Raw genomic sequence first — 576,716 nt, 5'->3', positions numbered from 1 at the left:
TGTTTCAGTAAGTAGAAAAATTTACTGCAATTTAGGCAAATTTATGGCAATGCAATCCTTTGTTCTCGGGGGTATCAGCCTCCCCTGAGAAGTGGGGGGTCCTGTAGGGAATGGGGGTGCAGGAGAACAGCTGGAACTCACTGCCCTGCTGCCAGCTCTCCCTGTGGCCCCCAGAAGGGGATCAGGTCACCTTCTGCTTTCACACTGAACAAGGCACAGCAGTGCCCAGTGTGCTGGAGCTTGTTCCACACCTGAGGGCAGCCAGCAGAGCTGGAGCCTGTCCTTTGTGCACACCAAGGGTGTTTGTGCTGTGGCACCCCCACACCCCCACTCTGCTGTCACTGGCACACCCTGTTCTCTCTGCCTGAAGCTGCTCAGCAGGGCTGGAAGGGGCTCACAGGGGGCTGAGCTGAGGCTCTGTGCAGGTGCTGTGGCTGGAGCTCTGGCACTGCTGGCAGCCCCAGGAGTGCTGCACACAGAGCCTCATTCCCTCTCGTGGCTCATCTGTGCTACACAACTGCAGTGAGGATTGCCAGGTTTGGGTGCCACCTGCCTGGCCAGTGTAAGTACTGGAGAGGAGGGTGAGGATTGGGATTCCCCATGTAAAAGCCCTGTGGATTTATGGTTGTGTGATGTGTTCTAGTGGAGGAAAGGGGATGTTTGGCTGTGCCTCACGGTGAAGCCATACAAGTCCCAAAGTGGTTCCACACACAAACAGGTAGCAGAAGCAGAAATAAATGAAATATCCCTTATTTTGGTAAATATCTGACCCCTCAGAGCTTTCTGGACCAGCTGCTAATCTCTTCAGTTTGGCTACTTGCCTGGCATTGTTTAACAAAGAGTATTGCTAGAAACAGCCAAGAAAAACACATCCACAGTGCCTCCCTGATGCTTGTTAGGGGCATGGTAACATAAGGATGCTCTTTCTTGGTTAACATTCACCTCTGCCTTTGTGATGGTTAAATTGAAGAGCTGTAAGGGCAGCTCCTCTTTTCTGCTGTGTTTTATTGTGACTGGACCTACCAGCTGAGGTTCCCATAGAGCCCTTGGCAGCAGAGCAGCCCATGCTGAGGTAGCAGAGGTGCCTGAGCCCTGCCTGCCATGGCAGAGCCATGTGGGGATGCACCTTCACTGCAGACCTGGCTGCCTTTATGGACAGACCTGTGGTTACAGGGCTCAGAGAGACCCTGCTGGTGTGTCTGACCTCTTCACCAGCCTGTGTGGGTGCAGGGAGGGGATGCCCAAACCCCTGCTGCTCTGTCTCTAGGAGAAGAAGGAATAGCCCTCAGGGAGGTGGACAGAGAGAGTTTCTGCAGCTTCAGCCAGTGCAGATGGGCAGGCTGGCAGAGCACAGCCCTGCAGCCACATCCTGTTGGGTTGGAGTGTTGCATCTTGGAACAGCAGCTCTGAAACCTCCCAGCCAGTGCAGGGCTGGTTGTTGGTCTGTCCCTGCTGCCTCACGTGGGGACATCAGCCAGAGCAAGCCCCAAGCTCGGCCTCATGGCCAGAGCACCCAATTAGTTTTGAAATGTTGTGATGGGAAAGAATCCAAGGGATTGACAGAAGCTGGAAGTTAAGCAAAGGCCTCACAAATAATATTAAAACATGACATACTGTCCTGTGTTTCCAAGATTTAGAGCATTACTTGTTCCTCTTTATTTTTGCTGTCTTTTCATTTGACCCTTTTAAAATTCTACACACAATTAGAATATTTTTCATTTGCTGTGGAATGGTTCACTTCAGTAGATAGGTCCAGCTGGAATGGTCAACTCCTCTAAAGCTGAATTAAGTATGTACTTTCCAATCAGTTAGCTTACATCCAACTAATGTAATAACCATGATGTGAGACAATTAGGCATTTGCTAACATGACTAACAGTGAAAGCTAGGTAATGTTCCAGATTGCTTTTTCTTTCCTCTGAATCAAAGTTTCACAATCCAGTAAATGCTACTTTTGAATCAATGAGTTTAAAAATATCTTTTGCAGCCCCAGAGCTGTTGGAACCCTTTGGCTGGGATTTTCAAAACTGAATGCACCCTGCCTTACCACAGAAGAACTTTCATATGTGTGGGGTTTTGGGAAAAAAAAAACAACTCTGAGCTGAGCATATGGCATTTGTACTTTTGGGGGAAGTCCCTGTGGTGGTTCTAATTTGGTGAATGGCCTGGCAGAGGTAATGGTGTCAGGACAAGGCTGTCATAGCAGCCCCAGTGCACATGCAGCCTGCACCACAGTCAGTGTGTCTGTCACAGTGTCTGTCACTTCCCTGCTGCCCTGTCCAGGCTCCTCAGCAGCAGTGATGCCTTATCCTGGTGGCAGCCTCTGCTTTGATCACAGAATCTGCCTGAATCTGTGTGAGGTGCAGGGCACAGGTTAAGTAAAGCAAGGGGATGAAGTACTGAGCTGGCTTTCTCTTGGCAGTCAGTGAAGCCTCTGAGGAGCTGTGTTCAGGATCTGAGGAGCTGTGTTCAGGATCTGAGGAGCTGTGTTCAGGATCTGCTTCCCCAAGCAGCAGCCTGGAGCCCCAGCCTGGCTCCCTGGCCATGCAGCTGCCCAGCTGTGCTGACTGGGGTGCAGACTGGTCCCTTGGCACCGTGCCCTCACTGGCATCTCACATCCCAGCAGCACTGCATGCCATTGCTCTGCTCTCTGACCTTGAGAGAAGGAGCACAGATTGCTGGAGGATGTGGGGTGAGCTGCAGAGCAGCACTGCTAGGGCTGGGTGCCAGGTGAACCCATTTGCACTGCCCATTGCCACCCTCACAGCTGCTTGGTGAGGTTGGTATCCCTGCTGCCTGGGTGCTTGGGGATTCACAGGACAGCCCCCAGTCAGGAGCAGAGCATCCCCAGGCAGTAAATTGTGCTGCCTTTCCCCATTTCAGCCATCTCTGACTTACAAATTACTTGTGGAGAGAGAAGCTTTGCAGAGCATCACATTACAGAAATCCTTCCTTGAGGTGCTGCTGAAACAGTGAGGGCTGAAATTAATGAACAGCCTGAACTGGAAGGCACAGAGGTCTTTGATATGACTTAGTTCACTGCTGGAGAACTCTGTATGGTCAGTTCAGCTTTATTCAGAGATCGGTGCACTGTAGGAGAGTGGTGAACACTGTTAGAGGACTCTGTGGCTTACATGACTGTTATGTCTTGCTCTGAACAGACTCTTGGAACATTTCCCTTAACCATTGCCTTGTTGTTTCTTTCAGATACAAATCTTGAGTACAGTTTAACTGATGAGTATTGCAGGCATCACTTCCTCGTGGGGATGCTTCTTAGAGAAGCCTCTGTTGCCTTGCAGGACAATTATGATATCAGATACACGGCCATCTCAGTCTTAAAAAACCTCCTGATCAAGCATGCCTTTGACAACAGATACCAGCACAAGGTCAGGCCTGTTTTGTTGGCTTTTTAACTTATTGTTGTTGGATTTTATGAAAAAATCACATACCAGAGTTTTAGATATTGCAGGGTGCACCAAAGGTATTATAATTGTTTTTTAGGGAACCATTGTAAATAAGTGACAGTTATGGAACAACAGTAATAGCTCAGAAACCATCTAGGAAATAAAACTGCAGCCCTCTTACTCATGCTGAGTATTTAGGTTATTATCCCTTAACCATTAAGGAACTTGAAAGAGTCATTAGCCAAGAGTTGTTTAACAAAATTAGGACATTAGTGATGTTCTGGTCTTGGGCCTAAATTCATGTCCTGTATTAATATGCTATAATCAGGAAACAGAGTTGATCTCTGTTACAAGTCAGCTGCATGTTTTACTGATTAGTGACTCAGAGGAGAGGTTCTTGATTCTCATGAGGTGCTGGATTTCCTCTGGGTGGGTCTCAGTTTTCTTTGGTCAGAGGCTCAGCACGTGATGATGCTGAAAGAGGCTGGAAATGGGTTTGTTTTACCTTGGTGCTGCTCCCTGCTGACCCTTATGCCCTCCAAGTGCCCATCTATCTGTGCAGACACTGCCTGCCCTTGCTCTAGCCTGAAAACATCTCTCTGTTTGGAGTGTTGGTCCTCACATTGCTCCTAGTGTGCTGCATTCTTGGTGTTATCCAGGAACATGGATGGCTTCCTCTCATCAAGGGTGGGAGAGTGTCCCAGATGTGCCAGGGGCTCTCATGGGCCCAGAGCCAGCTCCTCTTTCCCCTCTTCTCTGCCCCTTTAAGGCCTGAGCTGGAGCTGGGCTTGCTTTGCTCTGCAGTGAGGATCCATGACTAGCTCAGGAGCTGTTTGCTCCCTCAGTGTGCAGCACTGCCCTGACTGCTCAGAAACTCCCCTGTCTTGCTGCTGTCCCATGGGATATTGGTGTATGTGTTGTATATGTGAATTTCTTTATTATTTAAAAGGTTCTACTCAATTTGCAAGCCTTAAATTTATTTTTTTAACCTTTCAGCCAAATCCAGGATAATGTATGTTTAACAAAAAGAATTGAATGTAAAAGAATCCTCCATTTAGAAAATGTCAACCCAATCATTTTGATCTGTACCACTTAATCCAAATTAATCTGTTCCTACAAACTGTTTTTAGTAGAAGCATTTGCTATGGAGAATTTCTGACTGGAGGCAGTAGCCAGCACCAGGCATGGAGCAAATATTCCTGTTACATTACTCCTGGGTGTTGCATTTAAAAATCAAACTATGCAAGTCAAGTGCCAGTTAAAGAGTTAGGAAATCCAGGACTTAGTTTTTCACACATCCTGTGTGACTGGGAATGTTATCTAGCCTCCAAAACCCCCGAGTGCCCCAAGCTTGTTGCTAGAAGGGTGATACCTCTCTGGCAGCTCCAGAAGTGGAGGTGAGAAGCCAAACCAGCTCACATTCTTGAACACCACATACAGTGTGTAAATACAGATATATATATATATATATATATATATATATGTATGTATGTGTTTTGGCTCAAGAGTGTCACATTCACATTCTCTGAAAAAATCCCTTCGCCCAGGATTTTTCTCCTGGGAAGCTGAGAAGCCTCAGAGAAAAAGGGAAACAATTCTTATCTCATTTGCTTCTCCTCTGTTGTGCTCATGTGGAATGTGTTTGGAGATTGTTTACCCACAGGTGATTGTTTCATTGGATTCTGCTGTGAATTGTTTTGACTCTTTGGCCAATGAGGGCCAAGCTGTGTCAGGACTCTGGAGAGTCATTATTTTCATTATTATCTTTTTAGCCTTCTGTAAGTATCCTTTCTGTATTCTTTAGTATAGTATAGTTTAGTATCCTTTAATATAAAATCTTCAAATAATAAATTAGCCTTCTGAGAACATGGAGGCAGATTCATCATTCCTTCCTGCCACGGGAGCTCCAGCAAACACAACACAAGAGTTCCTCTTTTTTCACTCCATTGGGAACCTGGACTCTTACTGAGATTTTTCTCTGTGCCTGCTTTCAGAACCAGCAGGCAAAAATTGCCCAGCTGTACCTGCCGCTGTTCGGGGTGCTCCTGGAGAACCTGCAGCGCGTGGCCGGCCCCGAGGCCCTGACCTCCTGCCCTGCCTCCAGCCCTGTGAGTAAAGCTGGGGTGCCTCCACATCTGACATGTCTTTGGACAGGTTGTGCAGTGCTGGAGGGGAGCTGAGTCCCTCCGAGAGCAACGAGCTTGAGCAGGACTTGGCCTGGGACTCCAGCAGCTGTTCTGGGGAGTTGCCTGTCTTCCCAGGGAGTTGTGTTTGTGGCTCCCAAGTGGCCTTGGCCTTGCAGACTAGGCTTTCTTCCTTGCTGGGCCAAAAGAGTAACAAATAGGGCATCTGAGAAAAACTCAAATTATGAAAAACAACTGAGAAAAACTCAAATTATGAAAAACTCAATTATGAAAAACAAAAAGGAAAACACTTCCATGACTTATTTAATATGTTCTGCTATTCTTTGTACTCCTCCCCAAACCCTTTGTTTCCTTGTTATACAAGTAAGGAAATTTTTGTTTTCATCTGTGTTGTTTTTAAAACCTACTCTAATCTGCCATTTTGTATTGCCCTGTTCCCTTCTGTAAGAGAATAGGTGTTATCTTTGGTTGGTCACAAAACCTTATATTGCTTTACAGGCATCCAGGGATGAATTCATATGCAGTTTTCCATCCCCCTCAAGCAGATCCAGCCTGATTGCAGACAAAGATACAGGTAAATTAATTTTTCTAAATTCTTAATTTCCCATTTATTTTAACACAGCTGTTACCAGCCTGAAGCACCCAAAACCCATTACCCAGAACCTGAAACAGTCATCTTCTAAAAGACCTCACAGACTCTGCATAGTTTTCCCCAGATGTGGTGTCACCCTAACTGTCCTTTCCAGATTTTTCCTTTATCAGCTTTTGACACAGGGTTTTGGCAAGCCCCATCTATGCTGTGCTGACAAGTGCAAAGGGTTTAACTGTGGGGTCTGGGTTTTTTTTCAGCCTGTGGAGCAGCCCTTCCAAATGGCCATTCAATAAAGAGAGAGGACTCAAAAGGATCCCTGAACTCAGAGGGAGCAACCAGTTCCCCGGATCAGAGTGAAAATGTAATGTACCAGGGGCTGGGCAGAGCAGCAGAGCCTGCAGGCTGTGTGAGATAAGGGGGAGGGAAAAGGAGTTCCCGTGGTAACACTCTCCAAAGCCAGCTTCTAGATATCTCTGGAAACAAACAGATTGATGTTTAACAAAGGTCAGAGTCACAAGTCTGGTATGCTTTCCTTCTTCAAACATCGCTGAGCCAAAAATAGAATGGCTGACAAATTGCTTGTTGAAGATGAAAGGCAAAATCTGTGTGGAAAATCTCTGCTCCTGTGGTGCATCTGTCCATACTCAGATGTGCTCCCTGTGTGTGGGTGGCTCTGAGCCTGGCTGCACCCCGGTACCTGGTGCTGGGAATTGGTTTCCAGATATCTGAGAAGCAAAGCACCATGGTGTGAGATTGCCAGTGACCACTGATTAAAGATAAAGTGTTTGCAGGAAAACCAGCCCAGGTGAGTAACCACAGGCCCAAACTTGTAGAAAGTGACTGTGGTCATGCCACAAAGACCTCTGACCCCACTGTTCAGAGAGGGGGGTATTCTGTACTCTTTTTGTTGGCAGATTGCACAAATGAAAATCAGGTATTTGTGCAAACCAACCTCTGGTTTTCCTCAAGGCACTTTCCTCAACCCCAGATATCTTGGGTTGGTGTGAGTCATTGATACATCTTCAAAAACTTTGGCCCTTGTAACAAGCAAGGCAAAGATTATCTGGGCTCATGGCTGTGTCCTGACGTGCTTAGAAGAGGTGAGGCCTTGCCAGCTCTCCTCCATAAATCACAGAGCTCCAGGACTCAGTACCACGAGCACTTGACTGTCCAGCAAAGCCCTGAGCTCCAGGCCTGCTGATGGGGTTTGCAGGAGGTGCTGTGGCTTCCAGCTCAGCTCTTCCCCCATGGCCAGACATCCTCCTCTTGAATGTGCTTGAACGTTTTTCAGAGTTGTTGAAAGCAAATCTTTCTGTTGGGGAATGCAATATGCACAGAACCATGTGAAAGCAATGCCCATGGAGGAGCACAGCTTCAGCAGTGCAGGGGCTGACTCTGCTCATTGCCCCCTCCCCTGGAGTGAATTCTGTGCTGACTCGATAGTTTGGCATGGTCAATAGCAAATCTCTGGCCATAGCACCATGTTTCCAACTCTAACATGATTGTTTATTTCTGCTTTATTATGACTTACATCCACAGCTTATCCCAGAATAAACAGCACATAAGATCTGTGGATCCCTCTCCAAACATGAGAGGCAAAGCTTTAGGAGAAGCCTAGGGCTTCATTGTATCCATTTATCAAAGGATACAGCTCAGGCAAGCTCAGAGAATGCAAAATAAAATTGCTGTAACTTTAGAAGTCATGCTTCCCATCACACAATGCCCAAGCCTTCCCCATGTAATTGACTCATCAGCAGGATTTCACGTATTTTGCCTGAGTCACTTAGTAGGAGGAAAATTGAAACACTTCCAAAAATCAAGAGGAGGAGAAACTTCTTAAGATGAAACGTCCTCCTTTTTTAATAACTGATATTTTGTTTTGAAGTGTATGTCTTTAACACAAAGTCAGACTTTTGCTTTAAATGGTGGCAGCCAGTGAATTTTTGTTTACGGGAACCGGCTTTAAAAATGTCCAGGAGCTTAGCGGCTGCAGAGAGCAGGAAAATGAAAGCAGGCTGCTAGATAACTGTCATTCACTGCCCAGACATTTTTTCTCTGAGCAGAGAAGTGTTTGGGTGTTTGGTGATGTGCCCAGGATTCCCTGGCTGCTCATCACTGGATGAGCTGTTTCCAAGGCACGGTGCTGTGGGGTGCCCATGTGGGGGCAGGGGGGATGCCAGCACAGCTGGTGTGTGCCAGGTTTGCTGTGCCCACGCTGCACAGTCCTGCGCAGAGCCAGGAGCCCTCTGTGTCACAGCTGTGTCCCAGCAGATCCGCAGGAGCTCCATGAGGAGCAGCGTGTCCCACTGCGGCCGGCTGGACCAGTTCGAGATCCGGACACTTCTCATGTGTTACCTGTACATTGTGAAGATGATCTCTGAAGGTTGGTGCCTCCTGCTCACTAGGGGCAGCTAGAAAGACAAAGGACCGTCGGTTTTGGTCTGTAAGGTCCCCCCTTTGAGATTTTTAAAATCTCAGTGCACTGTTCTTCATTTTCTTTCAGATACTCTTTTAGCTTACTGGAACAAATTCTCCCCCCAGGAGCTGATCAATGTCCTCATGCTTCTGGAGTGAGTATCACGAGGCTGCTGTTCAAACCCTGCACCTTGGTGTGGTCAGAATGGCTGAGGAGGAGAGCACAGTGCCCATGCTGTCCTGTGCAGCACTGGGGGTGTCTGGCCAGGTTGGAATGACATGCTCCTCCTCCCTCTGAGGAGAAGAAAGTGTAAATTGAGGAAGCATGGTTTAGTGGCAGTGCCCTGTGCTCTGTTTGGGGTGTGTCCCACCACCTGTGGGCTCAGCTTCCCCTTCACTGTCACAGCCTCCACTTTGCAGCAAATTTGGGAGAACAGATGGGTGAGAAGACAAGAATGTACCATAGAATTTTGAAACTAAGAGTGTGAGGTCAAGTGACTTGTAAATACAGATGCAAGCCCTTGTGCAGAGAGAAGTGTGGCTGCAGGCAAAAATAGGGTGGGTTTTAAATGTTCTGGATTGTTCCTGATCTGCAAGATCTGTAACAGATACATATTTCATTTTCTTCCTAGGGTGTGTTTATTTCACTTCAGATACGTGGGGAAGAGAAATATTGCCAGGTACTGCATCCTTCCATCTGGTGCTGGGCTGTGGGGATCATGCCCGTGCTCCCTGCCCCAGCAGAGGTGGGAAGGGCTGGTGCACACCCACTCTGGGCAAACCCCAGTGGATCTGGGGCTCTGCTCAGCACTGTGCCCTGAGCAGGGGCCCCTCATCTCAGCTCCCTGCCCCTTCCCTCCCCTCCAGCTCCTGCATGAGACCCCCAGGCTCAGGCGAGCACAGGTTGGCAGTGTCCCCCCCAGCCAGCTGCAGGTGAGACAAGAGCCCCAGCTGCATCCCTGCTTCCTGAGCAGCATCCCTGCTTCCTGGGCAGCATCCCTGCTTCCTGGGCAGCATCCCTGCTCTCCTGTTAGCCCTAGGGCCTCCTGCAGCAGCAAGACTGGCACAGCGTGGGCAGGCCCGCTGGGACTGCCCCAGGCTGGTGCGTTGCAGGACGAGGTCTCCATCCTGGTGCCTTGTGTGATCTGCAGTGGTGTGGCTGCTGCAGGTGCCCAAGGGCTGTCTCTGCTCCCCTTGCAGGGTGCAGGATGCCTGGCTGGCCAAGCACACGGCGGCCGAGAGGAAGTCCCAGACGATGCCGGCGCTGCGCAGCCGGGCCGGGACACGGCTGCAGCACCTGGGCAGCCTGGAGAGCTCCTTCACCCTCAACCACAGTACGTGTGCCAGCAGGGCAGGCACCTCCAGCCTGGGGGAAACTGCATGGGGCCATTTTACACTTGCTTTCCACAGATTACCCAGATTGTACAGAATTGCAGTGGTCACCAGGCCTCCCTGCAGCATTCCTGGGTGGGTGAGGGTGGCATCCAAGCCAGCCCCTTAAAAATCACCCCTGGGATTTAGGACTTGTGAGGCTTTCTGCTCTTGCCTGTCTTGGCTCAGCTCCTTGGCTGAGTGTGTGGGCAGGTGGATAGAGAACAGGACAAGCAGGAGAACTGCACTGCCCAGAGACCTGCACCCTCTCCATGTGGGTGCACTTTGTCCCATTGAAGCACTTTACCATCTCCCCTCCCTGGAGACAGCTGGGACACCTCATGCTCTGTCTGGCTTTAAAGACAGAGATATTAAGGGGCAATACAGGTACTGTTTTCCTGGTGTGGCATCAGGCTGAGGCAGCTTCTCTAAATGGAGTTGGCAAATTCAGCATCTTGCTATTCTTGCATCATCTCCCAAACACAGTGAAAGTGCAAGGAGAGAACCTCATCTATATCAGCACTTAGATTTTTTGGGAGCTGGAGTGTTGAACACTATTTCCTCCTAATTTTCTCTCTGTCTACAGATGCAGGCACCTCAGAAGCAGATATTGTGCACCAGGCATTACTGGAGGGCAATATTGCCACCGAAGTGTGCCTGACAGTCCTGGACACCATCTCTTTTTTCACTCAGAGTTTCAAGGTCAGCACTGAAATCAAAAATGTTGTAGAAAAGTTTGCTGTGTTTTTATATATGTGTGGATTTTGGTGATCTGTTCTCCTAGAGAGGAAGAATATGGAAGGTTTTACAAAAGCAAATCATTTGCAGTTTGTTTATTTTCCAAAACAGTGTTTCACAGAGTAATTATACCACTACACAATCTTTCCATTTCTTTAAAGCTGCGAGGCCAGAGCAAATCCCATGTATACATGTTATACATGACTGCAGGTTTTTTTACAAAAATAGAATAAGAGGAAATGTATATCGTGTAGAAAGGAAGGACTAGAGAAAAGGGAAATGAATGTCCAACATTTTTAGAACAGTCACTCTTTTTTACCCTAAATTACCTAGAAGCAAGGCCCAGACTTCTTTGAATCACTGTACATTAATATCTCTGGGGCTGAGGCTCTCCAGCTGTGGTTACCAGTGCAGACAGGACCAGAACCATGAGTTCTTCTCTTCCATACTGGGATTCATGCTTTTGGCAGCCATTGCCATCTACAAAAACCAAGGCCTTTGTGGTGAAAAGAACCCCAGGATGGCAGCAAGATACTGTCCCAGAAATTCCCTTCCCTTCCTGAAGTGTAGTCAGAGGAATCCTGCATGTAGCAACGTGTCTGGTGTGGTGTCACAAGAGCAGCTCTGGATTTCAGAGCAAGCACGATGAACTTTTCCTTTTTACATGGAGATGAAGAGAAAGGTATTCAAAGCCTCTGCTTCCATTGCAGAGCCAAAAAGCCATCCTGGTGCAGATGTTAAATTACTCCTTAGAAGTTTGGTAACAGCAAAAGCATTTAGATGCAACATTTAAAACTTGCTTGACTTTCTTAGCTGCCTCTTTTGGAATATTGCTGAACCACAAAACAGTATGATTTTCAAACCACAGGACAGACTGGATTCCCTTCCCCTTTAGTGGGCTTTGTCTTCACTTTTATGGCCACACCAGGTACAAGTGGGTCCTGTGCTGCAGCAGCTGGGCTGGTGCTGTTCCACTGCCACAGGAAAGGAGCTCAGTGTAAAACTCTGGATCCTGAACTTACCACAAGGTCTGTGCAAGGTGTCAAAATCTGAGCCAGCCCAAGGACTGTGAGGACTGGCAGTGGGATGGGGGCTGTTGATTTCCTGTCAATACAGGAGATCCACATCCTTGTGTCATGTCCTGCACAGCCCGCCTGGTCTGGCACCAAACTGTATCAATAACCCCCAAGTAATTCCATTTTGCTATGTCTCCACAAGGTGCAAACTGGAAAAATTCTGCAGGAAACAAAGGAAGTGAAATTACTAACTACAGCTACTAATCTATCCAGTCAGAAAATGGGTCTTATTTTTTTTTTCTTCCCTCTCTCTCTTTTGGGCTGCAAACAAAACAATTTTCAAGAAAAATAAAAAGAAATGGAAAAAAACTCCCAGGGTGATAGTTACATTGATAACAGCAGGTTTTATTTAAAATAACTAGGCAACCAGTCACAGTTGTAGAGAATATTGACTTAGGTTTTGGAATTAGTGATTCAAAAGAGATAAAATATTTTCATTTTTTTTTCTCTGCTGCAAAAATAGCCTCTGCTAACTACTGTAAGTTTTTGTTGATTGTCACATTTTATTGGTTATATTTTTACTGAAGGCCCTGTTGCTTATCTGGCTTAAGAATGAATGTGATAAATTATGCAAAATTATCTCTGTCATTTCCAGCTTCAGACACAACATTTCTGCTAAGTAAATTCTCCTGTTGCTTTCCAGACCCAGCTTTTAAGCAACGATGGCCACAATCCACTTATGAAGAAGGTTTTTGATATTCATCTGGCTTTTCTCAAAAATGGGCAGTCAGAAGCAGCCCTTAAGCATGTGTTTGCCTCTCTGAGAGCTTTCATTAGCAAGGTAGGTACAATGACAAGGGTGTGGGAGAACTTCTGAGTATGGCAGAGAGGCCATTATGGTTAAACTCCTGTTAAACTGACATTTTGGAGATGTGTTTTAGAAAACAGCTTCACTGATTTAAAAACAGCCCAGGTTAAATTCTCTAGTTATTTATTATTTGTTGAATATCAGTAAGCAAAGGAGAAATCATGAGGAATTCCCACACTTGCCTTGGTCACAAGGATAAATGTCTGTTTGACCAAGAGCTGGTGCTTGAATCTTTGCCCCAAACTGCCAGTGCTGCTGACAGTGCTGTTGCTTGAATAATGCATGCACTGACAGGCAGCTCCTCAGCCACTGCTGGGAGAGATGATAGTTTGTGCTGAACCTTGTTCTGTGCTCTCTGAGCCCTGACAGGTAGTGAGGCTGTTTTATACCCTGAGCTCAGGCAGAGACAAAGCCACAGCTGACCACAGAGGAGCAGTGACTGATGCTGACTTTCCCCTCTGTTCTTGTCAAAACCTGCCACTGCTCAAAAGGACATCTTTCCAGATCTGATGCACATGATAACACCATTCCTCCCAAGCTGTGCAGTTATCATAAATCGAAAATTAATTAAAACACCTTAAATCCCTTGAGCACAACACTTCATTAACGAGGAAAATGCACGTGGCAGATTGCAGCCAGGCAGGGATGGTGTCTGAGTGTCTGAGTGGTAAGCAGCAAAGAGTAACTTCCAAAGGAGCTTGTGCACTAGCTGCTGAGCAAAATCTGATTAAAATGAGACTGCTAAACTGCTTTTCAATGGTGGAAAAAGTCTGTGCTTTGTACATTTTGCTGTAACCCCACAGCAAAGCTGAGAGTTAGTGTAAGAATAGGGCTGGATTTTGGCTTGTGCTAAACAGAAATGCAGAGGTCTTGCTGACTCCCTGTCTGCTCCAGGCAGTGTGGTCTCCTACAAGGTGTTTTTCCATGGGGCTTCTTAGAGCCTGCTAGATTGGTAACTGGCAGGGGCAGGAATCACTCAGTTTTTCTGCAGGGCTCAGTGCATGTTTATTGCTCTGCCTTTCTTTTGACTTTTCTGCTTGCCTGTGACCTGCTCAGCCTTGAGATCCATCCTGCTGCAGATCTGCACACACCCTGCTCTCCCCCTTGCTAGCCAAAAGTTTGTTTAGCCAGAAATATTTGTTTTGTGCCTATAGCAAATAATAGGCATTCCTTGCCTTCCTGACATATTTTTTGTGGGTTTTTTTTTGAATGTGAAGCCAGACCTGCACACCTGCTCAATTTGATCTCACTGTCAGCCTTCAAAGCCTGGAGCCCTTCAGGGCTTCCACACTTGCTTTCCAAAATATCAGTGGCAGCAAGGAGGCTGCATGTTTGGCTGCTGCAAGGATGGGGCACTGGGATTGTTTTCTTGGATTTGTGCCAGTCTAAATCCACGCTGAATTTCACATCATGGGTCTTTAAAGACACAAATTATTGATTTCAGCTTTCTCACATTTCCCCTATGGCAGGACATATATGGCTTCTGTAAAAGCAAGATATGAGCCCAGCAGATGGTATCTAGAAGGAGGAAGTGTTTTCTTTGCCAACTCCATAACCACATGAGTCCCAAACTTCCTTTTAAGTCCTTTCAAGTGTTCTTCTGAGGCCTGAAGTGGCTATGGTGGCCAAGGCAGGTGGTCACTGCATTGCATGACAAGTCAAGGATGAAATGTTTTCCTGCAAGTTTGTTTTCAAATACTAGCTCTGCTCTACTTTGTAACTTCCAGAAAAGCAAAAGGGAGTTACACCTTTGTAACAGCTAGAATGGAAAATTTTTCATTTTTAGGATCTTCCGTAGCTATAATTACAATGAAAAGAATCCCCCTCTTATTTGTGGTCACAGGAAATGGTTTCTGGAGGGGAAAAACTCCTGAGATGTATTCTATATCCCATAATTTCTCTTCTACATTAAACCCAGTTATTTGATAGGCAAAAGACATTAAAAAAATGTTGCAAGAGAGCAAATAACAAAAATCTTCTGTAATTATTTGCATCTTTGGTTTTGGTTGCACGTGAGTGTTCTGGGAATTGGGCAAGAAAGCTTTCTCTGTTTTACTGGCTGGTAAGAACCAACAAAAGCTAGATTGTTCTTGTTTCACACTCTAGGTTTTCTTAAGAATTGAATCTGTCTTTTCAGGGCATCACTTATGGATAAATACATATATAAATACATATGCATACTTAGGAACGGTCTTTAAATTAAAGGTTATAAAGGAAAACATGCATAGAGGAGGGGTGTGCATTACAGGCAGGCTCAGACACCCTTCTGCCTGTCTCCATGTCTGTGCTGCCCTCACATCCCTTTAAGGCCTTGCTGGGAGCTGGCTGCTGGGTCGAGCCCTGCTCTGGTCCATGGTATGGGGCTGGGTCAGAAATGGGCTCCTGCAGAGTGCACAGTCAGCCCCACAGGGGCTGTTTCATGTCTCCCCAGTTCTGGCCCAGCTGGGGAGACACAGGCAGCACCTGACCTGGCTGGACCTCCAGCAGCCATTCACCCCTGGATCTGCTTCCCTGGACCTGGCACCAGGAGCCATTGCCTCTGCTTGGCTCCAGAAAGGGACACAGTTCCCTGTGAAAAGGGCACAGGTTTTCCTCCAGAGCTGGTGTGGGGGGAGTGCACAGGGCAGCAGATTCCCAGGCAAGGGCTTTGTCCCTAGCAGTGCATTGGAGTGTCTGGAAAGCCTCTGCAGTCTGGCAGTGTCCCCTGGGAGAGGTGCCAGCCCTGGCTGTGCTGTGTGTGCCTGCCCTGTCCCTCAGCTCAGCCCAGGGCTGCCCATGATCCTGTCTGGCTCTGGGGAAGGGCAGCACTGCAGTGGGCAGCAGTTCCTGGAGCTCCTTTCCCAGCTGCACACATGACCTGCGTGGCCCTGTGTTATTATAATGTTTATTTGCCTCTTTCCTTCTTTCTCCTATTTTGTTTTTTGATGATAATTTTTGGCCAGAGGCAGTGAAAAAAAAAGTGTTTTGTGCCCTAATTCTGGTTTCTTGGTGCAGCTCCAGTATCTTGCTAGCCACAGGTCCCAGATCCCTGTTTTAAGACTCTGTCACCAGCATGCCATGGTGGTACCTACAAGTTTTCCTGGAACATCCATACTTAGTGCAAGGAGTGGAGGGCCACAGCTGCAGCCTCTGGCTGATTCTATTTACTGTCACCTCCCACGGGCAGAAGGTTGTGGGGCAGGTAAAAGTGGCTAATGGGGCAGATAAAAGTGGCTAATGGACCATGCCCCATGAGGACCATGGGGTCTGGAACAAACTGAACAATCTGAATAAGTAAAATCGTGGTTGCCTCTGTTGCCCCTTTTTGGCAGGAGATTCTCTGGGCCTGGTTGCCAGCTGCAGCAGCAGGAGCAGAGTGCTGCTCTGCAATCCCCTGCAGCCTCCACCCCCTCGGGAGGTGCTGGCATCTCCCCTCCTCAGCAGGTCCCTGCGTGTCAGCACAAAGCCCTTCCTTGTTCTGCTTCCCTGTGCTCAGCCTGTGTGCCGAGGTGGAAGGAAGCCAAGGGTGGTGTCACCTCCCTGCCAGCCACCTCCTGTGACCACAGCCAGAGGGACAGACACACCCTGGCATCGCCAGGAGGCTGCAGTCCATGGGGACAGGTGTCCCACCTGTCTGCTGCAGGTGTCCCTTTCCAGGCAGGGCTGAGCTTGCCCTGACAGCTGTGCTCAGGGGTTTGCTGAGAGGACAGCCAGGCCACCAGGGTATTCCCCTGGTCCCTGCTGCAGGTTCCTGAGCCCTGCTGTGACTGAGGGAGCCTGCACTGTGGCTTGGCTTGGTCCTGCGGCTCCCTGGGTGGCCCTGGCTGGGGAGGCAGGGCAGGTCACTGAATTTTATGCTCTTGTTTGCATTCCTGAGGTCATGCAGCCATGATTTTAGCTGTTTTGGGGGGATCATGTAGATGTAGATGTGTGAGCATTGCAGGTCACATTTCCCAGTGAGGTTGGATTCTTGGTTGGGCTCTGATGGATTTTCTGATCTTCCAGATAGCACCTTGTGGTGGGAATGCCTGTGGGATCTCTCCTCTCTGCCCCACTGCTTGTGATTATGGCTTCTGGAAGAATGTAACTCTATCAGTCCAGTTTGGTGAGAATTTGCTAAAAACCCAGATGTTGTCAGGGGAGGGATTAGATGGACACAAGCAATCACATCCCCAAGAAACGTGACAGGAAAGTTCCCATCAGTCTAGGAAATGTGGTTAAAAATAGACCCCAAATTCATTCCCACAAATACTTTCAGACTCAGAATTCTGGCAGAAGTTCTGCTGAGGCTGTCCAGGCTGGAGCTCAGTTTGTTGCCCTGTGCCCCTGCCCATCTGATCCCTATGCCATTTAGTGGTGTATTTTCTAATATTTGCATGTCTCTTGTGAAGTTTCCCTCAGCATTTTTCAAAGGAAGGGTGAACATGTGTGCTGCCCTCTGCTATGAGATCCTGAAGTGTTGCACTTCCAAGGTGTCCTCCACGAGGAACGAAGCCTCTGCTCTTCTGTACCTCCTGATGAGAAATAATTTTGAGTTCACCAAAAGGAGAACGTTTCTGAGAACGCATCTTCAGGTCAGTGGCTGGAGAAATCTAGAGACAGGACACCTCAGATTAAATGACCAGTTACAGCAACAGAGCTCTGTGACCTATACCTGCAGAGGATCCTGCCATTGCCATATGGACAAAAATCCTCCTGCTTTCCAGGCTTTGCCTAATTCCTAATTCCAGTGACTGGTCCAGGCACCTTTAGGTAAAATAATTGCCATCAAGTACTCCAAGCTGTTGAGTTTTAGTGTATCAGACACATCTCTGTGCCAGAGACTGGCTGGGATGGGGTGGAAAGGACAGCTGCCCTTAAGGCAGGAGAAGGGATTTCCTAGGAGCTGTTTTTTTGGCATTGGCAGTTTTTGAAGCAAATGTAGATACCTAGGGGGACAGATGAATACACTCTGGGTTGTAAGGAATCACAGAAGAAGGTAGCTTATGTCCAAACAGGGATTCATACTAGAATAGTTGGATTGTTAGTTCTGCAAAGCAGTTTGGTCCTCTGGGGGATGTGAGAGCTGAGCCACAGCTCCAAACACTGCTTACGTGGTGGAAAAGATGTGATGCTTTCCTGTCAGCATTTTATTAACTGTGACCTTAATAAAACCCTTTTATTAGGGCTTGTTTAAATAAAGCCTCTACCTTGTCCCACAGATAATAATTGCAGTGAGCCAGTTAATTGCAGATGTGGCCCTCAGTGGTGGGACCAGATTTCAGGACTCCTTGCTCATCATTAACAACTTTGCAAACAGCGACAGGCCCATGAAGGTGAGTTGGAGATGTCACATCTATCAGCCATTGATGCAAGCCTGGGGAAAGACTCCAGGAAACTGTTAAGGGTTGGAATAATGACTGGAACTGTGATTTATAGGCTTGTAGTAGGCTGCATTTGCTCAGTAAACAAGTGTTGTGCCAGCAGCAATAGAACCAGCTGCTCAGGCAGGTCATGCTCCAAACTTGAGGCCTCACACCAAGGGGAGGGAGCTCAGCAGCTCAGACTGTGCTTTGCCATGTTCTGCTTGCCAGATTGTCCAAAGAGCTTTCCAGGAACTCCCAGCTTTGAGGGAAATGACAAGGGAGGGTCTGGTATTTCTGTTGAAGGTAATAATTAGCAGGATTTTGTTTTATTCAACTAGGTGTCCGTAATGTTAAGAAAGAGCTCTTATGTGGAGATTAATGGTTGTATTTCTTTGGAAAATAATTGCCTATATTTGTGCTAGAATTAGTGGCTTGTACCCCATCCATTGAGCAATTGCAACGTGCTCCATTTCACACAGAGCAGCTGCCAAGGCAGGGTAGGGGAAATGGGAAGTGTTTCTACAGTTCCACAGTTATCCTATACCTAAAGGCTTAATGGGAATTTCCATTAGGTGTTGAATTGTGGTCTAACATATTTATAGATAGGATATACCTGGCAAAAACCTCCATTCTTTTCTGCACACAGATGTTGGTAAGGGTTTTACTGAGCCATACTTTACTTGTAATTTACATCATGAGATGATCATTATATCAAGTTTTTGTTTTTGTTTTAAGTGCAAGAGTACATGAGAGATTTCAACACTGGAGAGAATGCCATGCACAGCCACAGCAGCAGCTGGGCTACAGGAATCTGAGGAGAGGGAGCATAAACCAGGCTCATCATGGAGGAGAGAGAGCTGAGGGGGAACCTTCCTGCTTCATTCCACAGCAGACAGTTTATAGAGACATAGTTCAACTCTTTTCAGAGATGTGGAGTGCAGGACAAGAGGGAGTGTATGCAAGTTGCAGCAAGGGCAATTCCAGTTTTGCTTAAGAAAAAATTATTTCCCAAGAGCACTATGCAGCCCTGGGGCAGGGCCTAGAAAGGAGGTGGATTTTCTGTTTTAGGAGATTATAAAACTTGGCTGGACAAGCCTTGGTCTAACTCAGTGTTGGCCTAGTTCTGAGCAGGGGATCAGATCAGAACACATGCTTCTCTACTACATTCTTGTGGTGGGAAGCTTTACAAATGCCTTCAGTGCTTTGGGAATTGAAGACAGACCACATCAGAGCCTAACAGCCAGATGTTGAATGACATGAAAAAATACTGGAACTGTGGTTCGTGGTCTCATCCAGAGATATTTGCATGCATGGAGCACTTGTGTGTTGCTCTCAGAGCAGCTCCTCAGGATGCCAGAGTGGCAGCCTCACTGTAGCACAGGAACAGCCAGACTGGCACCCTGGGCAGGCCTGGAGAGATTGGCCCTGTGCATGTCATGACTGAAGTGCCTCTGAATGCAGCTGAAACACTGTACTCTGTGTGCAGTGTGAGCTCAGTAAGGAAGAGCTAATTAGCCTTATCTACTGTGTTCTCAGTGTTTTCAGGTAAGTGAAGTTGGTTGGCTGAAAGGGTTGTTCCTTGGCAAAGCCTGTATTTTCTGTATCAGCTTCTAATTCAGTTTGTTTTGTGTCAGGCAACAGCTTTTCCTTCCGAAGTCAAAGATTTGACAAAGAGAATCCGCACAGTGCTCATGGCCACTGCTCAAATGAAAGAACATGAGAAGGACCCAGAAATGTTGGTGGATCTCCAGTACAGTTTGGCCAAGTCTTACGCAAGCACCCCCGAGCTCCGGAAGACGTGGCTGGACAGCATGGCCAAGATACACGTGAAGAACGGAGACTTCTCGGAGGTAATTTGTGCAATTGGAGACTGGTGCACAGCAGGACAGATGTACAGATGGCATTTTGATAATTTCCCTTTGTACTTTGCAGGCAGCCATGTGTTATGTTCACGTAGCAGCCCTCGTTGCAGAGTTCCTGCACAGGAAGAGTAAGTGTCTGCTGCTTGGGAGACACGAGGAGGATGATGGTGGGGTTTGGGGGTGTCAGAATCTTTTTAGAGACAAGGCTCTCTCAATTTGGTAAATTGTTATTTTATAAACAAGCTGAAAAGGAAAAAGAAATTATTGCAGTGTATAAAGCTAGAAGATGATGAGTAGTTTTTAAGAAATGACAGTTGTTCATGCCTGTTCACTTAGCCATGCTAGGATGGTGCTGAGTGAAATAAGAACCAGAACATCATGTCTTGGTTTAAATGTTCACTTGTATTTTACATTGGGAAATGTGCTCACTGGGGAAGGCCATGTTAAAAACTGACTCAATATGATCATCAGAATTATTACTATAGGAAGTACACAAAACTGTAGAATAAAGCAGTCAAAATTCAGTCAAGAAATGAGACTGTAGCCTAACCATAGACATATGTAAAGAACAATCAGAAAGAAAGGAGAGTTTTGTGGCTTAGTGCAAAACAGGAAGGAAGGACAGAGCTATGTGTTCTCAAGTTACATGACATTGCAGGTTTTCTTTTAACTACCTGTTCTGCAGTTGATATATTGACCCCATTTCTCATTTCCATTTAAGGGAGTAATTGTTGAAGTGGACCCTTAACATTTCAGAAAGTTAAGGCTGCATGAAAGCTGATTACATACACTGCCTTGGCTGGAAAGTTCTTCAGTGCCCTGCTCAGGGGGATTGGAGTCCCTCCAAATTCTGTACTTTGTCTTGGCAAAGTGGGAAAAATCAGGACTTGTTCTTGTGATATATATGCACATTTCACATGGCTGCAGAGAGGGGGGTACTGAAAGTTCGCAATGTTTTATTTGTACACAAAGGCTGCTTACCACAAGTAGTGGTAAAGGAGAACTCCTAAAAGGGAAGAGGAACAAGTCCAAAAGAATATTAAATTAAGTCTGAACATTGAGTTATTTCTGTCACTGGCACTCTTTGCATATACAGAGGCTGGAATGATTCAGTAAAGGCTGAACTACCCAAGGTTTTGGGGTACCTAACTGTGCTTCCTTGCTAGGAGTGTACAGCTCTGTGTGCTTACCACCCAGCTCTCCAGCAATAGCTGGGTAGGGATAGAGTTACTTTTCTTCCTTGGTAGCTGGTGCTGTGTTTTGGGTTCAGTGTGAGAGTAATGTTGATAGCACATGGCTGCTTTGGTTGTTTCTCAGTAGTGCTTACTCCAAGCCAGGGACTTCTTCAGTGTCTCGAGCTGTGCCAGTGAGGAGCTGCACAAAAACCTGGCAAGGAGAATAGCTGGGGCAGCTGACCTGAACTGGCCAAAGGGATATTTCACATCTCAGAATGTCCTGCCTAATACATTTGCTGGGGGAGTTACCTGGAAAGGAGGCCAGTCTGGGAATGGTTTTGGCATTGGTCAGTAGGTGATGAGCAACTGTGTTGTGCATCACTTGATTTTCTCAAGGTTTATATCTCTCTGTTATTATTATTACTTCCTTAGTTTACTTTGTTTCAATGATTAAATTGTTTTTATCTCAACCCATGGGTTTTAGCTTCTTTTCCCTGATTTTCCTCCTCATCCCACCAGGGCTGAGTGAGGCAGTGAGTGTTGTTGAGTGGTATTGATTTGCCTGCTCAGGTTCAAGTACAGCAGCATGACACATTTGAGATAATTCCACTAATCCATTTGCTTTTGTCTGCTGCAGAACTGTTTCCCAGTGGATGTGCTGCCTTCAGGAAGATCACTCCCAACATTGATGAAGAAGGTGCAATGAAAGAAGATGGTGGCATGATGGATGTACATTACAGTGAGGTGAGGTCCTGTGCTGTAGATAGGAGGATGGCAGAATATTCGATATCTGGTTAGGATTTAGTTTTAGACTTGATTCCTATGAGCTCTAACAAATTGCAGTTGTGCACTGCTATCTGCAAACAAGACTGTTCCACTCCAATTTCCCAAGAGAAATCTGCTCTGGAGAATTTTCTGTGTGTGATTCAGACAGGTAAAACTGATGTAAGTTCTTGGTTCTATGAAGGGCTTTTTTAGCACTGAGGCTGAAAAAGCTGCAGCACAACCTTTGCCTGCTGTGTTACGCAAACGCTGATGTTGCCAGCACTGGGCAGCACAGCCGGGTGTGGTGTTTCCGAGAAGGGGCAATACAAAGTCAAGCTCTGCAAGGGAGAGGTCATCTTAGGGTCCCCCTGGAGTTAGGGCTGTTCTGCAGGACACCAGGATAGCAGAACAATCCAGAAACCCTCGCAAGGCCTTGGGGAAGTGGATAGATCCACACATGAGTCATGAAGCCTCACAAGAACTTCTGCACCATCCCTGTGCAGCTGCCTTGGTTTGGCCATGTGGCCCTGCAGCCCAGCTGCCCTTTCATCAAGGCTCGAGGATCCTTGGCATCACAGCCAATACTTGTTCCTTGGATGTGTTTCTGAGTCACACACCTCTGATCTCCAGTGCTGTCCTGTCTGTACTCTCCCAGAGTTTTGCATTTTCCTGGGGGAGTAACTAAATAACCAGGACGTACTTGCTGGCTGTTATGCTAATGGTTTATGAAGAATTAATGAATTTTTAAAAAATAACTTGTCCTTTTTCTTCTTCTTCCCCTTCTCCTCCCCAAAATTTAGAATGCTTTTAGAAAGGCCAGGAATACACAGTGTTTAAACTTATGTAACTGCAGTTACTTATTCTGGGATCTGATAGAAGTATCTGAAGTTAAAATGGTTTTATCTTCTAAGCTGGAGTGTTAGTAACACCACCCATTTCCTGCTGTCACAGGAGGTCCTGGTGGAGCTGCTGGAGCAGTGTATAGATGGCCTGTGGAAGGCAGAGCGTTATGAAACAATTTCTGAGGTTTCCAAACTGATCATTCCTATTTACGAAAAGCGGCGTGAATTTGAGGTGGGTATTTTCAACTCGTTTGCATAGAGCAGGTAATTTTCTAGACTGCTAAGAAATAAAAAACAGGGGACTTTTTTATTTTTGAAGTTATGAGAAGTTATGAGTTACTGAATTGGTGTCAGTAAAACACACACTGCTGGTTTTTAAAGAAATTAGTGAAAGCAATGATCTGAAAGGTATTAATCAAAGCTAATGCCATGGGTGACTCATGGCTATTTAATGAATAATTACCACCTTCCTTCCTGTTAAAAAAAACCTGTCATTCCATATGCTTATCGAAGCTGGATTCTTTTTGGGACCTGAGGTTTTTAAGGGTTAAAAACAGAATGAGAAGAGCTCAAAGAAAGGACTAGATCTGTGGGTACTTCAATGGCAAGTGGAGAGGAAGGCAGGAGGCTGTTCCCAGCCTTGCTCCTTTGCACCACGTGCTGTGACCTGTGCTTCAGCTTGTACTGGTCCTCTTTCCCTCCCTGTGCCATGACAGAACATCAACTGAACCTGGGGGCAGGGGAGGAAGCCTTACCTCAACCTATTTTTTCATTGTAAAACTGTTTTTAATCAAAAAAAGACTTCCTGGGTAAAATACTGACAGCTGCTCTGTGTGTGAAGGCTCAGTCAGGAAACACCCTGAGACACCCAGTGCACTGAGCCTTCTCTCCAGGGACAGTGCTGTTCCTGCAGTCTATGGTACCCTGCAGACCTGACACTAAGCATCTACTTAAAACCAGGTTTTTCAAACAAGACTGTATGAGTTCAACCTCTTTAGAAATTAGGGTTCAATTCTCCAGAGGATTGTGTTCAGGTATCTCTGAAGCTTCTGGTGTTAGCTAGAATGTGCTGCTTGGAAAATCCTGCTTTCCCCATAATGTTAAAATCTAATTTCCAGAAACTCACCCAGCTGTACAGAACACTCCACGGGGCATATGCTAAGATATTGGAAGTAATGCACTCAAGGAAGAGGCTCCTTGGAACCTTTTTCAGAGTGGCCTTTTATGGACAAGTGAGTATACACACTGGCTTGCCAGCTGCCCCTCACCAGGCATCCTGGCCCAAAAGCTGCTGCTCTGTCAGACCTGGAGTTGAAAAGCTCCTCTGGTGCAGCCACCAGTGTCTACATGAGTGTTCTGGTATTGCACACTGGGGATGAAGGTTTGTATCTGTTTCCAGGAGCACTTGATTTATTATAAAGTTTATGATTCTGCCTGTAGGCTTTTCTTAAAACAACTCAGCAGTTAGGAAATGCCTTAGTGGGCTCAGAAAACGCTGAGGGTTTTTTGTAATAGTTATTGTAGGTTACATAGACATAATTTAGTGTGTATAGTATATAACCAGTAACAGTATATAACTATAACCATAGCATATAAACAGTAGTAGTAACAAACTTTTTTTTTTCTACAAAAAAATGCTGCTCCCTTCTGGGTATTAGCAGAGTAAAAGGTTATGAGAGAAGCTGGAGGCAAAATATCTGTCAATGTTGATTACACACATGTAGAGATACTAGTGTTAGCTGAGGTAGCTGAAAAACTGAGTAAGATCTGGGGCTCAGAATCCCAGGAAGTGGCATGATCTTATCATATCTCATTGAAGTCTTCTGAGCTTAGAAGCAGTTGTGGTTTTATTTTTTTTCTCCACCTATAGCAGTTAATAAAGTGTGATACCCTCATGTCCTTTCTGTCTCTGAACAACCTGCTTCTGCTTGTGGACTCAACCAAGGGGAGGTGCAGGACCCCTGTTTAGAAAACACCATGTACATTATATTAGCCTTGCCTTTTTTTATTCCTTCTTTTCGAGGAGATGATGAATACTCCTGAAACCCTCATGGGTTTGTACCTTTGAATGCCACTGTCACAACATACCAGAGCAGTGACTTTTGCTGCAGCAGACATGCATTTTATAGTTACCCCCATCTTCCCTGTAACTTTGGATATGTAAAAAGTAAATTTAGCAACAAATAAAAGGAAACAACTGCTGGCTTAGTTTTCTGGAAGTTGGAAATAACTGGATCAGCCCTTAAAATTGAGCTGTGGAGCATCCCAACAACCAATACTTGATCCAGTTTTGCACTTTGAAGCTTTTCTGGCTTTATATTCCAGCTACACACAGATAGCTTAATGCTGTGTCACAAGTTCTATCTGGAACAGTTCACCAAAGCATGAAGTTCCCATGCTGTTTCCATTATGGGTAAGACTGGTGATGCAAACACAGCCTTTGATGTGTTTTGGTCTCCATTTACAGTAAACACACCAAATCCCACTTCCCTGCATGCAAGAGGAATTAAAGCACAGGAAACCCATTTCTTTTCTTATTGCTTAAAGTCTCTTGCAGCTTACACAAATTCTTGAATCTCAGACTGTTCCTGTGGCTCTGCTGTCAGGGCTTCCTCAACTCACATATCTTTCTGCTCCTTCTCTGTACCTTGTTTTTGTGGGTTTTTTTCTCCTGCCTATCTCTTTCTAACCTTCCAAAAGGTCAAATGCTGGCCAAACCATCTTCCACATAGTTTAGATTTCTCACTGGTTGTACTCAAGTAGTGATGCATTGTATTTGTGTTGGTTGAAGAATTTTATTTTTTTTAGACCTTTTTTGAAGGAAGCTATTAAACAGGCAAAGTTCAGTGAGACTTTGTGAGCCATAGCCCTCCAAAACTTTTTGGCTTTCTGAAATGTTAGTAGAAGCTTGCTTTACAAGCAGCAAATCTAACATTAAAGTTTTCTAAATGAAGAAACACAGCTATTCCTCACTGGTTTTTTTTTTTTTTTTTTTTTTTGTGGTTACTGCCAGACATTCTTTGAGGAAGAAGATGGGAAGGAATATGTCTATAAGGAGCCCAAACTGACAGGCCTCTCGGAGATCTCCTTCAGACTTCTTAAACTTTATGGAGAAAAATTTGGGTCAGAGACTGTAAAGATTATCCAGGATTCTAATAAGGTAGAGTTAAACTGCATGCTCTGTGGAGCTGCAGGAGGATGGCAGAGTATCCCTTCCTTCTGCCAGTGGGAGAGGGAGAATGAGCCCTCTCCTCCACCCTCTTACAAACACCTTGCTCACACTTGCCTCTGGCATCCTCATGCTCCTGTGTGGACATGTTGCACAGCTTGACAAGTGCTGGTGCTGCTGTGGCTCCCAGGTGTGAATTCTGACTGGAAATTGCAATCCCCATTGCACTGAGCCTTGCTGAAGGCATTAGAAACCAGCACAGAGCATCAGGTGACTGGAAGCAGAGTTACTTCTTGCTGCTTTGATGCTGCAAGTCTACAAGAAAACCTCTTGGGGCCTTGCAGCCTTAGCTCCTTTCTTTTCACATGAAATACTTATCTGTGCTCCCTGCTAGAGCTGTGCACACCCTTGGGCTGCAGTGGGATTTATCTGGGCAGTGCTGGTGATCCCAAAGCTGGTTTAGTGCAGGCCTGCAGGTTTGGCTGGCCCAGCACTGCATGAGCACTGGATCATGGTCTGGAAACTTTGTGGTCATATTAAAAGGACTGAGTGGCTCAGGCCTGTGCTGCCTTGATGTATCAGGGAACGTGGCTGCCTGCTGCAGGAACAGCTTGTTTGGCACCATGTGATGTATTTCTTGTGCCACACCTCCTTATCTGCTGGTGGATGGTCTAGACATAGCAGCTGAAGGCAAAATGAGCATTTGGCATGTCATTGGCCTTCCTGCAATGAGGCCAGATCAGTAGGCATTTATTTTAAATCAGATCCCAATGAATAGATTAGCCAATTATAACTTCTCAACCTTTGCTCCCCCTGTGAGTAACCCTCTTATTTCATAGGTCAACATTAAAGACCTTGATCCCAAGTATGCCCATATTCAAGTGACTTACGTGAAGCCCTACTTTGAAGACAAAGAAATGTCTGAAAGAAAAACTGAATTTGAAAGAAATCATAATATCAATAGGTTTGTGTTTGAAACTCCTTACACTTTATCTGGAAAAAAGCATGGCAGTGTGGAAGAGCAATGCAAAAAAAGGACCATTCTAACTAGTAAGTACTAATACCTGAACATGAAACAATATCAGTAACTATTAGGAGACTTGTTCTAGCTCATGAAAATATTCAAGAAGTCTGACAAATTCTCTGAGCTTAATCAGAATTGTGAGACAATATTCTGGTTGGGAGGGGGAATTTGCCTTGTGTTCTTATGTGCACATTTTTACAGATTAAAAAATCTTCCTGGTAAATTATAGCTTTGTTTGGGATTTCACATCCCCAGGGGCAAGAATCTGCCTGTATATGTTCCATGAAGAGTACTCCTATGTGCTGCTCATATGACTTCTCAATCTACACATTTCTTTTGCTGTTTCTGCTAGCTTTGAACTCCTTTCCATATGTTAAGAAGAGAATTCCAGTCAATTATGAACATCAAGTTAATTTAAAGCCAATTGATGTCGCTACTGATGAAATAAAGGACAAGACAGCAGAGCTGCAGCAACTCTGCAGCTCTGCTGGTGATGTTGACATGATCCAGCTGCAGCTCAAACTGCAGGGCTGTGTCTCTGTGCAGGTCAGTCTGTTTGATGTCTCTTCAGAATTGCATTTACATGCACAGCTCGAGGTGAGGCATGGTCACAGCACATTTACTTTCCAGAAATCATTAACTACCCAGGCTTCAGGGCTGCAGCCTCCCTGGCACTTTCAGTGCTACACATGCAGCTGGCTCATGGAAATAAACATTTCCTCCAGTGCTGTTTACAGTGTCAAGTCCAAGTGTAATTGCACATTAATTAGCCATAAGTAACTGCTGAAACATACTCAAGTCTTGAAGGTTGTACTGTAACAGTCAGGGCACAAAGAGCTTTTTGTGAGTCTGCCTTCTCAAGCTGGATGAGTGACCTTAGGACTCAGACCATGCTGCTCTCCACACAGAAATAAAAGGAAAATATGAGGAAACAATATCTCGTTTTATCTCAGCAGGAGTTCTAGCATAAATGATTTCTTCTTTCATTCTAGGTTAATGCTGGTCCTTTGGCCTATGCCAGAGCTTTCCTAAGTGACAGCCAGTCCAGCAAATATCCTGCTAAGAAGGTGAATGAGTTAAAAGAAATGTTCAGGTAGGATTTCTAATGTAATAAAAACCAGCAGTTGGCTGGAAGATGGTACCTGCTCTGATTATATTTTTGTCTGTCTCCAAACTCAGCAGATGCTGGATACTTAGATATGTTTTATAAAGATCCAAGTCTCATGGGATTGTGGGTGCTCACACATTTGAAAAAACCCAATGAAATTATATATATCAAGATTATATATATCAAGATATATCTTCCCAAGTCCAGGGCTGGGCTCTCCATGAGGAGATTTGCCTGAACACTTGCTTCAACAGTTTCTGTGGGTTTTTGAGATTATCACATAAAGTATGTTTGAAAACCAGAGATCTGACGATCCAGGGGCTCAAGAGTCTTTGATATTGTGCATTGTTTGCCAGTTTTTCCAAGGGGATTTTTTCCTAGCTAATGATGAACTTAAAATACTTTAAAGAAAATTCTTTCTCAGTTTATGGAAGAGCACTATTCTTGTTTCTGTTGCTAATTTTTGAAACTGTGTGACTTGCGCAGGTGTTTTTCCAATTTCTGGACCTCTCAGGTGCAACCAGCTGCCCACCAGTCCCTTCTGTGCTGGTGGCTCCCATTTCACCCATTTCTTCATTCTCATTGTATGAAGAAAGCAGCATTTGGGCCAATCCCATTCTCCTTCCATGTACCAAGTAACCTGGCAATCAGGCAGCAATCCCTGAGAACATGCCATGCATGGTTTTACTTTCCAGCCTTGCTGTGCAAACACAGTCTTCATTTCAGTTGTGAATGTATGTTTATTGAGTTTTATAAAAAAGAAAAAATATGTGTGTTAAATGGAGCAAAGAATAAATAACAGACCTCAGAAAGAGCATTACAGGTCCCCATGGTGTGAATTTCCTTCTGGAGGGTGCCTGACCTCTGACAGCCCTGCTGTGTCACACACACGCAGCTCTGGCCAGCCCTGCAGGACTGGCTGTCCCACCTCCTGAGGATCCAGGCTCACAGGAGCTCCAGCAGAAAGCCCAATGCCTGTGTTGCAGTCCCTCTTCATTCCCTGATTCACTGGGCCAGGGATACCCCTGGAATGTGTCTTGCCCCAAACACAGCAGAAGAGGGGGTGGGAAATACTGAGATTTGCCTGTCTGCTCAGTTGCTTGCTTTGATAGAAGACTGGACTGTTGCAATGCCCCAAGTTCATTCCTTTCCTCCCCAGGAAGTTTATCCAAGCCTGTGGAATTGCTCTGGAGCTCAACGAGCGTCTCATTAAGGAGGATCAAGTGGAGTACCACGAGGGGTTAAAGTCAAACTTCCAGGATATGGTGAAAGAGCTTTCTGACATCATCCATGAACAGGCACGTACTGCACACGGGGAGCCCACAGAGTCTGCTCTCTGTGCTGGAAAACTGACTAAGCTGAGAACTGGCTGGGAACTGAAAATGTGATCACTCCTCATGTTCTGCAGCTAAATATAAACGGGCGAGTAAGCAAATGTGAAAATTAAGCAGTAGAGTTGGTGGGTTCCTAAAACTGCTTTCTGTTGACTGGACATCTCAGCCTGATGTTGGTATTCAGAGTGCTGCAGGGTGGAGTCTTCAGGACACACCACTGCCTGCCATGGCCATCAGAAATCCTATGCCATGTTCTGCATCATATTTGAAAATTATAAAGAGGTCACAGGTCAAAGTTCTCTGGCAGAATTTCCATTTCCTCAGTTATAGCCAGCTTTTTGGGTTTTTTAATGCTATTTTTCCTTATATATGTTTTCTTATAATTTTTGCCTAATGCCAACATGCCATTTCTATGCACTGTTAAAATTCATGCTAGTTTATCTGATCTATGATTTTATGTTTTCTTGGATCTTTCTACAAAAATACTTTAATAGTAGCATCAGAAAGGTGAGAGATTCAAAAAGCAGTTGTACTTCTATCTAGTATCATGCTGTGAAATTAGATGAGAACTGTCTTTCTGAAGTAATTCCCATGCCTCTGCTCTTTAATGTTGCCTTCATTATGATAAAAGAAAGCTTGTAGAGTTATAGCATCAAGGATATAAAATCAACAGTACAGACTGCATTGTGGTGCATACAACTTGAAATTTAGAAGAATGCTTTCAGGATCTCCCAGTTAGCCAATATGTGGTCTATGTGTGACTATGAATTAAAGATGCAACATGTTAACTCACTGAAAATGGATAGGCAAATTCCACAGTTAGTTGAGTAGTTGTTCACACTAAGTGAAAAATCTACAAATAACAAAATAATACAACTGCACCAGGCTGCTGTTTGTAAATGAGGTTGATTTACAATAAAATAATGCTTATGGGAATCTTCTTATGGAATAGTACAATATCATTTCAGGGAAGCAGTCTCATGATGGGGATGAATTTTGTTGTAGGAATGTAAGGGTGGATCCATTTGAGAGTGACTGGTGCATTTCTGTTGCTTTTGTTACATTCCTCTTCTATTCTGCTCGTGGCCACCATTGTTTTAGTGTGCAAACTATTGATTTTGCACATTTGCCACACTTTTTTTCACTGCCACTACCTGCAGAGAGGCTTGTTCATAAGTGCTGCCACCTGCTTACTCTAAGCTGTTTGCCAATGCCAAGACTTCTAATTTGCATGCAGCTGCTGAAACTTTTGTGGCTTTTGAATTTTGCAATAGTCAAATCAAAAACAAATCACTCAGTCCTGCACTGTCAAAGTACAATAGCTAAGATTATTTTAGCACAAAGAAGCATTGTTAAAACACACTCCCTGCTACCTCAATAGATTTATCCACTGCTGTGTTGTCTTTGCTTAACGGGCAAAATATGACTGAAATGTCCAAGTGAAGGGCTCCCTAGAAGGATATACTTTCCACTTTCTTCTTGAAATAGCTCAAAAGGCAGCTTAAAATACCATGGTTTTGAACACTGTTCTTTATAGTTGCACAACATGATGTACAACAGCTGACTTGAACTTTTCATTGCCATCAAATGACCTAATATCTAACAAATTCATCCTAATGGAATAAGTTTTCTTATTTTGCAACATTACTCACTTAAATGTAAAAAGTATAGTGCATTAACTTGGGGTTCTCACTGTAAATAGCATGTGCTTTTCTAAATATTATCAGTGTCCTAAAGCAGCACAGGCATTGCCCTTTGTTTGAGATGCAAGAGCAGATGGGTAATCACTGGGTCAGCCTGTGACCTATTTACAGATCTTCTACAGCTACAATGTAAGCACAAAAAATTTATAACCTGCAGCTGAACAGGTCCAGGAAATTCCAGAGACTGGCAGAAAGCTGGATTTCCAGAGTTGTTTATGATGGCCAGTGATCTCAGCTTCACTACTGCAATTTCAAAGTAAACTAAATTGACTGGTGAACCACATGGTGAAAATAAATGCACAGTCAGCTCTGCCATTCCAGCTGGATCCTGTGCTTTCAGGGTGTCCTTCAGGCTGCAAAGTACAAAATCTGGACACAGAGGGAGTGAGTGTCTTTGGGATTTAGCTGCATGTACTCCCCATGCTCACAAAAAAACCTATTAGAATTCTGTTACTGCTGAGACATAATAAAAAATTGTTATACAGAGAACTGTTTCTTTCCCACATTGCCTAGTTGTAACTAAAAGTGATCCAGTAATACACAGAATGGTGTTTGTATTAATGCTACAGAAATCACTAAACTATTCTTCTTTCTCATTTCTTTGTTACGCTGCCTTTGTGAAACAGCTTTGAAGACAAGGTTGGATATCTCTTTCGCATACCTTTTTAAACAGCTTGATTATCACAATGAAGTGAAACCTGTACTGAATTTTTGGTTGTTTTGCTTTGTTTAGATCTATCATGAAGACACAATGCATTCACCGTGGATGCAGGACTCCCTTCATGTCTTCTGTGCGATCAGTGGAACCTCTGGTGATGGAAGTTACTGCTCACTCAGACCCACTGCTGACATATAAACATATCAGTCAGATTTTACAGAGCCTCCTCAGGAATTCTTGGAACTGTACAAAGGATGTTTAAAACCATCCATGATGAGCAAAGATTGAATTGCAGGGTGGTTTTGTTTGTTTTGCTTGGTTTTTTTTTTTTCCCCACAAAAAAGTTGCCATGCTTTCAAACAGCGTGCTTGCTTATTTTGCTGAGCAACATTGAAAGTGCCTGGACATTGCACCACTGTGCTTGTTTTCTACTATTTTTTTAAGCTCAATGAACAGCAGGATGTGGAAAGGCAATTATCTAAATACATGTTGAATTACTGAACTATGAATCAAAACAATGATGTACTATGTAAAGTTGTACAATGGAATATAATAAAATGTAAAACTACTTTGTAAATAGGACTATAGAGTATATAGAAATTAGCATTTTATCATATTTGCTGCTAAAAGCTTTGTTGGACAGGGGACATGAAGGAGAAATTGTATTTACTGGTAAGAGACCTTTCTCTTTTAAAAAATGACTTGGGATCCACATACCCCTATTGCACTCAATGAGAGTAAACTTGCCCTAGTATGGAATAATAAAACCTAAGTCAGAAATTATAATTTTCATACACCCTCAGAGCAGATATTTCTAAAGTAATCTCTGTGAAAGGTGAGCTTGCTGTAGCTGATTCCAATTTTGGGTAAATTTTCACCGCTGCAGAAGAGGATGGATTGTACTCACTGAGAGCAAACCTGAGAGATGTGTCATTTGATAAGAGTTTTCTCCTGCTTGCCACTCATGGTCTCACACAGATATGAATTCTGAGAACAGCTTAAATTGAGTTGGAACTTATAAGGTGCTTTAATAACTTGCGGAAAAAATTCTAATAATCAGAAAGATGTGGTTTAAAAACTTGCAGCACATCAAAATAACTTATACAAAATTGAGGGATTTGTTAGCACCACAAGTCATGCGTGTTCCCTCCTGTTAAGCTGATTTGTTCTCTGAAAGCTCATTGTTTTTGTCTGATAGGTGGTTGGAGAAAATGTATTTTCCAGTAATTCTTTTATTCCTTCTTCCCCTTCCCAAAGCTTTCATACATTCTCTGCCTCTTTTTTAATAACACGCTTCAGATACAGGAAGAAGAACACAGTGCAGTAATTCTTTTATCAGCGACATTTTTAACATCCGCGTTTTTCAAAATCCTATCAATTGTAAATATGGTTCCAGTAGTTCATATGGGAAGGGTGGGAGTTTTAAGGATATGTAAAAAAATGCCATAATAAAAGAACTTCAGCTGGGTATTTAGCTTGGCTGTAGTGTCTATAAAATGTTAAGCTTCTAAGTCTTTGTGACAAAACTTGTCTTCAAATAATACCTGGACCACATTTCAAAATGTTTATTATGCATGATTCTAAATACCTACAATTCTTTGTATTCTGAGAAAATAATGTTGTGATCCATAAATTCACCCATTAGCTGTTTCAAGCAAAATACAGATGTGCCTATAACAAACCAGCCACATTTCTGCTTCTATGTGCTTTTGTGCCAGACAGGCTCTAAATTTAGCAAAACTTTAAGAGGAAGAGAGATTAGTGTGTGTAAATATGGTTAGCACCTTCCTCATTGTAATCTTTCAACAAGTAATATTTAAAAGCATTTAGTGAGAGTTTTCCAATTTACTAAGAGGTGTGAAGCTCATTATTAGTTGATCCAATACAAGATACCTTTGGACCTAATTGACCTTTAAATATCAGTAGTAAAAAGTATATCTTGACTACAGTCAGCAGATGTAGGAGATGCAGGCATCCAAAAGCTCTTGCTTGCACTGTAGCTCTTTCAGATACTACAGAGAACCTTCTTTTCCTGGATTTGCAGGGAGACCCTTATGCATGTTTTTTGATGTTTTTAATGTTCTGAGATAATATCGTTGGCTGAATTTTCAATTTCTATTCCTTATATTTACTATATTTACTGGAATTCCAGTGGAATTCTTACTTGTATCTTCAGATATCTTTCAATGGTCCAAGATGAGTTTTTGTCTGAATTTCTGAAGCTGTTGATATTGGAGTTGTTCTGCCATTTTACTGTCATATACTGGAAAGCTGCCACAGTAATTGGGCCAAAAAAGAAGTGCTTAATATCAATGCAATTAGAATATATACAGTCACTGCATTTCAGAAGATACACTTATTTGCAGTTTTAATTAATTACATAAATGATATTCCCTAAGGATTAGCCTTCTGCCCTGCTAAATAATTTTTCTGGATTTTCTACAGAAAAATCTCTTTTTTAGATAGATTATAAAAAGACTGATAACAAACCAACTTGTTTTTCCTTTGTGTATTCAACCCATCTAGAAAGGATGAGGAGTGGCCATTATTTTACAGCTGTTTTTAGACAATGATGCCAAGAAGATGATCACATTTTCTCCATCTATCCTTTTCTTACTTAATTGTCCCAGTTTAGGGAAATCCTCCAGATCTTTTCTTATTTATGGCTAAAAGAGCTTAACTCACAGATATATCTGGAGATTGTACTGTATATGTGCCTGTTTTAAGTAGCTGATACTCACACTGGGTACATCATATTTGCTACCTGTTTGAGAAGAATAGAAATGTCTATTCTTTGTTAAGATTTTTTATTTTCTTATCTTGCCTAAGGAATGGCAGGATTTTTTAGTCTTGAAAAATTAGTGGAACATATTTCAAATGACATCCTGGCACACACTCTTTCTGTACCTCAGTTTGGCTACATTACATATTTTATTTGTGTGCCTCTAATTATTTTTGCTGTAAAACTGCTGTATAATACATCAAGTCTTCAGAATGGATGCCTTGGTAATTTTGCATAAAAGGAAAAGAAATGGGATTAAGTATCAGTGGGGATGAAGAGGAGTTGGCTATTCAAAGTATCAGGATTGGTTTGGATAATGGGATGTGTCAGAGCCAGATGGTTTACAAATAGGACATAGAAAGCAACAAAGGGTCTGCCAGAATTTTATGTACAAGAACTTGCTTTCAGAGATTTACCAAGTAAGCAAAGTATAAACATTTTCTCTCTTGGACCTACTGCCTTTTTCTCTGCAGAGGGAGTAGAAAGATTCAGTTTAAGAAAAATAACCTCAGAACTCCATTTCCTCTCCCCCAAAATATCCGGAATGAAGAGCTTACTGCAGAAAATGATGAATTTTTACATATTATTTGATGTTCTAATCTTCTTCTGATATCAGGACTTTTCATTACATAGGCCAGCAAATGAAAAATCATGGATGAGAGAATACCTGTAGCGTGTAATGTTTGGTTTTGTTCCAGAAGACCTTTGAACATACACAACATGGTATTTTGATACCGAATAAGACTTTATATAAACATAATACCTTTGTCTTAAAGTAGGTAAAATATGTTTGTTTTCCCTTTTTAAAGATACCAAATTTCAGGGATTCTACATTATGATTTGAGCAACTTGGCCCAAAAGAACTGGAGAAGAACGTAAGTGGAAATTACGGGCTCAAAAACTTAATAGAAATGAAATTACATCTTACCCAATTTACCCACTTGAGGAGAGTAGCACATGTTGATCTGATGTTCATAGAGATGAGTTCTCTAACTGAAAAGGGGGTTCTTACTCTGTTGAGCACTGTGTACAGCTAATTCTTATACAGCCAGACTGTAGTACTTCAAATAATAGGCTTATGCCAAGCAGTGGCAAACCAATTGTGATAGAGATATAATATTTCAGCTGGATGTAATTTACTCTCTTCTCATGTAAATCTAACACCTGCTGCTCCATAATCATAACAGGAGTGCTTTTATCCTGCATGTTTACCTTTGAGTGTTGTACTATCCCTGTTTAAACTTCTGTCTGTGAAAGAACACCTCCCATTTGCCTTGGTTCTTAAGTGCTGTACTGGACACAGAGGGTGAACAGAGCTGCTCGAGAGCTTCCTAAGACCAGCCATCCTATACTGCTCTTTTTACTTCCTTTTTCTTGAATAATGAGTAATTTTGACAAGAACCCAGGGAAAAAAAGTCACATTGCAGTCAAGTTCAGAGTTTATTCCAGGTCAAAATAAAAGACTAGAAAACCAGGAAAAATAAGTGTTTCAATAACCATGTTTTGCCTAGGGTTTTTTTTTGTTTGTTTTTTTGGTTTTTTTCCTCATTTCACAGAACAGGGTGAGTGATCGAAGCTAATACCAGTGCAAGATTCATGGGACAAAACCCTAGTGCACTGAGCTATCACATACGCACCCCCTAAAGAAGGTTACCAAAATAAATCTTCAAACACAGAAGTACACCAAATTAAATGGTGAATACTAAACTATTCAGCAATGAATAGAAGATGCTGACTGAAAAATCCTAAAGGGGCATGAGCACCACAACATCCAGCTCAGGGAAATCCCACAAACATGATTCATCGGGAAAACAGAGACAGTCATACACACAAATTTATCAATAGAAACAAGATCTGAATCACAAGTAAGGAAATGTCCCAGCAGATCACCCTACTTTCCTAAAAAAATCCGGTAAGTTTGTGGTTGCGTTTTTACTCTGTTCTGAAGTTAGAATTTTCAGACTTTTGCTCTTTGAGGATGTATTTATTATTGCTCTTCTTCAACTGGCTCAACGTACAAGGTGGTTACAATAATGTACATGCCCAGGCAGCTGAACTAGCTCTTACATTATGTAATGTAAGTCAGGTATAATTGTTATTTACCTCACCAGAGGATGAAGGAAAACCTGCTTTTTTTACTCTTGTCTTCTGGGGCTTCTGTATGGAGCTCTTGCAAGCCTTGGCCAAACAGCTGTAAAACCAGGTTTATGCCGTGCCTCCTTTAGTAAAGGCCAAATAAGGCCCTTGCCAAATAAGTAGGTAAATCAAATAGATCTTCATACTTAGGGAATAGTGAGTAGAAAAGTTGATGCATGGGCTTGTGATAGAATTTATCAGAGGGGGAGATACAACATTTGCACAAACATGCTTGGTTCCATGTCCACCCAAAAGTGCTTTTCAAAGGAGGTGGGTTTTATTCCACAAAGTTTCTCTTTTCCAGCAAGGCTTGGGCAGCAGTTCAGAGTTTGCAGGGTTACTGTCTGTTGTGAATGTGAATCACAAAGCTCTGGATGTCCCCAAAGAGCACAGAACAAAGAGCACAACAAAGGTCAAGACGTGAGGAGCCATGTGAGTCAGACTGGGTTTTTTTCAACACAGTTTTGGATTTTTGTGCCTCAGATCCAGCTGTATTCAAGTCCTTTTTTGAACTGACTCCAGCCATCTTCTGAAGAGCCTGTAATTATTTTGGCTGAGACCTAAAATACTGACAGAAGCTCCTGCAAAATCGGAAAGGAGAAATCTCAACATGGATGTGGACTAACTTCTGGTCCCAAAAGGGACAATTCCCCATGACTCTGTGCTGCTAATAATTGTTGCCTCTCGCTGGACTTGGTAATTGTGCAGGCACACCAGGCATTGGCACAATTTCTTAATTTGATTTAGGGAACATTGCATCTGCAAACTCACTGCATGTCCCCACAATCACTGGCTTTGTTTGTGTGGGTGGAAAAGGCAGGAGCACACAGCCAAGGGCAGGTCAGTAAGATGATTGTAAATCAGTTGATACCAAACCTGAAGCCATACCCCAGGTACTTGTTCAACAGATCATTTGAAAGGTTCCTCAGGTGTGTCTGTACAAGTTCCAGTCACCACAGTACAGGTGCACTGGCTCACAAGAACATAAACAACAGAGATTTGCAACAGAAAGCTGCAGGACAGGACTCAGTGAGATTGAGAAATGGGAAGTCTTTGGTAGGTGGCAGGGATCAAAGGCCCTGGCAGCAATTGTGATTGCCGGGAATCGGGACGGGAATATGACAACGAGTTGAGCTTTCAGGGAGAAGGAAGAGAGAGGGGGAAAAGTGTTTCAGCTGCCAACAACATTGATGGGCAGGCATCCAAAAGCAATGAATGACTGCATGTGTGCTTGGCATTGGCTCTCTGGAGGGAAGGAGTGGATAAAACAGAAAGAAGGAAGGAAAGAAAACAGCAAGGAAACTGAAAGCAAGAGAGGATCAGCTTGGATCAGCTCTACTCTACAAATGTCCTCACTAGCAGGCATAGCCCATGCTTGCTCTAATTGCACAATCCAGTCTCCATCACACAGTTTAAATGTTCCACATCCTGGAACTTTAGACGACATGTTTATTTGATTATAATTGCAAGGTCCTTGGGCACTTTTTAAGAGCAACTAGAAGTCCTCTTATTCCACAGGGAAACAAAAAGGCAGAAAAGCAAAAAAAAGCCCAGCATTAACACAGGATATTCCCCACCCTGTCATAAAAAGCTCCACTTCCCTTTTTCTAGAATGAGTGTCTAAAAAGCAGATGAACTCTTGCAAAACTCTTTGAAGAGCTGAGTAAATACTGAAACATTCTGTTGGGTTAGGAATAAGTTAGTTTTACTAACAAATTTTGCCTTGAAACTCAGTCAAGTTTCCTCCCTGCTGGATCTGTACTATTTTTAGAATACCTGTATTTGGGTGGTAACTAGGGCCATGCTTGCTAGCTACCATAAAATTCTGGTTCTGAAGGGAAATATTTTTTATCCCAAATATTTTATTCTCCTGAAATTAATCAAAATAGCACTTATGTCCTATTCCCAGTTCTGAGAAAATTTTGGAAAACTTGCTGCATCTCTCCCATAGAAAATGTGAGCGCAAAATTCCAAGTGACCATATTGTATTTGGAAAGGGCTGAAGGAGAGGGAGTTTGGGGAAGTTTGTGGAAGGCAGATCTGAAAAAAAAAGAACAATATGCATTTTTAGCACAGACGAGAACTGTAGAAATTAGCTGAATTTTCAGGAGGGATTTTGAAAAGCAGCATTCTGCCAGGGGCTGAATAACTGCTCCGACATCAAGAGAACTGCTCGGGGATGTGCGAACGTAGCTGCTTTCCTGGTAGAGGACATGAACCGTACCCGTCTGGGGCACGGTTCAATAGCTGTAGCAGACAAGTGCGAGCCCAGTTGTAAAAGGAAAACGACTTTGACTCGCAGAACGAGATGCTCGTGAGTCTGCGGCCGCGCTGCAGCGCCATGTGCGGAAGCACGGGGGGCACGGGGGGGCACGGGGGGCACGGGGCAGCGGGGCGGGCGCGATCCCCGCCCCCACAGCAGGGGCTGTGCGGGCACCGCCCGCGTCCCGCGGCGTCCCTGCGGTTCCGCGACTGCAGCGCGGCCAAGCCCGGGCTCGGGGAGGCACCGACGGCTCCAGCGGAGGGGAACTCAGTGATCTCAGAGTCTTTTCCAATCGAATTGATTCCGTGAAGTGTCTCTGTGCTGGGCATGCGGGAGGCAGCGGCGAGGAGCGGAGGGCAGTGCAGAGGCAGCACATGGGGCACGGAGGGGTGACAGCAAAGGGAGGGCAGGGCGGGCAGCGCGGGGCCGGGGGATGCCCCCGTCGCTGCACAGCCCTGCGGCCCGGGGCGGTGCTGCCCAGGTGGCGGGGCCGGGCCGCCCCTCCCGCCCGGCTCGGATTACCTGGGCGGGCCGGCCCAGCCCGTCCCGTCCCGTCCCGTCCCGTCACGCCGCCCTTCCCGGCTGGTCCGGCCCCTTGACGGGAAGTGGGAGCGAAGGGCCGCGCTGGGGCGGCCGAGCCATGGCTGTGCCCGCAGCAGCTCCGCTGCCCTGCCCGCTCCTCCTCGCCGTCTGCTGGGTGGTGGCCGCGGCGACGGCTGCAGGTAGGAGCGGGCAGGGCGGCGGGGACGGGGCCGGAGCTCGGGAGCGGCTGCGGGCTGCGCTCCGTGGCCGCGGGCGCGGTGCCGGCGCTGGAGCGGCCGCTCCGGCTCTCCTCGTGCGTGGGTCGGGCGGCTCGGCCGTGGCTCCGCGCACACGCGGGCATGGATGTAAGGGAAATGCGGGCATGGATGTAAGGGAAATCCTTTCATTTTGTGGTAGAAATAGCCCGAAGCTCGTCAGCCGTGTGCGAGGCAGCGCCGGCTGCGCGCCCTGCCCTGCCGCTTACAGGGAGCGGGGATGCTGAAAATCTGCTCTCCCCTTTCATTAAGGCAGGGTCGGTAGAAATGTTTTAAGCTCCATCTTCGTTTCCTGGGACAGTTTCTGCCTTAAAACCCCAAGCAGAATCCCCCGCCCTCGTCCCGGTGCCCGCGTCTTGCGGCCGTGCGGGAGCGGCTCCGCCGGTGCGGGCACGCAGAGCCTCCCTCGCCCTGCGCCTTCGCTCTTCCTTTACTATTCCCGATTTTGGAAGTACGAATGTTTAGTTTTAGGAAACATGCGTGCGCGTCTGTGAGGGCTTCATAAGGACGCGGGCTTGAAGGTTTATTCTCTGCTCATGTTATCTAAAAACCCAGCTATAGACATTAACGAAATGTTATTTTTCAGCTGTCTGCAATTCGGTTTATCATTATGAAATCAACTTTATCACTATGAAATCAACTTTCAGAAAATGCAGGAGGACAAAATAAAAATATGATGACTTTTATACTACTTTACAACACTCTCAGATGATACTTGAAGCAAAGGATTTGCTCATTAGGGCTTTTAGAAATAACGTGTTTTCTATGCCTCACATAATCTCTGCTGGCTATTGCTGTTCTTCTTTCCTTAGAAGCACCACTGTGGTTTTGCATTTTAAGAGTGAAATAACGGCTTGCTTACATTTGTAGTTGGTCATTGAGTTGTTCTGCAAAATTGCTACAGAAATTTTAATAACGAGAGCATGAGATGGTGAGCATGAACATATTTTACACAGACAAAAGTATGAGATTGGCTTAATCTATGAATAAAAGCTGAATTAAAAACATTAAAACATGAGCTTCAGAATTATGTAGATTATTCAAAAACCGACTAAATTTAAACTTTTTATGCTAATATGATTTACTGATTAATTTATAAGCTGTAAATATTAGCACTTCTTTGTGTGGCTAGTAATCCACAAGCTTAAGTGCAATGGCTTCTAATCAAACCTTTTAGAAGAAAACGTTTAGAACTTCAGAGTAGAAATCAGGAATGACATCTTTTCATGATTTGTGGCTATTGTAGGTGTAAGTTCAATCATGACAAGATGGAATGCTTGGAGCTGTGTACTCTTGTTGAAAATGGTTGGGTTTTTTTTAATATGATCAAAAGGACTCAGTATTTGCAAACTTAATGTCCCAGGGCTGTTCCTAAAGCCCGTCCTCTGTTTTTGTTAGTGGAAGAGGTAATAGGCAAAGATGGTCTTGCTACATTCAGTTTTCTCACTGGAGACTGTATTTTTCCAAGAATAAAAATTTCTCTTTTCTGCTCAAACAAAAATCACAAAAATTTTAAGTATTCAAACAAACCAAGCATATTCAAACTAAATCAGTGAATCTTTGTAATTATTCTCATTATCTGTGCAAGCACACGGATTATAATGGTGCCTGATCTTTATCATTGCCTGTTCATGTACTATGCAAAGGTCTGAGAGAGCTCCAGAAGTTTGATGAATTCCCTTCAAGATTTAGCTGCTCTGGCTTTAAGGAAATGTAAAATAATGGTGTCATGGATGCTTTGAGCAGAACTGTTGCTCAAGGAAGCTCTTTTGCTTCTCTATCTTCCCTCTTCCTTGTGCTAGCAGAAGGAAACGGGGCTGCACTGTGACCTGGATGGGAAAACTGATCTTGATGGAATTATTCTGCCCTTTTCCTATGAGCTCACTTGAATATTGAGATGGGTTGAGCTTGGTTCCCTGGGACAGCAGGACCTGCAGCACGAGCTGATATCTGTTAGAAGTGTTCGTGAAACTATTGAGTAACGAGGGTACACTCTGCCCACAGACTAACAAGTGGTGGTGGCTCAGTGATGATACCTGGAGATACCCTGAGAAACAGAAATTGGGCTTCTGGTTCAACATCTTCTCATAGTACATATTAGAGTAGCCCTTTAAAAAACCAAAGTTCACTTTTACTTTTTTAGGGAATTCCCAGTTGGTGATGTTTTCTAGAATTGATGTCTGACACGTACTTAACTTTTTCCTGGAAGTTTGCCATTTCTTGTCGTATTTCCCTTCTTTGTTTTCTAATATGATCTTCAAGCTTTGTGATGGGTCTTGAACAGGCATTGACTCAGTGTACACGATAAGGAAGGGTCAAAGCACAAATGGATTTATCACTGTGACTGTCTCTGAGTCATGGCCCTGCTCTGCTTCTCGTTGGCTTTTGGGGAGGTAAAAAATGGATCCCTGAAGTGTGGCAGCAGTAAATTACTACTTGTCCCACCACACTGGTTTTGCTCACTGTGCCAGAACATAGCATTATATTTTTAATAGGTAATTGAGAAAACGGTGTGGTTTCCTTGTTGTTTTTTAACATTCTTGCATTTGCAATCTTTGCTTTGCTTGCAATCTTTGCTTAAATTGTGCTTCTAACATACAGCTGTTACTTGCAAGATGTAATCTCTTGTCTTTTTAAGGATTTCTCTTTCAAACATGCTGATGGATAACCTTTGGGGAGAACACAGTATTAATTGCTCCACAAAATGTATATACTGTTTTTACTAAAGTTTCAGCATGTGATTCATCTTCCCGCAACACGCAAAAGCTCAAGTACCACAACCACTGCGTTGTTGCAGGCTGCAATTTCTTAAAAATTACTTTTCAGGTAATTTGTGCATACTTAAAATATTTATGGGTTGAGGTAACAAGAATAATAGAAACACTTTAGTGGGCAGTACCTTATCTGATAGAAAACATGAGCTGACAAAGCTGAGAAGTTTTTTGTGTTCTTTTCTGTCAGAGAGTTAAAAATCTGCCAGTATTACTAATGGCAAAGTGTGAATTGTTACACTGGTAACTCCTTTCTTCCAGGAGCAAAAGTTCTTCCATCTCCATCCAACTTGAACTATTCATTGACCCATATCTGTACTCTGACCTGGACATGGAGCCCCCCAGAGAACATCAGCAGTAGCTGCAACCTGGAGTATTCCAGTGACATCGTCATTAATGGGGTTCCTGAGGACAGAAGAGTAAGTGCATCACCTCTTTGAGCTCTGTGTTCCAGTAAATGTCCTACTGTTATAAAACTCCGTGTGGGAGAGCATATACACATATATAAATACAATTTTAATATAGCGTTTCATTCTTATCATGGGATCAAAACCTCAAAAATGAATCATACCAGCATATGGGATCTTCAGATCATAAAAATCTGTCTGTTGCTCTCTGATAACTAAGTGCTGATGGTAACACAGAAGTACTGTAATAATAATGGGAGAAGTCTCCTTTCAGTCTTTGCTTATGCAGCTTTCTAGAAAAAATAGATACAGGGCAGTCTACATACTCAAGAGTTAAATGGGAATTTGCAAAGGCTTTTCTCCTTTCATTTGGACTCAGTTTAAAGAGACATGCAGATTTAGTTGTAGTTTGACAGTATTGCATCTTTTGGAGGTAATGCCAAGAATTAACATTCCCCATTTACCTTCTCCCTGCAATTACAATTATTTATGGGAGGGTTGTGTTTTGAAGTCAATATGGAATAGAAGACATATAACTCATTTATTTCGGGCTTTCTTTTTCTGTGTTAGATGGTTTGTCCAGATGTGCTCCTTGCTGTGGATTAGCTGCTGTTTGGACAGGGCATTGCTGTGGTGTCCATTGCTATGGGCTGTAGGACAAGTATTTTTACAATTTATTGACAGTTAGAAGATAAAGCCATTATTCCATTAACTTACTAATTATTCCCATTAACTCTGGGAATTTGAAGCCTTTGGCAGATGCCAGCTGTGGGGGAGGCAGTGCTGCTATTTCAGATATGGTTACAATTGATATGGTGCCTCTTGAAGCCGTCCATTGTTGTTGAGCCCTTTTACCAGACTTACAGCCTGATGCTTACACTGGCCTTTCCATGCTAACCACTGTATTTGTTCCCACAGCCCCAGGATATCCTGGACATGAGTAGGGATGTGGTTTGGCCAGTTTGGATAGAGCATTGAGCAACCTGTTCTAGCGGAACGCAGGAGCCCACAGCGAGGGGGTTGGAACTGGATGAGCTCCCTTCCAGCCCAAAGCATTTTATAATTCTGTGACTCTGGTTTTGCAAACAGCTGATTTAATGTCACTGCTAAAAGGGTGATGTTTCATTTTGAAACTAATGATCTCTAATAATCTTCATTGGACCTTTAGGTGAGCCAGTTGAACCTGCTAACACAGCAGAAACCTATTTACCTATTTTGATTGATTCATTAACAAATCAATAAGTAGAAAGTCTCTTTGGTTAAAGAGCTGGCCAAGTTTGTGGAAGGGTCTAATAGATACTAATGTCATCAGCAATGAAAGAACTGAAAGCAGTTTCACAGGACAGGATGGATTTTTCCTTTTTCCTTTCCTTCCTTGGAAATTTTCTCCCATTTGTTGCTAGAGATGATAACGACTGGTGCTTAAGAGAGACAAAAGACGTGGCCAAGGTGGGGTGAGGGGTGCAGCTGGCTGCAGCCCCTTAGCTGGGGGGTTTTCTTTTGGGAAAGGCAGAGATACTTGGACATTTTGGCTCAGGGGTGAGTGGCTGGGTTCGGCTCTGAGCTCTCTCATTCCCAGGGTCTCAGGCTGCACTGTGGGAAGAATTCCCCACCACTGGGGAGTCCTGTGTTTTCTCCTACCACGAGTGAGGCTCTGCTTGTAAGAGTGGCCATTGAACTGGGGCCTTATTAACACCCGATCTCACTGGAAGGGACCCTCACCATCTTCTCGGGGGCCTCAGGGAACGCCTGGGACCGTGAGCCCCTTCCCCCTCGAGGAGCCTCTCCCGGCCGTGTTTGGCAGCTGGGTGCTGCTGCCCAGCCCCGCTGTTCCTGTGCCACCGCCCCGCGTGTTTCACTGCGCTGTAACCCCATACCCTGCCTGACAGGACACCCCGCGGCTCCTGCTATGGCTGAGGAGTTTCTGATTAATTTTGTTTTTTACTGTGGGATTTTGCTCGCCTCTGCCATTCCAGCTTGCTGTTTCTGAGGTTCCTGCTGCAGCTCCTTTAGCCATCCAGAGGGGCACTGACACCGGCTGCCCCTGGGGTTTGCAGGGGAAGCCGCTTTGCTCTCTCTCCCGCCGGCCTGCCCGCCTTTGGCGCGTGAGGGAGACGCGGCCGAGCTCGGCCACAGCGCCCCCTGCAGGCCCCGGGAACTCCCCCTGCCCGGCCGGGAGCCAGCAGCGCCCCTGCTGGCCGTGCCCGGAACTGCACCGAGGGGAGGCTGGGCTGGGTCTGTGCTCTGCTGTTTGCAGGGTTACGCACGGGCATTCCAGTCGAGAAATGGTGTTCCTTTCCCCGTGTCTTTGCCTGAAAGTGTTGTCATCTTGTTGCAGGGGTTCCATACTGTTGTCTCCTTATTGCAAAAGTTTCGTATCTTCTTGTTGTTTCTTGTGGGCAGCTCCTCAGAGCACTGACTCTTTCTTCACAAAGCAGCCAAGTGACTCCAGTTCCCTTCTCACCCAGCCACCCCGCTCTTCTATAGCACTCTTCTTCTCATTTGTTACAGCTGTGGCCTGTTAAAGTCAGGCCTGTTCCTAATCTTTGGTAATTAGCCCAGCTGCAACTCCTTAGGGGTGAGATTACTTTCTACACTATTTTTATTTTCTTATATTCTATCCCTCTACATGAAAGCCTTGTTATTTTGGAGTTATAATAATTTCATGGGAAGGGGGCCCATGTTTTCTATTCCAACAGAGGTTCCCACCTTCCTTGCCAGACACCTGTCTTTTAAACCAAGACAAACCTAATGTGTCCATTTGTTTCATTTCTTTACCCTCTCATTAGTGCTAATATTTATTATTTTTATATATGAGTGGTTACAGCATTCTTTGGCCATAACAAAGATATTTGTTTTTTATCCAGTTACCACTTAACTAAAAGGCATCCTCCTAAGCCAACAAAAGATGCTCAAGAAAGTGTGTGATAAAAGGATGAGCCTTCTCATGCAAACATACTCGAAATGGAAGATCGTGAGATACTTGGGCTTGATGTGGTGTCACTGCTTTTAATAGCCATTTATGGGTTTGTTTTGGTAGATTTTTCTTCTGCTCCTTGAATCATCCAAACTCATCTCACTGCTTTTTGGTCATGTCTTCAAATGTTCTTCATTCTGTTGGTCATGCCCTCATGTGCACACACACAGAAAGGTGAAGGTCAGATCTGTAAGTGCCTGTTTATACCGCTGTAGTATAAACATGCTTATTTTGTATTATCCATGAAGACTTTTCTAGGATCATTTTGCCCCTTGTTATACTTACTTCTTGATCTCTGTGTAGCCTTTGCTTATGTCTGTAGGTCACAGGGGTAGGAGTAGCTCTTCTTTGTGAGTTCTGACTGCGCCTGTGAAAGAAAAAAGCAAAGCCAAGAGATGCTGAGGCTTCCCACATAGCCGGACACTGGTTTCCTTTGGCTTTGAGCTGTAGTCTTTCTGAAGGGCTGTAATATATCCTGACACTGGCAGGAATTCCCACTGTCTGAGATGGTATGACAAATGTTTTGGTTTTCTTCCCCCCATCTAAACCCAGGAATGGAGTAAGAGCCGATTCCGTGTGACGGACGCGCACTTGAATGAGGAAATGCGCCTCAGAGTGAGAAGTGAGTGCAAGAATGACAACACCAGTGAGCCCAGCCCCTGGGTGGAGACCTCCCTCCTGCCAAAAGGTAATGGCAGCTGTAGGCAGACCCTTCTTGGCCTGAGGAGACATGGCTTTTTCTCTTCTCTTTCAACAAGAAATCATAAAATGCATCATAGAGAAATACCAGACACAAGGGGTGGTTTTATTGATAGAGCTTAAACAGAATGATTATACCACCTTTAAACATAACTAGGGTCTTCTAATGCTTAAAGTCTTCTGGGCAAGCTTGTAAAATTGAAGTGCACTTCCAAAACAGCAGTGTAGTTCCTGTTACTTGTCTTCTGCCTCCTTTGAGCCCTTCTTTCTCAAGGGTTGTAATGTATCCTTACACTGGCAGTAATTCTCTTGTGTCTGAGATGGTATGACAAATGTTTTGGTTTTCTCCCCCCATTTAAACCCAGGAATGAAGTATGAGCTGCTTTGGTTTTGGTGGTTGTGGCATAAGAGATGGCTCTGACTTCATTAAGCCTGCTGCCTTCATGACTAACATCTAAATCAGTTTATTTTGTATGATTTTTCTGTATAAACAGAAGGCCATAAAATAACTCTACAATTGTCTATGTAGGAGGGAGAAATGTAGTAAATTTAATAACTTGTAAAATAAATTACTTAAATAATTGTAATAGGGTTCTGTCTTTTTCAAGAGATGAGTGAGGTCTACAAAGCATAGCAAAATGAATAAAGAAAAACAAAAAATATTTTTTGTTTCTTGGCATGCAGAAGTATGGGGTCCACAGCAAACTGTTAGGAAGCAGACTTTGAGGAGTAAGCTATTTTGCTGAATACTTGAAGTTAGGATGTACAGCAAGAAAATGAGCCTCTTGCCTAAAAGTCTGTCTTAACCCAGGAGCTTGACTTGATGTGGATGAAAACCACGTGTGGTTGGGAGAATCAGAGACCTTATCAAGCTTGTGTGGGTGTCTGCCAAAAGAGTTCTGGAAAATCAGGGAAGGAGATCATTAGGACAGCATGTACTAAACAGGCTGGGGATTTTAAAAGTGTGTGTGCAGATGAAATATTTTTATTTATTTCTTGGAATAGGAAAACCTGTTTTATTTCCCTATACTCTTAGTTGCTGCTTCAGGGAGAATGCAAGTTCCGACTTTCAAAGTAGATCTGCATTTAATACACATTTAGTTTTTAGTTCGTGGAGATGTTGCTGCTTGTTACAAGGAAAAGGTGTCCAATACAATGTAATATGGTAATACAGTGTAAAGAACTCATACAGAAATGTAAGATTGAATATGAAAGACTTTAATCCATAATTGCTCTGCCTGGGTGATCCATTGACCTATTCACAATTGCTAAGTACTCATTTGTATTGATGTGACTTGAGTTTCCAAATGCTCGATTTTAATGTCTAAAGGTATATGGGTCTCAATTAAAAAGTCAGTTTACCTAGTGTTGCTTCTGTCAATATTTAAGACTCAGAGGTATTTCCATATTATAAATACCAAGTAACTAATACTATATCTGGAGAAGCTAAAAATAGTCAGCCTTTAATTATGGTTGACATTGATGGCTGTAAAAGCATTTAGCTTTGCTATAGTTTTCCCTGCAATTACCAGCTACTTTGACTTATTTTTAAAGTACGTGTAGATTAATAGAAATAAATATTTTCCTGACTCAATACCTTGTCCTTAGCATCTCGTAACTCTAAGTAGCAATTCAGCCATGGTGAACTCTGGGATGTGCTGTTATGATTGGCTTGCCTCTCAAAGTTACTCTGCTGAGATTTCAGGCATTGCAAGCTCTAAACAGCTGGAACTCATCATTTGTTGTGCTGAACAGGCAGTGTAGTCTGAGAGGTAACCAACCCACTTCTGCCTTCCAGTTTCAGTTATGAAATGTTTTACTTCTGGAATCAGCAGAGAAAACTTGGACAAAATAAATCTTAGAGAACATTTCCAACTTGCCTTGCAGGTATTCCAGGTACTGCTGCTGTTGACTTGGGCTGTGTTTGGCACAATCTGGAGTACATGGCCTGTACCTGGCATCGTGGGGAGAATGCAAGCAGTGACACCAACTACACTTTGTTCTACTGGTTCGTGGAGATTTGTCTTTGCAGCTCTAAAGTGCTCTAGGACTAATCTTTAGTTTTACATGACACATTCCACTTGTCTGCTTCCTGTTGCTTTTAAAGTTCCCAGGGCATTGTGTCCAAGTTACTGCTCAGTCCCATCCAACAGAAAACTTCACCAGTTAAGGGGTCAGAAGCTGCTATGGCCAAGACTTTTTGGGAAGTTGATATAAGTGTTTTGTGTCTGCTTCTGTAGCCCAGATTAACACAGCTGCTATTGCTCTCTATACTTTTGTTTGGGCACTTGATTCAAAGAGGGAATAACTAAGAACTAAGCTAGACCAATTATTAGTTGCTTTCTTTGCAGTCCAAGAAAACAGGATGTTTAAGCTAGGATCACTCACAATGTATGTGTCAGCTCATAAACCATTGGGAAATGGTATGACATTAATAACTCTTAGCAGTACTTCTGTTTGCATCTTCAATGTTGTAAATAACTGATTCACCTTTAAAGCTATGAAGAATATCTTTTTATCATCATCCTCCCCGCTGGCCAGTGGACAGCCATAAATGGTGTCTTGTTCCCAAGGAACAGACTTGTGTGAGCCAGCTCTTGGCATTGATAGCTGTACATGCTGATCTATGCATACTTCTGCACCTTGATGGGGCTTGTGAAATGCCAGATTGCATTAGCTTCTGTAGAAATAGTGGAGTTTCCTTTTCGAAAGCCCCATGTTGTAGTTTTAAATCAGCTTTCTGTCTTATTTGAGCTCACTACATAAACTTTTTGCTTTTCTTCTCCAGTGACAGTCTCGCAGGCCAGCTGTTCAGTTCAGGGCATTTGGGCAGCCAGCAGCACAAATCTTGCTGCTTTCATTAAATGTGGGGGGACTATTTGTTCCCCGTCTAGACTGCTGCTCAAACTTCTTCTTTGTTACAAGAAGAAGACCACTGCAGGGTTGATGATCTGAATTTCTGGGTAGAGAGATACTTACTGGAATAATGCTTTAGATTTGAGCTATATATTTTCAACCTGCCCTTAATTTTAATGGAAGATGTAGCTGCAGTGACTTCAAAGTGGTTTAATTCATGCTGCTTTGAAAGAATAATAATTTTTAGATTTTAAAGCCAAAAACTAAGGAAACGCTTCAGTTTTAGACTGAAAGATACATTTTCCACAATGCCAGTGAGGTGGAGTTTTTTGTTCTGTTTTTCCTGGGAGGAAAGGCTATTGGTATATTTCCATTGAGACTTGGGCCACAAAGAGAAGCAAGGAAGAAGTTTGTCTTCCTAACTTCTCTGTTATTGGAAGGGAATGCTGACATTTTGAAAATCAAATCGGGTAAATAGGTAAAACTCAACTGTCTCAAGAGCTGTGATACTTGAGGCAGAGCTAAAGATTGATCAGCTCACTCTATCACAGAGATGAAATTCTGCTGACAAGAAGTGGTCCAAATTAGTATGTTTTCTAAATATTCTTTACTCCTTGGAATTTTTCTATGTGGAAAATGTGAACCAAAGCTGACAGCAGTTGTTCTTTTTGATATAAAGCAAACCTGCCTCTCTTTCTGCTCCTTGGCGCTCTTGACAAAAACAAGACTCTTTCTCAAGCTTGAGATAAATTAGAGGCTGCTTACTTTGCTTAGCTTTACTTTTTTATATACTATAGCATAGCTTTAATGCAATATCAGTCTTTAGGATTTGTAACACACATTTATAAGCAAGCCTCCCCCTTGCTGTCCTTTTCTTCTGAATGATTTTTACAAGAATGATTTATTCCTCTAGGTTTGATGGCTTGGAAAACCCTAAGAGCTGTAGCAACTCCTCTGTAGACCGAGGAATCTTTGAATGCATTTTCAATCTTACCTTCCCAAAAGACCGGAGAACTTATCCTGATATAAGTATTTTGATTAGAGGTGATTCTGAAGAAGTTAGGCCTGTGTGTGCAAGTAAAAATCCTACCACACTTGGTAAGTTTAACATCACATCATAAAAATATAATTAAAATAAGAAATTCGGTAGTACGTTGTTGTGTTTGAGAAACTTCACCTCATAAAGTATGGATGAGACAATGAGACTAGATGCTCCCTTCTACTGACCTTTGATTTGAAATTATACAGACAAGAGTTTGTTTTCTGTGCAATGAGTATCTGGGAGGAAGAGGGAAGGGTAATTTTCTATTAACTTCTACTCTTATTCTTTAGTTGAATTTACTCTTTTTTTGACTTACTGGTGCTAACTTCTTCCTCTCTCTCTTTTTAATCTGGTGTAAGTGTAATATTCTGCAATACAGGACTGAACAATTTTTGCAAGCGGTGAAATAGACTTTTGAACTAATTAGTCCATTTTGCATTTCAGTAAAACCTGCCATACCAAGACAATTGACATTGTCAAAGACTAATGATAGAATTGATGTAAAGTGGAGTGAATCAGAAATTTTTCCAAAAAGTTGTTTACAGTATGAGGTTAAGTGTTCCAGTGGTGATTTGGACACTGGTCAGATCATTGCAGTAAGTTTTCATTGCTCTTTTTTTTTTCTGTGAATCTTTTGAAATATTTGGGGTTGATAATGAGCAGTTGCATGTGACTGGGTCAGGTGCCAGAGCTGAAAGTGCTGTGTGAATATAGGATTTTTCTCTCATGCTGTAGGTTTATGTTAGTAAAAGCTGTACATCAAAATTCATGACAGTCTTATGAATCCTTCCCATCATTTTTAGGTTAATTTGTTAGTGTGAGAACAGTCTGATAAAGGGGGATTTACTAAACTCTCAGGAAATGGTGCCTGTCTGCTTCTCAGGCATATGGGCTTTGGTGTCTTGGTGTTGGGTTTTCCTGCTGTTGGTCTCTGTGGTCATGTGGCAGCTTTGGATTTAAATGCTGTGACCTGATTGCCCTAAAGAAAAATCAGCTGCTGGTGCAGACAAGAACAGAGAATCTCTCAGAGAAAAGCAAGGGGGTAAAGACTGAGGATGGAGGGGAAGAAAGAGGGGTGCACCCTCAGATACACTGATTTTAGTGTGCACATAAAAGCATTGAGTTCAGAGTCTGGATGGACTCGTGCTGTATGTCCATAGCCAAACTGAATGTACTGTTTGATCAGAATGGTAGAAACAACATGATAAATTTCAAAGTGAGTGGGAGTCTTCTCCTGTGGAGAATGTTTAGTTGTTTATTCTACCCCAAACTCGAATGCTAGCAACATTCCCCAGGAAACTGGTATTTTGGATAAAAAATAAGTGCAGTTAGATCCTATCTAGGGTGTCCTTTTCTCTGTAGAGGCATCACAGAACACTTTGGTATGGTTGGTTATGCTGCCCTGACAAGAAGCGAAGGTAAATCACAGATATTTCTCAGAAAAAGGAAAAAAAAAGTTAAAAAGGCACTGTTCCAAATGCTAAGTCTTAGTTTAATCATTGATGCCAAATGCTGCATGATAGATGTAGTGAATGAGATTAAATCTTAGCTTTGGAATGTGCATTTAGGCCTTCTGTGCTTGTTAAATTCCACTATGTCCTATTTGTAATGAGGTTTCATAGTCATGAAAAGGTCTCCCATCAAAACATTCAGAATGCATTAGCTGCACAATGTAAATAGTCTTGGAAGTGACTGACAATACCTTGGTAATTGAACAAAGCAAATTGCCTTTTCTTTTTTGCCTTAGTCTGAAAGGAATTCTGTGTCAATTCCTGGCATTGATGCTAACAGCAAGTACAGCTTCAGAGTGAGAGCAAAGCCAAAGCGGGAGTGCTACAACAGCCATCTCCAAAGTGACTGGAGTGAGGAAAAGAGCATTGGTGAGAGACTTGTCCCTGCACCGTGCTGCACTTTACTCTTCATCTCTAAGGCATTTCATACCTTTCTGTCTGCTAAATAAATGGGAGTCAAGGATCATCTCCTTATGTACCTATTTAAGTTTGAGTGAAAAAAGGACAGAAGAGCTATTCTGCAGCACCACCTTCAGCAGCACCACCAGTCCCAGCCTGTGCTGCTGTTGATAGTGGAGCCTTTTGTGGAGCTATGCAAAGTCCAGTGTAGCCAATTTTTCAGCCCTGAGTCTTGCTCATTTGCATCTCCCTGCCAAACACATCAACATTATAATCCCATCTTTGGAAAACAAGACTGTCCTTGCCTACAAAAGTGCTAGTGAACTTGAAAAAGCACTGAGTCTATGAACAAATTGGAGAATTAACTATTTTGTTGTCATTATTCCTAAAAAGTCTCTCAAAATATCCCTAAGTTTCTACAATTTCTGTTTTCCAGGTGAGAAGAGGGACTCTACAATCTATTTTGTTCTAATAATTACCATTCCATTAATAGTAGCAGTATCTACAATAATTCTACTGGTTTATCTAAAAAGGTAAATATTGATCTCTCTACATTTGCTGCTGTCTTTGTCAAGGTGAAAGTTATTTAGAATCTGTCTGTGTCAATGTTCCCCTTCTGTTTTGGGGAGTAAAAATAAGAAATGGGTAGAGTTGCACAGAGAATGAAGGCTGGCCAGTGATGTCAGCGTTGACTCCACAAATTTTGTTGACTGTACCCAAACATGATTTTGACATTTTTAAATGATTCTGTGGTATTTAAATTATTTTTGAATTAATATATCTTTCATCTAAATATTTTCTTTTTAACTTTATGAAGGTTGAAGATATTAATTCTTCCACCAATTCCGGACCCAAGAGAAATTCTTAAGCGCATGTTTGGAGAGCAGAACGAGGATTCCCAGGTTAGTAAGAAGCTGTTGGGTCAACAAATCTATTGAACTGGGATCTCTAGGCCTGCAGTTTTGTTTTTCTTATGTCTGTCTTATAACTAACTGTGTATGAGTAAGTATATAATATGAAGATGGGGTATTTTACAATACTAGGAGTTGTTCAGAAACAATTACCCAAAACTTAGATTTCCTCCCCCACCCCCCCAGCTGTATAGTTTTCTAGTTAGATTAATAGAATTGCATTATTCTGTTACTCCAGACTACTAGTCCCTTAAATTTGTTTCAGGCTGGGGTTTTTGGGTGGCAGTTTTCTGATTGTCAGGCTTCTTTTGCTGTGTGGGTTTTGGTGAGGATTTTTGGTTTTGTTTTTGCAACTCTATTAAGTGACTTCTACTGAATGTTTATGTCTTTCTGCTACTTAATCATATTTATGATGCTGAATTAAGCTATTTGTGTTTGACTTCCAGAAACTAACATTTTTAGTACTCTCACATTTATCATAGTCTGTTAGCTAGGAAGTAAATCAGACATATATCTTCTTGTTGGCAAAAGAACAAAAGCAGCTATAGTTTCAGTCACTGGTTGATGAAAGGCTTGCAGTGGTGCCTTATTTCGGGGAAAGAAACATAATACCATTAAGGAAACTGATTTCTACATAAATCTCTCTCAGTAGCCCTTTATAAAAATCTAAAGAGAAGCACACTGACAAGCCCTAATTCAAACCTTGACATGAATGTTGTTCTCCCAAATGGGACTCTTGGCCACGAGGGCTGTTACTGTGGTAGCAGTTACACTTTGTTGTGCTTTCACAAGTGTTTTGTTACTGCCCCAAGTAATTTTCTCTGTGTGAAAACTCTACAAAGTGCGTACATGCTCAGTTCTCTATCCTCCTGCCTGAGCTTCACCCGTTGGCTGTAGTTGGAAGCACCAACCTTCAGTTCTTCATTTCCAGAGGACATCTCTTCTGTCAGCCAGGCCTAAGCCATGGCTCTAAAAAGCACATTTTGTTGCCCAGCTACCTTGGCTTTCCACCATAATACAGGGTATATGTTGTGGAACAGGGGTCTGTCTTACTGGGGTGAAAAAGCAACACTTGCTGTGAGGAAATACTGTTAAAAATGTTGTTCCTCTCTTTCAGAGCTCTGCAAAGGATGAACCCACGAATACTTTTGACAGGTTAATTATAGAAGAAGAAATTCATTCTTTAATTTTAACAGAAACTTCAGAGAGCTCTAATCCTGAAAAAGAAAGCAGGTAGACTCTGCTTTATCAATGATTCCTGCTCCTGTACCTCAGGTGACTGTAGATGTGAAGAGGCCTGTGAGGCACTGGCCAGCTCTTCCTTCCCTGAAGATGCATCACTAACAGTGGCTGTTCTTCCATCTCTGCCAGAAATACCCATCTGAGCTCAGTCAGGATGAGCATGTGTGTAATCCCATGGGACTGCATTCTGGGTTCCCTGCTCTGGCTTCAGCCAGCTCTGCCCTGCAATTGTTACTGCCACTTGCACTTGTGTTTGTGCCTCACACCACACTGTCAGGGTTGTTTGTTTTTTGTTTTTTTTTGGAGCAAGCACTGTGACTTCTCTGAAGTATTTGGCTCTGTTTGCAGTAGGTGGGATGGGTCATTCCTGCTACCACATGGGGTGGCAGAGCATGGACTGTTTGTGGATAACCCTTTGTGTGCCTGTTTGTGGATAACCCTTTGTGTGCCTGGGCTGGGCACTCTCTGGAGGGCACATATGGACTGAGCTTCTTGTGCTTCTGCCCATCAGCTGGGGCTTGGTCAAATCCCACCAAAGAGGGTATTTTTTAAAGTTGAAAATGTGTATGAAAGGCCTCTGCTTTCCAGCTGGTGTTCAGAATATTCATAAAAAAGGCTTAGTTTTATTATCCTGTCAATTGCCTGTCCTCAGATGCCTTGCCTTCACAGACTTCTTGGGTTAATTATACTTTGTGTAAAAGGAGAAATAGAATTTTTTTTACTTGTTCTGTGCAGTAGCAGATAACTGTATTGAGTCTCACCAGACTGTGATTCTACTTTGGCCATATTGGCCTGAAGACACATGATTTTTAGCAGCTAAGTTGTCCTGAGCCTGTCCAGCAAAAATATCAGGATGGATGCATGAGTCTAAGGAGCTGTGATCAAAAGGATTAGCAAATATTAAACCACTGAAACCCAACGAATTCAAAAGCTTCAAGACCCATCCTTACTGCCAAACTGATGGATCTGGGGAAGAGGGGGTGACAACCTTGACCTGTTTTCTAAGAGATAAGTTTTATTCTTTCTATAGTGATGAGACTCTGATTTGAGCTTCCCCTCTAGGACTTAGCAATGTAAAACAAGGTGCTGATTTCACTTTTTAAAAAATATTTCTTCTATATTTTACTGTAACAGTTTGACAGGTGTTTTTGTTGTTGTTTTGTTCATTCTTTGATGGTTTTGTTTTGAGGGTTCTTTACCCAGCAAAGCTCAGCAGGTGTTTTCTGGACAACTGTGACATTTTTCTGCTCTGCATTCTCAGCATTAGTTTCTGCCCTGTGCTGCAAGGGTGGTTACAGTGGTACCTTGATTGTGCTGGAGGAAGAAGATAATGGAATGGAGAGAAAAGGATCCATGGAAGCTCTTTATGATTAGTGCTCAGGGATTTCTTGCTCCTTCCAGATAAGTGCAGAAAAGTGAGTCAGGGATGTGGGCAGTCTTAGCAGACTGGGAAGAGATCTCCTGATAGGCTTTATAGGAGCAGACTTTATAGCTACTAACCTTTTAAAGTTCATCCTTGTCTTCAAACTCCATTCAGTCAAAAAAGTGAAACTAAATGCTATATATTTAGAACATATTGTTCTGCAAGAAGTAGAATGAGTACCACAGGCTTTTTAGCTACAAATGTGCATCTTTTATGCACTTATGTACTCCCTCCTTATCGATAAATCCAATTCTTTCCCATTGTTCACTGAGCCTCTCAAATACAGTTTTTCCATGTCTCTTATCCACCTTTTGTTAGTGTTAGAAAGGAGAGGAGAAATGTAGCAGAACTAGCAGACCCCCTATTAACACAAGCCTTTTACCTCCAATCAGGCTAAAAAAGCCCCAACAATACGAAAATTAGTAAATGAGACAAAATAAAAATAAAGCCTCAGGGATTTCAGTGAGAAAAAACTCAGGTTATACAAAGTCAGCTAGTAGCACTCTCTGAAATTCCAGAGATTAAGGAATAGCATGAGGAGAAGAGTAATTACATTCCTTGTTGAATTCATTCCCTCTGCAACATTGATGTCCTTCTAATGATAAATATTCCTTCAATCTACCTCATCTGGAATGTTGCTCAACATAGACCACTAGGCAGAAATGTATAGTTGCCAGATAAGTAAACATAACAGTGTAATATAAAGTTTTGTAGCTTTCAGCATAGCAATCTAGGAAAAACAGTACTTACCCCTAAATTCTTTTGACTTTTATGGTGGTGTCTATGACAAAACCAAAACTTGCTTGCTTTAAAAAAAAAAAAAAACCCAAACCAACAAAAAACCCCAAAGAAATTTGTAAAGCCATAGAATGAAAAAAAAAAGGATGGAAGGTGTTAGGCCAAAAGGAAGATTTAAATGCTAAGGATGGTTTAAGTCACTATATAGGAAGGTTTTCAATAACACTAGTTGACACTTCCTCATGGATTCATTTATTGAGCCTGTGTTTCAGCATGTAAAGCAAGTATCTGAATATACTTTCACCTTTGACATTTTTTTTTAAGGTAAGAGGTTTTTTAGCTTGAAATTATCCAGATTTTGCTATGATTTTTTTTCTTCATTGCAGTTACTTGATCTGTAAATTTGTTTAAAGAGTGAATAAATGTGATTGAATGCTTTTCAGTGTAATGGCATGGCATTTTGTTCTTGGGTTGAGGAGATTAAACTGAGGCCAAAGCGGTGAATTTTTAATGAGGAACCATGTCTGAAGCATGCAGAACCCAGAGAAGAAAAGCTGAGTTGCTTTGCCCTCTTCCCTTTTAAGAGTGAATTGTTTTAAGAGTCCATTGTGGATGGACTGCATGCCATGGTTTTGGCTGGGATAGTGGAACACAGATGGAGCTGAGCACAAGGTTTGGGCTCTCACCCTCTCTACTCAAGGCCATTCTACTTTCTGACATTGGCACATTATTTCAACATCATAGAGACTTAATAAACCATCAAACTGGAATTTGACTGAAATTGCTGCAGCTTTCCCCAATGTATCTTCAGTATTTTACATCTTTGTTAGCTGCTGAGGTTATTGAAAATGCCAGGTTGCTAAACTGCTGGAAGCCATCAACTTGTCACTTAGACCCAAATATATTCAAGTGCCAAATAAACACATGAGTAATGGCTTCTTGGAAAGACTGAGAGAGAATTCTTAGTTCCCTTTAGTGAGCTGATCATTCAAAATTAAGATATAAACCATGACATCAAAAACAAGACTTTCGTGTTTCTCTTTCACAGTTCTACAGCTTTGGTGGTAATAATGACTAACAATGATTTTAATCACTCCCCGTAAGTGACCTTTTCCTATTTTAATATATTCTGTTAAATAATCTAAGCTTTCTGTATTTGGCATCATTGAGAAATTGAACAATTAATTTCTCTTTTTTTGGTTAAGGAATGACATGACATAGTTGAAAGAAGTTCAGAGGAGCACACTGAAGTATAAGTCCCAGTGTTTCAGTGCTTACTGGGTAGAACTGTTCACAGGTTGGGTATTTCCATTCACTGGAAAGTATTCAATAAACTTATTTCTGAGCTGGGACTTCAAATACTCAGAATTTCCTTTTTATTTTTTTTTTCATTATTAAAAAAAATAACATAATGAATTTTTTGTTTTGGAGGGTTTTCCACTCACTCAAGCAAGAACAGGATGTAGGTGAGTAGGGGGTGGAAGTCCAGATATGGTCAGGATGTTGTAGAAACCTCCCTCCCTCCTCACCCAAGTGCTGTGGTCGGGCAGCAACTGAGATCTACAGGAACAGGCAAGGTGGGGCTGGGAGGAGCAGTTCTGCTGGGTTACTGAAGGTTCATCAAGATATTCCCCAAATACTTCATATATTGCAAACAAATTTGCAAAATATGTTTTAGGGGAGCATTGCCAGCTGAAGAAATGTAGCTTCTAGATAATACTGAAAATCCAAATGCAAAACCAGATTAAAATCTCTATTTGGATGAGCTTTCTGCAAGCTGTTGAATGAAGGTGATAGCAGGAGGCTCAGATCACATGATGTAACAAAATCCACACTGTTACCACAGCAAAGCAATGTGGCTTTGGGTGGGTGGCACGGGGAAGAGAAACTTTCTTTCGGGTCCGGAAACTCTGTCTCAGGTTTCTAACATGTAAGGGCCTGAGAGCTTGTTGATGACTTATAGGGGTTTTTTGGGGTTGGTTTTTTCAATCTGTTTTTCCCATATGCTGGTTAGGTAAATGAAATCCTTTCTCTTTGTTTGTAAACCTTGTGGTGTTTATCACTGAAGGACCCCTTCTATGGCCATTCTCTGGTTTTTGCTTAGTTTTCTGAAGATATTAATTCAGTGGGGAAAGACATTTGGTGCTGCCACGACAGAGCTGAAAACCAGCCAGGGTACTCTAGTAATAGTCTCTGCTTCTTGTTTGGCTTTTGCTAAAATACTGCAATTATTTTGATGACTCTTGCACAAAGCAGCTACAAAAAGATAACTTTCCAGTTAACCAGGACTTCCAGTAATCATGTTCTTAGCTTGTTATATCAGTTTTCCTCTTTCATTTGGCACAAACAGCTAAATAAAATAGCAGTTTATTTTGGCTAACTGTATGATGGGATTAAAAGCTTTAGTGAGAAAGATGTTTGGTTAAGCTCAGGCACTGTCACTTTTTGGAATCTTGGGCCAAATTTGCAAAGCTAGATTGAATATTAGGGGCAGCTTGAACCAGGAGTTAAGCTAATGCTTTAAAAATAAAGCTGCCCCTACATCGTCTGTGCTGAAAGAAAAAATAACAAACCCAACGAAATATGTGCTCCGTTGTGGGAAAAATTGTTGTGCAATGGGCATGCTGTTCTAGTGATCTATTGCAACTGATATCAGCAATTTCTGCCTAAAAGTTCTCTGTTCTGAAACACCAAAACTCAGCTGTATTTAAGACAGCCATGTCATTGCCACTTCTTTACCTGTTTAGCTGTAGCAACAGAACAGATTTTTTTTTTTTTTAAATGGCAGAGAGCACGAAAATAAGCCTGTTCTGCCTGTTGGAGCCTTTCTCCGTCCTGTACTTCAAAGCCTTTTAGCCTCTCACTAGTTTCCTTTCTTCACACAAAATGTCAGTGTGGTAACTTCTAAAATGCCATCAAGGTACTCCTAAAAGATGTGAAACTGCCTGGTCCTCCAAATGTCAAAATCAGCTACAGGGAAAGCTACTCAGGGTATGGCTATTTGTTTTAATATCACACCCTGTCATGTTGTAGAATATTCAGCTGTAGACAGATTTGCCTACGTTGGCAGGTGCTAAGGCTGAGCCATTAGTTGACATTTTCCCACAGCTGACTTTAACACACTTTTCTTGCATACAAGCCTTTGTGACTTGTTTAGCTAGGAGGTATAAAAGGTGGAAATGCTAGCAACATAGCAGAGAGAGAATGGCATTTGCCTTTCTGTATGTGGGATTTCAAGGACTGTGTTTGAGCTTGGTTTGAGTAAAAATCCTGTTTCTAAAACCTTGGGATCACTGGGCCATTTTATTAGGTGTGTAACAGTAATTTTGTTTATGGCCTATATGAAAAAATTATAATGATCATCAATTTATTAAAGCTTGGGTAAGGCTGGAAGAGTTGTCAGGGCATCCCCTGCCATGTTTTCTTCTGAGTGATGCCAAGACAGAGTGCTCTTGGTGATCTGTCAAACTTGTAAAAAACTCTACTAGAGAGTCTCCCGAATATTTTGTCTCGCTGCTGTTTTCTCCTTAATTCAAAACTCCCCCACCAACTGACCTGCTGATTTTTACTGCAAATAAAGTCGCCTTTTTCTCTGTCCTCCTCTCACCAGAATCTTGTTTGCACTCTGATCTTTTCTGCTTTGAGAAAAAAGCCAAAAAGCCTGAATCTTTAACTCCTGTTTTTTAAAATAATTTATTTTCCCATTGGTCTCTTCTAGAGTGTCTCAAAGCCTTGAAGCCAGACTGCATCATCCCCAAACCACCAGAACAATTATATTTTTTGGCTGTCAATCCTCTCTTCCCCATCTTCATCCAGAAATCATAGCTGCTACTTTCTGTGGCAACAGCTTGCTGTGGAGCTGCACCTCAGTTTGTAGTTTCCTGTGATTTCTGGTCTTTTCAGTAACATTGCTGCCCTGTCAGCCCCTCCTCACTGTAAAATCCCTTTCTCCTGTCTAAGGGGACTGCTTTTGATGATTTTATTGGACCACATTTTTGTCACTTGTTTTGCTTTGGAAAACTGCTGCAATTTTTAATCTTCATAATTGTGTCCCTAAACATCCTTCTAAGCATTTCTTCTTGGCTGTAATCCACAGAGGGTCATCTTCCAGATGGTTTTAAATGCTAAATAAAGCTGCTACCCTGACAGATTTCTGCAAAGCAGCAGCATTTGCTGTCCTGCTGGGTGGTCAAGTGCTCTTAAGGAGTTTTTTTAAATAGCTGCATATCTATCTTCGTGCTTAACTTTTATTTCCTCAAGCTGATTAAGAGGATGTTGCCTCCTATCTTAGGCCTATCAAAAAAGAAAAACTAGACTAGTTTGGCACAAGCTGTCCTTGATGGTGGTAAAAATGCAAAGAAGGGATTAAAAAATATTGTTCCACAGCCACTTTAGGGATAAAAGTTGGACAAATGGACCAGTAATTTCTTGGATGCTTCCTTTCTGAAGACAATATAATATTTGTCCTTCAGATTTTTCTGTTTTCTACAGATCTCAAAGAAAACTGCCCATATTCCAGGTCATATCAGTGTTCAGATTATTATGTACTACAGGATTAATTAAGCCCTGCCTACCTGAAGACATCCACTTCATCTGATTGTTCTCCAGTCTATTTGTCTAAATGTATTTGCTAGTTAAGTTGCTCTGGTTAGAGAAGGTCTTTTTTGAATAGACTAAAACAAAACAAAAATTGACTTCACCGAACTTCACAGCAGCACATTCTGATCTTTCCCATCTGGTCTTGAGCCTGCAGTTCATCTTTCTTTAGCCTGTAGTGCTCTCAGACCCCTTGCAGTGAGTTTTGGCCCTGGTCAATCAGGGCTTGGTTGAGCCTGTTGTTTTCTGGCCCTCAGCCCTGTCGGAAGCTGCGGTTCAGGGCCCCGCTCCCAGTGGGGTGAGGGCTGGAGGGCACAGAAAGGGCACACTCAGGGCAAATGAAAGTCATCAGTACTCACCCAGATAGTGGTCACAGATTACAGCACAGACAAAAAAGCCTTTATTGTTAACTGCCTGCTAAGCCAGGCTCTTCCTTTGGCCTCATTTCTCTACCTAGTACGGTTCAAGTGCCTGGCAGGACTGCAGGGAGGCAGAGCCCTGCTGGCTGCTCCTCGAGCCCTGTCCAACACGCTGCCCAGGCTGCTCTCAAGGTGGCTCAGTCACTCCTAAAGAGTTCACTGCCAGAGGGTTCAGGATGCTGTTGTGCTCATTCAAGTGCCAAAGCTGCAGAGCAACTCCGCTTGACGTGCCTGAGTTTTGCAGTGTTCATTTTATTCACACAACTTCCAGAGCTGGGAACAGAGCCAGCAGCTGAGCAGCCCATGAGGATTTGTGGGTGTCAGTAACACTGGCTTTAGCAGATCTCTCTCCTTGGGTGACAGAGGTGTAGTTTGCAGAGCCCAGAGCTGATTCAGCTGCTGTACAGAGTTTCTTCCTCTTGAGGAAATGTAACACCCAGCCTGAGGTGGGGAAGCAGCTGAGAGCTTTGTCCCCAGTGCAGAGCAGATCTTCTCCAAGCTCTTTCCCATCCTGCAGGTTTACAGAGACAGCCCAGGAAGGGCTGTCCTGCCAGGCTGCCCAGAGCACACACTGCTGTGGCATTCCCAGCCCATTCAGCTGACAAGCAGCCAAGGAATTGGCTCCTATCCTGCTCTGCCCAGCCTGGGGCTCATGCCCAGTCCTGGAGCACAGTGGAAGGAGAAGGGACAAAGAGACTCCCTTTCTCCTCTTTTTCTACAAGGCCATGCTGCACACCACGGTGAAAGCCAAGAGAAGCTGCAATTGGTGGCACAGCTGCTGATGGAAGCTTGGTCTATTTCTCCTTTAAAGTTTCTTGAAAAGAGTAAACACGACTGTGGAGAAGATTCTGGGAAAATCAAAACAACTTACAAGAAGTAAAAAGGAAAGAAACGGAAAGAAAAATATCCAAGATGTTTACATATATAAATTTGTTTATTTATATTCTCTTCTTTTCAATGTTGCACAACTTCTACATCACATTCATTCAAAATTAGTATTATTTTCATGATCTATGACTTAGGAACTTTTATACACTCAAAAGTACCACTACCTACATATGCTCTACCTTCCTCCCTTCTTTAAAATTAATGCTGAAACACAAGAAACATGCACATGTAAGGTTTTAGAGTAAAGTTCTTTGGTCAGGTACACCTTCCACAGTAATGAAATGTGTTCTGATATTATTTTACCCCTAGCAGTAGCAATACACAGCAGCAATAAAGGTGATCCCTTTGACATTTTGCAGGAGTAATGACTCTATATCTTAGCTTAACATGGCAAAACTATCATTTTGACAGACTCAACACCAAAAATCAATTTGTTTTACAGTTTTGTTAATAAACACTGAAAGAAGTAAAACAGCAAATGGTTTCTTTGCAGAGAACCTTTGCTCCAGTCTGACAGTGCTGGATTGGCAGGGAGGAGGGAGACAGGCAGAGCAGTAGAATCACAACAACACTCCTGCACTTCAGCCACTGAACTCCACATATTAAGTCCAGTGTTATTTAGCAGGATGGTGACTCTACAGAATGATCCAAAGTAGTAAAATTCCAGATCTACTACAGGCATTGGATATTCACCAGCTGCACACAGAAAGCCTGTGCTTTCAACACTGGCACCCCAATCTGCGAGGGCAAGTACCTCTCCTTCCCAGCTTTGCCATGAAAAATTTCAAACACTTAAGTAAAATGACATCCTTTAATGTTTTAAAACATTATCTATATCCCAAACAATTCAGATATTTCCTTTAGAGTTAGGAAGTCCTAACATATAGGATGAAATGATTAATGCTTTATGTTTAAAGTGTACTAAGCAGTGCAATGCCACAAACAGCCTTTGGCTCCATTTCTGTGGCATGTGGTGAAGGTAGGTGGCTGGACCATCTCACTAATGTGGCTCTGTGACAATTCAGCCACGTCAGTCCTTTTGTGATGACAAACAGAATTCCTCTAAAAATTGCCTTAAGAAAGAAGAGTTTCATTAAAATTAGACTTCCATCTGAAGTATATGTAAATAAAAACACTGGCTGACACAGTCAGCATGGCTCAGTTTGGAACATGAAGTGCTGTGTCACTCACTCCAGAGCAATGGCCTCTCACCTTCACATACCCATAAGCAACACAATGACACAAATAATACTGCAAGCAACACCCTGCTCTTCTTGGGTTGGTATCTTTTCATTTTGCCTTCTGTGGGTACTCTGAAAGGCATGACATTGCTCCAGAACTAATACTTCTGATTCATATTAAATAGACAGATACAATACAGTCACATTCAATTGACTTTTAGTTACAGTGCAATTTAAGTTAAACTATTCTCCTTAATATATTTTTAAACTGTAAACTACACTAGAAAGACACAATAGTTTTATTAATTTCATGATTTTTTTTTTCTGAAGTTGTCTGTGAACTTATATGTATCAAAATAAATTACATTTCTCTGTCAAATTACCATTAACTGAAGATAGGGTACAGACTTTAAGTACTTGATGACAAAGTCCACTGCCCCCAGGGCAGACAAGTGACTACTACTACTTGAAAGAGGTGATCTCCAATTACCAACAGGCTGCTAAAATGTACCTAAGAATTTATCTATTCCTATAAATTAACTCTGTGGGCTTTGGTTAATAATGGTACAATTTACCTGGCAAATCTCTGTAATTCTTTCTTCTCAAAGAAGTGAATTGAGAGCAGCATTTCAAATGGACAAGTAGTCAAATTGCAAAGAGCTCCTGCTTGAAAATAATTTTGTAAGAATCCAGTTCCTCCAGCGATTTGAGGCTGTTTAACATGGGTAAAAATGTGCTACTTGATTGTGGACCAGCAGAAGCCAGTTGCTCCTCAGCAGAGGCAAAATGTTGGCAGAATTTTCCAGTCCTTTGCTTTTGCGGAAGCAGCAGCTTCTCATATTGGCTGAACTTAATGTTCTCAGAATGCACCTAGAAATGATGTGGCAAACTGTATATCCTGCCATAATTAGCACTTCTTAAAGGCAGTTTTCTCTTGCAAAGCTCCAAGCAAGTTCCAATTAAAAATTTTTTTCAAAAAATATTTCATTACTTGTATTCATGAATAAAATATGTTAAAAATGTTTGGATGCTATGCTCACTACCTAATACTCTGTGTACAAAAGCAGACATATAAAAACAGCACCTGACCTTGCTCAGGTGAAAAGAACTGAAAGTGGTTTCCTGGATCATGGTACTAAAGGCACCATGGTATTTAATCCCTTTCACAGTAAGCTTCAAGCCTAAAGAGCAGTTAGGCTGCCTCTGGTAGCTTTCACTAAAAAAAGATCACCACAGAACATCAAAATTCTAATCCTCAAAATTATTCTAATTTTCAGCCTAAATTTTTGTCACAGCCTGTTAATTCTTTTGCAAACACTGCCTTAAATATTAGGAAAGCTTGCCTCTCTTCTCAGTTCTCACCCAGATATACACATTTCCTGTGTATGTTTGTGCACAGGCAAAGAAAGACAGCTGACAATCACTTTGAGTCCTTGGTATCCTGCCAAATGATCAGCTCACTGTACTGCCTATTCATCCTTCTTGAACATCAGCAAGCAAGACTTTGTCTAATCTGTTTCAAGACTTAAAAATAAAGGCAACAATTGTCCTTCCCAGTTACATGGATGACCATTACAACTGCCCTAAGAATCATGATTTTATGTTTGTGTCTGCTAGTTCTAGAAAAGTGCAATGTATAGAGGGTGTATTCAAGTTACAGCAATTTTATTTCCCTCCTTTTGAACAATATACATTTGAAAATTAAGTTATTAAATTACACTGGATCCAGCACACCTGGTTCCACTGTCTTGTAGATTTTGGTCAGAAAGACTTCGACTTTGTCATCCCCCAAGTGACACATGTCCAAGATGCAGATAACGTGTTTGCCATCGAGCTCCTTCGCTGCTTTTACAATTTCATCTAGAAGTTAAGAAAGGTGGTTTTAAAAGGTATTTGCTGTATACTCTGTACACAATAAAAAGGTGTACAGAATTGATAATGTTCTCCATACAATAATGTTCAACCTTCTTTCAGTGAAAAATTGTATTCATAATTCCATCACTAGAAATGACAGAATCAGAATTAGATATGAGTTTGTAGTTTGGATATTAAAATACTGTTTTCAGAGGATGAGAACAGCTCCAGCAAAAACTGCCTTGAAAGTTCAGTATTGCAGCAATTTACTAAAGGTGGTGAAATAGAATTCACATCTCTTTCACTGAAGAGGTGAACAATGTCTGATGTACACCCGAGATTTCTACAGAGGATTAACTCTTGCACCGACAGATAAACCAAGAAATGATAAATGAGTAACATCAGTGAAAGGTAGCCTCACCTGAAAGAGGAAACGTGTCACCAAGCCTCCCACTGCTGGTGGCCTTCTGATGGCATGCAGAGATACAACTCATGCAAGACAATAATGTATCATTCTGAATGTCTTCCAGTTGAAACAAGTGGGGATTGTCAGGGCAAAACAGTGGAAGAAAAGCAACATCTATTGCTATATCATGGTTTATACCTGTTGAAGAAAAATATTTTATGTTAGCAGAAAACTTCCTATTCAGCCCATCAGCAACTTTGCACACCACTTCTCTTTTTTTTCAACAAACCACTGAACTGATTTTTATTTACATCTTTTGTCCATTAGTTAATAATTAATGTCTAAAAATATGTTTCTACATAGGATTATACACAAGCACATTCAAATTGACATGATGTTATGAAATACTATGGTTTAAGGCTAACAATGCTGATAGTTCAGAAAACATTAAACCTTGGAAGCCATTTCATCCTCCTTTTAACTTTATCTGCAAATGCAGAGAAATAACTTTACAACCAGTAAAGTGTGCAATACAGTGCTACTTTCATCTTCAATATTGTATTGTCAGTCCCAGGAGTCCAATGACTTCAAATATTCTCTGCAAATGTCCCTTAGCAAGTAATGAAAACCTTTAAAACGGGAACTTAACATGAGCATTGTTAATCAAGGTAATTCAAGTCCCTTTTTAAAGGGAAAACAAAATCAAACTTAATAACCCTCAATAAAGCTAGCAAATAGATACACATCAACTTGCATATTTATATTTTAATAAATATAAATATGCATATTTATATTTTAATAAATAAAAATCAATCAACTGACACTTCAGTTAATGAGTATGGCTAAAATACAGCCTTTCATTTTCTGCCATGGAAAGAAGGCACTTTAGGAGCAACAGTATGAAAAAAATCAACTCAATGAGAATAATGCTGAAAAGAAGCATTTATAGTTGTCTTTTTAAGAACACTGACTTGTTTCTGATAAACACCTCTCCAGCAGAAAGTTAGGTGTGCAATTTATTAATTTGCCTGCTTACATCAGGACCTATTCCTAACTGAAATAATCAATAGTTTAAGGACTACACACATTCTTCAAATAACACTCGTAAGACTATGCCAAAAACTGAAATTATACAACAAGTGTTACTACAAATAAGACATTCAGGCATTTCATTGAAAGTTTTTATGAGAATAAAATTTACCCTAAATGGGGACTCTAACAAAAATCTAAAATGTCAATAATTTTTCAAACCTCAGGAAATACTCAGAATCAATTGATTCCTTTAGAGAAATCCATTCAATCTGGTGAACTTACATTGCTCTTGCTTAACCTTTTTTACAAAGCAAGCTACTTACCCAGAACTGTCACTTCATAATATCCAAGGCCAATAGCACTTTTAAATTCATTGATGTTTTTATCTGTTCTGGCTTCTATTGGCTGGTGCACTGCTGCATGAAGGTTGTACTGTCGCATAAGTAAGTCTTTGTGCACATAATCAAATTTACGTGGGATACTTTCTGGGAAAATTTTGCTGTGATGAAAATAATTCATTAAGTTGTCTTTCACTTGTGCCCACAGGTCACTCTGCCAGGAACCACAAGTTCCTCCAGGATCTTCAGTTTCAGCTATATTATTCACTCCTTCTTGATCTATTATAAGCACAGACAATATTTAGTTGCTTATATAATTGTATCACTCCTCTGTTAAACAAGAAACAATTTTCATTAGAACATTTCAATTATGAACACATGGCAGAAATTAAAAGAGCTACAAGGAAACATGAGGTCTTATGCTATAAAGTGCTTCTGAGATACTAACCTAACTTAAAACTTCTATAAAGATATACTGAGAATTTATTGCCCATAATGGGAAACAATCCAATGCTGTCCTTTCAGCCATCCCTTAGAACCCAGCAGGGAACATTGAGTAAAATGACATTCATGATACATTGCTACAGTGGTTCCCCAGAGGCTGATGCAACCAGATGTACAGAGGAACTGTCTTAACAAGGGTTATAAGGATATCTTTGTTGCCTGGTTTGGACCTGAAGAAAAGTAGTCTTAAGCCTCTAACGTTAATATAACAACTATTAGCAACATACCTGTGCAATACTGCAAACTGCCTGACACAGCCTGTCCTTTTTTATCTTGCACAGAATGTCCATGCTGATATTCATCTAAGCTATAAAAAGAAAATTATAGTGTGTATACGTGTATATATATACATATATATTTATTTATTCACCTTAAACCTAATTAACCTCAAACTCTATGCAGCAAAAGACAGACTTCTAGTGATAAATGATACGAGCTCGAGTGAATGAGCTGATTCCTTATTGTGAGAGTTGTACACAGCAGCTGGACACAACAAGTAAACACAATTTACTTGTGCTCAGGAAATCAGCTCAGCAGAGCTCAGAATAGCTCTGGCTGATTCCTGGCTTTGGGAAACAGACGGGAAGGGTTTTACACTGGCAGCGGTGTCTGCTGCCCTCTACTGGCACCGGGCGGAAATACCACGTGTGACACGGCCAAACGCACAGGTGACCAACAACAGGTGACCGACAGGTGACCGACAGGTGACTCGATGGCAAAACGCGGTGCTCAGCATGCGGCTGCACTGCCCTGCCATCCCCTTCAGCACCAGAAACACAGCATGAATGGAGCCATGCCACCACTCCGGAATCCAAAATGACAGAAATGCAAATCTCTATTTTCCTGTGGACATCCTGTCCTGTTGTAATGATCAGTTTCATGAAGCAAACTAGGTATTTGTTAGACTGTCTTTTTTTAATCATAAAGTTTTGAATTAATGATAAGAAACTATTCTTTATCAATCTAATAAATTACCTAGGATATTATGCAGGAGAAAAACATAAGAGGCACTCTGCAAGCAAACAGGGTAAAATAAGCTCTTAGGGCCATGTATTCCTTCCTTCTTTGATCCATTCCTCTTATTAGAATAAAACCCACTGTGATGTCTGAAAAAACTTAGGGAAAGGACTATCTTGATTATCTTGCATCACTAACAACTACAACAGGTAAGACTTTGTTAAGGTACCATAAAAATTCCAGACCATCAAAGTAGTTAATAATAATTACAAGATACAGACAGTAAAAAAGGAATCAAAGATGAACATGCTGTGTACTGAACAGCATATTGTATTGATATTAAATTTCATAAGGATTTGCAGGTTCTAAAAATATTTTTTTTCTATTTCATACTAGGGTGTATCTTGAAAATATAATGTCAACATTTCCTAACAAATGGAAAATATCTAAAACAGTATCTAGTGAGAAGATAAAAGGAAATGCACTATGGGTTTTGAGTATGAAAGTATATTTTAAGAAATGGATTGCCATCATGTATCACCACTGAAGTGACCTTCTTGTGATGTCCAAATCTAGGCACAAAAGAATCCACTTAAGCAGTACAACCTGGGAAATTACTGCCCACAAAATTAATTTTCACTTTTGGGATTTGGACCAGTCAAACATAAAATGAAACCCCAGCACAGTGTTAAGAAAGGCTTGCTCAGAAACCAACATGTCAAGTTAGATATATACCAACTTTTCATTAAAGCAGAGGATTAAACCAAGTCATACTGCTGACAAATAGATATTGTGCAAAGTGGATATCGTGGATTTTTTTCTTTTAAACTTGTCTAGATTTGGAAGTGAATAGGCTCTGATTTAAAGCAAGCAGAGCCTCAGGAAAATATGAAGAAAACTTGTCATGATTTTTCCCCACTTCTTTCACAGATCTATAGCTGGGATAATTTCTACCTGCCCAACACATCATTCCTCCAGGCTTGCTTTGTGCTGGATGTGTGGACAGCCTGACTTGAGCGAGGCTTGCAGGGGAAACTACTTGTCTCTAATCCAGTCCAGGTGCTTCTTTGTGACTGAACCACTATGTCTGCAATGCACCTGAGGCCACCCAAATCCTTCCACTTACTGCAATGTGCTCCTGCTGTTGTACACCAAAACATCCACAGCCTATTTTACCCATGCCAGCTTTAGGAAAACTTGTGCCCTGCCAGATTTGCTGTTTCCAGCCTGCACTCTGCAGACCCCCCTTTTCACAGATGTCCACTAGAAAAAATCCTTTCTTCACAATTTTCAGATACATTGATACTCAATTTGTCAGTCATTTTATTTTAAAGTATTGTCATCAAAAATAACATCAATCAAAATATATGGCAGATCAGTATTTTCAGAAACTACTGGGAAAGTAAGCACGTCCCATGCTTCACACCGATTTTCTAAGGACTGGGACTAAATGTGACAAATGAAATTAAGAAAAAAATACTTATGACTCACAGCTATGCCCAAACAATGCAAGGAAGTAAAGTACCTCAAAGCAATACAAGAAAACATCTCACTCACTGATAAAACTGGTAAAACTTTTTTATAGACTGGCTTGAAATGAACTGTTCTGACACCATTGTGATAAACACATCCACCACAGCAAGTAACAGAGAGACCAAAAAGCCTTCTATGAGAACTTGACAAGTCTACACAAATTGATTTTTAGTATCTACTAATTTCTCCCTGGCAAGTTCTGATTTATGTGAAAAAGGGTTGTGAAGGAAACATTACATGCTGTGAAACTTTCGGTCATGCAAACCTCAAGATGAATTTCCCTAAATTACAGAGTCCCCATTCCCTTGCTGTCACATCCACGGGAAGGAAAAAATATAAAAGGGTCTATGTGACAAAAAAATACAGAAGTGAAACTACAAGGACAGAAGCATGCAAACAAGTTCATTTCATGCAGTATGGAGTGGGAGCATGTAGTGCAGCAATTCCATGGTAACAAGCTGAATTTTCAAAGATTAAAATTCTAAGAAAACTACTGAGCTTTTTTCACTTCCACATAAAAATAATCCTGTCTCAAATTCCTGATCTTTCCCTCATTCACCATCACTTCATTCTCTATAAATTAAATTACTTTGGAGTACATTAAATGCTTAGAAGTACTATTATGTGGAAGATCTTTACTAGCAAGGATATAAATATCAACAATAATACTAAATTACCCATTTGCTTTGTTTCTGAAACCCTTAAAAATCAGGTAAGTTACCTCAGAAATGCAGGAACTGTAGCTGTCAATAAAAAACCTCAAAATAAGCTCTTACTGCTTAAAAACCCAAGAATGAAACCACATGCTGAAAATAACATACAAAAAACTTGATGCAGAATAGTTTAAGATAGAATATGTACTTTAAAACATAACTTTACTATTGGATTCAATGATCCTTGTGGGCCCCTTCCAACTCAGAATTTTCTCTGAAATATGTGAAGTTTGTTAAAACTACTATTGTTATTTCATCAATATATTAAAGTATTTCAGTGAGAGCTGACATTCTGCTACATCTAAGGAACAGAAATCAATGCAATTTTGAAGTATGTCAGCTAACTTTCTACTTTTCTTTGGCAATTTGGAGAATTCAGCACAATTCTATAGGTAGTTACAGAAATACACGAGTTACCTTTTAATTATATAGAGTGAAACAGCTTTCCATAATCCAACACAGACTTTCTCCTCCTTTAGCTGGGGTTCTAGCACTAATGGCATAGAGTGGACACACAGGTAGCAAGGAGAGTAGCAGATTGAGAAAAGCAGAGAACAAAGTAAACATGCCTTAACTTCTGGCTTCACCTACAAGAAACGGGGAGAAGACATTCTTCCCATCCACCCCCACCCTGGCAAAAGCGGAACATTTCTCAGCAAGCAAAAGAAAACAAGATTCCTTATAGTCAAGGAAAATTTCCTGATTTTCCTATGGATTTGTACCACAAGTCCCTGCAAGGTCCTGCACCACCTGCAGAACCTAAAGCCAGGTGATGTTTTTAATGAACCAGCTGCAAAGTTAGGTAATAACTTCTAGAAAATGCAGTTTCTACCAAAAGGACCAGGAAACAACACATGGGTTCAAAAGAGCCTCATTTATCCCACAGAAAAAGCTGTTGCAAATTAGCTTCCAGTAAATGTGTTTCAAGAAAATAGGCATGCTTGTAGGGGAGAAATACTGGCAGAATAATCAAAAACTTTGTTGCTCTATTCCTAGCACTGTAATTCTTGGGTTTAGGGGGGAAAAGGAAGAGATGCTACAAGTAAACCAAAAAGGCAACTGAGCCATATATGTAGTCATGACATAAATCCAGATCACTGCCAAAATACACAAACATCCTAAATTACTGACACCAAGGAGTTCAAACATTCAAGTTGCTCATGTTCTGTCTGGAACAAGTGACAAGAATTTATAGCCCTTAAAATGCTCCGAGGAAAGTAGCTTCTAGCCCCTGGTTAACAAATAAAAGCATTCACTCAGTTTTCTTAATAATTTCACTTTTGTAATTATTTCACTAGGTTCCAGACTTGACAGGGCTCTGGGTTTGAAACTCCTATGTGAACTTCAAAAAAACCCCACCTTCTCTGGATCCAAGCTGAGTTATGTAACAACTGAATGCTGGGGAGTGAAAGGAGCAGGGGGGTGGCTTCCCAGGTCAACCAGACCTACACCTCTGTAGCATCAAGAAAAATGTACAGCTCAGCCAACACCAGAAAAATCGATTAATTACCATGATGAACCTCTGTTATTATATATTCCCTTAGTAGAAGTAGTAGCAATAGAAGATGTTTAATAACATGCTCAAAATTATGTTTCAGATACATTTAGAGTAAGTGCAGATGAGTGAATAGAAAACATGAAACTCTACCCTGATCTCTTCTTTCATTTTGCTTCCTTAGAGACTCCCGATCTGTAAAACTTTTACTTGGAGTATTTTTGTTTGATTATTGCAATTATTCAACACAATTAATTTCACATGACTTACCCAAGTTTTCTTCTTACAGTCCGTGTAAAATAGGGGTGAGATGATACAGGACTAACAGATGTACCTCCCCTTAAAGTAGGAAATTCACCATTACTTTTCAGTATCTATTTAAATGGAAATTCACAAAGCAAAGAACTTTGATGTTTTTCTTTCAGGCAGAACTAAGACACTCAAATGCTGGAAGTTTTCATATGGAAAAGAATCCACTAAATTTGCCACAATTATCACTGCCAAGATAGAACTTCTATTTACCAAGGGTTTTGTAGTACTAAATCTTCATTCAATGCTAATTATATTTTATTTCATTTCCCCTCAAAATATACTAAATATCCACTCTCTTCATTCATGACTTATGAATGTGAAAAGTAAAGAAGAAAAATATACCCTTTATAGTATGAGAAATCCACTGCAAAAAAAAACCAGATGTGACTGGCCTGAATTTTGAAACTTTCCGTCTGTCAATGTGTACATCAGGCTCTCAATAGTGAGTATGGCTGTACTAGATTTTACACAAGTTGCAACAAAGAGCAGTCTTATACAAGCAGTTACTTTACTCCTGAATTTAACACGGCTGTATCAGACAAATTAAAAGTTATTTTGAGCCCTTAGGTTAGCACACGACCACGATCTACTTTCCTTTCTGACAGCAGGTTACGGCTACATGCACTACCCCATTGCCCAGAAATCAAAAAAAAGGGGTGTTTGAAATTAAGGAACAGCTATACCTGATTCTGCATTTTCAGCCAAGATGTCTGATTTCCTCACATCACTGTAACTGTTGTTTGTTCCACAGCTATGTCACTAAACTACATTTGGTTCAAGTATTAACTACTTTTATCTCAAATCTGTGAGCTTAATAAGAAAACAGTATAAATATTAATCAGAAGAGAGCACCGCAAACCTACTGTAATTAATCCTTCATTAGCATGAACAGTGTCATCACCTGAAAAGTACACAATTACATTTCAAAGATTAAACTATATATGCTTTTAAAGCTCTCTTATTATTTTCTACAGCCTGGGCTCTGGCTTAATTTCTGAAAACAGTTTTTAGAAGATCCACCACATATTAATGAAGAGAGCTTACTGTTCTGCATCTCTTCTGAATCTGCGCGTTGTCTTTCTCTTGACTGAACTCCTTTTTGACAGCGGAGCTTGGTGCTGATGCTCCCCAGGAGTGCAGGGTGGCCCCAGAAGAGACTTAACTTCTGCAGGTTTTCCCTTGTCAGCACCGTCTTCTTCGGACACAGAAGAACTTCCAAGACACTGAGAGGTATCTTTCTGCAACAACATTAATTGTTTAAGAATTTCAATGCACTTAAAGCTACTTCTTCCAACTCAAAAACTTGCAAATTTCTAACAGTCACCTTACATTTAGCAGAAATTATATTCTAATCATATTAATAAGGTAAATTCTGTCTAGAAGGTGACAAGTGAGCAATGTTGCAGCAGTTGCCTCTCCCACACTCCAATTTACACAAGGTGATCAGTCAAACTAGTAACTTTGAAACAGTTACAAGTTTTACAGAGGACTGCCAAAACACTTTCAGAGAAGCACTGAATCATCACTTTTTAAAATTTTGCTCTCAAAAATCAGATTAAGAGACAATGTAATGAGGTTCTGAACTCATATGCAAAATTCTCCATTCTACTGACAATCATAGCTGCTTTGGCATTAACTGTCACACACCATACCTGGACCAGGTCCCCTCCTGGGGCTTCTTCAGCTGCATTGCTCCAGCTGATGTATCTTATGGCACTAATTATTCCCTGAACAGCAACTCGCTTGTGTTCTCTGTAGTGCAGGTCTTCAATCTCTTTCCCTATTTCACCTATGGGTTTCAAAACTGATTCAACTGCAAAAAAGAAATTTCCAGAATCAAGTTTTAGAGTCATATAATACTCTCTAACATAAGACTAAAAAGAAGATTTACTAAATATTAAATTGATTTAAATTTATGCTTTTAAAGAATTCTAAACTTTTTTGTTATCCACATCACACAGAAAAAAATTAAAACAATAAATCTTTTTTGTGCATAAGCATCTGTTAGTATGCATTGTCAGACACCATAATATCTGTTTCAGGTGAAATTTCCAGTTCAATGTAGCCTTGAGAATAACTACTTTTAATTCTGATGTAGCAGAATATTCAGAGTAAAACTTCAGGTATATGTGTAGCTCACCTCAGCTTCTACAATTCTCCTGCAGCTAGCAGTGCAATATTTTCTGTGAGGTGAGGATTTAGCCTATGAAACATTTAGGCACAAAAGGAAGTTTTCTTGGAGTTAGACTGACTGGAAAAGGCCACAAATCTAAAGATATTTCATATGTCATACCTTCATTGTTTTTACAATATTTCAAAAAGCTATCAGGAGGTCGTGGAAAAGGGTAATAGCCACCGATGACAGTTTTCTTTATTTGATCAGCTTCACTTTGAGATTCCATCCACTGAATGAAGTTTTTCACTTTGGCATCCTTGGTGTATGGCTGGCCCTTGTGCCACCCTTTTAAGACAAAAATAATCAGGTATCAAAACCAAAGCAGGCAACTGACATTTGTTCTCATTTGGAAACTCCCCTGAACACTACCTAGAAAAAACAAATTAGGAAAATCTTGAGAGTACAAACATGTCTTTTGTCAAGAGTGTTTTACAAAATGAGTACCTTGAATTTCTTGACTACACTTGCATTTGACACTGAATGTCAGACAAACGTTAAATAACAGAAAAAAACAAAACAACTAGCAAAAAAGCTCCTAGAATAGGAAAGCTGCAAGTGTTTTTTAATATTTTACGTAAGTGGTAACCACAATTGCTACCCTATCAAAATATTAACAGCCTGAAAAAATTAGTAAACATGGGTCTTAACCTAGAAATACTTTTCACAGATAAATCCATTTTAATGCCTTACAAGAATGCCATTTGCCTTCTTGTCTTCTGCAGTGATGTTTCCTTATTACCTCATAGTCTGTATTGATTTATCGTATTGTAAAATGAAAATACCCTTTCCAAAGAAACAACATGAGAACTACATAAAACTAGAAGTAGTTTAAGTTACCTTTAATGAATATTTGACTTTCATTTGAAGTTGTAAGGTAAACTGTCCTGGAAGGATTCTCAGTCATCACTCTCATCTGTGTGCACACCAAGTATGTCACTGGAAAAAAAAACTTCATTTTTTTTCCTGACAGTTCATTGATTTTAGAATACCAAGATTGACACACACTGGATTGATTTCATTAAGTCCTCTAAACAAGGCAATTTAGTTCTTGACCCTACAAATGTTTCACACAGGTTTTGAGTCTCCATTATAAATTACCATATAGACATGCAATTAAATCTTGAATTTAATTTCAGCATAGATATTAAAACTGAAACATGAGATACTTCATAAGGTAGGCTACCGTTGAAACAAATAGTACAAATATTGGTATTAGATAGCTGTGTTTCTTAAGGATAAAAAGTATAAAATGATGAGAAATTATGGCATGCCAATGCAAAACTTCTAAACAGAGCTCAAACTTACTCTTTTGTTAGTATCTCAGTTAAACACTGGAATGTCATTCCTTCCCACTTCCCCAGAATACTCAAGATGAATGCAGCCATAATCTAAGCAGGATTGTGCAGCTGGTGCTGCATCAAATGATAAAAAAATATACATCAACACCAACCAGTGTTAAAAAAAGAATGAGTGCTTGGAGGAGAAGAGAAAGAAGGCAAGAAGAAATATTTAAAGCTCTTTTAAAATCCTTCATTAAGGATTCCCTAGTTTAAAATTTATTAGTCTTAGCTCATGTGTGATAACTAACACAGCTGGGTGATGATTGCTGTTTGGGCAAAAAACATTGTTTCAAAGAAATTAAGTTTTTCCACTTTCACCTCTCTCTTCATTCAATCCTCTTAAATTATTCCTGTCTATAAAAAAAACTAGATATTTACAGGTCAAGAGGAGCAAGAGATTTGACCAGCTGCTGCCTTTAATTGCCTCTGATGCAAGAGATATTGCCCAGGTTCTTCATCACAGAAACATCTGAAATGAAGGAGATCAGAGCAGGCCCAGGCCCAGCTGCTCATCTAATTGTTTATGCTAACTGACAGACTGCAATTTGTAAGGGTTTCAAATATTTAAGCTAATCAGTGGCAACTAATCTCAGAATTAGAAATTCACAATGAACTGGAAAAGCATTAAGAATAATTATTAGTATTATAGAGAGATGCATACTTGGATGAATATGCTCAAACACATCTGGCTGAGACGTTGCAAACAATTCCAGTATGAACGGTTGGTCTGAGGTCCCATCAATGGCATGTGCCCAACGATACAGCCAGAAGTCTTCGCTGTGTTCTAGATAAATAAATATTAAGAAAAATGTATAAGGATTTACTTAGAAATTTAGAAACTATTTGATAAATTCTGAAAGTCATATTTATAGAAAAACCTCTTTTTCTGGCTCGCTCAGCCCTTCCTACAAATGTCACAAGACCAATAACATCACAGGAATGATTGTGCGGTAAGTCATCCAGCTCTGACCTAAAAGCAAAATAGAAGAAAGCTGGGTAAACTTTCTCAGAAACTCTGCAAAAAGCATTTCCAATTAACATTCACTGTAAGGTAGTGTAATTTAAATTCCAGCTTGATAACCAATAAAATTCTATTTTACCTTGTGATAAACCTATATTTAACTTCAGGTAATCCCCACTCTGGCTTAACCATTTCTTCTGGAATAATATTTATTTCAGTAGGAGGATCCCGAACATTAAGGCAAATTTCTGACAAAGAAAAAAAAGTAACATTTATGGCATGAATACAAATTATCATCATCATCAACATTGTTATAATAGTAATATAACATTTTGATCTCTTTGTTACCATTCCTACCCCAATAATGCTTGTAAGAAATCAGGAGTGCAGAGTAAATAAGGCCATGAAAATGCAGAGATATTGGCCCATAGAGAAAGTCACCTCACATGGCATATTCTACTCTGTCCTCTTTGCATAGAAAGGTTTTGTGGCAATTATAATTGTTTTCAGGGTTGGCTTGTAGCTGTCATCACCTTCCCTCACAAACTTCCATTCCCAGCTAAACATTTCTATCTCCTGCCAAGTCATCATAAATACTTCAGACATTGAGATCTGCTTTAAATGCAAATATTTATCAGTCAGGGAAGATATTGCTTCTGGCATTGAAAACATTGCTTCTTTTTGTGCACTGTAGTTAATTTTTGTGCACTGTAGCTAATTTTTGTGCACTGTTTCCTAACTCCATTAGGAAACTGTCATTGTCAATAAGTGATACATACATCACCCTTCACCAACATGCATATTGTTCCAAGAAGTTATTTGAATTTTTTGAATGTTGTCTGTCATTTTGTTCTGAGTATAAAAGCACAAAATGGGAAAGAGCTCATATAGAGTGAAGGAAGAGAGAAAACAACCCCAAAGTTGATCAAATCCAGCTTGAAAAGGCCATTACTGTTATATTGCAGGACTTGTATTTTTGTAGTATAGCTCCTTTGAGTATCTGCCACACTAAAAAACTGGCAGAAAAGAAAAAAGAAAAGAAAATGCTTTTTATAGCCAAGGAATATTCTTCATACAAACTCCCACAGAGACACTCTTTCAGCACACAGAAGTCATCAATGCAACTTTTTATTCTGTGGAGCTGTGCAGATACTGTGGGCCTTGACAGTATAAAATCTAAAGTCAGATGAGGTGATAATGTCCTTCAATCACCTGGGAAAAGGTGTGAGCAGTGTACAAGTGATATGTGTGTTATTAAGCAGGAAGCAGAATCAGATTAAAAATCATTACTAGTGGCCTATCTTTATAATCTCTGTTCCTGATATCAGGGATTCTTTCTTTATTTTTTTATTTTTTAAATAAAGGGTTTAACTAATTGTGGCAGTAAACTTTGTAGACATGATTCAATATAAACAGGGAAGAGCAAGAACCTGGATGCTCAGACACCTTTCAGAAGTACTAATTAAGGATTTATACTTTATCAGTTAGTCTCAGCAATGGATCACTTTCTATTTTACTTCTATGGAGAACTACTTTGCACAGCTGTATTTTATAGACTCAAAATAGGTTTCTGCAATACTTAACCAATTGTAGCAAATCTCTTCATCTGTGAATCCCCTGGGGTGGGGTGTGTTTTAAATGGGTAACTGGATTTGATGGCATACTTGGCAAGGAGCAGCACTGTGCCAACCTTCATACTATGATACCATTCAGGACACAGAGAATTCCACAAAACCATTGACATCATGCCTGAGCCATCAGCAACTTCAAAGTAAGCCTGAAGAAAAAAAGAGACAATCTACAGTTATCTTATTTATTATCATTCTGCTAGGTATTTATTTTGGATAATGCACCAGTACTTGACTCATAAATGATTTCTCTGTTACAAATGGATATAGATGTTCCAGAATGTGTACTGAATACTAGAGTGGAAAAAATCCCCAATTTTTAACCTGGGCAAATGCTGAATCAGAAACTGAGCAGATCACTAAGCAGTTAAAAAAGATTTTTAAATTAACCCACCACACCTCCAGTCTCCTTTTCCAAGAAGTTTAAGACAAAAATATCACAAGTTAAATGCATTAGAAAAATCATTAAGAATTTTACAGTAAAATAATCTATCTGAAAGTCAACAGATAACAGAATCAGGGCCTAGAAATAATTTAAATATAGTGCCTTTTTTTTTTTTTGACAGGACATACTAAGTCCAATTTTCAAAGCATAGAGACCAGAAATGTTTAGGCTGTTAAACTACTAACACCTCGAAGTATCCTTTTCTTCACAAAAAGCTCAAATGAACCATAGTAACTGAAATTCATCCACTAAAGTTTGTAAATATATGATCATAAAATTCAGCATTCCTGCTCTGGAGAGCTCAACATTTTTGTAAAGGCAGCATTTTCCATATAAAATAGCTATAAAATAACTTTATCTGCTTACTATATGGGAAAAATTATTTTCAAACATTCTACAGCAATCTGAGTGTTAACCTATGCATTTATCCCTCTTTACCTGATAAGGCATATCCATTTTTTTCTCTGGTTTTCCATAGTACTTTAGTCTAGATTTGTGCAGGATTCTCACAAGAAGTGGATGGAAATGCACTCTGCTTCTCCATGTCATTTCCAGATGACCAAGATTAGTCAGTTTGGAGACTAAAGTTAAGGGGAGGGGAAAAGAAAAAACCAAAAAAGAGCATTCATGATTGAATGTCTGAGTTTCCAGGAGTAAAGTGGCAGGATGTTACATGTATTTTATTAATGTTTCTAACATTTAACAAGGCTCATCTGCTGATATCATTCACTAATAAAATTCTGTTATGAACTATCTGCACACAGCATAGTTTTGCTCTTTTTTTAAATTGAGAGTGATGACACATTTTAAATGACACAGAAGTGTTGTCAGATCAGCAGAAGGGCTATTAAAAAACCACAGGTGTCAGCCTACAAGGGCATCACACTCATGCAGAAGTCCTCTTATACCTCTCTCCTCACCAGGCCTCATGGAATGGCCTGAGCCCCCCAACACTGACCCCATTTTGGGTGGCAGCTTCTAAGTGTGAGCATCTTGCCCCAGACCAGACACAAGACTACCACTGCCCCCAGTGTTTTTGACACCTCAGGAGACCGGGCACAAGCACCACAGCTTCATACTTCCAGTCAATGTTTGTAGAGTTTAAAAAACTCTCTCAAAGCAACACAGAATCACAAAAGGGGCTGGGTTCAAAGGGGGCATTTCATTGCAATATTCTGCCATGGGAGGGACACGCTGCACCACACCAGGTTGCTCAGAGCCCCATCCAAGCTGGTCTTAAACGCTTCCAGGGGTGAAGTATCAACAAGCTGACAACTCTGGGATACCTGTGCCTCACCATCTTCCCAGGGAAGAGGTTTTTCCCACAGAAGCAGATGAACTGTGCCACAGGTGGCACATTCCTAGTGAGGCCAAACACAGCTGGAGGATATCAGGAAGCTCAGCCCAGCTGCACAAGCAATCACAGAATCAATCAGGTTGGAAAACACCCCTAAAATCATCGAGTCCAACCTATGACCAAACACCACCTTGTTCGCCAGGCCATGGCAACAAGTGCCACATCCAGCCTTGCCTTTAACACCTCTAGGGACGGTAACTCCATCACCTCTCTGGGCAGACTGTTCAAATGTTTAATCACCCTTCCTGTGAACAACTCTTGCTTATGTACAAGCTAAACTTTCGCTTAAGACTATGTGCCCTTACACTGCCGCTGGTTGCCTGGGCAAAGAGCCCGAGCCCAGCCGGCTACACCCTTCTGTCAGGTGACTGTAGAGAGCGAAAAGGCCCCCTCAGCTCCCTCATGGGACTTGTGCTCCCGACCCTTCCCCAGCTCCGCCGCCCCACAAACACGGCACCGCCCCCTCCCTCAGGGCGCCCCGCGGCGCGTCAGGGCGTCCCTGCCGCACCCCTACAGCCGCCTCCTCCGCGCTTACCGTCCACATCCACCTGCACCGGGGGCCTCTCCGGTACCCACATGTCTCCATAGGGATCCTCGTTGTTCCAGAGCGGCAGGTAGTGCCTATTGTCCCCGCGGAGGGGCTGGAGCGGGCGGTACCCGTTGGGCGGGGTGGCCGCGGCGGCGGTGTCGGTGCCCCCCTCCCGCTCCAGCCCCTCCAGGCAGAAGAAGCCGCGGTTCAGGCGCCTCTCGTCGTAGCGGTACGAGCAGCGCGTCAGGCGGAGGCGCGTGCCCGCCCGCAGGCGCGCGCGCTGCACCAGCCCGTTGAGGCGCGGCGCGAGGTGGCAGCGGTGCCAGCGCGCGCCGTCCGCCAGCGTCAGGTCGTACCAGTACTGGCGGGGCGCGGCGGGCGGCGCCTGCGCCAGGTACCGCTCCACCGCCACCACCGTCACCGCCAGCGGCTCCGCGGGCGCCGCGCTCAGCTGCGAGGAGCCCTGCACCTCATCGAACACCCTCTGCAGGCAGAAGGCCCCGCCGCCCTCCGCCGAGGCCGCTGCCCGGCTCTCCCCGGCGCGTTTCGGGGTAGGGTCCTGCATGACAGCGCCCTGGCCGCCCCTCCTGGGCGAGAGCCGCGCTCCGGGGCGCTGCCGGGGCCGGCCGCGGCTTCCCGCTGTCATGGCTGAGCGCAGGGCACCGCCCCCACGGCGCGCGCGCGCGGGGCGGGGCGGGCGGGCGCGCGCCTTTCAAACCTCCAACGGCCGGGGCCGGGGCGGGGACACGGGGACAGTGACAGGGACCCGACGGCCGGGCCGGGGATGGGGACACGGGGACAGCGACAGCGGCGCGGCGGCCGGGGAGCGGCTGCGGTCAGGAGCAGGGACGGAGCTGAGGCCCGGAGAAGCGGTGGGAGAGGCGGCCGCGGGTGTTTCTCCGCCAGGCCGGGGCCGCGGCTGTTCCCGTGCTCGCTCGCCGGTGGCTGTGGCGGTGCCCGGCAGCTCGGGGCGCAGGTGAGCCCAGCGCCCCCTCGGAGGGACAGAGGCCCTGATTGGCGAGCATCGCCCGGTCCCTGCCTCCCTGCCGCACCTGTTCCTGGTTCCACAGCACTCCTCATTCCTTCTTCCTTACCATCAGTGTGTTTCCAGCTGCGAGAGGCTTGTGCCTTGTGAGAGGGGTAAAAGAAAAGGCCAGGAAGAGTAGCAACTTCCAGTCTTTATAGTGTCACTGGTCCAGATAGTCTGGAAATCCAGAAGCGTGGCTGCAGCTTAGGCAGAGCTGGCTCAGGTGCTGGGCCAGAGCAGTTCCTCCAGCCTGAGCACAGCTGTATCCTTGGTCTACTGCCTTTGTTACTGTGGAGCATTTGCCATGGGGAAATTGGAAAACCTGTTACCTGAATCATTTTAAATAGACTGAAAAAACTAGACAAAGGGGTATAAAGCACAAGCTTTTGCTGGCCTTTAGAATTCTCTAGGAATGCTAAGACACTATGGATTTTACGATAATCACAGTGCATTCCTCAGTGAGAAAGTTTAAAACAAATCAGTAATTTGTGTTATGTTGAAGCTAAATATTGGGTAAAACTTCCACAGGGTGTCTTTCTTCCCCAGTAAACATATGACTTGTGTGAACTGATAAAATGGCATTTACAGTTTAAAAAAATGAACAAATGATCTTGCACAGGATGTGATTTCACATCACATACAATGGATATCTGTGGTGTGCACTTTTTTTTAGTTATTAAATAACCTGTGGGTATAATGAGGAAATCTGTGGACCGCCCCTAGCTTATCTCCACTTTTGTCTGTGCTCATGATGGGATTTGCAGAAGAAACTTATTCATACACAGGTTATTGTTACATGTGCATTTGTTGCCATTTTTATTGTGGGTCACTGGGGTTTCATTCATTGAAGCTGAAGCTTTTGTGGAGTGGTAATGGACTGATGGGGACTGATAGCAGAGTTAATACTTTATACTGGATAAATCTGTATGCATTGCAGGTTCAGATACAAGATTGCTCCTTCTCTTAGGAACTTGCTCCTGCTGCCTTCTTTCTCACCAGCAGAGGTCCAGCTAACACACCAATTTCAAAACTGGAACAAGGGTGTATCTTGCTGTCAGTGTGTCAACACCAAGTTTTTAAAAGGTTATGCTGTGAGTTCATCTAGATGTAATTTCCCTACCATACCTGAACAGTGGGACTGATATGACTGGATTAGAAACTGGAAGTTGAGAAACACTCAGAGAATGAATCAGTAATGACTGGAGAGGAGCCATCAGCAGATGGCTGTACCACATCACAAGAACTGAGGGCTTTGTGTTATGCTGAGCCTGCTTCGTCAGGGTGTGCAAGCAGCTCATTGAAGACAATATGATTTTTATATGCCTACAACCAAGTGTGCTAAACAATACTTGTGTTCACCCCTGGTCAATCAATCTTTGGAGAAACAATGCCAGTGGCAATAAAGACTATGTGAGCTTACCTGAGAAAAAGTGACTTGGGCTAACCTGGCACTCAGGCTGATGTGCACAAAAGCCAGTTCTTGTAGCATCACTGACTGCAAGCTGTCACTTTGCTGTAGTTCCAGTGCCCTCATGCCACGGGGTGTTTGTGTGAAGAGAAGGGCAGACACACAGAAATGCAGGGAAGCTCATTAGCAGCACACACAGCACTGCACTGGCTGTCACCCTCAGGTGCACTCTGTCCACTCTGAACTCTCACACTGTCACCTGGGCATCTTTATCCATACAAGGATATATATTTGCTTTGTTCCTACAGGCAGATGTGAATGTTTCCCTAAGAATGGTGACTGGATTTGGAAAACAATAACAAAGGTTTCTACAATTTTTACAACAGCTGATGTCAATATAACAGAATCATTACAAGTGTGATACTAGTTTTGATTTTTCAGAGTATTTTTATTACTGTTTCAATTGTACAATTTCCACATTAGAGAACAATACATAGCATACAGTACATAACTTGCATGGTTCCCAGGTTTTGAAGTCATGTGCCAAGCTTCAGGCTGCAAAAGAGAGTTCACCATGCCTAAAATGAAAGCAGGCACATACACACACAGTTCTACATTGCTGCAGCATCAGCACAATCTTGTGTGGCAAATGCAACATTATGAGCACCACCTGTCATTAGGAGACTGCATGTACCAAAGGGTTGATGACATGGATCCTTAACATTCTGCCCCTGTAGCATTTTTTCCATGTCAAAGTGACATCACTAGGAAAACACATTAAGCAGTTTACTCCTTGGTTTTAAAAGTTAGTGAAAGGGTAAAGCTAGTGAAACACCTCACAAAATGAAATTACAAATTTGATATACATTTTGCATAGTTAAAATTATGTCTGGGTAACCTTGGTTACTGGTTTTTTACATTTTTTTCTTCTGGCCTTTGTACTTTTGCTTTGAGCTGAACAGTTATTCAAAATGCTCCCTCATTCAGTGCCCCCCAGTCATTTCAGACACCTTTCCATTTCTTTGGCTACTTTCTTTTCCTTAACATCTTTTAACCTTTGTATTCCTCCTACAGCAATATGCTGTGCCAGACATACACTCCCTTACCTTTGGCTACTTGTGTTTCTTTTCTTCAGCTTTTCCCTCCTCTTCAGTCACTTCCTCTTTCTTCTGTTACTCTTCTCAACATCTCTGAGCTCTTTCTCATCTTCAGCCTTTCTGACTATCTCTTGATAGAGGGACAATGCCACAGGTTTCTCCTTGTTGCATTCAGTTGCTGTTGCTATTTCCAATACCACTTCTAAATCCTTCAAAAGCATTCACCTCTAAGTGCCTCATGCTTTCCATAATTACACATAGAAAATTTTTAATGTTTTTTTTACAGTGAATAGAAGATGAAAATCCGACTCACTGCTTTGAATTGGAGCTAGAAAGAAGAAAGCTAACAGAGGGAAACAGAATGAATTATAATCCCAATGTAATAGTGCATATTCCCTCTCTTGAACTTGTGGTTGGTTGGGTTTTTTCCCTTTTAGCATAGAGTTAAACTTTTTCACAGTGTGTCAACGTATTGTCATTGTAATTTTATGCTACAGTAAACTTAAGCTTGATCACATTTGCTTCTTAATCTGTTCATATGACTTGTTATAAATTCCAACTGTTCTTTGCTAAATTCTTTTTAACTAGTCCCTAGCATCAGGAAAATATCAGCCTGTTGACACCAGAACAGGGGAGGGACAAATCCCATGCATTCTCTGTAGTGCAGAGGCTGCTGAGATAAGCACACTTTCAAAATATTACAGGGCAGCCTGGATCACTGATTACTTGCAGCACGAGCAGCTCTGCAAGTTTTGCACACCTATTGTGTGCAAAATGAAAGCTGCTCTTCCTTCACAGTCTCTTGGACTTTTAAGTCAAAAGCAAGGAAGTTGCTTATATCAATTGATTGTCTCCAACTTACTTTTGCTAGTAATTGTAACTTTCATGTCTGATTCTGTTATAGATTTGGACTTGTTTGGTTTTGTTGGTGGCTTTTTTTTCCCCCCTGTTGTTTGTTTACTCTATAAGTCCGATGCAAGAAGCCCAAATTTTCAGCAGCACAGGGAGCCAAGCCGGGCTTTGCTCATTTGCCCCAGCCCTGGCCCTGGCAACAGGCAAGAACATTACTACAACAGAGCTCCTGTTGTCACACAGCTCTGCTCAAGCAGTTTCCATTCAGGTTTCAAGTCTGCACAAGCTAATCACTCACATACATTAAGAACCACTTTGAGTATTTAAATGTATTTGTTTAGTATGGCTTCAGGCTTATTTTTCTGTTAGTTAAACATTTAAAAGGAAAATTCTTCATTAAAAAGCACTATAGATTTTGAGATAAGCTAGTGCCTGTGAAAAGTGCTAGGTTAGTAACTTTGGAAAGTGCAGTCCTCCAGATAGCCAAAAACATAAGAGCAACAGTGCAGGCACCTCTGACCTGCCTGCAGCAGGGAGGTGCCAGCCCAGGGAACAGGGGGAAGGGTGATTAGCCCCTAATTTGATTCCCTGCTGGGACAGCACAGGGACACAGTTCTGAGCACCTGTCAGTCACAGCATCACTGCCAGCACCCAGACTGACACACTGGACAGCTGCCAGCTCCAACAGCTCTATTTCTGCCTCTTATCAACACAGAACCATCATCCTTGAGGTAGACAAACACACTTCTGAGATATTCCAACACACTTTTCCTGCACCCTTCAGTATCAAATATTTCAAGTAAAAATACCTATTTTCAAGCACTGGAACCAGTGATTTCACTTTTGCCCACAGCATTATCCCTACTGTATCATGTCTGGAATGAGCTCTTTTGTATTACATTTGATGCTCTACATTTTCAAAGCACATCCAAAAATCAGCTACATAAGGATTACATTTAACCCTAAAACTGAATCATAGTATATGATTGTATATAGTGTGTACATATATATATATGTATATATTATATCTCTATAGTTTTATGGCCAACTTATAAGCCCCTGAGAACAGAGTTTATGCAGAAACACTGGCACCAATAACACTAGAAGACGCAGCTTTATTTAGGTATAATTAGCATAGAAAGCACCTGGACTTATTTATATTTTCTATTTATAATAGATTAACTCTTTGGATATTTTCATAGCTATATTAAGAATACATTTGTTAATCTTAATATCCGTTGTGGAAAGATTATATTTACATACAAATACACAAAGACTTCATGTGAAAGAGCAAGAAGGAAGAAAAGAAAGTGCCTGCTCTTGTGCCCTTCTTTATATACATGGGTAGTGCCTTTAAATCAATTCATATAAGTGTGGGTCCCAGCTGCGAATGAAAGTTACAGGTTCTGTTTCATAATGCTTTATGTATCTACGATTTTGACTGAGTATTTAAACTGTTTTTACAAATACATCCTACAGTAACTGTGTCTATGGGCTCAGGCATCCAGCCCTGAGAGAAACACGAAGTCAGTCCCTCCCTGCATTGGTAGAAATCTCCCACATGGGGCACATGTTCAGAATTAACTATTTTTACAACTCTGTACTGAAACACACCTGTCCACCCAGCACAGGGGATGATCCCTCAAGGTCCAAGGAGGATCCCTCAAGCATTCTAGTCTGGCTGGGACCCACCACAAACCCTTTTACTCCTTCCCTGTTGTAAGGCGTGGACAAGTCATTCAAGTTAAGACAGTAACAGCTTGCTTAAACTGCAAAAGGATCCCAAACCAAAATAGATTCCAACTGTGGTTTTGTATCTGCCTACAGCTGTCACTGTCCATAAAAAGTGACGTCAGTTCAAGATACCAACATTACATCACCTGTGAAAGTGTAGTTGTCCATTTTTCAGAGTACAGGAGCTTCTTATATTGGCTACATTCTTCACTAAAGTCTCCTAATACAATCTTTGTTTGCAACAAACTTTGAAAGACAACTAAACATGTTTGCAATACTTCAACAGGAAAATGGAATTCTTTCCAGACTGAAAGAATATGAATTTTAATAAGTCAATAATGACAACATTTTTGTAGGTAAGAAGTACAAATTTGTGTATATTACCTCTGAGAATTTTACACTGCTACCTACAGGGAATTTTTCATTGTCTTCATTTTGATGTGCTTTACCAGTTGAATAGTACATTTTGACCAAGAGTCATAAAGTATATTTGACTGCTGCCTCCTGACTGTACAGATGCAAAGAACACCTTGAAAGGGAAAAAAAAAAGAAGAAGAAGAAAAAGATGCTACTGTCAGTTTATATTTATGAAAATATTTTTACTCATATAAGAAAGGTGATAGAATGCCACAGTCCCAAATACAAGGATACACATATATCACCATTGAATTTTAATCCCCTGAGAAACTTTTTAAAGTGAAACTGTATATGTGGTACAACTGCATTTTTAAAAATGTATTTCTCTCCCTATTTGAAAATACATAGGAGAACATTTAAAAATAATTATCTAAGGTTTTAGGATTTCAGTTTTCTAAATATGACAGTGGGACTAAACAGATTTCAGAGAACATTTACCAAAATTGCTATATGCAAGAAATCATTATCCAACCTCATTATCCATACTCTGGTGTCTGCAATTAGGAGTGTTGCGTTTTTTTACCCCATGATGACTGCTCTAACTCATGTAATTTCAGTAGTTCAGGAGAGGCAGTTCTGTAGCTGGGAATTTTTGGGGCTCACTCACTAACCCTCCCCACTACACCTGTGGTGCTGTGCAGTTCACAATGCCTGCATTTGTCTTCACTGATAGCAGTGAAGGCTGGGTGGAATAGAGAGCTCTAACAGCTGGGGGTGGGAATGTGTGCAGCATCCCTAATGAATATCCATAATGGGTGCTTTGTGGGACCAGTGACTACACTGGCTTTGAAGAGGGAAGTTATACCAAGGTAGGAAATAACCAGTAACAAAGTTACCAGAATTAACTGGTGTATCATAGTCAGCTGTTACTCATTTTTGCTAAGTCACCACACTGTAGTCATCTCTGTACCTTGTCATTTCTTTCACATAGAAATTTTAGCTTCTGTGCTTTCTTGTGCATAAATACTCCTTCCAGATTTCCTGTTTCCACAGAGCGTAGTTCAATTGCTTTTTCTCCCCAGCCCATGACCTGATTGGACTGAAGGAGGTAAGCTAGAAGACAAGAAAAAAAAAAAAAAAGGTACTGTTTAACAGCTGAAAGACTGATTCTTGCCTCATTTATGTTAATTATGGATCTGATTAAGTTTGCATAAAAAAGCCTTAGGAATAGTAACTAAATTTCAGTTTGTCCTCTCAGACTTATTTTGAACTCTAGACATAAATCTTAACTACTACTGTATATCTTAAACTCACAAAAGCTTGGAGGAAAACTCTGAAGGGCATCTTGCTTAACCACTGTCCCCCCCCCAAAGTGGGGCCAAAATAGACAAGGTTACTCAGGACCTTGTACAGATATGATTGGGTGGATATTTCACAACCTTTGCAAGACCCTGCTGCAATGCATCACTACTTTCAAGGCTGAACATTTCTTCCTAATATCTTGGTGCAACTTGTGCCCATCTTTGCCTCTCATCCTTTAACTGTTCATATTCAAGAAAAGTCTTGACTGTCTTCTCTGTACCCACTGCACTCTGTTCCTAGTAGGAAGCAGGGTTTGTATTTACTATGGAGTTCAGCTTAGTCTGAAACCTGAATACTTCAGAATCTGAGACCATGGCATGATTAATTTGGTGTCTTCCCATGCCTGGTTATATGCAATATTTCCAAAACCAAAAGAATATATTCTAGCACTGTGGAAGCTTAGTACAATACTCCCATTAAATCTGGCAATAAGAAACTGGAATAGTGATGAAGGAGTTAAGACCACCGATTTCAAATTAGGCACAGTTTCAGTGAAAGACCTCTGACTGGTACTTGTATGGGCTTCCAAGGTAAAATCACATTAGTTATGCTCTATTGGTAGTCAATGCTCAGAAATTGTTCTTCTTGCTCAACTATCAACTGTTACTGTATTAGTCTGAGAATTCTGTTGCTCTGAAATGATGTAGAGGGAATGTGTGCACTGGACTGGCTTTTAGCTTCCTTTGACAGTGTATATCTGCCCTACATTATTAGTGTGAGCAAGGTCTGCTTCTTAAAACCTTCCATGTTGATTTAGGTTTTTGTCTAAAAATTGAACTTTCAGTACAGACTGATACTGGAAACAACAGCCTGCAATCCTGCTTGAGAAGGACAGCAGAAAATAAAGGCAATATGCCCACATGACTTTATATACTTCTAGCAGGGTTGATTTAACATTAACTTGGAATCCTTGCTTTATAATTGTTGTTAGAACAAATGTATAAAATCATACCTCCTCGGAAACACATATGGTTTGGTTACAGTGTTGTGATTTTAGTTTCCTCAGAGTCTATAAATTTCCCCTAAATCTGTTCAGAAGACTTTCAGTTATTCTTTGTGCACACTGAAGGCTTCCCTGCCACTAGTTCTGAGAGCAAGATAATTCTTTCCCAGTATTCCAGTCATAAGTAAAGAAGAAGAAATGAACCTGTTTTAAAAGCAAAGCAGCAGTGAGTAACCAAGGGTGAGTGGCAAAAGAGGAGGAGTATTTTCTACAACTCAAAGCCATGAAATGAATATATTTTACAATCTTTTCTTTATGTTTCAGGTTGTACAACAGGGCACCATTGCTGTAGGCTGTGAAGAAAGTGTCATTAACACTTCTGAACAGTGCAGCAGCAGCAACATGAGCCCAGGGCAGCACCCATGCAGTCTACAGTGTTTGAAAAGTAAGCCCAGACCACATATAAAGTGAAAAACATCAAAATGATACAAGACTCAAACTTTTGCTATTTTTTGTACCAACTGACATCACATTAACCTTTTCAAAGTTTGCTTTTGAACACAATAGAGACAGAGGCAGCCTGTGGTTCTGGGGGTGGGAAGCAAGGCAGGTGCATTGTATAAACAGCATGAAACTGTTCTGTGGCTACTCTGTTTAGTATAGGTCATATAGGTCTAGCAACAAAGAACTAATAAGTCTCCTGATCTTTTCCACTAGATGAAATCTACACTCCAGCTGCCACTATGCTCTGTCTGTATCTGTGCCTTTGGCAGATTTTAATTTGATAGCTTCCTTGCAGCTCCCAGGAACCACTTCATTAGTGTCTGCTGCAACCTCTAGGTCATGTGCTGGGCCACTTCTGCTGTGTTCTGAAGAGATCTGACCTCCAGGCAGTATTCAAAAAGGAACTGAATAAACCAGATACACCAAGTTCAGGCCTGATGCTTTGCTGTCTGGCCAATATACCCAGAACTTGGCAACTGACAATGGCAGGTTTAAGTACAAGCAGCAAAAAATTTCAGTTTTGTAGCAGAATCAAAAAATTCTTTCCCAAATTTCTTCTGTGAAACAGCATGCAAACAAAATGGCCTCATTACACCATTTGCACAGTTGTCCAGTAATAATGACTTATCTATACACGGAGATTAATGTGAAGGATAGCAGGTTATCAATTCAGAGGTCAGTACTGAATCATGATAGTCCTCCCATGTGGGAGCTCTTAGAGGTGTTTCATTTGAGATGAACTGAGAGCAGATACTCAAAGTTGTCTTATTTTGGAACAATAGCTCCTATACCATGAGCACCTTGGGAACAGTTACTTTGAGTCCACTTTCCACTGCAGCTTTAGATAAAAATATGCTATGCTTCCAGCTGGTATGTTGTAGAGCATTGAGGCAGTAATTTAACCACCTTTTGGTTACACTGTCTGTTTCTCTACAGAAGAGGCTTCTAAAATGTACAGGGAAAAGGAAATAAAGACTTTTACTAGTTCCTCTGGGAATATCCAGATTTGTGTCAACCCTTCATGGCTACATACTATAAATAATTCATTACTCACACAAACAGGCAAGAGTGCTCCCAAATCTTATTAACCTGATGTTTCTTAATACCTTTTTGAAACCTGTTTCATAGAAAATATTACAGCTATATTTATATTTAGCCCTACATATGTGTACATTTTTCAGATTAAACATAGAATACTTCTACAGTTTTTTAATTTCCCATGGGATTTGAGCTTCCTCTCTCTGATTTCTTATTAACAGATTGGTCACAGAGGTCCCAATTTCAGACTATGAGTAAGATATATTTAGATTCTCTGCCCTAAATCCATCGATTATAATACAAACTTTTTATTTTTTTCTATCAAAATACTCTTACCAACTACAAACATTTCTTTCAAAATACTTGTTTAAAGAAATCAAGAAATGAGAAAGAGATGACTAGAGAGCACCCTGAGGGTAACACAAGACCCTTTTGTCTCTGCAGCATGGAGTGAAAATTGAGACATGCTCATACAGACTTCAGGAGGTTTGAAATGGGCATAGAAATTCCAGGAAAACAGGATTTTTTAAGAAACTGTAAAGTTGCCCCTAAGCTGGGCCATTCAAATAACAGTTATTCACACTTCTCTTATAATGTTTTTGTCTGCAGCCAAGGATATCAAAGGATTAAGAAAATTAATAGGAGTTAGGGGTAAAATTATTAAAATAACAGTTAACAGAGGCCTTATCTGAAGTTTGAGTTGTTGTTTATAGGTTAGGTTAATTTTTAGTGGAAATATAATTTCAATCAGAAGTCAGATTTGATTTGTACCACATCCCAAAGATGGGCTTTCCCTAAAACTACTCAGGTAGAAGTGAAAGGAAAAAGGTGAACATCCTTGATTTTTCACTGTGCTATCCAGTTTCCACCAAGATAATAACAGGCTTCTGTGCAGTCTAATTGTCTTGGGCTTGTTTTGTTGGAATGTTTGTTTTAAAGTAAAGAACAGGAGTGAGACAGAAATTAGCAAGTAATAAACTCAAAAATCTGCCTATGTTGTGCTTCATTTTCCCCACTGTTAGCCTGAAGCCCTATGGGAAAGGTGAAACAAACAGCTGTCCTGGCTGCAGTACAAGCAGAATCTCCTCCTACACAGCCAACTGCAAGCATGGGGAGATTAAGAATCTATCACAAATACCCTGGGCTGGCAGCCCTGTGAATTTAAAGTGCTAAAATGAAGGGGCCATTTGACAGGAGTTACAGATCTCTTCAGTAACTGACCCCTCAGTAGCTGTGAATTTCTACATAAAACGCTGTGAGCTATGAACAACCAAAACACTTCTTCCCCTCTGTAATTCACATCATTCTCCCTGTGGAAACTGGTGGTAAGCTGCATCCTCAGTGAAGTCTGTCTGTATAGTCAATGTGTGATGCAATAAACAGTGTGACAAGAATACAGACTGTGTCCAAATGCGAAGCCCCTATTGCAATCATTGGCTGTGTTAACACAAACACCCATAAATCTGTTTACTCTTTTACACATCTGCTTTGCTCAGAAGCTGCTTTATGTGCCATACAACCATTTTCACAGAGATACAAACCTCATAAAGAAGTCAGGCTTCATGCAGCAGCATCTTATATTTAATAGAGAGCTATTTTTCATACATACCTACAGATGCTGGCATTTCTCCCCACTGTAGAACAGTCTCCTTTGTGAAATGCCCATATATATCAATGTAGATGCCTTCATCTTCGTAGGTGAGCAGGAGCTCCATGCCACTGGTGTTTGGGAGGATGATAATGGCATGGGGGCGGATCGTCCCCTGGATCTGGAATCGGATTTTACTGAGATTTATATCAGAACACAGACTGCAATTTCAGTGATGACATCGATCTAACTAGCTTGGCAGAACAATAAAAAGAACTAGCTCATGGCTCATGGAAAGTGAAAGAAATGCCTGTTCTCAGAGGCTGTATAGTTTTCTAGTAAGCCTCTGAAACAGACTTTCTCTCCTTCTCCCCCCTTTGAATATGACAGCAGGTTTGCAAATAAATCAATGTTCAATAGTTCACACTAAATTTACCAGTGTTAATTGGTTTCAAGAAGCCATGGAGCCATTGAGACACAATAATATTTACTTAATCCCTCACAAAATACTTGCATTATATACATAGGAGAAAGGTGAAATAAATTTGAATTCACAACTTTTTCAGAAGATGAAGGACAGAAACTTCCACATTCCAGGAGATCAGTGCTTTCACTTTCCATGATATTTCCCTTTCCCCACTCACAAGTCAAAACCCTGCAAATTTAATTGAATTTATCTTGCTGTAAAAAGTTCCCTGGACCTTTTCACTCTGTCTTTCCTTCCCAGATCCTTCACTACAAATAGCTGCCCATTTGATGGCTGCTGGGCACACCTCTGCATGCCACAGGAACAGTGCATTTCACTCACACGAATCTCTCCCAGAAGCCAACATATCCCAAGTAAAAAAAAAACAAAACCGAAGGTGAAGTATACAACCATGAAGGTGGGGTTTTATGAAAGCATTTTGGAAAGAAAAAGAGGACAGCCTTAAAAAAACAGTAACAAAGCACTTCCTTGTTTAAAGCGCTACTCAAAACAGGATGTTACATAGTAAATCAAACCACCACAATTAATATTTTTATAGAAAGCATATGACTGGAGCTTTACATCATTCTCACAAGCCAGCCACACACAGGTCTTTTTTTTTTTTCCCCTCAAGCACAGACATTTATGCACACTGTAAGGGCACAACGAACAGTAAAAGAAGCACCGAAGCTGTACTTGCCCAGCTGAATACACTCAGGCCACCCACTTGACTCCGTGCCTCCGCAAGAACTATCCGTAACACTAGAACGGGGATCCAGAGCCGCAGAGCAATTTTAATGCGCCGCCTCGGGACCCGCATGAGCGACCGCAGCAGGTAAGAGATGCAGAAAGAGCTGGGCAACCAGGAAAAGAGGCTACCAGAAAGCAAGAGTATCTCAAGTCAGCCTGTTACAGTCTGGGCTATCGCCACCACAAAGCTCCTGGAGGTAAGTATCTGGTTCTAGCTCTTTTGAAATAATAGAGTATCAAAAAAGATAGAGCTGCTGTAGCTGCTGATTTATTTCAGGTCTAAGACTCTGAAAGGAAAATATATTTTTAGTCCGTGCTAACTTGTGGCTGAAGAGCTCACACAAATGCAGTCAGTCTCAGGTGCCCCACATATTCAGGGCAGTCACCTGGGAAATTTGTCTCATCAGGTACCTAATTGTATTTGCAGCCAGTTGAAAAAGTAAAGCCTCTAAGAAAGTTCACTTTTTTCTTTGCCTTTCTTCTCTGCCAATTATGCTAATGATCCTTTTGACAAGTCACTGCTCACCTTGCTCAGCAACCCACTTCCAGAAAGGCACGTGGGTACCACGCTTCAATTTATGAACTGATGGGAATTCATCATAGCTGACTAGTTAACAAAGGTACTGCCAGATTAAATAAATCCTCTAACAAGACAAATACTAAGTACCTTAAAAAACCAACACAGAAATAAACAGTACAAGCCTTTAGCAGGTGATTCAACAGTTAGAACAGCTAGAAGTCATTTTTCAAATAAGAGCAGACTATAAATCTAACAGCCAATGTTACACACTGTGTCCATCAGGAACACAGGTCTGACAGAACGTGCAGGCTGTGGCTTGCAGGGGCAGCAGAGTGATCAAGTGGCTTAGACAGGAGGAGTGGGGTTTTCATTTGGGTTGAAAATGAGGGGCTGAGAGTGGAGAAAAGTTAAAAATAGATGGATTCACAGCACAGGCTGCAACATGCAGATCTGGGATGAGATTTCTTCAGACCTCCCAAGCATAACTTTGGGACACATGGTCTGGGGATGCAAAGAGGCCATGGCACCCCCAGCCCCTGTGGAGCACTGTTGACTTCAGGGAGGGTTCAAGTGTGCACAGAAGTTTCTCTGCCAGGGCCTCCCATCAGATTGGAGCCAATCTGGAACCTGCCAGTTTGCTGAACCTAAGCCCCCAATTCTCTGGCTTTTGGGACTCACAGCTTTGAAAAGAATAGTTAAAAAATAGGCAAACAAACAGAAGTCCAAAAATATTAACACCATAGCATAGACTTCATATTGGACAGCCCCATGCCAGCCATTAACTTCTGCAGGGCAATTTGCTCTTATCTGAGCTGAAGCAGGAATTTAGTGCTCTCCATCACCTCAAACAGAAACACAATGCAAGATGTACACATATCCCTGAAATCAACATCTTCATGCTAACTTACTGACAATCTAATGAGAAAGTCCCAAGGAAAATGTAAAACTTCTTCTGAATTTACAGAGTGGTTTCATGGACAACTGAATGGCAAGAAGATCAGCAAATTTATTTAGTCTGAAGTTGGTTTCTGCTGTCTGCACAGTGGCAGATTGTAAAAGTCACCTAAATTCATGTAGATATTATTGTGTCTTTGACTGTTTACGTCCTAAATTTCCAGGATAAATCAATTAAAAATAGTACTGTCCATACAATAGGCTTTCTGACATTAAACCACTAAAATTGATATTCTAAATGTGATAAAAGCATTTAAACAGGACTTCAGTGTTATAAAACTATGTGAAAAGTGGTTTGCATTAGCTGCCACTAACCATTCTTTTGAAAAATAGCACAACTCTTAACCTGATCATCATCAATACACAGCCCAAAGAGCAAAGGCATTAATGGAGGTTTTTGGATTCTCTTACGTGTGTTGGAAGGTACAAGTCATACACAGATCCAGAGTCCACATCAATGGCATGAAATCCCACTACTGAGCCATATATGACCTTTAGTCGTTGCCCATTTTCAACAGTCAGGTCAACTGACAGTGGTTTGTGATGAAGTGAGGTAAAGGACTGGAAAAAAGAAAAATGCAGTATGTAGCACAATAAAACTGTTGGTTTGCAGAACTACATTTAGGATCCTAAGAATTCTCAAAACTCAGAAGTTCACTATTTTGGTATCCATCATCCACTGAGTTGCATGGACAGTTGGATAATTCATTTGTGGTTTGAAAAAGAAATCAAGATTCTAGAAATGGACTAGGCAAAAAGTAGGCTGACTAACACTGTGTTTAATTTCATTCCCTTTTGAGGGAAATCAACATCAACTTTGTCAATTCAAATGCACATTTTGGCACAGCACCTGCTGAGTTTGGCTGGGGTAGAGAGAAACAAGTTATTCACATCTAACACTCATGACTGTGACAGTTTCATGTTTGCCATCTCCAGAGTACATCAAAGGCACTACATTTTCTTTAAAAGAATACTCAGTTTATCTTTAGCTAGAATAAATGTTATACAAAACAACAAAAACAAAAGCAGAGCACAGATGAGAGACAGTGAGAGACAATAACACATCTGAACCAAAGTGATGTTTCACTTACCTTAAAAGCCATGAATTTGTGATAAGGCTTTGGAGCCCAAGCATAAACCTCCACTGAGTTTTTCAAAGCGATTACAAGGAATTTGATTCTCTCATATCTTACTGTAATACAAGAAGAACAATTCCTTAGGTACCAGACAGATGCTTAAATCAAAGACCATCTCATCACATGAAATAATTTCAATGGATGACTTGTAGCAGTAGACATTATCCAGCATGGGAGACTAATGCATTCTGGACATCAATGTTTAATATCACCAGTGACAATACCGTGACTGTAAACCTACAATTCATTTATTTTCAGTAAAGCCAAATGACTGTTACCAACATTTATATATTCCTTTTCATATACTGATGAAAAAAAAAAAATCTCACTATTCAGAGAAAAAGGTCTTGACCCTACAGCCAAACCAACCTCTTGATTTTTTAAGTATGAACACACTCCACCACTACTGGTTATGAATCAGCTACTGTTGGAGGACTTGTGGTTGTTGGCTGAACAATTTTGTCAGACTTGGCAGGATAAATTTTCATGTCACTGCTCATCTGTGGATTAAATCCCCAGGTGCTGTGTGGGTGAAGGACTCCCATCTTTCTGAGATGAGTAAGCATTTAAGAGATGAGCAATTTCTCCAAGACAATTAAGGTCATGCTGGGCCCATTGAGAATTAATGAAGAATCATGCATTGAAAATTAAGATTTCTTTGTGCATTGTGTTTTCACAATGGAAAACAGGATTCTATCTCACATAGGCAGAGAACAAGAAAACTCAGCAAACTCTACAAAAATGCAGAACAGTAATTTCTTTCTTTTCTACCTGGAAAAATAGCTGTACAACCAAAGGTCAAGATACAAGAAGATTCTCCAAGAGAAAAACAGCAGCAGCTGTGCTGTCAAAAACGCAGGAGTGGCTTGTCATATGTAAACACAGAAGCTCCAACCAAATGTTTGCCTAATTTTAGGATAAGTATTTTGTCGTTGTGTTTTTTAAAAATGCACCAAACCCAAGGATGAGCAACTGAAGCAGAATATGTGGGTGCTTAGCTGTAATCACAGTTAAAGTAACAACACACATCTGTTTCATATTCTTCCTTGAGTTTAACCCCTGCCACTTCTAAAGCCAAAAAGCAAAACTGCCAAGCAAGGTATTAATGAGAAGCAGCCACCTCACATTTCCTGCACTCCTCTGTATCATGGCTTTGACTTCGAAGAAAGTGCCACTTTCACACCATCCTTCACCAAAGCAAAATGTGCTATATATCCACCCCCACAGTTAAATGACAGAAATTATCACAATCCTCACATTAACCTTGAAGAAAGCTGCCTGAGAGCCCGAGAAAAGTGAGATGGTACCATTTCCAGGGTGTTTAAACAAAGGTATATTTGGGTCTTTCATGAGAGAAAGGGATGAGCTGATCTACGTAAGGTCATCCTACAAATATGATTCACTAGGACTTGAACTAGGTCCAACTTCTTAGCAGTTACTTAGGGCCAGGAGGGAAGCTGAGAAGGTGGAAAACATCAGTTCAATTAAAACCTTAAGTAACTACAGATAAATGGAACCACTGACTGAGCACAGACCGTGGCTGGCACTCCCTCCTTCCAGGGAACAGCCATAACATCATCTGGTAACTGCTGCAAGAAGGGATGATGCTGAAATGATAGGGAGCAAGGCACCTGCCATGTACAACAGTTCTTTTGAAAGAACTCATGAGATATTCACCCAATACAATCCTGAAAAAAAGCTGAAAAAAGCTGCTGTCACAAGATGCCAAAGGAGGATGATTATGCATCTCTGTGAGGAAAAACCAGGAAATCCTTACCGACTTTGTAGTGCACACAGCCTTCCAGGTCACCCACAGACACCCAGCCTTGCCGCTTCTCCACCTCGGGATCGTTGCGCAAAATTTTATTTCTCAACCATGACAAGTAATACACCCTCAACTTATTCTTCTTCCCTGGGATTTACAAGAGGAGACAGAACACTTTAACTCCCTGAAGTAGAAACTCTCCCCCACTTACAAAAAGCTAGAGTTTTGTGATCTTGAGTACAGCGGGTCCTTGTGCCTTGCCAAGGTGAAAGAATATAGCAAGGGCATGAAAGGAGTGATGGGGACACACAGGGGGAACTGGCACAGGAGCAATTCTATGGCACTGGGCACATGTGCACGTCCCTTGTGACTCAAACTTCATGCAAGATTTTCACAGCTGACTAAAATTCCTCCCTCGGGCCAAAGAACAGGTTTCTACAGACACAGGTGTTATCAGAAACCATTACACTAACTGTTTATCCTGGAACACAGGCATGTCCTGCTATGGCCACTTTGAATAAGCTATTGATGTAGTTCCAATTAACTGTCAACCTTCTTTCAAAGTAGCTATTTTTCTTCCGGATGCCTTTGCACTTGAGAATTATTTTGTCATCCTTCATCTCAATCACTCTTTTTGTTGTATTAATTCATAAGCAGCCTATGGTCAACAGCACCGTGGGACCACAGATTACTCTGAAGAGAAGGACTATGTCATGCCCCAGCAACAACTGGACCTGGCAGTATGGGACAAACAGCTGTTGGCACTGCCCAACATGATCAGTCTGGACTGGCGATGAGCTGCTACTCCTTGTTGGACCCACACCTCTGACCTCGGTATGTATTGTGCATCCTTTGAGGCCACACTCAGCCATGGGGAATAAGGCCAGAGTCCAAACTGTTTCCTGGCAGAGACTGAAAACCTCCACTTAATGTTATTGATGTTTTCACAATACAGATCCCTCTCATGTTACTGCTCATACCTCTTGCTGAACACAGGACGAGGTTATATCATGATAATGTTAATAGAACTGCACTTAGATACATGTTCACCCATCACAGAAAGCAGAAAAGTTACAAACTACAGCTTGCAGAGAATCAGCTCATTTTAGGAATATGAAACACTCTGTACTTCCCACAAACCATTTTAAACATTAACCAGGCAATGAATTGTCCCAAAGCCACTCTGGAATGGGAGTGTAAATGTTAAAAATTCAGCAGAGTTTTCCTATTAAGAAGAATAACTGTCCTGTGATTTCCTGAAAGAGGAAATTCCTCAACCTAGTTTATAACCTAATTCTTCTTTTTAATTGCCTCCAACCCCAACGTGGGTCAGATACTTTTAGCCACTGAACCAACCTGATATAGTAATTAGCACATTGAGTCCTTCCAGAACATCCATTTGCTGGAACCGTCTCCTCGTAATCAGCGTATAAACTCTTCCTTGCCCACTTCTGTCCAGCAGCCACAATCCATTCTCTGTTCCCACCAATAAATTTACCCCTGTCGATACATGAAAAAAATACTGCATAAATCACCTAATGATTCAGAGGTCACTGAGTGTTCATTGTTTTGAGAACCAATTTTTATTTAATCTCACTTAATGGAACCTGATAATTTCTCTTGCTCTGTGGATGACTTCCCAGAAGAAAAAAGATCTCACTATTAGAATTTTTACTCAGGAGAACAGCTGCATACCTATGGAACTTGAAGGATTAGTAGCTCTGCTGAAGTCAATGATGATTTAAATAAAAAGGAAAATAGTCTGTGAACCTGAACTTCTCAGGTGACCTTGGAAAGCACCTGTGACCAATGCAAAAATCCCAGTCCAGCACCATTACAGTAGTGACTCAGGAGACCCAACTAAGAGCTCCAAGGTGCTCTTCAGCCTCAATACACATTTAATTACACACCTTACCACACAGCTCTATTCTAAATTTAAAATTTTGGATTCCTACAAACCCACATTATGCAAAATCTGTGAAGCTATAAACTGGAAATCTACATTTGCTTTGGATAAGATTCCATCTACTTCATTCACTTGCCATTCCAGGCTCAGAAAGCGAGGAGAAAAAGGCTGGGTGAGTCCTATAGAATACATCTGTTCTTCTGAAGCAGAAAGATAGTTAAAACAACTCAAGAGTTTGGATAATGTATGACTGGGACAAGGTCCACAGCTGCTGAGAGTGACCTGACTGCTGTGTCTTGGTTTTACACCATGTGAAGCTGACCCTGTAAAAAGCATGTAAGTTAAAACAATGGTTCAGTGATGTTCCATAATAACAGAATAAGCAGTGACAGCAGCAACTAAGCAAGACAAGCCTTTGGAAAGACCTGACCTGCTTTGGATCCTTGGAATACCTAACACACGTGACAGCAAAAGGCTTCATGTTTGGATTATTTCCCCTGGGTCAGGGCTCTGTGATCAGCTGTACCCGTGTGCAGCTCAGATGAGTCTCATGAGCCACAAAAGCTGCTGAAACATTTGCAACTTTTGGCTTTCCCAAGAGCATGGTTTCAGCTTGGTGCTTGATCAAAACCTTTTCTCATTCTGATGCACATAGTCCTTTGCAGCTGTATTTCATGTGTTTGCCATCTCATCCCTGGGAAGGCAGGGCCATGGAAGTGACACAGGTATCAGCTCAGGGATCCACTCCAGCGCTCTCTGCCAGGAGAGCAGCAATACAACTGTGAAGTCTGCCTAGGAGACACTGCCAGCCACTCCTGCTGTGCCTTCCCTCCACACACCTGCCCAAGGACTCCAGCTTACCCCACAGAGCAGCACACAGGACCTCAGAGTTGAATTTCTTCTTGTATTTACGGATTTCTGGGCTGTCACTTTGCGGGCGGATATTGGTTGGATTGACATTGACAACGGAGCCCTTCCTTGCATTTTCCCTCCTGACAGGCTCAGGTTTGGCACTAGATGCTGGAATGAAAGACACACATAGTTGTGGAAAATGTGAGTGTTTGGTTACAGCTTATATCTGAACCGCCTTGTTCATGGTAGAACAAAAGAAACCCCAGAGGGGTGAGAGAACACCCTGAGAGCTTTGTATAGCAAAAGAAAAAAAGATCTGGAAAATTCCTCAGGCATTCCTGAGAAAGCATGGTGGTAGCACAGCAGCAGAGCACAGCAAACCACATCTGAAAGAAGGGCTGAAGCAGTAAATGAAAATTCACAGTAATGTGAAGTTCCAGTTTCAGAAGACTACTCAGAGTTTTCATTTCTAAGCAATAAGCCCTTGCCAAAAAAAAAACCAACCAAAAAAAACCCCAAAAAACCAACCAAAAAACCCACTAAAAAACCAAGAAACAACCCAGGAGGAACGTTTTAATGCAAAGGCAAAGCATACTCACGAGAACTACAGGAAGGTCCTACTGGACTGGTGGGAGGGGTGATTGGCAGCAGTCTCGGATCTATGAATGATGTGAAGGATGTTGTGGAGGATGTGCTGCTCTTGGCAGGTGGGCTTTCAGCACAGGGGCTCTGCAATGAGAAACAGGATCTGCCTCAGGTGGGCAGTGCTCAGGGCACACACCCTGTAGTGCTCTGACAGAGCTGTTACCTGCCTCAAGTGACCCCTCTCCCCCCATGCTCACAGCAGTGTCAGAGCCCTCTGGGGCTGCCCTGTGCTCCCTCATGTGATGCTTGGGTGGGAGAAAGCCAGGGACAATGAGCAGAGGCACACCAGAATGCTGCCATGGCAAGGAGCAGAAGGTGTGAGTCCTCTAGCTTGTGCCAAAGGGGAGAAAAAACAAAGCAAGGAAAGAAAGAGAGCAGAGAAGGAGATGGGGGGAAATAAGTGGAACGATGAAATTTGTTAGGCAGCTCAAGATTTCTAATTTTCCTCCCAGATAAAACTTTTAAAAGAAAGAAGAGATGTAGTGAAAAAACTCATTGTAAAAAGAGACAGGATAGAGGAACTTAAAAAGGCTGGAGCTCAATCCAGGCAATCTGTAATTTATCTCTTACCTTAGTCAGAGGTTTGTTCTGAGGTTCCTGGCAAGTCAGTGGCACTTGTGGTGGGTTCACAGAAGAGTCTGTAATTTGGCTTTGCTGAAGGAGATCTGGCAGGAGATAGTTCTGGTTGTTTATGCTCCAAAGGCCTTCTTGAGTGTTTGGAATTTGTTTCCCTAAAATCTGATCCTGCATGAGAACATACAGATAAACACCACATTTAGTTTATTTCCAATGCACTCTACAACTCCTCTTAATTAGGATGATAAATAATGAGCACATGGAGAGGAGTGCTCTCCCTTGATGCATCATTTAAAGACAAACCCTATGGCAAGATTAAAACCAAAAATTAAATACCAAAGTGTATGGCAAACATCTGAGATGACAAATCTGGGGTTTACTCCTGAAGAACTCCACAAATACTCTTCATCTACATTACCTCAAGCACAGAAAAAGAAGGAAGTTCAGCCTCAGAGATACCAAGTCAAATGATTTGCTAACGAGTTTCAGACCTGACCTTGGCATACTGCAGACAGCAGAAGGCACTTCTTGGTTCCAGACCTGCATTTAGTTTGAAGCCCTTCACCATTAATTTTATTGCTACTTTCCATTTACTGAATTAGGGAACCTTACACCAGAAAGAGGACATTTAGTAGGACCCAGCATCAGCATTTGCAGTATAGTGACATTTGGTTCTGCAGACCTCCTTACAGCATCCCATGGAAATACTTGTGAACTTTGTGAGGTACCACACAAACTCTTTCCCTGACAGCACTGTCTATGGAGTCAGAGGTGGGTTTCTGGGAATACATTTTATGTTTTAATTTAGATGTAAAAACTGAAACCAAAATATGCAAGTCAGTACTTGAGACTGGGGAACCAAGCCAGTATGGGGCTTTTTAGTTCAGTTTTCAGTCACATTCAACTGAACAAAACCAAACCAAATCCCCATTTGAATCACATGGGCAGTTTGGTACACCCTAACCACTTCAAAGCTGCTCAGGCTGATGGGACAAGGAAAGCAATGCTGGAGATGATGTGGAGACTCATGGTGGCTGTAGCTGGTGGGTGAAAAAGGGTTCAGAGGAAGGGATGGGAAGGCTCCACGAGAAGGGGGGAAAAGACTAGAAGGCAGAGGAGAAATTTATGAGGTGTCAGCCATCTGCCTGTTCTCCCTCCTACACTCTTTCCCCCAAACCTACCAAAACACATAACTTCAACTCTTTATCATCCTCCCTCATCCTCAGGGTGGGCCTCAAAGACCCCAGTGCTCTCCCTTCCCTCAAGAAGCCTGGATATCAGGGGAAAGTGGAAACACTGGACTGGTTTTGCCACAAGAGAAATACTGGTTTATGCCCCATTTATATTTCTTTCACCAAAGCAGAGTCTTTTCTCCTTGAGGATGGTGGGACAAAAGTCAAGTGGAACTCCTTCCCCAGGCAGGAGGGTCACCACTCTGGTCTGAAGTTTAGAGACACCAGAGGTAAAGAAAACTCCTTTTTCTTTCTACCCTGCCACAGCTCTGGAGAAAACACGAGTTTCACAGTGATTTATCTTCCCTATCTGTGAAGTGAGAATACACTCAATAGTATCTAAAAAGGACCCTGACACCAAGTACAAGTCTTATTACTGTAATTTTTTTCTTGTTTTCAACCACAAAGAACATTGTTCTGCTTTGTCTCTCTTCATCTTTTCTGCGCTGATATTTATCACAGGGGAAAATCCACATGACTGGAAGCCTCTACTAGAAACTACAGCTGGAAGGAACCACAACATGACATATGAGAACACAAGAATTTTTGCTAAGCCAGTAGGGAGAGATAAAGTGGTTTTCCCCTGTTCTGGTAATATTTTAAGCAGTAGGAGGTAGTTCACTTTAAACTGGAATAAAAAGAAGTCAAGATTTTTTTAAAAGAAGCAACAATGCACACCAACAATAATAACAGTGCTTTTTGTCCAGTGCCTTCAAAAAATACCTTGACATCAGAAACAACTACAGGTCAATAAGAAGGACAAATAAAGAACTGCAATTCTGTACCTAAATGTAAGGATTTCTACAGGAAGCACAAAACCTGAAACTACACATTTTTTTTTTAAGGCTTATAGCTATAATTTGCAATGACTGAGAAGGACTTCAGAGTGAGAATGCTCCCAAGAAGCAATGGATATGGCATTTATCATGCACAATAATGACCTGACTCCCCCTCACTGTACCCACCCCCTTACAAATGGCCAAATTACCTTCTGTTCTGCCACGGTGCTTTGGGGTTTCAGTTCAATTCCATCTGGTACCCTTGTCCTTGAGAAATCTGCAATTCTGCTGCTTAGCAGTTGCCTGGTAACAAACTCCAATTAATGAACAGAACTACTTCGGGGGGGGAAAAAAAGGAAAAAAAAAGGAAAAAAACTACACATAACCATGTTCAAAAGTGAACATAATTAACATTCAACAGTTACACTCAAAGGTTCGTGTACAAAAGCAAGCTGATTAGTCTGTGGATCTGCCTGAATGGGCTTGTGCCTGAGGACCACTCACACACAGCAGGAAGCTCTCCCCACCTTGACAGAGAGCATCCCTTCATCTCCCTGCACTTCATCCATCATCTTTCAGACACTACATAGCTCAGGCAAGTCCCTCAAGCTGTCATTTGGGAAGTGCCTACTTCAAAACTTCTGTCTCCTGTCACACATTCCCCTGTGGGGTGTAATTATGAGCCACCCTGCTCTCCAGAGAGAGCAGCAGCTGCTCTGCCATGTGCTGCTGTCAGGGACCTCTCTGCCAGTGCCTGCTGGGACAGGCTACACTGGAATTTCATCCTGTGAATCAGTCCCTGAAACGTGGACCTCCTCACCTTAAAAGGAAACACAGAAAGCGTTGCCCAGTGCACAGAGAGACAGAAGAAAGCAAGAGCCCCTGGACTGGCTGGGGCCAAGAGTCCCCCTAGCCCAGCATCCCGTCCTCAACAGTGATCAAAAGCTGATAGCAAAAGCAAGAGTGAGAACAAGGCAAGTGTCTGTTGTGAATTCCCAGTACATCACTGCTTCCTGCACTGCCTGAGGTATCTTTGCATTTTAAACTTTTTCACCCAAGTGGAACTGCTTCAAACATGTCTTGGCCCCATTTCTGCACACTTCCACCTCAAATGATTTATTTATCCCATTTATTTATTTATACCCATATCTTTTTTACTGCAATCCATTTAAGCCTATTACATTTTTGCCTCCTTTCCAGTAATTATAAAACTGTCTGGATTCAGCCAGTGTGAAGGGTTCTGCAGTACTATGTGCCAACTGGTAGCAGACTGAAATGTATTTTTTTTCTTTTAAATGATGCCCCATGTGATAACAAAGAAGGTTTGGTGAGAAACCTACTGATTTAAGATGGGTGTGTAACAGCTTTTGTGGCATTTTTGTTGTTTATTTTTTGGTTTTGGATTGTCTCCCCGTTCTATGTGAGTGGGTAAATATTTGCATACTAAACTTAAAAGGAATGACAAGATGTGGATTAGGATCAATGGTGAATGCCAGGACCTGTTCTTATTAGGGAAGCAAACAGCAGCTGATCTTAAATAATGTCAACCTCCAACTTAGGAGAGGGAGAAAGTAATTCCTAGCCAAGCACACACCTGCATCCACCTTGTCCAAATGCTGGTAGGAAACAGCAATCAAAGAGCAAAGAGAGGAAACTGAACTATACAAATAAGTCCCAGGATACTCAGTGTTTTAGGGGCATACTGCAGGCATTGGAGGAGGAAGCACTCCATAAAGTAGGAGAAATTAATATCAATGGAATAGATGTTCTAAACAAGGACGTAAGACACTGGATCCTATACACTGACACTCTTCCCTTAAAACAAAAAACTGGAGTGGGTGAGGAAGAAGTCTGGCTCATCTCACTGTAAAGAAAAACAAGATCAGAAATTGCTTTACTGGTGAAACACAGCAGCCCTTAGTTCAGCATGCTCAGAAAGGAGCCTTCTCAGGGTGGTCACCAGGATTCATCCAAAAGCATAGTAAACTCCTTCTCTTGCAGATGTCCCAGGTATAGTCCCACTGGGCACCTCCAGGAAAGCTGGAGTGTGGTCATCAGGTGCTGTGCCACAGCCCAGGCAAGAACAGGAAATCACAGGTTGGTTTCAGCAGCCCACTAAAACTTGGCCCAAGGTGCTTCAGCCAGAGCCCCTCAGAAACACTCCAGAGTGCAAGGGGCTTCAGATCCTACATGCTTTAGAGAGCAAAATACCCCCAAACCCTTCAGTTCAGCCAGAATATGCAGTTTCAACACTGGCTGCTCCTTTCAGTCAGATCACTATCCTATTTGCTATTTACTTGGCAGCAATCAGGATATACTCCCTGAAGTATCTTTTAATATAAATGATGTTCAGCCAAGGTGAAGGGACTTTGTTAATATCAAGATTACAGCAATGACTTTACAGGGGCTCTTGCAGTGGCTGTGTGCACAGGAAGATAAATGTGACAAAGAGTATCCTAACTGCACCTCTCCAGAGGATGGGTGGATCTCAGACACAGAGGAGATGCAAATAACAAATGCAGAGTTCCAAAGGCAGTGATACCACTCCTTCAAATCATACAGCATGCAAGGATCACAGCAATCTGACACTTACACAGCAAAGTCATTGCTACAGGGCAAATCCATATTTTTATGTAGTCTTTCTGAAGTCTAGGATGAATTCTACGACCTAGAGTGAATAAAACTTTTTACAGATCAGAATAAGGTGGTTTAGAAGAGGATCAGTAGGAAAACAAAGGCATTACAGTAAAAGTCAGCTCTTTTAGGTGCACTGAATAAGCTACAAGATTTTTAGCATTCTTTTTCCTCATCTCAGCCTTGAAAATAAACTTCAGAAATGCAAATGAGCAGCATATGCAGGCACAAAAATTCTACCTCTTCAGAGCAGCACAGGGGAAAGGACTGGTACCGGCCCAACACAATAACCTGCCAACTCTGCTCCAAATCTGGACATCTCTGCCTGACACCTGACAAAACTGCATGTGTAATTCTGTCAGAAGAGCAAGAGCCCCATCCCAGAGAGCTCTGTGGCCCTGGGATGCACTTCAAAGTAAATCTTAGAAGCTGAATTAAACTGAAGTCTCTTTGCAAGAAAATCAGACATTTCATTCACCAATGCTAAAAAATGTTTCTGTTTGCTGTTCCTGACCCCCTGACTCCCTTCTCTTGGAGCAGCAAGCTATTCTTGCTCCCCTATTTCTCAGCAGAATACACATTTTACATGACAGGTAGAAGACCACAAGATGTCAGCTGGAAAGCACAGCAGATGCAGAATGTCAGTATTAAAAATACAGCACATTTTACAAAACCATCTCTCCTTTTCATGAACAGCCCTGGTGAAGAAATCAACTTTTCAGTGGCAATTATTTCTCCCAGAGTGAAGAGACTATGTGATCTCAAGGGTCATGTTTGCCTTGTTTTCTCCACTGTAACCTGTATTTATCATGAAGGCATACAGTTTTTACAGTTTTGTTTCCCTCTCCTTTTTTCTTTCAAAAATTCCATCAAAATGTACATCAATGTGAACTAATCTCTATAAAAGCACTGCCCAGTATATCCAGTTAAAACAAGACATTTCCTCATTGTCCCAGGGCAGCAAGTCATCAAAATGTATTATTACCCTGTGCACATCTGATGGAGCAAACATTTACCCCCAGGAGTTCATTAAAATGCAATTAAATTGCTTAATTACAACTGACACAAATGAATGATAGTAACTTCAAAGGAGGGGGAGTATTTAGGCATGCCAGCTTTTCTTAGATATTTAGAATTGTGTAACAAGAATAACATTATTATTAATAATAATAATAATAATAATAATAATAATAATAATAATAATAATAATAATAATAATAATAATAATAAATAATAATAATAAAGCCAACCTTGTGTGGTTTGTGTCATCTTCATCACTGCTGCTGCTGCTGCTGCCTTCATCACTTGAGGAGGAATAGTCTGCTGCTTTTACCAAGGAGTTGGCACTGTCCTTCACCTTGGCAAAAGAGCCTGGACTCTGAGCAAAGAAAACTCAGCTGAAGAACCCATTGTTAAACAGCACCTGCTGTATTTTACTGTCCCAGCATACACAGTTATGGTCACTTCCACCCCAAAAAAAGCTTTACTAGGAAGCTGATCTGGTTCATCACAGGTGAGCATCTCACACAGGGAAGTGACTTGAGCCAAAACTGGACACTCTGCTGAGGACCTGAGCTGGACACAAGTCAGACCTGGACTGGGAGCACTGAGCTTGAGCCAGCCTCACACACGCCTCACTCTGACTCATGAGTGACAGCAAATTCACACACCAAAACAGAGCTGTCTGCACAGACAGACCCCTCAGTGAAAACAATGGACAAATCAAAAATATCAGAGGATTTAAAAGAACCTACTGCAATCTGGCCTGGATGAGAAACTTTTTCAGGCTTCTGATGCAGCTGCACACGGTTCTGGGACAAAACATTCTCTGCCTTGGCCAGTCCTGGATTCCCTGAGGGTAAAAAAACCCAAAAGTTTCTTTTTTTAAGTGTACATGCCGCAGGTGAGAGAGCAAGACAAGCACAGATAGCTAGGACCCAAAGCAGATACCAGTCTCTGCTGACAAACTTCTCTTTTCTCTTTGTTGCAAAGGAAAATCTCATTGCTTGTTTCCCAGTGGTTCTAGAAGCTGCAATATTACATACATAAAGTGATACTGGTGCACTTTAATGCTGCAAGAGTAAGACAAGGAAACCAAACCCTTGGCAACACACTTCCACTGCACATCAGCCAGAGCTTCCTGGAAAGGGAGCAAGGGAAAAGGTGAGGGCATCCTAATCCCTTCCTCTGATCCTCTTCTTGAGGAGAGACAGCTCCTCACATCATCAGCTGCTGGTCATACTCCAGCACCATGGGCCAGGCAGCTATTTCCTGTGACTGCAAGAAAGCTCAGGAGCCTGAGCCCCCCTACACACCCCTGGGACAGAGGTGCTGCCAAGATTTGGCCTTCATAAAACTGTTACACAGAAACAGTCCAAAGTGATTATCTAAACCCAACTGGGCGAGGGTAAACAGCTGCACTAAACTGCAAATCTTCCTGTGAAATGTGGGCCCCCACTGCCTGCAAGCACTGGGAAAAGCAAAAGAAGCCTTGAAGGGATGCTCTGCACAAGGGAAAGGAGGGAAAGCCACTGTCCCCTCATCCTGCCCTGGGACACACTGGCCAGCTCAGTGCTTGCCTTTCTCAGCAGCTTCTCCCATGACTACCCCACTGTTACCAACAGGACTCCTTGTGAGTTAAGGGGGGAAAATTCAAGCTCACACAAATGAGGATTCCTATTTGGTAATTTAGGTTTGTCACAATGGTTTCACATCTTCATCCATTTTGCAAAGCTTTCAAAACTCACAATTCCTTACTGGTCAATAAGCAACTAAGCAACTCAGCAGAACTATTAGCTTTAAAGTATTTATAGCCCTTTCCTCCAATTCATTATCCCTGTGGGTTTGGGAAAGCAACAAACTCCATCTGAAATGCCATATGCCAGAACTAGCTGTAATTTAATGACACTTAAGAACTCAAGGAGACAGTTTAAACCACAAGGGAGGTTTTCTATTCTTTCCATTTCTGGTGAGATTTTTGTTTCCCCATGCCAAAATAGCACAGGAGTTACACATCACATGGACTCTGCAAAGTTGAGCTGGGCTGTTGCATGTTGTTCAGCTCTGTTATTCAAACACAAAATGACATAAGAGCAAAAAGAAACAAAACCCAAGCAATTTAAAGTCTGCTTTGGATTTCTCTTGAAGAAAAGCTTCCTATTCTTTGTTGCTAGTAAAAGCAAAACTGGCTTGATTGTGTAAGTGTAATAAATAAGCAATTTGTTCTCATTTATCAAGGGCTTTTAAATTAACAATGTAAACCTCAATATGAAAATAAATGACCTCATAAGATCACTGGGGTGGTTTCAGAACATTTTTTGCATCCACCCTGCTTTGATTTGGATTCCCCATGTTCCCAATCTTTTGTGGCCAACCTGGATGCAAGGCCTTGTGACACACCAGAGCTCTGCGAGGGGCTGCACAAGAACTGCCCTGCAGCTGACCTACAGGAATCACCCTTGGGAGTAGCAAGAACTCTCCACCTCTCCACATCCCCATCTGCCAGAACCTCAGCAACCAGAATCTGTACTGCAAAACACTTCACAACAACGAGCAAGCTGCTGCATTCCTACACCACTTCCTGACAGCAAAGGAGATTACTAAGCTGTACTTTGCCTAAATCAGATGGTTTTATCTTCCTTTTAACTTCTAATACCCTTTTTTTTCCAATTCCACTATCTTTCTGCACATAAAAGAATACTGGAGAAGTATTTCATAATGTGCTGTAGAGAGAGATTTATGCTTCCTTTTGCCAGTACATTATTAGAGAGCAGAAATATTAGTGTACATCAACTGCTCAAGTGTATCATCTTATCAGTGGGCAGTGCAAAGAGCAGAATTTGCCAATGAGTGAATATCAGTATTGAATTACATCTGTATTTCTGGAATGTTGGCTCTGCTGAGTTTGAATTATGTCACTAACTGCAACAGAAATTATTTTTTCCAATTCTTAATTGAGGCAATTCAAATTTTCCATATGAAAATATATTCACAGTCACTTTTCTAACTCAAAAGAGGAAGTACTTATATTTTAGGGACTTGGACCATAAAATCCAGAGGGCTTTCAAAAGCCTCTCACCAGAGGATGTCATTAACAGGACATATCCCATTCGCAGTGCAGAACTTGACACCTGCAGAAGACCATTTCATGTGACAGGAGTTCAGTACATTCTGACTGATGGATCTTTGACTTAGGAATCACCTGAGGTTGACCAGCTGCTCTGATGAGATCCCATCTCCCACTGCTTGGTGCCAGGAGTGCTGCTGCTACTGTTCAGCTTCAGAGCATGTCCCCCAGGGGATGACTGATGAGTGTTACTGAGCAGAAAGACAAAAAGCAGATGAGACTCTCGTGTGCTGGAACAGAGACTGGAACGGAGCTCCTGCTGTTACAGTACAAGGTCATACTCTGGATAAAAAAAAGTTTATTTTCATTGCTGCTCCAAGCAGGGCCACCCAGGAGTGAGAGGAGATGATGGAGGGGACAGTTTCCTCTGGGCAGTCATCCTGGGAGACTACAGAGATTTCCAAGTCATTACAAAATATCTTATATTACATCTCCCTTGGAATCTTCAGAGTCAAGTGTCAGTCCTGATTCCAAAATCTCATGGCTTTACAACTCAAGAGAACTGCTCCACTACCTTCCTAGAAGACACATCAGCAGTGACTTATCAATGGAGAAAGAAATGCATTGGACAGTAAAATAAACTGCCAAGCCAGTGGCTCAATCAGAAACCCAGTCCCACTCATCTGTAACACTGACAATTACTTATTCATTCCTTTTCTGCTTTGCCTCCTGTAATTCCCAAGTGGGGAGCATTTAGGGCTTGATTTCACTTGAAAGTTATTTCAGACGATGTTTCTGACTCTGACTCATCAGAAATGCTGCACATCACTTTGTTATTTCAGCTAAATCTACTTCACTCTCCAGTCTCTCCAACCCATTCTGTTCCCTGATTAGACATCCAGTGGAGGCTGCCCTTTTCTGCTGAGCTCTAGACATCCTTGGTCTTTTCTCCTGGGATATGAAAAAAGTACACCAGCCTTAAGGGCAGACTGCCAAAATTGTCACAATACATCTACAAGCTGCCTGTTCAAGCTACTATCAGGCAAAACAAGCAGCACAAGCTGTAATTAAAAGTGCCTGTACAAGGAGTTGGAGTCAGACCCCTACCTCACCAAAGCACCCAGACACCTGACTGTCCTTTGAAACCAATGCCACTGGCACTGAGAGCATCTGCCAGATACTTCAGTTTTCCTATTGACAATAAAGCAGCATTAAAAAATTAAGCATAAAACACAGTATAAGCACAGTGTACATGTACAAAGTATACAGTGTAAGCTTAGTTTTAGAATAAGCATACAGCACTTAAGAGCTTACCTTGAAAGGCATCTCTGATGGCCAGGCTGATCCCTGCTGTAAAATTTTGAGGTTGTCCTTTCTGGAACCTTAAGGATTTAATCAAACATTTCAAGGTTGCTATTGATATTTTAATAAATAAACCAAGTCAATAAACCTCATGCTTATCCTGTATCAATGAAAAAATAAGACTAACCAACAGAAATGAACAATAGTTCAGCAGGACCTGTGGGGAGGTATTCCATGATATCAGCACTGGAAGCTGCAAGTCAGCAGCAGGTGCTTCCAGTTTGCTCTCAGCTAGCATAGTCTATCAGGGTGCAGACAGAAAGAGGTTTGCACCTTTCTTCAGAGTCAGTATCATTCCTGGTCAATATTTAAAGCAGACAGTGAAAGGCACCTGCAGTCACTGAATGCAGCTTTCCCCAGCTGGTGGATTACCTCATGTTGTTACCACAGGCTGGGGAATGAGACACACACACACCCCAGCTGCAAAGTAATAAAAGAAATACACATATGGGCATATGAATTCCTTCTCAGATAGTCTTGGAGTTGTTCTTAGAAATTCTGTTAGAAAGAGAAATACACCATCACCTCAATTACACAAACTAACAAGCTTTTCTACAACAGGCCAGACCTTTTCACCAAACAGGCTGCTACAAATACCTGGTCTAACAAAAGAGGTGTGTCTGCAATCACAGATCCTGCAGATATTACATGTGTGCAGATATCATACACTGTGTTGATTTGGCACAGCCTGGTTGTTTGGTAGCGGTGAGGCCACAGAAGTGGCTTCTGTGAGGAGCTGCTGGAAGCTTCCACCATGTCTGGCAGAGTCGATCTCCGATGGCTCTGGAGATGGACAGGCTGCTGGCCCAATTAGAGAGGTTGTCTGTGATGACATATTTAAAGAAGAAAATCCAAACAGCACACTGGCAGTTTATTTCCAGGATGGCAAGGTTCCCCTGCTGCGGCACAGTCCTGGCACAGCCCTGGCGATGTGTGATTTGTGCCACCGCAGCCGCCGCCATCTCAGTGCGGCCTGCAGCGAGCCCGGCCTGCACGGCCGCCCCAGCCAGCCCCGCTGAGGGCAGGAGGGCAGGGCCAGCCGCGGCTTCTCCTGCCCGGGGCCCTCACCAAGAGAGGCCTCAGACAGCGCCAGGGCCGCCACTGCCCACACAATGGCAGCAGGGCCGCCCGGCCAGCAGTGAAAACATGGTGGGTGAACCTAAACCTAAACCCAACACTGAACTTAAACAAGATCAACCTCTTAGTGCTGCAGGATCCTGAAGGAATCTTTGAATTTGTGGAACTTGTTGGCAATGGTACCTATGGGCAGCAGTTTTACTTCTAGTCAGAGAAGAGGAGCAAGTGAGGACATATGAGAGAAAACAACATGGCAGCAACGTCAATGGAAAAAGGCGCCACACATGAGATTCCTCTGCAGGCTGGGGTGAGGACCACGGTGAAACAATCTGTCCCCCTGTAATGCATGAAGTCCAGAGGGGATGCAGAGATCCACTCACAGCCCATGGGAAAAGCGCTCATATCAGAGTGGGTGGATGCCAGAGAAAGCTGTGATCCAGTGAGCGACCCGAATGGAGAGAGAGGGCCCTTGCTTCCAGAGACAGAGACAGGGCCCTTGCTTCCAAATTAGAGCACCCTATCCTTAGAGGATGGCACCCTGTGGAGGGGTGACCTGTGCCACATCCCTCCCATGTTTACCTGTGGGAGGGACCCCACAGCACAGCAAAGACTCCTCTCCCTGAGCAAACAGAAGATCTTGAGTGATGAACTGACGAAATCCCCATGCCCTGTCTCCCTGCACTCTTGGTGGGAAGGAGGAAGGGGCTGAGGGGAAAAAAAGGTGTTTTAAAGGCTTATTTTACTTCTCATTATCCTCCTTTAACTCTGTTAATAATAAATTTACTTTATACCTTTAATTTGAACCCGTTTTGCCCTTAGAGTGTCTTCTCCCAGTCTTCATCTCAGCTCATGAGCCCTTTGTTAATTTTTTTCCCTCTCCTCTGCTCAGCTGAGAGCAAAAGAAGGTGAATGAATGGCTTTTGTGGGTGCCTGGCATTTGGCCAGTGTCAAACCATGACATATACATACACATAAACCCACACCACCAATCTCCTTGTAAATTTGCATCCCACTTTCTAGATTAGTGTGACCCAGTTTATACACAAGCAATGAGATTTTTCAGTTTCATGAAGTGCAGAGGGTGGATACTACACAGTGCAGTGCAATCAACCCCCAATACAAACACCCCGAGTTTTACCCACCTTTGGGGGCTGCTCTTTGCTGTGGCTCCAGAACACCTCGTCCTGCCCAGGGCTGAGTGGAGCTGTCACCATGTCTGACAGGGAGCTGCTGTGGTACACGTCCTTACTAGCCCGGAAATTCTCACACTTGAAACAAACAAAACACATGGTGAATTGCACTTCCCTGCCTACCTAACAGGCTGCAGTCTCAACAGAGATCAATGGTTCTGCCTTGGAGATTAAATATTTACTAAGTGTAGCAGGAATATTGTGTCTGGATAGAGCCCTACCTTGCTCACTGTGCAGTGAGCTATTCATTTCCAGCATGTTAGCATGTTAGGCACAAATATCCCAAGGTGAAGGGTACCACAAAAAGAAGTAGTGAAAAAAATCTATTCTCTCTGTGTATATATACATACACACACACACACACACACACACACACCCCTTTCTTAAATCTGTGGAGAAGCAAATAGGTCACTGGCAATGCACAGGGAGCTAACTACCTGGATGATGCAAAAAATGCTGTGGAGTCACTACATTTCATTCAAACCTGGACAATGCTTCAACTGAAGAATTTCCACAGTCTAATCATTGTGGGAACCCACCTCCCCTAACTTAGATGTTGACTTTCAAGCTATTCTTTGCATGGCGACCACCAACCCACAGTCACTGGAGGCAAACTGCCAGCTTCAAAGACTTTTTGAGTGCTCCAGTGATTATGAGGGGACCCTGGTCCTCCTCTGAAATAAATTTTAGAAAGAAAGAAAAGAAAGAAAGAAAGAAAAGAAAGAAAAGAAAGAAAGAAAAGAAAGAAAAGAAAGAAAAGAAAGAAAAGAAAGAAAAGAAAGAAAAGAAAGAAAAGAAAGAAAAGAAAGAAAAGAAAGAAAAGAAAGAAAAGAAAGAAAGAAAGAAAGAAAGAAAGAAAGAAAGAAAGAAAGAAAGAAAGAAAGAAAGAAAGAAAGAAAGAAAGAAAGAAAGAAAGGTCAAACTTGAGAATGCAGTAAGAAAGAATGAAATTATGTTCAGATTACACCCTCATGGGTGGTCAAGTCCAGGTGATCCCATTGCAGCCACCTGTGTTTAAAACATCTCTAAAGGTGTCCAATGAGAGAACTAGGATAACAAAAACCCCAATCACAGCACAGGAAGGGGAAGGAATCAAGTTACTTCCTTACAAAGTCTTCACTTTAGGGGAACAAGAAGTCGGCGGTGCAAAACTCAAGCTAAAATAGTCAACATTTGCTTCTCTGGTTTTTTCTGTATGTAAAAGGAGAAATCTACACTATGATGATCTGCTACCCCAGTGTCTGCCAAAGAGGAAGAAACTCAGCGTTAAATGTGTCAGCTGAGAGTACTGCCTCCCTGAAATGAGAAATCCTCTTGGACACAAGACCAAGACAGAGCACACAGAAATTCTGTCTGAGCTGGGCCTGTCTGCAGGGCAGATTCTGCTAATGCCGGAATCAGTTTGATATTACAGAAATAGAAGAAGTATTAGAGAAATGCCTAAAGCTGTACCACTCTGTGCTTCACCTCGTCTGATCTCCCATGCAATGCTGGGCCAGGGCTGTCTGGGAGTGCCTCTTCCTCAAACACACGGCAAGATCAGCACCTCCAACACTTGGAGGCCTAAGAATGATGTTTTCAATTTTTTTCTGAGTCAGAGTTCCAACTCCTGTGTCCCAACTAAGTTACTGCACCTTAGACCAGAGGCACTTGCAGTACACTTTCCCCAAAGAATTACTCAGATGAGTATTTTATTGATTTATCAGGTAAGTCTATACAATTCTCCAGTTTATCCATCCTAAAAAGTAAATCACTGTAACTAGAACTTCACACAGCTTTCAAGAAGATAATAGGATTATGAACCCTATATAATTGTACAAGACTAAATTTCATGGGAACAATGTTCAACGTCAATTAAATATTGTCAGGCAGCAATTCCAAAACTAGATAAAAGATGTCAAAGATGCCTCATTGCAACCTCCCAGACCTTTATGGCAAAGTCAACTGCCAAAACCAGTCCTGAGAAGTTCACTTAGTTATTCAGGTGCTTTTCCTGCCTTTTTGGGACAATACATTCTGTTGACTCTCTTTAGAAAAAATAGCTTTTTCAGCAGTTGTAACATATGTTCTTTCAAAATACCTTTTTGTCCAACAAGATTGTTTCTAATAACAGCTTTTAGTTAACCAGAATTATTTGACCAGCAAAGTGCTCACCTGAAGAGATTCATTATGGGTACAGAAAGAGGTTTTGTAGCAGGTGTATTATTATCAGAATATTGGAGGATTTTCTTTTCCTTGCCATTTTTTCAACAAGATACATATATTTTTTTTTATTCCAGCCTTTGAGTCCTGATGATTACCAGAAAACTATTTGTGTTTAAAAGCATGGATAAGCTTTGCTGAGTCATGATATAAGTGACTGAGTGATTCCAAACTCTGCCCAGTACACCAGCTCTATGTAAAGCCAGGAACAGACACCTGCTTCCACAAGCAAGCCAAAACCATCTCAGATAACCCCCAAAATCAGTGTTTGATATTCTCCTTAAGTTTATATAGGAAAAATAATTTAAACGCCTCCACCTAACAGTGATTCTAAACAACTGAGATTTGAACTTTAAATTGTTTTTCTTGTAAGTAATATCTAAAGAACAGCAGCTCTCCTCAAGCACAGAAAGCATTGGTAGAGAAAGTGTTACCTACTGTGTGTCCTCAAACCATAAAGGGACATGTAACTGAGCTAAGAGAAAGAACACTGATTCACAACATGATAGCATAAGGTGATACAGCACAAAAGACTCATTACTAGAGTTAGTTTAAAACCATTTACAAGCAAGAAGTTTTAAAAAGAGGCTGTGCTGCTTTTTGGAGGATGCCCAAGTTACTAATTTGAACTGAATCTACATAGAGGAGATAGATTAAGTGCAAGTGTTGTTAGGAAACAGCATAAGGAAAAGGAATTTCTTAAACTTCTGAGCAAGTACTCTGGGATACTAGGGCACTCCATGGCTTTACACACAGCTAGCTCTTGTAATATTGTTAGACTTCTTGTTCAGATTCAGTCTCATCACACAATAGAGAATATCTAACTAGCAAATCCTATAGGAAAACCACAAGAGTTAATTAACAATTGAGCTTATTTCCACTAGTCAGGCAGCAGGAGATGCTGGGCAGAAGATCAGTCTCAGTGACTTTGTTCAAGAAGCCTCTGTAACATTCTGCAAGGAGTCCAAACCAGCTCATCCCACACCACCACAACCAGAGAGCCAGATCTGCTGTGTACTGCAGCAAACACAAACCTGGAACAAAGCATGTGGAATTGGTACACTCTGAATCTCACATTTCCCACAGCAGAAAGATCAAATGTAAGGCATTGACAAATCATGCTCCTTTCACTTCAGGAGCTGTGTTAAGTTTTTCAGTGAAACAATTCTGAGAGAGATCTGGGCATCCAGGATGTGCCACTAGATCTCATAGAATATGACTGTTGAAAATAAGAAGTCATTTTTGTCTGAGCAGAGCAGTGCTGGCAAACTCTCTGACAAACCTGGCTGGAAGTTCTTTTGTGCAGCATCTCTGATGAATTCAGCTTGCATTTTGACTCCCCAGTTCACTTCTATTTTAAATCAACTATGCACCCACATACTGAATTTCACAAGTATATTATTTTGGTTTTTAATCTCCAGGTGACTACCTGACCCATCACTTGTACTGCCTAAACAGCTCATGCAGTTAATGCAGGCAGCATGTCCAAACATGCTGCCATTAGCAGCAACAGCTGCTCCCAACCAGCAAAGGGAAAAATAACCCTTCAGGGGATTGATAAATTGCCCCTTGAAGCTCATGTGGACTCCATGTGAACACAGCAGGCAGCAGCACAGATTGGCTTCTCCCTGTCCACATGCACTGTCAGCTGGAGCTCTGCCTTGTGAGGGGGTACCAGGGCACCTCCCAGCAGAGACTGAAATCACACAGCAACCACTGTGCATCACTTGCTGCTATTATCCTTAAGTAACACCATCACTCTGCACAGCATACATTTTCTGTAGTGTAGTCTCCATCAAGAAATGTGAAAGAAGTTGGTAAATGCTGCTTCATTCCTCACCACTCCCCTCAGCAGCTCAGAGAGGTGCTACAAAATGGGAAAGCACTGACAGGGTGCAGAGGAATGATCACTTGTCCCAGGTGAAGCAGCCTCTCATCCCAGGAGTGGCTCCCAAGAAGGACAAGACTATGCTCTGTACAGCCACTGTACTCCTGCAGAATCCCAAATGCCCTGCAATAAACTATGGATGTTCCCACTGCAATCACAGGGCTGAAATATTTGCCTCAGGGAAGCTGCCAGCCTCTGCCCAAGGCTAAGCTACAAATGTCCTTCTTGTAGACCTTGCAATAGCTCTCCAGTGATTTGATGCTGCAAGCCAGGCCATCAACTCAGCCCACTTGCAATGCTCGTGACTTGAAACAACAAACAGGCCCTGGAAAAAAAGGATGTGAGAAGACAAACAAATATTTTTCCAGGTAAAAGCTATCAGGTGAAATGAGGCCCTTCTGCTCACAACATCTGTTTCTGGTGATTTTTCCATCATCACTGGACAGCAAAGCAAGCTGAAGAGGAAAGGCACAGGGAGGCTTTGACTCAGAGACTGTAAGAGGCAGCCATCATCCCAGACTCCCAGACTCTGAGACTCGCTCCAGGGCACAAGCCAAAGCAGGATAAGGGAGAGCTGCTTCCCCAAATCCTCCTGCTGGGGAATTTCAGCTACTCTGGTATCTGCTGGGAAAGCAGCATGGTGAGCTGAAGGCAATCCAGCAAATCCTGGAAGGCACAGAGGGTAACTTTTCCAGCCAGGTGATAGGCAGCCCTGCCAGGGGCTGCTGCACTACTGGTCCTGAGGGTCACCTGCACAGGGGAGCTAATCAGTGAATTCAAGGCTGGAGCAGCTGGGGCTGCAGTGATCATACACTGGTGGAGTTCGTAATCCTGAGGGATATGGCTCTGGCAAAGGGTGAAGTCACAATCCTGTAGTTTAGGAAAGTAAAGGAAAAAGGAAAGAAATAAGGATAAATAAAAGGAAAGAAATTCTTATGATGAGCATGGTGCAACACCAGAGAAGGTTGCCCAGAGAGGCTGCACATGCCCCATCTCTGGAAACATTCAAAACCAGGCTGGACAGGGCTCTGAGCAGCCTGATCTAGTTGCAATGTGCCTGCTCATGGCAGGGAGCTGGGCTAAGTGACTCTTAGAGGTCCCTTCTGACCCAAACCATCCTATGACTCTGTGACCTCTCATGCAGGATGTTCACCCGAAGCTCATGCCAAGCCAAATCAACAACGAGTTTAAGAAACATTTAGGATACTACAACCTGATCTCACAGTAATAACCCATAGTTGCAGGTATGCTCAGAGAAGCATACAGGCCCACGCTGCAGCCTGGTGAGGCAGTGTGACACGCTCTGAAAGCAGCTGAGCTGCAATAACCCACCCTCCTCTGCAGCCCGTCATGCCTAGAGCCACCCCTGTCCCTCCCCAGGCAGTGCAGTACCTGCACGAGCAGGGCTCTCTGTGGGGCAGGGGTGCAGGGGCTGGAGCTGCTCCCGGATCCCATCCTGGGCTGCGCGGTGGCCTCGTGTCCCAGCGCCGCTGGCCACAGCGAGGGCTGCGCGCCGTCACTCTGCTGGGCTCGCTCCTCGGCCTGCGAAGGACAAAAGCAGCAGCACATTGCACAGAGAGCCCCAGGCTCATGGGCTGGATGCTGTCCCATGACAGCACAGAGCACACCACCTCTGATGGACCTTCCCACCAAGGAGGACAGCCCTGGCACAGCACAAACCACCATTTCCTCTCCATTTGCAGCCCTTCCTTCTCCATCAAGTCTCCAAGCTGCAGCAAGGAAAGGGGCTTGAGTTTCCATCTGCTGTATTCTAGGCCTTTCCTTTGGCTGCAGGCTGAGATTTTAGCTGGGAGGAATCATCTGTCTATACTTATCTTTGACAACATGTAGCCCGTTTGGCTGTGCATTAATTACCCCCTTCCACAGCATTGACATTACTGCACTTTGCTTTTTACCTTAAAACACTTTCAACACTGTCTTTTGGTATGCTACTTGTGAGAAAGACTGAGGAACATGATCTAAAAGGAATAAATTTCCCGAGGGCATTGCTCATTACAGAAGTCTTTATCCTGCGGTTTTGACTCCACTATGCTTTTCAATTCTGTTCAACATGACTAATTCCCATTCTCTAATGTAAATCTTCAGCATATCCTCTGATGCAACAGCCTGGAAACAGCTCTACACAGTAAACTAGAGATTAATGAAATAAAAAATACCCTGTATCTGTGTTAGGGTGGGCATTCTTAACAGTATCTCTCACTATCTGGATGTTTGTGCCTGTATCAGAAAGGTAAGCATATTCTTAGCACAGCCTAGAAACTGCTGAGGACGTGGAAAATTATTCCACTTTGTCTCACTGTGGAAAAAAAGAAGACCAAAACCTAAAATAAACCCAGTTACTAAAACAAGCAACCACAGCCAAACCACAAAATTCTAGCTCCAGTGAACACACTCTTGAGGCCACATTTTCATTACCTGCAACTCGTAATAATGAAAGGCAAATTTTACTATAAACAAGGAAGAAAATGTAAAAGCCAGAGATGACAATTTACCCCCCAGCTCTGTGCCCAAGGGGAGCTGGCATGAAAGGCTTTATGATCCAAATGCAAACTCATGCAGATGACACTTTGGGCTTCCAGAACTGACTCCAACCCCTCCCAGACACTGAGCTAGCTTGGAGTCTGCCTCCCAGCTCCTTCACTCTGGTGCTGGTGGGACCAGATTCAGCACAGAGTGAGCTCACATCTGGGCACAGATGCGCAGGGGGAAATTGTCCTGACCTGCTGGGGACAGGATAAGCACAATGGCAAAGACAAGGAACTCCCAAGAGAGGGTTCTGCACCCCCAAACATTAAACTTGAGGCTTCGTAGGACGTTAGGATTTTTTGTTTGTGTTTAATGTCTCAATGAAACTATAATTGTTGAGCTCTTCTGTGTATTGATGACTGGTCCTAGAAATGGGAGCCCTAAAAAGTACAAACAAACTCACTCTTGAGTAGGCTACCACTGTCCCCATGCAGGTCCCTCTCAACAAAGGAGCTAACATTTCTCTGGCTAATGAACTGGAAAAGTTCAGTATCAACAGGAGCAAAATCACTGACTTATCCCTGTTAAACACAGTTACAACTTTAAAGCATTTTTAGATCATTGCAAATAGTTAAGACTGCTGACAAAGAAGTCTCAACCAAAAAGGGCAACTCTGTACCATCAATTATCAATTTAGTGGAAGGATCTGTGACTTCCAAGAAGTTCTGAGATTAAGTAAAAAATATTGTACAATATCCTTAAAACTCGAACATCCTGTTGCAGCCATAATGACAAAAGCCTCATGCTGTGAACCTAAAAAGCAACTAATTGCACTAAATTAAAAGTTAACAGTAACTGCACACTAAATTCTTCATTTTGCTATCAAGGAGTAATTTACAAAACACATGCCAAAACAAGAGATGAGTATCTAAGACAGTATTTTATTGGTTTTTTGTCTTCTAACTACAGAAAAGTAGAAAATAAGTTAATCATCAGAGTTGCATTTTCACCCATTAAAGGCCTAGAAAATGCAAAGCTTTCTTATTGACTTTGATGTTGTGTATTTAGAAAAAGCAGCTTACTTCTCTGTCCACACTCAATTTGGTCCTCAGCTGGAATAAAACCCAGCCCTCCATCATCAAACAAATACTGATTTCAAGAGCAATTCATTCAAATTTCAGTAATGATTTGCTTAATCAGTCAGTACAATAAAGCCTTTAGAACCAGGGCATTTGTGGTTTTGACAGTTAGGTTGTACTTCAAACAGAATTACTCTCGTTTTCACAAACTGCTCCTCTAACAAGGAGCTTAGTATCTCTTGTTTTCCTAACTTCCTGCTGCTGCTTAGGTGTTTGTAGACTCTATTCAGTTACTGAAATTCATCATTTCACCAATTCTAGCAGTTACATTTAACTATTTATCAGTACTGGACATTTCAGCTCAGGGAATAGTTGCAGCACACACATACAAGAAGATGACAAAGATAGCAGCAGCAAGGTGTTAAGAAGCTGCACTGCATTTCTCCTATTTACATGTGTATGAGCTCTCCTCATGCCTCTGGTTGGGCATTTTGGGAAGGTGCTTTGCCAAAACTGCACAGAACATCAGATCCACTTTTCTACTGAGGAAGCACCTGTGAGCTGCTGAGATTTTGACCCAGGCTTCAGTGACACAACAAATCACACACCAGCTGTAGAACTAGGTTAACCAGTTGGTATTATATAAAAAAAGCATGCTAGAAATGAGGAAATGGAAATGGACCCAGAGCTTTTCATGACATGGTAACAGTGACCAGAATGAGTTGGTGGGTAGAAATACTGTCAGAGTTAGCAAAGGAGGAAAATGGATTGCAGTACAGGCTGACTGTATGTGGCTATCCCTGATCCATCAAACCTTATCCTGGGACATAAAACCCAAGAAAAGGCATCAGAGGCTGCTTGCTGGGGCACAGAGCTCTGTGCTCAGGAGGCCGGATGCTGTTCTGTGCCTGGCTCAGTTCTGTGCACCCTAACATCAGGCAAAGACCTCTATTAAACCTCAGGTGGCATTACCTTATTTCATGCCTCTCTGAAAGACAAGGGAGTGACACCTATTGACCAGAAGAACCTCATTTGTCCACTCACCAATCAAACCCTTCCCTCAACTCAAACAGAAGTGACAGAACAATTCTTCCTTTCCCTTATCCTCTGAATATTAATGGAAACTGAAGACTGCAGCATAAGTGTGTAGAAAGACAGGTCAAGCTTCAGATGTAGGTTTAAAGATCAGTCTGCTCTCTGCTTCAGCATTCCTACAGCATCATAAACTACAAACCACCAAAATGCTGCCCTGGCCAAGACAGTACCTCTTTGCCTGTGCTGCTTGATGGAGGATGCACTCCCACATTTGAACTCTTGGAAAGCTCCTTCTTCTTCTGCTTGTGGTCATGCTGGAGAGACAGCAGCTGGGTCTGATCTTTGGGGAGGGTTCTGTGCATCTTCCTGTTGTGCTGCACATCTTCCATCTTCTGAAAGCAGAGAGTGATGAACCTCAGAAACAATGATACCTTGGAGGACAACCAAGTTGCCTGCTGGAAATAGTGGCTTTTCAAAGAACAAAGTGACCACAATTCCAGCAGGGCTGACACAAGAGTCAGAACCCTGAGCAACAGGAAGAATAAAGTGGCACCAAACACTGCTTGGCTTTTTAGACAGCAGGTCAGAAAATCATATTTGTTCTTTTTACTTTCACTAAAACCAGAGGTCTTTAATCAAACACTGCATGCTTCTGTTTGATTACAAATCAATTTGCAGCTGAAACATTAGAAAAAAACATTGTGGTCAAGATGACAGACTTGATAATGACAGTTCAGCATTAAAATTAACCTCTGCTCCACTGTTTTTGTGAAAAATAAATGGTCCTGGTTTCAACATGAATGCAAAATGGGGACTGGAGATGTAAGCTTAGGTTTAGCTGATGCTGGAAGCTGTCAGGGTAAAGGAATTTTAATCAGACTAATTCAGCACAGAGGAACAGCAGGGACAAAAGTGGGAGAGGCAGTGTCCCTGCTGTAGATATGGAGGGTGACTCAGTAACATCTAAGTCAACTCAAAGGAAGGCTAAATCTGAGAACAAGAGGCAGTAAATGCATTAGTGAAGTTCCTCCTTGGTCCATGACTCAAGAGGATGGGAACACCCTCAGGGAAGTGAGAAAGACATCAGATACAGAACAGGGAGCTGCAAACTGCTGTCAGCAAACACCCTCTTCATACCTGCTTCTTTTCCAATTTCCTCTGTCCATCTACTATGAAGTATTCATCTTCCACGGCCCTTTTGTCTTCTTTGCCCCTTTCCTCTTTCCTCTGACCGACTTTCACCTCTGGCCACCTCTGCTCACACTCCTGCTGCCTTCGTAGCTCCTGCTCTTGCCTCTGGTGCTGGGAGAAAGCCAGGGAATAACATTGCTTATTTTATTTTACTTTAGTACCCACCCATTGCTCATGCCAGGGCTCATAAATCACAAGGCCCATTTCCTGCTCTGCAGTCACTAAAGGGGGGACACCTGACACAGCACAGAGCAAAAGTGGGCAGGGACAAGCTGCCACCACAGTGACTGCCAAACCTGAAGTGAAACCTCTGTCCTTTTGGCAGCCCAGGGCAGATCTGTTATTTATGAGGCATGTGAGATCTCCCTGACCATTGACAACTAATCTAATGACAAATGTCTTCCCAACATTTCAAGAAGGAAGGGTTTTTTTTTCCCAGAGTGTTCCCATTTTGCTCTGAAGTGTTCACACAATGCTCAAGTTATGTCAGATACTCAAGAGAAAAGACACGCTGGTGATTTTTGTGTTGTGCCACTGCAAAAGAGAAACTGAAGGGCTGGAGTGTGTCCAGAGAGAGGCAGCAGAGCTGTGGAGGAGTCTGGAGCACAGGTTTGATGAGGAGCAGTTGAGGGAGCTAAGGATGCTCCGCCTGGAGGAAAGGAGGCTCAGGAGGGACCTTACTGCTCTGCACAACTCCCTGACAGGAGGTTGTAGCCAGGTGGGGGTCAGGCTCTTCTCCCAGGTTAAAAACAAGTGGTGCCATGGCAGGCTTAGATTGGATATTAGGAAAAATTTGTTTACTGAAAGGCCGGTCAAGCATTGGCACAGACTGCCCAGGGAAGAGATGGAATCAGCTTTCCTGCAAGTGTTGATAAAGGTATCTGGATGTGGCACCTAGCACCAAGATATAGTGGTGGACATTCAGTGCTGGGTTAATGGTTGGGCTGGATCCTAGAGGTCTTTTCCAACCTTAATGATTCTGTGATTTTATGATTTAGCTCTGCCTCTAAGACACCAGTGTGTCAGGCAGCTGAAAAGGCAACCAGCTGCCTTTTAATATCTTAAACAAAAGCAGGGCCAAGACTCTGGACCAGACCAACAGACTGCAAACTGGGAAATACATAAGAGGAAGAAATGGGGATCTCTCAGCCCATCTACCAGGGCTACCACCATCAAACCTACTCAAGCAAAATGCCCTTCCCCTTCCCTTCTGCTCACAGAGCTCAGGGCAGGTTATCAGCAGCAAAAGGACAGAGCCCATCTAAAACCACAGTGTTCAAAAGTGACACAGATCTCCCAAGGTGCCAGACTTGATCCAGGTTGAGCTCACAATTTAACACAGCCCTCTTGCCCTGCAAAGCCTACTCCCTACAGGCACGTTTTTCATTTGTGATGATTCATGGAAAAACAGCACAAGCCATCCCCCTACATCCTCCAGCCTCCTCCTCTGCTCCTTCTGCTGCTCGATGCGCTTCTGCCGCTCTGCCAGCAGCTGCTGCTTGTACTTCTCCTGGTCCTTCAGCTGCTGCTGCTGCCGATGAGGGTCTGAGCGGTTCTTGTTCTCCTGCTGCAGCCTCAGGAACTCACGGCGGAGAGTTGACTCCCCCGGGAGATTAACGATGGAGCTGAAACAAAGAGCGGGTTTCTACATGACAAAACATAGCATTAAAGTGAGAATAGAGGGGCTTTGAGAATGTTTGTCGCCCTGTGTTAGGAAACCATGACACATCTCCAGCAGTTGACTCTACAGCCACACGTGGTTCGCTACAAACCAGCCTGAAGCTGATCATTGGGTCCTTCATTTGAGAGTTTCCCCCCTACTGCAAGGAAACTAAAGCAGCAGCTTATTACAGACATTTCATACTCAGCAGTTATGTTTGGCAGCTACAAAACAGTTAAAGCTAGCAAAGGGGACCCAGGAGATTCGGGATTCAGAGCAAGTTAAGAGAGCTCTTCTGGCTGAGGAGAGCTGCCTTCAATGAGAACAGCTTGGGTAGTCAAATTTTCAGTAATAAAATTAACCTTGGTTCTCCTTCATCTTCATTCAGCTCATCATCTTCCTCCTCACTTCCACTATAATCATAGTCTGTTTCTTCTAAAAAAGAGAACAAACAAACACCAGAGGAGGATGCTGTTATTTAAGACATGATCTTGAACTTTAGCCCTGAGCATTCAGCCTGAACTATAGGCTAAGGAGGAACTGGAATTTAAAAATCACATGTTGTAGAGAGAGGCTGAGGGAAGGCAAAATATCCAAGTACATAATTCAAAATCTAGTTCAGATAATGATTCAGGGCAGCCCCTTTACACACACCCACCTTTTCCCATGACTGACTGTATTGGTTTTGCAAAACTAACCTACTTCCATAATCTGGAGCAAATTAGGCTAAACCCACAGAGAAACCCAACCCCCACAGCACCACCAGCAGAGGGGTTCTCAAAAAGACATTTAGATAGGACATAAAAGCTTGCAGTGCCCTGCTCTGCTGTTATGGCTATGCTGAGGCCACCAGTAAATCCAGGTTTCCTTTTGTATCAAAGGGAATAATTAGATAAGCAAAAAAAGAAAACAAAAACTAATACTAGTTTTAGCACAATGTTTTAAAAGCTGACCCATAGTTTTAAAGTTTTCTTCAAGACTGACATGAAGGCAATTTTTATGGGATAATTTCAAACTGGTCCTACCTAGCATTGTTGGCTGTAGTACATGCTAAATTGTCACCTCATTTTTTTTTGTTACTATTTTGAAGTGTGTAGTCTGGCAATTCCATACTATTCTCCTTTTCAGAGGAGTTTTGATTAAAAATAGTATTTTCAGGTCAAAATATAACTATTTATGAAGAAGTGACATCTTTGCACTCCTCCACCCCTCTCAAGGGCATTTTTGAGAAATTCCAACTCACTATCTTTCCATTTCAGTGTGCTTTGAGATTCATAGCTGAAAGAGGTGGCAGAATTTGCACCTACTACTGGAGTCAGTAAATCTACTTTGCAACAGCAATCTCATTTTAGATGCAAATATTCCTGTTGCCAAATCAGAGCATTTATAAGACACCTTCCAACACCATAGTGCTTTCCCAGTTGCTCTCACAGTCCCTGATCCTCACAGCATTTCTGGCAGTATAAAACATGCTGAAGGGGAAAAGGCAAGAGAGGGCAGGGTCATTGGTCAACAGGCCATGTGTCTCTATCCCCTCTGCATAGCCCTTAGTCTGCCATGCACAGGCATTTTCACAAGTATCACCCAAATTCCTGCACTGCTTCCTCCAGCTTTTGCTCTGAAGGGTAAGGCTGGCATTTGGAACAAATTTTCTTCATACACGCTGTGAAGGAAATGATTCGTTATAACATCGGCATTTTACTGGAGCTTGGAGGTCTTCTTTTGTGCACTCTACTTCAAAACACTTAAAGAGTCCTGCTGCCCCCAAAGAACTCACAAGACAAAATTATATGGAGATCCAACAAGTAAATCAATTGGATCTGGGACAGAAATATGAACAGAGAGACCAGGAAACACTTGTGGCTCAAGAAAGCAGAGACCCAGACTTCACTTGGAGTCCTTGCTCCCTGCTAGCACCAGGGCTGCTCTCAATTACTCAAGGTTCCAAGGACTTTAGCACTAAAACATCATTAATGACCCAGGCTTCAACAAAGAGATCTTCAAAATGACCCCACTATCGAGGACAACGCTTTCTCAATTTTCCTGGTTCTAGTATTTCAGCTGCATCTGCCTTGTGCTCTGCTGCCAAAATCTGAAGAGGACATGCTCTCCAAGGTGTGCTTTATTTTGGTTTTGCCACGTTACCCTTTTCTCCTTTTTTCTTCCTTGTCCTGTCCAGGTGGTCCTTCAGCATGATGCGCACTTGCCGCTCGTTCTGCATGTCACGGATGAAGGAATGCTTCAGCAGGGTCTCCGTGGATGGACGGTGCAAATAATGCTTTACAAGGCAGCTCTCAACAAAATTTAGGAACTTCTTTGACCTAAAAAAGACACAACAGTGGAGAAAAAGCAATAATCCTTTCCTGCTTGTGGTCCAAGCACTACCTGAGTGGTGGAAAGCACTAACTTTGCAAGGTTTCCTTCTACACAGGAACTGAGAGAAACAATTTGAGTTCTGGCACCAGTGAGACTCCTGTGACCAGCACAGTGCTGAAGGTGAACTCCACCTAACCACCCTCTCAGAGGAGTTGTTACCTTGAATTTACATCCTGATCAACAAAACCACAATCTGGCCAACACAAGCCTTTCAAAAATGCCCTTGACCTTTTGATAAGGTGAAGATTTTCTTTATACACTTAATTTAAAACAAAAAGTAATTCTCTGTAGGGCAGGTGACTGCCATTAGCCCCACAATGTCCAAGCAATCTGATAAAGCCCTGACCCCAAGCAGCACATCTAAGCCTTCCTTGCTTACCCTGCAATTTCAGCCACAGATACCAAAATGAAACAACTGCCACAGTTCAGGCAGAGTTCAAAAAGAAAGGTGTTGCTTCCCAAAGGTCAACTATATCTGCTCTCTGGTTCAATCCAGCTCATAGAAACAGCTTAGGAATCACCTCCTAGATAACTACATGTTTTAACAAAATCATTGTTTCTGGACAAGAGAGCTAAAAGCCCTCCTAAGCCCGCTGCAGCAAAAATACAGGTTTTTTTACACATCTCTTTACCATTTTCTGGATTTCAACTTTGGGGGCGGGTTCCTTGGGATGAGGAAGAGTGCTCTCATGGGATGCATGTCACACAGGGCTGCAAAGGAAACCACAAATTATGGAAGGATGCATGTACCCCCTGTGACCTCACTTTCCACTTCCAAACACCTCCACTTCCAAATCACAGCATCTGCCCCAGAACCCCACCAGGAGCCAACCAAATTCACACTACAGCCAAGAAATCAAGTCTCTGAGTACACAGAGATTTCCAGCTAAAAGACATTCAAAAGAAAGGCTGCAAAGCAAGAACAAGTACAATTTTATTCGTATTTTCTATATATATATAGCTTCAGAAGGACATAAATAGCTCATCTTTCCCATACACAAATGCGTGTTTGCACATACACAAAAGTTAAAGCTCAGATTAAAATATTGATCTAGTTATTATGTTGAAATATTTATCTAGTTATTATGTCTGGCTTCTCGTTTCTGATAAATGATAAGCTCCATTTTGACCAAACTCTTTGCCACATTTTTATGGCATTTGAGAAAACCCAGGATGAAGAAAAGCTGATACAAAGCACAGAGTTCACAACCTGCCCTGTGGCACAGAGCAGAATGACAGAGCACACATTTCATCCATCCTGGGCTCTGGAGTGGGAGCACCATTCCCAGGTCACAGATTCCATCCCTGCATTCAGAAGCTACCTTCTCTCCAGCCCACTCTACTTCTCTTCAGGGCTACTGTTGTGGAAAGCTGAAGCTACAGGGAACTCAGGAGAAAGCAAATACCATCACATCTCATCTATCCCGGGCACTTGGTATGGAATTTTGAGTGTGTTCTATCTGGCAGGCAGAAATGTTGAACGTAAAAGGTCTCTTCCTTCACCAAATAGAGCTACTGAATGACAACTGATAGGAACTGCATGGAGGCTGATTTCTTATAATATTTAGGTGTTCAGCAGCGATGCTTTTAACAGAAATGGACTTAAAGCATCACAGAACCAGTAGAAGTGAGAAGCTCTGGTAAAGCTTTCCCTACCTTCTATTAATTTCTCAGTCTGCCTCCACCTGCCATTCTCACATTTGGTTCTGACTTTGACATTTTCCTTGGTATGTTCAATAATACATGATACAGTGGCAATGGGGGGCAGAAGTCTGGTTTCTAGCTCTGGGTCCCAGACACTGCTGTACTACAGTAAACAAAACACAAGGCAACAGAATATAATACACAATATTTCCCTGTCAAAACTAGGGAAAACATCAAATACATGAGGAACTGGCATGCAGAATTACAAAATCTCTCCCAAAGAAAACTCCCCATGGACTCATGTCTCGGGACTAAGCTTCAGTCAGGCTAAAGTGCTCCTGAACCCCAGCTGGCTCCTGCTAAAAACCAAGTCTGATGGGAGAGCAGCCAAGTGGGTTGTTTAAAAACAGCCTACGTGCTCTCAGGCTCAGGCCAGAGTTTGATGGATTTCATCTCCCCTGCTCTCAGCAGTGACCAGATACCCCACACATCCCATCTGCTCTGCAGGAGCTGGGAAAAGCCACCAGCCCCACATGCCAACAAAAATGCACGAGGACTTTGCACCCACAGGTCTCTGCCTGACCTGCAAGAGGCTCTCTGGGGGAGTGAGGGGGCAGCAGGCTGGGAAACTGTGGCAATCTGCTCTCAGGCTGAGTGTGGTCATGGATCAAAGCCATTACATGTGAGTAAATGCCACATTAGTCCCAAAATCTATGAGAAACAAGTCAGTTTCAGAGAAAAAAAAATAACCTTTAGGCCTACCTTCTTCCACTGCCTTAATTTTTTTTAGTGACCTAAACCCAAAGGCACTCCTGACAATATTTTCTGCTAACATATCAATCACTTCTGCTTAGTTGTATCCACAGGCAGCAATCAACAACTGATGCTAACAAGAGCTTTAAGAAAAGAAGTTTTGTTTTCCCAGGAAATAAAGGCAAGGAACCAAAATACAGAAAGAAGGAGTCTAAAAGGAAGAAGAAAGCAAAAGAGTCCAAATGAGAAAAAGTCACAGAGTGTTTTTAAAGGTACAGATAGAACCAGAATTCTATGCATTAGCCAAGCATGAGTTATTTTAGCATAGAAGAGCCCCACCTTTATACCAAATCACTTACGAGGAGCTCCTTCAGCCATTTCAATAGCAGTGATTCCCAGGGACCACAGGTCACTCTGCAGGAAAAGAAACAATGCTCATTGCAGCTTGCAGCATCATCCAAGTTGGTTGTTTTGCTTGTTTGTTTTCTTCTTGGGTTTGGTGGGTTTTTTTTTTACAGTTTCCCTAGATCTCTCCTGGATCATATTGTTTTACTTGGAGTGAAAAATATTCTGCTTCCTTCCTAGCCCCTACTGAACGTTTAGGAAACGTGCTAATAGCCAGAAGCTTCCTATTCCCCATGCAACTCTGATCCATCATTTAAGCAGCCAGCCCCAAAATGAGACCTTCTGCATTCAAAAAACAAGAGCCAGACAGAATATAGCAGGCACTGTTTAAATATATGTCCTAAATCTGTTTCCATGAGGCAGCAAGACACAGCAGTGCCTCACCCTTCTCCGTCTGGCCAAAAACAAACTATTCTTGGTTTTAATGCTTGTTTCAGAACAGTCATTGCTGAGTTTCTGCACTGATGGAACAAGAATTGTAGTCAGACCTTGGGGTCTGATTTTTTCTGTACAAAGTCTCCGGTCACACGTTTTTGGGCACAGGAGAGAAGAGTACATTGTGCAGTCAGATTTGTGCCACAACGTATGTTCAGCTCAGTTAACAGAGTGGAGTTCTCTTTATCAGCTGACCTGGATGCCAAGGGCCAGGTTTTGATCATGGAAAGTAAACTGCAGCCACCATCAGTGTCTGTAAAAACTTCACACGTTTCCACTTGATTAATCATGTGCATTATTTCACTATTCTTTGTATCTAAATGTAGCCAAATGAGAGGCACACGGCCAAACCAACTTGCAGAGCTTCTCTAAAACTTATCTTTAAGAAAAACAGAGTGACAGAAAACCTTCAGAGGTTAGAAGCAATAAGGCATTACATGAATAGCAGCTCATGCCCAGCCCAGCACTCTAAATGTAATTTTATCAACAGAGCCCTCTCAGTCCAGCTGCTCTGAACTCTTCACACAAGCTGAAAGCCAGTTCACATCAAAGTTTGTGGAGGGATTCAGCAACAAAACTGGTGGAGATTTCACAGATCCACAATCCTGACTTGTAATTAAGGAAATGACTGAAAATTAAGTCTTCAAGGGGTAGTACTGCAGGTTTTGAGGACAGTGAGGGAAACATCCAGGCTACAAGGAATTTTGGTTTGGAGTTCCAAAGCATGAGAGGCAGACAGGTGTAAGGGAGGATGACAGCAGTGTTTGTAAAGCTCAGTGTGCATACAAATACATTTATGTGGATATATTTGTACTAGTTTTGTCTTGTTTGTTTGCTCTGGTTTTTTTTTGAAGAGCAAGAAGTTCCAGACCAGCTTCCTGCTACTTAGCCCTTCCTACCAGGTACAAGCCTTTGTGGAAAGAGAAGCTCTGAGTCACAGCACTGTTTGCAAAAGTGCTTCCAAAACCCTCTGCTGATCAGTTTTAAACTACCATCTGCAGTATCTGTTTGGGAGCAGACAAACTAGGATTATTACTGAAGGCAAAGAAAGCTCAAGAATTAGGGCTGCACATTCTTTTTGATTTTATTTTCTGGTAAGTACACATTCAGAGAAGGACATCAACTGGGGATAGGGAATGAAGACAAGAGATTAATTTCTTGGGGTTTCAGTAGAAGATTGGTATAATATGGAAAAAAAAAAAAATTCTTTAGTCATGACTGACACACACAACATGACCTCACTGGGCCAATGCAGCACAGAAGGTCTCAGCAAGGGAGAATCACAGCCTCTGAATCACCAGGAAATGGAAGCAGTAACAGGTTCTTCTCATAAATATTGCTGAAGCCACAGCTGGAAGGAGAGGTGCAAAGTGGCAATGGAGAGAGCACCTGAACTAAAAGAGTGACTGCAGGGTCACCCAGAAGATTACTGCTCAGAAAACCATCCCTGGAAAACATGCTGCATGGCAATGCCCACAAACTGAAATACAGGAAATTCTGTGCCACAGCCACCCTGCCACTGACCTGAAACCATTCCAGGATGGGAAACCACTTCCAGTCACATGTTCATGAATGGGCAAAGGGATACTAATTACTGCCAATTAACTCAGGATTCACAGCTGAGTACAGAGCAAAACAGCTCTACCACAGTGTGCAGTAATTTGCCATATTAATATTACACTACTTCAAGTATTCCTTTGGAACTCCTCCCTTCCTTTCTTTTCTACCCAGACCTGCAAACTCTTAGTACTTTTCTTTATTGCAGAGAAGTTCATGAAAGTGTATTTCATGTACTAAAAATTCAGAAAAAATACTCACAGTGAAACCTCACTCTTAAAAAGAGCTGCCGCCCACATATTACAAATTCTTCTGTCTGTACAGTTCTAGTATTATTGTGCTTTATAAGGCAGGAAGCTTGAACTTTTCAAATGAGCAGGATTTCAGCAATAACCCACATGTTTTCTTACCTCATGGAGTGTTTAACACTTACTCTGTAATCATATGTAGAGTCTGGGTTCTCCTCACAAGCAATGACCTCTGGTGCCATCCAATATGGGGTGCCAATAAATGTGTTTCTTCTCCCAATTGTCCTGTCCAGCTGAGCACTTACACCAAAATCCACTGAAAAGCCAAGAAGAGATAAAGAAATTAGCAACAAGTTTTATCCACATGGCAGAGCATGTGCTTGGTCACTTTCATACTGTTTAGAACATCAAACCTTTGCCCTACAATATATATTCATATATATATATATATATATATACAATATATGAAATCTGAGCTCCTCCAGCATGTCTTATCCAATAGTTGAGATTTAACTGCCTCTTTTTTTCCCTTCTTTTTGACAGAAGAATTAAATAATGCTGAATTATTATTTAAATTATTTATAAATTATTTAGCATGCTAAATCTGCCTGGTGGGTTAGAGGAATTGCTCTACAAGATATTATGGAATAATTTATGCTTAATTTAAATGCTACACTGAGTAGGACTCAAGGTCTTCAACTAGACTGAAAGAAAAAATAGTATCTACACAAGGCAAATTTGGATGTGTCTAATATAGCCACTTGTGAAAGCTGGAAAGAACCACCATATCACTTCATTCTGAGGTGTCTGGAATAAATCTTTCTCTACATTCATACACTGTCTCAGAACAAACTGGAGAATCTACTACTTTATTCTCCTCTTAGATCATTATGAAGAGTGAACCCTGTGGTTCTCTTTGTGCTGAAAAGGGTGGTACTTTCATAAGGACTGCACAGCAAAATGGCTTTGTTCACATATGAAAAGGGTCCATACAACCAGTAATTATATGATTGTATTTCTCTTTGAACAAAACCCCAAAATACAGCAATTGCATCCACTGGGATAGCACTGGAGTGGTGTTCACAGAGGAGACAAAGGAGGGGGAAAGAGAAGGACTGAAAGGACACAGCCCCGTGGCTACCATCAAGGGGCAGATTTTCTCATTGATGTTGTCTCTCTGCAGATTATCTGTAAGCCAAAATCATTTGTAGTGCTATAATTTCATCTGCCTGCTTAGCAAACCCTCTCCAAGAAGAAGGTGGAGCTGACCTTTGGGATCATCCTGTGTGTCTGATGGGAAGTGCACACTCTCACACAGAGGTGCAACAGAATTCAACTGAGAATCTCTTGGCTTTTGAGCTTCTCTTCCTTAAGACACATGAGCTAAATCTCTCTGGAAACAACTTTTTTTCCTTCGTTTTTAAAATCATTATACTCAGTAAATGTGTTTCATTTTTACCCAGAGTTTAGGTTTAATTGTTTTGTCAGCCACATGAAGAACAGTGGAAGTAGTAATTACACAAGACCATAAAAACACACAACACCCCCATCCCACCTGGTTTAAGAGGGAACAGTTGACAATTAGTACATATGATTTAGAGACTACAAGCAAAATCCTGCCTTCATTTAATTTGACAGCAAAACTCCCTTTGACTTCAGTGAAGCCTGGTGTTTGCCACAAAGTTAAACCATAATGCAATTTAAAGTACCTATTTTTACTTGTTCCAACCAAGCATGCTACCCCACATCCACAAGCCATGTTTACTATTTGTTGTTTTCCAACTCTACAGTGAATTGTTTTAGTTAAAGAGAGAGGGACTGTAAAGATCATCAAAAAGAAGTGTTCCCCTTGAGATTTCTCCTTTAAAACACTTCCCTGTGATGTCTTTCCAAAACATGAAAGACATCTCAAGAGAGATACGTACTTGAGTTTAGTTTTAGGAAGTCAGAAGTTGTCAACACTGACATGTCACAGTAATAAAAGGAAATGAGTAAACCCTCCAACTTTTCTGAGAGATTACTGTTATTCAGTGGTAGCCCTTACTCACAAGTAATTCCACTTATTGTCAGGTTTATGCAAATCTCTAAGTCTGCTTCCTTTAGAAAAATGGATTAGCAAAATTTGTTCCCCCAACGTTTTTACTCTGGAAGTCTTTCACATGGCAGGATCCTCTGTGAAAGCCTGATGGTGCTGAGACTTCCTGGGCTGGCTCTGAGTGTGACTGCCTGTACTGCCCTCAGGCTGTGAGGGACACCCTTGCAGAACAGTTTACATTTTACTTTGCTGAACACTTCACGTTTTCAGCTCTTTCTACATTACACACACCTTGTAAGCACAAGCATTAATGATACTTGGCACACATCCTGCACTTAGGTTACTGAAAGGTCTCTCTGAGTCAAGACGGAAATCTTACATTTTAACAAAAAGGTTTCTAGCACACATTTAAGGAAACTTACCCAATTTTACTTCTGCATTTTCTGTGAGAAGAACATTCTGCCCTTTAATATCTCGATGGATGACATGGTGAGCATGAAGATGTGCCAATCCCTAAAAGAAAACCAGATTTATTCTTTCTTCCTAACATTACCCTGACTATGGCACTGTTGCCTTTTTACACTTTTGGCCTTTTCAGTCTTTATTCATAAGGAAAGTCCTTTAGATGTTACTTGCAACATTTTCAGGGAGGAGAGAGGACAGCAACCGTAAGTTTGATTCTCTTCTTCACCACAGGCCTGACAGTGGTGCAGCATCTCATGTGAAGAGATGTATAGCAATATTTTAAAATTATTGTAGCAATATTTAAATTGAAGTGTGAAGAGAATGAGGTAGCAATAGTGTAAACTTCTGTCTCAGAATCAAGGGATGCTCCTTACACTCTATGCTAAAAGCAAACAAAAGGGAGAAAGAGCAAAGCAGAATTCTCTGTATGAGGACCAGAGACAGCAGCTGGCTGGTTGTAGTGGCCTAAATTTTGCATTCAACAAAATGCTAAATTCAGTGGTAAATGGACTAGAGAAAGTTAAAAATACCATGTCAGACCTCTTTTTGAATGCAGCAAATATTGTTTTCAATCAGCTAATATTTGCTGTCTCTTCCTGCATTTCAAAATTGCCTATGGTTGAACTATCATAGCCATAAAGGAGCACACTGAAATAACCCATTATAGCAATCCAGGGATTCTTCACTCACAGTATTTAGCCTCTCTAATATTAATGCCTTCAAATGGAGCTTCCACCCAGCTTGTAAATTTTCCAGAAGGAAGCACTGTCAATCCATGTGCAACTGGGCCATTTTGTCTTGAAACAAGCATGATTAAATCCAATCCCTTGTTTTACCAACATGCTGTTACAGTTCTCAGTTGCATGAGCATAAACCAAATGTTTTAGCATCAATTGCTTTAACAGAGACATTACAGCCACACCAATGAAGAACAATCTGACCACACCACTAAGGTTTTTTTTTTATTTTGCAGAACTCCTCACACTTTCCAGATACAATGATCATAATCCTCAGGCTAATGCCAAATCCCAATATTCTCTGCTGAGCACATTTCTCAATTGCTATGCCCCAGGAACAAAGTTTTACCCCATTCAAACATTACTTCAGCATGCCATCTAAATTCCAACTCCCAGAATAGAGATTTATCTTACCATTATTTAGAAAAGATGCAAAACTCTATTTTAGGGAAGACAGATCAGTAACTCTGTAATGGGTTTTGAATTTAGAATGACTGGCTCTAACATCAAATTTTTTTTCCAGGCTAGTTCACTAGATTACACTTGGGAATTGTTTTATCCTCTGTACTTTCCAGGAAAAAAAAAAAAAAAAGAAAAGAAAGAAGAAGAAAGCAAGCAGTCCTAAGCCTGCATAGAATGAAATATAGCCCCAAGATTTTCTTGGGGAATACTGTCCCAGCAGGGCCACCTTGAAGATTTTGGAATGCTGTTTAGTCACCATTGCCTGCAACAGTGTGGAAAAGAGACCTCTGAGTGTGTGCAGGTAAAGGAATTATGGACAGAAAAATCTTACAATCATGAACAGCTGAAGCACTGAGCTGAAGATCTCCTGATGTGGAGGGCAGACATTGAAAACAGAAAATTTATTTCCTTTTCTAGGTGCCCAGTGTCTGGAATTTCAGAAGATGGCTATTTGCCATAGGAAAGAGGAATGTTCTGCCCTTCATACAGAAAATGGGATTAGCTACAACAATATGGGATGTCAAGCAGCCATCATGCTGCCTCTCAGGGCTCCTCTGAACTCAAGGACCATAGCCCACGAGCCCCATGGATCACAACCTTTAAACAATAATGCTCATTGGTGACCTATTTTAGCAACCAAAGGCTTGGAAAGGCCTTTTTGTTGCAAATGAGCAGCGAAGCTCTGCTGGCAGGACTCACCCTGAGAACCTCTCTGCAGATGTAAGCAATCCAGTCTTCCTTGAAACAGTTCCCTTTTGTCTTCTTCACCAGGTCAGTGACAGAGCCTGCCCCGCAGTACTCCATCACCAGCTGCAGGAGACAAACACACACAGGGCACCTTTACCCAGCCCTGCCAGGCCAGAGGGAGAGCACCTGCAAACACCCACTCCCCCCATGGCCCTCTATGGCAGGGCAAACTGCATGTGGCCTCCTCGGGTGCCAAGTGACTAAAAATCTCATTTCCTGAATCACACACACTGCTAAATAAATAAAAAACCTCACTAGTGCTCCTCTCCTGCTGCAGATTTTAGGTAGGGTTTTTTTTTGTTTTTTGATGGTTTTTTGTTGTTTTTTGGGGGGTTTTCTTGGGGTTTTTTTGGTTTTTTTATTATATACACAATTGGAAAAGCAAGAGTTAACAGCACTGAAAAACATGGGAATTTTTTAAAAATTTGAAATTTCTCATTTTGCCACAACGCTTCAAAAATCTCGCAGCCAAAAAATTGGAGGATTCATTATTCTTCTTTTCTTTATTGCCAATTCCTCTGCTTCCTTTTTTTTTTATTTGAAAAAAGGAGAGGAAATCAACAAGAATGAGAGAAGGCAAAAATGACAAGCTCTTTCACTTCAGTAAAAAAAATTAGAGAAAAATTTAATTTGGAAAAAAAAGGTTCAAGCAACAAATCAGAATGACAGCAGCAGTCACATGAATCATAACATACTTTATGCCCATCCTCAAAGGAAATCATAGGGATGGAAGATGTCTAGGGAGGAGTAATTTTTCTCTTTTATATGTTATTCTTCAGAACAATGACTTCAGAGCTTCACTGAGACAGAGTCCAAGCCAAGCATGCTGGAACTCTAAAGAAGGAGCTGTAAATCTGATGAGCAGAAATGACACTAAACACTTACCCAGAGCTGATCATCTTGGCCTGCAGGACTTTTCTTTACAAAAGCCCCATAATATGTAGCAATATTCCGGTGATGGGAGTACTTCTTCAGCATGTTTATCTCCAGCTTGATTTCCTCCTCTTCATTCTGTAACAAAAAAGAGAGCAGGAGGCTCCTTAGGGGACCAGAGATCATGGAACCCCAGGGCTGCAAAGCAACCTCTGTCTTTGGACACTGTGAGCAACCTGGTCTGATCCCACGGCTGACCCTGCTTTGAGCAGGGACCAGAGTTACCCCGGGATTATGAGACTGCAGCTGAGAGATCTGCTCTTAAACTGACAACTGAATCACCCTGATCCATGGGTCTAAACCAATGAATTGCTAGGCTTTGACCTAAAGAATCAAAAATGTCCCCACTCGGGCATAAAAATTGCACATTGTCTCCTCAGGGAGCTCAGACAGTTCCTATTACTCCCCCATTTATGGCTTCTGCATGCAGTAATTTAGTCTCAGGGAAACTACCCAGATTCAAACAAAAATAAAATCGTTCCTAACACTCCATTACTTAAATACTTGGAAAAGCACTGAGTGCACACATCAGACAATCTGTCTTCCTAGTCCTGTGGAGGGTCCTGCTGGGAGGAAACCAAAGCCAAGAAAGAGGTGACTTGCCACAAATCAAACTCCAGCCTAAGCCAGGGTTAGGATCTGCTCCTTCCTTACAGCTGTGAGGCTGTCCTGTCTGGACCATGGGCTTTCTCCCCTCCTAACATCAAGCCATCCATGAGGCCCCTGGCATGCTGGGGCTTAGCACACCCCAAACATCATCTTCCAGGCACTGCCTGCCTGTTTTCCCTTTGTTTCAGTCTCGCCAGGGCAGACGTCCTCTTCTGCCCCTACAACATTGTGCACAATAAGACAACTAGTGGAAGCACAAGGTTTAATAATTATGTTAGAAGGAAATACCCTTTTTCAGGGAGAACTGCCTGATTTAGAAAGGCCCCCTCAGAGCTGGCTGGCTATGGTGCACAACACCCTGTGAAACACACCCAGGTTTTGCCATCTCACTCCCTTTAATTGGAAATGAGTGGTGCTGCAAGGTATCCTTGTATCAGTTAAAAGGAGTACCACAAACTTGAAAATTAATTTACCTTGTTGCAAAACATCCCAGTCAGCACTTACTAGCTGAAGGGAAAAAAAAAAAAAAAAAAAGAGGCAGCAAGAACAACTCAGCCCCAAAGGACATTTTTCTGTGCTTTTCCTCTATTTTCCAGTAGTTTTGCCATTGAAGCATTCTTTTAACCACCATAATGGCCTGCTTACAAAGCCAGACACATTGACCTTTTTACCTGGAGCAACACATTAAAGCTAAATGACAGGCTAAAGCCAAATTCCCTCAAGAACAGGCATATGATGTGTCTTATTAAACTTGACCACACAAAAATCGTTCCCAAGAGAAGGGACCAGTAAGATTTTCCCAGTAACATCAACACCCAGGAGATACATGACCAGACCAAAGGCTAACTGTGTTAAGCCTTCAGAGATGTAAAATAACTCTAGTTGAAGCTAAATAGGCTATTTCAGGTTTCCTAATAATCTTTGTTGAACACAGGCTCTCAAGCTGCACACATTATAATAAATAGTTAATTTATCTTTTGTTTGCAGTTAGGGAGAAAGAAGGACCCTTAATCCTGATGCAGCCCTGGATGCTGTATGACTGCATTAGTGAGGCTGAAGAGGAGCCCAGGGCAGCACCTGGAGTGTCCAGGAGAAATGGGAGCAGACTGCAGAGAGCATGCAGGAAATCCTCCAGGATTCTCTGCACATGGAAAGAGCACAGTCAGAGAGAGATGAGAGTTTGTGCCTGAGGGGTACAAGGCTCTACTCCCTTTGGAGCTCCAGACAGTGCACGAGAAAGGGTGGACACAAGCAGGTAAGAGGAGGCAGGGAATCAGGACATGCGAACTGGCATCCTGGACCTGACCACAAGGGTTCTGACATCTACACAAGCTTCTGGATTTTTAGGGAAGAAGGGCAGAAAGAGGAACAAACAGGGCTCCTTTCTTCCTCTGCTGTCCCTCCTGCATTCTGCCCACTCCTTCTGCAAACGTGTGGAGGTAGAACACTCATCTTTGGTAAAAGCCTTCTCCAAATCACTTAAAATATTTCCAGATGTGAAGGGTTCAGGATTTTTTAACTTTGCCCATCAGCATGAAATTTGCCCTGGTGGAGCCCAGCTCCCTGCTGTGCCCTCAGCACCAGCCTGTAGCTTTCACAAAGTGCTCCTCGGGGAGCTGGCAGATCCCAACCACTTCCTCATAGCTGCTGCCTCTTTTTCAACTCTTCATCCTTTACCCAATTAATTTCCTGGATGTTGGAACCATGCTGGCAAAACTCTTAGCCAAGTACCTTCTATTCCTCTGCAATCTGATCTCCATGTTTTTAAAACAAAACCAAGCCTGTGGCTGTCCACGAACTCAACATGGATACCCCACAGGCTCTTCCACACCCACTGGCAAGAGCAAGAGGAGCTGCACAGGGGTAATGCTCCTCTCCTAGGACCAGCAAAATGCAATTCCTGCTTTCTCTTGTGTCTTTATTTACCCTGAAGGCCAGAACCTGATCCCTTCCTGCACCTGGTTTCTCCTTCCCTTGCCCATCCTGGCCTGCAGGGCCCAAGCACCACTGCCCAGCACAGCTGAATGCCTTGGGGAGACATCACTTGGAGCAGACAGCAGGCTGAGCTTCAGGTGCTGGTCAGGCTGTAAGGCACAGGATAGCAGCTGGGCATTTCACAGACCAATGCACCCTGGCTTCCCAGTGCCTTGGTGAGTTTGGATAAAAATGCTCTAAGCCATGGAAAAGCCAAGGCAGAAGGGTAAAGGTGAGTGATTGTGCCCCATGTCATGAGGAGCTGAACCCAGAGCAGCTGAGCCTCAGTGCCACGTACGCCCTTCGAGCACAGTGACCAGGGACAAAAGCACCCTCAGCTTCTCAGTGCACACTCAGAATTTCCACTTGCCACCAGCCCTCTTGCCAGCATTACCAGCAGCCCCATGTCCCAGGGGTCAGCTCATAAATAATGCTGCTGAAGGAAAGGAAGCAGGCTCACAGATGTGCAGGTGCAGAAAGCTGTTTGCTTCACAAACCAACGCGTCCTGGCACAGATGGCTGCGTGCACAGAGATGACAGGTTCATGATCAAAGGCTGTTTTTGAAGATGTGGGCCTATCTGCAGTGGCATTAGAGCTAGAAAACACACTCAGACCACAACTGGAAACGAGATCATCAGCTGATAAATACTGCACCAAGGGACCCCTTAGTACTGGGGCAGGTCTAACAACAAGTTGCACATTTAAATGTTATTTTGCTCTCTAGAAAGAATGAAATCAGAGACAGATGGAGAATGATGTGCTTGAGAAGAGCTCTTTGATCACCTGCACCGCTAGCTGAAGCGACAAGCAGCAAGAATCCAGTCTCTCTGCAAGCACTCTGCTTGTCTGGCTCTGTCAGAAAACAGGAAGCAGAGCCTGCCTGGAGAGGCACATGAGCACACGTTGCCATCAGCTCCCCTTGAACCATTTCAAAGGGCTCCCCCCACCCCCGTGCAACTCAGTACAGCAGCACTTCCTGACAGATGTCCAAGGATCCCACAATGACCACAGCATCCTGCTGCTGCTCTTAAGAAACCAGCCTGGGGCTGCAGCTCATGACAGCAAAGGGCAGATTTGCTGAGCTCTTGGAGTGCCCCAGATCTGAATAATCACAGCTGGAGCTGGGCAGGCAATTTCTGATGAAATAACTTCTTACTGGAAAAAGAAACCCTGCAGATTTGGTGAAAGAATCAGAATCTTTTGGTGAACAAAAGTGGCAGAAGTAGCAGAAGTGACTGCATCCAGACATGCCAGCCTGTGCCCTAGCAGCAGGAATACAGCCAACTCTGCACTAGGAGAGTGGAAATAGGAGCAGAAAGCCCTGCACTCACCCTGTGCCAAACCCAGAAAGCAGGAACACTTGAGCACAGTTGAGCTGGAATTGTTCAGGGTTCAGTGGGGGAAGAGCACCAGGGCAAACCCCTTTGGGCAGCTGCACTAACATTCTCCTCACCTTTCCCATGTGAAAACAGCATGATCTGCTGTCACTGCCCTCAAACAGGACAGGCTTCCCAGCATGATGTTGGCTCTGTCACTTGCAGTAAACCAGACCTAAACAGCTTTGTTTTGTTCTCAGAATCCTGCAAGCCCACTAAGGTGATTCCTAAAGCAGGACCATTTCAGTTTTGTTTCCAAGTAAGTAGGCATTACTGGATGCTGCCACACCAGACTTCTAGAAAACTCAAGAGGAAGAAGCAAGGAGTCCCTCCAGCCTTTCTGGGCCTCAGGCTAATGTGGTCTCAAGGAGGCAAACTGCTCCACTACTGGCTGTGCTCTTAAAAGAGAGACAAAACCCAATATTTAGCAACTTTCTCAATGCCCTGTTTCAGCACTGACACCCATTTATAAATGTGAGTAGGGACAGTGCCAATTAAACTGTCTCCTTCCCTCATCTGTCAAATCACAATAAAAAAGCACTGCATTTGTATTTCTAACATGATCCTGCTTGCTGGCTGTCAGGGCACTACTCTGAGCAACAGCTGGCATGTAAGGGGATAGGATGTGATGAAACACAGCAGAGGCAGTGCAGAGATACAGGAAATCTTTTAATTGCTATCTCTGAAAGTAGATAATCAACTAGAAATAAGCAGGAAGAGACTTCTTGTCTTTGATATTATTGAACACCAAAATATATGGCAATGTACTCCCTTATTGCTTTGTCACCATTAGTCAGCCACACTTAAAAATATGGTTGTGTTAACACCACTCAGTACTTTATAATACACAAACTGGTGCTCAGGAACCATGATTTACACCAGTGGATCTTCTTTCATGAGCTGTCCACCTTCTCATGATCTGATTATTTATTTTTCCTTGCTGCTTAACAATGACCTTATTATTTCTGGTTTTGCACTCACCTCAGTAACATTCATCACTTTGATTGCTGCCAGCTGCCCAGTCTTAACATGGCGACCCTGGTAAAATAACAGAAGACACTGTGTAAAACATGTAGGCAAACTATGAATACATCAACAAATTAGGCCTCTAACAACCAGGTTTGACTAATTGCTTTCAATCGTGTTCAAGGCACTGTTCTAGTTGGAGGTGTCCCTGCTGCAAAGGGGTTGGACTAGGTGACCTTTACAAGATCCCTTCCAACCCAGACTATTCTATGATTCTGTGTGCCAAACAACCTTCCAGTGACACAAAACCACCAAGATGAACTTTGGTGATGTGTAGCCAGAGCCACACCCTTACTGAATTTAACAGAGTTATCTCTACAGGGCTGAATTTCCTTTTAGCACAAAGGAAGCAGCAGTGCTGGGAGAGCTCTGTTCTCACAGCACAGCACGGCACAAGCTCCATCTAACTTCTGTTCCACAGGTGATGCCAGCCCTCAAGCCTCCTCTTCCAGGAAATCTCAGCACAATCTCAGAATGTCTGAAAAAGCCACATTCCTGTCCTGCCATCCATGGCTGAGGTGTGCTGGGAAGCTGGAAGGCATTGGGCAGTGGGCTCTGTCCCCACATTGACCTCTACGTGGCTGCCAAGAAACTAAAGTTTTATGCATGTTTTTGTCTTTTTTTTTTTAATTAATGCTTTTTACTTCAAAATGCTTCGTTTTTGTAATTCTAACTTCAGCTGAGTTAACTACATCTCAGCTACTATCTCAGCTACTTCCCCAAAATCATGCAAGAGCTTTGAATTTAAAAATGTCATTTTCTGTGGTGATGGGGAAGAACTAACCCAGGACTTTGACTGTGTGGATGCCTACACATGTCCACAGTTCATTATGGAATGCCCACACCCCACAGTCACTTTCAAACAACAGACAGCTGGTAACACCACACTAGTAATAGGCTTGGTTTTGAAAACACAGCTAGGTAAAGGAAGGTAATAGGAAATAAAGCTATTAAAAGAGCAAACTTGCTACTGGGAGTGACAAAATGTGATTCACAAGAACACCCACATGTGAATCTTGCCATCAGCTGCAGTTTCTTACTTTGGTTAGGTCAAGCTGCTCAACAGATACCACAGATGAAGCCTTTCACCACGATAACCAGCACTGACCTCACACTGGAAGATAGCATCAAAAGATTTGAATAGACAGTGGGTTTGCTGTACATCCTAGCTTCTCACTTCCATCAGATGTTCAGAAATAGGTTTGAAGCTTTGAGACTGCAATTTTATTCCCAAAATAGTAGTGCCTGCAAAGCTGTATATCAAAATAACTAACTGACAGCAGTTAAGGAAGGCACTGGAAATCAGGAAATCAAACATGAAATGCTGCAGTTTGCAGACAAAATGATTTGCAGGTGCAATTTACACCCACAAAATTAAAAGCTGGGTTGATGTAATTTAAAAACCTAGGTTCTATCTGCACAAAAGTGCACACAAATGTTATTTCTAAGACTAAGCAATTTTGCATCAAAGAAAAATGATTCCTCATTCTCAGGCAATATGTCACAGTCATGTTTTCTTTTACAAAAAACTAAATCCTGCTGAGTTTTTTGTGTATTTAAAGGTGTCTTCTTTCCATGGAAGCACTCTTGGGATTGCAAAGCATTTCCTCATGAAGTAGAATGATAGGATTTACCTATCAGCAGAGACCTCAGGAGGAATACAAACAGGGCACCCTCTCCCCAGGCCACACAGACCTTGGTGGGTGAGTGTGGACGGGCTGTGACCAGTGCCAGCCCAAAGGATGCTGGTGTTGGGTCAGCATCCATCCCAACACTGGTCAGCAAGTTCCCTCTGCCCAGCCACAGCTCCTCTCTTGGAGCCACTGTCTGCAAACGTTCCCATTTCCACTGAATGTCTTGGCAATACAGGGAGAGAGCCTTCCCCAAAGCCCAGCCACCCTGTCTGCAGCCCAGAGATTGTCTGAGACAAGCACAGTGGTAGCCCCACATCTCTGGGCACCACACACCAGGTGAGCAGCCCATGGAAAACAGGAGTCTCCCCTGGACTGCTGTAGATCCTGCAAAGGACCAAGAACTAACACTGATTTTCACAACTGTGGTGCTTCTTTACTGAAAATATAATCAGTGAGTACTAGGCTAACACTGCCCTTGAATATCATCAGAATAAGGGAAAGGGAAAGGCTTGGCATTCAGTCCTGGTGTCAAAGTGTAACTCCTGGTCAAGTTGTCCCTCTGTGTAACAGATATTGGTCATTTTGCTGCCACAGTTATTTCCACTGGATGCAAAACCTGCTGCTCTCACTTACTACTATAAATGTGAATACTAAACCCCCCCAAAAAAGGTTTGGAAAATCAGTATTTATGTGAAAGAAAACAGCAAGTCCTTTTGTTTTATGGGTTGTGATTCACCTTTCTTCAAAAAATATGTCCTTGTTAACTAAGAGGCACAACTCAATCCTGCCCCTGCATTAAGGCACAGACTGTGATGGCAGTTCAGAACAAAAATCACAGATTTCTCAGTATTGGTCTTTTAAATGGTTTGGAGTCAATGTTCCTTAACATCTCTAGAAGCAGTAAACATCCTGAACCCAGCCCTGGGCTTCTTGCTAAGAGATAGAGTAATGCTTTAACAAGGGAATATTTCAGTGCTGGTCCCTTATTTTTTTCATTTATCAATAAATCTCAGAGGTTAGCCAGAGTTCATGGGAACTCTCACATTGCTGCTTCTGCTGAAGCCACTAAGTTGAGCACGTGTGAATTATTTTGAGAAAAGTGGTGTTTTGAGTTTTGTTTAAAGCTTCCAGGAGCAAACTGGCTGTTTTAACTTTTTCCCAACCAAACGAGATCAGCTGATTCACTTACTTCCAGTGACAAGACATGCTGAAGTTCATCCTTACTGATTTAATCTGAGAAGAACAAGAGGCATTGCCCTCCCAGCCCTCTGCTCACTCTGCCTCTGCCCACACTCTCCAGATCACTGGAGTTCAGCCTGCTGTGATTCAAGATCCTCCACTGCACATTTCCCCAGAAACTGGGGAGAGGGCTGGAATGGTCTGTGGGCTGGTTTCCCTTATGAAAGGTTTAATCTTTCACCCAAATGCTCAGTATAAGAGCTCTGGAGAATGTAGTGAGAACATCCAACAGCCATTTGCAACACCCATATTCCTACCCAGGAGTACAGCATCAAATTCTATCACAGAGCTTAGACACGAACAATTCTGAGGCTTAACGACTTTCTAAAATTGAAGTTCCACCCTTTATTTTGATGAGGTATCCAAGCTGGAAAAAATTCTCCCATTAGCTTTGAGTCCAGCTAAATTCCAGGTCTCCTCCAGAAAATATTTCCGCATAGTCTGCTGCAGTTGCCAGTTAGTCACTACAGTAACATTCAGCAAACCTGAAGCCAGCACACACATTTTTCAAATCTACACACTGCTCATTGCAGCCAGACTTGTGGGAGATGCTTTTTGCCAAAGATCTGGTTCTGATGAGCTCCAACCCTGCATTATCTCTGCAGGGAGAGATACATGGAATAGGGCAGATTGCTCAGAGTTATTTCTGTTGGATGTGTATTTATCTTTTCACCTTAGATAAAGGAACCATTTATCTATGCCCCTTACTAAGGGTCAAGGCACATACTTTTCTATTTACATCCAACAAGAGTGTCAACATTAGCAGCCAGCTATTAGCTGATAAAGGGGCTTTACATGAATTAAGTATATTTACAAAATGATGCATTCAGTCACGTACAACACCTTTTCCTCTTACGTTCCAAAAAAAATTTTGGACAGTCCCTGGCTTGGGCCATGATTACAAGAAGAGACCCAAGGTCCCAATGAGATTATCAGGCTGCAAGTCACAGGCAGAGAGGTTGGTTTGACAGCTTCCCTGTCAGGTCCTGCACGTATCTCTCTTCCTGGGGGTGGGAAACAGCTCCCATCAGCTTCCCTCCCCACCTGGGAGCCGACAGATTTGGAGTGGACAATTGCAAGCCCAGACAGCAGAAGGCAGCTGTCCACTGGAGTGCTGCACACCGTGCCAAGGCAGCCCACGGCAGCCCCACCACAGGCTTCCTTTTTGGCACTCATCAACGTTCACGTGTTGCTGGGCCTGTCTGGTGGAGCTGTCCCCACGTAACCGCAGCAGGAAAAAGTGCTTGAGAAAGGCAGGGACTGCCTGCTGCAGGACACCAAGGCAGCACAGAGCTGGGGCATTTCACACACCAGAAATCCTTGTTCTTGTCCCTGTCCTTGTCTTCTTGTCTGCAACCAGAAACAGCACAGAGAGCCAGGTGCCTGTGTGCAGGGACACCTCTCAAAAACCAGAAGACTTGGACACTTCAAGTTTGCACCTTTGTGCCTGCATGAAGGGCCATTTCATACCAAATACACTCTGCTATCAAGCACAGACACCAGAATTACCACAAGAGTAAGGGACTCCTGGCTGACCCATCACTGTCTGCCTGCGTAATCCTGAAAGCTGGTAAATACCACAATTTTAACTCCTGGGACCTTCTCTGGATGTTCAAGACTTGCATTGTAAAGTGAGATGTGGCTGTTGGAGGTGTGGGACTTTGGCAGTCAAGGTCCTTCTCCAGCAGACATTCCTTATGGGATAACAGATGCAGCCTGTGGCCACCCGCCCTCTGGGAGCGAGGTGAAAGCACAGCTGTGTGGCTGCAAGCTCTCACCGAAAGTGAACTCGAGCAATCAGATTTCCTGTTCAAAATGCACTGATGAACTTTGAAGTTTGAGCCCATCTGTGTGGCCCTGCAGGGCTGGCAGCCTGCCAGCTCAGCCTGCTGTGCCCTGTGGGACTGGTCCCCACCCTTTCACCCCTCTCCCCTCCACCCTTTCCATCCTGCAAATACAAGAAAAGCCTTTAAGAGATAATGCAGGGAGTGAACAGTGCTCTGTGCAGGGATCCAGGAAACCCTCTGTCCTATTCCATGTGACCTTAATGAAGTCATGATCCTTCTGTTTCCTTTCCACCCGCATAGGACTCTTCTACTCAGACCCAGTTCTTCAGAAGGGATGAGGGATGTTTGCTGAGCCCAGCCCCAGAGGCAGTGGGAACAGGAGCTCTGCCTGTTCACACTGCAGGCAGGCAGGAGCAGCCTCCCATGCAGCTGCAGTGTGCTCCCCAGTGGGTCAGCACGGCACGGAGGAGAACCCCAAAAATATAAAACCTGCAGATATGCTGCTCGTACACAGCAGCTTGGACACAGCCACTGATCTGCAGTAAAAGGCTCCTCATACAAGCATGCTGCATCCTCAGGGTCTTCATGATGTGAACAAGTGGTCAGGGCTTGCACACCTGGGCTGAGTCACCTGAGAAGACAGTTTTTAGGTGAGCTCTATCAGCAAGAGCAGTTCATACCTCTCAATTCAGCAGCTGCAACCATGAGAGACAACGCACGGCAGCCATGGTTGGAGCTCTCCAGCTAAAATACAGCAGTAATGCAAAACCTGAACAGACCTTCCAGGAATATATTCCAAGGAAGAAGCAATTAAGAGCTTATAGCTTGTTTTTGTTAGTTAATGGCCCAAGGCAAAGTTCAGAGTAAGTCATGCACTGAATACTAGCACTGGATTTCAGGAACGATTCATTTCATCATAGGCTATGACATGGAATCCACGTCAACTCTGATAGTTTAAAACCCCCCAAAAACACAAGCACAAAAAACTGCACAAACCCCCTCAAACCACAAATGCCTTGGACAGATGGGCACTGGTTTCATAAAGCCCTTTTTTTTTTTTTTTAACCCCCATACAGACCTCAGGACACCAGCCAGGTGGGAACACAGTTATCATTTTGATTACAGCTTCATCCTTTTAATCACAAACTCAGGCTGCAGAAAGCCTCCTGTGATTGACATTATTAAGTTTTGGTGGTACTTTTGTCCCACCAGCTCTGAATGTCTGTTATATTTCAGGGCTGTAAATCAAAGAATTGTATTCCCCTAGAGCATCTCTGTTTTTCTTTGTCATACTGGGAGATGCTGAGATTTTGGAAGCTGTTCCAGGGAGCCCTCAGCTCCATCTCCCAGGTGAAGCACACCTTTCTTTCCTTGTGGCTGTTTTCATGGCAGCAGAGCAGGATGCAGGGTCTGCCATAGAACCACAGCCCAGCTGTGCTGGCCATATGGATGCCACACATTTTCCCTTTCACCCTCACATCTGCCACACAATCTCCAGACAGTCCCAGGTCTCACCCAACACCTTGGGCAGCATAGCCAAATATTGCATCTCCTGTTCCCTGTGCTCCTTTAACACACTCTGGAGAGCTTTGCTGCCATTAACTGTGCTGGAGAGAGGAAGAGCACACAGCAGCCTCAGCACCAGCTCCTGACACCAACAGGAGGCACACGAAGCTCCTTTGTTCTCTCAGACACTGGACAGCACCAGGCACAGTCCCTCAGGCTGGAACAGGACTGCCTGGCAGGCTCCAGCTTAACACTGCCCTCAGAGCCAACCCTGAATGCTTCCTGCCAGGGAAAGCAAAGCACAACACCTAAACACTACAAAATGCCCCCCTTGTCCTCTGCTGGTCAGTGCTGAGCAACAGAAATAGTAATAGTATTACTATTAGTATTACTAAAACCACAGAGATAGTAATAGTAATAGTCAGGCTTTAGTAGAGACAGGCTTTTCAGGGTTTACATTGTATTGTTCTTTTTTTCCTCCTATATGCTAAACCCCACTCTGTCATTAGTTGTTTTCCAGAAGTCAGCTAAAATGTATCACTTTAGGTACAGACCATACCAATAAGTCAAATGTTATTTCACATATCCCAGAACTTGGGTTGCAAAATATCAGCACTTAACCCCAAAATGTCTGCATGTAGATATATAAAGAATGAAAGTTAATTAGTAACATTCTGTGTTCCTTAAGACAAAGGCTGCTACATTATTGAAGAAATATTAGGGATATATATGATTTATAGAGGGATTTAAAATTATTTTAAAAACCCTAAAATGTTACACTGCAGTCCAAACCAAAAAATAATTTAAAAATCAAAAATTTTGTAAAGTTCATCACATTTACGTAGTAAAAATGGATTGAATATTCAGTGAAAAACAAATTATTTTCCTTGCAAACACCACCACCCTATTTATGTGCAGAACATGTCATTTTATTCCTCCCACTGCTTTTCTCTCTCCCCCCATATCAGGAGTGAGAATGTATTTGTGCTCACTCAAAGTGAAAATATTAGTTTTATGAATTTTTCCAAATGAAATTTTAGATGTTTCAGGGGCAAGATGTAAAAAAGGAAATCACGAATTTCAGAGCCCCTATTTGTGTCACATGTTTAAAGAAACAAAAAAAAATTATCACTGTAAATCATAATACCACTGAAGATAACTAAGTTGGCAGTGGTATAGGAGAACTTCCTATATACTAAAATAGCAACACATTAGCCCAGAGAAGAGATTAGAAAATACAACCTCCACCAGTCACTTAAAATTCTACCCACATCAACATTGTCTAGAAGGGAGGGATGGATAAAGGTCATTTCAAAAGGACCAGATCAAATCACCTTGATCTCTGGAGGAAAACGACAGTTTTTCATCCCCACTGTAAATGTCTGTACCACAACCCTCCTGAACTGTAAAACCCAAGAGGCACCAGAAGCAGTTTTTCTGCCCAGGTTTTTTTTTTTATCCTTTCAGTTCCTATTTCCTCCCATTGTATGAGTGGAAACACAGATTGTTTGCTTTGCCTAATGTTTGTCTGTGTCTGACTGGAGACCAGTGGGAAAAGAAAATGAAACAAAGGAACAAATTCAAGCTCTCTCACAAACACATATTTGAATATTGACATTTTTTTGCAATATCAGTATGTTCACTTGCTCAGATTACCATCCTCATCCAAAACATGAACCACTCAAGGCTACTGCATGCTTGTATGAGAATGGACTAGGGACTGATCTTTTGGGATACTGAAACCTGCTCCCAAATGGGTCATTCTCACTGTGATCAGCAAGATAAAGCAAAGCATCTTTTGAAAATACCATTCTAGCCATAATACAGAGAGGTTTGTCCTCTACTTATTTGAAATGGGTGGTGTCTGCAGAAGAACATCCCATGTAATCTTCTGCAGCTCCATGCTCATTTGGAGGGAAATACCCATTCCTGTGGCTTCTCCTTGCTCAGCTCACATGCAGACATGATGCTTTAGACCTCCAAATGCTGCTTAAAGTTTCTGAAAAATGTGCAAAATGTGCAAGAAAGAGAGCAGAAAAGAGCAGGAACACTTCTCCTGGGGCAGGTAAAACCAGGGGGGCCTGTCCTGGGAGAGCTGCAGCACACAGAGCACCTTGGAGGAACAACCTTCCCCTGCCACATTTGGGGTCAGCTCTGGAGGCAGAGCTGCTCCTGGTGAAGGACCACACTCCCACTGAGTTTGGTTTGGTCCAATTTCCCTCTGGTGATACTTCAGTAGCATCTGAGGGGATGGCAAACACTGAAGCTCCAGCTCCCCTCTGTTCAAAAGTCATCCAGGTGTTGAGTTCAGAGGGAACTGCCAGGCCCCTGAGTGGGAACTGCTGCCAACACAGAAAGAAAAGCAACATTTTGGGGCCATATGTGGGTCGAGTAACCCAGACAGCAGCACAATGAGTAGGAGAAGAGCTCTGAGAAAAGGGTTGTGCAGTTATCCCATTTTCCTCACACTACATTTATTGGGACATAAACTCATTTCATTGAGCCTAAACATCACTATTTGCACAACTATCACATCTGTTGCTACACTCTCAGGTTTCCAGCCTCAGACCCCCACCAGGGCTTGCTACCCCTGTTAGGGCACGGAGGCTCTGCAGACACAGGTTTCTCCTCTTCCCATGGGAGTTCTGGCCTGGGGACTCTGGGCTGCTGGGGAGTTCAGGACAGCACAGGACAGTGGGGATATGGGGTATTTGAAGTCCCAGGGCTCCTCTTGCTGTGAACAGGAGGGTTGGAAGAGCCCTGGCACAGAGCCAGTCCCACAGAACACTTGGGAGCCCAGTGGCGATTTATGACAGCAAAGGCCTGCTGCACCAGAAGTCTATTCATCCAGAAAAATAAACAATTTTGGAATAGCCTCAGCCTTTGGAAGGCTCTCACTCTGCAGAACAGGGGTTGCTGAGAAGCTAAGTCTGGGGTGAGGTACAAATCCCCCCAGCCCAGTGAATTTTTGCTGCCTGACTCACGCACATCCGTTTACAGAAACGCAGGGTGCTACAGAAAACCTGCTCACAGCACATCTCTCTCTGCTGGATAAGGTCACAGGCAGTCAAGGGTGTGCTGCCAGCCCCATCCTGCTGAAAGGAAGTCAGGGCTGGACTGTAGGAGGTCAGCTGATGGGTGGCCAGAATTTTGGAGCAAGAATCCCTCAAAGGAAGGGTTTTTGGCTCACCATTGCTACAAAGCTACAAAGGTTAAGCTGCACACAGCAATTACAAACCTCATGTTAGGAGAGTCATCTTTTAGCTTTTTAAGTAATGTAGCTTTATTAGCCTTCTATCCCACATAAACACAACCTTGTGTGCACATTAAGCTCTTAGCATTTATATTGCTGAATTTTAAAGATCCTTCAGCATTCTTGTAAACAGCAGCTGTAATGTAGTTGAATTTTCTCTTGCATATAATGCAGAACATGGACATGGCTCTGCACAGGTTAAAACTGTGTTGTTGGGTTGTTTTTTTTAAAGGCTTTGAAGCAAGCAGGGTACACAGGGGCAAGTCCCAGCCTAAATGATGACAGAGCTACAGCAGCCTTAGGGGTGATTTACTTTCCCACTGCAGTTCTGGTGGTGTTTTTCTCACACAGATTGCAGCACCATGCAGGTGGCTGTGTCCAGCTCACACACCATGGACAGCCCAGCACTAACAACTGGCATTCAAAGGGTTTCTCTTACAGCCCCTGAGTCTTGCCTTCAGCGTTTCTGGGCCAACACCCTCCCTATGACTCTGTTCAACTGAGGTGAATCCTGAATAAAAACTCTGCTGACTAATACTGTCAAGTTCAGAAGATCTGAGGTTTGCCTAGGGAAAGGTCACATTTTTTACACACATACCAAACTCCTCACAGAGCATTTAACTGAGGGGAAAAAAAAAAAGAGCATATAATTATGCCTTTTCATTTGGCTCTACCTGGTGAATCCTCTCCAAAAAATTAAAAGGGAGTTAATGAACACAATTACTCTGTGAAAAAACACACAAGCGTCCAGATTTCTGAATTATTTCTGTAAGAGATGAGCTACATGGCACTGATCTCACAGCAGCAGTCAATTCCCATTTCCTTCCAAAATCCTATTGGCCAGATGGTCCAGAAAACTCAAGGGAAAATTACTTAAATGTTTGGAAAGGCTTTCAGTGTTAAGTTAGTCTCCAAAATGAAACCAGACTACCCTTTTAATTAGTCCTACAAGTGAAGTATAGCTTGCTTTTCTAATGAATTTAAAAGAGAGGAGATTCCAAGTTCAAAACAAAAAAAAAAAATCTGAATTCACAAGGAGCACTGGTGTTATTCTTTTCTAAACTGATCTAATCAGCTTTGAACAGCAGAAGCCTGGCTGGCAAAGGTTCCCCTCTCAAGCCAACTACAGGTCAGATGCACAGTAAAAGTTCCTGAACAGCTACAAGCAGTTACTGCTCAATGCTTCATCTTCTCAATTTCTGTATTACTTGTAGGAATTGAAGTCAATCACAGCAGGGTAGAAATGAACAGTGAGGTCTTGAGAGGAAGAAAGAAATAACTACCCCTGCAGAATAATTTCAAGAAAATGGCTAAACACATTACAGCTGAAGAACCACAGAGCCTTGAGCAATGCAGCTCAGCGTAATTACGAGCACACATGAAGCAAAAGCAGCAGTGAATCATTGGAAGAACTGGTCACAAGAGGTACCCATAATTTCCTGAAATTAACTACTTAACAGCCCTAACTGGATTTTTGAAGCTCTCATCTCTCTGTCTCGCCCTGTTTAAACAAGCCAAATTAATTCTGTACAGGGCAAGATGAAGCAGTGAACTGCACAGTGAGCTGTGTGTGGGTGAAACAGCACCAGAGCCCCAGCACGGGCTGGGGCCCCTGCCCTCCTCCCATGCACTGCTGCCTACACCTAACAAAGGTTCCCTGCAGCCCTTCCCACCACCAGCTGTCCCAGCCATGGCTTCTCCCAACACTGAGGCTCTCACACCCACTTCTGGCCCCACTGAAGGCAACCAGACAACCTTAATGATTCTATGTCCTACGGAATTTCTGCTGAGTTTATTGTTTCATAAAGGGTCACATTTCTAAAACAAACCTCACTTTACAATGAAAAAAAGAGTGTATTTTCAATGGTTTCCCTGTTGGAAAAGGTGTGATTGCACAGATCCTCTCAGAGGTTTGAGCCAGAGCTTGTGACACAAGAAATAACCTCAGCCACTGCTGCAGTGTGTCCCCTTGTGTAAAAGGACCTGCAGGGCTGCCACCCAAAGTTCACAGCCCATGGGAGATGAGGCTCTCCACAAACCCACAGATGGAAACAGGGAGCTCTCACTGCCCTGGCTCTCAACACTCACTCACGTTCACAGGTGTAGGATGGAGGGCATTGCCCTCTCTCGGTTTGCCAGCTGCTGTGCCACAGGGAGATTCCACAGGCAGCACTGGGAAACACCACGGGCTTCTTCCACACCAAACACAACAGGGCCCAGGCACTACACACAAAAGGGCACGCACAGAAACACACAGAGAAATATTCAAAACTGAAACACTGAAATCCCCTGGCCTAGCCTAAGGTACCTCAGATGTCAGTGAAGCTGCACCAGAACCCCTCTCATGGTTGAGTCTCAAAGCCACTTCTCATTTTCCAAGCTCTGAACCCTATGTGCTTCCTTTACCTTGTAAGAGCAACAGCCTGTCCAAGCAGCTGAATCACATCCAAAGCAGCTGTCAAGAAAGACAAAAACAAAACAGCAAAACAACCTCAACATTCCACAAGGCATCCAGCTAATGCCAGCAACTTGCTGGCTTACATGTAGAATATAAATTTTAAAAGCTAGCATTTCTGCTTTAACATCTAGCTGTGCTCACTTAAAAAAAAAACACTTAAAAAGTTTAACCATACACAAGTTTCCAAAAAATCTTCCTTTTGCAGCTCCTTTGCATATTCTGTCACCTACATCCAGATGCCAAAATACACCACCAAGAGCTCACTGCCACTTTGGATAAATATCATATTATGTGCCAGAGGAAAATTCTGCAGGATAAACTAAAACTCTACAGCATTGCCAATGCACATATTTAAATAACAGAAATTTAAATTATTAGGTCTCTACTTACAACAAAAGGGTCATTAAAAAAACATATATCCAATTGCATATGAAAACCCCACACCAGAAAAGCCATCTCCCAGATGCTTTGAATTGCCTTCTACCTTCTGAACCTTCAGGTTCAGGGGAGCACACGAACTTGCACTACCAAAGAGAAGCTCAGCCAGTTGGGTTTTTTTTAAGTAAACAGAATGTATGGGATTGCACTGCTCTTGCATCCAATCATGTTTGAACCAGTCAGCCCATTCCAACCAAATCTGAAGTCTCCAAGATGACTCAATTCCTGCATACTTTGTGCAAATCAGAGGAGACAAACTCCTTTCCTCCCTGCACCACCGAGGCTTACAGAAAATACCTATTTTTGACATGTTTGCGCAAGAAAATAACCCGACACGTTCAGTAACAGAGGAGTTTCAGAAAAACAAATACCTAACAAGAAGGGGTTCTGAAATTAGTCACTGAGTCATCTTTGGGGACTGGCTCCCCTGCACGGATTCTGGTTTGCCATTTTCCCTGTAACCAATGAGTGCAAGGTGAGGCCAAAGCACCCTCACATCACTGTTAGCACTTCCCCTCTGAATAGGTCAAACAAATGACATCATGTGCAAAGGACTGGAAAAAAACAAGGTTTCGTATAATTATTTTTAAAGACCTGGTTTGCATACATGGTTTGACCCAGTTTAATTAGAAATGTTATTTCCAGCTCAATTTTGTTAAGCGTGGACATGCTCAGTGGCCTGAATCAGGTTTGCCATTTTCCTTTCACTGATCCAGCCACACCAGTCATCAAAATGCTCATTCTTTGCATACCTCCACTTCTGTCCACTTTCACAGCAGCTTTAATAGAAGGAGATTACTGCTTAGCTATTTGAACATTTCTGTTTACTTCTGTTACCAGCTCTTTCCTCTTTTTAAAAGAGAATTTGTTTTAGAAAAGTCAGCAATTAACTGGAGTAATTTAATATTCACATATCTCATGTTGCAATGAGAGAGAACATGGGTTTTATCACCAGCTGGTACAGTAAATGCTGCCCACAGCCAGGGGTGGGTCCAGCTAGTGGTTTTGTACTGATATGTGAGAACACGATTTTGTGGCAAAGCATCACCTCCTACCTGCTTGTTTTCACCAAGGAAAAACAAAAAAAAGGAACTATTTTCTGCCAAACCTCAAGAGAGCTGTTGTTCTGCTTCAGCAGCAGGGCCAGGCACACGCCCTGTTTCAGCAGCCACAGACCCACCTGAGGCACCACAAAACCCCAGCAGCACATCTGCAGAAAGGCACTGCTGCACTCAGGCAAGCACAGCAGGGTGGGAATCACAAAAAACCTAAAGTGCAAAGCCCTCTGTGTCACCTCCTGCATTGCAAACACTCTTTGCTCATAAAGGGTCCTTCACAAACGTGGATGTCCTCCTTGGCAGGCAGGACAGATGTGGCTTGTCCCACCACAGCCAGCTCCTGGAACACTCCTAGAGAACTGCACAGTCACCAGCCTGCCCCAGGGTGGGGAAATGCAGAGCAGCAGCTTCCCCATTTCTCTTTCTGATCATGCTCCCAAATCTAGAAGGAGAAATCAAAAAGCATCATGCAATCTCTGGGGACCTTTCACATCACACAATGGCTTCTGACAGCTCAGACAACAGGGCACTGTATGATGGCACTCACGCTGCTTGCCTGGCAATAAGGGAAGCCAGAAAGGAAAGAAAACCCATTGCTGGCATATGCCCACCTAATCTGAAGGTACAACCTTTCCAGAAGATCAGGCACCATTTACACACCAGAGCACTCAACCAGACAGGCTCCCCATTAAGAAGCACAGTTTATAGAGCACAGTGTCATGTCCAGCCCAGACTCCAGTGGCACCTACAATCCCTGTCCAGCCCTGGTGTGGCTCAGCATTGCCTCCATCCCAGCACAGGGATGGGTACCTGAAGCCTCCCAGCCACCCCTGACAGAGTTGGGCTGCAAGGATGTCTCCACATGAGAAAGAATTGCTCTATTTTAATAGTAATAACTTTCAAAGGGAGAGGTCTGCCAGAATAATGTAAACAATGCAGGATACAGCAACCACAAAAGCTTAGCCAGCCAGATATTTCATATACTCCCTCTGACATGCAAATCCCATCTCTGTGTCAGACAGGGCAAGTGCCATGCAGGCTCCAGCCATCACCCCGCTCTGGTTAGGCCATTTCCCTTCATTCCTGGTCAGAGAACTGTGACTTTGGCAGATGTAGGAAGCCAAATGACATTAAAAGGACTGACCAGGAGTGTGCTGTGACTCTTTGAGCAGCCTCACAAATGCAGGAGGTGCTCTGCAAACATGGGCAGGAACCTGAGCGTTCACACAGTGTCTGCACAGGCTGATTCCCTCACCAGCATGGAAATACTGCAACTCCACCATGCAAGCCAGGGACACAGGCCATGCAAAGCCTGCCAACAGGTGGGTACCTGGAAACTAACATAATGTAAAGAAAGGAAGAGGGGAACAGAGCAAAGGATGAGTCCAAAATCCTCTCTGTTCTTTATTCTCCAACGTGTGCTATCAGAGACCTGAGTTTTCAGTCTTAGTTTTGTATCTTCCTCTACTCCAAAGAGTTCTGGCTGATTTTTCCAAGTGTCCAAAAGAAAGTTAGTGCATCTCTCTATTCCTTCATCCTTTTCCAGGCACGTTTTTGGAAGGCAGGCTGCCATACATGGACCTTCTCCCTGTGCAAGCCCTTTCCTGCCAGGGAAGCTGCCCCAGTTGGGCACCCAGCAATCTGCAGCCCCAAACACCAGCACAAACCCAGCCAGGAGCTCCAGTGCCTTTGGGAAATGTCAGACCTGCTTAGGCTGATCTGCACATGCACAAAAAGCCCAGTGTGCCCTCAGTGCAGCACATTCACAGCTCAAACCCCTTCCTGAGCCAGGCTGGGTCCATGGGGCACCCCTGCTCCTCCAGCCCCTGCCTGCAAAGCTTGGCTGCCTTCCACTGGGAGGGCGAGCAAAGCACAGCCCAGTGTCTCTGGAAACAAACCCCCCTTCATCCCAAAGGCATCCCCAAGCAGGAATGGTCATGCACTGCTGCTGCCTGTGCTCCTCTGCAGGGCAAAACACAGGAAAACTGCAAGACCCCACCACAGTAATTTGATTTTCAAAGCATGAGAGATAACGCTGGCCCCCAACTCCTAACTTTGCCCTCTGATCATAATAAAAGGCAATCAGATATCTACTGACACAATTTGGCTTCTGGGGGCAGAATGTTTGCAAGAAGCCTGTTACAATAAATACTTCATGTTAGACTGCAAAAAACAAATATTATTTTTTTCCAGCTCTTTCCTTTTTCCATATAACAAGAAAACATAATGAAAAATCTGTGTAAATAATACATTTGAGAATCCATTATCTAAGTCATACGCATATTTATTTCATGATGGTTTTGTTGCATATTTTAGTATAATTGTTCACAGGTTTAAAGCCAAGAGTTAAACAGAAGTAGACAAATCTACTGCAACAGAAATCACTAGTAAACTGGTTACTCTTTTGTTATTTTTAAATACTGGGGAAATGCCTTGCCAAATTCAGCATACTAAATAAGAAAGATATCTACATTTTACTGAACTTGAGGAATTTTCTTTTCAGAAGGCCATCACACATTTCTCTTATGACCTTTTCCTCTAAATGTTTCCATTTTTAACAATAGAGATACAAGAAAAAATTGCATTAAAAAGCTCGTATCAGATGTAGCAGCCACAGAGTCAGAAAACAGAATTTAGTAAATTCCAGTATTCAGTAAACACCAACAAAATGTCAATATTTTGCCAACTGGTATCGCTTTTGGTTGCAAACACTCATCTCAGAATATAAAATCAGAATAATTCACATTAATATTCATATTTCATTTTTTCATGCCAGATAATTTCAGTATGACTGTACCTTTTTTCCCCAATCTATTAAACATCCTGCTGAATTTAAATGTATGTTCAAATGAAGGAAATTAAATGTAATGTTTTGACATTTCTGATGCAAAGTTTGGAAACGAAAGCCAACTCATTTCTTGAAATTTTCCCACTCTGGTTTCTCTTGAACCCATGTTTGGATTCAAGTGAAGCTGTTTTCAAACAGCACATTGTTCAGGAAGTGGCTGCTAACCAATTTTCACAAATCACCTCCATGAGCACCCTGATTCCTCCCAGCCACAATCCCAAAATGCTGCACAAAACCAAGGGCTGCCTCCATTTTCACAGCTACACTCACACAAAGAGCTCCATTTCCAGGAAACTCATAGGTTTGGCCATGGTGGGAGGCAGAGGCAAGAAGAGAAGCACAATCTCCTGAGCCACAGCTGCCCACATCAGCCCCTCTCTTACCTTTATGAAAAAGTGAATTCTGCACACACTGGGAGCTCCCGAAGGCACTGCCCCAGACCACACCCAGCTATTGCACAGGAGCGAATGACATTGTTTATGCAGGACACTGAAAAGGGCACAGCTTGCTACAAAGTGTATCTCCAGGACTGCTCAGTTGTAAGATCTGAGAAATTACTAAAATTCAGTATTTTCAAGGGTAGGAAGTCGGAAATGGGGAATAAATGGCCTTTGAGAAGGTGCTTCTAAAGCAGATCTTGAAAACCTTTCAGGAATTCCACAAGGTTCAGAAGGTTACAAGGGCAGACTTAAAATACACAAGGACTTTGAAAAATAAAAAGTATACTACAAACAGCTGAAAAATAGTTCCTTGCTTTATTTCAGGAAACCAACTGATTTGTTCTTCCTTTTGTTATACTTTATTAGCTATTGCCCAGAGGTACCAGAGAAGGACTTTCAAAGAAACACCCATGCACTCCTCAGGGCATAAAAGCAGGCCTGGAAAGTACAATTCATAAGGAGCTCCAAGAAGTAAGAGATAACAGAGATAAGGTGATATGTCCTCACCAGGCTCTAAAATCCTGCAGTTCCCTGTGAAATGTAGTTACTAGAGCTAACCTGCCATGGGAATCAGCTCAAACATCTATAAACAGCACCCTAGATTTCTGCTGTTTAAAATTAAGTAATGTTGTGTCATTCATTCATTAACTGTCATAGCCATGGCTTTCTGTAATGCAAATAGGCAATTACAATTTTTTCCCCAAGTTCCAAAAATTCATATATTATATGCAATGAAAATACTTCTGGGGAGGTCAGATTGTGCAGAGCTCAGGCCCACGGAGCACTGGTCACACTGAGGCATCTGCACATGGGTGTGAATCTGGATGCCCCTGAGCAGTCAGGATTGCTGAAATCAATGTCACTGGTGAGGTGCTCAAAGCACAGCTAAGTGCTTGAGCAGGGAATTAAGAGCTTGAACTACTTCCTACCATGCTCACATTACCAGCAGTGCATTTTTAGCACGTTCTCTTACCTTCAAAATAGCATGACCCAGTGACAAAACCTGAAGTGTTATGCAACATGAGCTCAAAATGCCAACAGTTTAGGATGAAAATGCACTGTGTTCTCCCACATGGACTTTTAGGTCCAAAACATGGAGGAGCTGAAAGCAGGAGGCCTGACAACAAATTATTTGCAAGGATTTTACTACTCTCTAATGGCACATCTAATTATTGTTCATTGCTCTGTTCAGGCAGAGCCTTTATTGTATAGAGGCACTCCACAGCTGAGAGGTTTTTTTCACATCCTTGCTCTTCTATTTTTGATAAACTAGTTTGGCTCCTAAGAATCTTAATCGAGTTCTTCTGAAATATTCACTAACTAGAACCAGGACTTGACAATTTGCTAATTAATTTCGCATGTTTGATCCATTATTTTAAAATCCAGTGCTGAATATAGTTTGGCCCTGTCATGCAAATAGGCAGGGAAGGCAAGATTAAAAAAAAGACCAAACAGCACCAAACCCCTAAAAACCCCAGCACAAGAATGCTCCTGACTCTGACAACTGAATACACACCATAAACTACCTATTTTATATATATATATATATATGTATTTCATATAGAAGTGGAGGGTTTTTGTATCCTCCAAGTCAGTAATTCACATCCTAATAGGCTGGGCTGATAGTAGGTATGTCTTGAACTCAAAACTGAGATTGGAAAAGACCTCTGGGAACACACGGTCCCCCCTTCTGTTAAAAGCAGGGGCTTAGTTTACATTAACCAAGACAGCTTCATGTGGACAAGATAATCAGCTCTTCTACTGCTGCCATGATGGGTTTTGCCTTTTCTTTTTCTATACCTTTTATGTACTCTCATACCCATAGCATGCATAATCTGAATTCTTTAAGCCTGGTATTCTCTTCTAGGCCAGGAGACCAAACATCCCAAGGCCTCACACCTGGAGGCTGGAGAGCACCAGACCATCCTGAGAAACCAAGGGTCCCTCCAGAACACATCCTGCAAACTAGGATTAGACTGTCTGGGGGGAATACTTTAGAATAGGGACATGTCACACTATTCATTCAAGCCTCTCATTGGGACATCTTTGTTAGATGCTAATTTGCAAGGTCTATAAAATTGTAAACGTGATCTACTGTATGCATGCATTTCGGTGTATTCCACCTTGATGAACTGTTGCCCCATACAGATCCTTATTAAACGCCAAAGTAAAAACCCTTCATCTCTTTACTGTGTCTGGCTCTTAATTTTAGGACCAAAAAAAGGCACCACTACCAAAACCCAAAATAAACAGATAGACAAACAAGCACTTTTATCAACTGCTAGTGAAACAGAGAGTAGCACTTTGTCATTTCTATAGAGTACAACTGATTTCCTTTCTTCACTTGTCAAAATCTCAGTGCCTTGAAGACTAAGATTAGCTTGAAAATTGTAACTCACCACAAATGACAATGAAACAACCTGAGATTATGTGTCATTTTTAACATCTCTGCAGCACTCTGGAGACTCTGAAATTGCATTTCAGCCCCAAGACACAATCTTTGGAAAGTGGCTACTGCTGACCCACCCACAGAAGGGATGGTTTAAAAGTTTTCAGCTTATACACATTTACCGTCTGGATTATACTGAACATAATTGTAATGTTTCTTACATTTAGCCTTCCAGGTGCTACCTTACGCATTAATTATGGTTTACAATACAGTCCACAGATTTTAACACTCCATAACAGCATGGTTGGGTGATCCTTTCCACACACTACCCAGTCTCAAAAACCCCCATGTTCCTTCCCCCCACGACTCCCAACTCAATTACAGCAGCCAGTTATTCAGTGACATGGAATAGGAAGAATTTAACAGACTTTCAAATTAAGATAAACTGAAACATTGTTTTTGTGTTTTGCTGCCCTCCTGCCACTCTACATCAGCAGCAAAGTAACTCATAACTCACGTCAGCAATTGAAACATGATTCAATACCAAGAAGCAACTGTGTTTAAAAAAAAAAACCAACAAACCCAACCAAAACCCCATACACTTCCTTACTCAGATCTGCTTCCTTTTTGTATCCTGAGTCTTATGTGACCACAGAGAAATAAAAATATTGGCTATGCAGAGTCACTGCAGGAAGGCAGGGCTGCTTCCAGCCCTGCTCAGCCTCAGCAGCAGCACTGCTGCTTCTCCATCAGCTGCATTACTGAGAATCCACATCTTCCCTCCTGACTCTCAGCTCCAAACCAGAGCACCTCTCTCAAGTTCCCTGGGCCCTCAGACTCCATTGAAGATAAAACCATTTTGCACACACAGCAGCTGCAAATCTGTCAGGGTTTATCATCAGCCTCCAAGATCATGTGCCAAAAACATCAGCCCCTGGAACTATCCAAAGACACTGGCCTCTCTTTGCCTAGGCCACTGAAAACTGGCAAGCCCAGGAGAAGGCTAATCCACATCACCAAACATAAGGAAGACAAAAGCCCCAAACAGGTGCCTCTTGGCTTCAGAACACTATTGCTGACCTCATTTGGCCCACAAAAGCTTCAGAAGGACGAGGATTCTCAGAGCGTGGCTGAATGAGAAGGACTAGGAACAATTCCTCTTCATCCTGACAACTGTCAGAGTCTCAAAGCCTCCTCCAGAGCTCAGGAAGAATTGTGTGACTCAAACACTTCAAAAATGGCAACCCCTTCAGCTGCCCCCATATCTCCCTTTCCCCATTTACTCAACAGAAAAATGACCCTGCATTGAAAATTGGAACATAGAAAATGCATCAAGAGGCTTCTATGGAAGAAATGCTTCTCATCAAAGATTATGAAACTAACAGCAGAAGTCTTCAGAAAAAATATTTCACTTCCCCCAAACTTAGAGTTTAGTTCTTAGTGAACACATAGGCACAGACCAGCACAGCTGTGCATCAGGGGTGAGGGACCAGCACCACCCAGCACCCCAGAGCCTACACAGGCAAACTCCTGCAGGGAATGGGAGCAGGCACAGAACCCACAGCAGTGCCATGGCCCAGCACATCCCAGGGACTCCCCAGGGACACCTTCAGCCTTCTCACTCCCCCCCAGATGACACTGGCAGCTACATGACACAAAGCATTGCTCTGCTCTCTGAAGGTCCTTAACCATCAGCAACCCTCAAAAACGGTGGCCCTCATATTTGGAGAGCAACTGGTCATGCCCTGAACACCCAATTTCATCCCTGGCCTCAAGAGCATGCAGGAGGACGGACAGACCTTGCCAGAAGTAATTCATGGGATGTTCAGAAACTTCTCTTTCCCAAATGCACTCAGTGGAGATGGTGCAGAGACTGGACACAGTCTGACCCTCAGCTCCTCAACACTGAGGAGACAAAGGCAGGGAAGAGTCAATACTCCTAAGTCCCAACCACCAGTAAATGCACTGTTTCCAACCACTTTCAGTTCTCCCCTGCTGCCAGAGAGGACTGTGCTATCACCTGCCATGGCATTATTCTGAATCACCTTTTACATAGGATTGTTCTTTGGATTCCAGCACATGGAAACCAGGAATTACCTGAAAAACTCACCTGTCATTTCAAGAGATAATGAAGCCTAAGTCTCATGAATTCTGGTTACCATTGGATTTTTTTTCACATCTAATTCACACTTTGCAGAGGTTGAAGTTGCCAGAACTGGCGTATTTATGTCCTACTACTTCATAAGTAGTCAAAAAAAATCTGCTGGCATTTATTCAGCTATTCTACACAAATCTTTATAACATTTCTACTCAGCTCTAGCACTGTTATGTGTACAATTCATACCTTTCCATTTCATTTTAAAAGACCCTGAACTGGAACTGGAATAATTCAGTATGAATAATACTCTCCTTCAATAAATCTGTTAAACATGGTTTTCTAAATCTAATGATGAATCCTCAAAATTTTATTTTCATTTTTATAGAGTTGCATATATTAAAATATGAATCATCTTCACAGCCAACAAAGCAATTTAGCAATCCTAATATAATTTATTTAGTCTGAAATAAGTTTTTCTTTGATTATGTGCAAATTACTATGTATTATCATTACATGCTGTAATGATATGAGTAAAGTATATGGATAACAGAGACTACTTTATAACTTAAATATTTATAATCACAAGCTTATACCAGACAAACTGCAAAATTATTCCAGAATTTCATTTGTTCACTCTATCAGTTCCAGCATTTTATAGATCAGAGGACACAGTACACAAAAGTTAAAAAGAAAAGTGAGTATGAGCCTAACTTCTCATGGCCAGAACTGCAGAAGCCGTGCTCCATTGCAGCTGCCCTCCTCCTGAGAAAACTCATTTGCTCTGGGTGCAAGGCCAGCACCAGGGAGAGCCACCAGGCAGAAAACACCTGAGAGCATTCAGGGGGTGCTCAGGGTCTGCAGGAGGAGCTCCAAACACACTGAGCCTTTGGGCTGGTGAAAATCCTCCACAACAGTGACAGAGCTGGCTGCCGAGTGTGGAATGTGCATTCTGCATCTGTCCAGCTTGGCTGTCACCACCAGCTCCTTCAACAGCAGCTCCCACCACCATGATCCCACCAAGAGCTGCTCCATCCCCCAGCACAACACCCACTGCCCACACCGCTGTCTGAACAAGGTTTAACCATTTGTTTCACCTCAGCTGGGCTGTGCTTGCACAGGGCTGGGGTCACACACAGCCTCTCACTCCTCCAGGGCAGGATTCACATGCACAAAGCTTCCCCCAGCCCTCTGAGACCCCTTCTCTCAGTGCCTTCCTCAGATGTTGCAGCCAGTCCCAGTGCAGAAGGAGCAGGGACTGAAGCCACCCCATCCCCAGAGCTGTCAGAGCCTGGTCTCTGGCATGCTTGGTGAAAAGCAGCCTTTGGGTGCAATTTTAAATTTTCACTGTCAATATTTCTTGCATGTTTTGGCAACTAACATTCTAATGAGCTACATGGTGGCTCAAAACATTTTCTTTTGCAGCAGAGAAGCAAACTGTGTTGCTCCTTCCTGCTTCTGCCATGATTAAGCAGCTGATTCATACTCAACATTCATAAAAGATGACTAGATTGAAATTTTTCTTTCCCAATATAAAATTAATCCAGACACAAAAAGAAAGTCAACTATTTCACAGAACATTCAGGATGTTTGGGATCTTTTTACAGGTAAAAAACAACAGCACCTCTAAATCTCTCTTGGCTTCTAATCTGTCCATGTGAACCCCTGAGCATGTGTTTTTAACTCAGTAGTATTAAAAGCAGGATCTGAATGACAATCTCAGAAACCACAAAGACTTCACCACCACAAAGAGTTACATGAGAAAGATCCTGCTTCTGACACAAAAATAATAAGAAGAAAATGGTAGCATGGAAAGGAGAGACTTCCCAGAATTGCTCCAGTAAAGCTTCTTCTAGAACCTACAGCTTCAAAGGGAAAGTAAAATGTGATTACAGCAGATCTGGCACCAGAGGATGGACACCAAAGTGCAGCATGTATTCAGTGCCCTGCAGAAAGAAGAACAGCCCTGCATTGCTACTCCAGGACCCTGGTGCCCTTTTCCACAGAGGGATCACTGCACACAGAGCCTGCACACACACCAGGGCTGGCCATGCAGGGACAGCAGTGGGACCTGATTTATTCCAGTGCCACTGAATGCACCTCCAAGGGCTCAGCATGGCCTTCTCCTTCCTCTGCCTTCCTTCTCAAAATGGGAACCTGGTTCTCTATTTAATCACAACTATTTCCTCTTCTTAAATCACTTTTAGGGAAGGCTTCACAGTGAAAGAACACTTTTCTAGGCTTGTTGTTGTAACTAAAATAAGCTGTGCATGGTGCACAGAGTGCTATGCTGTTTGTTGGTTCTGCTTTGATACCACAGTGACAAAGCAATGTGACAGGTAATGACAGAAATCAAAGACTTCATTGCCTCCTGCAGAGCAGGGCTAATTGACACCTCTGGCTTGAAGAGCACTGCTGGCTGAGTTTTGAACTTCACCCAATCCAGGCCAAATTTAGCCATCACTGATATAAATTTCTGCCAGACACCTTTTAAATAATTTCGAAAAAGAGAAAATAAGAACAGAGCAGAGAGAAGTTATTACAAAAGCTGTTTATGTGACCTGTGGCAGCAAAGAGACACGAAAACAGGACAGAGGGAAGGGCCATGGAATTTCACAGGTAGTACATCTTGCATCATGCAGAAAAGAGAGCAAGACAAACCAGGCTATTACTGGAACAACTGTCCACCTTCTTAAATGTGCTCACTTCTGCTTTAGGTAACAGAGCTCTATCAAGAACAACATCCTAAATTACAGAGGGATCCAAACCTTGTAGACTTGTCCATATGTCCCATTTCCAACAACCTGCACCAGCTCAAATATTCCCGCAGGGTCCTGCAAAAAGCAAAAGAAATAACATTATTTGGATTAGAGCAACCACTTCATAACAAACTAATTGTACACCACCAAAATGAAATATCTGAGGCCCATCTCCTAATGTGTTACACAGTAAAGGGGAAATTGCCAAATCATGGGGTAAGAAATACATTAATATTTATGTTTTCAGTCAAGTTTCACAAAACTCTGTATGCAAAACAACTTGGTGAAGATTGGCAGGGTGGTACTACAGCAAATACAACAAATAAATGAAAGTGTGTGAAAAATACTAGAATTCAACTGCAGACTCAGCTTACAGTAGAATAAGGAGAAACTCCAGGTTCCTAAACCTTACCACACTGAGCTAGCCTGGAGGCTGAGCTGCTGTGCTTGGTATGACCAATGCAACAAAGGAAAAAACCTAAAGAGCAGAACTGAAAAAATTACAATATAAATCACCTGAGCCCAGTTACCTTAGTGAAGGGAAATGTACCAAACCAGGCAACCTTAACATACAGGCAGGCTGAGAACACTCAACTCTCCTGTTCTGCAAACATAACAAAGTGAATTTGACTGAGGCATTGAACTCTTGGCTTTGAACCCAAACTAGATTGCTGTTAATTTACATAAGAGATTAATGAGTCAGGTGATCAGTCCACCATTCCACATGAACCAACTTCTACCCTTGTGCTACAGCACCAGCTGCTGTGACACCAACCACTGCTGCAACCCCTCAGGTACAGGGAACCCTCTCGTTGCAAGGCATGGGCTATGCTCTCTCCTGAGCCACTGAGTGCATTAAAAAATCTGGTGAGTTAAAACTCACTTGAGGGATTTATTTAAAACCATTAAGAACTCAAGAGATCAGTTTCTTGGTTTCTGGCTAAGCCATTTATCACTCAGCTCATTTCTTGCCATGGTATCACTGAGAGTGATATATTTTATATAAAATATTATTAACTCCATGTGTCAGTTTTACCACATCTGTTTCAGCAATCTATCATGTCAGTTACTGCCTGTTGGTACTGCTGAGGGATGTGATACAGAAAAACATTATCTCAGAAGTACAATTTCTATGCCCCTGGTGGCAAAATATCCTTTTTTAGAGGTATCACACTATTCTCCACTCCACTTATATGTTAATCTTTTAATATAAGTAATTCTTTCTTCATATTGAATACATAAATGTTTACCTTGGCAAAATCCCAGTGGAAACACACGGGCTTTATTTCTGAGCAGATTCCACCTTTATTGGCACAACTGTCATGATAAATGCCAAGGGCTTCCAGAGCAACACAGCCCAGACTTCCATAACTGAAAGCACTAATGAGTTAATTTGGTTTTAAGTTAAATGAGTTTTAATCTTAAAGTTCCTGACTGTCAATCTTACAAGACTTTTTCTTTTTTTTAAAAAGCAATGCATAAATCAGCTAAAGATGACTTCTGAACCACGCAGGTCAGTCTGTGTCTTTTTCTCCCTGTCACTTATTTTAAAACAAGGCAGTAAGCCTTCTAGACTTAAACCCCAATTCCAAAAGCCCTCACTAAAAAGGAAATCAATGGGAACACTCACATATGGATTTAAGCTCAGGCATAAGAATGCCTACAAGACTGGATCTCACTGCATTTTTCTTTGTTTTCTTCTCATTTCCTCATTTTATGTTTTAACTAGTCTGGATATAAAGAAATGCTTTACTTCAGTGGGGCCCAAGTCAGCAAATAAACCATTGCTACTGCTAAAGCAATGGTGGGTGGCACAAACCCTCTGCACAGAACTGTGCTGTGGGCAGCCCATGGTCCAGGCACTGAAACTCACAGCAGCTCTGTAAGGAACCCTCCCAGTACAGAGCTTCCATGCACAGTATCCACTGCACTCCATGGGCAGCACCCTGATTCACACCTCTCCTGCAGAAAGCAGCTTTGCTGAATTAACAAGGGCCCACAGTGCACTGAAACCCAGGGGAACCCAAACTGCATTTTCAACTGCCTCTCTCACTTAACTGTGTGCTGTCCTCACCCTTCTTCTCTAAGCTCATTTATTATGCAAATATAGTAATTTAAGTGCCTCAAAATTAGCTTCTCTTTCCTCTTTCAATAAATTTAGTTCTGATTCAGCATCCTAATAGTTTGCTTCTAAAGGCTTCTGACACTCCAGGAAAGACCCTAACAATTATCTAAATAAACATTAGCATTAAAGTTAATACAGTGCAAATCCCATCCTGCCCTTGCTAGCAAATTGAGCATTAGCACCTCAAGCCTCCACAGGTCTGAGTGCAGCCAAACACTTGGCCATCTCTCTTCTTTTAATCAGGACACCACAGTGAACCAAGCCTTGTTAAGAGTCATAAAGGATATTAATCTGGGCTCTGGTCCTTGGATTGCCTTTGTTTGCTTGGATATCAGCTCTGCATTGTTTGCTGGCATTGTTCACAACGGGCCACCTTCCTAATTGTCTTGGAGCCACATATCATTGTTGATGTAGTGCTTCCTCCCAGCTACCACCTAAGCCCATGGTCCAGCTAACCCTTCACCAGCCAGCACCTGCCCAGCTGCTAGATTCCCTTTGAAAGATGCCAAAATTCTGGCCTGAGCATTCATCACTCTAAGGGTAATTACCATCATACATTGTACCATATGTGACCACCTTGATTTCCCTCCAGTCACCTGCAGCACACTCAGAAAGCAGAGCAAGACTGCTGGCCAGAGGCACCCAGGCCACATCCATCTCCTCTGCAAGGCAGAATGAAAAGCAGCAAGAGCGAGACCAAAATGCACTTTTCACATCCCTGCAGCTAAAGAGGATCCAGGTGTCTGAAGCACAAGTTCTTCCACAGGACCTCTGGAGCTCAGCACCTAATGCAGAGTTCAGGGATTTTTAGCCTCTGACCTGCCCTGGTGAACCCAGCAGTGTTAGGAAACCACAGGCTCCTTTCTTTCCAGGGAAAGGGGAGAGCCCTGGTGAGCACCCATTTGGAGGGGAGCAGGGCAATCTCAGTTTGAAAATGACCCCACTCACAACTGTGGGAGGCTGAATCACAACACCAGGCAGCTCCCACTGGCCCCAGGAACACCTCAGACACAGCAAAGGTAAGGCACCTGTCTTTAAATAATTTCCACAGCTCAGCCTCACCTGTTTCCCATTTCCTACTTAGCACAAACCCCAAACTAAGGCTGCTGACGTGCTCAAAGGGGTTTCTCCCAAAATGAGACATGTATCCCTTCCCCTGTGGAGGCTGAAATTCACAGTGCTCTCAGCCTTTGGAGGCTGTGAATCAGATGGTTCTGTCACAAAGCCTGCTGTCTGCTTTGCAGACTCACTCCTTTTCAAACTCACACTATTTCCTTATTTATTTAAGGAGATGAGATTCATCTGCTAAAGCCCTAAAGAAGAACTTCCATTATTTTGCCTTACACCTCATAGCAGAGCCAGACTAAACTTCTGCTTGCTTAGCCAGAAGCCTTTTGCTGTCCTTCCTAACTTTACTGTCCCTGCTGCTTTTCCTCTTTCTGCCTCCAGTCTGGAACACCCTCCTCGCCATGTGAGCATCGCAAAGGCTGCTCCCAGCCCTGTTTCTTTTTTCCCTGATATTTTTAGCAAGTGGCTTGCTTTGGTTTCACTGTCTGGGGATGACTGCTTCTTGCCACAATTGAACTCTTCCCTCCTCTTCTGTCAGAGCACTCCACAGAAGCCCTGCCTGGGTTGGATGGGTGCTCAGCTCCTGTGTAAAAAGGGCAAGAGGAACTCGGGGCATCACACACAGCCCTGCCACTGCCTTGTGGATGTGAAACACTGACAGCACGGCTTTTAACGTGGACAAAGTTTGGCTTACATTAAAAACATAAGGGGATAACAATAAAAATTCACAAAACTAGCTAAATGCTGACTTTTTTAGCTTGGGGAAAGGAGGGGGACAGAAAAGATCTCAAACTTCAATAACAACAAAAAGGCCACAAAAGCCAAACCGCCACGCATCCAGAAGCTCCTCGTTTCCCATTTGTTTTCTCTTCGCATCGCTCACAACATCTTTGGGATGTCGGTAGGAATTATTTAGCACCCCGGCAGGGGAGGGAGGCTCGGCGGTGCAGCGCTCCGAGCCGGGCAGCGCAGCGCTCCGCGGGACCGCGCTCCGGCCGGGGCAGCGCGACCGAGGCAGAGCCCCGGGGCAGCGGCACCGGGAGAGCCCCGAGGCTGCTCCCCGAGCTCCCCGGTGCCTGTGCGGGCACGGCAGCACCGCCCCGCCGGCCCCGCTATCACCGCCGCGGTCCCTGCAGCCGCCCCGCCAAGCGCGGCACACGGAGCCGCTCCGGGCAGCGGATAACGGGGCTGAGTGAGGCTCGCACACGCCGCGGAGCCAGGAGCGAGGAGCGGGAACGGCAGCCCCGAGCCCGGGGCAGGGCTCCCCGCCGCAGTCCTTACCCGCAGCGCCGCCAGGTCGATGCCGTCCAGGCTGCGGGCCATGGCTCCGTCAGCGCTGCCGCGGGCGGCCCGCACAGCGAGCCGGGCATGCCCGGCCGGCCCAACGCCCTCCCCGGCCCGGGCGGCCGCCGCCGGCAACTTTAGCGAAGGGAGCAGCTCGGGGAAAAGTTTGCGAGGAAGTGACGTGCGAGCCGCGGGGGTCGGGGCCACCTGCAGCCGGCGGGCGGGGGCGGCCGCGCTCGGCACCCCGGGCGCGCTCCCCGCGGGGCGGGACGGGGATCGCCTGGGCGATGTGGGACAGGGGAGTTCCCCTGCACGCACCGCCCCGGCGAGGGCCGGGCCGGCAGCGGGGACCCCTCCGGCGCCGCAGCCCCGCACTCCCGGCGCGATGCACCAGCCGCTAACCAAAGCCCCAAAACCCCCAAAATTGCCCTGACAGCGTCCAAAGAAGAGGATTTTATACACACACAGCTGAGACACTGCCAGCCCCTTCCCCTCGGGTGACGGGCGCTGCGAACACGAGCCCAGGGAGGTGACGGCAGCGATGCTCGCAGGGATGCTCGCAGCGATGCTCGCAGGGATGCTCGGCCAGCTCAGCAGCCGCTCGGCCAGCCCGGCCCGCAGGCACATCACATCCTCCGCAGCCCCTCGGAGCCGCCTCTCCCCGGTAATTGGGACCGCAGGGAGAACATGCAGTAGTGTAGCAGGCTGGAAATGCACATTTCTGAGAAAAAGTCCTTAAACATTCTCAAGGGATGTTCAGGGTGCTGTGCCCTCGCAGAGAGCAAGCAAAGGGGCCGAAATTCTCAATCAGTACTTCCACAGTTGCAGACATAAAATCAAGACAAAGTGGTTGAAGTGCCTTTGGTGCCTATTAGCACACCAGGAGGGCTGCAATGCCAGCAGCGAGGGGCAGTGTTGTAATAAAGGCGTTTGGCAATTTCCTTGAAAGAAGTGCTGAAGCTGCTACTCAGCTTCAAAGTATTCTTGTACAACAGCCCACGTTGGGTACATTATCGCTAATGTGACCCTGAGTTTGTGCTCTCTGCCTGCCTTCGGGCCAGCATTTGGAGGCACTGCTAAAGAGTTGAGGCCAATCACTGCATTAAAGTGTAAGTTTGTAAGAACTAAACGTGCAATGCAGCAGAAATCCACACACAGCAACAGCCCAGCCCCCTGCTCTCCCCTGGGCAGCATTTAGAAAGTTCTGGCCCTCATGTCACCTTTGTCAAAGCTAAGCCAGGGCTTTGCTCCCCATTTGAGCCTTCCTGCCTTACCTAAATACATAATTAGCCTTTTTGCTTGTGTTATTTCTCACAATCCCTATTTATCTCTTCTCTCTAACCTTCAGGCTGTCCTTTGTCTCCTGCCACTTTCCACTTCCTTCCTGCCTCCCAGTGAGAACGGGTGTGAAACTCCTGACTGCTGTCTACCCAATGCCCTCTCTCCCTCTCCATCTCAGATCCTTGGCTGAAATTAATCCTGCCTGCCTTGCTCACCTCTGATGAGTGCTCAACTTGAGGATTAGTTTCCACTTGACAAAGCTCTACCCCAAAATGAGAAGTATTGAAGTGTTTAGAAGTATAACATAGCTCATAGTATTTTTGCAGGCAGGTCTCGCTATCCCTGCTTTGTGCTTTTACCACCACTGCCTTCCCCTGCACCCTGCTGGGAGTTTCTGTGGGTGCTCCAGCCCACTCACATCACTGCAGCCAGGGCTCTGAGCAGCTCTTCCCGTGCTGCTGAGGAAGGCAGAGCATCATTTCCCCATCAAGGCCTTGCAGGTCCAACAGAAGCCGCAGCTGCTTTTGTCACTGATACTCACAGCAGATCTGTCGAGGCTGCAAATGCCACCAGGACAAGGGTACTTTACATAGTAGAACCAGATTTACAAGGCCTGATTTCTTCACCAGCTTGCTGACTGGTTCTACAGACACAGAAATGTGCTCCAGGTGTCCCCCACGGCCTCGTGCCCTGCTCCTGGCAAATCCCTCCCACAGCCCTGACCAAACAGGGGCTTGTGCTGCTGTCACCTGTGAGCAGCCTCTCCCCCTTGCTCTTCTGCAGGAAGCTGTGTGGCAGAGAAACTCCCAGGAATCAGAAATTCCATGCATTAGTGCAATTGTTAATAAACCCACATTCACTTCCCTAATAAAAATGAACAGGTTCCCTTAACAATAAATTCAATTTTAAAAATACCAAACAATCAAAGTATAACAAACACAAGAGACAATTAAATGCTATCTGTACAATTTTCCTCTTCAACAGCCATATTAAAAACCCTGAAGCCAAATTCAGCAACCAGAGACCCAAACATAAAATCCTTTTAAATGTCTATGTGCATGCAAAGGATGTTTTGTATTAAAAGGGAAGTGCAAGAATGAAGGGGAAAGAACTTCCTTTGTTTCAGCAAAGGAAATGCCATTGTACCCCAGAAGTACTGGGCTAATTCTGAGCTCTTCTGTCATCATCCTAACACAGATTTGGGTCCACAATAATCCTACCAAGAGTAATTGCCCCTGCCAGATGTGACACTCAGTGAAGGAAGAGAGTGTTTAAAGCTGAGGCTCAAATTGACATGCTGGCTTGTTTCCTCTAGCTTTGTTTACATTGGGTCTTAGCTACAGGTGTGAAACTGGCAGAGAAATAAACAAGATAACTCATAAGATAACAAGATTACTCATAAGATAACAAGATTTCTGGTCTACAGGAAATAAACAGCTTCTTAAACTGGGGGCTTGGCCTGAGAAAGACAAACTGACTCTTTGCAGCATTTCTCTGTTCTCTGAACTGTAAATTCAGAAAAAATATCATTCAGAAAAACTCCAACACACACGAACATTTTATTGAAATACTGAGCCAGAAGGTGCTCAGGGAATGGACATCCCTGCCACTCCCTTTGCTGTGGAACAGCCAGGCTCAGCAGCTCACGCCACATCTGTGACTCCAGAGCCAACCCTCTGCACACATTTCCCAGCATTTCAGGATACAAATCCAACATGAAGCTCAGAAATCCCAAAGCTCAAGTTAGGCTCCCTGCTATAGAGGTAGGTGACAAATCCCTCTTCAGGCTTCTGGGTTCCCCTGCTCCCAGCTTCCTGATGCAGAGCCATCCCAGTGTGCCAGCCTTTCCCAGGGATCCTGGCTGCAGCAGCTCCCCAGCACTGCACCAATGTCAGACAGGAGCTCCAGCTTTCCTTGGCACTGGAACACTCCCTGGGAGATTGATTTTGCTGGAAGGTTTTTACCTTCTGTAAGGAACCTGTGTTATGCCCATGCCTGAGGCACTGATCAGATTGATGCTGACACTCCATCACCAGCACTTATCTCCCAGCATAAAAATACTTCACCAAATTCTCCATTACTTTTGGCTTTTATATGAACTAGAGATTTTAGACATCTCCTTCGTATTTTTTTAGGGAACAACTCTTGTTTAGCTAAGGTTGCACATTAAAAGTCTTCAAAGCCTTGTGTGCAGCCGGGATGTGTCTGGGTGCTAGCTTGGCAGCAGTCACACCCTGCCAGGAGCATTATTTCATGGCCACAGAAAAGCACAGAGTACTTTTATCAGGCCACACCTTGGAGAATACCAGGATAACTTAGTGCAGCTGCTGCAAAATGTTTTTGGACTGTGAAGGGAAGGTTTGAGTTTCAGACCATGGACATCCACTTGCATTCCAATTTAGTTAAAAGATGCAAAAAATATGAACTACCAACAAAATACACTTTGTATCTTCAGCATTCCTGGGACCCATCCCTACAGTGCTTGGAAATCACAGTAAAGTGTCATTGTTTTCAATGCATTGTTGGATTGTGCTCTGAATATTTCTCGTGCTTTCTCCTATTTGAACTAAAGAGAATTCACACTTCATTCCAAACACAGTAAGGCTGGGCCAGAAAATAATATTTAAACCTGGATCTGTCTTCAGATTTCCACTTTGCAGAGACTGCTGCATTAGGATCAAGAGACAGGGTTGCTATCCTGAGTAAACTGGAAATACCAGAGCTCCAGACAAACAAACCAAAGCAGTAATTTCCCGTACAGTACTCAGAAGCACATACAGTAGTTTTCAGCTCTTTAAAAATGAAATAACATTTTTCTGTTCCTGGCAAACATGCTAGTTCAGTTTCACAGGATATCCAAAATGAGACCAAGCAGCTTCCTTCCCAAAGGATTCCTGAGTGGACAGGCAAGCTGGAAAAAGTGCCTCTGACTACTGTAACCCCAGCCAGGATGTCCGCCTCATTTCCCAAGGCTAAAACTTAATGTATAGGTGTCCCACAAAACACACATTACTCCAAATGCCGCTCACTGGGACTTTTTCAGGAGTTTATTTTCTTCCCAGCGGTGCCCAGAGAAGGGAGCCCGTGCCAGGCTGCACACACAGCTGGGGGAGCAGGAGGAGCCCTCTCCCTGCACACCGATAACCCTGACCCAGCACTTCACAGCATTGTTTCAGCTCAGCCCTTCGGGCTTTCTCAAGGAAACAAATGCTGCCCTGGGGGTTTCCAGCTTCCCTCCAGCCCAGCACACAGCCCTGCTCTCCCTGGAAACAGCCACACCAACCCTTCCAGGGAGAGCAGCCGTATCCTCTGCAAGGGAGGTGTTTGCACTCCTGCCTTTGCACTCTGTTCCAGCACCAGTTGAATCCTCAGCAGTGATTTTGTGCCATAATAAATTAATTATATAGATAACTGCTTCCTGGTGTGAAAGCTGTTTCTATTATTTTGTCTCTCCATGATAATTTTTCCTACTCTGATTTTCTTTCCTTTCCTGTGTCACTGAGTATTTCACTGTGGCTCTGCCTTATATCAGAATACCAAGTCAGTATCAGCCTGCTGCAATGATACCAGTGCACAAAGGCTGGCTGGCAATTTTGCAGAATTAAGATAATTTATTGAAATAAATTGAACTCTCACATTTTGTATAACTATTGTATCTTGCTGCTATGCAGCCATCTGCCTTGGTAGAGGTTTTTCCCTTCCCTCCCATCTTCTGCAAATTTATTTCTTCATTCAAAATAAGAACACTTTGAAACACTTTGCAAGGAACAGTAGCTATATGTTACTAGGTCATCAGATCCCAATGGAGTTTATGAATACCATAATGAATTTCAGCCCAACATCTGTCTGCTCTCTGAAACAGATGCAATTATGGAAATAAATAGCTGCTGCCTCTTCACAGGCAGATCTCTCAGTTTAAAACAAAACAAAACAAAACAAACTAACAAAAACCCCCCAAAACAAAACACAAAGAAAGCTGCCAATGCACAGTTTAATCGCTACCACATTAAATATATCAGTCAAAATATCACATGGCATACAGTCTTTTTTCTGAAAGCAAGACAAGTTGTGGTAACTCTGGCAGACAAGCAGGGGTTTTTTGGCTTTAGAAAATCCTGCAGGCATGGCTTTGCCAACCAAACACTAACTCTGGATGACTCAGACCACGGTTCCCTTTTATCCAAACCACTGAAGTTTGGTGGTTGGCTAAAAAGGAACTGGTATCTGAATCACCCTCAGTTGGGAGGAATTGTCAGATTGAAGTCTTGGGCATGGGGTTTTTGGGGCAGGGTGTTGGTTTGGTTTCTGTTCCCTTCTTTCCCAAAGGAACTTTAAGAAGTGAGTTAGTGCAGGCATGGCTTTTTCAAAAAATTAACTTTATCTGATCTTATTAACCATCTCAATGTTGTGTGTCAATTTGGGCACATTCTCAGTAAATTAAACAGATTTTTTCAATCCTGTTGCAAGCCTAACCTGTGCCTCAAAAAATTACACAATTTTAACCTTGCCTTAGCTACAAAGAAGCCCAACTCATTGCTCAAGTCCCTCTTACACATCTGCATTTCCCAGGCCCTCTGCTTCTCCTTTTCTTAGAGGAGGAAAAAAAAAGCAAAAGAGGAACTGTAATTTATAAACCTCTATCCAGCCCTCTGGAACAAAACCTGCCCTCTGTGACCTATTAAACATCTTTGGGGAAGTCTCCTCTATTCTTGCTCCAACTTCCAAGCTGCTTTTCATCTCGGTATTTTGCCAGCTCTGACCATTTCAAACACACTTGGGTGCCCCAGTGCAGTGCCTGAGTCTTTTAAATTCTCCTCTTTTCCTCAAGGGAAAGGTATCCTGTGTTTGGGAGGCTGCCTAATTTGTGTGTGTGTCTCTTCTGGATGGGAAAGGCAAAGGGAAGCTCATTTAGGCACTGAGCAGCAGCGTCCTCTTCCAACAGTAACTAATGAACAAGTCTGTGTCTTTTCCTGTAGATCTGTGCCAGTCCTATCTAAACATTCTCTATCTTTGTATATTAATAACCTGCATATAACTTCCAGCCAAGTTTCACTTGTGCCTGTAGCACCATGCTCAGCCTGGAAAGAGCTCTCGTGGGGCTCTCTCAGCCTCTCTCTGCATTTTGGGCAGAGCACTGAGTAGGTGCACTCACCTTGGTGCTGCTGCTGCACAGTGCAGCTGTCAGCTGAGACTGTAAACGTTTTAAAAATTAAATCAGACAAGTTGTTTAGCGGTTTGGGAAGAATGGGAAGGCTCTGTACATCTGCCAGTCATTCACTGATATTCAGCCATGGATGTTCTGTGGGAAGGAAATGTGTTTGCACAGGTCTGAGACTGGATGTATTCACTGCTTTTATTGATAACTTGGAAATAACTGCTAAATTAACCCATTGAAGCAATATTCACCTGAGCAGCAGCTGGTGCCAGGCTATGCACACACCCAGGCTGCACACAGTGGGGTGAAGGGCTCTGGCACAGCCCCTCCTCCCTTTGCCTGGACACTGCCCAGAGCCCAGGGACACAAACTGTGCAAATCTGAGGGGTGCAATACTGTGGGACAAGGGCTGATGGGATCAGCTCCATAAGCAAGGAAGGACAAGGGAAGGGACTTTCCCTCCAACACTGCTTTGTGAGGCTGCAGCTCCAGCCTCTTTCTAGTAATGCACAGAGCAGACATGAAGACTTGGATTCAGTTAAAGGAAGGGACACAAAAGTTAATACTGAGGCCAAAATGGTTTAATGTGTCCACTTGGAATAGCTAAAGCTCTAATCTTATAAAAAAGAGAAGTGACTTTTTTATTTTCTCCTAAGGAGAAAATAGTGGCATTGTAATCACATGAGATATAATGAGAGGCAGTAGCTGAAGCAGAAACCAAACAATAAAAACAATAACCCCCTCCCAAAACTAAAAAAAAACTTCAACAAAGTAGAAACAAAGGCACCACATGTTCACAGACCTCCTGCTTTCCATTTCTCATGGGTCTCATGGGTCCCTTTCTGGTTCGTAGGGTGTGAAAGAGTGCTCAGACCTCCCCAAATCAGAGCTGCTTTCAGCAGCCTCTCAGACAGCTTCACCAGTCCAAGGTCATTGGGGAGCCAGATGTCCTGGCCACAGCAGCTCCTGTGCCAGCCAGGGAACTGGCAGGAAACTCTCCTGTCCCCTCTGGCTGTGCAGGAGCCACGGCACAGCCAGGCCCTCGACTGCCACCCTAGAGCACACTTGGGCTTCACTTTCCAGCAGGGAGATTTGGGGATTTAAACCAGCTTCCCTTTCAACAGCAGCTTAAGTTCTTTAAGGAGTTTAGCTCCATAAGCCAATTAAACATCTTTAAGTCCTTGAGCTCTCCTACCTTCCCCAAGCAGTTTGCATGCTTACATGGCTTTACAGGCTGAAAGCTGATTTCTCCCAGCCAGGACCTGAGCATCTTATGAGGTCACAGGCCAAGCAATCCCAGGCAGAGTCAGCAAGTCTGGAATCCTCTGCAGACCTCAGAGTGCTGCATCCTGTGGCCTCGATCCTGAGAGCAAATTCTCGCCTGTTTGGAAAAGGCCAACTCCACCTTTATTCCTTTGCTTTCCAGAAGCCCCAGCTCTAGGTTATAAGGGAATGGATGGGCCATGGGCTCATAAACTTTACACACTGAGAGTGGGAGCAGAGCAGTTATTATCCTCATTTACACATCCCCAGTGGAAGTGCAGGCAGACAGAGCTGCTGTCATCCCCTCGGGTGCCATCCCAGGGCCTTATCTCCCCTTCCTGTCTTTTTTCCTTTGGATAGTTAACACTAGAAGTAGAGGAACAGTAATACAGTCATTTGATATTTGAATATGAAAGCTTAGAACCAAGTCTCTGAAGTACTGGTCTAGGCTTTTTTCTTAGGTTTTTTTTTCTATTTGTTTTTAAATGGACAAATCAGCAGCATCTCGAAAGCCAGAAAACCACAGCATAAAATTTTATGAGAAGCTATCACCAGCCCCCTTTATTTCCTGTAAGACATCCTGCATAGCTAGATATATTTTTATATATTTGTTTCCTGTAAGACATATCCTGCATGGCTAGATATATTTATATATAAAGTATATGGATTTACATTATATATACGTTTAAAAATCATTGTGTATCTCCTAAATGCTCTTTTAAAGTCAGTTAATAACCATATGTCATTATGTTGTCAGAATACAGTTTTAACTCATTCAAAGAAAAACCAACATGCTGCAGTAACAATATGATTCTGTAAGCAGTTGTGGATTAACATCCAGTGACCACTGAATCTTCTCTGTGATTAAAAATCCCCACCAGCTGCCCAATCTGCTTTTGTCAGTGAACTTGCTGTCATTTTATAGCAAGAAATAAACAGTTTGCCCATGTACTTGAGGTCAGTCGTGCTTATGCCTGAAAAGGAACATTTCCATGAGTGTTGTGTGAAGGGCAAACCCAGAGCTCTGGAGCTGCTCAAGGTCACCATTCTGTTCCTTCTAAAGCAGTGTCAAATCATCCCAGAAGGATGTGACACTGAGGTGCAGCCCTGGACCCTGAAGCAGATGTGAGGGTGCTGGATGGGCTGTCTCAGATCAGCCCTGTCCCATGAAGTGCTTTGTGCTGCTCCTTACTGAACCCAACCCACCAATGCCTTTGTGCAACTTGGTCACTGCAGCTGTCATTGCAAATTGCAGCACACCAACACTGCTGGGCTGCAGCAGGCAGGAGTGATGCACCCCCATGGTCCATCACACTTCCTCCAGAGCTTCCCCCCCCCAGATTTGGGGCACCTCAGCTGTGACTCGGTGGTTTTTGGGTGGTTTTGGCCCCCCCAGCACTGCTCCCCTTGGCCTTGGCTGTGCTGAGCCCTCTGGGACACAGTGGGGGCTGTGTCCCAGCCTGGCTGTCCTGTGGGCTCCCCCATGTGCTCAGCACCTCCTCTTGTTTGATCTGTTCAGTCAGAGCAGAGCCAAGGCTGGCTGGGAGCAGCCGTGCACACGCTGGGGGTGCTCACACTCCTCTCTGAGCCTCATGCTTTGTACCATCTCCTGCTTTGATGCAGCAGTACCACTTCCATTCTTTTTCCTAGGTTTTTTTTCTCTGATCAATATAAAAAAAAATTAAAAACCTACAGAAAAAAAAAAACAACAAGAAAACTTTCAGTTTAACTCTGCAATACTTGAACCCTTTTGTTCTTTTTGCTGGATTTATGTCACCCCACAGAGATCAATTGTTTTCTTTCTTGTCCAGGCATGTCCTCCTGCTCAGGCTGATAATTTGTTCTACTTGTGTGTGGCTGCATGGGTCTGGATTTTCCCTTGACATTTCTGTGAACAGTGTAGCAAAGGTTGGTAGTGTTTATTCTCATTCCCTTTCTCCTTTTTCCTTATTTTGATTATTCTCCCATACCAGTGCTGGCTGTTTCTCCAGTCATATTAATCCTCTTTGTGGCCACCTCCAATTTTCTAATGCATATGCTGGCATTAAATTGCCTGTTATCCCTTCCTAATTTCCATGTTACAACTGCTCAGAGGATCATAAAAATTTATCTATTATTTTTCTCTTTGTCTTTGCATTGTTTATTGTTCATCTGTACTGGGAGAGCCTGTGAGTCCTTTCATGACTGTTATTTTTTCCACATGTCCAAGCTCAAACTGAGAATAAGATAGCTTCCAGGGCTGATCCTTCCTTGGCCAGAATTTCTATTGCATTTTTATTTTTAACCTTTTGAGAGCATTTTCTGCTGTTTTGCCCTTCCAGCTCTGGGATAGGAACCTGAGGGTGGCCAGGGGGGCCATTTCTGGGGTGACTCTGCAGTCAGATGTGCTGAGGCTCTTTGCAGAGCTCAAGCCAGGAGAAAGGTGAGTGAGACCTGCTTGCCCTTGAGGTCAGGGGGGACAGTTGTGGCCTCTGTGACTTTTGTGGTCTTTTAGAGCACAGCTGACTTCTTCAGGGAAGATTTGGTTGGTTTGTGTGGGAAGCTCACTTCTTAAAATTTGGTGCAGTACTTGATGTCCTACCCGTGTAAAACTGGGGAAGGGGGTGAGTGTGGTTTTGTACTGCAGCTGGACTTCTGAAAATACTTCTGGTAACTTCCCTCCATGTTAGAGGGAATCACAAGTTCTGCCAAGCCACATCTCATTAACTAATCTAGTTACAAAAACACAGACCCTGGAACTCACAGGTCTTTTTTGTCCTCAGTAGAGACCACTGGACCAACTGAAGCCCAGTGCTCAGAGTTATTACAGTCTTCCCTTTAAGCCACCCAGATTAATGGAACAAATTCTCATTCAGAGAAATCAGGTACAGATCCCCAGTGACTACACTGATTTGACTCTGGCTTTTGAGCAATATAAATTACAGCAGAATATCATTATTAATTTCAGCTGTCCCCTGTCCTGGCAAATTATCATTCATCTCCCCAGATGGGTATCTCAGCTGGAGACCTTTATTTTATCATTTAGTGGAAAAAATCTGCACTGTTTCCTCCCTCCAAATTAGCAGTCTGTGATTTCCTTGGAGAAGTCTTTCTTAGATGCAGTGCTGATCAGTGCTTTACTAACAGGCACCAGCACATTTTTTACCTTCCAACACATACCTGAAATCTCTCACCAGCTCCGTGGCTGCCTGCTCAGGAGTTAGTCACTTCCTCCATGGCCTGTAGGGAAGACAGCAAACTTAAAGAAATGCTCAGTTCTAACAAAGCTTATTGTTGGTGTCTCACTGCTCATGTGTACACTGAACTAATTTCATTCCATAAGGAAAACACCCAGGCTGAGGCCAGGGGCTGATCATTAAAGACTGATTTCTTGATGGTACCTGGTAAGCTTCTGAATCAACCCAGCACCATGAAATGTAATTTCTAAGTGTCACAGTCAGCCTCACTGCCCAAGTGCTGCATCTCAAGGTGCCCACAAGGAACTTTTCCCTTCCCAGAGCCAGGGAATTGCTCATGTGGCTCAGTGCAAGGTACCAGTTAAACATGACAATGTTTTGCCAGGGAAATGGTGTCAGTGCAGCGTGGCTGAGGGGATCAGCTGGGATACCCCAGCCCATGGTAAACCTGGGAAAAAGCACAGAGGGCTGGGGCAGGGGAGGTCAGCCCAGGGGAAGGTCCCATTCCCAGTGGTGCCAGGCAAAGCCATGAGGACACACTGAGGCTGATGCTTATGTGAGGTTGTTCTGCTCCAGCTGCTTTGGGGTAACACTGCTTCCACAGCACAGTTTTTAAGTACTCTTAAAGAAGGGAAAAACCTGCTGCAAGTGAAGCTGGCCCTGGCTAGGTGACCTGGTTACCTTCAGTCACTCTTACATTGTAGCTTCTCCTCCAGTGCTATTCCTGTGGCTTTTTGCTGGCTTAGGGGGAGTGAGTATTAGAAATCAGACCCACTCTGATTTAAAAGAGCTTTATTAAAATGCATCTTGTCCCGTGGAAGGGACAGGGACAGCTCCTGAAGCTCTGTGCCCTGGATGCTGGCCCCAGATGGGCATCCCTGAGCCACCCCTCCCTCTGTGCCCTTCTGCCTCTCCCACCTCAACTTCTGTCACCCCCTGCACAAAACTCTGCACTTTCCCTGGCTCTCTTAGAGAGAATTGGTGCTTTACAGTCTTACTGTAAAATAACAAGAATCAGGCTTTTAAAATCAGGAAGGAGAGACTTCTGTGCTTTTGCTATAATCGCTCCATTTGCTCCTCTGACAATTTCCATGACCTTATTTCTCAAAAAAAAAAAAAAAAAAAAAAAAAGAAAAGACAACTCCCATCATCCCTCAAGTCTCAGAAGAGCTCTCCATACAGTAAAGGAGAAGCAGATGCTGCCAGCTCTCTATCTGGATCTCTTCTCACACATGTTTAACCCTCAGGGTACAATGGATGCTGAGAATTACTCTTTCGTAACATTTGTTTGGCTGCCAGAAAGGAAAAATGATTAGCAGCTCAAAGGTTACATTGCTGTATTTTGCAAGAGAAGCCCTTGTCATGGGCTGCCTCTGTTTTGCTGGCTGTGGATGTGAGCTGTGATGCCCCTGGGGCTCTCTGCCCACTGGGCTGTGCTGCCCCACCCCAGAGCTCTGCACTGCTGCCCTGCAGGGGCTGTTTATCCTCTCTTCCCCCCATGGGCAGCAGCACCCAGGTATCACAAGTGGTACCCAGGCCTTGAAGGGGTACCCCAGACCTAATGTCTCATCTCCCACTTAATCTGAATGATCATGCCCAGCTTTATTAGCACTTAAAACACTTCCTGCTCTGTGCAATGCTATCCCCACACCCTCTCCCTAGACTTCAATATGTTAAAAACAAGTAATATTATAAGTTTTAAAGATATAGTTAATGGTTTAAGAAAGGGACTTAAAGTAAATTGTCCAATTAATGACTATTGTTATTGTTTCCTTTATTAGCCCCTTATTAGCCTGTTTCCTGAGGGCAGAGCTGTTTGGATAGGATTTACCTCTCATTGGACCTGGAGGAGCTGAGAAATTTGGTATAAATAGCTTTAGAAACCTTTTTGTGGTTTTTAGAGCAGGCTGCAATGATCCCAAGATGCTGCTGCCATTGTGTCTGAGCAGAACCCCTGCCCTACACATCCCCAGCAGGGCCAGCATGGGCAGTGGTGCTGGGCAGTGGTGGTGGCTCCTTCCCCTCCGTGTCAGCTCCTGCCCCTCTCTGCCCTGAGCTGCTGCTCTGTGGCATCTCCTGGACACACTCACCCAGCCTGGCTGCTTCTGCCCCCTCCCTCTTCCCACAGAGCCCTCGTGCTTGTGTTTCACACCTGGGGGTCTCCAAGCACAAGCCAGGTGAGCCAGTTCATGAATATCCTCCTTTGGTTTGTTGTCTCAGGCCGCTCACTTCTGTTCCACAATAAAGGGGCTGCTTTGAATTATCTCTGCACCAGCTGTACCCACACCTGCATTGGTCTGGGCAGTTTGTGCAGAGGGTAACTGAAATTTCTGGCCCTGGGTTGAAGCCTTCCTTGCAGATTGTCACTGTCACATCACAGATGCTTCTTCTGTTCATTTTGTTGATGGGTGAAAGCAATGAAGTTTGAACTTTGTTCAAATTTTCCCTGAGTTTGGCAGCATAAGAGCTCTAATAGGGGTTCAGGCTGGCTGTTAGGTACAAATTATGTGTCAGTTCAGTGCTTTCCCTGCTGTCTTCTCTTGCCAATAATTTGCTACAGCACACAGAATTCCTGTCATCCCATCAGCCTGCCTCCTTCCAAAGTCACTTCAGTGCCCATGATCAGCTTCTGTCTTTTCCCCTCTCTGCAGTGAGCTGCTGCTCCCACTCAGAAGCATCACAATTCTCTCTGGGAGAGCTCAGCTGAACCCCAAACAGCCCCACTGTGACCCCTGGGGGCACACCCAGAGGTTGCTCACACAGGCTGGAACATGATGTGGCCACAGAGCCAGGATGAGGCAATTTGCCCTGGAGTTACCAGCCCTGTCCAGGGAATATTATCTGCTGGTCAGAACTCCAGACTGTGAGACTCTGAGCACAGCCCAGATTCTGCCTTTGGTTTTTTTGTAAGATCTTGGGTAAAATGGTTCTAAACCCTATTTTCCATTTGCTAAAGGGTGGATGAAAATACTTCCCCAGAGGAGTTAGGTGTTAGATTGATTGTTTCATGATCACAAAGCCTTTGATATCCTTTAATCAAAGAGCTGTTAAGGGTTTCAAAGGTTGTTATAATCTGTGGAAGAGATGTTAATTCTCTGTGTGCAGCCTATGCAGAACATGGAATCTCTAATGTTATTTGAGACTAAATATTAAGTGCTCCCCTCAAGATGCTGACAGAAGTTACCTTTCAGCCTCACACACGAGCTGATTAGAGTATAGTGAGCTTTGAAAGCTTCTTCACTTCTCATTAGACCCTCTCTTCTCGAGTCACCTCATAAGAGGCTGATTTACATGAAGTCTAGGCCACGTTAGGGTCTGGATTTCTCATGGAAATACATCTTGGTAGCAAAAGCAAAACCCCTTCTGCCCTCTGCACAAGAATCACTAATTCCCTCCTCCACATTATAAATCACAAGGCATGCTCTGAATCCCAAATAAGTTTGATTCAGAAAGAAATTAAGTGCATGTTCTTCCTTTGACAGTTTTTATCCCTGCCTTGGCTTGACTGTATTTCTCCATTAAAGAGGGCACCAGAGATCTGCAAATCCCTCTGTGCAGTGTGAGCAAACTCTGAACTGGTGCTCCATTCTCCAGCCAAATTCTTGAGCCCACCTTGCCATGCTGAGCATGGTGGGTACCCCACTGCCCTCAAATTTAGCTCTGCTGCTCCATCAGCAGGTCCAGCAGCAGCTCTTGGTGCTCCCACCGCAGCAAACCACTCTGAATATCCTCAGTGGATACTCACAGCCAGGAAAACATTTACCACCCACTGCTGTGTACCAAGGAATTACTTTGCAGTCCTGGAAATTGCAAAACTCATCCAATATGAAATACATTGTTCTGTTTTTGTGTTTGTCCTGAAGAGAAGAAAACCCTTAAAAGCTTGTAAAGCCAATTACACTCTATCAAAATGAATTAGAGGAGTTTATAGAATACCTACCGTGAGAATCTGGCTCAGCTTGACAAACTGTATTTTTATTATTGTTATTTATTTGCTTTACTGCTTAGTCTGTAGCTATACAATAATATTGCAAAGAAGAGAAAATGCTGACAGGTCATGTTCTGCTTCTATTGGCAGTGCTGATGCTTTATATTTATGTGACAAATATCCTGGTAAAGCTTGGTAACTTTTACTTTGTTTCCTTTTTTTAGATGTTGTTACCTCTTTGGTGCAGCCTTATTAACCTCTGAATTTCTCCAGTGGCACTGAAATCATCAAAGAGGTTCTTGTGATGAGCATTGCAAAGCTGCCTTCCCTCAGCACCACAAACGCTGCAGGTCCTTTCTTCAGGGAAGCAAAATATATTGCAGAACACTGTTCTTTGTGTTTGCAAGAATGTGACATGTCATTACTTTCAATTTTCAAATTCTGCTTGCTTCCTATAACAAAATATTGCAAAATGTCATATTTTTAACATTTGCTGGGCTGACTACTTCTATATTGGAACTGTTTCAATCAATGTTATTTGTGAAATTTCAAAACCTTGAATACTTCCAAGACAGTAAAGTACATTTGTCTACTTTGCATTATTTTATAAACAAATAGAACAATATTGATTATGTTAAATCAATATTATTGTACTGTTCACATACCCATTTTCCTTTGGGCCTGAGCAAGGAAATACTTCTGGCATTACATGCAAGTTGAAAACCTGTGGGACTGAAGAAAGTGTGAGGATTTATTTTGTGAGGAATTTTCCCACACATAAAGAAGCAGAATTTTTCTTTTTTTTTTTTTTTCCCCTGTGGATGAAACCAAGAAATTCCCATCCAAACAAAAAATGAAATGTTAATTTTAAAGTTACCAAGACAAGGGTTCTGAAGCAAGTGGGCTGGCAAGAAATGACATCTTTTTGGAGAACTTCACACAGCATCCATTGAAGAGTGGACAAACATGATGCATTCATACAAGAGCTGCCATTCCCCTTTTTCAGTCTGTGTTTCTGCCTGGAAAAACCCTTGGACTCTGACTGCTCTCTTCTTCCTCTCCCTTCTTCACATTCTCCACTTTTTTTCTTAGAGTCCCAGAACCTCTGCAGCCCCAGCAGGAACCTCAGAGGGTGCCCAGGGCAGGAGGCAGCAGCTGCTGCATGGATGTGGAGCTGTCCTGCAGGCAGAATCTCAGACCGAGCCACCCCATGGGAGGAGCTCCCAGCTGCCCACTGGGACCCAGTGCAAAACGCAGAGTTCTCCCTCCACCCGTGAGGAGTTCCCCGGTGCTGTCACTGCAGGCTAAGGGACACTGAGGCTTTCCATGCTGTGGCAGGGCTGCGGGACCTGGCAGCTCCTCCCGCCTCTGCTCAGGGACAGACACGGGGAAATGCTCAGAGCTCTCCAGAAGGGCTCAGCTCTAAGGGCTGCTCCATGCTCTGGTTTCTGCCCTTCCAGACCCTGCTCAGCAAACCATTTCTCACTGAATTAAGGGGAATTTAAGTATGTGCTTAAGCATTTCGATGAACAGAGAGAGCCTGCTAAATCAAAGGAATTACTGAGAGCAGAGGCCCTTAAAAGTAGGGATTTTTTTTTTCCCTGTAAAAGTATCTGTTATTTATTCCCAAGTTCTTATCTTGTTTATAACAAAGAATGAACAAAATTCCTTTCCCAAGGCTGGATGGTCCTGGAGCATATCCACACCAAACAGGGACAAAAATAAGCTTCATTTTAGACAGAATAAATAAGCAAATGCTTCTTAGTCTCTTGCCTTCTATCTCTCTCTTTTTTTTGTATTCCTCTGTACACAGCAAGCATAAGATGTTATGGCCTTATCCAAAATCTGCTGGACTTCATGGAATTCTTTCTGTTGGCTTGAATGGGTTTTGGAGCAGACCTGGTGGCAGAGTATGGCAATATCTTTATAGAGGCTTCTCATCTACTGTCTAGAAAAAGGAATATTATTAAAATACCATCCCAACATACAGCCCCCAGGAACTGTCAATATTCACTGTGTTACCTAATTTACAATTACCCTGTTTTCTTGCTGAACATTCTTTAGGAGCAGCAGATCTGTAGCACTGGATAGGCTTCCAACTTCTGGCTCATTTTATAGACAATCTTTAAACCACAATTGCCTCTGAAGTACATCACACACAAAGGTAAAAACAGTACCTCCCAAACATTATCATAAACCATCTTTAAGAGGAATGTGCCTCAAACCAGAAGTCCCCACGGTTGCAATAAGGATGTTTGCTGCTGGTGGCTTTTGTCACTGGGCAAGGCACAGCCTGACAAGCTGGGGTGGTGACACAAGCTGCACAGGCAGGGGGGTGTCCTGGCCTCTCCCCTGACAATCCAGCTGATAAAGCCACTGTGGCTTTGGTCAGGCAGGGGAACACAAAATGCCCATATGCCCTTCTATTTCAGCTGATGAATTTCACAGGATTGAGCTGGGACATTTTTGCCACCAAGGCCTGACCCAGCTGTCACTCTGCCACACTGGAGAGCTGCTATGGAAATGATTCCCACAGTGGGACAAACTCATGGCTCCTGTGCCACCCAAGTCCCACAGATGGACACATTTCACTGTTTGACAGTGATTTTCTAGACCCTTAAGTGCTCCCTATGGAAACACTTGGCATGTCACAGAGGGGCTTGAGCGTGTCCAGGGAAGGACACAGAGCTGTGGAAAGGTCTGGAGCATAAATCTGAGGAGGAGCAACTGAGGGAGCTGGGGGGCTTAGCCTGGAGAAAAGGAGGCTTGGAAGGGACCTCCTCTCTCTCTCCAACTCCATGAAAGGAAGGTTTAGCCAGGTGTGGCTCAGTCTCTTCCCCTAAGTAACAAACAACAGGACACAAAGAAATGGCCTCAAATTGTGCTATGGGAGGCTTAGATTGGATTAGGAAAAAATTATTCACTGAAAGGGCTGTCAAGCACTGCCCAGGTAAGTGGTGGAGTCACCGTCCCCAGAGGCCTACAAAAACCAGGTGGCTGTGGCACCTGGGGACTTGTGTCAGTGCTGGGCTTGGCAGAGCTGAGTTAACAGCTGGAGTTGAAAATTTTAGAGATCTTCCCCAACCTAAACAATTCTATGATTCTGTACTGGGTCACACAAACTGAGTCAACAAGAGGCCCCCAAGCTCAGTCCCCACCCCACACTAAAAGCACAGGGGTACAGGCAGGTCTGATTCATGTATATATTGTTGTAGTACTCAACATACACTCAGAAATCTTAAAGCAGATTGTGACTTGGGATCTATAACTAAAGATATTGATACACAGACACTCAGTGTGCTTTTGCAAAAGGACTGAAAACCTGTTCTTTTCATGTTTCCTCAATACAAAGATGACTGCATTTTGCTTTAGTATAACTACTGCTCTGAGACATATTATCATTGAGTAAATGAATTTGCTACCAATATTAAATCCTTGTAAATAAAAGAAGCAGACCAACCTGCATATGTTTTTTTCTTTTCTTTCTTTTTTTTGAGTTTGCATGCTTAATACAGAACTAGCAGGTTTAAAATCTCACTGAACATTCTATGTGAATTAATCAGATTCTAGAGTAAGGTGGGAAGGAAAATAATGAAAAGTACAGCTTTTCATTTAAACATATGCAGCTCTTTTCATGCAGGGTTTTCATTTAGGATTTTTTTTCCATTTTTTAAAATTACACTTTGCATTAAAGAACATAGCCAGTGTAAACACAGTCTGTAACACTTATAAAACAGTGCAAATTTTGTAAATTTTTGGGAGGAAGTTGAAATACATATATTTGTAATGGAGGTAAAATCGCTTTCTTTCTCAGTAGAAAAATACATCTATTAAACACCTATGTTTGGAATTTAACTTCACAAAAGAGCAAGTTATAGTTCTATACTGTGTAATAAATTAATATCTCTTCTAGATTTCCACTTTCAGTGTTAGTGTCAAATGCATAATAATATTAGAAAAAAATGAGAGAAACATGTATTATTTTGAACCTAATGAAAAATCTTACAGACAATGACTGGTGAAGGACGGCACAGAATAAAGAACTGGGGAAAGAAGGAATGGAAAAATACTGACCTCTATGAATTATTGCACATTTGAGATCATTTTCATGGCCTTTGGGCCAATTCTGGATACTTTTAAGTCTTAGGTCAGTGTTTGTTTCCATTTGACTGTAGGGTACAATTTAGGAACCACTGCAAAATGTCAAGGATTTACTGAATTTGTTTGCTGATGAAACCACAGGCAGCTGAGTGCAGAGTGCTAACTTTTATTCATGCAATCAAAGAGAAAAAATGCTAAAGACATACTGAAGCACAGGCAAGGTTGCCTGCCTTAAAAATATTTTTGGGAACTTGCTCCAGCAAATGTTATTGAGACAAAACTCTCATGTCTGCTGTGCTTTCATTAGAGCCATGCCAAAACCTGCAAAACTGGCTTTTGCCTTCATTATTTAGAGCTTTTTCCTTTAATACAGTTGTCTCCATAGCCTAACTCTGCAGCCCTTACCCAGCTGAGTGTGGAAATCTCCATGAAACACCCTGGTACTGGCAGAGCAGCAATCCCTCATGCTAAGCACTGTGGAACAATTCTCATCCACCAGCAGCAGGAATGCTGAATGACAGGATCTTATTTGACTGATGGGATCACTCACACAAGTGTGAAATGCAAGACCTTGCCAGTTGCTGAAAAATATCACTTTTTACCAGTTACACAGAGAGTAGAAATATTCCTGCTTCTGCCATATTTAAAGGTAAATAAATTGGCAGGTAGATAAAGAAGAGAGAAAACTGTTTCAGGTGATTATCACTGCAACAGAAGTCAGACTTACTAGTAAACCTGAATAATTCAGCACTTAATCTCTGAATATTGCTGTAGTTTTCTATTGCTGATGTTCTCACAAAAAAAGGTTAATTTCAAATTGTAACTACTGGTTTTGGAAAAAAAAATCCTACATAAAATTACTTTACTACAAATCTTAGATCTTAAGAAATTTCAGATTAATGAATTGGCCAATAGACAGCTAAGTTTATACTTGAACTGTTTGGAAAAAGTCATTAAAAATCTGCAAAAAAATTGTGAAAGAATCTATAATTGAGAGAAAAATTGTTTAAAATCCTCTTAAACATCTTCCAGTATTCTAGTAAGTTGTTTAATAAAACCACATTGCTAACCATTGACTAGGAATAGAACATACCTCAATAATAAAATGAAGAGATGCTGATGGGAGCAGGTGATTTATTTTGTAACTGTTACTATGCACTTTATTGATAAAGCTTTGTCTGCATTGTTTCAGCTGGGCATTTTCTAAGAAGTATTTGCAAGACAATGGTACCAGGAAGGTTTCCTTCTCCTTCCTTTTCAAGATAATTCACCCTTTGTGGTCTGTGCAGGAGATAGTAATTTTTGTAGCATGATTAGAATTTCAAACTGTACTGTAGTCTATATGAAAAACCCAACAACTTCTGTGTATTTCAAATACTGTTACTTAAATATGCATGGATGTTGGAGATTGTACACAGTGACCTTTTATCCGTCCCAGATTGTAAACCTACTGTGAAGTGACGGGATGCGTTTTTCTCTCCCCCCTCCTTTTTAAAGAAGCAATAAAACTGTACATTAAAAGACAGGAAGGACATTACTGAGTTACAAAAGAATGCCCCCTTCGTCAATAATTTGTAAATGTAAACAAAAAAGTTCAAGTAGAAAAGCAAACAAGTGTGCTGCTGCTTTGAATATGTTTTCTCACCCCATGCGGGTAGGGCAAAGTTCTTTACAGGCGTCTCTTCATGGTGGCCATGAAGCATCTCCAAAGAGCCCTGACGTTCTACCAGATATCACTGGTGAAGCTGAGCTCCTTGGCCGACAAAGGTAGCAAGGGGCTGTTCCTGTGGAACTCCTGGGGGTCCTTGACGGCGTTGTTGAGAGGTAGCTGTCCGTTGAGGAGCGCCAGGGGGATGTTACAGTACGTGTGGTGGTTGCTGACGGAGGCCAGGGGCAGCGTGGCCGCCGACACGTCGCACTCGTAGCCGCGGCAGAAGTGCCGGCTGTGCACGGAGTCTGCCTGCTGGAAACCGCCCAGGCCCGCCCGCGACTCCACCAGCGTGGCAGAGGTGCCCGTGACGGCGAGAGAGGGCACAGTCTGCAGGTCTCCAAAGAGGCCCTGCTCTGCAGAATCCAGGACCTGATGCCGAGACACCACCTCCTTTTTCTTCCCTGGCATTTCAAAGACTAGGCGCTTCCAAAACTTAGAGTTCAGTTTGCTGCTTTTTGGTCCTTTCCACTTGACCACTGAGAGAAGTTTGATGGTGTGCTTTAATGATTCCACTTCGTGATAATTCACCTTCCCTTTTAATTCAGTACACTCAATCAAAATAACTTTGATTTCTCCACTGACTAGCATGTTATGAAGTCTGTTTTCCATCTCAAAAATACTCCATCCTCTCCTGAGAACATAGTCTGGAGTTAACACGATAATGAGTCTTCTGCTTTGCTCAACACATCTTGTGAGATCTTCAATGTAGGCTACAAATTATAGAAAGAGAGAAAGAGTAAAGAATAAACAAGTCTATTGTATTAAAATATCAGGCTTGCAATCAAGAATAACAAAATCCTGCACTTTACTGATCCACACCATTTAAAATAATGGGCATTTCAATATACTCCAACAAAAATAGATTGTGTATTACAAAATATTTCTATTTATGGAGTACACATAGGAAATTCCTTAATAACACCCTCCATCCTTTGCTATTTTCCCCTGTTCATTGCAGCAGGATGACATTTACATAACACCCTTCCTGTGTAGGTGCATTAGTGAATACAAACACACAGTTCACTTAGTGAAAAAAATATAGGTCGAAATCAATGCAATGTTTGTGTAAATTCTAACATTAACATTGGTTATGATTAACACTGTGCTGAGGGAAGCAGGCTCTGGGGAGTGGTTCCCGTGTTCCAAATGCAAAGACATGAGGGTGCTGCAGGGTGTATGAACCATAACTTGCAAAAGCTCAAAAAGAAATGAATCCTCATCACATGCAGAACTTGTGCTATTGCATAGAAGCATCATGGTAGCTTTTTCTTCTTTAGGTATTGACCACAAAAGCATAAGAACATTCTTTGTGGCTCAGTGGTCTGTGTTAAGATCACAAACCTGTGCTTCTATGTACCCCAAGGTATTAACAGAGACTTCACAAGTGACAGGAACAAATGGAAAATTTAAACATATTGGAAGTATTTATTTGTTGAGACATCAGTGACAAAGAAAATAGTAGAATTCTTTTATTCATGCATGCCAAGTAGTTGCAAATGATCAGTGTAAGCAGAAATGCCAGTCCCATCAGCAGCTCCATGATGCCAGTTTACTGAACTTCAAAATGTTTGTAAAGTTGGACTTTGATCCCTGAGTTTCACTTATCCCAGGGATGGTAGGGAAGAGAAGCCAAATACACTGGTCTGACATGGAACAGGATGGGAAAGAGATCTACTTACAGACCTGATCAAAAACCCATTCAAATGAACAGACTTCATTCAACAAACTTCAATGGGTTTTAGGTCAAGACCAGAAAAATTAAATCCCTTGAAGAAAACCACTAAAGGCAGAAAATGTTCATTGGTTGCACAGCATTACAACTGCAAGCTTTGAGACAGGATATCTTTGTGTTTTTAAACTACAGGAACCTCTTGACCATGCTACTGGGAATGTGCTGCCTGACCACAGAGGAGAAGCACGTGTCAGAAATGAAGACTTGGACACAAGAGCTGCACAGAACAGATCTTTACTCAGCACAGGGCAGGACCTCTCTTACACATCTGCCCTCTAGCAAGAACAATAATTACAAATAACATCATTAATCAACATCTGTTACTGCAAGACTCATTTTATAGTCCCAGGCACCATACCACAGCATGCTTATTCACACTACTTCCAGTAAAGTAAATTGCTACAAAATAGGCCAACAGGAGCATTCTAAAATAGCTTATTTTCATGAGACTGAAGGCATAGTTAGCATCAAATCTGCCTTTACCAATGTTTTATTTCACCACTTAGCAGCAAGAAGAATTTCTTTCACAAATGGAAAAAAGAGGCAATTGCAAACATCCCACAGACACACAAAAATTTAAGACATACACATACATTACAAATGTCTATGCAACAATCCTGACTTTTAGTTAATGGTTTATGACTTTTTAATCATGCAGCATTTACAGTTGTTTTTGTTTTTTTGTTTCTTGAAATACTTTATGAGAAAACCCCCACCATTGTTCTGTGTAAAATAGTTACTCATTAATGAAAAAAAATTCAACATTAAAATCCATGGGAGAGGCAGTGGAGCGGGCAGAGAATCAGCAACAATGAGAAAATGATAAGCAGAACTGGTGAAACAAAACTTAAGGAAAGGTAGAAATGTTCAATACAATGGAAAGATATTATCCCAATGTATCAACAGCTCAGACTCTTCATTTTCTTCCTTTCTTTCTGCTCCCAAAAAGAAAGAATTTAGGTGGGAAGCTTCATCATTAGAGGTTGAATCTGCAAGATACAGTAAAACAACAAACTATCATGCATCTTTCCTGAGACATATTCATCCCTCCTCCAAACACTCAGAACACTGCTATGCACAAGACAATTCCCTGCAGGACACAATACTGGGCAGTACCATATGTCCAGGGTAGAGCTGAGCATGGCCATGCATATCCAAATGCATCCAATTGAGAAAAAATACAAACCAACAAAACAAATTAAAAAAATCACTCCACTTTCATCTCTTCAAATATCCAGCACCAATCATTGCAGTAGTGACACCCACCGTAGCAATCAAAGAGTTGTCAGCCTTTGCCTTGGGCAAACAGGGTGGAAAGAAGATGGGAGAAATTCCCTATTTTCTTGGGTGGACATTCCTCTCCTCTGTGCTTCTCATGTCTCTTTTGGATGCCCACCTGCCTTACTGGGTATTGCTACAGGTCAGAGCTCTGTCCTCAGCTGAGGAATGAACGCCTTCACAAATGGTCTTGAGGTGATCCCTCAAATTCCACGTTTGGAGCTGGTCACTGGTGGACATGGCCAATGAACAGGGGACTTGTTGGTGCACTGAGGGTAAAGTACACTGAGCTACAAGAAACTGGAACCCCAAACTTCCAGCCATCTGGTCCAGGAGTACTTAGTACTCCCACTAACTCCAGCTTGGGACTACTACTGAAGGCAGGTGACAATTTTCCTGGAGCCTGTGTACCATTGGATGCACTCTACAAGATGTCAAATTTGCACCACTTGAACATTTCTGTGAAGAAAAGCATGGGGAGACAGATTCCTGTCCCTGGAATTTCCAGTTTTATTTCTCCCAGTGGTACCAATCTGACTGCATAAACCTCTGAGTTGCTACATCATCTGCTCTCCTTTTACTTTAGAATTAGAGACTTCCCAAAATCCTGCAGGTTCAGTTGTCTGTCTCAAATGTTCACTCCATTAGAAGGTACTGAATCCAAGCAATCTATATTGCAATGTGGGATGGAGAAAGTGTTGCTTTCACCTTTCCAGCAAGCTAAGAAATTATTGTCAGGCAATGGCTCCATTTCATTTGCAAGAAAAAAACTGAATAGGGACTTCAGGAATAATGTCACCAACCAGTATCAACTGTAAAGCTCCAGACCAACATATTTCCATCAGATAAATGTAATTTTGCTGTAACTTCGTTTTTGCTGCAGGAGGTGCCAACTTCAATGATATTTCATTGTAAGGGGAGTAAAAAACATTGTCTTGGTGAAGTCTGTATGTAACTATTCACTTTTAAGTCCCAGGGATTGTATTTTATCATAAATTAGAATGTAAAACTATGATGTCAGTGTTAGATCAAACCCACTTGGTTTTTACTGAAAAAACACATTTTAAATTTGGCCATTTTTCCCCCTCCTTGAAACATTATTTGCATTATGGTACAAAACTCTTCCCAAAATGTTAGCTATTCCCAAAGGTAAAAAAAAAAATAAAAAAAAAATTTATATTGTAAGTTGTTTTGTCAGTAACTTACTTGCATCATGTTCAATGCAATGCCCAAGGAGGAATGGACAGTAAGAAGTGTTATACTCAAACCCAAACATTGTTTTAGTCTTGCCAGAAAACGGCAAGCAAATCTGTCTTGACAGCAAGTATGTGCTCACCAAACACTGTCTACATGTACCGATGCTAAACTGGAGTTTGAAGCACTGAAGAAGAGAATTTCAAGAAATGCATCCCATTTGCAATTAAATAATGTGTAACTGCCTATGGAATCCTTAATGAGCTACATTAACCACAGGCTGGAAGGAAACCTAATATGCAAGCAGACTAGGAGCAAGGAAATTAATGAACACTATGGGCACAGAGTTGCTTACACAAAGAAATGACTGACTAACCAGATTCAGATGATTTGCAGGAGTTGAGGGAGAAGGAGAAAAACACTAGAAATCACATAAAATCCTATGGATATTTTTGGAAAACATGGTTTGCAGCACTACGAGAACCAAAGAGTTTCCACCATCAAACCCATGCTGGTTGGTTCCTGGCACTCTGAAAATAACCAGCCTTTCTGTGTTTGGCAGTGTGACCATCACTTGAGAAAGTTATTTACAGAAGAGTAATTCAATCATGATTTCCTAGCTGAATAGTTCCCAAACCCTGAGTCTGATTACTTTATTATAACATCAGTGATTTTGTGTCTTGCTTTTCCTATTTATTAAATATATTTTGCTTCTCTTAGCTTGGACCAGAACAGCTGAAACACAAAGCAGAGAAATGGTCCCTTCCCAGACAGAGTCCAATCCCAGGATGAGCTGAGGGACAGCTGATGAGTTTAACATAAAGAAACAAATAATGCAGATTAGTGCACTATAGGACAGGCAGCCCTTCTGCCTTTTGTCCATATTTATTCTTCTTTCAGCTGACATGTGTGTACATCCCCACTACCCTCACCCATGCCTGACATTAAAAGTAAGATTCATACAGAGCAGACAACCAGGGACTCCTGAAAGGAGTTTGTGGGGCTGGATACCAAAGAAATGGTGTCCTATACTTAACTAAGGCTCCATGGGAGCCCCAGACACATGGTCCAACCAGGCTTTCTTCATGCAGGAGCCCAGGAAGCTGGAATTCCCCAGGCATAAACCACACAGGTGGGCAGACAAAACTACAAAGTGCCAGAACTCCAATAGTGACTGTCGTGTGCTTTTTATCACATGATGTTGACACTCTCCCCTTGTGCTGAGAACTTCTCATTTTCAGGTAAATAAATATTTTATTCCATCACCATTCTTTTCACTGCCTAATCTTCATACCCTGGGCTGAGCTGGAGTGAATTGTTGGTGTTTTTTCAATCCTGTCAAGACCAAATGCACATATGCTTAGTGAACACCTAGATGATGCTCTAATAGATATGTATTGCTGGTATTAAAATCTAACTTGACAATTTTTACCTCTTCACTTTCAGCTTTTAAAATAATTTGCAGAAACCATGGAGAAAAGTACCTTCCTCTGATGTACTCCTGATTTTAGAAGAGTGAAGTGCAAACAGATATTTTTCACTGAAGACATCATCCTTGGCAAGACAAAAAATGGCTCAGGTGACAACATAACTCATCCTGTTGACCCTCTGCCAACTACTCAATCTCCTCAGGTCTTCTAACCCTGAATTGAAAAATCTTACAGAGCTTAAATGTTTGTTGTGGGAAGAGGTTTGTAAAAAGAGCCCTGAAAATGAACAGGGTGAAAATAATGAGAACTACTCAGGAATTCAGTAAGAAGTGCAAGTGCATCTCAGGGATCCCAGTCTCCTTATGCAGGGTAACTTGTCCAATTTCACCTAAGTTACCTGGCAGGGAGGTGTGTGTGCTGTCAGCTTTGACAGAATGAAAAACACTCATTCTGCTAGACCAAAGAGTATTCTTTAAGAAAGAATAGCTGCTACAGTACTTCCCATAACATGCACCTCAGTTCCAGGGTTACAAACTCGGTCTCCATTGCCATGTCTCCCTGCTGGGTCACCAGTCTTGCCTCCTGTGGCTGTGTGGGATTCTGTTCCATCTTGCCAGCTCAGGGATCCATCCATGCTGCTCTCAGGCAGCACCAAGAGTCATCACAAAGGTCCCTGCTGGCCATGTGTGACAGGCATTGCTGAGGCCATTGGCATCCTTCATGGTGCTTCTCCCTCCCACTGCGACAAAATGCTCTATTGGGATAAAATTTGTATCCCAGCAGGGCTCAGAACCAACACCTACTGCAAAACATGACTCAGCCCCATCTGACCTGAACCCTGGGATCTGCTTCCCCATGGTGAAGAGGTGGCCTCAGTTCCCACAGCCAGCACCTCTGTCCTCCTGGGGACAGCAACAGTCCGTGGACATCCCTGAAGCAGACGCGGAGCTGAAAGCAGGGCTTGGACGTGTCCCAGCCACAGCACATCTGGCTGTAATCGCTCCCTCTGCTGCACAGGGACAAACAGAGCCCATCACAGCTTTCCCCCAGAGGTTAGCAATGAGCCAGCTGGACAAAAACACAATCAAACTTGTCCCTGAATTTTCACCAAGTCAGCTTTTTAGGCTGTTTGCAGAACTGCGCAAGAAAATTAATGAAATAGTATTTGACAAATCTATTTTTTGCCTGCTCTCAAATGCAGGGAGCAGCTGTAGGAGCTGCTGCATGCCAAGAAGGAAGCGAATGGTGCACACCCTCCCGTGGCAGCTCCTCACAACTGCAGGGATTGCAGGAAGCACCAGCCGTACACAGCTCCTGGCTGCACTGGGGGGGACACATGCCAAGGTACACAGGATACAGAGGGACACACATCAGAGCAGAGAGTGGGAAATGATTACATTGATGAAAGTAATTTACCCTGAAAGATGAGGAAGTGAACATGTGAGAAGAGATATTTCCTAAAATAAAATGATAGCTATGATCAACCTCCCATTCTTCTACAGAAATCTACCCTGGAGAGTCATATATTTTGTCACATCTGCCACTCTTTGAGACAGTCACTCTAAACCATGCAATGTTTTCCTCTGAAGTTTCCAGCAGGCCCATTCCACATCACACTGCCCTCACTAAGCACTGCAAGTCCTTGTGAGAGTGGTGAGGATTAGGCAGGGCACATTCCACTACTCCAGGAGAACTCACAAATGCAGGAGGCCGAGTCTTCCCTCCTTCCCCATCCCCTCACCCTCCCTCTAGCCCCTCTTGAAATAAAGTGCTTTCCCCCATATCTTTTTCAAAGCTAAAGCATGCAAATCACACTCATTTCAGCTCCACATTTTATTCTGCCTTGTCATTATGTCTGATTAGGCGTTCTTGAAGCTCCATGTGTTAGAATCAGGCCTTTTCATAACACTGAAGAAGTGAGTTTGAGAGGAAAGAAGAAGGATTAAATCTGTGAATGTTCATAAATGAGAACTGACATTTTCAGGTACCCTACATTTTCAGGAGAGGTTTAATGAATACCCAAAGTGATGGCAAGTGTTTGCTGAGTGCCTTGCTGACAAAAATAGACAAAAATAAAATACCATGCTGGCTGGAACAACAATTGGAAAAAAGAATTTCATTTCAGATTAATGTGTGCTTCAGCATAGTTATTATTGAAGAGTTAACTTTATACTTCTAATTCACTTACAGAATTGGTATGTGTAACTCTGCTATATTGTTGGATATGAAACAACTAGTTACAACAATTCTGTGGTTTTTACCACAGAAAGATGTATTTCCTCTGATTAATATTGAAAAATTTTATAAAATTTGCTTGTACTCTGAGAAATAAGAAACCCATAAGCCAAGACCCCTTTCCGTAATTTCTCACTATGAGAGAAAAACTTACACCTTGCAGGGGCAAAAAGAAAAAGTGAATCAGCTCTAAACTAAGAGCTGAAAATGCATGTGATAAATTCAAGCCCCTGTACAGGTTTTTCATGATCTCTGGTGAAGCTCTGACTCCTCTTTCCCAGTGCTAAAGGGTTCAGAGTTCTGTTTCCAATACTCTCAAAGGTCAGAGAAGAAACAGGCTCTGACTCCTGGGTCAGGCACTTGGCACAGTGAGGCAGCAGTTCCAAGTTTTTGGCAGGCAGGTTGTAATGCAGCTATGCTCGAGCTATTCCATGTTTGGAGACATCTGCTCCACTACAGCCATTGCTTTGTTCTCTTGTTCACATTTCCTACACAGTAGCACATACAGAGAGAAGTTCATGTTCTCTTCTATTGCTTTTATGAAAGTGATTTGGAGATGGAATTTATAAAAAAAAAAAAAAGGCTGATTTTTCACAAGGGTAGCTCTTCAAATAAATGTGATATTAAAGCAAACATATTGTGCATTCAAAATTCATCAACACAATGGATATGATTTGTGGTCTTTTGGATTTGCTCAAAAATGAGTCTGGTAGAAGAAATGCCATTAACTACAACTAGGAAAGCATTGACCTTTGGTGAGGCATCCAAAGGTGCTGCTGAATCTTATGAGACTCCCAAGTTAAGGAAAACCCCAAAAGACAATAGAGAAGATGACTTTTACTAGTAAAGCTGCTGCAGAGAAAACAACTACTCACTGAAAAAACAAATAATTCCATTTTAATCATGTAACAGAGATGATAAAACCCTTTTAGAAAGTTTCCTGCTTAGTTACCTGTGTTTGATGTAGACATTTTGGACTTGGTAATGCTTGCAGTGCTGCAGCCTTCCCTGTAGGAAGGCTGGCAAATTGATTGCCAATCAATGATTTGCCAATCAATGGCAAATTGATTTCAGTGAAAATTCCCTCTGATTTCAGTGGTGCAGGAACAAGCTCTAACAGAGAATTCAGATTTGCAGTGCTGAGGAAACTTTTCCAGTCTTTGCAACCACTTCCCAAGGTTTTCCACATCTGGTACTTATCACACAGTGCAGGCCTTTGTGACACATCAGACAGAAATTAAACTGAAAGGTCAGAAATACTTACTTCCACTAGGGATCAGGTCCCTATCTGGAATGAAGAGTTTATATCCATAGCGCTTTTCTAGAACATCTGGCAGAATTTCAAGTGCAAACTGCTCCTCTTCATTATTATCACGATCCAACGCATCAGGATCCACTTTGGTGTATGAAAGATAAGCATCATATTCTTTGTTGTCTGTAAGAAAACAAATCATGTTCAGCCTGCTGTTTGCAAGGACACTCTGAGAAACACAGGAGAGTACTGGGAAATTGTATTATTCCTTGAAAACACCAAGCATTTCCCAAAAAATGGGGACCTTTCAGAGGAACATATAATCTGGCTTCCAGGCAGAAATCTCATGCATCCTTTCAGTTTTCTTCTGCATGCTGAGCAGTAACTCTGCTCCATGTGGTCAGACATGTGCCACAGCTGAAAACATCATGGGCAAAATTGTCATACAAATACTAAAGTGGAAACTTTTATTTTAAGCCTTTACATATTTGTAATGCAATTCTTTCAACTTCTATTCCTCAAGAGTTCTAGGAGTGTATTAAAGTTTTCAGCTTGGAAAAGTTTTGAGCCCAGAAAGTTTTGAGCAAGGAAAATTTCCTTCCATAAGTAATTGTAAGAAAAGACATGATTAATTCAAACAAATACTGACTATTCAGAAAACAATGTCAAATACAAACAGTTCAAAGCATTTTTTTTTTCAGAAAATCCCATAGTTTTAAAAATCAATATTATAATTTTGGATCACAATCCACTTGATCCAGAAGATGTTAAATACTTGGGGATCACATTATAAGAGAGACAAATGACTGTCATAAAGGGCAACATTCCTTCTCCTTCTCCTGCCCAGCACTGGGGCTTGTCTCCAGCTCTGCTTCTGAAACATGGAGCTAAGAGCCTCATGAGTGTGCCAGGAACAGAAGTGGTGCCACCACAGAGCTGGGGACCCATGCTGGGATCAGACTGTCTTAGTGACATTTCTCTTTGTGTTCCTCTGCAGTAATGGAAAACAGTTTATTGAAAAAGTCAACCTTCAGCAATTCAGCCTCTAGGGAAGAGCCCAGCTGCCATTATTTACAGAAAATGAAAAATCAAATAGTTAATGTTGTGAGAAGAAAACTGCATGAATGGAGGGTTTCTGAGTACCAATTATCTGTTAAGAATAGTGCACATGAAAGATAATTAAAACAGTTAAAATTCCTCAATATATTCTGATAAAAAGAACAAATACCTAATAATACTAAAATATGTCTCTTGATGACCTTGAACTGATGGTTACTTATAATTCCTGACACACAGCCAGACCCATGAGGGTCAGAGCTGTAGTCAAAGCATGTGAATAATTACATATTTGTAAAAGGCAATTTGCCTAGTGCCACCGTGGCTGTAGGGGACGATGGAAGATGTCCACCTGGCTTGCTGACATTCCTCTGAAGTCAACAGGCCAGCCAGCTTTGGTGGCCTATCCAAAACCTGCCTCCCTGTCCATGAGGAAGCCTGCCAAAACCTTTTAAGAGATGACAGTGATCCTGGAGGCAGCATCCCTGCACAGTCTGGGAGCTGCAGAGCACCAGGGTCCCTGAGCCCCTGCCCAGGCAGCCCAGCCCACAGTGGCAGCCAGTAGGATGCTGACAGGAGCAGCTCCCTCGGGCTGCTGGCAGCTCATGCAGTGGTGCTACAGCTCCACAGCCCCTGCTGGCTGCCCACGAGCTCTGTGTACCAGGGCAGAGAAGGAGGAGCTGCCCACTCTCACCCACTGCTGGCTCTGGGAGCAGCACTATTTGGAGCCATTTCCTAAATGGATCCTTTAATCCTCAGTGTCATCTTCTCTAAAAGCAATGCTACACACAACACAGGAAGTGAGTGTTTCCAACATTGCTTACATGGAGTATTTTTAGAAATAGGAATAAAGCAGATCTGTTGAGTTCAAATCTTTTATAAAGAAATACACATACAAGTGGAAAATGACCCTGTGATTGCATCCATACAGCTGAGTGCTCATGGGAGCTCTGTATGCTCCCCCTATATGAGAAGAAACAAACATCCCCATCCATGCTTTGACTTCTGTAACATTCTGCCTCCATCTTTCATCCTGCAGGATCAGAACAGGACACAAAGCTGTGAAAAGTCTACAATTATGCACTGGAAAAAGAAAAGGTTGTTTTCAAAATTTATAGGCAAAACCCCCTATGTACTCATGGGGCTTCCTCTATAAACAATGAGAAAATAATATTGTTTCATAAATTAAAAAGTGATTGAACCAAGTATTTTTTATATGAGTAAAAATGCAGCAGTTTCATGCTGAAAACACAGGATAAACAAACTGAAGCAGGCTGGAGGAAGTTACCACTTTTGGTTGGTGTGAAGCAGGGATATTATGTTGGTGTAATCCCAAGGTGTTTCAGGTAAAGTATTTCTCAAACCACATAATCTCACCCTTCCCTTTGTCCTAGGTACCAGTATAAATATTGTGCAGTATTGCAGAGTATGGAAAAAGCATAAATTTTTTTTTTCCCAGTCATGAAGGATTGAGGAAGAGCAATTTTCCTGATCTCTATTCCTGCTATTTATCACAGAATCACCAAGTATTCTGAGCTGGAAGGGACCCACAAGGATGACCCTTTCTCTTTCTAAAGTTCCCAAGATGTCATTCCATCCATTCTCCAAGACTCCTGTGGATTTCATCACAGTGGAACCTTTTCCCACCATATCTGCCCATTGTGAAACAGAAACATTTATCACTGTGATAACAGAAATGCCAATTGCAGGAAGCAACATGTCTGTGCAACTGCACATTGTTTTGGCACTATGGAAAATGTGTTCCCTGCTCTCTTTTCAAACACATTAGAGTTTCTGGATGTACCATTCCAGAGCCTGTGTGACTGCTCAGTGTTGCAGTGGGCTATGGCAAGCACCTGTACTTGAATACTGCACTTTGTCTCCTTAGCAGATACTACTTAGATGCATATTAATAGCATATTAATTATAAAATAAGTGTTAAGAACATAGTAATAAGATTTAAAGACTGGGATTTAGTTTACAGGGCTTACTCCAACTTCATCGGAGAAGAATGTTCTATATTCAAAAGAATTAAAGCTTCAATTTAAAAATACAAGCTTAGCTTTAGGCATCAAGCAGAATATATGCTAGTGAGAGGGGAGGTGGGGGAAGAAAAATAGAAAACAGTCTATTTTATTCCTAAAGATACACCCCAGGCAAGCTGCACATTCCCACCAAATTGTTTACAGTCTCCCAATGAGTTGAGGTAACCTAATAACAATCACCTCTCACTGGTCAGAGGAGGTCACTGGAAGCCTGGTGGCAATTCAATGAAAATGCTTCATGAAGAACACCTGGTGAAAGGCTGCTCAGATTTACAGTGTGGACCTCAGGAGAGGGGACCCTGGGCACATGTGGCACTGGACACATGAATGTGAAGAGTTCACAAATGACGTGTGAGCCTCTGCAGCAGACTCATGAACAATTCTCCTGGCTCCCTTTTGCTCGTGGCAGAGCCCAGTGACATTTCTGTGGAAAGACTCATTGATCTCAGGGGGCTTTGGGAGCAAGTCTTAGGGCTTTACACTGTTGGGTGCTTAGTAGTTTAAACCAGCAGCAGGTGTCTTAGGATTCATTTCAATCTCACCACTTTGGGTCTCTGAAATATCTCCATTGCATATATTGAGTTTCCTGTGCAACTGCTTACCATCAGCTGCTTCATCTCCTCCAAAGTTCTGTCTGTAGAACAGCATTAACTCTATGTTGTAGCACTTATAGATGGTCACGAGCAAAATAAGCAGAAGAAGGATGGCTCCCAGTCCTCCAGCAAGTTCTATTTTGTAGATCAAATCTAAAATTAGCAAGGAAAGGCAAAAAGGTTATGATCTTTCCAAGCTATATTTTCTCTAATCCACCATACAATTCCACATAAAATTGTGCGGCTTCCAATTACAACCACCACAACATTAAAAATTCCTAATAATTTTGTCCATTGCCTATTACTTAATTTTACTCATTTACTCCATCTACTGCTCATCTGAAATAACCATCTGAAATCCAGAATGCATTTGAGGCTACACACATAAATCTCCTACACAGGAACTATGCAGTGATTTTACACGGAGCAGTAACCAACTTTTAATGAGCTGGTGGAGTTTGAAACATCTGCACTGGGAGAGTGCATCAAATGCTGTATGCAGCATGTGAGGACAGATTGGGCAGGATCTGGTCCCTTCCCCTCCAAATTAGACAGCTTTGGTTTTCTATTTGTGAAGCCTGAGGACAAGCTGATGTGAGCTGCCAAGCCAGGGCTTCAGCTGGACCACTGGAAAATGAGTTGGGCTTGCAGGAAGCCCAACACAAGAAGCCAGGAGCACACATCAGGCTGCAAAGAGCCACTTTGTTTGGCATGACTGCTAACAGGGTTCTCACATATTTGAAGAGCTCACATTATAATTTAATGGGACCTAGTGTTAGCTAAAATTTTCTACTCAGATGCTTTTGTTAGGAAACATCACAAGAAGTCAAAGACTTCACAAATGCACCCAGACACAATGATCCATCTTTTACAGCTGGGGAAACAGGCTTAGAAAAGAGGAGCAGCACATTCAAGGTCATTCAGCAAACCAATGACAAAATGGGATAAAACCCTTGGATACCAGTCCAGAGCTCCATCTGATGCAAGGCACTAACTTGAACAGCATTGCTCTTTATTCTGAAATGTCCTCTGAAAGTAATATTGCTCCTAACACCACCTGGCATATTACTTAGCCATAAAAGACAGAGGATGACAATTTGACTCTCACAGCCTGTATTGGTTCAGATAAGACGTCATGAAGATATTTGCTGCTGTGACAAACACAGTGAGAAGCTGCCAAACTCACACAGCTGGGACAAAGTTCTTGTGATATTTATTGTTCTAAAACTTAGGTCAGAAAAAATTACTCGTATGTCATTTGTGTCACTTTCAAGATAAAAAGCAAATTAGCTGCATATCTTTGGGGGTTATTTTTGCCTCACCATGCCTTCTATTTCAATAATTAACATCAGATGTCAAGCTATTCCCAGTTTACAGTATCTCTGATGTCTGTCTGGCAAGAAATCATGGACTAATAGATGGAAAAACTCTATTATAATAGCTACTTAATCTCTCTGAGAACTCAGGGAATTCATGGGACTTTTACTACAGTGCATGAAAAAGCCTGCATCCTCTGGGGGATAAATCTAAGTAAATGGAGAACAGAGTTGGTTAAAATCCCTTTTGAAGGGATTTTATTTTTTTAATTGTACTGAATCTTTTTTGCTAGGAAATGGAGATGATGGCACAACTGCCAGCTTGGAAGGAAAGAAAATGCTGAGCCTTGCAGCCCTCTTGCAGCTCTCTTGCAGGAGCACAGAGTCTTGCCCACTTTGGTGGGGGGAATAGCAGGGTATTAAGCAAACCACAAAATCCAGCTCTAAAGGCAAAATTGATCAGTTTTTGCAGGTCCAGTATTTGTCCTTCTGCCCTATGAACTCTCCTAGAGTACAGACATAAGGACTCCAGAAGAGTCCTTATGGAAAAAGGGGCTTTCCTTATGGGAAAAGCTGAGTCTTTTGAGGTCTCCTTATTTCCTTTCCAAAGTGGAGGCAATGAGAAAAACCCAGGATGTTCAATTTTCTTGCCTACTCTACTTAGCCGTGGCATCTGATTAATTCCTTCCTCCTCAAGTGGTCCTTGCTGAGATAAATAAGGAAGCAGCATATCCAACACTAAAGAAAAGAAAGTTGAATCTGGTCTCTGTGCTATAATAGTGAATGAAAAATAGAAAATAATAATATTGATAGTTTCTAATGTAAAATAATGTAGAAGGACCTTGCCACAATATATTACACATATTTCAGAGGATTGTGGTCTTTAAAATAGCAAAAGTCTCATAAATATCCAATAAGTGAGAGACAACCACATTTTAAAGTTCCTCATAATTTAGCAATGCATCAGTTTCAAACCCATGCCCCCTAAAACTAGTTCCTTGCATGTCTTAATTAAAGGCAGCCTCCTTTAAAAAATCATGAGGAAAAGTCATCATAATATTTACTTTTATCTCAATTCACTACTTCTTGCCACTAAAAGCATGGTCTGACTTTATTCTGCGGTTTCTGACAAGTTATTTATCTTTCAGAACAGTTATATTATAGACTATGTGGACTTCAGACACTAAATTCTGGACTGTTTTCAAACCCTTTTGAAGGGAATCCTGAACTATTCCCACAACTAAGGGACAACTGGGTGTATATGGTATTTCCATGTTATTTGAGCACCAAATATGCTAGGACAGCATGGAGAAAAAATAAATAAAAGCAAACCAAACCCAGGATAGTCCAGAACTTATTTCTGAACTGCTTGAAAGCAAGTAACAATGTGGTCTTGAATTAAGTCAGTAAAGAAGAATGTGACAGCAGACAGTTTTGTTCAGGTCTTAGGAGCATGTCTGACTCTGCCTTTGCATTGGTGGCTTTGGGTTTGAAACTTGATTTGGTTCTTTTTCAGGTGAAAACCCCAAACAATAAAAATAATCCTAAATGATGGCACATGCTCTGGTGCTACACTGGAGCTGTGCAAAAAGCCACTCCTGTATTCTCCTGAAGGTTAGAGGGGACTGTACCACTAATACATCAAAATAATTTAATATATTTTCCCTGAAACATGTGAACAGCTAATTTTTCTTTTTCTTTTTCTTTTTTTCAAAGCAAATTACGTGCTAAAAATACCCATCTGATGTCAAAACAAGAACCCTAGAAAATCTTATACAACATCTACAACTTAGGTTTTGGGTTTTTTCCTGTTTTTCATCCAAGCCAGAAAATAACCCTGAAGACAAAACAGAGCTACAAGTGCCTCTTGTCAAACATGGATAATGCAGCTCTTAACAGGTAAGACTTTGGAGGGAGGAGGATTTCTCTGACTGAGAGATCTGTGCTGCAGCACATTGCAATAGAAATCCCTTCTTTGACATGCACAAAGGATGCTGGTCAACAGCTTTCTGCAAGTCCTCCCCTAAATCTTGTCCCAGCTCAGTAAATACAGTAGTATTTCCTGACTCATGAATATCTACAGTAAAATCTAAGCTGGAGAAAGTTAGGATAAGAAGCAATTAAATCAAGTTGCAGAAAGGAAAAGTTTGGTCAAGTATTTGTGAGAACTTAATAAATAACAAAGAGGACAATAGGACAGGCAGTCAAAGGACACAGTAAAATACAGTGGTTATTTTAAATGACACTTTAATAGCCTGAAAATCAACTACTGAGAGTGCCTGAGGGGAATATAAGTTTTCTACAGCCACAGTGCAGAGAGAAATGAAATAGTAGCTGCAAAGTGATCCTTTCCACCTTCAAATTCTGTATTCAGCAGTGCTTCTTCCATAATTCCAGCAGAGCTCTGAAATATCTGCATTTTTTTGTTATAAATAAACCGAGCTTGTTATTCTACTATATGCACACAGCAGAACATTCACCAGTGCCAACAGAGATATACTTACTATCAGTTGTATATTTATGAGGTTCAGTGGAAGGAAAGGTAGAATGCTTTTTGCACTAGACACTAATCCTTCATCATGATGACCAGATTCCTTAATTAAAGCTGTGACAACCTATCAGTTTAGATCACAGAATTGTAGAATTGTTTTGGTTGGAAAACACCTCCCAGATGATTGAGTCCAACCATTAGACCAGCACTGCTGAGCCCACCACTAAACCATGCCCACGAGGGCCACATCTGCATGGCTCTCAAATCCCTTCAGGGATGGTGACTCCAGCATCCCCAGTTCCTTCGCCACCTGGCAGCTTTCCAGCCCCTCTGCCCCAGCCTGGAGCCTGTTGTGACCCAAGAGCAGGACCAAGCACTTGGCCTTGCGGAACCTCACACAACTCAGCCCATGGACCCAGCCAGTCCAGATCCCTCTGCAGAGCCCTCCTGTGTGGAAGTTTGTAGTAGATAGCAGAATGATCTGCTAGATCAACATTCCTTTATTCCAACTTTGCCACAGTGAAAGCACACAAAGCACTGCAGCAGCCCTTTCAGGTTTGCCTCATGAAAACAATTTTTCTTCTCCTGTTTTGGCAAAATAATTTACATCCAGGAGTGATGGCAGAGGTCTGGATAATGTATCAACTCTTTAGTCAACCTCCTGTGCTGATGTTCTGTGGTTTCACATAACAGCTTTGCCCCAAGAGTGGAACCTTCCTTTGCTTTCCCAACAATTACTATTCTTACAGCTTTTATGTTTCCTAATACACTGTATCTCAGAGAGATCAGCATCCAATCTAAATGTCAGCCCACTTATGAATAGGAGAGCTGCTTGAACAAACAACAGAAGAACTGCCATGGGATACTGTTACACTCCCTTGATAGTGACTTTTTCAAACACAGAGCACAGCAGTACTTTTAAATTTGGCACATTCAGATCCCAACGGTTTCCTTTCTGTTGTAGGTAATTTGTCAGTAGTGCTGCTCTACATTCAGAGCAGTATCAAGCGAGACAACCATGATGGGGTAACTCTCCATGTATTTGTAGCTCCCATTGCATGTTTTGATTCCTGTTGCTGTTAGAAATCAAAATGCATGAAGACAGCTTAAAGCTTTCAATTTAAAACACAAAGCCAGGAAGTGGAGAAAGATAAGAACATCTGACCTCACTGCCAGTTCTAAGAAATGTAAGTTTTAACTGGCCTAGTTAGTCAGTTCTGGGTCAAATTCATAGGTTGTTTAGTCCAAAATACTTCCCCTGATTAATGGTGCCTTATGGATGACTGTATTCCAGGCAAGTGCATCACCTGCAAGGCCAATTTTCTAGACACCGAAGAACAACCCATAATTTTTTTCCCACAAATGGTAAACTGAAGGTGCACACAAGCACACTTCAGCTCCAAGCAGGCACACAGGAGTCCAGCCTGGCTCAGAGAGGTCAGCAGGACCTCTGACTGATGAGTTGCTGCTGAGGCAGGTGAGGTCACAGATAACTAAGAAAGAGAGAATTACCTTTTTTGCGCAGAAGAACGCTGGCGTGTCTCCGTCCATTTCTGTTCTCCACGTGACACGTGTAGTTAGCCAGGTCTGCCTCCTCTACAGCATCAAAGATCAATGTCAACTCAACTTCTTTTTCTCCAAGATGTTCTCTGAGGAGTCTGGAAGGAAGGATACAGCCTTTGCTTTAACTGAATTAATATGGATGGCAGATTCCCCAAAGCACTATCATTTCTCAGCACAAGACAATGTTCCCTGCCCTCCTTCACTCCTGGGGAAAGGACACTCATGTTGCCTGAAAGAGCCTTCACAGAGGCATTTTCCATGACCACCAGAAGGCTTTTTCTCCAGCCATGTCTAGTGAGGAGCTGAACCAAGTGCAGGAAGAGTGGCCATGAGCACAGTGGTTATGTGTGGCTTGTTTCTTGGTTCCATCAGAATTAAATTCTAAAAACAATGCTTCTTTTAAAAGAAGTGACAAATATCCATTTTCCAGAAGTGGGATGTGCTACTAAGCAATCAGTGAACAAATTACAGGGCAATTTAAAGGCTGGGTATTGTGATACATTTTAATTCAGTGTGGAAAACCAACAGAAGGAGCTGTGCTACTCTTTGGAATTTTCTTCTATTTTCTGGGGTAGATCCTGACTTTTAAGGGGAACAGTGTCAAGAACAAGAGCTCCCTCCTCCTTTGAGAGGAAAGAGGAGATGTGCAAAATCCCCACAAATGCAATAAAAGTTCTAGCAGACTTTCAGGCCAGAGGTACAGCCTTTTCATGTCATTGTTCTCATGTGAACATTAAAAAGAATGCAAAGTAAATGCACGCTTTCTGCTGCTGACATTAAGTCTAAAAATACAATACCCTATTCTCTCAAAAGACTTATCACTTGCTCAAGAAAAAGTTGCTGCTCCTTTGAACAGAGCAATGTAACGTCAAGTAAAATCCACCAGATAAATTTGATCCTGGTTTGTGTAATGCTGCACAAGAAAGTAAACAGAAAATTTGGGGTGCCCTCAGAGTCACCTGTGAAATCACCACTGCACGTGGTACTTCAATGAGTCTGTTCTCTGAAAAGACTGCACAGCACTGTAAGGTAAAGGCAGAAATAAAACTCAGGGTCACCAAAAAAGAAATATTTTCTCCCGAGATTGAAAGGAGGAAAATGGATGGGAAGTAATGAACCAGAGTGTTGCCTGCTCTCAATGGAAATTCTGCTGGAGACAACCACATTTGTCAGTAATAGCAAACCCCAAACTTCTCTTTTATAAACCAAAGACATTGTGTGTGCACACGTTTCCTTATGTACATGATTTCACATGACATCCATGGAACTCCAAACACACTGAAAACAAATCTAAAGAGAAGTATGAGGGCATTGCACTAGACAATCAAAAATGCAGGCCTGACTGCTACAAACACATCCCTGCAGTAACTCAGAAGAGGCACCAGAACATCCACAACAATTCAGCCTCTTTCACTGTGGCAGCATAACTTGCAAAAAAGCAAGTGGAAAAACATTAGAGTGTGTGTGTGTGTGTGTGTGTGTGCGTGTGTGTATTGGATTTGGAAACTTGGATGGCATCTTTTTTTTTTTTTTTCCCAAATTCATTCTCATTGATTATGCTTCTTTTTTCTTTTCTTTTTTTTTTCCTTTTTTTAAAAATTCTGGTCCAGAGTCCAAGTGTTGAAATAATGGAAGAAAGGTTGAATTTGCACAATTTCTGGCCAGAAAAAATCCTCCTCAGAAAGCCTGGTCTGTTTGCATACTCAGCCTAAATCACTGGAAGTGAGGTAAATCAATTCTCATTTACCTATTATTCTGCTATATCTATATAAAGACTCAGGAAAGCCACTCTGCTGGTAAACAGTATGCCCAACAACTTTTGGTCTACCAATCATGCTGCAAGGACCAATATAATCATTAACAGAGAAGATATCTGGGAAACTAATCTGGAGCCTTCTGCAAATGTTCAGGTTTTCTTGTTTACTGTACTCAGGATATTTTACACAGAAGAAAAATGGAGACACATTACAGTTAAGATAAAAGAAACTGTTATTTTTATCTATATCTAAACTACATATATGTAAGATAAAATAATTGACCCTTAACCTAAATTTAAATAATACATAATCAGCTAAAGAGGAGTTTTCATAAAAAAAAAAAAAAGAATATCTAATATATTTGGACTGACAACTTTTTTTTTTACATATCTTCTAATAGCAATTTTTAGCAAGGGAAATCTATAGAGTGGGATCTATCATGAAAATGCTGACAAACATTTAAGCATTATGCTAGCAGCAAAGTGTAGAAAGCTCTTAGTTAAACCTTTCAGTCCTGCTTTTTCATTTTTCTTCCTTTTTTCTTTTAACATCACTCTAAACTTTCGTTATTGCCACAGAAATGCACAGTTGGTCACCTGCATTTTTTAAATACACACGCAGCCCTTAATTAATTGCATTGATGAATTAATTGTTGTTGTTGGTTCAGAGAACATGGAGCACAATACAATATCAACCAGTAAGACCTTAAAGGTGCAACAGCATTCGGAGCACACCCAGAAGATGAAGCTCTGTCCCTATCTGAGGTGGGGGAAGCTTCACCAGCATCACTGTCAACACAGCCAGCTCTCACAAGTTCAAAAAACAATAACTCACTCTATCTGGGTTGCTGAACAAACTGTAAGAGTAATTACAACATTTAATGCATAGCTAAATCAATGGTGCTTGACAACTCACAAAAAACAGGATGGAAAGAGAGAAATAAAAGGTGGGTGATGTAAAAACAATACTCAGTGCCTTCTTTTTCTTCAGGCTGAAGCATTTTATTTGATCTGAGACAAAACATTTTGTCTAGTGAATAATTTTTAGGTAAGAATATGAATTTTAAAAAGGAAGTGTCATTACAGAATAGAGATGCTTTCTTTGAAAATAATGCAATGGCTTGGATTTTTCAAATCCTTGGTCATATTTTCCCAGTGCTTGTATGCACTAAGTTGAATCTGAATTTAAAACACTTTTATTTGAGACCATATTTCCCCAATATTTTCAGTCTTTGTATGAGCACAGATAACAAGGCCATAAGAAAGCTTCACTTGTGTCTCTCTGCAAGACAGAGGCATTAATTGCAAACCTTTAATAAGCTACATGAGAGTTGTGATTAGAAAAAAAAAAACTTTAATCATTCTTTATAAAGCTGAGGATCTCACCTGGGAGCAGGGTTATGAATCTACTCCCCTCCTTCTGTTCCTTAACAACAGGCTGCAGATGAAAGGAAAGTTCTGTGTGTACACAAGCACCTCTCCAAAGCAAAGTCGTTCAGCTGGCAGCACGACAGTGACCTCCCCTCTCCCTTTCCTGCCTTGTGTTTCTTGTTCTGTGCCCTGAATTTGTCTACTTGAGGAGTGTAAGCTTTTCAGGAGAGAGCTGTTGCTTCCATACTTCTTTGCCAAGTACCCAGCACATCAGCTATGGGAGTTGTGCCTCCTGCCCCCAGCAGCCCCTCCTAACAGAAAACAGCATCCTTATCTTGTCTGAGCATTTCATAACCATCTGTTGGCTTCTGTGGGTGATAAATCAATCAGAAGAAATAAGGCTGCCATTCAAAATGTCTCCAGCCACTTCTTTTCATGCCCCTAGGATGAGTTAAACTATTTCTACTTTAAAAATGGACAAGAGAGACAAAACAAGGACAAACATAGATTACAAGATGAGCATTATAACTATTCTGCAGTGTTACCTGTTGAAGAATAACCAAAACTAAAAAAGTAACTCATAGGTGTCTGAGAGAGCAACATTTATGTCTGAAAATACTTTGCCATGGCAGAGAGCTGGTGTTGAAATTTGCTGTGTGCTGCTGGGATAATTAGGTACAACTGACAACTCTGCAGACATGCTTAAAGACTCTGATTCCTTCTTTAATAACTCTGGTTCAATTTACATGACATTTTTCATTACTGCTGTAAAAAACCCACCTGGCAAGCAAAGTCTCATCCACACATGTCTAACACCTGGGGATTTTAATTCAAGGGAAGACAAGGGGGCAGCTCAGATAGGGTGGCATTGCCTCCAAGTCCTGCAATACTTTGAGTTACTTTTTATCATGAAGATTTGTAAAAAGGTCTAATAAATACCAAGAAGCCCAGAGTGACACAAATATTACTCCTGGTGAAGTGTGCTTACAAAAACCCAGTTCCATGGACTGGATTTGAATAGGAATGCTCAGGTTACATGCATCCTTATTTTAGTGCTTTCATGACAGCACAGTGAGTGTTAACTCTGCACACTGGGGATGGGTGGTTTGTGCTCCCACACATCACTTGCTAACCTGAGCTCTCATCATATACAGAAAATCCAGCAACACAATGGATGGGCACAGCCCAGGGTAAGGACAGCACCATCAATTCAGAGTGCTACTAAATTTGTGAACTAATTCAAGATAGGGGATGCAGAGTTGAAATGTACCAAAGAACCAACCCATGGAGTATCTTGTTCTGGTTGTAAGGATTCTGTACTACTCTTAGCTTCTCAAAATGAAATGTCTTGGTAACAGCATAGAAAAGCAAACTGATTAAGAAGACATCTAACCAGCAAGTTCACCATGGCTCATCAAATTGGAAACACACATGACAATTTTTAAATACATCAATAAATATATCTGGGTGGAAGATGTGGGCTGCCTCAGGGCACTGACAGAATAATTAGTGCTGCTTAGTTCCCCTGAAGCAGCATACCTGTAATGGAACGCAAAAACAAGAGCTGTTACGGGCAAAAAATCACTTGCAAAAAGTTACCACTTCAGTTGCCATAGCTACTTCTAAATAAAAAAAGGGATGGACTGGGGCACTGCTGGTAATGATGCAGAGTGTTTTGCAAAATGCTGTTTCAAATGCTGGCAGTGATCAGAGGAGATTAGGTAGGTGATAAGTAGCTTTGCTGAAGAGAAGACTCAATGAATTGTGCAGGGTCTGTAAACTGAGTCAAAGCATTTTAGCAGAATGAGAAAAGAGACTTGTGATAAATTAGTTTGAAACATGAATGTGCAACGAGATGGCACAACAAAGGACAAGTAACAGCCTTTTCAAACTCAGTTTCACTAATAAATGTACATAAAGGAAAAGTTTTGAACTGTGCTAAAGCTAGAGCACTCTTTAAATACAAACCTCAAATTGTCTTGATGCAGTGGAAGAACAGGACCAAAATCACTCTGTTCATATATATACACAGCAGAGAGAGCACAATGCCATTAAGTGCTGATTACTTACACTGGCAGAAGTTTCCAATAATTGCTTTTTGTGGTCAGAAGCACAAAAGAGGATTGTACAATGGCAATATAAGATAAATTTGATCTGTGTGCAATTAAGTATATCTTAACAACTCGTGGCTAAGTGGTTGAACTTCACATTATTGATCAAGTAATAAAGCAAAGAGACCTCTCTCCCCTTGCTCTCCCAAAATCACCTTTACAAGCAACAAAAAATTCAGACACGAGATTAAAAAATGTGCACTGGTAAGTGAAAAGACCTTGGCTTTCTTTATAATCCATATTCATTGTATCATAATCTATATTCATTGTATCTATAGGAGCTGGGACCACCTTGCCCATAGTATAACCATAACTTAGTCTTTGCTCAAAAACAATAATCAGGTAATTATTAAGGAGGAGAGTAAGGTGCAAATTCCATGGAAGTCATGGGGATACAAGTGTGTTTTCTTTACAACTTACATCAAGTGATAACCAGCACCTGAGAAAAAGCCCAGAACAACCTGGATATTGGACACAGCCACTCTTCCTCTCCCTTACGTGTTAAACCTGGAGGAACAAACACTGATTCTTGAAGGCTCAGGTTAAGAGAGAGAGAGAGCTGGATCAAATACACAAAACACATTCAGGAGAAAAGAAAAAGTATGGTGGCTTTGACAGGAGACCATTTGTCTTCAAGATTAACAGTGGTGCTGGAATGGATGTCATCTTGCCAAGGCAGGTCCCTACGGGATGCCTGCAGTGGACAGCACCAATCCCACACAAGGCTAAAATCAAACCCCAGAACACTCAGGAGGAGCTTCAGCTTCCAGCCATCAGGGGAATTTGGTAACAGATTTTCAGGCACAAGTTACTCTGTCTTTAGGGAGCAACTCACACAGCCCTGGCTCCAAGTCATCTATCACTCTTTAGACAGAAAACGATTTTCACTTTCAATTAAAAACTTGTCAACCCAACAGGCTTGTGGGACATACAGTATCTTTAATAGTAAATAATTCAAAAAGTACCTGACTTCGCCTTCTCTAATGTGACCTTCTAATTCTTCTATGAATTTTTCCCCTTTCATCCAGTAGATCATGGGGCCTGATTCGCCGCTGAATCCAAAGAAAGCTTTGCAGGCCACAGTCAGTGGATTTCCTGAGGACAAAAGGAAGAGAGAAGATTAGGAACTTTGTCATAGCTACTAGTAAGAAAATTATTGTAAGAAATATCAACACCTAAGATAAACCTCTTTACAAAAAAACTGGAGGAGAAAAAAAAAAGAAACAGTAACCATAAACCATGTGAAAAAGAGTGATGTTGATTTGCATCTTCAGGAAATACATGTAAAATGAAACTGAGGTTATCCATCCAATTTTTTTCTGAGAAAAATAGTACATGAACAATGAGAAGGTATGGAAATGATGGCAACATAAGGTGACACCTGACTTGTGTTAAAAAGAAAGAGGTGACTTCCCTGTCAGACTCCTTGGATCTCTACCAGGTTTAGAGATTTGTCCCTAAAAGGCAGGTAAATCACTGAATGACTGCTCCTTACCCATGCATAAAAAGACAGAGGAATAATTCCTTCCTTGGTGAGCTGCTCAGAGAGCTTTTAAAGATTCCCAAGAAATACATGATGCCAGTCAGCCCAACACTGATGTTACTGTCAACAGGCTTTTGGTGAAGGACCAAACTTCAAAGCATTATTCAAGCAATAGAGTAAAGAATTCTTCCTTTCTACTCTTAAAGATAGTTCCAAAAAAAAAAAAAAAGAGAAAAGAAAACTTGTAAATTATTCAAATTTCTTTTCTCTTCAAAATTTCAGCATTTAACTGGGTTTTGGTCTGGCTACAGATTTAACTGTTCTAGGTAGCCCAGAACTGTGCTTACACTGCCAGGACAGGTGATTGTCTTCCTGCAGAAGACAATAGAAAAGAAAACAGAAAACAAAACCACAAAAACAAACAAACAAAAAACCCCAGGAAAACCTCCAACAGGTCAGGAAATTTGGAAGAACCATTCCCTTGGCATGCACATACAGCTGCTGCACCCACTTTTCTTTGCCTATTTTACTTCACATAGGTGCTCCAGGTTATGGAGCAGGTGTAGAATCAGCAGCTTCTCTGGGAGAACAGACCTCATCTAATGTCAGTGGAGACTCCTGCTGAATCTTTCAAGGCTTTGAGCAAGCATGGAAAGCCTAAATAATGAATTTTACTCTATTTGAAAGAAGTGTTTTACTATGCCAGGTATTCTCCATGTTAGCAGGAGACTCCCCTGACTGAAATAGAACAGGCCTACCCTTTTCCAGGAGGGGCTGACCATTTGGAGCACACCACTTGGTTGAGCAGGGATTAATGGTTTCCCATGATTGACTTACTGTGCCTTAATCATTCACCTCTTGTCTGCCCAGGAGTGCAAACTGGCTGTGTGCACACTCAGAGCATATCAGAGCTGTGTGTTAAAGTGCCTTGCCTAAACCCCCATAGAGCTGAGTCAACTACTTGCACTTGTCTATCTATTATTTCAGTGCCCAATTTAAGACATATCTAAAGAGTCTGATTAGTCAGGAAGCACAGCACTCCCAGCCACAGAAAATCAGCCGCCTTTAAATTGTTTCCAAGTCAAGATCCAAAATTACAACTCCTTTGAAACATTAGGATACAGCAAGAAAAGATTTAAAGGCTGCACTTGAGTCTCTGTTTCTCAAATAGCAAAAGACAAAAATGGAAAATGTTTATCCTGAAAATGTTTTCCAGACTCTTTCATTATCTCCATATTCATGATGAACTCTGGGACCACAGCTGGCCCCTGAACAGTGGAGATGCTGGCAGATTACACAACTAGACCAGACATACAAGAGAAGAAGGGTGGATATTCAGTTATCTGCACATCCCACAACACTGACAACCATCAGAAAAAGTTCCAACTTCGGTATGTGATGAAGAGTCAGAAACACTCCTAGGCAGACATTTAATGCCACTACAAGCTCTCCCAACCCTGTGAGGTGCTGTGTGTCCTCCATGGGTACAGGGGACAACTGGAGCCTCTGGCTGTATCCACCTCACCTTTTCCCAACATGCTGAATGCTTGCATGGTGTGAGGTCTTTTTGTGCTGCTTGCCTTGGAGTCACGATACACATCTTTTAAATACCACTTGGTGATCCCTAGCATGTGGCTGCTCAGTCCATGCTTGATATTAATGGAAAAAGACATTGTGGCAATGTGAAAAAGAAAAGGGATAGACAAGGCCTATCAGCATTGACAGATATTTGCCCTTTTCCTGGCACACCATGCTGGACATTAAGTGTTACAGGCAAAATATCTTACAGAATGTACTTTTCCTCAAACCAGCAGATGTTTACCTAAAAAACAAGCCCTGAGAAATGAAAATATTCCAAGGAGAGTCTAAGATTTCTATACATGCAGAGTAAATACCCTGAGGTAATAATGTCTGGTTTGAAGAAATATGAAGTTTTCTACACAGATAGGAAAACTTAAAAACCCCAGCTGTTGGTAGACAGCTTCTGTAATAAACAAACTCAATATAAAGCATCAGGAACTTTACCATGACAACCTGCATGCTCTGAATGTGCCTGGACAGATCTATTTCCTAGCTTTGCCACCAGGGAAACTAGCAAAATAAACTAATACCATGAACAAGAAAATCTGGAATGAGTTTGTATTCCCAGCACAAAGTTTGGTACCAGCAACACCTGAAAAATCCCATAGTTCATCTCATCTGCAAACCCATCACTGATCGGAGGGTGGCATAAACAACTTTTTCTCATGGAACAACTAATTTTTATCTCAGTAGCAGAATGATGCAGGTCTGGGTTGACCTGATCTGTCCTGGAGTGGAAAGAACTCAGGGGTCAATGATACTTCAAGGGCCCATCCAAATGCAAACTCTCACCTGCAGTTCTGATACTCCTCAAGCTGGTAAGGACCCCTCACTCCTCTATAGCTTCTGAAATAACTTCTGGTTTATAACTCTCATCACTCCTTTTGCCTCTGGAAGGGGGACACCATCAGAAAGGTAGCACTGACTTCCCTGCAGAACCCCTTCATCTCCCAAAATAAGCCTCCATATGGAAAAGTAAGGGAGATTTCTCCTCTCCTGCTCTCTCACCACACAGCTACAGCAACAACCTGTCACTGCTGGTTTTCAGGGAACTCCAGCCATTCCCGCCCAGAAGAAACATGGCATGTTTCATTACATTCTCCCCCAAATACTGCAATAATAAAAATGAGACTGAAGTCTGTGGTCCCTAAATGTATCCTTCAATATATGGAGAAATAGGCACTGAGCATTGACAGTGCCCCTTTGCAGGTCCTGTTTTCAGGGCTGGCTTCAAGCCATGCAATATTACACTGAGCCACAGTTCCAGGCAGAAGGAACTAAGGAACTGGCAGGAACCAGCAATTCATCTTGTGTAAGGCCCAAACTTTTGCACATCATTACTGCTATTCTGCACGACCTTCACTAGTTCCACTACTAATTGGTCTTATTAAGAAATATTCCCCTTGCATCATTTAATTAACAACATCAAAATTCCTGGAATGAATAGTATCCTAAAAGTTTTCCATTTACAGATGGATTCTGTTTAGATCAGACCGACATTTCAGATGCCTTTTTACTTAATAAAATAATTAGCTGAGGAACAGAGAAAGTTACTTGTGAATTTCTAATGAATCAACAGTTAAGAGAGTGTTTGAAGAAACAAGGAAAGAAAGTAAAAAGGCTTGTTTGCAGACATCACTGTCTTCTGCTTTGCTGGGGTCACCTAGATACAGTAAAGGACCAGGTTCAGCAGAAGTCTCTGTTTTAGCTTTTCTCCCTACCTTGTCAATCAAGCAGGCTTGTTACAAACTCCCAGCTGATAAGACACAACCACTGGCAGTAAAAAAATTTATTGCTAAATCTTATTTTACAATTTTCACCTGTCCATTTTCACAGTCAATCTGTGTGAACTCTACCATACATTCAAGCAACTTCTTTTCTGGCAAAGAGAATTCCACAAAAATGCAATTATTCAAGCAGAAGAGCTGCCTGGTGGTGGTAGGAGTACTGGCTAATGATGGAAAAGGGTCTGCAAAAGAATTTAGCCAGGAATGGTTTGGAATGTGCTTAATGCAGGGCCAGCATGCTTTGACAGAGAATCACAAATTCTTCAGCACAGTTTCTCTTGAATGAGACATGCTTCAAGTAGAAAGTAAATTAAGCTTAAAATACCTAAAAGTTGTTCTGTCTTTTAAAAACTTAAATGCCAAGGCTGGATGACTGATCAGCATGGAGAGGAAAGGCTCTTCACATCTGGCTTATGCCATGGCATTTTTCTGGAGTTTTTTGGTTTGTTTTTTTTTTTTTTTTAATGCAGATGGATAGTTTGTTCTTTTTCACTTGTTTTGCACAGGCAGGTGTATTTTGTAGCTTTGAAGCCCACATCAGAGAATTTGCTTCTAGCAAATCAGACCTTGACTCACAGAGCACACCATCTCAGAGCAACCCCAGCAAGCACCCAAAGTCTCTGGTGAATCCCTGGGTGCTGTTTTTTTCCTATGTTTTGAAATATGAATTAGTTTTCCTTTTCTCTTGCATTATTGTGCCACATAAAATACTGCTCTCAACAAGCCTGAGCTGAAGCAGATGAGCCTTCCCAACTAGTGGCAGAATTGACTGAAAATGCCAAAGGTCTCCCTTTGGGCTAAGCAACACCAAAAATCAGACCTGCACACGTTGCTAGCTGGATTTACATCTTCCACTCCAACAGGGTGCTAATCCACAGCTTTCATCCACTGCAGAGCCCTGCCACACGTGGGAAGGCAGATGAGAGTGCAGTGCTGCCACCAGAGGGTCATTCCAACACTCCAAGCCCCTCTTATGGATGTATTTGCATACTGGAGCTCCTCTCTGATAATGGTGCTTGTGTCCCTGTAAGACTAGGAGAGAGCTCTGAGTGCTGCCAAAGGAGCAGCTTCCCACTCCACACATGCAGATGTTTTACAGGCACTTCATGGGCTTTGTTTCTTTCATTTGCTGAGACAGAGGACAGGAAAGGCAGGTTACTTATCACTTCTCAGTAAGTGAATTCTGCAGGCTGTCTGGAAGCTGACTTTCCAGGCTGTGAGGTTTGCAAGGCAAATCACCATGTCACTGACAAGAACATTATTGTTCTAATATGCTTTACAAGTGCTAGAAAGTGGCCAAAGAGCAGCAGAGTGATTTAAATTCCCCAGGCAAGGCAAGGCTGGGTTGTATACAACCCTGACGTAAAGAACACATTTCCTTTTCCTTCAGAAGGACATCCTGGATAAGAAGATATGGGAGACAGAGCTTATGCCTGCAATTTATCCACAAAACAAATGCCAGGGGCAACACAGACCTTGACTCATGAAAAACAATCTCTGTGTGTGGTAGTTCTGTGCAGTTAGCAGAGAGTGCCAATTGTCTCCAAGTGCTTTGCAATGACATCCTCTGAACTGCTCTCCTGTGCTGGGAGTGACAGCAGAGCCAGCAGCAGATGGAGGGGCTGCAGCCTGTAGGATTTGCAGACAACCCTGTGGCGTGGAGAGGACTCCATCTTATCAGAAGGTTAATTAATTACTTTATTATACTATATTATTCTATATTATATTACACTATGTTACATTACATCTAAACTGAATCTGCCAAGCACTCAACTGCTCACACTGCACAGAATCTCATGGCTGTCAGCCCACAGTCCCAACACACACACACAGCTGATAGGCCAAGGAAACAAAACAGCATCACTCTGGGTAAACAATTTCTATATTGCATTCTACTTCTGCACAAACACAGGCACAGCTAATAAGAATTGTTTTTCCTTTTTCTGAGGTTCAGAGAATGTGAATCACAGAAATATTCTTGGGAAGAATTGTGCTTTGCTTTTCTCTGTGAAGAGAAATGTGGCAACACCAGCCCAGCCCAAACCATGGCCCCAGCCCTGAGCTGCTGCTGGCATGTGAGGGTGCCCACACAGGGTCACTCCTGCAATAGAGCCCAGCCCTGTGGCTCAGCTGCTGAGCACAAAACCTCTGTCCAGGGCTCACCACTGCCCTAGAGCAGTCAGGAGTATTTGGCAGGGGCAGCTGAGGCTGTGCTTGGGCTTTGCTTGTGTCACCCAGCACAGCTGATCCCATTTCTCATCCCCTCCCAGTACAGACCTGCAGTACCACTCACACATCAGGGGCTTCAGCCTCTGTTCCTCTTATCTGCTTAGGTGGCACTGGAATTCTTCACAGATTTACCCATGACTGAATTTAGGCTAACCTCCACAAAAACCATAGATACATGATCCCTTATTTTCCTCTGGCCATATCCCAGCATCACTTGATCAGAGTTTCCATGCTGTGATTTCTTCAACAAGATCAATAAAGACAGTGCTAATTACTGTACCTGGGCTTCTCTTCCCTCCTCTTTTACCTGGATATTCAGAATGCAGGCCTAGCTGTGTGCTAAACCATGTTATCCCATTTAGATAAAAGCCTCATGAAGTTCAGTGACTAGTTAGAGAATTACTGGATCCAGTGAAAATAAGACATACTCAAACCAAATTATTTTCCCTCATGAAAAAAACATAATTACTGGAAATTCTATAATATTTCAAAATTCTATTCCAGCAGCCAGCAGATTCATGACTGGATATGAGCCTTCCAAACATTTGCATAATTAAAGCTCAGCCAGGAATTAATGAACTGAAAGCATTTTAAAGAAAATTAAGAAACCTGCTTTGGATAGTGATAATAATTTTCTTAATAAGATAAATTTATAGTGAAATCAAATCTAACTAGCCTCCAGACATTCATTTCATAATAGTTTAAGAGCATTTGAAAGCACACCCATATAATATATTTTTTATTAGACTGAGTCTCCAGGTTTTTAGAAGAAGCCTAAAAGAAGACTAAAGGAGGTGCTCTTCCCCTAAGCAAGGCCTTGTGCTATGAGCTGCACATGCAGCCACTACAGTAATATTCTGGCAGCTGTAATGATGTGTTGGAAAAATAAATGGCTGCAGCACATAACTTAGAGTTAGCTGGCTCTTCACTCATAGAAGAACTTTTTGACAAAGGCAAGTCTTTGGCAATAAAAAAAAAAAAGAGACTGGCGAAAACTTGATGAGAAAAATGCAAGAGATCTTTAGGTCTTTTTTTTGTCCTCTGTAGTTTACAATCTTAATTTTAACTTTCTTTCTTGCTTTGCTCTTATTTCTTATGCCCTGAGACATCAGAAAACACATAGCCATGAGATATTTGTGCTTTTCTGTCTCACTCAAGTGAGCAAATAGCACATATAAAAAGTAGGATAAAAATAACACTAACAGCAAGCAGAACTCCAAACATGAAACAAAGCAACTAAGCCTCTAGACAGTTTGTTGCCAAGAACACAAGTCAATGCATTTGCTGTCGTTCCATACAGCCCCAACTGTTGCCAATTTAAATCACACAATCACAACCCACTGCAAGAGCTGCTTGTAGGCTTGGCTATTGACTGTAGCTCCCACAGAGAGAGAAAAACAAAACAAAAAACACACACAAGGCTGAAATGTTGCTGATAAAAATTTATCAGATGTTCCAAAAATGAATCAATCAAATCAAGATCACCTAGAGCAGCTTTCTTAAAAAAAAGATAACATCCAGAAAATCATCCCAACTACTACCTCTCCCTCCTCACCCCCTGAAAAAATTTAACCTCACCTAAATCCTGTAGAACCCTTTATCCATTTTCACAACTGCCTTGGGGTCAGAATTTAAAATCTTAGTCATTGAAAGCTCAGGTGTAACTGAAAGTCAAGGATTTTAGCTTTTCAGTTATGCACCTGCAATGAAGACAGATGCTTAGTGGGATTTCCAGAAGCAGCTTGACAGCTGCCTTGTGCTGGCTTTAACTTGTGCTCAGTCCTTCTGAAAATCTCATTTCTGTGCATTTTGAGGCACAGGAACATTATTTATGAGAAAAGCCCTGCAGTACTTGGAAAATGTCCCCCTGCTGCTGGGGTTCCAAGGGCTGTGGCAGCCCCATGGCAGCAGAGCAGTGACATCCAGAATAAGGTGAACTGAGGTACTTGCTCAGGAAACTGAAATGTAACACAAGAATGACCATAGAAAATTCAATTCAGGGGCAAGCTGGAGTGTTGGAAACTCCTCAAGCTAGCGAGAGGCAGCGATGTGAGGGTTAGGATCCCCTCTAGCCACAGCAGATTGATGTGAGGAGACAGGAGCATCTCTTTGTGGTCCATCTCTTTGTAGCTCAAAGACAGAGCTGGCTGTTCCTCCTTATCACTGTGGGACAGCAATCTAAGGAAGCAAGTGTTCTCTGAATAATTCCTGCTCTTCTCTCAGAGCAGTGGGAGAAATGATGGCTATGATGGCATGAGGCCATGCCTGGGCCAGAGAGAGATGATTTGTTCCCTTATTCTGGAGAAAGTAGCTTTGATTTTGTAGAGTCCAAGAGCCTCCGAATGTCCCTCCCCCCATCTTGCCCACAGTGATGTTTGGATATAAGGCACTATCTTAGGAGCTCAGAGCAAGATCTTAAAAAAGCCATCCTGAGAGAAAAGCTTTGCTCTTCTTTATTGCTTATCTCTTTTCTTAGCTGTGCTAGAGCCAAGAAGGAAATTAAGCTGCTCCCTGCAAGGTCTAATGTGAAACCTTGGCCACTTCAGCATCAAGATTGTTATTTGAGCTTTTGTTCTAGTGCCAGAAACCTTTACATGGCCTTCACCTCTGCATTAACTAGAGAAGGTTACAGGCTTCATCTTCTCTCCCCTGGCAAAGCTCCTGCTAGCCCTCAAAAGGACCCAGGTAATGGTGATTGTCTGGAAGTGTGATGGTCCAATTGCACACAGATGGGCAGGAGCCAGAGCAAAGGACTGGCCTTCAGAGATGTGCATCTGCCACCCCCAGAGCACTGAATAAAGCTGTGCCTGCAGCTGCCAACAAGCTGAGGCAAGCCCTGTCCCCAACACCCTGACAATGTTCCTTTTAAGGATTTTTAAAGGGATGCTGCATGTGCTCTCAAAAGCTCATGTAGCATACCAAATAGAGACAAATACAACAGAAGAAACCTGCTGTAGTCCAGAATGTATTTTCAAATTCAGGAAAGACATTATTTCTCGAGCACAGGGTGACATGAACATGGCAGTGCTTTGCTGTTATTTCCCACTCCAGCACCCAGGGGAATACTGGCAGAGGGTTCCCAGAGCAGGGTGATACCTGGGAAGAGTTGATAGCTGCCCTCAGGGGGCTGTTGCTCTTTGAAGTCAGAGAGGTTTTTCTCCAGGTCTTCTGCTGACTCTGCTGAGTATTAGAGACAGAAAAGGCTGAGTAAAATTTTCTCTCTGTTTGGATAATTGTCTTCTGTGCTGCCTTGTTGAGAATGAATATGTCTGAGTTAATTTCTTTTATTTCTGTGTCAAAACCATACCTCCTTCCTTAGCTGATTCATTCTTATTTGGGCTGGGGCTCAGAAAAATATAATAACTTACATTTGGCAGGAATCATCTTGACTGAATGCTCCTCCCCTCAGCCCTTAACTCCAGAGTCAGCCCTCCTACAGCCTGAATCTCCAATGCTACATCTGTGTTGACTCAGGAATGGACACAAAGCTTCTCTTGGGTATGGTTTGTGTACTTTGGCATTTCACTGAAGGCCTCTTAATATTTTGCCTTATACACTACAGCTGCTCCATTTCAGTCCAGTATTTCTCAGAAAGCATTCCCTCCTCGAGTTGTGCAGGTTTCAGGCAAGAGCCTGAAAGCAGCACTCCTTTGGGAAGGTTAGGAGAGATCTGTGCTCTGTGCTATCTATACTTGTGTCATTTCCCATTTCCCACAAAGGACACGCTCACAGCTGAGCCCAGAGAATGAGCACAGACCCCTGCAGAACACTGTACTTAGAAAACCAGGATCCCTGGGGGAGTTATCAGCTAAACAGACCCAATAACCCTCACTATTCCCAAGTGCCACACAAATGAGCCACACAGACACTCCCACTCTGCTTCAATCCCTCTAATTAAACCCTCTTTAAAAGTCAGCTCCACACAGAGACACAGCTCTGTTTGCAAACAAGTTGAGGTTTTCCTTTTTTTTCCAGTGAGTTGCTGATTGTTTCAGATTTTCCCAACAGACAGAAAATACATTAATTACTTGCTATATTGACTCCTGTAGTACTAGTTTTTCAGCCCTATTAGATTTACTGACCCCTACCAATTTTCTGCTCGAGCTGTTGACCTTCTCAGAGAGCTCTTGTTCCCTGCCACAGAAAGGTAGAGCTCAGCTGCCTTTCTTACCCCTGAGCAATGATTAGTGAAACACCCAGCTGTGAGAATAAAAGGGACACGTTGTGGCCTCCCTAAATCCCAGGAGGGCTGCTTGCACTGTCCCCCTGGCACTGTGCCTGCCCTGCCTGAAACAGCATTGCCATTCCAAGGCTGCCACAGAGGAGGTCCTTGCCTGTACCTCACCAAAATAGTCTCCAGCTCAGGTTCAACAGTGCAAAGGGCAGTGCTAGTGAGAGCCACACTCCTCCAGAGAGGCTGGCAGGGGATTGTTGCTCTTCAGCTGCTGTCACCTTTGACAAGGAAGAAGAATCTGCCCTACATGCCAGTGGAACAGCAAACCCATGGCTGGCAGTGAATTTGCTCTGAGCTGGGCTTGCAGGGGAAGACACAGCCAGGGGAACCCCATCATTGCTGCCTGGCAGGATCAGCCGTGCCATGGCAGCAGCCTGCTTGTCCCTGCTGTCACATGGGGTAGTGGATGGCCTTTGGTGGTTCAGCCACCATCTCCTGCCTCCCCTCTTCACAGCCCATGGACCCTGGGCCACCTGTGCTGCCACCACGCTGGGCAGGCACTCAAGCTAACACATCTTTTATAATGGGTTAAAAAAATTCAGCCCTTCTGTGCACAACCCCTGCTGAAGAGGGCCTGCCCCACCAGGAGAAGGGCCTCAAGCAGCCTTGCCCCCTGACACTGCCTGCCCTACTTTGGTGGTTGGCTTTAGATGCACAAGAGAGGAGATGTGACAGGCAGTTTATGGGAGATCCTGATTGCTGGCACCCTGCACTTTGCTTTTGTCATGTCAAGTCATCTGCAAGCTGCTCAGAGCCTCTGTGATGGTGCTCTTTGCTTGCTCACATGGAAATGAAGTGAAAGCCAGGCTGACATGCACGACTGTGCAGAGAAGCAAACACAGAGCCTGAGCAGCACTTCCACCAGATCTGAGTCTGAGCCTCACCAGTGCCTGGGGAGAGTCTGCTTCGCAGAAAGAAATTTCACTTTGGACAACATGAAGACAAGGTTCATGGAACCTCAAACCCAAAAGCAATCAAAGTTGTGGGACTTGACCAACAGAAAGCTGCCGCCTGTCCTGCTTTTGTCTATGCTTTTCCTTCCTCTGTTCCTGGCCACCCTGAGGCACTTCACAGGTAACAAGTCACCACCCTGATGGTCACTTGCCTTTAGCGTGAGCCAGCTTGGTTCATAGGGAAACCTGAGTGTCTGACAGAGTGTGAACAGGACTTAACTGTGGGCCAGCAGCTTTGCCAGGGGCTGGTGGGCTGTATCAGGGACTGTAGAAACGTGGTGGTGTGTATCCATCCATCCATCCATCCATCCATCCATCCATCCATCCATCCATCCATCCATCCATCCATCCATCCATCCATCCATCCATCCCCAGACTCTCCCTCTGTCTCTCCCCTCATCTACCCCTCTATAAAGGGAAGGTGACTTTTTTGCACAGTTGTTCCAATACATCCCTCAGTCTATGAAATATGAGCTGGGGTAACTGAGAGAAACACTGGAAGCACAAGGATACTATAAATTATTCTAAAGCATGATGTAACCCATTTCAGCTCAATCAGAAGTATCTTAACTCCCCCCCAGCCCTACAATATTCTAATTTTCAATACACTAGATCTCTAGAAAAGTCTAGTTTTTCAGTGATGGCAAAGTATTCTCTCAATAAAATGAAAATCTATCTTTACTCCCAAGCAGAAAAATACACTGTCTGTACTTTGGGATCACAGTTGAACAGAAAGGAAGAGAGCCTTATGGAGACAAGTTCACACAATAAAGCTTTTGGTTGCAAACAGACTTTGAATGGTAAGATCTCAAAAACGATCCCTCTTTCAGTGACTTAATTTCACATAAAAACCTGAGTAGTGAGACCTGCTGTGTTCCCAGGTGACAGATGGAACCACTGTGAGTCAGATTAGCAGCTTACTTCCCGTGCACAGACAGAGGTGTAGTCAGCAGCTGATATTGGGTCCCTCCCAAATGAAAATGTGCTCACATGTCTCCAACTTGAAAAAGAGGATAATAAAAATCTCCCAAAGAGACTCCTTTAAAATAGAAGTTATTCAATTTTCTTTTGTTTTACACCAGATGTGCTCCAGACGTGTGAACTCAACCTCCAAAGATTCTCCTGCCTACTACAGTCTCTTCTTCTAACTACTCATCAAAGCACAGCAGGTAAAAATTTCCCTCCTCCACATCACTAGTCACCAATACAACCTTGTCATTTCAATTTCTCACACCTCTTCTTTCCCCCTGCCCTGTATCACTGCAAAGTCTCATCTCTACAGATTATTGCCATTGGCTACTAATGTTGAACAAAGTGTTCCAAATTTCAAACACAATGAAAAGAAAAATCAGTAGCACAAGAAAGAGAAAATTAACCATGGAAACCACTCTCCCAGGGCTGGCCAGGTTCTTTAGGTTCAACACCTGAATTTGCTGCTTTACAGAAGCATGGACTCACCTGCTGCTGCTATTCTTCATTTCCTCCAGAGTTTGTTACACTGAACAATCTATTTCCAAACACAGGAAAAGCACTGGGGCAGGTGCCAACCTGAGCCTCCTCACCCTCCTGAACAGCACAAAAGTGTGGTTTTGCCCCCACCATCTTCCTCAGGTTTACCCTATAGGCACATCTCCACACCCTGCCAGGAGGCCAGCTCATGTTTTACAATAAGCAATGAGGAGGAGACATGAATCATCCCTCAATCCTCTGTCACGGGCACACAAGAGGCACCTCTCTCTCTGTTCTTGCTGGAACTCCAGCAAGCTGTTCTCATAGCAGGTTTTCACTTTAAAAAGCAATTTGTCAGTACAAGTGATGCTTAAATTTTAAAAGGTAGTGACTAGTGCTGGGATTCAGAATCTCTGTCCTGACTCAGGCAGACCAAATCAGGCCACTGCCTCTTTGGAGTGAGGGTTGGTAGCCAAAACTCCATTTTGCTCTGATTGCTGGTATTTAAAATTTTAGTGTGTTAAAAATGGCATCTCAGGATGTCACTCTACAGACATGGCCTGTGTTTGAGGGCACTTCTGAGAGCACCAAAGCACACAAGGCCTGGATCCTGCCTACAGCCATTTGGCAGAGAAGGAAGACAAAAGCAAGCAGGTTTTCTTTTGGGACAGAGTCTCTACCTGATATTTTTTACAGCCAGAAGGCTGCTCCTTACCACTCATCCATGCAGGAAAGCAAAGAAGGGGAAAGCTATGGGCTTTGCTTCAAAGACAGGAGCAATTGTCTGGTTCCATTGTACCAAAGACTTAGGTCTTAGAAGAGGTCTTAGAAATCTGCAGGAGTCTACCCCATAGCATGCGTCTCTCTAAGCCAGTGTCTCTCTAAGCCAGTATGATTTAGGCTGAAAACTGAATTTCTCTCCTGCTATTTAATTCTGTGTGGTTTTACTAACAACAAGGAGTTCACTTGTCTAATGCTGGTTTACTCCTCTGATAGCTGCACTGGGCTCTCTGCTGGGATCAGAGATTTTTTGGGCTAGAACAGGTCATAAAGACCATCTCTCCCTACCCCTGCCCATAAAGGTGTTGTTACTGACCCTTACCCTGTGCCCATTACCCAGTGCTTTGATGAGAGTGCATTTGGAAAGAGGCTGAGTGTCTGGAAATCTGGAATGGGAAATGGTCTGGGATCTCTGGTCCACTGCTCAGAAAAGCTCTGGTGTAACACTGAAGGCACAAAGAGAGCAGAGTGTTCCCTCAGCAGCCACCTCCTCTTCTGTGGGCTGCTTGATAGCCTTGTGCATCCCTTGGCGCCACAGCAGAAACCTGCACCTCATTTTCAGAAGCTTGCAAGTAACATATCTGTGCCAGCCTCCCTGGGGCTTGTAGATTTTTTTAGTGCTGGTTATTTGTACATTGAATTTTTTAAAGAAGGAAAGAGAACACAGATTAATAGGGTGAGCAAATGGAAACCTTCTACCTTATTTTATATGCTCCTGGAGAAAATACTTATGTGACAAAGTATTTTTAAAGTAGCAGTTAGGAAGGTATAAGCTACCTGCAGTCCCTATAGTATATCAAGTCTATCTACTATATATACCATTTAGTATATATAGTGTATATCGGGATTATATAAAGTATATACATTTACTATATATAGTAAATGTATTTTGGATGGTAAGTACAGCTACATACTCAGACATCTAATATCAAATGACCCTGTCCAGTTCCCAAGAGAGATTTGTAAATCTGGCAAATCTCAGCAGAGCTGGAAGGCCCTGATCAAGAGAAAACATCATGGTGACAGGAAGGCTTCTGTCAGGATCAATTTACTTTGGCAAAATGTATTTAAGAAGCATTGTAGAAAATATTATCCTGTTATATAGATAGCTCTGGCTATGCCAGAGAGCCTTTTGCATATACTTCCCCCAAGGCAGGAAGTGTTTATGACTGCTTTGTCCTCAGTAAAATAAAATTGCAGTCAACATTCTTCTCTCCTTTAGCATCCCCCCCATTCTGCACACTGCCCCTAATCCACCTTAAAATAAAACTTTGGCAGAGTCATCTATCACTATGAATATAAGAGCAGATATTTCATGAAACTTAAAAAAAGTAATATCCATATTCTTTGCCCAAACACAAAGCATGATAGATATGGATTGGTTGCCATTTTTTATGAATCTGCTTAGAGCCCCAGTGGATATAAATTATGGTAAAGGGCAAACTACAAGTTCTACATGACTTGGCTTGTAGTAATGAGAAACTAGCCCTGCACAGTGTGTCAGCAGATGACATACTGCTCCTCGTAGTCATCATTAGTATCCATCAGCTTCCTGTTGGGGAATTCTCCCTGTCCTTACCCTGCCTGTCAGAGCCTTGCTAACAATCCAAGCAGTTACTCCTGTTCAGTCACATCCACAGCCAGTGACCAGTTGTAAGGATCCTTGTTTTCTGAAAACTTATTTGGTTTTAAGGAAGGAAGAAAAGGATCTTGCTGCTTTTGCAGCATGTCTGGTTTCTGTCAGTCTAGCCTCTCACACGGGTAGTGATCATCTTCTGTCCAAGTGCCTTCTCTGCCTGCAAGGAAATGAGCTTTGTCTTTTTGATGCATCCATGCCTTTTGCTACGTGTGGTAGCAATGCTTCTGTCATGAGGAGTCAGAATGCTGGGCTCCAATCCAGGTACTGACATGCAGAAACCTAACAGAGACTTACCTAAAACTTTAAAAGGCAAGCTGAAAAAATATTCTCATTCAGAGAGAGCATGGCCTATGGTCCAACTACCACTGCTTTGAGAGATCCTTTCTTTGCACAGGACTGAGGAAAACAAGCTATTGCAAAGTTTGACCCCTTTAGTGCTACCTTCCTATCATGAGCAAAGGGCTGTTATTTCAGCTCTTCAGACAGCTGAGCAGACAGCCAGAGCATGGCTGCCACTTCTAGCTGGTTCAAAACTTTCACAGAGACTTTTATCAAAAGGAACCTCCATCTGGTGGTAGTGGGGGGGGTCATTTGCATATAGAGATTAAAATAACACCCATATTCCAGGATTCATTCTGGACACAAATGTCCACAGTGCTGGCCCCAAGAGAACAAGTGGAAGTGTTACACTGAGGTAAACTTGATGTGATTAAATCTGTTGGCTTCAGCAAGGGTATCCAAATGACAGAAGGGATTAAGAGACAGCAGCAGGCAGGCAGGCAGTGGTAGTGCAGGCTGCTGCTAAGGTGGCTTTGTGACCTCAGGGAGCAAGAGCTGCTCAGCACACAGCTGCCTCTTGCTTATCTTAATGATGTCAGCCAGAACCACACTGGCTTTTGTGTTTACTGCAAGAAGAACCACAAGGCAGTAGAACTTCAAAGGAGACTAAAAAGCTCAAGTGGAGACCAAGAGCCATGATCCTGTCCTCAGTGCACTCCAAAGCTTCCCTCTCAAACCAGAACAACTTCATGCTACAGTGACAACATCTGATTGGGTTTATAGTACAGTTTATAGAGCACACAGAATAGGCTGGGGTAATTTTTTCCATGTGCAAATCTTACTGAACTTCTCAAGTTGAATGGTTGAAAAACAAACCATTGTGTCCAAAGCAGGGAACAAGGGGAAGAGGCAGCTTGGAACAACACCATGCTCAGATCCTCCCTTGATGCTCTTGGGTATCTCAGACATGCCCCTTATCCTTCACTCACTTTACCAACCCAGCCAGAGAGGGGGACAGACTCAAGCTGAAAGGCAGAAACAATTTTGCTTTAAATCATATGCTTTGCTGAGAAGCTGATGATGCTGAAGCTTCAGAAGAAGGTAAAGTGCCAATGCCTGCTCTTGGGATGGCACTGTGGGACCCCTCTGCATGTTTTGCATGGATGGGTACTCTAATGCTTGGCCTCTTTGTGGTACAGATCCAGAGGAGAATTCTTGGCTTTATCCTGTTTGTTATAGGGAAAACTGAAGTTCAGTGATTTAATTCAAGTATGATGAAGTGTCTAACAAAGCCTGAAGACTGTTCTGGCATTTAGATATATATTAAAACTCTCTCATGCATTTTTGGAGCCTGAGTTCTGTTTTAACTCTTTGGGTTGTCAGTGATAGAAAAAAATAACACACGTTTGAGTTCCCTTCAAGGAAGTACAATCAGCAGGGAATCAGATCAGGTGCTCTCAGCAAGATGTGGGGCAATGAATCTCAGGAAGGAATCATGACTGATCTCTCTCTTCATTGCCAGACTGGGTGGCTGAGAACTCCTAGAAGGACTCATGCACAGGCAGTACGGGTTGGAAAAATTATGACAAACCACCTCCACTGAAGTGTGATGGAATTTACTGTCTAATCCAAACTGGAATTTTTGGACATTATTAGAATGCCCACCAAGCTGTTTTCCAAAAAAGACTCAGTTCTTAAACAGGTGTAGTATTTCTTCCAGGCCCAGGGAAAAAGCAAAACTACAGGGACCAGATGAGCATGTGAGGGTCAGGGAAGGAAAACTGGGTCCCTCTTCTTGTGCTCTCAAAACAACTCCTGCAGTGCACACTGCTTCTATGAGACATATATCTGCTTCCAAGAAGTATCACTAAAGCACTATTTGGGAATATATTGATCAGTGGACATTTACAACATTGTCAGTCCCAGACAAGATGACCCAAGATCAATTATTGTATTGGGTACTACTTACAAATGTCAGAGATAATACTTAGGAAATTGATCTTGACTTTATGAAATTTGAAGATCAATAGAAAGCAGCAACAATTACCAGGCTATTAGTAAGGCACTGATACTCTTATAGACAGTTCTCTGGAATTTATGTACTCAAAGAAACACATACTGTGTTTACATACCTGACACCTATGGGCTACCTATACCCTCACCAGATGCTCAATGCTCTCACTGAACTGCACAGCTGCTCCAGAGTCTCATCCCTTTGGGATTTTGACCCATCATTACTATTATTATCTCAGTGCCATGATAACCTTGTGCACATTCTCCTTGGGATACACAGGAGTGCACCAGCAGCACTCAGCATCTTCCCTTCTTAACAAGGGCTCCAGGAGACAACTTATTAAGAAAATTGAGCTAGTCAGTCACTAGGGGACAAAAAAAAAGAAGTCTGCATTGTTGTTTTTCTAAACACAAAATAATATTAAATATGTTTGTGTTAGTGTCTTGAACTAATTATTCTGAAGTACAAAGACGTCTAGGAAAGCCTTCAGAACTGAGCTTTGTAATCAGAACCCTATCACCACCCAAAGGAAAGAAAATGGTTGTTTTGTCACATCATTTACAAATGTCATTTTAAACTTCTGTTGCTTCCCTGGTAGGAAGGGTTTGAGTAAGCACAAAGCTGTCCATGAAATTATCTGTATTTCTCTCTGGCTACCTGCTACACAGTAACTGCTTTTCTCTGTCAAAACTGCCACTACTTTGAAAAGAAGGATTTAAGAATTCAGAAAATGCAGCTTGATTTCCCTTTCTTCTCCTCAAAAAAGAGATTCATGAGCTAGCTAAGCTGCCAGGGTTTTGAAAGCAGATAATGACTGTCTAGCTGCAGGTGAAGAGAAACCTGATACACAAAACTCTCAGCTATGTTTGAGCCCCCTGCACTCATTTTGGTTGTTAAAACTCCACAGGTCCCAAGAGTGAAGAGAAAGATGAAAGGTCTCCTATGATTAATTACAGTTGTGTCACATCTGCTCAGTCCCCCCATTTCCTCTCCTGCTTCCATGTAGGTACTTCAGTTTTAGTCTGATCAGTCTGGAGGAGGTTTGCAGGAGAGTGAATGCCTGTGGACATTGAAGGTCATCAGAAATTCTGCCTGGGGTTTAATTGCAAGTGCTCTGTATTGCTTGTTTGAGAGGGGCTTGAAGTGACAGAGATAAGAGGGGATTTAGAAAATTTTCTTTTATTGCCTTTCAAAGCAGAATCAAAGACAAGAAACTCCTCCATTAGGCCCATTCTCACTTTCAGGATGATGCTTTAGAAGTATCAAAGAAAGCAAGCAGAAATACAGGTGGGAAGCTCTGCTTGGAGTCAAAGGAGGCTAAGGGGAGGAGAGGGGATGCGTTTTTCGGACAGATTCTCTGAAAAAGAAATGTCAAATCAAGTGACTGAAGCAAAAATACCACTGTTGCCTTACAGGCTACAGAGCCTTCCCATTTCCTTGCTGATTTGTCAGAAAAGCATTAATGTTGAAGAACAGAAGATGAACTAATGTACATGACCTGAATATACAAAGACACTCTGGGGGTCATCAGATGGAGAAAACCTTCCTGGAGCAGAACAGAGAGATGACAATTCAAAACTCAACAAGGACTTTGACTTTTTCTCTTCCAACTTATTTTTATAAAGCAACACACAGTTATTATTTTTCCTTGTCATTGACATTGCGACTGTCAACTGAATAAATAGTGATGTTTCAAACACACTGGGAAGAGGGCATCAAGGAAATTAGAACACTGAGCAGGAGCCTAACTGTCACAGGAGGCATGACAAGAAATGACTTTGTAACTCTGCCTGTGAGTGTAGCTGTGCAGTCAGTAAACACTGGCACACCCTTTTCACTGCATTTTATTCCTCCTGCCACAGCTGCCAAAGGAAAAACTTCTCATTTAACAGATTCCTGCCAAGTGTAGTAAGGGGAATAGCCTCATTTGTGGTGTCTGAGGATTTTGTTACATGGCACCATGTTTTAAAGCCCCCAAAGATCTGTCTAATAATGAAGCCTGCATGCTCAGATGTTGGTATTGGCAAGTTCTTTGATTTAAGTGTACTTGTCTCTTTGTCAAGCAATAGTAAACAAGCTGTGCTTTTGCATTTTTGATGTGTGTGTAAAAGCAATGTGAAATGACATCAAAGCAGCTCCCACAGCACTGCCCACAATTTCTTTAGCACGAGGAGCAGAAGGCATTAGCAGCACCTGGGAATAAGTAAGAAAGAATCCTGCTGATGTGATCTACCCTGTGCAGAAGAAGTTAACTTTCCTAGAGATTAAGCAGTCAATGATGTGACTCAGTGATTACATTTTAGCAAGTTGTGTGCAGTTTCTTTGTATGCCAAATGCAGACTGGCTGACTGCAGCAAATTCAGCTGAACCACTTGGCAGCATCCAGTGCTGAACCACACTTCTCCTAATGCTACACCCATGCAACAGGGACTCTCAGCTCATGGAATTATACCTACTTAGCCAAATCCAAGATTTCCCAGCTTTAGTCACGATTCTGTGAAAATTTCCATAGCTACACAGCTAATTCTGTTACAGCCACTGAGTCTTGAGATGTTGGGCTTGACACCAGCTGAGAAGGGCAGACAGGCAGAACACCTTAAGAGGGCCAGGGAGAGGTCAGATGAAGAATGCAAGGACTTGTATGTTCAGTTTTTGGTAAGAGAATTGGAAGGTGCCTACAATACAGTGTATAAGGATTTCGCTGGGAAGAAAGGCAAGGAAGATTTCTTGGCACAACAGGAGAGGAATTTAAAGAGCTGAAAGTGGTACCCAGAAAAGTTTTAATTGCAAACAAAATACCAGTTTGAAACAGTGAATCTAAACAGCAATTTGAAGAGATGACTCTGAGAAATAGTGAATTCTCCAGCTCTCCACACCTTAAGATCAAGGCAAGTTGTCTCCCTGAACTACATAATCTTTTTCAAACACACTGTCCTGGGCTCAGCACAGGTGGTGACTGAAAATTTCATTGCCCATAATGCACACAAGATGAAATCAGGTGAACTAACAAACTGTCTCTTGAAACTCTGAGAGTCTACAGACTAATGCTGATGGAATTACTTGCATGAAAAATTCCCAAATTAATCAGAGCTTGCATGACTAGTGAAAATTTCTCCCAACAGATTCCATCTATTTGATGTACTCCATCACAATAAAGCAAGATAACCTACATCCTAATTTAGAGGAAACAACAAAACAAAAGGGACTTATGAAGACTTTAAGAAAAAACTTTGTGGTGTTTTTTTTCCCCCCAAAGAGTTTCTTAGTTGCTCAGGTTTGTTTTGTTTTCTGCAGACTTGATTACTGAAGTGCACTTGTCCCAATCTAATCTTAGCACATTTTTCATCATCTTCAAAATTTCCCACATCTAATGAAATCTTCTTTCTCATGACTCTGCACACATTGTTTGCTTTCTTTTCCCTGTTTTAGAGGTAGGAACAAAATATATTACCCTTAAATGTAGGGTTCACCAAACAGAATTTAGGGAAGGGTCATTTTAGCTATCTATCTGCAGAAGAAAAGTTATTCAAAATACAAAACATGAAATTCCTTAAATTAGTTTTAGGTTAGGAGGAGAAGCAAACAAATAGAAAAATGATCCTCAGGCTTGACTGAAAACCTCCTTATCTGTAAACTGGCCTTTTTTTCTGAGTTCTCTTGGCAGCTTTGGCCTGAAGGAAGGTCTAGATGATGTGACTGCTTTCTTAGTAGAGCAGTAAGATTAATGGGACAGATTCTCATTCACTGTATATAGACAATTCTCTGGGACTTACTCTCTGAGGGTCTAGCCCAATATAATTTCACATTGATGAAGCAATTCTTAATGGGGTGGGTTACATTTCAAAAGGCTGTGAAAGCATTAAAGCATCATTTTAGCCAGTAATGCCAAAAATGGACATTTCCCCCATCATCCTAGGAGCAAAAGGTAGTGGACACTTGTGATTAATCTCTAATTCTGCAGTTCATCTCAGTCTGTGGCGCTGAGAATGTCAGCCCAACTTACTCTGGCAATTATTCTCAACCAAGAGGACATCTTTAACGAGGCAGGACTCTATTGCTGACCTGTTTCCAACTCATTAATGCTTTTAAAATCTTTGCCATCTTTCACTTCCACATCAACTTCCTCACAGATGTACTTACCAGTACACCTGGCACTTTGCTAACAAATGATGTGGCACACAGCTCTCAGCCGGGAGAGATCTTACTCCAAAAATTAAAGGCACACTTGGAAAATGCATTTGGACTGACAGTGAACTCTATCGAGTCTCAACTGCTTATTAAATCAGCAACACTCAGTCAAAACCTGTGCAGTTGTCTGAGTCCAATACCATTTTTCACTGATGCCATACCATTCTAAAGACTTTCTTCTTGGCTCTTGAATAATTAAACAATATCCTTACAACATATAAACAGCCATAGTGGATCAGGCCAGAAGTTCATCTAGCCTCCTATCTTTGACAGTGGCTGGGATGGATGCCAAAGGAAAACAACCACCCTTCCCCTGAAACACACTTCATCCTTTCAACAATCAGCATTGCAAGGGCTTCCTGAGCTGCAGGTTGAGTCACATTTCACAGCCTCTGCCCCAAGCCCTCCTGCCATGCTGAGCCTGTCTAGGAGACTGTCTAGAGGCAGAGTGGTCACAGTCTCAGATTATAAAATTAATCAATTGCACAGAAATGCCAATGTGCCAGCACACAAATGAAACTAGCTTTGATGATGGCCATTCTCCCTGTTTACATAATAGATGCATAATAATGACCAAGATATTTCTGGTCTTATCATGCACAAAAGTCAGCTTGTGACAAGACAGAAATAAACTTCTCCTTGTGGTTTAAAGTTTATTGACATATTAATTTTCCTTGTTATCATCTGTTTAATTATGCTAAAATTTATTAGACTGTAATTCTTTGGACAAAGACTAACAGCCATACTTTCTCCAGAGCAAAGATCCAGGTATCTTTGATACCAGTTTTGCTGCCTGAAAGAATATTATGTTTTGTTTCATATTTTTCCTGTATTTTGTAAAGTGGATACCTGAAGCCTTCTGCAGGACAGGCACCCCTGGAGTTGTGTGCTATTACACAGTTAATCTCTCCTGGACTCAGTAAATGGGATAAGCCAGTGTTAGCCTGATGGGGCTGCTGAATTCCCACGGTGCTGATCCAGAGCTGCCTGAGCTCTGGCTCAGTGTGAACCTGAGGCTGGGTAAAAACTGCTCAGGCCTCCTCATCCTCTCTAAATGCAGCTTTAAAGCCAAGGGTTGTGACCTGCCTGAACAGACAGCAGTGCTCTAGGAAAACCCATCTCTCTGAAGGAATAGCTGGAATGGACACAGTGTCCCTTGGTGGGAGCTCTGCCACACCAAGTGCCTGCCCTGTCCTTGCACTGGGGAACAACCCAAGGAGCCATGGACAAGGAGAGGGAGGGCTGCTCCCCTCCCCTCCCCTCCTGCTTCCTGCTCTGAGCAGGGCCAGGGGCAGGAGGGACACATGCGAGTGATGGGGGAGAAGAGGAGGAGCTGCTCTTCCCTATGGCCTGAACACATGAAAGGCAATCAGGCTGCTAAAGCTGTCACAAAGCAAATATGCTGCATTGGTTAAAAATTGTCTGCATACAGTTACTTACAAATACAATAACAATAACTCACCAAGTAGGTGGGTGCAGCTGAAGGTGGAAACCGTCCCAGCACCAAAGCCTGCCTGTCCCTCAGAGATTTTACTGCCTGGATTTTGGTACTATTCCTAACACTGACACAGCTGATACCCTAGAACAGAAATGTGCTTTGTGAGAAGATAAATGACATATTTATCCAAGAAGTGTCCTGGTAGCTGTCAGTGCAAGTCTCTCATCCATCATATTGTCCCCTGTCCTAAGGGGAAGTTCATCTATCCCACTACAGATTCTGATAACCTGGTGGTGCTTTAAGAGCACACTCTCTCTGCTGAAATCACCAGTGACAGGTTTGCTGCCCCTCTCCTCCAGCAGCAGCACTGCTCCTGTTGGAGTTAATCTGAACGTTGTTTGCAGCAGCGGAGCCAGAGCAGCCAGGACAGAGCAGCTGCCACAGCACAACCCCCTGCTCTCTGCAGGCTGCCAGTGCTGGGACCCAGCCCCACAGCCCTGACACAGGACACTGCTGCCCTCAGGGGGCACCTGTGGAGAGCCTGTGCTGTCCCAGGTGCTGCTCCTCATCTTCTTCCTTGAAATGCAGGCAATTTATAATGTCTACACTAAGGAGTAAAATTCTTAAATGATGCAGTGTCCTAAAACAAAGCATTCCCACCATCAGACAGCAATGATGGCACCCAGTTTGCACAAAGTCAGAGTGCTATTCAGTCTAAAAGCTGAAACATTCTTTTGCAGGACCAAAAACATTCCTAGGGCCAAAACCAATAAAAAATCCAAAAGAAATGCCTTGAAAGTTGAAAATGCTTTAGCTTATACATTGTCTTATACATTCTCTCTCCCTCAGGGTTTCACATGATTTCTGTTCCATACTAGAACAGCTTCTCCTGAAGTCCCTTCTCATTAGAGTGCTTAAAAGTCTGTAATTTAAGTGTTAATATCAATGAAGTACTTGCATGGTTTAAAGTCCTGCTAAGCAGAGGCCTTGGGCTCACTGCAAAAAGGCCTCTGTCCACATGGAGCCCCCTGTGCCAGGCCAGACACTGGGTGACACAGCAGAGCAATACCTGCACTACTGCAGTGGTCACATTATTTCTGCACATGAGCTACACTGCAACTGTCTGGACTGAGGCAAAGTACAACATCAGCTCTTGAGGGTGTTTGCATGGACACTCTGCCAATAGCACAGCCTCAAGCTGCAGCAGTATCATTATTTCTTTTTTGGTGAGAAAGCTCCTCACTGGAGAAAGCAAACTGAGCAGCTAAAAGTGTCTGTCACTGCTTTAACAAGGGAAGGAATGTGCCACCATCAAAAGTCTGTCAAAAAGCTTCTCCTCCAGAAATAAAAAATGAGAGATTACATCAATAGGGAATTTTAGAGTTTTCCTCTGTATCACAATGGGATAACAGACAGATATAAAGCAAAACAACAGTGAGAAGGAAAGAAACCAGGGTAAGAAAGATGAGAGCTCCTCCCTTATAGCCAGAAAGAAAATTTTTCCTTGAACTGCAGGTAAAGATGGATGAATTTTCCCCAAAGGAAAAATAAAGCTGAAACTACTCATAAAACTCACCTGAGTGTACCAGTTAGTCATCACTTGAAATCTAAATAAAACAAACTTCATTTTTATGGGAATTGTGTAGAAGAAAAGAAAGTATTTTTAACAAAAAGCAGAGAATGCACCCGAGTAAGAACAACATAATTCACCCTGCAAATCAATGTGGGAGTGAGCCATGGATGATCCCAGGGGTCTCTGTTGCCTTTATGGACACATGGTCCTGGAGCTGCACTCATCCATTCTGGCTGCCTCAGCAAGGAAGCTGTGCCTGCACCCTCACATTCTCCCCAGTGCCACTTCTGTGACAGTCGTGTTTGCTGACTGTCTTCCTTCCCTGTGTACCAACACCTTAGTGACCAAAATGAGACCTGTCATTTAGGCTTTAACATGGCTGCCTGTGGAACAAAGCTTTCTAAGGGTTTCCTTTCCTCCTCACCACAAACCTCCAAAAAATGCAGTCACTGAATCTGAGATGAAATTAGCTCCCTTTATCTTTTGCTTTGACTACTAACCTTGAAAAAAAATATTTGGTCAATTCTTGTTTTGGTCAGCATCTTATGTATTTGGACAATATCCCTTGTGATTGGCTCTTGTTTCATTATGGACATTTGTGGTGGTTCCTACAACACATCCTAAACACAGACACAGCAAGCACCACAAAAACAACAAAAAAGGGTGTGATGCCAAGTGCTTGAGAGCTGGAATTATCTGCAGCCTCCTTGTGCCTCTGCAGCAGCAGCAGCCCAGAGACACAGACACAAGGGGTTTGTTCCTGACAGCCACTCCCTCATGCACAGCACAGGCAGAATGCTGCCCATTTAAAGAAAAACCATTCAATATTTCACCTTTGTTCATTGCATGGTCCCAGGCTTTATTTACTTCTCATCACTCAAACACTACACTGATGACAGTTTGTAATTTCCTCTTCTTTTCTATTGGGTTAATCCCTCTCGTTTCAAATGGCTTGGCAAACAATAAAGAAAGTCTAATTTTCACAGCAAGTCTGAGAGGCAAAGTGTGTGTGCTGAATCTGGACCACACAGAATTCCCACACGTTCTGCAGAAGATCACATCATGCTGGATTGAAAACTGCCTTGGGCAGTGACTTTGCCTTTTCCACAGCAAAGTGCCATGTGTATGAATAAATCCACACAGAGCAGCTGTAACTTTACAGGGTGTCTTTCTGAACATTACTGAACCTGTCTTAATGCCATGTAAAAGACACTTTCTAGAAATGGAGAAACTAATTCTCCAGTTAATTACATGGGTGCAGAAAATTCAAAAGAGAAACATTAGGTAACACTGTGCAGCCAAGAAGGGCCAGGGCCAGATCCAAATTTCACTGAAATGCAAGAAATTATGACTCTCTGGGGAACTGACTAATCAGGCCCTAAAAGCTGATTGTACAGCTTTTGTTGAAAACAGGCAAACTTTTTTTCAAATGTGTGTTTTCCACCAGTGGAGAGATCCAGAGGCTTCTTCATGCTGGGTGGCCTGATGTTTGCTCTCTGTTTTCAGATATTTTTTGCAAACCATGTAGAAATAATGCTATTGATTGCCAGGGATTTATAAATATCAGTGGTGTCAGCACAGTTTTAATCACAGCATAAATGTGGTGCAAAATAGAATTTCTAGGTAACAATCTCTATTATAGATGAATGTTACAGACAAACTTCTCAGTAGAGTGATTTTGTAACCTCTGCAGAAACCATTTACAGTGTTTGATATATTTATATATGGTACCTCAGAGAACATTTTGTAGTGTCATAGGAAAAAATCTTTTGCAGAGGGCTTCAGATTCTGGTCAAACCTTGTTAATGAGTCAGGCTGTCAGCTTGTCAGATGAATTATACAGATTTGCAGGTCATTAACAAGAAATAGCTACTGCTAATTATAACAAGGCCATGAAAGCAATGTCATCCCAAATGTAGGAAGGAATTAAAAATAATAGGGGAAGTGTCTTTTAATCTGAACACAGTTCAAATGAGTATTAAGTGTCTTTTTTCTCAGTATAAAGTAGTTTGTTCTGATAGTTGAAGTTATAGTTAGGTATTTTTTTACTGGAAGATGAGATTAAATTAGAGACATCCCAATAATTTAACTTCACTTATTATTTGATCATGCATATTTATTAACAACAAGTACTGCTCAGCCCTTACTGGTTTTCCTCTTAATATTTCCCATGCCAAGACATTTGCAATTACAGAACTTTGCCTTCAATATTTGCTAGTAAATGGATTTAACTGCCACAAAACATCATGTTTGTAATAAATTACTCTCCTCTGCAATTTGGTTTAGCCTAAGGTAATGGCAAATGGAACTTCCTTGGAACAAACAATTTACACTTTGCACATAGGCAAATATTTGTATATTTAAATACTCCTGGAAGTTTCTGTTTGTCACATTGAATCCCACAGGAAATCAGCCATTGATTTCAGAAGGGCACTGCAGAAACATATTTAATATCTTGCTGTGGCCAGAATCATAACTGTCCTCCTGAAATCCACAACTCCCTGCAGTTCAGGAGGGTACATTCCCTAAATGTTTGCCTGGCCACCAGGCAGATGCTGCTACCCTGGTAGGAGGGATGGCAGAGCAAGGGGCAAGCCTGTGATTCTCCATTTCCCAGCCTGGGATACAACTTCCACTTGGCAGCAGCTCCTCCTTGACAATAAATGCTGTGAGCTGCATGGGCTCTTCTGTCCCACCTTGGCTTTACCTCCAGCACTGGAGAGCCTCAGTGGCCCAGCACCAACACCAAACCTCTCCCTGTGACCAACAGACCTCTAATTCTCACTCATGAGCTAAGGAAGTCATGTCCTGATCCATTTGCAGATTCTGTTGGCAAATTAGAGAGACTGATACAAACTATAGAAAATTTTGGTCCCCAAAACACCAGGGTTTTTTCCTAGCAGACCTAGCTATGGGCAATGGCTTCTCCTGCTGGCTAGTATGGGCAGAGAGGCAGTTGATAAAACATTTTTAATAGCAATTTGTAATAATGTCTCAGTGGTGAATTCCAGCAGAATTAGAATCAAAAAATCTGTGATGTGTATTTTCACTACTGCATGCAATACAATCTGAAGCAGAAAATTGCAACTTTCATTTTGAGGAAATTTCACTGCAATCTCCTGTATCTGAGGGTCTTCCAATATACTGTCAAAACTCAAAGTCAACACATTCCCTCTATAAAATGTAAACACAAAATACTTCAAAATCTGGCCTGAAGCTTCAATCTGTAGTATCCCTACAGAACACAGAATTGTTCCCCACCAAAGAATTCCACAGAGCAGCTAAACAAAAGAATAGCTTATTTTGTGTAAAAATTGTAGTATTTTCTGAAAATGGAACTCTACTGGGTACATTTCCATGAGGATTGAAATGTCTATTTGGAACATACAAGCCTCTGTAAAATATTTCTCACAGTAGTTAGATAATTGTTCATTTCTGTTGCTTTGGTGGGAAGCATTCCTGTTGAATTGAGTCTTGAATCACAGAAAAAAGACGGCTCAGAAGCACAATAGAAAAGCAGTGTATGGACTTCAAAAACAAATCCAAACCTCACATTACCTCTTAGGAAAAACTTTGCGGCAATGTGCTTAGTACAAGTTGTGAAGAAGCACAATGATGCCAGCATTAGCAGCCAAGAAATCCTCATTCATTTTAGATGAAAAGGCAGAGCCAATTTCAAATTACACTTGCTGCCATATAACATATGCAACAAATAAAGAAAAAGCAAGGGATTGAAGTCATCCCTGAACACCACACATGGTACACATTTCCAAAGTGGTTTTGTGTGTAAAACAAAACATTCTCTTAATCACAAAAACATTCTCTTAATCTCTCACATTTCAGTGGCCCAAAGGGCTACCCAGCTTTGTAAGCCACTAAAAGGCACAAGCAGCTCTGCCACAGATGATCTCCAGTGCATCTGAGTTCCCAAATCAAATTGGGAAATTATTGTTCCTCCTGGTAATGCATTGCACTTCTTAAAGAAATTCAGGGTTTACTTGGAAAACTTTCTGGTATATTTAAAGAATTGTTCTCTGGGTAACTTTCCCCATCACTATCTACCAAAAGAAGTTGCTTAACCAGAAGCAATATCAATAAAATGAAAATCATACTTTCCCTCTGCACCACAAAACTACCAGAGGGCACATTTTGTGAAGTTGCACAAACTCCACAAGCTTTATCAGTTATTCTGCTTCTGGATCTATCTGCATTAGATCAGACCACCACCGCTGGGGTCTAAATGTTCTCCAAGGCCTGTGTTTTTTTGTAAATATCTTAAAGTTGAGGAACTCAGCTTAAAGGAATGAACTGTCTGAATTTCACCCCAAACTGCTGAGTGCTGGAATCCCACCTTGGGCAAAACAGTGTGTGTTTTAGGTTGTGCAACCAACAGCCCAAAGGTAGAAAACAGATAAGAAAAAATTTCTTTCAACAAATTGGAGGCTTTTCCATGGAGCACCAGCTTCTTGAGAGCTTTGCCCCTTCTTCCAGCCACCAGTTCCCAAGTGTTCTCCTGCACCCCTCACTGCCCCCTGCCCCTGCCTGGGGAGGATTGTGCCTTTTGCCTGTAAAAGGAGAGCTCTGTTCGTAGCCAGAATCCCACCAAAAAGAGGCTTGAAGGACAGAGGATTTCTATGTTGAAAGTCAGATTAGGACAATGATCTGGGTTTTTTATTTAGTCAGTTTTACAGTATAAATAGTAATATGTTCATCACTGTTTTTATCACAATCTGTCAAACTACCCTGTACCTACTAAAAACTGCTGTAGCACTATGAAATAGAATGAGTAGAAATAATTCTAGATTTGTTCCTGACATGAGGGGTTTGTTTACACCTTAAGACTCAGTCTCAATTTCCTACACAGTCTGAAGCCTGAAGCCATCACACATGTGACAATTAATTTTTGGGAAGGAAGGCAAATATAAAAACCAGAGATTGAAGGCGACCTTTGTAGAAAACATGGTGAGTTCCTAGGGATTTCTATTTGCTCTGGAATTTTTCATCTCAGCAGGACTATAAGCACCAAAAGTTTTAATGAACATTAAAAGACTATAATTCATGTCTCTATTTCAGCTGCACAGCCCTACTTTGCATGAGATTTGGCAGCCAAGTCCCAGGCTTGGCACGGCTCTCCTGTGTGCTCCCTGCTCTCCATCTGTGCAGGCGCTGCCCAGAAAAGCTCCCGTCACAGTCCTGGGGTCCCTGAGTCATTCATGCTGCTCCAGCCACCCTGGGAGGGGTGAGCACAGGCCAGCACTGACCTGAACCAAACACTTGGGTGATCCATCTTGCACATTTCCTGCATGAGTGGGGAGGACCAAACCACTGCTGCGTTATTGCTGGGAAGCCGTGACATTTTAATTAACGTTGATTACCAAAAACATGAAATGGAATGAAAGGAAGACCTGGGTACCCCAAAACAGAAGTTGGACGTGCAACTTTCAATGAAATTATAATGAGTATTTCCAGGACTATCTTGCCAATTAGAAGAAACTCCTCATTAACCATTTATTCCACTGCATTTACTTTCCTGGAAAATGCAGCTGCAGTAAAGGGTTGATGTTTCCTTTAATTATAACTTTTTTTGGTACAGATTCTACATTGTGCTGAGGCACCTGCATAAACAGAGCTACAATAGATTATGTGGGTACACACTGATACTCAAGGAGCGGGGAAAGGAAGGGAAACACGACCATGAGTTACAATTGCCAAAAGGACCACCAATGTAGAATTGTGGATTAAATTAGTGGCAAAGGATTTATCTCAATGGCTCTGCCTGTTAAATGTAGCAATAAGTAATATAAATATGCAAATATATGTGTGTATGTATGTTTTATCTGGGAAAGTCACAATGCACTAATACTAGCAATTCCAGTGTTCCACTGAACAAAGGACACAAGTAAAGCACAGAAAGATGATCAATGCATCTCATGGCCTAATGGATAAAAGCAAGACAGAGTGATGGAAGCTCTTCTGAAGCCTGGATAGTTGTGGAACAGAATCATTTACAGCCAGATGGGCTTATGAGCTCTAATTCTGTATCAACCTTCCCAAAATCTGCACTGCCTGCAGTAGAAACACTCACTGTGTCCACCCTGGCCTTCCCCAGGCCCTTCACTTGGGGACTGTGGTCTGCCAGTGCCCCAGGCTGGCTCAGCAGATGCCTCAGCTCTGTGCTGCTCCAAAGCGGGGAGCGTGCCCAGGCAAAGGCTCAGCTCCCCTGCCACACAGACAAATGGCACTGAATGTGGCATTATTTACCTCCTCCAGCATCAGAGAGAAGATGCAGAGGTTTGAATTATTCCACTGGAGGAAGGAACATTTTTTCAGTGTCTCAGAACCCGAGTGCTGCACACTTTCTGTCACAGCCTTGTGACATCCATGGCAGTGGCCCCACTGAAATCCATAAGGCAGACGAGACCTGGCCTGGTGCTGCTCAGCTGGAGGCAAAGGGAATGGAAACTTCAAGGACTGGACTCACTGACTACAACAAATTAGTCTCCAGTGAGCCTTTGGACATTTGGGTATTTTGCTTTACTGATGGCTTTAGAAGTTGTTAAGCACCTGGATCTTGCTATCTAAAAAGATTTTAAACAGAATATTTATGGAGAAAAATAAATGACCATATGGATGAGGGGGGGCTGAGTGTGCTAAGTGTGAGCACTTACAGAACACAGCTACAAAGTTCCTACCAACTTCAGGGATTAAATCTGCAGGGACACAGCACAGAAACACAGCACAGTCTTATCAGCAAAGTTTTTAATCTCTGAATTTCTTCTTGCCTGCATAGTTCTCTTGACCAAATTTTCAGCTTATATTTTTCATGTGCAGAATTACCATTCCATTTCAATCCTTGAGGAATACCCCTAACAAAAAGGAATACCAACAACAAAAAAAAGGAGATTTAAAAGAAGATGCTAATATTTTTTTCATTACTTAATTCACTTCTAACTGAATTTTCTGTGATTTATACTTAGGGGGACTCTCAGAACCCATATACGGTAACCAACTCTTCCTTAAAGATCACCATGATTTAGCATCACTTACTTCAGATGTCTTGACAGTCACATTTAATTCTTCATCTTAAATATTCAATAGGATGTGTCTAGGAGCATTTTTCACTTGGTTATATTAACATGCTCTGACAAGTGAATATAATAATGAGATTAACAGCCCATTTGTGAAACAAAACTCTTAAATTCTGTAACTTTTCTAGGGAAGCAGTTATGTTATGGCAGGTTTGGTGAGCTGCTTTGGCTCACCTGTCACCCACTCCTTCTCCTGCAACAGGAATATAAGAGATCTTCAAAAACCATGAGACAGGTCTGTCTACTCACTGTGAAGAATCTCTGCCCCAAAATACACAAGGCTCTGAAGATCTGGACTTCCACTATTTCCTCTGTCTCAGTAAAATGCAAAAGCCAAGAGCAAAGCTTGACTAGGAAAAAGCTCTCGAATGGTTTACAACATGTAGACAGAGCTGTACAAATCACAGGGAAGAGGATGTCAGCTATGGGCAGGAAAGCTGTCAGCCAGGACTGAGCCTGAGGTGTGGGTGGTTCCATAGGAGGGCTTGCAAAAAGCAATACTTGAGCTACTGTTTTCATCAATGACCTGCAAGCAAAGACAAGATCATGTGCTGACACATTTGCAGGTGACAAGTTGTGGCTGAATGACCCTGTCATGAGGAGGACAAGCCAATTAAAATGATGGGGATCATTGGGAAGCTATGCCCAGTTAAATCAATTAAATTTTAATTAGCCAAGTGCAAGGAGTTTAGAAATAAGAAATGCAAACCTATTTGCAGGAGGAGGAATGCCTCTGTGATACCAGAAAGGATCTACATTACATTACACAGATATCTACACATACCTAGCTGCTCCCAGTATTATCCCAGCTGCGTGAAAATGGAAACTTATTCCTTAAATTTGAATACCAGAGGGCAGCAAGAAGCAGGGAAGTGTAGACAGCACTTGTGAGACCTTGGGTTAGAACACAGTGTATTCATGTCTTATCTCAGAAAAAAAAAATGGAGAAAATACAGAAAGCAGCCCCAAAACCTTGACTACATGGACAATATGAAAAATTCCATATAGTGAGACTACAGAAATCTCAAGACATTTAGTTTATAAAACAGAAGATTGACAAGTGACTGGTTTATACAGCGTAAGCACTTTCCTGTGGAGAAAACAAACACTGGGTACTTAGAGTCTCTCTTGTCCAGCAGAGAGAAATTACAAAAGAACTGATGGCTGGGAACAGAAGCCAGACAAATTCATCTGGGAAACAAGGCACTGCTTTTGAACGCTGAGCCAAGCAGTACATTGAGTTCTGCATTTCTTTACTTCTCAGTTGGGGGATGCTTTTGGAGAGCAAGTATTGCACAGGCACAGGTTCTCAGGTGCAGACTGAGAGAGCCAGGATAAGCTTTAATATGCAATTATCTTCCTTTGTTTTCTTACCCTAAAGTAAATAAATTTATCCACATACATGGGCCTTTTGCAAGTGTCAAACAGATGTAGTAGTTTCCTTTAATTATCAAACACTGCAGTGCAGCAAAGGGGGCCCATTATTTCTAGTGACAAATATGCTGCTAGCAGGCAGTGACACCATTTACAATACCTAGACATGAAAATATCTGCCATCGCTGCTGCTAAGGGGACAGGTTACATTAGTAAACTTTTAATATTAAGCTGTGAAGGACAGCTCATTTAGTATTGTTAGTTCCTCCCTGGTGATATTTCCCATAATTTCTCATTGGAAATTTCACACTCTTCTCTGGAGTGGATCTAGCTCCTCTTCTTAGGAGCCCTTTAGGGGCTTCCCAAAGCTGCTCAGTTCACTTTTAGCTGGCCAGATGAGTTGCAGTATTACTCCAGATTGGTTCCAATGTCAGTCAGCAACAGACACGTTACTGCCAAGTGTGGGCAAAATCCACAGCATGTCGCTGCAGAACAGAAGGAAATCCCATGCCTAAAAGCTCAACAAATTCTATTGGGAACACCTGCTTCAGCTCTTCAGGATACATGAGTAGCCAGCCTGGGGCAAACACAATAAAATATCCAAAACCAAAACTTGTGTCTGTATATGCATTATGTAGCACCTCACTGCATTGGGAACCCTTTAAACTCATATCCATTTTGCTTTTGTAAATGGGTAGGGATGTCCTTAAATTACCTCTCTTGAACAATTTTAATTTCTCCAATGAAACCCTTATGGACTTAGAGATGATTTTACATCAGAGAAAAAAAATCAGGAAAATTTGGAACAGGCTTTGAAACAGAAAACATCCACTCCTTTTAAATGAGGCACTGCAAAAGGAGAAAAGAACTTGAATGAAACCACATTGTCTTTGCAACATAAAACATGTTCTAATGTTCCAGCCCTGGTCATGTATCCAAAGGTGTTAGCTTATTTTCACTTGAATTAGCTCCATATGGAAAAGACCCAAACAAGCAAACAAAAAAAACCCCACCCCACCCCACCAAAGCAAACCAACCTAACTCCAACCAGAATTGTAATGTGAGCTGGAAAAAAATTCCTTACTCATTTTGCCATAGTGTTACGTATAAAAGATGCTCAGACACGTCTTAGACCTTTCTCTGTCTACTATGCCCACATCAGCTGCTGGCAAGCAGAGTTCTTGCAGTAACAGGGTGTGGGATGCTTCCCCATCCCAGGATTTCTGCAGCCTGTGCTCTGCCATGAAATCACTGACAAGGGCTTTTATTCCCCTCGGTGAAGAGCCTGAACAAAGCTTAACACCTCTCATGCCAACCCCCCAGCTGGATTTCAGTGATGCACAGGCTCTGGCAGAACAACAGCAGGTGCCAGATGGAAATCCCTCACACCTTATGTGCATAGGAAGGCTCCACTGAGGACACCAGCACAGGACCTGACAGGGCTTGGTGTCTCACAACACACTTGCCATCATAGCACTGAGAGTGACAGTGAAGAATTCCTCTATTCCAGGCTGCTCCTGATCCATAAACTCTTGTGTTCCTGGTCCTCGCTGACTTCTGGGACAACTGAATCAGATGACCAGAGACAGATCAATGGTGCTTTGCACTGATTTAGGATATCTCCCTCTCTCCCTCAAGCAGAGCAGAATTAGCCTTTTGCTACAGAAGCCAAAGCTACCATTTACTTAAATAAAATGAAGAGCACTCTACATCAAACATGAGCCCTCTAAATGGAGAGGGTCTCCTTCAATACAAGGTACTGCAGGCACCAGCAGATTATCTCTGTCAAACAAACCCTTAGCATATGAGCTTTTGGAAAGCAGGAGGCTATTTAAACACACAGGCTTCTAGTGAAATTGTAAAAAAATTAATAGAAATATTGAAATTTATTTATTTTCACACAAATGGATTTACAAAGAAGAGGTTTTCCAGTAGTTCACATAATGAACTGCACTATAAATGAATGGTGTCTCAAAGCCTTGGTTGGAGAGGGAGGTGTTTTTGGTTTTGAGCCTCCAAATGAGCTCTCCAGCTCCATTTCCAAAAGCACAAAACTCAGATTAGAAGACTCAGATTTGCTGCCTACCGGGGGATATAAGCATATGCTCAAGCATTCAGCAATGGGCTTCAGGACAACCTTTGCCAAACTGAGCCCTAAAATTTCAAGTTTTACTGACTCTGTCATTACAGCAAAGCATTTACAGATTGCCCCATGTGTCACACACACCACCAGCACTCAGCTCCTCATCCCTCCTTAGCTCTTGTCTGTGCTCCCTCTAAACTCACACAAAGATCTGATTCTCAGGTAACTTGAGGGTGAAGGAAAAAAAGAAAGGATTTGGTTTGACAATTGGTGATAATCAGAACTAGCATTCCAAGCTGGCTTTACCAGAACAGGAGATTTGACCTGAGCTTTTGCTGGCACTAACTCACAGACTGAGTGATGCAACAACAGATGTCCCCACAGAGCTACAAAATGATCAGTGCTTCACCACCCTGAGCAATGATGGGTATTTATTTTTCCTCTGGAGGAATTAGTGTGGCAAACCAGCACCCAGATGGTTAAAAAGAAGCTGGACTAAAGAAAGTAAGTTTCAGAAATTCCTGGAGTAGGCAGATAAATTTAGCGACTATAATTCAAACAGCCATTGATTTCAGCAGGATGAATTCCCTGGTTGCTGCCATCACATTTTCCTCATCATTTCTGCTGCCCTTGAAAAGCTTAATTTTGCCATGTGTGCAATGGCCAGGGCAACAGTGAAAAGTGGTTTGGTGCTGCGACCTCAGATGGTGCATTTGGGCAGTGGCAGAAAGGCAGAGCAGATATTTCTCTGAATTATTTTTGAACATGTCCCTAAAGCAGTAGGATTTCTTTGGCTTCAGAGACTGCAAAGGAAAACTATTTATTAAATTGACTGCTGCTATTTCATCTATTTAATGTTGCTGGTATAATGTCTCTACCCATTTTGTGACTTGAGTTTTTATTTATGCTTAACATAAAATCTGTGCTTAACATTTTGCATTATTATAGAAATAAGCTTCTTTTAACTATTCTGCTATTTTTTGTTTATTTTTATTTGAACATGAAAATCCTCACTGGCTTAGTTTCCAAGTGAACACATCAACTCCCAACCTCTTTTTGCTTTTGAAATAATGGTTTTATTGTCTGTGGCATTTTGCAGGATGTTTTTCTCTTCTTAATAGCCTGGTTTTTGGTGGGTTACTTGTAATGCACCATCTCAAACTGCCTTATTGGTCAACTGGGAGGGTGAATTCAGCAATTACAGGATTTATCATTAGTGTCCTGAGGCACTTCTGAGCCACCTCTCTAATTATATACCAGTGTCACTGGGGCTCTGTCCTCTGCTAAGGCACCACATTCATGCAGAAAATCCCAGACAGGGCCTGAACCCCTGTTCTTGCTGGAGCACTGCCCAGCCACTGGCTTCCCCTCCCCAGCCCTGCTCAGAGCTCAGCACACGCCCTGACATGCTCTGCTCTGGAACACACCTGGAGGCATCAGAACAGCACAGCCTGGCCCAACAGAATAACTGGGTTCAACTGGATTGGAGTTCTTCTCCAGCCAAGGAAAGCAAATGCAAAATGACTGACTGCTCTGGCTTTGAGACATGGTCCTGCTCTGGGTAAAACTAAGGAAAGGGTTTATTTAAATGCCCTTAGGATCAGATCAAGCCCATCACAGTTCATCAGGAAGGGGTCAGTGCCTTATTCCCAAGAAAGCAGGATGTTAACATATGAGCTCTTGAAAAAACCTGACATCCAAAGCTGTTCTTTTTCTTCTTTTCAGCAACTTCTGAATCAAACATGAGATTTTTCAGTTTTCTCTTAAACTCTAGCAACACACTATATCCTGCAGACTCTCTCTCTGAGGAAATAATTTTTCTATAGCCTTAGCTCTCTTCTCCCTCCAGCTCTTTGAATAGAAAACCACAGCTAGTGTCTATATAAGATATACTTTTTCTAGCTGTTGAAGGCTGCAGCTCACTGTTTCTCTTTCTTAGGACTACTTATTTAGCAGCTCTCTTCCACCTACAGATTTCTTCTTTAAGATTATTCATATTTTTCTCTAGGGGAAATGATTTTAGAGGAGCTGTTTTTTGACAGGAGAACAAATGTTTAAGACCTGAACTCATTACTTCTACATTTCTGGCAAGAATAAGAATTCATAATCATCTTTTGAAAAGTAAAAATTAAATCTGACTTCCAAAAAGTAGAAAAGATGTTAGAAAATAAGAAAAAGCCAGGAAGGATGCTTCTCTCCTTATTCATTTAACTACAGTGAATCTCAATGTTTTTGAGGTAAATTTTGGCAGCAGCAAAACTCAATATCCCAGAATCCCTAATTTGCAAAGCAGTGACACAGTATGGGGACTAATTGGAATAATGGAGTGCCATCAGTCAGCATGGTAAGAATTCATTTACATTATACTAACATGACTTTAAATTAAGCAACCCCTGATTGTGCACACAATATTAATGCAGTGCCATTAATAACACTTAAAAGATTTGGGCCAGCCTAATTCTAAGATCATTGTAGCAAACCAGAGCATATTGAATAACCCCAGGGTACATTTGTTAAAGAACCTGAGTGAATTAATACTTGGTGTTCCATTGATTTTTCCCACAGATGTCTAAATCAGTAATGTTTATTGCCAAACACCATGTGGCTGACACACCCCAGCACTGAGTAAAATACCAGTTAGTCCTTTCAATTCAAGCAACTTAGTCTGCCCAGTTTTAAATCACTTTGAGGAGAGAAGCTAAATAAATACAAACAACCTTTGTTGAGCAGGGAAGCACTTTCCCGTCAGGGAGTCCCTCTGGAGATGTTACAATGAACACATAAAAGTGCTCAGCAGTGGAAGTACCCAATATTTTCACATTAGAACCAGTAAGCTCTTCCACAACAGTATTCATCACATTTCAGAATGAGCAGACCTAGTTCAGGGCTTCCACTAGTACAAAAACATACTGCAGTGTGGCAACCAACCAGTCACCTCTTCCTCCACCAACATCTTTTAAGCTGTAAAAACTTTTAGAACTTGCCTGACTTACTCTGGGAAGCTTTTTTACTCACTAGAAATCTGCTACAAGATATCCTGGACTCAGTACTTCTCCATTTTATTACTGCAGTGGTGAGAGAGCCATTGAAAGCCTCTTCATATCAGCAGCTGTGTCAGTCTGTGTAGTTTTTATCTCCCCAGACAACTGCCACCACTAGAAAAAGAGGCTCAGGAAAGATGACATTCATTCTTTAAAGCTGACAGCTGTAAAACAAGGTTCTTAGGACTGCAAAGACACCTCAAAGATTACACCAGTAATCAAGTCAGTTGAGTGTTTCTTTTTAATTCTCAGCTGTCTAGGGGCTTTTTCCTTCCCCAGGACTGCATCTCACAGCTGCCTGCTAGAGATTAGGTGCCACTCACAATTAAAACTGCAGGAAAACTATAAAGATCATGTTTCTTTTGACACTCTCTCTCGCTCCCTGAGCTTGTAATTGAAAGCCCATTTAGTAAGTTACAAGTACCTAGACAGTGATCTCAGCTTATCAAAAACTCCACATCCACATCGCTGGAGTTCAGGGTAAGATGAAAGCCTGCAAGTGAGAAGGATCCTTCTCTATTGTACTTTACAAAATGTTCCCTCTGCAAGTGTATGGAAAGGGTACAGCTCTGTGCTTGCCCTTGCTACTGAGACACACATTTATGACTGTGCCAGTTGTGCCATTTCTCTCTTCCCCAGATTTTAAGTGCCATCCAGTCTCTCCCAAATCTCCACTGCAGCAGTTCCCACTTCGGTGAGCTCATGGGAAAGTACAATCTTCATGTGAAAGTGAAAAGATTCTGTGAGGCTCAGATGCTCAAAATGCTACTGCAGAGCTGGAGGCAGCCCCAAGGAGGGAAAGAAAAGAAGCAAGGAGAAAGCAGAAACCTATCTGGACCTGTGCAAGCCAAGGGGAACTTTTCTATCAACTTCCTGAAGAGCAGGCTCTGGCAGGGAAGATGAAGGACACAGAGTTGTGAAACTGGCTTGAAAATTTCCTACTTGCACTATTTTCCTAATTGCACTGTTTTCAACTACATTTTATTAGTCACCCTTGGATGACACATCTGTGTCTATTTTGTTTTGTGATTCTCTTGGGATGACCTAATCGTGTAAAAAATAGGGAGGCTGTTCATGTCTAATCAGATGGCTGTGTGATTAACTCATTCACAAGCATTTTAAAGGCAATTTTATAAATGCATGTGAAGGCCTTTGTCTCCAAACTTGAAAAAGTCTATTTCAGTGTGTGTACACAGTCAGGCTGAGTCACTCCCTTTCTGCTAGTCAGCGAAAAGACATCCTATTATAGGACACTGAACTCTTATCTATTTGCTGGTTACATTTATAGTTCAGAAAGACTCTGATTTTTTTTTTTTTGCCTGCTGCACAGATTTAACGCCTGGGGACAAACGAGCTAGGTGACACCAGTGTCAGGCCTGTCCAGAAAATATTTTTAAAAACAAGGCTTTTAAACTCAACTTCCTCCAGTGTAGAAGAGGCAGAATCACACAGAACTGGAGAGGCCTTGTTCCAAAGCATAGGAGCTCAAGAAGAACAGATGTCGAGCTCAGTTGTGCTTTATATCAAAAAATTCTGTGTCTCCCCTAGAAAGTGGAGAGGGCAGCAGCTCCTCTGCCTGTGTCTCCATGTGTGTGCTGTCCCCTGCACGTGGCATCCCAGTCCTGTGAGAGGTTCTCAGGACACTGCAAGCACTGGAACAGCTATTTTGCACCACAGCAATTCTCACAGATCCCAACTCATTGTGGGACTGCTAAATATTGAGAATATCAGTTTAACACAGAGATGCCCTCTTTAAAAAGAGGAGTAATATAATTCTGCCTCAGAAGGAAAACATAATATTCAACAGCTTTACACTAGGTTTCCCCCTGAGCTTTATAGTGTGGCTGAGACAGTGGGTGAAGAGCAGCACACAGACTCCAACAGGAAGGCTTAAGAATCTCAGTAGAAGATATGTTTGCTTTTTGAGCAGAATGAAAGTACTTCCTCAATAGGTCTGAGTAGAGTAAAACAAATTTAGGGTATAGTTCTGCATCAGGTTATAATCAACTTTTTTGTAAGAACAAAACAAAACCTAGTCAGTAAGTAGAAGTTCTATAACAAAACTTGACACTTAGTAGATTTAATTAAAGTACAGATTTCCCAAATCCATTTCCTGTGATTATTGTTGTTATTCTTTAGAAGCTGATTAGGCAAAAGCAGATGTCACCACTGTACAAATCTACATACACATATACCATAATTAGGAGATTACTTAGTTCTCACTAAAAGTTGCCTATAAAGGAGCAAAAACTAAGTCTTGCTCCAAATATTTTTCAACATTTCAACACAAACCAAATGAACTTTAATAGCAGAATTAACCTGTAGCTCTCTACCACTGGGATTATCTGTAGCAAAAACATCAAAAAGGCCACGACTTGGAACATTTTTGGTTGCCCTCAGTGCACTGAGGTGTGTGAACACTGATCACCACGAGCACTGCTCTCAGCTCCTGCTCCTTCCTACACTCAGTGACTGCCCAGAGCTATCACAGAGCTCAGGCAGCTCTGCCTGGTGACACAGTGACAGTGTTAGGATCACTTCTGCTTGGTGAAATACAACATAAGGGGCTTTCCTGAGGCCCTGCAATCCCAGAGCCCATTTCAGCTGGGTGGGGAGATGTGGGACCTGACCTCTCACCTCTTGAGCTGCTCAGCTTTATGACATTTTCATACATTATTAAATTACAATGAATAAAAAATAGTTTGCAGGGAAGATGCTATTGTGTTCCATGCAAACACCTTATAATTTTTTTTTAAAAGCACCTGTGCAAATCTGAAGACTCTCTGGTTTCCACTGACAAAACAGGGATATTCATATTCCTACAACAACTGTATTTGCATTTAATATCTCATCCCTCTCAGCCTGTTTCTCCTGTAACAGTCTGTAATTCTTTTGCCCACTTCAAAAGTCCTGTGTTTCCTTTTATTGCCATTAGCTAAAACCAGTTCCTGCTGAGCAGTGTAGTAGTGTTGACTTCTGATACACGAGCTGAATCAGCTCCTGGATGTCTACAGCTATTTTCTTTTTTAATTCAATTTCTCATTTTGCTTCATGCTGTTATTGTTATTCCCTTGAACAATGGAGGCAGGACTCTCTGTAACAATGCACAATAGGTATGGTGCAATAATAAACAGTCCTTTCTACACATCCCAGCTTCATTCAAATGAAAAGTACCCACTTAAGAAAAGACAAAACACAAAAGTGATTATTACCTGACTTGAAATCAGAAAAAAAAGATGAGAGAAAAAAAATTGCTCACATGGGATTCAACTAATATTTCAAAGGTAAGAATGCAGGAAAGACTGATGCCGTATAAAATTCTACTGCTTCTAAATGAAGCCTTAGACATTTAAATTAAATGATGCATTTGCACACAGGAAATATCTAAGATTAATAATATGATGAAGACATCAGCTCTTACCACAGCAATGGAAAAAAAGTTTTGAAATACAAACCACTGAATTGATGTTTAACTATTTTGAAACCTATTTCAGTTTAAAAAGCTGGAGGAATACAACTGCCCAGCAAAAACCAGACTGGAGTTTACAGGCAGCTCCGACCCAGGGTAACCATCAGCATTTCCCAGGAAGGGAGGAGGGACCACCCCATCCCCTGCTCCGGGCTGGGCTCCTGCCTGCCCCGGGGGTGTTTGTGGAGCAGGAGAGGTGATGCCAGTGCTGGGGCAGGGCCAGGGCCAGGATGCAGCTGTGAGCAGCAGCCACAGAAGGAGAGCTTTTGAAAAACCAGATAATGCAGCTCAGGATTAACAACTACTGTGTAGCTGTGGAATTGGTTCAACTATATAAATACAAGGCTGTCTGCCCTCAATACAATTTTAAACATTTTTTGGCTTTTGGCCCTTTTCCACTTCAAGGCTATTTTTAAGCTGATTTAACTTCCTTTTGATGAAGACAAACCCCACTTCCTCATCACAAAAATTTTCTTTACATGGCCAGCAGGAATGCTCCACATACTTTCTTAGCACTCCAGAAACATCCCAGACACTTGTGGGATTTGGTAAATTCACACAGGAAAGATACCAACATCCCCATACCCCAACCCTAACCCTTATCTGAGACCCCCAAGTCTTTAAAGGAGGGATCTCTGGCTCCAGACAGCAGGACCATGGGTGACAGCAATGGCCCCTCACACAGGCTGTTCTCTATCCTCTCCACAGGTCAGATGATGGGATGAAAAATTTCCTATAGACAGCAAGAAAGCAAAGGTTTAAACCTGTTTTCTGTCCAGTCCCTACGTCACCAGGAAGAAACAGAGATGTCTGTGCCCCAGAGCACAGCCTGCCTCTACCTGGCCAGCTGGATCCAATTGTGTGTCCATGGAGGAAAGCCCCAAATAATGACAACAAACAACACCTGTGAGAGGCTGGATGTTCACCTGCACTGTGAAGGTTTGCCATTTGGTCAAATTACACAGGTATTTTCAGCAATTCCAAAGAACACATTCCTGAAATCTGTGTTAACCTTCCTCTCCAAGCTATCAAGTTTTTGTTTACAAAGTCCTAGTTAGACAAAATGTTTGATTTTTGTGTTGGTCTCAGATACATGTGAGTTGATTGAATTTTAATTAATTGTTGAAGGCATATTCCCCCAGAATGGGAAATTTGAGTTCAAAGGTTGTATTTTACCCAAATTCAAACTAAACCAAAGTTTTATAGTGGAGGATATACAACCACCATGATAAAGCAGCAGTATAAGCTCTGCTTATAAAACAAAGTGTACTATCACGTTCTAGCACCATTTGGTGAAAGTGAGGACCCACAAAGCCTTAGACAAATATGCTACAGCTGGAAAGATACAGTAACAAAAGTATAAGATTTCATGTTCAGTCACACATGGAAAAAAACAGTCCAGGACTCATTCCAGCCCTGTTGTGGGGGAATGGGAGCCTATTAATCACTGACAGGTCATGCTAGACAGTCCTTGTCCTGTCAAATGAGCCAGGATATACTTTTGCTCCCAAGGCTGAGAGCTGAGGAAATGAGCCATGTTCTGTAAAAATGGTTCTTTTGCCCTCACAGGTCATAAACAAGTTTAACAAATTTAAAGGAATGAATTTGTCCAGGTTTGCAAATACCACATGTGGACTTCAACTTGGACAGCTATGAATGTATGATATGTCATCTTCACTATCAGTGCAAATGTGTTGATGGCATTGATTTTACACCAACAGTCTCTACCACATTTGTGGAGACCAGAAAAAAAACTCAAGAAACCCAAACTACAGAACATGAGAGAAAATTATGAAGAGATTGTCATTTCCATTAACAAAATATGAATCTGGGCTGCAGGAGTCACATAGTTCTGGGCTTCAGCAGACACAAAAAATAGTTCTGAGTTGGGTAGGTCACACTTTGAACTGTTACCTGACAGCACAAGCAATATTCCATGTGTAGTTTTGAGATAAAGGCAGATAATAAGTGATATAACTCTACATTCATGTGAATGTGAGCTGAGCTGATGCTCTGTGAGTAGAAATAGGGCTCTAGATCAGGCAGCTGCAGTATTTCTGAACAGTGTTTTTGTCTTAAACTTTCAAGGTCTGAAGGTATTCTCCAGCTATAGTGTTCCCAGTGATGCTGCAATATATGGAAATAATACATCTCTGGCTTGGAGGGGTTTCAAAATGAAATTTCTAAACACTTCTATGCTTTCAAAGTTCTGTCTGAATAAATCACATCAATGTGTTCTGCAGCAGTCCTGCCACCACTCACAAAGATGCACAAGAGTAACTTCTGCTCTCTGTGAAAGCAGAAATGCTGATTATAGTGGACTCTAATTTAGATCAGCTTTCCAAAAAATCTACTCAAGAGGTTCAATTTATCTACAGGACTCAGTCCTCAGGCATGTTTTCCAACATCAACCACACATAGCCCTGGGGCTTTTTGATTGAGAGTAAACTCATAAACTTACTGGTTAGATAATTACTGGTTCATCTATAAGTAGTGATTAGATTTGTAAATGTAACTTGCAGCATCTAAATCTACCAATTTACAATGGGTAAATGATTTGAAAAACAAGCAGACTATTAGTGCCACAAACCACTGAGCTGATTGGCACATCCTGAAAGCATTTTGCATAATGCTAATTCTTTGAAAGCAGTCCTTCCTACAAGAAGCTACCACTTGGCATAATGCTAAACCCTTCTGCTTTGCCTTGGGCTGTTAACTGACTAAATGATCATTAATTCTTTGGAAATAACAAATACCTCTGAGATTAGCACTTTAATGTTGAAGGGAATCTATTTTGGTTCAAGGAATATAGTGAATATGATGCCAGTTTTATGCAGTGCATTAATATTTCTAATTATCTTTAACACAAAAACTCAGTAATATCTATTCAGTCTAAAATTTACTTACTCAAGCATCTGCTGTGGCTAAGGCAGCTCTCCAAACTCAGTTTGGTTGTTTTCACAATCTGCCACCGATCCACTTGCCCTGTTTTAGGTTACAATGTAAGATGTAACCAAAAGTATGGATTCTATTACCATCTTCATAAGCTGTTAAAACAGGTGGGGCAGGGTTCTTTATCTTCGCCATGAGTCAGCCCTGATAACTCACTCCAGGGGGCCATGGTCACTGATGGAGCACCAAGGTCTCACAGCATGACTCACAGAATTAGTGTCCCATTTCAGTGCTCTGCTCTGAGGAGAGGAACCAAGTACTCCTGCCTGTGTATAAGGGGAGTTTTGGAACACCATGGGCAGCACCTACCACTGGATTCCCAGAGGACAAGAGCTAAAGAACCACCACTGGAGAATGATTATATCTTTCTACAGGATCACCACTTTGACAGAACCACATCCATCACTTCAACAGGACTGCAGCCACCATTTAATCAGACTGCTACCACCACCCTGACCAACAGGTGCCAGGTTGTATTCTGACTCTGTCAGTTTAAGCCAGTGTATCGTTGCCTTTATTTTAATTTTCCTATTAAATTGTAGTTCTGACTTGGAATCTTCTACTGGCTTGCTTTCAAACTAGTACACCCTATAAATTTCCACTAATGGGTTTGTACATTGGGATGTTGGAACCCAGGTCTTTGGTGTGCCAGTTATAACCACTACCAGAAAACCAAAATCAAGACCTATCCACTCCATAAAGCCATGAGAAGCACAGAGGTAGGAGGAGAAGGCATAGGTTTTACACAAGAGGATAGCTTAAGAGTCTGGGGTGCTTTTATGCTGCACAAATTTTTTTCTGAATCAAGTCAGACACCTCTAGCTTTCTCAACTAATGGTACTGATGACTTCCAGAAATTTCACATTAATATAAGTACATACAAGCATTATGGTGGGTCCAAGGATTTTGCACTTTATTGAAATCAGATCAAAGTGACATATCAGTAGTTTGCCTTTGTCTTTTCTCATTTTAGCCAAAACTGATTGTAACTTGGCACATCATCTGCTGGAACATCAGTGGTGTCAGTAGCCAGGGATTGATATAGTTGATTCCTTGAAAGTCATTCAGCATTCGTCAGTCTCCTTTGATTCTTCAGGCTAATAAAGCATAGTAGCCAAGCCACGGGCATAATTATCCTTTGAGTTGGCTGCACTTCTACATTCACATGGTCTTTTTGTGCCTTTTTCCAAGAAGCCATTGTTAGAAATTTCAGATGGCTCAAAGACAGTCTCAGAAATCTATTCCCTTTTCCAAGGAATTCCATTGTCTGTGGATCCAGCTGTACCAAGTCAGAGATGAGGGCCAGGTCCTCAGCAGGAATCGCAACTCTACCACACCACCCTTGGCAGCAAAGGCACAGCAGGAGCGTAGCAGTTATGTCCTAGTTCCATTAAAATGCTCTGTTTTGATTTTCTTCTTAAATATGTCATCACAGAGGGGTTACCTTTCTAACTGGACCAGCAGTGTGTCCATCTCCAGAGCCATCAGAGATCAGCTCTATCAGACATGGTGGAAGCTTCCAGCAGCTTCTCACAGAAGCCACTTCCGTGGCCCACCCTGCTACTAAAAACCAGGCTGTGCCAAATCGACACACACACCAACTGTATTGTACCACTTTCATGTGAAACACTGGAAAACAGATGCCAGAGAAGGGAACAGGAGCTATGTAATTAACAGTCACTGTGAAGTAAATGGGAGAAGAAGTTAAATGAGGGATGGCAGCTGGGTATTCTCAAAGCTTCCACTTAGTTTTGAAATAAAGGTTGAGCCTTTTATTTGCAGTACAAAATTCTATCTCACGTTGTCATAACCTGAGGGCTGACCTGAGCCCCACTGTTGTCGAAGGGACTGTTCTCCAGCCAGAGCATGAAAGTAGAGAGGTGCTCAGTGAGAAACATGTCATGTCTGAGCAGGCAATGCCCTCAAAATCACTAACAGCTGGCAGGTTCTTCCACACAGCCATATATCCACCCCAAACCTATCTGGGTTTTTTGGTATGTGCATGATCTTTTTAAGCATAATACCGTGGAATTCTGCCAGAGTAACAGTGGCAGGATCTGATTTACTACATGGCAAAGCAGGGAACAACGCTGTTTAAAACAGAATGGTGCAAGCTAGGGTATCATCAAGCAACTACCCAAGATCCCCCTCACGAATCTGTGTTACCAAACCCACTAAACAGAAGCATATATACACTCCATTATGTTCAACACCACCTTCCCATCACTGTCCAGAAAAATAACTTAGAACTGCAGTTTGAATTATGACAGTACAAAAGATACCTCTCTTTCATGATCTGCTTGAGTGTAATATACATGGCAAATGATATTAAATCTGTTTGTAAATGGCTTAGAAAAGAGTTAGGGGCTAAGATTATGCTGAGGAATTCTAACTTCTGCTTTTATGGAGCTTAATAGGGTTAGGCACCATGGCATCTCAGCCAGTCAAAACCATGACAGCAACACAGTGTACAAGATGACATCAAATCAAAAGATTTTCAGATAGAATCAAACTGGGACAACTGAAACAAAAGAAAAAATCAGCAAACACCTGCAGAAAAGCTGCCTAACAGTGTTCTAAACCATATGAAACAGATGTGATGAGATTCAATTTTTAAAGTATTCGCAGGAACGACATCTACATTTAAAAACATGAAATGAAAGTCTTTCATGCAGCAGCCCATAATAATTCTCTTAGGCATGGAGGAGAATATTTGCTGTAATTATGAGTATTCACTAGTCCAGAAGAAGAACATAACTATCTTCCAAACATTACCTGTAGCAAAGCCTTATTTTTATGACAATGATTATTTTTGTGCTAAAGCATTGAACTCAGTGATGCCAAGTTATGTAATTGGAGACTGAAAAAATCTGAAGCCTGTATTTAGAGATTCAGATAATCTTAGTACACGTAATTTAAGGAGTAATAGTCTTATTCTCTAAACATGTTTCTCAAGCCTTTAAAGACTATCAATAAACCGAATATCACTTTCTTCCACCAGAGCTGTTCAAAGCCTCCTTGAAGGGAAAGGGAGATCACTCAGAGCAGAGCTCAAGGATGTTTGCAAACTTCTCTCCTTTTTTTGGTATATTGATGTGCTGTGGCACAAATCCCATGCTAATAGTTTTCCAAAGGTTCCTTTATAGCCAGACATTTACTTTTAAAGCCCCCTTTGCAGCTGAGAGTTGTGTCCTGGCCCAGCACTGTCTCCAGTGAAAAACCTGCAGGGGATGGGGAAGTCAGCAGCTGATTTTGGCACATACTTCCCCTGGGCTGTGTTGGATGGATGCCACCTATTGGGTGAAAATCAAACACTGGCCTCTGGTTAAACCCAGGTCTGGGTTAGGAAGCATCAACAGTAAAGGTCAAAAATAAACAGGCCAGATTTCCAAAGCTGTTCTCCTTTCCCTTACACTCTCCTCTGGATTCTCAGCTGCTCTGGAATTATGCCTCTCCTCAAAAAAACTTGCTCATAGAGCAAAAGCCAACCAAATCCACTCTCCCTTCCCCAGGCCCTTTGAAATCTCACAGCTCAAAGCAAACTGGGAGCCACACATTCCCAATGGGCCTCTTTTCCCACAGCACCACGATTACAATGGAAATCAGAATCCTTTTCTAGAAAAGCTCATGCAGCACAGCCCACTTCCAGCTGTGTTACTACAGAACTGAAATGGAGTGAAGCACCTCCAGAATTCTTCATTTCATTGAACATTAATATTGTTTGAGAATAACCATGCACTCCTACTACTGTGATCCCTGTCTCTTATCTGAGCTGAAGTTAAGCAAAAGCATTTGCACTTTCCACTTCTAAAGATCATGCAAGCTGACTGAGGGGAACTTTCCAATTACATCTGAGTGAGGATTATATAGATGAGGCCATAAATAATATCAGAGCTACTGAAATGACCTGACAGGACAGAAAGATTTATTTCATAGTTTATCTGAACACTTTTGTGAGACGATGGAATGAAGCTTGAGTGTTCAATTTAATCCCTTCCTTGCTTTTTTATTGAGTCAGAAGATGTTTAAAGAAATTTATGTGGCTGTTTGAAAGTCAGAATTTTTAATAAGTGACACAGAAAAAGAGATTACAGTAAGGAAAAGACGCAGATAACACAATACTGTACATAAGAAAAAAAGGCTTTGCAGTGACTTTCCCTATCAAGGCAGAGGGACAGAAGATATTTTTTTGTGATTTATCCACACAGTTTCCTTAATCACTGCACTTAAGAAAATGAGGGGGGGGAAAGGACAGTTGTTAACTTTATTGCAGAGCTGCAATATATGAATGCAGAACTTCCCAAGGCACAGCATATAGAGATGAATATATGCATGTGACACAGGGATGAGGCTGTGTGTGCTGACCTACTCTGCCCAAAAGCAGAATTCTGTGGCTCAGTTGTCCATATGGATACACAGTGAAATAAAATGTTTATTCCATTAGTACCAGCTTTATCTTTCCCTTCTACAGAACCAATATTTCAGCTTCAACACTGAAATCTCAGTCTAAATAAGAGTGAGAAGAACACCTGAACTCTTACACAAATTGTTTATAGGGTTGTGGGGATGTCTACTCAGAAAGACATTTCTCTGAATATTGACTTTTTTCTCCACTTAAGATATGATTTTGAAATGGTTAAAAAGCTAACTGCATAATATCTCCCTCAGTCACTTCAGATTTACTGTTGTTAGCTAATTAAAAACTCATCACAGATTTAAAAAAATGCAGAATAATTTAGATTTAAATCTCATGTAACTGTGGCTTTAAAGACTTACTTGCAAGCAAAATATGATATATATGCAGAAATGTCTTTCCAAGTGTCTGCATGAAGCATAAACAGCAGTAATTCATCTCTAAAGGACAGCTAAAATATGCACTGCTTTGAATTCTTTCAATATTGTACACAAGGGATTGGTGAAGAGAATCAAGTGCCTTATGCTGCCTGGTTGTCTGTATCAGATGGGTAACAATAAAAGGGAAAACAAAACCATTTTAAACTCTTTTAAGCCCATATGCTCAATTTCACTGGCAATAATTAATGATAACTCCAATACTGCATGATTCAGGGTGAAGAACTGGAGACAGAATCTGTGCTCCTCTGGAAGAGTTACACAATCCATCACACACACTTGCTGCTCTGCTTCTGGCACAGTTGTGTAGTCCTGAAGATCCATGTGGATGTACAGATTTATCCCTTCACATACAGCCAGTACAGATTACACTTAACCACAAACATGCAACAAAAGTAGAGTCAGGATCTCTGTCAGTATCCAAGCAATCCTGCCAGGGTTCAGGGAGTGGAAAGCATAGATGCCAGTGCTTGAATAGAATGTGAGGAAATTACTCAGACTTTAATAATACATACATCTGAGTAAATGGCCAGGAGAAGTGATGTATCCTATTAACAGACCTCAATTTTAGAACAGCTCTCCTGAGCCTGGATGCTAGATAGAGACACTTCTTAAGTCTCTCACTTTTTCTTTTCTTTTTTCCTTTTAAAAAGATCCTTTCTTCTCCATCAGAATGTTTTCATGTTGCTTTTCTTCTTGCTGACAGGTGATAACTTTCTACAGCTTTCTGTTTCTCTCCACCTGTCTTTCTGACATTATTTTTCTTTTTTCCTTTCCTCCCTTCTATCTCTGCTCCACTTTTTATTGTATTTCATCCTCATCACTAACTGGTTCTTCCTCAGAATTCCATTGAATCATACAATTCATGGTGAATACAGCAATGGATGTAGGATGTTCTGGGTCTACATAATGCATAATTGCTCTAATTTATTCTTAATAACAACAACTTGGTGATAATGAATTAGCCCTTTTGCCTGAATGCCCAGTGACAGCACATTGCAGGCAAAGGGACAAGATGTTTGATTAAGGCAATGGCTCTGCTACATTTCCATCATTTTCTGACACAGATGGGACTGCTGGGAAGCAGGAGAGGACTAGCTGGAAAAGCAAAACTTGCCTTGGGGAAAGTTCACTTGAAGCCAATAAATTGGGTCATTAGCAGCCCTGGATAAAATACCATGTCCAGACTTCTTATTTTCCTGTTAATTTGCAATACCTTTGAAAATTTGGTTCTTTACCTCTGAGAAGTTGGGGAAAAGCACATTGCCTCCACACACATGGAATACACATATACTACACTATGTTAAAAAAAGCCACAGCCTAAAAGGCAACAATTAAAATTCAGGGAACTAAACAGAGAAAGAACAGATAAAAAACCTATGAGCATCTGTTTTCATTTTATCAGGATATCTCAGTGCCTGAAGTTGCAGATGATGGTAAAACCATCAGGTACAATGAACATGTCCATTCCTGGTACAGCTATTTATGAGCTCATCTTTCAGGTAGCACAGAACAAACTTGAGATTTACTCAACAGGATAAGGTTTTGCAGGCTCCTAGGCAAACCACAAGCTTTATATATTACTTTTCTCTGGTAAGAGGCAGAATCAGACTATGCACCTCCATTTCCTTGGGAATAGCTAAATAAAACTTTGGGTTTAGACTTATTACTTCATAAAATAGAGAATGGATGAAAAAAGCAGGCTCTTCTGAGCACCAGAAACAGCTAACTTTCACAGTCTATTTTACTCTTCTACCTTAACATGATTCCAAATGGAATTTTCTAGCAGAAAAATCAGAGCTAACTGCATTACCACAACAGCTTCTGGAATCAAATCCCTCTTTTCAGACATTTAGGCATATGTAACTAGAGCTTAGCTCTTTATTTATAGAGAAATAAAACCAGAAGTAGAGTTGGTGCATAAAAAGCAAGCATAATCTGATATTTGTTTTGTGTAAACTCAGAATATCAAAGGGGTTTATTAAAACTATCTGTTACCTCAGAATCTGCATGTACAGGCACAGACATTCAACACTTAGAACAAGAAAGTATTTTGAAGTATAAGATATCTTTATATTAGCATAACTATATAGCAGGGAGTGTGCTGGCATAACTATTTCAATTTTTTAAGTCCTGAAACTTATTAAATCATACCTTTGCCATGCAGGTCTATCTTCCAGATTCACCACTATTACAAATTATCTTGCAGCAAACAAAACTGGAGGTTCTGGAGAGATTTTGGGGTGGGAGCCCTATGGTATATGAGCTCTGTTTTGTTCTGGAGCAAGACAATCTCCAGGACTCTGGGGTCTGCATCTTGAACACATTCTGCCTTGGCCAGTTATTAGAAATAGCACATTTTAGCCTGAACTAGGCTATTTTCTCTCATGTACTGGTTCTCTATAGAGTGTACTTCATATTCTCACATAATTGACAATTACAAACTAGAAATTTCCCTCTGGCTATGGGCCAAGGGTCAGATCCTGCTGACTTTGAAAGGGTTTTAAAATCAAGTCGTTTATATAACTCCAGGTTCAAGAGTTTAACACTGGACTAGTGTTTTGGAGGGACAGAGGCAGAAGTGCCCTGTGATCTCCCACTCTGGGCTCTCATTCCACAAACCACAGGAGGAGGTCAGACAGCAGCACATCTTGGGCAGAGTCCAAAGTTCCTGGCTGACACTGATGGAGAGCCACAGGCTGAGGAGCTGCTGCATTTCTGTATCACCTCCCCTGAAAAAGGCTGTGCTGTAAGTCTGGGATACACTCACAGCATTAACACAACATTCATTCTTGTTACGCACTTCAGCTTAATAGACACACGAGCTCTCCATCACCAATTCCAGCTCCCTCTACATGTAACTCACAGACTAAGCCATGTCGTACTGTGTTGAACACAGCAGAGATTCTGGTCTTTTCCTCTTTGCTTCTCAGGATGAAGCTGACATATAAATCCTCTGCTAAGGATAGCGTACTGCAGGGGGAAGTTTTATTGCTGATAAAGCCTGATTTCCAGCTTGCCACAATGAGGATGAAACACAACACATGGAACAGCTCTCCCAGCCCTCAACTAACAGTGAAATACCTCACAATGGGTCACCTTCTGCCTCTCTGCAAACCCATGGTCTGCCATGGTCACCATCCCATCCCCCTTCCCGCTCTTTCATGGCTGCAACACTGATGGACACACATCCATCAGAAACTGCTTCCAGGTTCTCTCAGAAGCTGCAAACCTTCCGACAGATGGCTCCTCCTTCCCTCATCTGCTCTTAAATAGGTGATAAACATGGATTTTAGCACTTCCATCAGGTAAATCATTCCCACCAGATTTCTCTTCTACAGACCAGGTTGAATTTAAACCCATAAAGCTCCCAGGCTGTGAAGCTCAAATCGTCAACACAACCGAATCCTACCAGAGACAAGGAATATCAGTGCCAAAAGACACAGAGCTGGGCAGGAGGGGTGGTATCCATACTGGGGAATATACATGGACCACATCAGGAAGGAATACTTGTAACTCAGGCCTGAGTCTCTGGGGATTTGGCAATGTTTTATTAATGTGCTGGCTCTCTATTGTCATTCAAAACACAACTGGAAAACAAAAATGCATGAAGCTTTACACATCACACCAAAGGGTTTTATTTTCCCAAGGTTAAATGTACCAAGGTTGGCTGATACACAGAACAAGAATGAACAAACCTCAAGGAAAAAAAAGTAAAAAGAAAAATCACTGACTTTTTGATGGTGCAATTGTGTTTTCTCTTTGTGAACATCTGAGAGAATCATTCATTCATATTCTGAATGGGAAAAGGCAACTGAAACAGGTGGTCTATTACTAGATCCATTAAACAAGAGATTTATGCATTACATATCCATCTTGAGGCAATTAGGTTGATCTTTTTTTTTCTCTTTTATGGCTTCATTGAAAATTTTTGGCAATAAAGCAATTAAAAAGTAACTATCAAAGCATTTATCTATGACATCAAAGACAACCAGCCTTTATCAGAGAAAAGGCTTCACTTTCCATCTTTAGAAAATACAAATTTAGAGGCAACATTCACACTTAAGACAGTGACATAATGCTGCCATTGTTCCAAGCCTGAATAGTGAATGATGGGGTATGGACTATCTAAATCATTGTTTGCTTTCTCTTTTGGAAAACGATTCTTTTAAGTTTGACTTTAATCTCACGAGGCATCCAGAGAAATGAAATTGCTGTAAAATAAATCTTGAAGTAACCTTGCTGCACGTGCTTTGGGTTTGTACAGACACTGCACTAATAGGGGAGCACAAAATCCACATGGAATAATGATTTTCAAAGCTCAGGTTGATGTGGCAGCTGGAGCCAGCCAGACACTAAAGCATAAAACAATGTCTGCTGCAATCGGCTGCAAGTTCTACAAAGATTTTTTTTTAAATACTTCACATCAGTGGTGGAAACCAGTCTGTGACATGGACCCCAAAGGAGAGGCAACAAAAAGGGGATATGCAGAACGTAGTCCTCATAGTTCCTCTCCCCACCCCCCCAAAAAATTTCAATTTGTAGATTCTTTCTTCAACCACCACAGCAGCCAAAGCCAAACCAAAACAATCCAGGGACTGGGCACACACTGACTGAGAGCAAACCACAGGGACTGATGCAATTGCTTCAGGTGTAGGAACCTGCTGTGGCTGCCAGACTGTGCCTGAGCATGGCCTCATCCCTGGAAATACTCCTGGTCAGGTTGGACAGGGCTCTGAGTGGCCTGCTGTAGTTGAAGACATCCCTCCTCCTCGTAGGGGTGATGGACTAGATGACATTTAAAGGTCCCTTCCAACTCAAACTACTCTACAATTCCATAATTTTGGGCACTACAGATGATTCTACCTCTCCAACCACACACATTGATACATTTCAACAGCAAAGATCAGAAGTATATTAAAGAAGCTGACAAATGGAATCTATTTTAATAATTTGATTATAGAATTTAAATTGCCTGCAATGAAGCGGTGAACAGAAAGAGAGAAGAGGTACACTGCCAAATTCATCAACATCTTGGGATTTTACCAAGAGTCTCAATCTTGTTAAAATTTACAGCTTCTTAAATCATAACACAGTGGATGCTGAACCAGGAAGGGTCTTAAGAGATCAGCTCACCCACCCCTAGCTCCCAAGGCTGGCCAAGTATTAGTAAGCTAGCAAGAGTTAGTTGCATTTTTTTACTGCTACTCTGAGTAAATTATTATACAGCCTGCTCTCTGTTGTGTGGACAGTCAGATGTGGGATGACATGGAAAGCCATAAATCCATTAACATAAGCTCTGTGGGATACACTGTGGGAAATGGAGAAGCTGGATAGCAGTTCTTAAAGTGCAGCTCTAATGATGTACTTACAGGTAGAGTGCAATCTACATTTACAGGAAACAAAAGGCAAAAAGCCCCTTGAGTCTGATATGTAAGTCAGTCTTGTGATTTATAAAGAACCAATTCTTGACTTCTGAAAGCCAATAATTCCATATATCCTAAAAAGCAGAATACACAGCCACACAATATTCTATAGGATTAAACCCAGCAATTACATTCAGTTCAGAGCAGAACACACATTGCAAATGGAGCTCTTGGTCTTATTCCACCCCATGTTAGATAAGTTCAGTAGTACTGCAGCACATTGTGAATGATGGATGAAATGAGAAATCTCTGCTCAGTGCACAGCAAGTACCAACTCCCTCCTGTGCTGCATCGTTTGCTTTCAAGGTACTTAATATGCAACTTCAGTGAGAGACATTCAGAAAATCCCAGTGAGTCCATTTGTCTCAAAAATAAAAATAGAATGTTGCAGTTTTGTCCCTGGGCTTCAGTTGTTTTTATTCAATTTTGATTTTGTTTCTGCCTACCTCCATCCAGTGAGCTCCCTTGTCAGGGTGCATTATGGACTCAAAACATAAACATCTACCACTGCTGGTTGCTCAGTTACAGGAGAGGTTTAAGAGACTGGTTGCTTCATCTCTCACTAATCAGACAACTTGTACTGCATGAATACTTCTTTTTGAAAATGTATGGTAAGTGAATAATCCATCACTTTTTTTAATCAGGGGCCACAGAAGCACATTGTTTTCTGCTGCACTTTGGGCAGCTTGACTTCTATAAAATATAATTCAAGACACAAGCAGTTTGGATTGGCTTTCACTGAGCTGATTTTCCATTAAATACAATTTGCTGGACAGAATTACCACGGAGGATGAAAGATTTAGTCTTTTGCTAACAAGGAGCACAAGTTGGCTTACAAAAATTTATGTCAAGGTTTAAGTCATGGCTTCCCTTTTGCTGGGTTAGAGAGTCAATCCTCCCTGGCTATATTACTGTGCTGTTTCAGGTTGTTGTATTGAGTTCATGGTCAGCTGCTATGCTGCTCCTGAAAAGTTAAAATTGCCAAAACCTGGCGATGTTATTTCTTTGTCTCTCTAGTCCCTCACTCCTGCTGGATAGTTTGTATCATCAATTTACTACTTGCAATAACTGCAGACAATATATTATATCCTACATGCATGAGCAGAGGTCAGAAGTTGCTTCATTCCTGTCTAAATGCAATGGTCCTGTTGTAATCCCATTAGGAATGTTTAAATAAGAAAAGCAATAAAACAGTTTAATACCTGAATGCTCTTCTGCTGCATCTCTATAGTAGTAATGGGGCATGGCAGGAAAAGAAAAGGATTAGCCCTACCAACACAATTCCTCCCACGAGGTTGGTTCCTTCAAAGGAGAAGACAGGAAATTATTTAGAGATTTTATAGTGTTATAGTTTTATTTACTCCTTTATTGGCACTGTAAGGCTGCACACACAGCCTTTATATAGAGAATTTATTACTAGACACAGAATTTCAGTCTAAAGATACAAAATTTGCCTGAGGAAGAACAGTAATCTTTCCTGTGCCCTTATGCCAGGCTCCCTTTGAAGTCCATGGACCAAGAGTGTGAGGCACATATTTAGCACAGGGGAAGTGTGGGATGCCAGGTTTGCTGGATCAGCTGTCCAGGCTCCTTTCAGCTGACAGCATGGTGCTGGCTTCCAGGTGTCAGGAAGGTGCTTATGTTTCTTTCTCAGCACCATCCAACCTCACTATAAATGTCTGTAAATTTGTTTTAAGCCATCATTAAAGCAACATCCACCGTGGGAATGCCCTGGGTGCTCCACTGGTCCGTCACTAATTATCGTTCAGCCAATGTGGTATTTTAATAACACCCAGCTCTAAAAATGCATTTATTTTTATGTACATATCAAAGCCCTGACAGCTTTATTTGCTTGGAAGGGAGGGTGGAACTGTTCCAGCAGACTTTCTATTTTCCACCAATTCCCTCAAGGATATTAAGGGCAGAGAGCAGAGTGGGTAATTCCCATCTCTGGGTAGAAAATGAGTCAGACTAGTTATGCAACAGAGGCTTTCACTGATTAAGAAGGATGCTATATTCAGGTAGACAACTGGCCAGAAACAGATGCTATTTGTGGGCATAACTGAGAATTAGCAAATTGGCTGTTTATTAAAACAGGTGTTTGTGGGGACTCACGTGTCTGACACTGCAGATGTGACATCCTGCTAGAGAACATTGGTTCCCTTCCCAGTTACACTCACGCTTCAACTGAGTTGATGCAGGAGCTAAATTAGATTCAACAGAGTCAGCATCGTCTTTGAAAACTGGTGATTTCAATCAGAGATATAGCAAAAAAAAAATACATGTTTTTACTCATGCCAGCTGTTCTGCTGCCCATTTTTGATCTCATAATCATTCATTATTGTATGGCCAAAAATCCCCCAAAATCTGCTTAAAAATGTTTCTCTGGTTTCCATTAGAAGAACAACAACCAAACCCAGCAAGCAACCTCCTCACACATATTTCCAAAATTCCCAAAGATCTAGACAAAATATACCCTATTCATACCACGAGGAACAGCAACACAAGGAGAGCAATGTCTCCTCAGATGAAAATTATGCTCATGTCAGAGCAGGAACTACACTGACTACACTGTCACTATAAGACCACTCCTTTCCTACTCCATTCCCATTGATCCTAGAGTTCTAGGTGTGTCTGAAGTGTCATCACTCGGATGCCATGGGCAGCAGGCTTCCTTTTGGGAGTTCACATCATTTCTTTAAAAGGCATGCCATGGTAGCAGTGACATGTAATACCATGCCAAACATATCAGGTAATTTTTTTTTGACACAACAAAAGACAACAAATATTCTACATTGGTAACACATTAATGATGGGTGCTTCTTCATGTGACTGAACATAACCTTGCTAGACAGAAGTTCCTTTGGCTTGTACTCTAACAGAACAGAGTGAACCAGACTGGGCCTGGATGTATCAATGCTGTTTTAGCATCTCTGTTCATAATTTAGACCCTCAACTACTCTCATTTGTCACCTAATTTTTGCTGTGCCAAAAGTTGACATAAACCAAACTTCTGATAACATCTCCCTAAATGCTTATAGTGATGTTTCTGAACATGATGTCCTTTTTACATGGTTATGTAGGATAACAGAATCACAACTCAAAAATACTATTTGTAGCAGAAATTTGCCAAAGCTCTCTCAATCAAAAGATATTTGTAATTTTAACTAATGTGGCCTTATAAACCAGATTAATGGAAACTCTGACTGGGATTTCAGTGTTTGAGACTGTAGGGTAAATAATTACGGGAGAGGACAGAAAACAATGATGCAGATACACCAATATTTATAAGTTAGTTACAGAAGAGTCTTATATCACAGAAAAAAAAAATGAATCTGCATGGTCAGTTTTGGTGAAATGTTAGTAGAACACCTCACTACACAGCTGGCACTGAATATATTGGTGGGAACCAATGTTCTAATAGAAAATCAGCACAGAAAACAAGATGCTTGCAAATTCCCAGGGAGGATTTACTGATATCTCCTTGAAAAGTTATTCTGCTAACCTAAGGCAGCCACACCCGTTGTTACACACTACAGTGCTGTGATTCACTTGTGGACTTCCTGGCATTTTTTACAGGCAAAACTACAACTGATAACCCCCAAGTGCTCCTAAAAAAATTCAGGTGTTAGGAATCACAAGTTTGTTTAAGAGTCTTCTGACTGAGGAGGCATTTCACACAAGGGAGGTTAGGCTGTGAAGGTCTGAGCTGAATTGTGAGAGGTGGGGGTTTAAAATCCTGACACAGAGAGAAGCAGCATATTTGCCTGCTGCAGAATCACTGCTCAAATGCAACAGATCCCCTCTCAGAGGCAATGTGCCCACAGGGTGAATAACAACTGCATAACTGCACACCACTCACTATGCCAGGTGATATTTAGAAAAGTTAAACCACAGTCCTAAATAAAAGCACTTGGTCAATGATCTTCAGTAAAGCAGATTCCTTATTGCACACAGTGCAGTCTCTTCAACTCAGTTTGCAAAGTGAGTTAAGCAGGAAAGGCAGGTGAATTCCAGTTAAACTAAACCACAAGTACCCACTGCACCTACAAATGAAATTCTCTACCTACTCTATATGCATTCACTTCATTGGGGCAGTGCTCAAATGTTACAGTAAAGCAGTTTTCTGCCTGCAATGTTTTTTAATATCAACAATTTGAATGACAGGCTGCAGAATATTATCTATAAAATGGATTTCAAATTCATCAAAACAGATGAGGAAATAATTAAGAAGAGCTTACAGTAATGTGATTGGGAAACAGGAATCCTGATTTGATCAGCCTGTCCAATCCTAACAGTTTCATTTTTCAAACTCTGCATATTCAGGACTTGACAATACTCTATTCAAAATAGTGTGTCATGTCCAGAAGCATTTAGAGGATGTATCCAAGGAAACATCCACATGGACAATCTCTACCTTCATAAAGAGAGACAAAATTCAGAGAATAGAGTGTTTGCTAATATTTAATCATCTCACTAGTAATGTAAAAGCACACTTAACACACCAGTTGTTTTCCTTTTTAAAATTAAAATTACTGCATCCTAAGTATTTAAATTCTCAAGTCAATCCACCGAGTTTGATCAGAGAAATGTGAAAAACACTTTGAGTTTGCAAATGGTTACATCACATTAGGCCAGGAAAGCACCTAGCACCATTTTCAAACTTCATCACTGACATTATAGCAATGGCATATTCAGCTCACTTAAATTTGCAACTCTGCTGGATATAAAATGAAATTTTCTTAGGTCTTTTAATTAATGCGGTGTACAAGATCATCAGTGAAATTTGTATTAGAGTATATATAAAACGTTGCTCAAGAGTGAGTTTAGGCTCCTGTGAGCTGAAGTAACTGCACACCTGACTGTGCATCAATGAGATCTCCGTGGATGTTTTCATGACTAATTATATTCACTTTTTCATGGGACTAGAGCCAAGAATGTTAAAATTAGTAAGCTTCTCATATAGTATAAGCAGATAATAAAAACCCACTCAGTAGCAGAAAGTTCCAGTCATCATTCACCATGTGGCTTGTTTTAAACTAAAAAAGTATGGCAGAAATCAGAGTGCCTCTGCTGCCTTTCCTCAGATTACTGCTTCCTCTATTTTTTACTTTCCATCCGATTAGGGGTTCTGGGAAGCCACACAACACGTGTCTTCAGTAGGTAATAAAAATATCTCCTAATTTCAAGAGAAGCCTTGCTTTGACTGTCTTTCATTTGGTCTTCATTGGATTGCAATATCTAACACGAAAACTGTAGCTCAATCTCGTTCTAATGGTCGAAGTTCAATTACCTAATACAAACTATTTGTTTCTGCAGGATGGAGACAAGCACAAGGGTATTGAGGATGAAGGTAAGAGCAACATTTATCAAACAGGGATTAAATGAAGCAAAGATTTGGTGAGTAGAATTCCATTTCACTTCTTTTGAAGGACTATGACAGCTTTGATTTTCACAGCCTCTAAGATCAAGACATTACGGTATTGAAATTTTAAGAAATAAAAATTATACCATCAGTCTTTATTTTCTGCATTGCTGCCTTTGGAACAGATTACAAAATACAATTTTCTATTATTTTTCAGTGATGGAGGAAAAAATCACGAGAACACTTAGTCTAGATTTTAATCTTCCTTGCCCACTGAACAGCAGTGCTGTGATGCATGACCCTGACCTTTCCCAGCCCCGTATATTTTGACTGTTTGCCCACTCAGCTCCATCCCTACGTTTTAGTGAGGCCGTAAACAAAAGATGTGGAATGGCATGCCCAGCAAATCACAGAATGCTGAAAAGGTCAAAATAGTAGTGCTGAATGTTTCTACTCTGTAATTTACAGAATATATGAGGCATTCACAGCTTAATAACTCATTCACATGACAAACACTGTAGAGGGAATGTAAAATGGCAGCACATGAATTTCTTCCAGTGACAGTGCTTCCAACAAGCATGGAAAATGGTGCAAACTTTGCCCTGTGGTTCTCTTTCTGGAACATTAATATTGTCTGACTTTCAATGCACAATAGCATATGTCTGTGGATGGTGAAGTTAAATGTCTCTATGTTTGCAGTCAGGCTCAGAGCCCAAAAAGGCAAGGTCCCTGAGACAAAAATCCAGGTCAAAGATTTTTCTATCTGCACTCCTTCTTTGCCCTTCTTGGAGCACTTTCCCAACACCAGATGATTTTATTGTCACAATGTTCCTGAAAACTAGACAAGCAATATCCTCACCTTAAATGGGGATAGAGCCCTGGTCAAGGTCAGGAGAGTTATAGCAGAAAAAAGCCCCACAACTCCTACCAACAGCCCTAAGCCCCTGCTCTCCACCAAGACCGTCTTTTCTACTTCCTGTCCATGGGCTGAACTTCATTTTTGCAGAAACAAATTTGTGCCCATTTCCCAGACACCAGTCAAATGAAGTAAATTGAGAAACTAAACAAGAGATCCTTTAGCCAAGCTCAGCACAGCTGCATGTCTGTGGCAGCTGAAATGATGGTTGCACTGGTTGATGGCAGTGTAATCCTAATGAAATACTACAGGTCCATGTCCTGGACACCCCCACACTACAGTCACCACTTTCAGAGGATGATTTACTGGAGCAAGATGATTTGAGGCATTCCTCAATCATCGTACGTTAGCTAATGCCCTTGGATGAGTGCCTTGGGACAGCTGTAAGTCAGGATATACTGAAGTGCTTCCTCTTAACCACTTTCTTGGAACAACAGATTGATCTATTGTATTGCTGTTTCAAAACTAACTGAAAGGGTGTCTGTCTGACACCAATTAATCAGTTTTTCTATACAGGCAGACTCATGTTGCCCCAAGAGCATATACTGACCTAACATCCACTGAACCCAACATAAGCAATAAATAGTTTATAGAAGTACAGAAAAAAAACTGGAAAGTGCTAAATCTCAATTTCTGACATAACTGTGCCAATCCCATGGATCCCAATGAGTGTAAAAAGCACAGATCAGCCGTCAGAATTTGGCTTGTCTTTCCAAGTCCATTAAAACGAAAGAAAGAAGTGTGCCAATGGACTGTACTGTTCCACAGATGAAAACCTGGATTTACCATACAAAAGGCAAAACAACTGTGGATTTACACCAGCTGAACCAGAGATCCCAGCCCCGGTCTCTGAAGTGCAGCATTTCACCATTATCTGTGAGAGAAGAAGGAATATTAACAACAGACCAAATTAGCATCAAAGCATTAGCAGTAATACACTTTGGGTATTTAGGGAACTACTTCTAAACCTAAATGTGAAACAATTTGTCTCTAATATTCCCTGCAGATTAGTACATAATGATTGCAATAGATGTAAATCCTGTCTCCTTTCCTACAGGCACGTACAGCTGAAATAGCTGTGGAGCTGTATCCTTTGTGCTGCAAAGGAAGGCATGTCCTAAAGACCATCCTCTCAGTTTCTCTTCATTTCCTAGTGAAAATTGCTCCTTTATGTACTTCTGTGAAGAACCATGGAGCTTTTGGTACATGAGTCTGCACTGCTGGGCGGAGAAGATTTTCCAGCACCAAGCCTGGGGGGATTGACACAGCAAGTCCTGTGTGAATCCTGGTGAAGGGAGGGAAACAACGTGTGAGGGTGGGTCCACCCATGGGAAGAACAGGGATCTCCCAGCTTATCTGTGGGAGGAGGTGGATGCAGTGAAGAGCCATGGATGACTGGAACAACGTGTGGAGGAACCAGCAGTGAGGGTACCACCTTGCTCCTCCAGACAGCGACAGTACAGGGAGACAGGGCTGTGAGATCAAAGTGCAGTGTGGGGAGAACTGGGGATGGAGAGAACCAAAGTTTTGCTGGTGTTGGGGAGAAGGGGACACTATCCACAGGTCTTCTCTGCCTTTAGTCGCACCTTCCCTCTGCTCTGTCATTCAGATCACTCAGACCTGAATTTGTGGGGTGATGTGGGTCACTCCACACACAGAATAAGGCAGTGGGACATGATTTGGGGCAAGATTGTCACTTATGCCCCATTCAGGCCTTGCACTAGGAAAGAACAATGAGTCTCTATGGGTAACTTTTAGACAGCCTCTTTGCTGACTCAGGACCCACTTGGATCAGGTCACCTCTGATTCCTCAACATTTGTCTCTTCTATGCTGTCCCAGACGAGCTGGGAGGTGCAAAGCTCTGGGTTTGACCTGGCTCACAGAAACCAAGATTTCCCTCTGAGAGCTCCTGATCAGCCCTAGGCTGGAGAATACCTGGGAGGAGCTGAGGGAGGAAAGAAAGGCAGCATGGAGTAAGCAACATCCAGGATCCCTGTTTTCTATAGGCACCCACCACATTCCTGAGCAGTTGCCTCACATGACCCTTTAATCAAACCCCAAATCCAAAGGCATGTCCACAACACTCAAGAGGTCTCACCATGACAAGTATCAGTGCTCTTTCCACACTGCAAGCACACTAAATAAGAATTTCTTACCAAGTTCCCTTTCAAATCACTTACTCTATTTGAAGCATTTTACAGTTCAAATTTTCTGTATTGCTTTCTGTCCAAGATCACCACTCTATTCAACTGCTTATCAAATACCTGTATCTTTAAATATGAAAGAATGCAAGATTTAATGAGCAAATCTGTAATGAGACAGTGCTGGATTGTCTTGAATAAACAGGCTTGGTATGAAATGAATGCCTCAAACATCTTGCAGGGCTTTCTTTGTTAAAAAATATTATTTAAGAAGAGAAGTGGCATCTCAGTGAAAATTAGGACTGTGAAAAGTGAAGTGGTATATTTAAAATGTCAGTAAATGCATGAGTTTTCACTCCTCAAATAATTCCTTCCAGCCACTACTGCAAACTAAAAGGGCTTTTTTATTCCTGACTATTTTTAGTCTATTCCTATACCTGTCAGCAGATGTAACTTTGTACATTCCCTTGCACTTGTTTTACAGTAGCTCTATTGATCTCTATTGATCTGCCTAATAATGAGTCCCAGGGAATTGTTCTGTTAAATCTTTTAGAAACAAAATCTTTCTGAACAGTCCAGCTATTAGGAATAATGACAATCCTCATAAACTAGGTGTTTTCTTTCCTCAGCATCTTTAGAAACAGAGAAACTACCATGGCAAAAAGTGAGTTAAACCCCTTGACATCCTTCCTGTTCAGTAAATGAATTAACACAGAGGATTCTTGCTTTGTTTTGTAAGACTCCTGCTACATTTCTTAAGTAAACACCTGAAAGCAAAACCAGAGCATAGCTGAAAAGCAAATGATATGTAAATTATATATTCAATTAATATAGATCCAAACATGCAAAATTTATTCCACTCGACTAACTCATTCATAAGAAGACTAACTTAACACTGCACTCACTGTAAAATGGTACAGAATTAACAGATTTAGCATCTATTTTGATATTGTATTTTTAGCTTTTTTGCTGCTCTGTGAAACACACAAATGAAAAATAGCAGCCACGGTGCAAGCGGAAGAACTCAGGCAGCTGCTTATACATAGACTGGCTTGATATAGATCCTTACAGATCTGTGTCCAGCCAAAAATCAGCAGAGCACAACTGTGCTTCCTTTCTCCCAGAAATGCCTCTGTCCCACTGCTTCTACACCAGCTCAGAGCTGGCAGCACAACAGCTCCAGGGATCAGGGGGATTTTGGCTTCTTGGTGCCACTAAAATTGTGCAAATGCAGAGGAGAAACCTACTCAGTAATCATGTAATCAAACCACAAAAGAGTGGTTTTCCTTCTTTCCATGTTCTCAAAGCACAAAGAGTGATAAAGTTAGCTGGAAAAGAATGAAACAAATGAATTAAGAAATCAGCAGAGCAACTGCCAACATGTCATCTTGAGACTTCCAGCACAGCATGCTCCACTTGCTGTCAGGCAGCTGTATGTGAAAGCAGATAGCAGATCTTTAAAACTTACTGCTCACAGCCCCAAGACACCTGACTGAGGTCTCAATCTTTAGTCTTCTAAACCACATAAGGAATTCTCAAACTCAGGGATTTGGCACGAACAATCCATAAACACACTTAGGTTTATATGGTCAAAGTAACAGCAAGCTCCTGCTCCAAAAAAGGGGCCTTTGAACAACTCAACTATGAATCACACTGGCACACACTTCAATAAACTCCCAGGCAGAGCTTCACATGGGAGATGGTCTTCAAGGCCTTCTGCCAAAGCCACCCCATCTCCTGGGCACAAGAGCTGTGTATTTTGACCCATACTAACAAATTTGATTTTAATATCATGAAGATAACTTAGGATATTTTTTTTTAGGGAGAACATTTTATTAGCAGAGTAATGCCTTATATTTGCAAAACATATAGTAAGAACAAACATTATTTGTTAATACCAAGGTAGAGAAAGATTAAATGTATCACACAATCAAGAACTATTTCTATACTGACCTCAATGGACAAAAACTAAAACACAAATAATTTTTTTTTAAAAAAGAAAGCAGTAAATGGATAATTAAAAAAAATAAATCTGTCATTATTTTCTAGGTCCACCCAGAAATGAAATGATTATCTGACTTGGTAAAGCAAATGAGTGAAACTATGAAACTATTTTGGACTGTTTCTCCTCTGGGATGATATTTTGTCCTCCTGTCAACGCCCCCCCCCCCCCCCCCCCCCCCCAATCTCTGACTCTGTTTCCCACCACAAGCAAATACAAAAAAAAACAAAAAAGAAGCAAATTGCAGTTTCTGCTTCTCTCTAATATTGACAGGATTGGTTTTAGATCTCTGTCACATTCCAAAGAAAAACAGAAAACACAAAGTACATTCCTGCTCCTCAAGAAGAACAAGGCAGGCTCTGGAACATGTTTGAAGCCTGAAGGAGCTCTTTTATCCACTGTCAATAAGAATGGTGCATACCTGATACCTGTTTTCACTAAAACTTCCTATAAGATCTGAAAGGTAAAAGGTGAATATTGAAGTTTGCAGTAAGGGCAAATAAGCTGTTAAACAGTTAGGCCACTGCCTAGAGGCCCAGGGAGATTTTGAATTGCATTGTGCTAATCATTAAGGATAAAGACAGTAAATAATTATTAATCTCCTCTATTTCTAGAGGAAAGACAGCTATTTCTTTAAAGATTAGCTTTCCAATAGAAAACTAAAATAATCTCTGCAGAACAAGTAGATGGATTAAACTAATTTCTTTTGTAGCTTAGTGGCATATTCACACTTGCATAACTACTGAAAAATCAGGCATATTGGGTAATTTGACTCCATTGGCATGTAAAACACAGAAATTTCCTTTTAATATCTAATGAAATATCGATTAATGTCAATTTTTCAAAACTCCTGGGAGCTTAACAAGATTTCAATGAAGGGACCTTATAGGTCCCTACACAAAACTTCTCCCCACCTTACATTGTGCAAGCAAATAATTCCCAGTCCCTCAAGGCTGTGGCACATTTCAGAGGCCAGCACAGCCTTCCTGCCCCAAGCTGCTGGTGGCCTCCATGAGATTAATGTGTTCCCTGAGAATCTTCCAGCTTTATCTATTTGCCAAGTTAAATCAAGAGGGAAATCGATAAACTTCACTGCAAAAGAAGTTAAGGTTCAGTCATATGAATATGGTTTAGTGGCAATAACCAAACCTATTAACATATCAGAAAAAAAAGCACCATATGCAAATTCCCTGATCTTAAGGGACAACTAATGGATTACATTCCAGCATATAAAGATGCAAGATTTGTATTTCCCTCTGGAGGTATTCCAAAATCCTATTACTGAGCCACATCTCCATGGAGAGGAGGGGGTTTATTTTAATTTTTTTAATCAAACCTCCTTTTAATCAGCCAGAACAAAATGTTTTCACGCAAACAACAACAACAACAAAGAATTCAGTGCAAAACCAACAGAGTCTTGCTGGAACAGGGGAACTTGGAAGAGAAAATGAAGATGAAATGAAAATGCAGGAAACAAAGATGTGTACTCTGAGTGCATTTATTACACAGATGTATACAGGGACAGCATGCTCCCAAAGGAAATCATTAGAAAGTTGACTTTTAAGAAGTTAGACCAGGAGACTGAATTCAGTCTTTTGGGCTGATCCAAACGTCAGTGAGTGGGTTTTGCTGGTAACTCAGGTAGGGTTTTAACTATGGCTCCAGATCCATTTCATATCCTCTTTTAGGGGAAATTTCTGTTCAGCTACAGATATTCGAGGCCTGTGGAGGGGAACCTAAATATGCAGATATGCACCTGTCTGCAGAATTCATCTGGCACTGGCTGGTGTCCAGATCCACTGCTGTCTTCCCTGTGCAAGCCCTTACAGACTCCTGGGTCAATTCAGGTGTATGAGAGAAAGCTAATCTTTAACATTCACTAAGGTCACAAATCATTTCTATTCTCACATTCAAGAATTCAAGTCCCATTTTTAAATACTTCATAACATCCACAGTGCTTCTCTGACACTGTTTGGCACCTGGTTTACGAACAAGGATGTGTCTTTGTACTCATCTCAACTGGTGCCCTGTATGTAGGATTTCAAAAATCCAAACAGCTTTACCACAATGTCACCAGGCCCTCTTAAGATGTTTCGCACTGACCCTGCTTGCCATTAAACACCATTCCACCTCTGAATTCTAGACAGCTTTGGTATAAAGGAGGAAGAGAGTCAAGCTCAAGAAGGAAAGTGCCACAGTTTCAGCACTGAGTGAATAATCCCCATATGCAATACACCTCTTGTAATTTATGCTCATGGCACCATAGTCCTTAACAGCAACTTCAATTCTGCTTCTTAAAATTAGAAATCTATTTTCAAGTCACTAAAAAAACCCCTGGAACCTCAATGCTGAGCAGTTCTTTCAGTATCACAATGCCCTACAGCTCTCCAAAGTTAGCAGAACTCTCTAACATTATTTTCTGACATGACAGAAAATAGAGGCTGCTAGCTGAGATTCAGAGATGTGCATTCACAGAAGAATATATAACAGGAGTGAGAAAAGCATGCAAGCATTTTAGTCAAAAGCCCTTTCTGGTACACATTCAGAACAACCTGGAAATGCAATGCTTTACACTAACTTTTAAAGGAATCAGCACTTCTTTTATGAGAACATTTGTCTTAGGGTGAACATCAACTGACCAATATAGACATATTTTACTCTACCAATCATATATTAAGAAAAGCATCAGTGTTTTATATTTAATACCCATTGCAACCAATTAGTACTGCCATTCCCTGATGTTCACTCCCTTAAATTACCGTAGCAGTAAATTCTACGGTTATAAATGAGAAACTGCAAATTTATTTGCATGTAATCACTACCACTAAACCTTTCTTACCACTTTCAATTTATCCCATCTGCTACCAGAGTGGAAGTTTAGGATCTATTATTCCCAGAAGGGGACTTACCCAGCTGGACATCTATAACAGTTGGCTGGTTCTCCATGGGGAACAATGGCTTTGGAGGTTTGTCTGTGAGTAAAGCTAGAAAAGAAAATGAGAAAATGTAATGGAAAAATTGAGACCAATGACTGTAAAAGAAAATTCTGTCATGTAAGCAATCAAATGTTTGTATACCTGATGGCATGTAAACATATATTACATAGTACAGTTGTTACACAGCCAATGTGTCACCACCTACCTTGTGGCCGTGATTCAACAGAAATGACCAGTTTCAAGAATTACATTTTAGCACAAAGCAGCAAAACAAACTCTATTTCTCACTTTTAGCTTACATGTAATAAGTAGAACAAGCAGTTTAGACCCTCACATTGTAAGTTAACAGAATGAATTTGAAGTGCCAGACAAATCTATCTCAGTGTGACCAGCCCCAACATGTCTTTATGCCTGTCCAAAACAACACATAGAAAATTGCACATAATTGTGCTTGAGGGACCCCAGAAGCTCCACAGTAGCTTAGAATCCCAGCAGGTGGGGTACCCAGGCCCTCTCCTCAAAGCCTTACTGGGGACCCTGCCTCCTGTTGTGCAGAAATATCTCCATCTGAGAGCAGGAAACAATACCCCAGCCTTTCCTGCCAGGGGACTGCTCCAGCAAGCAGATTACACAACTATTAAAAAGCATAGCTGCAGGCACAGGCTTCACACCCCTGTTGGAAAACTTTGGGCCAGACTGTGCAAATAGGTTTTGTAAATTTGACTTAGCTTGAAATAAACAACTGTGTATTCCTGAAAATGGGGAGAAGTGTTTTTAATACAGTACAGCATCTTACACCACATGAAATTAAACATTTAAAAAATACCTTCAAAGTTTTACTGTTAAAACTCATCACCTGAAATTATTTGACTGGAGATTGTAAAATAAGCAATTGTCAGCCTACAAACCAATTTTACATCCACAACAGCCTCAGAGTTTCAGTCTCTGGTGTAGTTACAACAGGGTGTTGTTTTTTTTCTTTAGCCTTTTCTTCAATTTTTCAGGCTTTTCTTGCTGCCTTTATGCTTTTCTTATATTATTATTTTTATTTTCTGGAAGTAAATAGTACTCGGTTCATTGTAGAATATGCAGAAAAGTTGCTGGAGCACCTTCATCCATGCTGTGCCAGTGTGCTCAGGCATTCCTTACTCCATATTCTCTTAATATCCCATTCCCACCTACACCCTTTCTAGCTCAATCTGACCAAGGCTTCCCCCTGTTTCCCTCAGCTTTACTTGCAACATTTGGAAGTTTTCTAAATGTGCTCCTGCATGTCACATTTTAAATGGTTATGGTCTGCCATGCTCTTCTTGGAGAGTAATCACCATAATGAACTGGCAGCCTCTCAGAGCTCTTTCCATAGGAACTGAAATGGCCCAAAGGGATTTTGAGATGAGAAGGCAACAAACTGCTGGCTCTTCAATGACAGATGTGTTTACTGAAAACAAAGGCTAATCTTATTTTAGAGGTCAGACATCAGATGACTTATTCACCTTATGAAAATCACTTTTGGTCTTTCTTAAACAGAAAGGCAATACAAGATATTTTCAGCTACAAGAGGCTCTAGACTTATATGATCTCTGTACTTGACAGAAGTCTAAAACCAACATTTATTCAAATTCCCATTCCTCTACAAGAAGTTTCTTTAATTCTAGGAAGAGTTTATAGACATGGGGCACTGATTTGCAGCCTTGCTCAAGGAAAAGAAGAACAAAAAGTTACTGCTGTTACTGTATCAACATGTATTTAATAAAGCTAACAGTATAAAATCTTATTTGACCTCCCACAAAGCTACATGAAATTAAAACAATTAAATGTACTGCAAATATTCTTCCTATTATCAAAGGGGCAGTAATTCTGCTATGAAACAGAATCCACCTCATGAATTGTCAAGGGAAGAGCTGTGATACAGCTGTCTACACTTTTATTTTTCCCTTCCAAATGCCATGGAATGTGGCGTGTCCCCGGGCTGCTCTGAGCAGCAGCACTTACATGGTGAAGCCACTAGAACAAGGATGACATCAGCTTCCCAAGGCAGCAATTCCTGTGGCCACCTAGACAGACCCACCTTGGGAAGGTACTGGCCTGACAATGCAGCAGCCTAAGGGGTTGCTTTGCCTTTCCTCATCATTCTAGGATTGCATCCAGTGACCAGGCTGGGACTGCCTGGGCTGGATTTGTTTATGCAAGAGACAGACAGATACAGAACTGAGACTGAGGGGAGGCTTCTGTACCTTGTCCCAGGAGAACAGCACTCACTACCTGGGGCATGGCTGGAAGTCACAGGTGTTGGATGACAAGCTGGAAAGACATTTCTTTACCCAGAGGCACCTGGCAATGCATGTGCCTCCCAAAAGAGACTGGTGAACATGGCCAGAGGCTGTTTAGCAGCCAGATTGCTCAGGAACTGTCTGAAGTGCTGTTTCCTCCTATGCTTATGCTCACCTCATTCAAAAGTAACACAAACTTTGGGACAATAATCACATTGCTGTGATTTCAACACATGTCACTCCATTTTCCATAAGAGTTTTAAAGAGACAGTGTTGTACACATCAATACTCTGATGTGATCCTATGCAGCTCTTCATACAGGTGCATTTTCCTTCCCAGCATACATGATGTTTTTATTGTCTCTTTGTCATAGTCACAAGGAGTACGCTGTCACACCAGAAATGCTGCAGAAAAGCAGAGAAGAGACCTGTAAAAGATTTGGTCTCTCCAGCTAGTTACACAGTGGTCTCTGTCAGATAAAGCAGAGCATGATGTGCTGCTCAGGTCATTGTTTAGCTACTCACAGGACCAACTAAAGAAGAAAAGTGCCTGAAAGGAGTGACTCTTTGCTTTTAAGTGCCAGTAAAGCCTCAGAGTCTGGAGGCTCATTTTTTCCCCCACCACAGCCCTACTGTTTCAAAAATCTGTCATTCCATATTCAGACACACTAATGAGTTCTCTTGAAAAAGTAGAAAGCAGTTGAAAACAAACAGCCTTAGGATATCTTTACATAGGGAAAAGCAGTGATAACCAGCTAGAAAAACCATCAGGCTTCTCAGTAAGTCCCAGTTCCTTCACAGCTTATTTGACACAGCTCTATTTCCCCACACTATTTCCTACCTTCCCTCTGCAGCAGCTTCACAGCACCCACCCCACTCCAGTCAGACTTTTACAGCATCCACAGTGACAGACAGGGAGCCCAAACTGTTGCTACAATGAACTCAAGTCTCTTACTGTGTATTTTGAGTGGCTCAGCTGAACACAGCTTCTGAGTTGAATGCAGATCCCCCTCCCCTGTACCATGCAAAAGGGCATGCCCCAAGCCAACAGGCATCACCTGTGCCCCAGGCCCTGAACTGCTCCAGTGTGAAGCCAGTCAGCACCAGGGTCATCTCTGAAATCCAGCCTGCTTATGATTTGAAGAGCCTCTTTCTTGTGTGTGGGCCACTCAGCACAGCTGGAGTGTTTTCCAGACCAGATAACTCTTAGAAGGGAGCTAAAATGTTAACTCTCATGTGGCTAGGAACTGTCAAATGCTGAGGAACAGCTTTCTTCTTCCTAGTGGTGGATAATGACTTCCCTCTTCTTGAGATAAGCACCCAAAGTACATTTTCTGTTCTATAATTTTGCTATTGATGTACCTCCTGGACATTTGCTCATGTAATTTGCAATGATGAAACGAAAAATTATCTAAATATGAGACAAAATTCAGGGAATCTAACAAAATTGTTTCAAAGCTTTTATGAGACAATTGCATGCCAACCTACTTCCTTCAATCAAAAGATCTGGCATTTTCCCACCATTAATTAACACATTGCCTCTAGTATCATTCAATCAAGAATCTGGCTAACCTTTTGACAGCAGAACAGATCTGTTTGAATAGCATCCTCTGGGGCAAATAACTGCATGCCAAATCCTTAATCTGAATCTAGCTCATACCCAAAGTTAAGCTTTTGTTCACTCCCAGTTCAAATGCATATGCTTCCAGACATGGCTTAGATCTACTTTGGCAAAGACAAACCTTGGCAGTGATACTGCAACTTGCACACCACAGCTGACAATGGAACTAACTGCATACAAAGCTCTCAATCAATATATTAACCAGAGGGCATATGTTGCTATGAGAAGCTCAGCATTTTACCTTTTAAAAAGATATATACCTAACTCCTTTTGTCTCACCAGAAATCCCAGCTTGTGCCAAGAGGTTTATCAGAGGCTGGCAGCAAAATGCTTCAGGCCTCACCTGGTACTGCTTTAATTTTCATGTCTCTGCTTACAATGAAGCAAATGTGAGAGCCAATTGTGCAGATGTAAATGGAAATGTGACAGCTGCAGTTTGGCTGACAGGGAATGAACTGTTCACTTGAAGGGTTAAAAGCTTGTTTAAAAAGCCAAGGGTTCTCACTTGGACTCTGTGGACCAAACCTCTAACACATTATCACCAGCAAGTCCTGCTACCAGATAAGAATCATTGCTTTTCATTTTCTTGGCACAGTAGAAAATTACCACACAAGGTGAAAAGTAGTAGGAAATCACATGAAGCAACTCATTCATAAAAATGCAATTTTGTGAGGCTGTGTTTATACAAGGACCCTCTTTCCTGATTAGCTCTATTGTAGTGTGCCTCACCAGTCAGTCAAAACACACTTCTCCATCAGTTGTCTATTGTGTTATTTCCTTCCTCTCAGTTAAGCTGACAAAATGATTGCACCTCCATTTGTTGTTTGCTCTAACAGAAATAAAGCCACTGCAATGAGATGTTGTCTAAGGATAAATATCTCCATCTTTGAAAATAAACACTGAATGCTTATTCTCAGAAAACTCCAACTTAGTAAATGCAGAACTTGTGTGGAAGTCAGGAGTCATTAGCTAGTGACAAAGAGTTTTTTCTATTTATTACCATTCAAGCAGGAAATGCCTCTTTTGGGAAAATGCTGTGGAATGATTCAGCAGCTGGATGCCTCCCCCTTGGCCACTACCACCATGAACACCACTTTTTGAAAACCATACCTAGGATCAAGAGTGCCTTAATGCACTGTTAGGACTGACTCTAGGGGACATTTTCTGCAAACAGGGGTTTAGCATTTTTATATTAGCAGTAAATAATTGGAATCCATCACATGAATTCTTTTTATGACATAGAGAGAAGGAGAACACAATCACAGCTTTCAGCAAGATACTGTGTCCATGCTGAAATGCAGCTCAGGGGGGAAATGAATTTTGAGGCACTCCAATGATCTTGGTTCATTTCTGGTGGTTTTGATTTTAACCCATTACATCCTCAATGACTCAGAACAGACCTGTGTTTCACAGGTCATGCTACTGGCACCAAGGGGAAGCTGGCCATGACTGCAGCTCCCTTACTCTGAGAGCAGTGAAAATCCTGCACAACTGGCTGTGCCTGTCCTGTTCTTACCAGCTACTCCAGCAGCTTCTGCTGCAGGCACGACCTTGTAACCCATGGTGACTATTTGGAACTACTAGGAGCAGCTAATCATTCCATGGGCAAGATAACTTCTGAATAAAGAGTCTTGCTGCCAGTCTCCTCACCTGTCTCCAACTATTGCACATGGGATGCTATCAGAGTGCACAGAGAGAGCCAAAGGGCTTTGGAGAGAAGGTACTAGATGAACTCTGCTGAATTCATGAACATGTTAAGAGAAGTAGAGATTAACTAGATTTTTGGTTTGGGATCTTCTGTTTTTAGATTTTTCTGGCTGGACTTTCTTCCACCGTTCTCACAAGGCAATTAAGTAACATAGGGTTGCAGAAAAGAAACTGGTGAGATTGGTGGAACTTATGCAAGAGAATATGGCTCAGGACTGGTGAAGTGGAGTAGAAACAATAGCACAGATTGCACATTACTGAAGCACAGATGGCAAAATCCCACAAGGTGCCTATCACAAAGTAATTACAACAGGGCTGAACACATAACACGACTGCAATATACATGTTAAATGCCCATGGCATTGACTGTTAGCATCTCCTGATGTGAAACATTCAGTGGCACTGATGGCAGGGGTTACCATTGGTGCTGTCACTAGAGTCATTGCAAGGTGGGTGCTGGAAAGTAGAAGAATTCTGTGCTAGCAGGGCTTTCACTGTGTGATGTTATCAAGCTTCCTTACTACTACGCTTGCCAACACACCTTTCCTTTCACTGCATTTCTAAATTTCACAGATTGTGTTAGATTATGCAAAGTTCTTTCCCAACCAAAATGATTCTTGTGATCATTTTGTTCCTTTCCTAAATGTGGATCATGCAGCTTGCTTTTAAGAATCAAGCATGAGTTTCCTCTGAAGTAGAAAAAAAGTGTAATAAGTTCTTACTAAATGTAAATTACATTTTCCTTCAATGTAATTCATGAAAATCTCAAATGGAGTGTGCTTTATTTAATGAACAGAGTGTATTTAGCACAAAGGACACAATTTCATCTGCACTCAAAATGTTTCTCTTGGATTCTAGGCAGAAATAAGATGCTTGAAATTACCCTCTATTTCAAGGAGATCTGCAAGAACATTTTATGACATTTCATGGTTTGGCTTTTTAAATTCTTTTTTCTTTCTGTCTTATAAAAAAGTAAAGAAGTGGTGACAGATGAAGCCAGGTCCCTTCATCCATCTTAAAGGAACAGCTGGACTCTGCATGCAAATGAAAGTTATCATTCTTGTCAACCTGAAGCCAGGCTACCAAAAGCCTGCAGTCCACAACCCATTAATATTCCATGATCAGTTTGACCACTTGTGCACAGTGAGGTACTGCACCACAGCACAACCCCAGACACATGATTACTACAGAGAGGATTTTATGCACTGTTTTAATAAAACTCAAAGTAATCCATTATTCTCCAGAGCTAAAAAACTTGTATTAGGTACAGATAGTGTATCAGTAGAGAATTATTGTGGACAATGAATATCAAATGAACTAAGTTTTAAGCACCTATAGTACCATATGTAGGCAAAATAATGAGTGCTCTTTTTGAGGAAAAGCCATCTCCAAGTTCAGCAGCAGCTTCCAGCCAGTGCTCAGCACAAACTGCTGCTGAAGGAAGAGCCAGTGCCACTTTGCCACCTCTTTGCTTTTTCAGCCAACCTCATTGCTCACCTGTGCCCTGAGACAGTCCAGATCAAACCCTCACTGCAGAACAAACAACCCTGGGCAGCTTTTCAAAGAAAAGGACAGAGCTACTGAAGAATGACATTAAAAATGCATTTCACTTAAGTCTCAAAGGCAGTAGCAACCATTAAAACTTGTATTTTTGGACAATTTTAGATGTTGCACAGTGTGACAGCTCAGACAGTTTTGATGTTCAGCAGGGTCATTATGATTGCAAAGCTGCCATACCAAAAACAATTTTTAGATGGAATTTCAACTATAGATCTTTTAGATTAATTATATTCACAAGTAAGAAACATGAAACTTCAGTTAAGTCACCTCTTGCCAATTGATTTTGCTCTCTTGGGGGCTAATGAGAAGGTTTCACCTGCCCTATCCAGTCTATTAATTCTGATGCATTCTTTGGATTAGCACCCTGGCTTCCTAAGCTTGTTACAGTGATGAAAAATGTTACTTTACTTGACAAGGAAAACCTTTCCAAAAATATTTATGCAATATTTATGCAGGTTCTTTGTCTCTAATTTGCCTTCAAAAGCTGCAAAATATATTCTACCAGGTTTGTCTGTTAAATTTTCAGTTTTTCCACTGAAGAAGTTTTGAATTGTATACTCACTAAGCACATTGAGCATCGTTAAGAAAAAAATTGGGGCAAATCGTGTCATTCTTGGTTGAATGAGCAGGAAAATGAATAAAAGCAGGCATAATATAGGCACATAAGGAACTCATAGATACACTTGCTATTGTTTATCCTTCCTCATGACCAAAGATCAAGAAAATGTAAATCCTCTGATGAAAGACAATGCTTTAAGAAATGAAGGAGATAGTTATCCCAGGAAATTTGTCTTCTTATTTAAGGAAAAGGATTTAAAAGCATGAACAAAAAAAAGTAGCATCCATAGAAATCTCTGGCGGGACGACCCATTTTCAGAGTCAGCTCTGCTGCCTTTTACCACTTAGATCAGAGTTTCTAGCAGCTGATGGGAAGCAGAATAACCCCTGGTGATCAGCCTGGGACCTGAACCTTTCAGTGTCTACTACTATCAAACAAAGGAAAGTGTCTCTGATCCAAGAATGCAATTTCTTTTTCACAAAAATACACCAAACATGTGCAAAGCACTGCATCAGGTTTGCAGAAGGCAAGTATTCAACAGTAAATGTGATATTTTAAGACTACCATATTTCCTGAAAATGTTTACTGGTCAGTGGGATGCAAAGAATTGCAGGCAAACCTCCAAGAGGAACATGACTAAAGGCTGCACCAGGATCCATTCATGAAAAAGCCTGAGGATTTGCATTCCAGTGCCCACTGGGGCATCTCTGGACAGCCCCATTAACCAGCCCAGTGAGTGACACCCAGCACAGCAGAGAGGAACAAATGAACAGCCCAGTGAAACTGTTCAAAGACCCCAAGGCAATGCTAAAAGCAATGAAAAGCAGTGAAGTCATAGCCAAAAAAAGGTCATTGGGACTTTCTTGTTTTGAATCAATGTGACCATTGTGAAGCAGGTTGTCAACACACCAGACATTTTTATCAGAGGAGTATAAAATAAACTTGTCAGAGAGTGAGCCATGGATTGCTGGACTGTCCCACAGGTCAATTTGAGCACATTTATACTGTATGAAGCAGAAACTGCAGAAAGGCCTAGCTTCCAAATCCTCTGAAATGTGAGATTAAACAGTCCCACAGGCACTTCAAATGGCTGCAGATAAGGATTTAATCCTTCAGTATATTTCCTCCATCCTTTATTAAAAGATGAAGATAATCTTTAAATCAAGAAAAAAATAGAAAAAAAAAATGAAAGAGCCAAAAATCATCAAGTGGAAAAAGAGGAGAGCAACCAATTCTATTTTTATTAACAAATCCTCTCAGCCAAGGCTTATACACCCAAAGTTGCAGGAAGGGGAAGCTGCTCCCCCAGCCTCAGTGGAAAAGGCAGTACAAGCTCCCCATGAGGGGGCATGGGCACGACACCAAAGGGCTGCCCCAATACCCAGATACTCCACCTGCCTCTGCCTGAACCACTTGCATACAAAAACATTCCTGAGAGGGGTTTCCTATCCTCCTGTCATGGCCACCAAGCTCCAGGATAGACATCAGCACTGCTCCTGTCCCTCAGCCACCTGGACAGTGCTGGTGAAGCAGCCCAAAACAGAGACCACTTTCCTCAGCTTCTACATTGCTCTGCTGCTCTCAGAGGAATATTCCTTACCCATCTTTTAGGTTTTCTGCTGCTTTTTTTCCCAGCAGACAGATAAGAGTTTTGCACCAGGAATGTAATTTCTGAGAAATTTCTCATGAAATTGTGTCAGCTTCTTGTAAGGAACCTGCTTGACTCTTCATTCTCCTGTTCAAAGTGTCTTCTGTTTGTCATGTGTTGAAGCAATTTAAGATTTTGTTTTGACATTTTCAACAAGAGAACAAGACGATTCAATCTGCTCTGGGTAGTAACTGCCATTACATCTAAAATACATAATTCAATTGAAACTCAACATACTATTTTGACTGCCATTTTATATCTTCTGTGTGATTATGTAGTGTTACTGCCCCAGCTCATGGAACAATTTTAAAGCAATAAAGATATTTAAGGAAGACCCCCTCCAATTTTCCAGTCATGCCACTCTGAAACTTTTATTTCTTTATGAAACAGCATTCTCACACAGCATTTGTCAGACATGTCTGTATGACAGGAGTTTTTTGAATTTTGGATTTTGGTGCAATGTAAAAATAAAAGAAAAATCTGAGGATTAAAAAACCCAAAAAACCCACAAAATTCCTTCCAAATAAAACCTATAAATTTCTTTCCATACTTCAGTCCCTAAGGATGGGAAAGCTGGTGGATGGAGAGGCTGGCTGAGCACAAATTCAGCAGTGACAGAGCAGGAAACAGTAAAGCCTGCATTACTTACCATGTTTCTTCATACACTGAGTGTCATAACCTGCCCAGGCACGTGTAATTGTTTTACCCACCACCTAGCCCCATTTGAATTTTTTTTCCACTTTGATGTCTGCTCTAAGACGCATTATCCACCACATTCAGTTCTCTCTAATCAACACATACTTGCCCATCAACTCCTTCTGATGCACAACAGCTATCAAACACCTTTTTATTTATTACAGGTAAAAAGATTGTCTTGTTCAGCAAGTGTTTTATTTCAATTCTAAGGTCTGTTTTCTAGCAATGTAAGGCAAGGGCTTAAACTGAAAGACGTGAGATGCATAGCTAAAGAGGATGACAGTTTTTCAGGAGGTGAACAATATCTGGATTAATAATTACAGAACAAACTATTTTAAGAGGGCATTATGGAGATAATCTAAATATAGGATTAGAGATGGGAAATATTAGCACTTTGTCTCACAGATTTCAATTAGTAAATAAAGAAAATCTTTGTGTCTCAGCACACTTTTAATATGGCACTACATAAGGATCTATCACATATACAAACTACATGATATCAATGGTTTTAGAGAACCAGTGGTTTAAATACAGAAAGGAAGAGCTGGTGGTTGTTCGTTTAGTTGTTGTGTTGGGGTTTTTTTAATTATTAAAAGCATCGTGGCATCGTAAAAGGGCTGGATCACAAAAGCAAAAGCACAGTGCAGCAGCACTGTAAGACACTCTTTTAGGGCAGAATGTCTGTCCTAATCTGTTATTACTCTCAGATTGTGTCTAAAGACTATCTTTTGTACCATGCTTTTGTTGTCTGTTGCCCATCCTGCAATGGGTCCCCATGCATGCATTACTGATATCACAACCACAGGGAACAATCAAATGCAACTGCAGGATTGGGCTGCACTTCAGCAAATACACCAGAGCAAGCCGGAGACCTCTCCCAGCCCTTGGTTTTATTCTGCAATGATGTGCTTCCTTACCAAGGTGCTGTAAAGGGATCTAATATACTGTGCTGTGCCATAAATTGGCAATTTTGGCTGAACACATCATAGCACTATTTTTTAACTGCTGCAGAGCTGACATTTAGGGAATTCTGAGTTGTTGCTGGAATGAAACAATTTCTCCTTCTACATAACTCCCAAGTTGGTATATCTCTTTCTACTGGCAAATAACCACCTTTCTGTTCTCTTGGTCTCAACTGGAGCTGCTTAAAATAGTTGAAGTATCATTAACACCATATACTGATATTAAAAGAAGCAGAAAACTGCAGCACACTTTCATATCAAAGCAATGGACCCTTAAGCTTTTGCATCTATGAATGATGAGCAACATTACTTCAAATGGCATCTTTTGTCAGAGTTGCTTGAGCTAAAGACAGAGTGAATCCGTTTGTATAAATTGTGGCTTTGCTGCTGAAAGATTACAAAAATATATGTCGCTATCCTTAAGTCTCAAACCATTAATATTGCTAAAATATGCCATCTTTTCCCAGAAAGAACTAGCAAGTCCTTAAAACACTATCATCAATCATGACTTAATCACTAAATACACAATTCCAACAGCAACAGAAGAAGAACACACAGTACAGGGATGTGTCACTACATCAACATCAAAGACCTCTGTCTTTCAATGGAAACTGCAAGTCAAGATTTCCCAGGTCTGTGATATAGGTGGTTTTGTAACTGAATTCCTGTTCCTCTTTGATTAGTCCTTTGCTTGTTTTCCATTTGATAGATCCAAACTTGCTGTTTTTCTTTGAAAAAGAAAACCAACATTAATTTCACTCCTCAAGAAAATATTTGTCTGGATTCTATAGTTTAGTGTCATAGTTTAACCCCAGCTGGCAACTCACACCCACACCGTCACTTGCTTATTCCTCCCATGTTGGGATTGGGGAGAGGATCAGAAGAGTAAAAGTAAGAAAATTCATGGTTGAGATAAAGACAATTTCATACATTAAGCAAGAACAAGAAAATTAAACAAGAAAACAAGAAAATCAAAACAAGGAACTCATTCCATGGGCAGGTTCAAACCTAAACCTAAATTCACTGATTTATTAGAATTACACAGATTTTATACTGGCAGGATGTCCACAATCATTACAAGGTAGAGGCCAGGAGTCCAGTGTACTGTACAAGAAGCTCCTGCTCATGGGCACTATCTTGTTTGACTCAGATCATTGCCTTATCTGTTGTATTCTCAAGCTGTTAGGTCGTGGTTTGGAGCAATAAGCATTTCACTATGCAAGACTGAAGGTCACACTAAGGAAAAGGAACGCTAATGGGGTGAAAATGAGTATCATGAGGACAATAAATCATACTTGGAATCCTATTTAATTGATCGTTTTGTAGCTGACCTTGCTTCCATAGAAGTCAATGGCAAAGCTTCCATTTCTGTGGATATGAACAGGATTGGGTCCTTTAAAGTACAGTGTGGTTTATGAATGTTGAAGGTAGCATATTTTACACTAGAATTTTCTTTATTACTTCTCAATACAAAACTTCACCAAGAAAACTAAATTGCTATATAAAAGCATCCCATAATATAGTACATTAATTTAACACATGATAAATTTTCCTGCTAGCAGTATTAGGTGTTGTTGCTTTCAATACACAGATATCTAACAGAGTATTTCCTCCCCCCATCTTCCTCGCCAGTATTTTCCTCTCAGATTTTACAAACATGCCTATTCTAAAACACCATCTCTACACTTTTGGCAGTCTGATATTTCCTTTAATAATAAGTCAACTCCTCTGAGGCAATGGGAGCTTTACCTGAGAGCCCAGTTCCCAGCAGCACAACACCCACAGCTCTGTAAGGACTTAGCAAGAGTATTTATGCTTACTTGGAATGGAAATGAACAACAAGGATAATTCTGCAGCCATATCTTTTTGGGTAAAGAACCTGACTTAACCTAGTCTGATGTGAGCCATGAGAGAAGCAGCAGCTCAGGGTCAGAAGTCTCTGTGCCCACCTTGACACTGTGGCTTTTCTCTGTGACTGAGCTGAGCTGGCCAGGGCGAGGAAACTGGCTTGGAAGGAGCTTTAGCTGCCTCCAAGGAAACTTGTTTATTCTCTTTTCTTTCATTCTAATCTTAACTCAAGAGATGCCTCTTTTGTACACTGATTGCTGTTAGTCACAGCGAACAGGCTTTGATGGAGAGTTTTCACAGAAGCACAGGTTTCTCCCTGGTGCTCACCTCTGCTTTCTGAATATATTTGAAAAATCTGGATCAGAACAAGCATCCACCAGGAAATGCTCAAAAATCTGCAGATTTGCACTATGGTGAGAGGAAACAGCACCACAGAGTGTGCTCCTTCCATCCTTCTAAGGGCACAAGCCCTGTTCCTCCTCCCTTCCATTTCCCTGTGTCTCTCAGGACAATGATTCATCAACATCACAAACTGAAATGTCTGCTTTGGGAAACAAGCATGAGGGATCCTAGCTGGGAAGAGGAGAGGCAGTACAGCACAAGCCACGGGCATATGGATGTGGGGATGGAGCCCTTCCTTGAGGGACTTTGTACAGGGAACAGAGCCATGAGATGTGGGCTGTGACAAGGAGCCCTGATGGGAACAAGCTCTCTCTCCCAAGTGAAGCACTGCTTTACTCTCACCTCACATAAAGGCCTGGTCTCAACTGATGTGTTTTGGGACTGCTGAAGGGGAAGAATGGCCTTTAAAAGTAGGTAAAATCCCTCAGACTGGGGAACTTTCCAATCTGACTCCCTCTGGTGAAGTAAATTTCATCTGGAGATATTTCCTTGGAGAGATGACGCTGCAGTCTCATGTGAGCACGCTCAGGGCAAGCAGATTTGGGCTGATTATTGTCATGCTGCTATTTATCAAGATCCTTTATGCTTTTTGTCTCCTGACTTTCTGTGGCCTAAGTGCTGGCACGGCAGCCTGTCACTGAGGGGAGTAAATTTGGCACCTGAGTTCCAAGTTCCTAAATTTTGGGAGCAATAGTTTGGCAGTAAGGTATCTGATTCTTTGTGTTCTTTTTTGCTGGTACTCTTGGTAAGTACATTTTTTAATCCATAACTTTTATTATAAGTTTTGGAAATATTACATCTTTTCCCAAATGTCACACATCTCAGGTAATAATTCATTCGTTTTCACTTCTACATAATGTTTATTCTTTTTAAAATATGACAGTGAGAAGAAGGAGACTAGGAGATTCCAATTATATTTTCACACAGTTTGAACACTGAGAACTTCTCAAATATTCAAGATAGGAGCCCCATTAATTTTTTCAGACAAATGGTTTATGAAGGAAAATAAGTGTGTTATTGGTTGCCTGAAACTGTTTGTACATTATTATCAAATTCAGTTTTAGGTAACAAAATAAATAAAAACAAGAGAACAAACAAACAAATAAAAAATAAAACCCAACAAAAAGGAAGAGAAATATCTCCAGAAATAGAAACCCCTTGGTCTGACATTTTTCTATATAAAACATACTTATGTATTTTTCTTCAGAAAATTAAAACAGTGTCTTTGAAGGTTATTTAACTTCCTCCAAGCTAAAACAAATGTGCTGCGGAGGTTTCATTAAAAAAGGCAAAAACCAAAATATTAGCTTTTTCCTCCAAAATATTATATTTAACTACTATACTGAGAAAATTGCCATGCAGCATTGAGCAATGGCTTGTCTTCCCTTTCCAAGGCTTTAAACTCTGTGCAGCTGAATTTCTTCATAATCTCCCAAATGTGTCCTTTTATACCTTGCCATTAATTTGATTAATCTGTGTGTAGGATTTCAGGATATTGAATTTCCCCTGGTTTTGCATAATTTCATATGATGCTTTCGTTATTTCATTAAGCAACTAAATTGACTGCAATGACTCTTACATTTTCAAGTTTCAGATTCAGGCACATAAACCTTCCTAAATTAAACACATTTAAAGTTCTGAGAACTTCTTTCACATCTACAGCAGCTAGAGCCTTAACTATTGCCTTTTTCTTTTTTAATAAACCTGTTCAGTCACCCACATGTACAACCTGCTTTATACCCATATTTAAGGTAAAGGGGTGACCTTCTGCTCTACTCTGTGTTAAATCTATGGCCAGGAAAGCAGGAGTAAGGACAACTACAGAAGTGTTTTGAAAATAAAATGAAGAGAAGCACTTCCTGTTTCTGCTTAGTTCTGCTCCTGAGCACCATGCACAAGGTTGCTCCACAGTGGTACCTGGTCAAATGAAATTACAGCTACAAATCAGGTTTTCTCTCTGTTTGAACCCGATTCAAAGCCTAAGCTTATACTTTGGTTGAGCCTTAGCTCTAAGACCTGCAGCCACTGGAAATGTTTGATGCTTAGCAGGAGCATAAATCAGTTCTCTGTTCTGAAAAGACCTTGCAGGGCTGGACATGCACTTCTATTAATCCCATGCTCAGTTAGTCTGAGACTGCACTTCATTCTCAGGCTCCTCAGTACACACTGCTCACTTAGCAGGATCTCACCCAAGGCTGAGCCCACCCCTCCAAGTCTCTATAGCATTTTTAATTAAGTGCTACTACACAACTGAAAATCAGCACACTTTCTGGCTATTCAAAAGCCAGTGAGATCAACACATCACTAACTGCTAGGGAAGACTAGCTAAAAGGTTTCCCCAGTGCCAATTATTGCTGCCTCAATGATCACTGATTCTTCGAAAAAAATCATTGCATATACACAAAGTCAACAGTCTGCAAGCAGAGCAGAGTCACAGCAGCAGCTGGCAAACACCAGTTACTTTGCACTTGCATACTCACAACACTCCTCTTGCATACATGATCCACAATTAAATTGTGCTTCATGCCCCCAGTTTTGCTGCCTGAATGCAGACAAATCAAACAAGTATAATTTAAGATACAATTGACAGCTTTGCTGACCCCAAGTATGATGAACTTGGGTGGAATTGAGTGGTTTAAATGACACTTTTGGGTTATTTTAAATGAAAATGACAGGTTTTTATGTGGGAATTTGGGGTACCTGCCTATGGTTCCAGTCCTTGAACAGAACATATTTAAACTCTGCTTCTTGAAATGAGTAATTTTGAGAACTGGACAAAATGCACACAAATTAGGTAAAGATATCACCATTTTTAAAATTATTTTCATTAATATTTAATATGAAATAAAGTTTAATAACAGTGCTTACTGTAATAATAATAATTATTATTCTTAAACTCAAACCATTTAACTGCAGCAAGAATGACCTCAAGACTTAATGCATGGTCTTTGTGGCTTTATTCTCCTCACGATTTTTTGCTTAAAAGGATGGAAAAGCAGTTTAAAAAATCTACACTCTCTCTGTCCAAACAAAATAGTTTATCCAAACCAGAAAATAGATTAAATTAACAGCTACTTTCTCCTCTGGCAGAGTGGATAATCTCAGGTACAGTCACCCAGCCTCACAGAAATCTTTTATATTAATATAAGGCAACATCACCAACCCACACCACTCCAAAGCAGCGGGAACAGGAACGGTGGAATTCCATGACAAAGTATGTTTATCCTCTTATTACTAAATTTAATTTACTGATCCAATGTTCATCTTTTGGTTAGAAATCCTCCTGTATTCAAATTTCTGATTCCTTAGGACAGCAGCTATGTAGACTTTGCTCTCAATGAAAGAATATAAATAACTCTTGGCACAGCTAGGTCAAGCCCTGATGAGCTGCTGTTCTGACACACTGAAGTGCTCTTGTACAGCAGATGGTGGTTTCTAACACAGCTTCATCCGATACCTGTGTGCTAGATCCAACATTCTCCCCAAACACACCATTATTCCACCAATTTACAAGAAAAATGTAGCTTTTTATCAACTGGTCTTCCAGCCAGCACAGGAAAAAGCCAACCCTGCTCCTACTGTCCCCATGTAAATGCACATTGCAGATGCCACTCTTTGCCAGAGCTCAGGGCTGGCACGTGCTGATGTTTGTCCTCCCAGGAGATGTTTGTCCAGCCAGGAGAGGCCAGGGGACAGAGACAGCACCATCCCCACCACATGGGCACTATGTTCTGTGTGCACCTGTCTGGCTTCACTTGGTACCTTGTTGCTTGTGTTTTCTCTTGTTGAGTGACAGTCAGTGAGCCCTTCAATGTGAAAGCACCACACAGCCTGCCAGATAAGAACCTTCCCAGCACTTCTACCAGTCAGAGATTATATTTTTCTATATTAAGCCCTTTCAACAGGCTGTTATCAACAGCCTCATCCTGCCAAAGACTGCCCTGGCCATGCATCAAGGAACTACTGTGGCTCCCCTAGCAGAGCATCATCATGTGCTCTCACCCTGCAGCCCTGAAGGTGCTCCAGGTTTTTGGGGTACACTTTGTAGCTGTGCCTGACTTTCCCTCTTGCCAGACACATCACTTTGCGTCTGCTACTGTTCAAACATCTTCTGGTTTAATATATCCAGCTTGACGACTGATCTGGATAATGCTCTGAATTTTTGATAAAGCAAGGCCTGTTTTGATCAATAGGCGTTTCCTTAGAAAACAGGATCATAAATAAAACAATTTTAAGTTTTAATAATATAATTAATATGTAATGGAAATCCTAGCAAGGCAGGAACTAAGCTATTATTATAACCATTACTTTATAATCTTTATTGTCTTGGGAACTTTTAATAAATAATTCTTGCCTGTACAACAGATTTGTTGCTTGCCCTTCGATTTTCACATGGCTTAACCTCCACTATTTTGGGAGGGTGTTAGAAAGACCCTGCAGTACCTCTGGAAAGCTGACAGGACATTCAATATTATTTACTTAGGCAGATGGTGTCCTGACCCATTTTCAGATTCCCACTAAGGAAAGGGCTCCCCATACAGTGTCACACAATGGGGATATTTGTAAGGAAGGATTGTGGCAACAGAACCATATTTGGAAAGTCATATTCACTTAAAAGAACAATATTTCAGCTAAATTATGTGGCATTGAAACAAATGGTTATAATTGACCATGAATTTATTTAAGATATGAAGAGGTATTTTAATGACCAGTAAAGAGAGCATTTAGAATAGGCTTAGAAAGCATGAGCAATACTCCCTCAATTTCATTTAAAACAGGACTGACTAGCTTATAAAGTCGAGTATTTGATGTTGTTATAAAGAGAATGACTGTAACAGAGGACCTGGGATGTCCCTGCCAAATGCTGTTCTTATTTATATCAATAAAGGAAAAAGAGCCTTGCAGCAGGAAAAGAAAGAATTTGCAAACAATGGAAAACAGCATTTCATACCTTTACCACGTTGCCATTTGAAAGCAGACAAAATGTCTTACTAAGTGCTAGAATCTCCTTTTCCATTAAAATGCTAATAGTAAGGTTAACTTCAGCTTAAACCATTGTAAAAAATAGCAACATAAGCAAAAGAGTTTAGCTTGAGGTTATACTTTGAGAAAAAACCCCACAAGTTTAAGCTAAATGGGATTTCCACTGAGAAAGAACATTCACACAAACAGCAGGGAAAAAAAACCTCCCACAGCAAAATGTGGAACAATTCTAACACCTGCATTTGTTTATGTGAGACAGTCATGGACTGATGTTTTGCTTTAAGAAACAAAAAGTTTGTGGCAAAAAATAATGTCTCCTGAGTGGATCACATGGGAGCCTTGCCAATTTATGGTAAAATTAAATAAAATTTGTCACTTCCTCTCCCCCATGCTGTAAAGTGAGCACTGCACAGTCCCTGTGCTGATTTACACAGTCCCTACAGAAGGGTCTTTAACATCCAAACAGGACTCAGAGCACAATGGTTTGAGGAAGCTTTTGTGCACATCCTGAAGTATCTCAGGGATAGGGATGAAACTCTGTAATTATACACTTATGTGGGTGATAAATGCAAATCTGCCTTCACTCCTTCATCTGAGAATTGGGGCTTTTCTTTTGTGCTTGATTATGCTGATGTTTGTTTACTGGCATATGGGGAACATGCAGCAAGTGAACATTTTGACTTAGCCAAAATTCAGTTGTGACTCTCAAATGGCCTTCCCTGGTGCAGAGACAGACTTGGAAGATCCTTCCATACAGACAGCTTCATCTATATTGAGCACGTGGCCCTCCTTGCCCTTTTGACAAAGGACAGTGTATGCAGAAAAATGAGTGTCAGGCCATGGAGTATGGAATTCATAATTACACAGTGCACACCAGCAATATTCCAAATTTAATGGGAGTTTCAGAATTGAATACCATCAAGGGATAGAAGAAGGTAAAAGTGAAAGGAGGGAACATCATGGCCCCAACAAATTCCCACTGTGCAGCCCTGGATTGTGCATCCACACTGGTCAGCAGACAGTGGGTTCCAATTTCAATTCATGAAAACTTGTTTGTTAAGCATCCAGCCAGCAACCTCCAACATTCTTAGATTTACACAAAATCTAAAACCTGCTTCTAATACAGCCTAAGTTCATTTGCACTGAGGTCTGCTTTAGAAGCTAACTTTTATTCTGAGACTAACAAAAGGAGAGGAGAAAGGATTTATTCTGAGGACTGCACTCAGTATTTTCACTGTTTTCCAGGAGTGAAGGCAACTGCATTCACTGATGTTACTCTAGTCTGAGAAATACAAATGGTAAAAGTTTTCTCAAACTGGAGGATAAGATGCAGTGATCTCCACTGGAGCTGTATAAGCCTGAACCAAGTCTTCGTGTCAAGGGTCTATCACAAAAGTGAGTGAGATAATCATGACACATCCAAATCAGAGAAAGCAACAGCACCAGCTCTGACTAAATGTTTTCTACAGCACAAGGAGTGTTCTTGTAAATATGAACACATCTCCTTGAGTTAAAGTAGTGCACCTGCAGAAGAGAGGAAAATCAGCATTGTTCATATTGTCCATATGAAGGCTACAAGACTGAAAAACCAAAGTGCATGTCCTGTTCCTTCTCATTTCTGTTCAACTGCTAAGTGAAAGACTGTCTGTTTATCTTGGCTCCTCACAGCTCCTCCCTGCCATCCTGAGAAGGCACAAACACAAGCACAAGGAAGGAGGAATTCTCTGAAGCCACTTAAAATGACGAAGTTCAGTGCACATTGCAGCATAAGGGCTCATGGCCCTGCAGAACAATGGGGAATGCAGCTACAAAAGGCAGAGTAAAGCTACCCCTAAAAACAGATTTTGAGAAGTAGAGATCACCTTGCTGAACTGAGGACACTCACATTGTTCAAATGTATGTATTTTATTTAACTCAAAGTATAAGACAAAAGTGAATAGCCTCATCAGTTTTGTTTTAGAATAATGGAATAGGGAAGACTGGAAAAGTGTAATAACCAGCAGCAGCTCTCCTATTAGCTGTGAGAGTGTGAAACTTTATGCCAATTTATAAAGTGACCTCTCCAATGGTTTGTGTGAATACCATACATCAAAACAGCAGACTAAAAATATGGACCAAAGACTAAAAATATTCAGAAGGCATCATTCTCCTTGCTCCAACCAACTCCCACAGACAGAGGACAAAACTCAGAATGAAAACCACAATTTCAGAGCTGCTCTCTGTAAATGCTGCCTTTCCTAGTGAAACTGCAAACAAATAAATAAACCCCATTTAAAATATGTTTGACTTAAATTCTAAGAGACTATCCCAAATCTACTGTTAAACAATGACTTCCAAAAGATGATTGATGTGCTATCCAGCCAAACTTGGACTCACAATCTGTTTGGTTTTTTGGTTTTGTTTTGAAGGTTCACACAGAGCCTGTCTATTTCCATAGACTTTTTAATATATCATGATTTTCTGCAAGAGAACTGCAGCTGTAAATTTCATAAAATAGTTTCACAGAGTCTGGAATCAAGGCATTAATGTAACAGACAGTGCTTTTGATTTCCTGCAATATTTTGGGTGCCAGGGTCTTTCATACATTTTAAAGTCCAATCTTTCAAAATGTCATTTGCTTGCCTGAGGACACCATGGAGAATGACATTATTGATTCTCAAACAAACTCTGCATTTGGATGTTATTCCTATTAGAAAGATTCTTACAATAAGAAAGTACATTAATCTGCAACTTTTTCAAAGGAAGCCACTCTAAACAATGAACAGGATGTTCACATTTCTGAGAACAAGGTACATTAAAATCAACAGTGCAGCTGTTGGTCACACTCAAAATGGCAGATAACCAGGCAACCCAATACACCAAGTATTAGGAAGGATTAAGTGAGACTGATGTGATCACAGATTGCACACCCACTGACACACTGCCAAATCTTATATATACTTATATATACTTAAATATACTATGGAGTTCTCCTCCTGCTTCAAGGACCTGTAGTCTTTGAAAGCGTCTCAGGAGGAGAACTAATGACAGACAGAAAAATAAAAGCAACTAGACAGATTATCATTGCTACATTTTACTGAGGCCTGACAAAAAATGGCAAGGTACCTATAGAGACCATTTCTACCATTCTCTCACCCAAGGGAGGATCAGTTCCTCTTTCAACAATCCTCTACGACCTCTGCTTTCCTGACAAGTGTTGATCAAACCAGTTCTTCAATGTTACAGTAAGATATTCAAGGTGACATGGAGTCACTGTCTGAAACAGGCTCCTTGATACTTCATATGTTTTATACAAAGCTCAGCTTTTCTCAAACTGAGCTCAGGATTTTAGCCCAAACTAAAGTACTCCAAGTAATCTGATGCAAGTAAACACACTCAGAATCAGATAGTGCACATGCTGTTAATCAAAACCAAGAGCTCAGTAGGTCAGCACCAATTTTCCAATACCAAGAACAAAGTCAGAATGGGCATGCATTGCCTTCTTCCCTCATCTTCTGACTTTACCCCTCACAATACATCTCAGTGTGTGTTTTGCCTTATTTACAATCAAACACACTGTTGTCTCATTTTCAACTTGGCATCCACTGTAACCCTCAGGCCCTTTCCAGCAGCCCTGAGTGCAGGAGTAAATTGCATCTCAGAGATTGTTCACACAAGGCTAAGCACTTTCAGCTCCCACTGGCACAAAACCACCTCCATTTGTAGTGAGATGAGGGTATCGGATTCCTGTAAGTTTGGGTTCACTGCAAGTCAAGTGTTCCCTACTTTCCCTCAGGCACCTCACTAAAACATCTCAACACTTTGAAGTTTGTTTTCTTCTTCACATGCCACTAAAGAACAACTGAGAACAGGAGGCTCCCAATTAAGTTCCTTTCTTCTCTAAAATTCTCGAGGAAGGGTTTTAACACTATTCTTCTTTTGCAATAATGGGAAATAGCTGAAACTTTTCTAATTATTGAACTTCTAATGGGTTACCTAAAGGATGGAACTTGTAGCTACCTTATATTCAGTGATTAAGTACAATAGCTGGGTCAAATTACAATGGCAAAAGAGAAAGTTGGCTCGAGGCTTTCAAATCTCTGTCCTGTGATATTATGCCCAAGGCATACTTTTCAGGTCTTATTAAAAGAAATTCCCTGAAGTATTTCTCTGAGAGCTTCATCCTTATCTTATTCATGACAATCTTCAGTTCAGGATTCATCATTTTTTAAACAACAGGTGCTACTGGATTATTTTATAATCCTCCTTTTATTATTATTTTACAAGACTGTGACTTTGTCCTGCCTTGTGCTTTCTTAGTTTTGCTGTAAAAACATTCTTAAGTCATCAGATAGGCAACCATTAAAATGAAGCAACTTCCTTCAACAGGATTCATTTCACGATGACACTTTTCCTTCAAACCTTAGATTAAAATGTATATTTTAGGCACACACTTGCACATCCAGAACAGAAAGAGCAGAAAGAGACTCAGAAGGGATAATGTAGGCCAGCTGTTTGCCCACTTTGCTTGTTCACCTACAAATTAGCAGTCATTCTGGGGTTAGTAGGATCTTTTGGTGACATTTTTGTTCCACTCATGCAGCAAGAACCAGCTTTTTTTTTAAATTCTGTGCTTCAGCAGCAACACAACTCACTAGAGCACACACAATTGGAATACTCAGCACTGGAAACAGGCAGATGCCTACAGCAGGTTGTATCTTCATTCAATTAGGGACTTTCAACTTTTATCACAGAAATAATTTTTGAGAAATTGCTACAAATTGTCCCATTAATATAGAAATTAATGTCATAAGATTCCTGACTTATTTTTCTCTGACAGGATTCAGCTGGAGCTAGGCAACTTATGTCACTAGATTGTAATGCAAGCTACAGTGATTTTCACCATTATGGTTTGGGATAATGAAATAAACACAACTGTTCATTTGAAAATGGAAAGAGTACAGACATCTGCATACACACAAGCATTTGTGAGCAAGGTATCTTGCCACTCTGATTTATGACTTTTTCACTAATGGGAATAAACACATTGTTCTGACTACTGAGGGTAAAACTCATAATTCATAAACATTCAGTGTATGTCTTAAAAATATTTCTTTGTCAAAATATCTTATGCACTATTTAAATGTACATCACTCTACATGCAGCTTCTCAAGCACTAAAGATAGTTTTGATATATACTGTGATCCTTTAGCAATTCAAATATTGAAACTATTTGAGACTTTGGTACATATCCTTGAGAAATAACTCAGCATTATTTTGCAGATGAGTTCCAACCACCACACAGTAAAATGGAATGCCCAGAGGTTAGCCTGTTTATAAGCATTTGATTCCTTATATTATTATTTTTTAAATTTGTTTGTTGTGAAATTACATTGCTTGGAAGAAATGGTAACATTTACAAACTGTGATATAAGACTCCGTGACCATGGTTCACACAGTATATTAGAGAGACTAGAGATTAGAAATGTAAACTGAAAGACTGATAAATTGGTACAAATCAGGTGCAGCAGAGGAACATAATTTTATGATTAAAGTTAGGATGGATTTTGTATCACAAACCTCTACAGATTTGTACACACGATCAACATCAGTTGCAAGTACAGTGACTTCTTTTGAAAATGATTTACCATATGAACTAACAGCAAAGCTGTAGCCCAGCCCACAGTGCTGCTGATGCTGGGAATGGAATGGGTGCCAGCACCTGACTGCTCTGTGTCCCCCCTGATGTGAGCAGGCACTGAATAAACAAGTCGAGTTCAGCATGGCCTGGGAATATTGCAGCCTCTGTACAGAGGAGACAAGCCCACTCCATGGATACCAAGCATGCTTCACACATGCCCATCTTTGGATTACAGTATTTACTTGTATAAATCCTATCATTTAGAGAACAAGCAGATAAGTGTCAATGTGCAAAACTGAAGGTGTAGCTTCTTGAAAAAGCAATTCCCATAGGATTTGAGCAGGAGAGAGATGTGACCTTTCCTGTAATGGAAGTAACGTGCTCCAGAATGCCACACTACCATGCCAAAGCAATGTGCAAAATAAATGTGGTTGTGGGGAAGGTCACATTAATAATACTTCTATATGTGTTACTTAAACAGAAGAAATTTTCTGGTATTCTTGGGAATTGCAGCTGGAAGAACCAAGTACTGTAGTAAACACATACAAATCCACATAAAATATTAAAGTACCATCAGTTATACTGACATGATTTCACGCTAAGGATTCCTTGGCAGCCAATTATTTATCATCAGAAATGCAGCTCACTTATTGTGCTACAAATCTCAACTGACTCTAATAAGGAACTAATTAACAAAGATTAGCACCCTTTTTGTATAATGAGCCACAAAGCCAATCAAGACAAGATGATAACAAGATGCAATCAAGAGGTATTAAAGACAACAAAATAGTGCCTAAGACTAGAGAGAAATATGCTGCAAGAAAAGAAATATCCAGCCAAAGAGAAATCTTCTTCCTAGGGAAGTGGTTGCTTCACATCTTTAAGTATTTATTCAAAATGTTGAAGAGAGTGCAAGATTTGTCTAATAATTGGGAATTTTTCTGAGTTACAGAGATTTCTGGGCTCTTTGATCTGTTGTCTTCCAGCACCAGAAGGGAGTTGCTAATTCCTTTGCCAGGGGATGTGATACACCTGCCCTGCATGCCTGTGTACAGAAGTTAAATACCCAAGGGATACCTCTGATGTATCCCTTCCCAGGGCTACACTGGAATTCCCAGCAGAAGGCATTTGTCCCCTCCACATGTCTCTGAGCTGTCAGGAGCACTCAGCTCAGCTGTGCCCAGCCAAAAAAAAAGGGGTGGCACAAAGCAATTCCCCTTCTGCAGCTGAGAGCAGAAAATGAAACTCTGCCATGGGAAAACACTTGTGATGTTTGTCACCTGTGAGAGCAGCATTAAATGGGATCATTCTCAGACCTTGAAATTATTTAGGCTGTGACACGCAGGGATACCCTAAGGGCTGATGTGTTTACAGTTTGCAAGCCAAGATTGAAAGTTTGGGTCAAACATATTTCCTGTCCATTTTCCACACTTTACAATTGCACTGATTTAGGGATAATCAGAACACAACAATTAAATCTGGCAGGAAAGTCAGAGGAGACCTTTTTTTCCAATATTGCTCTTAAGCTATAAGCAAATCCTAATCCTTCTATTCCAAAACACCGAATAAACATCAGAACAGGAGACAACAGAATAGAAGGAGCAGTGGTCATGAGAAAGGGCAAACAGTTAATTTGGGATGAGAATTTCAGTCTCCAGGTGACTGCATGGACAATCAGCCTCCTGGCTGTTTCTATAATGCCCTCACTTTTGCCAATACCCTTGAATTTCCACCAATATCCATGCATTTCCATGAGCAGGTCCATATTGATGAGACAGCATTTCCCAAACCAAAAATAAAATTTGTATTTGAAAGATTTTGCCAATTAAAATGTATTTTATTTAAATTAATTATGTTTTTTAATCATGTGATTGCATAAGGCAGGGTTAAGATATAGTTGCTTGAGTTAAGAAAATGTAGAATTAAACCAATCCTAACTGACTTCTTCAGTTACACCTAAAGCTTCTATAAAAAGCAACATTTCAATTTTATTATAAATTTCTGCTAAAATACAGAAAAAATGAGAAATGGGATACTTTCACACCTTGTCTGTCTGAAGATTTAATCACCACAAAATAATACCCATTTTAATCTGAAAGTCATTTAATTACTTCTAAATGGAAATAAGATACAAGTTAAAAGGTACTGTATTCACTTAAAGGCCTGTGATCAGATCTGCTCTCAATAGGATGTCTCAATCTGTCAAGTATTTGCTCTGTAATAGAATTAACAGTCAACTCACAGGACATATTTTATCAGATTCCTTTGTTTCACTGAAAAGATGTTTCACTTTTCCATTCCCCTATCAGAAGCTGAAGGCATTGACAAAGCTTTTGTTAGGAATTCTACTTGCTAAGCCTGCATTAAGACTCAAGTGTGGGAAGTGTGTGTCAGATCTGAGATAAACCACACTGCAGGGTGCAGGTGTGGCAGGATTGAGGGGTGCAGGTGTGGCAGAGATGCACCTGGCCAGACCTGGCCATACACCTGCACAGAACTGGCCCCACTTCTGTGTGCCCACAACTCATCCCTGCCAACCTCCTGACCTGCCTTCTTGCCAGGCAAACATGGCCCCTTACCTGCTTTGTGGAACCTCCCCCTCAACCTTCAAAGTAAAAAATAAAAAAGGATTTTCTAGAGAAAGAAGCAGCTGTGAATTTTATCATAGGCCTGTTTCAAAATGAATATATTACACACTATAATATCATAATTATGCCTACATCAAATCACATAATGAGAGATCAGTTGAGTAGCTCTGTAAGTACAGAGACAGCCAATGGACAGTGCAAGGCAATTAAAATAAACTCAGGATCAAAAGCACCTGAAGGGGACCATAGAGCAAATGGGAACATGGAGCCACTCCCAGACAAACACCTGTAGCCAAGGGTGAGAGCACAGCAGCCTTTGCTGACATGCCACTGCACACAAGAGCTCATTTGGAAAGTGTCAAGCCTGGGTTCAATTCAATCCCTACTCCTTATAGCAAATAATAAAGTATTCAGTCTGAGTACAGGTAAGCAGGTGCCAGAACACGTGCAAGCTGGCAGCTGGAATCTGTGGTAGCAGTTCCACTGTGGCTGCCCATTTCTGAGCCTGCAGAATTCACCATCATGCTTTTGCACACCTGTGTCCATGTATCTGTCTGTGCACATACATGAAGTTCCCCTCTAAGTAAATGCTGGCAATGTGAGGAAATGATGTATCCATTCTCCTTACAGACACTTAACTGCATTAGAACATCTGGGGAAATGAAAAAGGCAAAAAAAAATCCAGAATGATGAAAACAATCAGGAAAAAGAAAACATGGGTAGACGATACTGTGTGAGATCACTCATAAAGACAACAAAGAAAATATGCCCTCCTCTTTCTCTTTGCTTTGCCTCCTCATATCTGGGGCTGTGTGAAGTCTCCCTGCCTGAGATTTTCTCATGATTTTCACTTCAAAACTAGGAGCACACTTACTGGGATTTGCAAGCAAGCTTTCTCCTGCTACTGCCAAAACCTGCTGTCACTTCTAATTCCATATTTCTCTTGTTCCTCACCCCACTCCCAGCCATGGGAAAACTTCAAAACAGCTCTAGGCAGACCAAGCTGCTGCCACAACAAGATGGGATCATCTGGGGGTAAGAAGATTCCTGACACCATCAATGAGGAGTAGCTCTGGTGAGCTGTTCCAGCCACCAACACCCACGCCTCCAGGCCTGCTCTGTTAGAATAGTCCAGCCTGCCTACAAAGGAAGAAGAGGCTTCCATGTCTTATGTCCAAGAAAATCAGGCTTGGGGTTTAGTCCTGCAGAACCTCTGATCCCATACTTTGAAGCAGACAGAAGACATGACCTCTGTGCACACAATCAGCATTCACCCCAAAATACAGCACATGGCACTGGGGAGAACAACTTGTTGCATGTCATGGACAGGCTGTTAGGACTGGCAGGGAGTCTCTGCTTGAGCTACATGGTGAGAAACAAAAAAAATTCTTCTCTCACAGCAGTAAGAGAAGTGCTGACAGGAAGTGAGGCTGTGAGATGGAGGACCAGACTGCTGCCACATCCAGCGCTAAGGAGAGAACAGCAGGAAAAATATTTTTCTTCACTAAAGACTGAAAAATAGCTTAATATAAAATCTGAAGAGCCAGAGGCAAATTTCATATTTCTTGCAGGTTGGAGAGGTAAGTACACTCTGCCTAGATGATAGCAAATAACACTGAGTAAACAGCAGATATTACTTGGGAACGTCTCACCAAATACAACACCATTTTCATCAGGTGCAGAGGAAAAAACTGGACTTCACTGAGTGCTTTGAGTGCCTAGGAGATCTGGCCTCCTAAATGAACCAAAGCAAAGAGAAACCTTTAATTCTAGTGAACACCTCTGAGAAACTATTCCCAATTCCTGAAGATGAAATTGTTACCAGAGTAACCCTAAGTGCAGGGGACTCTGCTGAAATTTGGGATCATTCTGTTTCAACTTGTGCAATCAAGACTGACATCAGATGCTCCCAAAACAAAAATAAGGAGAGATGCCAGCTATAATACCTGTCCCCAAGCTCTCTAATGAATTCTTTTTACACAGTCCAGTTTCCTTGCATTTTCTTATGAATGTCATTTTTCAAAACTGTTTTAAAAGAACTCTTAATCTACAATCTGAAGCAAGCAGGTGCAAATGGGACTTTGACACTGTCTCTTCCATTAAAAAGTCTCCAGACATCTAAAAACCTACTAATATAAAAGCAATCCTTCAAAAAAGGCAATTTCTCCCAGCTGCTGCATTCCTGATATCTTTTCCATTAGTTTGAACCAGACTTCTTGAAGTTAACAAGAAATAATCACAAAAACAGACAAAGGGCAAACCAATGCACTCCTCTTCTGTAGACTGCTGACCAGGAGGGTTTAGTAGCTGGACTACATGTAATTTCTGATTCATTTAGAGGAGTGGCAAGCTCTACATCAACTGAAAACTGAGATCAACAGAAGCCCAGTAGTCTTCATGGTTTTCAGTGTTTCTAGCTACTGCAAGAACAAAATAATTCTCACACCTTCTCCTCCACCCCTCAAAGGAGCACTCTCTATGTACCTACTGGGTAATGGCTACAGAAGCAGCAGGCAGGAGGGTACACACAGAATTAACCACTCTGGACAAGCTGATTGCTCTTTGGCAGAACTGTAACAGTAAAGGCAGGCAGCAGCACAGGTCAGAAATTCACATGTTAGCAAAGTACCCAATAGTGCACCTTATACATTTGTCATGAAAATGTGTACAGACCCCCCAGGAAATGCATATCCCCAGGTAAGCTGAAATCTGGCTGCTAAGTTGGATGTAAAAGGAGAGTTACAAACTGTCCCCTGGCAGAGGAAGCACAGCCCTTAGAGAGACGTGAGTGGAGAGGGACACACAGCACCAGGGAAACTGAGCTCCTCTAAAGAGAAAAGGGGGGTTGTTGCTCTATTGGTATTGTACTTCCTGTGTCTCTAAGTAATTCTAGAAACAACTCAGTCTGTCAGAGAATTGCCTCCAACCCCGTTGCTCAGGGAGGGCTTTCAGGGCGTAAGCAAAGCAGGCAGGATTGTGCAGTGATGCCCATCCATCCCCACTGCACCATTCAGGGAAGGTGAACGAGCCTCCATCAGGCAAAGGTTTGTCCACTGAAACTACCAGAATAATAAGCTCCCTGAATGAATCCCAACAACACAGCATGGCTATGTCCTGAACAAAACATACTCCTTGCTCAGGAAGTTACTATGCTTTAAAAGTGTGATTGTGAACACACAAATGATTGGGATTGGATTTGTAAATTCTTACTAGGTGAGGTAAGCTCTAAAGCTTTCAAAAATGAGAAACCTGAGCCTTGTAAAATCTCCTCAAAAGACCTTTTTAAAGTATTTCCTATAAATTAATATTTTAACTCAGGAACTGCTTATGTGAGAATTATTTCTTATCTCTAGGCCCTTCAGCATGTCCAAATGGACAAATCTCTTTTGTTCGCTGTGCTCCATTACTCTCTTCTGAATGAATGCCTCTGGGATGGCTATAATAGATATAATTTTTAACATCATATCTAGTCTGCTAATAAAATGATGCCACTTTGCAGAGAGATTTAACACCAGTAGGCCTCTCCAGCAAATTTTTGCTCCTGCTGTGGGGACTAACTTCTGAATATATGGTTCAATCATATGGTTCTCATCCAGATATTTTTATTCCCTATGAAAAAAAAATAGCTAATATGGTACTACATGAATAGAGATATTTTCAAGAGTACAAATATCACAGACACCATGATGAATTGACTCCTTGTTGTTATTTATCACTGTGTACAGTCCTGGGTTTTGTGTTACCACCTGAGAAGCTGGGGCAGCCTGGGATTAGGTGCTTTGCAACTAGGTATCCTTCAGTTCTGAACCCAAAGGGACATGCCAGAACTGGAAATTCTGTACCAATCCTTCTCACAGCCTGGATGACTGATTTAACATTTCTGAATCCATAAACATTTTTCTGATTGCAGGACAGACCTGAATTTTGTCTGACTAGTCTTAAAAGTGTTTGGATTCAGCACAAACCCTGTAACACTGTACAGCAGTACACAGCTGCTGTTCTTCCCCTGCTTCCATTTTTTAGTACTGGAATGAATCTAAGCTACTGGAATGCTGTCCTGCTGGCATATTACTAATGATACAAGAATTATTTGCTGGGGCATGGACGTTTTTACAATCAGCTCCACATTTCCAGCTAAAACACCCTCTGAGATTACATGATGACTTATCCAAATGTGAAGATTTTTAGCCAAAGCCAAGTGCAGGGAGAATTCAGAGTTCCTGCCCCAGTAGATAACAACTATTATTTTGAGTTCTGTCCTTCTACCTACACAATATTGGAAGCATGAATTCACTGGGTATCCTATATTCTGTGTATACAGGAGGTATGCTTGAGCTTTTGCTGGGAGGGGAAAGTACACACTTTGAATTTGTTAGCTTGTTCAAAGCCATGAGTTGAATAGAGTGAGCAGCAGAGCTGAAACCCTGAAGGTTTAATTTTTGGCAGCTTCAGATCTCCATGCAGCCAGACAGCAGCCATGGTAAGCAGTGATGCTACTTCCAACCAGATGTATTTTTATCATGTTGGGTCAAGCACTGGTGGGGAGCAAGGACTCTTTCTCTGCCAGTTTGGCTTCCACCTGTTCTAATCCACTGACCAGAAGCACCTCAGTAACTCACAAAGAGTTAAGTCCACTAAAACCAGAGGCACTTGCACGCTAAGGGAATGTTCACATTCTTTTTTTTTTTCTCTTAAGTTATTGAAAGAAAATCCAGGTAGGTGCAGTGCAAGTTCCTTAACTGAACTGGGATCCTACCTTCCCTTCTGGTTCTTGCACAGAAATTATTAGGGTTTAGGCTCTGCTTTCCAGCACCAAGTCTGTAAAATCTTCACAGCTTTCAGAAGAGTTTAGAACGTAGACTTCTAGCAGAGAAAAGTGTAGTAAAATACACAACTGCTCGTATTTCTATCTGAAAAAGCAAAGCTGAAAAATATGTATCCTAATTATAGGCTAAAAAGCTATATGACTCTCTTTAGATCAACTAGAATCTTACATAATTATTTTGAACAGATGATTATGTGTCTGGTGTTACAGGAACTCAGCAAAAGACACGATTATTTAGCAGTCAGCAGATTCACAGAAAGCAGCCTGTGGTCTAAGAATACAACCAACATGGCACCAGAGCAGCGACAGACATTATGTACTTATTTATATTACAGTTCTTTCTGCACTAATGCCAGAATTCAGAGTGCTTTGAATTACAATGATCAATAGAACATTTTGATATTTTATTTAGCCGCTTTGTATTTCATGAAAATATCAATCCTTAATTAAAGACCATTGTTTTTCAAGGACAACAGAACTAAAAATTTTCTTCCTCCTTCATCTGAATGTGACTTGAGTTATAGCAGCCAGAAAGATTCTTGTTTGAAAAGAATTTTTGTTCTGCTTGGATTATAATGGAAGTAACTCTCAAATCATACAAGCAATTGTACAATTTTAATAGGAGTGAACAAAATATTTTCCTTGTGTTCCTTCCTATGCAAGCAGGTACTGATTTTTCAGGCTCAGTTCTCCAGTACTGGTTCACATCAATATGTAATGGTTTCTAGGTGACCTGTACCATTGCCTCCTCCTCCTCCTCTGAGTGCATTCTTTGGATAGAACTGGTGGTGGGCTTCAGAGATAAATCCCCCTCCTCCTCTGAGGTGCTCCTGAAAATTACTTTTACTTTCCTAGTGAGCAAGCATGGAACTGCCCCATCCTCTTGAGGAAAATATTAAAAATCTGTGGATCTGATGTGGTTTGCTCATGGTAACCAACTCTTTCCTCCTTCACCTCACACCAAATGATGAAGCATCAAACAGTGCTGAGGAAGACATCAGTATTAAAGGAAACTGTCTCGGGTGAGGAAGCCAAAGATCCAAACCTTACTTTGCACAATATTCTTTATATCCAGAAATTTATCTCCTTCCCTCTTTTAACCTTGAAATTATTGTTAGCCAGCCAATTTCATACTGCATTTAGGCTACTCACAGGTCTTGTACCTAATCATTTCCAGACATTTCCAATACTTGTAATGTGGTGCTGAGTTTTACTTCCAATGCAGAGAAACAGAATAATCCCACTGATTTTGATTCCTACAGTTGTTTTCTGAGGGCCATTTGTTCCATATTTTGTACTTAATTATTGCTTCCCTGTTTTTCAAAACCAACAAATAAACTTCACTTTTTAACAGGAGACTATTGATGGCAGAAAACAAGCAAAAAGCTGCAGGAAGATGCACAGGAGTGTGGGTTACACTAAGGCAGGCCCCATATCTAATACAACATTACATTTGCTCCCAAATTGTTCTCAGAGGATACTGCTGCACTGAATTTCCACTTCCATGCAGTTTAATGGCAAGCAGCTTTGCACCAGCTGTTTAAAAAAAAAAAAAAAAAAAAAAAAAGGAAAATGAAAAGAGAAGTGCATGGAGTCAGATTCCCAATCAGTCTCACTTTTAAAATCTTGAACTTTTGGAGGAGACAACAGGTGCTGTAAATCAGAAGTTACACCAGAAGTGAGCAAGGATTTAATCATGTATTATTTTGTTAAGATACCATCTCCTCCTTCAAATCCAAGATCACATGCTTTACAATGACAGGAAACTTTTCCAAAATCTTTAGCTATTTATGCTCCCAGTGAATAAAGTGTCTGTGCAGAGAGAAGAATTGAAACTCCTCTGACAGCCTTAACATCCCATGGACAGTTGTGGTGCTTATTTTTCTCTTGTTTTCAGCCTTGCTGAATTAATTTCTGACAAACTGAAGCCAGACTGTGTCCACATTACTAAGTGACACTTCGTTCAAGCTGTAGAGATCTATTTATCAGGTGCCCAAATCAGGCACACCAAGTCAAAGGACCCAGTACATAACTGACTTTTATTGTTCTGTTCCTGCTTTTCTCTTGAATCAATAGAAAAGTTCTGAGATAGGCATGTTGGAGAAGTGATGGATGCCATCGCTGCTAATTATTCCACCCATTACAAGACACAGAATAAATCACTTTTTGTCTGGTGACTGTCGCATCGAATTTGTAGAGCACAAAAGACACTGCAGATCTGTGATACGCCTCTGTTCTTCTCATTACATAAGAGATAAAGATATGCATACTTAATAAATACATTTATTTTAACAAGATGAAGACAGGCCTAATTCAAGTAGTAGCACTTTCTGAACAGCTTTTTTATTATCACTATTACACGAGCACAAGACAAGTTTTATTTTCAAAATGGTCTTCACAACAGAGCATGGGGTTTTGCCATTTATGTTTCTAGTAACTGCAGCTAAAAATGCCATTTAGAGATGAAGCTGTTGCGCAAGTACACTTTGTTCAATAGAAGAGCCAAACACTCACTTCTATCAAGAGCTCTGTAAGAAAAGCTTCCTTATTCATTAGGTATTCATTCAGCATAAGTTTCCTGTACACTTTCAAGTGTTTGGGATTAGAGGGCATTAGGGAAAAGGATTGGATCTTTTACAACAACAGTTGTAGCTATGGTGCTGTGACAGCTGGAAAAGCTGTGCTCTGACATGTACTGCTGGAGGTGACCATAGGCAGCCCTGGGAGACAGAAGAACCCTGCACAGGTTTTCACATGTACCCTCCTCTGAAACTCCATTTTTCTTCTGCCCAAGACTTGAGATTGCCCTTAAGCACTGCACTTAAACCTTCTCCACTTCCAGCAGAATAAAACATTTGCTTAAGTTTCGCTGAATGCAGCAGACAATTGGTCCAGGGATGGGCAAAAGGTTCATACTTTACCTTGGTCCCACAGAAATCAGTTAAAGCCCATGAGTACCTCCTGACATTCTTGAGTAAGGAACTGCAGAGTCAGAGCTGACACTGGAAGGCTCAAGCACATCCAAAGCATTTGTCTACACAAGCAGAGAATGAAGTGCTCTGAGTAAGCTCATGTATGTGGTACCATTTTAACAATACACAGCAAGATGGGTGTGTATGCCTGCTCCTGGTATAAATGGATTCCTATATCTACTTTTATTTTAGTGTCTTCACATCTTTTTTCAGAGAAGATAATCCATAACCTAAGTGAACAGAGTGTTTTGTAGTTAAGAAACAACTGTTTCATCCCTACTCTTTGTTATCTTTTGAATGAACTGCTTAACATAAAATTTTTATTTTTCATTTTTCTGCTAAATTCTCCAGGGGCATTTATTTTTAAATGGTTGGGAATTTCAGAATAGGCTTCAATTTCAAAACTCAAAACTTGATTTGAATTTAGCCCTGGATGAAGGCCTTTGCTGTGATATGCTTCCAAAATTATAACTACAAAATGAAGTAGCAAAGTCATTTGAGACTTGTTTACTGCATGATAATTTCCACAGCTGGAACTGCATATGTTTCTCTTTAGCTGGGGACAAAGAATGGCTTGAAAAGCTTGCTCTCCATGGCTAAGGGAATTTAACACCCACCAAAGATCTACTCTGTTCCATGAAAATGGAAGGTTTTTCTTGCCAGCTCACCTCAACTCTTACTTTTCTAACCCTTTACCCTATGCATCTGAACAGCTCTTCTGCAGCATTGGCACCTATGCCTGCCACAGACCAAATACTCACCTGCACTCTGGTGGAACCCTACTGAGGGCAGCACAGGCTCCTCTGATTAACATCAACAGAACCAGACTGTTCATTTCAGATGTTTGCCCCTTCAGTGGCACAGACTGAGTCACACAGTGCCACATCCATCTAACTGCTAAAGGTCAAAGGGACTGCCCTGGATGAAACCAGATTAATACATTTGCTTTTGTATCCTGGATTTTCCTCCTGATGTTGGCTGTCTAGAGCACAGTCACCTTCACCTCAGGAAGCTGGCAAATAACCTAATTTCAGTTTCATGCTGCAATGAATTTCTTGTAAGTCCTATACTATTTCCTCACCCTGTTACTTTCCTGTCACACTTCTCACATTATGTTTTGCCACTCTGAAGCTTTTTTGGCACACATCACCCCTTGTTACAATAGTCACAGCCGTACTTACACCTATTCTACAAGGTTGCCCCTTTCATGCCAAGTCAGTGACTTAAAAATCTTTCCCTTTCAGGCTGAAATTTCCCAGGCATGAACAGAGACCAGAGTTGATTTTGCTGTTGCTGTTGCCATTTTTGTTGCAAGGAAAATATCCGTTTAGATGGTCTTTTTCTCTTCTGAAGGTCAAAAATGCAAAACCAAAGCCTCTGGGACAAGGGAACTGTGCCAGCCAGCCCAGCAGACTGTGCTGCAGGGATGCAGCACCATGACAGTGTGGTGGCATCTATCTTGTCCCTTGGGATAGTCATCACACCATCTGACAGAGATGGAACAGAGCTACATTCCTTCACTGCTTTATATTACATGTGCACCTTGCCTCCAGGAGTGATATACAGCACCCATGACAACAACCCCACCACGGCAGCACCACATTTGTTACACTGACAAATGAGCTTCATACACAGAATTGCAGCCACACGCTTCCCAGTGACTCCATCTCCCCCCTCCTTGCTATGGCTAAAAGGAAAACAGCATTTAATACTTCAAAATACTCCTGCTATTAAAGGGTTTATGATAAACCCTTTAAATAAAGATTTAAAATATTTACTGGTGCACCAGGGTTTCAGATGAGAGAAGGACAACTGCTCCTGTTGTTACTTGTGTTATCTTGCAATGCCCTCTCCAGTGGCAAGGTCCTTGGCACACATGAAAAGCGCAGGCTGAATCTAAATCAGCAGGAGTAACTTCTTAAACTCACCTCCATAACAACCAACTGAGAATTAAACATAAAGGTCAGTACAAAGCAGCACTGTATCCTTAATTTCTACTGCTGATTTGAACTCGTTGACACTCTGGATTCTTTTATGCACCTGTTTAGCTGCCTCCTTCCATGTCTCTATCAGGTTTTTGGACTGATTTGCACTGATTTGGACTATTGGTGCTGGGTCACAGATTGCACCTGTTCTTTGGACACTCTCTCTTTTTTCCTCCATGACAATACAGCACAGCCTGGTTAAAAGTTCTCAGCCAGACAGTCAAGCATGCATTAGAATGACAGAGAACCTCAAAGATGGAAAAAATCTCTGGGTTTAACTTCCCTTTGTTCTGGGTTAACAGGCATGGCTATGTCATGGATTTGGGAATTTAAACTGCCACTTTCCACACTTGCAGCTGTTTCTCACGTCAGCCTCTGGGATTTGACTATGTCCTTATATTTAGTAAACACAAGAACAACAGAAAGATTTCCTCTAATTTAGGCATCTTCACTTGAAGATAAGAATCTGCAGTTTCATTTCCTATTCTTATTTTCATAATGTAAACCCAGCAAGCCGTTACTCACTAAGAATGTCACCAACAGGGAAAGCAGAGAAATGCAAATGTCTGTGAATTAAGGCAGAATCAGAGCAGTAAAAGCACACTAAGCCAAAATCAGTCCTATTTAAAAGATAGAAACATGCCATGAGGCATCCAAATATAATTGATAATATTCTTGAAGTGTAGTATTTTTACCAATATGAGCACTTATCTATTTTCCTTCATCACCTAGAAAATTTAAACAAAACAACAGCCTGTAATGTTCAGATGAAAATATATGCATTGTCCACTAACTTCTTTTTTAACCTAGACTTTATTATCAATTTTTTAAGATGTTATGTCTTAGCAATACTTTTCTATCCTGCAGCTCAGCTCTTTTCACCCTGGATACTTCAAAAGAAATCCTAACAAGAGAGGTTGGTCTTTTTGCAGTGTTAGGAAGAAAAAAATAAAATCACTCTTTGTCATACTGAAAACATGAGAATGATTCAGAATCAAAGGAAGAGGATTTCATCAAAGGTCCAGAGAGAAGATGAATAGCTTCAGGAAGGAAATGGGCTTTTTAAATGCAGTTTAACATTGAGAATGAATGTAAATATCTAGCCTGGCTGTGCAGAGAGATGGAGGATTTGGGGGAAGGAGAATAGGGAGAGATATAATGTACACAGGAGGGTATCTAGCAGACACTGCAGACTGGGACCTGATGTTCCAAGTTTTTCTTGAACTTTGACTATCTGTCACAGTAAACAGCCCCAGTAAACAGCTGGATTCACACATACAGAACTCAAGGCTAGGAAGAAGAATATTTCAATAAGCAGCTAAGTTACTCTAGGCATGGGGACATCAAGTTTTAGTCTCAATTCTTCCTCCTTCTGACATTTTGAAATGTCAAGCTCCTGTCCACATTGCTGCCTTGTTTCCCACCTCGTCTACAACTGAGCAAAGGAAAGTTACCTGTTCACTGCATAAAAAGGACCACAGGATTACTGGTGATGTTCAAATGAGAAATATGCAACCACAAAGTCACAAAGTAATGGTGCAACTATAGGTCAGGAACTGCAGTGTGGTCAATTTTATGTTCTTATTTGAAAGACATCCATTTCCAAACACCACAGTCCTAGAGAGAATCAGTGAGTGCTCCATGCTGGATGGAGTCTGTCTGCAGAACCTCCATCCATGGCTGCATTGTGGTGTCAGGCACCACAGGGAGCTTCATGAGACTACCAGGGCAAGTGACAAGTTCCTGTCACCTCCAGCTGACACCCCCTGTCAGCAGCTGTGTCAGTGAGAAGCACCCAAACTTAACAACAAAGCTCTTCTCTTGCACCAAAGAAAAGCTGGTGAACAACACAATATTTAAACTCTGCAAAGTCCTTATTAAATGTGACAGCAACAGCTGTAGCAGCTTGAGCACTGACAGAATGAGGAAAAGAATTAAAGCCCTTTTGAGGGTTAGAAAAAGAAAGCAAGTACCATTTTAAATATTAAAATGAGGTCTGGGCTGAAGAGGGAATATAGATCTGGTGGCAGATAGCCAGAGACTTTGGAGGTGCTCAAAGCTGTTTCTCTGACCCTCCCACAACTTAATGGAAAGGAACTTTCTTTCCAGTCCATATCTTCTACATTAAACTAATATATATAATTCACTCTTCTTATCTTCAGAGTATGATGTGTCCCATTAACCTCTCCCCCACATCATGAGCTCCAGCCAAAATAAATCTCAGTATTTGCTTATGAAATGCACAATTCCTATTGCAGTGCCAAAACAGTGGATAGTGGGGAATAGAATTATTCATTTTTGGAAGGTGGAAAAAAAGCAGACATTAAAAATAAAACCCAAAAGAGAGGCATTTTCCCTCACAAATAGAATGATTCAACATGTACATTACAGGTATGCTCAGTTTCCTTGACTCTGCTTTTCTGGAATGAAGGCAATGATAACTTTCCTTGAGGGAATTGTTGGAAGTATTTCTGTGCTTTAGCCTACTGCTTCAGTTATGATGCCATGATCTACAGGAACTTGAACAGTCCTGTATAGGAAGCCACTAACATGGAAGAGAACTTTCTCATGGATGTTTGTTTAAGACAAACAATCCCAAGTGAATTAACTTCAGTATATGAGTAAACAATGAAACATTTCTTTGTGTGAGATGTATGAAACTCGTTAAAGGTGAGAACTTAACAGGCTTTGCCACTGCTAGAAGGTGTAGGAACCACAGTTCCAACCCCTGAGGACTCCACATTTCCAGACTGACCTCTTCACCATCTTCTCTTCTTTCAGCAGCAGTCTGTGATCACAGTATTTCCTCTGAGTGCTGCACTGCCCAAAGCTTTAGGGCAGCTTCTTTGCAAAGTGATAGAAAAAGTACTTTAGCTAGAAAAGCAGTGAATTCTCTCCCTCTGGAGTACAACATAGAAAAGCTGCAGTTTTTCCCAGAATGGAATTCTTACTAAGAAGGGGGAAAAGAATTTCTTAAGGGGGCAAGTGCTAACATTCCTCTCTGACAAACTCATGTTTTTTCTGAAAAGTCACATTTCTTCATCAGCCTGATACTCTGGTTGGATCTTTCACCAGCTTCAAAAAGACTTTTATATCAGAAAACCAAGTAACAAAGGTCTTCCTCTCTCTCCCTCTAATGCTTCTCACCGTATTTCTGAGATCCATCCTTCTCACACTGGCATGCACACCATGCTGAAGGACCCACTGTGTACCCCTCTTATTTCATTTACAAATGAAGTGGCCTGTGTTTCTGCAACATGTGCATATCCCAAGAGAAGCCCAAATGGCATCTCTAAATCAGATTGCTTTACTGCACAGCCATGTGTACCAATATTTAGATAATACTCCCCTTAAAAACATCTGTCTAAATACAGTTGCTATGGCCACTTAGAGGTTACAGAGCTGTCATAGCCTTGGCAGGGTCTTGTTCCAGGTGCATTTCATCTCGCATTAAGGAAGAAAAAGCAGCATGGCAGTGTATTCCAGAGAAGCTCTAAGGGCATACACAGCTTATGGCAAATTGGTTCCTTCCCTGCCAGAAGCTATAACCACTCCTGGCCCAGGATGGGCGGCTCAACTCTCCGCAACTGGACTGCTGATGCGATATGCACTGCATAAAGATGAAAAACCATCTGGTGCTTGGATCTAGCTTCCTTCCATATAACCAAAGCCCTTTTATCATCTCAATCGATTATGAAATTATCTCAGACCAGTTCCTGGCAGACAGGTACCCACACAGGAGAACCAGCTCCAGCCAAGATAAAATCAAATCAGAGACTGCACAGACCAGACTGCTCTTTCTGAGGTGAAACAGGCCTTTAGTTCCGTTGCTGGGCTATACCAGAAAAAAAACAGTATAAGAACAGATAAGAACCCAAAGCTGCCTTAGAAATTTATGACTATATTGTTTATTAATTTTACTGTGAAATCATTTTGGTTTGCAATTCGCACTTTATATTTCCTGCACTTTCTCAGAGTACTTCAGCCTACAGGGCTTGTCATAAAAAAAAGCCTTGGAGAGCTTTTCATTTCAAGCCAAAGAAAAAGATGAAAAGTTAAATCACTTACTGTTGCATTCCCATTGGCTGCAAATTGATTTTATTTACTGAAACATGCTTGCATTGCGAAAACCACCCAATACACACAGTAAATAAGTCAGTACATGTAAGTCTCATGTAACAGAGTAGTTACCCAGCCCTTTGAAATAGATTGGAGTAATAAACATCTCAATACAAATTCAGTTGAATGCTTATTTTTCTCTTGCTTAGAAAAGGTCAATCAATGATATCAAAGACAAAAAATAGCTTGGTTGGTGCTGATGAAAATTAAGAACATCTTTTCCATGCTGCTCCATGATATCAAAGACAAACAAGGTACTTAACACACCCAGCATATTCTTGTATGTCCTTTCAACTTAAAAATTGCAAGGCACAGAGCAAACATTGGTAAGTTATTAGCTCCAGTCTTCTGGTGAACTTCATAAGAGCAACATCAGAGCCTGAAGCAATACTACTTCTGTCAGATCTCATAAGCTAAACAGGGTCAGGCCAAACAGGTGCTTGAATAAGGCACCTTTGAGGATCACATCACTGCAGTAAGAAATAATGCTGACAATTCAGTAGCGAGCACTATTCCTTCCACAGCAGAACTTTTCATCTCAGACACACAGCTACAAGTGCCAGGCAGGACAAACCAGTTTTGAAAAGCATCAACATCATGCTGTGAAAATATTATCCTGATCTCCAGCTCAAGTTATAGCAGAGCTTTTCACCTATTAAAATTTCTCCAGTCATTTCAAAGGAACGAGACAGTCATTGCTTCTGGTTCTCAAGCTTTTCTTATGAGACAATATATTAAGCAAGATTTGCAGTTTCTCTGGGTGGGAAAGCTGCATTTTCAGTGGACAAGGCAATCTGCTCACTCGTGTGTATCTATTTTACCATTAGCAAAATGGTTTCAGGGGCAGTGTTATTTTGTGCCTGTGCATCTATCTGACTATCTATTATTAATAAAGAAGAAAGAGCATCCAGCCTACATTTTCATGATGAAGGAAACTTACTCTAACACAGAAAATGAAAACATACAAGTTTCTTTCAGTGTGTGCGCTTTACCTCACTGTTGTTGGCAAAACCCCCACAATCCTGTCATTTATACTAAGTCACCTCCAGTACTGAAAGCACAATACACGTAGAGCCACTTAGAGAATGTGGCTCAGCAGCTCCTGGACTGAGCAGCAGTTTTTAAAGTGGGAGCTCATATCTGACATTTACAGTATATTGTCAGTGATTCAGTGAGCTACAGTCGCTGTGCACAAAGACAGGGCATTGGAGAAATGAGCAACCCATAACATGCGTGGAAGCCTTGGCTGCCCACATCAATAAATTAGACAATACCAAATAATCAATGCTATAAACTGCAAACTGCTGATTTAAGGTGGAAGGAAAAAACCATGATGTTCAAGAACATGACAGAGAACTAGGGGGCAACATAGGTCAATAAAAACTAATGCTATTTGCCATTCTAATTACTCTGCATGTTCATGAGCCAGGAAGGCAGGCTGTGGAGCTGTAAGTAAAGCGCCAGGAGTACTGACACTATATATAATTCATAGACTGCAGCATATTGCTACATTTCTCACTGCCCTTAGAACTTGCAGTTTCTCCAGGAGATATGGAGGTAATACTTAATGTTTATCTTCCAAACTCATATTTCATGAGCCCTGTATTAACAGGTCACTCTAGTGAATGGAAAAGCCATCAATCTGGATCACTTGAGGGACTGCAAATGAAGGAGCTTTTATCCTTGTGGATGTATTTTGTTGTCACTTTAACAGTGACACAGTTCACACAGCAACCACCAATGGGCACAGGCATCCCTCAGACACTGTCCAGATCCTCAGCTTACAGACTCTGATGAGGTGCTCCTGAAACCAGAAGAGTTGGTCCAATTTATCAGGACCTTGCTGGGTGTCAGGTGAAAAAGAGATGTTAAAAGACAGAACAGGACTGGCACTTCTTCCAGGCGAATGGGCACCCTCATTATACTGATGCCATGCTCTGGACTGAATTTTCCTGTGGACTCTTTGCAGACACAGAAGTTGCTGCAGATTTATAACAGGGTTTTTGCATGGTTGAACAAGAAATACTCTGAAAAAGGCAGAGAAATTGCTCCATTTTCCAAATGGGGTCAAAAGCAAACGAACACATTTCTCTTGATGGATCATACTAGGCTTTGCCTGAGGTAGTTGGAAAAGCTAAAGTCACCACAGAAATCAGTGGCAATTAAGTCTGCTTCAACCACAGAAACATGCTTAGCTATCTACAGGAGTTAATAGGATGCCAGACATGTAACAAATCAGAATTGAAATTAAAGTTTTAAGATAAACTTTACTGTATTACAGAAAGCTAATATTTACAAAACAAAGACCTTGGTAAAAATTAATACAAATCACATAAAATATATCAAAAGAAAACTCTAATTGTTGGCACTTCCTATATGTAGCTTTAAATAGATAGTTATTTTGGCAATAGTTTGAGAACCCAGCTGTGAAATTCATTTCCTGGTTTTTAAGTACTGTATTTGTCAGCACTTAACCCATTTCTGCCTTGCTGTCTCTCATAGAAAGGAAGGTTTCCTTTAGAAAATAAAAATAATAAAAGATGCAATGCATCATTTATAAGAAAGTGCAGCAGAGGAAATGCTAAGAACAGTATCTCCTACCACAGATCTTTTAAAGCTTGGGACTCTCAATAAAACCTTAATTTGGGCAGGCTTTTTGCTGTCCCTTGCATTTAATGAAAAAGTGATTCCCTGATTGTGTCAAGATATTGCAAAGAGATGAAGTCTTGCTATGGAAAGGTGTAATTTATATGAGCAAGTAAATGCCACTTGAGATATGATGTGTCAATATTAGAAGTGAACAGGAAGGATTTTCTGTTCCCAAACCATCTGCAGTCTCCCTCCCAGAAGTAAAAAACTTATGCAGATTTAACTTGATCATTTTAAGATTTCATTTCCAAATTAACAAGTATCTAATTTTCACAATTGTTAGAACTGCAGTCACAAGCAAGCTGCTTTTTTCTTTTTCCATTGTTTTGTAAATATCTTCCCCTGAATAATTTATTTCTCCAGATTCTTTTAATTTATTCTCTTCTGGACCCAAATATTGGTAAAAGTTCTGTTATGAAAAAATGTTTTCTCAGAGAAAGGAAGGCCTTTCTGCATCTACCACCATAAATGCCGTTCATTAGTGAATGGAATGTACCAACACCATGAACTAAAAAAGAAACCGAAAATCTCACCAGTTTTATCCCTCTCCACTGCTTACGTTACATTTGAGGAAAATCTGAAAATGCACACTTTATTTTGAGCTCAGCAGCCTTGGTTGGTTGATCATTGTATCTTTCTTTGTGGCACTTTTTGGGTAGTGATACCTAAAGCCACCATGGCACACAGGCAGGTGCCAGGAGAGCCACAGTGCGAGCCCCCTTCTCCCTTCATTCTCCCAAGCCAAGCTGTGAGATCCAACCCCATATCAGCCAAGGAAACAGAGTGCAAACACCCATCATCCCCTTGCTCCAGGAGCTTTCTGCACAGGGATTTGCTCTCTGTATTACAAAGTATGGGAGGGAGTTCTGACTTATGGATAAAATAAAATTGCCTGTTAAGAACAAAAATAATTCTAAAGTAGAAAGTGCCAATATTCCAGTGTTCCCTGCCTGTACTCCAGCAGCTCCCCATGAAGTTACAGGGAGCAGGAGTTGGGCTTTCAGCTGGAAACAGCACATTTCCTGCTAAAGGGGAGCTCTGGTTGGAACACTTGCATGGGATACAACAGGGGACAGGCATCCCAGGCCATATGTCAGAAGTGATGAGGACTGCCAAGCACTGGGAGTGAGCTGATTGTTCACAGCAGGCAAAGAAAGGCCAAAGCTGCCAAGCCAGGAGAGGAGGGAAAGAATAAAAAGCATGTCCCTACAGCTGCTGACAGCTTCAATATCACTTTAGAATTCTGGCGAACACTAAACAGAGGAAATTTTTCTTTTGGAGATGTGGAGCTAAACAAATAGAGCTCTCAAGAAGGAGCATCTGCTTCCAGAAAAAGGGAGACAGGTCCAAGTACAGCAAACACTTCCCATGCCCACCAGCAGTGGCGATGCAAGGGAGTGAGGAGCAGCAAACCCTGAAGGCCAGAGCAGCCACCACCATCCGCACGTCACCGTGTTTTACCTTGCAGTGCTTTTCAGGCTGCTTCATCAGGAAAATTCACAGGCTGCTTTAGGCTTTCCTTGAAATGTTTTCTGCTTTATTTGAGACAACAGACTCTGTGACCCATGCTTGAAAACACAAACAAATAAGGGAGAGGGGAGCTAACAGCTCTCATTAGAGCTGCTGGCCAAAATCAACAATAAAGCACCAGTGCATTTCAAGCAACTCCCAGATCCCAGGGATTAAGTGAGATATTGAGTGCTGACCGGAACCAGAGCTTGCATTTGGGGAAAATTTTGAAATTTCACAAGAAATATCCTGCAAAACTTCAATTAAAAAAAAACATAGCTTCCTCCACAGCTTTCTCCTTTGAACCAGCCTTAGCCCAAGGCTGCTTTTACTGCCTAGGGTTAGGGTTCCAAAAACCACAAAGCCCAGAGCTCCAGGCACACTGCAGCTGCAAAAGGCATCCCAAGGAGAACACAAAACTGCCACAACATGGCTTCCTCCATGGCTTTCTCCTTGGAACCAACCATCAATTACTTTTGCCAATAAAGGGGTTCCAAACCCACAAACAAAATCCAGCAACAGCAGCAGGTGTAATTTGAAAAGTGAGAGATGTAATGAGACTTGAAATAATTTAATTGAAAAACTATGATCAAAGAGTGAATTCGGGCAGAATCATTCAACTCAAGTAGCCATGTGGAATAATTTGTCATTTACGATGGTCAAAACAGATATTGCTGCACAAATGAATTTTAGGAACGGCCAGGCATTTTAGCAGTCTGTGAAGAATATGCCAGAGTAGAGGATGAAGGAAACTTGGAGGACAGAGCTCCTGGACAGAGTGGTCCAGTAACTCCTGCATGTCATTCCAATTCATCACCAGCAGTTTATGAAGTTGTTCAGATGGCCAGCTTCTGCTGTCATACTGGAAAATAATTCACCAGTACAAGCTCACAAATCACCTCTTTCCACAGGCAGCAGAAAGAACAAGACAACTTCTCTGTCTAGCACAGCTGTCCCTGAAGAAACACATCCCTGCAAACAGCCTCATCCGCCAGGGGCACCTGGGCCACGCTGTGAGAGCAGCTCTTGCTCTCTTCTTAGAGGCATCGCCCTTTCCCAAAGCTCCAAGATATGTCTCCTTGCATTTTCTTCTCAGCCTGTGCCCTCACAGACCAGTGTTCCAGAGCAAAAAGAGTGCTGAAGAAGCAGATAAACACAGCAGGTGTTTTTCACAATGGCACCTTCTCACCCTCAAAGCTATTGAAATATTGCTGTGCATCAAGACAGAGTAAACTTGTTGGTAGGGCTGGGGAAAACAGGAAGATGCAGAAATTGCCTTTCAAAACCAACACTGCATTCTAAGTCTGGGTTTTTTTTCTTTTAATCTGAATAGTTTAACTGTTCTTTAATAAATGTTGGCATTTACAATACTCATTAAAATGCTTTTGATTGTTGATATTCCTGAATAACTGTAATTTTAATAAATTATAATCATGTAGATTATCTGTAACTTTATATTAGATGCATTCAGTTTTTTCTGAATGGGTGCACTCTAACTTACTATCTAATTAAAAACTGAGTTTCTGTTACATTTTTACTCTTTAGAACCCTAGATTACAGTTTCTAATCTCATTTGTTTGTTACTCTAAAGGTACCAAGAAGCAAAGTGAATTGGTATCAATATTTTTTTTTTTTACATAGACTGAAGGGTTATGTGTTATTTGCTAAGAGATAACACTGTTGTCATGTTTCTTCAGCAAAAAAGGCTGACAAGACTTGTTTCACATCTGTCTGCATAATATAACAAACCCATGAAGAACTAGTGATGAAAAAGCTGGTTTGTTGACAATCTATTATTGTTAAATGCACCCAAACACCAAGATTTAGGCACTGCTCATTAGTGCTGTATTGTAGCTCAGGATTTTTTCCCTATAAATACTTTCTGCCAAAATATTTTTCAAATATATTCTAGGCTGCAAGCCTTTCCCTCAGAACCCTGAAGAGCTACAGCCTCTGAAATTCTTTATCAACTGAATCCCACCCAGCTGTTCATTACCCACTGCAGCCAGAAAATGACTTTGCCATCCCTGTGTCCAGCTGCCCCTTCCTGCAAATGCCATCTGACCTGTTTGCTTTCTGCTCTGCTCACCTACCAACACCACTCAGGTCCCTCTGTGTGCCTTCCCCTGGCCAGGCATCACACACTGATAGCTTTCAGTTTCCATCTAAGACCGCCAAGATTTCTTTGTTACAAATTATTTCATACTTGCTCATATCATGACTTGGCCACAGAAGAAAGGGAGGAGGAACTCCCCTCCTACCTCTAACTGGCCCACTGAGATCTTCCAGTTGGGTCTGCAAAGGCCAGAAGGCAAGACAGGATCCAAGGAAAGCACACTGTCCTTGCAGCTCCCTGCCACAGGCACAGCCACTAAGACAACTGTGCTGACACTTTGTCACAGGAAATTAAGGGAACACCTTCTAATAGCTCTAATGACATCACTGGACTTTGCTGGATAAATAATAAGAGCAGGGTTGTGTCCCCAGTTGAAAGCCTCTACTTGAAATAAATCCTTAGGCAACACTGATATAAATACCAGACAGACAGACATCCTTCCCTCGGCCCACAGCTGCTCTCTTGTCTGCTGGTAACTTGGATCAGCCTGGCTTGTGGGATCACATCTTCAGCAGAACTGCTGCATTTGGCTGGGATCTCATGAACTATTCTGATTAGTTTTACCAACAGCAAGTTAAAATGGTGCTTCTGGCTCCTGCACCTTGAAATTTTCCTAAAGCTTTTGATGTAGCTTCTGTTATGACAGTACTGCATTTATTCTGATTTCAAGTTTCACTGTTTAGATGCCCATTCTGCATTTAGCTACAAACAGCAAATATTTCATATTGCTACTTACATAACTACCACAACCTTCACAAAGGATTAAAAACCTCACATACCACATTTGATGTGACTTCAAAGAAGATTCTTGTCTTACAACCAAGAGATAAACAACTTCATCCACCTAACTGGTGCACTTTGTACTGTGTACTTCTGCAAATGCCTGAAAAACTACAGGGAATCTAAGCCAGCTTCCCCTCTCTACATGGCAGTGCATCTCTCCTTGCTCAAGAGAGACATGGAGTTACCCATTTCACTTTCAGAATAACTCTTCAATAACAATTTCAGGTTACCATGGCTGCTAGCAGTGCCCAACAGAGTCTTTCTGTTCAAAATCTTTATGTTAGAGGAACTCAGACACTTGCCAATAAATGCCAATTCAGACATGATAATAAGTACCAGTAATAGAAACAGCATCACAAAGCTCCTTCAGAAGAAAACAGCAGGCATGATCCTTTTCTCCACATCTGTGCTGCAGGCTAGCAGAGACAATTCTACCCCAGCCTTCAGCAGGATTTTCTAACAGTGATTTTAAAGACCAGCAGGTTCAGAAGTCAGAGCTCTGGTTCTCCCTCTAGCTTCCTCTGGCGCAATATTTTGATGAGAACCCATTTTCAGACAGATGAAAAATGGGGCCCAGTGCAACACCAATTCCAATTCAAGAAAGACCTGGACATACTAAGATGAGTCCTGAAGGACCACAACATTTATTCAGCCAAGTCTCTGAGGATGTCATGTACCTGCTCCCAGCCTGTGATCTCACCTCAGGACCCCTCCCCTGGCTTGGACAGCCACACAACACAAGCAATCCGTTGCTGTTTGTTGTACAAGTTTTCTTTGACCTCTCCCCCACAAAGATCTAAACCTACAGTAACATGTAAAATTCACCAACTGAAACAAAACAAAAAAACCAGGAGAAACAAACTGGCTCATTAAAGCTGTCATTTGCAGCTCTGATCCACATTTTTAGGTTTTTATTTACATAAACTTACTAGCCTCTTTCAGATATCTAGAGAGATTCAATAAGCAAACACATAACATCTGATATGTCTCCCAAACATTTCCATCTGGAAAAGGTGTTTACAAACATATGTGCTTTATAAACTAAACAAAATTTAATGCAACATGAATTCACACCAAATTAAAAGAAGAAAAATCTTCTCAAGCATTTTGCAAAATGGAGAACACTGACATATTTCATACTTACATTTTAAATAATCTGATAATAAACTTTTTAGTCAGAGAAATAACTGTAATAAATTCTATATTTAGTTTAGGACAAATTCCCTAAATAGTGAAGTATAAATACACCATAGTGTTTAAATAATGAAGAAAACACATGACTTCTAGCAAGGTCATGATGAGAGGGAGAGCATAAAATACCCATCATGAGGAATTGAGTTAAATGCATCTCATTTTCACTTTGTCAAACTTAGTTCACATTCTGGTTGAAGACCAGCATGCTACTTAGGGTAGCAACCACCCACAAAACAGGTATTATATCTTCATGCATTATATCTTCTTTCATATCTCAGGTCTAGAATCAGGTAGGTCAAATCAGTACTTTAGAGCTGCATCCATGACCAAAAATGGACAATAAAGGGTCACATGACATAGGGCACACAGGGAAAAGAACTCACTGAAAATGAAAAATAATGATAAGAATAAAAAATCAGATTCCACTCAAAATAAAGGGAAGACTTTTTTTCAAGAACCTATTAGAAACATCATATGGAATAGTTCAGTTTGATATAAGAGGAATTCTACCAGGCACTGCTTTGAGTAGGGCCCTGTTTTAATCAGTATGTGAGGAAGATACCTAACCATTTGTTTATATGGTTTTGTGTGAAAAGCTGAAGAAAACCTCAACTGTTTTCAGGTACTTGCAAAGTTCCACAGACACAGAAGGCAAAGTAATAATTATAGATGTCATACTGTACAATGAGATGAAAAGGGAGCAAGAATATATCAGTAGACAATACTTATTTTAGCTGTTCATTTTTGATACCTGGCAAAAATAGACAGAAGAATACTGTTGTCTGGTAAATACTCCATAGAGTCAGAGCCATAGAGTGTATGACCTCCTGACAGGCAGGTTACTTTGTTTTGGCAGTCCAATAGTGCTGACTTCACTCTTGGAATAAGTTGCACCATCCTCTTCACTAAAGACAATCCTTAGACTAGAAAAGTTGATCATCATAAATTAAAGAAAAACTTAAAAATATGGAGCATTTACAGGTTTTCTACAAAGCAAAAGGTAAAAGTACCCTTCCGTGGAATTTTAGAAGATCTTGATATAAATTTCCCAGAGTCTGGGACTGCTCAGCTACTGGGATTTGCTTTGGACTTATTTCTGTCAAACAGATTCACTGACAGATTTCACCGACATATGAGTACCATTTTTTTCATTATTTCAAAGCTTTAATTTTTTTTCTTTTGGCATAGAAAAAAGATTCTTACCAGTAACCTTCAATTCAACTGTCCTCCGTATAAGCTTGCCTTCAAACTTTAGTTCACAGGTATAATTTCCTCCATCTTCTTCCTGGACCTCTTGAATTAAGAGAGTATTTCCCTTCTGAATTACAACACTTCTCCACATTTTTGGCTCACATTCCTGCAAAAGAAAAAAATCAAGTGACAAAATTACCTGGCTTGTACAACATAAGACAGTGTTGTGTGATCATATTTTCAGTATTATACATAAGGAAATAACCACCTAGATATATTTTGTAATTAAAATTAAAATTCAAATATAATTTCAGAAAGCACAGAGATCTGAAACTGGAATTAATTTGAAGAGTGAAATTAAACAGAAATGTTTTTAAGGTTCAGTTATTCCTACTGTATCACATGGGCTGTGTTTAATACATGGTGCCCTCAAGCAATGGCTAAGTATCTTCTTTTTCTTCATATAGCTGCCAAGACCTCTCCTTTAGGATGGACCATTAAAATATGTCTCTATTTGAAGGGAGTAAGGGCAACATCTGTTAAGAGTTAGCCTGAAGGCAAATTTTATACATAGTCCCAGGCCAGGACCATTTACCAGTAGAAGAAAACAGGAAGAACAGCAGTTTTTTGAGAGAATTCAGAAGCCCGGTTTCCTTACAGCCTTATTTCTCATCACTGGCTTCTCCAGCACCTGAAGAGCTTTGATTCAGTCTTTTCCCATCACCAGGCACTTTGCAACATCACCTCCCCCGTGCACCCTGTGATGCAGGACATGGCATTGATAGCCTGCAGCTCTCACAGACTTCACCCACACAGTCCTTAGCTGTTGTTTGGCAGATTTAGGTTCATTGCTACAAACTGTGGTCCTACTGGAAGCATGTTTGAGTCCTTCTGGATAGGGTGTGATACAGTGTAAGAAGAGGCTCTGCCTTTCCTAACATACTGGATCTTTGCAGGCAGGTCAGTCACTTTCCATGTGAACAGCACTCATGATTGAATCATTCTTGGAATGCTCTGAACTAAAAGCACGGTCCAAATCTAACCATTGTCTCTTGAAAATGGCACCTTAAGATTATGTATTTATTGCCTCTAAACACCTTTAACCTCAAGCCTCTTCTCCCTGCAACAAAACCATACTTTTTGAGTTCTCTAAAGCACTCAGTAGTCCCAGCACCTCCAGAGGCTCTGGCTAATCCTGTACCCAGGAAACACAAAGTAACATAGGGCCTGAGTACTTTCAATGCCTCTCTACTACCTCTCTCAAGGTGGCAGCTTGGAATAAGCTCTCAGACTGCTGCAGTCTCACATCAGGCTCAGCAGCTTCAGAGACTGGTGACATGCCCACACCTATGCCCCATTTTCTGCTTGTCTGCAACAGCAGTGTCAGAAACACAGAAAACAAAATAGAACAAAGCTTTCTCTTAAGAAAACAACCAAACAAGAAAATACGTCAACACGCAAATATATTGTACCAGAGTAAGAGATCAGCATGACATAAACATAAATTTTTCATGGACTCCATATGCATTCCAAACCCATGTCAGATTCTAAATTCAAGGACCACGACAGAGAAATAAAAAGACAGGACTGAGAGTTTCTGGCCTTGCACTTAAAAAGGGAACACTAAAGAGTTCTCCCTGTCCCTAGGAGGCCAAATTCAGTCACAATATAATCAGGTTTCAGATTCAGAAGCTGTGCAACACTGCTGCAGGTACCAGAGTGATCAGTGCATCTCTCTGTTTCCAAAGAACAGCTGTAAGGGAAGCATCATCTTGTCTTCCAAGTGAACTTCAGTTAACACTGGTGATAGAGAATGACCAGAACCCAGATCCCATCTACTGTGCTGAGACTCACTCAGGACACAGATCTGACCCAGGAAATTCCATTAAATCCTTTCTGATTTGAACTCAAAATTTTGGATCTATTGAAAGGTACATCAACCACCGACTCAGTGTAACTAAATCTGAACACTGGGCAAAGAATATGATTCAGTCCTATTCAATCCTAGTTTAGAAGGAATACAATTCCCAGGACACACAAAGTAAGCATATTTCAGATATGCACCCTTTAGTGCAGCATTGAAATAACCTGTGTTCCCAGTTTTACATTCACTATTTTATTTTTAAAAGCACGGGAACAAAGAGATGGAAGACACATTTTTATACGCTTTATATTTTTATATAAAGCATATAAAATTTGCAATAAGAAGGATGACACTACAGGAGTAGAGGAAGGATTTACTACTACAAAGAGTAATAATTTAGCAAAAAATAATGTGTGTGCTATTGTGGTTTTACATAGAGGAGTTATTTTGGTGGAATTGTACCACTAATTTCCTTATTATTTCTTTTTTATCTTCTTGAAACACTTCCTATTAAAGATTATTTATAAGCCTTTCTTTCCCAAATTTCAGCTAATTATTTTTTAATCTGCTGACTATGCAGGCTTTACAAAATTATGTTGAAAGTGCTTGTTTATATATTTAATACACAAAACTAAAAGCAAAAAAGGGGAGAAGCTGAAAAATGGCTGAGAAACAAAATCCTTACAAGTTTTTATATTCTGAAAACAATCTAGATTTTACTGCCGGACGTCTACTATTTTCCCTAAAAGGGTAAGTGCTCAATTGCATGACTCATTGCGTGGAATCACAGAATAGTTTGGGAAGGGACCTTACAGATCATCTCTTTCCAACTCCCCTGCATGAGCAGGGATAGCTTCCAGGAAACCTGGCTGCTACAAGCCCCATCCAACTGGTGTTGAACTCTTCCACAGATGGGGAGTCCACAGCTTCTCTGGGCAGCCTGTGCCAGTGCCTCACCACTCCCACAGGAAAAAAATTAATATCTAATCTAAATCTACCCTCCTTCAGTCCAAGGCCATTCCCTCCTGTCCTTTCACTACATGCCCTTGTGGAAAGTCCCTCTCCAATCATCTTCTAAGCTCCCTCCAGGTACTGGAAGGTGTTCTAAGTTCCCCCAAAGGCTTTAACAAATTAATTGCTCTTTTCTGCTTTTGCATTATGTTTCCCTGATAGAAGAATCTGGAAGTTTCTTTTTCTAGACTATTTACTTTCCTTAGACATCTGAAATGTTTGGGGTTTTTTCCCTCCAGTAATTAAAGTGTCACTATTATGCATCTTTTTCTCTTCCTTGAAATCTAAGTGGCAGTACCTCAAAAGTCTATTTTTCTGGGTAGTTAACAACTACCTGTCCTCCACCTGACATTTTGATTGTTCTCTTAGCCCTCCTTTCAACCTAGTAGTAGAAAAGACATGATGGAAATGGATTAAGGCTGCACACTCAAGAGGTAATATACCTTTTCTCTCTGCCAGCTGATTTTTCATGAAACTGCTCTTACTCTTAAATCCCATTCATTCAATCATGCCTTGACACACACATTTACTTTAAAAAAAAATCCCACACATCTTGTCAAAACAGTTCTAATAGGCATAACTGAGCTGAGCATATATCAATGGCATTAATTGGGGAAATCTTTAAAAATAAATATTTAATGCAGTGTAATTCTAGCCAGAAGTGAAGCTCATACTACTGTTAAAACAAATTCTCACAGCAAATGCTATATTGTGTACCGGGTGTGCACGTGGAATTCTATTCAGGCATAATTAAGAGCATGTTTAAATTACAGTTAACTCCCAGTAAATTGATGCAATTACTAGCTCAGATTCATTAATCCCTCAACACAGAGAAGCCTTTTGGAAGGCAGAGCAGGTTCTGCACACAATGAGCAGGCATCATCACTGTGTTGTCTGATGGTATTTCATAGGTCAAGTCCAAATTCCCTGACTACCATGAACTGGCAGGTTCTCACAAGAATTTCTCTTTTCAGCAGAAGGAATAAAGAAGGAAATCTCAAAGACTTCCTCATATTTATTTATCTGTCTAGTGTTTTGTTTCAAACAACTTATGCTCCCTGCCTGGGTGAAAATCTCAAAATATCCCAGCATAATGGAAAGGAATATCCCCTCCCACTGGCTCCCACAGTGCCTCTGGAGTAGATTTACTCAAGAAGTAAATCTGTACACAGATTTTATGTACTTTATGTACACATCAAGCTTAAAATCTACAGGATTTTAAGGAGGATCCAGTGTGCTATGACCAGAAATGGATGCCTTCTTTGGAAAGTGAGGGTCAGATCCTAAGGCAGGATAATAGTTTACACTATTCTTCAGGAGAAGGGACCTGCTTCTTGTTACTCACATTCCCTCCCACAGCATGCTTTTAAGTCCTAGACTGCTGTTTGTAGGGGCTACCCCAGTATTCACCAAATTATTTTGAAATCCATAAAATTATATATTTTCTAGAAATTGGACTTCTGCTCTTTTGAATATGCAGACTTGTATTAACAGTAACATAATAGTCTCTAGAATATCCAAAACTCTGTTCAGAAATAAGTTTCAAGGGATAACCTGACATACACACCTTCTGTGCAACATCAATATTGTGACTGAACACTGCTGAGCTTCCTGACTCAGGTCTAGATAACAAAGATGTTTCTCTAAGAGCCCAACTGATAACTTGTAATTGTTCATTATAGATAAGAAGGTGTATGTAGTAGGTAATCTCACTCACATCTCTTTTCACTATCAAGCCAAACTAAAGGTTGTCGATGGCAATTGTCTCTCTGTTATCATCCAATGACAAAGTCTGTTCAGTTTCACCTCAGCGATGATTTGTCAGTCAGCTGCCACACTCCAGCCTGGTGTCACACAACCTGTGTGTGACACCCAGACAACATGGGTGGGATTCTGGAACAGATCCTTCCACTCCCTGTCTTGGTCAGTACAAAGCATCACTGGTGTGGGGCTGCACATGCATCTTCTTTAGACTCATTTCTGCTCCATGACAGCTGAAGATCATTTCTGCCAGACTGTTTTTCAGTGTGCTTTTGCAAAAAATTGAGATCTTCAGTGATCTAGTGTTCAGTAATACCAAAGCAGAGAGGGCAAGAAGCAGCTTCTCTTCAATATCCTCTTTACACAGGAGATTCTATGATTAACTAAATACATATAATTGACATATGAACAGCACTGAAGGTATCAACCCATATGCTGAGAAAGAGCTTCAACTGTTGAAAGAAAACCTTTTTCACACTAACAGTGGATTATGGCACACATTTTGTTACTATAAGATATAGCATGTGAGATTTCTGTAAAAAAAACAAATAGATGACAACTTTTATAGTTGCTCATTTCAGCTGCAACCTGCTAAGGAGTAAAAAAATCTGCTAGTCTGCCCATATTACTTATTTCATACAAAAGATTCTTTAAAGAATGTTATTAAGGTTGGCAAATCAAGCACTCCAAATTTAGGTTTTAACTAGTTTGTATGTTTCTGTCTGTATTACCTGAACTAAGATTATCCTAAACTCCTACAATCCAAACCCGATTTTCCACAGATTCCACTGAACTGCTCCTGTTGCCCAGCTATTTCTGGTTCCTTTTGACTCTCAGCTCTTTATTCTTCTCTACTGTTTCTAGCATCATTATTTGAGGGTATTAGCCTCAAGTAATACATAAGGGCTCTTCAAATATCAGACTTTGACCCCAGTCAAGACAACAGGCAAAATTCACCAGACCTTGCTGTGGTCTCATTACCTGATGTTTGCCAGCCAACCCATACTTTACTCATTCTCCTGCTTTCTCGGGAGCTACAGAAACTCATCACCAATACATTTGCTGATGAAAGTGGTGTATGATACTTGACAGTCCTTGGAGAAGGTGCAGGCAGATGAGTTACCTGGAAAGTAGTAAAAGTATCTAACTGACCTCAGTTAAAATGAACTGACTTCAGGACAATTACTCAATGAACCTCAGCAGACTTCTGTGCAGACTCCAGGAGACACTGGTAAAAATTTACAAGTCTTGGTGAAATTAGCTGACAGACTCCATAAAAATTAATTGGCAGCAAAAATGGAGCTGGTGGTGCTGATATGCCTTTGGCTCCATTGCAGGTGCCTCCCTTTGTTTCTACTCCAGCGTCGTGCAGGGAGACACCACACCCAGGTACAAACTCGTATAGAGGCACTGTGGTTTGGGAATGTGGCACTGCTGACAGAGAAGTCCTGTGAGCACTCTCACAGAAACATCCTCACTGATACTGATTTCTGTTGGACAATGACTATGCTGGGTAGTTTTACCTGCAAAACTGTCATACTGGGAAAACACTCTCCAGACCAGTCACAAACCACTGATGCCTCAGAGAAAGTCAGCTCTAAGCCTCAGACTAAAAACAGTGAAAGTTTTGAAGAGTTTTAGCCCAACAGCAATAAGACAGCAATAGTTACCTTGTACCACACCACATCTGGCTCTTGATTGGCTGTTTTGTAATCCTCAATATCAGGACAGGAGATTGTCTTTCTCTTAGTGACTTCGGATTTTTCCAGGTATCTGATCTTGCTGTTGTAGCAAAGCCCAGATTCATTCTCAGCTACCGTCAAGGACATGGACACCTTCATGCAATACGTTGAGTTTCTGCGGGGACAGAAAGATGGTTTTGTTTATCTTGCCTTCTTTTCACCATGTTTGTTTTGGCACAGAAAGTTTCTTTGTCAAGCCCTCATTTTCACAAACACTTGAGTGACACATTCAAATAGTGACAGCCATGCTGTGCATTTCCAGCACAGAAGAACTACTAGGAAACATAAAGGCTCCCTTCTGACTGTGAAGACTATGAAGAACCTTGAAGAAATATTGTTGACAAGTGAGCCAACCCAGCACAGCAGGTCTTTCAAGCTTGCAAGTCTATGAACACAAGAACCTGTTGGCACCTCAAATGTTGGTCAGGAGACACAGTTCCATTTCCTCTGTATTCCACACTTATCCTCACCCTTGCTCTCTCCCACCTTCAGGAGATTTCACTCCAGTGTGCAGTGCTATACATTTGAGAAGAAGGATTATGTGCTAGATGTTAAATCACATCACACAGGAAGGATTTCTCCCTGAGAAGGAACCCCTGTACAAAATTCTACAGCACATGATACTGTGGTGGGTTGACCTGGACCAGCTGCCAGCCTCCCATCAGCTGCACCCTTCACTCCCCTCAACAGGATGGGGAGGAAAAAATAAAATGATAAAGCTAATGAGTCAAGAAGAAGACAAGGAGACCACTCACCCATTACTGTCACAGACAAAACAGACTTCACTTGGAAAATAAATGTTTTTATATATCTTGAAATATTTTTCTGACACTAAAGATGCTGACTCCTCACTCCCACCAACTAAACCCAGGACAGTGTTTTTTATTAAAAAAAAAAAAGTCCAAAAGGCTCCATAACAAATCTTCTCTTACATTTCCTTCTGTCAAGGGAGCCTGTAGATGGGAAGAAAATAAAAAGGTCCACAGGGACACTTCACCAGAGCTCAAAGCTTCGTGCTAAACACGTTCTGGCAAAACACTACAAATGGGATCTTGTCAAAGGTGTGGCATAAGCAGACATTGGCAGACAGAGCCATTTGCAAGGCAAATCAAGAGGCAATCTTCAGAAACATCCCATTTTCAGCATCATTAGTGTTATGCATTCAGCAAAACCACAGACTTTATCCTTCCTTCTCACTTCCCCTCAAAATGCCACCTGTACATCTGTGTAATAAAATTGGTGGATATTTTGTCCATTCCCTTGCCTCTGAGTGAAAAGGCTCACTTTGCACACTGATGTGATGTGTTTTAGGTGAGAGTCTATAATAAAGTTCTCATTCTCACAAACAGCACAAAACATATTATTTTACCTGAAAGAAAATTTCTCTGGACTGAAAACAATCCATCATTTGGGGTGGGCTTATATAATTTAGGGAAAATAAGTCAACTTTCTCTCAAATCACCTTTTGAAAAGGGTTCCCCTTCTTGTAGGAAGAAAACAAAACATATTTGAGAGTTTTTGCAGCACTGAAAATCCAAAAAATATGGATATAACCACTCAGTGTAATCATTATGATTAATGATTATTTAGCTTTCCTGAATGACTATAAGTATTACAGAGTGCAAGTAAGGTCATGTACTCAGTAATAATGATCCAGGCTAATAAAAAATAATGCCTTTGAATAGTTGTCCATTACTTGGTGTTATTTAATAGTGCTGTATTTTCTCCTAACAATCTTGCATTATTTAGATTGCATTTTGAACAGCGCTGGAGGCTACTTCTATTTAAAATGCTTCCTGGAACCACAACCTAAAAATGCAGTATGCTTTTCATTAGTTGCAATTAGAATTGAGTAGAATTGAGGAAACTAAGTGCCTAGGGAGTACTATCACTTTTGTTCACACTCCATGACCAAGACAATAAATCTATTCAGGCTCATGATGAAGAAAGCCTTCACTAAGCCAAAAGCAATAGACTTGAAAGCTTCATGGATGGTTCTTCACCAGCCACTCACATTACTGCTACTGTTGGTAATCCAGAAAAGGGCAATTTCTGCAGGAATGTCAGTGACTGAAGCAGGAGTTTTCCTTTAATCTAGTCAGCTCTGGAAAACAGTGATATTTCAAGGCATGTGCAAAAGGAATAAGTAGTTTGATCAGCCTTGCTGTTTTTCTCAGTTTTGAAGGAGAAATCTGGAGCTGAAGTCTGCTAAGTCGTGAGCCATTCCTTGCTGTGCTGAGCAAGCTGTTCCCCAAGGCTCGGCCATTAGATTTCATCTCTCAGTTCTCTGAGCAGCTGATGCATCTGTGCTGATTTTTTCTTGGTGTCTTCCCTGCCTTATAGGCTCTGGAGGCATAAAGGGGCTCTCTAAAATTGACAGCTTGAGGGAGAATCCAGGAGGGGGATCACAAAGAGGACTGGTACAACTTTGTTTCTACCACCTGGCAAGCAGACAGAAACAGGGTGGGTCTGGCCACACAGGGCACTGATGGAGCCCACCTAAAAAGTTCTTTCAGGAAGGCCATAGAGCTGCTGTGTTAGGAAGGCATCCAGTTCTTTCTTCCCAATTGTTTTCAGGACCCCTGTGTCCACAAGTGCTCTCCTTCATGACCTGCATTTAAATTGCTTAAGGTAAGAGTCTTTTTCTTTTTTTTTTTTTTTTGGTAGAGGTATGTAGATAAACTAGCACAAACCCCACATTTTTGATTTTCTTCTTTCAGAAGCTAAACAGATGGCCTATGAATTATTAAAGGATGGATCCACTTTTGTTTTCAGTACATGGTCATGGAGCTTGGTGGGGGAGGTCAGTGCTCCCAGCAGTCCATGGCTGGCAGGAAAGGTTATATGGCTTTTTTTAATGAGGAAAGGCAGATACAAGAAGAACAAAAGATAACAACAGCAAAGCTACAGGTAACTTGGGCTTTGCTGTCAGAAAGAGTAGCCAAGAGGAATGAAAAGCAAGCAGCTTCCAGGTGGGTGAGGAAGATGCTGGAGGGCTTTCAGTGGCAATCTCAGTATTGTGAGTTCAGGTAAGAAGAGTTGTATCTAAGTAGCAAATGTTGGAATCCACAAGAAAATGTCAGGTGACATTTTCCATATACATGTAAAGGAAATACAAACCCATGGGTCTGGAAGTGGGGTCTTTCGACAATTTGTCTTTTCTGAAACATTTCCAAACCATTCATTTTCCATAGGAGTTGATTTCTAGTGGGTTCTAATTCTATAAGAAGTAGTAGTGGTCATATGGGGAACAGGAAGAGGGAAGAAAAGAAAGAAGCACTCCACAGTGCAAAGAAGAAAAATTGTCTTGAATTTTCACACTGAAACTAAGATCTGTAATTCTCTATTCCAAGGGAATAGTTACACACTGGACCTACTCTCTCGACTGGAAATAGGAAGAAGAGCTTAGCTTTGCCAGAGTTCACAAAGCAGTTTCCTTTGTTCTGGTGGCAAGGCATCTGTAATCCCCAGGCCACCGGGAGCTGGCTCTGAACCACAAACTGAAGCCAGCTTCGAACCAAATAGAAAAGCAGAGGGAGAACCAAGGGAGTTTAACAGGTCTAAAAACAAAAGCAAGCAAGACTGTGTTTGGCTTGACTTCGAAGCAAGGACAAAAGGGAAAAAGGGAGGATATAAAGAAATGGATAAGGATATCTGAAATTGGAGTTTCAGTCTCTAAATTATTTTTCATCTCGTTTTGGATTCAAGACAATAAATCAGCCCCAAGGCTGAATTCAAATTAAAGTAAATATTCACAACTTTTGAAAACCCCCCTTTTTTTTATTTGTGTTTCTGCGGAGTGAGGGTGCTCTTTGTTAAAAGAGTAAAGTAGAAAATTTTTTTCTCTAATATGCTCAGAATCACCCCCAGCCACCCCTATTTATTTTCTTATAAAGAGGAAAGGCGGCAGAAATAGAGTTGAATATTTTATATCTACTAGATTTAAAAAACCCACCTAATTTTGAACTGCGTATTTATACATGAGGATTCACACTAGGTTTTTTCCCCTTACAGATTCATTTTTCATTGTACTGGCTTTTTTATTACATTGTAAGACTTCAGTGATAGATCCAAAAGCTGGGAAGTGTATTTATCAAAGCAGCGCTCAGGGAACAGCACACCTCAGGCTTAGATCTCTCACCATGTCCCTGAACACTCTGGCTGTTTTAATGACATTTTTATTGACTCACTGACTGCAGGACTGAATAGATCAACCGCTACATTCATCTTAGCTCATTTTGAGTTAGAGCAACAACAGCAATGTCTTGGTTTGAAGGACAGGTGTCTGCCAAAGAAGGCAAGAACCTCCCTTGGAATAGAAACTGTGACCCACTTCCCTCCAAATTACTATAACTTTGAAATTACAGGGCTTTCAGGCGAAGATACGGGATAACATGTCAATTTAAAACACTGCAAACAGCAGAGCACAAACCCAGCCCAGCCTCCCCTCGGTGCAGTTCCGGGCACGGCCAGCAGGGGCGCTGCTGGCTCCTGGCCAGGGCAGGGGGCACTGGTTCCCCCCCGCCTGCAGGGGGCGCTGTGGCCGAGCTCAGCTGCGTCTCCCTCACGCGCTAATGGCGGGCAGGGCTGATGGCAACATGGCTGCAGCTGGAACCTCAGAGTGGAGCTGGGGCGGCAGAGACGGGCACACCCTGGGGCAGGGCAGCAAACAAACTGTAGCAGAAAATCCTCAGCCGTAGCCACGGGGTATCCTGCTGGGCAAGGGTTGCTGAGTTTAAAGTGTAGCAAAAAAGCCCAAGGAGGCAGTGGAGGAAACACCAGGGCTGGGCAGCGGCAGCAGGTGCCACACGCAGCTGGGAGATGCAGCCTCCAGGAAGGGGGAGAAGGACGGGGTTCTGTGATTTGCCCCTGAAGCACCTGAGTGGATGGTGAGGGTCCATTCCAGTGTGATCAGGTTTTAGTAAGTTCCCTGTTCGGTGTCTGCTCTTACGATCAAAGGCTCACCCGCAGCAGGAGAAGCGGTACAGGGCTGGATTCCACACGGCAGAGAATTCTCCCTGCGGTAGCAGCAACTTAACCATTCCCCTCTGATCTGAGAGTGAGAGAGCGAGATGGGGCAAAGGCCAGCCCCTCACCCCCAGCCAAAATCTCATCGCATCTCTGCCCTTCCAAGAAGAAAACACCTCAGGGAAGAGAGTAACCAGCAGAACCCTTTCCCTCACCTTGACCACTTCTTTTGTCTCTTAAGTCCCAGTTGTTTTCATCTCTTAGGTAACAAATGGGACAAAATTCCCATTTTTTTCATTCCCAAAACTAAGAAGGAAAAAAAAAGAAAAATCCTAACATCCAACAAGTAGTAACTACACTACCAACCATCTTAGTCCATCTGAAGCATGAATGCACAACCAGATCCACTATTGGCTACTCTATAAATGTGCTGGTTTATCAGCTCTTAGACTTAATCGAGCATTTTACTGTTTTCCTCTCACTTCATGAGAGTTTAATAAATTTATTCCCGTCCAAATTTTACAGTTCACACAATGGTTACCAAGGTCATGGTTTGATGATATGCTTAAAGAAAAATAAGTTGTTTATCATCATTGTTTTTTTTCAGATCACACAAATGTATCATCTTAAAAAACAACAGATGATTACTTATTCTTCCAAGGTTTCACTCAAGTGTTAACTTATTTCTCAGCGACTCCCACTCACTCCTACATATTTGGGGTCATTGTCTGGAAAAGATCAATTTTCCACACATGGTGTAAGTGAAAGCCAGAGGTTACAAATCACAGACCCCTGAATTTTTTTTTTTTTTTAATTCTTATTAATTTGTCAAGTGAGAGGGCAATGGGCTGACAGTGCTGTAGCTGCTCCCTAAACCAAAGGCCAAGAGGTGCAGTGATTCTGTGGCTTGTGTGTGGTACCTAGCCTTGGTACTGCTCCAAACACTCCTGTCATGTTTTTGCTTTCTTGTTGCTGTTATCTAATGCCAACTCCTATGCCTGAAAGGGAGAAATCCTAATTCCTCATTACCATTCCTTTAGCATCTGACACGTTTTCAAGATCCCCCAGTAAAAGAAAATGACACCATAGAAAGTATGAGCTCAGAAATTAAGTGCAAAACCAGCACAATGTTACAAATTCAGTGCGCTCTTATATTATCTCTACTTCCTCCAACAGAGGAAGACATGGTGAATCCAGACAGAGGTACCATTTAAGGCCCCATTCCCTTCAAGCAGAAAAAGTATCTGTGTGGAACTAACCCACCACTCACCAAGAATTTTTATTCTTTCTGCACTTCTTTTCTCCTAAGATCCAGTCTCTAGAAACAAGAAACAAGACAATTTGACCTTGACGAAAACATACTGCATCTCCCAGAGGGTCATGTTTTACAGTGAAGAAAGGCTGTACCCTCTCTATTCAAAAGAAAAGAACTTCTGAGCAAAGTCACTGAAAAGTAATTTTAAAAGGCTCACATTAATGACAGCTTGAAAAATAGATATCTAGGAATGTCTCCTCAAGTCACCTGTCAGCAATCTAGTTCTCACCAGAGGCACTTAAAAGCAAGACCTGTACTTCTCACTATGAGTTTAGCCATCTTTAGAGAACTTTGGTTCTTCTAGATCCTGAGACAAAAATAAAAGATGTTCGGATATGGCAGTTGGGTAGAGCATCTCACAGCTGGGTCTCTCTCACCAAAGCTTAGCTTCAATTTTAAATTTAATTTGGACATCTTCTTAAGAGGGAAATGTGACATAAAAATGTCAGGATGTGCCTACTACAGTCAGCAATACAGCCAGTAACACAAGGCCATGATTTGAAAATTCACGGCTAATCTCTAAGTATTATGTTTCTTAAGTGTCTTAAGAAAGAAGAAGAATAAATGACAACCATCTGATTCATACATGGTTAGGGTCAGGAGGAGCTATTTCTTTTCTGGGTGCCTTCACACACACATGCCCTGGTCACCTCTGCATTGTGACAGATGCAAATGAAAAGCCAATCACCAGTCAGTCATTCCAACAGGGACTACCCAGAATATATGAAAATACAATACAAAACACAGAAGAATGCAGAAGCCAAAAGAACACCAAGTTATTGCAGCATATCACACCTCAGTTCATGAACTAGGTGGTCTCTGTCAGCTTTAGACACCCTGTTCCAGCAAAAGAAATCCTGTAATTGGCTGGGTTTGCTCTGGGGGAAAATTCCTTCTTTGTCCTTAAGAATTACAAGGCAGCAAATTGCTTTAAAGTTTGCTACTACAAATGACTAAGCCCTTTTCATTTATTTCCTAATACTTTTCTATTAGAACTTGGATATTAATGTTAAATCACATTGTCTTACTGAAAAACCCCATTACAAACGACATAAATCTGAGGCACAGGAACAACTGCTCCCAGGACAGTATTAAGAAATTCCCTTTCAATAATTTTGCAATTGCCATACCCTGTTTCTGAGAGGACTGAATGCTTTCTCCTTTATTTCTTCCAAAACACAAACTGTGTGGATTAGCATATCTACTCCTTATGCCTTTTTTTTTTTTTTCAATTAGGCACCTAGCACACAAAACAAAAGTTGCATTCAAGACACCCATCAGACTTGTCTGCATTGCTAAACCTCAGTGATTTTATTGCCTGGAGGAATAAAACCTGTGCAGCACAGCCTTCGTTCTGCACATAAGTCCTATTTTGCAGATGCAATGTTGAAAGGCAGGTCCTGCTCTGTTTGTACATGGGCAATTGAGCAGGAAAACCAGTGGATCAGTTATTGTCTCACAGGGTATACAAGGAATGAAAGAATCATGAAATGAATGTCCTTACAATGTGAACTGTTTGAGTCCTACAGCTGAGTCCTCCTGGCTGTGCCTTCCCTTAAAGTGGTGGCCAGAAAAGAAAACGTTTTCCTCCAGTATCACTTACCAAATATCATTTTAACTCCCTATGGTTCTGTCATCTTGTACTTTGGGCATGATGGATTTCCTCAGGAAACCCTCCATTTGTCTGTCCATTCAGAGGACACAGACAACATTTCCTACTTATGTGTTGTACTTACAGCTGGCTTCATGGGGATTCCAACAGGAATGATACCTGGGTGAGCACATTGTCACTGTTATTTGGAGAACAGAAAGGAAATAAAAACTCCCTGACATGTTGGAGAAGAGATGGCTGGGGAGGGCTGAAACATCTCAGCAGCAGCTCTCCTGCAGGCAAAGTCTGACTCAATGAGGAAGCAGTCTTCCATTCTGCATCTTTTCTCTGCTCTAGGCAAGGTTTGAACCCCACCAGGGAAGGCACTTCAGGAGTAACCAGTGAGCTGAAACATTACTGAGGCATTGCAGCACAGGGAGCTTTGTTATGACAACCTGTAGAGGCTACAAAGTCAGTCATTTTAAAAGAATATAAATCTGGGACTTCACTATTAGGAAAACTGAAGGATTCACAATGTTCTCATTCTTGGCCATGCCACTGCAACAGGGAAGCCACTGGATGCCCTCCAACCACATATCCAAATCCAATATCCAAAGCAACATGGATATTTCTGCTTGAAGCCCTGACTGTTCTTGCCGCTTCTCATCGACAGTAAACATTGTTTTTCAGAGCAACAGAGGATGAATAATTTCTCTTTTAAAGCTTTAGAGGAGGAGGGTGAGTGAGCAGAAATACACATGTCACCAGGGAAGAGAAACAAATCTTTATTTTTCTGCAAAGAATAGATAGAACGGACTTCTCTCAATAAAGACAATGTCATCAAAATGATTTGTAGGAGCACCATCACTTTTTACACAATTTTAGATACAAATGTAGAAGCATTCTGATTCCACTTTCCCCTGCATTTTGATAATGTCAAAACATTATATCTCAGCGATAGAACCTCAAAAAAATTTATTTTATCATGAATCATACTGACTTTATAATGTATCTGCTGTAGCACTGAATTCAAGTATTGAATACTATATCTCGCAGGAATTTTGTTTATACAGAATCAGTCAATTTTATTGTGGGAAATGTCACCCACTTTTAATGTGTGACATTTAATGTTAGTGCCATCCAGAGGTGGAAAGCCTGTGCCATGGTGAATCCACTTGCTCCAAATGTGAGATCTTGCTGCTTCTACGGACATGGCTGGGACTGTACAGGAAAGCTGATCATATACCAACGTGCAAAGCTGAGAGGTAACTATGAGATATGTAATCCATCAGCTACTTAGATGTGCTCCTCCTGGATATTCAATAATTAAAGACACTAACCTACAAGAAAGTATCATATTGAAATCTTTCCAGAGTAAGTCTATGAGGGGAAAAAAAGCACTTGCCAGTAACAACTATGGAAGACAATGTTCTATGGCTAAACTGGAATTACAACACTGCATCCAACAGGGTTTGAGATACAAAATCACCTGTGTCACGAACAGTTGAATGCTGAGGAAAGCCAAACATTCTGTATTGCCATCAACAAAATTAAGAACTGCATTAAAACACATATTGTAAGAACCACAAGAGATGGCTGCAGAGAAAGCAACCTTACACATGTTTACCTTATGACTTAGTTCAACATTTCTGTTTGGATCCGAAAACACACTTTTTCCATGCTGCTCAGAAGCAAGACTTTCAGCACTAAGAGAAGGTGTGCAGCTTTTCCTGGGCTGATTGGTGCATTCTGCACTCCAGACAGGCACTTATAACAAGCCCCTAAGCCCTGCCTAACATTCTCTGAAGTGGGAGCACACAGGCTGAGCTGCAGATTTTACTGGCAGCCTCTCCAGGCTGTCTAAATCTGATTTTGATTTGCTGGTCATGCGCTCCACAGATATTCAGAAGCCAGAAGGCTTAAAATCTACTACTGCTCTGTTTTATTACTGCTCAGAAAGTGGTATCTCAATAGCTCACCAATGTCTCAGCAAAGGCTCAATTCCTCTGTGCATGTCCATAGCAATGCTGCTCTCCATTAAGAGCTGTGCATGCAGGGATACAGCAAGGGAAAAAGGACACAGATTTTCTGACTTGATTTGTCAGCAGCTCTCTGGCATCAAATACTCGTATTAGAGATCTGCAAGCTTATTCCCCCATAGGCATTCAAGACCCTCACTCCCTTGTTATTCTGCATCCTGTACAAAAATCAAGGCTTAGCTTCATTAGTCAGTTTGATGACCACAAATTTTCACCTCCTGCTCCCCTGCACCCTCTTGAGGCTCAGATTTTTCTACCCTTCTGATTCTCATTATGGGAATCAAGTTTATTTCACCAACAGTTAATTAACAGCAAATACCTACTTATGGTTTTTACCCTTACTGGTTTTATTCTTTAAATCCTGACTACAGTACTACAGTTTGGTTTGGAGCTGAGCCTCGTTAGAAGAAGGTTTCCATGAGCAGTCCCTAGATGATGGCAAATTTAGGCCAAATTTTGCTCAGATTTCCTCCTCAGCTCATCTTTTCTTTCACCAGGTGAAGATGATCTAAGTTGGCCCAGTTCTTGTTCTGTCTTTAAAAACCGGGCTTTTAACACAGAAAAACAGATGTATCTGTTCAGAGAGCAAAAGCAGACCATGATCTGGCAAAAGACTGTCCTAAATACTCAGAACTTTAGGGCCACCCTATGCATTTAGGTTGAGTGTAATTTCCATGTTTTAGGTTGATGCTTCATGATTTTGAAGCTTTGACTTCTTCAGTGAAGAAGCTGCAATCCAGAGTGCTGATGTGAGAATCCCAGAACATCAAACCTCCATAACAGAAATGCCAACAGCTTTATCTGAAAGTAGCATTGGGGGGTGCTGGAAGATTAATGGCATATCCAGGATATATACTGGGAGGAGACCTCCAGAACACAGCATTTCCACACTGGCCAGTAAAGTCATGATACAAATGTCCCAGTATTTACCTGGGAACTGTAATGAAATACACAGCTATCCATTTCTTAGTATGCCTTTTGGATGTAGCAGCAATATCCCTGATTTGACAGAGAAAAAGCATCCAAGAACAAAGATCCATGGAATTCACATGGTTTAACTAACACAGCTGGATTCTGCACTCTTAAAAGTCCTTGTAGAATCAGGACCTTTTCATATGCTTAACACTGGAGAAAAATATCACACTTCAGTTTGCATCTGAGTGAGTTTAATGCCAAAATGCATTGTGAGAAGGGAGAAGTTGGTTTTAATGCAACAATAGGTTCCTCCTATTATACACACACCCCCACACCTGTCTATGGAATAATGTTTAATTGGTTAATAAGGGAGAGGCAACATTTAAATTATGATATCAAATCTCTTCAATCCAGAGAAGCAACCTCATTTATAAAGACTGATCTAATACTCCTTAATTTTATGCAGTGTTACAGGTTTTTTACAAAACAGTCATTATGATTATTGAAATGACAGTTCTGTATAAAAAAGAATTCACTGACACATTTAATTTTTACCCATCTTCAAATCACTGTCATAGCAGCCTATCCTTCACCTTCTCATACCCACCCTTTTCAAGCAGGTTCTGAAAAATTCCTTCACACTGCTTCACTGATAGTCATGCCTCGATCCTATGAGCACATGTGAGAAACCAGAAAATGCAGCTTCCTGAAAAATATTTCTGCCCTTTTTTTTTTTTTAAGAATCAAGAAGAAACATTTCAACGAATAAGAAATTCAGTGAAAAGTTCAGTTGACATTTTCCCCATACAGTTTTTCATCTGTCATCTTGTGTTGACTGGGAAAAAAGTAACAATTTGGGGGAGAGTAAATTAAAGCTCTCACTATTGCCTTCCCAGGTCAAGACTGAGTCCATCATTTCAACCCATGAACTTCTGGGACCAGGATCCCTCATCCCACTTGGCCCTAGCACCACATCTAAGCATCTCACCCGCTTGCACCCTTTTGCAAAGACCAGCACAAATAACAGAACACTTTCAAGGTTGGAAGTGGTGACTTGAAGTGGTGGAGCTGGCCACTGGGACATGCAAGTGTGGGATTTCATGCTTCGGACAGGACAGGGAGATGTACCAGAAACTTCACATGTCCCTGATGAGTGGCTAGAAAGACATCAATTTAGAATTGAATTGCTTCATTTTCTCTTAAAGAACCTGAATGAAAAATTCTCTGTTGAGAAAAAGTTTTGAATTTATCTTGAATCAAAAGCAGCTACCAAACCAAAAAGCTCAGCTATGCATGTAATCCTAAAACCGGTGTTGCACACTGATGGAGACAGTCACCTCTTCATTTCCACTGCATCAAGTTCTATCTACCAGTCTCTGCTAATTCAGTCTACAAAAGATGGCATTTGTAACAGAGCTTGTCAATGCTTCTAGAAAATAAAATGATATTCTAAAATTACTGCTTTATTTTTGTGACCTCTTAACCCTCATAAAGCAGGTGAATCTGGTTAATGACTAAAACACAAACATCTGCTTATCCCCTCAAAAAAAAAATGGATTAATAAAGCTGAAATTACACAGTTAATGGTGTGGGTAGTCTCCCACAGAAATGTGATCACATTTCAGAACATTACATCTAGCTCAATTTTAATGAAATTAAAATCAATTACTATTGCTACATCCTCTGCTATTTTAAGCCTCCTATGGTTTCATAAACAATAACAGCAAGGATACATTGCCACACTTTTGGAAGAAAAAAATAATTCAGTAAAGGAAGAAATAGAGTCTTTTATGTAACCAATACACATATTATTCTGCACTCTGACATAAATCTGAAAAAGGCAAAAATATCCGTAATTATGTAAAAAAGTTCTAGTCAAAGCAAGGAAACTGCATAACTGACAAGGAAGATCTTGTTGCTGTGTAATGCCTTCCAATAAGCATGTCATATAGTTTTTAGCTGAAAATTAGAAGAAGCCATGAATTATTCAAGAACTTGCCCATTTGTTACCAAAACTACTTTGTCATGTAAATGAGCAGAGTTTTGAAATTTCCCAGAAAAAAAGTATGCCCCAGAATTTGATCCAAGATCAATTCTTTATTTTTCACAAAGGATTTGCATGAGAATGTTTCAGAGTATTAAACTAGTAACTTGATTATCACAACAATCACTCCTTATGAAAAAAGCACAGCTCCCTTGAAACATATAAATCACCATCTTCCTGTAGCATTTCAAAATCAGGGCCTTCACATCACACCCCACCTCTGACAGAGGAGCTGATAAAACTCCAACTCCAAAGGCTGCAACTCAATCCAACTGCTGCATTAGGCTGACATATCCAATATCTAAACTGCACATTGGTGCCCAGTAAAAACCACCACAATCCAGAGCACAGTCTTTGATTTAAGCAGCATTCCTCAGGATCACAATGGTCTGAGGCAGCAAGACTCAGCAGAGATGGACAGAGAGCAAATTCTGGGCTCTGAACAGTGCTGTTATTTGCTGCAACACTTGTTATTTAATTCATGAAATGTGTCTAATTTCAGTATGGAACAGCAGACAAGGATGAAGCAAACTTATCTGAAACTGAATAGTTTAAAACCAAATCATACAAAGTATCTGTAAACTCCTTTTCATTCAAAACTGGATCATGTAAGGAATATTTATTCATTCATTCTTTAAAAGTCCTCCCTTTTTTTTATCTTCTCATTTTAGGCATAGTGATGACATCAACATATACACGATGGAAATCACGAGCTCTAGCACGTGTTTACTTTGAGGCTCATCCAACAGTTCCAAGACACTTCTGAGAAATGCATTTTGGTGTCTTACCAAATGAGGTCTGCTTAAATTTGTGATAAATCATAATTGTATATTAAAATAAACATTTCTTCAAAACCAGACAGAACTGTAACTCCCCATGGCCTGATCCCATCAGAATAATTCAAACCGTAATTCTGTAATAACTCAGAGGATTTGAAACAGAACAGTACTTAAAAAAAATACTTCCTGATTTAAGAACTATCAGGTTCTGAAGGTTTACAGAAAATTGAGAATTTGCATATGTTGTACTTAAAAAAAAGAGGCAATTAAGTGAAAGCACATTAATTATAGCTACTTGACTAGGTAACTATAATTACTTGGGAAACTAATTTTGAGACAAGGCATTATGTGACATATATAATTATGAGAATAAAAAATTAATATGCATTAACTGGATGTATATCTAAATTCTAATGGCTAAAATTATTTTTTAACCAATATCTAATACTCCATACATTATTAACCAATAATCCCCACATTCTTATTTAGACTTTAACACAATACTCACCTCAGAACACATGTGTAGAAACCACTGTCTTGCAGCTCAACCGAGTGAAACCATATGGAATCTTCATCCTTGCTCATTCTAACTTCGGAAAATATAATGGGTTCTTCTAAATCTCCTTTGTTTTTGTACCACATAAGCCTAAGACCTGTGCTTTGGGCCATGCTATAATTAGTTCTGATATAGCTGTAGAAAAGGGCACATTTCACTCGGACTGGTTCACCTGCCAAAGCCATGTATGTCTTGAGATCCACTGACCAGTCAATGCAACCATCAACTGAAAGCAAAACAATAATAAAGAAATATTAGACACAGATACATTTTCCAATATAGTGAAAGGCAGCTTGGGAAATGCAATATACTACATTAAAAGAAATGGCTTTTGGCATGTGCTGAATTGTTTCAGGGATATGTGAAAAACCTAAAGCAGTTATTGGCAACTAAGGGGTTTCATACACCTTTTTTAATTACATGTAATTTTGAATGTGCAGACGTAAATGAAGCACACTGAGCTTGCCCAATTCCACTTCTTTAGAATATCATTACTTTCATCCCCAAAACACTAATTCTTTATTAAATAAACCAAATGTTTTGCAGCTTAACTACTTGCTTCTGTAAACCAGTTTTGAATTCTCCAATTCCTTGTGGAAAGAAAATGTACATTGGCATCTGATGCCAATCTTATCCCTTAAAACTTTTCCATCCACCTCTGTTAGTTGTGTTATGCAAAAAATTCCCCAGATAACAGATGTGACATTTATAATTTTTTTCATGGCAGTTCTACATAGTTGGTGTTTTTACCTACAGCCTACTCAAACTGTAGAGCTCTGTACTATACACAACAGGATACAATTACAACATGCTGCCTATGCAATCAAACTTAATACAGGAGTCATTCAAATAAAAAAGGACCACTTTTGATGTTCTGTTCAGCAAAAACTTTTGAAACAGTTTTCTTAATACTTCACTTTAAAATTAACATACATCAGACAGTTTAATAAAAGATCAGTCTCCCTACAATTTTTTCTCCCATTGCTATTATCTTAGTACAATACAGCCCTAGCACATGCACACATATAAACATATCACATATCAGAGACCTTTTAATTTAATCTTTTTAATTGCTAGAAAAACTATCAGTGTGAAAATCAGCCAAGAATAAAACCAAAGAAAAATATTTCAAAGGCAGATCATCCAAAGGCAAACACAATACCTAAAATTAATAGAATTCATTAAATATGTAGGGTTTAGAATTTATTGATCATATTAAGCAACAAGTAAATGGAACATTTTTAACCTTACTGCAGCACTTCAAATTCAACCAGGTAACTCTCAAGTTGCCTCTTCTGCATTTACAGTATCAATTCTCAAACTATAATTGTTGGATATCCTCATACACTCTTCATTTCATACACATTGTCAATTGCATTCTGTCATCAAGTGATTTTTCATCTTACTTCCTAAACAAAGGTAATCAGCAAAAATTTCTGTGCATGGAATATCAGCTCTGATCCTACTTTTAGTAACTTTTACAGCCTCTAAATTATGTTTACCAAGTTTTCACGTTTCTCTTTAATCATTCAAAAGTAACTGTGACAAACGGAAGGTTTTAATTTTCCCATCACAGTAAATCAGTTTTAAGTGTACTGTGATCACATGAGCCACGTGTTAAACTTGTTGACATTGATCACTTTAATGCTTTTCTGGTATATAAACTTCCACGTAACATCTTGCTGCAACACAAACTTGTAAAAAGAAAAACTAACATAAGCTCAGGAGGGAAGGAAAGGCCATTACTCAAAACATTACTCATGACAGTTTTGACAGGTGAAGGGATATCATGGAGCACCTTTACCCCCAGGGTGTTTCCTGGTCCTGCCCCTCACCCCACAGGCAGGCGCAAAAGCAGCAGCTCTTTGTGCCAGCCGAGTTCTTTCTTCATCAAAAAAGCCTCCAAATCAACCCTTCACCTGAACTTATGTACACACTGTTCCAGTTAACTTCAATTTTGATCTTCATTCTCATTTTGCTGACAACATCCTACTGATTTAAATTAAAATTCATTGCTTTTAATGGCTGCTGTTAATGACATCAACTGAAAGGCCAGCAGCAATTTATGGATGTTCCTCTTCCTTGCTGCTTCCACTGCGTCCTTCCTCTAACAGTGCCACACACAATAGGACAAGTCTGGATAATCATTATTTGAAAATCCTGTACTGAAGCATTTGTTCTCAGTGCATCTCCTCCAGGTTTGTACCATCCTTCACCATGACCAAAGCTGCACATTGTAACTTGAACATGCCCTTGCCAGGACCCTAAGAAACATTGCACTGACCTCTCTTTGTGCTCTGCTGCTGCACAGACATGGGCAACCTGCAGCAGAGCTGGAGAAAGAGCCTGGTTCTCCCAGTCCGAAAACCCCATCCAATCCACTTTTATATTAAATCCCTGGTTCTGACAACATGAATTATTTTATATAGGTGACAGGACTTTTACATGAGTGGGTATCATTGTACTCCCCACAGAGCTTCCTCTGAAATCCTCTGTGCTTTTTTTAAGTCCTGCTCTTTAGGCTGCTGTGATTTACAATTGAGGAACAGTGCAGAGCTCACAGCTGCCTTCTCTCAGCAAGGGATGTGCTGAGCTCTCCAGATGGCTCATCCCTTGTTCTCCAGGACACATAGGTATTCTCAATAGTACCTCTCTCTTGTGATTTAGCAAAGTCACAGAAGTCTACATAGGGCCATAAGTTGAAATGAATGTCCAGAATGGAATTTAGATCCAAACTAATCCAGCTGATCTAATTAATTCAGCCAATCTAAATAATTCTGCCACTCTTGTGTCAATCAAATCCTGTCACATCATCTAATGCTTTCAAATCTGTGCTGGTTCAAACAAAGTTAAACCACACCAAAGAATAACTAACAATAAGACACACATGGAAAGGATGTGGATCAAAGACAACAGTGCCAGGTTTTAATTTATTTCGCAGAGTCACAATTAGTAAGAGTTCTGTAGTTAGGAGCAGACCCAATATGGAAATCCAAATTTGGAAGCTGAAAATACCCTGCTTCCAATGAAATTTCTCCCACATCCACACCAAAAAACTTGTTACAGCACAGCACAAATGAACACTAAGTAAACCTCCATTCAATCTGCCTCGTCCTCCACTTTCATTTGAAAATTTCTTTTCCCTTCTCATGTGCACTTCTCTACTACTCTAATTTCAGAATTTGAGCTGCAGAAGTATAAGAAGCACAGTGGAATAGATAAAAGGCACTTGAACAGTAATTTACCAGGTCACCAGAGTGGCTAAAAACCCTGCCCAAATGCCCCCAGGGGACAACACAATGGTGGGGCCAGTGCTCTGTTGGCCATTGCCAGCGCTCCAGTGGAGGCACCGTACACAGCGACCTGAGCCCAGCATAGCACCTGCATCCCAAGGAACAAAAGAAAGGAGAGGAAATTCACACTAGAGACTTTTTTCCCTATTAACAGTATGTGAAAGAACGAATTTGAGCAGCCACAGGAAGCTGACCCCATCAGGGAGTGGGGTGGAGGGGGAAGGTGCAGGCAGGTTGCTGCCCATGGCCCTGTCTGCCCAAGCTGCTCCCCTGTGCCAGCTCTCCCTGCAGCAGGCCAGGAGGGGGTAATTACAGAGAGAAGAGCACACAGGGAACAGAGCAACCAGTCATAGTGTTGATGACATCTGCAGAGGGGAGAAGTCTCACAGAATAAGCTAAATCTTAATTATTGAAGAAAGACTAATCAAACAGGAGATGACTTTTTCCCCTAGCTCTTTTTTTCTTGTTAAATGCACAGGTAAGAATGTATCCTCTTCTGAAGCTGTAGAGGCTAAAATCTAGGTCAGGCTCCCTGCACTCACATGGAAACTGGAATTTTTCCTCTTGCTGTGCTGTCAGTCACTGGAGCGTGAGCATTGTTAGATTCGTTTGGAGTATTCTCCAAGCTGTCATCACAAATGACTGGAGCTGCTGAGGTGGAGTTCAGCACTCCATTATCCAGAACAAAGTTCGCTGTCATTTTTGTTGGGCTGGCTCTCAATATGTAATATAATCAGGTTGGTGTGAAAAATATTAACATTAGAGAGGCACTTATATAATAAATGTATATACACTATTTCTCTGCTACCATATAATCACCTGGTAAGTGCCTGACTGAAAGCTCATTCAAATTAAATCCTGTCTATTTTGGATGTACTTTAAACACTTCCAAAATTTTTATTTTTATTTTGGAACACTAAGAAAATATGGAAAACACTGTCCCATTTTTATCCCAGGTTCCTAAGGAAAAGTGGTTTGCCCACCTATCTGTCAATCTTCCCCATCCCCTTAGCATACCTTCTACCCCAACTGACTAAATTCAATCCTATTGAATAAACATGGAAGTGCTCTCTCCTGCAAAGGTGCAGAACAGTGTCCCACTGTGTCCTCCACGAGCTGGGAAACACAGCAACAGGGAACCACAGTGCAGCCCCACTGGGCCCATCCCAGTTACCTACCCAGGCTACTGCAACCTGAGCAGAGGTTGAATCGAAAATGAAGGCTACAAAACTATTAAGGAAAATATAGATTGAGTTGGCTGACAATAAGTTACTGTACTTTTATGTTAGCAATCACCCAAAGCATGTACTGCATCTTCTTCCTCAACATTTCCTGGCAATTTCCCATTACTCTTATTTTAAATAAATCTACTTGTCTAGGGAGTCTAGATGCTTTTTAACATGAACCATAATAATTTATAAGCAATTATAGAGGAGCATGTACATCGTCTCTAAGTAATTTGTCTTTCTGATTGCTGTCACATGAATAATTTTTTGCATTGCGCATCTGCCTGTTATAATTTTTATAGGGATCTGTCAGCTACAGCAATTTATATTGTGGCATTGTTAAAGATGTTTGCCTACCTTGTTACCTGAAAATCTCATTTTAAATTGAAATCGTCTACAAATAAATCATTAAAAAAATAATTCACTAGCTAATGTATTAAATTTATGACTCTGCAAAGCAGGCAATGCTTGTGACTGTAGGTACATAGTCAGAAATAAAACCACCATTCCTCTAATACAAGAGTTATATTTTTATGTAAATGTTAGCCGTAGGACAGCAGAGTCCAGGAACTGATATCCATCATGCTCAGGGTTTGCAGACACGTAGCAATGATAGATGCACTCCATTAAGAATGTCCAAAGAGAGATGCAAATTTTTTAGAGTCTTAAAAGGGAGAAATCAGTTACAGCCTAAGAATTTTTGGCAACTTGGTATTTTCAGATCTTGATTCTGGAGAAAAGGGAACAGGCCCTGCATTTGAGCACACACAGTAAAGCCTTTAGCAGCTTTGGCTAGTTGTGGTTGTCTCGAGGGTCAGGGTGTTGGATCAGCCTCACCATATGTAATTGGTTTCACATCCCTGGATTTTTGACTGCACTGTGCTAATGCTGCTGCAGTGCTTGCAGACCTCTGCCAGCTTCTCATCACAGCCTGGCTCTGCCATGTGAGACCTGAACATCAGCAGAGCCCAGTGTGTGTCCCCTGCCTCCTCCCAGAGCCCTTCCCTGCTCCTCACACCACGAGCTGCTGGGCACCTGAGCTGCCTAAAAAAACTGCCGGCAACCACCACACCCTTCCGAGAATTCTTCAAATACTCCAGTGCTCAGAGCCACGTTTGCTGGTCAGAGAACATATTGCAAGTAACTCTCTCTTTGTGCACTGCTCAAAATCATGGATGTTTCCTCCAAAGCATGGTGAGATCTCTGTGTGTGGAGCTGCTTCATCTTATCTGACTCACCAAACTGGATGATGAAAGAACACTCTCATAATTGTTAATAAAAATTCTTTCCACTGAGAGACATCTGAGCCAGTATCTCTGCCATGAAAAGCAAGTTACCTGGCTTTACAGGGGAGAAGGAGAAGCCCATGCTGGCAATACTCCAGGGGGGAGTGGAGGGTGGCCTTGTCCAGCAGCAAAGAGCATTTCCAAGAGCAGGCAGGGAGGAAAAAAGGGAGAAATTCAGGAAATATGTCTGTCACAGCTCTTTTCTGAGAGTTTTACCCTTCTTTGAACCAAGTAGATTCCAGGTTTTGACTCTATGTCCACATATTAAAGTGCATTTTAGAAAAAATTCAAATATTTTTCCCCTGAGGGACACAAAACCAAAAAAAATTATCTGTTGGAGATAAGATCACTTAGAATATAACAAATCTTGAACAAAACCAAGTTTGTGGTTCAAGATGGGTGAATGTTGCTATGCTTCTCCTACAACCCTGTCAGTAACTCTTACTAATTCTTCTATGACAGTAACACTTTGTTTCAGCAATAAAGCAAGATTTTTTTTTTTGCTGTAGAAACACAGTATCTAAGAATAGGATCACTCACAGACTTTGTAGTTTCTCTACTCTGATCTCATTTTCTGAATATTTTCCAGCAAGAATTAGACTATTCAAACTTATTGGTGAAAATTTTTGGGACTTTCAAGGCATATAAAAGTACAAATATTCCAAAATTCCTAAGTCAAGTAATGACGAGTGCAAAAAATCTTCACTAAATTTAGCAACATGCAAATGTTTCTCCAAATCTGGGCCAAAAATAGGAAAAATGCATTTAAACATTCATATACACTACCTATTTTTTTTTCCTAAATTTGATCAAGGCTTCAAATTTCTGTAGGATAAACTAAAAGGTTTTTCAGACTTGTGTATGTTTCTTTTTTTTTTTTTTGACCAGCTTTTCTTATGATCCACAGCATAACAACCCAACTCAAATGTCAAATATTCCAGCCGAACACTCATCATTTCCTTTGAGGTCAAACTCACTGTAAATATATACTGCCAGAGGTTCAAATAACCACAGATTGCTCTGCCCTGAATTACATAAGCATAGGGAGCCAGGAGCATTTTAGCCTTATATTGAAAATGCAAAAGAAAGAACATACTGGTAGATCACCAAAATTCTCAAGGGAGAGAAAAACCCCTGAACAAAGTCTCAGCTTCCAGGGGCGATGGCATATTAATGAGGTCAAGGCTTAGAAATTATACTTGAAGACTGAAAATGCTGCAGCAGCATCAGTAGAAGTGACTGGACAGGGGCATTTCATCCTGTAGCACTTGTCAGAGCCAGCTTTTCAGGTGGCACTTTATCACAGGGGCTTTCTGGAACGCTTGCTGATGGAGAGGAGAGCAAATCACAGCTGGCAGGTTAAGATTTTGTTGGAGACAGGGAGGTCTGAGACACATTTTGTGATGGAAAGGAAATCTCTGTTCTCATCACATTCTTTGCTACCTCTTCCAAGTCAGATGTTCCCAGAGACAGATGGAACCTGAAGTGCCCTTCCAAAGCTGTGCTCTTTGCGCTCAGCTGATCGCTCTGCTGAGCACAGAGAAAGAGAGGGGGAGGGCACTAAAGCATCTCTTTAAAATGCAGCATATTCACCCTAAAAATGAGTATTTGGTGACCTTGATCTCCTAATCACTTCAATATCTGGCAGTTTTTTTAAGAGCCTGTGTTGAAATAAACAGTACAGAAATTGGAACTTATAAAAGTGGTTTGGTTTAAAATATTCAGTGTAATGCCTTGATTCTCTGCAGCTGTCACCATGTTAGAAAACAATGTAAAAGGCACCTTGAAAATCAACAGCAGTAGAGCCAGGACATGAACAATAAAGAAATCATACTTCATGGCTTCACCCTTTCATGTATTTTGTAAAGTCCCAGCCATGGGTTCAAGGCATGTGCCCCAGCCTGTCCTGCCTTCTCAGCACCCCCAGCACTGCCTGGCCCCCACCCTTCCCACTCCAGTTCCCCTCCTGCCATGGGGAAGAAGATTTGGAAGAGCTGTAGGAAAGGTCATTGACAAATCTCCTGCCTCTACCCAGCCTCCCTGTTTGCTCCAAGGCAGTAAAGCCAAGCGAGTGATCTGCAGAAAACAAGATATCCAAATTACTAAACTTCTTTCTTCTTTGAGGATCTATTAATACCTATGTCTTCAAAGTCAGCCAGGAAAAAACGTGATTAATTTAGCACCAACAAGCCTGGGAACATTATCTTAAGCAAGGAAAGACTATTGCTCTAGACTGAAGTGGCCAGATCAGATACTTGACGTTACATCTGCTTCTTGGACTGAACAAGTAACAAAACTTTCCTGTTTAAATCCTAAAATTTAAAATCCATAGATGAACAACTCAGACAACCAAAAAGTCAGTGCAAACACTGGTATGAATTCAAAGCCTCTAAACTAGTGTTCATCCAGATCTGAAACCCATCTGAAGATGGGGTTTTTTTTTCTTGTCCACAAAATGTAGTAAACAAAAATACTTCCCTTTTCCAAGCCTCAGTATGGGGGGGGAAAAGGCCTTTTTTTGTTGTTTTTTACTAGCATGTTGCACAGTCCATTTTGCCATTTTTGTTAGCTCTTTGGATTCCTGAGGGAGTTAATGAATGATGGAAAAGCTCAAGGAGAGATTTCCCAGCATCTCTGATACTTCTTTGGTGCACAGAACTAAATTCAGGCAAAGGAGATGGAAAGAAAGAAGAATCAGTATCTAAGGGAGAACAGTAACCGATATCAGTAACAAGTATAATAACAGACTGGAAATAGTTCTTTGCATTTATAAATAAAAGTTTTATCCTAACACAATTTTGGGTAAGGAGCAACACACTGAAGACACACTTTATACCTGGAGGTATGTGCATTTAATATTTTAAATGTTGTTGACTACACATGAGCTCTTTAAGGACACTCTCCAAGACACTTTCAATATTCTCCAGTCAACTACATTAACCATGTGAAATTTCACACAGTTCTGTTTTCATGTCTTTAGCACCATGCAAACTTTGGGAACAAAGCTGAATTCACTTCAATAATTGATGAGTCTCTTTTCATTAGTTTCTCTGAATAAAGTTACTGAAGGTAAAGTAAATGAAAACTAGCTCCCAGATCAGGCAGCGGCAGTCTCAAGTAATCACACAATTAGAAAACTATATCCACTGCTTGTTATTCCCAGAAGGGAGTACTAGGAAAGAATTGTGAATAAAGGAATTTAAAATGAAAGAGAATGCATCCCTATTAACTTGGTAGCCCCAGTGGGGTAGAATAACCAGTGTACATACACAAGATTATTTTATCTGGCATCTGTTTTTCAAGTATGTGGACAGTTTGAATTGGATTATCTGCTCTGAGGGCACAGTCCTCTTGAGTTTGGATTAGGTTAGGAAGATGGGCTGGGCTCCCTGTTGAATACACAGGGCTAAATTCATTTCTTTTGCTGTCTGTAGAGGAGAATCCTTGAGAGACACAGGTCTGCAGTAAGAGCTCCTACCACACCTCCCCTGTGGCAGAGGCAGAGTGCTCAACAGGAAAAGAGAGCAAGGAGATACAAAAGAGTCCTCCACCAGAGGAAAGCAGGACTGAGTTATTCCTGGGGATGATCTCTGTGGTGTCTGTGCAAGGTTAAGCAATCATTCACTGGACACCTCAGCAGGGACATTTCTGGTGACTCAAATTCTCCATTTACCATGGCAACTTGTGCCTCACCAATGCTCCTGCCACCATCCCAGGCCTTGGGGTAGAGCCAGATTCCAGACCGCCAGGGGTCTCTTCCAAACCTGACCCTATGGTTTTGTACTACCACCAACACTGCCCTCCACAATCCACAAACACATAGAGGGAGCCTTTCTCACAAATATCTAGATCTGGGTGCACACCTGCACTATTCTACTCATTAGTAGTTTATTTTCTAGCTTACAAAGATGCAATCAATCCATCAGATTACCAAATGTTTTAAAAAACTGGTTTCCCATCATAAACACACTGGGTAGAATGAATGTTTTGGGGCTTGGATATCTGTAAAGTACTGGATGAACACATAGCAATGTTAAAAAAAACAAAGGAGAGAGAGAGAATGCCCAATTTTCAATGAGGGCATGCACACAAATAGAAGGGAACAAGTCAAGTTCATCTAATTTACTTGCAACAAATAACTAGCTTTGGTCATTTGCTTCGACTCTACACATTTACCTTTGGATATCTAGACACACTTGCCATTTTACAATTGCTGTGCCATTCTTCCTGTTATCTGGCATAGATAATTTCAGCTGCAGTGAGCCAATTACCATTTCCACTTACATGACAGGAGGGCCTCTTTTGAAAAGGTTGTGACCCACACTCTAACCGAGGTTGTAATTCCTCCTCTCATTTTAATTCATTATCTCCATGTATGCAGCAGAATTTAAATAGGAAGCTCTCCTGACTGCAGAACACACTAGATTCAATTTCAGTAAAATGAACGTTCACAAATCAAAAGAGTATTTGCTTTTATAGGATAGTCATGAATAGAAGTGTTAGTGGGTTATTTGATTAAAATTTCTGTAAGGTATGAATGATGAAATGATTTCAAAATTAGATGTTTTTAAACAGTAAACATTGTTCTTAAGGCTTGTTTCTATTTAGAAGAAACAAGCAGGGTTATTCTAATTGCAAGCCATTATAATTACATGTATGAAAGAAAAATGAAGGATGATTGAAAAATTACAAGAGCTACCTGTGCAACAGACAAATCTCTCTAGGTAAAGTGGCAATGCAGTGCTGTGCTCTGGAACACAGAATTGCACATTTGCTTAGGAACACCTTTACATTTACATATCCATTTTCTAAAAGCTGCCAGTAGCAACATCCTACAGCACTGCATCCACTGGCAGCCCCTCACCTTCAATGACAGCAAGGGTCGTGTTGGTGGGACCACATCCACCCCCTTTTCTGGAAAAAGGCCCTGGGGGAGGACTGCCATCACAGCCTCCCCTGTGGCCAGCAAGTTCCCCAAATCCCCACCCACTTCCAGATGAGTTGTGAGCCCTGACTCTGAGGAGGACTGGTCACCAGTACCACCACTCCTCTCAGTCCCCTCTCAAGCTCCCATTCCTGAGACCTTTCTCCTTTCTTGCTCCAGCCCCAGTGATCATCCCCTATTGGGGTAGAGGGGCCATTTTGTCATCAGTGGGACTGCAGCTCCCAATATGGTCCCATTCCTAAGCACTTCATCCTATTTCAAATAATTTTTCAAAGTCTTGACTCAGGAGATTCAGATTCAGGCAACACTGACTGAAATCCCACAAAAACCGGCCCTGCTTAAAGCTGACACAAAGCAGTGGCTGTCTTTAAATGAGAACCATCATAAAGCAGACAGAGCCCAAACCAGCACAGTTTTCATCCTTCTCCTCACACTTCCCTGTAACTTCACGAGCCAGAAACAAAACTGGCAACAGGAAGATTTCATTTATTAGTAAGCAAAAGTAACAAACTGCAAATACTTCATTACTAATACATCATTTGCTCAGAATGGCACAAAACAAACAAGTCTGTGTTTTATTCATGGGCCTCCTGTCATCCTCAATGGCCTCGACTCACTGCAAAACACAAAACATGCAGCTGCTGCCTGCTCCACTGAAAGGGGATGGAAGATGGAGATGTTTGAGCTCCAGGACTGAGGCTGAGCAAAGGTGGGAGCTGAGAATACAGGAGGGGAGCTGGAGAGCTCTTGGCACCTCAGGCCTTTCTTTGGATGTCAACACGTCCTCCAGGTGGGACACTGCCCTGCAGCCCCCTAATCCATCAGCACATCATTATTAAATCATCACAGCGCAACTGTAACATTCTGAAACTCATCCTAAAAACCTCCACCTGAGCTACTGATAAACCAGAAAAATCACACAGTTGGAGCAACATGTTTAATTAATGTCTCTCCACTGGTTACCCAATACTCAGTGAGCAATGTGGAGACTGCTCATTTGCTCACTCACTCCCAGTTTCTTAGAACCTAACTCACATTCCATCATTTCCTGTCCCAGCCTTGGGAATTGACTGCCATAACAGCTTGAAGACAACTGTTTGATGAATATTTAAAAATTCTTGATAAGGCAAAGCACAGAGATGACTACACCTGGACTGGTTACTGTAAGGATGACCCCAAAGAAAACCACTATATTTTCCACTTAAGAAACCCTCCTTTGAAACATGGAAAATCAGTAATTCAATTCTTAAACAGAAAAAAAACCTCACAGTGATTAGGGAAGGCAGGACAGAAATGCAAAGCTGGATCCCTTCTTTTTCCCCTCCATCTTCTTCATAGAGAGGGGGCTCATTTCCAAGCCTGGCTGAAGCTGCCTCAGTAAGTTTGAAGCTGCAAATGCTCAGTGCCTGGGGGACTCCCATCCCTGCTCAGGGCAGGCTGTCCCCACTCCTCTCAGAGGGCTCGTGCCTCTCCTGTCTGCCTGATCCTGATCAGGTCCCTGATCCTTCTCTCACTGCCCCTGCTAAACCCAAGCAGAATTCAGCAAATAGTGGGGAAGTTTCCCAGTGGGGAAGCTGGAGATGGGAGTGAGAATTAATTATGACACACAGTGTTTTGAGTGGATGCATTCCCAATTAAAAATGCTCTATTTAATTCAACCCAATTTTATTATTGTTTTGACTGTATTGTTTTTGCAGCTCAGAATGACAGATTTTTTAGTTGGGATGACAGAACTGTCATCTGTCCAGCTCTACCTCTGAAGGAAGAGGAAAATGACTGTTCCCAGCTGGAGAGGAAAAAGCACACAGGAGGCATGTAACCTCAGGGTAGGGATTTTGGGTACAGACAGGGAAGTGAAGTGAAAGGTGTCTGACAGACTAACACGTGTTACTTGGGCACAAAAAAAAGGCAGTTTGAATGTGCTCTAATCAAGGTTAAAGCAGAATTTAATGGCAACAAATCATTCTTGTTTTCACAAGATACAGGGTCCAGCCTCAGAGGTGTGGATGGCATCCAGCTCCCACGGAGATCAGTGCACCCCACACAACCTCTGCATCCTGCAGCGCTGGGGGACGACACTGCAGGGAGCACGTCCCCACAGCAAACCCTCTTTGTGAGAGGGGAAGAAGAATAAAACAGAGAGAGGCTCTGTTAGAAGCAGGGATCTGAATCAGAAAGAGAGATGCAGGCGTCATGCAAACTGTGTTAAGGAGACTGCTGATAAAGAGGACTTCTTCAAAGATAAAGACTGTCATATTTCTGTTAAAAATAAGACTATCACAAATGCAATCATATTTTTTCATGTGTCACTTGTGAAATAAATGATATTTCACTGGGAGGTTGACAGTGTAAGAAACGCAATTAGAATGATTTACATATTAAAGACATTATTATGGCTTCATTGTAAATATTTCCATCATGATGACTTTGAACAGAATCTTTGCAAACAGAAATATAAATATCCTCATTCCAGATTTCACATAATCTGAAATCATGCTGTGTCAAATTGTCAATTTTAAGAATTCTCCTAAGCCATTACAAATCCCATTTTAATCTCTCCAAAGACTTGTCTACTTTTACATAATTGAAAATAACCACTGCTTGTAATGTGTTCATTTTGATGTGCAGTGAATAACATGATGCCAGAACCCTTCTAGCCAACCACTATTTTGAAAAACTGTACTAAGCTTTCCATCTCCAGACTCCCTAGGGCTGCATAAACCTTTACAATGCAATTTTTTTTGTTATTGTTTAATGGTAAATATTCCAAAGTATGTCATCAAAATCATAAGAGTTGGATTTTTTTCCTCTTCCCTGGGACTGATTAGTGTGTCTTCAGTAGGAAAGATAAGCAAATACAACCTCATTAACGAGCTAGGAACTTTAGATAACAAAAAGCACCACTAATAGCCCAATTGCTATTGAACAGCTTCTCTGTTAGAAGAGACAAATCCACTCAGCAGGAATCACAGGCCCTGCACTTCTTTGCTTCTCTTTGCATATATTTAAAACAGTCTTGGCACTCCAGAGAGCAAGGCTAAGATGAGGGATGTGAGGGATGACAGCAGTGCTCCACCAGAGCCAGACCAACAGACACGCAAACACAGCCATGGACAGAGGGGGCTGGGGTTACAAGAATATAGTGCAAGAACAGTGACTTTCAATCTGGTTTTGCAAACTCTAAGTTAATTAGGAGAGCATATCCAAACTTTGTGCTGGGAAAAACATTTACTGCTAAATGACAAGTGTAGACTGAATACTGAATATGATGAATTTTTGGTTCTCTGAATAACTGTTAACCCAACATTATTCTTGTCTACCTTGGGTTTTTAAATGGAATTACATATAGCCTGCAGCTCCAAATCTAAATGAAAAATAGAGCTCCAATTGAACTTAAGGAAAAAAAAAAGACAAAAGTTAATGAGATTTAAATTAGTAACAGCCTAAGCTTTCCCTTAAAGAAAATATTATTGATTTTAAAGAGCTACCTAATGAAAAAGAATGGCACTCATTTAAGACTTTGCATGAACTACATTAGCGTTTCATTTGTAATAATAAATAAGGATGTGCTTTACAGTCCAATTAATCAGCAGAATTTATATACATATTTTTATGAGTTAACTACACATTCCCTAAGCCTTAATCATAGTTTTGGGGGAATTGTTTATGGTAGTAAAGAAATTACAATTTCTAAGGCCCAGACTGTAAAGATAATTAAGTACCAGTTCCCTATAAGAGTTAAACACCTGCATGGTTTCTGGGTTTATAATCTATTCTTCATTTGAAAAATGGAAATGCATAGTGTTTCACTTTATTCTTCATTTAAAAATTATTATATTTTCAGCTTAAGTAACTGATTATTGGAAAAATTCTCCTCCTATGAATGCTCTGCAGCTTTTACACACTATGAAGAAAAAAATATTACTGCCAGGAAAGGGAGTACATGGACTCTTTGTAAATTCCCTGAATAGGTAGGAAATTTGTTGAGCTGATGGTTTTCATATATTTTTAATTCAAACATAATTTCATACAATCACAAGATACTTCATCATATCAGTACAATTCAGGAATACAACGCTGTGATCCCGTGGCATTTAAATATGGACTGGTGACCATGAACAGTTTCTTCTCTGAGAACTGCTGAGAAAACAGATGAAGTGCAAGGTTCCCCAAGCAAGTTTCAAATGACATTCAAACCCAACTACTTCTACAAAAAGTAAGCATGCCTGGACCCAGTCCAAACAGAATTTCACCTCATAATTAATTAAAGCTCCAGACAAAACCCATAAGAACAACAGGAACATTCAGTTCATTTCTGAGATACCTGAAAGTGCTAAAACTTTAAATTGCTGAATTCCCTACAGATGCTGAAACCAAGTTCACCTGGGGATCCCCAAGCCCCCTTCCTGGCTCCTCAGCTCCCACCCTGGGAAGTACCTGCTCAGATTCCCAGTTTAAGCCATAGAGCTGCTCAGCAGCAGCTCCCAGGGCTGTCAGTGTGTCACCTGCTCACACACAGACTGCCCTCCATCTGCTGTTAATGACCACAGTGATGTTTAACTCCTCACCAGCTCTAAAGATGACATTTCTCTACAATAGCAAACCAGGAACAAAGGTAACTGCAGTTTCTCTATGAAGCAAGCAACAAATGTCTCACATTAAGCTCGTGCATACCAAGATGACAAAGAACATGTAAAGGTGCCCCATATGGTAAAACAAATACCAAAATCCCAGCACAGCACTTCTCTTTCAATCCAATTCACAGTGACAGTATTTCCCAGGGGAGATACTACTTGTCCAAACATGTCTGAATGGTTGGACTTCATCTTTACTTTGTTAAAGCAAAAGATAGATTTACAAAGAGATGCATTTATTTTTAATAAAGAACATTCACACACATTAATTTCACCTGCCACAAGACTGTGCGTTGAAGAGATTCTTTAAAGAAACCGAATAAAACTTAATCCATCTGTTTCACAGAACTAAGAATTACATCTGCCTCTTTGTGAGCTGATTTACAGATCCCTGGCAGATCTCCTGCCTTACCTTCAACATCCTGCTGTGACAACTTTCCCATGAATGTGGTCACCTTATTCACATTGTCATCACAATTCAGAGCAGCAGCTGATTTGGTATTGGAATCAAATTGGAATCAAATCCTACCATGACCCTCCCTTACCTTTCCCAATCCATAAAGTGGATTGCCTCCCAGAAGCAAGCCAGCTCTCAGACACGTAATCTTTGGGTGGAATTTTGGAAATTGCAACTCAGGTACACTAGGTTGGTATTGTACTTTGTTCTTCCCATTCTTTAATTATTAAGTAAATTAATAAACATGAGAATTATATTTGTGGTATTGCCTAAGGCATGACAAAAACAACTGGAACTGCAGGAGCTGCATCCCTGAATGGATCTTAAGGGAAATAATTAATAGAATCTAATCTATCATTGCTTGTTCCTCTAAAATATGTATTTTAGTAATGTTAACAAAACTCTTTGGAGAACAGAAGCCAGCCCTTCCTTCCCCACACAAATGTGACTGGAGTACATTGCACATTGGTGAGAGGCACCACAGGACACCTGTGAAGGCTCAGGACAGCAGTGGGGATGGACACAGTGACTCCTGTAACCCCAGCTGGGGTTTAGATCTAAGCCAAAGGGACTAAGAATGACTAATGGACTGAGGGCATCAGCTGGCAGTTGGAACAGTCCTAAACTGAAAAACCTGGGCTAGGTCTGAGGGAAGCAATAAACAGCTGCTACTTACCCTGCTGCCATAGTGATTTTCACATCCATGTAAGCCTAATATCTAAAATGTTTCTCTCACTTTTATTTGATTCCACTTTATGCCACATGGTTTCTCTTCTGTTGTTTTACAGCTGATTCAGGGGTTACTTTCTGGTGTGTTATGAACCACAGCTCAAGTACTCCCATTTTAAAGCCTATTTCCCAGAAAACCAGTTTGTACAGAGCAGTTCAGGCTGCTCTGACAATAGGCAGCTGTGTACTTCTTCTTAACATCCTCCTGCTTTTAATTACCCTTGCCCACATTCAATGAAGAAAGTTTACATCATCCCTTCTGACTTTTGAAACTTTCACAAGTAACAGGCTTCCATAAGATTTTTTTCTTTTTTTTTTTCTCCCTTGTGTCTCCTACAGGTTACCTTTTTTTTGTATTGTTTCAACCCACAGAGTTTAACCAGGTTCACATGCTGTCTGTACAACAGTAAAAACTTCAAGACTTAAAATTTGAAGTTTGATTTCCTCCCCAAGACAAGTGTTTGCTCTGTTTTATACATTCTAGTGGGAATTCCTACAAGTACCTTGACCTTTCCTCTCTGCCAGCAGGAGGACTGCTGCTTTTATTGCAGGGAGACAACAACAAAAAATATCCTTGCTATACAGACTCAAGGTTCCCTGGTGGAGTGATGTACAAGAGAAATGGGAATTCTTTGGGGATGGAAAGAGTGTTCACAAAGAGGTGGCTGAATCATTCAAGCATTTTTTATGCCTGTAACTTTACCAAGTCTCTTTTGAGCTTCGACAAAAGTTTCAGAGTCAGATGTGACCAAGTGTTGGGCTCTTTAAGCATCAGCTGCAAATGAAAGAAGTCCTCCTACGAAAAGCATCTGAAAATCATTTCTTTCAGCTTTGCCAAGGCCAGGCATTCCCTGGTCTTGTGTCCACCCAGATGGTGAAGGCTATCTTAGGACAGCCTTCTCAAGGAGACAAAGTCTGCCCACCAGTCAGATTTATATGCTAACACAATCCACTGGCCATTAAAGATGCTTTAATCAACTCTGATTTGTAAGAAAAATTATGTATTACAGACTTTGTCAAAAGAGCTTTGTTAACACTAACACTTGAAAAACAACTATGCTAATATGACATTTCCCATCCACTTGTTCTGTACTTTTATGCCACTTAGCAATGAACTACAGCATTTCCCTCCCAACCTCTAATATTTGGCCATGGGAGTATGTGGGAGGTCACTTTTAAAATTATTTTTACTGTGCTAATATACTGCCATTTTTGACTTACTTAAAATACACTTACACTTTAAACCTGACTAAATGTGCTGTGTGACAAATAATATTATTGGTTTACTAAAATGGTTATCACTAAAAATGGGTTATGACTAAAATGGTTATTATAGTAGTAAACTAGTACCCTGGAAAAACCATTTGGTCTTTGGCAAGACCATTCCTACATGTGCCATTTCTCCATGTTTCACACAAAATATGCCCTGGCAGTCACTTGAGCACACAGAGCAGCTGTTAATTCTCAGCTCAGAAACCTAAATGAAGCTGAAAAGGGAAGTCTTAGGGAACTCTGGCACTTAAAAAATAATATCTTGCTGTGACACTGGAACCACATATACAAAGGGGACAAAATGGCCATCCTTTCCTAACTAGCATTTTTAAAAAGCACAAGAGTTTTCAAAAAGCATCAATTCTGCAATTCAAGTGTTCAAACTGGTACTTGCACAGCCACTGAGGTTCAGCACACAACACTTGGTCATCTCCTCTGTGTGATTGTAATGAACATTCCCTACTTAGTGTGATGAATAAAAATCACAGGCCATGCCAAGGTGTTTATCTAACTTGGACCTGGTGACTCACAGCTGAGCACTGTGCACGGCTGGCCGTGCGGGGCAGCGCTGACCCACGAGCAGACAGTGGTTACACAGCTCCTGCTCACAGAAGCAGAGAAAAGCCCACAGGGACTGTGCTCACTCACCTCCCATGGCCAACATGGTCCTTCTGCATGCTCTGATCAATATTTAAATGATGGTGACAGCATTAAGAGGCCTTTCCCCATGCACTGATATGGTGCCTCCAGCCATCCCATCTAGCCAAGGTCTAAAGGAAAAAGAAAAGATGAGCCTTGCACTGTATCTTGAAGGTCAGTAGGTTCAGGCATGTTTGAAAGTTTATCTAAGGCTTTCTGGCAGGTCATCTCCCTATTTCCTGATGTGGAAACAATTTTATTTAATACTTCATTGAAATAACAGACCATTGCATAATACCCCTGACAACAGTCTTCAGTGCAAACCTGCCACCTCAAACAGGTAAAGCTTCAGTGCAGCATAATTAACAGAATGTGAGTTAACAGCTCTGTAACATCCACCTGAAGCGGAGACACCCGTCCTTTCCCTTTCCACATCAATGCTGAAGCAAAGAAGCTGGACACTGTATGGAGGTGCTGGCTGCTGCCTCACTGTGACCAGCCTGTGGCCACTCAAACCTGTGGCATCCCCCAGAAAGCCTCAGCAGGTCACTCCAGACATGCTTTTGCTCACTCCCACTCATGCTGCTTCAGCCCTTGTTACTTAAAAGGTGCAGCTCATTACTGATGACACTGCTAATGCAGTTTCCACTGTGAGGTTCAATTTGGCTTTTCCAGGAGCAGAGCTGGGAAATTGTGCTCTGAGAAAACATTACCCCAGCTGCTCCAAGACACCACAGCTCTGAGCCTTCCCCAGGAACTGCAGTGGGCGTAAAATGCCTTTCTCCTCTCAACACACAGCAAAAGGCAGCACCAAACACATGTTGCTCTGCCCATCATGCAACTGCTGCTGCAGGAAGACCACACCTCCTGCATCCCTTCAGCCTGTGACAGCTTGCAGGCAAAGGAAAAGGAGTATCCCAATCTGGTTTTTAAAACATGAACATATCAGGATATTCCTCACTCCTAACTGATTTTCTTGCTGGTCCTCACTTACTGTCCTCTAAGACACTTCAGGATACAGCAGGTGATGCACTGTTCATTCACCTTTTAGAAGAAGGGGCAGGAAAAGGAGAGAGAACAGAAGTGGAAAATATTTCCCAAAGTTTTGTTCATGAAATCAAACCATAAACTCAAAACAAAAATAAAAATAAGGAAATAAAAAAAAGACCATGCTTCATTCAAATTTCCTTGCCTGAACTTCACCTTGAACAAAGCCCTTGGTGAAAGCCCACTGTGTGAGGTGACTTGGAGCATTCAATGTCAAGCTGCTGAAGACTTCAGAAAATTCCTGTCTGAGATGCCAAGAGGAGCAGCAGGTAGAGAACAGCATGAGTCACTGCAGCTGTCCCAGGACACCAACCCTGAGCCAGCTGCACTTCTCTCCAGCAAAATCACTGGCACTGGGCTACAAAGTAAATGGCAAAGCCAAAGAATTGCTAAAAAGCAGCGGGGAGGAGACCTCAGAAAAACTCAGATTAAAGACAACTTCTCTTTTAAAGATTACTTTGAATTATGGCAGATGCAAAAATTTGTGGATGACTCTAAGTTCGTTTCTCTGAGAATGGTGACTCACCAGGCCACTGCCCTTCAGATACCAGACAGACAAAACACCATTAACTGAGGGTATTCTCTACCACATTTACATTTTAACTCTGTCTATCAAATAGAAATGGAAACTAGATTTTTCCATCAAAGTATTCAGAGTACTTTTCTTATTCCAGGCCAGCAGAACAAACATATGAGGAGGTGCTTTAGGTTTGTATATCCTAACTATGACTTTCCAGATACTGCACTGATTCCAGCAGTAATATTGTTCACACTTCCCTGTCACAACAACAAAAAACCCTACCTGCATTATCTGAGTGCAGACACTCACAGGAGAGAGCATTAAGCAGATTTTCACAAGGTAACACAGATTCAAACAGATGGACAGCCCCTGGTTTTTAAGCTGTACCATTCCACGGGGTTTCCTTTAGCCAATTTGATCACCTCAGAGGAAAGGAAGATTTACACCTGATGCATCTGTGCTGAAAGACCCCCTGCCTTCAAAACGACTTTTCTGAGTGTTATTGGAAACAACAACATTAAGATAATGACAAGACTGGCAGTGAGAAACTCACGGGGGATGCAAAATAAATGAAATCAATTAGTATTATAAATACAGGCTGAGTTTCACATGTCTTACATGTCGATTACTCATATGAACTTCTGAGACTTTATTATTAACAGATTTGTTTTTGCAAAAGCTATAAAAATGAACAGAAAAACCCAACAGTGCTATTTTAAACTTGTACCACCACACTGCAGTTTACATACCTGCAAATAAAATAAAAGAATGTTTTTATGAGCCATAAAATGGCTCTGCTAGTACCAAGAGGCATTTACTGAAACAAAAATTTTGAACAAGCCTGCATCAGGCAAGCCTTATTTTGATTTTCCCAATTAAACAAAGGACAATTAGCACCCGTATAGGAACATGGATGAGCTCTGTTCAAGTATCAGCTCTGGTGGGTTATGCATTAAGTGAACTTGTCAATTTTGTGGTCAGCTGTCATTCTTCCCAAATTGCTCCCTGAGCAGATCACAGAGCAGATGGAAAAGGCCAATTTGACATGACTCTTTGGCTTAATTATAGCATTACTAAGACAGCATACGGAGTTGGTACGTACTGTAGAATTTTATCCAATAACTTTGTTTCTCACAAATTCAGTGATCTGGTTCACTTGCCTTGACTTCACTTGCCTTGATCTCCAGTACATACATTCACTAGAATTGAATTACTCTTACCTGTGCATTACTAGGCCAAACTTTCTTACCAAGTCCAAGAGCTGCACATCCACACAAACGTTCAAAGAATCACAGAATAGAAATTCTATATCAAATACAAGACCTTTTCCAAAATATTAGTATTTAAACTGACCCACGGTTCCCAGCAGTAATTATGTCAGAGCACTCAAGTTACCCTGGGAGAGATGAGAGATGCCAGACTGGTCTAGTGACAAAAAGGTTTTGTATTACATAGACTAGCACACCCCAAAGAATCATCTCATGGCATATACCTGTCCATATGCACAACGCACCCACTGTGCTAGCAAATACAGCAAAAATAGGTCCACTAGGAAGAGTAGATCTCACAAAATCCCTAACACTACCTGGAAGCATAGGAGGTTTATCACCTTATCATAGCACTGCGCCATTTGAAATCCTCAGCTTACAGAAATCACTGCAGTGTTCACTCTTGCAAAGTAACTACCTACCAACAAGAGAATTAAATTCTTGGCACTTATCTTCCACTGCAAATTCTTTAGGAAAGGTGAACACCAAAAGAAATTGGAAGTTGTAGTTCAGGTTCTCTAAATACTGCAGTGACCTATGTCAACCATTCCATTTGCAACACTGATAAGCTGTTCAATGTTCAGTTGGGATATCAGGATATGTTAGAGGTGCTGACACAAACTACAGAACCATTTGCTATCATGGCAAGGCAAACTTTACCTGGCCTGGAACCATCAGTAGAATTGTTTCATAGTCTATTATTGCCCAGAGGGTGTTTTGACAGAATCTCATGTCACTGCCAAATGTATCAAAAAACAAGCCAGAAAACCCAGCTTCTACTTGATTATTTAATAATCTTTCCCTATAAGAGTTATTTAATAACTCTTTTCCAATTTTCCTAAAAGGAGGAAATGAAAAAAGGACAGAGCTGTCAAATTGTGAGAGAAAGTGGTTCACTCCACTGCCTTCTTTCTAAGCAGTTCAGCTTTTTCTTGCTGAGCAGGAAGGGGAAAGGGCAGCAGTTTGAAATTAGGGAATGAGGGAAAAATTACCACCACCACCAAAGAAAAGTGTTGGGTTTCTATGATTTATAAATAGAAATTTCAGGGGAAAGCTTAATTTTGATATTTCATCATGAAGTGAAATAGAAAAGAAAAACTTTCTTGTAGAAATGTCACCTCTGAAAACTGAGTTTTGAACCAGAGTACATAATTTTTAATCACCTCTCAGCTCTTTCCTGAAATACAAAGGACTTTGAACGCAGGCACTTGACCTGACAAAGCAGGCTGTCAAATCTCCCATTGGGAACTTCTTTTCAAAGCTACTTAGGACCCCCATAACATCTTCAACACCTTTTGTTCTTCACTTTCCCTTCCTTAATGAAAAATCCAACTCAAATTAAAAAATAAGGCTGGAAAAAGCAAAATAACACAAGATCAAAAATGTAACAGTTCTGAAAAATTTCTCACTGCCTAAAGCATTAAAGTGTCTGATTTAAGAGGCTGGTTTCTAACACTGCCACATTAACAAATGATCACCATCAGCCTGCAGTTTAACTACTTAAATTTATAATCCTAGTGAAAATAGATGGATGGTGTGTAATGGCTCTTCATTTGTTTCCTGGGCAAGAACCAGACCCCAGTTCACCAACAGGCAAGCAGGGACAAGCTGAGAGGTGCCACGGAGGCTGACAGTGGGTGCTCCCAACTCCTCGGTGTTTTCCTCACCTCTGTGACCCACGGCAGACCAGAGCATGGACAGTGATGGGATTTGAATCCACCACCAGCACAGCCCTGCTGCAAAGAACAAGCAGGATCAAATACCTCTGATAAAAGAACATCAAACAAGGAAAGAAAATGAGGAATACATCCACCTGGGGACATGATTCAGTGGTGGCCTTGGCAGTGCTGGGTTAATGGTTGGACTCAATGATTCTAAGGGTTTTTTCCAACCTAAATGATTTGGTGATTCTAGGATAAAAAGAGCACTGGTCTGCAAAAATCTGTATTTTCTATCAATTTTCCTTACTGAAACTTTCTTTTTATTTATTGTTGCCTCTAATCAAGTGTGCAAAGTTTTCATAAAATACAGTGCAGCCAAATAAAACTGTCAGTATGTTTAACTGGAGGAATTCGCTCACTTATATGGATTTTCAGCATTAACATTAGATTAACATTAATTGCATTACACTTATGAAGTCTTTCTAATCTATTTCACTGCTCAGATGTATGGCTTAAGTTCATTGCCTGGTGAGGATGAAGGATGGCCTGCACTTCCCACTTATTACACATCTATCACCACTCTGACCAGGAAGCTGGCTCTCCCAGAGTCTTTACACACCTTTTCACCATCAAAACCCTACTCATGCCTTTTTTGTAGACATAGATTTTGCTCAAGTTTTGGAAGTACTCACTCAAAACAAAAGCAGAACTTCACACTGGTGGTGTGAGCTGATATAGTGGTGATGAGTAAAAGGCAAGATGTGAAGGGTCAGGAGTAAATTTCAGATGGAAAATTGTGCCTGAAAAGGTTGTAAAGCCAAGATGGAAGGAAGAGTCTGAGGACTGCAGTCAGAACTCAATTCAGAGCATCCCCATTTCAGTGCAAAATTAGCTATGTCTGAACTACTGAGTTCTGAGAATTCCAGCTTCATTTTCACAAGTAACTACCATGATTTAAAGTGAATAATTTGATCTTGGAGATATTCTGAAGTTAAGAAGCTACCCAACGTCCATTACTTTTGCTACCGTGTTGGGAACATGATGCCTGAAGCTAAAATAATTTTTCTCCACAGCAGTCAGAGATCAGGGGAGGGAGGCTCATTACAGATGTGCACTTCCATCACTCTGGACTACTTCCAATTTTCAGCTCCTGCTTAGATCCCTTTATTCACCCTGAATAATTGGCAACTGGAGGATAATTAGTCCATCATTCTTGGGAAAACTAGAAGGTTTTCTATATTTCTTTCCAATCACTTAAGCTGGCACACAGTAGTACCTTGCACCATTATTTTGCACTTTACTCTTATTAAGGTCTTTCACCCTCTGTTTCTTAACATTCAGATACTGAGCAATTCCTTGGCTTTGTTCTAAAATAAAAGTTACATCACATTTGAGCTGATGCCTTCCAGACAACCTATGCCAAATACAATTTGCTTGGAAACCTAAACTTATCTAGCTGAGGTTGGATAAGAAACTTGCGGCAAGCGCTGCTTTATAAATAAGACTTGTACTCTTGTACTTGGGGAAAAAAAAGGAGTCTAACACAGGAACCTGAGAAAACCTGACTCCACATAACCAGAGGAGACTTTCAACTGTATCAATACAGTCAGCCAAGAGGTTCTGCTAATTAAAACCAAATGACTCCTTACAAATGGAGCAGCAGTTTAGTTGGGTTTGAGTAGGCAGCATGTGACTCTCTGCTTTCAGTTCCTGAAAAAGTGACAGACATAACAGACAGACGTTGAGTGAGAGGCTGCTGCCTCCACAATGTGCCAAGGGCCAAACTTTAGCTTCCTTGCAATGCCTCTGATTCTGAAACAGCATGAATGGGCTAAAGGCTTTTCTCCCTGAATATATTTATAGCCATGTTAGAATTATTCTGATGGTCACCAGCTGTGGTCTGCTGATGGAGGAAACCCTCCACTGGGTTCTTCCCAAAGTTGTGTTTCAATCGACCCAAAGAAAATTTGTCAATTTTAAACTTGGTGCTATAGCACTATCTTAGCATGGCCAGGAAGTGCTGGATGTGTGTAGAGGTCTTTCAGAATATTTACTGTATGAGTGAGATGTTCTTTTTGATGCCATGCATTACAAAGAAAAATAATATCTCCCTTCCTTACATGTTAGTCATACTTCTGAAACCACGTTTGGTCCATTTAAAGGAGAGGTGGTTAAAACACCACAAGGATGGCAATCAGATGAAATAGTACAGATAGACTGAGAGCAGGAGTAATAGTAACATCAGCTACATGCTAGGGTTAGGTTGTCATAAAACCCTGTAAAAATATCATTAACTTCTTACATATCAAACAAACTGTTTCAGAACAAAATTGTTCTCTTGTAATTACTCTACACTGATGACCATCCCTAGCATAAATTTCAGGTAATCAGTGTCTCTCCATATGTGACCCTTAATAAAGATGGCGTGCCCTGAAACCTATATTGAAAATATTTTGAAAGTGAGACAAATAGGAAATAAATTCCATATTCTCCAAGGTTTCCAAAAGCAAAATGGAAAATATGCTTAAGAGAAGGCAAACTGAAAAATCCTTGAAAATTTGGGAATTGGGAAGAATAAAACTAAAACTGCTTTTTGAAGTAGGTTTTGTGAAATTTCCAGAGTAATTTAATTTTCTGTTAATTCTTTCAGACACCATAGGAACTGGTTGTCAAACTCACACATACAAAAACCCAAATAAAATCCCTCACCATTCTATTGCAAATGATAATTTCTAAAGCTCCACATGATCATCACCAGTTTACTTCCTATTCTTTCTGAACAGTCAGAGTGTCAGATGTAGAATGCTTTTGCTTTGTCTACTATCCAGTAAAATGCAGAGTTACTTATTATTAGAGACCCAGCAGAGATGCTTTGAGAGACTTTATTCTGTTGATAAAAACCAATTTGTTCTGAAGAAGGGAAATCCAGGTTCTTGAAGTTCACTGAGAAAGTTAAACAGGCATCTAGCTCACTACCTGGTGTATTTACAAAATGAGTTCATTAATCTATTTCATATAATTAGTCTTTTTTGTGACCACAGAAAGGAAACAAGATAGCAAGGCCTGGAATTTGTACTTGAAGCTTGTTAATAGGCTTGCAGTATCTTTGCCGTCACAGGAGTCTCTGGAAAGCTCACAATACCAGCCCTCCTCCTTAAGAAGGCAGTAAAAATCCTAGGACTGACCCTGAGGAATAATTCCCATGCTAAATCTAGTTGAGAGCAGGCCAAAATACTTGTGTGTTTTGGGATGGCAGTGGGTGAGTTTCCAGGAGTACATGGGCTGGAGAGACTCTACTTCCCTGGGAAATCTGGAGAGATAGGAGCCTGCAGACTGGAGCAGGTGTCAGATCCCTGAACAAAAAACCCTGCTCCTGGGGGTTCAAACCCTCAGGCTCAGGCCATCTTTGACAGCCTACAGTACATCTCCTCCTCAACAGGTTCTGCTAGGAGCTGAGCTCAATATTTTCTCCTTCCCACAAGAAGCAAGTTTGCACAGTGTGAGTTTTCTCTGCCAGTCCTTCATTCTGAACACATCAAATAAAAAAAAACACAAAAAGCCATACCAAGAACAAAGACCAAGCTATAATTGAAAAACTGACAACTTCCCAAATCAGATGTGACTGAGACCCAAATCAGGAGGGGAAGAAACAGTAATTCATCCTGGCACACTAATTAATTATCACACAGATTGCTTATTGATTTTCTTGTGTTCACTGATACCTTATGAAGTACATTCATTTCATCCAAACTTCTCATAGAATGGCAGATGCTGACAGGTCAAAAGCAGACACAAATTCACAAGTAGGTGAGGTGTCCCCTTCTAGAGACGGGCAAGGCCAGGGCAAATCCATTCATCCACAGCACCAAATCTCAGCATCAAGAGACTCATCTCCAGTCCCACTAATAAAAGCTAAATTCTTCAGTAATGATCCCCCAGTGAAGCAAATCAGCCCTTACCAATAAAAGCAGTCAGATTGCCAAGGTCATAACCAAATCACTTCAGGTTCTTGAAGGTTTCCTGCACTGGACAATAGCCTGAGTTCCCAGAGAAATTATCTAATAGGACATTTTATAATTATAGAATTAATTACTGCCAGAGAATAAACAGCAGAGGCACATCAGGCTGAAAATAATTATTTGTACAATTAGCTCTTTCACATCAAATAAACATTTACAGTTATTCTTGAACTGGGAATTTGTAAGATTAGGAGAGGTCCCACTCTCATCATCCTTGGAATATCCTGCCACTAAAACAAGCAAGTGAAAGCACTTTATACGTTCTCTCTAAAACAGTATGAACATATTCCATTTAAGTTGTGGATTTTCTTTGGAACTTTCTGGGTATAAGCATGCATCCTCACTACAAAGGTTTTAGTCTCCTTTGTTGTGTTTTGATTGGGTAAAAAAACCTGTTTGCAAGGCACGATCACAGGCAAACTGACTGTTCTCCTGATGCGCCTACAGCAGATGTGTCACAGAGATCAAGAAGAATTCATGTGGACAGGAACTTGTTTGCTTGTGCACAGGGAAATAGCAATGGTCTCATTTCCAGCTCTTTGCACAGGCAGTACAGTCATCATCATTACAGTGATAAAAGCAGCCTCTGAAGATGTTTCTGTCTAGTAAAAGACCTGTTGAAGAGGGAGTGTGAACAACCTCAGAAAGGGGCTAGCATACGAAAGCGCCTAATTTTGTGGTTTGAAAACAAACATGAGTGAGCCAGCTAAAGCATCTACAAAGTTGAATAGCTCTGAGCATGGATCTGTTTACTGGACTCAGCAACAATTCAACAAAACATTAACAGAATCCTAAATCAGGATTAGCCCTTGGTCTGTCATCAGGCCTTCAAAAGTGCCAGCAAACCATGCCATGCACTTCCCTCCAGATTTCCCTGTCAGCTCTGTCCCAAGTCACAGGCAGCTACTTGGGAAGAGTGGCCTGGTACATTTAATGATGGATACCTGGATCAAACCAGTAGGTCTACTTGTGAAAAGTAATGGAAATTAGAGTGCGCTTTCCCTAGTCTAAAAGAAAACACAATTAATCTACTTAAATGAAAATCAATTTTGGATGTTCCTTTATTACACTTCATGGTCTGTGAAGATCCTTCCTTTTCATGCTGTCATGTGAATGGTATGCAATTCCCACACTAGCCATAGATATTTCTTTAGAAAAGTAGTGAAGGTCTTAACTTTTTAATACAAATTATTCCTCAGGAATCCTTAGCTGCTATTCATGCAGTTTAATTCAAAGAGTTATATCTCTTATTCAGGAAACTTTAACTGACACTAATCAGACCCAGCTATTTTTATTATTAATGTACAACAATAGTAATCTGGTGTGACTAGCATCTTTAGCCAGAGTATTAAGGCCTTCCACTCCCTAAAGTGCTATTTAGTAATAAAAAATTAACAGTTTTGCATAATCTACTTCTGTGTGCTGCAACTACTGAAGATTAGCTGCAGCATTTTCTACTCTTTTCTGAGCCTCAGCACAGACATACATATCCTAAAAATTAACTGATGCATGTTTGTGAGCTGATGGGAATGCTTCAGTGTGTTAGCCACAGATGCAGCAGGGACCACATAGAAACACACAGTCCCCATGATAACTTACACACAAGCCTCAGAGTTAGAGTGATAAAAAATCAGGCAATTTTCATCCCATTTTATATTTTGAAAGATCCAACAAGGCCTGCACATGGCAGCTCTGGTTCTTTTAAACCCTACTGGTTCCACATCCCCTCCCACAGGTCAGGCTGCACAAACAAAGGACCTGGCCTCAGTCCATATGGGTTTAAGCAGAGAAGGCAGCCAGCCCAGAGGTTTACACAGAAGGCTGGTGTATCAATACACTGAATTAACATAGGTACATATTTTAGCAGTGAACAAAGCACTACAAGCAGTGAACTTTAAAAGGTCACACAATGTAAATTGCAGTCCAAGCACAGTCAAGAGCCCAACCACACAAACTCATGGAAATAGGTTGTGGAATACCCTTCTTCATCTTAAAAGGACATTGCTGCTGAAGCATAACCAGACTCCTATGGCATCACCCTCTCTCATCAGAAATATGGCACAGAAAACCAAGCCCCTTCACTGTTTAATTTTGACTAGTAAAAGGCAGGATGCAGGGAATAGCTCCTGAGATGTCTAGAGGAATTAGGCCTTTTTATGTAAGTTGTTCTCCCCTTACCAGATGCACTGACTGATGTGTCTTCTTGTTTCTGATCTGTTTCCAGCAGAGCTCGGAGCCGCTCACTGCGAGAGCAGCGCAGCCGCCCGATCCCCCAGAGCCCCGGCACAGGGCAGGACCAGCAGCTCCTGGGAGCCAGAAAAGGCTGGTTCCTAGACAAAGGGAAAAGGCTCCACGGACCGACAAAGGCTCCACGGATCAGACATCAGTCTCTGACATACAGCCTCACCTCAAACGAACAGCATCCACACCTGTACTACCAAGTTATTTAGAAAGCTTCTGGAAACAGTTTTTCAAGTCTCTTTCCAGATCCCTGCTTCAGTCAAGTGCATCCCCTCATGCCTGAGATTTAAGAGGAGCCTCCTTTGTTCCCATAGTCCTGTCCACAGGCTCACTGTGGGCAACACAGCACCATTGATGGGGGGATTATGTTGGTACAGAGCTCTCCTCACAGGGGCATTCCAAAAGAAATCACCAGTTTGCAAAATCACCCTTTCCTCCAGAAAAAAAGCAAAACAAACCAGAAAAACCTTGTGATAACAGATTTCTTGTAACATCAGAGACAGCTGGAGCAGGAGCAGGGCCAGCCAGAGTTTCATGCAGCAGCTGAGGGAAGTTGGGAGTTAATGGTTCCCCAGAGAGGAAAATGAAGATCCCAATTTCAGCAATCAGCTCATAGGAGCTTTCATGCAGCAGATAAAGCAGCTCACAAATTCTTTTCCACTTTGCCTGGAACCAATTTTTGCCTAGAAATCTTTCTGTCTTAAGTTTTAAGGGCTTCCCCCCTCCCACAATTAATTTCAGTTTTTTCTTTTAAGCTTTTTGTCCAGCTTTGAAATGAGTTTCACTAATACAAAGTGTCTCAGAGAAAAGAGCTTCTAAGCTAAAACTGAACAAGATTTCAGGTCACTGCATTAATATTGATAGCTTTAAAACAATAATTGTGCATTAGGAGCAGGATAGGATATTTTTCTGTGCAGCTAATACAGCTAAATACTATGTCATTACCACAAAATCTATTTCAAGTTTATAGGAAAAAAACTAATTAATTTCATCCAAAGAGGCAAGAGATTTCTATGTCAAAAGCACACAGGAACAGTGACTCACATTGTCAAGTGCCAGGCAGCTGCTGCAGCCAAAGCTGGCACCTCCTGGAACTGGCAGCTCCAGCCAGGTGTTAGCAACTCCATGGAAAGTTGTGCCTTCCCTTCTACAAGCAGGGCATGCTGGTTAGCTCTTAGAAACTGGGGTGTAAGGCCAGGCATGCTACATAACCCCAAGCAGTTGTCTCATTTTACTTCAGCTCTGGCTTCTATTTCCCCAGGATGGAGGAAGGGTTTTGCTAATCCCAGTTGTCCCCCCTGGTCCCCATGTGATAACTGCTGAACTCTGCAAACTACAGTCTGCTACAGGATGGAAAAAACTGATGCTGCCCTACATTAACAAGTCAGGCTGTAAAGTGACATGTCAGGAACTGTAAATGATAACTACATTCCTACCTTGCACCTTATAAAGTTAAGGTCAACAGCAGTCCAAACCCTGACCGGGCTCCGGAGCCTCCTGTCACTTGAGCTCCTGTGGTGAAGTCCTCTGTGCAGAGCATTAGTGTCCTGTGTAAATGGAGCATGGCATTTCATCTCACACCAACAAGAGGGACTGAGGAGAAAACACTGGCTTTATGAGCAGAAAGCTTCCTGTGCTAATAAGATACAGCACTTGAAACACTGGCACTCTTTTAAATCATATTCTTTCTGTATTAATTTTGGCTAATACAGTGTGACAGTCCCTAATATGATCTGGCTCTCATACCCTACTGGTGACGACTAACACTACATCAGTCTGATTCTTATGTGACAGGATAGGTGGAAAACCTATAATGTGGTAGAAGAGCAAAGTGCTTTTTAGTAGACTTTTCAAGGACTAGATTCAGGTCTACTAGTAGTTTCAAATAATCAGATAATATCTCCACAAAAAAATTAATACATATCCTAATGTATCTTGATGTGTAAACACCTCTATTTTTGTTGTTTTTTCTTGAGCTACATAAAGATCCTTTAATAAACCTTTATAAGGCGCTTTATTAATTAGAAATTATTTTCCTAATTCTTCCCAGTTCTTGTCAAGCACCAGAATGTGATATATTACAGTAAGTGCTAGTAAAGTATACAACAAAAACAACTGCCTCTCTCTCCCCTCTTGGTTTTTCAGTGCTCACATATTGTTGCTATTCCTCATAACCGCAACTTTATATCTTGGGTGCATGTTCAATAGGTTCTCCAATGTGAGCTCACATGTTTAGAGCTGCTGCTCTCCAGGCACAGCTCTTTACCTATGTAAGCACAAGCTACATTCTTAATCTTAGATATATCTTCAAAGTTGTTCAAAATAAATTAATGTTACCCTGTTGACAGAGCTTGCATCAATCATTATTTACCCCTGTGCCAACATCTAATCCTTCCACCAGCTTCATCAGAAGAATTTTTTATTTTTCTTCACTGAAGAACAAGTGTGGCAGGACCAGCACGGTTTTTGGCAGAACATCCCAGCTGCTTGTTATTCCCAATTAACTTTGGGTCCTTTGAGAAAAGCACAACATTAGTACTTTTTTTGATCTCTAACCATTTCACATAGCTTGTGATCTGAGAGATAATCCTCCATTACTCTAAAGCCTATAGTTGTAAGAACTTTTAATTTGAACTTTGCAAATTAACCACAGCAAAGAATCATTCACACAGGATATCCCATCATCCCATCAGATGTCACGTTAAATTAGTGACTATCCGATCAATGGGTTTTTATTGAGCAGGATCCCTTATGAAGGTATTGATGTAATACTGTCAATCCTGGGAGCACACAGAGCACCAGATTCATAAGCACAGGTATACATTGCTGCCTATTTCTAACTCTATCAAAACAATTATCTGGCATGCAAATTACTTATGGAGATAAAAAGCTGATCATAATAGCAATATCCTCCTACTCCTTTTTGGTTTATATTATAGCAAAGAGATAGAAAAAAATCTAGCACTAGTTATTCCCTAACTCCTTCACAGCCTGGGAAGACAGCAAACACTAATTAGAAATGCAACTAATGTTACTAAAGTAGAAGAACCCTTCACTTCTGCAGATTACACAATCCTACTTGATTTTTTTCCTTGAATACAGCCCTTGCTACATGAACAGAATCATTGTTTAGAAACCAACTGGACAAAACTTACATTGACCATAATGAGCTTTGGCTCAAATCCTGTGTTGATTTGCTTTAACCCACAATAAAATTGAGAGACACAAAGAACTCTTGTAGCTGCTCATGTAACACTGAAGTCAGATTCAAAGCCTGAAGTTCAACTGCTTAAACCAATCTATGCCTGAGTGCTGCAGACAGATCTTGTTGGGGCAAACACTGACAAGCTCTTTTTGAAAAGACATAAGTGATTTCTGCCATAGACAAAAATGAACAATGCCCAGAGAATGCACATTTAGGAATGATGGGAATCACAACCACATTTGCATTGCTCTTCAGGAAGCAAAATTATGCATCAATTGTGTTTACTTATGAAATATAGAGATCTCTGGCTGACAGCACAAAAAGAAATCTTTTCTCTTACTTGCCAGACACCCAAATGCATGGCCAGGGCTGTATCTGTTAATATTTGTGGCAATCAGTCAGGAATACTGTTTACATGGTCCTCTGCCTTTATCTACGTAACTGTAATTCTATTCTAAAATCTGACAGGCCATCACTCACCATGGTCAGCCTTACACTGAAACTTACTTCCACACATCAATGCCATCATTTGAATTGATTTAATTCTACATTATTCTTTCCCCCCAAAGGACAGAGACTTTCCATTTGTCCCCATGACTCAGCCTTAGAGGGCTGTGTATGCCTTTTAAACATTTTTCTATGAATTTAACTAATTGTGAGTCATGAGAGAAGAAAAGAGGAGTTCCACAGAAGTGATCAGGCAGGGGATGGCAGAGCAAAAAGCTCTCCTGGCTTTCCTATGAGAGCACCCAGAATCACAGGCTGGTTTGGTGTGGAAGGCACTTTAAGAGGTCATCCAGTCTGACTCCCCTGCAGTGGGCAGGGAGGTCTTCAATGAGATCAGGTTGCTCAGAGCCCTGTCCAAGCTGACCCTGAAGTGCCACACAGATGCTACACAGCTGGGAAACAATGCAGAGCCATGCTCCTCTAGCAGGATGAGGCTGAAACTTATCATAAAGAGCATCAGAATATGCATCTGTGAGGATGGGGGGAGAAAAGGTAGTGGAGAAAAAGAAGCAACACAGGAAAGCAGCACATACAGCTGATCTCAAGAATCAAACATGTCTCCAGGTCCCCTGCTATGAAATAAGGGAAGTCTCACAGAAATATTAAATGCTGAAATTTTCTAAATCAACCACAAGAAGCCAAGTTAGACACTTCTCAGGGGATCCTTTCCATAACACACCTGGGAACCAAGCAGTTCCATGCTCTAGCCTTCGGGACTCTCTACTCCCTCCTGCAAGATTAATTGTGGGACTGAATTGGTTTTTAAGGTAGAAGCCTTTCATCCATATGTGCACAGCATAGGAGGCCAGGTCAGAAACCTCATCCAGCATGACTACCCATGATGGCCCAAGGAAGTAAAAGAAATGGTATAAACCTGCAGGGAAAAAATGCCTTTAAACAGGCACTAAGCATAACAGTCTACATAAGAAATGAGCTGAGACTGCACATGTTCTTTCATCATAAAATAATGCTAAAATATTGAATGTTCTAAAAAGCAACAAGAAGTTTTATCTCTTGAGTTGAAAGTAATGACACATTAGTCTCTTAGACTCCTGCTCTGAGAAATAGTTTTATCACCCTCTCAATAAAAGCAATCAGAGAAAGACCCAGTTTTTTGGAATTGTGCAGTTTCACTTTATTGTAATTTTCATTTGTCAACCCTAATTAGTGGGCTCACTGATTATCTCTTGATATTCTCCAACTTTTAGTCTCTTTTCAAAGAATGTTTCAGCGGCATCCTGGGATGAAGATGTCCTTTAATGGGCAGCTACAGAGAAGCATGCCTAGCTTCAGAAGAAGGATGCTTTTTCACACTTCAGTGGGGAACTTCAGACACAATTAAAAGAGGACAGAGTACCATGGTATCCTGGATATGGGTTACAGCAGGTTAAGCAGCTTGAAACAGGCACCGGCTGAAATGTGAAAGATTCAGAACAGACTTTTGAAGCCTCAAACAAACACAACACCCCCAGAACCTCTGGATGGCAGGAAGCTGCTCCTGGAGCACAAAGTAAATCTCCTGGATACATAAAGACATGTTTTGTGACAGTAGAGATAAAGGCTCCAAGACAGACAGATCCAAAAGCAGTGACAGTTTTCACATTTTGGGGTAATGTCTTCTCGCTGTCTATTTTTACTAATGGCTCCATTGAAGCCAAGCTGAAAGTAGTGAGCAAAACCCATTTCTTCAGATTACCATGAACTGCAGAACTAAGATGTGGAACTAAGGATCTAATTTCCTGAATCTTATGAGCCTAGAAAAATGAAATACTCCATAAAAATAGGTAGATTCGCCTTTCATGGCATTTCTGGAAGGCCGATAATTTGCTTAACAAGAAGATCATGTCCCTAGTAAGACCTGTTGAAACAAGCTGGGAGATGAGCAACTGAAGCAAGTCAGCATGTGAATTCCTGACAGCTCAGAAATCTTACACAGAGTTCAGCTGGTTGTGCCCTTTAATACCCCACAGGCAGCCAAGGTCAAACTGCACAGGCCTTGGGCCACCTCAGGCTGATGGCTCCTGACACAGCAGGTTTGAAGCATTCTGCAGGTGGCTCTGAGGGACGCAGCAGTCCCTAATTCTCACTCTTTGTGATTATTTCTGTGTGCATGAGCACTCAAATGCATATTAAGGCCCTGGTGCTCAGCTCTCTCTTACAAAGATGCATTTCAAAGCTGTCCCAGCCATTTGGCACGTTCCTGCTGGGGCAAAAGGGCTCTGGATGAGGTTTCATTGGACAGGGGATATCCCTGCACACAAACAGAGCAGGGTGCTGCTAGAGCTGGAGCCAGGAAGCCTCATGGGTGAAGAACTATTTTGTGTTTGAGAGCTGACTTTCAAGTCTCCTGGCAATGCCACCTGGCAGCCAATGCCAGTAGTGCAACCTGAAAAAAGCCCATTGACATCTCCCAGAGTCTGTCAGCCCTCAGGCATTTACAGCAGGTGGTCTTCAGAGTTCACAGAATAAAATATAATAGATTTCCTAAAACACTTACAGCTAGTGGTTCCACTGTTCTAAAAACAGCATTTTCAGTCATCACCTCCAAGATCACAATCCCTTTAAATACCAATAAAATATTTATTTCTTTAAGTTAATATATGTTCTGTGCAAACTGCCATTGCTTCATTTCCAAGAGCTCTGTGTGAATATTCATATCTGAACTATACAGACATAACTTTATTTACTGTAGAAAAGTATATTAATACTGATTTATTTAAACACTTTACCAAAGTGGCAGTTTAGTTTAATCAAATACTGAAATAATTGGATTATGTTTGATTTTAACTTTGAAAACCCAACTCTAAGATTTATCAAGGGCTGAATTTAGCAAAGTTCTCATCATTAAAAATTGATATTATAAAGTGGGGCTACACTGGCTTCCCTGGCACATTGCCAAACAACAGACCTTTTAAAAGATTAATTGTTCATGCCTGCATGATTCCCCAAGTGCTGTGCACAGGGGTCACCAACTCCCAAATACCAAGGCAAGTGCCAAAAGCACCAGGAGAGAAATATTTTTCTGCTGCAGAGTGAGGGAAAGGCGCAGCTCTCACATGGTACAAACCTGCCTCCACCCGAGGGTGAGTGCTCTGCCCTCCCTGCTCCTTCCATCCTAGCCCCAAAGGTGAGTTCGTGGGAGAAGAAAAGGGGCAGCCAAATTCCTGCAGTGAAATGGCTGCAGAGAGCTGTGGGGAACCCCCTTGACTCTGAGCAGCTTTCCCAGTGCCTGTGCTCAAAGCAGCCCTGACTCCTCTGCATTTGGCAAGGTGAGGGATGCTCCTGCTGCCTCCCTCAGGAAAACTTGCAGAAGTCATTTATTGAGCTACTCCAAACATCCAAGCCTCACTGGAACGGGGTAAGCAACACTTCTCAATTAACAATACCGCTACTGAAATTTATGTATTTTTTGCCATTTGATTTCTGTTTTCCAAATCAGAGAATGCTGAAGAATTGAATTCAATGTTATGTCCTGGCTTTACTGCTGTAGGTTCTCTTCCCTGTTGCCTTACAGCTCCATGCCCATGGAGACAGACCTCCATCAGAGGCATTTTCAGCCTAAATCCATTATATTTATCAGGGATCTGAGTGACATCCCTATGGTCTTGCTGATGGACGCCAAGTCAGGATCCATCCCTACTCCTCCAAAGCAGCTGAGGAGGTAGTTTGCACTCATCTGACAATCCCATACATGGCACCTGAGGCATGACTTTGTGGTCCATCTCTATCAGCCCTCTTCTTTGCCTCCCCAAAACACACTCCAAGGGTGAGGACTGAATAATAATCCTCCAGTCTGTGACCCCTGGGAAACACTGTGGTGCAGAGTCTGCAGTACAAACATGAGAAGCTGACAAATTTAAATAAACAAAAGCCCTTGCAAGGAAGGGCTGATACAGATACACTCACACTTAATTATTTTTAAAATCTTTTCTCAGGAATGTAAGAACAAGAAAGCAGTGACAGCTGGAGGAAAACCACTACATCTAACTAAACATTTAAAATTATCTTCTGGAAAAAAATCTGCCCCATTTAACAGAATTTTGTTCATGTTAAAAAAATCCTCTGGCAGGAGCAACCAAAATAGAAGACATCTAAAAAAGCTGAAATTCTTGTGACAGCTTGTCAAAGTATTCTTCACCCACAAATTATCAGAATATTTGTGTTTGTACAGAGAGGTAAGTTCCTACACCTAAATAAGCTAATTATTGCAGAACACACATTTAAATTGTTACACTGTCCAAAACCCATTTTCCCCAGAATTGCACCATTTTCCATAAGTGAAACCTTTGAAAAGCATTAGTAGGGACATGTGGAATTTAACAAATGCACGCTGTCTCAGCTGAAGCTGAACACATCAGTTCTCAAGAGCAATTCAAACCAAAACACTCCCTCCCAACCATGCCCTCACTGCCAGCCCCCAGCTAACACCCAGCTGACAGCTCTGGGGGAAGCCACCCGGGCTGCAGGGCTGCAGCTGCACAGGAGCCTTCGGCAGCCCTGCACTGAGGGCTCAGCCCCATGCACAGGAGCCTTCAGCAGCCCTGCCCTGAGCTGTGCAGGGCTCAGCCCCATGCGCAGGGATGCTCTGCCCACTGTGGGTGCCCTGGTTCAGGTCTCTGCCAGGGCTGCAGGGGTGGGGCATGGACTGGCACAGCCTCCTTGCTGCCAGAAATACAGGCCCTGGGACTTCCAGGAGCTGGACTCAGAGCACTATGTTTAACAGATTTTGACATATCTATCCCCCATTAACTCAGCCAATGAACTTCTAACCCCTCCATATATTTAATCTTCATAACACATAGTGGCAACGAGCACCACAATTTAACCTCATTCTCATCTAAAACATACTGCTTTTACTTACTTTAAATCTGCTGTCTCAGTCATCACCAAGTGCCTTCTGGGTTTTTTATAATGAGGAACAATAAATATTTGCTCTCTAGTCACCTTCTCAAATCAGTTATTCCTAGTGCCAAAGTTACAAGATCTAGGACAAAAATTTAAAGCAAATAATATTTACACTTTTTTAGCTTATGAACTACAGTCTGCATGCTCATGACAGTGAAGCTAATGAGAATTTTGCTTGAGGAACTATGGATAAGACTACCAGATTTCTTTGCAGAATCAGTTTTGCTTTACTGAAACTTCATTTTAATGAAAAAGCCACATAAGCCTTGGGGACATTGTTAGGTTGTGACCTGAAGTCCATTATTTTTGTCTACCTTTAATTAATAGTAATTAACTTGCCTCTTGCAATATTGGTTCCACACCCTACCTTCTTAAAAGCTGTCAGTGCTGTCTCAGGGTACTACAGGTTTTATGAATCGATGCTACCACAAAACAAGATTCCAGCTATTAATTTGCGAATGATGATAATAACACAAACATGCAAAATATTTGCCTAAAAATGTGCTTGAGTCAGTCTGCCAGATACCTGAAGCTAAAAAGTTGAAGATTATTGAAGTAGTTCTTAAACTCCATATTAAAGTTATGATGGATTTTTATAATAGTAGATAATTTATTTCCAGTAATTTTCTTACAGTTTAGGTAACCCACTTCTCAGAAGGCTGCTTGTACCAGCAAGGTAAATGAGCCACCTTCAGCTAATATGGAAAAAATACTTACAATTTTATGTATAAAAGGCTGATTTTTTTTTTTTTCCCACAAAGTTTTAGTACATGAACCTAAACTTACATAAATTTCTCCCTTTATTCTATGAAACCCAGCCCAAAGGTGCGAGACCTCTTAGATATCCCATTTGTGGAGACCTTCATTATTTCTTGTAGCAGCACTACCTTGTAATTTACCCAAATGCATCAGTCTCCTACCTGACTAACCTGGCAGTGGTCCCTCCCCAGCCCATTACAGGCATTTTGTGCTGGATTATCCTAAAGAAATCGGAGGTTTTGCACTGGACTACCCTAATGTGAGGGCTTTGCACACACCCTCTGGGTCAAGGTGAATTTCAGCACAGGTGATTCTCCTGACAGTTCACATTAAAGACATATTATTGACCTCAGCAATGCTCATCTCTCTGCAGGAATCGTGCCTATTAACTCAGGAACTAAAATGAAGAAGAGGAGAAAAAAAGACTTTTGAAATTCATGTCTCATCTTGTAAACATGAATGGATTTCAGGAGCTTTTAAAGAGTGCAACTATTAAAGATCAGTTGTAACAGCTTCAAACAATCCACCATAATGCATTTCACAAAAGCCTTTCAAGACCTTTTTGAAGTTCCTCCTCTTGCATTGTTACAGCCTTTGTTACATTGTTGCTCTGGGAGCACTTTCGGAAGCTCGGTAGGTGGATTTTTGACATAAGGTCAAAAACTCTTTATGACCAACTATAGAGATGGTTCAAAAGCAAGTAAAATAACCTTCTTTGAAGGTAGTTACCAATGGTGCTCTGCCCAGACAGACTGGATGTACTCAGTGTGCTCTGCAGGAGCCAGTTTTATTTCCCAATTCATTCTCACACACAACTGCCCCCGAAAAAAACAAAACAAAATAAAGATCAAACAGAAATCAGGATGGTAAATTCTCCAAAATGTCTCTGCATAGCAGAGGATGTTCCTGCCCCACAGCCATGAGGACATGAGCTGTGTGTGCATCTGGCATCTCCATGCTCTCTCTTCCAATCCACGGTGACCAGTCCCCTCTTCTACCACCCCTGCAGTGTCAGCAGCCACATTTTGGCTTCGAGCACCAGGACACTGGCAGCTGTGGATGAAGAAGAGGAGGAGGAAGGGATGGATCAAGCACAGGGGTCACAGCTGAATACACAGCTCAGAGACAAAACACCACACAGGGGTCCATGGCCTGGTTACACAGCAGAAGCTCTCTCAATCCACTGTGCATCTTTGGACAAATGACTTTGCATCTCCACATTTATCTCCCAACATTTTCCCTCTCCATGAGACACTGAGCACTGATGGCTGAGCATGGAACACTGCAATGCCTTAACTTTGAGTACCAATAGGAAAGTGCATCCTTGCCAACACTCCTTTTCTTTTGGAAGCATGAAATTACAGGAAAAAATCTTTTCCTGAATATCTCTGCACTCTGTTTGCTTTAATGATTCAATCTTTTGACCACCTTATGGTCCTCCAAATAAAATAAAAATTAATGACCTCAGACAAAGTGCTGTGGTTTGTGCTAAGATTCAAAATTATTTTAGCTGTTAGAAAGAAGGAAATCCCTTCTTAGAAGGGGAATGACTTAAAAAATGCTGACAGCACATCAATGATACTAACAGAAATAACCACGTTCAAATTGACAACTCATGAGGATTATGGAAATACACAATAATGGAAATATGTAATGGATACAGTTATCCATTAGCTCCTTCTCATTTTATCGACCATTTCCTACTCAAGCAGATTCTGAAGTGCTATCATACCTCCAAGATGGGTTCTTAACAGCATTGTAAGGCAAAGATAGCACCAGAAAATGAGCAGGCACAGACATGTCATCTGGTTCTGGTACTAAAACAGCAAGAACACTTTCTGCACTCATTCTTCAAAGGTTCTTTATTTGGGGGCAATCTTGAACTCTTAGCTCTGCTGGAACACACTCTAACACACTGTCTCAGTTTTGACACAAATTTAAGAGAAGACACTCTGCAATGTGCAGTCTCCTCTAAAGGGTTTCAACAATCCCCCTCCACCAATAGAAAATGAATACTAATAGAGGAAAGTGAAACAAAACCCCAACCCAATGGTTTATTAACAACAGAAGGGGGAAAATATTGAAGAAATACCCCTTCCTAACACGCAGTGCAAGATGGGGCTGGCTTTCACTCTGAAGAAGTGGAGCCTCCATGAAGGAGTTCCAGCAGGACACAAAAACCTGGTGGCTCTCTGGTGTTGACCTCCTCACCATGGCAGACAGAGCAGCTGGGCTGGAGCCTGTGTGTTTTCTCTCCCTGGTTTGACTTTCCAAGGCTGGGGCTGGAACAGACCAGCCCCGCTCCCACCGATCCCCTTCCTCCAGCCCCAGACCAGCAGCTCTTCAGTTCACCTCAAGGCAGATGAAAGATTGCTGCTGCAGCTTCTCCAAGCCAGGGAAGGGAAAAACTTTTTGCCTGGGCCAACAAAACCAAGCTGGCCAAGCAAAACCCAACTGAACTGCACCACAGAGTGCTTGAGCAGTGAGGCTTCACTCATTCTTCACACTCAAATTCCTGCCAAAAAGCCCAAGGCTCCTCCCTCCCTGGCCCACACACACCTGGGCCCAGGTCTTGAGATACAGCAACCACTTTTGGGCATAAAGCACAGAGGATCATGGAATAGACATATTCAGAAATCACTCCAAGACAACTACTCACATTCAACATGCACAAAACCCACTAAATCAGGTGCAGGCATCTCAAAAACATTTACCCTTTTTAGAACCAGTCTGCAATGACACCAGACCCTCAATACTGGCCAGTCACTTCAAAAGCCCAAGGAGTTGGAGGGCTGAGCACTGCTGAAACTTTCCTCCTTCCTCCCCTAGGCTGAAAATTTTCTACCACTCTACAAGCCTCAGCTTGACCTTCAGAAACTATTTTCAACCAAACAATGAAGTCCATAAAAATAAGCTCAGGCATAAAGAGATTGCTTACAAGTAAAAAAAACCTGCTGCAAATTCTCACACTTGTGTGTGAGACTCTCTCAACACTTTACAAATAGTTCTGTAGACTCTAACTCCTGAACCCTTTGTTTTGCATTTTTTTCCCTTAGGCTTCTATCACCAGGATATTTAAGTATCCAACAGTTACAGAAAAGACTCAACAAGTTACCTTTTTAGTTCTGAGCTCCTAGTACTTTCCAAGCATAGACTTCAACACACAAGATATATGAAAATGTATAATCTTTCACAGATCCTTTCCAAAGCTGCCTGCAAGACTACCAGACTGTGCTGGAAACAACAGACCAAACCAGTGTCAGCTGTACCTGGAAACCCTGGTACTGAACCTGTGAGACCCCATGACAGACCATGCAGCAGGACTGCCTGGTGACTGGCTGCTGGGGCAGGGCAGATGGCAGCACGAGAGCTGTGTGTTCCCCATGGGTGGCTGTGACTCACACAGCCCCACAGGTGTCTCCTCCAGAGCCAGATGTGCCCCCACTGCGACATCTGGGCAGCAGCTCCCAGACACATCCTGGCACTGAATGGATAAGTCAGACCATGAGGCTGCTCTGCGATAACCCCCAAGCAAAAAATCCTCAGCAGATGGTGGAGCTGAATGGACCCAGCAGTTCCACAGGAAAACGTGTGGCAGGGCTCGACTGACACCTCTCAGCAGCACTGCCACAGCCAGAGACTGCTGTGTGCTGCACTCCTCCCTCTGCTCTCCACTTGTAGAGACATTCAGCTGCTGCTCCTAAATCAAATGGGGAAGAAGGGGAGAGTGATGGTGGCTCAAAAGAGGGAAGTGCAATTAAAACATTCAGAAAAAATAGCTATTAAAAGTATCTAGGAAATTATTCATTTTTATTGACCACTTTGATTATTCAGACTTTGGTCAGCCTTGTGAATATGCACTTGATTTTAACACTGCTATCCGTAGTCTTTTAAACCCTTAATTGCCAAGAAAAAATGAAAAACTTGGAACGAAAAGCTTGTAAATTAAACATACAGCCATCTAAACCCCCCAGCAAATGTATATAATTTAATATAATAGCCCTGAAATAGCATTTCCTCTGCTCAAGTTGGTACTTACAAATCTAGATGGGTGTAAAGGTTTCATTATCTAAATGATATGCTAACACTTTTTTGAATTTCACAAATTATATGTTGGCAGTAACTTCTATTGTACTGCAACTCATTTCAGTATGAATCCACCTTGCACAAAAACCAGCACTGGGATTTAAATTATTTCTGAGAAACAGTACATATTTCCTAAAGTATGATTAAGTTTAATTTGATGCATTAAAAATCATCAATATTTAATTTTTGCCTGGAACGTCACAAGTCTTCTTCCTGGGGGTTTCCCAAAGAATTTTCATTAGCTAACGAGGCAATTCTACCACAAGAACATTATTCATTAGAGCAATTTAAGTACTAAAGAAGCATCTAAATACGTACTGATCTTAAGAGTTATTTCTGTTGAACAGCTGGACTATTGTTCATGTCTCCCTTTTTCTGACTTCTTAATTGCTAATGTACATGCTAGTACTAGTTGTACAGTACTAGCAACCTCTGTACAGTAATAAGGAGTTCAAAGTTGCTTTCAGACCTTAAGAGTTTTGGTTATTAGGGTTGCAGCTTAATCAATCATCTACAGCACAGATTTATACCACACAACAGCTACAGCAAGCAGAGAAGCAATTTCTTTTTCCCAACATTCCAAAAGGCACAACACTCAGCTCTGCAAGAGGAGAGGTTTGTGCTCCTCTGAGCTCTGAATGGGGCTCTGGGCAGGCAGTGGAGGTGATCAGTAAGCCACTTCAGCTGAAATTGGGGTTTTCAGGTCCTACATCTTGTTCCTTTGCTCCTCCATGGTGGCACATGGGCTTGTGGGCATACATGCCTTGTCCTGCTGTGTGTTACAGGGGCTGACTGGCATCATTGTATCATCTCATGACACAGAAAGAAAACTAGGGGTGTTTTTTTTGGAGGAATCATAGTGGAAAGCATTGCTGAGCAGGTACTTTACTTTAAACATTTAACATTTGTAAACCCAGCCTCTGAAGAACAAGCAGTTGAAAATCCTCCCTGAGAAGACCAGGGAGTGAGTAGAAGCAGCAAGAGAAATGGAGGCTAAAAGCAACATGTCTCTGAGGTTACCCCAGCCCACGGGCACTTAACCAGAGACGCCCTTTGCAGGAAATTTTCCTACCTGAGCCACACTGCTTGCAGAGCTCTGCAGCTGCACAGTCACCCCCAGCACTGGACTGCTGGCAGCACCACTCAGTGCAGGCATTGTTTGCACCATGCCAGAGCAGCAGTGCTAGGTTTAAAATGTGAGGTAACTTTCAGGGACACACACATTTGCAATTCATTACTTCTTTTCACAGGCCTGGCTGCTTTTCAAAGAAGTTTAAAAACCAGATGTGGAAAATAAGATTGCTAAAATCATTTGGCAACTTAATAAAGGGGTTCTGCATGTTCCCAGGGTAGATTTTCAACAGCAGAGCACAACAAACACATGAGAAAATGCTTTCAGGGCAAAGGGGAAAGGCCTTGAAAATTTAGTACTGTAGGAGAATGAAATATAATGTTTTCTTTATATGATTTGGTTTTTGCTTTAAGCATTTTTGTCTATCTCCATATAATCAATTTTGAGAGGTTAAAATTCCTATTTTCTGAGGGGAAAGGATCAATCTCAATTGCATGTGATTTCAGTTCTGAGTCCTGGGAGTACAACAGGAACAACAATGCAAAAATCAAGAACAGCACTTGCTGTCAAGATTCTCATACTTGGTCAGGCCACCAGGTCATAGTGGTTCAGATACCATGAGATCCACCCTTGATTCCATCAACTCCACTTTTCTGGACAAGCCACAGCACTTCTACATGACATCTCAATATTTTGTCTTATTTTTCTTTGTCTAGATGTTTTTTCCCTGAAACATCAAGCTTAACATAGAAATGCATTCTACAATGTAAACCAAAGAATGGGGCCAGCTGAGCACCCTTGGTGGGCACAGATGTTCCTCAGTGCTATAAAACCAGAAATTAGTACAGGTGGCATTTGGGAAAAAGAAGAACATCAACTAGAAAAAACAAAGACAAACCAACCAGAAAACCAAACCCAAGCTGTTGCTCAGAGCCAAGCTAAAAAGGCCTCTCTGGCAGAGTGCAGTGGAGATCCTGTTCCTTGTATTATGCATGACAGCAAAGTCACACCTGAAAATGCAGTGTAAGAAATAACCAATCCTGCTCACCAAAATAAAGTGGGGGCATTTACACCACTTGGTATAATTTGGCAGAATGTCACTGCCCCAGCTGTTCACACAGAAGTGAAGACAGAAAACCACAAAAGCAAGCACAGGCGCACAGAAACGTGCAGGGAGATTGTGCAGGCACAATCCACGTCCCACGGGAGCAGGGCTGGGGTGATCCCATCAGGGCTGGCTGCCCTTGAACTTCATGGGCAAGGGATAAACACTTGGCATTTAGAGAACAGCCTGAAATGTAATGCTCTCTAGAGGCATTCTGTGTGCCAAATAAATATTCTAAGTTTATATCAAGATTATTGTCACCTATTTAATGGCTCATTGATTTTAGAAGCCATACCAATTCTCTCTTTCCTTTCTGTTGAGGTAGTTACAGCAATAACTAACCATAAAAATTAGATAAGATGCTGAAGTGTGACTTAAAAACATCTGTGCATTTGATATCCTTACTTTTAAATGAGAAATGAGTTAATGTCTGCCTGCCTTACCCACACCACCACCTTTGCCCTATATGAATCCAAAGACAGACAAGACAAATTGGATTACACTGAGCATGATTTTAAAAATAAAAAATAAATTTAAAATCATCAAAACTCCACTATTTCTTCTATGGTCCTTTGAAGCACATATGAATACAAAATCAAAGAGCTGGTTTCCAGGGAAAGGCTCCAGCCTCAGATGCCTCAGAAACATGCATGCTCCATACCCCTCCTTCAGAATAGGTCAAAAATAACTCCACTGTAACATTTCCCATCAGATGAACAAATGCACATCTGATTTTCACAGCATCAGATCCACTTTCACATTCTTATTTAGAAAAAATGGAAACTATCTGGAAAATGCAAACAAAGCACCTCTCCTCTGCACTTATCAAGCAGCAGGTTTCAATTTTTCATTTCAAGTAGACATTATTCATTCCACTAAACTTCTAAGTGAAATATTTTAAGAAGAATGAGAGAAATAAAATCTAAAGAACACACTGAGAGTTTATTCAAATATTCCAACAGAGAAAAATAAGAGAGATTTTATTTAGCAAAGAACATTCTTAGTGGGTTTTAATCTTATGCAGGGTCGAAAGAAAGTTTAAAACCATAAAAACTCATTTACCCATAATAGAAAAAATGTCTTTTCCAAACAGGCCAGCAAATTTCAACCCCTTGATTCGCATTTTTCCTTGATCTTGCTATTGCATCACCCTTAATGCCCGATATAATCCTTTTTTCCATGTACTTGATTCAACAATAATTTGGGAGTTGTGGGCCATGCAGAGGCATTCAGCCCTTGTTTCTCTACAGCATTATCTACCCTCTCCCTAGCCCAGGAGGATTGCAGAGGTTCACGTTTGCAGTGAATGCTCACTTCATGTTTTCAGCTAAAACTCTAGACAGTGTAGAAAACTTCCCAAAATTGCTTTGCAGCGGACCACATGGGAGATCATCCAATTTCTGAGGCACTGAAACCAGAAGGCCACTTTGTCCCTGTTAGAAGACTTTTTTTTTTCCTGAAATATGGCATCATTTTCTCTGAGAACAAGCACAGAAAGTGCTGTATGTTACATCTCATCCAGCAAACAAATCCAATCCCCAGTGGATACTGCAAACACAATACAGTAACACACCAGCACTTCACTGGCCACGTTTCCACACACCCTTATCTCCCATTACTGTTTTAGCCTGCAGTAAACCCAATGTTTATGCTATTAAAATAAGGATCTTTTTTCCTTGGTTACTTTGCATATCTTTGTTCAGATACACTACCTGTTTTCCTTACTTCTGGTACTTTTATTGCTAGGTAACGTGGGTGACATTTGGGCATCTGTTCAAATATCTTGAAATACTTTCCCAACTCCCATGGTGTCCTTTGTGGCACTCTCTCAATTGATTTCATGGGATTATTTTCACAAATTCGTCAGTCCCACAAAAATTTATTTGCAAAAGTTCATTTTAGCAGCAATTAGCAGATCTAAATGGTTATTCCAAAATGTTCACTGGGTCTCTGCTTTTTTCTGCTGCATCTCCTCCCAGCACCCTAGGGATGCAAAGAACCTGGATACAACCCCTCTGACACAAACTATGGGTACACAAACTTCTGCAGATCATCATTCAGACCTGCGCCCATCTTATACCCCAGCTCTGACTGAAATGTATCAGACACTGACAGCACAAACACCCCCCAACTTACACATGACCCATCACAGACTCGCACAAATTCCATTTGTAAATGAGCTACGGGCCAAAAACTGCTCATTTAAATAATTTGCCAAATGTTCTTGAATGAAACTTAGAAGAACACAGCTTTGTGCTGTCAGGCATTTCACATGCTCCCAACCAAAGCTGTTTGATAATGACTAATTATCCTGAACTTCATTAAAGTTCAATCTTGATTGTGATTATTACTGATTAAGTGCTACTCAAACTCCACACTTCAGTACAATAGCTGAGATTCAGAAAATGAGTGGAGTGCCCATTGCCCTTGGCAGCATTAACACACACTCCAGCCACAAACACAGGTTCTAACATGACATGTACAGGTTTCCAAACTGGGATTCTTTACTTTCATAGAGTTCAGTGAAACTCACAATTTCAAAATTAATTTTGACCCTTTCTTAGTCACTCTTGAGCTCTGTCCCTTCTACAGCAGTGAGCCAGTACCTTTAGGTATTTACACATGCTGATAAGATCTCCCTAAGCCTCCCCTTGTCCAGACTAAACTGAGCTCCTTCAGCTGTTCCTCATGGGAGATGCTCCAGTCCCTTCAACTGTGGCCCCTTGTTGGTCTCTTTCCAGTATGTTCACTTCTTTCTTGCACTTGGGAGCCCAGAATTGGGCACAGCACTCCAGGTGCAGCCTGACAAGTGCTGAATAGAGGGAAAGGATGACCTCCTGCACCCTGCTGGTAATGCTTCCAATACAGCCCAAGATACCACTGAACTTTCTGACAAGTGCACATTTACTGGCTCATGGTAAACTTGGTGCCCACCAGGTCCTTTTCCGCAAAGCTGCTCTCCAGCTGGGCAGTGTGAAGTGATGATTGACTAAGGCTGAGCTCAAGGCCTTCACACATGAAAGGTTATATTCTCCACACATTGCAAAGGAGTGTTCAGTTCAAAAACAAGTATTTCATTTTGCTCACAGCCCCTGACTCAGATGGTCTGGGCAAGCATGGTCCCAGTTTACTGACTCACTCACAACTTTGGTAAGGTTTCTAGCAAGCTCTTTATCAGCCACTGCTTGCCTGCCTTTAAACCTTATGTGCAGCCAAAATGCTTGTTCATGTTGATGAGTCAATTCTAGTACGTTATTTGTACTAGATGTATTGAATATTAGTCTTTCATTACCTGTTGTACATCATGTAGATAAAATTACATCCTATGTGAACAAACTTGTTTGCAAATATAAAATCAAAGCAAAGAACATTAAGTTGAAACACAACTGATAGTGCAACATTAATTTCATTGCAAGGAAGAGGTTCTATTTGTGCTATTTGATTTTCTATGAATAATAGTACCTATTTACTAGACCAAGGAGTTATTAATTTTTACAATTCTCTACTGGTAAAACATGGTAGCACATAATAGCATGACTTTGCTGTATTATTAAAAAGAGGGTCAGTATTTCAGTAACACTCCTGTTATTAATAAAGTTACTCAGCATAAGCTGAACATCCTGTGACTCTGAAATGTTAAAACATATCATTCCAATCATTTTTCCATTCCTTGCTAAGTACTGCTGCAACTCAAATTGCAACGTCAGCTGCCTAGATAAGGATTATGTAAGCCAAGGAAAAAAATAATGTGAATATCTAACTGCAAGTCAGCATGAAAATAAATGACTCAAACATGGAATAATTCGGATTTTGAGACTGGCACTGCAAGTCACATCTGGGTCCATTTCTGTGCAAACAAAACAATAGCCTATTACAAAAATAAAAAAATCTACTGGAATTAGCTTCTGCAAAGAACAGATATATTTCATTGAAATATTCAGCTCCCAGACTGTGGTATCATACAAAATGGGAATAGTAGGAATATTATCCACAGAGAACGGAGCTTTCATAACACATAACAAAATTACAGTGATTTACAGTTTATAAAAAAAAAATTAAAAAATCTGTGTAGATAATAAAACAATCCAAGGACTGCCCAACATAAAAAATAAGAATTGAAAATCCTGCAGTATTATTTTTTTAAAAAAAGAGATAATATTATTCTGAGAAGAAATTGTTTCAAAGTAACATGACACACTCAAGACACAATATAGAAAAGACAACAAACACGGCTGTTTCCTCTGTCATAAAAGACTAAATATTTTGAAATGCTTAAATAAAAAGTTTGAATGAAATAGGATGCTGCTTAAAAAGTCCCAAATCAAAGATTGTGGGCTCCACAGAGCAATTAAGTGTCACTGTATAAGTGATTTCAACATTCAGTCTTTGACCCATCAAAAAACAGCTGAATTTTGCTTCCTCATTAAATAGATCACTTTTGAGAAGGGAAGGCAGAATTTCTTAAAATCTTACCAGGGGTCCCAGTCTTGTTACCACTTCAGCACTCAAGCCTTCCTTCTCATGGAAACTATGCCCTTAAGCAAGAAACTTGTCAGTCAAGGCACCACTGGCATTTTTGTGTTCAGAACTGGAGGTTCCCAAGAACAGCTGTACCTATAAAAACACTGAGCCAGGCAGGAATCCTGCTGAACCTTCCCAGCAGCGACACAATCCAAAGCAACAAATTGGCTGGCAATGGAAATATACAGGAAGGCTGAAAGAGGGCAAGAAAAGCACCTCAAAACCTTTTTGCCAGAAGCAGACTAAAGAAAGCAAAATGGGGCAAGGAAGATGAGATCAAGGCACTGGAATTAAACAGAGTTGCAGATGGATGGAGAGACTGAGAAGTACCACCTTTATGCAGCAATATTTTTTAAGACAAATACGAAAAAGTGTTCACAGAAAAGCTAATGGCTGTACTTAGTATTTGGATTAACCTTGTCCCCAAGTTTGACACTGTCATTCACCAACCCCAGTAGGTCTGACTAAGTAGCTATGTGGGGCTGTAAGCCAGATGGGCAAGCAGGGCAGGAGAGCAAAGTGGAAAGTGGAGATCTGAGGTGGACCCCTAGGGACCAGAGATGCCCAGAAAAATGGGTTTGAGCAAGGCATTCAAGTCGTCAGCTTTTTTACAAGCTAATGAAAATTTAATGGTGGTTAGGGTTAGGTTAGGGGCCATGTCTGGCCACTGTCACAGTGGGAGACCAGGCAAGTGTGACCTATGATCTGGCATGGAACAGTCTTCCTTATGTCTCCTGGTCTGTGATCCACTGTGCTGCACCTGTACGTGCTGGATTTGTATTCAGCCCCACTTTCCAGCATGAAAATTTTTAAAAGTGAAAATGACGGGAATTAGCACAGAAGGGAAAACATCTCTGTTCTCATGTTGAAAAAACATCAAGATTTCTAAGATAGAGTAGCCTGGCATCTGAAACAGTTTTCCCTCTGAAGCTGTTGACCTACTTTGTTAGCTATACAATTTCTTACAAATTTACTATATTATAACAGCTGTGTTCATGCTGTTCTAGTGTCAGCACTTCTATTCTAAACCCCATTTTTTACACACTTCCGTAATAACTCAATTATAAAACTTGGGTAAAACGTGGCTCTCCACAAGCATTTTGTTCTCCAAAGTACATTTGACCATCCACAAAAATGCACCACTGCAAAATGCCAAATTGCCCACTTGGGTCTGATTTGTCTCCCAGAGCATGCCGGGACTTTGACTGAGGGTGGCTGGGGAAGGTTTCTGAGCCCATCCGTGCTGTCTGGAAACAAAGACCTGCTCCTGCCACTGCCAGGCTGGCTGCAGACATGTGGTGTGTGCCCTGCATGGTTTTTCTGTGCTGCCTGGGTGGGTTTACAGAGACCTGCAGCACCCTACAGAGCTGCTCCGCAGCCAGGCACCCCAACTGGGATGGCAGCTTCATGGGGGACGGTCTGGGAAGTGCACAGCACTCAATAAAGGGGAGGCTTGAGCTGGGAGAAACCAGAAGAAAGGGCAGTTTGGTTTCCTACCACACTGTCAGCAGCATCCTTGCAGAGCAGCAGATAGGAATAAGGGAGGTGAACCCAACAGCTGTAAAGACAAAATGGCAGGTAGAAATCTATCTCCCCAGCTCAATTACAGCCAAGCTTTGTCTTTCTTAATTCCCTCCCTGCTTGCCTGGGGCCTGTCTGTGCACCTCTTGGATCCCCGCCTCAAACTGGCTTGTAGCCCTCCCATAGGTTTTTCCTACTCTATCCTACTGTTTCTGCTAAAAAGGCACCAAAACCACATGAGATATTCAAGGTGCTGGAGCAACATAGATATGGTGGCACAACAGTGTTTCTTCATTTTGTTCTTTATTTTCTCCTAATAACCCATAACATTTTGTTTGCTTTTCTGCCTGCCCCTGAGTCTAGCACCCAGGCTGTCAGAGCTGTCTGCTGTAGACCAGGTCTCACTCCTGTACAGTATCTCTTTGCTTAGACACATCAGGCCAGGGAGCACATATTCCCTGATGCTACATCCACACATCCACCATCGTGCTGTCCTTGGCACTGGCTGCACACAGCCTGAGCAGGACACAATCACCAGGAAAGAACTTCAGACAGAAAACATCCTCTAGCAATGCCTCCACCTGACAGCGCCGAACCCCAAAGGTGCTAAGCTCCAAAACATCACCAAGGCTGAAAGAAAATCAACCCTCTGTACATCCATGCCCATCCAGCTTCTTTCCTCACTTAAGTGTAATATATAAGGTAGTCTCCACACTGGAGACTTTCTTCTAAATAGAGGATTGCTGTCATTCTTAAAGACTTATTACTTTTCAGCCCATGATGTTTTTCTCAGTCTGGACTTGCTTCTGGAAGTCTCCAAACAGCCACTGGGCTCCAAACACCAGCAGCTTGTTTACAGTAAAATCATCAGAAAATCTTAATTCAGGAAATGAGAAAATATTAAGCAATTACAATTTGTCATATAAAATACATCTTGAAAACTTTTTATATAAATTGACCAATCATTTTATGTGTAAATGATGTCCTACTGAAATAAATGAAATTCTGTGCCTACAAAATTAGGCATGACCATGTCCGGTCAATTGTGCATTATGAGTGATTCTCTTTGACTTTTTACAACAAGAAATGCTGCTCTATACTAATTTTGATAAGTTACAGAAATTTGATTAAATTCTACAGTTCATTTTAAAATGCCACAGAAAACCTTTTATCTGCTCCTCCTTTCTTCAGACACCATGACCAAATGAAAGAATTCAGATACAGTCCATAAATAGATCTTCCCAATCGCTACCTAAGTACATATGTGACAGCTGTCAATTTGGAAATAGCTTCCCACAACAGAAAGATGACAGGAAAACACTACTGATACAGCAGCAATGGCAAAACCATGAAACTAATGGAAATCCTGTAGGAAACCTTATTGTACTACAAGACATGGTCTGTAAAAGAGAAAATCGTTAAAACCTGAATTGAGGAAATGGGTTAAATTTTTCACAGCAAAGGGTAACGGATAAAAGTAAGCAAATATCACCAACCTTTCAGGGAGAGCCATCCCTTGTGCACAGTGCAGATACCTACCAACAGTGCAGGGAGGGCACTGGATTTCACAGGCACACTGCTATGCTGGATAACGACTTCATAATCATCATATCATTTCCATACACCATGCAGACAATACAGTCATGCAAGTGTCATGATTGCATAATTGCACGATTATTAGATTAATTCACACAGGCAGCAATTACACTCGCACTGCCACAGCTGCCACAGCCCACCCTGCTGCCAGCACGTTGGCTCTGGATCTGCCAATATGGAGCCTGGGAAAGCAATGGGTGTGGGAAGCATGGGAATCCCCTCCTCTAATGCCTTTTCAGGACCTGCAGGGATACTGCACACTTCCAGGTGTGTTTTGGAATGCACCAGTCAGCTGGGATGGCATGTGGCCCATTTGAAGATAGAAACTTCCCTCTACATTTGAGAATTTTCTGCATCTCAAGAGAGATATATTGGCAACATATACAAATACTATATTTGTATATATACAAAACATCAGCAAAGACTGACTCTTGAACTGACCCCCTCAAAGTTCATATCGTTCCAGACCAGCCCTTTATCCAGGGGCACCAGGTCTGCTTTTTTGTATGACTAAAATATATTCCAGCACTTGGCAAAGGCCATGAAGATTTCCTAAGAAAACTAGGACAACTTCCTTAAAACTAGAAGAAATTCAAGGTGTATGAGCATTGTAACACATCTGGGCTGCATTCCAAATGACAAGGGCTAAGATAGGAGATTGGGGAATTTTATAAAGGTAAAACTTCACAAAGCTTGCTTTTGGGACCCATTTAAATGTGAAACTCAGGGACCACAAACCTGTGGGAACCAGGGAAGAGATGCCTAATTCATTCCCACTTTTAAAGGCCTTTAAAAAAGGCCTTTATTGCTCTGCCCTGGGGAATGCAGAGCAGTACTCGTCTGAGTGAGAGCACCTCAAGAGCTGCATGTCTGAGTGCTGCTCAAGGCTGACAAGCCTGTGTGCCTTACTTGCACAGTCCAGGGGATGTGCTTGTTATGGTAAATGCTGCCAGGCTGTGTATATTAAAACTCTGCTGACTTTAAGCAGTAAACAGAAGGGAAGTAGGAGCAGACCTCCTCACTCTGGTGTTTACACAGCCATGCAGTGGACACCATGATGGCACTGAAAATTCTCTGAATTTGATTTGAGAAGTCCTTTTGACCACTGATAAAAAATAAGGAAACTTTTCAGCCCCTGAAATACAGTTCCTATTCCTTCTCCCAAAACACAACTTCTATTTTAAGACTGAGCTGATCTTTAAAAAGCATAAAAGCTGTTTCTCCAGCCACACCATACATTCCTGTGAAGTGTGCATCATAAGCAACAGCAACTAAATTAACTTCATAACAATGTGGTGGGATTTCAAGGGAAAGAAAAACAAACAAACAACATTGTAATGTGAAGAGACACACTTTTTCATAAGATCTCTGCCCACTGGGTGAGAATAACCATGCTTCCAGCACACTGTTCTCGCTCATTTAATAACAGGATACAATCTTGGATTGTGTATATGTTGACAGAAAGCAGAAGTGACAGAAAGCTTGGAAGGCTTTGATTTTACTATATGCTTGTTGGAATGGAAACACTTGAAGAGAACCTCTAGGCTGCTAAAATCTGTCACTTGAACATCAAATAAATAGAAATAAAATCAGTTTTATCTGCCAATAGAAATATCCCATCTATTTCCATTGTGAATTGCAATAATATCTGGTTTAGACCTTTTCTGTTTCAGCCACTTCATAAGCTTCTTTGTGCTTTGGGGATGCAAATATTCTGCACCTGCCAAAGAATATAGCAGCAATACCTCAAAGTTGTGTCAAACTCCCTGCACAGCTGGAATTTGAAGTCTAGAATCTGAAAACAAGACAGGAAGAAGATTCAATGCTAAGGGGCATGAAACCCCCAGCTGAAGATTAGCCCATAAAGACAAAGACCACAGTGGGCTCTCCTGACTATGGACAAAATTCAGTAACCTGGAGAGAGCTCTGCTGTTCCTTCAAAATCAGCATCAATCCTTAAAGCAGCAGGAAGTTCCATCTTTCTGAAACAGGATGGATCAATAAGGGTAAAAACTAAATTCCTAATGCTATGAAACATGCTCTTTTTTTTCAAAATCCTCCAATCATAATAGGTAATTCTGACAAACACAGGCTATTTAAATGCTTAACTTTGGACATCTTGACTTTCTAAACTTAATTCCATAAACACACAAATGCACATGCACCATCTAGACAGAGGCAGTAATTACAGCTGGCAGCTGTGAGGGTATTTTACATGTTTCAGTAATAAACCTATCTATCCCTATTAAATATTAATGCACAATCTCCCCCTATTACCTATTATGCCATCATTCACATCACTTTAAGGAGGAAGGTCAGCAAAAACAACATAACAAGGTTTTTGTCCTTTTTTTAAATACAGCCCAAGCAGTTTATAGATGTTAATAAAACCCCTGACAAGAGAAGCACTATTTATTAAAAGGATTGATATACAAGCAGGAAAAATAGAATGTTTTCTTGCTTTAAATTTGCTTGTCTATTGTATAAATAACAGAGGCTAGGAAGGATAGGGAAAAGAAGGTGAAATGAAAATACACCCTGGTCAGTCTCTATGCTGTGATGTCCCATCCCTCCTCGGGGACTTGGAGAAGCCTCCACTGGAAGCTGGTGCCACTCCATAAGGACACCTGAGCCAGGTAGAGCTGTATGGGTAGGAGAGTGCCCAGATAAGGGTTCAGATACACCCCACAATGTCCCCAACTCCCCCATCTGTATTTGAGAAGACAAGCAGAGGCTGCCTTCCAGATCTGCCATAAACCTGAATATCTCCAGCTGTCATGTTTCTGTTAATCTCACCATTTGTTTCCATGTCTTCCTAAACAAGAAGGATGGCTCTGGCAAGTGAAAGCACATATGATACCCACAGACATTGTGAATCATTTGAAATTATTATTTTCATTTTCTCACTTATTAATACAGCCTGGCACACAGTTCATAAGCTGACTCACTTGACACTTAGACTTCTCTACTTAAAAAAAATATACCAATTTGATATAAATTGAGATGTTTCACATAACTATATTTCCCACAAGCTACTTCCAGTTAAATTGAAACATGTCCTTTTATGTTTGACATTTTTGGACTAAGTCTACAAATTTCAAGAAAACTCATACTATTAAGAGCACTTTAGTTTTCTTTTCACAAGTTGTTTTTGCCCAAATAACTTCCATATCATTCTTTTGAAATTGCTATTTTCCCCCTCCTGTAATAACTCCTACAAAATATTTTAAAAAAATCCTTTAAATCATAAAACATAGGAGAAAATTCCTGTTTTGGAAAGGTAACTACATTTGAATACAAAGACACATGCATACATATATATATATAAATATATATATATATATATATATATACACATACAGTCTACACCACTTCCTTTTTTTTCCTCTTTAGTAATTCAAAACCAGTTTTGACAACAAATTTTGAGTCAGCTTCAGTGCTTATTACTGGCTTCAATTTTCTTTTACTAGGGGATATTGCTCCATTAAATCAGTGTCTGCAAGACTGGAGTCCAGGAGAATTCTATCCTATTTCATGCTTCATTATGAAAGATTCATACAGCCTTACTCATCATGTTTCTACAGTCATCTACATCAACTTTAGCGTACTAAAACGCTGCACGGTACCGAGTGACACGTTGGAATGATCAATCAAGTTCACCAGCTTAAACGCTCTGACAGTGATATGCAATCTTCCTTTAGTTAGGGATAAAGACACATCCTAATCAGCACACAGGGGCCATCTTTATAGTGGTAATTAGCATTCACCAAATTGCAATGCTAAGTACAAAATGTTGAAAAGTGCCCTGGAGGCAGAAGTACAGGAGAGAGATTACCCACAGGCCAGGAGCACTGGAAGATGCCTTTGTGCTGGAAGAAGTCCTGCAGTGATGAGAGCACCACATGCCTGAGCCTGTTTTCTCTGAGAAAGGGTGGTAATAGGATTAGTTTCCACATGACATTTTATTAAATTGCCTCTCACATACACACCTTCCTCAATAAAAACCCAAACAAACAAACAAACAAACAAACACAAGTCGTTCCTGTGTGAGACAGACTGAATCACTTCAGCTGGTATATTGTTTCACCTTATTTTTCCATTGCATGTAAAATACCTTCGAAGAAACATAGAACAGGGCTGGAACTAGAAGACAACCCAGGTACTGGCCTGTCTGTCAAACCAGGGATGGGACACTGAATTGTTGTCTTCATTTAACATTGTACACCTCAAAATCTGTCTGTATATGGGTGTACTTGCACAGCAAAAGTATATATTGGACATTAGGAGAAACTTCCTCACTGAAAAGGTTGTCTAACACTGGAACAGGTTGCCCAAGGGAGTGATTAAGTCACCACCCCTGGAGATGTTTAAAGACATATTGATGTGGCACCTGGGGGACGTGGTTTAGTGGTGGCCTTGGCAGTGCTGGGTTAATGGTTGGACCATCATCTTCAGGGTCTTTTCCGACCTAAATGCAATATAATACCTAACAGTAGGTACCTAAATGTTCAAAAGCATTTGAGGGACAACTCCATACTAGGCTGATATTGCTGGAGAAAACAGATTGTTTCCCTACCACAACTACTATTTTCATCACTGATACTATTTCCTGTTTCTGGTCTTGCTACCTTCCAATGATCTACATTGCAATGTATACATTTGTGTCATTATTTTACTAAGAGAAAAACTTCAAGGGACTTTACCAGGGGCTTCATTTGCATTTGATGATTCCATTTAATAGCCCTGTGGGCTAAAAACCAACCGATAAGTTTTTTTAATTCACGATGACAGAGGAGGATGTTAACCCCATTAGCATCAAAAAGAAATGACCAAGTGTCAAGACAGTTTTCACAGTTCCATTCCTATCCTTTCAGACAAGTTAAAGCTCCCAGAATTAGGTTAGTCAGTGGTGCAGACTAGTTCTTCAGTTAACATGTCCAGTGGTTCTGTTGGACATGATGCATCAGTCATGCTCCTGGATCCAGTTACTGGAAATTCAAAACAAGTAAACCAAAGGATGCACAATGAATTCTTCACACTTGAAAGCTCTTAGTGGGGAGAAAAAAAAAAAAAGGAAAGAAAAAAGGAAAGAAATTCTCTTTTTCCATTTAAAAACAGTTCACATTGTTAAAATGGATGAGATGGGAAGGTAAGGTATTTTCTGCACTATACCATTTGTCCTTCTCACTATCATGACACAGGAAAATTAAAGCATCTTTGTACCCTTCTCAAACTTGACTAGATAAATCACAGGGTAAGCACAGGCTTTTTATGCTTCTCCTCAGAGATCAGTCCCATAAGTTTGGCTGGGTCCTCATCTCCTCCTTGGTCTCATTTAAACAAAACCTCCCTGCTGAACAAGGAGTCATTCCAGGCTGGCAAAAGCAGCGTTGCTTGTGTTAGGAAAACTTCACTTCAACCTTTTTAGTTCTAAATATCTACTTTTCTCCACTTTTCTCTTTTAACTTCAATGATTCTCCAATAAATCTCCACAAACAGCCATCCAGCATCCAAAAAAGGTAAACTGAGGCCCTCCACAGAACATGCTTCAACAAGAAGTGCAAGCCAGTAACTTGAAACACAGCAAAATTGGGCACATTTTGCAAGACTGATCCTGCAAGGCATTGACTCTCTGGCTCTACAAGGTTTTGCTTTCTTCAGGGGACTCAGTCTTTTAACTCAAGTAGGAGTGTTTCTTGCTTTGGAAAAAGCAAAAGCCATATCAGTGGCCAATGATAGCCAGTTCCAACCACAAAATACAAAGGAATAAGAGAATTTTTACTCTTACTCTTTCATTCAGTAAGAAGCTAGGAAAGTACTTTTACCAGTCATCTTGTATGCACTTGCTGTGGCTAGTAAGGACATTTAGGATCTGAAGATAAATATAGAAATTACAAACAGTCCTCCTTCATTCCCCAAATTAAATGAGATCCATTTCCAAAACAACAACAGAATCCTCAAAAATGTGGGTCAAAGAAAATGCATTAAAAAGTTTCACTTAACAACAGCATTTTTCCTTCCAAACAAATTCCCAACTTTTGTCTTAGGCAATCTTAGACTCTTCACTCTATTAATAGTTTAATGCATGATAAATAATACATTATTCAAAAGGAACTTGTACTTTTACATTGGGTACAATACTTGCAAGCTACTGGCACTGTCTTCCACTTGATTTCAAGTGACATGCCCAAAGTCTTTGCAAGGAAAAATCTCCCATTCAAAAGAGATACTGTCTCTGCCTTGCTGAATGCATCTTTTTCTTGCAACTGAAGGAAGAAGAAAGAAGAAAAAGAAATACTCATGTTCAAAATGTACTTCAAAGGGGAGGAGAGCACATAAAAAAGAATGAGGTGTTCTATTTAATTTGGGTCACACCACTTCCAACAGGACGTAGCAGGATTACAAAAGTCCCAAAGATAGGCAACCACATTGATTAAAGTCATGCTGATTCTTCTGTATCAGCAGAGACTGAAGATGTTGGGACTTCTTAGATCAGAGAAGCAAAAGCAAAGGTAGAGATGACATGAAAATAAAGAAGACAATATGATAAAAGGTACAGCAAAGATAAATCAAGGTCTACCATTCAGTCTCTTTCATAAAGTAAGATCAAGGGTACATTCAAGACTATCAGAAGACTGCAAAATTCACATAATGCATTATCCACCTGTAAAACTTAAAGAGCATGTGATATTATTAATGTCCAGGGCTCAGGTGGAGTAGAAGTCCCACGCACATTATGCAAGCACAGGTTCCAACAGCATTTTAAAATTTTATTAATTAGTGTTCTGATCTGGCCAAATACAATACTTTTCTTAGTTTTTAAGAACAGAATTTCCCTGGTCTCTAATTGTGACAGTATCAAGAATACTTAATTTTCAGTTTATCAGTTGACCAAAATGCTTCACTTTTCACACGGCCATAAATGACAATACTACAGAAAGTAAAATAAAACATTCTGATTTTACTAGTGTCCACAATTTCATTACAAAATATCTGTATTACATATTTAACTTCTAAATGTCTTGGTGGTCTACAGTGGAGGAAAATAAATTTATAAATAGTGGAATTTCAGAAATGAAGCTTCCCATTTCAGCTAGCACCCTTCCATAAACATTGTCAATATCAATACTTTCAATGTGTCTTTAGTAGGAAAAACGTCAACATTGCCAAGAACTGAGACAGAAATGGTATCAAACATGAATTAACTGCAAACACAAACAAAACAAAAAGGTGCATACAAACAGCACCTGTTTGGCAATGCATCCCTATAACACAGCTAACAAAGTTTCCTTGAGATCATCAGATATCTCACACTGGAAGACATCCATAAGGAACAGGATACAGAGCATTCAAAAAATACACCTCAAGGGGAAAGCCAATTTCAAACAAGGTACAGGAGTAAACTTTCCCTGTCATCCACTATTCTCTGTTTACTGAGGGGTTCAGCCCAGTTGTCACCAGAAAAAGAAGGCTCCTCATGCCCATGGTGGCAGGGGAAGACTCATCCTCAGCCTGCTCACAGGCTGCACCGGCTGAGCTCCTCTCCTGCCTGGACAGAAGGGCATGGTCAGCCAGGAAGGATTTGGACACCCTCAAACCATTGGCACACAGAGACACCTGAGCACCTTGCAGAAGATCTGAGCTGGAGAGCCTTTGCACAGGAGAGAAGATACTCAACTGCAGCAGAGAGCAAGAGAAAGTCTACCCAAAGGACAAGATAAGAGGAATGTCACCAATGTATCACTTTACATCTGTGTAACTATTTTGTTGCTGTTGTCCTGTTGCTATGGGAATTCTAAAGAAAGTAGTTATCATTGTGTATTCAAAGGCCCATGTAAAGTCTAGGTGTGAACAGTATCATTTGTTTGCAGCCTATAATTTACTCGTCCAAGCAGTGTTAAATAGTTTTGTTTGGGGGGAGGGTATGAATAATATTCCCTTCTCTATTCATATATTAAAATTAGCTAATCTTCTACCTGCTCTGGAGAACATCCAAAAAAATCTATAGCAATGGCAAGCACCAACTTATCAGGGTAAAACAGATCTTTTTTCTATATAATTAAAATTAACACACTAACGGGAATACTCTTCACAGAGCTGATGCTATCATGCATTCTATGATGAGGCCATCTACAAAATTAATTCCATCATATTTAACTTGAGTGTTGAGAACTAGTCTTCAAAGCACTTTAGAGGAAATGGCTTTGAAAATTTTAGTAATGATTACAGGGGCAGTCTTGAAGTCCTTCCTTATCCTAATTAAACAACATTGCCTGCATTCTCTGAGACAGGATCAGTGACAGAAGTCAACAGAGGTATGTACTGTTTTATTTCAGTTGTATGTTCTATTTCAGTTGCATCAAGACAGAAGAGGGGAACAAAATACCCAGAATACACTGGCTTGTGTTTGTGTACTCATTGGAGAACTCCTCAATTCAACCTGAAAGAAAATAAGACTTCTCATGTTTACTCAATTGTTGGCAGGAATAAGCAGGTCCTGAAGAACAAGCTGAGCACCATGAAAATACTACCAACACTTTGTGTGTTTCAATTAAGTGCTTAATATTCTGACTGAAGACTTAAATTGTGTAGGAGTAAGTGTGCATACCTCATGAGCGATTGCATTGCTGCTCACTCATCTTCAAAAATTAAGCTCTCCTTCAGTATTTTCAGAGCTAAATCCTGTGAGGTTCAGGAGTGCAGTCAGTCTCTGTTCTGAGAGTGTTTTCTACACAGTTTACGTACTACAACAACAACAAAACAGATAAACTAACACACAAAATGAAGAAAACACCAATATTTAGTCTCTAGGCTGTTTTCACTGAGCAATGAATAAGAGTTTGCAACCCAAGCTAAGTATCAACTGGAGACAGTTTGATGGCATCAGGGAAGGGCTGCACAGAAAGGTTCAAAGCAGCAGGTTTCCCAGAGTAATGACTTAGTTACAAATTCTGAATTATTCCTCCCAAGCTGCAAGGGCCATTACAGTAATTTCTCTTAGAAAACTTGAAAGGATTCAACCATAATCAAAGAGATACAGCATTCAGACTGACAGCAGTGTGGACAGGGAGTTACTTAGTGTGCTTCCACTACTATCAATCTTACACAAGGCTCACAAAGATCAACTAAAAGAGTTGACCTGAACTCAAAAATTTCTGAATCAGCCCCCTTTGTGCCTGTTAACAATACTCCAATGATACAGCTCAGTCACTGATTACTCAAAAGTAAATATAAGAAGCTGTAAGTAGGCATATAAAGATATTGAAGTGATAGTAATGAGAAAGGCTGCTTCCCCAGGAAGCCAGAGAAAGAACTCTTAACAAAATGCCTCTTCAAAATCAAAAATACTTTAGCTCAGCACGAAATTCTCTTAGCAGAGGTCATCAAGTATTTCGATGAGAAAAACAAAAAGGGTAAAATGTGTCCCCGATTTAGATGAATACTTGATCCTACTTATAGAAGGAGCTAGAGGTATTTGTTGCAACAGCAAAATCTGTAGCAGCAGTTAGAAAGGGCTGACTAAAATTCAGATACTATAACCAGAGTGTGTGAAATGCAGAGCTACATAATTCATAAACAGATTGCCACATTAAATAGCATTAAAGATCCTGTTTATGCAAAAGCAAAGACACACAGAATGGGTGCTCTCCTGCTCAGGGTATGTACTACGCCCTGCTTCCTCTCGTAGGCATTACAACATGGCAAACATTACGCAACTGCTCCAGCATGAGGAGGCAGGGAGCTCCACCAAAGCCTGGAGGATAAGGAATAATCAGCTGAGGGGTACCATTAATAATTAAACATTATGGGCATCTGACTTGCTGCAGGTGGGGAGGGATTAATTCTTGATGGTTCCCAGCAGACTCCTCTCTGCAGAGATGGCACCACTGCTGAAGGTGCATGCTCTGAGAGCACCAGGGTCAGCTGGGCACCATGACAGCTGGCAGTGTACACACTCTCAGACTTGGCAAGTCATCCAAGCCATATAATGGCTACTGCCAAGCATTTAATTTGGGATTAACGGGATAAAAAATGGATAGTAAATTACAGCCAATACTGTATTATAAAGAAATCACAGGCCAAGTTCTCCATTGCAGGGATTCACCTTCCCTGAGGTCAATCAAACTACATCGGCAGGAAATATTGTCCCATTACAAAGATTTAAGGAAATAATTCATACTGAAACATTTATCTAATTAATCTCAAGTTTTCAGCATGAATGCTAGCAGGCTTCCTCTTATTTTTATTTGCAGTTATTCAGTGAATAATCCCTACCCATGACACTACTTCAAGGCATCCACAGAAGGAGGGGAGAACTTCTGACATGTCCTCAAGGTTACAGAGCATGTGTCTGTCCACCAGGAGTACATGATTTGAAAAGCAAAATTGTTTCCCACCATTGCTCTGTGCCATTTGCTGAAAGGTTAATGCTATTGTTTAAAAAATTTTGCCAGTGAACTGACTCAGTAATGCACTCAAAATAAATGAACACTACAAATGCCGTGAAAGAACCAAGATCACTTACCATTGTTTCTCTATTCCTTATAATAAAAAACAACTAAGAGAAATAATCCTTTTTGGTTTTTTCTCTCTTAGAATAAACACAGGGGGTTTGTATGGATATGAATAATTGAATAACCCAGTGATTTATAGCCATTATATATTTATATGTTCCCTCTCTCTCACTGGGCTTTTTTCTTTTTTTTTTTTATCAAAACAGTTTGCAGAGTTGAACTACCCTATGGATCTCCCTCCCATGCCCCAAAGCTCATTTTTTACTGAACACTTCATGCATGCATGTTTATTTGTTGCAGTCATTGTTTTAAGGGCGCTCTTTCTGTGCTCCCTTTGTTTCCTGGGGGGTCCCTTGTTAAAACCCTTGAAAACAGGTCCTCTTCATTTCTCCACACATCTATTTTTGTTCAATCTCTTATGCTACTACACATTAGTACTCAAAACTTTATGGACTTAAAGCTTAGAGGCCAAACTATGGCTGACACCATTCTGCCAGACACTAGACTCTAGTGCTCAGAGTAGAAATCCCTTGCCCCAGCCATGGTCACCAAATAGAAAAGTCACAGCAAACAACACAGCCAAGAATGGTGCAAGCCACAACTGAACCAGGTTGGGGACAAGCCTTGCAGAAGCCTTTTGCCACAGAGGACATTTATCAAAGTATTGCTCAAAAGGCTTTTTCTGGAGTAACCAGAGTGACTGCACCTTCTTCCTACACAGCCATGAACTTAGGAAGGTGCTTTCATCCTTTCACAACAAAATACAATGTCATCAAGGAGGGCTGAATCAACAGATGAAAAACATCTTGCCACTTTTTCTGACTGCCAGTTGTCCAAAAAAGCAATTCAGGCGATGTTGTTAAATGCTTCTCAAAACATTAATGTCACTACCAAAAATTGCTAGGAGGTACAGACACAGTCACAAGTGTGCATTATCTGTCATTTCCTCATTTTCAAACTTTCATATTTACACTCTGCAATACTTGAAGCACTTCTGGTGTGTCATAACTGTCCCCTCCCAGTGAATTATTCTGCATTCACAAGGGGCAAGGCAGGAGGGCCTGAAGGATCTCCTCACAAACCTTTTACGTTCTGAAAAAGCACAGTCTTTCTCCTTCTTTCATTTAACAGCAATTTGTTGACTGGAAAAAAACAAAAGGATTAACAGCTCTCATGCTTCCAATTAAATGCTTTGGCCTTCTCTACCTTGCTTTTTAATCAGTGGCTCAGGGGCCCATTCCTTTTATACACTAGCGAATTTAATATTATCTCTTAATGAGCCATTTGTTGACAGCCAAGAATGAAAGCTGCAGAGAATAGAGGAAATTACTATAGAACATAATTTGCCTTTCAAATGATATGTAAAAATTATGACAATGGCATGTCAATTTTTTTGAAATTTATGTATGTTTTACCTATTTTCACTGATTATTACATAAGCTACTACAATGTATTAGAAGGCCTGCTGTTTCTAAAGTAGAAAGATCACTCTGTTAGGGTCAAGCATCTTATTTTAACTTGTTGAAGTTACTGCATTTAGCTCCAGAAGCCCTGTTTTCCACGTCCTGTTTACTGATCCAAAAGGTCATCAACCATAAACGCCATGTTCAGTGTTGAAAAAATCTCACCAGATGTGTCAAGTACAGTCAGAGACAACATGTGACTTTTTCTTTCAGCATTAAGAAGCCAATCCCTGTGAGGATTTATCCCTTCATCACTTTCTGGGGCTTTGAAGGCAGTCATCAGGACTGACATAGAAACTCCTATGCTCCACATTGCCTACAACTTTGCTTAACACAACAGTCAGACTCATAAACCCCACATCCTTTTGAACAGGAAGAATTATTGAGGGCTAGGGAAAAGAGCTGTCCAAAGTAACCTTCAACAGCAGCCATGGAATTTGAATCCCTTTGTACTTATTAAACAAAGTGTGGTAGGAAGTCAAAAACATCAAGAAAAAAGTTAACTTACTCTTTTTTCTCCCCTCCCTTTATTCAGACAGTGAGGGATTTTACCAGAACTACATCAGACCTATCACATAACAGTTTCTTAATTGGCATTAACCAGTATTTCAGGAGGTAACAATTCACTAATTAAAAGAAAATCAGATGCAACTTATTATAGTCAGCTTACAGTAATAGTACCCTTCAGATTTTGGCAGTAATGAAGATAAAGCAATAATGCACTCAAATAACTGTTCCCCCTGATTTTTAATCCCTTGGACAGCTGTTAGCCTGAAGCACAATCATGGCTCATTAGGACTCTCTAAATAATAACTTAGAACAAAAAAGAGAAAGACTCTTCATACACAAACTCATAGAGTTTGTCCATATGACCGAAGTACCTGACTGACATTAGAGTTGTGGCAAACTTCACAGATTTAAATGCGTTAGGCAGAAAAAGAAACTTTTGTCATCTGTTTGTGCTGTGTCCTGCTACATCTCCCCTCTCCCATCTACAACCTTTCCTTTACACCCAAGCTCTGTTCCCAGATTGCTTTTTATTTCTCCAACACTCCCATTATTCTTTCAGTGTGCTCTCAGAGGAAAAGCAACAGAGGAAGATAGACATGAAACAAATCCTAAGCAGCTCCAGACCAAAGGATGAAGGCAGAAGGTGAGGGAGGCATGAACAAGGAGCACAGTGGGGCTGTGTAGTAAACCCCATAGATTTAGGAAAAGCACCATGGAGGATATGAACAATAGGAATGCTGAAACAGCAAAAGAAAATTCCTGTTTTCTTGTCCTCCACCCCTTAACCTACCTCTGTAACCCTATAAGGCAATGTCATGTTAACCCCTTACCCATTGGTCAAGCTTGGATCCTTTCCAACCCTATAAAAGAAGCATACTGTACCCCATTAGGAGAGAAAGAAGAAGAGCAGAGACCCTTCACGGACCTCCCCAAATAAAGCCATCTTCGTGGAACAGCCTGCGCCTTCTCCTTCTCCTCTCTCTCCGTCTGCTGCAGCCTCAAGCCCAGGGCACCACTACCTAGCAAGCAGAGCTGAAATCCTGAGAGCTTGCAATCACTATAGAGCTGATAATCACCATGCTTGCTAGATGGTAGCCCTGCGGTCTTGGCATGAGCGAGCGAGCTTCGGGCACCCGGTCCCTACCCAGGGACTGAGCTCCTGAGCCCTAGTGCTCTGCATTATGATAAGGCCAAATAAGAGGCTTTATTAAAGTGGCAGCCCAACTACTTCGGATTTGGACCCCCCCAGAGGCGATATCCGTCGGTTGAGCAACGAAGCCCCCCTGGGGTTTTCTGTGATTGCCTGTTTGGGAAGCCGCTCCTTCTGTGAAGGGACTTTTCGTTTTAGAAAATCCTTTCCCCAGGAGGGTCAGTTCGACACTCAAAACTTACATCTGAACGACAGAAAGTTCCGAGGAGAACTGACGCAGCAGACCCCTTCCACAGATCTTGGACCCCAGGAATTGTAAGTATTAGCTAATATTGCGCGCATAACTTTGGGGCTCTAAAACTTTTTTCGTTTTCTTTTCTCTTTTTTTTTTCACGTTTTTTCTGCTGGAAGGGCTAACCATTAACATGGGTAAAATTTTTAGTACTTTAAAACTAAGTAAAACCGAGAGAGAGATATATTCAACTATTTTAGAAATCTTATCTGCTAACAACTTCTCCTCTTCTAAAGGCAAGCTCTCAAAAACTAATCTTAAAAAATTTGTAACTTGGATTATTTCGCAATACCCTGATACTGATAAGAAAGCAGTCATTGAAAATTCGTTTTGGGATATGATCGGGAACACAATATATATCTCCCAAACAAACCAGGATTTCTCTGCAACTAACTATTTGCCTTTATTCCATATAATAACTAAAACCGTTGAAAGATTTAACAGAGAAAAAATCTTGCAGGGCTTAACAGATACTTCCTCTTCAAATAGTAACAAGATCGATAAGGACTCAGAGGAATGTCACTTGCATATCTCACACCACCCCTTCGGTTCTAAAGTCCCTCTCGCCTCCGCTACTCCTAAAGCAGAGGTTACGCTGCCCACCCCAGTTCCCCCCCCCACATCCTCCACCCTTGCGGGACCTGCGCTGCCCAACTCCGCGAATCCTATCTTATCTGTAACTCCACACATCTCCCCTACCCCTGGCTCGGCTTCCTCCTTGCTTCCGGTCCCGGGGGTCCCTTTTCCTGCCTCTGCCGCCCCCTCCACCCCTGCGTCGGCTCTTCCCCCCGCTGCTGTGTACCCCCCCACCCCTGCGCTGATGTCCCCCACCATCCCTCCCGCCGCCGCGCCCGCCGCCCCCACTCCCCCCGCCCCGGCTCCGACCAGCCCGGCCCCTCCCGCGGGCTCCCCGAGCCTCACCCCCGCCGCTCCCGAGCCCGTGTCCATCTCCACCCCCTCCCCCTGCTCCCTGCCTGCCACAGCAGGGGGACCTCGCACAAGCGCAGTCCCAGACACCCCCCACGGTGCTGTCCCCCCCACCCGGTCCTGTGTGTGCTGTGCTGCCATCCCAGCTCCAGTGGCACCTCCCCCCAGCCAGGTCATGCCATGTCTCCCCCCCCAGCCATTGAAACCTTTGAAAAACGCTTCTAAACGAAAAAAGCGCAAGTCACGGATAGCAACCCTCCCTCAGTCCTCCTCAGAGGACCAGAGCTCTTGCAGTGAATCTGATTCTGATACGATCCACACGGATCCATGGGCTCTTATTAAAGTAGAAGCGACAAAGGCTGGAGACTGGGAGCTGGCACAGAAGATTAATGCTTTCCCAGTAGAATATAAGCAAGGACGGAATGGTGGCGAGTCCGCTATAAAGACGTGGAAAGCTAACTCCAATAAGGAACTAGTGCAATTAAGAAATATAGCCAAAGAACATGGGCGAAGCTCACATATTTTTAGAAATTTCTTAGAAGCCATGTTCTCAGCACATGTCTTACTTCCCCACGATGTAAAAAATATTTCACACTGCCTCCTGTCCCCAGCAGAATATTTGTTATGGGACAGGCATTGGAAAAGACATTTAAAAACATTATCAGATTCATATTCTGCGGATGCTAATAAGACGAATTTTACAGTAGCCCAACTAGCTGGTGAAGGTGACTTACAGAAACCAGCAGACCAATTGGAAACCTTGAATAAAGAGGCACTGCAGGACATCGCTCTTGCAGCAAAAACCTCTTTACTTCTCGTGCATGATGAGTCAATGCCAACAATGCATTTTTCTGCTATTAAACAAGGGACAGATGAAAGTTTTATCAAATTTGTGGACAGACTTAGAGATGCTTTGGAGAAACAGATCGAGAGCACAGAGGCAAAGAAGGAACTCTTATGTAAACTTGCCTTGTGTAACTCTAATGAAAAATGCAAAGCCATTTTGAGGTCTCTACCCATGGATACAGACCCCACCATAGAGCAAATGCTGGAATGCTGTACACGTCACACATCCACGGAAAATACAGTGGCCCAAGCAGTTGCTAAAGGTATTGCTGAAGGAGTTTCTGGTGCATATGCAGTAATAGCTTCTAAAGACCAAGCTAAATGCTATCACTGTGGAGATCTTGGACATTATATAAAGGACTGCCCAGAGAGATCACACCCCCGATACCACCGTAACAATTACCAAAGACCCCAGAATCAGCAGCGCTACCAGCAGCATTCGGGAAACTTCTTGCGCCGCCCGGTCGAGCCCCGGGCGCTGACAACAAATCAAAGGCCACCCAGACCCAACCCCGCACCAGCCCAGGATGTTCCGGACCACAAGAAGAGGATCCAACCCACGGGGCAACCCAGATGGGAACCCGCCGTCAACTGGTAACTGCTTTGTCCATTGACTTTAATAATGAGAATGTTCACCGTGTTCCCACAGGCAAATATGGGCCAAAAGGTGGTCCTTCGCATATTTTAATTATAGGTGACTCTCTTAATAGCCCAAAGGAGATCTTCGTTGTTCCAGAAGTGCTGACAGTGCAGCCAGGACAAGAGATTCTCGTCCAGGTATGCTGCATAGACTCACCATTTTTTCTTTCAAAGGGAACTCCAATAGCACAAGCCTTTTTACTCCCAAAGGATCACAGGGAACAGATTCCTCTCAACCCTACAGCTATGTGGGCTCATGTTGTGGGACCATCCAAGCCTACCATCGAGTGCGGCCTCACCTGCAAAGGCGAGAAGACCCACCTGCCAGGGATGCTGGACACCGGTGCTGATGTGACCATCATCGCCCGCTCAGAATGGCCAGCACACTGGGATCTACAACCTGTTGCAGGCATGATTTCAGGGATTGGTGGAGCCACAGTGTCCATGAGAAGCAAGAACAACATCCTTGTGGAAGGGCCTGAAGGCAAGCTGGCAACCATTCGTCCATTTGTGGTAAGGGCCCCCATCACCCTTTGGGGCAGAGACGTTCTATCCCAGTGGGGAGCTTCTCTACATATTCCCACTCAGGATTTCTAATTGGGGTCACTGAAGTAAGCGCGCTGCCAGAAACACCTCGTCTCACCTGGAAAAGTCACAAGCCACTCTGGATTGAACAGTGGCCCCTTAATAAAGCCAAATTGCGCGCCCTAAACACCCTCGTGGAAGAACAGCTCGCAAAAGGCCACATAGTGGAGTCCAACAGCCCTTGGAACTCTCCAGTCTTCGTTCTACCAAAGCCTGGGACAAACAGGTGGAGGCTTCTCCACGACCTTCGCAGAATCAACGAGGTCATCGAGGACATGGGCCCCCTCCAGCCTGGCCTGCCCTACCCATCGATGCTGCCTAGAGACTGGACACTTGCTATCATAGACATTAAGGACTGTTTCTTCAGCATTCCTCTGCACCCTGAGGATGCTCCACGGTTTGCTTTTTCCGTTCCCTCTCTTAACAAGGAGGCCCCGCTCAAAAGATATCATTGGCGTTATCTTCCTCAAGGACTAAAAAACAGCCCCACTATTTGCCAGTGGTACGTGGCTCACATCCTGTCTCCCATTCGGAAATCATTCCCCAATGCTATCATCCATCACTACATGGATGACGTCCTGGTGTGTGCTTCAGACAAAGCTTACTTGGACAATACAGTTAAAAAGACTATTGAAACCATAGAAAAGGCAGGAATGGAGATTTGTGAAGATAAAATCCAGTACACCAAGCCATGGACTTACCTTGGAGTCCAGATCCGGGAAAGGACCATCGTACCTCAGCAGCTCACCATAAATGACGACCCAAAAACCCTCAGGGACTTACACAGCTTGTGTGGATCCATCAACTGGGTACGTCCACTGCTAGGAATTACAACAGAAGACCTTGCTCCCTTGTTCAACCTTCTTCGCGGACCTAAGGACCTGGACTCTCCCTGCACTCTCACAGAAGAAGCCAGAGGTGCCATCACTAAAGTCCAGGAAGCCCTGTCTTCATGCAAAGCCCATCGCTTCGAGCCCAGTCTGCCTTTCAAGTTCATCATCCTGGGAAAAGCACCTCGATTCCATGGACTGATATTCCAATGGGACTCACAGCTTCGAGACCCTTTGTTGATACTGGAATGGATCTTTACAAATAGCCAGCCCACAAAGACACTTACCACCTACCAGGAGGTCATAGCACATTTAATAAAAAAGGCAAGGACTCGCCTTCGATCTCTTTCAGGTTGTGAGTTCGAATGCATATACTTACCAATAACTCTTACAGACTTTGAGGATTTGATCCAGACCAATGAAAGCCTCCAGTTTGCCCTGGATAGCTACACGGGCCAAATTTCAGTTAAGATCCCAAAACACAAACTTTTTAACCCTGATGTAACCTTCCATTTGATTCCAAAACAAATCCAAAGTAGAAAACCTCTCAAGGCTCTAACACTCTTTACAGATGGCTCAGGGTCTTCCCACAAGTCGGTGGTTACATGGAGAGACCCCCAAACACAAGATTGGCACTCTGACATACAGATAGTGGAGGGATCTCCACAGATCGCAGAATTAGCAGCCGTTGTCAGAGCCTTTGAAAAGTTTGAAAACGAGCCTTTCAATCTGGTTACAGATTCAGCTTATGTCGCTGGGATAGCGATGAGAGCAGAACATGCTCTTCTCAAAGAGGTCTCTAATCCAAAGTTGTACCAACTGCTCTCTAAATTAATATACCTAATCTCCCACAGAAAGCAACCTTACCATATAATGCATGTGAGGTCACACACAGACCTCCCAGGTTTTGTTGCAGAAGGCAACAGAAAAGCGGATGCATTAGCAATGGCAGCAGAAACTGCTAATGTTCCTAACATCTTTGCCCAGGCAAAGTTGTCACACGCGTTTTTTCATCAAAATATACCTGCCCTTATGAGAATGTTTAAGCTCTCAAAGGATCAGGCAAAGGCTATCGTGGCTACATGTCCGAACTGTCAGAACTATCAGATACCATCTATGGGGACAGGAGTCAATCCCCGAGGTCTGAATAGCTGCCAGCTGTGGCAGACAGATGTAACTCACTTCGCACCTTTTGGAAGATCAAAATACGTGCATGTATCGGTCGACACGTTTTCAGGAGCAGTATTTGCATCATCACATGCAGGAGAAAATACCATGCACACAATAAAACACTTTCTCCTTGCTTTTGCCGCCCTGGGTGTACCAAAAGAGATTAAAACAGATAATGGACCAGCCTACACTTCCCGCAAGTTAAAGGAGTTCTTCAGTGAATGGGGAATAGCACACAAGACCGGCATACCTGTAGACCCCACAGGACAATCCATCGTGGAAAGGACACATCAAACCCTCAAAAGAGTCCTTGATCAACAGAACAGAGACATGAGAATCACATCTCCAGTGGAAAGACTTTGCAAGGCTCTCTACGTCATCAACTTCCTGAACTGTACAGCATCAGAGCCTGACCCACCAATACTTCGCCACTTTGCAAATACCACCCAAGCAAAGCTCACTGAGAAACCACCTGTGCTCGTGAAGGACCCTGAAACACACCAAATTTCTGGGCCTCACCAGTTGATTACCTGGGGTAGAGGATATGCGTGCGTGCTACTACCATCCGGTCCGAGGTGGTATCCCGGAAAAAACATAAAGCCATACCTAGGCACTGAGAACACTACTCCTGCAAACGGGGACAAGAACGCTCCTGAGGCAAACACAAGACCACCTCAAAACCAAACCAGCTCTGCCTGGAGACGAAGACGTCGCCGAATACCCACAAACACAAGAACAGACCACCCCATTACAAGACAGCAGACAAAACTGAAAAGCTAAACAACAGTCTGCTGCATCAGACCATAGATAGCCTTAACACAAAAGTGTTCTCTGAACTATATGTTGTTACACTGGTTTTTTTTTGTATTTAAAGAAAGAAAAAAGAAAAAAAAAAAAAGAAACACCGTTATTCCCCCTCCCTAATCTTTTAAAACCCCTTAACCCTCTACCCACTCCTCCTCCCATAGTGTAGCTTAGAAATTAAAAGAAAAAGGGGGGGAGGAGGGGAACAAGAAAAGAACAAGGCAGAAAACCCTCTCATCATAAAGATAACAAATTCTGCTTATATTCCCTATCAGAAGCCCTATTCCTGCCCAAAGATGAAAAATATCTCCGTCGCTGCTGTCCTCATTGCTGCCTGGATGTTCTTCACCGTACCGCATGCCTTCGGCTGGATTAGCCCACAGCCTAGCCATAATGTTTGGGTAACCTTAGCAAAAACATTAAAACAGGACAACATGTGCTTGTCCATGGGAAGCATTGATAACCCACTTTCCACATGTCTAGTAGGAATTCCCTTTGTAGCAGATGACTGGCCTGTCTATAACTCAGAGATTCTCCGCACCACAGGTAAGAGACCCAATGTGGTTGATACTTGGGACGAGTGGACAAAAATTCTGCCAGATGCTCGAGAGGAACCCCAAGAATTAGATCTGTTGGGGTCCTCCAAGGCCACATACTGCGTCAAATTTTACTTTAGACGTCCAAAAAACAATTGGCCAGAAATTGACCAGAACAAAAACACATATCGAAAAGAGATATCACCAATTAACAAAGCCTATAACTCTCACGATTGGTGCAATTACACGGCTCGTGTGATTTCTGTGTCCTCTCTCCATCCCAAAGTATTACCCAAGGGAATGTTTCTCATCTGTGGTGACAGAGTATGGGCTGGGATCCCCTCCCGACTCCAGGGAGGTCCCTGTACCCTTGGAAAACTTTCTACCCTTACACCAAACATCACCCTGTTACATAATTGGAAAAAAGAAAGCGAATCAAAACGACAAAAAAGGTCCTACACTGAATTTGATGAAAATTGTGATCCTAAATTATACGATTGGAACAAACCAAAAAAGATTGCTGTCTCCCTGTTCTTACCCTGGGTAGCTGCAGCTAAAGCCCTCGGTGAAATCAATCACCTTGGGTGCTGGCTCAGTAAACAAGCTAACGCTACATCTGCAGCCTTGAGTGATCTCTTAAAGGAAGAAGAAACCACAAGACATGCTTCGCTCCAAAATCGAGCAGCAATTGACTTCCTGCTGCTTGCCCATGGGCACGGCTGTGAAGACTTCGAAGGGATGTGCTGCTTCAACCTCTCTTCACACTCGGAATCCATCCATGCGAACATCCAGAAACTGAAAGATCTCGTGAAGGACTTGAAAGTAGAAAGAATCCCAGACTGGGTCAATGAACTTTTCGGGCAATGGGGATTAACAGGATGGGCTGCATCCTTGATTAAGGGAATGTTGTTGATTCTCCTTGTAGTTGTTATTGTGTTAGCTATGTTCTCGTGCCTTGTTCACTGTTTCAAAAGAACTATAGCGAATGCCTTTTTTGTAAAAACAGAAAGTGGAGTTGTAGTAAACCCCATAGATTTAGGAAAAGCACCATGGAGGATATGAACAATAGGAATGCTGAAACAGCAAAAGAAAATTCCTGTTTTCTTGTCCTCCACCCCTTAACCTACCTCTGTAACCCTATAAGGCAATGTCATGTTAACCCCTTACCCATTGGTCAAGCTTGGATCCTTTCCAACCCTATAAAAGAAGCATACTGTACCCCATTAGGAGAGAAAGAAGAAGAGCAGAGACCCTTCACGGACCTCCCCAAATAAAGCCATCTTCGTGGAACAGCCTGCGCCTTCTCCTTCTCCTCTCTCTCCGTCTGCTGCAGCCTCAAGCCCAGGGCACCACTACCTAGCAAGCAGAGCTGAAATCCTGAGAGCTTGCAATCACTATAGAGCTGATAATCACCATGCTTGCTAGATGGTAGCCCTGCGGTCTTGGCATGAGCGAGCGAGCTTCGGGCACCCGGTCCCTACCCAGGGACTGAGCTCCTGAGCCCTAGTGCTCTGCATTATGATAAGGCCAAATAAGAGGCTTTATTAGGGCTGTACAAGGGTAAGAAGGACTCATGTTGTTACTCCTCTCCCCTTCCAAGAGCAACACAACTAAGGAAGCAGACAGGTGCCTTCTTGCAGGTAGAGCAGCAAAGTTGGTGCTGCTAGTAGAACAAAACTTTCAAACACGCTGGAGAAGCCCAAATGCAAGAGCAAGATCATTAGCCTGATTATTCCCAGTGCCAAAGATTGAGTACTGAAGGACACAACAAATGTTGGAAGCAAATTACAAGGGTAAAGTCAATGTCGAGCTTCATCAGACCCCCAATCATTAATGCCCAGGACCTAACAGAAATCATACCAATGATATCTTTGTAAACCTGCAAGAAACAGAGAATACATTTTCCAGTAGATCAGAAGTAAATCCAGCAGACAGAGCCTCAGACTGCTTAATTCCTTCCACTGAGGATGTGAAAAATTAGAGATATTTGTTCTCTCTGAGGGACTGAATATAAAAGAAACTCTGAATGGATTAAAAAGATTAAGTCATGAAATGTACCCTTAAAAGCAAATCTGGCTGGCCTGTGCCAACTCCTCATCCACACATACTTTTCAGTCAGCTTTAACAGAAAAAAAGATAGGAAAGTTTGGGCTTACTGAGGCAGAAAAGCTTATAGTGGAGAACACCAGAACAGTTTAAAAAATTAAACAGACCCTTTCATAACCAAAATCAGAATGATGTCTTGTGGGAGAGTGAGCTGGTCTCTGAGATCAGGACGGTTGAGCAATGAACAAAAGCAATACTTTGAGCCTAAAGTCAGAAACCTCCATGTCACTCCCAGCTCAGAGAGTCTTCCTATGTCATCATGGGCAAAACCAACTGCACCTCTCTGGATCTCTGGGTCTTGGTTGCTCTTTTTCTACTTGCCCTGCATACAGCAGCAGAGGTTCTCTCAGTTTGCCCAGCACTTGGCCAAGCTTATGATATCAGTCAGGGTATTTGCACTGGAATGCGATGAAAACAATTAACAAGTGACTGACTATTGCCAGCATTTTAATAAATTGTTCCATCAGCATATAAATAAATGAAATCTTCCTTTTCCGAAAACACAGGGCTGTTCAGCCACCAAGAAAGAGAATTCATGTGAAGGGGTTCACACAGACTATTCCAGAACAAATACTGTGATGAAGAGTCTACCAGTCTGGTCTTGGCAAAAATTGATAAAAATGACAGATACACATGTCAAAATAGATGAAAAACTGCTGCACAAAAATTCACACCAGTTAATGTGCCACAGCAAACAAAAGTACCTGGAGTCATATCAGATAAAGACATAGATAAAACACTGTCAACAATAAAAACAGTAATACAAAATGTTTGGCTGGTGAACAAAAACCATATTTGGAATGAGAAAACATCAGTAGTCACAACTGACTGATACAGACTTGGGCCACACTGGCTCTTCTTGGGATATCCAACTTGTCCCCCATCACCTCTCAAAGAAGGGCTGCAGAAAACCATTGTCAGTGATTCTGCACTGACACTTTGGTCACAACATTAAACTACTAATCTATAGGCTGGTTCTCAGCCTCAAGAAAATTACCCAAGCTTGATCTAGACAAGGAGCTGCTGCACCCTGTATTTCTCTCTTTGGTATCATTTCCCAATGCACTGAAAAAAATGAACACTCCAACAAAATTTGTTTCTTTGCAAGAATTAATAACCTCCCAGGATTATATTTTTAACATTGCAATCCCTTATCCTGTATCTTACTTGGACGAACTATTTCTAAACAAAAACCCCAGAATTAAAGCTAAATATTAAAATAATAAGCAAGTGCAGTTCTGTGTATGACAACAAAAGCTTTACAGACTTTTTTTAATGGTTATTTTAGGAAAGAGTCTCTCCATCAAGTCACACAGTGAAGCAGTTGTGTACATACAAGGAAAACAAACTTTAAAGAAACTCACAAGAAAAAAGGCAGGGTGGGAGAGAAAAGAACTATTTTACAGCTACTTCTGTCACTAAGAAGAAAGTTGATTATCACTCTTTGATAAAGAAGAAGAAAGCTGTCTAATGCTTCTAAAGCTGAGCTGGGACATAACTTCCCTTTAAGTTCTTTGACTTTCCCCTGTGAGCCTTTCTTGTGCAAGGTTACATGCGTCAGCAGCGAGCAGTTGGGTTTATGGCTCTTTTCAAAGCACATATTGGGATGTCTGAACTCCTGCGAGCGTCCTAAAGCAGGCACCGTGTGAGAACACTCTCAGAACAACAGACTAACGTGGGCAGCACACAGCTCTAACGGAGAGGAAGCACCTCCTAGAGATCTTCAAATCCCTTACATGCAGGCTAACATGACCTCCCTCAATTTCAGCAGGACATTTACATCATTCCCAGGGAGATTCACACAGGTGTTCTCACAAGAATGGGGATTCACATATGTCAAGCCTGAAAATGCTGCCCAATGCCAGGATCTGATCTTTGAAACTCAACTCTCCATAGTCCAGATGGTTTTGTGAGTAATCTTTCCCATAGCACACCAAAGCACCGATAGGGTTTTTTCCCACAGCTCACACTTTCCTGTTTTTCCAGGAACTTCATGCCAGGTTATTACTGTAGCACTATCACTAATCACCAGTGACCCTCCATCCCTCCAAGCCCTCTGCAATTACAATAGATTAAAATTATTCTCAGCATAAAAAAAAAAAAAAAATCTCATGCGCTGTCCTTGCTCTGCTGTTAGACAATGGAAAGCTGCACCCAGAGCAGAACATGTGAAACCAGGTTTTTGTACAGCCCTGAAAGCAATGAGTCTCAGCAGGCAGTAAGGAAGCAATATGGAGACAGCATGTGCCTATCCCCCTCTGTCCAAAATTCCCCAAAACAGGCTGCTTTCAATTTGCAGCAGTGTATGAGTGGGAGGATGTGCACAGTGGCTGGGTGAAACACAAAGGCAATACCTTGCATCAGCTGGAGTCAGGAGCATGAAAAGAGTTTTAATCATTAATCCTACAAGAAGGAAAGATTAAAGGACTATTAAGAACAGAACAAGCTATTAGTAGACTACTGAAGGTACATTTTTCACACTCAAACAGCCTGATTATGAGAAGGCACAAGACCTTTCTCCTTAAATGATAAAGAAAGCACAAGCAAGTACTTTCCAAGATCTATGTGACTTCATATGACCTGTTTTACAATCAGCCAAGAGATAACAACAGCAAATACAACCAACCATTTCACCTAATTTAGTGTTCAAACAGGCTTTGCTGGACACAGACAGGAAGACATTGCCATCCTCAGAATCCAGTCTGCCAACTGCAAGTTTCTTCAGTCACCTCCACGGAGGTCCCATAATACCAGGACAAAGAACTCCTCCAGCTCTCACATCTGACCCCATCAGATTCCTACAACCGGATCCTGAGCTTTTCCTATTTACTAAATATTTTATTAACTGTCTGAGGCTCTTAAGGTGCTCTGCATACCTGGAATTGTAGTCTCCTACTTCTGAATAGAGACAAAGCATTGTTCTCTTCCCTACAATGTTTTTATATTCCTGATAATATAATATTCTTTTGCTTTTTTAAAAGATCATTAGATCTAAAAACCAATACAGTCCTTTCCAAACATCAATCACAATTAAAGAAAGATGGCTATGGGTACCATGGAAAGCCATTCAAGTAGTGGGTGCTACTTTGAAGGCAGCTTGTCACATTCTCAAGCATACATATTAAACAACGCTGAGTTTGCTAATCTTGTTAGAAGGTGCCATTCCCTCAGAGAGAAAACACAAACCAATGCACTGCTACACAAAGAGGTAACAGGCAGAGCCCTGAAAGCAAGTAATGCTTGTGAGAGAAATGTGGCATAGGGTGCATGGAACAGGGCTTAAGCTGAATTAAAAGGATTGGTAAATCTATCAAAGTCATTCTGCTTCTTCCTGTAATCCAGTAGGAGTATCAATAGATGATGCATTGATCTGCATTAGGGAGATGAGTTAAATCTTTCATCATAATCCATGTTTCCCACATCTCCCATGGTCCTCTATGGAGAGGTTGTATTAAAGAATTGAAATACAAACAACAATTTGGAATTTTTTAATAGCCTGAAAAAAGACTCACCTGTGTTTTGGAAGCACTAAGCAATGTGTCTGGAAAGCTTATGTTTTAGCTGGAAGCAAAAATTAAATTGGTTAAGAGTTAAGAAATTTTTCATTCTCCTTATTAGAAAATAAATTGCAAGTAAGACACCTTAAATAAATTTGACTATGGTAAAGCAGGCGGGATTAAGGGATTCTACCTGTGCCCAAGTAATCAAGATGTTTCAAGCACATGCAATGTATTTTCACCATGAGATTATACCCTTCCATGTGCTGTTTGCATTTTCAGAGCATTTAACATGAGCACTGCTCTAAAGGTCCTATATCCAAGGTAGAGACCTAAAACATCTTTAAAAGAAGACATCTCAGTCTGGATATTCTGGCCACCAGAGCATTGCTGCTCTTGTCACACTCTTTTAGTTGTGATCTGCCAGAGAAATTTCAGCATACTTGAAGCAGCCAACATCACCCAAGATTGTAGGATGTAGAGTATCTAGAGTTAGTGCTTATTTTAAGGATGGCTACCAAACAAGAACTAATTCTGAAAAAAAAATAAAAGTAACTCAATTGCAAAATTGCTTTTCATGAGGAAAAAAAAAAAAAGAGGAAAGCATTCACACTTCTTTCTTCACTGCTTGTTTTGTCCTTGATTTAATATAAACCCCTTCCTTGGATATGGGAACTCACTTGCATTGTGCCTTGTTCAACTTTTACGACTCCATTAAGGTCACAACACTCCCCTCTTCACTCACAGAATGATCTCTTTTCTCCTGCCCTTGGCTAAAATGTCACTCCACTGGGGCTGACCTTCAAAGCTTTCAGCTTTAAAATAAACTCACTCAAAGTGGCAGCTTCATTTCCCATTGACGGAGTAAAAGAAGTATCTGGGTTCTTGTCTTGGGGATGGTTTATTATCCCATCTCACTTTGGGGGGTTTTTGACCTGTTTTGTTTTGTTTGGTGGCCTGCCCTGTCCCCACACTCCCTGGCTCTGGGGCTGCCATGATGAACGGGATCCAGGCCGGGGTTGCCAGGGGGAATTGGGGGAGGGATGAGAGGCAGCCCCTCCCTTCTGGCACGTGGTTCGACTGGACACATGGCCGGTATCTCCTCCCCAGGATCCTGCTGGTTCTGTGGGCTTTGCCTGCTTCTTTGTATTTTTTTTTTCTTTTGCTTTGGCACTGTGACTGAGCTTGCCAGCTGGGATTCTCTTGCTGCTCTGCTGTTGGGAAGCCCAGGGCCAGCACGTGCCCCACCAGGGCCTGGGACTGCCCTCATTTCCCACCAGGGAGCTGCTCCCACCCTCACACAGCCCAGACCTAGGGACCAGCCAGAGAGAAGATCCCCAAGAGCCTTTTTCTGTCCTGCATTGAGGAGCCAGGCCACTACAGCCCAGCATCCACCATACCTCCGCCATTACCCTGGCTTTGTGCTACACTGTAGCTTTCCGCCCTCTGCCTACCAGGAGGCCCTGCCATTCCACCTTGCTTCTCCTGAGGTTTCTGCCACAGCTCCTTTCGCCATGCAGAGGGGGCACCGGGATCTGCTGCCACTGGGGGTTTGTAATGGAGGCCCCTTCCCCATCCCCTTGGCTGCGCCGCCATTGACCGTGAGGGGAAAAATGGCCGAGCTCGCGCCACAGCGCCCCCTGCAGGCGCGGGGCAATCCCCGCCCGGCCGGGAGCCAGCAGCGCCCCTGCTGGCCGTGCCCGGAACTGCACAGAGGGGAAATGGCTTAAACAGCGTGAAGAGACTTTGGGGTTTTCTGCTCTTTGTTTGTTGTTGTTGTTTGCCTCGTTACACATACACACACTAGTAAAGAAGTGTTATCCCTTTTCTCATATCTTTGCCTGAAAGCCCCCTTAATTTCAAAATTATAATAATTTGGAGGCTAGGGAGACATATCTTCCATTCCAAGGGAGGCTCCTGCCTTCCTTAGTAGACGCCTGTCTTTCAAACCAAGACAGTTCTCCAATTCACTATCTCCCCTCATAAACGTGGAACTCCAAAGATCAAAGCCTGGTGGTCTGTTACAGTCACACACAGTGACCCCACAATACCGTGTATATATTTTTCTTCCCCCACTACCACAAGCAGCTCAGGGATACCTTCAGGCAGCCCCACACAGCTAAAGGAGTGAAGAGCCCCAGCAATTCACAGCACTGTAACTTGGGAGACTTTTAAAACCTCTTTTGATTATATGACCAACCTTTTTTCCAGACTTTACACTTGACCTGGAAATGAAGATGGCTCACCCCAACACAGAGGCAGCTGATGATTTTGGATTCAGTGACGGTGCTGGCTCCTCCTGTGGGCACCAAATCCTGCCTGTTTGTGAGCCAAGAGCCGTGGGACAGGTTGGCTCTGGCACTGGAGCTACACAGATCCAGCTGCATCCATGGCTCCAGCAGACCTCAAATTTAAGGCCATGTCTCTCAGTCTGCAAAACTCCCAGACAGATGACACCACTCTTATGTAATTTTCATAGTTATTAGAGAGACAGCATACAGGAATAAACATTACTAGATCATTACTAGATCTAATTAGCTTTAAGACACAGAGAATTTAATTGTTTTCTCCTCCAATATAAATGTCAAAGGGGGGAAAAAAGCTCTTTGTAACCCCTTACCTAGTTTCAATGCAATAAAATTTTGTAAATAGCCAGGGTTGGAGAGAAAGGAAGGCCTCTGAGATCAGAAGACAGATAAAGCTCTGTTAATTTGTAAACTCTTCTTCCAATAGTTTACATTAGCCAAGATTTCTTTTTGAACAAAATGAGCTTTATGACAGGCTTCAGCATCCATCAGAGCACTTCTCATAAGCTCACAAGTACCCTTCCCCTAACAAAAGAGGTGGTGCCAAATGCTTCAAAAATAACTCATGCATATTCCTTCCTGATACTTTGGGGTTTCACAGTTTATAGTTGGTTTTGTGCCAGTTTTCTTTTACTGTTCAAGGGTGTGAAAATGCACAGCAAAGACACGATGGAGCTTGTGTATAAGTTTATGTGGAGTACAGAGGTTTCTCCTAACAGCACTGCTCATGCCGTGACTCAACTGAAACTACCAGGCAAGGTAGGCAGACAATTTCTACTGTTTAGAAGGTCTCAGTACATTCTCCCTTCTCAAGTACTTTGCTGATTTGAAGAAAAAACAATTATATGCTATGTAAGGAAAAAAAAACACGGAGAGAGATTACAGCACTGATGAGATTGTAATTCTTTGAGTGAAGAATTTACAAGCTATGCTCTCTTTAAAAAGCTGAGCAGACTGATCTACCTATTTTCATGCTTGGGTTCTAGGCTACAAACAAGGTATGTGTGCAAATAGTGGGATTATGCCACCCGTGTTTTCCTGGAAAAATGGAAAATGGAAGTTTTTCTAGTAGTTCTACAGATAGTGAATACTCACTAACCACTATTTTTATATCCATGTTCCTTCTAAAAAATTATTTTGATATTCCTTCAGGGAAAATAGAATGGAGTCAGACACCTTCCAATGTGTGAAGAAGACAGATTTTCAGTGTTAGTTCATATAAATGTTTATGTTTGCTGTCAACATATGAACATGTGCAAAAGTTGTAGTTTGCTAAATTTCAAATATTAAACCCATGAAAATGATAAAAAGCAGAATTTCCAGACCACAACTATAAAAAGTAACTTGACTCATTCAAGAGCAAATTGAGTTTCAGATCTTGCCTGGTTCACTGACACTGAACTTTTTCCTTTGAATAAGTCTACGCTTAGCACCTACAAAATGAAGCATCTTCTCCTGAAATCAATAGCACATTGTTCCAAAACACATAGTTCCCAGGACTCTAAACTGGCCTGAGACAAAACTTCCATTTGTCACTAATATCTTCTTTATTTCACATTGTCTTGAGACTTATGAAAAACTGCTGCCTCAAAATATTCTCTAGTCTCAAGAATGGCAGATTACAATATACCCACAAATAATCGAGGCAGAGCTGATGAGGTTTTCCAAGTTTCACAACATTGCTGGCCTCTTTTCATAATGAAGACTTCACATTGTAATATCACAAAAAAAAGCTCCCTAGCCAGGAGCAGCTCAAAGTTTCAGAGAATGTTTAATGCCCTTACTCCTTCCCTGGAGAGCTCTGCATGCTCACAGCACACTGGTCATCAGCACCGCTGCGGGTGCTTGCAGAGATTCTCAATTTGGCAGCAGCTTCAGCAAACAAAGCCCTGCACAGAGTAGACTGCTTTGCAGACTGGCCCCAGATTGTAGAATTCCGGTTTACATCACCTCATTTTTGGAAGTGCTGTGCACGCATTCAACCCAGTAAAGTCAGAAGCAGCTCCCAAAGTCAGAACAAGAGCATTTCTCTGAGCTTCTCTTGGCCCTTCCTCTCTAGTTACACTCCATAACAGGACTTTGCTTTTCTTTGAGGGCACACAGAACTCTTTGCAAAGTCTCCAGTAAAATCACCTTTATCCATACAAAGCCTATTTTGGGCAACTCACACTCTGTTCATCGTTCTTCCCCTCTTTTTCTCACTGCTTTTCTTGATAAAGAGTAAGATTAAAGTTCACTCAAGCAGAGATAGAGCAGAGACGGCTGCTAGCCCGAGGCCAGTTTCCACTCCTGAGATTTACAAGGCAGCCACTTGGAGCTGATTATACACCTTCAACCACACATTTCTGACTTGACATTGGGTCACATACGAGTTCTAAATTTAAATTCCACTCCATTAAAGCACAAGAAATGTCTTGCAGGGACCCACTGCCCCTTTCTTGCCTACAACCACTGCTGGCTTTCCCACACCTTCCCAAGCATTCTCCCAGCCATGGCACTCTGTCCCTCATCCTCAGAGCCATGCAGGTGTCTCCAAAATCTGTTCCATGTGTGTAATGTACTAAAATTAAAACTCACCTCCCAGAAGAAAAGCATGTTGTGGGTATAAATACTATGTATTAATACATACTCTTACCTTTTTCTCCCAGCAGGCCATACTATTTTTAAACTCTCCATAGCTCTCATTATAGCTCAGCTAACAATAATTATTCCATGCTCAGCAGTTCCATTGCAGACATATATAGGTTCCTCTTACTAATGCCCAAGTCAACCTCTGTTGGGATGTCCAAGAGCTACCAAACTATAAGCACTCCAGTCTTTCCATATTTCTTCCCATTTATACAGACAGCTCAAACATTAATTCCCCCATTTCTAACACTCAGAGCAAAAGCCAGCCTTTAGCACTGACCCCCCTCCTCAGTCACAGAGATGGCCCCCAGCATGCCCATTTCCCAGCCCAAACCCCAGGGAGCCCCAGCACAGAGAGCCCCAGATTCACACCAAGCCCAGCGTGCCTGGTTTGAGCTCTGGGGCAGAGCAGCACCATGAGGCCAATACAGCAGGAAGGCAGGACCGCCTGCCATGTACCCTATTGCACCTCCACCTCCTCTGGCTACTGCTGCAGGGTGCAGTGACACCTGCCACAGAATTAATCAATATTCATTATTTTCTATTAAATGGAGTGTAATGATCTGGCCAAGTTCATTCCTGTTACAGACACAGCTTCAGTGAATTCAATTCCAGTTACATTTGTCAACTGAAATTTGCTTAGCATGTCTGATCCTGCTTTACCTCACATCAGACTTCTCTGTTTTAAAAAGATCTGCCAGAAATAATGTTGCATGTTTACTTTCTTTCTGTGTTTTTCAGCCCTTTGGGTGTTGTGATTTTTTTAAACCATGCATATAGAGGAGGAAACCCTGGGAAAATTGTGGAATCCTAATTCAAACAAATTACAGAAAACCATTCTTTATTTTGTTTCCATCATGGCAGCTGACTGGTCATTTGGTAATATGGTTTCTGTTGTACAAACAAGTTGGTTCTTGACTGAAGTTAAGTATCAAATTCAATAGTAGCTTTGAAAGATGTGTTTCTTCTCAAAATTAAAAGTCTGAAATGCAGTAGAAAAGTAAGGGGTTTATTATTGTGTGCATTAAATTGTGTTAAATGAGAAAATAAACTGTTCGTGCTGTACTTAAGTACCTATGGAGTCAAAGTGTGAGTGCATTCAGGCCACACAAGAGATTAAAAACTGCATAAACACTTGTGCCCAGTCACCTAACAGCTTTTTGGAACTGAGGTCTCAATGTCATGTCTGAGTTAAACTGACCCCAAACAGCAGAATGACCATAATCACTCTAAGGATTTGAGTTCAATTATAATCAACTTAAATTTTTTAATCGTCTGTTTATCCTGCAGATATTAACTATATATAATCTCCAATCCATTTGCATATTGAGCTCTAAGAAATAGAACTCATTTTAAATTACCTAGGTTACCAAAGCCAACTAAGAGTTACCATATTCTTTACTTAATAGAATATGTGTCTCATCAGAAGTAATTACATTTTTATCATTACTTTTGGGAGCTCCATTAAACATGGTGGCATTTTAATTTTTAAGTCTGCAGTACTGCAGGCTGCCAGCCTGTTGTTTTCATGTTAAATTTTTTAACATCCTGGTACACAGATTTACTGCAGTCAAAGATTTCTGCAAATTTAAGACCACTTCTACCTTCCACCCACCATCACTACAAATCTGCAATCTTGAAATGTCTATTTAGCAATGTTTGTGTTGAACATATGAAGCTTCCAGCTGAAACACAGAGAGGCTGCCCAGGAGCCCAAAGGTGCTCCAGCAGCCACAGACTGTATTTTGTGCTTGACCCCGAGCTGACCAGACAGGTTAAAATCCAAACAAGAACAGATCTCACTTTATGACACACCAAGGTTGCTTGTGGCAACACATGAGGTGCAGAAAACAAATCCTGCTTCAGCCTCCTCAGGATTTTGGATCTTGCCTCCGCAGCCTGCTCAGACAGAGAATTCATGCCCATCAGAAAGAATCTCTCCTTGCCTGAGCCCAGGACTGCACAGAAAGCCAAAGTTCAGATCTACCTTGCTGCTGAGGGCTCACCCCATGGGGCAGGGAGGCAGATCATGGTGAAAGGGGTGAAAAGGGTGAAGAACAATGGAGCAAGGCACTGGATAACTACCTGGGCACATCCTGAGATTGAATAGCTGTAATAGTGAATCAGAATTTACTAAGTACCTTCTTTCCAGCCAAAAAGCCAGTAGGAAGAACCAGAAGAAAAGAAAGCAGTTTGGGCAAAGAAAAAGATCAAAGAATGAAGAGTTTAGGATGGAAAATCAGCACAAAATTTATGTCAGTGATGTGAAATGAACTAGTACCCACCCCAAGGAACAACTCACCCAGTCACTTCCAAAGGGAAGGGAATAATATTTAGACATCTCTTTTTGACACACTGCTAAGCCAGTGGTGCAGGAACCTGCATTTCATAGCCACAAGTTGCACTAAACTACCCAGTGCTAAGGCTCACTGGGACAAGCCCCAAACTACAGCAGGCAAAAAACAGGCACCTCAAAATTTCTGCACAACCCAGTCCAGCACGTACTTGATAATCTAATGATTACCAAGCCAGGCTAGGTTTTAACAACCTTAAAGCCAGCATTGTAGCTTTACAGTGGAAGATAGGATGTTCTGCAAAGTGAACTATCAGGGGTTAACTCCACCAATCCTGACACAGACAGCACCTGTGTCACACAGGTCAGTGAACATTTTTTTTGGCATGATCCCTGCTCCCCAGAGCAATGGGAATTTCACTGTAAAATCCACTCATCTTTTTCATCAGGCATGAGAAGACAGTTCTTCACTGCAATACGTTGAGCTCTGTACTTATAAGAAGTGGATGATTAATGCCTGTGTGAGAAATACCAAGGTGAAAAACTGAAGAACATTTTGGAAACGTGTTTGTTTTTAAGTTGTGATTACTGGAAATATATTAAAGATCAGTTTTCTGAAGGGATTGCAACCCACTCCCCCAAGCTAGGCTATTTCCATTTTGGTAAACAGACAGAAATCTCCTCTGGAGTTAATGCCCCAAAGGCCAAGTCTGCAAACACTAAAACAAACAGAGAGCATGGCTGAGTGAGCTGAACTGAGACTCACTGTGGTGAACACAACCCAGCCAAACCAGAGCTAAGGGCTTTACAGCAGCTCTCAGTTGGGCTCTCCAGCCTCTGAATCCCTGTGCCTAAACTGAGGCACAAACTGTCCTGCTGCCCCAATGTCCTCCACAACACCCCCTTGACAAAGGCAGTTCTCCAATCCTGCCTGCCATCTCCAGCTGCAGAAAACCTCTACTAAAATGCTGAGAGAAGGGACAGGAGCAGCAGTGCTCTCCTGCTAATGAGCATCAGAGTCTACCCTAAAGCCATAGAGAAACTGACTCTTGTGAGTTTAGACAAACACAGCCAAGCATAAAGTAACCCTGGTCACAGGTGCCAGCAAAGAAAAATGAGTTGCAACTTCTTACTGCATTAGTGCTTCACTTGCTTTATTTAAATTTAAAATATTTAACTTTTTCTTGTGAAACTGAATTTAACTTGAATCTCAACCAGGTAATCAGCAGGGCTTCGCTTTTATTTGCAATCATTGCAAGGAAGAGCTGAAGAGGAATGCATAAAATGGACTGTAACAACCCAGCAGAATCTCTGGTCAAGTCCAGTTTCTGCAGATGATGAGGTTGGAGCCAGGTGCTCCTTAGGAACTGGGTCCCCAAACAGCCACCTGGCAGTCCCAGGTGCTTGCATGAGCCCCCATCCCTGGCAGAGCTCAGCCTCCTGAGCTAGAACAAGCTGTGGGTTCAGCCAGTTTCCAAGCTGAAGGGCCTGAAGCAGTGATGGGCCTCTCAGTCAAATAGAATGTCTCTTTTGGCCTTTGTCTGCACAGTCCCAGCACATGAAATTCCCTCATCCTGTTAAAAAGCATTTCAGTGCCAGAAGTGCTGCTCTTCTGCTACCAGCGAGCACCTTGAGGTGCTGGCACAGCTTTACAGGGGGAGCACATGTGAGGCACTGACACCCCCAAGGCAAGAGCAGGGCAATCCAATCTGCCCATGCTGCTGACAGGGGACATGACAGCCCAGACCTGGAGAAGTGACTCAAGCCTGAGCTCCCAACCTCAACTCTCCAAAGCCAAGGACCAGGGATCTGCTGCATTTGGCAGTTTGGGTCTGGGATGGCCCCAAGGAGCTCAGTACAAGGGCTGAAGAAATCTAAGCCAGTTTGCATTTTGGGCCCTGGGCTGGCTGATTACCCTTAATGTCAAGTGGGGAGCTGAAGGGGCCCACTCAGGCAATAACAATTTACATTTTCTTCACATAAGTGCACTGCTGCCTTGCACATGAGTCAGGCTCGTGGAGGATGCTTCAGATTGGTCTAACAAACAAGCCACTGTGCAGAGGGTATCAAAAGTGAGCAACCTTCTGAGTGTTTTGACACTTTTGACAGCAAGCCATAAGAAAAATATTCAGTAGCAATAAACTGCATGTTAAATAAATACCAGCAAAGCTTATAACAGAATTACAAACAAGCAATTCAGCTTCTCTCAAGAGTCTTGCATACTCCAAGGAAAACCTCTCTCAATTATCAAAAAAAAAGCTCTCTCAGATTTGCATAGTTCATCTATAATATGCTGATTGAGAATGTAAAACCTATGGCTCAGGTATTTTGTATAATCAGCTGTAACCTTATCCTCAAGTGTAATGACAAGCAACTGGAACAGCAAGAATAATACTTTAGCTATTTAAATTCAGATTGCTTGGTGTTTATACTAGTATTCCCAGCAGAGAAAGGAAACAAAATATTTGAAACAAACAAGTATCTTCTCTGTAATATTAATCTTCTCTCATAACAGAGCCCTCGTGGAAAAACAGATTAATCAACAACAGAACAGAAACAGACAGTGAAGAAATTCAGCTACATCACGCCTTCAAGAGTAAGCAAAAGGCCAACATGTGTGGAAAACAAATATTTCACATCTCTGGGAAAATCAGTGACCCTCATTAAAGGAGACCCAAGGAAATAAGGATTTAGTCAAAGGCAAATGCAATGGTTCAGGAAGAAGTTGTGGGCAAAAGAGGAAGGGGCCAAAGCAGAGCCTTGTTGGGCAGTCCTGGAACCAGGGGACCAGTCCTGCTCCCAGGGGACCAAGTCCTTGCTTGCATAAATCTGATGGGTCCAGAAAAGGCCATGGGATGCACAGAACCATAGAATGGTTGGGGTTACTGTGCCTTTTTAACAGAACTGCCCCTCTGCACAGGGAGACAAAGGTACCAGACATGGTGCTTGCAGATCTGCACCAAAAAGCATCTGGGGATAGCCAGAGAACTGCCACCTGCAGAATCAGCTGCTTTGCAGCACTGATTGTAAACACCCAAATGGCCTCCAGACACCAAAGCCAACTCTTGCAAAAGTAGGCACTTTTATTCACAGAGATGATGTGGCTGCTTAATAGAGTAGAAAATCTGTCAGAAGATTGCTGCATTCCCTAATAACCATGTCTGTGAAAAGATCTGGTTGAAATCAGCCTCTTAGCAAACCATCAACCACTCTCTTGACAGGGAGGTTGTACAAGTGCAAATGACCATTATGAAACAAGAACACTCAAAAGGAGAGTAGCAGCAAACAACAAGTGACTGTTTAAACACAAACAGTCCTCAGCAGCCTCAGGAACAATTTTGGGAACAATTTCTTATTCACACACCACAGCTTCGCAGAAAACCAAGGGTATTGCTCTGTTTCAGCTCCCTGCTACCTGACATCTGTAAAATAGTAAAAAGCCAAAAGACATGCAAGGCTGCAAGCAGGTATAAAGTAAAAGTGGAAATGTGTCAATGCAAATTAAACATCCATGTCAGGAGGCTTTACAGTTCAGCAGGGCCCCAGATGTTCTGTGCGCACACAGCTGTCTTCACTAATGTTAAAAAGCAAATAATGTTGAAAAGCACATGAACAGAGATATTAAAGAGACGAGACCCATTCCCAATCCCAGTGACACTCTGTAGTAGAATTAATGCAATAATAGCAATACAAAGCAATAAAAATAAGGTAAAGAAAAGAGAAACAAAATATTTGAAGAGGAGACATGGAGTGTATTTTTGTAACCAGGGGCAGATGCAGTGATCTAGGCTGTGGATCTGGCTCCTCAGTTTCAATGCATCAAGAGCAGAGCTGGGAGCAAAGCAGTTTACAGGGTCAGGACTCAAATTCTCCAAAAATTCAAGTGCTTTAGTAGAAGAAAAACCTAGTTTAAAGGGAGAGGATATCAGACACCTCTTTGATTATTAATTTCATTGCTTGGATGCTTTAATTTCTTGCTAGGAAGTAATTTCTTGTTTGATTTTCTGCATGATTCCAGGTGCTTGTGCACTGGGTAAAAATCTTCCTGTTTTTCCACCATCATTTCTGTCCCTTTGAGTTGTACTACTTCTCACACACACACACAGTACCAGCCTGTATTCTGAACTCTGGAAAATACAACAATTTGGCTTCTGGAATAATCACAAGCATTTTTCCTAAGAAGTAACCATATTTCATCCTGTTCAAAAGTGCAATGTCTCAGCACCATAGTAATTTCAAATGACAAAAAAGCAGCATTCAAACACTGCCAAAACCTGATGTTTTATGCCAACATATTCAGAAAGAAACTTACTGTTTTTCAAAGAGAAATTTTAGTGAGGAAAAAAAGTTGGTCATTATTTGCACTTGTGCAATACTTTGTTCCATCCTCTGCTTCTCTAAATATGAAAGTCAAGGAAAAGGAAAGAAAAACTGCATCATTTTTTTCATGGAGAGAAGAGTTTTCCCCTAGAGCTGAAGCTTCTTTGTGTTTTGTCAGCTGGCGTGGGAGGCATATTATCCAGGAGTTAAGCACAAATTTCCAAAAGAAAGAGAAAACAGACAGGGTAGACAGTCCATCAAGAAAGGCAATATTGAAAGTTTCCAGTGTATGAAATGCACCAGATAGAAAAATCACTTTTCTTTAGTCCAACTCGCTTTTCTTTCCCTGTCCCCCCCCAGCAGCCCCATTTCCTCTTTACTTCTTTTTGAGAGAACAATTACCTCAGAAATCTATGGGAGCAATTCCAATCCCAAAGTTAAACCTGTGCTTAGCTATTTCCCTGCACCCAGCCCTTTGCTGATGAAGGGGGTGAGAGAGCTCCTCATGCTTGGCACAGAACTGTGGGGGCGTAAGGAAAAGGAAAGGAAAACCCAATGTATTTTGCCACTGAGATTTTCGACAGTGTTATTTGTCCTTCACATTTCCACTGAGCTCAGAGCCATCAACTCCATCTGTGCCCAGCACAGATATTCCCATCAGAGACTTGCAGGATCTGGGGATGTGCACAAGGCAGAAACACCCAAGCACTGACACCACATTGAAACCACCTCTGGATATGCAACTTCTGTGCAATCTAGGGTCTAATGACATTAAATACCTGCAATAAATTGTCAGCCTCATCCTTACACACCACTGTATTAATAAACCAAAAATGCAGCACTGTACCAAAGTGCAGAAAGGCAAAGTAAAAACTATGGAAAATATTTCTTTGTTCCCTATGCAAGAGCATTAGCTTGATAATTCTTTAGAAATGGAACATAGCTGACATAATCAAATAAATTATTAGAAGGCATATAAATCATTACCACCTAATATGACTGCAACAAGATTCAATGCAATTTACAGATAAGTATGAGGAATGACTATTGCATTTTACAGAATTAAAACTGGCAAAAGTTCTAAGAAGACGAATGATATAAGATGACCCTACGTTCATTTGCAAACTAAAAAGGCAGAAGGAAAGCAGCAGACAGATAAGTCTTACTTTTTCAACTATTTTGCAACTTGCCCTGAAAAGAAGGATTAATCATAAAGTGGAAATTCTTACATTTAATTAGAGATTGAGTGGGTAGGAAACTGGAGACAGTCTAAAGCTGTATGGAAATTCTTAATGTTTTTGGAAATGAGGTGTCCTGGACTGAGACAGTGATGCAGACTTTAAGAAAGTCCAAGTCCAGGCTGCTTTCTGGATTGTGTCTGCTGGCCCTCATTATGTACTATTTAAACCCAAAAGGACATTTCCTTACAGGACATATCTCTGCTCCCACAGTTGGTCTAGAGACCAAAGAGTTTTCTGCCTTCACTTCCTTCAGGGGCTGGAAGAAAACACTAACAAAACCTGGTGCCAAAGCAGGGAATGGGACTGGCAAATAAGGAGTGCACCAGCTGAGCATGGCCTGGGAGAATTGCCTTCCATCCTTTTCTTTGCCCCTGGGTTTTTTATGACACTATGTAGGATCCTTAAGCCATGAATTTCACAGACTCCCCCTCACCTCCTGGGTGTCCCTAGAGCATAAGGTCTGTCTGCAGCCACAGGGTCCTGTCTGCCATCTCCAGCGATCCCATCAGCACCCACTGCAGGAATCTAACAACAGCCTTGGGGCTTATCTTCCCCAGCCTCTGCTTTCCCCATGAGGATGGGGAAGGGGGGAATTGCAATAGAGCTTTCCCAGGCTGCCAAAGGGTTACAAGAAGTTAATTGGCACTTACACAGCATTACTCAGTTACTGGGATTAACACCTTGGAAATTCTTTGAGAAAATTGTTCATTCTGCCTAAGAGCACACACCCAGCAGCATGCACAGTCCCACACCAAGCAATAAGAATCCTTAACACCCATAATCTGCTTGCTACATCCAGATTAGTGCACTCTGTACCTATGGGATCTCTCTTTGTCTCTGAAATGCCCTTTGTAGTTTAGATCTTGGATGACCTGCAGTACTAAGCAGGGATTCAAAAATCAGTGCAAATCTCAGCGCTCTTTGCAAGTCTCTGACCATTATTTCCTGCTCATCTCACCAAAACATTAGTCTTTTGCACTGAAAATCTGAACAGCCTTCAGCACTTTTCTCTTTTTGCTCCATAGTCACAAAGAGCAGAGGATGAGCAAGGTAAGAGTCTTCAGTTTCTTAAATCCTAATCTCAGTTTCTTAAATCCTAATCTCTTCTTTGGGGTTTATTATTGCTCTCTAATTTATTTTGACACTGTCAAAAAGCAGTCTCAATTTCTAATCCAGGGTCAACATGGACTACTCACATATTTAAAAGCAGAGCACACGTTTACTGCCAGGGCAGGGGACAGCACTTCTCATCAGTTATCTGATTAATTAATTCCCCCAGGAACTGCGACCTCACCATAAACCCTAAACCCTTGCACTTCAAAAGTTCCCTTGGATTGATCATCCCCTAATAACAGATACACCTGCTGCCACACCACAACAGAGCAGCAAAACCAACCAAAACACTCTGCTCCAATCCTCCTCCAGAAGGAGCAGAGGGAAAACAGACTTAATATTGAACAAGTGGTGGCCACAGGGCTTGCTACAGAAACAAAGGCACTCCTACATCATGGCAATGCGCCATCTATAAAAACTGGCCAGGACAAGCAGGCCAACCCTTGTCTTAGAGGCAATGAAGGGCATGCACCCCACCTATACGTGGGAGTGACATGCATACACACACATCAGACATATAAGCACATGAAACATGTTGTACAAAAAGGAAGAGGACATGTACTTTTCTATTAAATGTGAAAATAAGCATTAACCCATCAGCATGCTTTGCTGCCTACAAGGTGTGGACTAGACTGTCATGATACACATCTCTCTTACTGGAGCCCTGCCATTCCCCTCTCAGAGTCCTCCAGCCCTGTTTATATTCAAAGGTCAAAAGTTTTATGTAATTTTGCTTGATCTAATCATCAGTTTGCAAACATTCCAAAAAATTTGGCAGTTACTATCACCAGTTTTAGCTGGAGAGCCATTTTCTGGCTCCATTGTCTCAGTTTTACAAGGTCATTTCCAGTTCTGTGACCTTATGCCTTACCTGCCATCCCCAATTAAAATATGGGGGAAGATTACCAAGAGACAAGTGCATAATTTCAGAGAAAATTTAAAGCCAGAAGCTGACAGAGGCTGGAAGAAGCAAAGTGAGGAGATAGCTGTTTCTTTTCTCCAGGGTTGCAACCTCAGTTTCAAAAGCCCCACAGTTTCAAAAGCCCCTCGGTTTCAAAGCAGGATCTTTCAAGTGCCTGTGCTACTGCACTGCCTGTCTCTGTTTGTGACATGTGCAGTCACAGGATTTTAATGGAGCCCAAAGCCCAGTTTTTAATGCAGACACTTGTGCTGGGGTCTGGATTTCTGCAGCTGACATGACTCTAGGGAACAGCTTTCATTGCAAATAAAAGCCAGAAAAATGTTTCTTCCCTGACAAGGATTTTAAGCAAGTGGAATCCACTGTAGCACAGCACGTGCAAATAACTAAGACACAGCTATGAACTAGAAATCATTCCAGGTTGATTACAAATTAAAGTGATGTACAAGCACATGCTGTAGGCTCTCTCTCCTGCTATTGCTTCACACATTACAACAAACGTTTATTGGTAGTGGAATTAACTTCACCTTGACATCTCTCTGGGGAGAAAGGGGTTTACATACATCTATAACATGGGCTCCTAAATAACCAGGCTCCAGAGTGTGCTGCTTGCTGCTACTCCACATCACTGCATCACTAAAGCCCTGAACTAAGCATTTCAGAAAGCAGGACCCAAATCACTGTCAATCCCCTGCCATTCCACAAGAACAAAGTCGACAGACAGGGCAGCAGCAATTTAAGATGTCTTGCATGAAAACTTTAGGAACTGGTACAAACATCTGGGGGCACAGCACATCTAAGGGTATAAGCCTTCCCTAGGTCATGATCCTTATGCAACAGCAGAGTTTGTATCCACGCTCACCCTGAACAAGCCCCAAAACCAGCAGATAAATGGGTCCAATTCCATCTGCCTCTGCTGAGGCCAGGGGAGGATCAACTAACTACATATTACTCATCTGTATTTTTATAGCACTTGCTATGTACTTCTTAAACAGTGAGTAAAACTGAAAAGTCTTTTCAGTTTATATGTACCTTCCTCCTTACCATTTGCTCACTCAATCCTCAGTCTCCATCTGTGTGGAGCCAACATGCCCACCATGCCTTATGCCCACCTTGCTGCTCAATCACACTCTCTGATGGCGAATTCCCCAGGGAGGTTAGTGCAGCCAGCCCCACTGCACCAGCCAAATCAGCAGTAGAAGGGTGTATTCCCATCTCATTGGATAAAAAAAGATTTTTAAAAAAGGAAAAAAAAAAAAAGTCTGGCCAACTCACACTAGCTAGCCATGGAGAACTTCCAGATAAAGATTTTGACATGATGAGCCACAGCAGCATGGAAAAATCAGTGTTAGCAAAAGCAGAAGCTTCTTGCAAAGTGTGTGCTTTACTAACTTCTGGATCCATTGGAATGCCTTACCTTCTTCAAGTCCCACAGAAACAGCAGCCAGTAGGTTGCCTTAATATCTATGCAGCAAAACAACACATCTGAGTTGCAAGTCCTGAAGACTTCATTGAGAAACCAGGTGTTCAGTGATGTTGTGCCTCGTCCTCCCACATTGCCCATGGAGACAGAGACCCCCAACTAGGGGAGGGCAGGAGGTGACAGTGAAGAACCACAAGCTCGAAACAGCTCAGATCCAATTGGTTAAGAGATCCAATATAAGTTATCTGCAGAGACACCTTGAAAACATTCACCCCAAACTCATACTTCCCAAAACCTGTGGTATTCCACTGAGGACCAAAAAGTGTAATTCAGACCTGACTCTGTGCTACAAATATTCCCAGCACAATTTGCCTGGTTTCACTATGGGAATTCAACATAAATCTCAACAACTAATTCCCAAACAGAATGTTTTTAGCACGTGGGTGATCTAAGGCATGTGGAATCTTCCGAGAACTTCACAACATCCATATGTCAGATTTTTATATATAGGTGCTCCATACGGCATATGGATTGCATCACTTCACAGCTGCTGATAATAGTTTAAGAAAAAAAAGGTACAAAAAGCCTGGCTTTCCTACAGCTGAAGTACCAGAGCCATTTTTAAAATGTTCATCTAGAACCCACAGACCAGTGTCACATAGAAATTACCCTCTAAGGAGTCCAGCTCACACCACGCCTGAGGCACTTCAGCCTTTTGGGTGCATTTCTAACTTTTCTCCCGTGTCTCCAAGACAAAACCCAAGACTACAGCATGGGACAGGGATTCTTATTGCCCCATTAAGCAGGGAGAGGAAGCAATCCAGAAGTTATCACCAATCACAGCCTCTCATCTTCATCCTCTTCCATGCCAGGTACCCTTCAGCAAGCCAAGGTCAGGCACACCCTGTGCTCCCTGCACTGTCAGTGGGAAGGAGGGAGAGACTGGGAGAAGAAAAGGTGTTTTAAGGGCTTATTTTACTTCTCATGATCCTCCTCTGAATCTGTTAGTAATAAATTCACTTTGCACCTCTAAGTTGAGCCTGTTTTACCCTTGGAGTGTTTTCTCCCAGTCCTTATCTCAACTCATGGACCCTTCATTAATTTTTTTCTCTCCACTTCCCAGCTGTGGCAGGGAATGGTGAGTGAGCAACTTTTGTGGGTGCCTGGAATTTGGCCAGTGACAAACCACAACATCTCCAAACTACAGTGAAGACCTTGGCCTTGCCCACATGGCTGGGCACATTTTTCCAGCACTGTCATCTTCATATATCTCCTGATAAATCACTGCCCTGGTACCAGCATCCCTGGCTCACCCTCTTGCTGTTTTGAGCTGGGAACTATTTAATCAACAGGAATTGAACATACATAAAGTTCTATGCCTTGAGAAAATTTTATTTTTGTTATACTTTAAAAAGGCATGTTTCTGGTTTGTCAGGCAGGTTTCATTTACACAGGCTTGCAGCACTTGCACACAGCTCATTTTATTCTCAGCTTGCCTCCAGAGTGACTGTAGGAGTGCATCCATATGGCCAGGGCTTTAGAGCTAAACTGGAAGTACCAAAACAGAGATGCAACTTCGATGCAATTATATGCACTGCTTCAATTTCTACATTGGGAAGCACACAGCAGCTCACTCCCACCACATCCGCAGAGGAGCACGTGGTGCCAGAGGGGTCTGTGGCACAGCCAGGATCTGCTGCTGCTCTGCTGCTCACACCATGCCAGCCTCGAGGGGCTCCTCAGCAACAGCTTCCCAGAGCTCCATCAGCCATCACACCTACGGCTGCCAGAGAAACACTGTCACCACCCTTCTGCAGCCTGAGGGTTGCAGGGAAAAACTAAAGATGTGGAGCACTTATGGCTTTCTGTCTCTTGACCTTCAGCAAGTGGGCACTGAAACTCTGCTGAATGTTCCTCTCCAGTGATGCCCAAAGACAGCTTGGGTCACTCATTCAGGCTCCTCCATGCAGATGCCCACAGCACCCAGCTGTGAGACCCTCACAGCCCAGGATCAACAGGACTCTCCTGTAGGCAGCACACACAGCCAGGCACAAATGACACTGGAAGTTTCCTGAGCTGAAATGACAGGAATGCATTGGTCTGCCTCCAATCTCTGCACTGAATTCTACCAGCAGAGCATAATTCCTCCAAATGCTCTGAAAGCAATAAAAGTGTTCCTATTTTTTAATAAGCTTGCATTTTAAACCACTTCATACATATATAGGTATATGTTTGTCTGTGTGTATATATATCTCAAAACATAAAACAAATTGAATTTCTCAGTGAAGAGTGAAAAATGGAAATACCTAAGACTATTACTCACAAGCCAATTCATCTCCTCAGAACCTGGAGTTCAAAAATCCCCAGTAAGGAGTTTGATAAGCAAATTTAATGACTTTGCACAGATGCATCAACCTCCTTTAATATTGCCTGTGATCAGATGACAGACATCCCTTGCTAGATTTTTTAGGTACTTGCTCATTTGCATGCACTCCAGAACAACCCATTAAAGGCTGCCTTTTCTTGACAAACTTTTGCCTCTGATAAATGGCCAAGTCTGCTAGCCTGACTTCATGACAGTCCTTGGTCCTGGCAGCTCAACTTAATTAACCCATTTAATTTATTGATCAAGCCCATGGCAAAGGAGTATTCCCCATTAAACAGGATTTTTATCACCCCTAGTTATATGACTAAAGGCCTTCCTAAAAATTGAAATTTAGTTAGCAGTTTCCATGCTGCCCGTCCAAAAGCTACTTATGAAGAGGAAAAGAGACTAAAAATGACTCGGTGATTTTAGAGAATGACCAGGTTGGGCTGTAAGTTGAAGTCATTTTCCTGTTTCACCAAAAAATGTATTGCAAAGCAATAAGGAATCCTTGAAAAGCTGTTCTGAAGACTGCCTCTTCCACTGGACTAAGCTCTGTTATAGTTGTGTCACTTGGAGCAAACCAGACCATTTTATTTGTGCAAACTCTGACAATTATTTCACTTGGAAAGTGCAGATTATTTAGTGCTACAATATTTCCTGGATGACTTATTAATACGGATGTGAAACCTTGCAGTTAAAAATAAAACATACAAGGAAGCAAACCATAGGCTGAAGCAAATAAATGAAAGACCAGCATAGTCTTTAAATCTAAAATTAACAAATCACATTCAGATGAAAGACATTTGGGTAAATCAATTCCCCTGCTACCTAAGCCCCAAAGTGCCTTTCCCTTTGCAACCAACCAACCAGAGGCTGTTATAAACTGGCAGGAAATTATAAGCCTAACCAGCCAGATCAGAAAGCTGACACACCACACACCCTACACATTAGCCTTGCTGTCTGCAATACCACAGCTCTCTACAGCCACATCTGTTTGCAGAAAGATGCAAATGAGGTTTAACTCTTGCAATAGTCTAGCCACTGGAGGATAATCAGAATAAATGCTGTTTCTGTGCTAATCACATTTTGTGTTTTTGCTATAAAGCCGATTTGTTCAGGGAAGCTTGACCGAACAGATAAGGACAGGTAGACTGGACAAAGGTTAAATGGTCTTGTCATAATTGCATACAGTTTAATTTCTAGATATGAAACAGAAATCCTTTTTTTCATAGGATTCTGGTCAGAGCATTTTAGCATTAATATGCTGAATACTTAACAACTGCTACTTCATTTTCCTTCTAAAATGCTTTTAAACCGGTGGCAAGCAGGATGAAAACATTTTCTATAAATCTATCCAGCACCTGAAATCACCTGAGTTTTGTGAGCAGCAAGTTGGGGGAGAGGCACCATTTGGTCACTGTGTGTGTTTTCAGGCTGTTTTCCATCAGCATGTTCAGCTGTACATCTCAGTTTGCTGCAGGAAGGCAGCCGTGCTCCCACAGGACGCCTCAGCCCCCAGAGACACAGGCTGCAGGCAAACTGAGCAGCCTCATCCAGATGGAAAAATCAGATGACAGTCTTTTTTTACCCCAGCATCGAGTCTGAGTATCTCTGGCAGGTAGCAGTCTAGGCTTACACGTTATTACGCTTAATTCCTCTCACAGAGCAGAAACCACCTGTTACTATTTCCCCTTACTGTGCAAGTTTTAGGAGGGACAGGTCCAGAGCCACAAGGCATTGCCTCTCCTCTCCCAGGAGCTGCACACCCTCCAACACCTTGGCTGCAGCACACACCCTGGCCCTGCACAGGGAGAGCTCTGCATGGTATTTCCCACCAGAAGGGGCCACAGTCCTCAGCCCTGCAATTCTCATTGCAGACCCCAGTGGTGGAGCTGCCTGCTCCAGCTCCATCTCTGCCAACAAAGGACAGCCTTGTCCTGGTTCCCAACAGCAGCAGACATTCTTCAGTGGAGGAATTTTGCCACCCCTCAGCTAAGCCCTCAGCACCAGCAGCTCCACCAAGCCCCAGTCCCAGAGACAGAGCCAGAGCTGGAGCTCCTGCTCCCCAAGGGTGTGCTCATAAGTACATGTCAGAAAAAAGAGGCACATGCATCTTGCAAGCAGGTCTCTTTTCAATTTTTCATCTCTGAACAGCTTTAACTGTATCTCCTAATTAAAACACACACTGTTTTTAGTCTACAGATGCAGATAAAGAGAGCATGGAGTCTGGAAGCTGTCTGTTTACACACCACAAATCACATCACAAATATCCAAAAGTGCATTTGACTATCCAGGGGATGGGGTTTTCAGCCCTTTGAGGCCACCAAATTACTTCTGACAACAAAGAACGTTCTGAAATTAACTTTGAAAGATGTCTCTGTTTTATTAAGATGGAGGAAACAAAAGTGATAGTTCGTGCTTCTTGGCAGCATTTCTGTCCCTGAGACATGGAAGATTGATTCCTGTAGGACTTTTGCAGAGCTCTGGCATGGTGCAAGAGCCTGGAATTGGAGAGTGCCTCATTTACAGTAATTACATTTAAAACCGGGTAGCAGGGCTTGATCTGTGACAAATGCAGAAGGAGAAAAACTGCATGTGATGACAGCAGAATCAACAGGATGCTGCTTTCCCGAAAGGCCAAAATTAATTGCACCTTTCCACCCCTTCCAGCTTTTGCAGTGCTCCATGGACACCAGCTATGGGGCAGAGAGTGCAACTGTATTCACACACAGCAAATCACATCAGCCATCAAATGCTGCCCTGCAGTGCTCCAGTGGAACCACAAAACACATGCAGTGACAAACCCTGGCCCACAAACACATCAAAAAGAGCTGCCCTGCTCCTCCTCTCAGCACACACTTGGACATTCCCAGGCCTGCTCCCCCTTAGACACTCCTGCACAGCAGGGAGAGATGGGCATTTGATGCAGGGGGACTTTATCTACAGGCTCCCTCCTCAGGGTCTGCACCAAGTTTCTTTGCCTTGTGCCCATTCAGCAAAGTGGGAAAACAACATCTCTGTTATTACAGCACACACAAAGCACAAGTCACTAATTGGCTCTAATCACATTGCTGTAAACACTGACAATAACCCAGAATTCAAAGGCCTCCCTGTTAGATGGAACTCAAAGGGATTTGCAAGGCCTAAAGCTGTGCCACAGCCAAGGTTCAGCCTGGACCACAGCCTGCAAATGGCTCCTGTAGCAGAAGCATTTCTGGTACCTGCTGAACCACAGAAATAGGTTTCACACCTGTGAGGTGGGGGTTGGATGAATTTTCCATTGCAAGTCTCTCCTACAGCATATAAAACTCACTTATGCACAACATAAAATAACACAAACCTAGGAACTGGGGAGACATGCCACTTCTTTGATGTTAATAAATGGGATATAAAATAATAAGCTGTAAACAGCTGTAGTCCTGATTCCCCTTCACTGTATCAAGGGCAAAGATACAATGCATCACAACCTGCATCATATAAAAACGTGGGAAATCTTTTTTGTATTAAAACTTCTAACCCCAGGAAGAGGATGGAGGTGCCATCCTTAGTTCATTATTTCAAAATCTGCTCAAGTCAAAGCTGCCCAGTGTAGTTGTTTCTGTTAAGCAGCCCAAAGTTTGGTCCAGCCTCAGTTCTCACAGTGGAGTCTGCTTTCTGCTCACAGGCAGCATAAACAATACCTTTGCACCCCAGTGTATTTAAAAGCTACCTAGACCCCTCTATAACTTAGGCATGTAAGTAACTTAAGTGGTACTCAGCTATCAGAAACTCCCCCAGTATTTCAGCTACTCAAGGATATTTTCACAAGAGTATTAGGAGGTGTTAAAATTTCTGGTATCCTAAATTCACAGCACTGCAGTGTACATAAAATTATTAATTTTAATTAAAATGATAAAATGTTCTAAAGCAATAGAAACATCCAATTTTTGTAATTAAAGTAAAGCAGAAGAAAATTGCTTAAATGGTTCCAGAACTAAATTTCACAATGGTTATGCCATTTTAAAGTTACAGGGTTTAGAAACTAGGTTGCACTTTTAAGAGACTCTTTAATAACTCAAGACCTTTCAAGGTCAGAGAAAGCAGTGATACAGTGATTTCTCTTCTTGAAATTTGAGAGCTCTGTTTATTCCTCTCATATACATGCATACATATTCCAAGAGTTACCATGGGATCTCACCAGTCAGGGTCAATGTGTCAAGTCAGTGGATACAGCCTACTTCTGTGTACCTGCAGCTTCACTTCAAAGCAGCACTTTTTAAAAATATTCAGCTTGGTGCACCCTTGATAACGGGGCCAGGTAAGTTCTTCCCCTTCAAATTCAAGGCAATGCATTATCCAGAAGTAGTTGGAATGACCAATAATTTTCTCCCTGGCTCCTCTGAAATAGTTATTCAGTATTTATTTTCAGGATTGCTTTTTCATGGTAAGAACATAACTTACCTCTAAAGTTTCTGCAACAGGAACCCTTTTTTCAATATGTTTAAATGTTGTTTAGTGTAGAAGGGAGCCAATCTCTGAATCTTTTAAATGCTTCTCCAAGGAAAACAGTGATAGTACCTATTGCCTGCAGAAAAACATAAATAACTCCCAATTAACTGTCACTGAAGCACAGCTTCAGTTTGAGATTTAGTGGATTGAGTACTTTCATGGGAGTATTCAACTCCCAAGCAATCAATCACACCACTGCAAAAGCCATCCAGAGCAAGTAAGAAAACTTTGGAGAATTACAGAGCAAAAAACTGCGCACGTAAGTGCCAGGAAAAGGGCTCTGATACTTCATGGAGAGCTACAGAACAAAGTAAAGCTCCTTATGATAGTGGTCAAAAATAAAATGCACAGGTAGGCTACACAAAATAATATTTTGATACTTTCATACAAGCATTGGGCAAAGAAATGTGTGAGGGAGACCCTTCCTTATCTTGCCCCACATTGCAATGTCTGCTTTGACAAAGGATTGTGGAGGAAACCTTTCTTCTTTGTGTGCTAAAATACCTTGGCTGGCCCCTGTTAGAAAAAATCATTTTGAAAGGCTGACGTTCATGCAATTAAAAGCCAATCCCCCAGCTGTGTGTGGACACAGACTAGAAAAAGTGCTGGCATGCCCAAAAGCAAATTTGTGTTCAAATTCAGAGACATATTGACAGCAAATTACTGACACAACACCTTGCTCTATGAGGGAGATCACTCCCCATTTCAAGCAGTTCCCTGCTAGTTGGATTCTCTGTTCTGCCTCCAAAGAGCCAAAACACAAGATCCCTCCCTCTACCTGATGTTAGGAAAAGCCCATTCCCTTTTAGGAGACAGCAACTAGAAAGCAACAGGAGCAGGCACAAAAAATCAGTGCAAATGTAGGAGGCACAATCCCAGCAGCTCCCTCTGTCCTGTCTTTTATCACAGAATTAAGAATAGTGTTGGCAAGCCCTCTGTAAAGTTTATTTGGTGTCTTTATGCATTTTTAAATGTAATTTTGGTAGGTTTGTTTTTGCATGGATCTGTCAGTGTGTTATGTATAAAATGATAATTCAAGTCTCAAGCTATCAGCCTCTTTCTGCCAAGTGACAAATAACGGATGCTTAAAAAAGTCTCGTGGCATTCCAGAGACCTAAAGAATAATGAGTCACAATCTCAAAACTTAAAATTACTTTTCCTTCCCCCCTTCCCTTTTTTCTTCTCCCACCTTCCCCCAGTTGCTCAGAGAAGGGGGGGTTAGGTCATGGGGCTCAAGAAAAGCGAATTTTCATTTTGGAGTTTTAGCATAGGGTTTTCAAGTACCAGCAAAACCTCATTTTCACTTGCACATTACGTGAGGCTTTGTCATTAATTTGCACAAGACGTCAAAAGAGTAGAAGATAAGCTGTAACACCCTCCCCCAAGCTACATTCTGCTGTTAGATTGAAAAGGCCAGGGTGACAAAGGTGCTAATAAAATGTAAGCAGTGTTTCCCTCCTCTGGAAAAACCTTGCCAGTGCTTAAGGAAAATAATTAAGTTTGTACAAGAATTATATTAAATGTACGTGGTAAGCTTTATTCCTTATTTCTATTTGCTTTTTTTCCCACGTTATTTTTTTAATATCTTTTCCAATTTAGGAATCCTGTCCAATGCTAGGAGCAATATCCAGGAAGAAATCATAAGAAATCTTACTATAATGTCAGAAAGTAAGTATGATGTTGCACATTCATGTAGTATCTAGAAAAGCAGAAAGAGAATGCAACATCCGGCAATTGTTGATCACATCTCCAAGGCACTGATTTCTCAAGTACTGAGATGATGCAGATTCATATTGAAACCAGAACAAACAAGCAAAACAAAACCAGCAAAGAAAGCTCCCCAATGTTAGTAAAAATAAATAAATCCTCCTAGTCATTCTATCCTGGCCCTTGTTTTTACAGTTGTGCTCGTCACCTATGCACAAATTGAACAGAAATTGAGGCAGCATCCTCCACGAAATTTCACCACAGAGCATTTTCAAACCCCAGATTTTCCCATGCTTCACCAAACTTCCTGTGCTTCACAACAGCAGCCCCTTCAGCTGGGACAAACCTCCTGAGAGTGCCAGCTCCATCTCTTCTCTAGCACTTCCTGAGCCCAGCTCTGCCTCTCCTGGTCAGCCTACCTGGGGACAGGCATGAGGGCACATTAAAGAGCCTCAAATCCAACAATCCCTGCACAGAGTCCACTGAAGTCATGAATGTCTTCTCACTTATAGCACAATGGTTTTAATCCAGCCCTGTGTTTTCATCTTTTTGACTTTACCAGAATAAATAAATAAATGAATAATCCCAATACTGAGATGAGACATCTTTGTCTTTTGAAGTCTGCATGCAATTACATCCAGCTCTTAGAGCCCACTTCAGGGGGGAAAACAAAAAATCTTACTTTGGACTCAATATAAACATCAACTTTTCATTCAAATGCTGTCATAAGAAAGAGTACAAGAAATCAGATGTTTATGTGATTCTTTTGTCAATTTTACAAGCCTGATAGACGTGAGATGAAGAATGATGACAAACAAGCCATGGAAGTGTCCCAAATACATAGGACACTGTCTTACTAATAAAATTAAGTCAGTAGATCATTATCCAGCTTCCTCAATTTTCCAGCCCTGGCTGAAGACGCAGCCTTGAGAGGAGCTGTTCACAAGCCTCATTTCAGCAATGAAAATCCTGACAGACATGAGAAGGTAAATGTCACACAGCCAGTCAGGCTGCTAAAGGCCTCTTCCCTTGATGCTTTGAATAAATACATCCACATTGCTATTTCTGTTTCATAGGAAGGGTATAAAGTTGTGAAGCAGGGAGAGCCTGCACTGCTAGGACACTTTAGCAGGCTGTGTGCCAGGCAGGCAGCTCACCACAGACACAGCCAGAGATCAGGGCCCCAGCAGCTGGGAGAATTTCAAAGCAGGCATCATCTACTGGGATGGGTGGTTTCCAGCAGCTCCTCTGCTCCAGCACAGAGCCAACTGCTGGGCCAGCTCAGGCTCTGCTTTCCAAAGAACCCACTGACCCACTAAGGGAGCAGCAGGAGAAAGGCTGAGTCTACCACAGGAAGGACAGGAGCAATTTCCATTTTTGTTTAAATCACCCACTTCATCAGTGGCAAAGGGGCCCCAGGCTGCATGGAGCATATTTCAGTGCAGGCCCCTGGAAGCCCAATGAGAGAGGAAGGAATAGCAAGGGAAGTGCCAGGGCTCTGTGGGCTGGGAGGGCTGCATGGACACTGGCAAGAAGGTACCTGGCCCCTCACCCATGAAAGAGGGATCAACATAACCATGGGGACATCTCAGCCAGAGCACATGAGAGCACTTCTATAGGGAAAACAAAACCTGACACACAGAAAACAGGTTTTTGTCACACAACTGTTGCTTGCAAACATGTTGGAAATCCATCACAGTGGTCTAGCTCAAGATGGACAGAGACTGAGATAGGAAAGCTTATCTTTCCTTCAGCATTTATGTACCACAGCATCAGCCCCCACCCCACTGGGCTTCTCTAACACTGCCTGAGCTTTCCTTGATGTTGCTGAGCCTCCTGATGTCAATGAAAGAACCTGTGTATTGATTAAAGGTACCTCAGGAGAGCCAGGGTCCTTATGGCACATGCTTGAGTTAAGGAACTCACAGGTGAGGAAAACAACCCCTTGGCATTTCACAGCTAGCCAAGCATCTAACAAGTGGTCAGCACAGCTCCTCTGTCACTCAGCCAACCATACTGACAGTCTTGCTTTAAAGGCACTTCACTGGAAGGGGTTTGGAATCACATAAAAGTGGCATGGCAGTATGTGCTTCCCTCCAGGCTCTGGTCAGATCACACAGTGCCTGGTTTTAGAGAAAAACAGGTGTTGCACAGTAAAACCTCTGAGGCAGCAAATAATTCAGATGTGATTGATGCCTCTCCAGGCATCATGATCAAAAAAGTGTCTACACCAATGCAACTGAAAGGTAGCAGCAGCAGCAAGGGGACATTGTCTTCTACTCACAGAAGCATCTGCACTGCTCCAGGGGAGCCCAACTGGTCCCACTGCTCCCAAATGGAGCCCACCAGGTCCCTCTTCCCTGTGGAAGGGGCTGCCTCTGCACCAGCAGGTTTTGCCACATCCTCTGTAAAATTCTGTGTTCCATGTAAGATCTTCAAACTCCCTGCTGAAAGGCAGAAATTTTACAGAAATTACCTTTCCTAAAATAACAGCAGAAATTCTCCTTCACCTCCTACTGAGGACTCTGAAGGGAAACATGAGCCCAAACCTTCCATCCCTCCAGCAAAGCTCTTCTGCAGCTTTTTCAGTCACCTTCGAGGAGAGTGGGAAAACCTGGTCTGAAGGGGCTGCTGCCAATGTAAACCAGAGATCTGTGTAAGCTGAGAAGTGTTTTCTATTTTAAATGTAATAATTCATACAGTCACAGGACATTGGTTCCAGACTACACCTGAGCCATCACAAACAATCACAGTGGGTCAGCAAAGACCCAGCAGCAGCCCTGTCTCCACAATCACAGTTCACCAGGACTTCAGGTGGGAATTCCCAGCCCACCAGGATGAGCCACAGCTGCCCAGAGCCCACAGGGGCTCCCACTGTTATCTCCAAGTCAGCATTTGGGTCCCTCCTACATCCACCTCAGAAAGTAAAAAGGTAATTAAGAATGAGATGACAAAGATCCTGGGAAGAAAAGTGCTGAAGAAATTCAACAGAAAAAACAAATTAGATCAAGGGAAGAGGAGGGGAAAACAGAAAACAGGCAATTGATGGTAATGTCATTAGTAGAGGTCAAAAACGTTTCCTTTGTAATTTCCAAAAATATCAAATTCTCTTGTGCTTAACCTTATAATGAATTAAATATCAGGAGTCAGCAACAGATGAATCCCTTTGGAATGGAAGCATAACCTGAGCATTCTTACAGTAATAAACTGCTGCAGTGGGTTCAAATTTTCTGTGAATTTTATTTGTGACTTGTTTCTAAGAATCTGTATTTAAATGAATACACTGTATGCCCATACATTCAGTAGAGAAAGTGAAACCCTACTCTTCTGAAAATTGAAGTTTCTAAATGGAAATTGTTTTTACTACTTAGAAACAAAGAAGAGAGACAATGAAAAATTCAAGGGAGTCAGTCAAATTAACCTTTTTTGATCAATGACTCGTTTGTAGGGATAGACACATTTTTAAGTTGTGAAATTTCTGATGTATGCAAGCCACCAAGGTTGGAATCAATAAAAAGTGAAAATAAAGTGGATTTGTGTAGACTGATTTTTAAAGCAAAACTATGCATTATTCATACAGAAATCTGACTATAATGACTGGAAAGCAGATTTGAAAAGTCTAAAGGTTTAGACCTGGGAGAAAATTTAAGACAAATCACATTATTAAAATGAGCTTTGATTAGATCTGCAGAATACACAAATCCAGTCTTGCTCATCTATAAAAAAATTTCTCATGTGTGTATTTTGAGGTTGCAGCATATATACATGTAAGAAGACCCTCTTAAAAGCAAGACACAAAGTTCCAGAAAAGGAAAAAAACTGGACTCTGCAGGAAACAGAACAAATTAACTGTACAAGTAATTAATATGTTAAATATTTACAGCACACTTTTTTTTTTGCACAAGGTACCTTTTTAAACATTTGGAACAGCTGCTTCGAATAGCCAGACTCCTACTAACCAAAGCATGTAGGATCTGCAAGTGGTGAGAAGGCTGCACTCAGCAGGGATGGGATTTCCAGCAGACCCTGAAACACTGGATCTGTCTCTGACCCAGTGGTAAAGAGCAGCCCATGACTCCAATGGAGCAAATATCTGCAGCTTGGTCTGTGTTAGTGAGCAGTGCAGTGTGACAGGGCAGGTCTGGGCAGTGAAGCAGGGGGTGCTGAGCACCAAACCCCCACATCTGAGCCCTTCTGGCCGTTCCCAGTCAGACCAGCCCTCATCTGGTCCCTCACACTGTGAGCAGCGTGAACCAGGCAAACAATGGGAGCCCATCTTCACATGTGTCCTCACTGGAAGGGAACTCAGCCCCTGCCCTGAGTCCATCCTACAGAGCACACCAGGACTGGAAAGTGGGGACATGCAAGGTTCGTGTAAAAATACATTCCTGAACTAAACTAAAAGTGATGGCAGAAAGAATATGTTTCCATTAAACACCAGTGTTTAAAGATAACTTCACTATAACAACCAGACCATGTCCAGTGTTTCCCCAGAAGTTTAAATATAAAGCATTTTTCACTCTTTCATCTTGAACTGTACTTTGCCAGGAGACCAGCTGATGCAGCTCCACGCAACAAAGTCAACTCGCTTCACTCCAACATAATTTGGTTGTCAAGTAATACTCTCACATTTTCTCAAATCTCTATTTAAGGAGCAAAACAAAAAAAGCAACCCAGATTAGAAAAAGAAGTCTTCAAAACCTGCAGATAATACAAGATTTTATAGGGAAGAGGAAAATAGCAAGAGGAAGCTGGAATATAAAAAAATGTCAAGAAGAGAGCTTGTACAATTTCAACAACATCCAGCTGCAATTCAACCCCTGCTTCAGCTGTAATCTCTAAATCAATCCAGATCTGCCTAGAAATGTTTGATTATCTATATGAGCCTACAGTTATATACAACAAGTACAGAAAAAAGCAATTTCTATCTCTTTACCATTACTGTGATTAACTTCAAAACTTATTTACCTTGAAAATACTCAAGGGATTGCAGTATTAATTATTTTTAAAGGACACTCAATGCAATTGGCAGCCCAGCATTGATGAGTATATCAAAAAAAAAGGAGAATTAATTGGGGACCTTGGGACCTTATTAAAATTTGCTCTTGACTGTAAGTTCTATGACCTTCTATGGCTAAACTTCTCCTGATGAGACCACTGCATTTATACTTTAAGAACACCATTTGGTGGAGAAAAATAACCTAACTTTAAAGAGGTATACAAACACATTTGCAATACAAATCAGTAGTTTTCCAAGGAAAAAGATTAGAAAGACTAAAAGCTTTTGCACTGAGCACTGAAACAGGATCTGGTTCTTGTATGTCTTAAATGCAAACCTCCTTTCAAAGCATCACACTTAGCAAACCTCAGGAGGCAAAAAGGGCATTCACAAGGCTGTGCTCTGGACAGAAGCATCAAATTGGGCAGGATAATGGAAACCTGCACCCTTGCAGGTAACTAGACACTGTATTACTAATCTCTCAGATGTGCAGAAAAGGAGGAAAAACTCTCTAGGTTCAAACAGCCAGGACCAAACTGCCTTGTCCCAACAGTAAAGAGCTGTTTCCAGGCTGGAGATGAGCTACACAGACCCTTACCATGACACCAAAGCTCAGTTTCTCCTCCTACAATGAGCAGAGGTGGACAAAGACAGCCTGAACACGGACTAGGGACACACTTGGCAGGACATCCACACACAGAGATGCAGAGTAGGCCCAGGGCTGTCCACACTGGTGGCCTTTGCATTGCCCACCTCAAGTCTGAGCAATTTTCTTAAAAACCTGCACCAATCCTACATTTTCACCCAGCAAAACCCAGCTGGCAAAATAAATGGGTAAATCTTCATCAGCATTGTGGAAAACAGCTTTTACTGCAAACACTAACAAGATCTCTCTTTTTATCTCATCACCAGCCGGCTTTGACAGCTCTATGGACAGAGAGCCCCAGGTGCCCTCTCAGCTTTTTGACATTTAAACCCCTGTTCATGTTTCATTCAATGATCTGTTTTATTGGGTTTTTTTCCCTCCTCATTGGCCCCACACAATGAACTTCAAAAGTTTCAGAGCACAGAAAAACATCTATCAAAACCACCCCTTACATGCTCTGTGGTGTTTCCAAACCTCTGTCTTTGACTACACTGAATCACTTCGATCCTTTGTGGAACTCTGAATTATGCTACACATCCCACGTGAATTAAGCAGAAGATCAAAGAACTGAGAAGCACAGCCCATGCCAGGAGGGGGGAAGGTTTTATCTGTGGCACCACGAGTTTTTTGATACTCGTTTTTGCTTCTTTGAACAAACCTCTGTTTTTATGAGTGGGAGAAAAACACTTCCTTTTCTCAGCTAAACTAGTCTCACCAGTCTTATCAGTTTTATTTTAAAAATCTGGCCATTTTGCTTGCTTTGACTACTGGAAATCTGCTTTATAGCAGTTAAAATAGTGGCCCTTTTACAGTAAAAATCTCAAATCAAAAGTCTAGAGTCCTGTTGCTTCCTGGGGAACTCCTCAGACCCACATCACAGGCCAGGGCTTCCATCTTTAGCAACACTTGCACAGCTTTGTTTATTGCAGGGGCTTTCTGAGTATCACCATCCAGGACATCTCTATTCCCCTGGACAAACACCTCACACATTCCCCAGGATTTCTGCCTCATGATGGGTTTTTTTTGTATTCATTTCTCTCCTTTCAATGTCAGCAGTGTCAAGTCTGACCCCCATGTCAGCAGCCACCCGTTTGTCCATCCTCTTCTTCATCTTCTGTGCAACCGCAGGATGTGGCATCAGACTCTTGTGGCCTTCCAGATCCTGGTGCCTGGGCTGGCAGAAACACAGGAAATTTCAATTTCCTCAGGGCACTCATCTGTTCCTGCCATTCCCTAGTAACAGCTGAGTAGACTTTGCAGGCTTCATTTAAAACCCTCGTACACTCCCCAGCAATTTGTCCCTTTTGCTTGCCACGCAGATGACTCCCAGAACACTTCTCTTAAGTGAACAATCACATCTTTGCTGTCTCTTCCTTTAAACTTTACTTCCAAACATGGGCGATTTTTGCTTCCACTTCACACAATGATGAGACAATCTCCTTTAATATTTCCAGAGATAATACAGTTTCAGAAGTCTCTATACTTTTCCTATCTACCACTAGAAAGAGAAGCAAAAGGAGTAGTTCCCTGACAGTAGGTCTGTAAGAGGGGTGAGCATCTTCTTTCACTGTATTTGTAATAGGAATAAACCACTTGTAAAGTACCTGAAAGAATGTACATTTCATAAGCAAAATATTTCTGTTCTAGATTAATGCTGGAAGGTAATGGGAGAAGATGAATAGTACCCTTAGATGCTGAGAAAAATATTCTTTCTAACAAAAGATTTAACTGAATTCTTTTTCCTATGCAATCTTCAAATCTATTTCAAGTTCTCTCCCACTCCAACAGTTGTGGGTTTTTTTCTTTTCTTTTTCTTTAAAGGAGACTCAAACAGAAAGCAAATGCACATAATTCACGAGGAGACATATTGAACAAACTTTTCTTAATACTGATAGATAAGGCAGGGCTGTGTGGATGGAGAACCCACAACTCTAGGTCACATTTTAAAGACACATTTCTAATCCAGACAACAGCTGGGAGCCATTGCCCACTGGAGACTGAGCTGATGCCTCACAAAGTTGCCTTTCTTGAATACTTCAAATAAACTCTTCCCTTGCAGCTGCTCCCAAGAAGCCTTTCCTTTCTCCTGCTCCTTGTATTTTCTCCTCTGCCAGGGAGAACAGGCTATATAGCAAGGGAGGAGTTGCCATTCCTCCAAATTTTTCCTGTGTTTTTTTTTTTTTTAACAGAAAAACAAAGTTATTGAGATACCTGGGGGTAGAACACGTTGGTTGAAAAAAAAAAAAAAAAACTTCCATTTTGACCAAAACCTGAAGTTTTTTCTTGATTCTAAATGGGAGACACACCAAAACCCCAATCCTTTTCTTACAGCACTAGCACAGTCTACCAGAGCTGAATAGCTTTAATAAACACACATATGGTTAGAGCAAGATCATCTTCCAGCAGGCTCCTTCCCCTGAGACCAGCTGGAGTTATATTTCAAACTGTGAAGGAAGCAAGCAGAGACTATCCTCCAAAACCCCTGCTAAGGGAAAGGAGGGTAAAAGGAGATAAATCAGGATGAAGGTAAAAAAGGAAATAAGAAACTGAGTTGCCCTTTGGGAAATGTGTAATTACATCTCTGAGTTCCTCTTCTAAGCACAGGCCTGAGGCAGAGAGTTCAGGTCTAAGCATTTGCAGCTTCCTCACAAGTTGGGCAGATAATCCCAAACTTTTCAGATTTATCATTATTATCAGCAGAGCTCCCCTCAGGTTCTCCATGCAGCCAAAGGTTTCAGCAGCATTCATAGGAGAGCTCAGGGAATGATCCCTCAGACCACCCAATAGCAACAGAGGAAGGATGGGATGGATTAGAACTGACATTGTGCCAGAACTCAGCCTGGATGATGACCAGGAAGAGCAAGAGAACCTGCTCAAAGAGAGGACAAATCTTCCTGGGCTTATGGGTGCAGGAAGTGCTAAAAATGCTTCAGAGAAGCTACACCTGAGATGAAGGGACAGAAATACAGCTAAAGCATCCACACTGCAGCCAGCAAAGGCAGCAATCCTTCAGAGCCCAGGTCCTTTCCAGCCTGGCATGATGCTTCACCTCAGGGTGTGCTCAGCCCTCAGCTCTCACAGGAAGGGGAGCAGACCTGGGGCCAACACCAGCCATGTGCCACTGAAGGTCTGATTGGCAAGCCCCACACAAATTTGTAACCCAGTTTCACAGCTTGTGCCTGTCACCCACAGGCTCTTTACCCATCCCCAGTGAGTAGGCAGGCCTGGCTTGGATGGGATGCTCAGGCAATAGGATACAGCCCAGCTCCTCAGACTGGCTCCTCCAGCTCCCATCAGAGCAGAACGAGATAAATAAAAGCAAAATGCCCCAGGAGAAAAGTCCTCCAGAAGAGAACACAAACACCAAAATGGCATGGCAGCACCAACAGGGATCTGTGCTGTGGGTTGCAGCAGCAGAGTCCCAGGACTACAGAGGCTGGAGGAATTTGTACAGCTGTGCCCCAGGAAGCTCCATTCACCAACATCTAGCAGCCCCTGGACTGCTGAGAATATCACAGCAGTAAGTAAAACGAGAGCAAGCAAAGGAGTTCGTCTTGATTTAACTTCAGATCCTCGTTTTAACTTGAGAAAATTCAATTAGTTTTTACCCAGAAGCAGTTTAGCTGCCATTGTTGGCAATCAATGGTCCCTAAATGCTGAGAAACTGGCAACTGTTCAATGTGCTGGCAGAGAGGTTTTCCTAATTAAAGATGTCACTTTTCCAGCTAATTTAAGTCTGCCATCTCTTGAAAGTACCAATTGCCACAACAAAATATGAATAGGAAATTGACTTTCTGTGCATCTGTTTTTGCAAAATACTTCCTCAGAGTCATATGTTTCAGCCTAAATGGTTTAGGTCACTTGCTGGGAGGCAATAGCAGAGCTTTGTTCTGCCTCCCAAATACCTCTTAAATAAAGAAAAATAAGCAGGGGTTCTGTCATCTACAGGAATGAAAAAGGTATTTGTTGGCTTTCACAGCATCAGTGAGTTGTTCTGTACTCCATCTGATACTGATTTTGTTAGTATAAAGGAAACCCACACTGGGCAAGTCTGCTTATCTCAACAGCTTCCATCACACTACATTCTTATGCACACAACTTCCCTGGGGATAGGGAAGTGCTGTTGCTCCTGCTGGAAGGAAATGTAGAAGCATACAGCTGAGACACAAAGATTTTTAGATGTCTAACTTCCACTAAAGTCAAACTTCTGACTCATGCTATTATCTTCTTTCCATAATAGCTAAATAACATTCCTTTATTTCCTGAATCCAGCTATCCCAATGTTTTAGCCAAACCATGCATTTTGAAGACTATTTGCACTCTGGCAACAAAAGGAAAGCAATGCCTGTGCACCTGGGAATGGAACTCCTGAGCTCAGTAATAGAGCAGCATCCTAACTTCAGCACAGCACCTCCTGCATGCCCAGCTGAGTTCACTCCAGTCCTTCCTGCTGAGGCCCCAAAATCAGCCCTGTTCTGGGAGGGAGCACAAATCCCAGCAGAGCTGTCTTCATCAAAAGGACTTCTGACTCCTCCTAATTTCTTCTTTTTCAATGGTCAATTTGTGAATCTTTTTTACAGCTTATTGTGAATCAGAGCATTAAACTATTTTCTTTACTCCACAAGCATCTGACAAACATAGCAGTTAGAAGCAGGACTTGAAATCTTCTCCTTTCCTCATGCCCAAACATCAAAAAGGCCACTGAATTTTGGTTTTGTGGAATTTTAGATAAGAGCCATCCTTTGTTGAGTGCCACAAGAAATAAACCCCTGATCTTTGACTGGGACTTAAGGCCTCATTGTTGTACACAACAGTTAAATTTAACATGGATGAGATGCATTCAACCACCAGGGTAGCTGCTCACATGAACATTACTGATATGTAATGACTGAGGCTGTGTTTCATAAGCTTGGAAATGCTGCCTGGCTAGGTAGACTTGAAGCAAGTCATACATTATTTATAATTTATTAAAATTTATTTTAAACAATTCCTCTCCCACACCATCATTTGATCAGCTCTGTTTACAGTCTACAACTGTGGAGCAGAGGCGTGCAGCATTAATTACACCACTGGGCTCTCCCACCCCCAGGTATGACAGAACAGACCCACACTTCCTTCCTGAAATGGAAACCTCCTAACATAGGTAGGAAAGGAGGAACATTTTATACTTGTTTTTCCCCTGCCAATGCAAGTTCACCTATTCCCACTGCAGCATGCCCCTTTGCCTCTTCCTGGAGCCCAGGAAGGACTTCTGGCAGCAACAAAGTCTCTGAAATAAGGGAGGTGAAATAAGGGACTCCACACTTCGCTAGGGAAAGAGCGTGGATACATCCTTTCCTCACATCTAGCTCTCTAGAACAGCAATTCCTAGGACTATACCTCCCTCCTCTTCAAAATGTGTTGGTTGAATTCCCTAATCCCAGCAGAGAATCACAGAATGGTTTGGGTTAGAAGGGACCTTTAAAGGCCACCTAGTTCCAATCCCCCTGCTGAGGTCAGGGACACCTTTCACTAAACCAGCTTGTTCAAAGGGCAATCCAACCTGGTCTTGAACATTTCCAGACTGCAAGTGCAAACCCCAAATTATTTGCAAATAATTCCTCTAGGCTGTGAGGATGGTAAGATTTTCCAAGCCCAGTTCAGCAATGCCACCATTGTGCCCTGCTCCAGTCCCAGGGCTGGCTGTGAACTCTGTACCCCACAACCAAGGTCAATGAGGCTTTCTTTTTTTAAAATTAAGTCACAGAGCACTGGAATGAACGCTATGCAGAACTAATTTGTCAACCCAGCCACAGTGTCTTTATGTCTGCATATTTGTTGGCAAATTCCCTCCCCCTGCCTGGTCCATGTGCTCCCCTCCTGAAGGGGCCCATCATGGCTGAAGTCAATACTTGGACTGTCTGCCCCTGCTCTGCCCCCTCCAACACCACAGTGCACGTTGCACTTTCAGCTCCCCTCCAGAAGCACTTCATTATTCCATGAGTCACTGTGCAGTAGCAAAGTGATGCCAGGAGAGGAGCAGAGGCAGCACCACTCTGGGGCACCTCCAGCTCTTGCCCCAATTCCTGCAGCTGCTGATCAGATCAGCATCCCCTGGGGCCTTTCCAGAGGCTCAATGTGGGACACACAGCAGCTCTAATGGCACCTCCTGATCCTTCAGGAGGCTGCAGGATGGATAAATCAGAGGGTGGCCCGTGGCTGCCGCAGCCTCTGCCTTCCCCAGCACACACATGACAGTAACCACTGCCCACTCACCCATCAGGACAGGATATTCCCATCTGCAGGCATCAAAACTCACTAAAAAAACCATCCCATGAGCAGCTTAATACAGGACAACATCCAAAGGCAAAGCCCTTCCCTAGCTCTCCAAGAAGGCTGCTGTGCAGAGCAGGAGCCCACTCAACCCACTGTGGCAAGGCAGAGCACTCATGTCCTCAGGTGTGAGGCAGAAGTAGTGCTGGAAATCAGAAATAAAGCTATAAAACACAAGAAAAAAACCAGGAATCTCAGCTCCTTATCAGACCTCCTAATTACTCAGTCTAGCAACACAAATGCAATATGGAAACATTCATCACCAAGAAAATAAAAAAAATCTTCACAACTTATATACATACACACATATGTGCACGTACAGTTTACTCTACAAAAATAAAATATTTAACTATATATTTTCCATCAGCACATTTCATCTTAACTCAGGGATATATCACACATATTCCAAGTTATTTTATGTACACAGCAGCTGTGTACCAACACCTCCATGAGGAAACCTGCAGGGCATTGCTGCCTTCATCTACCCAAGTGCTAATGGAAAAATAACCTGCACAAATACATCTGTCAACACACAGGGGAAAATTGTATCACTTGAAGCAATAATCACATTGCATTTGACTTTCCATGAACAAATAAAACTCCTTTCCACTAGGTGAGACTCTCTGTGGGTCAGCACTTGAGACAGTGACAATCCAAACCCATGCACCCAGGTCTGCTCCCTGCTGCACTGGCAGAGCAACACACCCACTGCCTCTCCTCCCTCCCTCTTCTTTCCATACACCAGCACAGGTCTTGCCAGAGCAAATTTGCCTCCTAATTCCCATTGGGAGGAACCTTGAGCTGTGTCTTTTTGATGCTGTCCTATGACAGCCCAAAGCCTTGTGCATGACACAAAAATATTTGGAGAAGAAGGGAGTCTGTCCAGCTTCTGAAAAGATTCATCTCCAGGCCATTATACTTAGCACAGATTCTATGAACTATGACAACAATAAAAATCAGCAGGAACAACGTCCACAATTCCACACACAACCCCAAGGGACCTGATGTGCCATTGCTCTGGGCAGAGCTGTTCCTTGCTCTCTGGGTAAATGGAAAAACCAGACCTTCCCTCCTGTAAGACAACAGCCTTGGCTTTGCTGCCATCACACTGCATGCCTGGAGAGCACACACAGACAGACCCCAGGAAGGGGTGGGAGGGATCCAATTATTTCTGTTTCAATTACTCCCAGTTTAAAACCATGGTTTGAAAGAAAAGAAAAGGAGAAAATACCAACACAAAATCCCCAGCGTGGCTGCTGAGGATTGCTTGTTCTCCAGCCATCTGTGCTCCTGGCAGGAGCCATTCTGCTCCTACACATCCTTCAGCACCTTCTGCTCCCTGAAGTGTTACAAAACTGTACAGTGAAGGAAAACCAACAGAATTAACAAGTGGCCAAGAACAGAATTACCACTGAGGCTGAACACATTGGTCTCCCATCACCTCTGTCTGGTACAAACTCAAGGAGATGAGTTGATCTCAGCTCCAGCCTGTGGCTACTACTCCAATAAATAATTACTAATCACTTAGGAGAGCAGTGAAGAACAGCATAAAATTAAGAGATACTGTTGTGCTCCTGGCTCCCTCTCATTTGTGCAGCTCATTGCTGTCTGTGGCTGCACAGAGCCCTGCAGTGACACCAGTGACTGGCACTTCAGCCACCCTCAGTTCTTGTGCATCAGCCCTCCTGCATTGCTGCTTTGGGGCTTTTCTGCCATGCAAAGTTCATTGTAAGCCCAAATCTGAATCCATACTTCCCATATGTTCTGCCATTTGGATCCGGAATCTAAAATTACCTTGGTTGCCACAAAAATAGGAGCTTGCAATTCCCCTTTGCCTTGCAATTAGCTCTCTAAATCTTAATTGTGGGAGCCAGATTTTCTAGCAGAGTTCATTCATAAGCAGAATGAGTCAGCTGCAAAATATTTATTACAGTCCAAATTCTCTCAAATTTCCAGCATTTGGATTACAGAATTCTGTTCTGATCCAGGTCTAGGAGTAATGACAGAAAAATTATAAGAGGCGAGAAAAATCAGAAATTGTTTTCATCAGAAAGCACACTTGTCCTTCAGGAAATGTTATACCCTGGCAATGCTTGCACTAAAACAGCAATCTACTCCTCTAAAATTCTTTACTGTTCTGCAAAATGCAAGACAATCTGAAGGATGCTGAACAATTATTCTAACAATTAATTATAATTTTATATTACATTTTTCATATATGTTATATCTAATAGCTATATTTATATAATTTTATTATATATAATATTATAATATACTTTTATTTCTATGTAATATATTTTATATTTATTATGTTTTTTTGATAATTAGCTAGCTGAAATTTTTATTAGCATGAAATTTATCAGTCTGAGGATTTAAGCACCTTCTTTAAAAACCAAAAGTTAAGAGCATCTTCAGCATAAAATATACAATTATATCTGTTTTATCACAGATAGAACAAAACACATGTGCATATCTGCTAAGTAGAAAAGGCTCAAAATACTGTAGAGCAAGGAATATCTGATGTAAATTACTCCCCCTCCCCCAATATTCACCAATCTCAATAGACATTTCAGTAATTAAAACTACAAGCCAACAAAGTATACCAGGAGTAGGTACCTCCTAACAGGTGCTCAACACAGACTAAAATAAGCAGTTCTGTAATCACACTAAGTGCTTACATTGTCAACAGCACTCTTTTAATAAATGGTTGCATTTGTTATGCTTTCTTAAATAATTATTTGCTAGAAGATCATAATCATCTAATAAAGATGTGTTTGGTTTTGAACCAGAGCTAAAAATAGGTCTTAAAAGCTTGTGACAACATATGCACTGGAATCCATTAGCAAGTTCTGCATAGAAAAGGTGACAAAAAATCAAAAATTTCTTTGGTGAATTGAGACCGTGATCTATAGGAAATCAATGGGATTTAAGTGTTTGAAATCCAACTCTCTTTTCAAAATTAAATTAATGCAATTATTGTGGTTTTTAATTATTGGGATAGCACAAAAAACACTGCAATCATCCCAACAAAACCCTCTTGCACTTGTGCCAAAGATTTTTTTTTCCTCTCTCCATATGCACAAGAAACAAGTTAATAACCTGAAACAGTCCAGATTTCAGCTACTCCAAATAGTGCAGTGAATTTCTGGGCAGGTGCAGAAATCAAACTTTGAGCTGCAGGGCTGAGACAGTGAAATGTTCACTTGCTGGTCACCATCTCCTAGGGTACTTGGATGATCAAGGATTTTTAGAATCAACTTCTAAACAAGAACACCAGCTTCTCTTTCATCAACGTGTGTCAGAGTTTTAACATCTTTTAAACACCATTTCTTTGTATTTATGACCGAATTACAGTTCAGTAAGGCACCCCACTGAATCATCACACTTCCTCAGGATAAAGATTCTGCATGTGAACAGCATCTCCCTCCTTCAGCAACAGCTGTCCTTCAGCAACAATGGAAAATGACAGAGACTGCAGTGTGCTTATCTTGGTGATATGAGTTACCTCTCTGAATATTTCTCAGTGCAAAGCCAGACAAGGGTCACAAGAATCTTACAGGGGAAAAAAGAGGAAAACAAGGAGAAATGTCAATTTACGTTATGTGCACAGTAAAGATGTAAAGACTTGCTTTGTCAAAGGAATCATCTGAACTTCTAAGTATCACTATCCATAACAATTAAAAAAAATCTTCAGAAGAAAAGGGAAACCTTGATTCACAATAAAAGTATTTGGAGGCTTTCAAAGACTTTGTGTATAACTGAACATTTCCTTTAAATTAATAATTTTTCTTCAATGGCACAGAAGAACAGCTTCTGGCTGCAGGACACAGCTTCCTAAAATGCAGGTTATTGAAGTAATGCTTCAAGAAATGAATATGCCAGCTGGTATTGGAAATCATAGGAGCATTATTTACCTCTATTGAATGCTGATCTAGATGCTTAGGAAATGGAATGCAGATTAATTAAGTGCTTTTATCTAAGCAACTTTGATTTTATAATAATTAGTTTACATATCAGCTAGTATTTTCTTACTTCAAGCCCTTCAATCAACAATAGAATGGGTGTTACTGCAATAGCACTTTCTCATGCCAGTGGAAAGGACTTTTAATATAAATTCATAATGACACCATTGTATGGACCTGATTCTAATCAGGAAAGCATGCCACGCATCTGAAATTGGTGTTCTTGAAGCACAACCTGGTTTCCCACTGTGGATACTGCTCCTGTTTCTGCCACATCTTCCAAAGGCACCCAGCAGTGCTGCCTGCAGGCTGGCTCCAGAGCCAGCACTGCAAAGTGCAGGAGGTGCAGCTGAACCACTTGCATTTGTTCCATTAGGAGGTGGATGCATTTACTCATTGATGCGCTTTGCTACGTTCAAGTCCACCTCTCAATCACCAGTTCTGGGACTTACATTAAAGAAGAACGTAGGGCTACAGAAGTAAAGGTTGCAGGCTGCCAAGCAGCTCTGGCAGGGTCAGTGTCAGCACCCCCAGTGCACACAGGTCCAGCTTTTGGTGTGTGCCTGACCAATGGAGCGTGGACAGGGCTGCAACATAATTCAGAACAGGAATTGCACACCTCGGACCCATGCTTGGAACGTGTGCTGAGTAAATTCCTCAGGAAGCACTGAGCCAAAGGTAGAGACTGGTATATCCTCTATCCACCCCACAGCTGATGGAGGAAACACAGATTGCTCCAAACACCGGGGGGCTGGAGGAGGAACATTTGCATTCGGAGTTCTCCACTGGAGATGGCAAGCAAGGGAGGGATTCTGGCCAGCAACCTTCTGGCTCTGGTGGGGCTCCTAGAAAGAGACCTGAGCAGTGGTGCCCTCAGGACCCCCAGACCTCGCTGGGGTCCTGTGCTTTGCAGAAAAGGTTTCTGCAGGTGGGAGGCAGCAGTGGGTTGTGTAGGTGTTGGATGCTGTAGTTTGAGATGTTTTCTGTTGCCTTCTGCACATGACTCACTGAGCAGCTCTGCACAGCTATTTTCAAATCATGAACCTGCAAGGCAGACCCCCCTTTGGCTAACAACCCAGATAACTGGGGAGAAAAAACAATGCACCTGTCTTATCCTGAGTGCTGAAGTAGCAAATGCTTTCTGAGCTTTATTTGCAGAAATGGGACAGTCATGGACGTTCTTCTAGTTTTAGAACAAAATTTCCATCTAAAAATAGTGTGGCAAATCACCACTGTAGGATCTCTGCTTTCTTAGGCACACAGCCACCCCAGAGCACCTGTCTAGAGAGCTGCCCCAGCACATCCCAGAGTCTGCAAATGGCAATTATTCTGCATATTGAATATATACATCCCATCTGTCTGTGGGTCTTGGCACATGTGTATTTCCATTCTGGTACATCTGTATAATACATCTTTTCTACATGAATTAAGCCAAACAGTGATCACAACATGTTATTTAAATATCACTAAGGATTAGAAGATTCAGAAAGACTCCAAACCCCACAAAGTGATGCTAAGCAGGATTACTTCCTGGCAGCATGTGGATACATGTGTAAGCTGATTATTTATTTTCATGACCTACATTGGCACATAAGGAAGAGCCACAGTCCTTTCCCTCCTCAGACAGAACAAAACCAAACTGAATACCTCCCAGTGATGGATTCAAACTCACCTTCTTTTTTTTCTCTTTAATGAACAAAAAGCAGAAAAAGATGAGAGATAGACTTCAGCAGCTGAAACAAGGTGGAACTGCTGAGCTATAGGAATAACCACAGTGTTGAGCCAATGGCATTCAAAGAACTAACAGTAGGGATAAATTGGAAAAAAAAAAAAGCAGTAAGCAGCATGAATCTCAAGGTAGATAGAAGGTCAAAGCAGCTTTTGGAAGAAAGCTAAAAGATAGAAGGGTGAGAATAAAACGAAAAAACCCACCAGGGACTATTCACATTCATAACATTTCTTGGGTATTTGGTATGCTGGTGGTTACTTACTGCTAATTCAGATTATGCTGCTTACAACAAGAACACAAACATTGCTAATTACAACAAGGTGCTACATACACACAGCAAGGCCATTGCTATTCCTTACAGGTCAAAGGCAGCATCCTGTGTTATCCCGCTCAAAAGAGGCTAAATAACACAGGAGCTGTCTGCAAAATCATACAAGCAAAACAAATGTCACTTTTCATGCACAGAGTAGTTACATTTCTTCACGCATGTAATCTCCAATTACTAAAGAAACTGTGATGTCAAAAATAAAGCTGCCAAAACAATAAGGGGCTGAAGACAGCTTCTATTTCCAGGCTCACAACTCTCTTGTTTTATATGGAGACTGTTACACAGGAATGCAGCACAAGAGCAGAAAACAACATTAAGTGGCCTGTGTACTACACCCAAGTTACACAGACAAAGATCTTCAATTAATGCCAGTGCTAGTTTTTATTCAGACTATGCTTGGGAGTGACAGAAACCTCCAGCATTTACAGGATTTTGGGGATTTTTAATGTTAAAGACTGAGGTGGTAGAGGGTTATTTTTAATACAATGTCCAACCCTGCCAAAGAGGGCTCCAGCACTAAAGGCAAGGGATAAAACGTGCTGGTTGCAGCATGTTTTCCTCTGCCCAGATTAAGAGCTGTTCAATAGAAGTATAATAGAATCTGTAAATCTACTCTGGCTCAAGAACAGTGTGCCTGACATTGAAGATACAGAGCTGTCATCGTGGAGATAACCTGCACAGTGAACAGCAGGCCTCTAGGTATGGATAATGTATCATCTGACAGCATTATAGTTTAAAAAATAAATAAATTAAACCAATGTAAAATAAAAACTGGTCATATCACAGCCTACTTTAAGCTTTAAAATAAATAAGCACTGGCATGTTCTATCTGTTTCTTCTCTAAAAGTATGCTATAATCAATTTGTCTGAAAATTCTAATGTGCAATGAAGAGCCTGAGCATGGCCCTGCTCTGGCACACGTTGCCCTGGCAGTGGCACTGGCATGTTCAGAGAGGCTCCAGCTGCTGGCACACCAGGGAAGGCCACACAGTCCCCACACAGAGGGGCTGGCAGGCACTGCCCTGCACCCCTGAGCTGCCTCATGCTGCAGCTCCTGCTGAACCAAGAACTGCTGGAATCTTACATTTTTTCAGGCTTTTATTTTGCTTCAGAAAGACTGTAAAAAACACCCCAGGAGCAGGATTTGAGGCTTTATACATTTTCTCTCTAGAAAAGCTTCCAAGACTGTGCTGTACATCCCCTCTTCTTTACCACACTTAACCCTGACACTTTCCACTGAAATATAGTCCCTCACTCTTTGGAGTCACTGCCCCTGTATCTCATCATGGCCTCTTCACCGTGTTTCCTTTGCCAAAAAAAGCTGGCCCTAACCCAAAGCTGAACCCTCCAAGAAGGAACACACCCCTGTGTTTGAGCAGCTGCTATGATTACCACATGAAAAGTTTTCCCTTCCTCTAGGACCTCATGCCACCACAGCAGCTGAACGCCCCAGATGACCAGGGACAGACCCTGCAACCTTCCATGCAGGCAAGACTGCTCTTACTCTTACACTGCTAAGGACCCCCATAGTGATTTTAATTTCAGCAATGCAGATGGACTCCAAAACCCTTCCATCAGTTACCTGCTTATGCTACTGAAGTTTTCCAAACCAGAGAAATCAGTGGAACAGAAATGAACAGAGTCCTTCCAGCACAAAGAATGGTAGAACAGAACCAGACCCAGTCCTGCAGCTCCTTCCAAGTTCAGGCAAAGGATAACCAGCACAGACACACTGTGAGTACCAACAGAAGGAACCAGACAGAAAATGCAACATGCCAGCACAGGAAGAGCCTAAAATTTCAGAGCACCAGTAGTCACAGGCCTGAAAAACCTTCCACATGCAAAAATCTACAGACAGATTTAATCATTAAATGTGATGGACTACATGTAATTACTACCTCAAGCTTTATAGCTCCTCTAGCAGTCCCATCCTGCTCTGCATTAGCTGCAACAAACAAATGTTACTGATGTAATTTCTGTGGTACCTTGCAGAAGGAAGAGGCAGAGATTTGAGCTGATTAAGACAGCATTTAACCCAGTAACTCTAGTGTGGAGAGGGACTGGAGTTTTGATCAACTGAATTAACAACTTCACTTTTGATCTAGCTGAGAGAAATCTACAAACATCAAAAGCAGGTTTTACTTAGCCCCCTTAATATCTGCAACTTGCCCTAAGATGTCAGCTCCTCTCAGGGATATTGGACATGAATCACAAATCCTGTGATTACACCTGCCAAGAATCCTCTGAAGAGGCGTAGGATTTCCTCCCCCCCACACCTCTTCACTAGGAAAAGCTGGCTCCTGCTGAATACACATATCAGAACAAATCAGCAAGACATTGACCTGTTTGGGTGTCAAGTCATTAGTACAAACAGAAAACTTCAGAAACACTGAAGAAAAGAAGGAAAAAAGAGGCTTTGCAATAAAGCCAAGAATGGACTGCATCTTTAGAGGTCACACTCTTGTCACAACAAGGAAATTTATGGAATGATGTAAGTGGCAGGATCTTCAGATGCATCTCAAGAATAAACAGGGTGAGATGTTTTCAAATAACATTTCAAGTGCCAGGAGAAAAGGCTGAGGGTCTCAGCAAGAAGGGATTAGCCAGGGAGGACAGGGGCTGGTGCAGAGGCAGAAGCCACCTCAGTGGCCAGGACAGGGCTCAGTGCCAGCTGAAAAGCCACCAAAGCCAGTGGTGCCCACGGTGCCAGCAGCCCCATGCCAGCCCCACGGCTGGGGCAGGACAGGTGGACAGAGGGAACTCAATGGAAACCAAACCTCACTTACCTGTTTTAGAGGCCAGGCAGGTGTGCTCTGACAAACACATTAACACACACACCCTCCACAGATTTCAAGATGTGCATGCAAACACTAGTTTTTTTTCCCAGGATTTCTACTATTTGAGCTTTATAAAATTACTGCTTTAAGCTAGTTTACTGCCTTCCATCCAGTTGGCTGCATTTCAGAGCTATTCCAGCCCACACAGCTAGAGTTTTTTTAAGGCACAAAAAAGGTCTGGGGGGAAAAAAAGTCTGAACAATGTTATAATCTTGATGGAAGATAAATAATCCCAATCCTTTTCTATTAGGAAAGAACTGGTACACTAAATCCCACCATTCTGACAAATTTTGAAGGAAGATTACATAATGCCTTCATCTACCCCTCCCTTAACCTATTTTATGCAACTGGAACACTGCTAGACTAGCACAAGCAGTCACCACTCTTCATCCAAAAACTGGGTTCTCCAAACCACCTTTCCCTCTCCAGCTCTTCACCTACATTTTAGCCCTCTCCCACCTAAACTGAAGGTCAAACCATTTTTTGTAGTTGAGATACAGGAAGAAGCCACAGCAACAACCACTCTGCAAGGTCAGGAAGCACAGTTCATAACAACAACACTGATGTTACACACAGCAGAAGGCAATTCATCTCCTGTGCATGACCCATGGTTCATCAAGCCTTCAAGACAAGAAGAGATTATTCAAAAGCACCAACACTTGAATGCAGCCATCAAACACCAAGCACCTGCAATGCTCACTGCACAGGCTGCTATCTGACGATGTCACTGCTCCCAGGTGACAAAATACACAAGACAAGAGAGATCTCCTCTTAAAAATGGCCCAGCACTGATGTACACATTCTTCCTTGCAGGTGAAAAATGACCATGCTGCATCTTGAGCCCCAGACTAGGTTGAATACGGCCAAGCTGACAAACCTGACCCGCAGGGTGCCCAGCAGGATGAGACTCTTCCCACACTTCTAACCTGCCCAGTCACAAAATCCAGGGCACAACAGCAGCCCCAGCCACTCTTCTGACATAATTTACCCTACCTTATCCACCTCTTGCATTTAATAACATTTCTCTTGCTAAAGAAAGGAAATTGGATTGTAGTGGTATCCTCCTTCCTGACTATCTCAACCTCTTCCAGGACAGAAAAGGATTTTCCCAGCCACCCTCTCAGACCCCATACTTGCTGCTCCCCAACATCCACCTTGGCTTTGCCATCTGATGAGATCCATCCTCTCCTCTCCTGCTCAAGGCAATCCCAGATTCTGCATGCCTACCACCACACACCTCAGTAGCACAATTTGATGCTCAGTGCCTGCCTTGTTTAAAACCTTGTTTCCAAGCCAAAATAACTGAAAATAAAAGCAGCAAACAGAGATGGTGTCCAAACAGGTAGCCTGTACAGAGCATCACCATCACCCTCCTCCTGGGCCCAACCATGTCACTTCCTCTGGATTTTCACTGGATCAGCTCACTGAGACCTATGCAATGCAGAGTCCTGTCATCCCTTGGAGTCAATCCACAGTTCCCTGAGCCCACTTAGGCCCAGCTCAGCTAACTCATGGCAGATTTGAACCCTCATGTGCACCTAGAGATGAACCACCTCCAGCTGTGACTGACTCCTGCCTGCCGTGCATTGCTAAGCATTAGGCAAAGATTCCCCGTTGCTCCCTCGTTCCTTCCCACCCTTCTCAGTAACACATCTGATGCTCCAAGCACTGGCTCTCGTTAGCCTGAGCAGGAGCTATGCCCAGGAACCTGCCAGCCAACAGGGCCAGACCCCAGCTCCCACCCCATCCCTCTCCCTGTCACTGCAGGGCAGGGCTCGCTGTGGGGCTCAGTGAGCAAAGATCTGAGTGCCTCTTCCTCTCCACAGAGCACCAAGGCTGTATCAAAGGAGCTTCAGATAAAGTCTTCAAAATTGCATCTTTGTGCCTGCAATGACGTGCAGGCTCTTACTCATCTCTCTTTTTATTAGATAAAAATCCTTTCAAAGTTGGTAAATTAATGGCTATATGCCAGGCTTAGGGCTCTACAGAGAGGACTAGAAGTCCTAATAGGGTTTGTTCCAAATTTGCTTTGCTAGTAATAACTCTAAAGAAACAGCTAAATGAGCACAAACACCATATTTTATTTCTACTTTTCGCTTTTTTATTTTATTGTAGGATATGTAGTTTCTAATGAAATACTAAATTCACCGACGGAGAAGATTTTTAAAACATATAGCAGTAATACATCTTCAACTCACTTCTTATGGAGTATTTTTAGGAACCCCTCCAAAACAGATCTCCAGCTCCCATGGTTGCCATGAAATGTCAGCATTTGACAGTTTCCATACAGTTCTCTCTCAGACAACAGTTTCTGTCTGTAATTAGAACAGTAACTGTAGCAAATCTGAAGTGGCTGTTGCTAAATTGTGTCATTTTAAAGGCAGGTTAGTGAAGTTACCACGGTCTGAAAGAGCAAGGTTTGGGGGTGTCCTCCCAAATCTGGGATGTATGGGAAATGTTCATACAGCCTTTGATCTTACCAGCTTCCCTCCAGCACCCCAGGAAAGCCTCCAGGCCCCTCTAGTAAGGAAAACTGGCTCACATACTCACAGAGCCCTGTATACAGCTATGTGCAAACCTGAATCCATACATGCCTCATGTTTTGTTCTTTTCTGCTCAGATGCAGCCTTCAGATGGACAGATTGCAGTGTAGGCTGGCTGTGTTGTTGTTCAAAAGAGGCAAGGTGCTAGAAATCAGATGTTGGTAAACAACACAAGTTGTTTTCAGTACACTGTGTAACCCTACCTGATGTTTGACATGTAAATATTCCCCATCATCCACCCACAAGCTCCTCAAGCCTTTCCTGAAATTCGAATTGAGGGCTGGCACCTATCCTTTGGTGCAAGTCCCAGAGAGCTTTGGTGAAAGTCTCAAGAGCTTTGCAGAGCACCTTTAATGTTTTTGGTGCACTTCAATAGGATTCTGTACTTGCACTTGTGACTCCACAACTGAATTCAAACACACCAAGAGAGCAGCTGCTAGGGCAAGCAACTTCTTCTGATGCTCAGAAAGCAAAGGTACTTTACAATGTAAGAACCAATTCCCAATTTAAAGACTCTCGGTGTTCCTAAAAAGAATTGCAATTTTGAGAATGCATGAAAGAAAATATGCTGGACATGCTAATTGCATCTTCTGTCCTCAAAGACCAAAAGGGAAACCAATTATCACATACACTCAACAGGCTGCAGCACCAAAATACCCATCAGCATTAGGCAGCAGCTCCAGCAGCACATCAGCTCATGTCTGTTGTGCTTTTGCAATCAGCGGCTGTAAAAGTTTGCTTGAAGAGATGGCACAGGAGGGAAAACACAAGTGAATACAGCTGGCATTTCAACCAGAGTTCATCACACTCTGCAGCTGAGGACAGGAAATTGTTGTTGTTGTTGTTTTGTTATGCTTTTCTAAGAAATACACAAGAGGAAAAAGAAAATTGTCTCTTCCTGAACTACTCCCTGTCCCTGCAGACCACAAACCCATTCAAGGACTCTGAGTCACAGCCTCAATGTGCACTTTCCCAGAGCAAAGGCACCCAAAACAACCCCATTAAAGTGCAGCCAAAAGAGAGAACGAGCTTTTTCACATGCTTCAATGGCTGACAGCACTTTGATTTCCATTTGGCCACCCAGTATTCAAGCCCAATTCCTCATCTGGAAGCATCTAGAAAAATTAAACTGGAGGAACAGCATATTTAGCAAGAGAGTGAGGACAAGTGGTTGTAGTTCTGTACACATTCTAGCAAGGTCCCTTTTGAATGGGGTTGTGTACACAAGATGCAGCCAATAAACACTTGTAGAGCACCTTTTTCTCCAGCTCACACCAGCACCAGGGTGGGCAGCAGCTGCCGCATCAGCCCTGCTAAAGGTCTCCAGTGGTGCAGGCAAAATTGAATTTTGCTGCCCATGGATCAAGCCTGGGTTGTTCCAGCTTGTGGGAGACACATGAGGAGTCAGAGTGGCTGTTCCTGCTCTGGGGATGTGACAGCAGAGACAGTCAACAACAGCTGGTGCGGGGCCCAAGCCATGTCCTGCTCTCACAGATGCCTTGTCCTGCCCCACAGAGCCAGCCTGGCTCTCCAGGGCTCTGGCACTGCCCAGGACACTGCAGAGCAGCAGCTGCTGGGGCTGCCCCTGCCTGAGCATCCTTCTGCCTTGCCTAGTGCTGCCTTGTTTTCACACCTCAGCCTGGCAAAACTGCAAAAACCAGCACAGGAGAGGCATGGGAAACATCCCTCCACAGCAGAACAGAAAACAAGAGGATATCTCTTATAAGGTTAAAAATATTCTCAAAGAAGTATTTTAATAGCCTTCCTAAAAATGAGAAATAATTGCTCTGAACATAGTGTGAGCAAAGCAGGCAGAAGCTGGATTTATTACAAGTAGGAGCTTAAATATTATAACCTCTTTAGGTCAAGAGATACAGTTAATTTTGATGAGAAAAATGAAGTATCTCACTTGGTTTTGGACAAATCCTGTTTTATGAAAAGCATTTCAGTTCACTTGATTTTAATTTATTCCAGTGACTTGAAAACCCATCTGTATTTTTTTAACAATAAACACGCACAAGATCTTGCCAGTGATGAACAAATACAAAAGAAAATCTATGAGAGCTAGCAAAGGGAGGAAAATCTAGAAACACTCGTGTGAAGAGGCAAGCACAACAGACATTAATCTCTGTGCAAGCCAGCAACCACAGCTTCAGAAAATATACCCAAAGGAGGAAGGCAAGGGATGCAAAGCTGCCCTGGGCCTGACAGGACATGCAGCCCTTGGGCAGGAAGGGAAGAGCCAAGCAAGAGGCACTCAGCTCCTGCAGACAGTGACAGGCACAGGCCTTGGAGCCAAACCCAGCTCCAGCACAGGCACCTCTGAGTTCAGACAAGTTAATAGGAGGGCAGATCTGGGCCTGCTGACATTAATGTCAATGTTTTTCTCAAGCTCAGGTTTGCAGCTTGCTCTGCTCACACCCCCCTAATGGATGTGACAGCCCAGTCAAGGTGCCAGCACTGCTACACTTTGTTCACAGGGGCCGGGGCTCAACATATTCCACGCGCTTACAAAATTCTCCAAAGGCAAAGCATTTCTTTTCAAATCTGTCATCACAGAGGGACACTTGCAGAGCAGATGAGCTTAGAAAGCATCAGCACACAAAGCAATTTTTCACTACTACTGTGTCACTTTTGGAAAGTGCAGTGAATTCTGTAACTTCCACATCAAGTTGGGTTTTGTTCTTTCAGCAATTTAAGCTACCTGCTCTTTCCAACCAGCTTTAATATAAGTTGCTTGAGACTGCTAACTGGGTGACTAAAGAAAAATCGCATTTTATGGAAACCAGCAGACCCAAACATCCCTTATCCTTACCCTTAAATCAGATTTAAAGGGTTATAACACCTTACAACAAGGATTTAAAAGGTTATAACATCTTCAGAGCACACAAAAACATGAGAGGCAGCCACTGCCCATAGTGAAAAGGCTCATTTCAATGAGTTTTGTATCAGCCAGCCAATGAAGTCCCGAGCCTGGCTTGAAGGTGGTGACCCTGCCACACAAGGAGCTCACCTGGCAGAGCCGCTCCAGAGCTCACCTGGGCTCAGACATTGGCTCATCCTCAGCACAGCTCCCTTGCCAGCACTGAGATCTGCACTTGACATTTCACCCCCAGTCACCCACCTCTTGTACAGCCCAGACGTTTCTCTCACACTTTCCTGGAGGTGAACAATTCAGAATCTGGCTGGAAACTGTTGTAAAACCTGCAGTTCCTGAAGCTCCATTACATTAAACAAAAACATTTGCTATAAAATGAGCACTACAAGCACAAGCATAAGCCAGATTTTTTTCAGCCAGGATGGATTCCATGTCTCATGACCAGAGATAACTGCAATGGCTTTCTCTCTAATGAGCAGCTTTTGGGTTCCTAGCAGTGCTACAACCACCTGGAATGAGAGGCACCCCAAGCATGCATCTGCTGCCCTCTGTTCACTCAAACACATCCACATTGTGAAAACTTTTCAGAATATCTTCTAAGCAACACAAAAACAAGAGAGAGTCTTCTCCACTGAGTCCAGCAGGCTCTGACAAAGCCCACATTTGCAATGAGGTATCACTTCTCAGTACATGCATCTTTATTTACTTCCTGGTACAAGAAGTTTCAGCTAAATTAATAGGTTTCTCTTAAGAGCTTAGTAAAAGCAGCACCACATTAGAGAAAGAGTCCTGGCTAGGACATGCACAAAGGTTTACACTTTCCTTTCTGGCAGCCAGATTTGGGGGATTATTACCTTTTTACTTCGAGGGTAATTTTTCAAGATAAAGCTACCTCTTTTTTTTTTTACTCACAGAAGAGATGTTAAATTGCCACAGATGGTCATTTGTTTTCATTTTGTGTGTTTTACACAGCACATTTTATGGATTATAATAGCTAATTAAACATAACAAATAAAATTAATTTCAAATTTGAATGTTGAGCCTGCCTAATCTTCACAACACACCATTACTGTTGAGGTAGCACAGCTTAAATATAATCAGGGGAACAGGGTCCTTTGGCAGTCCCATCACAGCCCAGCTGCTGACTATCAAGTCACTTTACTGTTTAAAATTCAGAGGGGCTGACTGCCACTGATATACAGGGTGCTCAACACCACATAATATCAGGCCCCCACTTTCTTTACAGTAAAACCTATTTATTTTACAAGGGCTTTTTCAGAACAGTTCATATTCATATTTTGTTCTTTTCCACCTAAACTGTATTTGCAGATTCTATTATTCAAGTACACTTCCATGGCAGTGAAAGATAACAAATGGAGCCAGGCATGTGCTACTTCACAGGACAGATATACAATTCCCTTCACTATAAGAGGACTGCAATAGCATTCAGGAATGCCTGGTTTGCAGAGTCAGCAAAAATGTCGTTCTAAAGAAAACTTCAAAAACAAGTATTTAACTCACTTCTCCCACAAGATTTTTACTTGACAGAAATAATGGAAATAAATGGAAAATAAAAATGCTGCCCATAATTTATTACACTGTGTGTTTCACCTGCTGCTCTCCATATTCACATCTCTGATCTTTGTTGAGCTCAGAACTCAGGAATATTGCCAAGTACTATTCCAACAAATAAATTGGGTTTTAGACCTGCCACAATGCTTTTTGTAGAGACTGTGGTAGTGTGGAATAAAGAACATTAAAATGAGTGAGAAGAGTGGGGGGAAACACAACTGTGGCATCTTTTGTTCCCGGCCAGATGCACAAGCCCAGGCTGCTTAGGCAATCCTGCAGCCTCAGGACTGCAACAGCTCAGAATCCCTTTTCATTTTATTTTCCCAGGTGGGAAAAGATAAACAAACATACAAGGATGTTTTAAAAACAGACCAACCAACCTAACAAACAAAAGGCCAACAACACACTTGTCTTGAGTGGCTTGTCAATAACACACAACAGACACTAACATACTTGTCTGTCTCCCACTGTGATCAAATAAATTTCAAGGTGAACATGCATTAAGTAGGAAAGAAATGCCAAAGGTTCCACCCCTCAGTCAGCTGGAACTAATCTTGCCTTCTCCATTTTCCAGAAATTAATGAGGACTGATGGAAGGTGATAAGGAACACCACATCTTCAGTAATGCACAGAGATATCTCTACCAGGCTAAAATGAAATACTTTAACATCCAAGATCTGGCATCCATCTTTGCCCATTTCCTGCTACATGCCCTTTTCCTCTTCATACAATCATTACTGGTGTGACCTTTCAAGATCCCCATACAATCTGTTAATTTTTCTGATCACTTAATCTCTTAAAGTACCTGTTTTCACATGTCCTACACTTAAAACTTTTGGTAAAGGAAAAAAAAAAAAAAAGCTGCTTTGTCTACACATTAAAATAAAACTCTGTACCTTTCATTAGTGTTATTGCTATATACATGAACTGTTGGGAAGGTTTATAAAACACAGTGGTTCCTCTTGGAGAAGGCTAGAAGGAGGCTGGATATTGATGGATTGCTGGCATTTGGAAGCTGGTATTGGAAAAAAATAGTGTGATTTGATTGGGAAGGGATATCTGTGCTTGTTTGGGTTTATTTGGGTTTGTTGTATAGTTTTTCCATCACACTAAAAACTCAACAGCCCACAGGTTTTAGGGTACTATTTTGTTTTCAAAAGGACTAGAACAAACAATAAGAGAAGAGCTTTATGAAGCCAGACCTACCCATTCCAATACTTGAACAGCAGCACCTGAAATAGAAATATCTTGATAGAAGCCAACTTTTAGGAAAAAAAAAGGAGACATTCCCTTAGCAGATAACTTCTTTTAAAAAGCTTCAACACAGCAGTTTTGCCCTCCCAGAAGAGCCACATTCCACAGTGGGTGAAGCAGTCACCCAGTCACATCTCAGTACTTGAGCAGATGAACAAGAAGCCCCTCACCAGGGTTTGCAGGGAAGAGGGGAGCACCATCAAGACAAGATTCAGCCTGGATCATAATTCTGTTTTAATTCTGGAGCCAAAAAGCAGTGAGCACTTGAACAACACCACTACAACATTCTGCGGAGGCAGCATGACCATGGTCTTCAATTTTTCTCTTCCTTCACAGAAAAAGATGCATATTTGCAGAAAGCCAACCTTCTTAAAACAGTAAAACATGTGCAATTAGATGCATTCATCACACCTCATTCATTCATGTTTCTTTGACACTCAGCTGGATTTTCCAAAGAACCTGTTGTGAATTTGATTTTCCACTGAACAAATACTTACATATTATCTGATAAGTATTTTTTCCTTATTCGTTCATTGTGATGAACTCATGAATTTCTCTAATATATTCGTTATTAATATTACTCAAACATTTTGTTGGCAAATAATCCTTGGTTTATAGGTCATTCGAATTGCAAATTGTAACTATTAGAGTCATTTTTTAACATAAGTAATTTATTTAACTTAAGTAATGCATACAGCCAATTTAATCAATGTGCAGTGAATTTCAATTTGTGCATTTGGCTTTAATAGTCTTAGATACATAAATCATGCACTCAGGAAACTGATGATAATAATATGGAACTTAAATGAATAATTGGAACCACATGAACTAGTTCCACTGAAAACATGAAAATAGCCACATATACAAGCCAATCTAAATTCACTGTCCAAATCTTATGAACATTTGCAACCCTTTTTTCCCCTTTCTAATTCACTCTGATACAGTTAATTTGTAACAAAACCATGCCAGCAGCTTCAGCAGACACTGCCAGATTGCTTTCCACTTCCTCCTCTGTATCCTTATTTAGGATATTAAATAACCCTGGTCGCTATTAACTTTGCTGCATGCACTGTCTCAAAAAGAGATTTGACCACCACGTATAGCAAGATCTTCAACTTCCACAGCATTTGGGAGGCAAACTGCAATTAGTGGTTACTTGAATCGATCCTAAATAGCCTAGGACAGCTCCAGTTGCTTAATGCTTTTGATTTTATTATAAGACCAGAGATAAAACTATAATGAGGTTCAGTGATAGTAGGAAGTTGGTCCTCTGGGACTTAAAATTGAAGTAGGCAGGCAAAAATTAAATGTTTACCTAGCAGATTCCTGTTTGTTCATGCTTTAATGTATTCCCCACCTCAGCTTCTGCTGCAATTAGGGAACAAACCTATGTCATCATAATCCTTCAAGAGAGAATAAAAGATAAGGAAGGAAGAACTAAAGAAAGAAACTTAAGCTATCAGCTGTTAGCCTAGTTTTACCAGCATGACTTTTCCTAGTGAAAAGACCTTACTTGGAATGGGCAACAGACCAAAAACTGCACAACCTCCACAGCCTTGAGACTTCTTCCTTTAACTGGATCCAAGGCAGAAAAACACGGCACAGCAATGCTCAAGCTACCTGGAGTGAGCTCCTATGTGCTCACCTCTATCAATATATTGTATAGTTCAGAAATGAGAAGGTGGTCTGGAAGCAAGAGCAAAGATATGCTGTGCTACATCACTGAAATCAGCTACATCACTGAAATCAGGTTCTAACAAAACACACAGCTCTTGCCCTCTGTAGACAAACCTAGAAGAGGGTTTCTGACACAAAATTGCTATGAGATTCCAAGAGCTGGCTTAATCAGGAGAAAAGAATCAGTCACAGAAAGCCCAGACCAGAAAACTTGCATTCCCTCCCCTCTCCTGCAGCTGTGGAGCTGCTCAGACATGCAAGGTTTTGCTCCAGGCTGCTCTCCAGTTACCAGAGGCTTCATGTCTCACAGATGTGGTATCATGTCCCAGACACACCAACAAATAAAAAACTGTAACCACCACTGACGTGTTGAACCAGCATTTGAATGGGCAGAACTGTGGTTATACATATGATTCAAAACTTGAGTGAGGAGGTGAAACAAAAGCACCTTCTGCAGATCTGACCTCATGCAGATTCATACAGATGTTTTTGCATCCCATGATGACACCAACTAGTAAAAATCTAAGAATCTCACACTGGTGTAGAAGTGGTCAGTTCCAGCTGCAACATCCATTAGAAAGACTGATCCTCATGGACAAGTTCTGATGGCCAGAAGAGAAAACTGACTTTGGGAATTGCCCTGACATTGGGATTTTGGGTCTGAGCAGGAAGGCAGAGCTGAATGGCCCTTCCAAGAAATTACAGAGGCAGTCAAGCCTGAGGAGTGTTAGATGGGAAAAGGAATGATGTAAGAACTCTGCTCATTTGGGTGATGAACTAGAGTCCTTCAAAGGGTTCATGGCTGCTACATCAGGATAGAGTCACTCAAACAGTAACTCAGACATTCCTACAGCATGAATGAGTTAGGTACAGCACTGCACAGCATGAATTCCAATGCAAGGGGATACAGAACTCACTAAACTCATTCCTAGATTTCAAAACCCTAAATTTTTGCCCCCTTTCCCAGGTGGTAGCATCAATCTCCAGGTGGGTGAATGCCAAGGAGAGAAAACCAGCCTGCACCCATCAAATGCCACCCACAGCCCCTTGTTTACAAACTGGGGGAGGAAGCAAACAAGTTTTTGAGTTGTTTGCACAAGGGATTTCCCATGAGAGCTCAGAAAAGCTTCAGCACGTGCCATTTCATGCAGCAATGGCTTGTCACACAATGAAAAAAGGAAACTTTTGCCACCACCAAATTCTCTATTACTGCACATCTTCAGGGCAAGCAGGTGGCTCAGGGACAGCGCAAGTGGAACCCTCCTGTCTTCACACTGTGCAACTGGACTTCAAACTGCAGTCCATGAAAGCCCCTTAAAGGGTGCTGCTAGCACACACTGCTGCACAAAAAACGTTCACTGCAACATCTTTCTTCCTTTTCCATTTGAATATTTCACCTCATTCTAAGCTACAAAATCTGAAATCCTTACTAAGTGCCGTGACACACTGAATTGTTATTAACAAGCTTATTAGGGCTGTGAAACAGGATTTCCATTACATAAATCTCTCACTTTCCCCATAGTACAACAGGATACCATTCTAAGTATCTTATAATGCCCAGTGACCTACCTATTGCCTTGTAACAGCAGCAATCATCTCTGATTTGGCCTTCATGAATTCTCCAGCTGTCGTGATTCATTAACATACTGTTAAGTGTTCCTTGTCTAGCAGTGAAAGTGTCCTGCTCTTCCATCTCAAGTAGCCTCTCTCCATTCAGCTCCTTGGTTAATCAATGCTAATTACATAGCCCTGTGATCATCTCCTGAAATTAGCACAAATGGTAACATGTTCTTTGATTGCCAATGTTTTCGTAAATGTTACATTAAAAAATAGCACTAAAATAACAGCACAGACAAAATTTGTATTAGAACCATGCATGCCATTTCAAAATTCACAGCAAGGATGACATGCAGAGTGGGAGCCCACTGCCATTCATTGGAACTGATTTATCAAGGCACCCACTTCCAGTTTTGACAATACTGGGGAGGAAAAATACAATCTACAGTGACTATTAGCAGTAAGAGAACATGACATTACAGCTGCAAATTCCCAATGAGTCATTTTTTAAGATTAAAAAAAACCAAGATTTAGTTATAACAGAGATCAGTTAGCAATATTTTGGAATAGGGAAGGGAAAAAAAACAGTGCAAACAAATTTCAGAATGCTGTTCAGTGGTTGCCTAAAACCAAGGCATCTGATGAAGATTTCTAACTGTGCAGCATAATGTAGCACCAGTCCAGCACAACACAAAAGCCACTACCAAACAGTTCTTCCTGTGAGAACTTACAAAATAGACTGGAACATGGCTGTTTAGTACTGAAAGCCAAACCTCTATAAACTCCCATTACCCACCAGGAGCTAAATAACTAGAAAAATATAGGACAGGTCATTTTGATATTCAGTGAGATGGGAAATAAAGACCATTCAGGAAACTCAGAAAAATGATGAGGAATGACCTGTGTAATTGGATCAAGCCATTATTTCTGAAAAGAACCAGGAAACTGGTGGATAATTTAGTGTGATTGTCCAAGACAAGAAGTAGCTTCTTGGAGAAAGTTTTTATGAACATGGAGCCTTCATTTCATTGTGAAAGAGCTGGTCATCTTCCAGGAATTTATTTTATTCTATTAAAGACAGGGCAACTGGCTTGAGTAATTAACGCACCTCAAACAAAGGCCCTACGGGACCCTGTGGTGATCAGTTTTAAAACCGAAACAAAAGCAACATAGGGTGAAATTCCAAGTCAGACACAAAATCTCAATGGCCTTTTCCTAGCCCAGTTCTCACCAACTGTCCTGTGCATGTTTCCAGTTGCCTCAGCAACTTTTGGTTGAAGCAAAGACCTTTGAAAGCTTTGAGTCTTCATCTGTTCTCCAAGAACATCGTAGAGCTTCCAGGTGTCCTGGAGAGACAACCCCACAGAGCAGTGCCAACAGCACTCACCAAAGCAATTGTCAAGCAGAAATTACCTCCAAGGGCTCCTTGAGTTCTCTACTCTTCCAAAACAAGGTAGACAAAGCATCGTTTAACCACAGAAACTGCCAGTGAGCAAGAGGTTTTTGTTGTGGAAGAAGAACTGGCATAGGGATTTTAAGCAGATGTAATGGTTAATTACTGCTTAATATTCCCTCACAGCATTGGACATGTGAACTAATAACAGTTCTGACCTCCTGTAAAGGACAATTCATATCATTTTACAAGGTACTCAAATAAAAACCACCTCAAAGCTTCTGCCAAGAAGAAATGTACCCTTGGCCCCTGGACATGTCTACTGCCAGACTTCATGCATTTATGGGACATGACAAGTTGATGGGGGAAACTGCACAGCTCCAGCCACCCTTGACTGAGAAATTTACATTGAAAGAAGTGCTGAGAAGGATGATCTAGAAAACCAGGCAAACTGAGATTCAATTTTACAAGATGATAGAAGTAAAACATTGCTCCAAGTAACCGTGGAAACCTTTGGGGCATGAAAAGGTGTCCAGTCAATGGAGCCCAGTGGCTCTGAGGGAGCAGCAGTACTGAGAGCCTGGATCCCACTGCTTATGAACAGAATATCTTGATAAAACTGAAGAGAGTATGTGACCTGTTTGCCCACTACAGCAGAAAACTTGATCCAAAAGCATCTCCATCCCTCCACACACCTACGCAGATCTAATATCTGAAACTTGCAATTTCAATTATTAATTGGACGCACTCCACAATTTTTGAAAAGTATCAGACTTTAAAACCTCAGGAATAGCTACAGAAACAATTCTGTCATACACATTAATGTTTCTATGGTGACTTTCCAGCACTTCATTGGATTCCCTTTTGTAAATGCTCAGGGTACTCCCACACCACCCTGCAAACCCAAACCCTAGGTAAACCAAAATGGAAAACTCAGTTTTTCCCTACCCAAATGTAAAGTCAAGCTCTAAATACACATTCACTGTTTTGCCCACACATCACACCTCCATGGCCTGAGCATGTTCTAGAGCACTGCCGGATGATGCCGCGTCACCCAGGCAGTGCCAGTGACACAGCCAAAGCTCCATCTTGCTATATATATACCATGATCTCACTTGAGCCAGGAATATCGGAGTATTTTGTCTTGAAACACATGAGCATTTTCCTGGAGCATTTATACTCATGGACTGTTCACAGATACTAGAGCTCAGAGTCCACCTAAATACAGAAAAGCTACAGGAACAGCAGCCCTTTCTCACTGCCTCCTTGCTTCCTTTTCTTGTCAGTATATTTTCTCCCCCTTTTCCATTAAGAAATTCCTGCATTCTCCTCGAGGGCTCATTAACCTCTCCAAAATCCCATTCCAACACGAGCAAATGCCATCTGAAAGGGCCAGTGCTGTCAGAGGGACATTGACCTCTCCGAGCCTATTCACCTACAGCACTTGCACGTCCTCATCTCTCTGCTTTCAAGTCACTTTGTCATTTGTTGATAAGCAATTACCAGATCTTCCAGTGGAACAATTTATTCTTGTCTTCAGTACACTATTAACTGTGAAACCTTGCAGATGGTAGTGCAGAATAAAACCCTTTCCCATCTGCCTGATCAAACAGTTGATAACCAAGATGTGGCAGGGCTTGGTAAAGCCAGCACTGTGCTTGGCAGTGGGTAAATGGATTAGGTGGCTCCCTCACTGTGTTATTTTCTTAAGGGCCCAGAACATAAAGATATTTCTTGGAAACTCAGTACAGCCCCAAGACTCACAGGTGCTTGCAAGCATTGCCAGACCATGCCATTCTTTCTTCCTACAGCTCCCTTTTTTGCACATTAAAGATTAATAATTTATTTGGTACAGAACTCTACTATTCTATCTCACTCTGCTCTGGCACCAATGCAGCTTCCTGCTGAGTTGAACACACCACTACAGATACTTCATTTTCTGTTTTGAATATTTTCTGGCAAAGGTAACATTAACAAAATGAAGGTTCTTGCAAGCAGCAGCTGTTGTGGGTAGCATATATCCTGGGTAACTGCTTAAAGGAAGTAATAGAAGCTGTTTCCTCTGGGAAATATGTATAAATGGAGAGGTCTCGGATGAATAACTTCAAGAGAAATCCAAACCTATGGCTCCCCATACAGTCATTTGGGGATATTCTTATTAAACAAGGATGGATTTGCATAGCAAGGCTCCAGTCACAAACCTCTCTCATCACACACAGCTTTCAGAGAGCACACCAGTCACTCCAGCAAACAGACTGAGCCACCCTCCCACACAGTGCTCCACTGGGACCCTGCTGGCCAAGACACCTTTCCAGGGCCTTGTTCATTTGTATACACAATCACTGCTCTGTATAAAACAGCACCAGGGTCATGGGCCAGCCTCACATTGCCACAGCCACCCAGAGGAAATCCTGGCACTCCATAACTACCCCATGCCATGGTGCTGTTTCCTCCTGTATCCACTAATGCACAGGACAGAGTGTCAACTTAAATTTTGGAATTCTGTGATGCTGTCACTTTGTGTCACAGTGTTAAGTGGTTTTGATTATTTGATGTCAGCTCAGTTTACTTAAAGCATTCCCACTACTTACATTTGGTCTCCATCAAAATGTGTCAGAAATCTCTTAGCAAGAGCTGTTCTTAACCCAAAGGACTCAGCAGGGTTCAGCTGCAACTGCTGGTGCTCACAATGTGCAATGTTTACTTGGGAGGGTCTCTTGAGAATGGCTGTCCTCATCACAGCATCTCTCTCACTGAAATGAGCCTGGTCCCCAAGAAACCCACTCAGGAAAGCTTTTACATGGAAGTAATTATTAGAAATAAGTAAGTATTAGACAGTAATATTACTTTCTAATGACCAGCGTGCCCACACCCTGCACCAGCCATGCTCGTGGCTGCCCAGGCATCCTCAGCCAGGCAAGGGGTCACTGTCCCAGCACTGCACACTGGACCAGCTCCAGGGAGTGACAAAACCTGATTCAAGCAACACCAGCTTTCCAGTGCAGCAATGGTACCAGCCCCAATGCTTTCCATTCACCTCATTACAGAAATTACAGGGGGTCTGATTTTGAAGATGGGTACCACAAGTGCTGGAGTCTCCCCTCAGATATGTGCCCTAAGAATGAGAAGCTGGTAGTGATAACTGACTTTCAGCTTTTCTTCTCATAACTCATTCGCTTTTACAGCCTGAATTCACTCTCCTCCACCTAACCATGGAACATCAGCCTTCTCAGAGGATCCTGGAAGAAAGAAGCATCAGCTGAAATGTACTTCCACTGACATCCAACCTCCCTGGACCATGGAGACCTTCACAGGCAAGTGATATGCTCTAATACTGGATTTGAACACAAGCTGCAGTGTTAGATGAACCAATCACTGAACATCACCAAAATTATTATGAAAATGAGTAATAACATGTTCTTTAAAGCTCTCCTGACTTTAAGTCCTGACCTCCTAACGCACTGTTAGCACTCAATGTTTCCTTTATGTCAAGGAAACTACGACCATTGTCAGCTGATTTACACACGCGATCAGAATCAATCGTCTGTGTTTTCAGAGTGATCCTGGGCATAAACTGAATGCCATTAGAACAATAGAGCTAAAGGAAGTAAATGGTGAAAATACTGCAGAAAACAAGACTGTATTTTTTAATAAAGTCATTGTAAATTAAAGAATAAGTGTTCTTAAATTACTGAAAGATTTAATTTACTCCAGAAACACCTGAATCATCATTAACACTATAAGGATCTCTTTGCATTAATTCATACCCAAATTCAAGGCTGTACATTTTGTTAGGTTTCTCTCTTCCTGTTCACATTTGTACCCAATTAAACTTCAGTACAGGTGCATACGGGTTAGTAATCACATTTTATATTTTGCATGCAGATTAGTCCTATTTGAATCTGCATAAATTTGTTATGCATCACTGCAAAAGTGAATGCTCAAGCAACTTTTATTTTTATCTAATCAAATCACTACCTAATGAAAAATGAGCAACTGTGCACAAAGGTGCACTCAGGCAGACTCACAGATCCCTGGGAACAGGAGCCACTCAGGAGGGCTCCCAAGTGTGAGCCTCTCCCTCCTCATGGTCAAAATGTGATCAGCCACACCCAAAATGCCCCTGCTGCCTTCTGCACAAAGGTTAAATCAAGATTCCAGTAGAGGATGGACCCAGAAGGGACTTTTACAGAACTCCTTTCCTAAACCTTAGCAGAGTCAATTGCTGCTTAGTAGGCTATGATCAAAATCCCTCCTCAGAATGGAAATGGTGAAGTCTCTTTGCTTCCCTGTGCCTGAATTTTCTGGCTGTGCAGTGAGCACCACATAGAATCACAGAGGCACAGAACAGTGTGGATTGAAAGCAGCCCTAAAGAACACCTGATTCTAAACCCCTTACCATGGGGGGACACCTTCTACCAGAGCAGGTTGCTCAAAGTGGACACTTCCAGAGATGGGGCATCCACAGCTCCTCTGGGAAACTTGTTTCAGTTGCTCACAACCTCACAGTAAAGATTTTCTTACTAATATCTAGCCTAAACCTACAGTCTTTCCATTTAAAGCCATGCTCCCTTGTCCTGTCACTACACACCCTTGCAAAAAGTTCCTCTCCTGCTCTCTTGTGGGTTTTTGTTCTAAGGTGAGGAGCTGAAACAAGAGGAGCTGAACCTCAGGCAGAAAACTGTTCATTTAACTAAACAGCCAGTCACACCACACAGTGGTAGGTAATATTCAGCAGTTTACTCTGGAAGTAATAAGACAAAGCACACACCTCCCACTTCTGAAATTGTACTAAACCATTTTAAAAGAGATTCTGTGATTAAATAATGCTGCACAAACTGGCATTACTTCTTAGTACAAATGGGTGGGTCTAGTCCAGAAACAAGTTGGCTGGTGGAGACAAAGAGGGCTTGTTAAAGCAAAATATAAAAGACACAACCACTTGAAAATGTCATCCTGAAATAGACAACAGTGTTGCACTATGGCTTATGGTGAGAATGTAATAATGGAGACAAGCAGTTAAAAATGTGTGCCAAGTGATTTCAGACTTGAACTTGAACAGAAAGCTTGATGAACTCTGAAGCTCAGCCCTCTACACAGCAAAGGGCAGAGGCTGAGGAAGGCTGTATCTGGAGATGCAGAACTCCCAAGGAGTTCTGGAGGGAACAAGGCACTCCACTCACCCATCCCACTCCCAGATATCATGCTGTATTCAGCCAGGCAAAATATTATTTTCTTATCCCAGGAGCTAAAGGAACACAGGTACCAGGATCTGAAGAATCTTTGTAATTTACCATGGAGCTGGAATACAGGAATTGTAGTTCATTGACCTGAACAGCTGCAGCAGAAGCAGCAAAGGCTTGAATGGATATGGCTACTGAATCACATGCAGATCATTTGAACATCTGCCTCACCATGTAAGAGAACATCAGGCACTGATCTCATCTTCACACTCACAACCATTTTTAGGAGCATGCTGCCATCTTGGAAACATGCTCTGCTCATCTCCTGTCATGCAGTACAGAGACAGTGGTTGCACCTATTTCAAGTCTAAATCAACATGAGTGAAGCTTTAGTAAAACAACTACAGCAAAATTAACATTCAGCTCCCTTTTTCCATTCAGATCCACAATTGGTCTCAACATGACAGAAAGGAAAGGAGCTCCATGAAGATCCAGTCTCCCACAGAAGGAGCAGCACTGGGTTCACAGGGCATCCCAGTGGGCAAAGCCCCATGGCCATCCCTGCTGACAGGGCTCCCTTCCTCACAGCCCTCCCCACAGACCAGCACCCACCTCTGCAACACCTCAGCTGCCACTTCCCCTCCATTCACATGACGCTGCTTAAGGGATTTTTGAAAAGAGCCACTTGAAAGGAATTAAATGTAGGCTTAGGAACAAGAAGCAACTGGCAGTAAACAAGTTCCCTGAAGTGTGAGAGACTTTGTCCTGAGCACTCCCAGCACATTCCAAGGTCAACTGTGCTCCCTCAAGAGCCCTTAGCCAGAGCCAGGCTGCAGGAGCTGCAGGGGCTGGGGAGCAGCACAGACAGCTCACATCCACACTGTGCCAGCCACAGCTCCTAGCTCCCTCCTCCCCAGCAAGGAGGGCTCTGCACCTGGGACAGAAGCTAAAACACTGCACCTCACCCTTGTCTGAGAGCACAGCCACCCCAATTCAGCCAACAGATCCCTCAGAAATACTTTCATCCTTTCATTTTTATTTTTAAGTTACATTTCTATTTGCATTTCCTTTAAAAAGCATATCCTAACCTTCTTCTGACTTTCCCATCTGCCACCCCCCTCCTACCCACATCCTCTCAAAAAACACAAACATCACCAACTTTCCTAAAAAATCCATACATTGAGGTAATCGGAAACCAAATACTTCATATTAAAGTATTTATGAAACTTGATCAGGAACAAAAAATGAAAAAGCATTTCTGATACTTTTCTTCGCTGATCTCTTTTCAGAGAATGCATGCACATTTTCAACCCATTTTTCAGTCTCAATAGACTTGAACAAACACATTGGTAACCCAAACTGGTCATTTGTTCAACTTCCTACGGTGATTTTCTTACCAACTATCTGCATAAAAAAATTAATCTACTTCAGAAATCAAATCCATGTGACTGATTATTTAAGAAAAATAAAGAAACTTATGTGGAAAATGCTCTCCATTACCACCACCTAATAATACAAATGTATTTCTTTTTCTGTGGGTCTGACACTTCATCCTGCCCAGGTGGGACAGGGACAGACTGAGGAAACACAACTCTCAAGGAGCTGCACCTGCTTGGGGGTTTCTTCCCCCAAACCCTTAACACCTCACCAAGATTTTATGCTTATGGGCCATTAAAAACAGAGGGCTTTTATCAGAAATCCCAGCATTTAACTGCCCTATGTAATCCACTAAATGAATATATCTTAGAACAGTTTTCTTGCTGTGTCATTTAAAAGGACTAATGTGTGCAAGAATCCGTTTTGGACTAAGATATTACCTGAATCATTTACCAAGATTTTACTATTCAATGGCAAAACTATTGCCTGTGCTTAAAGGCACTCTGCTTTAGGAAAAACAGACCAGTATTAACACAAATGCATTAAGTCTAATTGTCATTATTATGGCTGAATACAACTCCAAAAATGTATATAAAATATTTAACAGCTCTAGTAAGCAATATTTGCCTTTTAAAAAGATAATCGTTAAAAGCACATTAACCACAAAATGAAATTAGTTTTTCCTTTTCCTTTTTTTTTAATAAACGTATCTGTTTAAATCAAAGAATTGTCTTCATCTGCAATTTACACAGCACCAGATGAAGAGTGCCAAGTCTCAGAACACTGAAAACATTAGACATTTAAATTTTGTTATTAGCTCCATTGTCTTCAGCTCCTGCAAGATAGTAGATTACTTGGAGCCACCTCTTCCTCCTCATTGACAAACATTCACATACAATATTTCAATAGAAAAAAGCAAAATTAAACAGAACAGCCCAAAGCCTGCCCTGAAGGATGTGCTGTGAGGGAGCCAGCACTGGTGAAGGGGCAGGGTAAGTGAGCTCCAGCACTCCCACCCTGCATCACTGAGCCCAGGAAGAGTCTGGCTGCTGACTCAATCGAGGACAGGATTTCAACCTACAGCACTTTCTTCTGTAATTTGAGGGATGCTCTGATTAACTACAAATAATTAGCTCATTTTAAAATGGCATAATCTTCTTTATACATGCAGCACACTCTAAAAATGGATTAGCATGGGGTCTAATGCTGGAGCATCTCTGGCATTAGAGGATTACAGGACACCAGTGTGAACCCATGGCTAATTGGGACGGCTGTGTCCCCTCAGCCAAATGCTCTTGTTCTGCCTTTGTTTGCAGCAGGACCTGCAGGGGGGCACAGGCCTGCCCACCACAGCCGCAGATTGAAGGGCTTTTTTTGCATTTAAGTCTTTCTGCAGCACTGAATTTTGGAAAGCCAGGCACAAGGGCATTTGACTGGACATCACTGTTTAATAAGCCCAGAGTCACAACTGCAGATGTCTACATTAACACGAGGTCAGAGAGGGGAGCAGATGGTTAGGAAGCTCTTACTGTGAAGGCCCTGATGATTTCCAAAGGTAAAACAGCAAGTAGCTTTTATGTATAAATGATGCTTGCCATATGGCGGGCATGATTGAAATTTTAAACAAAAAAATGAAATTATTACAGTTAGACTGAACAGAACCAAAAGCAATTAAAAGTAAAGCTGAGTTTTACGTTAAAGATCGGAAGCAGTTTCACATCAACAACATTAGTGATCCCAAAAATGGGAGCACGGGTACAGTGAAGAATGGTGATTCTAAGTACTAGGCACAAATCTCATTAAAACTCAGCTTGCTTCTCTGAAGAAAGACCCCACAATGAGGCTGTCTCTCCCAGGCACCAAAATCAATAAACATACAATCAATAGAAAAATCATATTTCATTGGCATTAATTTATTAATTAATATCTATTAATTTATTGATTGTGATTACAGGCCATGATTAAAGCCTGATTACAGGCTGTGAATAGGTACTTTCTAAAATACATAAGCATTCTACAAATATAAATAACCAATGACGTGCATTTCTCCAGAGCACCCATACATGCATAAAAAGGCACAAAATTACCAGGTGTTCCTAAAAATATAAAAATAATATCTGCCGGCTTTTAGCAAGTTCTCCTGGGCAGATCATCACTTTTTGCTAAAACTGAGATCTCCTGGTCACAGAAATAAAGATCCCTGGAAGGCTGAGGCTGCCCCGTCCTGGCAGGCACCCCCAGCACCCTGCCAGGCAGCCACGAGCTGGGAGGGCTCCTGCCAGCCCCCCCTCTGTCCCACTTGAGCACGGGCACAAACACTGCTCAGTGGGGTGGAGTCAAGCACATATTTAACTTCACGCAGTAAAATCAAAATAGCCACCTGTGGATCATTAGATTATCTGCTGCCTCTTAACATAATAAGCAGTTAGATTACATGGCATCCCTCAGTTCATTAAATTAAGCTCACTCAGCAGTGTGCAGTCTGTCTCTCAGAAATCTGGGGGTTTACTGAACCCAGGCAGCCATTCTTCACTTTGTCACAGGCCTGTGATGAAAAAAAAAACCACCTCAAATCTTGATTTACCAAAGTCAATCTCAAATTTGCATAGACTTTAAGGTGGCTGGATGTTACATGAGACAGTCCCAGCAAAAACCAATATCTAAACACAATTGGGCAGATGATTGCCAACAAATCAGCAGGTCCAGGCTGAGGTGTAAGTGAACCTTGTGCCTGTGGTACAGAGCTTTTGCAGAAAAAAATTCAGCTTTGACCTTTCAGGTTCTATAGAAGGGGAAAAGAACCTCAACAGATGCATATTAAATCCAGAGGAAAGTATGTTTGCATGCAGGCACACAGCACCCAGCCTTGCTTCTCCTCCTTGTTTTATCCCTACACTAACTTTCCAAAAACCAAACCCTGGCTCAGGTGGATACACTGCCCCATGGTAATACAGGATTTTGAGGAAAACTCTACAAGGATCCATTGAGCTGTTCATTATACTGTGAAAGAGGGTCCCAAATCATGAAACACCAGCTCAGAGAGGCTCTTTGCTATGGTTCCAGGTCCCTTCCCAGAACATAATTCCACTAATCCCATACTCTGGAATGGGGTCTGCAGGCAGGGCTGGAGACACCAGGCCAGGTAGGCAACCCAGTCCTGATGGGCAATGTGCTTTTTCTCTCCCAGCACCAGAGCAGATCACCCACTCACTGCCCCTGTTCTGCACTGCCTGGGACAGTCTGGCCAGGTGAGATCAATGCCACAAGTATTTAGGGAGGCTCCAGTACCTGTGTCTGACTCTGACAGCAGGGGAGCTTCACATGCCTCCAAAATACCTCCTCCCTCAGGTCTGCAGGGCACAGGAACCGAATTTGTTGTCTTGCTATGTGGAGTGGGAATGGAGGAGCCAAAATATGTTTTATTAATTCTTTCATTTTTTGAATGTAACTGGATAAGTGGTTTCAGCCTCCAGACATTTCTTAGACACTGTTGACTTTTACGTACTCTTTCAGGGATCATAAAGTTAATTGTTTCCTTCTTTCCCCATGATGCATGGGGATAATGAGAGACCAGGGGTACTCAGAGGGCAAGCATTGAGCAACAAACCACAGTCAGGCCCAGGGACGCTTGAAGAAAATTTTGTTGCTTTCATTTTAGCCCATGCTCCATTCATAGGAGAGGCTATTCCCACAAAACTACAGGCAATTGGGATAACCACTTATAAGTATAAGTTATAACCACTTATAAGTTATACCATAACAGCAGCAGCTTAGGGCTGAAGCAGAACATTAGGAAGACAAGTGTGTACATCTCTGGGGTGTGACAGATGGGGCACACTCAGTGTTACTAAACCCCATTCCTTTCCTTTCCAACAGCCCGCAGTGAGTCACTGTTGCACCACGCCTTCCCCATCCGTGTTAAAAACCTCCCTGTAGTAACTGGTGCCAGTCATATCCCTGCAAGCACTGCATGGCAGGCAAACTGTAAACCTGCTTTCCTCCCAGGTAAAAAGCCACTGTCCCTTGCTGCAAAGCCACCCTGGTAACCCAGAATGACACCTGAAGTGTTGGGAACATGCCTGGGACAAATCAGCACCACTTGAGCTGCTGATAATGCTCCTGAAGAGTTTCTGTTCTCTCGCTTGAATTACCTCATTTAAAAGACTTAACAGATTATTTACAGACTGCACCATCAGACCAGTTAGAAAGCCCCCCAGCCATTCCATGGTTCCCAAATTGTTAATTACTAGTCCACACTTTTGTGAAGACTGTGGGTTTCCCCACCAGCAGGTTGACACATGGTGGTGGAAGGCACAGGAAGCTCCCTGGAACAGGCTCAGCTCCCTGCATGGGATTGACCAAACCTGAGCCACCACACGAGCTAATTAATTGCTCTCCCACCACTGAGGGAAGACATCCACATCAGAGCTCAGCTCCAAGGTGCTGCTGCTCTTATTCCTCCATACTGATTTATAAACAACAGAGATGAGCTCTGAAGAAAACATGCCATGAGGATCTTACACTTTTAATTATTTTATCACAGCCTTCATGTACCCTTTTTTGGATATTATTACCCTGGAGAGTGTGCTAACAACCTTAAGTTGCTGACTAATTAAGTTTTGGTATACTCCAAAGCTGGTTTTTGCACACTAATTAAATTTACAGGCAGTTAGATTTGACGGGTACTATGGTAGCTGCCAACGTGCCTTCAGAATCAGTTAAATTATTAATTCTGAGGCAGCAGCCCATTCCCAGGTGTGCAGGGAAGCTCTGTGGCAGTGGAGCTGCCCCAGAGAGCAGCAGTCAGTGCCCCTGTGCTGCAGGAGCGAGGGATGCACGGGTGCTCTCTCCCTGGGAGAAGGCAGAGCTGCAGAGGGGGCACCTCCTGCCCCCAGAGCTGCTGGGGAGACACCAGAATGCCCACCCAGCTCTAGCCCTGAGGGCCAGCTGAACAGCCATGGGTGCTCTGCTTACCCCTCCTGCAGTCCCAACAGCAGCAGCAAACACCCCCAGAGGCACAACTTGGCTGCAGACAGCATCCCTCACCCTGGCTCTGCACACCTTTACCTCAGTGTCATTGCAAAAGGCTGGGGCTCCATCACATTCCTGTCCCCAAATCCCCCTCCAGACCACGGGGCAGGGGGCCCAGCCCACGCTGTTGGAGCCTCCACTGCCATGCTGGCAATCCCAACAGCCAGGAAAATCCCCCAAACCCACTCGGTGCTATCACACCTCAGGCCCTCCACAGACACAACACTCATTTAGCAATCTATATGATCCATGGTGTCAAATGCCTCTCTGATAATTCCCTCGGGCCAGCTGCTCTTGCTATATCATCTGTTAAATGTCTCCAGAACCCAAAAGTCCTCAGGGAGAAAAGCAGTTATTTTGACTAACTGCTCCTCCTCCTCAACTGGTTACTGTGTGAGCTTCCTCCCACTCAAACACCAGGAGCTGATTAAGACATATGGATTACCTCAACACTACCAAGAATTTCAGTTTAGAAAGTGAAATATTGACATTCTTAATATCACGTTTCACTTTCTCTTGGGAGCCCTTCCTCACACTGACACTGATCCCTGCTGAAACACAGCATCATTGCACAGACTGCAATTCAAGAGCCAGGCAGATGGCTTTTTCTGCATGCATTTTGGTTCAAGTTGCTGATGGAGTCATCCTTTACAGTTTCTTAATTCTACTTAGAAAACTACTTGCAAGTGGCTCTTACTTATGAAAATCTTTAGGTCCGAAAAAGAATTATTCAGTTGCACATTAAATTTAGAATTTTGCATTTTGGTCTTCCTCCTTGTTTAAAAATTATTCTGTAGTGTGTTGGTCCTCTTTTCAAAACAACATAAAAACAACACACATGAAGAAAAGCCATAGAGGAAAATTCTTCACTTGAAAATCTCACATTTGGAAATCCTTTAAAACTATATTTCCCATTTGTAAAACCTTTGAAAGATTTATGTAATTCTAACCAGAGGAAAGGTGAGGTTTTGTTTTGAACTGGAAATTAAACTAAATATAAAGTACGTGAAGCTTCCTGTTAAACAAAAGTCCTGAGTTTGGCCCTGCTGGGGTCCCAAAAGCTCCAATAAAGCAAAATCACCAGCATTCCCCATCCATTCACCTCATTTCCTGAGTTTCTATTTATGATTGATGGCCTTAAGCTGCAGTAATGTATTTAACCAAGTCAAGAAGAAAATCAGAGTGAACCTCACTGACTTTTTACATCTAAAAGTACTGGGCAGATGCATTTAAGTTAACCAAGTGTGAACTCACGTGAAATACCTCAAAAAAAACCCCATAAACTCTCTGATTTTTTCTTTTTAATCAAATCTGTGTGAAGAAACCTCTATTTGTTTTATAAAAATACACGAAACCCTCAAGGAATAAACACCTCTTTTCAATAAACTAGAGTGATAGACAGCAAAAGGATCAGATCCAGGGGACAACCTTATTTCAATATAGTAGCAGCCAGTGGCTACAATCCCCTGCACCCAGGAGAACCAACTAATCCCACTGCCAAAGCTTTTTTACAACTCTGCCCCTACAAGGAGAGCTGTAGCCCCCAGAACTGCTTGTAGCTGACATTTCTAGTGCTCTGAGCCACCATTTCTGAGGCAGTCACACATGAAAGAGGCAAAAGTGATTGCAAGGCTTTATGTTTTGATGCCAGCCATTGGTTTGGAGTCAGTGAACCAAGAGAAATTCACATTGAAATGTACTGAAACAAACAAACTAGAAACAAGCCTGAGGCAAAGAAAAGAGGCTTTTATATATTAATTATACTTTGGTTTTGGTTTCTGCCTCGAATAGCAGTTATACAGTGAAATCCAGCAAGCACTCAGGTATTGCAGCAATGTGCAAGTCAGTCCAATGACCTTCCAGCATCAGGCTCAAACCCTTCAAACACAGGGAAAGCTTGCTTGAGGCAAAGAACCAGCACTCATCTTGGCTTTGCTGATGCAAATCCCCTTTACCTTGAGAGCAGTCCCTGATCTTGGGCAGAGCTGGCCCTGAGAGGGACGTGAGGAGCCCTTTGCTCTCAGGTTCTGCGTACCCTGGCCAGGCTGTCCCCACGGTGGGACAGTGATCAGACACTGCTGGCAGCACTGCGACCCTCTGAAGGGCAGGGCACCAGCACCAGAGCTGCCAGCCCCAACTTCAGGAGCTCAGCCTGGCTTTGAGCAAGTTGAGAACGACAGAGAGCAAAGCCCAGCAAAGCTGCACTGCAGCAGGGCTTGGCTTTTCCCTTCAGTTCATCTCACAGAGATGCAACCGGCACCAGGCTGACAGCAGCACAACCCAGAGAGCCTCTTTAGCTACATTACAATGACCCTGTGCATTTTTAATTGGAATCTGCCCTTTATTTGTGTTCTCTGACAGCCCGAGGGGGGCATACAACGATGCTCATGAAGACAGGTGGGGATTCCAGAGCATCTTAAGCTCTGCAGGCACTGCAGTGCCTTTCAGCTGGAGGAATTGTGCCCTGATGCCCCCTGCAGCCAACAAGCACTGCAGAAAGGGTTTGCCTTGAACACACTGAGCCAAGACCCTGCTTCTGCAGAGAAAAAAAAAATTAAAAATGGTCTGAATGGAATCTGTAAAGTCAGGCAAAAATCAGTTGCTTTCCCAGCCCCATTTTATATTTAGACAAGAGATCAGTATTCTCAATTGCTTTACATTTTCCCTTCTAATCTCCTCAGTATCTCTTTGCTCTTCATTGAGTAAGTCCCCTCCCTGGTCCTGCATTGGAAGCAGGGCTCACTTTCCAGGTTATCCATTCCATCACAGGACTGGGGAGAGAGGCCATGTGTGGGTTCAGGGTTTCCAGGTGAGCCTGTGGTGCCTGCTCTCACAGGAGAGCCTCAGCTCCAGAAGCACAGAAACTAACAGAAACTTCTCTTCATTTAGGTGCTGGAATTTTAAGTAAAGCTCCCTAAACTCCCCAAGGCATATTGTTTCCATCAAAGGAAGCGAGTGAGCATGACTGATAAGTTTGATTTTCAGTGGTGCTTAGGTTCTGCAGCTCTCATCAATTGCAGAGCAAGTCATAGGAACTCAAGGCCACGTTTTTTTAAAGGGTCAGTATTTCAAAATGTATTGCAGTCAACAAAAATTGGGAGTTACAGTTCTTTGAAAGGTAGGCTGGCCTTCAGCACTTCTCAGAAGTCACACTGTGAATTTTTTTCCTCCTTTTCTCCCTAATGTTTTGCCTTCTGGTTCATAAAAGAAGACAGGAACTTTGGAGCCCTCATTTCATTACAGAAACTGAAAAGAGAAGATACAACCAAGTATGTCCTTGGAGAGAAACACAATTAGCGCAGGGAGCATCCAAAGAACGTACAAAACACAGGAAGAACACACAGCCTCTCTGGAGTGTCTTTGCTTCCGTTTCCCACAAGTCGGGAACTCACACAACCATTTTGAAACCCAAATTTATCCCCTCTTCCAAGAATCAGTTTAGTTAGCAATGATTTCTGTATTAGTACTTCTAGAGGGGTCTTACAATAAAGTCCTCTTTCTGTTACTACTGCAGAAATTAAATAGCAAAACTGCATTATCCATTGAGAGGGTTTTTCTGTATTTGTTTACAAAATGAGAATTGCTTTTACATTTCTAATTAGGTAGCTCTTAACTAATACACAGAAAAATCAGCAGCATATGAAGCTTTGCTATCAGCACAATCTTATTAAAGGAGAGCTTAAGATTTTTAAAATAATAACAAATTAATCATGATAATGGGGTTTTAGATCATCAAATGCAGAAGTAAAGAGGGAGCTTTTTAAAAGTTCTTTGAATCAACATATTTTCTCTGATGATGTCAGAGTCTTAACACAGGTTCAGCAAAAGAAAAGCTTCTTCAAATGCTTCTGGCATTATTCTATACGTGAAAATCTGTGAGGTACAAAATTAAATTATGCATAGTCATTCTTTCACTGTTACACAGGGAAAATAACTGCTCTAGTACTCAGAAGCTTTCAGAAAGTCTTTAACCCTTTCTGAGCAGGCACAGCAGAGTAAATGCTTGCTGAGGTGTAACAGGTCAGAGACCCCACCAAGTCCAAGGGGACCTCAAGCATTTTACCATCATTCTGTGATGCCCTGCAGAAGACATTTTCTCATACAGTTTTTCCAATGCAGTGCACCACCACAGAATTCAACTCAGACATTATTAAATCAGCTGAATTAAACATAGGCATGGGCTTTGACCCTTTTTTCTGGTTTAGAGATGCAGCTTGAAGGACTGTTGTCAGCATGGAGGGACAAAAAAAATCAAGAGACCAGGAGACAGCATCAGTGATGCTTTAGCAATAGCACTTGGGAGCAGAAATATCTGACTGTGCCATCAAAGACTATGGAAGAAAGCAGCCATAATTTACAGTCTCACCCAGAGACTTCATTAATCCTTCTTGACTTCAGGATTCTTTAATATCTGTAGGAGGCTGCCACATTTTACTTTGCCAGCTAGCAATGCAAACTACATGGACTTGAAGTCAAACTGTGAAAGCTGAAACCAAAGGCAGACTAGATGACTAAATACAGGAAGAAAACTTACAACAGAAATTAAGATAAAATTATTTTTCTGTGATTGGTGAAAGCATGTATCTGAGTTTCTCACATCTTACTAAAAATCCCATGCTCCCACAGTGATTTAATTCTATTTAGTTCACATAAAACTGCTTGAAGAAGGTACTAGAACCTGGTTTTTAGAAGTCTGTTTTGCAGCCAGCAGTATCTTGAGGAATATATCTGGCAAAAAGCTGTTACTGGCCTTCCCTGGTTCTCCACAGCTACAGTGATGACAGCAGACAATGGATATTTCCAGTCTTATTCCTCCTAAAAACACAGACTTAACAGCGTTTTTGGCAGAGACATCATTCACACACTCATGTTTGAGCAGAGTGAATTTGTTTGAAACAAAACCCAATTTTTTCCCTAGCTATTTATGAGTATTCCCCCTTTTGCCTTACACAGCCAGATGTACACATTGCTGCCATTTTAGCAACATCCAACCACAGTGCTCTAAAAACTAAAACACAAACAGTACACAGCACTGGGTTCTTGCATCCCAACAAACAACTTCTCCAAGAGGCGTCTCTAAATATACCTATTACGTATATATATTTTTTAAACATATATCTATATATCTATATATACATATATTCATGTTTGCTGCTGCAAGCTGACCAGGCCAGAACTGAGATGGCCACTAAGACATGGCCAGGCAATCCCATGTATTTTCCTGCAGAATGAAGTTAATTTGTGCATTCAGTCAGGCAAGAACTGTCTAATTCACAGTGGAAGAATTACCAAGCAATCTTGACCCATAGTGTAGCTCTTAGCCACTCAAATCACCACAAGTCCATTAAAAGTTAATCACAAATAATATCAGTAATATAGTTTTGCTTCTGATTTTTTTTTAATAGCCCTGCCAGGAATTGCAGTATTTCTGCTCTTCTGTACAAAGTGATCCCAATGTCTGTAAGTAATCTTAATTAATGTTCTGAGACATTAATATTTTATCATTATCACTATGTTCAAAGACCACTTTAGGACAGGCTATAGCCCTCCAATTAGCATTACTAAAGTATTGCTCGTCCTTCATACAGCTGAAGCACTCAAGAGCTCCAGTCAAATACAGAGGAGAGACGATGCCAATTCATGGGAGTTTAGTTTAAATGAGTCAACAATTCCAGCCTCAGAGATTATTTTATCCCCATATGTACTTGACAAAAGATAGCTGCCTACTGATACAGTCAAGTTCTGTTTTACAATTTCATTTAGGTTTCAAGTTGCAAAGGCAGTTTCACAGGCAATGCTCAGCTGGAGACCACCACAGCTTTGTTTCTTCGTATCATATCTAATTGGAAGGCTTCCAAGGATAATCGTTGTTGAGAAATGCGTTGATTTGCTGCTGAGAATCTTAAAGATGTTTGAGGAATTGCAATCCCCCCAAAAGATTTGTCTTTGAAACAACAGTAGTTACGTATTACTTTTCTCTTGCAAACCACAAAACTGCAATTAAAATTCACATTTTGTGTTTGGAAACAATACTGTGGTATCCAAATGGATTAGCATTAGAGGGCTTTTCAAGTGGATGCACCGAAGGAATCTGCACAGCACATCTGAATTCAGCCTGCACTAAACAATTTGTTGTGTGTTTAGTCAAACTACAGCTAAGGTGTCATTTTGGGGGAATTCCTGCTGCTACACCTCTTGACATGCTACCATATTGTCATGCTTGACTTTTATTTTAATGAAGAGCCAGGTCCCTACAGAATGCAACGAACCATAATTTTCATCATGAAAGAAGAGGCAAATATTCTTCCTGGGGATTTTCTCTGACACATCTGTATTTTTCTCTCCACTTTCTCCACTGCAATGCCTGAGGTGGAAGCAGGAGAGGGACCTGTCAGAGCCTTCCACTGATACCTTGGTTTCCTCCAGCTTGTGCTCTCACCTCAGCAACTTGTGGCACACATCAAATGACACCAACAGGAAAAAAAATCAGCTTAAAAAGGGTTCACATTTACAGAACAAGCACACCCATCAGGTGCTCACTACTTAAATGGCAGCTGCAGTCCAGAGACCTTTCTGCTGCCACCTCACCAGGACAGAGAGTGGGGGTTCCCTGCAGCAAGCGCCAGCACAACTGGGCACCACAACAAGAATTGTTGTTGTAGGCTAAATAAGCAGCTCTGCTGCTTGATCCTGTGGGCTATGAGGTAATTAGCTGCTAAATAACCAAAATCAATGGATGTTTTTGCAGAATCACACTAAATAAGCAGAAGCTTGGCACACAGAAGGGAGAAACAATCACATTACTTTGCGGTTGTGTTTTCTAATTTCTAGTTTAATTCCACCAAACTCAATAGCTTTATGGCAGGGGAAAAAAAATCCCACAGCCTAGGATTACTTGTAAAGCCTATCAAATTACCTTGAAATTTGAAAGCTAAAATGAATACTGCTCTTCCATTTTCAACATATTCAGTTAAAAGCCCTTCTTGCTTTCAGAACTGCATACAATGCCACTTTGAACTGTTTATGGAATTCCACTGCAAACAAACTCCTGAAATTTCCCTGGAAATCATGTCATTCAGTGGTTCTCCGTCCACTTCTCCATTCAAGCCAAATCTATAATCTAGTAAATATTTTCAGATTTCTCTTCCCAAAGCCTGACTCTTTTACACACATCCTTGCAAAAATCCTTCCTGTTTCTCCCTGTATCACATCTATCCCATGCTCCCATCTCTCCATACACCTCTAAGTTGCATTCCTACTCATAGCCTTAAATAGCCTGCTTATCTTTAAATGACCTTGGAAACACTGAATCCCATTGGCCCAATAAGTATATTCCATTGTTTCTTCAAAGTTTTCAGGTTCAAATATTTGAGTTCCACAAAATAATCTGTTTCATTGCCGTCTGCTCCCTTCAGTGCAGGCTGTGGAAACCATGCATGCTACCAAGGATTTAACCTAAGCCTAAAGCAGGATTTCAAATGAATAGTACTCTACCTCAGGGAGGAACAGCATCATTCAAAACAGTTGCATGCAACTATTAAATTATTCTTTACAAATTACATGTGTTCGTGAGTTACCTGGTCCAGCATTTCTAAAATATACTCAAAAAAAACAAAAACAACCCCCAAAAGATCTACCAAAGTGGCTCTGTACCTTACACACACACAGCAATGCAGAGTCTAATCAAGCTGAGGTTGAACCATTCTTTTCAACACCAGCACATACTCTAATAACAGACAATCTATGAGAAATGAAAAACAGAGCAAAGCAGCAACATAAATTACATTGGCTGAAAATGCAACAAAGTGCTTGCAGAGCATCAGCAAGGGAAACATTAAATTCTTTCATCAGAAAGATTTGTCATAGTTCATGACAATGACATGCAAGCACTGATAGAATAAGCACCTCTGAACAAACTGTAACTACACAGGAAACCAAACTCAGACTGTTTGGGAAAGAATGGTAATCCAAGGAAGCCCATTTCTCCCCCAGCTCAGTCTTAATGGTCAAAGCCTCTTAAACACAAAGTCAATATGCTTAGGAATTTGCAGATGCAGTGAGGAAAGTGTCTCACTGCTCACAGTCAAGTGCACTAATTTTAAGATGGGCTCAGACCCTGCTCTGGCAAAAAAGACTGCCCGGAGTAGGAATGGAGCAGTTCTCCATTCAAGGGGCACAGGGATGAGGAGCAGAGAGAAAGCCCACCATTTGAAAATGAAGCCATGCTTATTATCACCTCTGATAAAAAGCATGCAGCTTTGAAGTGAGGGGAAGCAGGGCTGTCCCCTCCCCAGGGCTGTGCAGCCCCAGTGGCACAGGCAGTTTGTCTGGGAGGAGGCCACAGTGCCCCTGCTCACCCCCCAGCAGTGTCAGAGCCTCTCCATGCCCTGCATTTGCCACCTTCCGGGGTGGGAAGTTCTTTATTTGTTATCCATTAACATTTGTAGAAGGGACTCAAGAAAAAGTCTTACTTTGAATTAACTGTTAACAACCTGCATACAGAAAGAACAGAGAGCAAAAAAAAATCTATGTATATTCTAAATAAAAATTGGGCTCTGGATACATCTCTCCCTCTAGGCAATTATATGGGTAAATCAGCTACTGAAGAAATGAAGCAGTTATGCTAAGTCTATTATTGCAATAGAATTTTTCCAGAAACAGTAAATTACTCTGAGTATTTATCATAATCTGTTATCTGCAGGAAAAAAAAAAAGTGAAAACTAAATAAATTTATGGAAATGCATTTGCCTAATAATATTTACCAAATGACACCATTCCCTCTGCTGCTTGTAGCAAACTCAGTCACAGAGGCTAAGGACAGGTTTGCCTTATTAACACAGCTCTCTGCCTGTGTATTTTAAGTACCTCAGAGCACAGTACCATCTGTGTGTATTCTACTAATGAGCTACTTCTTAGACTGTGGAAGGCTGGCCAGCCAGCCAACACCAATTACTCAGATGGAAACTGCCTAATTTTTAGGCAATTAATGAGTTCCTCTCTCATTTTACATATGATACTTCCTCTGGTTAATTCTCCTGGCATATTACAGCATATCCTACTCTAAAGAAAGTTTCTCAAAGAAGAAAAGAGAGGAACATGACCCAGCCCAGTCCAGCTCCCTGGAGCGGAGCCCAAACCCCGTGTGTGGGACAGAAGCTGGAGAACAGAGACCACCCCGAGCAGCTCCCTTCCCCTACGGTGTTTGGGGCACTACAATACCTTTCATGGCATCTGAAAGGACAGAGAGGAAGAACCAGTCCCATGCTTACACAGGGCCACTGATGGTTTTATTCCCTCTCACCTCCCAGCCAGCTGCAAACACCTGACACTGTGTCACCAAATGCTGCACAGCTGTGGAGCTCCCACAAAGAGTGGAGTCCTGACCACTCTGACCGCTCCCATCTCTTCCCTTATGTGTCTGATGTGATTTTGAAAGGTGGGTCTTACGGGGCTTTTAGATTATGTAAAAATAGGAATTCCCTCTTCTGCCATTAAGAAAATATTTCTTAATAATCTATACCAAGTTTAAGGAGATCAAAATTACCTTTTACAGCTCCCTGTTGGAAAGCACCATAGTAAAGCATGGAAGGAGCATTAAATTATCTAAGTAACTACACTGATAATGCCCAGCTTTCATCTGCAGAATAAAACTATTAAAGGAGATCTGGTTTTTATAAGTATATTACACATTATCATTCTGAAGGGGCAACCCTATGTGCAGGAAAGGATGCACTTGTCTTGCATAAACCTGAAAAACATGCCAATTGCAGCTGTGAAAATACTCCAGAGGACAGCTTTACCCAGCAGCCCCCAGCAAAACCAAACTACTTCCCTTTGCTGAGGATGATCATATCTACACACCAATGAGAGACTTAATGGAACATTTCAACTGTGTGTGACATTACCAAGCCATTCTACAGTCACATTGTGGAATTTGTATTATCTAAATTCTCATGAACAAGTTACCCAGCATTTTACTTCTGGGAGAAAAAAAAACAAAAAAAAAGGATGTTTTCCAAAAGACAACTAATTACTACAGCTCATCAGGAATCTCCCTTACTACAACATGAAGCAAGTTGGTGACACATTCTGCAAGTGACTTCACACAAAAGCATTCTGAATAACCAACTGTTCACATGGGATCTGAATCCTTCAGAGAAAACCATTAATTGCAGCTCTTCATGAAGGACAGCAAATGGAACAGTTCATTTATAGTCACTTCTAAAATGGGATTTAATCATGAACCTTTCTTCCTCAATACAGCTGTCTCCCTGTGTAAAGTCCACAACAGTTGCAGCCAGGCATCCCAGGTCATTTGATTTAGGCTTTATCTCTCATGCTTTATCTCTCATGCAGAGGTATGTTGCACAGTTGGAACAAAACTCTTTGCAACAAACACTGAGTGGTAAAGAGCAAATTTAATCATCCAATGCAGTTGAAAAAATCATAATGCTGTAAATAATATGATGTAAAGTCACAGCAAATAGGAATCATGTTGACCTATATCAGAAGTCAGCCAAAAAGCTTCAGCTTTCAATCTGCTCCAATAAAGCTGAAACACTCCACTCCTAAGTGCATTTCCAATATAGTCCCCCATTTCCCTAAAATTACAGATGTCATTTTGAATGGAAATACAATATCCAATATGTCATCAGTGATACACATCCTAATTTCCTTCCTTGTGTCTAAGCCCACACCATTATTCACACCTCTCTGCCTTTATATAATAGGGCAAGATTTCCAAGGTCACAACAAAAACAAACACATTCAACAGCTCCAATTTTTAATAATTACTTTCTTGGCTTAAGTTTCAAACTTTCTTTTCTGAACCACAAGTACCAGAACAAGCAAGTGTTTTAGAAACACCTGAAAGTTAGTTTATTTTCTCATCAAAACACACTCTGCAATAGGAGCCTGCAGCAAGGGAGGAAGAGGCAGGTGCTGAAGAAGATTCTTTACCAGGGAGGACTTGCAGAGAGCAGAGCTGATCCACCCCCAGCATGAAGCCAAGGAGGCCTGCAGGATCACCTGGCTCCACTGAAGGGCTCCCACTCTCTGTTTTCATTCCTCCTCTGCAGTAAATCTGAGGGATTTGACACAGACAAATGCTTCAGGGAATCCCACAAAGAGTGGGGACCTGACCACTCTGTGTTCATCTTCCAGCTTCTTCTGACACCCACCTGAGGGATGCCAACGTGCTGCTGCTCAGCTCCAGGGGTACAGAGCCTGGGAGTAACCCTGCCTTTGATTCACATTCCAGCACTTTTCCATTGATTATAAAATGTAACAGTCTCAGGGAAATTTATTGTTCAAAATGAAATTGTGTCACTGGAAAAGAAATTCTGATGAGCTCTATTCTGTAGAATGGGATTATATTTCTGCATTTTATCAATAACTCAAGGACATCAATGATTGTATCTCACATTACACCTCTCCTTCCAAGCCCACCCATACATATATTTTTCTGAACATGTAAGACAGCATAAGGGTGCATGAAGTGGCTCTGCACATTGATCCAAATAAGGATCACAGAGTGCATCAAGAGTGCCACTGAAACAAAACCATAATGCTTAAATTCAAGAACAAACAACTCTTGCTGTCTTGTGAAAAATCTGATCTGCTACATTAACATCAGTCTTCACAAATATAAGTCAATTCTACCTTCAACATACCAGAAAAGTAAATCTCAAATATTAAAAAATAAATAAAATCTCAAAAAAATCTGTCAAACAACCTTGCCCTAAAATTTGATGTGTATTTGTACAGAGTGATGAAAGAAGCTTCATTTCTTTAAATAAACACGAACATCTGGTTAGGCTATACACTGAGGTGTCCTTGGACAAAGGTGTTTTAGGCTACTCACTCATCTGAGGACAGAACTGCAGTTCCTGGTACTGCTGAAAACCTAAGGGCAGCTACTTGGTGAGCACAGATGGAGCCCAGAGAGGCTCGAGTGCAGCTGAGCCTGCAGAGTCCCAGCAGCTCAGGAGCAGCAAATGTTCTTTAGGTCAGAGCAGCAAACGTACACAGAGGCCTCTCTCTATAAACTTGGCTACCCAGGAGATGTGATTGGCACCTCCTGGGCTTGAGGTTCCGCAGGTATCCATGTGTCATTTTACAGTGTTAAGTGGTTCTTCTTCTTCTTCTTGTGCCCCACTCCTCACTGGGAGGACAGCCAATAGCACACACAACAGATGTGTAATATCCAAAGGCAAAAGCTCTAAGCCTAAAACTCATGCACAAAACCTGGTAAAAGCAAATATCTCTCCTTCTTTCCTCTTCCATTTCTAGCTGACACATTTTTCTATCTTCGACTGAAAAATAACAGAAATTAAAGAAGCTTTTCTCTATCCCATGTATCCAAGGACATAGAAGCACATTTTATGCACATGCTTATTTAGCCTCAATTTTTTTTTTTTTAGAAGAAAGGACTGCTTTCCTTGTCCTTGCCTAAGGCATTAGTAACACAACAAAACAGAGGGAAACATTTAATTTATGTGTTATTCCCAGCATCACTTTCAGTGTGCTGGGCAACCTTAATACAGTTTTCTCTCTTGCTGATTTTATGCCATCTGTAAAATGGGAATAACTATGAAGCAATCACTAGAAACAAAAAGCACTCACATGAAATACCATGATAGCAGATGTTTACTGAAAACATCAAACAGTCCCATGAAACTTTAAAAAAATGCTGCTCAGGTAAAAAAGTACAACTAGAACATGAAAAATCAAATAAATAATACTACCATCATGCTTCAAGCCCTAACAAACATTTGAACTGTGCACATGGTTACTAGAGGTCTAAACACCAGCACATCCCCCAGACACATGCAAGAGTGACACCCAAAATACTGTACTTCAAAACATAAGAAAGTCATTTGGGAGCTTCAGACTTTCCCTTTGTGATTTACTTCAGCTTGAAACAATTTAACTGTGTTCATTTATTTTATTCAAGTACAAAAGGCTTCCCTTTTGGGAAGGAATCTTGCTTTAATATTTAAGTAACAGCTCAATATTTTAATTGCTTAAATTATATATGAACTCATTTTAAATGTGTGCAATAGCTAAAAATTTGAATGCTTAACTAAGTTCAAAATTTAAACCTTGTCAAGTTGAGGTAACTAAAAAAACCCCAAACTTCTAGCAGATTGTTTATTTCCCTTCTTGTTCCTCTGTGTACATGTCCCTTCCTCTCCACCTGCACACAGACACTATAAATGCTGCCAGCTGTCTTCCAGACAGGTCTGTCCAGCTGCAATGCCATTTTCTGGCTAGAGGAGTAGAAACTAAGGCTGTGACCCCTGTAATGAGGTGCAACCAGAGTTTCAGAGCTGACTTGCTGGTGGCCCCCCGAGACCTGACCGAGCACAGGAGCCCAGCTCCTTGCTTCCCACTGATCCAAAGAGAACAGATGGAGAGCAGCCATGAACCCGTGAGCAGACACAGCTGATGCAGGAGAGGCTGTACTTTCCTGCACTGATGACAGCTTAGAACAGCAGTGATTCTGACTTTGTTTGCTGGAGCTGTGAATAACTTAACATCTTCTGGGAAAAGTAGGAGATCAGCATGCACTGATGAGCACTGCCAAGCTCCCGTCTCCTCTGCCTGCACAGTATTTGCAGGCAGCAAAAGTCAAAAGCCTCTTTTGCATCCCTCGTATCTCAGACACAGGAGGGCTCATAGCCATGAATTTTACATCAGGGTCAGAAGTCAGCTCTTCAGGCAGATGCAACTGCAAACTAAAGCAAATGGCAAGTGTGAGCACATCCAGCAGCTCCTCCGGCCCACTCCCACAGGAGCAGTGGACTTCAGAGTTAGGCTCATCTAGAATATCCCGCTCCAGGCACAAATCCATGAGTTATCTCTGAAGTACAAACACCTCCACTCTGTGCATGCCACAGTTTCTGTGGCCAAAGAGGCCAGGCAACACAGGAAGACTGACCTTCACAGAAGGGAGCAGACAGAAATCATAGGCACAAGCGGTGACAACTGCAGGAAAGTGAAGGTGTCTCAAACATCTATAGCAGACCAGAGTAAGTCAGCTGCATGACATTTAAAAGGCACAAAATATCAAGCCAATAGGTTTTAAATTAATGTGTTAAAAGACACTGCAACAACAATGAGAATTTAAGACAATTTGGCTATGTCCATACACAGCAAGGCCCAGTGCCAAGTCAAGCCCTCTCTCTCCCAAGCCAATGGTAATAAAGTCAGATGCAGGTGGAGGGTGACAAGGTGGGTGGAGGATCAGAGATACACTTGCTCCTATGGCATGAATGCCTTTTGGATGATCCCAAGGTAAACAGGAGGAGAAGGAAGGCTGGAATCCCACAGCAAATCCATCTGACAGAGGAGAGGAGAAGACATGGCTGTAGCTGGGGGACATACCCATGCTGTGGGATATAAGAAATCCTGTAGAATTCAGTTCAGCCTGGCTCACCAAAAGCACTCAGGGAAGGTTCAGCTAACAGTGAGGTGAAAGGTAGGTTCTGTAACAGAGGACAGGCTGCACAGCTGGGGTGTGGTCACCCTGTGTGCGAGGCAGACGCGCGGACGCCGCGAGGTGAGAAAGCTGCTTGGGCAGAGGGACACGTGAGCAGGGACACCGTGCTGGCAGGCAGCCAGGGCCTGCTTGGTTTGGTTCAGTTCAGAGCTAAGAAAGGCTTGGTTTATTGCAATAAACTATTTTCTTCAGAGCAAGCAAGGAGGAGGTCTGTCTTTGCTCCCCATTGCTGCACCGTGCCAAGCCTGGGCCAACTAAGCTGTGTTAACCTGCAGAAAGGCTCCTAAATGCCCTGCAGCCTCACAGAAACCTTGGGGATGTCTGCCCCTGCTCCTCCACACAAGGCTGGCATGCCCTCCAGAGCTCTAGCATGCTCAGACAGGTATTTCAGCTCAGCAAATAATACAGCAAAAATAAATGTCATCAATTATTCACTAGTGGAATTATGTCTAGTAAGTCAAACAGAATCTATAATCTGAAAAATCTTTTGCTTAAAAAATGCAATGATTTTAATATGGTATTATATTCCCTACTACGATTATTCAAAGCACTGTATATACAAAGGCTTTGGGAAAAGTCACTTAATCTGATTAAAAGGAAATCACCTATCAGCTGGGAACCTGGCAACTCCCACATCTTCAATTCATTTGTATAACCTCCACCTGTAAAATACCCTTCCTAGGATATTGCTAAAGCTGCAGTCTCCACATTTGCTGTTTGCTCAGTTTTACTTCTTAAAGCAGGCAAAAAGGATGACCTGCAGTTTTAAAGATGCTTCTTAACATTAAGAAATGCCTGTGAAACTTAAGTCAACATTACACTCACACAGATGCTTGAGGCAAACTATTCTGTTCCCACCACAAACAGCAATCTTTACTCTGCAGACATGACAGATTGCTTCTGGAGCATTGGGAAGTTGCTGCCTCCAAAGAAGAATCTGATGAGCATAATTAAATTAGCTCACCCATTTAAATTATTTTGGCTTCACATCTCAAGTGAGAAGCAGCCAAATTTGTCTTGCTACAAGTTTCTCTGTCATTTTTGCGGCGTTGCAGGGTACTCTAAATCTATTTGCAGTCTTCATATGCATCCCTGCTTCTCTTTTCCAAATAGGAAATATGGACTCCTAAATCTGTAACAAAGGGCAAGTAAAGGACATGAGAAAAATCTTTCAGTTCTGTTTTTCTATTCCCTTCCATGAGGATTGTTTCTTCAGCAAACTACAGTTCTATGCTTGCAGCTGGAGCACCATTTCATCACCTTCTGTTTAACATCCTAGATCTTTCACTCCTGACCCCTCTTTAATGACTCTTGCCTGTCCAGCCTCTATTACTGCCTGCACTTGCTGTCTGGAGCTCTTATCCTCAACTTTCTCCCCTTGGGAGAAATGGGTTTCCATTCCTTGATTTTGAAGGAGGATTTCTGAAGATGCTGTCCTAGCCAAACCTTTCCTCTCTTTAAGGCAACTCCAGTTTCACCTTTAAAGCCCCTCTGGACATTCTGACCCACTCTCGACTGCCTTGGTTGAGTGATGCCTTTGTATTACCTGACAACAACACCTCACCCTCTCCTTGCTCCTCTTCAAGTCAGTTCCCTTTAGAGCCTCCCTACCCCTTAAACAAGATACATTCCATTATGTGATATTACACACATGCCAGTCAACTCCATAATTGCTCTTATCACAATTCTGGCCATTCATGCAATAATCCTATGCATTGCTTAGAAAAAATGCCAGTCTACATAAGTCAGCAAAGACACCCATTTGGCTGGTTTATTGTTCTAGTAGCCCAAATCTGTCTTTTTCATCAGTGTCAGCACCTTCCATGCACTGCTTCACGCTGCTCTACATAACTGTCTGCACAATTTCCCTTCCCCTTTTGAGGATGCTCACCAAGAACAGACATCCCCACACCAACAGCCAGCAAGAACCACGACTACAATGCCATCCAGACACTGCTGCAGAGATCCTGTCCACAGAGCATCCTTTGGGCCCTTCATCCTCTCCCCCACCTCAGCTCTAATCTACAGCTAAAACACTATTCCTGCTTCCAGTTTACACTGCAGTGCAGCTGCCCACAAATAACCATTACATTCATTTCCCCTTTCCACTCTCCTTCATCAAGACATCAGTGTAAAAAAATAAAAACATCTCTGAATTCCAGCACCAGCCTGTTAGAGCTACTGTCACCCTATGGAAAATATGCTGACATTGTTTCTTTGTGCATTTGCCTGTCTGCAACCACCCACTGCCCCTGATCTTCCACCAAAATTATACCAACAGGTAAAGTTCAATTCAAAAGTGGCTGGACCATCTCTTCTTCACAACATATAACATTTAGCGAAGCCCCAAGCAATCAAACAACAGTCCTTCAAATGTAAAGACTTTGTAAAAAGGAGTCAAATTATTGGTTTTACTCCAAGTGCTGATATCAAATGAACAGAAAATTATTTCACACACAATGTAGTGGAAAAAGCAAAAAAAAAAGAAACCAATAGTTTGGTCCATGCAGCAACTAGAATGAGTGCTGAAGGTGAAAGCCAACCACATGATTATGGACTTGCAAAGAAACTATAATTTTACTTTATGTGCATTTTTTCCTCTTCATCTTATTCTCAACACATACTGCCACAATCAAATGAAATGAAAAAGAACCACCTATTCACTCGTGAGTTATGTTCAGCAAGAGGCAGTCTAACATATTAAAGCATTTTTTCCCACCAGTACTGAACCTAAATTGACACTGTCAATAGCTGCTATAACCACAAGAGCTGAAGTTCTGCAGAGTCAAAGAAAGCAGATTTTAAAAATGTAAATCTAATTAAAGGCAAACTACCAGCTGAACAATGCTACAGCCACCAGCACATCACTTCTACAGCTGTGTGCTCCTGGCAACGAATTGCACAGACCCTTGCTTGCAGCCAGGTGCTGCTGCCTGGCATCAGAGAGCAGAGGCTGTTCAGGTACACTGATTGTGGATCTCACAGAGGGTTTCCATCCAGGCCACTGACAGCAGTTTTGAAGAACAGGAACACCATCACCGTTAGCAGAGTTTACACTAAGATTGCATTGTAGCCAAACCCCCAATATCCCTGACTGCTCTCACAGCACAAACTGGGCTCTGGGCACAATAACCACAACAAAAGGCTGGTTCAGTTTAGCAACCTCCATTTACACTTTCCATCCCAGCAGAAAGAACTCAGCCCAACATCTGGCAGTTCCCAGAGTAACATTTCCCAGCCTGGGATGTGACATGTAATTCTTTTTAATAGACAGCCCAAAAATTTTCTCCTCTGTTCTCAAGAAATGCAGAAATTAAACTTAACACAAGCCACACCAACTGAAGCCAGTCATTTCTGTTTGTCCCTGCAGTGTTGAAAATACTGAAGACCTTGAGGACAGCAGGATCAGTGGAAGCCCTCACACATGGTAAGCATAGCACACAAAGAGTGTGGAAAATCAACGTGCCATCAAAAGTTCCAAAGTGCAGCATTTACCCTTACACACAGCCCAGGCTGCAGCAGGCTGACACCCCTGTGTAGCACAGCACTACTTGTCTGCCCAGTGTCTCCCAAACTCACAGCCTACTTTGTTGTCATCTTATTGCAAAGCTCCCATACCTTCTCAGTGATTTCTCACAGGCAGCTCCTTGCAGCCCTGACTCCTTCTTCCTCACAGCACAGCCAACAAACTCCAACTCCCTCCTCACCCAGCTAACCCACTCCTTTATAGCACTCATCCTTATTAGACACAGTTGTGGCCTGTTAAGGGCAGGCCTGTTGCTAATCTTTGGTGATCAGTACAGTTGCAACTCCTCAGGGGTGAGATTACCTTCTGCACTATCTTTATTTTCTTACATTCTACCCCCCCACATTACTTGAGAAATACAAACAGTCTCATGCAGTCACTTTTTTGAGAGGGCAAAGCTGCATGGAGTAGACACCACTTCAGGCTCAAGTACAGACAACCATTATCCAGAGGAGCTGTCTACCCTGGAGGAGAGATTCTAATGCCTCTTTGAAGAGTTTTATTACTACTAGAAGGCTTCAAAAGCAGATGTAAACATGAACCAACTCCTACTCTCTTTCACTGACAGAATAATCAGAGATTATCTACTCAGAAGAGTTCTTCCCAGTTAACCCTATCTAAGATCACTTATCAGACCAGCATAACATTTTCAAAGATGACCTTTCAACATACAAAAAATCATCCAGACCTAAAACTTATCACAGACCACATCCACAGTTAAGAAAATTCCTTAGCATGAGTAAAACACTCGATGTTAGAATAATGCCAAAGTCATTATTATCTTTGTAATACCTCTGGTTGAAGTTTCAACCCAATCAACTTTTTTTTTTTTTTTAACAAAAGAAAATATAAGGACACATTCAAACAGCTTTCATTTACTAAGCAAACCATACTTAAGACTCTTGTTAAGACTCTTGTTTTTTGGCAGAACAGAACAAGTACTACCTATGCAAAATAAAATGCAGCCTTCTAAAACTCTTGATTGCATGAACATGAGGTCCAGATCCAAAAGTAAAAATAATTTTCTGTGACTTACCAGAATTTCTCTTTGACACGAGCTTCAAATTCATGCTGACTACAGTACAGATCACAAGAACCAAGAAAACAAGAGGCTTCATCTTTCACTTTCTGTGGCAGCTGAAATGCAAACGTAGTACAAAGTCTGAATCACAGCTTTTCACTACAACAAAGCAGCAGCTACAGTTAAACATTTCTCAAAGAACCACAACAGGGCAATGGCTTAATGTAACAACTTCTCAGTTTATGTTTAGGCAGGAGTAGGAAAACATAACAGTTCAAAGTAACCATGTATGAACGATCTACCTCTTACTAGCACACAAAAGGGTTGAGTTTTTTTAAATGATAGCTCAAAAATACAATTTTGCTCTCAAAGAAAAAAATCACAAGATGTAACAGCTTATTTGAAGTAGTATGGGTCTAATATGGCAGATTTTTGTGTGTTATTTACTTATTTTGTATGTTATTTTTGTATGTTATGGGAAAACCCTGATGGTTGCAATTAGCTTTGTCTTGTGCAAACAGGCCACACACTTTGTATGAACTATTCTTTTCCTGAATAATATGATTTTTTTTTAATCTCTCTTAGCAACCTTACCTTCCCACTGGTGGCACTGTAAAAGCTCCTACAATGCCTACAATTGCCTACAATTAATGCTGTTCCAGAAATTTCTCCTATACAATAAGGAAAAGAAAGGTGAACAAAATTCAGAAATCAATGAATGTAGGTTTCAGGAGTCTCACCTGTGAAGTTTACGACTTGCTTTATGTTATGTACATTAAAAAAGAAAAAGGGAAAATCTAGTTTGGAATTTTATTTTTAATTTTATATAATTACTGGAACTAATTCTGTTTTCATTTACAAGTACCAGGCCATTAGAAAAAAGATAGCAAAAGCAAACTGAGGCTTCTTCTCTGCACTTAAAAACAGGTAGAAGAAATCTGAATTCATCTAAGCCCATCTCTCTCAAAGAGAGATGCTTAATTATAATCTAGAGCCCTCAAATCTATGCTTAGCTTGAAGTCATGGGCCTTTAAGTGGCCTGATACATTTAAGCTCCAGGAATTCATCTCCATATAAGATACAGACTTTAGATCAGGACCCTTATTATCAGATAAAGCTGGCAGCTATCTAAATCACTGTGAAGTTATTATTTGCACCAAAAGATTCAGCACACATTTTACAGCAGTTTTAATTAAACAGAAATGCACAAAACTACCAGCATTAGGAGTCAAAACTGAGGCCAGTGAATAGAATCCTCCCATAAATGCTGTAAGACCTCTGCCCACCCAGCTCACTCAGAGGTCCCAAATCTCCAACTCCAGAGAAGCCCAGACCCCTCCAGCTCTGAGCATTTACTCAACACAACAAAGCAGCAAGAAGTTGCATTGTCCTGCTGTTCACTGACATTTATTCAGTTTAATTTGAGTTTATTACATCAAATATTCTTTCCTTGTAATTTTATTACTGGCCTATCATTGTGTGAAGAAAACGTAAGTAACCCTGTGTAATCTTTTACACTACAGGAATTGTGCTGCTATTCAATTTCAAAATTCCACTTTAAACTGAAGTTCTCTTCCTCTCACCTTACTGTACTACAATCTATAAACAGGCAGTGGATTTTTTTCCTCTCTCTGAATTCAATGGCACTTTATGCCTATTGATTCCTCACAGTAACAATGCTAAGGCGTTTTCAAGAAAAAATATGCACTGAAGGCTGCCTGACAGTGGTTAATGACAGAAGTAGCATTCACTCTTCCTTGACCTCTCCTTGGAGTAACACAATCCTAAAACCAGTAAGGCTATCTTGACAAGAGAGCTTAAAAAGAAGTAATTGAACTAAATCTTTTGACAGATAATTGTAATGATGATGTTATGCTAGAATGATTTTCAAGTATAGCTTTGCAAATTAGTTTCTCCACTTTTCCCCCCTCAGTAATTACAGCTGAAATATGGAATTCCTAGGTCCTTTTTCATGTGGGTCTGTATATCTCCACCCCAAACAAGCTAGGCTGCATTAAATACATTTAAAAATTCAAAGCAAGTTCTGCCAACCAATATTAATGCTAGGCAGAGCAGAAAATTCTTGGTTCTGTCAGCATTGATAGGAGTTGTACTTTTTGAAGCCCTATCCTCACCAAGGCAGTCAGTCTCTGTACCTCCACAAATCAGGAAAATAGAGCAGCAAAAGGGCAAGAAACCACAGCACCACCCAGTCATTCATAATCAAGCCCAAAGCCTCAGAGTTGTCACATCTGACACAACTCCACTGAGGCTGGCATGACAATACACATCAGAGTCTGAGTGTCACCTCCACCATGGCAGAGATTCCAGCAGGCAGTGGGATCAGTCCCAGCAGAGTGACCAGTGGGTCAGCTGTGCCTGTCCTGGGACAGCAGCCAGCCACAGACAACCAGGCTGGTCAAACTGCCCTATCTGAGATGACTGCTTTTAAACATTCAGGTTAACAAAGGGCACAACATACAAAATAAGCTGTATTTCTCCCAGAAGAATGTCCAGCAGCCAGAAGAAGAAAGGTTGTATTAGCTCAAGACTACATTTCTAAATTTGCTCAGGAGATTTCTGGAGCTGAGTGTGCCAAGACTCGCCCAACAGGACTGCTCTCAACTCCCTCCTCAGGGCCACTCACTCACCTGTCAGGCAGTGGGATGGACCACAGACCCCAGCCAGCCCTGTGCCAGGCTTTTGGGAATAAATGTGGAGTGGATGCCTATGGTCTGATGAAGAACATGAACAAAACAAAAGATAGAATAAACAAGCCAGAGTTCAATGCCACTTCCCTGCAAGCAGGGGCTGATTTTGCCATTTGACAAACCTTTCCCCTCACAGGCACTGAGCAGCATTTCCCTGAGGAGCCACTTACTCTGATGTTGCAAACTCCAAGCAGGTGTGAGTAGGGGCTCTCAGCTGTAACAAGAATGTTACAGCTCTACTGGATATGCCTCATAAGAGGGGAACCAAGTTCATGCCATTCCCAGAAGACTGAAGACATCTCACTCCATAAGGACATAGAAATACCAATTACAGCCAACTTGCCTAAAATCATCGAGAGGAGGGAAGAGAGACACAGAATGAAGTGCTTCTTGACAGAGAAGGAAAATTCAGTAGTCCAAGCCTTGCCGTGACCAGCCAGGCTGTATTTGAATCCAGGTAAGCAAAGGAAGGTGGCTGCTATCAGAGAGAGAAATGTAGGAGCAACAAGGTGTGACAACTTAATTCTTCATCATCACACTGCCAATAAGGTCTCTCCTTCCCTCTTCACCCATTTGTGCTACAGACCTGACTTCAGGCAAGTGTCACAGTGTCCTGTAGGCACCCAAAACTACAAGGGGACCAGGCTGCAATGCAGCACAAATTTTGTTCTTCTAACAAAAACCACCCTGACTCCCATATTCTGCCTAACACTTCATCTCTTTTGAGAAACTTCTTTCTTCCACCAAAATCCTCAGGAAACAGAGCTTGTGAAATTGCTGTGTTCCTGTTTCCTTCATGTACTGCCTGCTGTCTTTCCAGCATCCCTTCAGCTCCTATGGCTTCTGGGACTCAAAGGAACTTCAAGTGACAAGGTTAGAAGGAGGCTCTTAGAAATCAGAAGAAAAGAGAAGTAAATCAGAGCATTCATATTTTGCACAAAACCCAGCACTGAGATTCCCAAGTTCACGCTTTAAATATAATTTAGCTTTGCTCTAATTTGTACCACAAGCTTTGTTCATGCAGTGCTCCTTTCTGAAAGAAAACAAGAAAGGAAAAGGAGTGCCTGTGCACTCAGGCACACGTCTGTGCACAGGCTGAGATTTGCTGACACACCACGAGGCTCTGTAGGTTCTGGTTTCTCCACAGAAGCTGTGATGCAGAAGGCACTCATTAAAAACAGCGACCCACCTCTTTAGTGATTTCCAATTGTCAGGTTTTGTTGCTCAGATATCTCACAAAAATAAATTACCATTTTCACCCCACACACAAAGGATGGAATGGCAACAGTAATTCTTTCATTGTTTTTACAGTAGGCTAGATGGTGAGTCCTGTTCATTTCTTTTCAAACCATTTCCCCAGCCCACTTTTTAAGGCTTTAAATTTTAATATGAACTCACTCTCAGGTCTTCTCTTTTGCCAACATACCACACTGAGCTGTTCATTACTAAAAGCCTATATAATAGGGAGCTTAAATGTATCAGCCTATATAATATGTTGGTTGGAAGCAATCCACAATGGGCACCAGTTCCTTTTTGTTGATACCTCAAACATAAAAAAATACTCAAGATCAGAGATAAAATACTCAAGATCAGAGATGCATGCTAGCTCAAATAATGTCTCTTCAGCTCTACTTGATATGGGTCATGCAGTGTTCTTCGCTCTGCTGCTCAATGAGCATCAAAGAATATTTCATTTTGCCTAATTCATTGTGCATCTTTGCCATCATAACCAGCCACTTAAGTTGTCTAAATACACAAGGAGCATTAATTCTACAAGGCAGTGTGCATTCAGCATTTGTCTTGCAGGATTTAATTCTCCACTGGACCTCTCAGGTCCTTAACTAAACCCACATCTGCTTAATTCTCCTTGTTAAGGTGAAGCTTAAAGAGAAATTTTAAAATGAGGAGTCCTAGGTGATTTTATGATGATACTTTATTCCCTAATCATCTGCTTCATGCCCAGAAATGACTGCTGTATCTCAAGGATGAAGCAGGTGGTGGGGCCAGAGGGAGCTCTGGGCTCTGTTCAGACTCTATCCAGTGCTCCAGCATGGCCCAGGGACCCTACATTGTTCCTTTTGTCAGACTAGCTTTTGCTAGATTGAGACCAGAAGTTTTTTTCCCTTCCCTTACTCCAGCCTGGAGGCTGTACTGGGAATCCTTCAGTGACTTTTTGGTTCTGGCTGGGTTTTTTCCCTTGAACTGTTTTGGGCTTGGGTTTTTCTTTTTAGCCCATCAGGGATCCAGTGGGACCCCTTGGAACCTGAGACCTCAGAGGAGCTGAACCAACATGAGTAAGGACAAAAATCCACCAACTTTGGCTGCTGTGAGGAGGAGACCCATGCCAGAAATGCAACAGGTTCCCAGCTGCTGTGAACCCTTTTCTCCTCCCTTCCCAGAGACAAAGAAGGGCAGCCTCCATCTTTGCCTCCCAGCCATGTGGAGAGGTGGGCTGAGATGGAAGGTTCCATTTTTTTTCCTGTGCTTTGCAGGTATCTTGCTTTGTTTATAAACAGTTTTAGTTTTTTTCGCTTTCATCCCATGGTATCCATTTCTTTCACTGGCAGAAGAAAGGGGAGTTATTGAAGCCCTTTCTCTTTAGAGGAGATGCTCATTCCAGAGTGCTTTCTCCTAAAATTTGTCTCTAACACTAAGACATGAGGGAAACATGCTATGCCTGCTCAACACAGTGTTTGCGTTACACAAACTGGAAATAAACAGCAACAAAAAGACAACATCTAAACTGTCTGGGATTATTACTGGCTCAGCAGTGTATCACCCACATGACAGTAATACAACAAGGAAAAAGCAAGGTCTTGTCCTGACAAAGCAAAGGGAACCCACAGCCAAATACTTACAAGGTTATAATACTTATCTGTAATGACTCCCCTAAAGGTTGAATGTCTGGGTGTAAAGGAATAAAAACCTAAAACTCACAGATCTTCTGTGATGTGAAAGGAATAAACTCAGCATCTTACTAGTTGTTTCAGAAGAAACATCCTTTGGTGTGAATACACAGGTTTTGTTTGAAAATATTTTAATGCCTCCACTAAAAGGTTAAATATCTTCGAAATGGAACTGTAGAAGATGAGTGCAGAGTCTTAAAGTTTCAAAAATAATCTCACAGTGTAACACAGAAACAAAAAAATGGGCTTCAGTGCCAAGCACAAAAGAAAAATACTGTGGATGGAAAACACCCCATTAACTTCCCCTATTAATATGTCTGGCTGCAGAGTTGTAGAAGTGATTTTAGCTATGGTAAAGTGGCAGTCAGACTCAACACTGAATAAACTGCTGGCTTGCCCTGTAGAGAAAACCCTGCATGCATTAACGCAAGAACATTTTCTTAAAAGAATTTTCTGATCCAATAGCTTCCTAAAATAGTGCTCAGTTATGGGGGGGGGGGGGGGGGAAAGGGCAGGAAACAGGAAAAAACCCTGAAATATTCTGAATATAGATAAAGATTACAATATCCGTAGCATCAAACACTACAGAGAGTGACGAGCATACGATGTACACATGCATCTGAATCGCTGCCAATTCAATAAAAACCTAAGCAGCCCATCTTAACAGGTTTGTAAACCAGAAGAACTAGGACTAACAGCACTGATTAGCAGATGGAGTTCTATCAGCCCACACCACACACTGACCTCGATTCCCTAAGCAACTCCACAGAATTCCAGTTCATTATATCTTCAAATCAGATTTTAAATCCCTGAATCGTACTCACCCCTCATTGCAACAGGTCTTGCACTTAGAAACACAAAAAGCAACTGTAAGGAGGAACAAGAATGACAAAGGAGTGGGAAAGTTAGCTACTGTTTAAGCCTCATACCCAGCTGCACCATCAGTGATGTACTGATTCAGCACTACCCTGGATTCTAGAGAGAACTATTGTTCAGCCTTAACATTGCAATATTCTAACTACACATGCTAGGATAGAGAGATAGATAGATTAGATAGATAGATAGATAGATAGATAGATAGATAGATAGATTAGATAGATAGGTGTGTCCCAGGTTTTAAGTTTGAGTAGTCCAGACCTTTTACAGACATTCAAAGTGAAATACATGTTGTGGGAGGAGGATTACAGCTGTACTGCAAGCCCTCATGGTTTATGAGGTCAACATAATGGATCAATTAATTTACAGCCTTTTTTTCCCCCTAGAGTAGAAGCTATTGATATTCTACATATATTTACTCCTGCAGATTGTGGTTTAATCAATACAGTACTTCAGGCAACATGAAGTACTGTAGGAAATGTAAAGACTCCCAGAGCCAGAGTTTAAGTTTACAGAGTAGGGCTTAGCCTCTCACCACCTTGCAGAAGTACTTAAAAGCTTACAGAAAAGCCCACTGGGGGAGAGAAGAAAATGTAAAGACAATCTACATTTGGAAAGCTAAACGTGTACACTAGCAGTGAGGAAAGGGGAGAGATTTCAAGAATCACCTTGAATCAGCCTAAGTGCAAGAATTGATGCAGTTACAGCAGGAAGCTCCCAGTGCAGAGTGAGGTGCAGCAGTAACCACAGCCATCTGAGGGGAGAGAGGAGGCCCAGCCATGGGTGACCACATATGGGTGACCACACATGCTTCTCAAAGCTGACAAGGTTGCTGGGCACTGTCCAGGATGACAAATTTCTTCTGGGCTGAGACAGGATCAGGGACTACCCCGACCCAGCCCAGCCAGGCTGCCCTGGGCTGTGGAGAAGCCCCGCACAGGAAAAAAGGACTCTGACTCCTGCTATTCAGAGCTCTTGAGTGAAAAAAACCAAGTTGCTGTTAGGCTTCAGATACACTGATAAACCCTGTAAATTCCAGAAAAACCATGGCTGCACTTGACTCCAGCTGTTCAGTTGCTGACACCCAGAACAAACAGCACTGCTCAGGTCAGGGCCGTTTTCTCCTGACTGCTTTAGACAGCCCCTCCAGCAATCAGAGGTCCTCTCTGCAGACCCTCAACTACAAAAGTAGAAGACCTTTCAGATTAAAAGAGATGAGAAGGGACCATTCTCACCCACACCAATTTCGCTCACTGCTCTCTGCTCTTATATCAATAAGGAAGTCTGTCCACTTTGCAGCTGCCTACACCAGGGCATTATTAAGCCAAAAGATTAGATGCTTTGCTTCTTTCATACCCGTTCTAACCCTGCTCCCCAAGCAGCTTTTGCAGAAAAGCTATTAAAAATGGAGAGAGACAGTTCAAAGGGAGGTCTCAATCCTGAAAGATAGCACATCCCTCCTCTTTCCCCCTCCACCACTTCTCTCGTTCCCCTTGTGCTCCTCAAGGCTCATTACAGAGGTGCTCAGTAAAACAGAACTAGATTTTAGACTGGGCTGCCATCTGCATGCTGAAATGTTCCCTGCTTTTACAGAGCCTTTAAAACAGGCCTCTGTCCATGACCACACAGCAGAGAGACTACAGCTGTAACTGTCAGCAGTATTGACATTATCCCTGCTCTTACACACACTCATAGCTCTGCAATATTAACAGAATAACAGTATTTGCACTATTCATGGCAAGTCTGGTCCAAGCTCACTCCTGCACGTCAATGAAACAGGCTCTGTGAGAACACAGTTCTGCCTGTGATGTGCTTAGAAATACATTCCTTGATCTCATCCATGGCACACGCTTTCCTAACTAATTCATGATGCTCAAAGAAGACAGAATTAACAGGAAAAGATGACATACCAGCTGTCAGGCTCCTTATAAAACACTCGTCTACGGTTTTCCACTTAGAAAACAGTCCCAGAGAAGCCAGGCATGGCACTTTGCTGTCAGCAGAGGCAAGTTGCTTTCACTGAACTCGGCAGCATTGCTGCTCCTTAAAGTGATAAACAGATCCTTGATAGGGTTTTTTTTTTTCCCCTTACATAACCAGAGACTGGACTTTACACATATGTACTGCCAGATTTGTCTGAGTGAAAATAAAAATATAATTAAGTAAGCAAAGAAACAACATCCCCCAGAATTTGAGAACTATGAGAAACTGCTTATAGGATGCTACTTTAACTCATTTTATGGAAATCTTGAAAACAATGGAGTTTGTTCTGATGCAGCCAAAATAAGAGTAAAATACATATTTTATGTGCCCTGAAATTGCTTTGTCAAATAGACATCTTTGTTAATTAACTGTTACATAAAACAAAAGAGAAGTGGAAGGAACTCTGTAGTGCTTTTAGGGTGGAAAGGATTAGCCAAAATCCCTACAGAAGTTTCTAACACACAGTCTCTCTCTCTCACCAGCTTTGTTACTGAATATAACACATCCCTCAGCTCTCCACCAGTTCCAAGAGGGTTTACCTGGATCTAGTACCAGATGCCAGAGGAAACCCTCACCATCAAAGCTAGCAAAAAGATTTTCCTTATTCTCAGCAAGGGCAAGATCTTTTCTCTCTGTTTTCTTTTCAAGGCTGTTTAAAGAAAGATTTATTTTTAGTTGGACATCCTGAAAAGCAAATTGCCTCTTAAAGCGCCTCTTTATTTTGTGATACACTTTAAATGTTCACTTTCCCTTCCAGCACTAAAAGAGCTCCTGATAAATAGCTCAGACTCTCATTGTTTGAGGAAGGCTTGGAAATAAAGAGCAGACACAGCTTCCCATACAGCTCTTTAAGGCTCTTTAACAATTGCTCACAATTTAGCATCCCTTGATATTTTCAGCTTGAGCCTCAGTTTGAGGAGCAGGAATGTTTCAGAGAGCAGGAAAAGTCCATACAGTATAAATGCTTTATTTGTACTCCTCACAGTGAGTACAACTTCTCAGCCTTTCCCCTCAGACACCCAGGTCAAGGCCACCTGCCCCAGCCATCCCTGGCAACTTCCCACCTCAGCCAGCAGGGATCACTGCTCCTGCTCCTTGGAACTTTTCCTCCACCTCTGGTCCCACAAGGGCATCACAACCCAGGGCACAGAAAGTTTTGAGCGGTCTCTCCCTTCCAAATGCCACATAGAGGACACTGTTCTCCACAGCTTTAAGTGATTACTGTAACACGCATTCTTCTCTCCCCAGGAAACAGCTGAGAACAGTCACGGAAAAAAAAAATTACTCTGCCTATGCAAACCAACCAAATCTCCTTACAGGAACACCCCATCCAGACAGCCTGGAGGCTCCTGCCCTCTCCAAACAGGCAGAGCATCCCAAGGGGTACAAGCCTCACATGCTGTCCCCATTCCCTCCTCCTGGCTCTCCAGCAGCCTCTCAGCATCACTGCTGGGCTCCTCACAGACCCCCAGCAGCTGCCTGACACCTCCAGACAAACCCACTCCTAAACCCTCCGTGGCTCAAGCTTATCCCACAGTGGCACAGCACAACCCCCACGAGATCCTGAGACCAGCAAGTGTGCTCCTGCCTGCCTCCACTTCCACACTCCTCTGCAGCCCCAGCCAGGCTTAAGGCTGCCAAGTCCAGGGTCTCCTGAGGCCCAAGCCTCCAGGCCTCCATCAAACCAGGAATTTTCCTCCTCCCACACCCCCAATTCCTGCCTGATAAGAAGTTATCTGTGCCACAAGAACTGCCCTTCTGCTGAACTCACCTTCACCACACCAGCCTATGAATCCCTCCTGACCCTTTCAGGCTCCTTTTTGATCTGACTTCTGTCTGGAGAGTGGTCAGTCCCACCCCTGCTAGTTTCCAACAGCTTCAGCTACTGCACTGCTTCAAAGTGCAGCCACCAGACTGGCAGCTCTGAAAATTAAAAGGCTTTCCAGTGCTCTGTGAGATACAGAGCAGTTCAGACAGCACTGGCTGATGCCATTCGTGCACTGAGGCTGCAGCAGTTGTGTGGCATCCACTAAAATTGACTCCTGCTGGCTCAGTGCATTAATGTGGCACACCTGGCCTTCCTTCCTCCCTTTTCCCTCCCCCTCCCATTTAACTGCTAAAGCATCAATCACCACACAAGCTGAAGACAAACCTCCAATGAGCTTCCAGGTACTGTGAAAAGAAAAAGGTGCTCTGCAGAGAACTCTTAAGTCTTACAAATGGAACATTTAAAGATTCATCTCTCTCTCCCGGGCTTGCCTCAGCCCAAGTCGGTGGGTGAGTATGAAGAAGTCTTGCTGTCAGCTAACAACCCAGAACCCTCCCAGCTGAGCAGCCCTCCCCAATACCCAGGAGCAAGCAAGAAGTGCATGCACACCCACAGGATCTGTACTTTCCAGCCTTGGTCACCAGCTAGAAAGCTTCAGGAGAGGAAGGTCTCCCCTCGCAGGCTCGGATCTGGAGCACGCTGGAGGTGCAAGCTGCTGCCTAGCAACACCGGCACTCTGCAGGGAGGTCGGCCCAAGCCCCGTCCTCCCACTGCAAGGGGTCTCCTGTGCCCAGAGGAACATCCTCAGAAGGATGCGATCCTCAGTAATTTCTCAGGAAGCCGCCCTGCACATCGCCAGTCACAGCCCCTGATGGATCACGGGCTCACTCCTGAGGATCACTGCCAGTGCCTCGGTGACCTACCACAACTCTCACTTCTCATGCTCACTGCACATGCATTACACCCCGCTGCCTTAGGGAGCCCCAAACCCCTGCGTGCCCCACGCTCTCCTCTGCAGTCACTCTACTGCAAAGCCAGCGCTTGTCTCGCTCTCGGCTTCCACCCCCCACTCACCTCCCGCCTCGGCTCTGACACGGGCAAAGCTTTCCAGGCACCATGTCCCCCCCAGGGCTGGCCCGCTCCTGCCTGCGGAGGGAATCTCCTTCCCGTGCGCTCCTCAGAGGCAGGGCAGCCATCCACCTGCTCCTACGGGCACCACAGAGAGCCACGCAGCTGCAGAGGTTTAACCCTGATGAGAATCAGCGTCCCCTTTTCGGCACGGACGGGAAGCGTTTAGGGCGAATGAGAGCTTGTCTCGGGCGTGAATGCAACAGCCCCACACTCACACAGCACCGGGGCACTGCCCTTCCCCGCAGCCCTTCCCGCTCCCGAGCCCACCGCGGCTCACCTCGCCTGCCCCCACCACTAACAAGCCCCTGAAAAACCTCAGATCTACCCGCAGTCAGGTAGTGATACTGTAACACCCACAAACCTTACACAGACGCTAAAAATATGTTATTATTTTTTTAAATAATCAGGGTAAAAACTCAGGGAGGATAAATCAGAGACTATAAACGCTGCCGAGGAGCGCTACAGACTGCTGGCTCCTGCCACAATGGGTTTCCCCTCACCGCACAAACACAAGTTTGAGCGTTAACACAACAGGCACAGAAATTGCCAAAAGTACACAAACCTTACTCCAACTCTGAGCATTTTCCACCAGAAACTTTTGATTCTTTGAATCCTAGCAGAGACAGCAGTCCAGGGACAGGCTCTCTGAAAACAGCGGCTGAATCCAAGCCACTTCAGAAATGTTTAGTGCCCTTCAGCAGATTTCCATCGGACTCCAAAGGAAACCAGAGCAGCTTTACTGTCACGGAACTTTCAGAGGCAGAGGCTTCAAGTCCAACATCCACCACGGTAACTCAGAGCGGCCAAGCCTCCAAAGCACCGGCACCACTTCAGCAGACTCCACCGCGCTGCATCATCCCTAAAGGAAACTGCTCCAGCGCTTTTATTTTAAATCTCCGGCAGTAACACTTTTCCCGGTAAGCCCCACACGCGTTCGCGAGGCTGAGAGACCTTCAGTACGGACCGAGATTCCCCCCTTCGAGACAGAAAACATTCCCGGAGCTTCCAACAGCAGCCGGGCTCAGTCCGGGGAGCGGTGGAGCGGCTACGCCGCTACGGACGGATCCGGCCCCGAGCATCCGCTCCGACACAGCGGCACCGGGACAGCGGCACCGGGACGGAGAGCCGGAGCTGCGGGGGTCCCTGCCCGGAGCCCCTCGGGAGCGCCGCGGCACCAGCGGGACCCCGGGGTCGCTCCGCCCGCCCGGAGCTCCGGGCGGGATGAGGCAGCAGCCGCAGCTCTGGCCCGTCCCGCGCGCGGCGGCCGGAGAAGGGACGAACTTTTCTTTTTCTCAGGGATTTCTTTTTTTTCTTTTTTAGTAAAAAAGGGAACTGCCGCGAGAAGCGCCGCGCGCCGGACTCACCTCCAGGGCAGCTCCCCTCTAGGGCTGCATGCCGGCGGGCCGTGGGTGTCCCCCGGAGCGGCGGCCGGCGGGGCGGTCCCGGTCCCGCTCCGTGTCCGTGTCCGTGGAGCGGGCCGGGACCCGCGGCCCCGCGCGCCAGGTGCGCCCGCCCCGCGCCGCGCGAGCAGCAGCGCCCCCTGGCGGCCGCGCCTCCGCCCTGCAGCCCCGGCCCGGCACCGCCGCGGCCCCGGGACCGCCCCGCGGCACCGCCCGCACCGCGCCCGCGGAGCGAGAAACACCCAAAAAGACCCGACAGGAACCCACGGGGAGCCGAATGGCAAGGGACAGCTACGGCCGCGAACGTGGCTCCGGTCTCTGCAGAAGATGTAGCCAACAGATGGATAGATGGGGGGTCGGCACCTTACCAGGAGACATGGCATGGAGCCGAGGGCGTAACCCCAACACTAAGCACAACAAAAAAAGCAGCCTTCGGCTAAGGCTGGTTCAAAGGAGAAGGCTGTGGAGGAAGCCAGGTTTTGGCAGTTTTGTGTTCTCCTTGGGATGCCTGTTGCAGCTGCAGCGTGGCTGGAGCTCTGGGCTTTGTGCTTTCAAAACCCTAACCCTAGGCAGTAAAAGTAGCCTTGGTCTAAGGCTGGTCCCAAGGACAAAGCTGTGGAGGAAGCCACATTGTGGCAGTTCTGTGTTCCCCTTGGCATGCCTGTTGCCGCTCCAGCGTGCCTGGAGCTCTGCGCTTTGTGGTTTTCAAAACCCTAACCCCAGGCGCAGCCCTAACGCTAACCCTAGGGCAGGGCAGTACAGGCAGAGCAGTCCCTGCTGCAGGCAGTGCCCGGCAGCAGCGCACACTGGAGTGAGAGCTGCGGCTCTCCGAGGGGCACAGGCAAACGCTGACACTTAGAGAAGCACCAGGGTCCCTTTTGCCCCTATCCGGGCAGTGCTGCCCTGGCCCCGGGCTGCCCGCAGAACCCACAGAGGCTTCACTGCAGACAGAGGGACAGCTCGCCCCAGGGCTTTCAGCATCTGTGTTGAACGGAGAAGCTGCTTTCAAACCCACTTTGCGTTTTAACACCATCATTAGCATGCATTTTACCAGACTGCCTTTAACTGGACCAGGCTACATTTTTCCTCCCTAACTCTGCTTCTGTCATGGCACATTCATGCTTTCCACAGAATGGTAGTGTTATTTTTAGTTTCCCTGTGCTGATTTTTATTCACTTTTAAATATCTTGGAATAGCTCCATGTAAGACTATAATCTACTGCATTTTACTCAGATTCAGAGGAGAACACAGTTTTGTCAGGTAACTGAGATACAGGCAGAAAAATCATGGGACAAATTTCTGTATGTGGCACTTTAGGACTTTACAGTGCCACTGCTTGGCTTGACTGGTGCTGTGTCACAGGGCACAGGACCACTGAGAAGCTGCAAACACTGAGCAACCCAGCAGTGAGAAGCTTAAAACCTAAACACGAGCCAGCCACAGAAAAGCATCTTCCTCAGGAGACCCTCAGCAGTGAAATAGCATCCCCTCAGCACCCTGCCCTCAAGCCAGAACAGATGAGAAAAGCCAGATCCTGCTCAATTGCACGCTGCTCACCTCAACTATGCATCAGCATCTTTGCAATTATTGTCAAAGTCAAGAAAACACTTGGCTCTGCTTTTGGGTCACCATCACATATGCAGAGCTGACAATTAGAAAGATTGTCTTGTTACCTACAGGCAAAGCAAATCTGAACTAGATACCACACAAGGATAACAAAAGTAGCAACATTCTTAGGCTTTTCTCTGAGTGTAACCATCCTTTAAAGCCTCTCTAGGCTCAAGGAGATGATGTTCAGCCACGCTGACCTGCAAGGCCAAGAACAACCAAACATGGTGACTTTTCCCAGTCCCAGATGTAAGGAGGATTCAGGCACCCTCAAGGTATTCTTACATACAGTAAATGAGCAAAATTATTGTAGAGCAGGAATGTGAAAAGATCAATAAACATTTTATTGCCTGTATAATTCTTTTAAATAATTTGAAAGAGAAAAAATGTTTCCAGGAGACCTCGCTTGTCCAGGGGACACCGACTTCACCAAGACACTGATACCTTTGCTACAACTCATAACCTCTGACACTTCAGCTACTCTTTCACTTCTCCTGGCATGATTACAGTGTGAGTGTGCTATTTGTTTCATTATATATCAAGTCACTTACTAAAGTCACTTTTTAGTTGAATTAAAAGATTTAAAGCTTAGAAATAAAACATCCCATGAACTTTGAAACATACAGTTAGGTGAAGCCGCATTTATCAATATTTTGGAATTATACTTGAAGTGGTACCACTAGACATTCTTCAGCATTTTATACCAAGTCAAAAAACATAAATTATTATGGTCACTATATGAATGTATATATTATTCATTTAAAAAGTAGGGGAACATATCACTGACTGATAATTTATTTTTTTAAAGTAACTTAGTGTCTCTTATTCTGATGTTTTCTCAGCCAATTGTGGAAAATAACGTAGGAAGGCAAAGAGGAATGTGGTATTCATGGAGTTGAGTACAGAGCAGGAGAGATCAGCCTTCAGAGGAGCTGTAGGAGCAGCCTGCCATGCACCAAGCCTAACACTTGTTTCTGATGTACCACTAAAGAAGTAGAGACCTGCTTTGGCTGTTGTTTCTGACCTCTTTTTTTGTTGTTGTTTTTTCATGTCTGGTAAAAGCAGGTCAGGGACCCCAGCTGAGACCTCCCAGGTGCACTGTGTTGTAGACACACTGAAGGAAGAGAGAGTTGACCTCAATAAAAATGGGAGAGAGAAGAATTATTCTCACTGTCATATCTGTCCATACTAGGAAGGGATGACAAAAAATACCAGTGAACTTGAGCAATGCCAAGCAGTAAATCTGTGAAGAGCCAGGAACCAAATGCATCATTTCAAATTTACTTCTCCAATCCTTGGTTTACTAAATTTCTTCATTTTTTCTGCCAATCAAATTATTTCATGAGGTGGAATTCTAGGGCTTTAACTCAGTATCAGAGAATTCAGGGAATAGGATTATTTTCCACTGACTTCAGTTAGCTTTGAGAGAGTCAGGTAGGCTTTCTTAATCAATTTAAATCAACCTATGTGTGGACTCACCCACATCCATTATAATTAGATTGTAGCCAAACATACTCATCAGACAGCCACCAGCTGAAGCTGCTCTCCCAGCTGCTCTTTTTTCACCCCTCAAGGACTGATGGATCTGCTGCTTTCGTGTGTTGCATTGTGCTCCTCTTCAGTCAAATAGGAAAGGTTGGGTTTGACTTTACACAGCAGAAATTAAAGAGCTTCCACATGAGCAGCTTGCTGGGGTACAGTGAGCAGCCTCCAGCAGGAGGAAGGTCATTTAGGGGATGTGAGTTGCCCTTATGAGCTTTACCACCAGCAGCTACTTCCAGAAGGGGCCATCCTCTATACTATGATCAGGAGAGCCCCAGCCTTGCCATGAACCTCTGCTTCTGAGCCTACACAATTCTCACATCTTTCTTGCCTGAATGGGAAGATGACAGGATGAGAGGATTTACAGCTGTGTAGAGTCACATTTATTGACTTTATGTCTAGTCTTTCATATATAGCAGCACAGATTCAGGTCTGATCTTTGGGAAACATGGCCACACATGAAAATTATGCATGTGTGTGTGTGAATGCTCCTGCTCACAAGCCACCCCGTGAAAGCTAAGTCCATCTCTGGAAACACCATCAACTCTTCCCAGCCATTAATTTTAGCAGTGATGCAAAGCCAAGAGATAACCCCATTGCAGGTGGGCACAAGCTTCCAGCCTGCCTCAGCCCAGGTGAAAGCTGCAGGGCCCCAGGATATCACCCAGGCTGCCTCCACCATCTCCAGCCCCTGTGTGTCCTGCTGCCCTGTGCTCTGCCAGCAGCACCCACGTCCCCAGAGCAGGGAGAGGTGCAAGCACTGAGGAGGGGAGATGCTGATGCTGCAGCAGCAGAGCACAGAAGGGAGCTCATCACAGAGGGACTTGGCAGGGTTGCATTTACATGGGACAAAAGCCAAAGCAAAGAGTGCCTGTTGTGAAGGGAGGAGGACATCAACAGCTGTATAATGCTGGATGAGGGATTAGCTACAGGAAGAATAAGCTGACAAGGAAAGAATCCTGCCTGGCTGGTAGCAGCCATGATTCTGATCACCACTCTTCAGGAGACAAACGCAGAGCTGAGTAGTAACGCATTTCCCATTCAGCTCTGCAAAGAGGGACTGTTAATAGAGTGCCAATTCCCTTCAGTTGGAGGGACTCACACAACAGTGTCACTGCGCTTGACTGAAGTTGCACACATAGAGTACAAAGCAGCAGTAAATGCCAAGATTTCAAAATTCATTTTGCATCTGACATTCTCCTGGGTTATTTCAAGTGAAAGATAAATGCAGTATCTTCCAAGCAGTAATCTTATTTGATACCAACAACATACACAAGTAGTTAAGTTTGGAATAGGGTAACTTTCTCACTTTTATGTTTGAAAGCTGAAGATAAAATTATTAAGCATTTTGCATGTAGAGAGTGTAAGAAGAGTAACTGTTCTGCATGGGTATATGGATGGGAAAATAAGAATTTCCTTCCCCAAAGAAAAACATGACAGCTTTACAGCACAGGTAAGGTTTCCTGCAGTAGTCATTATGTTTCTGTAGAAGAGCAAAAAGAGATAACATATTGACTATTTACCTGTTTCTCTTGACTGGCAAACAGAAGAAAGGGAATCACTGTTTGGGATTAATTAAAATCAGACACAAATCCTAATTTTGCCTTAATCCAGCAAAGAGCTTGCTAGGGAAACTGCTCAAATAGCAAGCTTTTTTCATGTGCAGAGTAGTTTGTGGAGCAGAGATGTAAAATCCACTGATAGATAGTGGAAATAAGCTTCTATTTGCCATTGGGAATTTCTCAGGCACAACTTAGACAAATGCTGCCTTTGCCTGTTTATTTCACATTTTGGTGAAGAACTAATAATCAGCTAAAAAAAAACATGGGGAGGAGTAAAAGCACACACAAACTCTTGTACTGGTGATTTCTGTCCTCTACATGGGATGCAGCTACACAATCAATTCAGCAGCTCTGAGACTTCTGGTGAGTACCAACAACACCCTAAAGCACATCAGCACCTAGTAATATAAAAGCCCTCCATCAGCTCCTTGCTTCTCCTCACTTCATCCCCTTTTCATTGTGCTGATCTGCCAGCACAACTGTGGTTGGCAGAGGCAGAGCTACAGAGACAAAATGCAAGTTTTGGTTCTCCTAACCTCTTGTGGGATTGAGAGAGGCTAATCGATGTTGCATTCAGTGGTATTCCAGAGATCATTTTTGTTTGTATCTAATCATAATTGCAGAAATCCCACTGCAATACAGAGTTTGGCAAACTCATCTTGGAAGAGCTCATTTGGTGCAAACTTACAGTATATTTTAACTTCAATTATCAGAAATTACTGAGACAATGACAAGCATGGTTGGTTTTAGATGCCACAAACTGAGGAAAAAGAGGTAAGTTACCTAAAATGATCTCATCACATTTTGTTCTCATAAAATGCAAATTTCTGCAAGTGAATTGTTTGAAAATCCTAGTTTAAAAACCAAAAGAAAATAAAACCTAGAAATCAACAAATACTGATGCTGATTTATGTTTTTCTGTTACAGATTTCTTTTCCCCTCTCCATTTTTTGCTGGTGCTTTTAGAAAAGAAGAAATTAGTACAGCACTTATTTTTTTACTTCTTTGTGTTTGTAGCACAAAACAGAAGTTTTAAATCTGGTTGTAAAAATTGTCCTATTTTGCATTTCTGTTCTGCCCAGATTATCATATTTCAGGCTGCAGAACAGAGCAAATCATAAGTATGAAAGGAAAAGTACCACATATGGTCTGAAACTCTGGACTGATGGCACAAAAGCCTAAATTACTTTTCTGGACAGAAGTTACACGTATTTGGGATAGATTATATGTGGTTGAATAATGGATTTTCCAGGTCATGTGACAAAAGGAGAAGAAAAATATTGTTTCAGATGAAAATGAAATGGAGTTTCAGGGCAGGGGAGGTATGTGGAAAAAATAATAATGATCAACCTTAAGTGTTGTTTCACATCCCTGTTCACAGACAGATAAATTGTGTACTAAACCTACATACCTCAATCCCATACTGAACAGGTGTCTCTTTTTGAAGCTGACCAGCTCCATTACTAAAATGTAAAGCTCAAGGTTAAATTCTACAGTCTGATTCTTTCAATTCCCAAGAAGACAACTGGGTTTTGACTCAAGCAGAAGCACCAGGCTGGCCTGTCATGTAGAAAAGGAGAATTTCCTGTTCCCACTTAAGCCTCACAAGGGTCCTCCCTGGCCCTGCACCCCCACAAGGGCTGCCAGGGAGTGCCAGGCAGGTGAAATGAGCTGTGCTGAGCCCCTGGCACAGCTCCTGCCAAGCTCCAGGTGTGGAGCCAGGAGCTGCAGGAGCCTGGCTTGGCTCCTCTCAGCACATCCCTCTGAGGCCATGGCAAAGGGGCTCACGTGCCAAGACCCCTTCCCAAGCCCTCACTTCACCATGAGGTTAAAGATCCTTGAGCTTTTATGCAGCAGAGTATTTGGCAGTAGGGGCATTGCTTTGTTTTTCTAGGGGTACACACAGGAATTATGTTTGGCAAGACCAAGGTACTCTGCACTTGCACACCTGCACACCCACCCACTCACCTGGCAGGCTGCTCCAAGGGTCTCCAATTCAGCCCATCAGTAATTCAATTCTGGTGTCAGTGTTTCAATGTCTCTTTAAGCACCAGTGAGCATGTCCTATAAATAGGATTTTTAAAAAAGTAAAAAAAGAAGACCAATATATTGGTAGCAGTCAAATACATTTTTGGCAGCCAAAATATATTTTTTACAGCCTTACCTGTTTTAATGCCTGGTAATAAACTCTTTTCAGGACATTTGTGTCAGGCTTTGTCATCCTCAGTTGTCCATACATTTCAAGGCACTGAATTACCCTCTCCCAGTACATCTGTGAAGAGAAACATTTCTGGAAATAAAGGGATATGATTTAATTTCAGACCCAAAGACTAAACAGTGGTGTTGTGGTTTTTCTCACTATGCCTGAGCCAGTCCTGCCCTCCAAACTGTCAGTGAGTTCATTTCCTCAAAAACAACATGTTCTCAAAGAGAAAAAACTAAAACAAGTCAATGAAACTGGAGCTAATGGCTTTAAAAACACTTTTGATTGCCAATTCTTTTGGCTTGAGATAACATGGTAATATTCTAAAATTGGCTTGAGTTTCTGTAAGAAGCTGTTAAGCGTATTTCAGACTTGAATATTTCTTATCTATGTAAAAATGCCAGTACTTGGTAATACAGAGCACATTACAGCTGTACCCTGTCTTAAAGGAAACAAAACATGCATGCTGAAATTACTTGTTTAATTTCTGTTCGGAGTATTAATATTCCCTGTCAAAAAACAGGTGTGGAAGAGAAGTACACAGACATCTCCTCTCTATGCAGGCACATAGTGCTCGTGCTCTCCAGCCTGCACCTCCATCAAACCTCCTGAACTGCCCAGGGCCAGGGCACCTCTTGTACTTCCAAGTGAAGAGGGAAGACAATTCTTAAGCAATCCTGAATTTACAGAGGTGACTTTTCCACTTCTGCTCTGACAGAGCTTAACATTCCTTCTTCTGCCATATTGTCCCCACAAAGCTGGTGCAGCTAAGGCAGCAGAAGTAATCCACTAAGGGTGAGGAATGCAATATATGATGCCTTCAAAAAGTTCTTAAATCAAGGTTTCTGAAAAATAAAAGTTATAGAGCAAGAATCAATGCTCAAGGCAGTCAATCAGATGTCTGAATTATGTCCTGCCTTCAAAATGTATAGCAGATGACAGTTTTTAAATAGTCCCCGCAAAAGCTTCTATGTGTACTGTACCTTGACATTAAGTCCTCACTGAAGTACTTACCTTCAGGATTCTCCCCATTTATTGGTCTTTTTTCTGCTTTAAAATAATCAGAGCTGCTCCAGAATGTAAAAAGAGAAAAAAAAAAAGCAGACAAATTATTTACTGCCAGACTCCAGGTGAGGAAAAGGGCACACACCCATCACTGCAGGCAAGCAACAAGCAAAGAAAAATGACTGAGCAACAGAGGGGAGGCAGGAGGGAAAAGGTGTGGGCTGGGCAGGGAGTTAGTACCTGATAAGTCATTAATGTGTGTACAAGGCCAGTCTGACTCAGGGAGGCTCTTACAGGATTGTGCTGGAATTATGGCATAGATATACAGGCAAAAGAGGCCATGAGCTTCAAAGAAGCACTTATTCATCCTTTTGAGTACAAACCAGCAAACCCTGAGCTCACAAAGCACATCAGAAAATGTCAATCCATAACAAAGTTCAGAAGAACCTCAATAAGTTGCTTTTAGCTCCAAAGATTTTCCCTGATGATTGCCTCTGGGTTTACATTAGAGCTTTGTTTTTACTGACCCATTCCTCTATGGAATTCTCCACGGACCTGTTATTCTGCACACCCAGAACTGAGGCTATTCCCTCTCTTCTTAGTGGTCATTTGTGGGCAGGCTGAAAACAGTTGGCCTTTGCCTGTTACATGAAGATCACTTCAATTTCTTCCCAAGAACTTCACTCTTGGCAAATCCTCCAGTTCTTGGCTAAACCTGACAGCTGATCCCTAGCCTGTTTTGAATATGTAAGCACTGCAGAGCTGGGACATTTCTAAATGAAATTCTCTGAGGACCACTGAGATGCCCTAACAAATAGCAGCAGCTTTAGGTCTTACCTGTGCTGCCATGGGTCAGGTTAGGGGGTGAACCTTGGTTATTTATAAAAGTGAAGTTTTGAGCTGCAGTGTCAGCAGTAGGAAAAAGGAAATCTGGGTACAGAAAAGTATCCAGGAGCCACATGGGCACTGCTGTGAGCCCAGCTCAGGCGGGAGGTGAATTCCTGTGGCACCATTTCACTGTGCCCAGGGCCAAGGCTGCAGCTTCCCCTGTCCTTGGGTGTGAACAGCCAGCCTGCAGCAAACCCACGGTACAGGGAGGCTCAGCCTCACTCCCAGGGAAGGGCAGGAGCCTCTCACATCCCTCCTCCAGTCCCTTCCAGAGACACTTGCTCCCCCCTCCACTCCCTGTCCAGCCCAGACTACCAACACTGCTGTGTCCTGCTCTGCAAATATCTGCTCCAACTGCACCAGCAGTGCAGCCTGGTGAGGAAATGCAGATTTGGTCCCTTAGCCTGTCACCTCATTTTGCAGTCGGAAATTTAGATTCCACGTATCTAATTAATGGAAAACACAGATAAACAAAAACAGATTGGTTACTTCAATTATGTGCACAGTGCCTGCAGGGCTACAATTAAAAAATGCAAAGAAAGATAACAGTCAAAATGGGTAAAAATATGCAGGAGAATACAATCTGCAGCTTACCTTAATGACAATTAAAAACACCTCTCCACAGCTGTGAAATGAGGGAGGTTATTCTTGGCAAATGAGTGTAATACAAAGTTTTTTAGCCATCTGTAAATAACATTTACCTGGTGCAGCTTTACATAATTAACTAACTTCCTTGTGAGTATTGCACAGGCCCATCTTCACAGAGAGGGAATAATTTGTCTAAAATAAAGACAGAGAAGGAAGGAAGGCAGAAGCTCTCTATTAATTTATTTAAATTTCTCCCAGAGGCAATTTCTCCAAATTTCGTGAAGTCAAGCATCTGTTTTCCTTGCAGCTTAACTTACTGAAAGAAGCATTACCTGCACAAATAATCCTCTCTCTAAGCAGCTTAACAAGTTTGTGTAAATGTTCGAGCTGCTATAAAGAGGCAAGAAAGTAATTTCATATCCTATTCAGAAAGGTAAACAATTTTCTTGTTATTTTGAGTCCCTCCACTATTTGCACTACCAGATGGATTAGATGAGTAGTCTGTGGGATGGCTTTTCTGGGTGACATATCTCATGTGTAGCAAAAGGTTCAAAACTGTGAGTGAAAACTGCTTTCCAATTCAGTGATCTTAATACTTAGGTGCAAACCCAAGTCCTTTGAATGACTTAATTTGTATTTAGTAAGAATGTTATTGAGACCAATTATCAAAATTCAGTGTTCAGCTGCATTTGAAAATTTAAATGGCAAAAAATGCCAGCACATTGAACTCCTTGGCTCCTCCCCTGTGTAAACTAGCAGTTTGTAAAACAAACACCAGAGTTATTTCTGTTGCCTTCTGTATTCAATAGATCCCCATGTTTGGTACTGAGAAGGATTGGTTGAGATATCTTGAGATATCTGACATTGTACCTTCCTCCTCTTGATCTGGTCCTTTTCTTCTCCTAAGCACCTGTGGGACTATCTCCCCCTTAAAAAAAAAAAAAGAAAGCTAAAAAAAAAAAAGCTTTCCATTCAAAGGTTTCTATGAGACTGAAGACATCTCATTGAGCAAAATTTCTTTCTATAATAGCTTTAGAAGGAAGTACTCTACTAGTATTGCAGTTAGATTCTTCACTCAAAATAAGCCGGAGGACCAAGTTCTTTACTGGTTTAAACATGGGTTTCTGTGACTGCATCAGAAATCTCCAGAGACAGAAAGGATTCTGGTTTATTGCATCCATCCAAAGCCTGTCTGAGAAGACAAACTTCTTGCCTTATCTAGTGCCCAGTGCAGGGATCATCAACCCAGATTTAATAGTATTATGGGAGGAAGTTAAATAAACTGCTAGATTACAGTGAGTATCACTGGATCATTATTTGCATTTTCTCAGCCACAAAGACATTGTGTGACTGGAAATAATTTAGTACCAAACACTCCAGAAAAAAATTCACCAGGTGTGTTAACAACAAAGAATAAAGACTTAGGAACAAGGTTTAATTAGGCACAATCTCCTCTGATAAAATGAGTTTAAAACTTGCTATATCATAACAAAACAGGGAGCTTGCTTTCTCAAGATAGCTGATTCCAAGGAAAGTACAAAAATCAATTGTGAATTCAGTATTTCTGAGCCTGCAGAGTCTCTTCAGAAAACAAGGTTCAACAGGGCTCACTCACCTTTACCCTACCTAGCACCTCTTAGCAGAAATAAGAGTAAGATATGTGGTTCTGAACATTAAATGGTGTTCTTGGTATAGTCTTCAGTTCAGGTTTTATAAGATTTTTGAAGCAAATTGCTTGCTCCTGAAACACAGCCACCTCTGATTTCTAGCTAAAAGATGAAGATCAATTCCTTTTAAATGAACTGAATAGCTCTAATAAGAGTGGTGGGTAAAAAACTCACCAGTTCTGTATTTAAGGGTATCTCATAACAAAACAGCATTTTGTGGAATTGAGATTTACAGATTAAGTTTTGCACTGCATAAAAATAACTCATTTATCTATTTCAAGTCTGTCACCTTTAAATTTCCTTGGGCATTCCTTTCATACACTGCAAGCACACAGTGAGGAATAGCCCTGCTGACCTTCTCTGTGCCATTCAATATTATACATCCTTCCCTCATACTTTTGTTTATTAGTCTGCTCTGAGAATTAAATGGGTTTTATTTTGCCTAATATTGTCTCAAATCAAAGCCTCCTTATGCCTGTAATTATTTCAGTTGCCCTTTTTGGCCCCCTTCCACTTTCAGCTCAGCCTTATTTGTAAGATGATTTTGCATCCATTTCTCCAGCTGTAGATGATCAGTAATAAGAAGTCTGGAAACAGGAATATAGTAAGCAGGGAGGCTGCCATGTTATTAATATTTATTTCATGTTGATATCTAGAGGCATCAGCTGAGAGTCCTATTGTGATAAGCTACAGAGTCTTGTAGTACATGACAGTCCTTGCCCAAAGGATTGTATCATGGGGGATGCAGGGATCTTAGAGAGGGAGAATTCCTATTGCAAGTTTACTTGTCTAATGCAAACTCATCACCTTTTGATGTCCCAGCAGATGCAGCCTGCACTCAGTGAGAGCATGGTGTGTGTTTGATAACAACAGCACTTTCATTGCATCCTCTACAAAGGGAGATGGTCCCTGCTGTCACAGATCCCTGTAAAACATTTGCCACAAAGCTGCAAACAAACCCTTCACAGCATCTGCACGTGGCCAAATATTAGGCCATCATTTACCAGAGAACTCCACTGCTGGCAGTAGGGAGGGGTAGAAAATCTCAGTACTCCAGGGAGCAGCCTGCCTGAGCAGTCATGGAGAACACAAGCACAGATCCCCTATCACATGTAGCCATCATTTTAAAGCATGAAGCATTTCACTGACCAAAATCACTCCAATCCAGGCCCTGGGGAGAAGGTATTAGCTATTAAATGGCCTGTCTCGAAAAAATTTAACTGCTTATATCAGCAATGTCATCAAGGAGAGAACATTTCAAAAACATCAAGCAGATAAACAAAAGATCTGAATCTCAATTATAATGTAAAAATTGAAACACCTCATTGACTTGGACACAAAACCTGATGCTCACAAGCTCTGCTGCTTTCTGCTGTCCCCAACTCTGGCTGCCAGGACAAGCCATGTCAGTGCCTGAGCTCATCCCTCTCCTCCCTGGCAGAGGGTTCCTGCTTTGCATCTTCCCACCCTGCTCCTCCCGAGCCAGCCCTTTTGTCCTGTGCCACGGGGCTGCCTCCTGTTCACCCCCCTGCTCGATGCTGGAGACCCTGCAAGAGCCCCTGGAAGAGGCAGACAGGTTTGTTTGCCTGCACTTTTCTGCCAGAGCCAGTGTGTGAAATGGCCCTGCTGCCACAGGAACAGGCAGGATGTTTGCTAAACAGGCATAAAGGTGTTTACAACAGCTCTGCTCATTGTGTACATGATCTCTTTAGCAGGGAAAACAGGGCAAGGTCAAGGAGGAGCACTAAAAGTGGACAAACATCTTCAATACACAAGCACCAGTCCCACAAGGACCCTTGCCCTTGAAGTACACTTAGGGACAAAAGCAGGCAGAGGAAAAGAGCAGAAACACAGCTGGCAGAGCTCCTTGAGGCATTAAAGAGACCTGGTAGTGAACCAAGGTAGTCAGACCTTGATTATTTGTCCTTGGTTAAAGGCATAATATTAACTAGTCACTTACCCAAGGTGCAGGCAAGAGTAAGGAATAAGGAATTTCTACCAGTTCCAACAAGCTCACATCTTACACCAAATTTTCTTTGATGATTAAGGAAAAAGTTTTACTTGGCTTCCTAAACAGGTCAGCATCCACAAGGATTTAAATGATGACAATGTCCAGATTATTCAAGGATGTTTCTCTTATGCCATACCCAGACCCTTCTGTTTTTCTGATTTTGGGCATGTCAGTCTCCTTCATCTGCCTATTTTATACCATAGGCATATTTTTAATTATGAAATAGCAGGTGGGTTCGAACACACAGTGAGAAATGAAACACAGGTGGCTGCAAACCTACAGGTAACAATAATTCCTGCAGTGTTTCAAGATGAACAGGGCTTAATATGGTTTTAACACAATTACCCCATCATAAATTTGTCAGATTCTTTGCCTTGTACTTGCATTTCCCACAACACAGCCAAACCTACCGGACACATCATCAAAAGCAGGAGTAAGGGATATATTTATCAGTCATTTCAAAATGGATGATAAGCTTTAAAAAGTCCCAGCTTCCTGTAGACTTTGTGAGATAGAAAGGATAGAGAAACAGCTGAAAAGAAGCAGTGCTTGAGCTATGAAAAAGACATGGCACTGCAGTTAATTTTGGTTTAGAACAAATGTGTTAAACATTTATTTCACCAAATGTTAGTTTAAAACAGTCATTAAAATCAGTTTTCTCTCTGTCCACTGGAGATCAGTTATTCATTCAAAGTTGATGAAGCTTCCCTAATTTCAACATTATTCTCTGCTCACATAACAGATGTCATTATATTTTAGCTTCATGTAATAATGCTGCTCAATTCATTTCTCACACTTTCTGTCTCTTGTTGCAAACCTTTATACTGATCACAAACATTTCATTGTAAAGTGAGTCTCCTAATGACCCTTTTCTGGAAATAAATGTACAGCCTGTACAAAGAGGAAAATTCAGTTTAGAGCAAAATGCACAGATTGATTATTTCTGAGCCAAAGCATCTCTGCTCTTTTCATTTTCTTCAGACTTTAACTAGTGAATTCATCACAGCATTTTTGCACTTCATTATTTGCCAAGTTTTCACTTCCCCTCCCAGATGAAGGTGAGGATGTGGGCCCACATTTTCCCCTATCTCTTTTATCCCCAAAGAATAACCCCAGGGATGGCTGAGGCTGATCCAGCTGGTGCCTCAGCAGGCTGAGAGCCTGGGGCCAGGTTGGCTGGTGCCCTGCTGCCTCTCCAGCACAGACATCCTGGGAGACACTGTCTGCTACTGCCCAGCCCTGCACTGACTGCAGGACAGCAGGGATGATAGCTTAGTTAATAATGCCTGCTGAAAAGGGCAACTGAAGACTTTACCATTTGAAATATAGTAATTTACAGTAATTAGCACACAGATCTTATCAGATTAGGACTAAGAAAATTGCTGCCATCTACTGCTGGAAAGAAATACATGAAAACCGAAAGTGTCTTCCAAAAATAATTAGGACTTGCCAATATCTTAAGGAAGTTTATTTCAAGTGGCAGATTAGCTCTGAAAAGGGGGGTTGTCACATACAAGCAAGGGGGACATGACCCTGTAGTTGGGTGGCCAGGGTGTCAGGCTGTTGTGACACACAGACATTTCCCATCAACAGAATAAAGGCTTAAACCCTGGGAAAATATTTTACTTTGGATTCCCCATTTGCTTGAAATTTAGTAGGTATTTTTTCCCTCCTCCAAGTTCAACTTTGCTCATTTACAACTACCCAAATGTGTTGGAGTTCATATATGCCACTGCTGGCTGGGGGAGGATAATCCAGTAAAGATGTCAGGGATTCACAGACAAACTTTATACTGGTCTGCAGGGAGGTATTTCTAGTGAGCAAGTCAGAGAGGGGGGATAGCTCGTAGAAGGGGGAGAACTTAAGAGTCTGGAACAAGTTTATACCCATTCTAGTTTTGGGGATAGAGCAAGGGTCCACAAACAGGAATTCCAACGTCCTTTTCCCAGTCCCTCTGCCCATCAGGTGTCCCTGTGCTACCTCTTGACCTCATGGTCACTCTGAAAACCAAACTAATGTTTTGCACCAACAGTGTATTTTCCCTCAAAAGCATTTGCTTCAACAGCCTCAGTCACTGCAGCGCCAGTGCCTCTGGGGGTTTTATTTTGTTGTAATCATAGGAAAGCAACATGAGTCCATCAACCTTCCTCACTCTCCCTAGTGTGCTGCTTCTTTAAAGGCTAATTTTTCCATTTAATTTTCAGGTGTATAAATTGTCTTCACTGCATGTGCTCAGCAGCTCAGGAATCCTGCTGGCTCTGCTCAGCCAAATAGCCCCTAATTTTGCATGCTTCACCCCTGCTCGTGGTTCAACTCAAAGATCACCATTCCAGCACTTCCTCCCCCTCTCTGAATCAACTAACAAAAAGTTGTCTGAGAGGACAGACAAATCTGTTCATTACATGAAGGTCCAATTCTGTTAAACAAGCAGCTTTGTCTGCTTTTCCAGGAAATTGCTCAGCTAGTGGGTGTGTTACTTTTGCCCTAGGTGAGCTCCAGTGGCTTCAACATTTGCCCAATTTCATCACACTGAAAAGAGCAAGCAGCAAGTCTTACCCTTCCTCTGGGACAGTCATAGCTTTGCTGAGCACCAGGATGAGACTGGTGCACCTTTGACTGCAGCTTTCACAGAGTCACACCCAAGATTTTGTAGAGATCAATGCCAAGTTTGGTGAGTCCAGCTGTGCAGCAATCTCCCAGAGCAGCCCCTGCTGTTCAGCTCTGCTGGGGGCACAGAGATGCCCCCCCCTCATCTGCAGGAGGGAACAGACTGACAGAAAGGAATGAGGCTGAATTAGACCTATTGAGCTACAAATCATTTTCCATTTCCTCTTAATTCTCAGAATCATATTACTCTGTCTTGGACATAAAAGCAGCTGAGAAACAGCACTTAGACATCAGCCTAGACCTCAGAGCAGCAGTAATTAAGAGGGTGAAAAGAAATAATTTTCTGGAGTGTGTCATTCTCTGACTCCTGTACACACATCATGCACCACACATTGATTCATGCCAGCAGTGAAGGCCCACTCTATTCTCAAACACTTCCCTCATATAACTGATAGTCAAAAGTATCTGAAATGCCAGAAACATTCCCCACAATCATTGGCAAAAAAGGGAAGAATTTAAAAAGACAAAAAAAACCCTCACACCTTCTGAAATATATTTCTACAAATTTAGACAAAACCAGGCCATGAGACAAGTGTCAGAGACAGCAGCCACCATGCACAGGCTCACTGCCCTGGACCAACACACTTTTCTGGGCCTCTCTTTGCCTGACTGCCATGGGTACCTCAAGTATCCTTCATGTTTAGTGTTCTTTCCCTGGCTGTACTCAATGATCTTTAAGGTCTTTTCCACCCTAAACAGCTCTGTGATTCTCTGTTTCTGTCAGATAACTTGCCTTGATTCAAGGCAGGACAGCTGTTTCCAGGAAAAAGTCCATCCAGCCAAGCCAGCTGGAAGTGCTGCCAGTGTCAGATAGTGAACCATTCCTCTCAACTTCACTCCTAAGCTTCTAAGCTTGCACTTGCAGCACTTAAGGACCTGGTTAGGTGAGCAGTCCACAATGAGCAGGCAAGAATCTGCCCCTGTAAATACAGATTTAATCATGTATTTAACAGCTTTTCTGAACCAAGGTTCTGATGCATTAAAAAAAACACAAACAGGGGTGGTTTTTATTTGTATTTTCCTGACAGAACCAGAAAAATTTTCCCAGTAGGAAGAAACCATAGAAAGCTCTTTTTCCTCCTAAGAAAAGAGTCAACAGTCTTTCAGTGACAGAAATCAGCCTAACAGAAGCATTTATGTCAGGTAATCCTACAAGGAGCTTTTCAGCTGTATTATCCAGAGAAAAACATTTGTGCAGTATTTGCCTGCCAGGAAAAAAGTCTCTACTGCATTTTCCCAAAAGAAAAAATTTTATAACCTTTTGCTGACAAGGAAGTAATAATTATCCACATAGGAGTATACCATTAGAGTTCCCTTGACAATGACTGATTGGTTTGCTTATAAATATTTGCCATTGAAGGAAAACAAAAGTGATGAACAAAAGGCTGGTAGGTTTCTTTTCCTAGCAGAGCTACCGTGGAAGGGGAAAAAAAAATCCCCAAACCACAAGTTTGTGTTACTAGAGCACCTGAAAGAACAAATACCACAGCAAAGCAAAGAGCCACAGGAGCACAGAGGTGCTGCCAGGGCCTGAGCACAAGGACATGCCCAGCTGCAGCTCTGAGGTGATCACCTCACACCACCCAGGCTGGCATTGCCTCCAGTTTAACAATACATGTTTAACACAATGCTGTGTCTGCCCTGCCAGCCAGGATCCTTGGGGGAGTGTGAGAAGGCTGAAGGAGAGAGAAAACAAGAAAGACTTGCAAAGTTATTTTCTAGTCACTGCCATGGCATCCTTCCCACTGATCTCCCTTTCAAGTGATCTTAAGGAGCTGACATGGTGCCCAGAAATTATATACAAAACACAGTTTTACATACTCATTACTCTGAGAACAAGAGAATGCCACAGCTAATCACAAGGCTACCACAAGGCTGTTGTGAGATGAAAACACTGATTTTTCTTTAGATGCCTAGGGGTTTTTGTGTTTCTTGTCTAGTTATTGTCATACAAGTCCTGTTATGTGAATCCAGACCTCTAGTCCTGTAGCCCTTTTATAAAAAGACAGTGTTGCAGTTTTATAGGTTCCTCTAGGATGAATATCACTCTTCATTTTTTCATTTTCCTGATGGATGTCCATTTCTCCCAGCCTTTGTCAGCTCTGTTAGATGTGCTCAATAATCAGGGGTTGGCTGGATGGGAGAATAATTTATATTACTCTGCTATCTTCATGGGCTTCACACAAAATTTTTGAAACCAGCAATTTCCAAGACCCTGGGTAGAGAAGTAACAAGGGGAACTCCTCTCCATGTGCACAAATAGTGTCCTCCTGCCTTTGCAGTGTTCTGTGCTTTCACTGTCAGTGCCCAGCAGGATAATTCACTAATTTTGTTGGTGCAGTGACAGTGATTGATATCCCTCTGGTAATGGCACTGGGGAATGAACCATGGCACATAACTCCACTGCTGCTGCCCCAACAGGCAGCAAGGCAAACCCAGGCCATGTCAGGTCACCTCCTTGATCTATCCAAGGCCATGGATAACCCATTGGTATTTCTGCTGATCTTGGCACCTAGCTCCTTTTCAGAAACTCATTTCAGAAAAAGTAATTCCCAGAGTACTGGACAGCATGGAGATACAACGACATCCTCACCACAATCAAGAATCCAGCTGGAGGAAGCAAGAGATGGTTTCAGTCTGTGTTTCAAGAACCATTCAGATACTGGTCACAAAAGAGTCAATGATGCAAAAGCCTTGGGTCAGGACACACAGCTGCCCTGTCCTGGGGCACCAAGCTTTGGGAAAATAATCTCTTCCTCTTGGACTCAGTGAATTCTGGATTTTTCTGCACAGACCTGCAGCCTGGGGCTGTGCCAGCCCCTCCTGAGGGCTGGAGACCACAGGAGCTTTTGCTTATGAAACAGGAGGTGTATGTTTGTTGCTGCAAAGGAAGGAAGGGAGATGGAAGCTGAGTCCCTTCTCACATCTCTGCCCATGGGCCAGGTGTAAGCTGTCATTTCCCAGCCTGTGAGGCAGCCAAGCACTGCAAAGTGCAAATGCAGGTGCCCACATACTACTACAATTAATCCACTGAAGCAAAACAAACTCCAAGAACAGGATAAAAGAGATCTGTGTCCAGTTCTTGAAGATACAGGCAAGGACAGCTGAGTGCTGAGACATTAATCCTGTGGGGAAGGCCAGGCTCTGAGGTCCTTGCTGTTGTACTGTCCTGAGCCCTGATCCTGGCATCTTTACTGAGCACTGCCCTAATCACAACAGCAACACCTGATGGGAGCAGTGCCTAAATAAGGATGGCAGAATCAGGCCTGAAATTTCCATGAGAATATGATCACAATATTTGGCAGAATAATATCTCATGGCTCCACTAGATTATTTATATCCTTGATTTCTGCTAACAGTCTTGTCAAATAGGGAGAGATTTATTATTTTAATTATCTCAAGCTTGTAGAGATTTAAACATCTGTTATAGGTGTTCAATAAGTATTAGAACAGCAATCAATTTTTTTCTTAAACAGGGGAGTGATTCATGGTGTTCTGTGAATAGATAAACTCTCCACAGTCAGTACCAGACAGATACATTGTAAGAAAGCAGAAGGCTTTTTTAATTAGCTTCTAGTTAACTCTATTTAAGAAGTCTAGATCAAACATAACGTTTAGGAACACTAAAAGTCATTTAATTACAGGATTTGGTGTGTTCCTCTCAGACCTTTCATGCCAAAGCAGCAGTGCTTTCTGTTCTGTTTCCCAGCAGGACAGTGTTTATGGATTATCTGTACAAATTTCATTGAACATCCTCTGTCCCACAGGGCTTTCCTGCTTATGTAACAGATTTATCATTTAGCAGTGATAGCCCATCGGAAGAATTCAGCCCAGAGCTTTTCTTGATGTGATTTACATCCCCCCTTGGGCATGACTTAACATCAATAAAAATCAGAAAGGAGGAGACTTCCAGGCTTGATTTGCACAAAGGCTCAGTCAAAACAGCACATCTTAGAGACCACAGATCTTGGAGTCTCAGCCTTTGTGTCCAGCATCCGTTCTGAGGTAAAACTTCAGCTCTAGAGTAACATCTTCCTGTGCAAAGCCATGGGACTTTCTCTGAGTAACTGTGCCACAGGCCCCAGGAGGATGAGAGGATGGCAAATCTCTGCCTCTGCTCCTCCCCACCAAGGTAACTTTACCTCCATCATCTCCTGCAGCGTCTCAGGCCAGCCCAGGTGTTTGCACCTCCAGTGTCTTTTAATGCATCCCCCATTCCTGATTCTCCCACACAGTAACATTCCCATCCTAGGACCTCCTCTGTTGAGGATCTAGTCCAAAATAAAATAAAAAAAGGCAATTAAAGGCAGAGCTAACACAAAGATTGTTATTACTTTCTTACTGTGGGCAGTCCTAAATTAATTTTCATGTGAGATTTAAGGTAAGAAGGAGTAGAATTGGAAGATAAGGATGTATCCTATGAATAGGAGACAGCAGGAAAATGAGACATGGAGCTGTTTACGGCAGAAATGGATGAATGGAGTATTGAAACTCATCAAGTTAATGGGACAAAGACAGATGTCTAAACAGAGAAGGCTTTAAACAGGATATCTGAAAGATGCAGTGAGCAAAAATAACTACCATAAATCTGATTGCTGCTCCCCAACAGAAAGCAGACAACTTTTAGCACAAATTATCCCCCAAAGCAATGATAGGAATATCATTTTCTCCTCTATAACAGATTTTATCAGTTTCCAACCTTTAAAGTCAATCTTTTCTGCAATCAACAGACAAAGCCAATATTTTTAGGAATTAGAATACAGGTGCAAAAACAAAGGCCAGCTACAAATCTTAATAAATTCACCATCAGTTTCAAGAAAGCCTTTGACTATGTACTGAATAGATAAAAATTAATACACAGTCAAGGGTGGCACTTCTTCAGCATCAGATGCCATTACTGAATTTCAGGAATCCTATATGAGGAAGCAAATTCCCACTGTGTTAGGTGCAGGGGGCAGCATCTGCAGGGGGAAGTCAGCAGTCTGAGCAGATGAAGCAGCCAAGACTCTGAGGAGAAAGCACAGCACAAGGGTGAGTAATGTCCTTAGGGTTGCAGTAGACAGTCTGGGTACAGAACCAGGTGTCCTGACTCCCAGCTCTGCTTACAGCACCACATCACTGTGCCAGACACACAGATGCTGCAGTCTGAAGCCTATCAGTCTTCATGTCAGGTGTTACCTCAATTTATATGAGGTAAAAGTGTCATAGTAATTCCTCCCAGATTTCTGTAATTTTTTTGGCCTTGCCAGTTGTGTTAGAATGCAGTCCACAATCACTACCAAGTTGGGATCTTTCTATTTGTGCCTTTTCTCAGAATTTTTGCATCATTTTGTTTTCCTGCATATAAATAAACACCAACCATTTGCAGGTGAATATAAAACTATAGACACAACAGTTTTGGGTAGTGTTACATCTCTTCTATCACTCACAGAATTGGACTATCCATCAAGGATCATGCTAGATTGTTTCACACTCAGATAATCTAATTTAGTTCAAAGGAGTCCTCACAGCAAAATATGACTTTGAACAATCAGTCAGCAGACTGTTGTCAGGAAGTTTATCCTAGCTACCTTCTACTTCCAAGCTGATTCCAAAGTGTCCCTTGTCTCTGACAGCTGGCTGTGAATAAGAGGAAAGCAGCACGCAGAGAACATGGCTAAAATCAGAGAGGAAGGTTAAGAGGAAAATCAGCAGGGAAAAAAAAATCAGTCTAACATCCTAGTCTTCAAAAACTCTGCTGAGTTACAGGAGGTCTATAAATGCTCTTAGAAGCTCTCTGAGAGAATAGGTCACTGAGAGGTTAGGGAGAGGAAGAAAACCTGATGAAAGATCAGCAAAATGAAGGAGGGCTGTAATTTCACCTAAAAGGACAGCTCTGAATTTGATGGAGCTGCTGGAGCAGACACTACCACCCATCAGAACTTCTCTTCTTCCCTGTGGAGAATGAGCAGATTTGTAAAAGCTCCCCAATCTTCAAAGATTGTCTCATAATAAAGCACCACGATATCTGCAGCACAGCAAGAAAGCCAGAGGTAAGGTTGCCACAGTATCCTCCTTCTGAAATGTATGGCAGGGTTTTTCACAGGAGCTTGAAACAGAAAAGGGACCAAATCACACAGATAAAAAGCAGCAGGAACTGAGTATCTCCCAGCTTTCTTTGAGGGAGGAATCCAATTAGCCATCCCTAACAAGATCATCTGGTCTGGGACTATGAAGAGTCTATGAAGAATATGTCTTGGCCTAAATCCTGCAGGGACTCTGCTGGTGGTGGGTGCTCTGAAAATCCAGAGGCATTTTTCTGCTGCCCCAGAGTTCACAAGTCATAAGTGAAAGGCAAAATCACAGTCCCTACAAAATAGACACAGCCAAAACTCTCAAGTGAGGTATGCCAAAGGGCTACAACAGAAGGAGTCCTGTAATTCTTCAATACTTTAGGTTTCTAGAAAGACCATGATTATTTTATGACAGGACATAAGACTCACCAAATGCTCAGTTTACTCCTCTTTCCTGACTGCAATATGGTGGACCCTTTAGGCAGGATCCTAATGAACTACAGAAACTAATTCCATCCCTCTTTCTCTAGAAATTCACTGTACAATAAAATAAGTGGAAATTGATTTTAATTAACTCTTCTTCCCTCTCCACTATTTTTCTTTCTCACTCTTTTCTCTCTCACTTTTTTAGAAGGCAAAAATGCAATGCAGACTCCTACATGCTCCACACATTCCCAGGCTGAGACCTTCAGAGCACAAACTCTCTCCCCACTGAATTTCTGTGCCACACATGAGTTCTCCTTACCAGAGGAGATTTCTGACTGAACAAATTAAGCCTAATGCCTGATGTCTGTAGAAGTGCAAACAGCCAAAGACTTAACCTAGCACATAATTTTTCATATTTATCCCTTACTCTGGGTATCAATCTGCATGCAGAAACTCAGACAAGAAGTAAAGGGTTTATTTCAGGTGGATTCAGTGGTCTGTGAAAACCTTGTTCCTTACTGCCCCATGGGCCCCCAGGAGCTCCCACCATCACACAACACCTTATAACAGGCAAGAGGAAGGTAAAACTCCAGGAAGTGTGGAAACAACATGCAAGATCAAGACAGAAGCAGTGACAATAGAAGCTAAATGAGATGAATATGGCAGTGCAAAGAGCATTTACTTTAATCCAGGGCCACAGTTCAGAACCGCAGCACTGCCTTACGTTATTGTAGCCAGCATTAAAGAGAATCCAAATATAATTTCTTTCTGGTGAAATACTATTACCACACTACTAAAAAAGATCCAACAGTACATCCCCCAGCCTCTCCATGACTCAAGGGGTCATGATACAGTTGAGGGTTTATGATGAAGTCCCACACATCTACATAGGCACCATAGTTTGAAGAGGCAATTGTCTGTTCTAATAGTCCAACAAATGTTCTTCCTCTAAAGCGCAGGAAAGACACATGGTGAGAAACTTGTGTAGAACATATGGTGCTGAAATAGTAAGCTGATAGTTCTTTAACAGCTTTTGACAGTGGTAAGAGATCAATTATTGCACTATAAATATTAAAAAGTTCCTCCAGCCAGTGGCTGGAATGAATGTATATTTAAAAATCAGTGTTTCCCTTTAATGGTAGCCAAGTTGCGTCTGAATCACAAAGTTATGCAGCCCCACAAAGTTAAATTAAATGATCGATTGTTGTATATTTACATCTCCAGCTGCTGAAGAACCACCCTAGTGACTGAAGCACAAACTCCTGAAGGCACTGAAGGTGCAGGCACTCTGAAAACGGCCCTTGACCTTTTGTTGAAACTGAAGTGTAAAATGGAATTGCCATTCCCTTCCTTACCGTTCCCTGCAATTGCATGAGTTTGCAACAGAAATAACCAAACATGGTTCTGAAAAGTATTGGGGAAGACAGGTTGATTTCCCAGCTTGACTGCTGAGCCAGCTGACATGAGTATGATTTTATTCTCTGAATTTCTTGACCCATGAGATTTCTGCCTTGGACTAATATCCATGTGTATATAAATATGTGTGTGTGCATACAGAGACCCACACTACTCCAAGCATTTGTTTGAATCATGAAGAAAGCTGACAGCTCTGTTTCAACAGTTCTCTGTGCAAAGTCACCAAGGTACCACAATGATGATATAGGTTTCCTACTCAAATCAATACTATATGTGGCATTCTTTGTGGAGATTTTATGACAGAACCACATATAATGACCCTGGGCTCAAGTTCAAAGCACAGATACAGAGCTAAAATGTCTTATTATGGTTCTGAAATAATTCATATGGATCCACTTCTATTCCTTAAGGGCAGCCTACTCCAGAAGCACACCAACTCCTTGCTCTGAAAAGCTTCCCATCCAAGGGAAGCTATCTTCTCATGCTTTGAGTTTTAAAAGTGCCTGCCTCTGCTGACTGCTGTAGGTAGGGCTGTTATAAACCATATCCATTATTCATACCAGTGGGATCACACAGTGATAGCAGGGAAGGTCATGGCTTTGCTGTGCATCAGTGAACACTCCCTTGCCACATGAACAGAGAAAACAGGGAGAGAGGCAGAATAACACAAAGGGTAATGAACTCTTGAGTTCCAGCACAGCACTGATGAATAGCAGAGGGGAGTTTCTGTGCTCCCAGTCCAGTGCATCACCTGACAGGCCGAATCACTGCCCTGCTTCTCACTCATTTCAACACTGCCCACATTTGACCCTCTGTGATCCAGATTCCCAACATGCCCTGAGGGCATGGCTAGCCTTACACACAGCAAACTATCCCATGAACAGATATTGTTTCAGGATGTTTTCTGGCTCTTTCTGTTGGTTTGGTATTTGATTTTGGTTTGGATTTTTTTTAAATAGCTGGGCAAGCATGTTCAGGAAAGTAAGGAAGTAATCTCTCTGCCTTGAACCAGTGGAAGTGCAGCACCTGCCTGTCAGATATTTTAGTCTCAATTGCAGGGCTACAGTTCCCAACCTTCCCTTTCGCTCCAGCTGCAATGGGCCAGACTGCACAATACAAATGGGCATAAATGGAGATTATAATGCCATGGAAACCTCTGCAGGTCACCAGCATGGTCAAGACAATCATGAACCCACATAAATGAAAACAACTAAGTGTTCCACAACCCTTCACTCTTGAGAGAACCTAAAACATCAGTGGAAACATGTGAATGAACAAAACAAAGCACAGAAGATGAACCTGAGGCTGAGATGAGATGGAATTTCAAGGAACTTTATTTCAACACAGGAAATAAAGTTTCCCAAAAGTAGAGTAGGTTTGAAAGCAATACTAATCTAATACAACTCCTAGAAACAGCACACCATGTAGACAGAAACGTTCTGTAGAAAAAATTCACCTAAAATACTCCCCATCAATGAAAATATACCTTTTTCAAATCAGGTTTGATTGACTCCAAACAACCCCAAGAAAAGGTCCAGTGGTGAAACCTAGGCTGCAATGAAGTGCAAAGGTACTTACTCAGTGTGGACTGGCCAGAGGCACCGAGGACCATTGCAAGTCAAGGTGACACTGAGTGTGTGTGCAGAGGATGGGCCTACAGTCAGCAACCCAGGAGCCCTTATCTCAAAAAATGGCCCTGAATGACAAACAGGCAAAGACCAGAGCCAGAAAAAGCAGCAAAGTGAGGAAACAAGGGAGGGAGGGAGGCTCAGGAGGAGATGGAGCAGGCTCAGCCAGCAGTGGCACTGCCTTGACACCTGCCTGGCTGACAGCCAGGAGCTTGCCATGGCTCACAGCACCTTGTGTGGAACAAGCACTGCATCATCAGCCCCCCAGCTACTCCTGCCTGTTTCACAGCTTGTGTCAGCAGTGCCAATGTCGAGAAAGAGAAACACATTTTGCCCAAAAGGAGTGTGGGCCAAGGGGAGTAAATTTACAGTGACATATTTCAGCATTTACAGAATGATATCCAGTTCATAGGAAGTGTCAAAATATTTATTAGCAGTCTGATTCAAACTGACACAAAATATAATTAAAAAAAAGTTGTAAAACAACATGGGAAACCTGCCTTTTGGCCAGCTCCAACTGATATCCCCATGTCAACACAAAAAACTAGGCACGTGTTTCTTCCTTCTGTATTTCCTTGTTGCACTGCACAACTGTAAGAACAAGGAGGTAACACACCCGTTACATTTCATAGGCTGATGTGGATCTGATCCCATTTTCAATCAGCAGAATTTGCAGTCAATTAGTCAAGTTATTTTCTAACATCATTGCAGGACATTCAAATGGTTGGCCTTTTTTTTTTTTTTTACAGAAGCTAGGCTACTTTTAGAGATTTATGTCTTGCTTTCATGCCTTACAGCACTCCTTGAAACATTAGTAATATCACTTAGGCAGGAGCAATAAAATGCCAGAACCCCTAACCACATGCAACACTGCCTGACACCAAATCAAGTTTCTCAAGTGAAATATAGATTGAAGAAAGAAGTGGTGTAAGGAGCAGAATTAAATTCATCTCAGTTATACTCATGCCACTGATGTCAATATATTACCATCCCTACCATGCTAAACCAAGGGTATCTTCTGAAAGATACAGGGGTAGAGCCTTGAACTGGAAACAAAACTGACACAGGGGTCTGTGTCTATTTTTAACATTACATAGTGTTGTACTTTCTAACTCTGAATTACTCTTTTTTATTACAAAAAAATCCTATTCTTTCTGCTCAAAGCCATCTAAAAGATTTAATAAGACTGTAGGAAATAGAGAGAGGAGGAGTAACAGACTGATTTTAATCCTGCCATTAGTCAATGAAAAGATTGTAGATGAAAGGCTGCAGATTAGTCTTTTCAGTCTCTGTCTCCAATTCCCCGGATCTGGTGGGAGAATTAAATGTGAATTACAGCCACAGTCAAATGATCACACTAGATATTTATTTTCCAGACACTGTTGAAAAGAAACATTTATTTCAGCAGACTTTATTTCTGTGGAATCCTGAGCACCAAATTGCCCTCAAGAAAAGACCTTCTCCTCACTCAACCCAAGACATTTCATGTCATTCTGACAGTACTAAGAGCACTTAATATGATCATGCCTTGTAGCCTCTGACATGCTGTCAAAGAAGGGGAAAATACTTTAGTGCAATTGAGAATTGAATTCAGAGTATATTAAAACAAACAAGAATGAAATCAAAATGCCATCAAAAGAATGACTTTTGTGGAATCCACCCATGAGTACTGAGGGAGCTGGCAGCTGAGCTGTCCTAGCCACTTTCCTTCAATTGATGCCTAAAGAGGCTACCTGGAACAGAGGCTAGACAGTGTTAGAGGAATGAAGTAGGTACTTATTAAAAGGCCTTTAAAGGATACACCTTGGGCAATGCAAGAGCCTGGCCATAGCTCTACCCAAGATGGACCTGAGCTGGGCCCAAGATGGACAGCCAGTCACAAGTTTTCCCACTTTTATAGGTATTGGCTCATTTCCATATTGGGATAATTGTCCAATTACAGCTCCAGGTAATGAAGTCCCACACTCCCAGATTGCTCTCCTCAATTCTCTATTTACACTTCTTAGGCCTGAAGCTGTAATGGTGTCCTTGGTTCTCCGGCTGGAAAAGGATTGTTTTGTCTAACTAAACTGTGAAGAGAACTTGCTAACACTTTATATAGAGTCACACACTAAGGCAGTACCAGAATCTGAAAAATGTAAAAGCTAAAACTCAAGGCATCACAATTACCAGCAATCCTGGCTAACCAAGGAGATCCCAGCTGAGTAGAGGTTGGCAAATGTTGTATCCATTTCCAAGAAGGGCTGGAAAGAGGATCTGGTGAACAAAGGACCAGGGTGGTGACCATCCCAAGCGCTGGGCACTGGGGACACCCCACCTCAGACCCTGTGCTCAGCATTGGGCCCTTCACTACAAGAAAGACATTGAGGAGCTCGAGCTATCCAGAGAAGGCCAACAGAGCTGGGAAAGGGGCTGGAGCACAGATTTTTTTGAGGAGAGACTGAAAGAGCTGGCAGTGTTCTTCCTGGCAAAAAGGAGACTCAGGGGGACTTGATTTCTCTGTAAAACTCCCTGACAAAAGGACACAGACAGGCAGGGGTTGGTCTCTCTTCCCAGGTAACAAGAAATAAGACAAGAGGAAACAGCCTCAAGTTGCAAAAAGAGGAGGTTTAGATTGGATATTAGGAAAAAATCCAGCACTGAAACAGGCTGCCCAAAGCAATGAGAGTCACCATCCCTGGAAGTATTGAAGGGATGTGTAGATGTGGCACCTGCAGACATGGTTTAGTGGTGGGCTTGGCAGTGCTGTGCTAATGGTTGGACTTTATTGTCTTAGAAATCATTTCCTACTTAAAAAATTCAATGGTTTTCTGATTTTATAAATTGTCTAAGGGACAGAACTCAAACATTACTCAGGGTGTTTGAATGCCATTACATAAATGCCAATTTCCATCCTTCAGGACAGGCCAGCAGCAAGATATTCATATATTGTCCCTCTTGAAGATTTCTGCTTGTTCCCAAGCAGAATTTTAAGGCTTTTCCCTGTTATGCTGCCCTTGACAGCTGTCAAATAGGATCCAACTCATGCCAATAAGGCTGTCAAAAAAGACACACTGGTCAAAGCATTTTGTCCTTAGCTCACACTGCCACTTACTGCTTAGTGCTGCCCAGTTACTTGCTCTTGTAAACTCTTTTCATACTCAAATTTAAATTGCTTCATCCTCATAACATGCGCAAGTCCAGGGAGACCAGAGCTCAGTATGCCTCCAAAGAAAAACACTTATTTAGACATATATTACTTTATTGACATACAGGTTGAAAATTGCTGGTTGTTTATAGCCAAAAGTCTCATGGAAACGAGGCCCTGGCCTTCCAGGAACAGTGCCTTCCAATAATGAAATGGTGACTTTATAATGCAGACTGAGGTCTGAAGCACAACACCTCCTGCCTGTGAGGGGCTCTGCTGCAGGGCTGATGAACAGACACACGGTGCACGTGAGGCCAGCCCCGAGTCCCTGACTCCAGGGGTGCATTTCAGTTTTTAGCAGGGCTCACAACTGCACCTTCTCCCCCAGGCCATAACACAGGACCAAGAGCCACCTTTCTCGTGTCTCCCTGCCAATGCCCACTGCCCCACTGACCAAGTGACAATGGCCACCAGTGCTTGGTCACTGCTGGGGGCACACTGCAGGAAGGCTGCGCTGTGCCCACCCCCTGCACGGGCAGCATCTCCACACTGCAGCACTTACAGGGAGCTGTGCAGGAGCACCAACCCCTCTGTGTGATTCCCAGCACAGTTCCCACCTGATCCCACGGGCTGCCTTAGGGCCCAGCCTTCCTGCAGGCTGAGGAGCTCCCCACAAGTGAGCAGATTGGTGCCTGGGTCAAGGGCTGCCTATGCAGATTGCTCCCAGGCAGCTTCACTTTGAACCCACACATAGCCAGAAATTATGTTTTGCCTGCTCTGTCTGCAGAGAACATTGAAAGAGCACAGTGAGCATGCATTGCTTTTTAGAGATCATGATTGACAATGATTTATGCTTAATTAGCAAATTCCCTATGATTACTTGATAGTGCAGATTAAACCCTAATAAATGTGTTTCCTGCAGGATTAAGTGACTAACTCTATGATCTATTAGACTTGTCTCATCATTTTTCTTGGTAACCATAAAAATTTCAAAAGAATTGGCAGCATCTGTGCCTGGAGTATAAAAGAAATCTATTTTTATTTGCAGAATTTTGCACAAATTAATTCCAGTCTCGTATATAAAATGCTACGCTTTGTATTATTTCTGCATATTTATTAGAAAAATTCAGAACAAACCCCTATAATCAGTAAAAAAATTAAATTGTTAGATATTCCTCAAACATTATAACAAATCCTCTCAAACTGCAGTTTCATATTTTATTTCCTAGTTGTTTTATCTGTCTCAGTTACACATTTACAGCACATAATATATTCTGTGTTATTCCTCCCCATTCCTAATACTTTTATGTGTCGATCACTACAGGGAAGTTTTAACATGCATCTTCTTTTGGTTAACATCCGTCAGAAACCCAAAAAATTAATGTCTGGTGCTGAGCAGCAGGTCCAAACTTCACAAGCCTCCATTAATATTTTGATCACTCTGGAGGAAAGGGGTATTTCAGAATCTCTCTGAATGCAAGAGGGAGGGAAATAATCACTTTGAATGAAAAATCCAAATTCACTCAGCTGGTAATGAAATTGCATGGAATATTGATTCAGGGTTCTAATGAGCTCAGAATTTCAAAGCAAGCACTGAAAGGCAAACATTCCTTCCTTTTCCTTTAGGGAAATCTTCAGTAGTACCACAAAGTAAGATTTCACTTTGTTCTAAATATACAAGATTATAAGAGTTCTGAAAGCAGTCCTGCAATAACACTCTTTGCCCTCCCCTTTCTCTCTCCCTCTCCCCCTCATTTGTACACCAAAAATTTTAACATCAACTAAATTCCAAGCCAGAGAAAGCAATTTAAAGTGATTTACAGCTAAATTAATAGTTTTCTGTCTCCCTTTGGTTTTCAGAAATTATAGAATTGCCTTTTTTTTTTTTTACTAAACCAGACTACTCTGAAATTAATGTTCAGCTAAAGCTCATCCTTCATTCCTCCCAGCTATGCCAGAGACACTAATGACAATGTTAGGAGTTAGTTTTGCAGAGGATTCCAGTCACCACAGCACAGAAGGAGAGTTACAAACAGTAGAAAGGGAATTCTTCAATTTTTTTTTTTTAAATCAGTTACCAGCTTTTCTTCTCCCAGCAGATGGTGGGACAGGCTGCACAAAGAAAGGAAAGGGAGAAAGGCTTTTTTGAGAGTTTTGTCTGATTAAGGATTTGCACATATGACACTGATCAGAGGAGGGTTTCCAGGTTGTAACTCAAAGATGAGAGGCCGAGGGCTCTCTGTGTTAATGCTGGAGAGTTCCTGGCAGCAGCAGGAGCCTGCCCTCGCCTGCTCAGGAAACTGAGGATTGCTGTGGGCAATCCTCTGACAATCCTCTGACATTCCAGAGGATCCCAGGGAGGATTGGCTGCCCTCAGAACTGAGCTGCCACTGCTTAGCAATGCTGCCAGAGGGGCAGGCAGCAATCTTGACTGTGCTGATGACCAAGCAAAGCACTTTGCTGTTCAATGCTTCCATTCTCTACCTGCAAAGCAGGGATAAAATCCACCACAAAGCATTATGGAAGCACTGGGCACACTGTCGTGCTCTTTGGGGCTCTGTATCAATCATCCATTCTCAGAAAGGATCAGCTACTGATGGGAGTGAGTGAGACCTTCCCTGATCACACACTCTGAGGTCTCAGAATGAGACCTCAGAAATGCCTTCTCAAAATATGCTAGGTCATTTAGAGCAAAGTTTAAGCTTTTGCCCCCACACCATCCTCACTCTGATGTAACAGTTCTATGTGCTACCATTTTCCCATTATTCTCTGGATAAAAAGGGCTGTCTCTTCCTTTCCACTAACTTTTTCTATAAGAACTTAACAGATTCCAGCACTCAGAAGTCCATCACTAGCCAAGTCTCTGCTACTTGCTTCTAAGAGCTGGCACTTTTGAAAAACATCTATTTGCACTCTGCCTAGCTGTAGAAGGACTATGAGGTTTCATGGTCACTAAGCACCGTGTTGTGTGCCTAGTAGGCACTTTAGCTAATATTCTGTGTGCTTCAACAAAGTATTGAACTTGGAATAAAATCCAACTATTTCTTACTAGACCACTATCAACACAAAGATCATCAAGATATTGCTAAGGATGCTCTGTCCCAGATGGAACTGGGAATTTTGCTTTGGCCAATATTTGTGGCTCTGGGCTGGAGAGAAGAAAGCACTTTCTCTCCATGGCATCCTTACTGTCTGAGAAGCCTTAGAGCTGACATGCACATCCTACTCCTGCTACCTTCTGTCCCCTCCTGGTAAGTCACCATGTTTCACAATGCAGGCTTCAAAGACACTCTGGTGATGCAATGCAGTCACACCTTTACATTCAGGAAGTGTCAGGCTTGGCTCTAGCTGCCAGCATCTCCCTCTCTGCACAGCATGACACGGCTTGCACACCAGCACATGGTTCCCATATGTCTATTGTTATAAATCACAGCCCTTTGTGCATCCAGGATGTCATGGGATAGGGCAGGTGAGGAGAATAAACTATTTAATTATAACTTATGTCATGCACTGAAAGAGGATATTAATCATAGTAGAAGACACAGCACAGACTATAATATAGGATTAAAAGGAACAGTTAGATTATGGTGACCCATTCCCTGCTGTTATCAGTACCTTGTCAGATCTCTCTTTGTCTGAACAAGCTCTATTTCAAGATAAACAGACACTGGGAGGGCTGAGATATTTTTGGGGTTCATTGGCCCAAATACACCAATACAGCACAGCAGTGCACAGCAAATTAACAACTATGGATGAGCCTTGTGCCTGGTAAACAGCAAGGCACCCAGCATGCTGCCAACTGCATATGCTGTCCCCATACAGATCGATATAGTCATTGGGAAAAAATACCTGCCAGATCCCTGGATGCAACGTGAGTGTCAGGGTGAAAATGAAAGGGAAGCACAACCCACACAAACCATCCACAAACATCCCCCAACATGTCTGCTAATAGAGGAAAAAAGATATCTTACTTCAAGGCCTAGCATAAGTCAAACCTTGGACTACATTTTCAAGAGTTAGATATTATATGGATAAACACAGAGCTGGCTTTGTAATGTCTCTTCACTCTTTCTCACAGTCTAGCTAGCTTCAGGATGCAGCCTCAGGCTTCAGCTTCACAATCAGCAACTTCCACTCTGAGTATTCTAGTAAACATTATGGTACATGGAGCTGAGAGAAGAAAGAGGCATATGTGAGCAGAACACAGAAACCAAACAATCCTGAAAAAGCCTCAGCTTCTGTTACTTTTCAGATTTTCTTTTGCTATGTTTATCTGTTATATAAAATGAGGGGTGGAGGAGTAAATTTATTACAAAGCCCAGGGTATGGGCTAACTGCTATTGATGATCAGCAACATCTGACTTTTGAAGTACAGTAGCTCTACCTATGAGTTCATAAAAGCCTGATGGAAAGAACACTATGTGAAACAAAACCTAAGGCATGGTGTAACAGTTGGGCACAGGAGGCAGAGCTGTGTATCTTTGCCATAGCAGGGGTTTAATTTTAACTTCTTGAACATTTCATTCTTTGTTACTGCCTTGCTTGAGAAAACCACTTTCTTATGTTTGTCCATCTGCAATTCTGCAGAGAAAGAGAAGCTATAGGCAGCTTTTCTTTCATCACCTACTCGCATCAAACTTACTTCTCTGAATTCTCATAGCACATAAAATGTCCCTGCTGCTGCAAGATAAAATGTGTCACTGCTCCATCTGCTACTCATTTGCCGATGATTCTGTGTGGCAACATGCTGCCGAGCAGAAGATTCCAAAAAAGAAGAAACTGCGCAGCCCAACAGATCTGGTTTTGACAGAGGTACAGTTCGGCCTCATTAATCATTTCCCTGTGCTCCCTAAAGTACCTGGTGGAGTATTAAGACTGCCTCCCCAACTCAATATTTCATGGTACCATCACACACTTCTTGGAGAACTCTTCTTTTGGGACAGGAATGTCGAAACAGAGGCAGCAGGAGATTCTCAGTGCTAAACGATTCCTTATTTCAGTATGGCTCTGAAATTCACAGGCACAGGTCCTTGGTTTGGGGGCAAGAAGTGATGGCAATCCAGGTACAGAATGTACTCAGCTTCCTCTGTAGTGTGCTAAAGCTGTATCTGAAGATACCCAGATTTAAGACACACGGTAGTGAGGCATTGCCAGGTACTATGGTATGGATCCCTGCCCAGTGCCTGCCTACTAAGCAGAAATTTTACCTCTGTTTTGGAGAAACAAATTGCCCCTCAGCATTTGCCAGTGGGCAAAATTCAGGGGAGCACAGCAAGAGATGTGCAACTTCTGGCCACTCTCAGGGAGGCTCCTCACCATAAGCACAGATTGTGCAGGAGACTGGACAGAGCCAAGCACTGAGGAAAAGCTTTTTAGAGGGCAGGTTGGAGAAGAAATATAAATAATGTTTCCATTCAAGTCACTCAATGGTTCCACTGTATAGAGTTACTGCAGGACAAACAAAGGAATCTCAATTTTTATCCAGAATCAGGATCACAAGCCTGTTGTGCAGGGCCATAGATGGGAGTTTAGTTCTACCCTCCAGTGCATACTAATGCCATAAAGTCAGCCTCATTGTCCTAGATCTTGTGACAGCCTCACTACACTGCTTCCAGCTCTTCTGCAGTAAAACTGTGATTTAACAGGCTTCTCCAAACACTCCAAGGCAGCAAAACTCTTGAAGCAACTACCTGAACACTTCAAGACTCCATAAGAAGGCAGAAGATGAGGTTAACTCTGATACAGTGCACAAATCAGCACAAACAAAAAAAGCTGCTATGAAAGTCTTTATTGCTCATTACCAAGATGCAAAGGAGAGGAAATTTGGATGGCTGGAAGCAGCAATCTCCTGTTAATATTCTTTCAAGCCATCACACTCAGTCTTCCACATGGTCAGCAATTACCACACCAGCCTCACTCTCCTGTGACACTCCCCTAGGCACTCATATATCAACCACACTCCTTAAAAACTGTAAATGCTGAAAATTTTGTTGACATGCCACTTGGTGGTTTTTTACAACAAAGGTGTATTTTGTAAAAACGAAGTCTTTCAAAAGTATGAGAAATGAATTGTATTTATAAAAATAACCAGAATCCTTCCCCGAGGCATTCTGAATAAGACATTCCCAACTGCCTAAAGGTCCAATGTCAGCAATGTGAGGCTTGATGAAGCATTGAAAAGGCACATCTCTTTCCATAATTAAAGGGTAACTTCATTTCTGATGACTTCAGTGGAGTGACAGTGAGTACGTGATTAACTCAATATCCAGAGAGCTAAACACACTTGCATCCCCCCAGAAGAACCCAGCATTGACAAGGTGGAATAAATGCCCTGCTTTAGTTTAACAGACTTTTTAAAAACCATATGCAAAATACAGTAATGTCAGCACAAATCTGAGGCCAACTGCATAGGTTACTTTTTGTATCAGGACCACTCCACTGATTTTATCAGGAGCCAGGCAAAAAACTGGGAGACATCTCGAAAGGGTTGCCAGTGAACTGTTGTTTTCACTCTGAAATTTAGTCACAGGCTTTTTTTTGTACTCAACTGATGAACAGTCCCACCCAAGAACTTCCCCTAGAAAAAATAACTTCCATAGTAAAAGTTTCATTCTCTCTGATCTTAAAAGCCCAAAACAGTGAGAATTCACGTCCATGGAGCCTAAGAATACACATTGCCTGAGAATGCTTAGGATCATATTTACTTGCCTGCAAAAAGGGCACATTGATATCCCAACCAAATTCGGGCTCAGGAAAATCGTTTCATGGAAAATAGATGCAACCAGCTCTATGACCATGTCCTTGAGGCCCTCCTACTTTAGAGGTTAAAAATCTGTCTCCTACTGGCAGTAATACACTCACAAACACATTGTCTTTCCCCCAAGCCTTTCAAAAAGTTCAAATTCTCACCTAGTCACCAATCAGTGCTGTAAAGGTTTTAACAATCCAAGAGAGAAACTTTTGCTGCTATACTTCATAAGTTGGCTTCCATACCTCAACCTCAATCACAAGCCTATTTGTTCCTCATCCTCCCAAGCTGGGATACATTGATCTGCAATTCTTTCACCTTGCAGCAGCCAAGGCACCAAACTGTACATTTATCACACTTTCTTTGTCTTGGCTACTGCTTAAACCTGCTTTCTTGTTTCCTGCCTCCCCTGTCCCTTGGGTCCTTGACCCATCCTACAGGGATTAGCTTAATAAATTTAGAGCAAGAGAATTCTCTTCTGGCATGTTTTGCTGGAGTTTCTCTTGTTCCACAAAGACCTTCCTGAAAACCTGTACTCAGTAGAAATTCCAGTCATGAGATGAAGCTTCAGCTTAAATCAACAACAGCCACTTGAATTCATAACACACTCATCTAGAACATCACACACATTTTCAATAGGAATAGTTATAGTTTATATCCGGATTTCAGCTCCTCAAAGACCTCCACCCCATCCCTCACACATCCACATCTTCCTCCAAAAGATACTGGGCCATGTGCTAAGCTGTGCATAACACACTGAAGTCCTGGCTTTAGGGAAGCCTCAACTCACCCTCAAAGTGAGCAAATCTCTGAATATCCACTCACAGCTCAGACACCTGTGTGCCTCCCCCCATCAAATGTCTAATTACTCTGTTCTCACATGTCACTAAGTCTGTCAGGCCTCACATTTTGCCCTCTGTGCCTGCAGAGGATCTCTGTTAAAGAGATGCCCTTTCTCCTGGTGCTAGGTGAAAAGGCCACACGTGTGCTGTAACACGGACCACGGGCTCTGGGATCTGCTCAGGATGGGCTCCCTTGGGCTGGAAGGGCTGGAACCCCTCAGGGGCCGGAGCAGCAGAGCAGGCGGGGGGTCACTGGCTGCTCCCCTCGCTCCCTGCCCAGCAACCGCCCATGAGCCCCTGCCAGGGGCAGGCATCGGCAGGCCCCTTCCAGGCCTGGTCTGCTTCCTCCTTCCTCACAGGCTTGTGAAGAAGTAAAATCTCAGCTGTCAGGGGCTGGCGAGAGGAGCAGGGTTTCTAGGTGAGAAGAACAGGCCAAATGCTCTCTTTCTATCACTCTCCAATGCGCCAGCTTCAAAAACCTGCTGACAGTCCTTGAGAGCTGATGACATTTTTCAAAACACTGACAAAAATAGAGAAGCACTTTCCCCCACCATTGAAAAAACTACTTCCACAAAGTCTTTCTGCTCTCCACTCTCTTTCTTTGACCACCTTCACAGATGGCTCTTATCTATCAAAGCATTTACAAAGACTCACCCTGTTCCAGAGGAAAATGTCCTGTCTTCTGGGGAGAGCTGACATCCTAGGCCCTTAAGAGATTCTAAAATTTTAAACAGCAGCTACCATACATTGTAAACTCTGTTTCTCTCCCCTTAAACAGAAAACTCTAGCAACTCCACAAAACCATATTTGCTTGAGGGAGATTTTAATGTAATGATTTCCCAAAATGTAAATGAACTCTAACTAACCTCTAACTAAAACTGGGAAAACAGTTAATGCTCATTGATCTCATAAGTTCAAATTAAAAATTTATTTCTGTAACCTGAGCACATACCTTGTTACATAACAAACAGTGTCCTTTGATTATGCACTAAACTGACCTAAGTGTTTTAAAGACATTTATATCTGTACCTTTTGTACTGATCTTCTAAAATTTGTAATTAAGCCTCTGTTGGAAAGGAAATGTACTAAGATATATATTCTAGAGGGGCAATACAAATACTTTACAAAACAGGGATTAATATGCCCATTATAAGTAATTAAATCACATAGGAATAACAGTAAAATGGGAAGCACTTCAGCTCTTACTGTACTTAATACTTCTGTTTTGAATATGCCTGCATCCCTGTAGAAAAAGGGTGTTGTTTTTCACCAGATTAGGGGCATGAAGAATCAAACTCTCACAAGAAAACAATGCTGTTATGACAAGTACTGTGATATGTGTGAATAATCAAGTATCACATGCAGAGTAAAACCACACAGTCCTACTAGAGATAAAAAGCCAAAGCAATTGAGATTGAAATCTTACAGAGACTAGGTCTATTTATGAAGTACAGACCTTTTCTCTGAGCTCATTAGAAGTTAGTTTTGCTGTGTGCTGCTCTGATTTAGAAGAATTTCTCCTGTTTCTTATGTCATCCCATATCAAAGGAACTCTTAGACACTGCCCAGCCTGCTCCAACAAGTCTAAGAACATGCCTAAATTATTGGCAGCTCTGTTTGTCTTTAAAATAAAAGGTCACAAATAAAAGCTGTTCATGTTGCAAGCTCACAAATCTGAATGCAACATTTCACAAATCTGAAGACAACATCATCTTCATTACAGCATGAAAACTAGTAATCTCCAACCTTTCTTTTTTCATTTCCTATGTTTTAACCATAACTTTCTGTAAGAGAGTCAGCAAAAAATCCTCCTAAAGCCACAGCAGGTATTACTCATTACATACTTAGCAGTTTTTAATTATCAAAATTCTATATTCAAAAACATCTCCAGCCTTATAACTTAACCACAGTACAGAAGTTATTGGACTCCCCAAAGGCAGCTTAATGTTTATATACAAATTCTGACTCTTCAATAAAATATCCTTCTTCCTCAGAACAAACTCACAAAACACTAGTTCTCTTTTATATAAATCAAACATATTTTCAAGTTTTGTGTTAAGTAACATCAAATTAATGACTTATATGCTGGCATAACACTTAGCTGTATCCTGATCCTACACTCTTGAGACTCCAATATTTCTATCCTTATGCTTGCTAGAAAATTCTCTCTCTGGTTGAACAACTTAACAAATTCCTATTATGTACATAACATAGGTAATAAAGAGGTGATAAACTCCATATGCACATTGAGGTAGTCACATACCTCATAAGCTTTTTTTGGCAATGATCAATGGAGCATTATTGTCAAGCAGAAAAAGATGTTGTAGCAAATAATTTAGCCCAATTCCCATCATTGCTTATATTCATTGAGGAAAGATGAAGATCCATGGAGCACAAATTGTCTATAATTAAGTTGCTTACATGAGATTAGAAAACCCACATTAACACAAAGCAAGCCATGTAATCAGAAGAAAAACTACCAGCATGTCTGTTCTTGCACTGCAATGTTTTCAAAGCAATGAAATTTATTGTTGAAATCTCAACTCATCCAAAAAAAGCTCTAACTCACCACCATCATGGAATATTTTTTACAACTGTTCCAGCAAGATGTTACAATAGGGCCAGTCAATAAAAGCTGCTGGGAAAACAAATGTCTGAGCCTGTTCAGAAAGTTTCAGTAGCTCATTAGACATTTTCATCAATTTTGTTTGATTACTAAATATGCCATTTTTCCCCTACTGACCAACATGGCCTGTTCATGCTACCAATCTGCACTGGGCAATGTTGTCATTAATTGCAAAGATTCCATATTGTTGTTTGCTTATTGTGAGAGCTTCATACCTCCTTGATGTTTCTCATAAGCAGTTCCTCTAAGCACTGACTCTCCCTTCTTCTCACAGCAGCCAACTGACTCCAGTTCCCCCTCACCCAGCCACCCCACTCTTTTACAGCACTCTTCTTCTCTTTGGTTACAGCTGTGGCCTGTTAAAGTCAGGCTTGCTCCTAGTCTTTAATAATTAGCCCAGCTGCAACTCCTTAGGGGTAAGATTACTTTCTATGCTACCTTTATTTTCTTATATTCTATCCCCCTACAGGGCAAGACACTCCTACCTGCACACAAATGTACAGCAAAGGAAGCTGGAGAAAATACTCACAGCCCCAGTAGTAATTTAGAGGGGTTAGCCTGGCACAGAGGCACAGGTGGTTGTGCACCCAGTTTTCTCATAGCCCCTGTTTTTCTAGTCTACTTTGCCTCACATCACTAAGCATCAAACACAGTCCTCGAATAAACACTTCTCATGCAGGATCAAAGCCAAATGGTCTGACTTTGTATACTAGGGTTTTATATTATTTTCCTCATTACTCCTCATTTCAGTATGACTTTTGTCTTTTTCTTACTGCTCTTGGATCTGTATGGTCCCTGTGTGATGCTACAGCAGCCAGGAATGATCTGTTTGCTCACCCTCCAGCTCTTAACTTTGGGAAAGTCAGATCCATTTGCTGCATGGGCCAAACACTGTATTTATGAAGTCTATATTTAAAAAATTTATGGAAATCCCATTACATGGGATAGATCAGAGTAGTGCAAGGTATTCCGTGCCAAATGTTTACAGACCAAAGAACAAGCTCATATTGGCCTAAATCTTGTCTCACTGAAAGTCAAGATATCCACATCCATCCTGAGCATATGACAGTCTGGATCTGCCTAGTGAGGAACAGCTCAGAAATGAGTCTATGAATTCAAGTCTTTTGTCCTGTCACAGTCACAGTCAGTCATATTCAGGCACTGTATTTCTCTCTGTACAAACAAGCCCTTCCTTTTTCACACAGAAGGTTGAAAGGGACCTTTCCTATGCTGGGTATCTCAGTCTATCTGACTAAAGCAGAATCTCAGGGTTCAGATAAGCAAGAATCTTCTGCACTGGCTCTTTCTTTCCAGTCATTTCTTGATTTATGATGTGAACAACACAGAGTTTTCATTGTTCACACTATTTTTTTCCTTCAAAATTGCAAGTATCAATGAAAGCTGCAACAAAAGAAAGGAAGTTTCCACTAAATTCTGAATCCAATTTTTAGCCCATTCTAT

At 42.1% G+C, this 576,716-nt stretch overlaps 5 protein-coding genes across 12 annotated transcripts in view; 2 read left to right on the top strand and 3 right to left on the bottom strand.

Moving 5' to 3' along the window:
- Positions 1-33,195, top strand: part of DOCK11 (dedicator of cytokinesis 11) — an 82,881-nt gene extending 49,686 nt beyond the window's left edge. The window contains exons 31-54 of one of the 3 annotated variants that reach the window (XM_054516307.1): positions 3,207-3,385; positions 5,398-5,511; positions 6,046-6,121; positions 6,397-6,500; positions 8,411-8,522; positions 8,643-8,709; positions 9,187-9,234; positions 9,422-9,487; positions 9,755-9,888; positions 10,512-10,627; positions 12,383-12,520; positions 16,918-17,100; positions 17,728-17,841; positions 19,506-19,721; positions 19,804-19,861; positions 21,546-21,652; positions 22,625-22,747; positions 23,634-23,747; positions 25,529-25,675; positions 26,524-26,734; positions 27,061-27,254; positions 27,701-27,801; positions 28,976-29,114; positions 31,587-33,195. In XM_054516307.1, the coding sequence (XP_054372282.1) occupies positions 3,207-3,385; positions 5,398-5,511; positions 6,046-6,121; positions 6,397-6,500; positions 8,411-8,522; positions 8,643-8,709; positions 9,187-9,234; positions 9,422-9,487; positions 9,755-9,888; positions 10,512-10,627; positions 12,383-12,520; positions 16,918-17,100; positions 17,728-17,841; positions 19,506-19,721; positions 19,804-19,861; positions 21,546-21,652; positions 22,625-22,747; positions 23,634-23,747; positions 25,529-25,675; positions 26,524-26,734; positions 27,061-27,254; positions 27,701-27,801; positions 28,976-29,114; positions 31,587-31,709 (2,984 nt within the window). In that variant the 3' untranslated portion in view covers positions 31,710-33,195. Of the gene's footprint in view, positions 1-3,206; positions 3,386-5,397; positions 5,512-6,045; positions 6,122-6,396; positions 6,501-8,410; positions 8,523-8,642; positions 8,710-9,186; positions 9,235-9,421; positions 9,488-9,754; positions 9,889-10,511; positions 10,628-12,382; positions 12,521-16,917; positions 17,101-17,727; positions 17,842-19,505; positions 19,722-19,803; positions 19,862-21,545; positions 21,653-22,624; positions 22,748-23,633; positions 23,748-25,528; positions 25,676-26,523; positions 26,735-27,060; positions 27,255-27,700; positions 27,802-28,975; positions 29,115-31,479; positions 31,493-31,586 lie in introns of all 3 variants that reach the window. The other 2 variants (XM_036401957.2, XM_036401956.2) reach the window with 2 other exon arrangements.
- A 6,122-nt stretch (positions 33,196-39,317) lies between these two features.
- IL13RA1 (interleukin 13 receptor subunit alpha 1) lies at positions 39,318-56,902 on the top strand. Its single transcript, XM_036401847.1, has 10 exons — positions 39,318-39,414; positions 42,522-42,679; positions 46,197-46,332; positions 48,231-48,351; positions 50,113-50,297; positions 50,686-50,837; positions 51,989-52,121; positions 52,588-52,684; positions 52,969-53,053; positions 54,180-56,902. Exons 1-10 carry the CDS (start codon positions 39,333-39,335, stop codon positions 54,297-54,299), a joined length of 1,269 nt encoding a protein of 422 aa, XP_036257740.1. The 5' UTR covers positions 39,318-39,332; the 3' UTR covers positions 54,300-56,902.
- A 5,493-nt stretch (positions 56,903-62,395) lies between these two features.
- Positions 62,396-81,775, bottom strand: RADX (RPA1 related single stranded DNA binding protein, X-linked). Its single transcript, XM_036402284.2, has 15 exons — positions 81,136-81,775; positions 79,682-79,824; positions 78,755-78,947; positions 77,310-77,418; positions 77,088-77,179; positions 76,871-76,993; positions 75,707-75,805; positions 74,987-75,154; positions 74,346-74,506; positions 73,738-73,931; positions 72,652-72,720; positions 67,911-67,990; positions 67,165-67,458; positions 65,825-66,007; positions 62,396-65,409 (listed from the first exon to the last, which is right to left on the bottom strand). The coding sequence occupies exons 1-15, from the start codon at positions 81,773-81,775 to the stop codon at positions 65,264-65,266; spliced, it is 2,694 nt and encodes an 897-aa protein (XP_036258177.2). The 3' UTR covers positions 62,396-65,263.
- Positions 81,776-83,988: 2,213 nt separating this feature from the next.
- On the bottom strand, positions 83,989-172,839 carry NRK (Nik related kinase). 3 transcript variants are annotated; one of them, XM_036402164.1, is made up of 31 exons: positions 172,653-172,839; positions 168,188-168,253; positions 144,230-144,286; positions 139,241-139,366; positions 138,308-138,418; positions 136,367-136,457; positions 134,095-134,225; positions 131,624-131,678; positions 129,500-129,578; positions 128,637-128,812; positions 126,854-126,926; positions 126,261-126,456; positions 124,778-124,942; positions 123,871-124,032; positions 120,432-120,581; positions 114,902-115,027; positions 112,635-112,702; positions 111,456-111,571; positions 109,009-109,106; positions 108,505-108,632; positions 104,830-104,923; positions 102,604-102,777; positions 101,988-102,117; positions 101,398-101,556; positions 99,987-100,130; positions 98,643-98,777; positions 96,821-96,921; positions 96,141-96,290; positions 93,061-93,220; positions 88,575-88,717; positions 83,989-87,776 (listed from the first exon to the last, which is right to left on the bottom strand). In XM_036402164.1, exons 1-31 carry the CDS (start codon positions 172,692-172,694, stop codon positions 87,693-87,695), a joined length of 3,690 nt encoding a protein of 1,229 aa, XP_036258057.1. In that variant the 5' UTR covers positions 172,695-172,839; the 3' UTR covers positions 83,989-87,692. The 3 variants fall into 3 exon arrangements, with proteins under 3 accessions (XP_036258057.1, XP_054372337.1, XP_054372336.1); XM_054516362.1 differs by having other exon boundaries at positions 123,871-124,029; XM_054516361.1 differs by lacking the exons at positions 83,989-87,776; positions 88,575-88,717; positions 93,061-93,220 and adding an exon at positions 93,239-94,380 and having other exon boundaries at positions 172,653-172,767.
- Positions 172,840-192,692: 19,853 nt separating this feature from the next.
- On the bottom strand, positions 192,693-536,736 carry IL1RAPL2 (interleukin 1 receptor accessory protein like 2). Of its 4 annotated transcripts, none has more exons than XM_036402067.2 (11): positions 536,613-536,736; positions 523,889-523,989; positions 356,309-356,582; positions 342,078-342,264; positions 335,784-335,937; positions 285,939-286,013; positions 217,659-217,788; positions 211,405-211,550; positions 206,095-206,238; positions 202,404-202,574; positions 192,693-193,980 (listed from the first exon to the last, which is right to left on the bottom strand). In XM_036402067.2, exons 2-11 carry the CDS (start codon positions 523,968-523,970, stop codon positions 193,283-193,285), a joined length of 2,061 nt encoding a protein of 686 aa, XP_036257960.1. In that variant the 5' UTR covers positions 523,971-523,989; positions 536,613-536,736; the 3' UTR covers positions 192,693-193,282. The 4 variants fall into 4 exon arrangements, with proteins under 4 accessions (XP_036257960.1, XP_036257961.1, XP_036257962.1 ...); XM_036402068.2 differs by lacking the exon at positions 536,613-536,736 and adding an exon at positions 535,811-535,902; XM_036402069.2 differs by lacking the exon at positions 536,613-536,736 and adding an exon at positions 535,192-535,299.
- Positions 536,737-576,716: the final 39,980 nt, after the last annotated feature.

This window comes from Molothrus ater, chromosome 14 (assembly GCF_012460135.2).
Source record: "Molothrus ater isolate BHLD 08-10-18 breed brown headed cowbird chromosome 14, BPBGC_Mater_1.1, whole genome shotgun sequence".
Taxonomy (NCBI): domain Eukaryota; kingdom Metazoa; phylum Chordata; class Aves; order Passeriformes; family Icteridae; genus Molothrus; species Molothrus ater.
This window is presented reverse-complemented; position numbering and strand designations above follow the sequence as displayed.

Coding starts and splice junctions, on each gene's coding strand:
- IL13RA1 (XM_036401847.1), top strand. CDS start 39,333: ATGGCTGTGCCCGCAGCAGCTCCGCTGCCCTGCCCGCTCCTCCTCGCC. Junction 39,415..42,521: donor GGCCGCGGCGACGGCTGCAG/GTAGGAGCGGGC, acceptor CCTTTCTTCCAG/GAGCAAAAGTTCTTCCATCT. Junction 53,054..54,179: donor AGCAGAACGAGGATTCCCAG/GTTAGTAAGAAG, acceptor CCTCTCTTTCAG/AGCTCTGCAAAGGATGAACC.
- RADX (XM_036402284.2), bottom strand. CDS start 81,775: ATGACAGCGGGAAGCCGCGGCCGGCCCCGGCAGCGCCCCGGAGCGCGG. Junction 73,932..74,345: donor CAGGAGGGGACCTGGTCCAG/GTATGGTGTGTG, acceptor ATGTTGTTGCAG/AAAGATACCTCTCAGTGTCT. Junction 65,410..65,824: donor TGACACGTTTCCTCTTTCAG/GTGAGGCTACCT, acceptor CTTAACTTCTAG/ATGAAATTGTAAAAGCAGCG.
- NRK (XM_036402164.1), bottom strand. CDS start 172,694: ATGGCCCGCAGCCTGGACGGCATCGACCTGGCGGCGCTGCGG. Junction 138,419..139,240: donor GCCAAGATGATCAGCTCTGG/GTAAGTGTTTAG, acceptor TGTCTCCTGCAG/CTGGTGATGGAGTACTGCGG. Junction 136,458..138,307: donor TCTGCAGAGAGGTTCTCAGG/GTGAGTCCTGCC, acceptor GTTTTCTTTTAG/GGATTGGCACATCTTCATGC.
- IL1RAPL2 (XM_036402067.2), bottom strand. CDS start 523,970: ATGAAGCCTCTTGTTTTCTTGGTTCTTGTGATCTGTACTGTAGTCAGC. Junction 356,583..523,888: donor CGTGTCAAAGAGAAATTCTG/GTAAGTCACAGA, acceptor TTTTGCTTTCAG/TTGATGGTTGCATTGACTGG. Junction 335,938..342,077: donor CAGATGTGGTGTGGTACAAG/GTAACTATTGCT, acceptor TTTCTTTTGCAG/GAATGTGAGCCAAAAATGTG.